The following is a 576,716-nucleotide window of genomic DNA, read 5'->3' as shown; positions in this document are numbered from 1 at the left end:
TTTGTGTGTATTTTTTTTTCTGTCCCATTTTCCTGTTGTTAAATATAATGTGTTAATCATGGTCAACTGTAAATCTCAGGATTTATGTTACAGAATATAAAAGAGGGGCTTGACTCAGTTGAAAGAAGAATGATGTAAATAATTCTGATATGATATGAATAAAGTATAACTTTGTTTTCAGTTGTTTGAGAAATAGTTGCATTATGTTACACAGATGCATGTTTTTGCTGCTGTCATTATGTGAAAATTAAATGTGCTTAGAAGAATAGCCAGGAATGGCCCCAGGCCCACCACCAGACCCTTGGCTGGAAAATCACAGAGGCTGTAAACCATCTCCTCACAAACTCGCCCTCTGTGGTCCACTTTAGTGGCTGAATGTTCCTGTCTTCTCAGATTCCCCTCACGCTGTCTTGCACCAGGGCTTCAGGAGAACTAGTTAGTGACCGCCTGATCCTCTGAATCCACCCTTCCAGACTTTCACTTCCCAAGCTGATCCTGCAGCTGTGTAAGATCCAATTTCTAAAACAAATCTCTTGTCCCACAACACTCACAGTGTTTCTTCTCCCATGACTAAACCCTGACAGTTCCAAGATACTTGAGCCAAGGCCTGAAGAAGGCAAGGGAGTGGTAAAGAGGCTACCTTGAAAAGAGCATTCCAGGTAAAAGAAACAGCAAGTGCAAAGGTCCTGAGGCATGAACATGACTGAGGAAGTAGTGTGGCTTAGTGGAATTAGTGGGCGGGGCTCCCCTGGTGGCTCAGATGGTAAAGAATCTGCCTGTAATGCAGGAGACCCAGGTTTGATCCCTGGGTCTAGAAGATCTCCTGGAGAAGGGAATGGCAACCCACTGCAGTATTCTTGCCTGGGAAATCCCATGGACAGAGAAGCCTGGTGGACTTCAGTTCATGGACAACTGAGCAACTAGCATGTACATGGATGACAACAGGAGGAAATTAGATCAGAAAGGTCAGGGGAAGAGAGTGTCTACTGAAAAAAATATATACAACTTAAAAGCTAAGGATTATGTTTTATTTGGGAGCATCACTGAGGACTATATCACCTGGAATATATCCTCCCAGATAGCTCTGAGGAACTGTTCCAAAGAACCCAGGGAGAAGCCAGGATATACAGCAGCTTTTGTTTTTGTTTTTTTTTCCAGCAATTTTTGCTGAAAACAAAAATCAAACATCAAAAGAATACTGTTAATCACAAAAAACATACACATCTCTAGTAACAATTTGAATGCATTTGTATGTATGGGAAGATGCAGGCTCATTGAAATTACTCCTTTGATATGCACCTTAACTATCTAAGGCCAGGATCCTGTTTTTCTCCATCTTCAGTTCCCACTGGGCACAATGTTGGGGTGGCTGCTGCGCCTAACAGCTTGACAGCAGGCATAACTTATTGTGTACCAGAATGGCAGGCAACATTCTTTGTTTACTGAAAGGGCAGGCAACATTTTTTTGTCCACAGCAGCAAGGTCATGTAGGGCCTTGTAGATAACTGGAGGCGATTTGGCTTTTTCTCTGCTTGAGATTGGGAACCATGGTTATAAGCAGAGCGACACGATCTGACTTATTTTTAATGAGCTCACTCTTGCTGCTATATTGAGAACGGACTGTAGGAGGCAGATAAGGGCAGAGGCAGGAAGATGAATTAAATGGCTGATGTGATAATCCAGATGACAGATGTTACTGACTCAAGTCCAGCTGTGGGCATGGAGTGAGGTGATACGTTGTTAGAATCAAGATATATTTTGAATATAGAGATATTAAGATTTGCCATCAGATGGAATATTGGGTGTGAGGGAAAAAGAGGAGTCAAAAACAACTCTAAGGTTTTTGGCTTGGGCAACAAAGAATGGGGTCTCTATTTAATGAAACAGAGAAAGCAAGGGGTAAGATATATTTTGAGAGTAACATCAGTAGTTCAGATTTAGTCATTTAACTTTTCCATTTCTATTAGATCTGTAGGGCAATATGTCAAGTAGGCATTTTGGGGAGAGACTCAAGGTGGAGTTACACATTTTGGGATCATTTACAGGGTAGGTAAGATCATTAAGTTTCCCAAGTAGTAAAGAATCCGCCTGCCAATGCAGGAGAAACAGGAGACACAGGTTTAATCCCTGGATTGGGAAGATCCCCTGGAGTAGGAAATGGCAACCCACTCCAGTATTCTTGCCTGGGAAATCCCATGGGCAGAGGAGACTGGCGGACTACAGCCCACGGAGTCAGACGTGACTGAGCTTACACACCAAAAACAGGATCATTAAGGGAATGAGAGTAGTTGGAAATGAAAATGTTCAGAACTGAGCTCTGAGGCAGTTGGAAGGGCTCAAGAGATGAACAGTGGCCAGAAGACTAAGGACAATCAGGAAACTGACCTCAGGTTCCTGATTTGGTGTTATTCCACTTTTCTTGTGAGCAGGGAATATATCTTCTTGACCTGCATATTCCTGACATCTAGCATGGTTTCAGTTATTTACCAGATGCTCTACAAACAGATCTTAAAGTGAGGGCTCTGCTAGTTGACCGAGCAGAAAGATAACCCCGAAGTTGGGAGAATATATGTGTTAATCATATATCTGATACATGACTTGTATCTAAAATATATAAAGAACTCTTACAACTCAGTCATAAACAGACAACCTAATTTTTGAAATCGGCAAAGGATCCAAACAGACATTTTTTCATAGATTTACAAATGGCCAAAACACACAGGAAAAGGTGACTAACATCATTAGCCATTGCTGCTGCTAAGTCGCTTCAGTCGTGTCCGACTCTGTGTGACCCCAGAGATGACAGCCCACCAGGCTCCCCCGTCCCTGGGATTCTCCAGGCAAGAACACTGGAGTGGGTTGCCATTTCCTTCTCCGATGCATGAAAGTGAAAAGTCAAAGTGAAGTCGCTCAGTCGTGTCCGACTCTTAGCGACCCCATGGACTGCAGCCTACCAGGCTCCTCCATCCATGGGATTTTCCAGGCAAGAGTACTGGAGTGGGGTGCCATTGCCTTCTCTGTCACACCCACTAGGATGGCTAAAACCAAAAAGAAAATGGTAAGTATTGGTGGAGGATGTGGAGAAACTAAGATCTTCCAACACTGCTGGTAGGAATGTAAAATAGTGCAGCCACTTTGGAAAACAGTCTGACAGTTGATCAAAAAGTTAAACAGAATATTACCATTTAACTCAGCAATTCTACTCTTAGGTATATAGCCAGGGGTTGCAATTATAATCAGAGAAGGCAATGGCACCCCACTCCAGTACTTTTGCCTGGAAAATCCCACTAGTAAGTTCAGATTGGCAGTAAAGAAGCAGCCTGACTCGCAGCGATCTATGGAGACAATAGGACACGGTGTCCCTAGGAGCAAAGTAGATGGATGATTGACAAGGACACTGCTTACTAGTAAAAGCAATCAAGGATAGGAGAGCATGAGCCTAAGAGAGGGTACGATAAGACATTACAATTCCTTGTCTGCTTCCACGGTCAGAGTGTCTTCAGACTTAGACTCAGCCTCAGGAATGAGGCTCCTGTAGCACCATAGTGAGTATGCATGGGAATTATAAGTCAAGTCCCTCGCAGAAGGGACCTGTGGATATTTACATACATAAATGTACACTGGGGAAAAGGTAACACCCAGACATTTCAAGGACTACTGGACACAGGGTCTGAATTGAATTGCTACCTTATCGCAGCCCCTGTTAGAGTAATAAAAGGAGTTCAGGCCAAGGCCTGGTTTACAGTGGGTCTAGTAGGTATGCAAACCTACCCAGTGGTCAGTTTTCTGATTCTGAAATGCAAAATAGGAATTTATATATGTGGCTGCTCGTGCAATCCCCTCATTGAGTCCTTGGTCTGTGGGCTAAGAGTTCTGAAACCATAATCTTTGGCTAAGTTAGTAAATCAAAAACAGTAGCATAGCCTGGGAGAGGGAGATGGTAGAGACTAGCACCATGCTTTGGGATTCAAGGGCTTCCCTGGTGGCTCAGACGGTAAAGAATCTGCCTGCAATGCAAAAGACATTGGTTCGATCCTTGGGTAGGGAAGATCTCCTGGAGAAGGGAATGGCTACCCACTCCAGTATTCTTGTCTGTGAAATCTCATGGATAGAGGAGCCTGGCAGGCAACAGTTCATGAGGTCACAAGGAGTTGGACACAACTGAGCAACTAACACTTTCAGGATTCAAAGAATGCAGAAGTGAAGTCCCTATCCTACCTCCAGTTCACTGGTCTGGCCCTTGCTAAAACCAGATGGATGCTGGAAGACCACAAGTATACGTAGCTGCCTGTCAGGTGTGGTATCTCAGCTAGAACAAATTAACATGGCCTCAGGTACATGAAATTAAAAGACGTTTACTCCTTGGAAGGAAAGTTATGACCAACCTAGATAGCATATTCAAAAGCAGAGACATTACTTTGTCAACAAAGGTTCGTCTAGTCAAGGCTATGGTTTTTCCTGTGGTCACGTATGGATGCGAGAGTTGGACTGTGAAGAAGGCTGAGCGCCGAAGAATTGATGCCTTTGAACTGTGGTGTTGGAGAAGACTCTTGAGAGTCCCTTGGACTGCAAGGAGATCCAACCAGTCCATTCTGAAGGAGATCAGCCCTGGGATTTCTTTGGAAGGAATGATGCTAAAGCTGAAACTCCAGTACTTTGGCCACCTCATGCGAAGACTTGACTCATTGGAAAAGACTCTGATGCTGGGAGGGATTGGGGGCAGGAGGAGAAGGGGACGACAGAGGATGAGATGGCTGGATGGCATCACTGACTCGATGGACATGAGTCTGAGTGAACTCCAAGAGTTGGTGATGGACAGGGAGGCCTGGCGTGCTGTGATTCATGGGGTTGCAAAGAGTCGGACATGACTGAGCGACTGAACTGAACAGAACTGAACATGGTGCTCAGTCACTAATTTGACAAACATGTATTTTTCTATTCTAGTCCAAAAAAGAAGGGCAGAAACAGTTTGCACTCACACAGAACTGGCAACCATACATACTTACGGTTTAGCTCCAGGGCTATGCTTCCTCATCTTCCATCATAATACAGAGTGAAGAGGTCTAGGAAGACTTTGTGCACATCCCAGAGGACATCACACTGACCCATTACGGTGACAATATTCTGTTGACAAGGCCAGATGACCACAAGATGTTGGCATGCTTCAAGCTTTGATGAGCATGTGACATGGTGCCTTTACCAATGGAGACCAACCAGTCACATGGTGGCAGAATGTGGACTACACTGAACCCCTTCCATCCCGAGAGTGCCAGGAGTTCATGTTATTAGGAACAAACATGTATTACTGGAATGGCTTGGTATTTTATGCTGGCAAGTCTCTACTGAACATCACTACCTGAGGACTTAGCGGTGGTTTGATTTCTCCTGGCGTGGGGACAGCAGGCCTGGAGACCCAGGAAATGTGGGAGTGAGGTCAAAACTGCAGGACCCACTGATTGTGCTCCAGCCACACTCCCGGAAGCTGACCTGAAGCTGACGGCCTGGTGGAGCATTCACAGGGCCCAGCAAGACAGCACAGCCAACAGCTGAGAGGTGCAAAGACCACTCCTGTCCCAAAGGAAGAACAGTTTTGCAGGGTGGTTCATGCTCCCCAGCTTTTCCTCAGTGGAGCAGGCCAAATCAGACTTTACCTGAGACCACATCCCTGCCTGGCTCTTTCCCTCTCTTTTTTCTTTTTCTTGAGACATGAGAGATCTTAGTTCTCCAACCAGGGATTGAACCCATGCTCCCTGCAGTGGAAGCGTGGAGTCTTAACCACTGGACTGCCAGGGAGGTCCCTCTTCCCCTTTATCTTGCTTCCTTCCCTCCTTTAAAAGCTTTTCCTGGAGAAATGCTTTTCCATCAACAAATCATGGTACACTGAATTCTTTTTTCTGGCTCTGCTCTTTGAGAACCCAACAAAAGACAACCTCCCCACTCCCATCAAAATATGCTCCTGAGAGAGGCAGCTTCAGGAAATGAAACCATGCCTGCTCAGGCCACTAAAGAGGCTGAATTCCTGCTCTTGACAAAGGATCTGTTTTCATTAGTTCTTTCTAACTAAACAAATCCTGAGGCCTGGGAGTCAGTCTCTGTTTCTCTACCTGGGTTTTTATACTCTGGGAACAAAGAACTACATTCTAGGAGCTGTTGATAATCATAGATAAACCCCCATCCTCCTGGAGTGACAAATGTCACTAGAAAATTTGGGGTAAATATTTTACATTATGCACATATATTATGAGGGCTTTCCTGGTGGCTCAGATGGTAAAGAATCTGTCTGCAATACAGGAGACCTGGGTTTGATCCCTGGGTCAGGAAGATCCCCTGGAGAAAGGAATGGCAACCCACTCCAGTATTCTTGCCTGGAGAATTCCATGGACAGAGGAGCCTGGCAGGCTATGGTCCATGGGTCACATAGAGTCGGACATGAGTGAGCAACTAACATTTCCACTTTCATGTATATTATGAAGTAGAGTACAAGATGGGCAAAAATTTTAGATGTAATATATGACCTTAATAGGCATGTCTCTCCTGAAGCAGGCAATGAGCGCCCCCCCCCCCAACTCCATGTTCAAGTTCCTTCTCTATGGAGGGTGCTAAGGTGGGAAAGTTTGATCCAGGTTGGAGAGTTTGATGAGCAGACAGAGTTGGTGATGGTTACTTTCAACAAGGGGCTTCGCTTATCGCTCAGCTGGTAAAGAATCCGCCTGCAATGTGGAAGACCTGGGTTCGATCCCTGGATTGGGAAGATCCCCTGGAGAAGGAAAAGGCTACCCACTCCAGTATTCTGGCCTGAATTCCATGGACTGTATAGTCCATGGGGTCACAAAGAGTCGGACATGACTGAGCAACTTTCACTTTCCACAAGAGAAGGAAACAGCTTTCAATCCTCAGACCAAGGCAAGAAAAGGAAAGAAGCTGGAGTTCCACCAAACCAATTTAATGTTTCTATTCCTTCCCTTTATAATGACTAACAGGTTTGAGGACTTCTTATCAGCACTTTACAAGCATAAGCTCATTTAATCCCAGCAACACTCTGTGAGGTGGGTACTGTGAGCAGCCTCAACTTACATGTGGGAAAAGGGAAAATCAGTCAGGTGAAATAACCACCAAGGGAATTGGAAAATATGTGGGTTTTGGCATCCACTTCCACATGCTGTGTCTTCTCCACTCTTTGTACTGAAAATGTGGGACATATAAAAATAGAGAGAGCCAGGAACTTGATATCTCCAGGATAAAATGTCACTCGCTGAACTCAAAAAGGGCTGAAATCCTGCCTGAATTAGAACATTTCATTTCCTCTCTTTTACCCTAATGATCATTTGATATTTCTGTTCTCTCAATTTTATATTTTTCAGTTGGGTATTTTAAATGAAAAACTTTGACTTCTTTCTCTTGCCATGCTGTATTTAGTTCTCTCTTATCATCTGCATCAATTTTGCCCTGGATATAACCTCTTAGGCCTGGTATATTATGTAAAAATAAAGATAAGTTTGAAAATATTAGAGATAAGAATGCGCAGGTTTCACAAGTCTAGAGGTCACAAAGAATCTCTGCGTAAAGGTAATATTTTGTTTATTTCTTTCTTAAAAATTTGCCAGGTTCAATGTATACTTTTCATCTGTCTGTGAAAAAAAGATTTAAATGCTGTTTCAGATCTCATAAATACAATCTCAAATCTATAACCTAAAATCTTACAGGAGAAATGATGGAGGGTTGACTTAATCCTCCCTCATCAATATCATTTTTAAAAAATGGTTCAGTACTTTCTTCCTACTCTGCTGAGTTGCTGGGCATAAATCCAGGAATATGAGGCATATCTAGCCAGACTCCAAAGATGATTACTATTCCTTTCCGGCTTGAAGTTTTATAAGTCAGTCTCATGTATCAATTAATGTTCATATTGATATATTTCCCCAGAGTATTCTAGCTTGCGTTTGTGATATGCGAGCTGCTGTCACAGTGTCTTGTATCTCCTTAAATAATTTGCCCTGGTGGATACAGAACATTATTTTTTCAAAGGTAAGTTAGCCAAGATCCTCAGAAATTTTCTCAAAGCATATGGTTTCTAACATTTAAGTTTACATGCATACAGTACAATAGTTACACACAATTAAAATCAACTTTAAACAGATGATTGAAAACACTATGAAGTACAGATGGCCAGGAGGCACATGAAAAGATGCTTAGCATTACTAATTATTAGAGAAATGCAAATCAGAACGACAATGAGGTATCACCTCACATGGGTCAGAATGGCCATCGTCAAAAAGTCTACAAACGATAAATGCTGGAGGGTGTGTGGAGAAAAGGGAGACCTCTTACACTGTTGGTAGGAATGTAAACTGGTATAGCCACTATGAAGAACAGTATGGAAGTGTGTATATATACATATATATATATATGTATATATACACAATGGAATAGTATGGCTGAGTCCCTTCCCTGTTCACCTGAAACTATCATAACAATTGTTAATCGGGTATGCCCCAATACAAAATAAAAAGTTAAAGAAAGAATGAAAAATGTCACTTGCAGCAACATGCATGAACCTAGAACCCATCATACAAGTGAAATAAGTCAGACAGAGAAGGACAGAAATCTTATGATATTGCTCACATGTAGAATCTAAAAGAAAACAAGATACAAATGAACTTATTTCCAAAACAGAAAGAGATGCACAAACACAGAAAACAAATTTACAGTTACCAAAAGGAAAAGGGGGTGAAGAAAGGGATAAATTAGGAGGCTAGGATTAACATATATACACTATTATGTATAAAATAGATAACCATCAAGGACCTAGCTCAGGGAACTATACTCAGTATTATGTAATAATCTATAGCGGAAAAGAATATATCTTTATATGAATTGCTGTGCTGTATACTCAAAGCTTGGGTTTCCCCAATGGCTCAGCAGTAAAGAATCTGCCTACAATGCAGGAGATGCAGGAGACATAGGTTTGATCCCTGGGAAGATTCCCTGGAGGAAAAAATGGCAACCCATTCCAGTGTTTTTGCCTGGAAAATCCCATGAACAGAGAAGCACGGTGGGCTACAGTCCATGGGGTCACAAAAAGTCAGACACAACTGAGCACATATACATACCTGAAACTTACATATTATAAATCAATTATACCTCAACAAAAATTTTAAAACATCACTATGAAGGTCTTTATGACAAGCGTTCAATAATTTCAATACATTTTTCAGGGTATTATCTTATTGCTTATTATATAAATCCTTCTCCATCTTTTTAAGCTTGTTTCTGCTATGTAGACAACTCCTAAACTACTAGCTAAACTTTGCAGATACTAACACTTATGTGATCTCATAGATACAAAGACATCACATAAGCTTAATAAATATAAATAAATAATAAATATAAATATATTAATTGGAAACCAGGCTGTAACAATATGGCAGTTTTAGATAATCACCAACCAAGCCTCTTGGCTGGAGTTCCACGTATTACTCTGGCAGTCTAGGCCTCTTAGAATAGAAAGTAGTGGTAACAAAAGTGATGATGAAGATTCACTGCAAATGAATCCTTGGAAGAATAAAACTGGAGGGGGGGGAAAAAAAGAAAGGAAGGAGGAAAAAGGAACAGAGAAGGGAGGCAGGGATGAAAGGGGAAGGACCCAAGCTACAAGCGGTTCCCTTTAATCTCAGTTCAGGTATCTTCTAAAGAGGACAGCAATTCAAGGGAAATCAAAGGCAGTTTCTAGAGAAATAGATTTCTTTGTTCTGACAAGTTGAAAGATGCTGTTTTGAAGGGAGCTTTTGCCAAGACATACCACATTGGATCTTCTGTCCAAGGCCATCATCAAGGTCAAGTTAATGTCCAGGACTTCTGAAAAATTCGGTCTTAGTGAAATCTAAAAGGAGACTTAATGCTCTTTCCGATAGCCACATAAATCAAGAGGCATGTGGCACAGTGGGTTTCTGTCCTACTTTGACCACTCATTGGTATTATAACTCTTAGCAGTTCATATAACCATTTGGAGCTTCACTTTTTACATATTGAGGTGACAAGCAGACATGGGGTGAAATTCCAGGTCCATCTCTCATTACTCTGTGGTTTTAGGAAAGTTACGTAACTTGTATGAATTGATTTCTTCAGCCATAAGATGTGAATAAGACATAAAGAAATCGTTCAGAAGTAGCCTGACCAAAAAAAAGTACATAATGTATGATTCTATTTATATAAAGCTGTAGAAAATGCCAACTGAACTACAGTGACAGAAAGCAGATCAATGGTTGTTTGAGGAGCTGGGAAGCAGGGAAAGATGGGGAACAGAGAGAACTCTGAGCTGGTAGACCTGCCCGTGATCTTGATTTGGTGATGGTTTCACCAGTGTATATGTCTGCCAGGACATCGAGTTATACATTAAACATTGTGAACTTTTACTGTTTGTCCATTATATCTCAATAAAGCTGTTTTTTAAAAGGGTGAGAGGGTTAAATGAGATAGTATGTACAAAACAATTAGCGCAGCATGTGGTACAAGAAAAAGTCTCCAGAAATCGGAGTTCCCTTCCCCACTGATGTCAAAGGGCCATTTAAAATGGTACTGTACCCCATAAACATCCACCAATTCTATCAACACTGAAACCTTCCCAGAAGTTTTGTAGTCAGATAAATATTTTCAAAGAAAAATAGGGGACAACATGAAAATAACTCTGTGATTTTTTAAGGACATTATTTCCGTGGCTTTCTTTCAAACGTTTATTAGAAGCATATTTTCATGGTTGGAATCACATTGGATATAAGACTTGCATGCTACTTTGCACTCCCTGTTTTATAGTAAAATGTCTTGTATGTTGTTTTTAATGACTGCCTTGTAATTTTTTTCAGTGGTAAGAATTCTGGATATATTTTGAAGACAGAGTGGCTAGGATTTGTTGACAGATTGAGTTGGGGCATGAGAGAAAGAGAACTCAGAGATGACACCAAGGTTTCTGGCATGAGCCAGAAGTTCTGTGAAGTTTCTGGGATGTGGAAGAGTGTGAAAAGGGCAGATTTGAGGAGAGGATGAGGAATTCAGTTTTGGACAATTTAGGTATTAAATATCAACATGGAGATGTGGAATGATAGTTGGACTTAAGATCAGAGGGGAGGTCTGGTTGGAGATAAAAATTTGGGAGTCTTCAGTAGGAAAATGGGTTTTAAGGCTATAGGGCTGAATGAGTTCTTCAAGGGCATGAGTATAAATAAACTGAAGAGGTTCAAGCGCTGAGTCATGGGGGCCATCTAGAGTCAGAGATCACAGAGCTGAAGAGGAATCAGCAAAGGAGACAGAAAAGTGGCAATGAGGAGAGAGGAAATCCCAGGGAGCTGGTTGTCCACAATGTTTTTAAGAGAGAATGCTGCTAGTCATTCAAGTAAGAGGAGAGGAGAAAAAAAAAATCATTCTTGAAGTAAGGAGTGGCTGTATCAAGGGCAATTTTGGTGGAGTGTTGTGAGCCAAACTACTATTGGAATGGATTCAAAAGGTTATGGTAAATAGAAGTTTCTCCCAAGAAGAATAAGCATATGAAAAGATGCTCAACACTAGCTGGTCTCAGGGAAAGACACATCAGAATGACAATGAAATATACCACCTTACATCTGAGGATGGCTGCAATCAACACAGAAATAAGTGTTGGTGAAGATGTGGAGAATCACTTTTATAAATGGGTACATTTCAGACATTCTTACACTGTCATTTTCCCTGATATATCAGCTAGCTTTCCCTCTTTTATTTTCTCAAGAAGGATTAATGTAAGAATAGAATGATCTTTTCCCTAAATATTTGGTAAGACTCACCATAAAAGCATTTAAGTCTGAGAGTCTGGGTATTTCTTCTTGGAAAGATGTAAAATGACAGTTTTATTTGGGTTTACAATACAGTTTTCTATTTTTTCCTAGGTATTTGAAAATTTTCTGTTTTGAAATTTATTGGCATAAAATTGTTCATAGTACTATATACCCTGTCTTCTAAATTTATAATGTGTATGTGAGTCCCAGTCTACATCCTTAATATTGTCTCTTTTTGCCTTATCTCTTTGACCTCCATAATCCAGATGATTTTATTACTCTTTAAAAAAAACTTGTTTTTGATGACTTGTACTTGTATTTTCCTATATCATCTATTTCTGCTCCTTATCACCTATTTTCTTCTACTTGCCTTGAAGCTATTTTGTTGTTCTTTTTCTAACTTTTCAGTTGGATGCCTAGCTCACTACTTTTCCACATTTCTTCTTTTCTAATATAAGCATTTAATGTGATGAATTTCCCTCAGACATTACTTTCACTGTATCTCCTAAATTTTGACATTAAACTTTTATGATTGCTTAGTTCTAAATATTTTCAAATTTCAAGGATGACTTTGACCCATGATTTACTAAAGAGTGTGCATTTAATTTCCAAAGTTAATTTTAAAACTCTCACTTGTCATTTTATTATTTGTATTTGAATTCATTGCATTGCAATTATAAAACGTGGTCTGCATGATACTGATTCTATAAAATCTGTTGAGTCATGCTTTATGACTCGGCACTTAATCAATGTTTGTAAATGTTCCACAAATGCTTGAGAAGAATGCACATTTTTAAATTGTTGGGTAGAGTTTTACATAAATCCATTAGATAAAGATTATGTATTGCAGTATTTAATTTTGCTTTTTAACCTTCTATATGTCACAAACTCAGTTTGGTGAGCTGGGGGAGACAGAGACAGAGAGAGACAGGGAGAGAGGGAGAGAAGAGAGCTGTTAAGCGTCAGAATAACTGGTGAAAACAAGCCAAAAATGAAAGAGGTAAGCCTTTAACCACTTAAGGCTTTGGTACAAGCAAGTGATTAAACGGGACCAAGAGCAGTCTCCTCTGGTTCTGCTCTAGGGCAGCTGGGTCAGTGCCGATGTGGGGATCATCCCACTGCTGATCGAGTCCTGGAACAGAAGCCTCCAATACGGCCCCTGGGGTCAGGGCTGAGGGAGGAGGGGAGGGTGTGACATGGAAAACTACCAAGTAAGCCTGAGCAAGAGTGCCGTTGAGGGTTGCCCTCTGCTCCCCATAAGGAGGCCTCAACCCAGCACCCAAAGATCTCTGCCCAAGGCTTAGATAAAGGCTTAGAAATAAAGGCTCAGGAGTAGGAATGCAAATATGCGAAAGAACGTGATTGGCCAGAGAGGCCCAAGTCCTTGACTGTGACTCCTCTCAGAGGCTGCAATAAATACATTGGCTTTGCCCCAATGTATTTAGGATGGCACACTTCCCCAAGAGCTGCCAGGTGAAGCCTTGGTAACTGCCTGTGGTCAGACCTGCAAAATCAAACCAGATACTATACTCCTCACTCTTTGCTAGCTTCCCAGGTGGCTCAGTGGTAAAGAATCCACCCACAAGGCAGGAGACACGGGGCACACAGGTGCGATCCCTGGGTAGGAAGATCCCTTGGGGTAGGAGATGGCAACCTCCTTCAGTATTCTTGCCTAGAAAATACCACTGACACAGGGACCTGGCAGGCTACAGCCCATGGGGTTACAAAGGTTGAACACACCGGAGCACACACACACACTCCTCACCATATTGTCAGCTGTACATAAATAACCGAGAAAGGGGAGTTCATATAAATCGTGGATTTATCTACTTTCCCCTGCAGTTTTATCAGTTTTTGTTTTACACATCTGAGGCCACTTTATTAGGAGCATGCATCTTTAGAATTGTTGTATCTTCCTGCTGAATTAAATAATCATGATACCCTTTATCTCTAGTCACGCTACTACTTAGCAATACATTATGCTGTTAATATAGTTACACTAGGTTTCTTTGGTTAATAATTTTGCTGGAAAGCTTTCCCTTCCTTTTACTTTTGATCTTGCCACATCCTTATGCTTTAGATATGTCTCTTAAAAATGACACATATCTAGATTTTAAAAACCTAATTTGATCAAACATCTAAGTTTTGTCCATTTATATTTAATATGATTTTTAAATTGGGGCTTTTTTCTATTTTTATATCTTACCTTCTTATTCCTATTTGCCTTGGATTTTCCATGTTTTTGTCCCTCATATGTTGCTTGTTGGGGGCAACATATTATTTTAATCCCTTTTCTCAGACCATCTACTGGATCATTTTCTTTCATTTATCTCTAGTTATTTGGATTTATGTGCTTTTTAAAATTTTCTTTATTAATTTCCTTTGAGATGTTACTTACCATGACTAAATAACTTACCAAAGCCTAACAATAATTTCTTAACCTCTGCCAGAACAATAAAGAAGCTTTGAATACTTTCATTCTCCCTGCATTTGTCACATCATACAATTATGCAAAATAGAATGTTAGCACTATTCTATTTATTGATATTTAGATTTACATGTATGCTATTATTTTTTCATACTTTTTTTGAAAGACTGATTTTATTTATTTATTTTTGGTCACATAGTGTGGCATGCGGGATCTTAGTTCCCAGACCAAGGATCAAACCTGTACCCCCTGAATTGAAAGTTCAGAATCTCAACCATTGAACCATCAGGAAAGTCCCCCACTGATGATCTCAGACCATCTACTGGATCATTTTCTTTCTTCTTTTATTACATCCTTTAGAAGTTTATTTTGTACGCGTCTCAAAGTAGTAAACTCAGCTTCTGTTAATACATACATTTTTTTCACCTTGGCTTCCCTTGTGGCTCAGCTAGTAAAGAATCCGCCTGCAATATGGGAGACCTGGGTTCGATCCCAGGGTTGGGAATATCCCCTGGAAAAGGAAAAGGCTATCCACTCCAGTATTCTGGCCTGGAGAATTCCATGAACTGCATAGTACATGGGGTTGCAAAGAGTTGGACATGACTGAGTGACTTTCACTTTCACTTTTCACCTTTGTTTTTGAAAAACAGTTTTGCTGAGTAAGTTCAAGGATGACAGTCATTCTCTCTCAACACTTTGGAGTTATGTATTATTTCACTGTTTCCTGGTTTTCTTGGTTGAAGAGACTAATGTCATTTTCATTTAGGTTTCTTTGTGGGTGATTCAAAAATTTCTCTTTGTTCCTTCTTGAGATACAATGCGGATTTCTTTTTACTTTTCCTTCTTGAGATATAGTGTGCTTCCCACTCTCCTTAAGTGATTGGGGTGCTCTTACTGATAGGTGTGAGGTTCAGTTTTGGTCAGTTTTCACAAGGGCCATTTTCAAGGGGTAGGGGCTCTTGATGAAAGTTTGGCAGCTGATAAAAAGAAACAAAGAGAGTATATGCTTCCGGCATCATGGCTGACCTACGCCCTTCCAGTGAAGGTCTACTGATACTCTATGTAGGAAACGCTATATGAAATACTGCTGATCTCATAAGAGGCAAAGGAGTTCTCCAAGAACAACTTCCCTCCCTCCTCTTTGCCCTCAACATCCCCCAGAAGAGTATAGATTTGAGCTGGAGTCTAAGAAAGCCGTATGGAGTTGGGGCTAAAACAGTGAGCATCCAGGTTAGAAAGAAGAGGAGAATAAATTTCAGTAGGAACAGGGTTTGCTACATAAATGCCCGAGTATCAGAAGGAAGATATGGAGAAATGAAACCATAAATTTCTTAGAGTAGTGAATTTATGTACAAATTGAGGTTTTTTGTTTTAATTCCTTCACATTCTTAGGCCACTGAAACCAAGACACTAGACATCTATACATTGATTTATTCACTCAAAAGGTTCTGAAAAAAAATGCCTGGTTAGGTCTTAAAACTCAGCAGTACTGTTGAGAAGGTATTTCTTCCTGGTATATTTATAGATATAAATTTTTTCTGCTTAGCATATCCCCCATATGCTAATCTCATGGATTAGCATATGTAACATATATATGTAACAAGGATATATGTAAAAGGATATATGTAACACATATCCTTTATATATATATATCCATATATATGTAAAAGGGTATATGTAACAAACACCTCTGAAGCACCCTTCGTAAACCAATTTTAACAGATAAATCTTATTTATTATATCCTGGAGAAGGCAATGGCACCCTACTCCAGTACTCTTGCCTGGAAAATCTCATGGATGGAGGAGCCTGGTAGGCTGCAGTCCATGGGGTCGCAAAGAGTCGGACAGGACTGAGCGACTTCACTTTGACTTTTCACTTTCATGCATTGGAGAAGGAAATGGCAACCCACTCCACTGTTCTTGCCTGGAGAATCCCAGGGACGGGGGAGCCTGGTGGGCTGCTGTCTATGGGGTTGCACACAGTTGGACACGACTGAAGTGACTTAGCAGCAGCAGCAGCTCCAGGGCTCAAGTCACTTGCCTTCATAAAGACAATGTGTACTCTACCCCTTCAACTTCCCAGGTGGTGCTAGTGGTAGCCTGCCTGCCAATGCAGGTTAGATATAAGAGACACAGGTTCAACCCCTGGGTTGGGAAGATTCCCAGGAGGAGGAAACAGCAACCCACTCCGGTATTCTTGCCTGTAGAATCCCATGGACAGAGGAACCTGGTGGGCTACACAGTTCATAGGGGCGCAAAGAGTCAGACATGACTAACGACTTTCATTTTTGACTAACCATTTCACTTTCACAAGAACATACAGCTTTTATGATGCACATTAAAACAAATAACTGTTCCACGTTTGTGATTCACCTAAAATCATGTCATGTACCGCTACTGACATGACTGCACTATACCAACGCAGGAGTCCAAAACTCCTCTAGGTATTTTAGACAGAATGGGATTTAATACAGGGAAATACCTATTTACAAAACCACTGGGGAATGCTGAAGGATTAGCCTTAGGGATGAGGCTTCAGGATTGACTTCCATACACTCTAGAACTGTTCTACCAAGGTCATTTGAATATCTGTCTTATTAGTGATTAGAATAAAAAAAGGTTATTTTTTAAAGGGTCCGTCCCAAATCTTTATTGTTGCTAAAAACAAAAACCACTTATGATAAAAATCCTACTTCTGGTGAATCAGAAATGTCCTCTTTAGTTATGAAGGACAGCTTATCCACTCACTGATTTTATTTTTCCACCTATAACAGGTCTATTCCATGTTTACACTGCACGTTTAATCGATTTTTTAACATATTTTTCCTTCTGATCTTTGTCCATTAATTTTTAATGATGATAAACAAAATGTTGTGGACTTATTTTTCACTTGATATTTTCCAATTACATACTTTCAAAACCACAGAATCAAAACCAAGTGACTATAAAGGCGAACTGTACGATGATGATCGATGCGCAGAGCTTCATACATATCCCTATTACATTTTTAACAGCTTTGCTAAGATACATTGACCCATTGAAAGTTTTTTGGTATATTCATAGGGGTGTACAACCATTTTGTACAACCAAAAATCTCTATCAAATTTCGCCATCTTCTTTTAACTTATTTCTCTGAGCCGCACAATTCTGCTATTTAGATTGCTTATTCTTGCTTGCATGCGTGCACTCTCGGCACCAGTAAAACTGTACAAGGTGGGGTCAGAACTACTGCCAGGTGGCTGCAGGCTGAGATTACTCCATTCAGCAGTACTTCCTTTTTTAAAGGGAAAGTAACTTAAATAAGCTCTACAACCACTTCAACTACAAGATCAAGGGATGGCAACTCAGGCAGTATGAAGAAAGAATACACTGAGAAGTGTTCTACCAGTCCATCTGGCTAGCAAGTCCTAAAGAAAAGGAGGTAAGTGCTGGTAGACATCACTTGTTCTAGATGCAACCATTCTATTTTTCCTAAGAGTTTATTAATTATGAGTCTGAGAATTTGGCTAACCACTGATATTAAATCTCCAGAGCTAAATATATTCTCCCTTTACCATCTCTTTTTGTTTTTTAAAGATTAGAATACAGTCTGTTCATGTCCAGTCTATGGCATCTTCTTGTAGGTAGGGAGCTGTTTTATTCATTGCTCTGATGCTTCCTGACACATAATAGGGCCCTGATATATATATATATTTGTTGAATGAATGAATTAATGAATGAATGACGTTTAATAACGATCCCTCAAAATGTTATCATTACTTCTTTTACTATTTACTTTGGTAATAACTGTCATCTGCTAACTTCTATGGGTCTATCAGCCTTATGTTAAATGTCACTTCCTTTGGGAAGCCCTCCTGATTCCCTAGGCTAAGTGCCCCGAGCTCAACTTCCTCCCACACCATTCTTATTAACTGATAAGAGCTCCATGTCAGAAGCTACTCTGTCACCTATGTATCCCCATCACACAGTAGGTTAGGTGCTTAATCAGTGCTTGCTGAAAAAAATGATGTAAATTGGGATGTAATTTGTCCTGTCTTAAAGGCAAGAATGAATTTAATGTAGCCAACTATTCTTGTACTACTATTCGTCTGTCTTGACTTTCTTTTTTTTTAAGAAGCAACTTTACTGAGGCATAATTTACATACTATAACATTCATCCATTAAATTCTTCTTACAAATATCGTTTCCTCTCTTATTTTCCATGTGAAGGTAATTTTTTCTGATGGCAAAAATGGGAAGAAAATAGAAGTGGGATGTAGTAGAGTTTTGGATAGAGAATGGACTCATTGAGTCCAATTTACCAGGGTTTACTTCTCAGTCTGCCCTTTCAATTGTGATCTTAAAGGAAATTAACCTCCCTGAGCCATGGATTCTGAGCTGCAAAACTGCACTAAGAAGAGTTTCTTCACTGTCTCGTCTAAGGGTTAAGTGAGATGACATGCAAAAAAAGTGATCCACTGTAAAACTGTGTAAAAAAAAAAAAGGCAGATCCCCTCCCTTCTCTCTGTCATCTTTTAACCTTGAATCCCCTAAATGGTAAGTCTATTCTTTCACCATTATCATTGTTTTGTTTTGAGCATAAATAAAAAAATACCCAATCTTCTTGTTTCCTTACTATTCAGCAAGCCCTGCTTCATTCTGAGGTTAAGCTTTCCTGCACTATTCTTACAAATTTTGTTCCACTTTTTATTCATTCTTAGGCATATGTTGTCTCCATCTTTTGAATATGCTGGTAGAAAAACCCAAACCCCACTTGAGATCATTAAAGAACAGTGGTTTCTTTAGCTGCCGTTACCTTTCTTCTTCTATTCTATCATGAACTTAACATTTTATTTTTCAAGTCTCACATTCCTTGACAGAAAAAAAAAAAAGCTTTTCCTTTTACAGCCTCTTGTCTTCAAATCATACCTGTCTATCCACTGGATCTGTTTTCTAAAGTCTCCGACAGCCTGCCTTCTCTGTGTCCTGTATTACACTCACATCCCCCGTCTCTACCGCTTCCCCAAGATCAACCAATTCCTCCCTGGGAATCACATTACATCAGCATTACTAATGCAATAAATGCTATGTTACAGACTATGTTTTATTCTAGGCGGTCAATTAAAAACGAATCTCGGTGCTTGTTTGATTTAACATGGAGGATGAATTATTTAAGGTCAAATGCAAACTGCTGCTAGATTTGGAAGACATTTATATTCATATTAAATATATACCTGTTGAATTTGGTTTTTTTCTCAATGCTTCAGAGACTCTAAGCTTTCAGGTAATTGGGATGGTCCAAAACGTGGTTTTCCAGAAACTTCGCAAAAAATTAGACTGCATCAAAAGGACTGCTCCACACATGCAAGAAACACCTACCAACAAAACCCATCTTCACAACCACCAGATTATCTCACCAGCAAGTGAGACTGCAAGGTTTGGGGGCTAGGCCGTACCACTCTGCGCGGCGCATGGGGGGATTCGTGCCTATTTGGCGGCGACTGACCGTTTCCCCTCACTTGGTTTTGCCTTTGCTCCCCCTGCGCAGGCACCCACAATGCGTCAGGCCGCCGCCTTATAGCTGCAGCCTGGGCGGCTCCGCTCGCTGTTTTTTCGCTTCTCTGGGTTGTGTTCGTTTCGACGTCCGCGAAGATGCAGCTCAAACCAATGGAGATTAACCCCGAGGTGAGCGTCAGGTGCATGGTTACCCGGGGGTGGCGGGGAGCGCAGGGCCGAGGGTCAGCCCTCGCTAGGTAGCGTATCGCTGACTGCTTTTATCTTTGCTTTTTTTTTTTTTTCTTTGCATTTGCTTTTCAGATGCTGAACAAAGTGAGTGACGTCTCGCGCTGCCTCTGTCCTACCCTCGGGAGCACCGAGGCGCCTTCGGCTGTTTTGCGGAGACCCAGCGGCACCCTGCGCACTCCAGAGGCGGGGGGGCTGGGGCGCGGCCCGGGCGCCCTCTCGCTGCTGCTGCATGGGGGGCGGCGGTGACTCTGCGAAACCGGTTGGGGGTGGGATGGAGGAGGCTGCGCCCAGATGCGAGCGCGAGGCCGAGCTCCCGAGGGCGTGGCGCGGGGCGCGCGGGCTAGGATGCCCGGGCGTCGCGGGAGCCACGTGTGGGCCGCGCTTTGTGCTGTGTCATTGCGCCCGGCTGGGGTGGGGGGCGGGGCGGGGCTGGGCCAGGCTCCTCCCAGGCCCGTGTAGGGGCGCGAGGATGCGGAGCCCGCGCCCGCCGCCTCCGCCCGCCTCCCGGCGGGGGCTCGCACTTCTGGGTCTCCGCACATGGCCGCCCTATTTCCTCTCCGCAGGTGCTGACCCGGCTGGGGGTCGCCGGCCAGTGGCGCTTCGAGGATGTTCTGGGACTGGAGGAGGAGTCTCTGGGCTCGGTGCCAGCGCCGGCCTGCGCGCTGCTGCTGCTCTTTCCGCTCACGGCGCAGGTAGGGCGTGGGGCCCGGGGTGCGCAGGCTCTGCGCTGTGCGCGCTGCCCCCAAACTCGAGTGAGGCGTTGAAGACGGTGTAGGGTCTCCTCCCGTTCTGGCCGCCCAGTCCTGGCACACTGCCTCTTCCTTGTCGGGGATGGAGGGAGAATTCACACTTTAGTGGTTCTTTACTCCCTGGGGGTCCTGTTTATTGAGTTGATTGTGTTGTCTCGCGTCCATCAGCATTGCTTTAAACTTGGAAGAGAAGCAGCATCTCGGTTCCATCATCCTGATTATCCAGGAAGATTGTTCATCCTACTCGTGAGTCGGGTTGACCCTAGGCTTTTCCGATCTTTTCACGCCAAGGAGTGGCTGGCCGATTGTTTGCCTTTAAGGGCTGTGATCTGTAGTTTTATTGTCTGGTTCCCTCTTAGACTCCCACCTTGGTGTAAAATGGAGGGATCTCGGTGTGCCTAAACCCGATATAAACAATAGGTTCTTTAATTTTACGCCTCTACTGCCTGGGCCCCTCAGTGGATACAGGGGTTTCTTCCCAACCCTCCACTCCCTACAACTTACACACTTGTTTTTTTTAGTCTCTCTTATTTGTTTTTCTAAAGCTTAATCACTGTGCCTGGTTCCGGTGTGGAAATCACCTTCTAGCTCTCTGACCTTGTAGCTTATTGAACAGGTGGACATTAGACCTGTCTTGGAAATGCTTTTTCATTTCTCTTTAGATGGTCTTCCTCCTGCAAATATGCATGGATGTACCTCAAAGACTGAGTATCAGATATAAAAACGTGGCTAGGTGATTGTCTTGGCTGTACGGAATCCCACTTGTGAGCATGGCTTTGTCTGTCTTAAAGTGCTGCCACTCGATCCCTGATTAGGAGTGGTTGAATTTTGCTTAAGTGAAACTCCAGGGGCATTAGCCTGTGGGGCATCGTTCCAAACAGTGAGTTTAACTCGCAGCATCCTAAGGCGACATTTCTAGAAACATCTCAGTATAAATTAAGCCTTTGGAAAGTTCAGGTGTTCCTCCAATGGGCCAAGTATTGGGGGTTAAAAACAGTTATTAAAAGCTATTAGGATAATCCCACCGACACGTTTGTTACTGAATTTTCACTTAGGTGAAAATGGAGTTCCCAAATAATTGCAAGTCAAAGTATGTTCCCTGTAGATCAAATCAAATGCAGTTTTCTCTCATTTGAGCCTCTCACAGAGGTTTCTTATTAGAGGAACCATGATGACTCGGGCGTTTTTGAGCTGCAGCACTCAAAAGGCAAGGCCTCTGGGAGGCAGTGGAGAAGCGTATTTGTCTTACAAAAGCCCACTGGTCTCATTTTGCTGGATCAAGCAGCTCTTGGTTAGAGAACATTCTGGATTGAACATTTTGTGCTTGAGAGAGCCCAATACTTTTTCCTTTAGCTCTAGTTAAGTCTATCAGATTCAGTGAATGCCTATTTTGTGACACAAAACACCTTCTGGGCTAAATAGTGAAGCAGATTGAAAGCAAGTTGAGGTTTATAGGCGGGCTTCCAAAAAGCTAATGTTAATTTAGAAAGCATCTAATTTTGTCAAAGAATATTATGAAATCCTAAATGGACTACTTCTACAACATTTTAAGTGATCATGAAACAGTTACAGAAGTGTCGCCATGCAGGAGTTCAGACAACCATAAAGGATGATGCTACCCCGTTACGAAAAATTAAATCTTTTTTTAGAAAAGTGAAAATCCTTAACTGTCGATGGAAGCTCAATTCAAGTACAGTAGATGATGCTAGAACGTCCTACTACTTGGAGTTGATCTTATGTGACAAGAGAGCTTATACCTCTGATAGTACCACAGACAAAGCTGAAACTTCAATTCCATGTAAAATAATGCAAGGCTACTAGAATTAGAAATATACATACTTATTGGGTTCTGTACGATTTATACTGGTTGTAAAAATTAGTATTTCTGTAGTGTATAATGGGCAAAGAAACAAGTGTCTCCTATTTCTTTCAGGAGAAATTTTTATGAACTCACAATCCAGCATGCTAGACCAGTTGTCTTTCCTCCCTAAAAGTTGTTGTTTAGTTGCTCAGTCATGTCCGACTCTTTGCAACCCCATGGACTGTAACCCACCAGGCTCCTCTGTCCATGAGATTTCCCAGGCAAGAATAACTGGAATGGGTTGCCATGTCCTTCTCCAGGGGATCTCCCTGACCCAGGGATCAGACCCGTGTCTGCATTGCAGGCAGTTTTTTATTAAAAACATGAGGGAGTAGTTAATTTCTTTAAATTGTTCCTTTCTATAGTTTTGTTTTTGAAGTGACATGTACTTAGACTAGAATAACTTCAAAGAATAAAGAGGTGTAAACTAGCTGGTGTTCTTGGGCATTCAATTGACCATCGCTTTTGATTGGAGTGCATGTGTAAGATACAGTTGTTGGTGTTAAAAGGAAGGAAAGAAGGAACTTGTCTGTTTTTCTGACTTCAGCACACCATCCATCTCAAGCTAAAAGGTGGCAGTGGCGTCTAGACAAACCTGGGCTACAATCCAAGGCCGCTGCTGCACTGCAGCTGCAGGGTGGAGTGTCTGCGCCTCTCAGAACCCCGCGGGCTGACTTGGTATGGGAGGCAGACGGGCCATTCTCTGGGTGCCAGCCAGCACCTAGGACCAAGACTCCTAGTCACACATCCCACTTGTGTCTCCATTTAGGCACTAGAACTCTCTGTGCTGCCATCTGTTCTTTGCATTTGCATTTTGAGATGTAAAAATGTCTTCTTGAACTCACAGCATGAGAACTTCAGGAAAAAACAAATTGAAGAGCTGAAGGGACAAGAAGTCAGTCCCAAGGTGTACTTCATGAAGCAGACCATTGGCAACTCCTGTGGAACCATCGGACTCATTCATGCAGTGGCCAATAATCAGGACAAACTGGAGTTTGGTGAGTGGGTTTTGAGGCCAGTCACCCTCTAGTTGATCTTCAGTTAACTGCAGTGCTTCCTTCCAACATTCCCAAGGGTCTATTCAGCAAAGCCATTGCCTTAAAATTTTTTTGAAAACCTACTCATGCATATAGGATCAGCAGGTGAATTCTCATTGTTCTTTCTCTTGAGGAAGGGAAGCTCATTTTCCAAGAAGCGTGGTATGGCTTCCTCCACCTGGAGAGTCAGACTCTTGGGTTTCCCATGAGCAGACAGAAAATTGTCATGATTGTCATGTGTTCCTGGTCTAGTCTCAACAATTCTAAAGAGCTAGAGTTGATGTTAAGCCATAAAATACCAGCCTTTAGGACCTTTGTTTAATGGTACAGTGTCTCATAAGCCACAGGAGAACTAACATGGCCTAAAGCAGCAGGAGATCCTGCAGGGGCATAGCCACAGCCCAGCACCTTGAAAGATCCATCTCTGACCAAAGCTGGGTCAGGGGTTTTAGCCTGCCTCCAGCGGGTACTGTGGAGGACATAGAAGAGATGAGTCTTAGCCCTGAAGTTGTCAGAAGCTCAATTAACAGTGCTAACAATGCTAAAATACATGGCATTATAGATGATTTAGGCCAAGGGTCAACACATTTAAAAGCCAAAGAGTAAGTCGTTTAGGCTTTGAGGGCCATATGTTCTTTGCCTTGTAGTGCTATAAGTAAGAGCAGCCTTAGACAAGATGTAAAGCAGTGGATGTGGCTGTGTTCCAGTAAAACTTTATTTACAAAGATAGGCAGCAGTAGTTTGCCAGCTCCTGATTTAGACAGTGGATGGGGGTGGCTGAGAACTGAAGAACTTCATCTAAGAGTCCATGCTGTCGCTTGTAGCAGGTCAGATAACTTTTTTAACAAAGGAATTGTGGTTCAGACTCGACTCTTTGCATAATTTCGAAATTAAAAAGCAGGGGGTTATCCAGCCATAAAGGGACCAGATCTTCTAGAAGCTGCTTTTTCAAATAATTGACTCAGCATAGTCATATTAAAAAGTTGTAGCTTGGTCCTTTTTATATCTTCTGCAGTAAGTATCATTTTCCTTAGAATGTTGTATTCCTGCAACTGCAGATACTGTAAATCTGTAGACATGGTCCTGATGGTGCCATAGGCCTAATCTGAGTCATAGTTCTCCTCATAAAGTTATGAGACGTTTCCTGTAACTTCCGAATTTTGAATGGTGTGTATTTACTAAATCTGAAACATTTAGAGCTGAAAATTCAAATCGAGGTCTTTTGAAATGCGAGGTGCTGTTGCTTCGTACACACTGAGCAGTGACACAATGTTGACGCCCACCATCGGCTAGTCAGCTGTTCTAGGCCAACTGTTAGGTGCTTTGCATTTCAGGTCTTTAGGTTGATGTCTGTCTGGATAACCATATTACTAAGATTGCTTTTCTTTGCCCTGAAATAAGTCTTGGTTTGAGAACCATTACTAGATTTGAATGCTTCATCACGTATGCAGTAAACATTCATTATGCATGGGTAGTGCTGTAGATGACAGGACTAGACAAGACAGTTCTGCCTTTATGGCATCAGAAATCTCAGGTGCTGCAGTTGGATCAGTGCTGTAACAGATGTGATCAAAGAGATGAGGGTGAAGTGGAAGATGAAGGGGTTGGGGAGCCAGGGAGATGTAAGGAGGAGCCTGAACCCCCTAGAAGAAGGGAGAGTTCTCTGGTTTGAATGCAGTGAGAAGCGAGTGGTTGGAGAAAGGGGCTGGGGAGGGGACAGCTCATTCCTATCCTTTGAGGCCGTGGTAAAATTTCAGGTTGCCAAACATGACCAAGGATGTGATGTCTCCAGTAAATGTGCACCCATTCACATTATACCTGTACTAATGATGCTTTTGGTTTTTTTTCCCCCCAGAGGATGGGTCTGTTCTGAAACAGTTTCTTTCTGAAACAGAGAAGTTGTCCCCTGAAGACAGAGCAAAGTGCTTTGAAAAGAATGAGGTAGGAAGAGAACTGCTAGAACATTGATTTTTAGTACTCTGGAGGTTTCTGTGCTAACTCGCCTCTGTTTTCCGCAGGCCATTCAGGCAGCCCACGATGCCGTGGCACAGGAAGGCCAATGTCGGGTAAATACAAGTTAAAGCCAGGTGGTCCAGGTGTCCTCTGTGTTTCCCCAGAAACCTGTGCAAAAACCTCTCAGCAGGATCCAGCACATGTGTCTACTCAAGGCCGAGGAATGCCAGAACGTTCTACCAAAATAATGCCTTGACCAGACCTGTTCATAAAAATGGCTCCTCAAAATAGCTAATTGGCAGTTGACACAGTCTTGAGTAAATTCAGGCTGATAATGTTTTATGTAGACTCAAATGGGTCTAGTAGAGTGAGTAACACTCTTCTTAGTAATGAACATTTTAGATACTCTTAGTCAGTTGGAGAGCAAGCTAGACCAGCAAGGACTAACAGTTTCTAGATGACTTAGGTATATCAGTAATAACAGAGCCTTCGAGTCAACTGTTAGATTTAAGTTTATACAACCCTAGTTGGCTCTGCCACTATCTAGTCTTGACCTTGGGTGAGATGCTTATCCTCCTGAAGTCTTAATTTCTTCCTCAGTAAAAAGCAAGTCTTAAGAGTTCTGATAGTTACTGTATATCTACTTTAATGGTCTTAGAATAAAACCTAATATATGGGAAATAGATATTAGCTCTAATCATTTAAAATAATACATAGGCAAGTTGGTTCAAGCATATTAGGGACTTTAACAAATTAGGTCCTGCTTATTGTATATTGCAAAATACAGATATCAAATCAACAGATTGTACACCTTAAACTTATTCAATGTTATGTCATTTATATCTTAATTTTTTCTTTCACCTTTATTTTTAAATGCAGTATATATAATACAGTAAAAATTCTCATTTTCGAAAAAAATGTCTTGATTCTCTTCAGGTAGATGACAAAGTGAACTTCCATTTTATTCTGTTTAACAACGTGGATGGCCACCTCTATGAACTTGGTATGTTTCACTTTTGGAGTCTAATGTAACTGCATGCATTCTCTCACACATAGTTCCTCTTAGAGTACTGGTGTGGGGCTTTATGGCTGCACTTAGTATATCTTTAAGCTCTTATGGGGGCATTTAACCCTTGTTGTGCCCAGAGTACCTCCCTCAGACAGCTGACCAGTGGAATGAATGGATTTAGTCACAAACCAGTAAAGAGAATGGGTCAGCCACTTCAAGATACGCGTTCAGATTCTGTCTTCTACCTTCTACTGTAGCATCACCAGTATAGTCTCCACCATCATCCTTTTCAGACAAGGAATACTTTTAGAAGGAAATAAATACTTAAACATGACCTGATCTGTGTAAAAAGAATTTAGACATGTTGGGGGTAATTCCTATTAGCTGGTTTTACAGGCAACGAGGAAGATCATCCATCTCTGTTTTAGGAGTCATCCCCTTTGTATTAATGGGGAAAGACTTGCAGCTGTGTTATCTCAAGCCAGGATACTACCTATGGGCAAGCAAGGGCAAGGAAAACTTGGGGCCAGTCAGCAGTTGTTGAGGGACACATGAAATCTCAAAGATCCCTTTGTCTTGCCTCCACCTTCGTGTACCTACAGACTGCATCTAACTTCTGTGCTGTGGTCCTTCTCGAGAGATGGGCACAAACCCTGCTGTTAGGTCGCTGGATTGGGCTTGTGTGGTCTTGGTGCTTGTAGATTAGAATGCCTGGGATGGATACTAGGAACACTTGACCCTCATTTCCAGCCTGTTTGTAGGCAGCCTTCCCTCGGTGGGAGCGGTAGTTGTATTTGGAAGAATCTAAAGCTTGCCTTTAAGTGGGACAAGCACAGTGGCCAGAAAACATGGAGAGAGAACCGACATGCCTGGCTTTTCTGTTTCAGATGGACGGATGCCTTTTCCGGTGAACCATGGCACCAGCTCAGAGGACTCGCTGCTGCAGGTAATCTGTGGCATCCATTTCCACTGGGGCCCACATTGTGTTAGCCAGTTTGTCTGTTCTGAAATGCAGACTTGTTTCTGTACAGCAGCATCAATCATCTGGGATAAGAGCAGTCTTTAGGGCTTAAAGATCATTTTAGTAATTCTATCTACCTCATTTTATGCAAAGGGTTTTAAACAAGATGCTTTAGAAGCAGCCCTGATAATAATCTGTCTTGTATTCTGTCTTTAGCCCACAGTTAGAATTAGCCTGAAAGTCATTGCTTACTTCCCTGTGGGATTAAGGTGACCATTGTCAGATTACACCATAGCCACTGACTCAGACTCACGGAATAGCAACCCAAGCCTTGCCTAATCCGTCTCTGACAGCTGACTGTGGATCAGTCTTGACCTGTGAATTCTGGTTATGTGGTTAACTCTTTTGAGTTTTTTCTTCCCACATGGTCACTCCACTGTTTACAGGTCAAAAGAAGCAAATTCACAACATGCCTGAAAAGAACTTTAAGATTCAGGGTCACTATGTAACCATCCTGGTACAAGTGACTGCAGATAGCTCTTAATTCTAAAACAGAACTGGCAGACTAGTCCACTTCACCCTAAAAATGAATCTAGAGTTGAATCAGTTTGCTTTTATAAAGGAAAATTACTTAATTGTAATAAAATTGAACATGATGTTAAGATATAACTTCTTCATTTGTCGTAATAAAAGCTAAACTCCTTGGCGTGCTTATGTGCAGACAGGGAGTTGGCAAAAACTTTTTCTGTGACGAGCCAGGAAATATTTTAGGCTTCCTGTGGCATATGGGCTCTGTTGCATGTATTCAGTTCTTCTGTGACAGCTCCAAGGCAGCCCATAGGCAGTGTCTAAATGAATGCGTATGGCTGTGTTCCACTTAAACTTTATTCACAAAAATAGGCAGCAGGCTGGATTTGGCCCACACATTGCAGTTTGCCGACTCCAGGCTAGATGCTGTACTACGTTAATTACCTGTTTCACAGTCCTTTCAATGATGCTGTGAGGTAGTCACTCACATTTTACAGGTGAGGAAGCTGAAGTGCAGAGGTGAGTGATGCCCACGGTCAATGACAAACTGTAGAATCAAGCTTCAGATAGTTGGGCTGTCTGTGCTCTTAGCCGCTCTACAATACTGCCTTTATAATAGACGTGTCTTTGGAACGCCATAGGCCTGGTGACCTCAAGGTGTTCGTGGACCAAATGATGCCATTCTTGGAGGGAGGGTCCCTTTCTCTAGCCAGCTTTCATATACACCTGAGATCAGTCACAGCTAATTCTTGGATATACCAGGGGTACCTGAGAATGGTGATACGGAATGAGAACTAGACCTAGAGAAACAGGATGGGGGTTTGCATGAGAGTCAGGATTCACTTGTGGGGGAGAAAAAGAATAGGGGCAGTAATTCTTGTTGCATCCTACTTGGATTAAAGGCTCTGGTCCTTCTAATAAAGTTTCCCAGGTGCATACTTAACTCCTATCTAAGGTTGTACTAATACAGGCACGCCTCACATTGTGGGTTCAGTTCCAGACCATCGCAATAAAGTGGGTATCACAAGAGTTGACTTTTTTGGTTTCCCAGTGTATATAAGAACCATGTTTAAGTGTGCAATAGCATTATGTCTAAAAAAACAATATACATAGCTTAATTTAAAGTATTGCTAAGAATTGCTGACTATTGCCTGAGCCTTCAGTGAGTCAGTATTTTTGCAATAGGAACATCAAAGATCACTGATAACCATAACAAATTTAATTTTAATGAAAAGTTTGAAATACTATGAGGGTTACCAGAATGTGACACACGTACAAAGTGAGCAAATGCACTGGGAAAGTGCTGCCAGTAGACTTAACTCCGTGTAGGGTTGTTACCAAGCTTCAATTTGTGTAAAAAAGGAAAAAATGCAGTATCTTCAAAGCCTAGTAAAGTGAAGTGCAATAAAATGCGGTATGCCTGTACCATAAAATGTACTCTTCATAGAGTACCTAAAACTTCTGTGAGTAGAATTTATGAGGTGTGGGGAAGGTAAAAACCTTTTTGTTAAAAAACACAAAACTATATTACAGTCAGCCAGCATCTTAGTGTGAATTCTTTTCCTAAGACTGGTCCTATATGGTTAGAGATGTTTTAGGTTATCTAAGTGAAAGTGAAAGTCACTCAGTCGTGTCCAACTCTTTGCAACCCCGTGGACTATACACAGTCCAGGGAATTCTCTAGGCTAGAATACTGGAGTGGTGGGTAGCTTTTCCCTTCTCCAGGGGATCTTCCCAACCCAGGGTCTCCCACATTGAAGGCAGATTCTTTACTGTTTGAGCCCCCAGGGAAGCCCAAGAACACTGGAGTGGGTAGCCTTTCCCTTTTACAGCAGATCTTCCCGACCCAGGAATCAAACCGGGGTCTCCTGCATTGCAGGCGGATTCTTTACCAACTGAGCTATCAGGGAAGCCCTAGGTTATACTCCAAATCAACTTGCTAAACTGGTGAGAAAATACATAAACTTAACCCAAGCATCTTAAATTTGAGTGAATTAGGTCACTGCTTAGTGTGCGTGTAGCAGATGGCTGTTGTCTTTAGAGGCACACCCTTAATGGTAATGAACACCATAGGTCCTAAAGGCAAGTGGATTTGGGGAAGGCAGTCTGTAATACCAATGTATTAAAAATTCTGATAGAATATTACTTTAGATCCCCTACAGTTTTTCTGAGTGGTTCCAAAGCAGGAAGAAAACCAGGGTATGGTTGATGCTTTCTAAGGGCCAAAACTGATCAGGTTGGTGATATTTTAGACCTTGGGAACTAGAGTTCCGTGATGGTTTTCTGTCAGAGCATCCAATAGCCTCTTAAAGGTCTTACATTTAATATTTTGGTTGGACTCCTTCTACTGGACTTTTTACAAATTGAACAATGATCAATATTCTGATCCCAATACACTTAAACCCTAGCATTCAGCAGCTAACATTGGGACCAATTTTCTGTCCTTATTCTTTGTAATCTGGGTTTTAGAATTAGTAATTCATGGCATTCCCTAAATATCTAGGCAGTTATTTACCTGTACCTGGAATGCCAGATACTTAAATTTTGTAAGTGGTTTACTTTCCCCTGGAGAAGGAAATGGCAACCCACTCCAGTCAGTATTCTTGCCTGAAGAATCTCATGGACAGAGGAACCTGGCAGGCTGTAGTCCATGGGGTCGCAAGAGTGGGACACGATACCACCACCAAAACGTTTACTTTTCCCTAATGAAGAGAAGTCAGTTTTGTGTCTGGATTTGAGGGGAAGAGGGTGTACTTGTCAAAGCCAGCACAAGGTGGCAGGAGCACCAAGCATTTGCTGGCGGCAGTCAGGGCTTCTGAAGCCCCATCTGTGATGTGGGTCCTTGTCTTTCCCATCACCTGATTTTTTTTTTCCCCTCTTGTCTTAAGCCCTGGTATTCAAGTTTGTTGGGAGGTTTAAAGTTGGTCAGGGTGCACTTTGCGGATCTCAGTGATAATTTTCCCTTGAAATGTTCATTTTGAGCTGTTTGGTGTTTAGAACTTAATTCACAACTTTCCTCCTCCTCAGGACGCTGCCAAGGTCTGCAGAGAATTCACTGAGCGTGAGCAGGGGGAGGTGCGCTTCTCTGCTGTGGCCCTCTGCAAGGCAGCCTAATGCCCCATGGGGGGCACTTTGCTTCTCCCCCTCTTCCCTTCATTGTGAAAGTATATCCCCCCCAATGCTGGTATAAAATGCTTCAGTACTTGTAGAGCACAGCTGTTCTCCTTCGGTTCTGCAGATAAGCACTTACCCTCAACCACGCCCCCACACTGGCAGAGCTCAGCTGTTGATGGAGCAAGTTTGGCATCAGCCTGTGATGGTGAAGCATTCCCCGCGTTGTGTCTTGTACCTCAATATCTGATGCTTTAATGGCTACTTTGGTTTGTGTCTGTAAGTTAAGGCCTTGGATGTGGTTTGTCCTTGAATAAAAGTTTTCTGCTGGTAAGAGATAAGCCTAAACTGGTTTTCATTTTTTCTTCCCTCCAATATATCCCAAAGTTTCATAGCAATTACATATATACCTTCTATATAAGAACTTTTACAGTACTGGAAAGAAAATTATCATGAAATTATTATCAGTTCAGTGTGTTTCTAGATTTTTTCCTATCAGTTCAGTTGCTCAGTCGTGTCCGACTGCGTCCCTATGAACTGCAGCACTCCAGGCCTCCCTGTCCATCACCAACTCCTGGAGTTTACCCAAAGTATATGTTAACTGTGTGTTCCTATAGGCTTTTTTTTTTAATTAGACTTTTTTGGAGCAGTTATTTAAATAAGTTGATAATACATTGTTAGTTTTAGATTATAACATGGTGATTCGACATTTAAATACATCATGAAATGATTGCTATGATAAGCCTAGTAACTACCTGTCCCCTTACAAGGTTAATGCAGTGATAGTGATCATGTTCCTTATGCCATAAGAGTAATTTTATAGAAAAACAAGATGTTACAGTTCTCATATACCCCTCATCCATTGGTGGCTCAAACGCTAAAACATCTGCCTGTGATGTAGAAGACCTGGGTTCATTCCCTGGGTGAAGATCCCCTCGAGAAAGGAATGGCAACTCACTCCAGTATTCTTGCAAGGAGAATTCCATGGACAGAGGAGCCTGGTGGGCTACAGTCCATGGGGTCAAAAAGAGTTGGACACGGCTGAGCAACTAACATACCCCCTCATCCATTTCCCCCATTTCATCTTAACATTAATATGATACATTTGTCACAGTTAATGAACTGATTGATAATATGGGCTTCCCTGGTAGCTTGGCTGGTAAAGAATCTGCCTGTGATACAGGAGACTTGGGTTTGGGAAGATTGCCCTGGAGAATGGAACAGCTACCCACTCCAGTATTCTTACCTGCAGAATTCCATGGACAGGGGAGCCTGGTGGGCTACACTGTCCGTGGGGTCCCAAAGAGTCGGACATGGGCGATTTTCACTTCACATTGAAAATAACTATTGACTGAAGTCCGCACCTTATTCAAATTGCTTTTGTTTTTACCTAATGTTTTTCTTCTGAGGATCCCATCCAAAATACTCTTTTTTAAGGTTCCTCTTGGCTATGACAGTTTCTCAGACTTGTAACAGTTTTGAGGAGTAGTGGTCAAGTATTTGGTAGGATGCTCCTCTCGGGATTTGCCCAGTGTTCTCATAGTTAAGGTTATGAGTTTTGGGGGTGGAAGACCACAGGTAAAGTGCTGGTCTCATCACGTCGTATCAAGAGTACATACCACCTTGATCACCTGGCTAGATAGTGGTTGCATTTCTGCATAGTAAAGCTGCTACTCCTGCCCCCACTCCACTGTATAGTAGAAGGAGGTCTGCACAGCGCCCCCTATAGGAGCAGGGAGTTGAATTAAGTAAGCTCTTTCTGCTTGAAGGTGGAGTATCTATATAAATTATTCAGAATACTTTTGTAAGGGAGCTTTGTCTCTTGTCACCTATTTATGTAATCAGTATGAACTGGATATTTTATACTCTGGGTTATCATCTAGTACCTCGTGTTGTAACTTTTACCTTTGGGTATTGAGAGTTATTTCAGTTGGCTCCTGTGTCCCTTTGACATACCTCAATCAATGAGGCTTTTGCTTTTTTTTTTTTTTAATGATTTCTTTTCAGAAGTTAGTTTTTTAAAAAACTAATGTATTTGCCATGTATTAAACCTTAACTAATTTGTAGATAAGGACATACTAATGTAATATAAGCTTGAATTAATGATAAATGACATTTGTTCTCAACAATTGATACTTGAATATAGCACTTCCTCTCCAGTTGCAGGAATTCAGGACCTCAGGGAAGAAACCCCAGACCACCACCCCTTAGTCTGATCTTCACAGAAGCACTTTATCTTGTCTGTTTCCAAAAGCCCAGGAGGCTTGGGCCTCAGCTACCTTAAAATTTTCAGCTCTTAACTATTCTATGGTGATAATACATCTGATTCCAATGTCTAAGTGAAGGATATTTTGGTTCCTAGGAGCAAAGGGATCACTACTGTTAACATTCTTATAATGTAGACAACTAAATACACATTGACTTGTGATTTTAAGTGCTTGGAGCTGAAACCAGGGTGATGCATTTTCAGTTCTGACTTGGTGTGTGAATTTCATGGTCACTGTTTAGATTGACTTAGGAGAAAGGAAACAGAATAAGGCTCCTTTCTGCTAACAGAAGCTGGTGAAGATACTGCTTTTGGTCTTAGAAATACAAATTATACCACTAAATGTAGCTATAAGACTATGCATGAGAAGCATATTTATTAAAATGCTCTCAAACTCTAACACACTTTAGCAAGTCACACCATGGAGGGTTCATATAATGGCTGATGTATGTGGGTGATTGCAACCCTGAAGGTGCGGAGAAATTTCACTTTTACTGAGAAAACAGAGATTAGTTTATGTGCCCAAGTTCTTACTGCTAATTACTGGGGAAATCAGGACTTAGGCTGTGCAATGACCCCCAGAGGAAGTGGTCCTCATTTTGGAGTCTAAACTCCACTCTGCCTTTTGGTAACTTTGGACAAAGGAAGTACCGTCCTCCATGTCTTCATTCATTGTTTCGTGTTAAAATGGACAACACAGAGTGAAAATGTCTGGGAAGGGCCTGGCTTCTGGAAGTTTTCCTCTAGTACTAGCATCTTCCCCACTGCGCTCCCTGGGACCTCAGCCGTGTGTAACCCCAGGAGGTAACGATCAGCTTATTGTGAGGGCAATGCCTCCTGGAGTTGTGCAACTCAGAGGTTCTGTTTCTTCAGTGAGCTTATGCCCAGTTGGCTTATTCCTTAAAATGTTACTAATCTTTGGCAATGAAGGTGACTTTGGTCTTTTTTTAAATTGAAGTATATAGTTGCTGTATAATATTATATAAGTTAAGGGTGTATAATATGCTGGACAAGGGAATGGCTTTCAAAGGTTATACTCCATTTATAGTTATTATAAAACACTGACTATATTCCTCTTGTTGTAAATGTATCCTTGTAGCTTATTTTATACCTAATAGCTTGCACCTCTTAATCCCCTGCCTCTACACTCTCTCTCCCCTCTTTCTGTGAGTCTGATTCTTTTTTGTTCTAGTCACTAGTTTGCTGTATTTTTTAGATGCCACATATAAGTAATGTTACAAATACTTGACTTTCTTTGTCTGACTTATTTCACTCAGCATGATGCCTTCCAAGTCCTTCCATGCTGCCGCAAATGGCAAAATTTCACTTTTTTAATGGCTATTTTAGTGTGTGTGTATATATATGTGTGTGTATACACAAGCGCACACACATATTTATGCACACACACCACATCTTTATCCATTCATCTGGTTCATGGACACTTAGGTTGCTTCCACATCTTGGCAACTGTCAATAATGCTGCTCTGAGTTTTTAGAATTAGTGGTTTTTTTTCTGTATGTATCTCCGGGAGTGGAATTCTTAATTTTTTGAGAAGCCTCCATACTGTTTTCCATAGGGGCTGCACCAATTTACATTTCCCTCAGCCGAGTGTGAAGGTTCCCCTTTCTCTGCATCCTTGCCAACACTTGCTATTTGTGTTCTTTTTGATGACAGTCATTCTGACAGGTTTGAAGTGATACCTCATTGTGGTTTTGATTTCCCTGATGATAAGCGATGTTAAGCATCTTTTCATGTGCATTTCCTTAGGAAAAATGTCTTTAGTTCTTTTGTTCAATTCTTAATTGGATTTTTTTTTATCTTGAGTTGTATGAGCTGTCTACATATGTTGGATATTAATCCCTTAACAGCTATATCATCTGCAAATATTTTTCTCCCATTCAGTAGGTTGTCTTTTTGTTTCGCTAATGGTTTCCTTTGCTGTGCTAAAGTTTAATTGGGTCATATTTGTTTATTTTGGTTTTATTTCCTTTGCTTTAGGAGACAGATTCAAAAAAAAATTCTGTGATTTATGTCAAAGAATGTTCTGCCTATGTTTTCCTCTGGAATTTATAGTATCCAGTCTTGCATTTAAGTCCTTAATCCATTTTGAGTTTATTTTTTTGTATGGTGTTCAAGAATGTAATGAAAGTGACTTTATAGTGTTTTCAACAGGCAACAGGCAAAGCCACCTGATGCTAAGTATCCCCACCCCCCACTTAAAAAAGTTATTTTTGGCTACACCATGTGGCATGCAGGATTTTATTTCCCCTATTAGGGATCAAACCCATACACCCCTTCTTCAGTGGAATCGAGGAGTCTTTATTTACTTCAAAGAAGATTTTATGCTTTGAAAGTAGGGTCCTTATCCCAGGAAATGAAGGACACTTGGTAGCTTGGAGGAAAAGGAGAGATGGATCAAAGATAAGTGGTGATGAAAGTTAAAACCATAGCACTTGCTATATTCCAGCACTTCACAAGCAGTGTCGTGTGCTAGGAGTTGATGGCACAATCCTCAGCTCTCAACCGCAAGCTGTGCTGCCGGGAGTAGCCCCAGGAGACCATGGACAAGGGGAATGAATTGTCAAGAGCCAGAGCTAAATTAGTAGCACCTGGATCAATGTAATTGGTTTTAGTTGAATAAGTCACAGCCACAAGTTGCCTAGAGAGAGAGGACAACTACATGTCCGTCCATTATTGCCTCATTCTTTGCAGTGAGCGGGGTACATTCTATTTCACATCAAGACATGAGTAATACAAGTGTACCCTTTTGTAGGCCACTGACTTTTTAAGAATGGAAGCATGATTTTAAATTTAAACTATACCTTTCTAAGGGCAGAAGAGCGGTTTTGAAAATGAAGATTCATAGGTTTATTTACTATGGTTGCATTTAAGTATCTCTGGGCATTACAAGAAACAACATTTAAATGGCCAGTGTTTCAGTATTTAAGTTCAAATTGAGTGGCCAATACGTAAATTCCTTATAGTTTTCAGTGATGTCCGACTCTTTGTGACCCCACAGACTGTAACCCGGCATGGGATTGTCCTGGCAAGAATACTGGAGTGAGTTGTTGTTCCCTCCTCCAGGGTATCTTCCCAACCCAGAGACGAATCCATGTCTTCTGTGTCTCCTGCTCTGGGAGATGGATTCTTTACCTCTGAGCCACTGGGAAAGTCCCTTAAAACAATAGAAGGAAGATAAAAGCTTTATTTGGAAGAAAAGTTATGACCAACCTAGATAGCATATTGAAAAGCAGACGTTACTTTGCCAACAAAGGTCCGTCTAGTCAAGGCTATGGTTTTTCCAGTGGTCACGTATGGATGTGAGAGTTGGACTGTGAAGAAAGCTGAGCACCAAAGAACTGATGCTTTTGAACTGTGGTGTTGGAGAAGACTCTTGAGAGTCCCTTGGACTGCAAGGAGATCCAACCAGTCCATTCTGAAGGAGATCAGCCCTGGGTGTTCTTTGGAAGGAATGATGCTAAAGCTGAAACTCCAGTACTTTGGCCACCTCATGCGAAGAGTTGACTCATTGGAAAAGACTCTGATGCTGGGAGGGATTGGGGGCAGGAGGAGAAGGGGACGACAGAGGGTGAGATGGCTGGATGGCATCACTGACTCGATGAATGTGAGTCTGAGCGAACTCTGGGAGTTGGTGATGGACAGGGAGGCCTGGTGTGCTGCTATTCATGGGGTCCCAAAGAGGCGCACAAGACTGAGCGACTGAACTGAACTGAACTGAAAAGCTTTATTTAAAACTATGCTCATTTTATCCAGTAGGTGGCAGCAAAGGAAAGCTTATGGCAACTTCAAGGCTAAGTGGTGGTGGTGGTCTAGTTGCTCAGTCCTGTCAAGACTCCTTGTGACCCCATGGAGCCCCACCAGGCTCCTCTGTTCATGGGATTCTCCAGGCAAGAACACTAGAGTGGGTTGCCATTTCCTTTTCCAGGGGGATCTTCCTGACCCAGGAATTGAACCCAGGTCTCCTGCATTGCAGGCAGATTCTTTACCAACTGAGTTATGTAGGTTTGTATAATGTCCAGCACTGTCCACTGGGGAAAGAAAAACCAGTTGCTTTTGGTGACTGGCCCTCTGGGAAAGATGAAGTATGATAGTGATTTGGCCTCATTTTTTCCCAGTGTTTTGAACTCATCTAACCAGTCTTGGTATAGATTGGCCAAAATCAACCTGTATCAGAAAGTAAATAGAAATTAGCAGGAATAATTTCAAGTCACAAGTTCATTAAATAAATAAATGCTTCCTTTGCTGATATTGAGTTAGATAGTATCCCAAATACAATTGATTTGATATAATCAGTTCTATAATCAACTCTACATCTAGTAGAATCTGGCTTTCAACATTTTAACTGAAAATAGTGGATTTAATTGTATAATATTAAGTTGTTATAACAGATCTTTAAGAAAATATTTTTCTCAATACTTTAGTTACGGAATGTTAATTTTATTTTCAAGTAGCTTCTCTCTTTTTCTTTTTTTTTGGAACCACGTGGGACAGCTTGCTGAATCTTAGTTCCCTAACCAGGAATTGAACCTGGATGTGAAAGCTCCAAGTCCTAACCACTGGACCACCAGGGAATTCCCTTTCAAGTAGTTGCATGTAGATGATTTGACTTTTTCATTAAGAGAACTGGGTCTCAGTTCAGTTCAGTTCAGTCGCTCAGTCGTGTCCGACTCTTTGCGAGCCCATGAATTGCAGCACGCCAGGCCTCCCTGTCCATCACCAACACCCGGAGTTTACTCAAACTCACGTTCATCGAGTCGGTGATGCCATCCAGCCATCTCGTCCTCTGTCGTCCCCTTCTCCTCCTGCCCCCAATCCCTCCCAACATCAGAGTCTTTTCCAATGAGTCAACTCTTCACTGGGTCTGGGCCAGCATTAACATTAAGTAGTTGGGTGACATTAACTAATTCCCTTTTCTGACCTTAGTTTCCTCTTTTTTTAAATAAAGTAATTAAATTGACTCAGAGCTCACAGAAGTCCCTTCCACCTCTAAGAGCTTACATCCCACACGCCCCACCATTCACCCTGTTGGCCATTCCAGCTTCAGGAGGTGCATGCAGTAGAGCTTTAGTTCTCAGCTCTTCAGACTCATGGCCCCTTATCATAACCACTAGGTTGAAATATCCCCTTTACAGTCCCGAAAGGGTTCATACTAATATAACCTACCAACACACACAATCTTAAGAAATCAATTTCAGGAAAATGCTTCAACACGTGAGTGCTCAGGTATTGCCACATGAGAAGACGTGAGGTGAGACGAGGCTGGTACTTAGAATCCTGAAGACAGGGCCAGTGACAGCTGCAGGTGGAGCAGGGGTGGCGCGTTGATAGTTCAGGCTCCCTGAGTAGCCTTGTCATTGCTCATGCAGTTTCCCCCCAGTGGTGAAAATCTTGTTAAAGCCCCAAACAAAATACTTATATTCTTCCCCTGGCTCATCCACTACTGTATTTATGTAAAATTCAGCACAAACATTGTGTAAAAAAAATTGAAGTTCAGACAATAGTACTGATTTTCCATTGGCACGAAGGCCTAGAGGGACATTTGAAAGCTGAGTAACATGCAACCTAATTCCTCATTGTGTGAGGCTGTCTTCTCACCACCTGGCCCCGAGCACTAAATGCTGGTGGAACCTATCCCCTGTTACCGCAACAAAATATTTGCATGGGAATTTCCAAAAGATTCGTTAGGGCTTGGTACCACCTGCTCTGAGGATCACTTAGCTACACGGACCAGCTTCCCTAAGTAACTTGCTGCAAGCAGAATCCTAGAGTGGCCCCCAAGCCTCCCAGGCCCTGGTGTGTAAACACCTTCTCCCGGGCACTCAATCAAACACTAATCTAGGTGCTGTTTGAAGGGAGTTGCAGATGTAATTAAGGTCCCAAATTAATTGGCATTAAGATAGATTATCCTCAGTTGGCCTGACCTAGTCCTTAAAAAGGACTAGGCTTTTCCTGGCAAAGGAATGTGGGCAGTCTCTGGGAGGTGGGAGTGCTCCTAGGCTGGCAGTAGGATAGTGAGGGTCTAAGTTCTACAGCCTGAAGGAGCCTGGATGCAGATTCTTTCCCAGAGTTTCCAGAAAGAAACACAGCCGACCTTGTAAGACCTTACCTTCACTTCAGCCTTGTAAGATCTCTTGTACGACAACCCAGCCAGGCCACACTGGACTTCTGGTTTATAGAGCTCTGAGCTAAGAAATGGGTGTTGATTCAAGCATCTAAGTTTGTATAATTTGTTAGGCAGCAGAAGGAAACGCTTGCTCCTTGGAAGAAATGCTATGACAAACCTAGACAGTATATTAAAAAGCAGAGACATCACTTTGCCGACAAAGGTCCGTATACTAAAAATTCTGGTTTCCCTAGTAGTCATGTATGGGTGTGAAAGCTGGACCATAAAGAAGGTTGAGTGCTGAAGAATGGATACTTTTGAATTGTGGTGCTGGAGAAGACTCTTGAGAGTGCCTTGGACAGCAAGGAGATCAAAGCCGTCAATCCTAAAGGAAATCAACCCAATTCATTGGAAGGACTGATGCTGAAGCTCCTTGGCCACCTGATTTGAGGAGCTGACTCATTGGAAAAGACCCTGATGTTGGGAAAGATTGAGGGCAGGAGGAGAAGGGGGTGACAAAGGATGAGATGTTTGGATGTCATAATCGACTCAAAGGATATGAGTTTGAGCAGACTCTGGAACATAGTGAAGGACAGGGAAGCCCAGTGTGCTGCAGTTCATAGGGTCGCAGGGTTGGACACAACTTAGTGACTGAACAACAGAAGGAAACCTAGGTATAACTTAATAAAGCGATGCAACACATTTGCGAGCCTCTGGCCTGCCCTGATTGTCCTCTCTAAACCACCCCTTTGTGGTCCCCACCACTGACCCCTGTGCCTGCCCCACCCCCAGGAAGAAATCACATTGGTTCTTCTCATTTCCTTGCCCTCCTCACATCTCTGAGCACGAGGGTGTGAAGAATCTGCTGATGTTCCAGGAACTGACAGCCCTCCCTTATATTCTGCATCCTCCCCGGGGGTGTATGGTCAGTCAGTTCCCCGACTCAGCCTGCAGCCCAATGTTGCCCCAGGAACACACGGCTAGCTCTGCCTGTACTTGTCATCAGGAGGCACCAGTTTGGTGAAACATAAAGAGGTAAGGGAAGATCCCCTGAAGGAATTGACAGCCTGCTCCAGTATTCCTGCCTGGAGATCCCCATGGACAGAAGAGCCTTCCGGGCTACAGTCGATGGGGTCTCATAGAGTCAGACATGATTGAGCACTCATGCAAACAGATAAGGTGATGTGTGACCTTAATCACTTGCTGAAATCTGACCTGCGCATCTTACTCATCACTACAGAAGGTCACAAAAATCCAAACTGTATGAATATGATTTTAAAAAAATGATGTCCTTAACATGCATAGTACTTGGGAGTTCCAGGGTGGTCTAGTGGTTAGAATTCAGTTTTTTCACTGCAGTGCCCTGGGTTTAATCCCTGGTTGGGGAACTGAAATCCTGCAACATGTGTCTTGTAGCCAAAAAAACAAAAATAAAACATGGTCCTGAAAATTCTCATTTTGTGTGTAATGAAGAATTCCAGGCCTTCCAGTATGATCTGCTGTCTGCTTCTCTCTGGGACTATTTTGTCTGTAGCTCCTCCTGGAATTCTCTGCACCCACCTCCCACTCTTGCCCCCCACAATACTGCTCAGAAATGCCACCAACAGAGCCACATCGGTCTAGAAGGCTCCCTTTTTAAAATTCCTTTTGAAAACATGGAAGCCACCTTTGAGAGCTTTATAATAATTATTTTAACATTTAAGGCCCATAAATTCTTTGAAATAAAGAATAATAGTTAGTGGCTAGGAAACCAGGCCTAGTTTTTTTTTTTTTTTTTTTTTTTTACCTCTGTGACTTTATTTGCTTCTGTGGGACACTGTGGGCCCATGTACCTCTTCTTTAAAGACATTTGCTGACAGTATATAGGCTGTAAGTTCATTATTATTTGTGCAAGGTCGACTCACTTCATGGATTTTCTGTGGGGTCTCTTCTAATAGTCTTGAGCCACCACAAAAGGGGACCTGTAGTATATGCACGATATTTCTCTCCCTCCCTTTTCCTCACTTCTTCCTTTCCTTCTCTTTCCTCCCATCCTCCCTTCTTCCTTTCTTTCTCTTATGCTATACTCTTTTTTTCTCAAACTGTTAAAATCACAGCATGCATTTTATATGAACTTTCTCCCTAATCTTTCCCTCTGATTACGTTTATTCCCAATTCCCTTAATGACTTTATTCAGGTGTAGTTTTACGTACCATAAAATTAACCTGTTGTAAGTATGCAATTCTATTATTTTTGTATAGAGTTGTAAAACCATCCCCACAAATCCAGTTTTAGAACATTTCCACCATCCCCAAATGTTTCTTGCATCTGTTTACAATGAATCCCTGCTCCAACCCCAGCCCAAGGTAATGACTTATCTGCTTTTTGTCTCCTCAGATGTGCTTTTTCTGGACATTTCATGTAAACAGAAGCATGCAAATGTAGTTGCTTGCATCTGACTTCTTTCACTTAGCACAAGCACATTCTTATGGTAGCATGAATCAATTGTTCTGCCCTTTTTACTGCTGAGTAGTATTCCATGGTATGAAAATGCCTCCTCTTGTTTATCCATTCACCATTGGATAGACAGCTCAGTTACTTCCACTTGGGGACTATGATGAAGAACGCTGCTCTGAACAGTCATATACATGTGTTTGTGTGGATGTGTTTTCATTTCTTGTGGGTAGACTCCTAGAGTGGAATTGCTGGGACACATAATTAAGTTTATAGTCTGCCCCCAACATTGCTTCTCAACAAGCATATATTATACAAAAAACGTGACAGGAAATCAAGTTTGTAATAGGCATCAAAAGTCTTATAAGTATGTAACATCTGATCAAGTGACTCAAATTCTTAGAAATAATCAAAGGTCTATGTGAAGATTTATATAGTAAAATATTATTCTTAACAATATTATAGTGAAAAAGGAAGCACTATAACTGACTAGGGGAAAGACTTAACAAATAGCTACATAACCACAAAATAGACAAAAATATCTGGAGGGGGGCGGTTGGTGCAGGCAGGAGACAGTAAACAATAAACAAGTTAGCAAAGTATCTCGTATGATAGAAGGTGAATGTGAGCATGCTAAGTCGCTTCAGTCGTGTCCGACTCCTTGTGACCCCATGGACTATAGCTCGCCAGGCTCCTGTGTCCATGGGATTCTCCAGGCAAGAATATTGGAGTGGGTTGCCATGCTCTCCTCCAGGAGATCTTCCCAATCCTGGGATCCAACCTCAGTCTCTTACATCTCTTGCGTTGGCAGGCGGACTGTTTATCACTAACGCCACCTGGGAAGCCCAGAAGGTGATGAAAGGTATGGAAAAAAGAGAAAATTAAACAGCAGAGCTTGGTAAGGAGGTGGGGGAGAGGCACATGGTTGAATAGAAAGGTCAAGGTCAGTTTTGAATGTGTTGAGTTGACGCAGTCAAGGTCAATCTCATTGACAAAATGAGCAAAACCAAAGCATCTGGGAAAGAAGAGTCTGCACTGAGGGAAGAGCTGGTGCTGAGAGGCCAGCAGGGTACTAGTGAGAGGGGAGAGATGTGAGAGCCAGAGCAGAGAGGTCACAGGCAGGGGCAGGTCACAGGAGACCTCGAGGGCCGCTGTAAGGACTTTGGTTTTGTTCTGTGTGATTCTTGGGAAGCCATTTCAGGATTTCAAGCTAAGAGGTGACATGGTATGCTCTTATTGTGAAACAACCCCCCTGGTTGCCCAGCGGAAAATGAACTACAGAGAAATGTCCAACTCAGTCGTGTCTGACTCTTTGTGACCCCATGGACTGTATGTAGCCCACCAGGCTCCTCTATCCATAGAATTCTCCAAGAATTCTGGAAGAATTCTCCAAGAATTCCTCTATCCATGGAATTCTCCAAGAATACTGGAGCAGGTTGTCATTTCCTTCTCCAGAGAGAAATGAGAGAGAAATAGAATAGAGTTACAAAGTGAATACTGTCCAGGTTTGAATGATATGAGAGTGGGTAAGTTACAGTACTGTCATTGCCTAGCTTCCCTCTCACATCTGTTTCTTTTCCTTGCCCTTCTGCCAACACACAGATGCACCCCAACATGCACACATTCCAGTAGACACACACCCCAGTAGATAGGGGTGGTAGCGTGGTTGGGATTGTGATCAGGAGCCCACCCTCCTTTTTCCAACTTTCTTATCTTTATGCATGGACATGATGCTCATTCTGAAGACACAGAAATAGCAGCTCACAGTCCCTGAAAGAGAGAAAGACAGACAGAGGGAGGGAAAGAGAGGCAAGTAAGAGCTCAGTGGTGACTTGACCCGACTGCTCACAGGTCTCTGGCAGGAATGGGTGCTTTGTAACGAGAGAGTTAAGTCTCTAACTCTGTGGGGGTAGGGACCGAGGGAGCAGTGGGCCCTCACAAGTGCCTGGGGGCTGAGGTACGCCTTGAGGAGGAGAATATCAGTAAAACCTGGTAGTGGAGAAAGTGGTGATGGGCCAGGCAGAGCGAAGTCCCAGGCACAGGGGAGAGGGAAGTCGTGCTCTTCTGATTCAGAAACTGCAGGCACTTGCGCAGGGGGCTGGCCCAGGGGAGGGCACTGCAGTGGGAACGCCAGGGTTTGGGAGGCCACGCTTAAGACTTTGATTCTGTCTCTAGGCAGAAGGGAGCTGTGCGCTTTAAGCAGAGGAATGAGCCCAGATGGTTTTCCATGGAACCTGTGATCCTCACAGAGGTGGCAGCCCCTCCCCTTTCCCATCAGGGGCGACTTGGAATCAAATTCATTTAATGGGCACTGGCGCCACTGCCCTTTTACTGCGAGCGTTTACAGCTGGGTGGTTTCTCCATTAATGCGAGCCAGGCTCGGCAGGGCGAGAGAGAGGTAAATCTCCTTCATGCGGTAACGGCAGACTCTGTATTGCTGCAAAAGGACAAGGCCAACATTTCTTGCCTTCTGTTTGCTAGACTGTCTGTGACAGAGCAGCAAGTAGAGCCCTGCATTGATGCTGTGTTCCCAACACCAAGGATTATGCCTGGAGCTCAGTAAACAGACAACAAGACGTAAAATCTTTTAAAGGGGTAGAAAGGCCAAAGCCATGTTAATAGAAGAGTCATCCTTGCCTCTGCACAAGGCATGGATGTCGTGTTGACTGCATCGTGGGGAGGTGTACTTACTGCCTTAGGTGCCTGAGGATCATCCATATCTCTCTCTGGTGGGAAGACGATACAGTATTTACAGCTGCGCTCGTTCATGGCCCTGAGACTCCCATCCCACCCCAACTCTAATCTCACCCCAGGGCTGACGCTGAGCATAAGACTCTCCGCATTCTCAGCCTTGAGTCTGCAGTGCATGTGAGCTTAGTTGCTGAGTCAAGTCGTGTCCGACTCTTTGTGAACCCAAGGACTGTAGCCCTCCAGGCTCCTCTGTCCATAGGATTTACCAGGCAAGAATACTGAAGGAGGTTGCCATTTCCTCCTCTGGGGATCTTATGTATACATATATCCTCTCTTTGTTGGATTTCCTTCCCATTTAGGTCACCAGAGAGCATTGAATAGAGCTCCCTGAGCTATATAGTAGGTTCTCATTAGTTACCTATACCCAGAGAAAACCATAATGCCAAAAGACACACACATCCTAATGTTCATTGCAGCGCTATTCACAATAGCCAGGACATGGAAGCAGCCTAAATATCCATCAGTAGAAGAATGGATGTGGTACATACATATGATAGAATATTACTCAGCCATAAAAAGGAACAAAATTGGATCATTTGTAGACACGTAAGTGGACCTATTTCTGCTTTATTGACTATGCCAAGGCCTTTGACTGTGTGGATCACAATAAACTGTGGAAAATTCTGAAAGAGATGGGAATACCAGACCACCTGACCTGCCTCTTGAGAAACCTGTATGCAGGTCAGGAAGCAACAGTTAGAACTGGACATGGAACAACAGATGGTTCCAAATAGTCGAGGCTGTATATTGTCACCCTGCTTATTTAACTTCTATGCAGAGTACATCATGAGAAACGCTGGGCTGGAAGAAGCACAAGCTGGAATCAAGATTGCTGGAAGAAACATCAATAACCTCAGATATGCAGATGACACCACCCTTATGGCAGAAAGTAAAGAGGAACTCAAAAGCCTCTTGATAAAAGTGAAAGAGGAGAGTGAAAAAGTTGGCTTAAAGCTCAACATTCAGAAAACGAAGACCATGGCATCTGGTCCCATCACTTCATGGGAAATAGATGGGGAAACAGTGGAAACAGTGTCAGACTTTATTTTTGGGGCCTCCAAAATCACTGCAGATGGTGATTGCAGCCATGAAATTGAAAGACGCTTACTCCTTGGAAGGAAAGTTATGACCAACCTAGATAGTATATTGAAAAGCAGAGACATTACTTTGCCAACAAAGGTCCGTCTAGTCAAGGCTATGGTTTTTCCAGTAGTCATGTATGGATGTGAGAGTCGGACTGTGAAGAAAGCTGAGTGCTGAAGAATTGATGCTTTTGAACTGTGGTGTTGGAGAAGACTCTTGAGAGTCCCTTGGACTGCAAGGAGATCCAACCAGTCCATCCTAAAGGAGACCAATCCTGGGTGTTCATTGGAAGGACTGATGCTGAAGCTGAAACTCCAATACTTTGGCCACCTGATGTGAAGAGTTGACTCATTGGAAAAGACCCTGATGCTGGGAGGGATTGAGGGCAGGAGGAGAAGGGGATGACAGAGGATGAGGTGGCTGGATGGCATCACTGACTCAATGGATGTGAGTTTGAGTGAACTGGGGAGTTGGTGATTGACAGGGAGGCCTGGCATGCTGTGATTCATGGGGTCGCAAAGAGTCAGACACTGACTGAGCGACTGAACTGAAGTGGACCTATAGATTATCATACAGAGAATGTCAGAAAGAGAAAAAACAAATATCATATATTAACACACATATATATGGAATCTAGAAGACCCTATTTTAGAATGCTCTCTATTTTTATTTGGAATTTACAGTGAAAGACAGTGTAGGTCAGTAAGAACTTTGCATTCAGAAGACTTGGACTTGAATTTTGTTTCTGACATTAAGTATATACATTTCCTTGGTCAAGCAACTTAATGCCTCAGGATCATTATCTAATGGGAGAACACTTAACTAGTGGGTTGTTATGAAGATTAAAGGAGAGAGTGCTGGTAATACACTTAAAAAATAAGAATAAATGTATTTTATTGTTTAAACCTTTTAAATTATAGTATATAACACAGAAAGACCTATAACATAATGGTCCAACTTGATGACAAATATTTGTAAATAATGAGTGGTTTCCTAATCTTTTATTTCTAATAGCAGATCTGCCCTTCTAACGTGTTATTTACCTGGCTCACCACTGGTTCAAGGTAAAACTGAGATGTACCAAGTATTTTGGATGGCTTTTCTTTCCTTTCCCATGGTCCTTCCCTTATTGTTACCTGTGAGTGACATGGTCTGTGATCAAGTTCCATAACTCTCCAGGCATCAGGGGTGGACAGTAAGTTCAGGCATCCTTAGAACATCATACATGTGATTGTTTCCATGCTTCTTCCTAAAGGGCAGCTGTCTAGCTGCTGAACCTGGGGTTGCTTTTTCTCTCTTGACCAGATCAAATATTTTTTAACATCTTCTTGTTTGCACTGAAATGGATATTTTGAGATACCAAATATCAGAGTCCTTGATTTTCTGTTAAATGCAATGCCAGATGATACCCATGTCTTGCACAGCTTTCAGCTCTCCGTCAAAAAGCAGGATCTCTTATTGTCCCAAAGTCCTAAGCCCCTGGAGGTAGAATTGGTCCTTGGGTGATTATTGATGCATTATTATAATGCAAGCACACTTGAAATCGCCACCCAGGTGAAGAAATAGAACTTTGCTAGTCACCCAAAAGTCCTCTGTGCCCCATCTCAGTCGCAGCTTTCTGCCTTCCCCCCCAAAAGTAACTGTTATCCTAACTTTAAAGATAATCACATTCTTGCCTCTTGTCACCAAAGTGTGCATCTCTAGATGCTACCATTTTGTCTTAAAAAATTATGTCTCTTAAATCCCTTTTTACCAACCTGCTTTAAAAAGGACTATATTTTAAAAAGAACAGTTTTAGGTTCACAGCAAAATTGTAAGGAAATAGAGATTCTCATATCCCCCCCTGCCCAACCCCTATGCACAGCCTCCTCCATTATCAACACCCCGGCCACCAGAGTGGTACCTTTGTTATAATTGAGAGATCTACACTGACACATTCATAATCACCCCAAATCCATAGTTTACATTAGAGTTCAGTCAATATCATACATTCTAAGAGTTTGCACAAACATACAATGACATGTATCTACCATCATAGTATCACACAGAGTAGTTTGATTGCTGTAAAAATTCTCTGTGATCCACCAGTACTCCCTCTGCCCCCATGATGCATTTTTTAATAATGTCTCCAGCTGCCTCCCTGACATTCTGAGGATGAATTTGAATAGAGATGGCTAATCAAAATTTTCAAACATAACAAGTCCAAAGACTGCAGCCCCTTTGGCTTTTTTTTGTTTATGTTTTTCCTATTCTTGAAACCAACTGAGATCATCCATGCCTCCAGTTCTTGTGCGTAAAGTTGCCTCCATCTGATATACTCTTCCTCCATATCTTTGAAAAACAGACTTTTCCTCATCATTTAAGACACAACTCAGCTATCACTTTGATGACCGGTATCACCATCATCACCACATTGTCCTCTTTCATTTCTCCCATATCACTCTCACTCTCTACTTTTATCTTGAAAATTATCTATTCTCCCCAATCAAAATCTCCCTGAGGCTTGTGGAGATTGCCTTTTTACTCTGTCTGTTGTGTCCTTTATGAGCAGAATTAAATTTTTTTTGGCTGCAGCATGTAGCATGCAGATCTTAGTTCCCTAACCAGGGATCGAACCCATGCTCCCTGCAATGAAAGCGTGGAGTCCTAACCATTGGACTTCCAGGGAAGTCCCAGAATTTAAAATTGTTGATGTTACCCAATTATCTGCTTTTTATTTCGCCATCTGTGCTTTAGCTGTCACATACAAGAAATCATTACCAAATCCAATTATCATGAGGCTTTCCCCCTATATTTTCTTCTAAGAGTGTGGCTTTACCTCTTACTTTTGAGTTTTTGATCGACTTTTAATTCAGTTTTATGTATGGTTTAGGTAAGGGTCCGGTGTTATCCTTTTCTGTGTGGATATCCAATTTTCCCAGCAACACTACAACCTCTTAAATGATAGACTTGCTTTACCTTGACCCACCTAATCCATTCTCTTCCACTGGTCAGGGTGACCATTCACAAATATTTAAAACTCTCTTTAGTGCTTCCACATACAATCTACACATAGCCCTAATAATCTGGCCCCTGTCTTCTCCAGCCTCATCCACCCCCACTTCTTCACAAGATTCCCAGACTTGGCTACAGTGAACTGAAAATTTGGCAGGACAGTCTCTCTCTGTGTGGAATCTTTCTCCCCCATCTCTGCTAGTAAACTTCAAATAGTACTTCAACTTTTCTGATATTGTTAAGTTAGTTAAATAAGGAGGTCATTAGACTAAGTGTTCTTATGCCTTAGCAGACCACAAGGGCAAACCAACATCTAAGGGCACCCAATCACAAACAGCAAACTTGGCTGTCCCTTAAAAAAGGCAACTGGGTAAGCTATAGCCAATCAAATCATCTCCTTGCTTTTCTTCTGCATCTTCTCTGTAAAGTCTAACCCCATCTCCTGTCTGCAGAGCACTCCTAACCACATCAGGTTTGATGCTGCCCAATTCAAATAGATTTTAACTCAGGTAAATAATTTAAAAATTGAACATGTCTCAATTTATCATTTAACAGTTCTATTTTCCTGAAACACCTTCCCCCCTTTCCAGTATGCATAAGATCAGGAGATGGCAAACGTCAGCCCTGAGGACAGGTCCAGCCCATCACTTGATTAGTAGCATCGCCATGTCCAGTCACGTATGTATCGTCTGTGGCTGCTTTTGTACAAAGTGGTGATGGCAGGACTGAATAGAGGTGACTATTATATATGACCCCAAAAGCAAAGAAACCTATCCTTGGCCCTTGACAGAAAAAGTCTCTGGATCCTGGTTTAGATAGCTCTGTTGATGTATTCCTATTTTCATCTTGCTGTGATGGAATGTCACAGTTTAGGCCATCTTGTCCTATATCTGCCTTTTTTCTCCGTTCTCACCGTAAGAGTAGGGCCTGGGCTAACACAATGCCTGGCACATAATCGGTTCTCCATCTATGTTAACCAAATTAGTTCAAAACAATTCCTTCCTATAAATATCATTATAAGGTTATTCTAAATAAACTCATTCAACTGAATGTGAATCTTTGAAATCATGCCCATGACTAGGCCCCTGGGAGGGGTACAAAAGCAATAGGAAATCTGGTCATCATTTCTGAGAAGGACATAAGAATTTAAGGGTCTGGATGGGGCACAAGAATCAAATGTATTAAAAAGAGAATGTCATAGAGCAAAGCGAGGATGTACTTAGAGAGCAGAGGACCAGGATGAGAGACCCTGGTGGGACTAATTAACACAGGCTTTTGGAATGTAGGAATCCCAAGTGGTGCCAAACTTGACTGCGCATTGTAATCAGCTGGAATGCTTTAAAGAGCACTGAAGCCTGAGTCCCGCCCTGGGGAGTCTGATTCATTTGATTGGGGTACAGACTAGGCATCTGTTTTTTTTAAAAATCCCTAGATGAGTAATGAAAATGTTCTGGAGCTAAGTGTGATGATAGCATGACATTGTGAATGTATTAAATGTCACAAATGTGACTCTTATGTGTAAATTTCATGTTTGTGTATTTTAATACAGACACGTGCAATCACCCACATGCTTGTGTCAAACAGTTCCCAGGTGATTTTAATGACAAGTCAAAGTTGGGCATCAGTGAGCCTTTGTTACAATTTCTGAGATAATAAGAGTCAAGTGGAGGTCTTTATTAAATAATTAGGCTGCCAGAATGCTGAGCCAGAAATTTCCATTCTGTTGATCTTGTTGGGAGCAAAGAAATTTTCTTTCCAACTAGAGCCCCAGGTGATTCTTATTGCAAGAGAAGTTTGGGAAATCCAGTCTAGTTTAGTGCTTCCCAGAGTTGCTCAATCTAAAAAAAACTCTTGGGGCTCTCTTAAGCTCGATTCTGGAACCAACACCAGAGAGTCTCCAGAATAAAGATGGGACTCCGCAGGTTTAAGCTACCCAGCTGATTCTTTGAAGCAGGCAAATTTAAGAAGCGCTCTCTAGTTCAGTCCTTGATATTGGTTGGCTCTTCTACAAAACTTCTGAAGGCTTAAAAGAGAATCAAATTCCCTTCTCCCAAAGATGCCGATTCTGGGGTAGGGTCTAAACATCGACAGCTTTTTGTCCCTTAAGGTACTACCTCTGTGTATGAGGAATAACCAGGGTGAATTATTATTGTGGACATCCTTTCGTCTTTCTACTTCCCTATTTTCTCCCTTCTCCCAGTTTATTGAGGTATAACTGACAAAATTACAAGGTGTTCAGAGTGTACAATGGTGATTTGGTATATATATGCATTGTAAAAGGACCCCTGCCCTCTAGTTAATTAGCATATTATTCTCCATTATCTCACCTATTTACCTTTTTTTTGGAGAGAACATTTAAGTTTTACTCTTTTAGTAAATTTCAATTACACATACAGTGTTAAAAACATAATTACTATGTTATACATTAGATCCTCAGACCTTATTTTTCTCATAACTAAAAATTTGTACTTTTTTTTTTTAACCAGTCTCCCTGTTTTCCCCACCTCAGAGCCTCTGACAACCACTTGTCTACTGTTTCTAGGAGTTTGACATTTTCCCCCTCATGTAAGTGATATCATGCTATATTTGTCTTTGGTTTACTTCACATGGCATATGTCTTCCAGATTGTGTCATGTTATCACAAATGAGAGGATTTCCTTATTTTTTAAGGCTGAATAATATTCCGTTGTTTCCTGACCAGTGATCGAACCCAGGCCATGGCAGTGAAAGTGCCAAATCCTACCCACCTGACAGCCAGGGAATTCCCCGGATACTCTTATGTTGGATGTGTAGAAGGGAAGAGACACAGGCATGGCCTGTTGTCCCACAGCGCCTTGAGCAGTCCTCAGATCAAATACATTCCAGATCCAGACAAAGAGAAGTCTGGCCAAAGCAGTAACCCACATCAGTGCCACCTACGGATTAATGGCTTGCCTGTTCTGGTCCCTAGAATCTTGGTGCCGTGGTCAGGTAGGGTTCACAGTTCAGTGGTTATTGAATGTGCTTAGCTGTGAAGGAGACAATTACATTGTAAGGATTAGTAATCTCCCTTCAAATTCCTTATTTATGTGTCTGTCTCCTGGCTAGATGGAGAACTTCTGGAGACAGGAGCTTTATTTATTGTTTTATCTCCAGCAGTTACCTCAAGGGCTTGGCATAGAATGGAGATTTATAATTGTTGATATAATTAATGATTGGAATAGACCATGTCTCTTTGGAAATACCAAAATGATGGTAAGTCTAAATTTATAAGAGGACTATAAACAGCTGTATAGATAATAATCAAGGCATTTTGATGTGTATATATCTGCATCCTGCAAATTATGTTCCAGTGGTCTTGCCATCATCAAATAAACACTTTCTACTTCTACGCCTGTTGTTAATTATTAAGATCTGCTTCACATGACTTAATTAATCTTTTATTATTTTTGGTTCTACTCTCCATTTTGCTATTAGAAAAAAATTCACGGTTTCATAATGTACTTTATTTTGGTGATTGTCAAGTTTTCCCCCGTATTTTTCTTTTGTTGAATATTATTTATTCATAGTCTGATTTCTCTTCAGATCAACTCATTTTGATCTACCTGCGGGATTTCTGTCTTCAACAATAATAGAGTATGAAGGTGGAGCACAGAGAAAAGTAAACATTAAATTTCAGCCTAAAAACACGATAGGAAACCTCCGAGGTTTTTGAGTGACTGATTGCCACGTGCAACAGGAGGCTACCACAGCAGTGCCCGGCTGAAAATGTTGGTGTCCCCTGGAATCGGCACTGGTGACCTGTTTCGGCAGAGACAGCCATTGTGCTGTTGCATCCTTCCAACCTAGCACCTGAGTCAGCGCTTTGGGGAAAAAAACTTACTCATTTTCAAAGTAAGCTTGAACTTGTGTTTTATGCCTTAATAGCGGCATCCTAGTGTTTGCTACAGTTCAGTCTTTCTTCCTAAAGAATCTCTGTCCCTGGGCCTTCATCTAAACTAAAAGACATTATTGTACTTAAAATAGGAAGCATTCACAACTAACAGAGAGTAGAAAGAATGACCTGATTTTCATGTATGTCTAAAGGACAATGGGTCGTATTGACTGCCATTTTATTTGGGAATCTGCCTCATGTGCTAGGATTTTTCAAAATGGAAAATTCAGGCAGGTTCAGGTTAGCCAAAGATAGAGGAAATATTTTGTCTTGTCTTCAGGTCTATGTGGAGATGGAAGAGAAGAACCTTCTCTTGCAAAGAGCTAGGAAAGCCGTGCTGACATCCTTTAAAACATGGTTTGCTAGTGAGTAGGATCTGGTATATATTAGAGAACTTCTGCCTTGCATTTCATAATCCCCTCATTTGAGAGTATGATTTAAAGAAGCACTAAGATGCAATATCCCATTGGTAGTTTGGAGTATGTCTCAAGTACATCTCAGTTCCAGGGTGGTCTTCTCTCTTGGCTGCAGGCTTCAGCTGCTCTCCAGTGATCTGTTAGTATTTGTGTTTGACTGTTATTACATCTGGTTGGTACTGAAGGTTTAGAAGACTATTTACTAAAAGACCTTTCAACACTTACATAGGTTTTCACTGGCCAAAACGTCAGTGACTGACAGCTCCAGCACCCACTCCTGTGAGAGCCGCTGCCCTTCCTCACCCACGTGGCCCCTGTGGGCAGCACCCACTCCTGTGAGCGCCGGTGCCCTTCCTCACCCACGTGGCCCCTGTGGAAGGCATCATTTTCTTCTGTGAACCCACACCCCAATCTCAGCTGAGCTGGGTGTCTTCCTGCAATTTATTGTCATATGAAGAAAACCAGTCTACAGTGACAACCCACAGAGCCAAAATGGGGAGACAAAGAAGAGCGACCAAGAGAGAGAAAGGACCACTGGCTGGTTTTAGGGCCCTGGTTCCAGTCTTGAGCTCAGCCACATGTCTGCTGGGTTTGGTTGTTTTAACTCTTCTTGAGTTCTGCAAACCAGTAAGTTCTTCTTTCTCTCTCTGTTGCTTAGAGAAGTGTTTCTATCACTTGGAACCAAGCAAATACAACATCAAGAGCAGTTTATGGTTGCCACCAGGCAAAGTTCTTTTTCCTGCACTTACTTGAATGATCTGTATCTCTAGACTGTGGTTGCTAGAAACTATTATCTGAGTTACTCTTCTCATTAGAAACTGCTGGTGAAGATGGGAGAACTAAGCTCTATGAAGATTTGTTTTACTTAATCCAGAGATACAAAAAATGCCCTTACACCCACATGATAGAATGACTTTTTATTTTATTTTTAAACTACAATATTGTATTGGTTTTGCCAAATATTGAAATGAATCTGCCACAGGTATACATGTGTTCCCCATCCTGAACCCTCCTCCCTCCTCCCTCCCCATACCATCCCTCTGGGTCGTCCCAGTGTACCAGCCCCAAGCATCCAGTATCGTGCATCGAACCTGGACTGGCGACTCGTTTCATACACGATAGTATACATGTTTCAATGCCATTCTCCCAAATCTTCCCACCCTCTCCCTCTCCCACAGAGTCCATAAGACTGTTCTATACATCAGTGTCTCGAATGGGAGAAAATAATAGCAAATGAAGCAACTGACAAACAACTAATCTCAAAAATATACAAGCAACTCCTACACCTCAATTCTAGAATGACTTTTTGAATAACTTGTCTAACAATTGTAATGAACTTTTATGTAATTCCAATAAAAAGGCATACATGAGCACCTCCTACATGCTAGGCATTGCACATCCAGAAATAAAAGGTCAGTTCCTTCTGTACAAGAAGTTTATGGTCCAGGGCAACAGTGCTCAAAGTGCAGTGTTTGAGCTGGCAGGCTCAGCATCACCTGGGAACCTGTTAGAAAGGTAAATGATCACACTCTGGAGGCGAGCCCAGTGATCTGTTTTAACAAGCCTTCCAGGTGATTCTAACATTTGAGAACAACTGGTCCAGGGACTTATTTATATATATCCAAGTGTTCAATTTTCCTCCTCACTAATGACACAATTTTGGACTCTTCTGATCTATAATTAGTGCAGACCCATGCCTCACCCCTGATTTAAATGATAGAAAATGGAAATCACTTTGAGCTTTCTGAACAATAAAGCCCAGTGCAAAACTCCTGGGAAAATCTCTCATCTCCTTGCCCCTGGGCCAACAGGAAAGGAAGGTGCGTGCTCTAGACCTGTCTGAAGTGCCTCCAGTTTATAGTGGCAGATTAGACAACATATGGAAATAAGTGTGAATGGTGGGTTCCTGCCGTCCTGGACTCTATCTTGGCACCGCCTCACTCAAACCAATCTCTGAGCAGGGTCTGTGCCAGAGCCTCTGTGGGGAAGTGTCTGAGAAAAGTCAGTGATACTGGCCCTCAGACCACATCACAGGGCTCTTCACCCTCTATTAAAACTTACTACTTGGTTCAAAAAGAAATAGAGGGATAAACTGAGAACCAACTAGAATCAAAGTGCTTAGGGAATGTAAGAGCTCTTCCCCACCTAAGAGCTTCTATTGACTTTGTCTTTCTGAAGACTCTGTCGCCTGGCTGCCTTCTAATTTGTTGTTTTCTATCCATTGGCCTTCTCAGTTCTTCACTTTTCTATTTCCCATCAGTCAATTCAATTAAATCCTCAGTGAATACCTATCATGTTCCTGGCTCTGAACCAAGCACGATAAGATGAATAAGACTTAGTGCCTGTGAAATCGTGGGTAATCATTAGTCAGGTTCATTTCACTTACGTTCACTAATTAGGGTCGTTTTAATTGTTGCTGTAACCGACTGGCATGTCCTCCAAGCAGCATATAACCTAAACAATAAGTCTGCCCAACTTGTATTCCGGGAACTTGGAGTCAGCTGAGTCTAGTTCAAGCTGACCTGGTTAAGACTGGCTAGGACCACTGGCCCTCCAACCAGGCATGTGTAAGTGTCTGCTCAATGACCTTTTGGTGCCAGAGGACAGGAAAATCCATCCTCAGATCATGCTAAGTGCCTTCATTTTTTCACATGCAGCGGCTTGTAGCCTAGTTACACCTGTTCAGAAAGGCAATTACTACACCTTTTCCAATCACTTTCCCCATGCTCCCCACACCTCCAGACCACCCTGCTTCTTGGTTCTTTATGCCATAAATACCCCAAGCCCCTCGCCTGGGGAGGCAGATCTGAGACTTGTTCTCCCTGCTCCTTACTTGGTTGCCTTGTAAGCAAACCCTTTCTTTGCTGCAAGCCTTTCCTCTCAGCATTTTGGCTTGTTGGGCAGTGGGCAAAACGAACCTATTTCAGTAACACCTGCTCTCAAGAAGCACGTAGCTGGCAATGCTCCACAGTCAGTCAGCCGCCACTGATGGCTGAACTACATGGCAGGCATTGAATTAGGTTTTGGGGGTTTGTAAATTAACACAACAACGAACGGTTTGTCAGTAGCAGGAGGTGGGCTCAAGCCAAATGTGATAAGAACTGTAAAGGAAATAAGAAGGCACAGAGAGACCAGAGTGCTGGACTCTATCTGAAGGAGCTAAGGGGGGCTGAAGGAGAATTAACCCTTGGAACTGGGTTGAGGGGTGAAGGAGGGTGGAAAGGATGGCATGTGACAGCATGATGTGACCAGAGTAAGGGGAGAAGCCCATGGTGGCCGGAGGGCAGGTTCCGTGTTTGAAGACTAGGCTGGAACAGGAAGCGAGGCTAAACTGTGAAGGGCTGCCTAGGCCACACAGCAGGCTAAGGAGTTGAGACCTGATTCTATGAGGTTCATCAGGGTTTTCTCAAATAGGGAAGATACATGGTTACAGGCTCTATAACCATGGGATTCATCTCTGTGGAATACAGATTTGAGGGGATGAAAGCAAGAAGTGAGTGTTCCAGCTATCAATCACTTTATCATGAATGGCCCCAAACTTGGTAAATAGAACAGTGATGATCTGTTTCTCATAATTTCGTGATTCAGTTGGGTAGCTTTTCCGCTAGTCTCACCTGGGCTCACTCACGTGGCAGCATCAGCGGGTAGGTCAGCAGAGGTCTGGACAGACCTCTTTATCCACGTGGTCTCAATGCTGTTGTCCTGAATCACGAGTGGTTGGTTATCATTTAACGTCTAGGCCATGTTTTCTTACACAGAAGTGCGAACATTCCAAGAAGGCAAACCGGAAGCTTCAAGTCTCCTCAAGGCCTTCCTTGGAGGTTGCATAATGTCATTTCTACCGCAATTGACTGGTTGAAGCCATGCAGGAAGAGACAACACAAAGATGTGACTATGGGGGAGCATGCTTTCTTGGGGGGCCACAAAACCAGGAGCTTATTTTTAGAGATTAGGGAAGAGACAATGAGAAGCCGAACTCAGTTAGAAGTTGTGTGAGTGAAGAGAAGCAGATATTTAGCCAACATAAGAATTAGTCATATAATGGGATGTTGTATTAAAGCTCAGGTGAGAGTTGCAGGCAAAGTGTAGTGAAAATCAGATTGTAGGTGTAGTGGATGCCGTTGGTGCTTCCTCCCCCATTCTTTTCATCTGCCAATCCTCCATCCCCTAGCTGCTGTGAGTGCCAGCTGATAACAAGTCACGGCTGGCTGTCCCTGGAAAATTGCTCTTGGCTCAATAGCAGCGTCTTCTATCCCACCGCACGAGTGAATGGCACACGTGCGAGAGGCTGCTCCTGACCTCCGGGTGTAAAATGGTACAGTTCGTGCTCTAGAGTTTGCCTGTGGGATCAGACTCAGGCTAGTCTCAAGAGAGTTGGCATCTTTGCTTAGCTGTCCCCTCTGCCCTGCTGCTTCCCTTGCTCCTCTTCCCTTGAGAGCAGTCCCTGGGTTGGTTACTAGGAAACCCAACAGAAGCAGCAGGGAGAAAAGATTCAAATGGACTTTGGAGTTTCTGATGGGCTTTGTTCCCTGTGCCATTTTCTCCATCTATTTTCAATTTATGTTTCTCTTTCTGCTTTCTGTCTTCTCCTGTATAGTTTCCCTTCTTCTCAGTTAGAGATTTTTTTTTTTGCACAACTGGACAGATATATGCTTAAATGATTCTGTGAACCTGAATAGATCTATCTGCGAAAGACTTGAGCTTTACAGAAGTAAAGCCAACAAGGTAGGCTTAACATAAAAAAAAAAATGGCTTCAGTCTTATAAAGTAATGCCTGTCCTGTGGAAAAAGGACAAAAACTGTGGATCTGAAGACATGGCACAGTCTTAAAGTCGCTCAGTCGTGTCTGACTCTTTGCGACCCTGTGGTGTTTACAGTCCATAGAATTCTCCAGGCCAGAATCCTGGAGTGGGTAGTCTTTCCCTTCTCCAGGGGATCCTCCTAACCTAGGGATTGAACCCAGGTCTCCCGAGTTGCAGGCAGATTCTTTACGAGCTGAGCCACAAGGGAATTTGTTATTCTGTCGTTCTTCAGCATCTGATCACCATCTGGCAAATAGCCTGATTCCTCCCAAGGGGCCAGCCCTCTCTTCCCACCTTTAGGCCCTGTTCTTCAGGTGGGGCTGCATTTCTGATTCAGTGGAGGGCTTGCAGCCTGGATATGAACTAATCAGAACCTGGCGTCAGAGACTGACTCACAGATAAACAGCTCAAGTCAGGCCAATCAGAGACAATCAGACTCAATTCATGGCTTTTACTTGAGTTCTCAGAGAAGGAGTTTCCTGCTTTTTTCCTGTGGTTGTGAATCGGAAGTATGCAACTCCAGGAGCTACTGGCAGCCATTGTTTGATGGTGGGGGTGTGGGGTGGGGTGGGGTGTGAACTCAAAATCAAAGGGGATCAACACAGAGGAAACAAAGCTAAGAAACAGACAAACTTGTCCTGACTTAATCGCGGGAGCTCCTAACTGTGCCTGGACTCTGCAGCTACAGGAACTAGTACTTTTTTTTTTTTAAAGCTGGTTTGAATCCTGCCATTTTTGACCAGAAGAGGTTAAAGCTCCAAGTAAAACACGTGGAATTTTTTTTCCTCAATGAGCCACTTGGTTTATCATACTCAGATATCTACTTTCTGTTTGTCAAACGTGCAGTGGATCTGAGGAGTTTATATGGACATTTCAGCAGGGTTGCAGCTTCTTAACCACACTATGAATGAAGAGAAGACAGTGTCCGCTGAAATGAAGAAAGAGTGGCTGGTAGGAGAGAATAACACGTGGATTCTTACCCTGATCTTGCTGCAGAATCACATTGAGACAGCTGGTACAGTGTCCAGCTTGTCACGCAGCCACTCAATTCTCAAGCGCTTCTGTTCTACTTGCTCCCTTGTTTCTATTGAGTTTTTGATGATTCCCCCCCCTTTTTTTTTAATCTCTATTCAGAGGATGGAGCTACACATTTGAGACGTTCATGCAAACAATTAAAGCCCTTTGCAAATGTGAACCCCCTGGTTTTCATGTTACTGGCCTTGTTTCAGTTATTTAACCTCAAAGTGCTCCCCAAACCTTACCATGATACAGCCATGCACACAGACTGCTTCACCAGTAATTTTTTAAGGCTTGCAGAAGTGACCATCAGTTCATGTATATTAATGCCTTCAATTCTCAGAGCAACCTTGCAGGGTAGGTATTCCTGGATCCATCTTCTAGGTGAGAATATTTGAGTTCAGAGTAATTTACCCAGAAAAAAAGCTAAAAGCTGGTGAGAGGATATAAAGTGAGTTTGGACTCCATATACTTTGTCCTTTCCTCTGCAGGAGAATACAAGGCTATCTACAACAGGTACTTTTGCAAACACTTTTTCCAACCCTGAAGCCTCTTTGAAGGTTCTCCATGGAAATAAAGCTGCACATTTATTCATTCATCCTGTGACTTAAGAAAAAATTATTGAGTGCCTACCAGATGCCAAGAATAGTTTTAAATGCTGAGAATACAAAAGAGAACAAGAGAGATAGCTTTCCTAGTCCTCAGAGAGCTTACACTCAGAGACTGGGAAGGACAGACAATAAACATGAAAACATGTATATGTCATGTCAGGTGGTAATAAGCCCTATGAACTAAAAATGCAGCCAAGTAAGAGCATTACAGGGCTTCCCTGGTAGCTCAGATAGTAAAGAATCTGCCTGCAATGCAGGAGACCAGGGTTCAATCCCTGGATCAGGAAGATCTCCTGGAGAAGAGAATGGTAACCCATTCCAGTATTCTTGCCTGGAGAATTCCATGGACAGAGGAGCCTGGCGGGCTACAGTCTATGGGGTTGCAAAGAGTTGGATACGACTGAGCGACTAACACACACAAGGGTATTAGAGGGCTTCCCTGGAGGTTCAGCAGTAGAGTCCTGCAGTGCAAGAGACACAAGTTCCATCTCTGGGTTGGGAAGATCCCCTGGAAAAGGAAATGACAATCTACTCCAGTATTATTGCCTGGGAATTCCCATGGACAGAGGAGCTGCAGTCCATGGAGTCGCAAAGAGTCTAACATGACTTAGTGACTAAACAACAATGTTGGATATTAGAGAGTGATGGGTGCTGCTTCAGATGGAATGGTCAAGGAAGATATCTAAAGGAAGCTGTCCTTGAGGAAGGATATTTGAACAGAGACCCAAGTGGAGGGACAGAGTGAGGTATGGAGTTTTCTGGAAGAATTCTGTGCAAAAACTTTCTCACCACTGTGGGGTATCATCAGCTGTAACTTTTATCTGACCCACCATCCTTCTGCTAGATAGACTCTGGGAATGTGGGGGAGCCCTGTAGAAGAAGAGTCGAAGCTCCAGAGGTGATGGGAGTGCCTGGGAATGAAGGGAGATAAGCAATGCTGACCATAGATAGGAATCTGCTCTCTAAACATGCTGGTCACCTAAATGTTATGTGGTAACTTGAATTGGATCTTGGAGTAGAGAAAGGATATGGAATAACTGGTGGGACTCTAAGTAAAGCCTGCAGTTTAAGTTAATAATATTTAGCAATGTTAATTTTCTTAGTTTTGATCAATATACTATGATGTTAACATTAGACAAAGCTGAGTGATGGGTGTTTGGGAGCTCTGTGCTATCTTTGTAACTCTTTCGTGAGTCTAAAATTATTTCAAAAGAAAAAGAAAAAAATTAACAAAGTGCTAGTCACTGGAATCTAGTACTATTACTAAAATAAATAAGATTGACACAAATGGAGAAACACACCATATTTGTGAATTGATGGGCTTTGTATTTGAAAAACATCCATTTTCCCTAAAATGATCTATAGATTAGATGTAATCCCCCCAACATTTTTGCAGATTTTGTGCCTAGGAAATTGATGATTCTAATTTATATGGAAGTACAAAAAACTAAGGTGGTCAAGGCAATCCTGAAGGAGATTGTACCAGATATCAAGACTTACCATCACTAAGACAGTGATGATATGAGTAGACAGAGACTGGAATAGAATAGACAGTTCAGGAACAGACCTTATAAAGTCACTAGATTTATGCCAAAGGGACAATAAAATACAAGTTTTCTTTTTTGTTGTTCTTCCAATGCCCTATGGAGGTTTAGTTGCTAAGTCGTGTCCAACCCTTTTGCGATTCCATGGACTGTAGGCCGCCAGGCTCTTCTGTCCACAGGATTTCCCAGGCAAGAATACTGGAGGATCTTCCTGTCCCAGGGATCAAACCTGGGTCTCCTGGATTGCAGGCAGATTCTTTACTAACTGGGCCACCAGGGAAGAATTGTCTTTAATAAAGAGTGCTGAATCAATTGGATATTCACAGAGAAGAAAATTATGTAGGCAAGTATTTGTGTAGGCAAGTATTTCTCAGACAAGGCACAAAAAGCACAAACCACAAATTGTGTGATAATTGGACTACTTCAATCTAAGAACTTCTTTCATTAGAGGATCCCATTAAGAGAATATAAGAACCATAACATGAGAGAAGACATCCTGTACTTTATATATCTGACAGAGGATTAGTATCCAGAATATATAACTAACTCTTGTGAATCAATATGCCAATTCAACAAATACTTTCAATACACAGAACAACGTGGATGAATCTCATTAACATGGTAAGCTCAAGAAGACAGACAAAAATGTATGTATTGTATGAATTCATTCATATAAAGTTCAAAAACAGGCAAAACTATTCCATGTGCTATGCTGAGTTACCTTTAAGGTGACTATGTAACTGGAAGAGGGTCTGAAGAGGCTTCTGGGGTCTGGTAATATTTTATTTTCTGATATGCATGCATTGTGCTAAATCACTTCAGTCGTGTCTGACTCTTTGTGACCTCCTGGATTGTAGTCCACCAGGCTCCTCTGTCTGTGGGGTTCTCCAGGCAAGAATACTGGAGTGGGTCGCCATGCCCTCCTCCAGGGGATCTTCCTGACCCAGGGATCAAAACTGCATCTCCATAAAGGAATGCATTCTTTTAGGATTTGTATACTTTTTTTTTACATATATATATATATATTTACATATATATATTATACTTCCAATAAAAGTTTATTGAAATGCTATATGATTTAATTGGAAAAAAGTCTAAGTTGGGATTACATGAATCATTTTCTGATGAGCTGTGAAATCATTGTTGTATAATATTATCTACTGCTATATAACAATTATTCCAAAACTTTGTAGCTTAAAACAACAAACATTGTCTCACATGGTTTCTGAGGGTCAAGAAGCCAGAGGTGAGTTAGCTGGGTAGTTCTGGCTCTGAGTGACTCATGAGGTTGCACTCAAACTGTTGACCGGAGCGTTAGTCATCCGAAAGCTTGACGGGGGCTGGAGGATCCACCTCTTCCCTCATTCACCTCATCGGCAGGCCCCACTTCCTCATCAGCTATTGGCTGGACTCTCAGTTCCTCATAACGTGGCCCTTTCCATAGGATGCCTGAGTATCCTGACAACATGGCAGCTGGCTTCCCCCAGAGTGAGAGAGCCGGGGAGAAAGAGAGTCCAAGATGAAAGCCACAGGGTTGTTTTTTTAAATAACCTAAGTGTAGAAGTAATATACCAGCACTGCTGCTGTATGCAGTTGTCCACATGGATTAACCCTGCTGCTGCTAAGTCGCTTCAGTCGTGTCGGACTCTGTGCGACCCCATAGACAGCAGCCCACCAGGCTCCCCAGTCCCTGAGATTCTCCAGGCAAGAACACTGGAGTGGGCTGCCATTCCCTTCTCCAATGCATGAAAGTGAAAAGTGAAAGTGAAGTCGCTCAGTCATGTCTGACTCCTAGTGACCCCATGGACTGCAGCCCACCAGGCTCCTCTGTCCATGGGATTCTCCAGGCAAGAGTACTGGAGTGGGGCGCCATTGCCTTCTCCGTGGATTAACCCTAGCACAAGGAAATGAGACTACCCAAGCAGCTACGAATCCTTGAGGGCCATCTTGGTGACTGGTGCCCTGGCCCATCTTCCTCACCACCTCTTACTAGAATATTTGTAGAAATTCTAAGATTCCCAAACTTTCCATTTTTCCTGTTAAAATTTTATCAATAAGCACAAAAATCTTCAACTGCTTTTAAACCCATAACCTCATTGGAAAACTTGCTAGCAGGGGTGAGGAGTCACATGGGAAGAGGACAGATTCTGCCATTGCTGTCCCTTGAGACATTTGCTCAGTGAAGATGGACTATCAGGCCTGTGATTACAGAAATTCTAGCAGCCTTCTCATGCCTATTACCTCAACATAATGACTTCTTTTGATCACAGATGCCTGCAATTCCACCACTAGATGCCTATGCCATTAGCAAGAGTTGTTTTCTGGCCAAATGAAGGTCCATGATCAGAACACTACAGCAGTGTTGCTCAATCATGGCTATTCATGATAATTTCTTGCTGCTGCTGCTGCTAAGTGCTCAGTTGTGTCCAATTCTTTGTGACCCCATGAACTGTAACCCACCAGACTCCTCTGTCCATGGAATTTCCCAGTCAAAAATACTGGAGTGGGTTGCCATTTCCTTCTCCAGGGAATCTTCCTGACCCAGGGATTGAACCTGCATCTCCTGCTTGGCAGGAGGATTCTTTACCACCAGCGCCACCTGGGAAGCCCACGATAATATCTTGCTGCTGCTGCTGCTAAGTCGCTTCAGTCGTGTCCGACTCTCTGCGACCCCAGAGATGGCAGCCCACCAGGCTCCCCCATCCCTGGGATTCTCCAGGCAAGAACACTGGAGTGGGTTGCCATTTCCTTCTCCAGGGAATCTTCCTGACCCAGGGATTGAACCTGCATCTCCTGCTTGGCAGGAGGATTCTTTACCACCAGCGCCACCTGGGAAGCCCACGATAATATCTTACGAAGCTCTTAAAGGTAGTAAGTCCTGACTCCACCTGGACCCACTGATTCAGATCTTCCAAAGATAGTCTCCCAGGATCCATACTGTGAGAAAACTTCCCAGGAGATTCTGAGAGAGCGAGCCAGGCTCCTCCACAACAGCTCCTGCAGAAGTGCTTGGAAACCACTGATATATCCCATTAATGTATGTGGATTTCAGAATCTTTTCAGAGAGGGATATTCAGTGTGGGGAAGCCATTTGTTCACAAAGAGCCCATTTTCCTTTCTACCTCCATCTACTCAACGTGCTGAGTGAGATAAACTTCTCAGCCTCTTGGAACGCTTTGTGGTTCCTCTGTCTCACTTTGGTTCCCATCACGTCAGCCTTGAAGGTGGAGTGGCCTGTCAGCACCACATCCTTCTGAGTGGAGCCACAGAATCAACTTTATCTGCTCAACTTCAGACTCGCTGTGTGAATCCAGCCTCAGGGACTTAAGGTTGAGAGGATGCAGGGCCGTCTCCTGACACAGCCAGATGTTTCCTCTTTGGCAATAGAAGGACACGGTGCCTTCTTGAGTCTGCATAGACGTGAGATTACATTTTGTGGACTCGATGAATCTAGAGACTTTTCTCACCTATAGGAAAATATGCAAAGCATGTAAAAATCCTGAAAAGCACGTGAAAATCTTGTGAAGCACATTTTAAAAACAAGTGTTTGCTTTTTCATTCATTTTCTTGACAAACATTTACTGAGCATCTCTGGTAACCAAAGTTACCTTTAGATCTCTTGCTTTCTCTCTTTTTTAAAAGAAATAAATGTTTACTTTTATTTTATTTATTTGTCTGCATCGGGTTTTGGTTGGCTGGGTCTTTTTGCGGCACAAGAGATCTGTAGATGCAGCATGCAAAATCTTAGTTGTGGCATGTGGGATCTGGTTCCCTGACCAGGGATCAAACCTGGGCCTCCTGCATGGGGAGCTTGGGATCTTAGCCACTGGATCACCAAGAAAAAGTCCCTTTTGCTTTCTCCATTCCAGTCCCACTGGCCTTTTGGTGTTCTTAGAACAAAGCAGGCACCACCCTGCTTAAAGAGTGTACTCTACTCAACAATGGGCCAGGAACACTCTTAACCAGTTATCCACTTGGCCAACTTCCTTCCTTCCTCCAAGTCCTGCTCAAATCCCACCTTCTCAATAGACTGACCACCCTATTTAACACTGCAAGCAGCTTCCCTTCCTGACCATGCTCTTTTTTCCATGGTGCTTTTCATCTTTTAATATATCATATACTTTATATGTTAATCATCTTTTGTTTGATTTCTTGCTCTTGAATGTAAGTATCATCAGGTCAGGAATCTTTGTTTTGTTCACCAAGCATCTCAAGCAAGTAGTACAGTACCTGGCACATGAAAGACACTTGAGGAATATTTGTTGAGTTGTTAAGTTGGTACTGGAATAGTTTCAAACAATACATAGGTGATCATTGCTGTCACAGAGCTTATAATGTAATGGAGGAGACTTAATGAACAGTTATAGAATGCTTGTTTAGTGGTCATTATGTGGTTAGGATGCATGTATACAGAGCTCTATAAGAGACTGTATGAAGGGCCTGCCTATTAGGAGTCAGGGCTGGTTTGCTGAGGGAACAACATTTAGCAGGGGACTAGGAGGTGGAGTGGAGTAACCTCGCTGAAGGAGGGAGGGAAGGCAGAAGAAAGAACCATGAATCTACTTGAATTCCAGATCTCAAGTACTTTACAGTAGCCTAGCTTCTTCTGACAACTGAGTGTGCCCACCACAGCCTCATCTGGACGGGCCTCTCTTTTCTCTCAATGTAGCTATTCAGTTATGTTTCTAAAAATCTGTAAAGCATTTCCTTTACTTCTTGTGTCAACATCTGAACATCAACTTCAGAATATTTCTCTTGCTACAGATGGATATTCTTTGGTGATTAACATTCTTTATCTCCTTAATCAGATGAAAACATTTATAAATAAATGTTTTAAAAAAATTCATGGATCAGTAAAGTTTGAATGTGCTTGGCAATGAATCAAGAGTTCCAGAGATGTTGTCTCAGAAACAAAACCAAATAAAGGCTGACGTAAAAGCGTTTCAGGTTGAGTTGAAAGCCTTAGTTGATGGGATGAGTAATCCTTCAGGTATTCTTCCAAGCACTTGAAATAAAGTACTTTCCACAAGGCAACTTAAAAAAAGGTCTGTTAAGGGGATTCCAAGGTGAAAGTTATAATAGTTATTCGCCTGCAACAGATCACCTGACTCCATTAGGCGTTTTTTTTTCCCTTTTTATCAGAAGAACAAACACCTTTATAAAGAAAACATGTAAGTATGGAATAATGAGTAAGTCGTAAATACTCTGAAAAAGATCAGAAAAGCTCATGAGCACTGCTGCTGCTGCTGCTAAGTTGCTTCAGTCGTGTCCGACTCTGTGCGACCCCATAGACGGCAGCCCACCAGGCTCTGCCATCCCTGGGATTCTCCAGGCAAGAACACTGGATCGGGTTGCCATTGCCTTCTCCAATGCATGAAAGTGAAAAGTGAAAGTGAAGTCGCTCAGTCGTGTCTGACTCCTAGTGACCCCAGGGACTGCAGCCTACCAGGCTCCTCCGTCCATGGGATTTTCCAGGCAAGAGTACTGGAGTGGGGTGCCATTGCCTTCTCCGCTCATGAGCACTAACAGACCTTAAATATTCATTTGCTGTGGAGAAAGGGGAACCCTTATGCACTGTTGTGGGAGTGTAAATTGGTATAGCCACCAGGGAAAACGGTACTGTGATTCCTCAAAAAATTAAATATAGAATGACTGTATGATCCAACGATTCCACTTCTAGATATTTATCCAAAGAAAACAAAAACCTAACTCGAAAAGATATATCCACCCCCATGTTCACTGAAGCATTGTTTATAATAGCCAAGACGTGGACACACCCCGAGTGGCCATTAAAGGATGAATGAATAAAGAAGGTGTGGTAGATATAGACAAGGGATATTTATTCAGCCATAAAAAGGGGAATCCAACAGGGAAGGACCTTGAAGGCAATATGCTAAGGTAAATAGTCAGATAGATAAAGACACACACTGAATAGTCTTACTTACATGTAGAATCTAAAAAAACATAACAAATACAAAAAAAAACCCACCTGATAGATACAGAGAACAGATTGGTGGTTGCCAGTCAGGGATAAAGGGTGAGCAAAATGGGTGAAGGGGGTCAAAAGGTAAAAACTGCCAGTTATAAAATAAGTAAGTCATGGGGATGTAATGTACAGCATGATGGCCACAGTTGACCATATTGTACTGCATGTTGCTAAGAGAGTAAGTCTTAAAAGTTTTTATCACACACACAGAATTGTAACTATGCTTGGGAATAGATGTTAATTGAACTTATTGTGGTGACCACTTTATAGTATATACATATATTGAATCATTGGAGAAGGAAATGGCAACCCGCTCCAGTGTTCTTGCCTGGAGAATTCTATGGACCAAAGAGCCTGGTGGGCTATAGTCCATGGGGTCGCAAAGAGTTGGAAACAACTGAGAGATTAACACACATATCAAATCATGATGTTGTATATACCTGGAACTAATATGCTAAATGTCAACTCTATCTCAATAATAATAAAAAAAGAATAAGAAAAAATCACTTGCTAACTCACATCTGGGAACTCAACCTTGGAACTGGAAGCTGGAGGAAGCACAACATCCTTTCTAGAGCTCTGTGTTCCCAGCTTCAGAGATGCCCCTGTGATCAAGCCACAGGTGAGATGGTACCTGAGGAAGAGACCTAAAGCTTGCAGAAGGAACATGGGTGGGGAGGTGGGTTCCACCCTCAGAGGACTACAGTTCCATTAATAAAGCTTCGGAGGACTTAGTGTTCTTTTTGCTCCATTTCTGTTTCGTATTTTGCTCAGTTGACTGGTTTATGGAGAGGAATGCATAACTTCATTTGCGAGTCATGATGGTTGTGATCGTTTCAAAGGAAGCAGTAACTTTATCTTAGGATTTCTCTCTGTATGAAGCAGAAAAGGCTAGGTTATGCTTTTCAAACAAACAAGTCCACAATCTCAGTGGCTTAAAACAGCTTTTCACGTAATATTACATGTGCAATTTGGGCTGGGCAAGAGGGCTTGACTCATCACGCCTAGAATCTCCTGTCGACGGAGCAGCTGCATCTCTAACACTGGGGGTCACCAGACCAGAGAGAAAAACTGGGGGGTTTTACACTGGTAACTAATTGGTCACAACTCATTGCCCCAGATGAGTTACATGACCCCACCCAATGCCAAGAGCAATAAGAGGTACAATCTTACCATATTCCTGGAAAGGAGGAAAACAAGAAATATTTGGCAAACAGCTTTAATAGCTGTCATGCCAATCCTTGACCTGGCCATTTATTACCGGGTGTAAAACCCTCTCTGAAAGAGATGGGAGCACTTCTTTGCAAGGGTTGAAAAGAGCCTGAAAATTGTTGTCCTGGTCTTAAATGCAAAAGAAAGGCTCTATTGAGTCATAGAAGGAGTAACTGAAGGGGAATCATGAATCCACATCCTGTTACACCCCTGTTACTTTTATTTCTGATGAAGACTTGTGTCATTGTAATCCATTCTTTTTTTTTTTTCTCCCATTTATTAGGTTCTTTTTTAAAAATTTATTTTTGATTGGAGGATAATTGCTCTAAAATATTATTGACTTTGGCCATACAGCAACATGAATCAGCTACAAGAATGCATATGACTCTTTCTTCTTGAACCCCCTTCCACCCTCCCACCCCATCCCAGCCCTCCAGGTTGTCACAGAGTACTGCGTTGAGTTCCCTGTGTTATTCAGCACTTCCCCTTAGCTATCACATCTGTCAGGCTAAACTTAGTCTCCAAATCTCAAGTCCTTACCGTTACAAGTTTATTTTTCACCCATGCTACAAATCTACTCTAGGGATGTATATATCTGCTCATCTTAGTCAGTCAGAGGTGCAGGAGCTCTGAGGCCACATCATCAGGTGCTTCCACATCACCCTGTAGTTGGAAAGTGAGATGGTGAGCCCCCAAACCACTCTGCAAGTTTTTTTTCTTTGAAGGGACACATATCACTTGTGCTCCAAGTTTACTGGAGACACCAAGCCATGTGACCATATCCAATTCCAAGAAGGCAGGAAAGTGCAGTCCTACCACGTGCCCAGAAAGGAGGGAAACCAGGAAAATTTGGGGAGCAAGCCCATAGACTACCCCACCAACCAGGCATGGAATGAAGGCTAGAAGCCCTCTTGGAAGGAATTGCTATGGTGATCTCCAGGCAGTCCAGGACTGGTGACTAATACACGGAGTTGAGCAGCTGAGGAAGAACTTGACTTTCCCAAAGCATTGTAAAGCTCCAAACTATTTTCCTGCTCCTTTTTTCTTCCGTATGATAAACCAGGCATGATTATTATCCCCACTTTAAAGAAAAGAGAGGCCCTGAGAAATGAAATGTTTTTCCAGATTCCACGCTACTTCGGTGACAAAGGCAGAACCACCACCAGAGTTCCAATTCGGAATCCCCTTCCATCCCAACGTGTCAGGCACCACTATGGGTAGATCTTTGGGTATCAGGGACTCCTGAACCTCAATCTGTATCTTAAAGTAAGGTGTGATGTAGGAGATTGGAGGAAGTGGCTAGAAAGCAATAAGACTGGCAATTCGCTTGATGTTTGAAGTAAAAAGATGTTTAGTTCATAAAAAATAAAGAATTCAACATTACTTTCAATATAGACTTTTAGACCATATAAGCAATGCATAATCATTGTAAATATTTGGAAAATATTTCAAATATTTGGAAAAAAATAAAGATGACCCACTCAGATATAAATACTATATTTATAAAGCTTCTTATTCAAATGAAAATTTAGGACCTGTAAAAATAGATGAAAGAAACTCAAAGGTACTCGCCAAGGAGCTTAAGAACAAATCATCATTATAATTGCAGTTGAAGCCATCTCCTCTGTAGCTTCCTGATCCTCTCCTTTTCCCTCCAGAGGTAACCAGCATGCAGGATTTGGTGTTTATAAAATTTTCTGCATGCCCTAATGTCTAGTACATATGAATATACTTACAAAAATATAGCATTACCACTTATGTGTTCATAGTTCATTTAAATGGCATCATGCTATGCTGCTGCTGCTAAGTCACCTCAGTCGTGTTCGACTCTGTGCGACCCCATAGACGGCAGCCCACCAGGCTCCCCCGTCCCTGGGATTCTCCAGGCAAGAACACTGGAGTGGGTTGTCATTTTCTTCTCCAGTGCATGAAAGTGAAAAGTGAAAGTGAAGTCGCTCAGTCATGTCCGACCCTCAGTGACCCCATGGACTGCAGCCTTCCAGGTTCCTCCACCCATGGGATTTTCCAGGCAAGAGTACTGGAGTGGGGTGCCATGATGCTATGCTACATGTTGGCAACTTGCATATTTTTTCTCTGAATATTATGTTTTGAAGAGTTATCCAGGCTGGCACAAACAGCCCTAGTTCATTCATTCAGCTGCCTAGAACAGCACTTCTCACACTTTAATAAGCACAATAGTCACCAGGGGATCTTGTTAAAATACAGATTCTAGTTGGGTTGGTCTGGAATTCTCAGGTGGAACCAATGAGACTGGTGAGGAATCACATTTGGGGGAAAAGGACTGTATAGTATTCCTTTGAATGCACAATTCATTCATCTAGTCTCCTGTTGATGGACTTTTAGCTTGTCTGTAAATTTTTGTTTTAGCCATTACAATGTTATGGTGAGCGTTTTTTTGTATTTTTCATCTCTTTTGGCACACCTGTGCAAGAGCTTTCTTGGTTACAAACAGAGGAAAGCAATTGCTGGTTACAGGGTTCAATTTGACTAACTCCTGCTGAGCTGCTCTCCAGAGTGGTAGTTCCCATTGATCACTACCAGCAGAACAGAGGAATTCCTTCTGTTCCACACCCTGGCTGCACAGGCTATGATCAGCAGTGAGTTGTTTCATATATTTATTGGACATTGACTTTTCAATCTTTCTTTCAATCTTATGTGGTGGGTACTCATCTCAGTGTGTGTTTGTGTGTGTGTGTGCTAGTCACTTCAGTTGTGTCCAACTCTGCGACCTTATAGACTATAGCCCGCCAGGTTCTTTTGTCCATGGGATTCTCCAGGCAAGAGTACTAGAGTAGGTTGCCATTTCCCTGTCCAGGGGGTCTTCCTGACCCAGGGATCAAACCCACATCTATTATATGTCCTGCATTGTCAGGCAGATTCTTTACCACTAGCGCCACCTGGGAAGCCCACTCATCTCAGTGTTTAACTCAAAAACACAATTTTCTTCACTTTATCCAAACTCAACTGAATTTTAACTTTGAATTTGTATTTTGCAACACTGTTGGAAACTGAGTCTTGCTCAGTTTGGGGTTCTCTCATCAGACGGTAAAGAATCTGCCTGCAATGCAGGAGACCTGAGTTGATCCCTGGGTCAGGAAGATCTCCTGGAGAAGGAAATGGCAACTGACTCTGGTATTTTCCCTGTCCATCACCAACTCCTGGAGCTTGCTCAAACTCATGTTCATTGAGTCAGTCATGCCATCTAACCATCTCATCCTCTGTCACTCCCTTCTCCTCCTGCCCTCAATCTTTCCCAGCATCAGGGTCTTTTCCAATGAGTTACCTCTTCTCATTAGGAGGCCAAACTATTGGAGCTTCAGCTTCAGCATCAGTCCTTCCAATGAATATTCAGGACTGATTTCCTTCAGGATTGACTGGTTTGATCTCCTTGCTGTCCAAGGGACTCTCAAGAGTCTTCTCTAATACCACAGTTCAAAAGCATCAATTCTTAGGTGCTCAGTTTTCTTTATGGTCCAACTCTCACATCCATACATGAATACTGGAAAAACCACAGCTTTGACTATACGGACCTTTGTTGGTAATGTCTCTGCTTTTTAGTATGCTATCTAGGTTTGCCATAGCTTTTCTTCCAAGGAGCAAATGTCTTTTAATTTCATGGCTGCAGTCACCATCTGCAGTGATTTTGGAGCCCAAGAAAATAAAGTTTGTCACTGTTTCCATTGTTTCCTCATCTTTTTGCCATGAAGTGATGGGTCTGGATGCCATGATCTTCATTTTTTTGAGCTGAGTTTTAAGCCAGCGTTTTCACTCTCCTCTTTCACCTTCATCAAGAGGCTCTTTAGTTTCTCTTTCTGCCATAAGGGTGGTGTCATCCTGGAGGAAACTTCTTCGTGTTGAGGATGGGGTGGAGTGGAGTGACGGAAGTCCTCTGTCTCATCCTTTTTTCTGTCCTACTGGTCTTTACTGGTCCCTAAGCGTGTATGCTTTTGCAAATGAAAGTCAGGAACACTCCTTTGGTTTTCCTTTCTGCTGGTCACATCCTTCCCCTGAAGCAATGGGAGAAGAAAGGCCTAACTGCTTGAATGGAGGGCAGGAGGAGGGACACGTAGACTGTGACCATGTGAAATGGTGCAGCCAATTTGAAAAACAATTTTGCAGTTTCTCAAAAGGTTAAATGTAGAGTTACCATGTGACCCAGCAATTCTCCTGTGTGTGCACCCAAGAGAAGTAAAAATGTAGGTCCATACAAAAATAAATGTTCATACCAGCATTATTCGTAATAGCCAATAGTGAAAATAAAAAATGCCATCAGCTGATGAATGGATAAATAAAATACTTTATATTCATACAACAGAATATTACATAGCAATAAAAATAAATGGTGTGCTGGTACATGCTGCAACATGAATGAAACTTGGAAGCATTATACGAAGTGAAAAAAGCTTGACATATAAAACCAAGTATTGTCTGATTCCATTTATATGCATGTCCAGAATAGGAAAATCTATAGAGACACAAAGTGTATTAGTGGTTGCCTAGGTCTGAGGGGAAGGGATTGGAGAGGAATGGGGAGTGGCTGCTAATAGGGCTGGGGTTCGTTTTGAAGGTGATGAATGTTTTAAAATTGATTGCGGTGTTAGTTACATAACCTTCTGAATATAAGAGAAATCATTGAATTGTACACTTTAAAAGGGTCAGTTGTATGGTATGTGATTTATACCCCAATATATCTGCTAAAAAAGTGAGCCAGTTGAAAAAATTCTGGGTGCTCCCCACCAATTGATGTGTTTGCCAACTACACGCATATCATACACATTACAGATATTTCAAAAATTGGAAGCAGATCCTACATACAGGTTATCCTACTTTCCCTCCTAAATATGTATTAGGCTTGTACTTTGATCAAAGTACCGTGGTGGATGCTGTGGAAATACAAAGATGGATAAGGCATGTCCCTTTCTTTGAGAAGCTTACAATATGATTGCTTCCATCCGCTTGGCTTCTAGCGGCTGTGACTTGCAGGTGGTATCAATTATTCTTTTCACCTGTCCAAATTAACATCACAAACTTTAGTGACTTGAGGGCAGCAGTTAACATAATCAAGAGGATAGAAGAATTCTGTAAGAAGTCATACTAAAAAGATTTAAATTTTTCAGTCAGTAAAGACAGATGTGGAGAAGGTTAAGTTACCTTGAACTGAAATGCTCCAAATCTAAGAATTCTCAACTTTGGAACCTTTGAAGAATCCCTGTTGCAACCTCCATTCATTAAGCTAGACTCTGGGGTTGAGACACAGGTATAAGTAGGTCTTTAAAATGTCTCCCTTGATTCTAATATGCACATTGGAGACTATAGGCTTAGATGCTTGGTTTGCTGTGAATAAGGAAAAGTGCTACAGCATAATGGGGAGGGGCGCCTACCATGGGGAATGCCTTACCCACCAAAGAGTATGTGTTGAAGGCAGGCAGCCATACTCTGTGTGACTTGCCTGGGTGAAGTGGTGATGTAAATATACAACGTGGCTCCCAACATCAAGTTTGTGATAAGGAACTGTCTGAGGGACATAAGTGTTTCCAAAGCAAGAAATAGAACTTTGGATTAGAAACCAGAAGAGGCCATCATCAGTCCAAGAAAAGGTTAAGCCAAAAAAAAAAAAAAAAGTTGAAGGATGTTCAAGGAGAATTGAAGAGGAGGAAGTAAAAGAAGCAGAAACTTTAGGAGTTAGCTCTTCGAATGCTGCCTGATGACTATGTGTGATCCATGATAATCTGTCTGGGTCAAATGTGTAAATGTTATATGCCTGAATTAGGTCTACGAAGATTTGTAGGCTATAATTAAGGGCAATTAGAGATATTTGAGACCTAGCAATACTTTTTGGGCTTAGATCATGAAAGGCAACAACACTATTCCTTAAAATAGTCAATCGTCACTCTTAAAAAACCAAAATATTGGCCTGAATGGCTTGCCCTCTAGTCTGGTGCAGTGGTTCCAATGTTCTAAAGTATTACTTTTAATTTCCCATTTTTTAAAAAAGGATTTATTGAGAAGATGAGAAGGGGAAGAGAATTAAGACTGGTAGTCTTTGTCCACCATTTGATAGAAGCAGGGACAAAGGTTTCTGTGTTTGCTCAAGGCTCTATGCCGAACAGGATGCCCTGTAGACATCATGGCTTTTTGCAAAGCATTATTTCTTTAGTAGCAGTGGAATTAAATACAGAATGTCAACCTCCATATGATTGTGGTCTTGGCATTGGAGTTAGAGTCTTGGCACTAGAAGCTATTTCCTGGTACAGGAACCTGGAGAAACTGCTTTCCTGTTATGTTTCAACTGTTCGATTCATCTATCTTCTCTTCTAAAGGATCCATAGAAGCAGTCTAGCTCAGTTGTGGTGAAACCCCACCCAGGCCTTTTGGACTGATAGGCAGAGTTTCCCCTGGCAGATAGGCGGGCTGCAAAGCAGGAGCAGAGCATGCATGGGAAGAGTCCAAGAAAGGGTCTAGTCTCAGTGCTATGGAGGACTCTGGAAATGAACTGGGGAGTCCCCAGCACATTTTTTTTTTTTTAAAGAAAGAAGGATTTTATATTATTTTACTTTATTTTTTTACTTATTTATTTATTGGACATGCTGTGGGGCATGTGGGATCTTAGTTCCCTGGGACAACCAGGGATCAAACCTGTGCTCACTGCAGTGGGAGTATGAATTCTTAACCACTGACTACCAGGGAAGTCCCAGCGTTTGGTTTAGAATCAAGTCAGAATTTACTCAGCATCTCTGAAATAACTCTAAACTGAATATCTGAAGCTATCTTACAGGGGAGCCATTTGATAGTTCATTTCTTTCTTTGAATTTTAGAGTACATTTTTACCCAAGTTCTAATTCCTTGTGGGACTGAGTCCTTGTCACTTTGAAAAAAAAACGTACAAAAAAGTATTTGAGGTTTTAAAACCCATGTGCTGGGAAAGATAAGGAGTCCTAAAATTTTAGTTCTGTTAACACTTCATAAAAGAAGATTGTAGATTTTGCAAAAGAAAATGTTTTATCCCTGCCTTGGGAAAGAGAAAGTTTTATTTTATTATTTATTTATTTATTAAATTGGAGGATAATTGCTTGGCAATGTTGTGTTGGTTTCTGCTGTACAACAACACGAATTACCCATAAGTATATATCCTCTTTTTCTTGAGCCTCCCTCCCCCCACCCCTGAAAATGGTTTTTTTGGTTGGTTTGATTTTGATAGAATAGATTATTGATATTAAAGTTAGAGAAATGGGTGAGATTTTGATATGAGACACTAGGCTTGTGTTATTTGTTCTGATATCTCTTTGTTTGGCTACTGGTCAAATCTCTGAGCTGGAAAAACAAAGTTAAGAGTTTGGAATTGTATCAGTCTTGTTCTTACTTGTACATGTTGACCCTATATGATTAAAGCCTTGCACATTCAGTTTATTTTCTGAAAGTTGTTATAGATGTAGCCAAAACTCTGCAGATCTGTAAATAAATTATATCTAACTGTACATAACCTGAGTTACATTCTTGGGTGAATCATATCAACATTGGCAGAATGTTTAAATAAACATTCTAGAGAAGGTTAAACAGAGGTTAAACAGTTTATTCTCCCCTTCATACCAAGTTCTTTAGACATTTGAATTCTTCCTTAAAGTTTTTAATTTTACTCAATGAAAATTTTAAGAATAAAAAATTTCAAGATTGATCTGAATAAAAACGATTAATATTCTTGGATATGAAAGCATATTAATTTTTCACCAATCACTCAATTGAAACAAATCCTTAAAAACAATCACTGCCCCCCTACCAAAGTCACAATGTAAAAAATGCTAAAGGGATTTTCTCACTATAACATCATAGGAGTTTCAGCTTTTAATAAAGTTTATAGACAGAGTGGCCACTGGGGTAAAAGAGTTAAATTAGAGTTAGGATGTTGGAATTCCTTTGTGTTTCTAGTGAGGCCCAGCATCCTTAACTTCTTTCTGTAGTAGACTTTATCCCTTTGAACACAGGGGTTGACACACAACCTCTTGGCCCCCGTGCCTGGTCCAAAATAGACATGTGATCCAATCTGGACCAATTTCAGCCCTTTCCTGAAATTTTTTAGCTTGGAGCTAAAAATAAATGATTCTTTTGGGATGTAAAGTCCATCACCATGGGCTGCCATAAACCTCTTTGTCTGGAGAGCTCTTGGAGTGTGAGAGAATGAGAGTGACAGGCAAATAAAAATGGAGAAAAACAGAAATGGATGTAGTCACAGAAGAACTGGGAAAAATGGAAGACACTAGAGTTACTGACGTCCAAATTGCTGCAAGGTATAAGGGTTAGGAACACCAGAAGACTGTGGTATTGAGAAAGAGAAACATCATATATCCTTTATATTCGGAATCTAAAAAGAAATGATACCAATGAACTTATTTACAAAACCGAAATAGGCTCACAGACAGAGAAAGAGCTTATGGTTGTGGAGGGCAGGGTTGGAGGAAGGGATAGTTAGGGAGTTTGGAATGTACACACTGTTATATTTAAAGTGGATAACCAACAAGGACCTACTGTATAGCACAGGAAACTCTACTCAATGTTATGTGGCAGCTTGGATGGGAGGGGAGCTTGGGGGAGAATGAATACATGTATATGTACGGCTGAATCCCTTCACTGTTCACCAGAAACTATCACAACATTGTTAATCAGCTATTGGGTGCGTGTGTCCTTAGTCACTCAATCATGTCTGACTCTTGCAACCTTATGGACATTATGGAGCTCTCCAGGCTCCTCTGTCTATGGGATTCTACAGGCAAGAATACAGGAGTGGGTTGCCATTTCCTTCTCCAGGGGAATCTTCCCTACAGGAATTAAACCTGCATCTCCTGCATTGCAGGCAGATTCTTTACCTCTGAGCCATTGTGGAAAATAAGAAGGTAAAAAAAGAGGAAGACTGATGTGTTTATTATTTGGATGCTACTGAAGATGTCCATCCACTAAATCACTCAGCGTACCTTTGTAAGGGAATTTATTTCCCATTCCTTCTGTTTCCTTGTGGAGAGAAATTCCTACTATCACAGCCTTGTCCTCTCTTGCCACTTCTTACTGTTGCCCACAGGAAAAGAAGGACCTGGTTTAATTGGCAGTGTGGAAGAAGAAACTGGGGCTTCCTTGGTGGCTCAGACTGTAAAGCGACTGCCTGTAATGCGGGAGACCTGAGTTCAATTCCTGGGTCAGGAAGATCCCCTAGAGAAGCAAATGGCAACCCATTCCAGTATTCTTGCTTGGAAAATTCCATGGATGGAGGAGCCTGATAGGCTATAGTCCATGGGTCGCAAAGAGTAGGACTTAACTGAGCAACTTCACTGGTTCACTGGAAGAAGAAACGGGGTATGCTCAGCTACCCTGTTACCTTTGTCTTTTTTTGAGGGATCTGCCTGTGATTGAAGACCCTGTGTTCTGCTCTGATTCAATGATATGCATGCTGAAGTATTGGGGAGAAAAAATAAGATAGATTCATAGATAGATCAGATAGATGGTTGCCTAATTACAGAACAAAGCAAGAAAAGTAAAATGTCAGTGTATCTTTTAGGTAGTGAGCATATGGGTATTGTAAAATTCTTTCAATTCTGGTGTGTGTTTGAAATTTTTCAAAACAAAATTTTGGAAAAAAGAAACAGTATGCATTATGATGTTGTAGTTTGACACACCCACTTGAAATATATTGAGAAGCAGATAGAGATTATAGTCCTAAAAAGAGCCTCCATTCAGTTCAGTTCAGTTCAATCACTCAGTTGTGTTCCTCTCTTTGTGACCCTATGGACTGCAGCACACCAGGCTTCCCTGTCCATCACCAACTCCCAGAGTTCACTCAAACTCATGTCCATTGAGTTGGTGATGCCATCCAGCCACCTCATCATCTGTCGTCCCCTTCTCCTCCTGCCCTAAATCTTTCCCAGCACCAGGGTCTTTTGAAATGAGTCAGCTCTTCACATCAGGTGGCCAAAGTGTTGGAGTTTCAGCTTCAGCATCAGGCCTTCCAATGAATATTCAGGACTGATTTCTTTAGGATGGACTGGTTGGATCTCCTTGCAGTCCAAGGGACTCTCAAGAGTCTTCTCCAACACCACAGTTCAAAAGCACCAATTCTTCGGCCTAGTATCAGGTATTAAGTTTTGCAGATCACATTGGCACTAGAATCACGTGTAAGTCTAGCTGCGCAGCTTCAGAAAGTGGCCAAACGGGTCATACTGGTGATTGTCCAGGAGCAGCCATTCTTCTTCACCTGTGAAAGCTGTTGCTTTATTCCTTGGCAGGAATTTTGAAATGCAACTCTCCTTACCAGGAGGCAAAGTAATGGAAACTGGAGTTTGTGTTGTATATGGGGATTGGAGGATTGGGATGGTGGGAAAATATTTTGTAAATTAATTGAGATAATGCTGGTAAAATGCTAAACATAATGCTTGAATAAGTTCTCAATAAATGTTAGCTGTAATGATAGTTAGCTCCTTATCTAAAAAGAAGAGCATATATAGGTGTGACATGGTACTGGACTGCATTGCCTATGTGTGTGCTAAGTCACTACAGCCATGTCCAGCTCTTTGTGACCCCATGGACTGTAGCCCACCAGGCTCCTCTGACAATGGGATTCTCCAGGCAAGAATACTGGAGTGGGTTGCCATGCCCCCTTCCAGGGCACCTTCCTGACCCAGGAATCGAACCCACATCTCTTACGTCTTCTGCATTGGCTGGCACGTTTTTTTTTTTTACCACTAGCACCACCTGGAAGCCCACTAGGTTGCACTGTGCGCCCCCCAACCCCTGCCAAGTATGTCCAAATCCTACCCTTTAGTACCTGTGACTATGGCCTTATTACGAAAAAGGTTATTCACAGAGGCAATGAAGTGTTGGTGAGAGCATGCTGGATTCAGGGTGGGTCTTAAATCCATTGACAGATGTTCATTTAAGATAAATGAGAGAGAGAGAGAGGCAAGCGAAGACGAAGCAGAGGCTGCAGTTGCGCTGTCACCAACCCAGGAACAATAGGAACCCCTAAGAAGGTAGAGACAAGAAAAGAGTCTCGCCTAGGCCCTCAGAGGGAGAGTGCCTTCCTGATACCTTGATTTTGGGCTTCTGGCCTCCAGAATTATGAAAGAATAAATTCTCGTTGTTGTAAGGCCCCACATTTGTGGTAATTTGCTACAGCAGCCTTAGGAAACCAGGGAAATGTTAAACCAAGAAAAAGGATGTGACAAGTTACAACAGAATAGTAGAGATTGGACGCAGCAGCTGGAGGAGGTGTAACGCACTCTTTCCCGGGAGGAGAGGACCAGCAGGGCAGCAGGTGCTGCTTCAAAAATCACTACCTTTTCTTTGGGAGTCCATGGGGCCCTACTGGGCTGGCTCTGAATAAAAGTAGGAGAATCAGAAGCACAAATAATAATTGTGGTGTACTGGATGGAGAGCAGATAATTATCACCTTAAAGACATGCCACTCTATATTTTGTTGCCTAGGCAACGTAGGCAAGGGAAAATAAATTATCTATATTCAACCATTTCCATAATAAAAATGTTAAGATATTGGCTCTAATATTAATTATCAAGGTTTCTCAGTGCCTGTTGAGAGAAATGGCTCAGCCATTTTAATAGTTATGTTGTTTACTGAGATGTTGAAAAAAAAAATGTCTATGTGATGTATAAAGCAGAACAAATGCTGCTTTTTGATCTCTTGATCTGATCCCTGGGCACTTTTCCATTTCTCACCCTTATCTTTTATCCATGATCATCATCCTCAGCTACTTTCTTTTTTAAAATAGCATTAAGAAAATAGTAACATGAGTAATCATATCCATTTCAAAACAATTAGAAGACACAGAGAAGTCAAATGGAAACAAAATGTAAATGACTCATAATCACATCAGTCAAAGATTGTCATTGTTAACACATTGGTGTGTATCCTCACAGATTTTTTTCTATGCAAGCAAAAGTCTATAGTTTCAAGAATTTGATCATAATATACACAGTATTTGAAAACTTGCTTTTCTCTCTAACTATATATTATAAGCATCGGATGTGTCAGTAAGTGGAGAACTATCTCAATTATATTAATGGCTATGTGTTGTCCCACTTTAATAATTTATTATAATTTACTTAGTAACTCTACTTTTATTGGATATGTCACAATTATTCACTATCCCAAGCAACACTGAAATGAGTCTTCTTTATGCACTGAGTGCCTGTCCAGTGATTTCCTTACAAAGGTTCTGTGGTGCTAAAATGGATATGTCAACAGTGTTTATATTGGTTTTACTCTCTCACCAGGGAGAATGTCTGTCCCCCTACAATCTGACAAAAGTAACTATCAATCTATTTAGCATTTGTCAGTCTTATAGGCAAAGCAAGTGGAATTTTATTATAATATGTATTTTTGTGATTATTACTGATTTCTAAAAAAATGTTATGACCCTCGTTTCTCAGTTCAGGTGTGCAAAAGGCACTGCTTCTTTATTTTTCTGTGCTCAGCCTATTTTCTCAGTCTCTGGGGCCTCATTCCACTGGGCAGATGGGAACTTAGTCCACACACTTTTCCCTGGGATCAGTTGAACTCCAGGAGACTAAGTGTGAAGATGTTAGGTATGAGTACTGGCATGAGTTTTGGAGGTATCCAGCTGACTGGGGATGCCACTTCTCCTCTCTAGTATCTATTGGGATGAGATTGCTATCTTTCTACTTAGTCTTTGGTCATCAGTCCCTGTGGAATCAGACAAAAAGATGTCAAGGTCGCTTACTCCCATGCAGGAGGAGATTTCAGTTCTGACACCCCACTCCACCATTTCTGAGGCCCCCCTTTGGGACACGGCATTGTGCTGCCCTGTGACAAGCTGGCATGTGAGAGGGATCATGAGGCTGTTGGAGGCTCCACCTGCCTGCCTAGTCACTCCACCACTTCCCTGAGGCTGTCAGTATGGAACTCTGAGCTGTTGAGATGCTGGGAAGGAAGGGGAAAGGGAGAAAGTAAAATGCCCATTTAAAAACCTGGTAGGCTGCAGTCCATGGGGTTGCTAGAGCCAGACATGACTGAGCGACTTCACTTTCACTTTTCACTTTCATGCATTGGAGAAGGAAATGGCAACCCACTCCAGTGTTCTTGCCTGGAGAATCCCAGGGACGGGGCAGCCTGGTGGGCTGCCGTCTATGGGGTCGCACAGAGTCGGACACAACTGAAGCAGCTTAGCAGCAGCAGCAGAAGCAGCAGAGAGAGAGACATCATATGCTATCCCTTATATGGGGAATCTAAAAATAAATGAAACAAATTAACTTATTTATAAAACAGAAACAGACTCACAGACTTAGAGAAAGAACTTCTGGTTACCAGCAGGAGAAAGATGAGGGGAAGGGATAGTTCGGGAGTTTGAGATGGACATGTACACACTGCTATATTTAAAATGGATAATCAACAAGAACCTAATGTACAGCTCAGGGAACTCTGCTTAATGTTGTGTGGCAACCTGGATGGGAGGGGAGTTTGAGGGAGAATAGGTACATGGCTAAGCAGGCTGAGTCCCTTTGCTGTCCATTGGAAACTCTCACAACATTATTAATTGGCTGCGGCTGCTACGTCGCTTCAGTCATATCCGACTCTGTGCGACCCCATGGACGGCAGCCCACCAGGCTCTGCCATCCCTGGGGTTCTCCAGGTAAGAACACTGGAGTGGGTTGCCATTTCCTTCTCCAATGCATGAAGTAAAAAGTGAAAGTGAAGTTGCTCAGTCGTGTCCGACTCTTCGCGACCCCATGGACTGCAGCCTACCAGGCTCCTCCACTCATGGCATTTTCCAGGCAAGAGTACAGGAGTGGGGTGCCATTGGCTATACTCCAATATAAAGTAAAAAAATTTAAAAAACACCTGGTAATATTTCAGAGTGTTATCCCATCATGTTATTGGCCAGTTGTACTCATCCTTTTGTGAAATGCCTCTTCTTATTCTTTGCTCAGACCAATTCCTTTCAACTTTCCCAAAGCACCATACTCTCATGTACTTCCAAATCTCTTTGTGCATACTTTTTCTTACGGCTATTCCTTGTTTCAATGATATGCATTATCATAGGTCTTTCTATTTCCCTCTAAGAAACATATATTATGCTATATGTTTAACATATGTACACGTGTTGAACATATACGTACATATATGTACACTGTACACATGCTATATGTTTAACATACACTGTTAAACATATATGCTGTATGTTTAACATATAATAATAAATAACATTTACTATTGCATATTTATTTGTTTGTGGGCAGTGTAGGCAATGTGCTTAGTCGCTCAGTCATGTCTGACTCTTTGTGACCCCATGGACTGCAGCCCACCAGGCTCCTCTGTCCATGGGGATTCTCCAGGCAAGAACACTGGAGTGGGCTGCCATGCCCTTCTCCAGGAATGTAGGCAATAAAACCTGCTGAAACAATGATGCTTCTCTTTGAAATTCTATATTCCTAGAAGAAAAGGATTGTGTCACAGAATTTTTTTTTCCATACTGAACAGATTTAGAAATACAGGAATAATTGTAACTCTTGGTGAATACACTCTAAAATGAGGATAAATAAACCATAGTGGTTTAATGTGCAGACTCTAGAATCAGAAAGAACTGAGTGAAGCTGGAATTTATTATCTATTAGCTGTTATGACTTTGGGCAAATTATTGATCCTTCTAAACCTCAGTTCTCTCATCTGTAAAACAGAACATTATAATGACTCTGTATGGAGTTGCTATAAAGTACAGTCATGCCACTTAGTAAGCAAACAACAAATATAGCTGATTATTACTAATAACCATTCTTTGGTAGAGAACAGTCTTCTGCTTGATACTTGATGGGCAGCATTGCAAACTATTTAAATCAAGTAATTTCTGCTAGAGAATTAAGCTAGAGAAGCAAACAAAAGGGACTGATACCACTGATGAGTGAAAAGGATTGATTATTCGATACCCTGCGTGTTGTTGTTTAGTCACTGAGTCATGTCTGACTCTTTCTGACCCATGGACTGTAGCCTGCCAGGTTCCTCTGTCCACGGAATTTCCCAGGCAAGAATGCTGGAATGGTTGCCATTTCCTTCTTCAGGGGATCTTCCCAATCCAGGGACCTTCCTGATCCAGGGATCAAACCTGGGTGTTCTGAATTGACAGGCAGATTTTTTACCACTGAACCTCTCGGGAAGCCCACGCTATGTGTTAGGCTGATAAAAATACTGTATTCTGTGAACCAGTACATGATTGGGTTAGGAAGTGAGCACTACATGAATTTAAGGCAGGACTTGTGAATGCAAATGTCGTAGAGGCCACACAGCTACTACCAATGAATGAAGCAGGCAAGTGTGAAAGGGGAGGAGTGACAGGGACTGTGGCAAGTGGGAGAGCCACACCCCTCCCAGGGGCAGCCATTACTGTGCTTTGGCTTTGACCATGCAGGAATGCAGAGTCAGCCACATCTTATAAGTTTTTAAAAGAGAAGTTGGAAATCCAGAGCATTTTTTTTTTCCCTCTCATGGGTCTCCCTAATTTCTAGAATTTGGCAACTAATTCAAGCATTGTTTTAAAACACTGTGTGAGCCAAAAAACCATGTCTGCAGGCCAAAGCTGAATCACGGGTCACCAGTCTGTAACCTTTGATTTGAGATATCATCAACATTTTTAAGAAACACATAGGAATGTGGCAATTTTAGAGTTTAAAGGGATGAAAAATCATGACACAAACTTGGTCCAATGTAAAGTGAACTCTTTAATGTCCCATCTAGTCAATTGGTATTAAACATAGGTTAATTTTAAAATAAAACCTCATACAATATATTTTAACTCCTTTCATCCTTTAGTGAATGCTGCACGGAGGTTCAGCTGGATCTGTTTTCAATCTTGACCTCCTGTTGGAACAGCCCAGGGAGTTCCTAAGTAAACTTCATTCTCCTAACAGGCCTCTGCATGATATTAGCTAGAGAAAGCCCTGTAGCTCAACAGGCAGATGGCAGTAAGAAATTAACTTGAACTTCAGCAAGGCTGAGGTTTCCATGGGAACAGAGGAAGCAGCCATACTGCCTGGCATTTGAGCTGAATAGGAAACAGGCTCCCCATCAGCACAGTTTTAGAAAGGACTGTACTATTCTACCATTCTCTGCAGAGATGTTTAGTATTCCCTCCTAAAGTGCTTTAACTTTAGTTAATAACAGGATTATAAATGATACTCAGGTACATGCTTAAATACACTTAAGTGTCTGTGAGTATCAGATCTGAGAAAGACAGTATAAGGATTTAACTGCTGAAATCTGAAAACCATTAAAAGCTTTGGCAGTCTCCAGCACAAAAACTATATTCTTTACTAAGTGAGCCCATCACAAGAAGAAATCACTGTTTCCATCTTCATTTCCTATAAAGAATAGATGTTCAAATCAATGTGATTTTTGTCAATGTTTTCTTTTAGGGACAAAAGATATCATTAATACATATTTTGTCTGAACTTCCAGGCACTCAATTAATATGTGAGGATTAAGTAACTCTGGAGAGTACTATGCATTTTGGAATTAATGACTGAAGAGAGTTCATTTCACTTCCGTCTGTCTCACATCCAGAGGTGGATTAACTGGGAGGCTGAGGGAGTTTAAGCTTTGTGTTCCCTCTTTCACATTGGCCTCTTCCAAGACCCTGAGATGAGCCTTCAGAATGTTTACATGGTCATATATTTTTGTAACATTTATAAAAGAGATCTTAACTGCAATAGTTAGGGCTTGTGTCACTTTCCACGGAGACTTCCCCTCCATTGAGTGCTAAGGAAATGGCTGCAGGTATTTGGGGATCTGGGTAAAGAGCAGTTGAGTTGGGGGTACACTAAATACGGATTTAGTGGGATATGTTTATGTGCGTGGGCAGTTGTTCTGGTATAGGGACAACTTCCAGCAATATTTCCGCTGCCCACTCTGCCAATCACTCAGCATCGTGATACAAAGGGATTGAGAGAGAGATGACACGTTCCGTGGTGCCTGGCACCCTGGGATGTGGGTGTAGGGGAGAAACAAGATGGAAACGGAGCTAGGAGTTGGTCTGTGGAAAATTCTTTCCATCATCAGACTCATAAAGTTATAGATGGAGGATTTGGTTCTCAATGACTTCTAGTCAAACTGGATGTTCTAACCTATCAGAAGTAGTTTTGCTAATGCAGCATATACAATTATAAGCACACTGTACATTTTTTTAAAGAGTTATTATTTTTTATTTTTGGCTGTGCTGGGTCTTCGTTGCTGTGTAGGCTTTTATCTGGTTGCAGCAAGTGGGGCTACTCTCTGGTTGCGGTGCTCAGGCTTCTCATTGCCGTGCCTTCTCCTGTGGAGCACGGGCTCTAGGGTGCATGGGCTTCAGTAGTTCGGCTTGTGGGCTTTAGAGCACAGGCTCAGTAGTTGTGGCTCTTGGGCTTAGTTGCTGCCTGCCATGTGGGATTTTCCTGCATCAGGGATCAAACCCATGTCTTCTGCATTGGCAGATGGATTCTTTACCACTGAGCCACTTGGAAAGCCCCTACACAGTACATTTTTCTTCTTCTTCTTCTTTTTTTTTTTTTTGAGAACAGAGACTTCCATACCTTTATTCTTTTTTTTTTTTTAAACCTTTTTTATTTTGTATTGGGGTATAGCCGATTAACAATGTTGTGATAATTTCAGGTGAGCAGTGAAGGGACTCTGCCATACATATACATGTATCTATTTCCCCCCAAACTCCTCTCCCATCCAGGCTGCCCCATAACATTGAGAAGAGTTCCATGTGTTATATAGTAGGTCCTTGTTGGTTATCATTTCAATTATAGCATTATCAGAATCGCTATGATTAAAATTTCCAGCTGAATTAACATGAAATACTGATGACAAATGTAATATAAAACTCAACACATAGCTACCACAGGAATGTTAATGGGAAAATTGTTAACAAGAACTGTCAATTGGAAGAATATTTAAGTCATTTTATTTTTAAAGGCAAAATTTACAGAGTAGAATGCACAAATCTGAAGTGTTTACCTCATTCACTTCTGTTTAGGTAACTTTATAACCACCACCCATGAAGATGCAAAACATTTCCATCAGCCCAGAAGAAAAATTTAATTTCTAATATATTCATGTTTACAACATTAATATAGCTACAAACAAGAATATTTTGCTAAAAGAAAGCAATGTTCAACACAAGTAAACTCTTAGTGATAAAATTATCTTTACTAAAATTAAAAATTCAATAGAAAGATGAGAAAAAAGGTAGGAAGTCACCCAGAACATCAGTCACAAAGACAAAGAGATGGAAAATACAAGAGAAAAGATGAGACATGGAGGACCACTAAGAGAAACAACTCCAACAAAAGTCCTCGAAGAAGAAAATGGAAGGGAAGAAAGTTTAAAAGAAATGAGAAAGTTTAGATTAGAAGGATGTCATGACCCCAGATTTTGGAGAGTTATCCAGTACCTAGAAAATCAATAGTTCAGAAGTGCTAGCTCACTAGCACTTTTTTTTTAACTCACATTTCTCTTATGACATCCCCTTAAAATTTTGTGAAACAAATGCACCTGAAAAACTAAAAAAGAATATGTTAGAAAAGTATTTGACTTCACTATGGATTGGCTTAAACTATTTGTCCTAGATTACATTTATCCATTGCCATTCATTCATTTATTCAGTACTTACTTGATACTAAGTCACAACAGTGCCACTTTCAAAGAGCTGATTCCTACAATACATCTAACCACAGGACAACATTATATGTGTAGAGCTATGCAGAGATATAAAGAAGCAGCTATTTCAGTGTTTTTCCATCATTATTAAATAATGTATTTTTAAAAGAAATATACTACTTTATCCTGGACACATTATACTTTCTGGATCTGATGATTCACGTACTTCATTACTTCTATAGGATTCTAGCCATTCTCTTTTGGCTCTCCTCCATTCTGTTCTTCTAGGAACTGTTTTATGGAATATTCATATTCTCTTAGCACCTTTTCCTATTTTCCTATGTTTTGTTCCATATAATTTCTAAAGATTCTTCTTCTACACTTTTTTTTTTTTTTTTTTTTTGGCTAAGCTGCCTCGAGGCATGTGGGATTTAGTTCCCCAACCAGGGACTGAATCTGTGTCCTCTGCATTGAAAGCACAGAGTCTAAACTGCTGGACCACCAGGGAATTCCCCTAAAGATCCATATTCTAGTTCACAAATTCTCTTTTCACTGTGTCTAATCTGTACTGTAACACATCTTTTGAGTTTTACATTTACAACTTTATTTTTCTGGTTGTTCTGGGGAGCCTAATCAGTTCTTTGTTGAGTCCCTTGAGTTTCGTTTAGATTGCATGGTTTTTGCATGCATTTTGTACTTTTAGATGGTAAGCTCCATTTCAGCAGAGTTTGTCTGGGGGATCCTGTGAGCCTTGGAAGGAGGGCATATCTTCTGAAAGGATTTTACATTTGCATCTTCTAGGTACCCAAGAGGTCCTGGACCTAATTCTAAGTTAATTTCTAAGCATGGGAGGTCACAGATCATGTGTAAGTTGTCCAAAAAGTGGATCAGGTCTTTGTTTACACATTCTCAGGGGAGGTTCACCCACCTCCCACCCAGAGGCGAGGTCAAGAAAAAGGAGCTTCCTTATTGTCTCCTTCTATGGCGATGGTGATAGTGGAATATTTTCTGGTCTGTATTTCCTCTGCAGGAGTATTTCACGTGTGTGTGTGTGTGTGTATGTGAGAATGTGTGTGTTGCTGCTCAGTTTCATTTTTTTTTTTTACATAGCATAGATCCAGGGCCTGGAAATATAGGAGTAAAACTCCAGCCCTAGGATTCTGAGTCTAGCAACCCACTAGACTAGTCTAGCAACCGCTGGAAACCACAGTTACTAGTCTCTCCACAGAACAGTTGAGAGCTAATTCACAAGCTCACTGCTTTAGTTTTCTGCTTCTTCTCCATTTTGCATCCCTGAGAACTTCTTTTGAGCTCAACCATTCATGTAAAAAATTAAAAAAATATTTTGTGTGGCATTTATATGAGTTTTGTATTGAGTGAGAAAGTTAGCCTGCCATAATCTGAAAAATTAAAATTGTTATTCACATTATTTTTAAATGGCTTTCAGAATCAAACTATGATGAATTTGGACTATTTTTCAAAACCCTTCATAAAGATCCTCATATCTATTTTGTTACATTGAGAATCACTACATTATGGGAACACAGAAGAAGAGATGACTAGTTTTTGACGTGGTGGCTAAGAAAGTCATCAAAAAGGTGATGCTTAAGTCAGATCTTGGAGGATGAGACGTTTAGTACATTTATTTACCACCAACCATAGTTCAAAGTATTATTCACAATGAAATTTAGAGTTAGTCTTTGTCCAATTGATTGATCATATTGTATATATAATAAGGATAGGAAATGGCAACCCACTCCAGTATACTTGCATGGAGGATCCCATAGACAGAGGAGTCTGGCAGGTTACAGTCCATAGGGTTGCAAAGAGTTGAACATGGCTGAAGTGACTGAGTATGCAAATGTGCTTATATTTATAGGTATATTTTTAATACATAGTATTATCAAAGCTATTATTAACCCCTGGTTACTAAGTGCTAAGCAAAGAAACAGATGCTTTATCAAGAAAACTGAGGCTCCAGGAAGTTAAATAGCATTTTCACTTACATAACATGTGGCATCTATGAAATGTGCCCTTCAGGGAGCTAAACTGACCAAGGGCCCCAGTTGCTGTGCTCTCAAGTCCACTGCCATATTAGCATTGAATAGCACGTCCCACTGGGCTGCCCCCAGCCAGTTACTAAATTCAGCAGGGATACAGAAGGGACTCGAAGGCAGGCTTGTTCTGGGGCACCCATGGCTCTTTTGGAAGCTGACTTTGGTTCATGGATCTTCCAATGGCCTCGCTGAAAGGCAGCTATGACAGTGCTTCTACCTGACCTTCCTTTCCCTCTCTTCTCTCAGGTCAGACTCGTACTGTGCTCTGACTGCTTTTCTATCATTTCTCTCACAGTCATTTCCCTAATAAAACTCGTGCACTTTTAATTCCATCTTAGTGTCTGCTTCTCAGAAGACCCAGACTGTCATACTAAGGTCAACCTCAAAACCCATGCTCTTACAAAGAATAAGTAAAAATGCATTAAGTCTCTAAATGTAAGAATGACGACTATAAAACTATTAGAAGAAAACACAGGCATAAATCTTTGTGACCTTGGATTAGGCAATGCTTCTTAGATATGACACTAAAAGCACAAACAACCAAAGAGAAAAAATAGATGCGTTGGCCTCTGTCAAAATTAAAAAAATTTTGTGCTTTCAAGGACAGCTTCAAGAAAGTGAAATATTAACACACAGAATGGAAGAAAATACCTGCAAATCATATAGCTAATAAGGGGCTCCTACTTAAAATATATAAGGAGCTCATAACTCAATAGTAAAAAGAGAAATGACTCAATTTACAAAAGGACAAAGATCTGAATAGACATTTCTTCTGACAAGATGTCCAAATGGCCATTATGTACAAGAAAAGATGCTTAACATCATTAGTCATCAGTTCAGTTGAGTCACTCAGTCGTGTCCAACTCTTCGCGACCCCATGAATCGCAGCATGCCAGGCCTCCCTGTCTATCACCAACTCCTAGAGTTCACTCAAACTCACGTCCATTGAGTCAGTGATGCCATCCAGCCATCTCATCTTCTGTCGTCCCCTTCTCCTCCTGCCCCCAATCCCTCCCAGCATCAGGCTCCTTTCCAATGAGTGAACTCTTCGCATGAGGTGGCCAAAGTATTGGAGTTTCAGCTTCAGCATGAGTCCTTCCAAAGAACACTGAAGACTGATCTCCTTCAGAATGGGCTGGTTGGATCTCCTTGCAGTCCAAGGGACTCTCAAGAGTCTTCTCCAACACCACAGTTCAAAAGCATCAATCTTCGGCGCTCAGCTTTCTTCACAGTCCAACACTCACATCCATACATGACCACTGGAAAAACCATAGCCTTGACTAGATGGACCTTTGTTGGCAAAGTAATGTCTCTGCTTTTGAATAAGCTATCAAGGTTGGTCATAACTTTCCTTCCAAGGAGTAAGCGTCTTTTAATTTCATGGCTGCTATCACCATCTGCAGTGATTTTGGAGCCCCAGAAAAATAAAGTCGGACACTGTTTCCACTGTTTCCCCATCTATTTCCCATGAAGTGATGGGACCGGATGCCATGATCTTTGTTTTCTGAATGTTGAGCTTTAAGCCAACTTTTTCACTCTCCACTTTCACTTTCATCAAGAGGCTTTTGAGTTCCTCTTCACTTTCTGCCATAAGGGTGGTGTCATCTGCATATCTGAGGTTACTGATATTTCTCCCGGCAATCTTGATTCCAACTTGTGCTTCTTCCAGCCCAGCATTTCTCATGATGTACTCCGAATAGAAGTTAAATAAGCAGGGTGACAATATACAGCCTTGACGTACTCCTTTTCCTATTTGGAACCAGTCTGTTGTTCCATGTCCAGTTCTAACTGTTGCTTCCTGACCTGCATATCGGTTTCTCAAGAGGCAGGTCAGGTGGTCTAGGATTCCCATCTCTTTCAGAATTTTCCACAGTTTATTGTGATCTACACAGTCAAAGGCTTTGGCATAGTCAATAAAGCAGAAATAGATGTTTTTCTGGAACTCTCTTGCTTTTTTGATGATCCAGAGGATGTTGGCAATTTGATCTCTGGTTCCTCTGCCTTTTCTAAAACCAGCTTGAACATCTGGAAGTTCACGGTTCACGTATGGCTGAAGCCTAGCTTGGAGAATTTTGAGCATTACTTTACTAGTGTGTGAGATGAGTGCAATTGTGTGGTAGTTTGAGCATTCTTTGGCATTGCCTTGCTTTGGGATTGGAATGAAAACTGACCTTTTACAGTCCTGTGGCCACTGCTGAGTTTTCCAAATTTGCTGGCATATTGAGTGCAGCACTTTCACAGCATCATCTTCCAGGATTTGCAATAGCTCAACTGGAATTCTATCACCTCCACTAGCTTTGTTCGTAGTGATGCTTTCTAAGGCCCGCTTGACTTCACATTCCAGGATGTCTGGCTCTAGGTGAGTGATTACACCATCATGATTATCTTGGTCGTGATTTAGTCATCAGGGAAATGCAAATTAAAACCACAGTGAGATACCACTTCACACCCTCTAGAGTCTCTGTAATCAAAAAGTTGGAAAATGACAAGTGTTAGCAAGGAGGTAGAAAAAGTGCAACCCTTTTTTACACTTCTGGTGGGAATGTAAAATGGTGCAGCTACTTTGGAAAACAGTCAGTAGTTTACCAAAAAGTTTAAACACAGAGTTATCAAATAACCCAGCAATTCTGCTTCCTGGTGTATGCCCAAGAGAAATGAAAACATATGTCCACACAAAAACTTGTACATGAATGTTTATAGAAGCATTATTAATAGTAACCAAAACCTGGAAACAACCCAAGGGCCTATCAACTGATGAATGGATATACAAAATATGGTATAGCCATACAATGGCATATTATTAGGTTGGTGCAAAAGTAATTGCAGTTTTGCATTGTTGAACTTTGCCGTTTGACATTGTAATACTTTCTTAACTAAATGTGATTATGTTATACATAATTTTAATGTGCATTTCTTGCATTATGGGCTTCCTTTGTGGCTCAGCTGGTAAAGAATCCACTTGCAATGTGGGAGACCTGAGTTTGATCCCTGAGAAGATCTCTTGGGAAGATCCCCTGGAGAAGGGAAAGGCCACCCACTCCAGTATTCTGGCCTGGAGAATTCCATGGACTGTATAGTCCATGGGGTCCCAAAGAGTCAGACACGACTGAGCAACTTTCACTTTCTTGCATTATGTTTTTTTTTGCTAATGACATTACTTGCTGTTTATTTTATATTTATTTTAGACTATGGAGAGGATGTTAGACAAAAAGCGAATTTGAGTGATCTTTTTATTCAATTTCGAAATAGGTCATAAAGCAGCAGATACAACTTGCAACATCAACAACGCATTTGGCCCAGCAACTGCTAACAAACAGTGGTTCTAGAAGTCTTGCCAAGGAGACAAGAGCCTTGAAGATGAGGAGTGCAGTGGTCAGCCATGAGAAGTTGACAATGACCAATTAATTGAGCTGATCATCCAAGCTGATCCTCTTGCAACTACAGGAAAAGTTGTCGAAGAACTCAACATTGACCATTCCATGGTTGTTCGGCATTTGAAGTAAACTGGAAAGGTGAAAAAGCTTGATAAGTGGGTGCCTCATGAGCTGACTGCAAATCAAAAAAAATCACAGTTTTGAAGTGTCGTCTTCTCTTATTCTATGCAACAACAACAAACCATTTCATCATCAGATTGTGATGTGTGACAAAAAGTGTATTTTATATAACTGGTGACCACCAGCTTAGCGGTTGGACCAAGAAGAAGCTCCAAAGCACTTCCCAAAGCCGAACTTGCACCAAAAAAAGGTCAAGGTCGCTGGTGGTCTAGTACCCATCTGATCCTCTACAGCTTTCTGAATCCTGGCGAAACCATTACATCTGAGAAGTATGCTCAGCAAATTGAAAAGATACACCAAAAACTGCAATGCTTGCAGCCAACATTCGTCAACAGAAAGAGCTCTATTCTTTTCCATGACAATGACTAACCGCATGTCGCACAACCAATGCTTCAAAGTTGAACCAATTGGGCAACGAAGTTTTGCCTCATCTGCCATATTCACCTGGCTTCTTGTTAACTGACTATTACTACTTCAAGCATCTCAGCAACTTTTTGCAGGGAAAATGCTTCCACAACCAACAGGAGGCAGAAAATGCTTTCCAAGAGTTCCTGGAATCCTGAAACACGAACTTTTTATGCTACGGGAATAAAACAACTTATTTCTTGTTGGCAAAAATATGTCGATTGTAATCATTCTTGATTAATAAAGATGTGTTTGAGCCTAGTTATAATGATTTAAAATTCATGGTCTGAAACCCCAATTACTTTTTCATCAACTGAATATTTGTCCATATAAAGGAATAAAGTACTGATACATGCTGCCACATGGATGAACCCTGAAAACATTCTGCCAAGTGAAAGAAGCCACACACAGAGGACCACATAATGTATGATTCCATTTATTTGAAATTTCCAGAATAATCAATATTATAGGGACAGAAAGTGGATTAGTGGTTGCCACGTCTTAGGAACATGGGAGGTTAGGGATATATGACTGCTAAAGGGTATGCAGTTTCTTTTTGGAGGGATTAAAATGCTCCAAAATTAATGTGGTGATGGTTGCACAACTCTGTGAATATACCTAAAAAACATTGAACTATACACTCCAAGGGGTGGATTGTATGGTATGTGAATGATACTTATAAGTGGGTGGATTGTATGGTACATGAATGATACTTTAAGAAACCTGTTCCCCCACCAAAATCCATGCTCTTCAAATACCTAATATCCCTCATTTGGCATTTATTATACAGTATTTTGTCTTACAGTTTTTTTTTTTTTTTCTGATCAAATGTTGCTTCACATCCCCAAAATAGTGGCAATGATTTCTGAATTGTAGGGTTTCCTCCTGGAGAAGGCAATGGCACCCCACTCCAGTACTCTTGCCTGGAAAATCCCATGGATGGAGGAGCCTGGTAGGCTGCAGTCCATGGGGTCGCTGAGGGTCAGACACGACCGAGCGACTTCACTTTCACTTTTCACTTTTATGCATTGGAGAAGGAAATGGCAACCCACTCCAGTGTTCTTGCCTGGAGAATCCCAGGGATGGGGGAGCCTGGTGGGCTGCTGTCTATGGGGTCGCACAGAGTCGGACACGACTGAAGTGACTTAGCAGTAGCAGCAGGGTTTCCTCCAGATTAGTTTTCTTCATTATGTTTTTCAGATTTTTTTCCGACTGGCACATATTACTTTTATATATGAAAAATAGACGATACAGAAATGAAATCCCTTTGTGGATTCATGTGATGCTAGTACAATCTCTTACACATAATAGGTGCTTAGCAATGATTTGTAAGTATTATTGATAATGGAACTAGGTTTGAATTCTATTATAGTTTTAAGTCCTTAAAGTCCTTTGGTAACTTATGTGACTTTGTTTTTGGTAATAGAGTTCAGGAAAAACAAATGTTACTTTGTGATTATAAACCTTAAAAGACTTAAAAAGTATTTGCACTGAAAGAAAAAAAAAATATGCTTTAGTTTGAATACCAATTGTGATAGCAGATACTTCAGAGATATGGTGGGTTTACTCCTAACGCTTGTTTTCCATGGATTCAGCTATGTCATTCGGGTCATCGGGCTTTCCCAACTCCTAGTCACTCCATGCAGTGGCATCTGCCTAAAGGGGCATTTCGTAGCAGTGTGATGGATCATTTTCTCAATTATTCACTTCACCATGTTTCTTCATGGAGACAAAGTCACCTTCTGACTGTATTTTACTAACCCTTTTCCTCTGCTTGCCGTCTTCACTCTTTTTTATAATTTCTCCTTCCTCTCGTTCTTTCTGGTCAGCTGGCTTGTGCTGAGCACTAATTACATGCTAGGCACGGTTTTGGTTCTTTCACATTCAGAACTCCTGTTTGCTCCTCACAATGATTTGCTGAAATGTTGCCATGTCAACCTCATTTGAGATGAGGAAACTGAGGCACGTATTGTAAGCGGCAGAGCCTGGACTGGGACTGGTAAGGCGGCTTGGTGTGCAGTTAAGAGTAGATCTGGCGCCAGGCTGTCTGGGCTTGAATCAGGGCTTCACTGCTCACCAGCTGTGCGGCACCCCTCTCTGTCCCCTGGTTTTTTCCTAGGAATGGTAATAGTCTATCTCACAGGGTTGGAATAGGGAATGAATTAGTCAATTATTTGTAATGCACTTAAAACAGTGCCTGGCACAATTCAAGCACCATATAAGTGTTCTAAAAGTAAATAAACTGAAGCCTGTCTGACTCCAAAGCCAGTAACAGTGGAATTTCAGGCCTGCTCTTTTGTTTCATCCCCCTATTACAACAGCAGAATTGGTCAAAGATGAAACTTGGGACTCTGAACAGGAAAGACACTTAGCTGCTGAGACACCCAGGGACTTCTTGCTCTGTCCACTGTGGTCTGACACCCTGCTTCTCACCCGTCTCTCCCATGCTGTTTTTTCCACCTGATTCTTTCCTCAACAAACTCCAGTCACACTGGTCTTCTGTAGGCCTATGACCTCCACCAAACTTATATCTATCTGAAGGCCTTTGCACCTATCTGGAAATGTTTCTCCAGTTTTTTGCATGGCTATCATCTTTCTCATTCATGTCACCTCATCATGTCATCTTGACAGAAAAACTTTCCTTGGTCATCAGTCGGGTTCTCATGCATAACAGAAGGCATGCTCAAATAAAGGTGGCTGAGAAGAGTTAATTGAGACCATTAGGGACTTCTCTGGTGGTCCAGTGGCTAAGACGTTGTGCTCCAAATGCAAGGGGCCAGGGTTCCATCCCTGGTCAGGGAACTAGATCCCATATACTGCAACTAAAGAGCTCACATGACCCCAATGAAGAAGATCGAAGATCTTGCTTGCTGGAACTAAGATCCCCACTCAGCTAAATAAGTAAAAGAGACAATTATCAGGGAGTGGGCAGGCCAGACACCAGAATGAGATGGGGAGTGGGCCTGGGGAAGTGGGGTGCAACAAGAGACAGGGGACTGTCAGAGAACTTAAGGAGGGGCCCCAGCCTTGCAACCTTCCTCAGAGTGGAGCAGAGCAGCCAATCCCCTAGCCTTCTGCAGTAAGATGTACCTAAAACATCCCCACGGCCTTCTCCTCCAGCCTGCTGACCTCTTGCCCTCCCTCCCATTATCAGAGCCTGGACCCACAGGTCAGCCTCCCAGGTGAAGGTGGAGAGTCAATCTGAAGTTAGCAATATCCTCTTCCCAGGTCATAGTTTATCTTCTCCTAACTGTTTAGCATGTATTACTCGCCACCATTATCTTCTTTTTTATCCCATTTCCTCTAGAACGTAATTATTTTGAGCGCCAAAACTCCTCAGTTCTTCCTCTCCCCTCCTCTCCCCTCCCTTCCCTTCTCTTTTTTCATCTTTGTAGTCCCGACACATAGTAGGTGCACAATAAAGATGAGTTAAATCAATCAACACAGGTAGCTTGCCTGGAGAGACAAAGGTTTATAAAGGGTCGTTTATCTTCTTTATCTTACAGAAAGATCAGGCGACTGAACATCCCTGGCACGGGGTCAGAAGGCTGCCCGTCTTTCCCCCCACTTCCGTAGCTAGGGTTGGCGCGGGGTGCGGCAGGTGCGGGCGGCCACTGCCCCGCTGCGGCAGCGCGGGCTCCCCCGGGGACGCGTGCGCCGCGCTGGCCGCGCGTCTGCCAGGTGCCGCCCGACTTGCTGGCCCCTCCGCAGCCAGTGGGGCGCGGGGACATGCGGGGCGGCTGGCCGAATCTCTCTCCGGGTCGCGTTGCGGGCAGGGGAGGGAGATACTCAGCGCTCACTCTCGGTTATTTTTAGTCGGTGGCTGACACCCCCGCCCGGGAGGGGGTGGTGCGGAGCCCGCAGAGGTGGGGGTGGGGTGGGGTGGAGAGGGAGCTCCCGGCACCCGGGCGCTCGCTCCGGCGGGGACACACAGCGCGGCCAAGCCGGGCGGCGCGGGGAACAGCTGCGGCGGCGTGGTCGGCGGCAGCGCGGCGCTCCTCCGGGACCTGCGCCGCGCGGGGGCGGGGCGGGCCGGGGAGGAGAGCGGGCGGGCGGGAAGGGGCGGGGAGCGCGCTCCTGCGGCGGCGGCAGCAGCGGCGGCGGCGGCCGTCCTCATCCCGGCGGCCCGGCGCTCGAGTGGACGCGGGGCTTCGCAAATGGCTTGTCCCGTTCTCGGTCTGGAAGCCCTCCAGCCCCTGCAGCCCGAGCCGCCCCCCGAGCCCGCCTTCTCCGAGGCGCAGAAGTGGATCGAGGTAGGTACCCCGCGGCGGGCGGGCGGGCGGCCTGGTAGGGGCAGCCCGGAGCCGCCGACCCGCACACGCCAGGACGACAGGTCTGGTCTCGCCTCCCCCACCCTTCGCTTTCTTTTACCGGCTGCTCCCGGTCAGCCGGCAGGGCCTCAAGCGAGCTGCGACCCCAAGACGCTTTGGCGCTGGAGTCTCGGGCGAGGGTGGGCGCATAGGGAGGACACTGCGGTCTAGCTGTGCGTGTCGGGGGCGGGAAGCGGTGCCCTGCGCTTCCATCCCTCCTGCCCGCCAGTCGCGCAAATCTCAGCTCCTGCCGCTTCCAGGCGCTGCCCGGGGAAGCGCAGTGAGAGCAGAAGCGCCGCAGAGGCGCATCAGGCGGGAGCCCCCAGAGTCCTTGTGGACGTCGCATTTCGGGAGTCCTGCTCCCCGTCCTACATCCGCCCCGAGCCCCCCTCCCCGTTCTTCCGGAGCGGAGTTGTTAATGTCTCACGGAATCGCACACCCACCGGAGCCTCTGGTTGTATTCCTGGCACCGGGTCAGGTGTGAGGCTGGCACAGCACAGAGGGCCCGGGAGCCTGCAAGACCCACCTGCGAATGCACCATTTGCATAGACGTTGCCCATTCATTGGCAGTCCCCTCTCCATCCCAGAGGTGTCGGTTCCTGGCCCCGTTGGCATATTTCACTTCTTAAATGGCTCGGTGGCAGGCCAGGGAAATCACTGGAGCTCTCGGCTGGCTCAGTCCAGGAAGCGCTCGCTGGGCGATCCTGATTGTCGATGTCTATCTGTAGACGCAGCTTGTTGGCCCCGCGCTCCGAAATGCCGTGTCTGCGGGGCTTAGGACGCTTGGAGGGCGCGAGGGGGTAAAGGTGACCCCCTATGATCTATGCAGTGAGCCTCTGTTTCGGCAGGCAGCCTTTCTTGAAGCTTAGTGGGAGGCTAATTTGACCCTGTTTTCCTCAGGGACGGGCAGCTCACCCTCCCTGGTAGTTCAAAGGAAGAACTGTACCGCTAAGTCATGATCCGGTAATGGTGAAGCCTGTTATTACTCAGACGGTCACTTAGAGACACCCCCCTGTGGCACGCACGTCTCGATGCTGTTGTACAGATTGAAATCTGCTGAACTGCCTGAGGAAACCACTTAATGCTGCTCTAATGCCCCAGCCAGAGGCCTGCACCTTACCAGGTTAACCTGCTTCAAGGAAGCAAGAGTGTTAGGCAGAGTTTGCTGCTGCTGCTGCTGCTAAGTTGCTTCGGTCAGAGTTTAGAAAGATCTATTTAAAAATAGGGTTAAAACAAACAAACAAAAACAGAAGAATAAACTCAAAGCTCTGTTGCTATAAGCCCCAATCATGTCTCTCATAATTTGATGGCTCATGACCAGATGAGAAAAAGACTGTGACTTTTGTCTGTGATATGTGGCTGGCACGGCTTGGCCTGTGACAGGTGCTTTCTCTGTGCTTCATACTTGGGTTCATAGGACATCCAGGAAGCATTTGTAGTCACGGGCTTGGCTGAGAGTTGGAGAATTGTGTTTTTCTTGTTCTTGAACTTTAAAATTCTCAGGAGAGATTTTTGATGTGGATGGTGATGAAGGGAAGGATAAGAGCAGAACACTTTACAGTTCTTGAAGGCAAGTGGTTTATTCCCAATTTCATTAATTGTAACACGGACGTACTGTACTTGAAAAAAAAATGTATTTTGGTATAGTTACACACAGGAGAGTGTATACTTCCTAAGTGCACACCTCCGTGAATTTTGACCTAGGTATATAGTAGTACTATGCTATTGTTTAGTTGCTCAGTCATGTCCATCTCTTTGCAACCCCATGGACTCTAGCCCACCAGGCTCCTCTGTCCATGGGATTTCCCAGGCAGGAATACTGGAGTGAGTTGTCATTTCCTTCTCCAGGGAATCTTCCTGACCCAGGGATCAAACCTGCGCTGCATTGGCAGGTGGATTCTTTACCACCGAGCCACCAGGGAAGCCCATATAGTACTATAGCCCCTCACCTAGGTCATGATCTAAAACATTTTCCATCCAGGTCACAGTCTGTTTTTAAGTGGTGGTATATTTCAAGCTAAATATTATGCAGCGCAGAATATCTGCTTTTGTCCTGGTTCCACAGATTTTTTAAAAAGAAGGGCTTCCTTAAGAAAGCTGAGCCCTATTGGGCCCTATAGACAGTTGGGCATTGTTCTTGATGCTTTACCAGATCTACCAACTTAAGAATGTGAAAGCCACAGCGGGCAGTGCGTGGCTTTAGGATGAAGCAGCCGTGGCTCTGTGCATGTGCATTATTGAAGTGGCCTATCTCCTTTCAATCGCAGAGTTGGGTTTCAAGGAAAGGAGAGCTTCCCCTCCCAGGCTGTATAAAAAGGTGTTTGCTCCAGAGAGGTAGAGACTGCCCGTCTTCCTTCCCGGAGGTTCCTCTTTAAATGTAAATGCCCTGTCTGCAAAGCGGGGGGGAACCCAGCGGCAGTAACAGATGGTTCTGCGCCCAGTTGCCCAGTGAACAAAGCTTCCTCAGCTAATATAGCAATAATGTAGTACTTAGTGTGAGCTGAATTCCCAGGGGGACTGTTATCTCGAGACAATTGCATCTCCTTTAGGGGCCCCATTGTCTTTGGCAACACCCTCATTGGTAGGGCTTTGTTTTTCACTTTTGTTCAGCTGGTGATTAAATTTCCCACAGGCTTTTTTTTTTCTTTTGAGTAGTCAGGAATTTCACCTTTTCAAAAAAAATGTTCCCTTGGGTGTAGCAGGTTAATAAACAAACTTTGCAACTTGTCTCTTCTCTTCAGTCCCTGGTCTTCCTTAAGTCAAGGATTGGCTTGAAAACTGTTCATTCTTAATAAAGGCTCAGGGAACAAGCTCCAGGAGATAACTTGTTAGTGAGGAATTTCTCGGCCTGCAGCCTTGGCTATTTGAGGGCTGTGTTACTGGGCAGGAAACGGTGGCCTGGGAACCATGCCCCAACCTCACCCCACCCCTAGCCTCTGCCTTGGCTGGCAAAGGTGAAGGCCTCGACGGAGGTCATAGGCCCAGGGGAGGGTTGGGGTGGGGTGGGGGTGGGGTGGTGGGAAGTGGGAATAGTTCCCTAACACTTTCAGTGACTTTTTATAGCTGTCGGAGCAGGCTACGTGTCTTAATGTGGCACTGGGGAGACTCCTGAAGGAAACAGCGGACTTTAAGCATTAACTCAGGCTACCAGCAGGCAGGGGTCTAAATTCCTTGCACATTCCTTTTCTAGCAGCGTCCTAAGCAAAGCGGCAGCAAGTGCAGCACAGTGATCAGAGGTCAGGCTCTGGGGCTGGGCAGCCTAGGTTAGCATCCTGGGTGTACTGCCTTCCAGCTGTGTGACATTGGACAAGGCTGTGTTTCCTCTCCTTTTGGTTCTAAATCGTTTCTTTGAAAGCTAGCTCTAGAAAAATAACAGAGATATTGTTGAAAGTGGCTGTAAAACAGGGATACTAATAATAGATTACCTATCTGAAAGGAGTGCTGTGAGAATGAAGTAAGTTAATAACATTTAAGATGCTTAGACTAGTACCTGGCTTTTAGGAAGTGCTGCATAAGTAAAAGTTGTTATTATTTTTGCCATGATATCACTACTGCTGTTAATATCAGTACTATCATTACTATGAGAATACTACCATCACCACTGCTGCCTTTATTAACGCTACTGTTATTGTATTACTGTTGTTCCTATTGTTAACAACACCTGCCGTTGAGTTTGAAAGAAAATCTTTAGAACCCTGAGTTTTTAGTGTAAAAAATAGAATTCAGTTATCTACCCATCTCATTCTATTGTCTTACCTTATGAACGCCGGATAGCTGGTCTCAAAGTTAAGTAGGTGCTGTGTGTTATTCTAACTTGTGCTAAGAGAGATTGAGGCTTCAGAGGAGAACCAGTAACATCTACTGATAAGATGACCCTGATAGTCCAATGAGGCTTAGAAAATTATTCCTCAATATTATGTTGACTATTTAAGTTTAATGCCTTTAAAGTCTTTATTAGACTCCAAGCAGGATGCTCAGTTTTCCTCCTCTTGAAGACAATCCAACATTAAATCGTTATACAAACGGCAGTTGTCTGAATAGTCATCTCCAGTATAGCAGTGTTTTGTTAATTGAAGTTGTGTCAGTGCCCTCTAGAAAAAGAATAAGTCCCCCATTTATTTTCCTTCCTGCTTCCTCACTTCTTTTTCCTCTTTCTCCCACTGCCCCCCACTGCCAACGCCCATGATGGTATTTGTTAAGTTACAGGGCTTTGTTAGCAGGTAGATGATTTGAATTTTCTTGGTTCCCCTCCTGACCTTTGCCTCTCCACCCACAACAATATTTATCTGTTCTAATCTATAGTTATTCTCTGCAATGCCAAATACTTATTGGAGAAACAGATGTTGCTTCAACTTGGTTTCAGTTGTGATCTGGAACAAGTTGCCAGGCCTTTAAGGAGGGGTAATTTCAACCCAACTCAGCCTTACTTCTTAACTTGAGATGTTTCTGGACTCCTTTAACTTTAATCATGACATGCCTATGGGGCTTGGTGCTGAATATAATCTCATTTGTGACCTAATCCATATTTCACGTAAGGAGGAACTAGGGCTGGAAGGGATCAGTTCTTCATTTTGGGTCATTTTCCCCTGCTGATACAGAATTGTTTTCTGATTCAACTGGGACCTGATTTTGAAGATTAAAAGCACTGAGGGTACCTTAGCTCTCCAAGACTGAAAACTGTTGTGTTGTTTGGCAGTGGGAGAATTTATGTGTAGCCTTTGAGAGAATGTAGCATTTGGTGGCCAGTAACATGACATTGGGGTCGCTAAGAGTCGGACACGACTGAGTGACTTCACTTTCACTTTTCACTTGCATGCATTGGAGAAGGAAATGGCAGCCCACTCCAGTGTTCTTGCCTGGAGAATCCCAGGGACGGAGGAGCTTGGTGGGCTGCCGTCTATGGGGTCGCACAGAGTCGGAAACGACTGAAGCGACTTAGCAGCCTAGCAGCAGCAACATGACATTTGGGATGTGATGACCAATGAACATATGTCACAAGTTATACAGTCATTCTAATTCTCCTTCTCTGTTGGGACTTGATGACTCTTACATCCTTTTACTACAACAAAGATTTAACATGGCATATGGTTCTCTACTTGGCCCGGAGAGCTAGGGAAGAGGAAGGAAAACTTTTCTGGCTAGATCAGGAAAAGAGTAGTGGTTGGAATAGATATGGAAGTGAGAGCAGGCAGCATCATTGTCACAAGGACATTCAAATAGTCTGGCCTGTTTGTATACAAGAGCTGCTATGGCACGGAGCTGTCTCATGGCAGGAGAACAGTGAGGTCCCACAGATTTGGGGAAAGGGGAAGTGGAGTGGGAGGCAGAGCTGGCTTTTCTGGCCCCAGCATCTCCCTGGAAACCAAGTTTGTATCAGGCAAGCTCCGAATGAGCAGACTGAGCTCTGGCCACCAAGAAGGGGTAGGACGGGGCCTGTGTCCCCAGGAACGGATTCTCTGGGCCCCCGGCTCTCTACTGATGTATGACAATGGAACCATGATGCAGACATCTGGCCAGTGATTCTGTGGCAGTCAGTGCCAGGTGGGGCCAGGCAGCCCCTGGAAATGGGCCTGGCAGCTTCTCTTTTTGCTTTGGACTATTCTGAAACTTAAAAAATGTCATAGCTAGGGCTAACATGATCATGATGGTGGTGAAACCGATGCTCATGATGATAAAAGTTGATATTTTTTGAGTGCTTACTCAATGTCAGGGACAGGGTGAAAAAGTCAAGGTAGGCATTAGTCTCTTCTAAGTAAGTACTGTTATTATCCCCACTTAAAGGTGAGAAAATATCTTGCCCAAAGTAACAAGTGGCAAACTAGAACTTTAATTGAAGCATCTTTTTTTAATATCTACAAGTATATGCACCCAGATACCCAAAATCTGCAGTTGAAAACATTAAGGCTTCCAGGAATTAGGAGTCTTGCCTAGGTTCACCTCTTCAAGAAGTTCTGGTTAGAGTTAGGATTCAAAACTCAGGCTGTCTGACGTTGTAGTCCTTATTCTCTTTCTAAAATATTTTTTAATTGAAATATGGTTGATTTACAATGTTGTGTTTCAGTTGTACAGTAACATGTTTCAGTTATACATATGCATGTTCTTTTTTTACATTCTCTTCTATTATTGGTTATTACAAGATATTGAGTATAGTTTCCTGTACTGTACAGGTCCTTGTTGGTTATCTATTTTATAGATAGCAGTGTATATATTTTAATCTCAAACTCCTAATTTACCTTTCTCTCCCACTTTGATAATCGTAAGTTTGTTTTCTGTGTCTGTGAGTCTATTTCTGTTTACTAAATAATTTCATTTGTATCCTTTCTTTCAGTTCAGTTCAGTCGCTCAGTCGTGTCTGACTCTTTGCGACCCCATGAATTGCAGCACGCCAGGCCTCCCTGTCTATCACCAACTCACAGAGTTTACTCAAACTCATGTGCTTCGAGTCAGTGATGCCATCCAGCCATCTCATCCTCTGTTGTCCCCTTCTCCTCCTGCCCCCAATCCCTCCCAGCATCAGGGTCTTTTTCAGTGAGTCAACTCTTTGCATGAGGTGGCCAAAGTATTGGAGTTTCAGCTTCAGCATTAGTCCTTCCAATGAACACCCAGGACTGATCTCCTTTAGGATGGACTGGTTGGATCTCCTTGCAGTCCAAGGGACTCACTCTCAAAAGTCTTCTCCAACACCACTGTTCAAAGGCTTAGATTCTGCATATAAGTGATATCTGGTATTTGTCTTATTTGGCTTACTTCATTTAGTATGATAATTTCTAGGTCCGTCCATGTTGCTGGAAGTGGCATTATTTCATTCTTTTTTATGACTAATAGTCCACCATGTGTATGTATACGTGTGTGTGTGTACATATATACACACATGTGCATACATATTATTTGTCGACTCCTCTGTCGATGGACACTTAGGCTGTTTCCATGTCTTGCCTGTTATAAATAGTACTGCTGTGAACATTGGGGATGCACGTATCTTTTCAAAGTATGTTTTTCTGTAGGTACATGCCCAGGAGTGGGATTGTAGGCTCATATCCTTTATATTGCTTTCTGTGTTTAGGACCATGTGTGAAAATTCCTGTAAGGACTGAGTTTCCTGTTCCTCTGACTGTGCAGAGGTCCCCCCACCCCTGTCATTTTTTTTTTTTTTTGAGTCATAATGTGGATTTCAGAAGCTGCAGCTCCCTAGTTTGCTTATCTTCATAGTTTACACCTTTCCACTACCAGGACTGAGGGGTTGTCCTTGCCGGCACGGACCTTATGTTGGGTGAAGGAGGGGGTGGGAAACCAAGTTGGTGGTGCTACCACGGCCCTCAGGCAAGAGGAATCAGGCTCCATGCCTTTGCTGGCTGCCTTCAACCTCACTTTGCTAAGGTGGAGAGGGGCGTTGGAATTGTCTGCAATGCATGGCTGCTCGACTCTGGTTTCTGTCTCCTGTTGTTACAGCCTCCAGGCACTCCATTGAACTTTTATTAGGGCAAGTGGCTAATAGGTAAGTGATGCATTTAAATTTTTTTTTTTTTAAAGCTTGCTGATTCATTAACATGTGGTTTCTTAAGAGGATGGATATTCTAGAATAGACTTATTGGAAAAGACCTGATGCTGGGGAAGATTGAGAGCAAGAAGAGAAGGGGGCGACAGGGGATGAGATGGTTGGATGGCACCACTGACTCAATGGAAATGAGTTTGAGCAAACTCCGGGAGGTAGTGAAGGACGGGGAAGCCTGGTGTGCTGCAGTCCCTGGGGTTGCAAAGAGTTGGACACGACTGAGTGACTGAACAGCAACGTGATGTTAGGGACCATGGCTGTCTTGTTATGGTTTTTACCTCCAATGGCTGTTCCATCTGGCGATGAATGCATAGTCCATGTGTGCTTTAGCGTGTTCTAATGGAGCAGGTGAGCAGGTGCATTATTCCATACTTTCCCTTCCCCAGAGAGTTTGAGTAAAGACCTGATACCCCCGGGATCTGTTCTGTGCTCCAAAAACGGGCACAAAGGGCTCTCTCTTCCCTGAGCTGATGTGTTGAAGCACCGTTGGCGTGTCTGTCTGAGGCTTTACCAAGCTCCTTCACTCTCACCTGAGAGTTCTCCCATCTGGACAGGAGCTCACCTGGGAGCAGTTTTGTTGTTGAGTTCAGCCAAGAGGCAGGAGCTTCCAATAGAGGAGCGTGGCAGCCTCTCCTGCAGCTGTCCCAGACCACTCTCAAGAACTGAAGGGTCTGACTAAGCAGTTCTGTGACTTCTGGGCGTCTTGGCTTGTCACCTACATTCCATTTTAACCTAGGTCATTTTGGCCTTTATTTTCCTGATTGAGGACTGGATCACTTAACAGTGGTTGATTTTTGACTAAACTACTCTCTTTGGACCTAGATTTTTTTTTTTTTTTCAAGGTCAGTTCACTCTTTTGTGATTTAGAAAACCATGCAATACAATTTATAGTACTTCCCGGCATCTTTTCCTAAGCATGTGTGTGTGTGTGTGTTTACTTTTGAAGCAAATGAAAGGTATCAGGGTCTTTTGGTGGGGGGAGGATAAGAGGGAAAAAGGATGACTTCAGGGCAGTCAAATGAGGAAGGGATAATAGAACTTTGTTTTTAAGTAATTCAGAAATATAAAAATGGCCTCAATTAGAGGGTTACTAGATGATACAGGAAAAAAATAGTCCTTAAAAAAAAAAAAACGATGGAACATTGGAAAGACTTCTGCCTGGACACGGGGAGATGTCATATCTCTCTCTGCAAGGCAGAATGATGTCATGGAGTTCAGTTCTGCTGTGGTAAAATTCCATGTTTGCAGTGTTGAAAACAACACTCCCAAAGAGATGTCCTCATGCAGCTAGCTAACCCTGATGGTGTGGCCATAGAATCTTGGAGAATTATGTTTGGCATAAGGGGAAAAACCAAGGGGAAGTAAGTAGTCATACAGCATGCACCTAAGGAATATCTTGGCTGATACCTTTTCGCACTAAACTTATACTATCAACAAAACTGTATCCTTTTATCTATGCTGGGACCTTAAGGATAAAATATTGGTTAGACTGAGAAAGCTCCGTGTTTCCATGGCTCTGCGTTCTGACTGTGACATGTACAGCCGTTGTTGGAGGCAACTCAGTCTCCTGGTCAACCTTAGCAGTTAGGGAGGTACCCCACCCATCTATCCCTAAATAGCCCATTAGGAGACCATGCAAGAATAGACCTGCACTTGTTTTTCTTTTTAATAAAGGTCAAGGGCAGATGGGCTTGTGGCTTTTTTATTTTTACCTCCCAATACTGTTATAAAAAAGTCCTCAGCCTTATTTTTTACCTAGTGGGACACTAAGTGAGGAATTGAATTTATTTATTGTGGAGTAGATGGCTCTCTTTTCCTCTCCTAAGAAGTATTTTTAAAAATAGTATTCAAAGAATTATTTTATTCTAATAGGAAACTGAATGAAGCCTGGGATAGGTTCAGTCAGATGGTTTAAAATATGAACATAATTATTTGGGATACATGGTGGTCACTCATAAGTTGGTGCGTGTGAGCTCAGTCATGTCCAACTTTTTGAGACCCCCCCCTCAAGGACTGTAGCTCACCAGGCTCCTCTCTCCATGGGATTTCCCAGGCAAGAATACTGGAGTGGGTTGCCATTTCCTTCTCCAGGGGAATCCTCCCGACCCAGGGATTGAACCCCCGTTCCCTGCATTGGCAGGTGGATACTTTTACCACTGAGTCACCAGGGAAGCCCTTCACTTGTAAGTTTGCTTCAGTGTGAATACTAAAAATAAGCATTAATGGTGAAGATAAGCATTAATGTGTGAAAGTGTTTTAAGCGGATTTTAAAATTCATGTCCTGAAAAGTATTAGCTAAGCTTTAACCATGCACCAGGCATCATGCTGAGAACCAAGGTTAGATGGTGAACGAAGTAAGCATGATTCATTCCTGTCCACAGGAAATACCCATTGTAGTAGACGTGGTGGGCATTGAGCTTAACAGTAAATTCATAACAACAAATTGGGATAATTGTTAGGACAGCAAAGAATGAGGGACTTAAGAGAAAATAACTTTAAGCAGGCAAGGGCTCATAGTGAAAGGAATGTTTAAGCTACGACCATCGATGGGTGCTGAGAGGGGAATTAGAATGATGCCAATTTATTGAGATAAGGGCTTACATGCTTTTATGCTCTTACAGTTCTCCAAGTGTGTTGAAGGCTTGTGTGCAGGAGAGCAGGTGGAGAAGGGAGCTGAGTCATAAGTGCTTGAATATTCTTGCAGGCCACTCAGAGTAGGGTTTGCATGATGGTTGACTGGAGCGCTTAGGATCAAGGCACAGTAAATCAAGAGACCCTCTTCTAGAAGAAATGGCAGAGAGAACTTTGGGATTTACATTTGAACTTGGACTCTGGGATTAAAATTCTTCCACAGAATAGGGTCTGTAGAACCTGCACTCTGGTCTGAGGTGAGAAGGGACTGGAGGTGTTTAGTGAGTAAGCAGAGCAATTCTGTGTGAGACTTTGGGCTGTGGCCCACAGATGTCCTCTGTTTTGGGAACTTGTCCCCCAAATTCCTCTAAAAGAAGGTGCTTAATAAACTAGTAGAGTTGCAGGTCATCTGGGAGCCCCAGTAGTTGTAAACCCTGTGACTTGGATTTCTTTTAACACTCAAACCCATCATCTCCAGACCCTGCCCCTCCTCCTTCCGTATGGTCCAGCATGGCTGCTGGAGGTGCACCATGATGTCACCTTTCCAGGAAGCAGGGTGGGGAAAGGGAAAATGAAGAGTGCATCCTTCCCATATGAGATGCCTTTCCGACAATTCTTTCCGACACTTCTATTTTATTGCCTGGGATTTCAGTAATATGACCTTTCTTGATTGCAGGGGAAGGTGGGTATTCCCAGGTAATAATCTGGGTTCTGGTCCTCAGGAGAAAGGGGAGAATGGTGGTTCAGGTAAGGGTACCCTGGAATGCCCCTTCTCCACTTCCCCAGGGACAAATCCTTCTAAGACAGGGCTTAACTATGACTGCTTCTGAGACAGACTCCCTGATTCCTCTAAGCCCACTAATCCTCTGTGCATACCTGACATTTAGAATTCACCTCTGTTAGAAATGTTGTCATATTTCATTGTAACAAATATCTTGTTGCTTGGGGTCTGCCTACTTTGCTAAACCCCAGAGCTCTTGTGGCCATGGTGTGGGTCCTGGTGACCATCCCATTCCTCCTTGGTTTATTTGCTCTGCTCCCTGATAGGGCCCCAGAGCTGCATTCCCCACTGCCCAAGAGATTTCTCAGTGAGTCTGTGCCCAGCTATGATTGCCTGATTGGCACTTGGACTCTGCTGTGGCAGAGAAAATAGACTCTGTTGCTGCCCTGATGGGAAGCAAAGTGTTGTTTTTTTTTAAAAAAGACTGATTAAAAAAAGCCGTTTACCCAATAGTTGCCTGGAGACAGTCAGTGATTGGACACTTGGAAAAGTGATTCCACTCTTGGCTCTTGGGTAGGTGATATCAGTTGAAGGAATTATTTAGGAGGCCACCCTTCCCCTCAGGTTGGGCCAGGGCAGGGCTGTGCTCATTGCACTTGGCGTTCCTGTCGGCGGGGCTGGAGAGCAAATGGCTGTCTCCTTTCTTGAAATAAACATGCTTGCTTCCCAGCGTTCTGCCCCTGGACTCTCAACTCCTCCTTGTGTCCCCACCTCAACCAGTCAGGCAGCCTCCTCTCTCTCCCCTGATGTAGGATCTAGGTAAAGAAATAGCATGGAGGAACTTTATGATAGTGGTCATCTGGGTAAGTTCCTATTGGATAGGTATTTTAAATGGAGCATGCCCCCCACAAAAACGAATGGCCAGCAGCTGACACTAATCAGTGACTATGACTGTGAGCGTTCATTGTCATGACCCAATGGAAACACTGAGAAATGGCATCCTCTCTGCCTTTCCTACAGAAAATGAAAAAAGGAGCTTGTGGAGCTGAATGTTATCAACCAACAGATGTGGTTGCCGCCTGTTTCCTCAGGAACCTTGCAAGATGTCATAAATCGGAGGGGTGGGTGACAAGTAGAGGCCTGATTCATCATGTTGCATGAGTTGATGGAATGTGATAATGTAAAGTGATAAAGTAGATAGTTCAGTGCCAAATAAATATAATAGTTAACATAACACACTTGTAGAGCACATCATAGGGCAGTGCTCGTCTAGGTGCTTGGGTTATAATATATAATGTCATATGATATAGCATAATATAATATAACATATAACCTAGCACTCTGCCTGGCACATAAGGGGCTTCTCAGGTAAGCACCATTTTATGCCCATTTTACATGACGGGAAAACTGGAACACAGGAATGTTACTGACTTGCCTGAAGTCACATAGTTAATAAGTGGCAGAGCTGGGATTTGAGCCCAGGCAGTTTCGTTCCAGAGCTTGAGCTTGGGCTGGTGACTGCTGTGCTTTAGAAGTAAAAGCAACCATCTGCTTGCTTAGATCCCAGCCATCTAAGCAAGCAGATGACCTGCCCTCCCCTGTCTTCCTCATTCCCTTAGCAGCTGTTTAGTGAGCATTTTCTGTGTGCATCATACTGTTGGTTGCTAGGAAACAGGTCCACCTCTGTGACTCCCAAGTGCATTCTGTGAAACTGGAGCCCTTTCATTGCTTTTAAAAAGATAAATTTTGGCAGTAGAGTGGTTAGGACTGTGATGAAAAACCATTACAGGAGCAGAATAAACTATGTCCGATGGGTGGAACTATTTTTACTTCCTTTCTCTTTACCAGTCTCTTTTCCCTTGGTTGAGATCTGGCTCCCAGTCTATATTCAGTGGTCCTAGACCAGAAATTATTATTAACAGGAGGAAGAAAAGCATGTGTGGTTAGTATGTATCTCTGCCAGGCATTGTGCTGGGTATTCTATATTTGTCATTGTATTTAGTCCTTGGGTAACACAGATAGCCGTTGCCCTCTGACTCAGTTCAAGGGTGTCTGCTGTGACTATTCCAGTATGTTTCATTAATGTTAAGGCTGGCAGGCAGATGGGTCAGGACTCTGATCTGATATGGCTCCAGGGCCTTCAAACAATGCCCCTTGCAGTGGTACTTCTCTTGGCTCAGCCTTTTGGTACTTCCTGGGTGCAGCTCCACTCTCAGCCCTCTTACCCGGCATGGGGCCCTGGTGTTCTGAGCAAATACAATTGGCTGTGCTATAGTTTATGTTTCTGTAGTGTGAATTATTGCATATGCAATTGGGAAATAGGGAGTGATGCTTACAAGATACAGGTTGCAATGGTTCATGTGAGGTTTTCCTAGCACCTTAGTATTTGGCATTACCTGTTAACAGTAATTGAAAGCAAAGAAGACTAGTGTTAAGTGAACCAAGGAGGCAATGGCACCTTGTTCTCACTCTGGGCTCCATTTGGCTTTGCGTTTATTAAAAAGTTTGATTTTCCCAGACCTGTCTGTGTTTTATCTTATCTTCATAATGCAGTAGCTTCAGTCTTTGCTCACACCCTTTCCATCCTGCCTCTTGACCCCATCCTCCTTTCTGGTACAAGTCCCACATTTATTCTATAACAGGAAGTAGAAAACATCTTTTTATATGTGCTAGTAATGCTCAGCTTCTTATTGTTTTTGTTAGTCTGGTTACAAATTTGAATGGGACTTGAGCCTTCTGCCCCAACTCTAAATTTTCCATCAGCCTTGTTATTTTTTACTGTGTGATTTTGCAATATATGAGGTTTTTGGTTGTTTGTCTTACTTTGGGACATTATTCATTCCTTTTCAGGAATTACTTTGTTTTATAGTGGAAATATTTGGATTTTAATGTTTTGTGCAGTCTTACTTTCTCTACTCACATGCTCAGATCAGAGACAGAGATGTGTAAAACAACAGCTGGACAATTCCTGATGCTGGAATTTAGAATCTTGGGTCATAAGCAAACTTTTAAAGGGGTTTTACATTTCCTACCTACCATCAGACGACCTTAGACAACATTCCCCAGAGAAGCTCCTCCTGTTTTTGGAGAAGGGGTGAAATAGTGCAGTTTTTCCGCCCGAGGCTCGCTCTTTGAGATTTTGTGTGTTCCTAGTACTTCAGGTGCCTTCCCAGGTCGCTCACTGGTGAAGAATCCACCTGCCAGTGTGGGAGATGCAGGAGATGTGGGTTCGATCCCTGAGTCGAGAAGATCCCCTGGAGTCTGTGTGTGTGTGTGTGTGTGTGTGTGTTCAGAAAAGGAATAGGAGGTCGGGTGGACATAGAGAGGGCTAGGCCTCCTCCAGTGTATGGGACCTCAGGCTGCTTCTGTGAGGAAGTGCTGCTAAGCTGAGACCTAAAGGATGAGTAGGGACTGACCAGACAACAAGGCGCAGGAGACTGTGTTCCAGGTGGAGGCTGGGGGATGGAGAAGACTCCAGAGAAAGAGCCCTGGGAGGTGGGAGTATGGGGAGCCGGGCCTGGGGAGGTGCAGGATGAAGGCCGTGGGGGTAGGGCCGCTCAGCCTGGCGCAGAATGTGGGCTCCTCAGGGCTGCTGCCTCTCTCTTGGAGGGCAGGGATCAGATTTTCTGTAAACATCCTCAAATTATCATAGTTCATGACAGTAATTTATACTTACTGCTGACTGGCCCTATTCTGAGCATTTAGCTTCTCAACCATCCTGTAAGCTAGGTGCAAACTCTTTTCCCTCTTATTTTATAGAGAAATAATAAATTGTTTAAGATCACACAGTCTTTAGATGGTGGAGCTGATCTTCAAACCCAGGCAGTCTGACTGCTTTATCTGTGCTTGTAACCACCACGCAATGGGGTGTGATCCAGTCTCTTCACCAAGGGCAACCTTAAGGGATATTGGTGGTTGGGGGCAGTAGTGAAGAGGTGGGGCAAGTGGGAGTGTGGGTGATGACTCAATGCTGGAGGCCTGTGTTGGCTTTGAACATGTTTTCAGTAATTTTAAAGAAACTCCCCAAGTGAATCTCTTCATCCAATATACTGCCTGATAGTTGCTGCCACCTGGAAGGGAGAGTTATTTTATCCAGATGAGGCCTCAGGCATCTCCCTAACCCTACATTCTAATGCATTTTTTTGTGGTCTTGGTTCCTAGGTGGCCTGATGGACCCTGATAAACCACTGACTTTTAACTTCCACCAGGAGTTGTGAATTGTATAATGTGTCAAAAATTTTTCTTATTCATGTGTTCTTTTTATGAGTGTGTTTAGTAATTTTTTTTATTCATTCTTTTGTGTGTTTTAGTTCATAAAATGAAACTAACTATCTGTTGCAACCAACAGAAATCCAACCTAAAGTGGCTTTAGGGAAAAAAAAGATGGTTTGTTGACCTTCTGACAGCCTGGAGGTAGATTCCTACTTCACATGAGGTTGATTCAGTGGCTGTATGGTATCAGTAAGGACAAGCATTCTCTCGGCCTTTCAACTGTGCTGTACATTGCATGGCTTTATGCTCAGGCTTTGTTTAAGTATCTATGCCTGCTCTCCTCCATCCCAGAAAGTCCAGGTTTTTCTTCTTGTGGGCTTGGCTGGGCAAGAGCAATTCCAGTCCTCCTGTTCTATTTACACCCTCTGGGCAGAGAACGGAGACACATCCCTCTTTCATAATCACCTGGGGAATAGATAAATTGATTAGCTTAAGCCAATCAGGGTCCACCTTGGCCCATCCCTACTAAGGGATGGTATGTCCATCCCCACCACTGGCTGCTACCCAGCATTGAAGTAGTGAATTCCCTAAAGGAAAATCTAGGGGAAGTAGATGATAAGAAGGTAGATGTGAGTTTGAGCAAGCTCTGGGAGATAGTGAAGGACAGGGAAGCCAACAAATGTTACCAACATTTTGGTAACTGACAAATGTTACCAACATTTTAATTAAAATTCAGTAGTATATAGGAGTGCATTCATGGGAGCAAGACTAGAGAAAAGCAAGGAAATAGTTAAAAAAAACTCAGAACAGTGGCTCCTTCTTGGAGCTGAGCTGGGGATTATAATCTACATTGGTTAAAAAAGGCATTAACAGATTGTTTAGAAGACTAGATTAGGGTCAGTTTTAGAGATGTCACTGTCAGGTGGCCAACTCAGCACCTCGTTGGTTCTATGAGGTGTAAAGATGTGATTGAGTGAAACACTGGTTTTGAAGTGTTGATTAAAAAGTAATGTAACTCATGCAACTCCATAGTAAAACCACAAACAATCTGATTAAAAAATGGGCAGAGGAACTGAATAGACGTTTTTCCATTTTTCTAAAGAGGGCATAGAGGTGGCCAACAAGTACATGCAAAGATGCTCAGCATCCCTCACTGTTAGGGAAATGTGTCAAAACCACAATGAGACATTACCTCACGCTTGTTAGATGGCTGTCCTCAAAAAGATGGTAAAGAACAAGTGTTGGTGAGGACGTAGACAAAAGGGATCCCTTACGCGCTCTGGGTAGGCATGTACATTGGTGCAGCGGCTATGGAAAACAGTATGGAGGTTCCTCAAAAAATTAAACATAGAGATACCATATGATTTAGCAATTCCACTTCTGGGTACTTTTCCAAAGAAAATAAGAACACCGATTCAAAAAGATATATACACCTGTATGTTCATTAAAGCATTATTTACAGTAGCTGAGATATGGAAACAACCTATTAATAAGTGTCTGTCAAGAGATGAATGAATAAAAAAGATGTGATCTATACACACACACACACACACGCACACACACACACACAGCGAATTCTAGTCAGCCATAAAAAAAGAAAATCTCTCCATTTGTGACAACCATGAAGGAACCTTGCAGGTATTATGCTAAGTGAAATAAGTCAGACAGAGACAGACAAATCTTGTATGATCTAACTTATATGTGGCATCTTAAAAAAAAGAAGTTGAACTGATAAAAATGGAGACTAGAAAAGTGGTTGCCAGGGGCTGAGGGTGGGGGAAATGTGGAGAGGGTGGTAACAGGGCACAAACTTTCAGGTGTAAGATGAATATCTACTGTGTAATGTAGTGACTGTAGTTGATAACACTGTGTTGTTAAGATTTGCTAAGAGAGAACTTAATGTTCTCACCAGAAAAAATCCTATATATATAATATACATAAACATATATATATATAAATATATGAGGTGACAGAATGTGTTAATGAACTAGATGGAATCCTCTTATAATATGTATATGTATGAGATCATCATGACAGACATTTAAAATATCTTGTCATTTTGTCAATTATGCCTTAAGAAAGCTAAAAAAAATAACATAAAACGGTCCAACCCGGGTCCTTCAGTTCTCCTTTCCATTCAGTAAACATTGACTATTTTACTGACTTATATAAAAGAGGCGCTTTTAACAAATTTTAGAAATGAGATCCTCCAACACCATAAGCTGATCTCAATTTCATATTCCTCAGGTAAGGCTGTATTCTGTGGAGCCTGAAGCCTAGAAATAGCAAAACCACACAGTTGCTGCTTGCCGGAGAATGCTCGCCTGTGCCTGTGCACGCACTCCCCAGGCATGTGGGCTTCTAAAAGCGGGTCTGGCGGCTGTCGCCCACTGATCCTCTGGCTGAGTGACCCAGATTGGCACAGCGCAACTGGATCCTGGGCAGAGCCTGTACGGGAAAGAGGAGGGTAAAAATAAAACCCACTCGGACAGTGTAGGTGGAGTCAGGATGCTTGAAGTTCACTGGTTACTTTGCTCCGCCTTGGTTAGATTTTCTTTTTCTTTTTTTTTTTTGAGGAATAGCAGTGGTCACAGGGATGGTTTTCTAGGTTTCTTAAATAGTAAAATAGTTTCATATAGCACAGCAAAACACAGTCTAAGATGCTTTTTCTATATGTAGAAAATACATTTTTTGAGTTTAGAATGTCTTACCTGTAACATGAGATTTTTATTTATCCCACTTCCATGGTGGCTCAGACAGTAAAGAATCTGCCCGCGATGTGGGAGACGTGGGTTTGATTCCTGGGTCAGGAAGATCCCCTGGAGGAGGGCATGGCAACCCACTCCAGTATCCTTGCCTGGAGAATTCCATGGACAGAGGAGCCTGGCGGGCTATTGTCCATGGGGTCGCAAAGAGTCGGGCATGATTGAGTGACTAAGCACATTCAAGTCTTTAATAAACCTTATTTCCAAAGGCATCTCTTTTATGGAATTTCTCTCTGAAATAAGACCTCTGTCTTTTCCTCTTTGATAATTGAGTGAAATGAGCTTGTCATGTAGGGTTTTGTTTTACACATGATTTTCTTTGTTGTGAAGAGTAACAGTGTTTACGTATGGTGTCAATTATTCAGTGAGAATAATTTTTCAATGCTGTCATTTTTTTGAATTTTGACATTTCTATTTTAAAGTGTGGATTTGCTAATTTTTGAAGCTCTGGTCCTCATTAGTGGAAATTTTGAGTTTTTTATTTTTGGCATTTGACCAAGATGATTTTTTAAAGTGCAGAAGCAGTTTCTGTGTCACATTTTCATCAGTTACTGATGCTTTGAACTGTGTGATATTTTTTTTCTCTCCTGAATGCTTTGTGTTTTTTTATGTAAGCATCTCTCTGTGATCTGTAGATTGAAAGTTAAATCCCCCAATGAGCATTGCTTTGTAATGCAATATATGAGTATTAAATATTGATATTTAAAATATATGGAGAATGTGAGTATAAATTATTTTAAAAATAAAATTAAAAAATAATCTCATACCCTAATAGAGACACATTTCAAAGAAAATTTTTTTTTAAATTTTGGCAATGTTTATATCATGATGCTAGTTTGGAATAAGAGTTCTAAGAATTTTCTTACATATCACTTATTAAGTTAATAATTATTTTAAAATCTAAGAGACTAATAATGCCTATGAGTATCTTTTGGGAGTGATAGAAATATTCTAGAATTAGATGGTGGTGATGGTTGCCCATTTATTTATAATACTTGGTGAAAATACTAAAAAATTCTGAATTATACATTATACATACATTAAAAGAGAGAGTTTTATGTTAAATCTATTAAGAGCTCATAATGTTCCCAGTCCTCAAGACATGTAAAAAGACACATGAAATTCAGGTATATATTAGTTGACTCTTGGTACATTAGTGCAGTGTGACATATCAATCACCCCCCAAAACTCACAGAGGCAGAGAGCAGTAGTTTTTGTTTTTTCCAGCTCATGGACCCAAGGGTCCACTGGAGCAGTTCTGCTTCAGGCTCTGGGTTGACTGCACTTGAGTCCAGCCTGTGGATTGGGTTCAGATCTGCTTCATGTGTGTGTGTTCTCCTTGGCCCAGAGACTACTCGGGAGATGCCTCCATGGCAAGTGAATGACAGGTGCACCAGGGCGCAGCCAAATCATGCAGCAGATTTAAAGTCTCCACTTGCATCACATCTACTCACACTCCACTGCCAAAGCAAGTGATGTGGCCAAGGCAGTGGGACAGGGCAAGGCATTCTTCTCACAAGGGGAGCGGAGAGGAGGGGAGCGGAGAGAAGGGAGTATTCTTCAAGCAATAACCAGTCGGTCATGAAGGCTTTGAGGTTCCTGGTAGCTGCAGAAGAAGAAGAGAACATTTCTCCCTGGATCAGGATCAGTGTCTTTGAGAAGATGAGCATCGGGTTGAGTCTTGATAAGTGAGCCTGTGTTGTCAACTGGATGGGGAAGGTGAGGGTGAGGAGAGGTGAGAGCAAGGGCTGCAGAAGTGCTGTTTAGATCACGAGAACAGCTTGAGCAGAGGCATGGAGGTTTGCAGGAGCAGGGTATGTCCAGGAAGCAGCAGGGCCCCAGAGAACAGCATTTGGAAAGGACTGCTGGGAGAAAATACTCGGTCCTACCCATGAAGACCTGTGTGCCATGCCTAAGGGTTTGGTGTTGGAATTAAAAGGGCTGGACTGTGGAATCACAGCCTGAGTTCAATACTTGGCCATTCCATTTTGCTAGCTCTGTGACTGTGGGGAACTTACTTAGCATCTCTGGGCCTTAGTTCATCATCTGTAAAATGGTAAAGACTGTTTTCAGTGCCTGCCTCATGAACTGTTAGGATTAAAAAGTTAACACATAAGCATCTGCAAAAGTGCTTGGCATTTAATCAAGAGCTTAATAGATGTTGGCAGCTATTAGTATTTTAAAGTGGAGTTTAGATTTTGTCTGTAAGCAAGGAGGAATAACCAAAAGTAAGGAACAGACACCTGGTGGCTCAGCTGGTAAAGAATCTGCCTGCAATGCAGGAGACCCAGGTTTGATCCCTGGGTTGGAAAGATCACGTGGGAAAGGGAATGGCAACCACTCTTGTATTCTTTCCTGGAGAATTCCTGGACAGAGGAGCCTGGCAGGCTATAGTTCATGGGGTTGCAAAAGAGTCAGATAGTTCTGAGCGAGTGGGAGGATAATTTTGGTGGCAAGAAAGGGAATGATCACGGTGATTGGTACTGAAGCAGGGAAGCCAGAGGGTTGTTGCAGGACTGTAGATAAGTGATCATGGCAGCTAAGTGGGTGTGAATATGAGAGACATTAAGGATGTAACATGGATGAGATTTAATGAGTGAATGGATGGGGGAGATGAGAGAAACGGAGAACTTGAGAGCAACTCCCAAATTTATGGCTTGATCAACTGGGTGGTAGACAGGGAACACAGGAAGAAGAGTGATGTGAGGAGAAAGAGGATGAGCTCAAGTTCTAATGCGTTATTGGAGGAGCCTATAAGATAGTCAAGAATGTTTAAGGAACAGTGTTCTTTGGCTGTAAGAGGATAGTGTGAATTATTTTAAGTGACTGCAGTGATCTAAGGCTTAGTGAGAGGTATAAAAGCTGAGAGAGGGAGCGTAGATGGTAATTTTGTGGTGTGTGACAGTGAAGAAAAGAGACAGCTGTAAACAGCAGGGGGAGAGGCATACAAGATTATAGTAGGATTTGTTTAGTTCTGTATGTGAAGATGGGAGAGACTTGAACATATTAAATGACTTTGAGAGAGGTGGAGGGGAGATATTGATTATATCACAGTGAGAAGGAATGACTGAGAAAACAAGATTCCTGAGACATACAGGAAGGAAATTTAGATGAGATGTAGGTAGGAGAAAAGACACTTCTAGATACTTGTCAAGAAAACTGTTAAAAGTTTTGTGATGATGCATTAGGTTATTTATTGCTGCATAACAAATTAACTCCAAACTTACCAGTTTAAGTCAACAAATATTTATCATTTCTCCAGTTTCTGTGAGTCAGAAATTTAGGAAGGTTAGGTGGGTGGTTCTGTCTCAGGGTCTCTTTTGAGGTTACAAACCAGTTGTTGGCTTGGGGTGTAATCATCTGAAGGTTTGCCTGGGGCCAGAAGATCCTCTGTTTTTTTGTTTTTGTTTTTTTTAAAGCTTTATTGAGTTTGCTACAATATTGCTTCTGCTTTTTTTATGTTTGTTTTTTTTTGAGGTCCCTGGGGCATGTGGGACCTTAGTTCCCTGACCAGGGATCGAACCTGCTCCCCCTGCATTGGAAGTTGAAACCTTAACTATTGGACCACCTGGAGAGCCCCAGAGATTCTCTTCTAAGACAGTCCATTTATGTGAGCAGGAGCTTTAGGTCTTTGCTGGCTGTTGGCAGGAGGTCTTAGTTCCTTGCCAGGCAGGCCTCTCTGTAGGGCCACTTGAGTGTCCTTGTGACAACTCACATCCTCCCTGAGTGAGCGATTTAAGAGTCAGGATGATGCCATAATCCTATTGTGACCTGGCCACAGACTTCACAGGTTTCCATATCTGCCAAATTGTATTCCTTAGGAGTGAGTCACTAAGTGTAACCCACACTCAAATGGAGGGGAATTAGGCTTCACTTTTTGAAGGGAGGAGCATCAAAGAATTTTTAACCACCGTAAGTTGGTATAGAATCCACATGTACTTCTAACTGTAATTGATCATGTATCATGATTTATATATAAGGAAATCAGTAGGAGGTATTCTGACATATAATCATTTAACCTAATCCAATCTATTTGGATAGACAGTATAAGATGGTCTCTCTAGATATAGTTTCCAAAATGGATCAAGTCTTTTAAACTATAAAAGTGTAAACAATAGCAACAATAAACTATACAGGGATAAAGGAGCCTCTGAGCCAAGACTCTCACCTTTTACAGATGATTACTCATGATATGGACCATTTATACCTAAACCCATGTTGCTCAAAATTTTGCTTGATTTGAAGCTTTTTGTTCCAACAAAATCTTCCAGAGATTTTCGGTTTTCTCAAATTTTATTTTTTTTTAAATCAGCATGCAATAATAATTACTGCCTCCCTGTTAGCCGAGAGCTTGAACTCAGCAGTTCTCAGCTCTGGCTGCACATTGGAATCACTTGGGAGCTTTTGATTTAAAATGATCTGGATCAGGGCCTGGGCACTGTTATTTCATAAAAGTTCCCCCCGAGTAACTCCAGTGTGCAGCCAGGGTGGAGAACCTAGCAGATGACAAAACAAGCAAGAGTTGGTTGCACAGGGCAGTATTGGCAGATGTAAGATTTCAAGCATGTTTTAATCATTATTTCTGTGGGGGTGCGTGAAGGGATGTGCATCCGGGGAATATAGTTATAGTTTCTGCCAACAACATCATTCCTAGTTCGTGTGATGGAATAAAATAATCAGTATTTCATGATGGACTCTAAAGAAGAGTATGAAATTCTAGGTACCCGAGCACATTTGACAACAGTTTCTTTTAGGAGAATCTTTGTTTTTTCTGCATCAAAGCCCAGATGTCCGAGAGTGTAAGCTCATATTATAGTCTTCTTTATGTGAATACATTCATTAATAAAAAATTTTGAGCACCTACAATGTGCTAGGTACTCCCAGGCACTGAATGCCCAAGGAAGAATAAGACATAGATTCTTGCTTCAAATGAGTGACTCTTCCTCTCAGTATAGGAAATATGCAGGTCTGCAAATAAGAGGAAACAAAGGTAAGAAAAGTTAACTGTTTCTAAAACACCATAGCACCAACCAGTCAGAACAGCCCAGTTACAGTGATGCCGGTCACAGATCGTTGCTTCAGTGCCTCCTGGCTGCCCTGAATATAGGTAACAGAAAGTAGAATATTTTAAATAAAAGTGAAAGGCACCTGATCATGTCTGACTCTTTGCAACCCTATGGACTGTAGCCCTCCAGGCTTCTCTGGCCATGGAATTCTCCAGGCAAGAATGCTCGAGTGGGTAGCCATTCCCTTCCCCAGGGGATCTTCCCGACCCAGGGAACGAACCTCAGTCTCCTGCAGTACAGGTAGATTCTTTACCATCCAGGCCATTAGGGAAGCCTGTAATACTTTAAATACCCAAAGGCAAATGTAAACAAGAGGGAGCAGAGAGAATAGAACACTTTTATAATTCCAAATTGTGATTTCCCTCATAGAGGAAAGAGAATGAGTATGGTTGGTTGCACCCACCTTCATCCTGTCCAATATGCACCCTTTGCCAAGTGAGTGCACTTCTTTTTACTAAAGAGGTGGAGTCTATTTCCCTACCCTGTGGATTGGGGAAGGCCTTTGACTTGCTTTGGTGACTAGAATGTGGCAGAAGTGATGTATCAGTTCTAAGCTTAGCTGTAAAGTGCCTTGAGGAACTCAACTTGCTCTTGCTCCTCTGCTATTGCTGTGACTAGATGCCTGAGACAGCCTGCAAGAAGATGAATGACCACAGACACAGCCAAGTGGCCCCAGTTGTCCCAGACGTGGCAATATCCTTGGTCTGCAAACAGCCAGCACCTCTAGCAGGGTTCCTCAGCAGCGGCACTGTTGACATTTGGAGCCAATTCTTTGTTGTCGGGGGATGTCCATTTTAGGATGTTTAGCATCTTCCCAGGCCTCTACCCACTAGATGCTGGTAACACCCACCTCCCTCCAGTTGTGACAAGCAAAAACATCTCCAGACATTCCAGGTATCCCCCAGGAGGGAAAACTACCCCTGATTGAGAATCACTGCCCTAGACTTATGAGGGTGTCCATCCAAGATCAGCAGAACTACCTAGATGGTGACCCCAGGTACATGAGCAATAAATGCTTATTATTGTTTGCCACTGAGATTTGTGGTGGTTATGTAGTATTATTGTGAACAAGGTAGCTAATACAAAGAGTGAAAACATGGAAACATGAAAATGGGAGGTAGAACTGGATAATAACAAGTAGTCCAAAGTGGTGAAAGCATGAAGAATGGGTTTGTAGTAGAATGGGTTAGTGTGAGGTACACGCAAGACTGAAAACCTGGGTTAGGGGTTGTATCCATGGAGACTTGAGGTGCCTTGGAGTGAAATGTGAACATGATTATTCATGGGCGAGGAAGAGCTGTGAGAAATTTTATGTTGTTGTTGTTCAGTTGCTCAGTCATGCCCAGCTCTTCGTGACTCCATGAACTGCAGCACACCAGGCTTCTCTGTCCTTCACCAACTCCCAGAGCTTGCTTAAACTCATGTCCATTGAGTCGGTCATGCCATCCAACCATCTCATCCTCTGTCATCCCCTTCTCCTCCTGACTTCAATCTTTCCCAGTATCAGGGTCTTTTCCAGTGAATTGGCTCTTCCCATCAGATGGCCGAAGTATTGGAGCTTCAGCTTCAGCACCAGTTCTTTCAATGAATATTCAGCATTGATTTCCTTTAGGATTGGCTGGTTTGATTTCTTTGCAGTCCAAGGAGCTTTCAATAGTCTTCTCCAACACCACAATTCACAAGCATCAGTTCTTTGGTGCTCAGCCTTCTTTATGGTCCAACTCTCACATCCATGCATGACTACTGGAAAAAACCATAGCTTTGACTACACAGACCTTTGTTGGTAAAGTAATGTCTCTGCTTTTTAATATGCTGTCTAGGTTGGTGATAGCTTTTCTTCCAAGGAGCAAGCGTCTTTTAATTTCCTGGCTGCAGTCACTGTTCATAGTGATTTTGGAGCCCCCCAAAATAAAGTCTTTCACTGTTTCCATTGTTTCCCCATCTGTATGCCATAAAGTGATGGGACCAGATGCCATGATCTTAGTTTTTTGAATGTTGAGTTTTAAGCCAGCTTTTTCACTGTCCTCTTTCATCTTCATTAAGAGGCTCTTTAATTCCTCTTCGCTTTCTGCCATAAGGGTGGTGTCATTTGCATATCTGAGGTTATTGACATTTCTCCCTCAATCTTGATTCCAGCTCATGCTTCATCCAGGCTAGCATTTTTCATGATATACTCTGTATATAAGTTAAATAAACAGGGTGACAATATACAGCCTTAATGTACTCCTTTCCTAATTTTGAACTAGTCAGTCATTCCATGTTCAGTTCTAACTGTTTCTTCTTGATCTGCATACAGATTTCTCAGGAGGCAGGTAAAGTGGTCTGGTATTCCTGTCTCTCTAAGAATTTTCCAGTTTGTTGTGATCCACAAAGTCAAAGGCTTTATTTAGCATAGTCAGTGAAGCAGAAGTAGATGTTTTTCTGGAATTCTCTTGCTTTTTCTGTGATTCAGTGGATGTTGGCAATTTGATCTCTGTTTCCTCTGCCTTTTCTAAATCCAGCTTGTACAGCTGGAAGTTGTCAATTCACGTGCTGTTGAAACCTAGCTTGGAGGATTTTGAGCATGAATTTGCTAGCATGTGAAATGAGCGCAGTTGTGTGGTAGTTTGAATATGCTTTGGCATTGCCCTTCTTTGCGACTGGAATAAAAACTGACCTTTTCCAGTCCTATGGCCACTGCTGAGTCCAAATTTGCTGACATATTGAGTTTTATGTGTGTATGTATTATTTATTTTGGGGCTTCCCTGGTGGCTCAGCGGTAAAGAATCCACCTGCTAATTCAGGAGATACGGGAGACTTGGGTTTGATCCCTGAGTTGGGAAGATCCCCTGGATAGAGAAATGGCCACCCACTCCAGGATTCTTGCCTGGGAAATCCCATGGACAGAGGAGCCTGGTGGGCTATAGTCCATGGGATTATAGAGTCAGACATGACTTAGCAACTAAAGAACAGCATTATTTATTCATAGCAGAGAGAACAGAATAATTTGTCTGTAATTTAGGCAGTCATAGGTAGAGGGCATTGGAGGTGGGAGGGAAGGTTTTGCAGTAGTTCAATGATGGGTATAGAAGGCCTGAATTAGGGAATAATTTTAGGTTTGAAAAGGAGGGTTGCCAGAGACATAATTGATACAGTTTGGGAACCAGTACATTGCTGCCTTTGCACATTTGGTTTCCTTCATGTGAAATGTCCCCTTTCCTCTGGGGATCCTCTACTCAATATTAAGGATTCAGCAAGAAAGTCTTTTTAGTGACATCTTCCATGTTTCATGAAGGTAGTGCTTTTCTATCTCTTACCACTGTTTTCTTCCCATCGTAGGACTGTTAACCTTTTTAGCATTGAATTTTTCATCTTTTAAACAAAGTAGTTGTAAGTCTGTTTCTTGAATATTATCAACTGCTAATTCCCTCATTGTGTGTGTGTTAGTTACTTGGTCATGTCCAACTCTTTGCAACCCCACAGACTGTAGCCCTCCAGCCTCCTCTGTCCATGGGGTTCTCCAGTAAGAATACTGGAGGGGCTTGCCATTCCCTTCTCCAGAGGATCTTCCCGACCCAGGAATTGACCCTGGTCTCCTGCTTTGCAGGCAGATTCTTTACCATTTGAGCTACAGGGAAGCCCTTAATAATTCCTTTATTAAGCACCTACTTTTTATTTGGCACCGTGGTAGGTTCTTGGGAGACAGCTGTGAATTCAAGAGGTATATACTTTCCTGGAGCTTATAGTCTGTCCAGTGGAGCAATACACAGATGAACAAGCAATCATAGTACGTGCTGTGATGAGGGGAGTAAGGAAGAGTGTGAAGGAACTTAATCCGGAACAAAGGGTGCCAGTGAAGGCCTCCTGGATGAAAGAAATGGCAAAGAGGTAGAATTTGGTAGGGGAAGAGTTAAACCAGAAAACTGTGGTTTTTATAGCCCTAGGTTGAGAGGAAACACAGCACATATGAGAAACAGAAGAAAACTCAGCAAAGCTTGACCATGAAGGGTCTTGTCGATTATGATCAGAGATGTGCTGGGCAAAAATTACATTGATTGATTTTTAACCCTGGCTGTACATCAGAAGCACTTAATGGAACTTTTAATAACATGGGTACTTGAATCTCACTCCAAACCACTGAATCATTATGACCAGAGTATGTGGCTTATATGTGTCTGCATATATATATATTTAAAGCTCCCTGATATGTGGGCAGCCTTGATTCCTCTAGGCCTACAGTAGAGAGAAAGGACTGGAGGAAGGGCATGATTGGGTCAGGGAAAAACAGGGAGGTATCAAGTGATCTTGGTGGGTAATAATGGTGTGAATGGGATTGAAGAAGACATGTACAGAGTAAGAGATATTGAGGAATTAAACCAATAGAACTTAAGATTGATTGGTTGTTGAGGGATGGAGGAGTTTGGTTCAAGGAAGACTCCCAGGCCTCTAGCATGATCATGGAGAGGTAGGTAGTGTATTTTACCGATATAGGAAATGTTGGAGGAAGAGGTTTCATAAAGAAGGTAAGGCTTTTAGCTTTATTTGAGTTTGAGATGCTCAGTAAAACTTCCACATAGGATTGTCCACTAGATAATTGGTTAAAAGAATCTGGAGTTCAGGAGAAATAACTAGCCTGGAGATGAAAGAACAGTAGATCATCACTGTCTGATGATCTACATCATTGGAGCCTATGACAGTGGGTGAAATCGACCAGGGAGTATATGAGAAGGAAAAAGGGAACTGGGAAGAGCTGCAGTATTTAAGAGATGGGTAGAAAAGGAACCTACTAAAAAACAGATAGGAAAGTAAGGAATGTTGGTGGACAGCTAAGAGGCTGGAGTCTTGGGTGCTCAGGGAGGACAAGTTTTCAAGAAGGAAGGGATGAACACTGTTGTCAAATGCTGCCAAGAAGGCAGAAAATGAACTGAAAACTGACCACTGGCTTTGGCTGCTAAAGGCTGTTGGCAATCTTGGCTGGAGCTGTTCAGTGGAATGGTGGGGTAGAAACCAGACTGTGGGGGGTGAGCAGTGAGAGGGAGGTAGGAAAGTGTGGACAGAGAAAGGACCTTCACATTAGGTTCTGCTTTCTTGGTTCCCATGGAGTCCTCTGCACTATAATTTTAAATAGGTGGAAGAATGGATAATGGTGGAGGAAGGGGCTAAGGTGACGCAAAATTTTTAGCCTGGTTGATTGGTCACAATGTAATGGCATTTGTTGAGATTTGCAGCAAAGCAGGAGAACAGCCTGAGTTGGGTTTTGTGTTTTAGGTGTGCCAGGGGTAGATCCTAGGTGGGATTTTGGACGTGTTGAAGTATGATGCTCTTTTTCTGATCATTCTGTGAGTAGAACATTATCTTCAAAATCCAGTTTAAATACAACCAGGGATATTGGTTAACTTGGCAGATAACCAAAATTAGGTTTTCCCTTAACTTTATAAGCTTGGGGGAATGTAATAGAACTTACATAAAAAAGAATAAGAAATATAGGAATTTAAGATAAAAGTAATAAAAAATATCTTCCTAGGTGTAAGTGAACTAGAACTGATGCAAGGGAGAACACATCCTCTTTGGATGAGCAGGTAGGACTACTCCTGTTATGGTATTTTCAAGTTGAAAATTTGACTTTTCAATGTATTTAACTTCTCCGTTCTTTGAAGTTGGGAAAATTCAGTTGTACTCTGAACCAATGTAGAATTGTGATCTGGCTGTGTTCCACTTGGGCAGGCTTTGTTTCCTTAATGAATGCACTTCCTTCATCTGTTAGTGATAAGAAGGCAAGTGAAGAATTCTTATCTGCATATATGGATTGAACATCTGTTTCTGTTCTACTGTTTCAGCTAGACTTCTTTGCTAGGAAATTAATGCAAATAAGGAAGCCCTCTCTTATGTAAAGCCACTTTAGATTGAGAGCACCTTATATGGATTAAATTGATAATTCAGATCTTTTACTGATATTTCAAGTGATGCAGAAATCATTGTCATGGGTTCCCTAAATGTTGCGGTAAATTAAGGAAACGTAATTTTGTGGATAATGACTCCCAAGAGTAATCTATGGGTGTTCAAAATTGTCAGAGTGCTGTAACACATTTTATTCTGCCTATAAACAGTGTTCCAGAAAGGAGAGCAAAAAAATCACCATGGAAACTTGGTAGAATGCGCTCATTTGTTTTTCTGAAAGGAAAATTCTAAAACTAGATAATGAAGTATAAAAGAGCAATGCAGACTGTGTAGCTGGCTTCCAGGAAGTGAACTCAAAAAAGAATGGATTTGATGCCCTGTGTGGGTCAGTGTTATTTATGATCTCATTTCCCTTTTCTCATGAAAAAAGGCTATAAAAAGTCCAACAAATAGCCTGTTGAGATTTTCTTTGTAGTACAACCTTTTTAGAGACACTTGCAAGGGGCGAGGATGAATGGAGAACTATAGGAGTTGGTAGAGGAAGACCCTTGAGGTTCCATTAGACATCATCTTGACCACTGGAATAGTGTTACTAGAATGACTTGATTATAACAGTTTTGAGAAGGGGAAGATAAATGTCAAAAAAGATACAATACATAGTCAATGAATTGATGGACTGATCAGTAAGAACTAAAAAGTGGAATCAAATTCACCACCGTTTTTGTGGACGGACTGGCAGGCAAGCCAGTTGTCAACAGGACATCGAGTTGTAGTACCAAAGTGGTCATCTGGAACTCAGTGTCTGACCTCCAAAAGGTAGGACTTCTGTGCCCCGTCTTGGAGAAGCACTATCAGACTTACAGGGACACCATTACATGTATTCAGTAGGGGAGGGAGGGAGCACTTAGGCATAGAACCTAACTGACCAGGTTGGAGTTCCAGCTACACCTTTAGCAGCTTAGGAAGGTTGCCTAATCTCTCCCAATTTCCATTTCCTTATCTATGAAATGATTACCATAATAGCACCTATCTCATAGAGCTGTTTTGAGGAATAAATGAGGTAATATATAAAAGAAATGTCGGAAACATAGAAAGCACCAATTATTAACTCTGGTTATTCAAGAATCTATGAACAAAGCTATTTTGGCTGCGACTTTCTCTGAATTGGATGTTGACAAAATGACCAGCCAGGCAGTTACTTTCTGTTGTTGTGCTTTAGCAATTGCTTTTTTTTTTTTAAAAGCAATTAGTTTTGATGAATTAAAATGGGATAAATATAAACAGGGAGGAGAGATATTGAAACTCACTTTTCAATCATGTGGTAGCATGTGCAATATTGGAAGACAGCTGACGAAACAGTCTAGTCTGAAGCATTTAGGAAAGTGCGGCTCTTTAGCAAAGGTATATCAAAAGGGCAGCCTGGATAACCATTAGATTAGTTCAAGGGTGGGGTTTGTGATGTGCACCAAACTCAGGGGTGACTTTTCTGGTGTGAACTATAGGAAAATACATTGCATACTTTTCTTTTCTTTTGTTTCTTTTATTTAGTTAAGCAGCCTCATACCTGTATGCTGTGGTGGATGCTGCAGCTTTTGGTCCAAAGAAGTCTTTTTGATTATCTAGGCTAGCCTTTTCTCATTCTGAAGAGTGATGAAGAATTGGCTATCAGAAAGCGCAAAAAAATGAAACAGTTTTACTTCTTAGACACAAATTCTTATTGATAATAATAATCAAGTAAATACTCATGCATGTTGTATTTTTTTTAAATTAAGCAAACCTTTCTTTCATTTTCTTATTATAAAGATATGGAAATACAACAAATCAGAGAAAATACAGCAAATCAGAAAATATAAGTACAAAGAAAAATGTTCATAAATCCTTTCACTTGGAAATCTACCATCTGAACATTAGGTACATAAACACATTTTTATATACAAGGGAATCATAGAAGTCCTATTTTAAAATATAAACAGATTTCCTTTACAATGAATATATATCTATAATTGAGCAACTTAGTTTAAAAGATAGACTAATAAAAAAGTATTGAATCATTACTCTAATCAACATGTAAGGTTTTACAATTTTTGTAAATCTGTTGTTAACGAACCAGGACTGGCCACTTGCCAACTGTGCATAACAATGAAATTTCTTTAATTTAAAAGATTATTTAACAGCCAAAGAAGCAGGTACCCTCTGCATATGTACACAGTGGGGGACATTTCTTGATAAAGGTATTTCATTTGATGAAAAATCTATATCAATTTTATGCAGGAGGTATATATATATTTTTTTTTAATTTTATTTTATTTTTAAACTTTACATAATTGTATTAGTTTTGCCAAACATCAAAATGAATCCGCCACAGGCATACATGTGCTCCCCATCCTGAACCCTCCTCCCTCCTCCCTCCCCACACCATCCCTCTGGGCCGTCCCAGTGCACCAGCCCCAAGCATCCAGCACCGTGCATCGAACCCGGACCGGCAACTCGCCCCACACATGATATTCTACATGTTTCAATGCCATTCTCCCAAATCTTCCCACCCTCTCCCTCTCCCACAGAATCCATGAGACTGTTCTATACATCAGTGTCTCTTTTGCTGTCTTGTACACAGGGTCATTGTTACCATCTTTCTAAATTCCATATATATGCGTTAGTATACTGTATTGGTGTTTTTATTTCTGGCTTACTTCACTCTGTATAATAGGCTCCAGTTTCAGCCACCTCATTAGAACTGATTCAAATGTATTCTTTTTAATGGCTGAGTGATACTCCATTGTGTATATGTACCATAGCTTTCTTATCCATTCATCTGCTGATGGACATCTAGGTTGCTTCCATGTCCTGGCTATTATAAACAGTGCTGCGATGAACATTGGGGTACACGTGTCTCTTTCCCTTCTGCTTTCCTCAGTGTGTATGCCCAGCAGTGGGATTGCTGGATCATAAGGCAGTTCTATTTCCAGTTTTTTAAGGAATCTCCACACTGTTCTCCATAGTGGCTGTACTAGTTTGCATTCCCACCAGCAGTGTAAGAGGGTTCCCTTTTCTCCACACCCTCTCCAGCATTTATTACTTGTAGACCTTTGGATTGCAGCCATTCTGACCCGTGTGAAATGGTACCTCATAGTGGTTTTGATTTGCATTTCTCTGATAATGAGTGATGTTGAGCATCTTTTCATGTGTTTGTTAGCCATCTGTATGTCTTTTTTGGAGAAATGCCTATTTAGTTCTTTGGCCCATTTTTTGATTGGGTCATTTATTTTTCTGGAGTTGAGCTGTAGGAATTGCTTGTATATTTTGAGATTAGTTGTTTGTCAGTTGCTTCATTTGCTATTATTTTCTCCCATTCTGAAGGCTGTCTTTTCACCTTGCTAATAGTTTCCTTTGATGTGCAGAAGCTTTTAAGGTTAATTAGGTCCCATTTGTTTATTTTTGCTTTTATTTCCAATATTCTGGGAGGTGGGTCATAGAGGATCCTGCTGTGATGTATGTCAGAGAGTGTTTTGCCTATGTTCTCCTCTAGGAGTTTTATAGTTTCTGGTCTTACATTTAGATCTTTAATCCATTTTGAGTTTATTTTTGTGTATGGTGTTAGAAAGTGTTCTAGTTTCATTCTTTTACAAGTGGTTGACCAGATTTCCCAGCACCACTTGTTAAAGAGATTGTCTTTAATCCATTGTATATTCTTGTCTCCTTTGTCAAAGATAAGGTGTCCATATGTGTGTGGATTTATCTCTGGGTTTTCTATTTTGTTCCATTGATTTATATTTCTGTCTTTGTGCCAGTACCATACTGTCTTGATAACTGTGGCTTTGTAGTAGAGCCTGAAGTCAGGTAGGTTGATTCCTCCAGTTCCATTCTTCTTTCTCAAGATCGCTTTGGCTATTCGAGGCTTTTTGTATTTCCATACAAATTGTGAAATTATTTGTTCTAGCTCTGTGAAGAATACTGTTGGTAGCTTGATAGGGATTGCATTGAATCTATAGATTGCTTTGGGTAGTATACTTGTTTTCACTATATTGATTCTTCCAATCCATGAACATGGTATATTTCTCCATCTGTTAGTGTCCTCTTTGATTTCTTTCACCAGTATTTTATAGTTTTCTATATATAGGTCTTTAGTTTCTTTAGGTAAATATATTCCTAAATATTTTATTCTTTCCGTTGCAATGGTGAATGGAATTGTTTCCTTAATTTCTCTTTCTGTTTTCTCATTATTAGTGTATAGGAATGCAAGGGATTTCTGTGTGTTGATTTTATATCCTGCAACTTTACTATAGTCATTGATTAGTTCTAGTAATTTTCTGGTGGAGTCTTTAGGGTTTTCTATGTAGAGGATCATGTCATCTGCAAATAGTGAGAGCTTTACTTCTTCTTTTCCAATTTGGATTCCTTTTATTTCTTTTTCTGCTCTGATTGCTGTGGCCAAAATTTCCAAAACTCTGTTGAATAGTAATGGTGAAAGTGGGCACCCTTGTCTTGTTCTGACTTTAGAGGAAATGCTTTCAATTTTTCACCATTGAGGATAATGTTTGCTGTGGGTTTGTCATATATAGCTTTGATTATGTTGAGGTATGTTCCTTCTATTCCTGCTTTCTGGAGAGTTTTTATCATAAATGGATGTTGAATTTTGTCAAAGGCTTTCTCTGCATCTATTGAGATAATCATATGGTTTTTATTTTTCAATTTGTTAATGTGGTGTATTATATTGATTGATTTGCGGATATTGAAGAATCCTTGCATCCCTGGGATAAAGCCCACTTGGTCATGGTGTATGATCTTTTTAATGTGTTGTTGGATTCTGATTGCTAGAATTTTGTTAAGGATTTTTGCATCTATGTTCATCAGTGATATTGGCCTGTAGTTTTCTTTTTTTGTGGGATCTTTGTCAGGTTTTGGTATTAGGGTGATGGTGGCCTCATAGAATGAGTTTGGAAGTTTACCATCCTCATATGCAGGAGGTATAGTAGTATTCAGTGAGGACCTGAGTGATGAGCAAAGAAACAGTAGGTAATTACCTTAGAAATCTGCATTTGGCAACTGTTTCACAACAATTGCCAATTAAAACTTGATATTCAGTTTCTTAAAAACTTAACTTACTATAGTCACAGCAATCCTACTTCTAGGTATTTCTATAAGAGAATTGAAAACATGTATTAATATTTATATAAAAACTTGTGCATGATGGTTCATAGCAGTATTATTCATAATAGCCAGTAGGTGGAATCAGCCCAAGTGTCTATGAACAGGACAATGTATTGCAAAAGGTGGTCTATGCATATAATGGAATAAGAGTTGACTCATTGGAAAAGACCCTGATGCTGGGAGGGATTGGGGGCAGGAGGAGAAGGGGACGACAGAGGATGAGATGGCTGGATGGCATCACTGACTCGATGGACATGAGTTTGAGTAAACACCGGGAGTTGGTGATGGACAGGGAGGCCTGGCGTGCTGCGATTCATGGGGTCGCAAAGAGTCGGACACGACTGAGCGACTGAACTGAACTGAACTGAACTGATGCTCAGTTCAGTTCAGGAATGAACTGAGAATGAATTACTGCTCTATCCTACAACATGGATGAACCTCAAGAACATTATGTAAATGAAGGAAACCAAATGCCAAAGACATGCACCGTATTACTCCATTTATATGAAATGTCCCCAAAAGGCAGATCTAAAGAGGCAGAAATCAGATTGGCGATTGTCTGGGGCTGGAGGTAAGAGCAGGCATGAGCTCTGGAGGTAGGCATCTGGAGGCTTTTTGAGGTGATGGAAATGTTCTAAAACTGGTTTGTAGTGATGGCTGCACAACTCTATCGATTTGCTAAAAATTACTGAACTAGTTATTTACAATGGGTGAATTTTATAGTGTGTAAATCACACATCCATAAATCTATTTTAAAAAAACCTTGATGCTCTGTGCTTGATTGTCAGTACATGAAAAAGGAAACTGATAAGACATCTGCAGCAGAATTTTCCAACCTGTCTGCTCATCAGAATCATTTGGGAAATTTTAAAAAAAGAATCTTTGTCATACTAAATGAAGTAAGTCAGACAGAGAAAGACAAATATCAATATCACTTATATGTGGAATCTAAAAAAAATGATACAAATGGACTTATTTACAAAACAGAAACAGACTCACAGAGAATGAATTTATGGTTAACTGCAGGGGAAGGGGGCGAGGGGATAGATTGGGAGTTGATTGGGAGTTTGGGATTAACATAGACACACTGCTAAATTTAAAATAGATGACCAATAAGGACCTATTGTTGTATAGCACAGGAAACTCTGCTCAATACTCTTTAATAACCTAAATGGGAAAAGAATTTGTAAAAGAGTAGATACATGTATTGGAGAAGGCAATGGCACCCCACTCCAGTGCTCTTGCCTGGAAGGTCCCATGGATGGAGGAGCCTGGTGGGCTGCAGTCCATGGGGTTGCTAGGAGTTGGACACGACTGAGTGATTTCACTTTCACTTTTCACTTTCATGCACTGGAGAAGGAAATGGCAACCCACTCCATGTTCTTGCCTGGAGAATCCCAGGGACAGGGGAGCCTGGTGGGCTGCCGTCTATGGGGTTGCACAGAGTCGGACACGACTGAAGTGACTTAGCAGTAGCAGCCGCAGATACATGTATACGTGTAACTGAATCATTTTGCTGTATACCTGAAACCAGCACTACATTGTTAATCAGTGATACTCCAATATAAAATAAAAATTGTGCTGGGCCTGCCCACAGCCTTGGGGTCTCTGATTTCAGTGACTTTGCTAGGAGGTTGTCATGGCCAGCTGGGTTGGAACCCACTGCTTTGTGACTTTAGATTTGGAACTGTTAAAAATCAAAGACCTGTGTGGTCAATAATGCAGGTTTCACCTTCCCTTCCAGTCTGTGTTAAATGTCAGAACTCCCCTTCCCCAGCTCCTTACAGGAAGCCTTTCTTCCTGTAGTTAAAGCTAGACTTGGTGCTTCTTTGCATTCACCGTGGGGAACTGACACCATGAAAGCATCAACACCATAGAGAGCTGAAAAGAAGCATTAGCCACAGAACAAACAAAGTTCTTCTTTCCCCTAAATCCTGCGTGTCCTCTCTCTATGACCGTTCTGCCAACTCTTTGCACCATGCTTCTCCCTCTTGTGCTTTCCAAAGCTTGGGTGACTCCATGTAGTCTTGTTCCACCTGTTTTTCCCAGAGAGGGGATGCTCTTCAAACTGAGCCTCTCTGCCTCCCTGGATTTCTGAGGACCGCAGTTTTCTTCCTTCTGTTGACTGGTGGTTGCGTTCATGTCCTGCTTAGTTCCTAGCGGGTCATCCAAGAGCTTCAGAGGTAGTGATGTGTTGGAGGGTCTGCCGTGTATGGTGTGTGATGTTACCACACATGGATTATCAAATGGCATCAAGGTGTCTAGGCTTTACCATCTGACTAGGGTTGTAAGATACAGGACACAAAAATACGTGGTGCCCAGTTAGATTTGAGTTTTGAATAAATGACACCGTTTTTAGCATCTCTATGTCCCTTTGTCTGAAAATTCAGATCTAATTTTGTATCCTGTAATTTATTGGGCAATTGTGAAGTTTTTACCTGACTGCCTTCACTTTTGGCTTCTCCACTGCACTGGTTAGGAATTCAACAGATAACATCTCTGAACCTGTTTTTTTTTTTTTTAAATCTTGTTCAGTTGCTTAGTCATGTCTGACTCTTTGTGACCCCATGGACTGCAGCATGCCAGACTTCCTGTCCTTCATTATCTCCGGAGTTTGCTCAGACTCCTGTCCACTGAATTGATAATGCCATCCAACCATCTCAATCTGAAAATTAAGGTAAATATTACTTGTAAGATGGGCTCCTCTCCTCCTCAGTGGACTCTAAGGTCATGAGGGTCAGTAGCCTTATATGTTGAGTTTAGAACTTCTGCTTACATTTTATTGTCTGGGCTTTAATCCTGTGGCTCCAGCTAGCTCCCAGAGTGGCTTGGATATAGTTTTTATTCTGGGTAACTTAGTGTCTAAGCGACAAATTGAAGGTTCTATTATATGGGAAGAATTTTGGAACAATTAATAGTCTTTACACATTTTATTTTCTCTCAACAGTACTGTTAAATAAATGCTATTGTTGAAACACAGTTAATAAAACAAAGGGTATTACCCAGTTGCAACAATCAAGAAATTGTTTGGCTCGTTACCAAGGATACAGCAAGGGGGATTATTCTGGGACTCATCTCATTTGTTGTTTTATCCTGTCATATTGGGAAAATATTTTAATACGTCCATGCTCTACTTTTTCCATTTGTGCGGTTAAACTCAGAGGATGAGATGGTTGGATGGTTATCACTGACTCGATAGACATGAGTTTGAGCAAGCTCGGGAGTTGTGCCTGATGGACAGGGAAGCCTAGCATGCTGCAGTCCGTGGGGTCTCAAAGAGTTGGACATGACTGAGCAACTGAACTGACTGTGGTCAGACTCTACTGAAAAAAGAAGGGGTCTGTGTTAATTGAGTCCACGGAAGTAATCCTATGATATGACTGAGTATTGATCCCACATTTGTCAAGGCACCCACATTTTATATACCTCTTATATTGTCTTCTCTTAGTGACTGACTGCACGTAGAGGTGCAGTTTTGCAAGCATTATGTTTTAAAGTCAGCACACAAAGCAAATATCATGTGTAGTTAAAAGTACTCCCGAGTGTGGGCTGATGCAGTGACTCACTTCTAACAAATAGAATATGGAAAAGCCGTATCTTTACAGTGGAGGAAAGCGGCAGTACCACCTTTCCCAAATATTCAAAGCTAATGTCAATAATAACAACAATAATAAGCCTCATCTGCCTTCTGATATGGTGCAATGAGAAGGGTGCTTTATCCCTGTGTTATTCTTCTCCACAGTCCATACCCCAGTCTAGTCATGAGAAAGCATCAGACAAACCCAAACTGAGGGACATTCTACAAAATATCCGACCAAGTACTTTTCAAAAGTGTCAAGATCGTGAAAATCAAGGGAAGATAAAGAAGCTGTCAGTGGTTGGAGGAGATGAAACCCAATAAGGACATTAGTGGGAAAACTGGAGAAATCTGAATAAACCTTGTAGTTAACAGTGTCAGGTCAATGTTAATTTCTTAGTTTGAAGAAATGCATGTGGTTAGGTATGTTTACATTAGGGGAAGCTGGGTGAAGGGCACATGGGAACTCTCTTTGTAACTCTTCTTAAATGTGAAGTTACTTTTTGAAGGTTCTTTTTTAAAAAAGTACTTCCTAAATTCTCTTGAGAATGTCCTATGTTGTGAATGAGAACCATGTGCTACCTTGAAAGAAAAACAGTGTGTCTGTTTTCCTCCCTGTGTTAGAGCAGATTACAATTTTACCAGTAGATATTTTAAATTAATTTTTATTGGAGTATAGTTGCTTTACAATGTTGTGTTAGTTTCTACAGCAAAGTAAGTCAGTTATACATATACAAATATCTACTCTTTTTTAAAAAAACATTTATTGTTTGTCTGCACAGCGTCTTAGTTGAGGCACGCAGGATCTTTTTTCTTTTTTTAGTTGTAGCATGGGAACTCTTAATTGCATCATGTGGGATCTAGTTCCCTGATAAGGCCCCCTGCATTGGGGGTGTAGAGTTTTAGCCACTGGACCGCCAGGGATGTCCCATAGCCACTCTTTTTCAGATTTTATTCCCATAGATACTTAACATGGCTTCTAGTTGGTGACACAGCAGTGAACAAAACAGTAAAACAAAACAAAACAAAACAAAACAAAAACAAAAAACCTCTGCCCTGATGAAGCTTACATTCTAGAAGGAGGAGATAACAACACAAAATGTGTGTTAAATAGTGTTAAGTGGTATTGGGAAAAATAAAGCAGAGAAGGAAGAAACAAAGTGTTGGAGGGTTGGTCAGCATTTAGATCGAAGGATCAAAGAAGACTGCACTGAGAAGATGACTTTAATGTAAATATATGAGGAAAGTGAGGAAATGAGCCATGTGGACTATATAGCTATTCTGGGGGAAAGCTTCCCAGACCGAGTAAACAGCATGTGCAAGGGGTGACATCCTTACTGGCATACTTAGGATACTTGTACTTGTTTTTTTTTTTTTTTAATTTAAATTTATTTATTTTAATTGGAGGCTAATTACTTTACAATATTGTATTGGTTTTGCCATACATCAACATGAATCCGCCACGGGTATACACGTGCTCCCCATCCTGAACCCCCCTCCCCCCTCCCTCCCCATACCATCCCTCTGGGTCATCCCAGTGCACCAGCCCCAAGCATCCTGTATCTTGCATCAAACCTGGACTGGCGATTCATTTCTTATATGTTATTATACATGTTTCAATGCCATTCTCCCAAATCATCCCACCCTCTCCCTGTGTGCTTGTTTGAGTTTCAGAGTAGATAGTTTTCATTGGGGGTTATGTTATAAGAAAATCTGTATCCTTAACTCCTGGAATCACACTCAACGTGGGGTGCTTATACTATGAGCAGCATATAGGAACTCAGCCTGATTGAAGGGGCAGCCTTGTCCCATCTCATCCAGTGCCATACACTTCTCCAATAAAATGTCCATGCTATTCAAAATGTTTTTTTTGTTTTTGGTCAAGCACATATGGTTTATATTGAATTTGTTCAAGGCCAGTTGGATGGGACTCCGTAGTACATTTGTGATTGGAAAAGGCTGGCTTCCTCTTTGATGGCTGCCGTTCTTCTCTGACTTTCCCCATTTAGTGCCCACTCTCCTGCCAGCTTGCAGAGGGAAGTGCAGGAGGAGAATGCTCTGCGTTTATTCCCTTTGGTTGAAGATGAGAATGTGGCAGCTGCTGCAGGTTGTAAATTAGGGTGATTATGCTCTGCTGTCTGAATGTCACTCTCACGGCAATAAAGTGTGCATTTGTAGAATATGTGGGGCTGTTGCACCTGGCTTTGGCATGCGCTTTGATAAAAGATTCCTTTATTATAGGGCCCTAAAAGGCAGCCTCTTTAAACATACCTGGTGAGAAGGACTGGGTCCGTTACACAGATGTGTGTTCTAGTTACTCACTCATTTGTAGCTAGATAGTCCTATGAGAGAAGCTGAGCAGCTGAAGGCTCTGTAGGGTGTAAAAGAAAATGAGAGTTGCTCCTATGGAACACAGAACGACAGTTTCATTTAGAGCTTTAAAACCATGTAACAAAAGGAAAAAGACGCTTATCTTGACCTCTTCAGCCTCTAAAAATGGCCCTCTTTCTTAGTCATCTGGACTTGTAGGTATGAATATAAACTGTAAAATTGGAAAGACCAGAAGATGCTTGTACAAAAAGAAAGAAACTTTCCTTTTCTTTAAAATGTATTTTTATTGTCTGGCTCAGGCTTTTTCATTTTTAGGAGATGTATAAAATGGAACTCTTTCAGCTGAGTTATCTCAGCAACTATTTTTACTGTGTCATTAGGAAAAATAACAAGGGTTTTGGAATAACAGAAAATGTCCCCAGGTCTGAAATATATGGGTTTAAGTAGAAACTTTATATCTGAGGGCAGATTTTTAACCTTGCTTTGAGGACTGAATTCTTCATTTATGTAAACTTAGTTCACGTAATTTTAAAGTAACTACATAAAGAATTTTCCCTCCATTTCCATAGGGTGCTATGCCAAAATTGTCCTGTTTTATGTATTATTGACAGTTTGTGATTGAGCACATCTGCACTGCCAGGAAAGGATTGCTGAGTGCATTAAGAAATGAATGCTTTCAATAGGACCCTGGTAATGGCAGACTGATAGAATCAGAAGTTGGATTCTTGGGTTACATTTAAGCCCTCCCAATGAAAAGGACTTTTTTTGTTTATTATGCTATGAAACAAGAATGAAATATTCACTTGCTCAGAATCTGTTAAATTCTTAAATTTCATATAGGAGGTACAGAATAAAGACCTATTGTGGACTGAACCTAATCTGAAAATCTCTATCATACTTCTCTGCAAGCTGGGAAAGCTGGGCGGCTGCACTCTTGGTCTTGGTATTTAAAACCTTTGGATTTCCTGAGATTGGGAGTGGAAGGGAGTGGAAGTAAAAATGCCGAGGAAATTACTGCTCTTCTTGATCTGGGATTGTAAGGGCTTCTGTGACCTTTAATTCAGATTCTTTATTGTGAGTCACCTTCATGGTCCCCTGGAAATCACATGTGTCGCAGAGCACCTAAATAGCTTTCTCCTGATTCTGTAATTGGGAAGTATTTAGGGCAGCACAGATGATTCAGAGAGCATCTTTTGTGGCTGCAGGAGTCTGCATGCCTGGAGACCTGGCAGAACACTGTGGCATTTATATGCCATGCTCAGGGCAAGGCACTGCCTGGATCCAGGTCAGATCAGAAACTAAGGACCTGGCATGAGTTCTCCTTAAAATCTGTGTAGTCATTAAATCTCAGTGAACAGCCTCACTTCCACCTTGGACAGAAGGACTAGATGTGCTACTGGATGTCTGAGAAACTGAACTATGCATGCGTTTAAAGACAGTATTTGATGCTGACAGCATAAGTAAGACAGGGAGTTGTTGTTTAGTTGCTAAGTCATGTCTGACTCTTCTGGGACACCATGGACTGTGGCCCACCAGACTCCTCTGTCCATGGGATTTCTCAGGCAAGAATATTGGAGTGGGCTGCCATTTCCTTCTCTGGGGATCTTCCTGACCCAGTGATCCAACCCACGTCTCCTCCCCGCAAGCGGGTTCTTTACCACTGGGCCACCAGGGAAGCCAAAACAGGGAGCACCAGGACTCCATTCTTTACAGTTCTAGTACCTTTGTTGCTCAACTAGTTTCTCATAAGGGGAGAGGGAAGAGGAAAAGTTTGCCTATTGTTGTATGATTGTTGGACATCAAATGTTAATTTTAGCAAAATAATTTTGTTTGATTCCTGGCAGCTTACCTTGGGAAAGAGTAATTTGATACACCACTTTATACTTTTAAAATGGATTTTATCAGTTAGATTAGTAGAAGTGAATATACTCATTGGTGACATAATTATTTTTGAACTTAAGAAAGAAGAGTAAATAGACTACACTATGAAAATACTTCTTGGAGGCTAGGTTTCAATTTATACTTTTATAAAAGTGTATTTTTTTCCTGTTGTGCTTTCATCTTACCCCATTCATTCATTCAGCAGATGTTTTTTGAGCACCTATTATGTGTTAGGAACTTTTCTAGCTCGTGGGGGGTCCCTGCCTTCAGGAAGCATATATTCTAGAGAGTAAAGACATAAAAGGTAAATATATATCTAGCAGGTAGTGATAAGTGCTATGGAGAAAAATAAAGCAGGATAATGAAATACTTGAGAGAGAAATATGCTGTGTATAAGGTGGTCAGACGTGGTCTCCCTGGGAAGATGATGTCTGACCTGAGACTTGAAAGGCACAAGGGAGGAAGCTGTAGGAACACTGGGGAAGAGATTTGTCAGTGGAAATGAGAAGGAAGTGGTGGAGTGGAGGGAGAGGAAGGGACAGAAATAGGAGATTCCCTCAAAGAGACCATGGGACCAGATCTGTAGGATCTCGCAGGCCAAAGGAATGATTTTTGATTTTTTTTTTCTGTGTGAGTTGTATTCTAAGGTGACTTAGCTCTTCTGCTCAGCCTTTCATCTTCTTCCTATACTATGCCCAGTTGTTTAAAAAAAGAATAACAGAAAACAACCCAGAGTGCAAACAATTGAAATCTGGATGTCTCTTTCTATTTAAACACTCTTCTTTATATGTGTCATTTGCTGGGGAAAGCAACACTTGCTCCTGACCTATTTACATTTTCTGAGCTCAGTGCTCTTCCCCGCCCAACAGAATGTACTTAACCCTCTGCAGGAATGCTGTGCTTAGTCACTCAGTTGTGTCTGACTCTTTGTCACCCCATGGACTGTAGCCCGCCAGGCACCCCTGTCCATGAGGATTCTTCAGGCAAGAATACTGAAGTGAATTGCCCTGCCCTCCTCCAGGGGATCTTCCCACCCCCCAGTCCCCTGGGGATCAAACCCAGGTCTCCTGCACTGCAAGTGGATTCTTTACCATCTGAGCCACCAGGGAAGACCAAAAATATTGGAGTGGGTAGCCTATCCCTTCTCCAGGGGATCTTCCCAACCCAGGAATTGAACCAGGGTCTCCTGCATTGCAGGTGGATTCTTTACCAACTGAGCTACCAGGAAGGTTGATAAATTGTTTCAGGATTGCATCATGTGGTTTTTTTTTTGGTTGTGTGTCTGGCTTTGCTGTTCACCTGCATCAGGGTATTTGTAGAAGGTAAGCTTTGAGAAGACAGGTATATTTTTTAAATAGTGGTGATCGTGTTTGACTCCTGGTCATCCAGGCCACCACCATGGTCACTATGGTTGACACCCTATGCCCAGCCCCTCCTAGTGAGCTAGTCATGGGTTTCATGGATCCTAGCCAGGGGACGGTGGGGCCTGGTGGGCTGCCGTCTATGGGGTCGCACAGAGTCGGACACGACTGAAGCGACTTAGCAGCAGCAGCCAGGGATTGGATAAGAAATGGGCTGGTAACTCAGTCGTGGCCAAAGTTGAGGGGGACATCTGTGAAGGGTTTCTGGCTTCTAAAAGCACAGGAGAGAAGGTTGTCTTTTTCCTTTGCTCTTGCTGGGTCTGTAAGTAATGCCTGGAACCTCAGCAGCCATCTTGCTACCAACCTGAGGATGAGTCAGTACCTTCTGAGCTGTGGAGTCATCCTGCTCAGGAGCCCACCGCTATGGGCTTTTTATGGTGTGAGATATATAATACATAACCTTAGTATTCAAAGCCAGTTGGTTTATTTCTTTATAGCTGAAAGGATCCTGATTGACAGAGATTTGTTAGTTGCCTTCCTGCAGCTCTTCTCAGAATACATTATATGGATTGACACTTAGTGTTTTCTAGTTATATTTAGCCTCATGGACTCCCAAGTTACTGAAATGATTTAGAAGATTAAATAGAAATGTTGTTACATTAAATTGCCTTGTATAATATCTAGAGTTTTGTGTATGTGAAGTGACTGATAATTTCGTGTGTTTAAAGAGCTGGAACGACCCTTTAGACAATACTAACTGATTCGAATGACCATACTCTGCTCTTTAACAACATCTGAACTGACAATAGTAGAAAAAAAGGTAAATTTTAAGATACAAACCTGTGCCCACATGCCTGAGTTTTCTGAGACTTCTCTTGCATATGCCCAGATACTTCAAAAACTTAAAAAAATTGTTCAAGATCTTTGGTTATTGCTTTATATCCTGTTCATTCACTAGACGGAAGCACAGGTGATAGTAGCAAATTGTGACACCAACATACAAGGGTTTCAAGTAGGCTAGAACTGGAGTCTCTTCAATTTCTGTACTTTTTTAATCATCTGGCAGAGTTTAATGAATTAGGAACCTTATTGCCTTATTTATTTGACATAATATTTTTGGTGTTTTGTCCTAACCCACATATCTCTCTTAGTAGTTATAAAAGTTTGCAGTGGAACCTTCTCAAAGGCAAGTGAGCAGATAAAATGAAAAGTTTGGCCAAGACCCTGGGAAAATGCTAACAGTGAGAGTCTTTTCTCCATCTGACCTGAAATCTGAGCAGTTCAGAGGTTATGCTCAAGGCAGCTCTGTGCACATTTCTCTCATTGTTGAGCCTGCCGTGAGCTACCTGACAGGCCTCTGATAATTGATGTCAAAGGACACTGTTCTCATTCAAAATTGTGTAGGGAAAGGTGGACAAAAAAGTGTGAAATAAGTATTCTCTTCCCAAGTGCCCCCATCGTAAGTTTCGCGTCACTGCAGAATACTGACAAAGACTTAAAAATAGTCATCTCTCTTGCCTCCTTCACCCCTGAACACAACAACAGGCAAACAACCCAGATGTCTAGCAGGAAGAGAGTTCTTTTTTTATTTTGGTAAAATCTAGGAACTCCTTGTGTTATGGTGTCTAGAAACATAAAAGGAGATTTCTATGAAAAGATTTCAGCTAATTAATATTTTTACAGGGTGCCCATTGCTCTGCCATTGTCTGATGTGTTGTTTAAGCTTTGTAGAGAGAAATCAAAATTTGCCTTTGTCTCCTTGCCTTCTTAAAGGGGAAAGCAGCACAGGCGGTGTTATTATAAAGTAAGGAGGTTGATTTTCATGTGAGGCTTAGTACAAATCAGCCTCATTCCTTTGTCTCATTGTTTATTCTGAAAATCTGCTATTTCACACAATACACATTTCTTTATTTATTTGCTTGTTTCTTGTATAAGACTGCCCAGTAGGACAAATAAGATGGAAAAAAAAATCCTGCAAAATTAGAAAGGATGAGGAGGGTGCGGGGAGAGGAAGAAACTGAGGAGGAGAAGAAATAAAATGATTTGCCTGAAGGAAGCCAGGAACTAAGGCAATGGAGGGAGTTGAGATTGCATTCAATTAAAATAAATGAGGGCAGTTCTTGACTGAGAGAAGTAAGATTCCCTATGACAAAATCTTGCATATAACTGGTGAAATATGGCAGGTTATAGATGCACCTTTCAGGAGAAGCGTTAATTATAATAGGAACATTGGCTAATGGTTTATGAATGTTTATAATGTTATACATTATAACATACATCATATATGTATGTATGCAGTGACAAATTTTATTTTCTTGGGCTCCAAAATCACTGCATATGGTGACTGCAGTCATGAAATTAAAAAGGTGCTTGCTCCTTAGAAGGAAAGCTATGACAAACCTAGACAATGCATTAAACAGCAGAGACAGCAATTTGCTGACAATGGTCCATATCATCAAAGCTATGGTTTTTCCAATAGTCATGTATGGATGTGAGAGTTGGACTGTAAAGAAGGCTGAGTACCAAAGAATTGATGCCTTCAAATTGTGGTGCTGGAGGAGACTCTTGAGAGTCCCTTGGACTGTAAGCAGATCAAACCAGTCAACCTTAAAGGAAATCAGTCCTGAATATTCATTAGAAAGACTGATGCTGAAGCTGAAGCCTCAGTACTTTGGCCACCTGATGTGAAGAGCCAACTCATTGGAAAAGACCCTGATGCTGGGAAAGATTGAGGGTAGGAGGAGAAGGGGGCAACAGAGGATGAGAAGGTTGGATGGCATCACTGACTCAATGGACATGAAGTTGAGCAAGCTCTGGGAGATGGTGAAGGACAGGAAAGCCTGGAGTGCTGCAGTCCATGGGGTCGCAAAGAGTTGGATATGACTTAGTGACTGAACAACAACAACATAATGTATGTGCTCATACTAGTGGGAACCAAGACTTTTTGCATGTAATTCAACTAATTTTGAAGAAGGCAATGGCACCCCACTCCAGTACTCTTGCCTGGAAAATCCCATGGATGGAGGAGCCTGGTAGGTTGCAGTCCATGGGGTCACTAAGAGTCGGACACGACTGAGCAACTTCACTTTCACTTCTCACTTTCATGCATTGGAGAAGAAAATGGCAACCCACTCCAGTGTTCTTGCCTGGAGAATCCCAGGGACGGGGGAGCCTGGTGGGCTTCCGTCTATGGGGTCGCACAGAGTTGGACACGACTGGAGTGACTTAGCAGTAGCAGTAGCAGCAACTAATTTTAGTTTTATCTCTCATATGAGGTGGGTGTGATTTTCATTTCCATTTTTTTTTTTTTACTTTTGAGGAGAGAATTGAAATTTAGAGAGATAAACTTTTCTTCCTAAAGCCTCAATTGATAATAAAACTAGAATTTATACCAAGGCTTGTGCCCCTAATGGCTATCCTAGACTGTGTTTGAATACTTGAGGAAATAAAATATACAAATGAAATTACCTTGTACTGTTTTTTAAACAGTAGCAACTGAAGCACAGCATTTTATAGTTTAAATGGTCTTTAGAGGTCACGTCACAGAAGAGAAAGCTATAGTCCAGGGAGAGTGTCTTAACGTTTGTAACTGGTCATATGACACCTTCAAAGAATTTCCACCCTTGCATTCAAACTTTGCAAAAAGGATAAAATGCATATTCTATCCTGTCATTTTTTCCCCCAGCTTGTTATTCATTAAATGTCAGAGAAGATATCTATTTAAAATTGGACCTTGTCACTAGTAATGCTTGAAGAATTACATATACTTTGTAGTTCATACTGAATGTAAAACTGAAACACAGGAAAATTTTCTATCTTGTACTATCTCATTACATGTAGAATTGGAAGAATAGATCTCTAACGCAGTTTATTTAGGAAGTGTAGAATGCCAACAGTAATTAAAATTATTATTATGCTGTAATGCCAAGGGCTCTAGAATATAGTTTAAATATTATTTGGTGTTTTCTAGATAGATCTTAAAACAAATCAATATAAAACAACCTTCAGTTCAGTTCAGTTGCTCAGTTGTGTCCAACTCTTTGCGACCCCATGAATAGCAGCGCACCAGGCCTCCCTGTCCATCACCAACTCCCAGAGTTCACTCAAACTCACGTCCATCGAGTCGGTGATGCCATCCAGCCATCTCATCCTCTGTCGTCCCCTTCTCCTCCTGCCCCCAATCCCTCCCAGCATCAGAGTCTTTTCCAATGAGTCAACTCTTCGCATGAAGTGGCCAAAGTATTGGAGTTTCAGCTTTAGCATCAGTCCTTCCAATGAACACCCAGGACTGATCTCCTTTAGGATGGACTAGTTGGATCTCCTTGCAGTCCACGGGATTCTCAAGAGTCTTCTCCAACACTACAGTTCAAAAGCATCGATTCTTCAGCACTCAGCTGGATCCTAGAATGTTAATTCTAGGACATATTTCAGTGAGAATGTGAGAAATTAGCCAAAATTCACACTTAGGCCCTGGAAATTTGCAACAAATTTCAAAACTAAATATGTATAAGTGTTCTTTGAGCCCGCTTTTCTTGTTTTGTTAAAAAAAAAAAAAAAAAAGACCTATCCAAATGCTGAAAGTGAAATGAGTAGGAATTCAATGAGGATGAAATATTTCATGTTGACAATTCTACGTAGTTATCATAGCCTTAATATTTTCCATGTCCAAAAAATTAATAAGCCTAGTGAATCAAATCTAGGAAAGGAGACTGAATGCCATAAAAACGTCCCAATTGTCTATTAGACATTTTATTACTTAGCTTTCTCCTGGGGTGAGGGTGGGAAATGGAATTTCTTACTTGATTTATAACATGAAATTTAAGCTGTAAGAAACTGTGTTGCTCTTTCTATTTTAAGGAACCCACCAGAGTTCTTTTGCTTCTCTTCCACTGTATGTGTGTTCAGTTGCTCAGTCCTGTCCGACCCCATGGACTGTAGCCCACCAAGCTCCTCAGATCATGGGATTTTGCAGGCACGAATACTGGAGTGGGTTGCCATTTCCTTCTCCGAGGGATCTTTCTGGATGAGGGATCAAACCCACATCTCCTGTGTCTCCTGCATTGCAGGCAGATTCTTTAGCACTCAGCCACCTGGGAACCCTCTTCTCCATTAGTAACCCACTAATTCTCACCTAGCTCCTTCATTGATCCTGTATATTTTTTCAACTTGAAATATTTCAGTTGACCTACTTGTATGTTGAATTCCCATGGCAAGCTTCATTAATCTCATTAATTCCATGCCCTTATCAAGTACTAAGAAGAAAATTTGGAATTGAGATGGATTCTGTTGGATGAAAAAATAGAATGGTGGAGACATTATTTCCTTTCCTTCCTTCCTTCCCACCCTCCTCCCCTTCTCTTTTTTTTCTGTCCAGATACTTTGCTTTAAAAGAAAATTATAAAAACAAATTGATTTCAAGTATTTGAGATGTACTGTACTGGGGCAACTGAGGAGTGTTTGATACGGGATAGAGGTGGTTTCTATATGCTTAACACTCTGTGCCTGGGCGACTAGATTATGCATCAGTAACAAACAACCCAATATCTCAGTGGTTGGCACAATGGCAGGTTTGGTTTTTTTTTTCATTCGTGCGATGTATCCAGAATGGGTTAGTTCCCAGACTAACAGAGGCGTCCTTCGTAATATCCAGTACCGCAGTCATGCTTGCAATGGGAAGGGAAAGCAACTTTTTGCTCGAAGGTGCTTCGCTGGCCAGAGCAAGTTCTACAGGGTGCCCGACTATAGAGGGGACAGATAAGAACCATCTGACCCTGTGTCTGAACAGGAAAGCCAGAAACCAATGGCAGCTAGTGCTATTCCATGTCTTTCCTAGGCAAAGAGCAGTATCTATAAAGGTTAAGGTGGGTGCAGGGCTAACTCCTTGAGTCCAGTGCCATCTCTCTGAGAATGTCTTCTTTTTAAAAATCTATGAACAGAATTCAGTAAACCAAAAATGGCATAAGGAAGCATTGGCCAAATAAGTGATCCCAGGGCATGTTTGTCTATTCATTCTTTTCTTCATTCCTTTATTCCTTCAATAAATATTTACTGAACTATCATATATCAAGTAGCTAATGTAAGCTTTGACATTTATTTTCTTGATTTTTATTTTCCTTGCATAATCTTTGGTGTTTATTTTTTTTAACACATTTTTATTGCTTTGTCAGTCTTTTGTGTGTGTGTTTATTTTGAGTCTATTATTTTTAACTTCCTTCAGGTTATGGGCCTGACCTATTTTCTTTACTGGAGTATCCAGATGTGTTCTTGCTAAATATTTGATAACCAAGGAGTAAGCATAGTGCTTTTGTTGTGTTTTTCTTAATATTTGTGTAAAGCAATTTCAGTTTAAAAACTTTAGTTAATTAAAATTTTATTTAATATTTTAAAATTTCATCTATATAACATTGAGTTAATTTTTCCCTTGCAGTTTTATTTGAAGGATCAAATGACTCTATTACATGTCATTCAAGTGACTCAAAAAACCTCTGAATAATGAGTGAAATTATTCTAGGAGAGGGATATCATTTAAGCATTGAAAAATAGTGTGGTTCTTGAGTTCAACTGAACATTTCTTTTCAGTAATCACTCTACCCTTGGTTCATCTTTGCTTTGTCTTCTGCATTTTCAGTGCACAGGTGAACTTGTAACATGGTTCTCTAATTTTGTCTTCCTCAGCACTGGTGAGCACAGAAAGTACGTAACTTATCTTTGTAGCCTACCATCCCTCAAGCCTCACACAATACCTTGTACACAGCAGCTGTTAAACATAAGCTTGTTAAATGGATTTGATTTTCCTTGTATGGAGTGGTTGAACTTTGGAAGTCATGCAATGCTGAAAGCACAACCATAATTATTTAATACAGAAGATAGTTGTAAAACTAAGTCTGAGAGAAGATGGGACCAGAGAGACCACCTTGAAGGTTTTCTATGTGGAACATTCTAGCCTGTTCAGATTGTCTCCATGTGTTTGAAAGGGAACAGTTTGCTTCACACTGCCTATATACAATTAATGTTCTTGAAATTGAAAAAAAAAGTGAACTTTCTGATGCAATGAAGCCTCCATAAATCACTTATCCTTTCTTCTTGGAAACTTTAGTATCTTCCTTTCAGGAGTGTGGTTGAAGTAAATTCTTCTGGGACAAAATCCAGTGTTTCTGCCTTGAAGAAACATAATTAACTGACATTTTAAAGGTACTTTATAGGCCTGTTCTGACCCTGGGAAAAGAATATTACTTGATTTATAGTTATGAAAAGCCTACTTTCAGAATTTGGGTATGTTTTATGGTAGCTCTTATAATTGATTGCTTTCATTTTTATTCAGTAAATTATTTAAAACAGCTGTATGATGTCATCAGAAGCTTGACTTTTACTTCTCGGTGCTTGGAAGGCGGAAGCGCAGGGAAATATCTGTTGCACAGTGAGTGGGGAGGTTAGCATCTGTGCATGAGAAGGTAACTGGGGATGAGAGCTAACATGGATTGATTTCCCTCTTTCTGTGGGAACCAAGGGTTTGAATATTATTGAGCAAAGAATATTGAAATGTCAAGGGTTTCATTTTGTGACTCTGGACTTTCTGAAGATCTGCTCTAAAAGAGCCCAACAATGGATTACAGTGTCTAAAGACACTTAATAAGTTTTTTTTCATTAAATTAAAAAAAAATTGCAACAAAATACTGGATAGTCATACCTTCCTTTGGTGTGTATGATAATAATTTTTATTCAAGTGAACTGAGTCAGGGTATATATTCATTAGAAAAGATCCCAACAAGAATACTATTTTAAGTTTCAAAGAAAAGATTCTCCCAAAGCCACCATCCTTCAGGAAATGTAATTAAGAGTTGGTGACATTTGTTCACAAGCCACAGGCATCCTTGGCAGTTTGAGAACACTGGTTTGTGTGTGACCGCCACCCTTCCAGGCATACTTGACTATCATCGCTGACTGTTCTAAGCTTTTCTAAGGCTCTGCTGCATCACTTCAAGTCCATGTGCCTCACGGCTTTCAGCTGCTTCAGTGGAGCCCGGCCCTGCTTTCATGACAGTGGATGTCTCCAGTTTCCTATTAAAGAGGCTCTGTGCTGATCTTTGTTCCTTTGTGAGTCCAGACTCCACACTGAGTCTTCCCCTCATCTTCATCTTCCCTGAAAGGAGCCCCAGGGGTAGTGGTCAGTGTCCATTGGTGAGCTGCATGAGTGCTGCCACTTGGCCTGCCTGTGCCCTCTGGGGAAGAGTAAGAGAAGCAAACAAATAAACAAGACAAAGCCAGACATCCCAAGTCTAGGCTTGAATATCTGAGCACTTGAAGCTGTTTTCCTTATAGCTCTCTACATTCCCAGGTTCTCATGACTCAAAGTCCAGGGTATAAGTGCTCCGGATGTTTCAGTTTGTTGCTCAAGAGACCTACTAAGTGCATTTCGCTGGACTGAGTTTTGTGAGTATTATTAAAGAGTTCCTGGGAACAATATACCCAGAAACCATTTATATATAAAGTTATTCAGTTCAGTTCAGTTCAGTCGCTCAGTCGTGTCCGACTCTTTGCGACCCCATGAATCGCAGCACACCAGGCCTCCCTGTCCATCACCAACTCGCAGAGTTCACTCAGACTCACGTCCATTGAGTCAGTGATGCCATCCAGCCATCTCATCCTCTGTTGTCCCCTTCTCCTCCTGCCCCCAATCCCTCCCAGCATCAGAGTCTTTTCCAATGAGTCAACTCTTTGCATGAGGTGGCCAAAGTACTGGAGTTTCAGCTTCAGCATCATTCCCTCCAAAGAAATCCCAGGGCTGATGTCCTTCAGAATGGACTGGTTGGATCTCCTTGTAGTCCAAGGGACTCTCAAGAGTCTTCTCCAACACCACAGTTCAAAAGCATCAATGCTTCGGCGCTCAGCCTTCTTCACAGTCCAACTCTCACATCCAAACATGACCACTGGAAAAACCATAGCCTTGACTAGACGGACCTTTGTTGACAAAGTAATGTCTCTGCTTTTGAATATGCTATCTAGGTTGGTCATAACTTTCCTTCCAAGGAGTAAGCGTCTTTTAATTTCATGGCTGCAGTCACCATCTGCAGTGATTTTGGAGCCCACAAAAATAATGTCTGACACTGTTTCCCCATCTATTTCCCACGAAGTGATGGGACCAGATGCCATGATCTTCATTTTCTGAATGTTGAGCTTTAAGCCAACTCTTCACTCTCCACTTTCACTTTCATCAAGAGGCTTTTGAGTTCCTCTTCACTTTCTGCCATAAGGGTGGTGTCATCTGCATATCTGAGGTTATTGATATTTCTCCTGGCAATCTTGATTCTAGCTTGTGCTTCTTCCAGCCCAGCATTTCTCATGATGTACTCTGCATAGAAGTTAAATAAGCAGGGTGACAATATACAGCCTTGAGGTACCCCTTTTCCTATTTGGAACCAGTCTGTTGTTCCATGTCCAGTTCTAACTGTTGCTTCCTGACCTGCATATAGGTTTCTCAAGAGGCAGGTCAGGTGCTTTGGTATTCCCATCTCTTTCAGAATTTTCCACATAAAGTTATTGGCCTGAAAAAAAAAAAAAAGTTATTGGCCTGGCCTTATTTCATGCTTCACCTTGCTCAGTGCAGCATCCGTAATTGGTGCTCAAAATACCAGGTTGAATGGATGAGGAATGAGTACCAGGTAGGTTTATTGATAGAGAGAATGAAGTGAACATGGAGGTAATTGGGCAGGGGTAGGGGGACTAGGCTGGGCGTGCCTAAAGGAGTTAAGGAAAAGAAAAGGCTCTCTGGGCTGCTGAAGTCAGAGAAGAGATGGCTGGGTTGCAGCACAGAAAGAAGACTGACTTTCTTGAAGCTGTCAGTCTGTGAAATGTTCTTCAGAACACAGAAATGCTCGTGGAAAGGACAAGGTTTGGAGTTAGAGTTGGGCTCTTGTCCAGGCTCTGTCACATATTGGCTATGACCTTGTGCTGGCCATAATATGTCTTTGGGCCTTTGGTACCTGTTTAGTAATTGGGATGATTAATACATGTGAAGATGGCTAACCACTTGTGTGTATATGTATGCCTGTGCATGTATAAAATTTCGCTTTCTGATTTATCAAGTGCTGCTTAATTTTTTAGTTTTAGTATTTACTACTTACACTACTACAGTATTCTCAGCACTTTCCAAGTATTCATAGTAATTCGTTTAATCCTCACAGCAACACATTAGGTCAGTATTACTCTTGTTTTTCAGACGGGGAAACTCAGGCATTGGATAATAACATAAAACACCCATAGTGGGCAGTGGAGCTGGGCAGTGGAGCTCAGTGGTCTAAAATGAACCACCCTCTAGGTGCTTAGAGCTACAAGGTGTAGAATTGGACTTCCTCCCACACACATCAGGTTGGTTAGACTCTGCAGTGAAAATACGACAGATAGTCACTGTATTACTTTCATTTTAGTCAAAGTTACCATTTCTCCTATCCCCCATCCCCTTTAAAAAAATACTTGGAGCGATTTTGGGGGTTAGAGTTTAGTATTTACTACTTAACATTATTACATAAGTCACTTGGCCCTTATCTTCAACAGTAAAATAGAAACACTGTATATCTCTTCAGATTGCTGGAATATGCAAATAAGAGACTGGAATGAAAACAGCAGACTGTAAGGCATCATAGAACTGGGGTCATTTGTCACAATATTTAATGTATTGGTCTTGACCAAATGCCAGTGATAGCAGATAAGAAATAATTACTTTGGCTAATATTTGTTAAGCATCAGTGATATCCTTAAGTACCTATGATATTTTAAATTCATTTTCAAGTCTTATTTTACACAGATTAAAATATATATGTATGAAAATCATATGTATGAAAATATAATTTTCAGAAAATATATGTATGAAAATTATCCTTAAAATACCTAAATGTTCTTCATTCTTCCTCAGTTGAGCTTTAGAATGTTAACTCCAAGGATTTTGTTGCTTTCCTTCACTGCCGCATGTAGGACCTGGAAGAGTGATCAGTACATATTTGTTGAATGAATTAATAGTTGATTTGCATCGAGGGACCAATTATGTGAAAAGGAGATAGGTTTTAATGCCAGCATCCCACTCAGTACAGTAAAAGGCTCATCCTAAGATATCCTCATGAGAACTCCCTGTGTGGAATCTGTGTAGTTGGATTTCTTTAATTTGACGCAAATATGACTGTGCTGTGCTGTGCTTAGTCGCTCAGTCCTGTCCGACTCTTTGCGACCCCATGGACTGTAGCCCACCAGGCTCCTCTCTGTCCATGGGATTCTCCAGGTAAGAATACTGGAGTGGGTTGCCAGGCCCTCCTCCAGGGGATCTTCTCAACCCAGGGATCGAACCCAGGTCTCCCGCATTGCATGTGGATTCTTTACCAGCTGAACTACCAGGGAAGCCCATAACGTGACTACTGTATGTGTTTTTATGCTTACAGCAAGCTGCACAGCATCTATTACTATCTCGTTTTAGAAAATGGGAAACTCAGAATAGTCAAGAACTCGTCCAGATTCTCATAACTGGTTTTCATCTTAAAATGGTTGAGTTTTCCATTTTTTTTTTTCCTACTGCAGCAAACTATATAGCATTTTTGCCCTGAGTAAAAGTAGGGAATGGATGAGAGAACTAAGTAAGGTTGCTTCCTGTGTGATTTTAAGGAATCAAAAAGAGTTGTTGAATCAGCAGGTGTTGCTTTTGCCTGAAATAACATCTTCACTTTGTTTAGGCCTTTTAAAAACATCTGTGATGGTTTGAACTTTTGGGAGTTCACTGAGGTAAACTTCCAAGATGGAACAATTATTCGTCCCAACAGTTACTGCCATGGAATCTTCTAGCAATTGAATTGGCTCTGATGTTTCTGATAAATTCCAAGGATGATCAGCAATTTGGTCTTGGAATTAAGGCTTTTCACTTTAGCTGCAGGAACCAATGACCCAGAATAATTTGTTGGCATCTGTATCTCGATTAAAAGTATTTTATGACATGTACTAGCCCTGACTTGGTCAGTGCTTGGGTTATGTAAACTTGCCTTACAATCTGTGATATGACTCTTTTTCCTGTAGTAACACCAGGGCTTGACTTATTGTTCATGCCAAATTAAAAACAAAAACACTGTAAGTGATGACATTTGACTCATTATTACTCATGAGCACCTGAAGTCAGCAACTTGAATTTTGAGTCAGTTCATTTGGAAATATTCAGCAAACAACATTCCTTGTGGCTCCTTTGGGTCTAGAGGGTCAAGGGGATTAATGCAACTAATAGGCTATTTCCATTATGATATTTCCATTGAACAAAACACCATTTAGGTGGATCAAAAAATATATCCAGTGATAACCAGTAGTAGCTTGATATTGGGTAAATATTAACTGATTTGATTAATCTTTTAAAATTTAGATATCCTTGCTATAATTAAAAAGCTGTCGTATGTACCTAAGTGAAGAAGGGTAATGATTTGAGAGCTGTAAGCCATGGAGTTTATTCAGAAATTGTGTTGAAATTAACTTATAGGTGGTTCCTATAAATGATGTAACAATACAGTAAGACTGTATTAATCCTTTAGAAGTCCATTCTTGGCTCTTTTACTCTAATAATGTTGCCAGATTTTACAGCTGCAGTGTAATTTGAAACAATGTGAAAATTGCCCTGTTTACTCATTCCAAGCAAAAGGGCTAATGCTAAATTAGTTTTTTTGTTACAAGTTGATTGAGCTGAGTAATAGCCAACTTTATTTACTCTTCTCTGGTAGTGTTTTTTTTTTTTATTATTCTGAACATTATAAAGTTTGTGTGCAATTGTTTGTCCTGAACTCAACAAGGATTTATCTTGGATTTTACTTACTTTAATTTTTTTTAAAAATTGAAGTATAATTGATTTAAAACATTATATTAGTTTCAGATGTACAGCATAGTGATTCAATATTTTTATATATTACAAAATGATTACTACTAAGTCTAGTTACCATCTGTCACCATACAAAGTTATTATAAGATTATTACTATATATTCTTTATGCTGTGAATTTCATTCCTGTGACTGATTTCTTTTTTAGTTGGAAATTCCGGTCCTTTTAATTAAAGCCTTTCCTCCAATACAACCATTTTTATTTAAATTCTTTAAGAATGAAAAAGAAAACCAAGGTGTTTCTTTAATATGCTTTAGAATAGCTAAGAGAAAGAGTATGAGTGTTGTGTTAGGAAGTCCTGAAAATGGAGTCATAGAAGAGCTTTATATCTTACATTACCAAAATCCTTTAGAGTAGACAGGAAAACAAACCAACAAACAAAAAAAAACCCCATCAGATTCGGAATTAAAGCACAGGGGGAAAAAAGTCAGGAATGATTTTAGCCAAGTAGCCTCAGAGGATATATGCATTTTGACTGTCTTGCCTTCCAGAAACAAGAGGTCATGATTCAAGGCCTGATTGATACCTTATACTTTCCTGGGAGGCTGTGCTTAGGGTTCCTAGGGCCTGTACCTCTTACGCAACATTTGATTCTGCCCTCCTGTCTTGGTTAACTCAGTCTTCACATTCTCACTACAGTTTCTTTTGGTTCATTTAAAACTTGCAATCATCTGAGTTCACTTCTGCTCTCCCGTTATTAGAGCCTGTGCTGTTGGTACTACAAGAAAGAGAGATTTCTTCCTGTTGCCATTACTGGTGCTTTTCAGTGGTCCTTATTGCCTTCAAAGCACTTTACCTCTCGACCTGGTTGTGATAGCTTTGCTTGGGTGCACGTAAATAAAATGTGATGAAAAATAGAACTCCCTGCATTCCCTGTCAAACAGCTCTCTCCCGATGTTAGTCAGGGCCAGCAGCCCCCTTCCTCGTTCTTCAGATTCAGTGAGAAGTATTTGGGGCCCAGACATTTGTGGGTTGCATTATCTACTTCTGTTTCTGCTACATAATTGGTTCATTTAGCCTAATGCCATGTTAGTCAGCTCACATTGGATTAGTGAGTGGTTCTTCTGATTTTTCCCCATACTTATTGCAAAACTGAAGAGAATTATTAGTATCTTTTTGTTGGATTAGAAGAATTTTTAAAAACTCACTTGATTTCTCTCTGTTCCCTGGGACCCTTCTTATAACCAAGGGCTTTTAACCTATTTTTGTGCTATAGACCCCTTGATTGTCTGGTCAAGCCTATGGACCCTCTCTCAGAATAATGTTTTAAATGTATCAAATAATATAGATACATGGTACTATAAAGGAAGCCAGTTATGTTGGAATAAATTGTGAAAATATTAAATTTATGATACAGTAATGTATCAGAGAAGGCAATGGCATCCCACTCCAGTACTCTCGCCTGGAAAATCCCATGGACGGAGGAGCCTGATAGGCTGCAGTCCATGGGGTCGCTAAGAGTTGGACACGACTGAGCGACTTCACTTTCAATTTTCACTTTCACGCATTGGAGAAGGAAATGGCAACCCACTCCAGTGTTCTTGCCTGGAGAATCCCAGGGACGGCGGAGCCTGGTGGGCTGCTGTCTATGGGGTCGCACAGAGTCAGACACGACTGAAGCAACTTAGCAGCAGCAGTCCTGACCCTGGGATCTGGTGAACTAACCCCATTCTGTAGGCTTGCGCATTGTGTTTGTAGATGTTTATACAGCCCAAGAAAATCTTCACCATCATCAGGTTGTTTTTTCCCTTTCTGTTAGAATGTTAAGATTCTCAGTCTTCTCAAACTCAATCCTGATATAATAGCCTACATTTGTAAGCATTTTTACAGTGTGCATTTTTACCTAGATGTCTCACTTGGTCTTAAGAGACAAGGATATGCATTATTATCTAGTCCATCCATCCATCTATTTATCCATTATTTATTGAGAGTCAACTTGGTGCCAGTTATAGATCTAGACACATAGGACATGGTGGAGAAATGCCATGTGAGTATGCAGCATGAATACCGAGTTAACCTTAGGGATCAGGGATAGCCAGAGGCTGTGAGACTAAAAATATGAACTGTAAGATTTGGTAAAAGAAGGTTGGGTGTGAGGAAATGGAGGGTTCCACACAACCAGGAACATGGGAATTGTTTTGCTTTGCTCTGTGCCACTCCAGGGTTAGAAATTACATGATCCTCTGCAGTATTTTGCTTCTGTTGACTATTTCAGTTTATCACTACATGTGGAAATAGCCAGTCTGACACGTGTGTTTCTCATCTTCTCAAGTTGGATATTCATTGAGAAAGTGTGTGTGTGTGTTTAACTGTGGTGTCAGTTAAAATTCTGTGAATTTGATTGGTACCCAGGAAAGATTTTATATTACATGATAATAATGATGATGACGTGAAATGGTAATACAGCACTGGCATGTAGACTTCCCTGTGTACCAGGAAGTCTTCTATATACTTGATACATATTCATTCACTTAATCCTCAGAACATTCCTCTGCTACTGCTAAGTCACTTCAGTCGTGTCCGACTCTATGCGACCCCAGAGACGGCAGCCCACCAGGCTCCCCCGTCCCTGGGATTCTCCAGGCAAGAACACTGGAGTGGGTTGCCATTTCCTTCTCCGATGCATGAAAGTGAAAAGTGAAAGGGAAGTCGCTCAGTTGTGTCTGACTCTTAGCGACCCCATGGACTGCAGCCTACCAGGCTCCTCCGTCCGTGGGATTTTCTAGGCAAGAGTACTGGAGTGGGGTGCCATTGCCTTCTCTGACATTCCTCTGAGATAGAGAATATTATGGAAGTGCATAGAGGTGGAGTGCTCTGAAATTATAAAATGTATTTAGGACACACTCAGGCTGAGATTTCAACCCAGGTAGTTTGGCTCCAGAGCCTATTTTCTTAAATTACTAAGTTTTATACTTGGGATAAATGGGGGATAAGAATTTGCACATACTTCTTTATATAATAATATAACCCATTCTTTTGTTTACATGGTTTTCTAACTCATCATGGCCAAAGTTATCAAAACTTTTCAGCCAAAAAGACTGTGTGACTGTTTTGCGTTTTCTCAGTGAGTTTCCCTGAAGGCTTAAGAGATCTTCAGACCTCACGGTTTCCTGTCTGTCTGGTTGGGCCCTAATGTGATTCATTGCCTGGTTGGTGCTTTCACCACCCACTTCTGTGGTCCATCACTTGCCAATGAACTCAGCTCCTAGAGAAAGAAAAGATAGCTTAGACACAGGTCAAGAATGCCTGTTTAAAATTGACTGCAGAGAAAAAACCCAAAACACAATAAAAATAAACAAAAAGATTGCAGAGAATGTACATTGTAAAAGACCAACTCCATTAGCAGAGGCTATTAGCTGTGTCCCACTATGTCTCATTTAAATTAAGTTCTTTTAGAAAATGTTTTCTTCCTTGAGGCTGCAGTCTACAACTCTTATCCTCAGAATCATGCATTGGAGTTGGTGCAATTCAACAGTGAGTTATTAGGTACAAATTGCAGATTTCATATGCAGCTTGGTTTTCTCATGCCTCTTGCAGCCAAATATTTTTAAGTGTGTCTAAGAAAGGGTCCAGTTGAAAATTAGAATATAAAATTATTAAGTGAAATACAGTTATGTATTGAAGATATCTGACAGCTGGAGTTTTAGGTGCTGAATTGCATATCTCAACTCATATTTTTTCCTTCACTTTTCAGATCTGAAAACTTTTAGATAATTCCAGTATCTGTAGAGGTTACTTAAGGATACTAAGTGACTTGAGGTTTTATAGTCATAGGGGGAACTAGAGGTAAAATGGGAAGCTCTACAATATTAATATTTAGGGCAGTATTTAAAAAAAGAATATGGTAATTGGGTCAGTTTATATATGTATGAATGTGTATGAGAATGACACATGCATTGGAAAAAGGAAAACTTTTTTTGCATTATATTCTAATACTGTCACATATTTAAATAGTGCTTCATAGAGGACAAATGAGCCTTAGAAGGTTAAACGGGACAACTGAGAGGCTCCGGGGAGTGAGGACAGAGCCAGGATTGAAACACACAATTCTGGCTTCAGCTACACTTGACCTTTGCCTTCAGGCCAAACAAATGGTGAGAAGGATCTACTATGTCAAGAGAGAAAAATGGAAAGACAAGGTGTTCATCTTGGGGACTAATGTGATATACTTGAGTCTGGATTTAAAAAAAAAAAAAGGTTGAAACGTCCCTGGTGGTCCAGTGATTAAGAATCCATCTTGAAATACAGGGGATGCAGGTTCGATCCCTGGTGAGGGAACTAAGAACCCACATGGCACGAAGCAACTAAGCCTGTGCTGCAGCGACTGAACCCACACACCACAACTAGAGGGTCCATGAGCCACAGTGAAGATTCCACCTGATGCAATGAGGAGCCTGTGTGCCACAACTAAGACCCAGTGCAGCTAAATAAGTAATAAAATATTAACAAAAAATATTTAGTGCAGTTCTGGGCTTATCAGATTTGTAACCTCTGTATGTTGCTAAACCGGGGACCTCAAGTTGGAAGATCCTATTTATATCTAACCTGAAAGGTGTTGGGGGCATTGAGTTTACCTACCCATTCTTAGATTAACTGAAATCATGTACATGCCAGTATCTGGTGCTTGACAAATGTGACATTCCCTTCTCCTGCCTTTATACACTGATCTGTAAGTTGTCTAAATTTTTCCTTATGACATTGTTTTCTGCTGAGTCTTATTTGTCTTATAAAACCTCATAAAGAACCACTTTATTATATGCAGTGTGCATGTGTGCTCAGGTGCTTCAGTCGTGTCCAAGTCTTTGTGACCCTGTGGACTGTAGCCTGCCAGGCTTCTCTGTCTATGGGAATTCTCCAGGCAAGAATACTGGAGTGGGTTGCCTTGCCCTCCTCCAGAGGATCTTCTCAACCCAGGGATTGAACCAGCATCTCTTATGTCTCCTGCATTGGCAGGCGAGTTCTTTACCGCTAGCACCACCTGGGAAGCCCCATTATATGCTAGCATGTAGACGTAAGTAAAACAAAACAGAGCTTTTGTATGTTTAAAACATACAAAACCTTCCTGGAGGTTATCTGGCCACACGGGTTGAGACTTTGTGCAGCCAGGAAGATTCTGTCTCCAATTTAACTTTCACAAAACTAGCAAAGATGTAACATAAACACCAAGAGGAACAGTGAGACGTTCTCATCTTATCCCATTTATCCTGTGGCTGTGAATATTTATTTGGCCTGGTTGTGATTTCTGTTCTGGAGTGGTTAATGTCCAGATCAACTCCACATAATGGAAAGCTGACCTCAAGTAGGAGGAGGATAGATGTGTTAAGAAAAGAAAAAAAAAAAAAAGACTAGTGGAGATTGCTGTGGTTTGTAAAAAGGAAGTTGTTGGGGAATAGATTGATGACTGAGGATTAATAGACCATGGGTAGCTGGTGCAGGGTTTCCATGCAGACCTTGAGAGTAAGGGGTGGTGGGGCCATGCTTCCCTGGAAGCCTGGAGCCGGGTAGAATGGGAAATATCATTAGAGGATAATAAATATATTTAGTTGAAACTTTGATTCTTTATGTTTACAGAAGAAAGGACTAGATTGCAGATTTATTATAACTGATTCCCCCAAATATCTGGGAGTGAATAAAAAGCTGAGTAATCCTCTATTATTCGTATTAACAGGATGGAGGAGGCAGGAAGAGGGAGTGTGTGTGGATGATATAGAACAATGAACAAGATGATGGCGGACAGACACCCACAGAATCTTCTCTGTCTTCTGCCTGACTTTCTTGGCTGGACAACACTGGACACAGCCAGATCTTTAGCATGAGAAAAGGAGATGGGGAGAAAGAGAAAACACATTCTACTGACTGTTGATGGTCTTAAATCACCCCAACATCCCCTCCCTAAAAACTGTTTTCCTCTCAACTTCCCACAGTTGGAGAAACACACTTATAAGCCTCAATGCCTGACTTGATCCCTGCTGTAATGATTAGAGTCAGATGTTTAGACACATTAGGTGAATGTGCTTTGACTTGGCCATAGCGGAGCCCATAATTCCACATGACAGATACTGGGTGACTGCCATTTTTGTTTTGAATATAAACTATGTCAGACCTGGCGCCTGATGTAAACTTGTGCTTTATGTTGCAGTGTCAGCTCATTATCATGGGAGCTTTTGTTTGATATGGGTCCTGATTGTCTAATTTTGGAGAATGAAATGCAATAGAAGGTGCCAGTTTCCAACTCAGATGTCAGCCAGCTATGATGATAAAGTTTCCTAAATTTGTGATTTAAAACAATGTAAATCTCATAGGTGGTTCTCAATATAAAAAGAATAAAATCATTCAATGCTTTTAAAGTATCGTGCACATTATTGCACTCAAAGTATTCAAAAAAGCAAGTGTTACTGATAGAATGGGAAGAGAACGGGAAGCATGATACAATGATTAGGAGCGGGGGTTGTTCTTGTGAAGTCGCTAAGTCATGTACAACTCTTTGTGACCCCATGGACTGCAGCACGCCAGGCTTCCCTGTCCTTCACTGTCTCCCAGAGCTTGCTCAAACTCCTGTCCATTGAGTTGGTGATGCCATCCAACCATCTCATCCTCTGTCGTCCCCTTCTCCTCCTGCCTTTAATCTTTCCCAGCATCAGGGTCTTTTCCAGTGAGTCAGCTCTTTGCATCAGGTGGCCAGAGTATTGGGGCTTCAGCTTCAGCATCAGGAGCATGGGATTTGAAATTAAACCTTAGTTTGAGGCTTGGTCCTGGTGCTTACTAGTCCTTTAGTCTCTTTCAACCTCATTTCCCCCATGTATACAATGATACTTGCTTCATAGAGATGTTGTGTCGATGAGATAACAGATGTAAGGACTTTAAGCATATTGTGAGTACTCAAGAAATGGTAACTACAGTTAATAGTAATGATAGAAATAAAGTTACCACTCTCAATGTTTTGGATTTTTAGTAGCTTCTTCAATATGGAGAGCTATTCGTGCCTTTTGTTGTTACTGATATTGCGTTTGCATGTTAAATCACTTCACTCGTGTCTGACTCTTTGTGACCCTATGGGCTGTAGCCTGCCAGGCTCCTCTGTCCATGGGATTCTCCAGACAAGAATACTGGAGTGGGTTGCCATGCCCTCCTCCAGAGAATCTTCCCAATCCAGGGATCGAACCCGAGTCTCTTATGTCTCCTGCATTGGCAGGTGGGTTCTTTACCATTAGCGCCACTTGGGATGCATATTTATTTTTGTCCTTTAGTGCCCTTTAAAGCAGTGTGGAGATACCAATACTGTGTCTCCAAGGTTTATTATTGGTTGATGACGTGATAGTGACTTTTTAAAAATATCCAATTAAAGTGAAATGTTCATTAAGTTTTCCATCTCCTCTCTTGTCCCCTTCCTACCTTAAAAGAGAACTTGGGTAGAATAAAGTGTGTATGATTTTTTTTTTTTGCAGACATAAATGATCTAAATTCTTCGAGTATATGAAATAGCATGTTGCAGTAGAAAAAGAACAGGACAGGAAGTCAGGAGTCTGAAACCACTCTTGCCCATGAATCTGTCTTCAGCTTTAGAGGACAGATTTTGGAATTATCACCAGCTTTTTGTTCCTTCTGTTGCTCTAGTTAGTCATTGCTTTCTTTGTCTACGTCTGGTATTGCTATTTGTGTACATGCTGCTATTATGCTTGGAACACCATATGGTTATTTAAAAAATTGGAGTTGCCTACCCACAAGACTGAGAGTTCTTTGAGGGTGTTTTATGTATCTTCATATTTCCAGTGCCCAGCAGAGAGCCTGGTGTTGAATACCGACTTAGTAAACACTTGTCAAATGATTGCATGGCCAGAATCAAAGCATAACTTCAGGCTTCCTGGCTGGGTGGTCTTGAGCAACTTACTTTTTTTAAACCCACAATTTCTTTGTCTCTCAAATGAGTGTCACACCTGATTTGCCACCTACAAATCATTATGTGAGGTCTGATAAATGAATGTGAATAGTTTATGTACATTGCAAAATTCTGGGCAATAGAAGATAATGAAAAGTCATAATACTGAAACCTAAGCTATACTTTTTATTGTGATATAATTTATAATAGCGAGAATTGGAAATGTCTATCACTGGGGCATGTGCTAAATAACTTACGATATTATAACATTTAATACTGGGCAGCTGATAATATTAACTGGCATTTTTGCCATGTTCCAGGTCCTATTCTAAGCACCTAACAAATATTTAATCCTTACAATGTTGCTGTCAAATCTGGATGCCATTATCCTCAATTTACAGATGAAGCAGAACTACATTGACTAGCATCGAAAGAGATACAGAACATCTTGGACGTGGATAAAAAGCAGATCAGAGAGCAGCATGCAGAGTGTTGCAAATACTTATTAAACAGAAAAGAAACACCTGTGATAGGCCATCCACCCAAAATGAACAGTGGTTGTCTCTGGGGACTGGATTTATGAGGAAGCTTTTGCTCTGTGTAGGTTTGAAAAAAATTTTTTTTTCTTTTTACAGTGAGCAAGTATTATTTTATAGTCAATAAAATAAAGCTAGTAAAGGATAGTTCTCAACAAAAGAAACATTTATTTTCTTATTGAAGACAAAAGATACCCAAGATTTCTTCTTTTTTCTCTTTCTGCCCATCATTTTTCATCTCCTGGGCCCCAGCACTTCACTTGCATTTGATTCTCATTTGCCATCTATGTGAGGGTGAGTGAAGCTTTAGCTAATGAATAAGATAGTATGAAACCTCAATGACAGTAAATAAGAGTACAGCCTTCTAGCCAGCAGACACTTCTTTTCCATTAGGGAGCAAAGTCTCTAACTTCCAAAAATTTAATATGCCAAATGACTCTATGGTAGATGACAAGGAAGTTGTAAAACTTAATTAAATCTGCCTGCTCCATTCACCAGGTATGAGAAGGTCCTCAACCTGGGAAAGCTGCTGTTTGAGCAGCTGGCATAGGAATCCCCTGGTCACCCACGTGCTTATGCAGACAATGAAACCTTGTGGGGCTGCTTGAGGAGTCCCTCACTAAGTGCCGAGGTGCCAGCCAAGTCGCCAGGCTGCCCCGAGCCACGCCAAGGCAGTGAGGCTGCAGCCCTGTCGTCTGGTTGGCCAGCCTCACTGGCACCTGCGCCTTGCTGCCGGTGGGATTCCAGCTCTCATTGTTTCCTCAGGAACTTTTGTTACCGCAGAACTTTCTCACACTCACTGGCCCAGATGTTTGCTGAATTCCAGGGCTAGTGTGTGTGGTCAGGCAGCCAAATTCCAATTTTAGAATACTGCTTGTGACTGAGAATCTCTGTTAACTCAGGCTTTTAGAAGGCTGACTGTGTGTGTGGTGTGTTGGGGATGGGACAGTAATGAAAAGCAATCAACCAGCAATTCCCAACCAGAGAACAAACATATATGCTTCTCAAGAGGTTTTGAATGTTAGCAATGAGCAAACGAAGTTGTCCAAAGGGTCGAATGGCCCTGGAATTTTAAGTCACATCTCAAAAGGATTGCACTAACCTTTCCCCCCACCCCAGAAAGACAGTGCTTAATTCACCTCTGAATTTCCAGCCAGTTTACAGCTTCCTTTAGTAATGCATCTCAGAATTTGACATCATTTCTAAGCCACAAAGTTCTTTCTCTCCAATGTCTAAAATAAGCCTTTCTCCCTCTAAGACTTATGGAGACATTTCCTCCCTCTGTCCTTCCCTCCCCCCACCTCCCTTCCTTCCTCTCATATCTACGTGCCTGTTCTTTGACAGGCATTGTTACTGGCATTGGAACTATACCAGACATTATTATTGGCGCTGGAGCTTTGAACTAGACAGACAAGTTCCCTTGCTGTCGGAAACTGGCATTCTGCTGGGGACATACAATAAATAAATAAGAATTTCAGATAGTATTAAGCACTGTGGGTAAAACTAAACAAGATCATGTGAGGGAGAGGGGTCTGGGAAGTGGAGGGGGGAGATTTATCATTGCTCTCTCTTTTTTTCTCATTTCATTTCTTTTTATTAAACCAACAATTTGAGCAGTCTATGGTCCTTATTTCAAACCCCCCCCCTTTTTTTTCCTTCTTGCTTTCTGTTGTATGCTTTGGTCATGATTCTCTGTGGAGCTGACCTTTCAGCTGAGACCTGAATGATGAGAAATTATGGGATGGACTCATGGTAGACCTGGGAATATCATTTTTCCTCAGTGTAAATGGTGGCAGATGGGGTGGGACAGTGATACCTATCTCCTAGGTTGGTTGGGATTAACTAAAGTAACTTGCCTGCCATAATGCTTTGTCATATAGAAGCCTTAAATTATAATAATAAGGCTTTAAAAAAACTGTTGCCACCACAATTTTGTATGTTCTTTAGTTGAATTAGTCATCTATAAAAATCTGTTGGCAGTAGAGGCCAGAAGGTCTACTGGAGTTATGCTTTGGATTTACATTGTAGGAGTGAACAAGATGATGTCAGGATCTAGCCAGACTCCTTGATATCACTAGAGGGGTCCATTTTCTTCTGTTATTTACCAGCTTTATTTCAAGAGTTGGCTACAACTGAGTTATTTGATAGAAGAGTTGGACATAGGACTTCACCATGTCAGCCATGCCTTAGATTCACTTAACTTGATTCCTGCTCCCCAAGGAGCTGAGCTGCAGGGAGCCCTGAAGGCAGGGTCAACACATTGACCTCAGGAGCCTCGTGAGCGCGCTCAACTCTTGGCAGGTCCTCTGCTGAAATCCCCAAGTTCTGCAGGGCAGAGCCTCAGGAGCTGGCGTTGGTTTGGGAAGATTTGATGGCAGGTGTTAACTTGTGGCTTCCCAGCACTAGAGGACAGAGATTCCTCATTGCAAGAATGCTGCAGAAAGCGTGTTTTACTGTGCGTAGGCCAATTTGACTTTTACTATATGTAGCTGTTGTAGACTTTATTCCACAAGCTATATTCAAGGTTTACTGAAGTAATACAATAACAGTAATTAATGCTCACATCTGGATAACATTTATACCTTGACCTTTGCGCCTTCCAACAACCCTGGTGGTGGTTAGGGTCGTCCCAGGAATGGCCTCGCCAGTAGTGTGGCAGAGTGTCAGTAAGGCTGTGAATGCTGTAATGTTGGCCTCTCTGGGGTTGAACCTGGGTTCGACCACTAGTTGTGAGCTACTCGTTGATATTTAAGTACTCTGTGACTTGGTTCCTCATGGTAAAGTGAGGCTCACAGCCCTTATCTCAGAGGAGAGATGTGAGGATGGAGTTAATATATGTAAGCCCCTTCGAGTAGTGCCTGGGTCTGAACCAGGACTTTATGTGGGGGGAGATGGAAGCTCCAGAGGTCACATTGCTGGCTTGAGTGAGCACATTTACAGAGCAGAGACCCAGCATGAATCTCTTGATTCTAAGTCTAGTAATCCTACTTTTTCTTGTGCTGAACAGTTATTAGTTATGATTTTAAAATGTAAATGCAGATTATAGTGATAAAATAGCACATTAGTACTTGTGCTATTAATGCTACTTTACATACAGGGAAACTAAGGTTCATAGTGGTTACTTTGAAATGACTCTTAATGTTACTTTGTTGATTTTTTTTTAGCATGCCACTGGTCTTTCTATATTTGCTTTGTAATTTTATAATGAATGTGTAAAGCCTAACACTGAAAATGGTATTTCCAGTATTAAGTAAAATCAACTTTCCCTTGAGACAAAACTATAAAAGAATACAATTTAAAAAAATGAACTAGAAATGTATATATCACAATGAACAGTTTCCCTTCTGAAATGAAGTTACAGACTTTTTCTACTGATACCATCATTCTGTAAATATACCAGAATTTTTCTCCTTGGAAATGGCCTGAAAACTGAGCACTATATTATTTTAATATTAATTTTTAAAAATAAAACATTTGAGGACACATTTTGTAAAAAAAAAAAAATATGGAGAAAATCACTTGAGGTTTATTCAGAAACAGAAAGTGGGTTCAAAAGTAACACATGAAAATGGTCAATGAGTCATTAGTTTGAGATTAAAAAGCCAAAGGTGTGGCAGCTTGTGACTTTTCCCATGTGATTCCGGAAGATCGATGGAAGATTTCAAGTGGCATCCTCTGTCACCCATGGCTGCTTCAAGTGCAGGAAGTGCATGCCCTCCTGGAAGACAGCTCTGAAGGCCAGCATTCATGGTGTCCTTCAGAAACATTGCCAGAAACCTTCAGTGATGTGAGGAAGTCAAGAAGAGTCAGTAAATTTATGAACTGGGTTGAAGTCATTACTTTTCTTTCCAAGGGTTATTGCTTAAGGGAATGCCTTTTGGCTTTGATTACAGCCATCGACAAATGGAAACATGTGAATTTCATGAAGCCTGGGAGAGAGTTTTGGGTGGGACGCACACCCAAATGTTCAAATGAATTTTGCAAATGAGTTGAAAAATGACTTTCATTAACTAGAAGTCTGTTGTCTTGGGGTAAGAATAAACCCCTCAGATCTCTGAGGAGAGCACGAGGGTATTTATTTGGGAGTGGAGGTGGGAGGAGATGTGAGAAATTATGGTGATCTGTTGGGAAAGGCAGAGAAATTGGTAAATTGTGGGCTTCTGGAAAATTTCCTGAAGGAGAGGGGATGTAGAGTTAGCCAAGGGGGGAATGTCCCAAGTGTGCCCCCAAAACAACTTGTCATGATTACCGTATTTGCAGCAGGCACACATAGTTGGTGTCTGCTTGGAGTTATAGATGAGAGAAAATTGAGCCCAGGCACATCCCTGCTTCAGAAAAACCCATACAAAACCACGGTTTTTCATCAGCCGTTCAGCACTGAAAGCGATCACTTCATTCGCCTGAGGCATGGCACTGTGGATGTAGCAAATGTCTGGGAACGTGACACTTGTTCTTTCTCCTAAAACTTTTCTATCAGACGTATAATAGCCAGACGTTTGTTTTACAGCTGATTGAATCTAGGATTTCCAATTGCAGCTGCGACACTGGGTGTTAACTTTCACAACTTATTTCACTTGTGCTTTAAATCGAGTCTGAGACAGTAATCTTTGCGAACATCAACTATGTGAATGCATGATCGTGTTCAGGGAATTTAAGCATTGGGAGATGATTTAACTTGGTTTGAGATGAGAATAAGTTTCTGTTTCAAGGCTGACATCATCATGAAGAATATAGGCCAGGAAAGTGTTACGCAAACATCTACATTGAAAAGACCCTTCCAGGTACCTGTTCAAGAAGAGAATTCCTTCACCCAGGAAAGGAAGCACGTGCAGTTTCCTTTTTCGTTTAGATCGAAGCCTTAGCTGGGAAAGGAAAAGGAAAACCTGCCTTTCTCTGACCTTGGATAAGTCTCTCTAAGCTTCAGTTTCCTCTTGTCAAAAATAATATTCATAATAGTGTCTACATTACTGGATTTTCCTGAGACTGAAACAAAACATGTATAGTGTCTGGCGTATAAGTCTATGTGAATATAACAAAAAAGTTATGTGAAGTACTGTTGTCATTCAGTGAGATAAGTCGCAGGCACTCTATGCTGGGGAGCGGAAGAGTCATAGCGTTGAGTCCTGTCCTCATGGCCACGTATTCACGTCATGGTGGGGCTGAATTCAAACTGAATTCCTTCTGAATGTAGGAGTTCATATTCTTCCCATTGCACTTACTTTTTCTGATTAACCTATGTTGTATAAATGAGTGGATAGGAGATTCATTAATTCTATTAGTGAATATCACGCTCGGGGTCCGCTGTATCTTAGCAGAACAAGCTTACGTTATTTCACCTTTCTGGACCTCAGTTTCCTCATCTATAAAATAGGATTAAGACTGGCATCTATATATGGGATTGTCTGAACCTTTAATGAATTGAAACACACAAAGCTCTTACCACAGGGCCTGGCACATTGTATATGCTCAAGAAGTGTTGGTGATTGTCAATTTTATTCCTAGCACTGTCGACATCATTGGTTCTGTGTTGGTTCATGGACTAGGCTTTCAGTGTCGGGTTTTAGCGCACTGTTTGATTTCTTCCTTGGCAGAGACAGTGGGTCTAGCACGACCCCTCCAGGCATGCCCCTTTCTCTGCTGTCAGCCACCAGAATTGGAGACTGTTTGTTAAGAGTGTGTGTGCATGCTAAGTGACTTCAGTCATGTCCCACCGGACTCCTCTGTCCATGGGATTCTCCAGGCAAGAATACTGGAGTGGGTTGCCATGCCCTCTTTCAGGGGATCTTTCCAACCCAGGGATCAAACCAGTGTCTCTTATGTCTCCTTCACTGGTGGGCAGATTCTTTACTGCTGGTGCCACCTGGGAAGCCCTTGTTCAGAACAGGTCAGCATATTCATTTATAAAAGATAGGGTATATATACTGTGTTAACTGTCTAATATCTAGAGAATTCTGACACATAAAATGTACCTGGCCCCAAGACTTTCAAATAAGGCTCTGTGTGGACCTGTACATGGTAAGATTACTTTACACAATCAATAAGAATCTTTGAACCAGGACTCAGGATATTTATATGGACACAGTTGTTAAATATAAAATAAAAACAATGCTTGGTTGAGCAATAGTCAAGTTTGCTGGGATACTATCTCACTTTCCTCTTATTCATTCAACTAGTATTTTAATGAAAATGTTTTTAAAATTGAAGTATAATTTAGTGTTTAAGGTGTACAGCAAAGTGATTCAGTTATAACTATAGCTATTCTTTTTCAGGTTCTTTTCCATTATAGGTTATTATAAGATATTGAATATAGTTCTCTGGGCTCTTCAGTAGGTCCTTGTTGTTTATTTGTTTTATATATAGTAGTGTGTATCTGTTAATTCCCATTTTATCCCTCCTTTCACTTTCCCCTTTGGTAACCATAAGTTTGATTTTGATGTCTGTGAGTCTATTTCTGTTTAGTTAAGTTACTTTGTATCATTTTTAAGATTCCACATATAACTGATACTGTATGACATTTGCTTCTGTCTGACTTCACTTCCTGTGATATTCTGTAGGTCTGTCCATATTGCTGCAAATGGCAGTTTCATTCTTTTTATGGTTGAGTAGTAAGTATTCCATTATATATCTATACTGCATCTTCTTTATCTGTTCACTTGTTTATGGACTTTTAGTTAACCAACATTTTTAAAAAGCCCCACCATGTTAGACAAATAGGTCCAAAGTTCCTACCTTCTCAAAGCTTACATCCTCTGTGTGTGGGTGTGTCTTATAAACAGATACATTTTAATATATATTGGTCTTTGCTATGATCATCCCAGGCTAGGAGAAGTCTTAGTGGAAGGCTGAGAATTGAGAAGTTAAGTTTAAGCTGAAGTGAAGGCAAGGGACTTAGGGGAAAGGAGGCATGTGGTGGAGAGAAGGTGGTGGCTGGGGGAAAACTAGAGAAGCACAGTGGTATTTCCAGTGGGTAGCACCAGTGTGCAGATTACTCTTTGCCAGTGAGTGATGTTCTGAGCCTCAGAAAAATTAGATAAGATCCTGCCAATAGCTCTGTTCTCTCTCTCTTTCCCTTCCTCTCTCCCTCTCATTTTGATATGATCAACTAAGACTTTGATGAATTTTTCTCCACTCACATCCAGCCCTATGCATATGACAGAGTACCTTCCTCTTTCTCCTCCCTCCCTCCCTTCTTTCCTTACATCCTTCTTTCCCTTCTTGTGCTCATGCTGAGTCCCTAAGACGTGTCCAACTCTTTGTGACCCCATGGACTGTAGCCCGCCAGTCTCCTCTGTCCATGGAATTCTCCCAGAGTGGGTAGCCACTCTCTTCTCCATGGGATTGTCCGACCCAGAGATGGAACCCGCGTCTCCCGAGTCCTGCATTGGCAGGTGGGTTCTTTACCACTGAGCAAGCTCAAAAGCCCTCCTTCCCTTCTCTGTTAATTTCTGTAGCTACAGTAATTCTTATTCCTGATCTTGCTTTACATACAAGGCAAAAATAAAATTGAGACCTTTCAGAAATAAACACACCAATACCTAGCCCGATTTTAGGCACATAATGAATGCACTGAAAGTGTTGGTTTAATGAAGGAACCTAGGTGAAAATTAAAAGCTGTTTCATAAATTCTTGTTTGCAACCTCAAGTAATCTTGCCCGTGTAAAGATCCACAGACACTTGGAAATTCTTGGGGCCAAATACATTCATATTTTAGAATTTTTTGATGTCAAGGGGTTAGTACAGTGCATATCACACATATTTTGTAACATCTCCAGTTGCAACACCCTGTGGTCAAAGGCATTACGATTATATGAATGTTTATATTGGATAAATAAAGATAATACAGGATTTCAAGTAAATTCAGGTCAGGTTTTATCACTAACTAGAGTTTTCACCAAACTTACATACTTTTGGTTTTCAGAGCTTTTGGAATTTTAGAATTGTGAATAAGGGCATTGTGGACCATAGTAACTCTCTGCAACCGCTGCTTATGCTGATGCTAGATGTTGTCCAGTCCACCTTTAAAAAAATCATGTTCCTCTGGGTCAGACAGGGTGGCTATCCATATCATTTGTCCTCTCTTTCCTGCAGGAAATCTGTGTTTCTTTTATCCTCCACAGTCAAAGAGAATCAGAGGAAAATTCATCTTTGGTCTTCCCTCTGGGTATCTGTCTGGATGCTGATTAACTCTGTTTCTCAGTGATCCCAACATTCCTCTCAGCCACCAAGTCTCTTGGTCCCTCTGCTGGTCCCTGCTTGAAGAATACGATGGCATTGTTCACTGCTTTTGTTAACAACCTTGGTTTGGCCTAGTATAAATGGATTCTTAAATTGAGACAAGCGTATCTGTTCTTCTGAACACTTGAAACAATTTTGAACATTAAACAGACTGTAAAGAGTAATTCACTTGTTTTAATACAGAAAGATAATACCTTCTAATGGCTTCATGTCTGTAAAGAGTTGGGATGCCATGAATGGTTCCAGCCTCATCTGTTTTTGCCTAATTTCCCTTCCCATTGGCACAGTTTCCACCCTCACTTCTCAGTACTCTCAGGGCATCTCTTTCCTACCACCCCATCTCTATTTCTGTTACCTGCTGTTTTGCATACCAGTTATAAAGACTCAGTTCTTTATCTCTGCAGACTGGGTGTCTGTGGGCACTGGCTTGGACAACCAACTGCCAGTCTCTGAAAACAGTTACCTAACAAGCACACTGACTATTACTCACTGTTCATGTCAGAGGCTTTTCTGGGATTCTGCTGGGATATGCAGACGCTTAAATGTCTAGTTTCCTGGCTGTTTTAGGGAACTGGGGTTTCTGGACAGCTGAGAGCTTAATGTCTGAGGTGCTGCTGTTTTTAGAAACATTTATGGACATGCATGTGAATACTTTAGATCTGAAACCGAGGCTAACTATGAAATCTGAGAGAGTGAAAAGATTCCTATAAAATTCCAGGTGAGTCTTAGTTTTTTTCATGGTATGTATATAAGAAGGATTTTTCTATATTCTTCTTTATAATGCTGAAAGATTAATTCTACATAGATGTTTCATAAGAGACTTCAGTGAAATTTATGAGTAATAACCATATCCTGGAAATTTTACTTTAGAAATATTGTAGGCTTAGAGTAATTCAGATAACTCAGTCTTTTGAAAGTTCTCTGCATATTACTGCCTTTCACATTTGAGGAGAGGTTTGGAAAGGGTTGTTCCCTGGATGTAAAGAGTCTAATATGTATGACAACTGGTTCCACACAGATATGTCATTTCTTAACAGGGACTGTCCCCTTTAGACTAAGGGTTGACATGGAATATTATTGCTTAAAAGAGCCACCCCATTCTTTAGTGCAGCTTGACAGGTCTTTGGAAAGAAATTTCTTTAGCCTTGTTGAAATTAGGGAAGATTTCAGCCCTCACAGTTACATTTCACAGTTACTGAGCAATTATTGTTGGCTCCCTTTCATCTAAAATAATCATTACAGGTAAGATACTAGGTAAATAAAGCATTCATTTATACTCTTGTTACATAAAAACACACCTGCTTGATGTTTTCTGCAAAATTCCTGTTAACTTGCAAAACCCTGCAGGTGAAGATGTGGGGTGTTAGTCTCTGTCCCCTGTGCCTTGCACAATTCCTGGGCACAGAAGGAGGTGTTCAGTTCACACTGGGGGAATCAGTGAATGCATGATCATTGGTGCCTCCTGATGATCAGACAAAGTGGCCAGACCTAAATTATTTTACATCAGAGCATTTCTTGGGTAGTTTGGAGAGAGAGAGAGGTTTTCAAACTGGTGTCTTGAGATACTGTTGAGTCTTTGGAGAATTTCGATGGTTATTCCTACTCTTTTCCTTTTCCTACCATGAGCTGTCGAGGGTCTTCCTGTAGGCACTCTTCATTTCTGCTGACTCAAGGGCAGGCCATGTCATGTGTTTTCAGGCCCACATGAAGTTTGTCCTCAAAGTAAAGCTGCCTTTGACAGCCCACAAATGATAGATTTGGGTTTTCCTTCTGCCTGAGGGTCAAGAGAGTGGGCAGATCTGTATTTATCAGTCCACATGGCCATTTCCTCCCTCCTACCCTGCTACCCTCTTATGCAAGAAATCAGTGGGTCCATACAGTGACCTCCACCAGGTCAGACACAATTCTGGAAGGCTTTGTATGTTCATTTCCTTAAATAAGTGGAAGGTAAAATGTTTGAAAGCAGGGCAGCTGTGGGCTGTTTTAAAACATCAGTGTTGGTTGTTTGTTTTTCTGAATGTTAACTTTTTGCCAGAAGACCTTTGCACTTCTGCTCATGCAACCCCCACCCCCAAGTTACAAAAATACATAACAAAAATAAAACAGAAGCCAGACTTAGGGTTATCTTACCAAAACAGGATTCCTTCCTTCTTTAGAACAAATGAGTTCCCCAGTTAAGTTTCAATCAATCATTCCTGATGAATTCAGTGCAGGTTTTGCTTTATCTTGAACTCATACCACTTTGTCTAGTCCTTGGGGCTTAGTTATGTTTCCTCACCTTGTTTGCCCACCAAATGGTGAATGTATTTGGGAAAAAAAAAAAAAAGAGAGAGAGTCGTTTACTGTTTTGTTTTTCCCTCTCCAAGTGTTCAGCAATTAGAAAAAAATTTTTTTCCAAAGTGTGTGCTGGGGAATAATAAGTGATTTTCCTTGGGTGGTCTTAGTAGCTCAGTGGCTAGATTGCTCTGCAATTGAGATTCTCAAAGGTGACCTCTTGATGGGGCTGGGGGAGCGCTGACTTCCTCTTGTTTGGAAGAGAAGGGGATGCAGCCTTGGAGAGAGACAGCATGGAGGAGTGGTGAAGAGCAGAACTGAGGCCAGGCTACTTGGTTTTGAATCCTGCCTCTTGCCTCTTCCTCGCAGTGACCATGGGCAGTCACTTAACCTTTTTGGGTCTTACCTGTATAACGGAGAGAAGAGTACTTACCCCATGTTATAGTGATTAAAGAACTCAATATTCCTAAGGCACTTAGAGCAGAGCCTGACACTTAGTAAATGCCATGTGTTGGTTAAATAAATTAAAAAGAACTAGAGGTGGGAATTAAAAAGAATTAGTAGTGGGTATTAAAAAGCAGAGACAACACTTTGCCAACAAAGGTCCGTCTAGTCAAAGCTATGGGTTTTCTGGTAGTCGTGTATGGATATGAGAGTTGGACCATAAAGAAGTCTGAGCACTAAAGAACTGATGCTTTCAAACTGTGGTGCTGGAGAAGACTCTTGAGAGTTCCCTGGACAGCAAGGAGGTCAAACCAGTCCATCCTAAAGGAAATCACCCCTGAATATTCACTGGAAGGACTGATGCTAAAGCTGAAGCCTCAATACTTTGGCCACCTGATGAGAAGAGCCAACTCATTGAAAAAGACCCTGATGCTGGGAAAGATTGAGGGCAGGAGGAGAAGGGAGCGACAGAGGATGAGATGGTTAGATAGCATCACTGACTAAATGGACATGAATTTGAGCAAACTCCAGGAGATAGTGGAGGTCAGAGAAGCCTGGCGTGCTGCAGTCCATGGGGTCTCGAAGAGTCAGACGTGCTTAGTGACTGAACAACAATAAGAGGTGGGAAAATGACAGGAGAGATTAGTGTCAAGATAACTAATGAGAACCTGCTGTATTGCACAGGAAACTCTACTCAGTGCTCTGTGGTGACCTAAATGGGAGGGAAACCGAAAAAACCAGTGAATGTTTGTATACATACAGCTGATTCACTTTGCTGTACAGCAAGAAACTAACACAACATTGTAAAGCAACTATATTCCAATAAAAATAAATAACAACAACAGAGAGTTCTCTTAGGAGGCAAATGTCTCAAAACAAAAACAAAAACCCTCCAAGGGCGGAGATTGATTTCAAACGAGAAGAGGTAATCAGTGGACATAAAAATGGCAGAGAAAGCAAGTAGGTGAGGATCAAAAGGTAGACAACAAGGTGAGTATTTGAAGGTATTACGTGGCTTCTAACTATTCAGATGTGTGACCTTAAGCAAGTCACATAACCTCCCCACAAGTTACAAATCAGATGGCTAGATGTTCTTTTAGGTCTGTTCCAACTCCAGAAATCCATGGACCTAGCTTCCATTTTTAAGAATGTGCTAGGAGCAGAAGCTGAACTGTTGTTTCAGGTAGGGTTAAGGAAAGATGATAGTATTCACATCTGGTATCGAAGTCATTTCCTGAGCTTGAATGAGAAAAGAGCGTCAGGAGGGGCAAGGCTGAGGCTGGGAGGTACGGGGCTGGATTGCTCCGTGAAGATAGTGGCTGTCTACCACCGTAAAACTTTCATGGGTTTCTTGAATGCATTTTCCTCTTCTCCCCTCAAGTATTTGGTTCCATTTCTTATTTTTTGACCTTTTCCCTTGTTAAGTTGCATGTGAAAGGGACTCATTGTTTGAAATCTGTCTCCTTAGGAAGGAAGAGTGTGCTTGAGACGCGCAGCAGCATAAAGAGCAGGTGCCATTACTCCAGTTGAGTTCCGGCACAGGGAACATGCTTAACTGGCTGTGCTGAATTCTTTCTGCCTAACTAGATAGCATATTTTTGATATTACAGTCCATCTGCATGCCATTTTCTTATGTGTATTTTTTTTTGAGTTGCTTTATTATTCTCATTTTTCCCTTGGGCTTTTTAAATATTCCTGTTTTACGAAGCAGCATTTGGCTTTTGTTTGTTTGTTTTTGTTTGCTTCTAGTGCTCTGACTCTGGGTTATTTGAATATAAGTTTATTGTGTTTAGCTACCGAGTGAAGGGTGCTTGTTTCTGAGGAACAAACCTGTTATTCTGGCTTAAGATATGCAAACAGATGGTACTCCACAAATTTTAGTATCTTTGAGAGGTGATGCTGACTGCATGGGTCTTTGGCAACCTGATTTAAACAAATACTCACCTTGGTCATATTAATGTTTGAATCAGGCTGTGGTAAGCACAGTGTTCCTGGATTTGAACCTGGAAGGAATTATGAAAAAAGAACAGTGAGTTCAGTGGCAGTGGTTGTCTGCCTATAGACTTCAGGTTTTCCTTTCTTGGCTTTTCTTCACTGAAGTTTCATTTGGAATATTTTTTATTAGGTTGTGCTAGGTTATGCTATAGTAACAAAAAACACTCAAATCTCAGCTGCTTAAGACAACAGAGTTTTCGTTATTGTTTATGTTGTCGTTCTTCAGTCACTCAGTTGTGTCTGACTCTTTGTGACCCCATGGACTGCAGCACGCCAGGCTTCCCTGTCCTTCACCATCTCCTGGTTGTTCAAACTCATGTCCAATGAGTGGATCATGTTGTCCAACCATCTCGTTCTCTGTCGTTCCCTTCTCCTCCTGCCTTCTATCTTTCCCTGCATCAGGGTCTTTTCCAATGAGTCGGTTCTTCCCATCAGGTGGCCAAGCTATTGGAGCTTCAGCTTCAGCATCAATCCTTCCAATGAATATTCAGGGTTGATTTTCTTTAGGATTGACTGGTTTGATCTCCTTGCAGTCCAAGGGACTCTCAAGGGTTTTCTCCAACACCACAGTTCAAAAGCATCAATTCTTTACCACTCAATCTTCTTTATGGTTCAACTCTCACATTCGTACATGACCACTGGAAAAATCATGGCTTTGAGTAAACGGACAGCAAAGTGATGTCTCTGCTTTTTATACGCTGTCTAGGTTTGTCATAGCTTTTCTTCCAAGAAGCAAGTGTCTTTTAATTTCATGGCTGCAGTCACTGTCCACAGTGATTTTGGAGACCAAGAAAATAAAAGTCTGTCACTGTTTCCACTGTTTCCCCATCTATTTGCCATAAAGTGATGGGACCAGGTGCCATGATCTTAGTTTTCTGAATGTTGAGCTGTAAGCCAGCTTTTTCACTCTCCTCTTTCACCTTCATCAAGAGGCTCCTTAGTTCCTCTTCCCTTTCTGCCATAAGGGTGTTGTCATCTGCATATCTGAGGTTATTGACATTTCTCCTGACAGTCTTGATTCCAGCTTGTGCTTCCAGCCTGTGTCACCCTGTTTATGTTGCACGTCTGTGGAGGGCTGGCTTCTGGTGGCATGTAGGCCGATGGCGTTTCCTCACCTGGAATGTTCCTGGTAACTGTGGTGGAGGGAAAGAAACCCGGTGAATCATGTACCACCTATTATGGGATTTGTTCTGGAGGTGATATTATTTCTACTCACATTTTACTGCTCAGTAAATAAAAGGCAACTTAAAGCAAGTCAAATGGCCATACTTAACTTCAAGTGGGCAGTAAAGCATAATCTTATCATGTTCTGGAGGGAGGAGAATCAGAAATATTTGGTAAATAGCACTAAATACCTACCATAGGCTTTACATAAGCCAGATACTGTAATGGATGCTGTGGACACAAAAATGAACAGAGTATGTCCTAGGCCTAGAGAAATTAAATTTTGGGGAAACAGCTTTATATAAGAATTTCAAAAATAATGATGAAACAAAGTTGGTTTAAAAATTATCTCTGTATTAAGAGAAGAGGACTGTTTCCTTATCATCCCATTTCTCCAGTTTTTGTAATTATTTTCAATGAGCTGCAAATAGCTATGAAATAGTCTTCAGAACTTAAATCTTGTTAAGAAAAATTGGCTTTACTTAATTTCACATAATTTTTAGGTCCCTTTTTGAATCATTATGAAACAGTTTTTGTGTTTTTGCCATGCTTTAGCAGTCTAAAATTGAATGTGCCTAAGGAGAATAACTTCTTTATTACAGGCTGGCTGAAAACTCAGACAAAATTCCATTGAAAGCCAGTTGGTTTTCTATTTTTTTCCAATGTGTCCTTCAGCGCTGAAATTGGAAATAAACCAGCATTATGGCTTCATAACTGAAAGTGTAGCAATTCGGTACAATATACAAGCAAATTTGCCATTTAAAATATCAGACATCTGTCTGAAGTTGGTGCTGACCTTCTAAACTGCAGCTGAATGTCCAGATTGTTATTTCTTCATCCTCCTCGGAGGCATTTCAGTCCTGGGTTCACAGCCCCATGATTCTTGTCTGCTTCCTAGCTGGTTATGGGTTGTTTCCTAGAGTCTAGACATGAAATGAAAAATGATTATGTAATCCATTTCCTGTTCATCCATGCAAAATTCAGAGGAAGGTCTCAAATCTTGGAGACATACACCTCCTTTTTGGTAGAAAGAACAGATGCTTGGGTTTTATGGACATGAGCAGAAGTCTTGGCTGGCCTCCTGCTACCTAGACAACCTTGGGCAAGCTGCTTAATTTCTTTAAGTCTCAGTTTCCTTCTCAGTAAAATGAGGAACATAACTGTTTCAGAATGTTGTTGTGAGAGTTCAGTATATGGTTTATATAAACTGCCAGCAACGTCTGATGTGTACTAAGCGCCCAAGAAATATTCGCTATTGGCAAGGTACTTACTGGTTTTCAAAGGGTTTCGTCAGATTTTAGCTCATAGGAATAAATCAAAGAGGTAAAAGGCATATTGAAGTGGATTTCCATTAATTTGACAAAGATAAAAAAAGACTTCTAATTCTCTTTTTGACATTACAATCACAGCTGACTCAGTGAAGCTCCAATTTAATTATGATGGGTCTCTCCTTTCTCCTATATTCACATTTCTTCTCACTCATCATTGTGTTAGATTCCATATACATGGAGTCTCTCCAACCACATCTGTTCACTTCTAAATCTTTTCTGATACTTTTTTGAGTTTTGAGTGATTACCTTAGTAAGGGCTTCTCAGGTGGCGCTAGTGGTAAAGAACCCGCCTGCCAATGCAGGAGACTTAAGAGACACAGGTTCAATCCCTGGGTCAGCAAGATCCCCTAGAGGAGGGCATGACAACCCACTCCAGTATTCTTGTTTGGAGAATCCTATGGACAGAGAAGCCTGAAGGGCTACAATCCATGGGGTTGCAAAGAGGTAGACACGACTGAAGCAGCTTAGCACATGTGCACACACGCACCGTAGTGAATAGTGATTAAGGGCTGAGGAACTGGGTACCAATACTATAGGTAAAGAAAACAAAAATGTCAATAATTTTAATGACAATAGCTAACAGTAATTGAATCTGTGTCTAGCTAGTAACTGGAGTTTTCTTTTCTCATATAAAATCATTGTTCCCTCAATCTTGTAAGAGCCACAGATGAAGAAATTCAGGCCAGGACGTTAAGTAATCTGCCCTGGGCAACATACTTAGTAAATGCTAACAAGCGCTGTTTCTGGAATTTGAATCCAGACCCCTTGACTTCAAAATATTAATAGCTTGTTTTTCCCCTCTGAGCCCTATTGTACAGACAAGTTTGAGTTCAAAATAGGGAGGTTATGTTCTTGGCTAATGAATGCTGTGTGAACACTGCTTGAGTAGATTAATCATGGCAACTAAAAATAACGGTGTATTGTTGCCTTTCTGGACAATCTAAACTTGCTTGTCTGAGTGACTTTAAAATATAAAGTGTGGCTCTGCTCTGGATGCCCCCGAGGGAGTTTTGAGACCTGGAATCCCGTTTTGGGGGTGACTCTCCGTTTGTAATTTCATGTTTTGTGTACACATGGCCTCTTGTCCGTATCCATATGGGTTAGGAATGAGAAGATTTGAAAAAGCAAATAGCCTATACCTTCCTGTCTGAATGACTCCCCCATTTCTCTCACCTCTGACAACTTTCTAAACAGATTGGCCTAGTAAGTCAATCCAGGGGCCCTCTGTCCTTGTTTTTAATAATATTATTTGTGCATGGCTTTGTGGTCAGTTTTCCATTTAAAAATGTTTCCTAAAATCAATGTTAAGGCCTAGGGGACAGCTACTGATTGAGACTTTTACTTTGAATTAAGAGGCTTACTTGGCTGGACACTGTTCTTAAATGATAGTAATCTCTCATGACTGAAAACCTGATGGCTAAAATGCGGGACACTTGGGAGCTCTTAAAATGATCGAGTTTCTATTACATTTTGTTTTTTTAAGTTGACAGTGGACGCTGATGCATAATTTTCCGATCTAGTTTCACGGTCCTTTTGATCAACCTCAAATAAGACTGAATGTGACAGCATCTCTCAAAGGGTTAATATCCTGGAATTTCACACTTAACAATTGGCATTATGTCCTCTGCATTCTTGAGGAATTTTCTCACTGATGTCAAAAGATTTTGGTTTGTTATGCAAGACAGTGGTCCTCTGACTTCGCATATCACATTCTCTTAATCTGGATGGAAATCCCTGCATGCTAATTGGGGAAGGAAAAAGGTGGTGTAAGTGGTTCCTTGGCTACAGGTGAATTAAATGTGTGAGTGCATTTAGTTAAAAAAAAAAAATAATAAAGCACAACAGAAGTCTTGAAAATGAGTGGGCATTCTGTTGAAATGGCTGCTTCTCACGTTTTTATCACTTTGTGTCTTACTACTGTGCTGCTGTGATTATATTTTAGGAAACCCTTTACTGTATTTATATCTTATTTTTCTATTATCTGATTGGTCTTAGTTACCTATTAGCTGGGTAAGAAACCGTCCCAACTTATTGGCTTAAAATACAGCAGTTTATTATTTCTCAAGATTTTCTGAGTTGACTAGCTCAGCTGAGTGGTCCTCTTCCAGGTGATATTGGCAGGCCGTTGTATTCAGCTGGGGTTGAGAGGCCAGGTTGAAAGGTCAGAGAAGTCTTCTCTCCCATGTCTGGTATCTCAGTGTCCTCTTATAACATGGTGATCTCTGGGCAGTTGAACTTCCTCAGGTAGCTGGATTCCAAGAGACAGAAAGCAGAAGCTGTTCATCCTCTTAAGGCTAATTCCAGACCATATTCAGTTCAGTCCAATTGCTCAGTCGTGTCTGACGCTTTGCAACCCCACAGACTGCAGCACTCCTGGCTTCTCTGTCCTTCACGAACTCCCTGACCTTGCTCAAACTCATGTCCAAAGAGTTGGTGATGCCATCCAACCATCTCATCCTCTGTCGTCCCCTTCTCCTCCCACCTTCAGTCTTTCCCAGCATCAGGATCTTTTCCAATGAGTCAGTTCTTCACATCAGGTGGCTAAATAAAGTATTGGACCTTCAGCTTCAGCATCAGTCCTTCCAGTGAATATTCAGGACTGATTTCCTTTAGGATTCACTGGCTTGATCTACTTGCAGTTCAAGGGACTCTCTAGAGTCTCCCCCAACACCACAATTGAAAAGCATCAACCCCAAAGTTCAAAAGCATCCAGACCATATACTTTCACCATAGCCTATTGGTCAAAAAAGTTAGAGTTTAGATTCAAGGGGAAGGGAATAGACCCCACCTCTTGATGGATGGAGAGGTGTGTGCCTAAAGGGATGGAAGGATTGATGGCCAAACTAGACAGGTAGAGGCAGTCTTGAGGGTAGAGAGCCTTATCCTGGCTGATGGAAATGCCAAAGGCAGAGACACATTTTGTCCCACTTCCTGTGTAGGGTTCTGGGTGGAGACTGCTTCATGGAGTATCCTCATGCCAACCTGAAACATAGTGAACAGCAATGTAAGAGGAGGACACCATGGTGAAGTCAGGTAGAAGGAGGTCTTAGCTGCACTCACAGTCCTTTCTCAGCTTCTGTGTGGTGGCGGAAGGCACCTGAAGTTCTTCATTTCTTCAAAGGAGAACTCACAAGACCGTGGAATTAAAAAACGGTGGGCTTCGGGCAGGAACTGGGTGGAGCCTGAGACCCAGAGCTGACCGCAGTACTACTGGAGGCTGGCTGGTGGTACCCAAGGCCCTGACCATGGTCCATGGATGTCAGTAGCAGATGCCCATGGAATATCAAGGCTGAGAGAGAGAGCCAAACTCACTTCTGTGGTCCCTAGGCAAGGCAGCAAGGGCTAGACAGGATTCAGAGGATACCATCTGATTTGCATTCCCCATCTTCCATGTCACTGTAATAATGGAGATACATCACCTTCTCTCCATACGCCTAGTTACTATCCTGGAGATAAGCAGGAAATTGGAGCAACCGATCATGATGCCTAAAAAGACTGAACTTAATGGAGCTGTTTAATTGATTGCATTGGACTAAGTATTTGCCAGATTTGTCTATAATTAGGTCTCTTTTCTTCTGGTAGTCTGAATGATGGCTCCCAAATATGTTCATGTCCTAAACCTTGTAACCTCTGAATATCTTACCATACATGGCAAAAGAAACTTTGTAGTTGCAATTAAATAAGGATCATTCGATGAAAAGATTATCCTAGATTATCTGAGTGGGCCCAGTATAATCACAGAAGTCTTTGAAGAGTGAGACATGACAACCAAGCCAGATGTTGGAGTGATGTCTTGATGCTCTGAAGATGGGGGAAGGGGCCATGAGCTAAGGAACGCAGAAACCTCTAGAAGCCGGAAAAGAAAAGCTCCTCTGAAGCTTTGAAAAGGAAAGTAGCCCTGCCAGCACCTTGGTAAGAGACTTCTGACCTTCAGAACTGTAAGAGGATAGATTTGTATTGTTTCAATCAACTAAAATTTATGTGGTAGTTTGTTACAGCAGCAGTAGAAAACTAAATAAAGTCACTTGGAAACACTGAAGCTACACTTTTATTGTTCATCTGGGTGCAAAACAGAGCTAGAATCCGCTTTATTTTTTTCCACATTCATTCTCCTAGTAAGGTATTATTTCTATTTGATAAATAAGAACACTGAAGAGTAGGGAGTAAAGTTCAGTAGCTTTGTCCAGACTGAATGGTTAATGATTGAGCCAGGTCTAGAGCTCAGTTCTTTCTGAGCCACAGAGAAGCTCTCTGAGGACACCATGCAAGAGCATGGTCTTGTGCCAAAATGGAAATCTATATACACAGTACACTTTCAGGATCTCAAAAATCCTATCTTACAAGTCCTGTACTGAGGGACTTCCCTGGTGGGTCCAGTGGTTAAGAATCTGCCTTTCAGTACAGAGGACTTGGGTTCAATCCCTGGTCTGGGAATTAAAATCCTGTGTGCCATGAGGGAGCTGAGCCCATGCTCTGGAACCCACGCACCACAATTAGAGAGAAGCCCACGTGTAGTGATAAACAGCCCACATGCCACAACTAAGACCTGACGTAGCCAAAAAAAAAAAAAAAGGAAAAGTTCTATGTGGTAGCAGCTTACTGGCATGACGCTTCCTAGAAATAATATGACAACAATTGCCGCTACATGACTAAATGATCCACACATCCTGACTTTCAAATATTTCAATTCCTTAAGAAATAACCAAGGTACTATATTCTACTTTAAATGGTGTAGGCAGCCTTCAGTTCTTTACAGTTTTTGACAAAGTTGAGTTCTAATTACTTTTGATGGGAAAGGTCATAGAACCACAGGAAAGTCCTCTGGCTTTTTAATTAAAAAAAAAAAAAAATCCTTCCAATTTCTACATTAGGATGCCAGGAGTCCTTGTTCTATTGTTGGAGGTAATGGTGGCGGGGGAGGGTTGAACCTCTTGTTTCCTCATCTTCATCTAGACTTCTGGACACCAGGCTCCTTCCTTCTTTGTGCTTGTCCATCACTGTGGTACCACTGGACTGTGAGTGGGCTCACCTCCACGTTACTTCTCCTTGAGTGGTTCTGACCTGCAGGAGGTGGGTTCTTGCCCCCAATGGAGGATTGGGACACAGGCTTAGTCATGGCCTGCTCACCAATCTGGGTCACTCAGAAATAATATCCATATGTTGGGGACAGCTTGTGTTAAGAATAAGCTTTGTGAGCCAGTTAATACCGTGGAAGATTTTTTCCTAACGTTGTCACTGTGCTATTTGCAGCACAAGTTCCAGCAAAACAGCCTTTCCATTTTATCATCAGGACTGTGGAGGCAGCATGGACAGCAATTGAACAATGGCGCCAGGGCAACCTGTGTGAGAGATGCTGTCAGGACGGGGCATGGAATTCAGACATTTCTAATTTTCTGTGCATGCTCTTTGGTCATACCCAAGGAGCTTTAATATGTTCTTCGTTGCTTTGTTTGCAAAGGATGGGAAACGTGGATTTGGTGAATGTCCAGGTATGTATTGGAAGTGTGGCACTGGTAGAAATAAATCCACTAAGGAGATGCATTAAAAGGTGCCACACTGGGGTAGAAAGACGTGGCTTCTAGCTGCTCTTCCACACCTCCTACTGAAAGGTGAATTCTTTAAAAATGAAATCCATCTCCACAGTCCCCTAGGTAATGTGTCAAACACTGTCATGGAGCTCGGATCCCTTTAGTTACGTGCTTTGTTATTTCTGAACGTGAGCCTGACACAAAAATCTTCTAAGAAGGATTTCCAGAAGGGCTACTGTAGCTGTGTGCATGCTTTAGAATAAAAGTGAATCCGCTTTTCACTTAAACACACACACACACACAAAACCTAATTTGTGTTCATGAAAAATATCTTTGCCTGTCTAGACAGTAGTGCTGATCACTTGGTTTTCGTAAGGAAGGGATACAGAAAAACTATTATTCTCCCCAGAAACCTTGTAAGGTCCCGTGTGACCCGAGAGACCTCTCCCTCAACTAGTGTAACAGGAACCAGAGTGTGTAAAGAGCTTGACGACTGCTGTTATAACGCAGACCTGGCATTATGGAGCTTTCCTGTTTGGAGCCCCTTAAAGACCATTGCTGATCGCCCTACAGATTGAGGGTGAAAGAGCTTTGGAACCAGCGTGACTGGTGTCACTACTGTGCTGTGAGGTTTCCACCCGGATGGCATTTATAACTAATAGAAAGGAAATTCTGTAATGTAATTAACTGACATGAAGGAAGGAAGCATTAAAGCCCAATTTTACAGGCAAGAACAGCAGAGGAGGATCAAAGGGGAGTCTTTCTTTGCTATCTGCCTTTCCAGATATTGTGCTCGGGGTGTTGCAGATGGGCTTGGCAATAATGAAAAAAGGGTTTTGTTTTTGTTTTTCGTTTACAGAGTGATCAGAATGGCCTAATGCATGCCAGTTAGGTCTCTGTGTATTTCCCTCTATTTTCCACATAGATTCATTTTTTCCCTCTTGTTCTCCCAGACATCTTCTTCCATGTTGATGACTGTAAGTCATCAAAGGCATCTGGAAAGCTGTTTTTAGGTCTTCAGCTGTTGTTGGATGGTGTTGAGAAATTTTTACTTTCACAATGGCCCAAAGTGAATTGTTGCATGTGGTTAAGTCTGAACACCGCAGTGACCACAGGATCTAGTCCTGTGCAGCCCATTGTACACGGAATTTGTTGCCAAAAGATTTTCCACCTGGGATATGGGAAGATGCTAAGACACTCACTGTATTATTGCAGGCAAGCTGTTGCCCAAAACAGATATCAGTTTGTTCATATGTCTGAAGCACATTCAGTGTGCGATTGACCCTTGTATTGAACACATATTGAAATTGTCACCCATCACATGGGGAGAAAGTGGGTTATTTAACAGAGACACAGCCTCCTGCATCCTAATCTGCACAAATAAGAAGATGGAGGTTCAGAGAGGTTAAGTAACTTGCTCAGGGCACAGGAACAAGAGGACACACTGCTGGGTCTGTCGGACTCCAGTGCCTGTGCTCTTTATCACAGGGCTTCTCAGATATCAATGGGGATGGACTAAGCTTTTGTTTTCTCTCTAAAATTTCCAGTCCGTTGTTAATACTGTACACATAGTATTTTGTTGTGATTAGTACCCAACTTGCATCACATGCAGCTAACCCAGCCACCTCGCCAGCACCTAAACCAGCTGAGATGCCACTCATCAGGATAGGTCCTCTAATGACGTACGTGCTTGGGTGGGGTGGCAGTGCCAGACTGCTGTGAAAGTTTCTGAATGCTAATCTTCAAGTCCATGGTGACATCATAGACTGGTAAGGATGGACCCACAGATGGCACTTTGAGTGGTGCCCCTTGGGTGTGCGGTTGAAGGGAGCTGTATGTATGGGAAAAGATAGACTCTGACTCAGGAGGAAACACTGGGAGTGAAGGTGAATATGTGGAAAATAGACCCTTCCAGCTGGAAAATGTGGTTTTCCTACTCTCTCCAGGACAGTCCTGAATTCTGGATGATTATGTTTGCAGCCTGTCTACCCAGGTTATTGCTGTCAAGTCAGATGGGAATCTATTGCAACCCCCTCTGCAGGAGAAACCCCAGGAGATTTCTAACACCTATAAAAAAATTGACATGTGGGGATGAGGGGCAAGGAGATTCATAAAGGGGAGTGTAGCAAAGTACCCATCTTGCCGTTGTTTTTCCCAAAGTCCATTTTAATCACTTGGAAATTTGTTCAACTCACATATTGAGCGTCACCTGTACATTTGCCTCTTGGTAGACGTTTCATGATCGAGGTAGTGTTTATGTACATTACAGTTTACTGCTGCTGGAGGGAGGGAAGCAGTAAGAAGACACTTTAAATATCATTAAATAAACTTTAGAATTAGTTTTGTTATTAATTGCTCTTCTGTAAGTAACAGTTTTAAGAAATGTTTAATGCTTAATTACATCCTTTGTATGTGATTAAATACGGTATTTGTAGTAATTTTATTTTTTAAAGGATATTAATCAGGACAATGAGGCCTTACAAATAGCTGAGAAAAGAAGAGAAGCTAAAGGCAAAGGAGAAAAGGAAAGATACCCGTTTGAATGCAGAATTCCAAAGAATAGCAAAGAGAGATAAGAAAGCCTTCTTCAGTCATCAGTGCAAAGAGAGGAAAATAATAGAATAGGGAAAGACTAGAGATCTCTTCAGGAAAATGAGAGATACCAAGGGAACATTTCATGCAAAGATGAGCTCAATAAAGGACAGAAATGGTATGGACCTAACAGAAGCAGAAGATATTAAGAAGAGGTGGCAAGAATACACAGAAAAACTATACAAAAAAGATCTTCACAACCCAGATAACCACAATGGTGTGATCACTCACCTAGAGCCAGACATCCTGGAATGCGATGTCAAGTGTGCCTTAGGAAGCATCACTACAAACAAAGCTAGTGGAGATGATGGAATTCCAGTAGAGCTATGTCAAATCCTGAAAGATGATGCTGTGAAAGTGTTGCACTCAATATGCCAGCAAATTTAGAAAATGCAGCAGTGGCCACGGGCCTGGAAAAGGTCAATTTTCATTCCATTCCCAAAAAATGTTCAAACCACTACACAATTGCACTCATCTCACATGCTATAATGCTCAAAATTCTCCAAGCCAGGCTTCAACAGTGTACACAAATCGTGAACTTTCAGATGTTCAAGCTGGATTTAGAAAAGGCAGAGGAACCAGAGATCAAATTGCCAACATCCTCTGGATCATGGAAAAAGCAAGAGAGTTCCAGAAAAAAATCTATTTCTGCTTTATTGACTATGCCAAAGCCTTTGACTGTGTGGATCACAACAAACTGTGAAAAATTATGAAAGAGATGGGAATACCAGAGCACCTGACCTGCCTCCTGAAAAATCTGTTTGCAGGTTAAGAAGCAACAGTTAGAACTGGACATGGAACAACAGACTGTTTCCAAATCAGGAAAATAGTACATCAAGGCTGTATATTGTCACCCTGCTTATTTAACTTATATGTTGAGTACATCATGAGAAATTCCGGGCTGGATGAAGCACAAGCTGGAATCAAGATTGCTGGGGAAAATATCAATAACCTCAGATATGCAGATGATACCACCCTTGTGGCAGAAAGCGAAGAACAACTAAAGCGCCTCTTGATGAAAATTAAAGAGGAGAGTGAAAAGTTGGCTTAAGACTCACCACTCAGAGAACTAAGAAACGGTCCCATCACTTCATGGCAAATAGATGGGGAAACAATAGAAACAGTGACAGACTTTATTTTTGGGGGCTCCAAAATCACTGCAGATGGTGATTACAGCCATGAAATTAAAAGACGCTTGCTCCTTGGAAGGAAAGTTATGACCAACCTAGACAGCATATTAAAAAGCAGAGACGTTATTTGCCAACAAAGGTCTGTCTAGTCAAAGCTATATTTTTTCCAGTAGTCATTTATGGATGTGAGAGTTGGACTATAAAGCAAGCTGAGCACTGAAGAATTGATGCTTTTGAACTGTGGTGTTGGAGAAGACTCTTGAGAGTCCCTCGGACTGCAAGGAGATCCACCCAGTCCATCCTAAAGGAAATCAGTCCTGAATATCCATGGGAGGGACTGATGTTGAAGCTGAAACTCTAATACTTTGGCCACCTGATTCAAAGAACTGACTCACTGGAAAAGACCCTGATGCTGGGAAAGATTGAAGGCGGTAGGAGAATGGGACGACAGAGGATGAGATGGTTGGATGGCATCACCGACTCAATGGACATGAGTTTGAGTAAGTAAGCTCCGGGTGTTGGTGATGGATAGGGAAGCCTGGCGTGCCGCAGTCCATGGGGTCGCAAAGAGTCGGACACGACTGAGCAACTGAACTACACTGAATCAGGGAAATAGCATTTAGTTAGAACAGTGTTTTTATAGGAAAAATCAGATCTTCCTGAAATGTTTTTTTACTTTAACACTTTTCTCAAGAATAAAACGTGTCAGAAAGAAGTGTGAAAACTGCCTGTGGTTAGCAGAAGAATTTATTATGTGAGACAGTACTGGTTAAATGGTGCAGTATGGTACCAGTTGGGTTCATTGGCCCAAGATAGCATAAATAATCTTCTAGAATTTTAGGATCTACAGAATGAAGAAGAAAATATCACTGTCTGTTTCTGGTAATATGGGCAGACCTAATTCTTTGGTGACCACGTATAAAAAAGATTAGTGACACTCTCAAAAGTCTTTACAATGACTCCAGTTATGAAGTAGCAGAATAAGAAGATCTTAAGTCAAAGATCTTAAGTCTTAGACTCTCGCTGTTCGTAGATTCTATTCTTTCATGTTCGATTTCACTCCTGTCTCATTCAGTATTGCATTTAGGGCTATTTGTGCAGTTTTGTTGGGCTTCCCACGTGGTGCTGGTGGTAGTGCCTAACAATGCAGGAGACACAAGAGACGCAGGTTCTGTCCCTGGGTCGGGACGATCCGCTGGAGGAGGGCATGGCAACCCACTCCAGTAGTCTTGCCGGATAATCCCATGGACAGAGGAGCCTGGCGGGCAAAGAGTCAGACATGACTGACGTGACTTAGCATGCAAGCACATGCTATCTGGTGCTTTCTCACTTGGAGTCTGTTTCACTTGGTGCTACATGTACGGGTGGCAGTGACTTCAGTCTTTCTTCCTACCAAGGATGTCATGGATTGCTGGGGATTCTTGATTCAACTTGCATTGCATTTCATCTCTTGCATGGAGATTACTTGGAGAAAATATGAAAACGCATATCTAAAATTTATTATAGAGTTCGGCAAAATAAAATTTAGTTCAGTTTTAATGAAAAATGAAAATCTAATAGCTTCTTTATAAATAAAATCTATTAGTAGTATCTTGAGTAAAGACCTAATTTCAGTTCACTTCAGTCGCTCAGTCATGTCTGACTCTTTGCAACCCTGTGGACTGCAGCACGCCAGGCTTCCCTGTCCATCACCCTGTCCATCATCCTGGAGCTTACTCACACTCATCTCCATTGAGTAAGTGATGCCATCCAACCATCTCATCCTCTGTTGTCCTCTTCTCCTACCGCCTTCAATCTTTCCCAGCATCAGGGTCTTTTCCAGTGAGTCAGTTCTTCATATCAGGTGGCCAAAGTATTAGAGTTTCAGCTTCCAATGAATATTCAGGACTGATTTCCTTTAGTTGGATCTCCTTGCACAACTAAAGAAGAACTAAAGAGCCTCTTGATGAAAGTGAAAGAGGAGCATGAAAAAGTTGGCTTAAGACTCAACACTCAGAAAACTAAGAAACGGTCCCATCACTTCATGGCAGATAGATGGGGAAACAATGGATCATGGCAAATAGATGGGGAAACAATGGAAACAGTGATAGACTTTACTTTTGGGGGCTCCAAAATCACTGCAGATGGTGATTGCAGCCATGAAATTAAAAGATGCTTGCTCCTTGGAAGGAAAGTTATGACCAACCTAGACAGCATATTAAAAAGCAGAGACATTATTTGCCAACAAAGGTCTGTCTAGTCAAAGCTGTGTTTTTTCCAGTCATTTATGGATGTGAGAGTTGGACTATAAAGAAAGCTGAGCACTGAAGAATTGATGCTTTTGAACTGTGGTGTTGGAGAAGACTGTTGAGAGTCCCTTGGACTGCAAGGAGATCCAACCAGTCCATCCTAAAGACCTAATTTATATGTGTTAAAAAATACTCTTTGTTTTAGATTTGTTGGCTTGATACTCTCTTGCTCTGTTTTTAAGTTTCTAAAGAGAAACTTCAATACTTAGAATGTTTCGCAAATCTGTGATTTTTTTTTCTCTCTGGTAAAGGCATCATTGTACTTTAGTTTTAATATGAGGGAAAATGAAGGTGGGAGTGGAATTTCTATTAAATATTTGGAATTTTTGTTCCCCTCCAACATCTAAACTATGCATGGGATTTGGAAAATGAATTAGAAAGAGAATCTTTCACAGATATTTAAAAAATGCTCTTCTTAATGGTGAAGAGTTCAGATTTCTGAATAGTGCTATTTCGTTTAGGATCTTAGGTTGCTAAGTGGTATGTAATGATCTCTATTTTTTTCTCCTTGAGTTTTATTTTAACTTCCTACAAAATGAAAGATCTTTTATTAAAAAATTAATTTTAAATGTCTACTTTGCTCACATAAACTCTTTTGCTGGTATAAACTAACAATAGTGCAGGCTAAAAATATATTAATTTTACATTTTGGGGAGTGGACCCCTGCTAAGGAAAGAGAGAGTGATTAGAATCAGGTTTGTTCCTTTGTCTCTCTCTGCCCCTAAACTCTTGGGTTAGTGGGAAGCTGGAGATGGCACAGGAAACAGGGGTTGTGATTTCTTCTCTTAGACGTTAATTTTAAAATTAAAGAGGACAGATGGGCGAGAACAGCCCACCAAAAATGCATTTTACAGAAGACACAAGTTTGGCCATTTAGAGCCGTGTCTAAAATAGATTCAGTGTTGTACAAATGTTTAGTGTGTCCCCTGGCATACATGGCTCTCAGTCTTTTTTTGTGGAGCCAATGAGTGAAATCAGAATAATTGATTTCGATAATGAGACCTTCACTCGTGTGGGTCTCCATTGTGGGCTGAAATCACCTGTATTTTCAAAACAAACTGTGTGTGCTCATTTTGGTTGACTTGGTTGAAGGCAGAAACTTTCTAACGCTCCGAAGTCCGAGCACAGCTTCTCACAAAAGCATTCATGTTACAGTGATGCAATATGGAAATAATAACAGGTTGAGTTTTAATCATTTCAGCGACACATGTCTCCTCTCCCTCCTCACTCCTTTTTATCACATGTAATTACATTATTAGGCATGGGTAGCTTAACCACAATAAACAGTAATTGCTGGGAAACTATGGTTTTTAATTTGGAGAGAGGAATGATATGTAAATGGAAGGGAGAAGTATGAACGTGTTGTTTTTGGTGACTCTTTTTGTGTAACTGTTTAGCAATTGAGGAAGTGACTTAAATTTTGCCTGCCAATGTTTGATGCTAGATTTTTATCGAAGGAAAGGTCATATTGTTTTTCACGTGCGCTTAGTTAGAGATTTGTTTAAATGGAAACATAAGCTAGCAAGCATCAGTCTCAAATTTTGGGAATGAGTTCCTGCATAAAAGCTTTGTGTCTCCATGCTCCAACATAAAGAGAGAAAAAAATCATATTGTGTGTCTTTTTTTTTTCCTGCTCTGGGAGTGCAGCAAATGTGAGCAGTGTTGTGAGTTCAGACCACCTGTGAGACTCCAAATTGCTTTTTTCAATCTATGTTGAATTAAGTAACAGTTGATTATAGTATTTAAAGCAAATCAAGGAATATTCAGATGAATCAGTGGATAAACACATTTAATAGTAGTATGGACCTTACTCTTAATGCAAATGGATTATTATCCAATGAAACCACGCTTTCATCTTGTAAAGCTTTCCAGATTACAGGAAGCCAGGGCAGCTGTATTTTTCAAAACCTCACGTGTGATCCAAAAGCACCATTTTCTAGGAGAAATGAAGTTCTGTGGATAAACAGTATTTGTAAACAATGCCTAACCTCTTTTCTAAAAACCTCAAACATACACCTGGTGACGGAAAGCTCTCCTGCCAGATAAAAGGGAGTGTTCTCAGTTAACCAAGGGAGCAGCTTGGCTGGGAAAGAGACTCACGGAGCAGGTGCTGCCGGCTCTCCAGTTCCAGCGTGCAAAGGATATGAGCAGATCTCTCTGGCCTCAGGGGTTGAGAACTATTAATATAAGCAACTCAGCAAACTTCCTTCTGTGTTGCTGGCTTTGTTTTGAAGGATGTACCCACATAAAATCCATTGGCTCAAGGAAATGCAGGCTGACCTAGACCTATGTAAAAAACTGTGATTGGTAGAAAAGGCTGCATGTATCCTTCAGAGAAAGCTATGAGAGTGCAGCTGTTTCAATCCGGGTAGGTATTGTCAATGGGACTGAAGGGAGTTGAAATGCATGCAGAAATGGCTCACAAACAGAAGAGCTCTTCCAGTTTGCCTGAGTCTGAATAGTTCCCAAAACTTAAGACATTCGTTTGGCTTGAGTTTAAGATCTGGCAGGTTTCCTTTGTACAAAATTCTATTTTTGATACTCCTAAACAGTCACTTGGTAACTTTTCAGTGCCATATGTGTGTGTATTTTTTCTCTCTGTTGTTCAGGGCATAGCGTTAGTTTATTTTTGTAGTTTTTTGAGAAGTGATAAGGATGTTATACAGTTATAGACTTTGGGGAAAAATCCATACCAATACACGAGCTTGACCTTCAAGATAAGTCACTGGTCCTGGAACTGTTTGGTGGGTTTCAGGCCAGTACATCATTTGTGTTTGTGGTGACTCTTCATTGCTCAACACAGTGGCCTCTTTGCCTGGCATCTCTACCTCTCATTAGGCAGTCAGCATATCACAGCAGTGCTTCCCTCCCCAAATAACCCTGGAACAGAGACGCTGACACAACCATCAACCCTCGCCAAGTACAACAACATGAGGTACCATCTGCCCTAAGGAAGACCATCCCCAGAAACCTCAGAGACCCCTGGGTTGACCCTCATAGCAATGGGATTTTCACTCTTGCTCAATGTTGGGGATTTGAATATAAGCTTCCCTTCCCAAGTGGTTACGGATATCATACTCATAAAAGAAATCTTCTTGTGGACTATGTTTTGCCTAAATCTGTGCATCCACAGTCTCTGTTTAATGACTAGCTCATCAGACTGAGGTCACAGTGCTGGGTGATTTATTGGTGATGTTGCCAACTTCTACTGGTTCAGATGGTCTTGCTGAATCACCAGTATGTGCTTTCGTAGGTACAGAGTAAGAGACTCTTCACTGTTTCCCCTTTCTCTATTAACCTGTAGGAATCATATTAGGATCTTAAGCCTCTGATTGATGATCGGTTCATTGATTGCCTGTGAGAGGTGAACTCAACCCGTCCTCTGTTCCTCAGTGTTAGTTTAGGTGGAGAACGACAGCGGCCCTCTGAAATGAGAGCCCATGTAAAGTAACCGTAAAGTGGAAAGGATCAGAGGCACCTGTGGAATTTTCGTCCTTAAATTTTTCAGCAATGAATATTGCAGTTGAAGCACTCTTAGTATTTTCAAGAGAAACAGTAAAAGTAGACTGTTAAAATTAGTTCTTCCAATTAGATATTCAAAGAAAGCATAAAAATAAATGAAGTGTTATCTGTTTGCTGACTTGTATCTTTCCACAGTCCTTTTCAAATGGAATTTATTTAGCCTAAAAATGGAAATTAATTTTGCATGATAGCTTGAGTTTCTGTCTGTTCTGGAGATGGGGTAGCTACTGACTGATATCTTGCTTTATTAACTGTTGGTCTTGGCAGCACCTTTCTCTTCCACAGCACTTTCCCAGAGTGGTTCAGTAAAACAAATGCAATCTTTGGAGAACTTTGGTTCCTTGTGGCTGAGATAAATATATGTCAACTTAAAGTGGGTTTTGTTTCCCTCCATGAATGAATTCTTAGAGAATTGCCATTGTGAAAAGAACTGAGAAGTTGAAGTGTGATAGAATGACGTTTCCCTAAACGGTTATGGTTTGAAGCCTCAGTACATTGAGTGATTGTTCTAAAACAGGTCCTTCTTGTCAAAGGGTTTGAGGGTTGCTGCTGGTTCATATCCAAGCTGAAGGTGAGGGGAGCAGTTGTAAACTGCAGGTTCAGTTGGAACATAGTGGGGAGAAGTCTCCATTCTGGCCCTCGTCCCTTGTTTGAAGTGCAGATGGGAGCTATTAGATCCGGGCAGCATAGCGTGGGGTGGAGTATGCAGTAGGATCTAGGGGATTTAGAGTAGCCATCCTATTCCCGTTGCACTTTTGAAACCTCTGAGTCTATGACTGCCTCATACAAGTGTATGTTATAAAATAGATGAACAACTAGATCCCTAAGCAATCAGAAAGGGAACATTATCCTAAGAGATTCACAAACACAGAAGGTTAGTGGAACCATAACTTTTAGAAGTGCAGTATTCAGGGCTCAGCATGGAAATAGCTGGAATAAAGTGAGTTTTGAATGCCGACAACTGCTTTATTTTCATACCAGCTAATGAGTTAATGTGCCTCACATCCTCTAACCTTTCTGGAATGGTGAACAAATGGAGAGATGTGCTGAGTAAGTGGTGGAAGACAACATGAGCCCGAAGGCAATTAGCTGGAATTTAAAGGAATGAACCATGTGTTTATGATTAAACTAGTAAAAGCCTGTGTGTAAATCTAATTGGTAATGCTTTATCTAAAGAGAAGTGATAAAATCCCTAATGTTTTCCTTGATCTCTCAAACTGTCTTTAAAATGGAAAATGACTTCAGAAATTGAATTAGCGTGAGAGGAAAAGGAAGAATGATGTTAGTGTGTGTTTCTGAGTTGAAGGTTCTGATGTGGATCAGTGTAATGGAAGCATCAGAGACAAATTTGAAGGTTAAATTAATCTATTTCATTACAAGAGGAGCAAGTGTTGTGTGAGAAGGCTCAGGCGCTTTGGGTAAGCAGGACTAAATACTGATTTTTGCTTCTTTAACAAGATCACCATTTGCATCTATGTCTGGAAATAAGTAACATGATTGTTAGGCAGCAAAATGCTGTTTTTATTATTATTGCAGTGATGTCAATCCAAACTAGATGACTATGATCCATGGAATCTTCAAGGAAAACCAAATGTTTTTTTAAATAAAGTAATGGAGTTAGGATTTGTACATCTGTTCTTAAAAATCTGTTTTTTATAATATGGAACATATGTTAATCACTCCGTCTTTTATTAAACCGAGGGAAAATTCTTGTCCAGTGGATTAATTCTAGATCCCAGGAATGTGGAACAGTGGAGAAGAGCAGATTGAGACAGATGCCTGTTTGTCTCACCTCTTACCCACAGAACAGTGATTTCTAAACTGCTGGTTGTGACCCTTTCGAGGATAATCAAATCAAGCTAGTGGGTTGTGGCTAGCATTTTAAAAGATGAAATGGAATAGAAAATACCACAGTGCATCGACTCTGGTGAAAGCTCAGTACTGTTCTGCACACTTTGTATTAGCCCTATGCGTGTGTCCACACAGGTGTAAGCAGTCATAATGGAAGACAGGTTTTTTCTATATTCTAGAGCCTCAGCTTTGGAGGCTGCTTTAGGCTTGGGTAGGCCAGAAAACCCTACCACTGTTTGGAGAAGTAAGGCTGACTAGTCCAGGGTAGGGTCCTGGGTCTGGCTCAGAGGGCTTCCACACCACCACAGCTTTCTGACCCCTTATTTGGAAGCTAGAGTATACCTGCAGGTTCAGCTGCCTGCACCTGTCTGTCCTGCCACAGGTGAAGAAATGCTTTCATTTATCACAGTGCTCCTAAGTGTTTCCTGCTCTCCCCTTGACCTGCACTGACCCAGGAACTAGATACGTTTGTCATGTATGTGTGTGTGTGTGTGTGTGTGTGTATGTGTGTTCAGTCGCTCAGTTGTGTCCGACTCCTTGTGACCCCATAGACTGCAGCCCACCAGGCCCCTCTGTCAATGGGATTCTCCAGGCAAGAATACTGGAGTGGGTTGCCATTTCCTACTCTAGGAGTTGTCATGTATAAAGAAGCACAGTTCTCTAGTTCTTTTTTCTTTTTAGTTTTTGGGTAGCTTTTTGGAGAAATAGTTCATCTACAATACCATATAATTCACCCACTTAAGGTATGAAAATCGTGTCTTTAGGATATTCACAGAGTTGTGCAAGCATCACCACAATCAATTTTGGAACGTTTTTACCATCTCAGAAGGAAGCCCCGTATCCTCTAGCTATCATGGGTTCCCCAGTCTTTCTTCTCTTGAGTTGATGTTCCTGACTCAGCAAAAGCTTTGAGAAACAAGCTGAGCTTCTATATCTAGGTCGACTCAGTTTATTGTATAGAAATACATTTATAAACCATATATGTCACTATACTTATGTATTATTGTATTATCAAACACAGACTGATGAAATGGGAAACATATTCTCCCCACACTCCTCTGTGGTCATCTAGTATACCCCACTCTCTTTTTTTTTTTTTTTTTTTAATGCCCTTGGTGTATCATAGACAGCCCACTTCAGTTAGGGCCCTGAAACCTCTTAGTCTCTCTTCCTGCCCTCTGCACCCTCCAACCCACTTCTCACAAACTCCAGGTGGCTTTTTTAGATTCCAAGGGGGTTTTTTTGCCCCCACTGTATCTTAGTTGCTCTCTGTGCCTGGAATGCTCTCTGTCTCGTCCTTCTGAAGGACTGTTCTCTAAGAGAATTCCAGGCTCACCACCTATGCTAGTCTTCTTCAATCTCCTAAGCACAGTTAGGTGTTCCTACCTCTCTTCCCTTAACAGTTCATAGCAATTTATTATAACTGAATAAATGTATTTGTTGGTGTCCCATGCTAGATGGCAAGGAATAAACTTGTAGATTGCTTTCTTTTTTCAGTTCAGTTCAGTCGCTCAGTCATGTCTGACTGTGATCCCATGGACTGCGGCATGCCAGGCTTCCCTGTCCATCACTGACTCCCAGAGCTTGCTCAGGCTCGTGTCCATCGAGTCAGTTAACCTATTAGAAACAGTGTTGTGAAGAACATTTTCCCTTGTACATGAATGTCTGTACATTTCCACCTGTCTCCTTAGGCTAGATTCCTAGAATGTCTGTTGTCATTTTTTTTATCATACTTAGAAAAATATCCAGAAAAATAGGTTGGGATCAAGATTGCGGAGTGGCTTGAATATCAGATTGAAGTAATTTCAAGCATTAAAGCCTGTTTATGGGGATGTTACTTATGCCAGTTTGCTAAGGCTTCTGTTACAAAGTGTCACCAACCAGATGGCTTAAAAAACAAGTGATTGTCTCAGGGCTCTGGAGGAAAGAAGTCCAACATCTGGGTGTTGGCCTGGTTGGTTCCTTTTGAGGACTTCAAGAGAAAGGTCTGTTCTGGGCTGCTCTCCTGGGCTGCTTCATGGCATTCTCCCATATGTGTGCCTGTGTCTGTAACTTCCCCTTTGGTGGGAGGAAGGGATTGTGAGAGAATCTGGGACTGACATACATACACTGCTATACTTAAAAAGGATAACCAGCAGAGACCTACTGTATAGCACAAGGAACTCTGCGCAATATTATGTAGCAACCTAAATGGGGAAAGAATTTGAGAAAGAATAGATACATGTATATGTATAAGTGAACCACTTTGCTGTATACCTGAAACTATCACAACACTTGTTAACTGACTGTACTTCAATATAAAATAAGTTAAAATAAAACAAAACAATCCCCCCAATTTCCCCTTTTGTAGAGACAGCAGTCAAATTGGATTAGGGGGTTCTCCCTACTCTAGGATGACCTCAGCTTAATTTATTACGTCTGTAATGACCTTATTTCTGAATAAGGTCACATTCTGAGGTTCTATGGGGTTAGGATTTCAACATTTGAATTAGAAAGAGGGGAAACACAGTTCAGCTCATACATTGATACAAAATTGAATTTATATTTTGTTTGGGGAAGTGTGATATATTTATAATACTGGAATTTTTCTCATCAGGAACAAGATGTATTGCTCTTTTTATTAAAGTCTTGTTAACATGTTGTATCAATTACATTCTGTAGATTTATTGGACTTGAGGCACTTAGAAAATGACAGTATTTGGGAAGTAACATCAGGATACCAATACTGGGTGAACTGTGTTAGGAAAATTAGGTAGATATGAGAATGAAGTGAGGTACCTAGCAGATTGTTGGCACTCCATAAATGTCCATGGAACAAATTTGCTGGAGGGAGTAAAATCATAAGGCAGAAAATTTAATTTTGCAATGTAAAAATTGTGGGAAATGTTGCTGTATAATCTAGGGGTACTTACATATTTGAAATAGTCTAAAATTGTCCTTTATCAGAATAGGCTGAGATTTAAATGGGGCAATTTACTTTGTGTGTATAGTTTATCAGAGAATAAGCTATTAGTATACTAGTAGAATACTAGTTTATCATAGTATAGGAGGTGAAATACTATTATGAGGAAAGAGTTCACATAAACTCATTACCACTTAAGGTCTCCTTTCCCTTCTCATGTTAGACTTTAGAAGTACAGGTAACTGAAAATTATTTATATTACATGGGGAAAAAAGAAATAGTTTCAAAAGGTATTTTTAGAACATTTGTTTTCATGGTCAAAAGAAAACTTCCTGTTCTATACCCTATTGTCTTTCCAAGTCCTGGGAGTTTTTCTTCCTCCTGGGTCTTTCCCTTCCCAGTCAAGTGCTGGTTCAGGAATATTTTAAGATTGGCCTGTTGTATCAGCTTGTGACATTTCACGTTTCATCTCAAATCCTGTAGCTGAAAGCAGAAATATTTTAAGTTTTGAAAGCTTGAAAACCCTTTGCATGGCACAGACCTGCAGTTCCTGGTTTCAAAGAATTGCCTTGAAATTGGCTACCTTATGACAGTGCTCAGTTCGAGCTTCTACATTTTGGGTGGCACCACACATTCAATTATTACACTGTTGGCTTTTCTGTCTTCTTTTTATGATGCACAAAGATTCATCTCTTGAGCTAAGCTCCACCCACCCCATCCTCTTCCTTTGGCTTAGGGCATGTTCCTTGAGGGAGTCTGCACTTCCACTATGCTTCCTCGTAAGCCCTAGGACAGGCTTTCTGGACAAAGTCTTTTACTTTCACCATCAGACAACCCAGCCCCTGCCTGGCTCCTCCTCTAGGCTCAAGATCTCAGCTACAGAACCCCCATCCCTTCAGTACAGAAAAAACTGCAAAGAGGCAAAATGTGCTTTTGCTGCCATGGCAACCACCGCCTGCTACTTCTTAGCTCCTTTTTGAAGTTATTTCCTTGTTGTGAAGGCTAATTTGCATCAAGTTATCAAATAGCTGGGCTCAATGCCTTCCCTGTTCCCAGTCTTCATTTGAAGGCTTCTCTTGCTTCCTTTCAGAACCTTTACTATAGCTGTTTGGTGCATAGATTTCTTCACTGCAGATAACCTAGAATATTTCCCCTGCCAACGCCCTCTAGAGCATTTCATAGACAGACTTATAAGTCCCTCCATGTGAGGTGGTGCATCAGCTTGCTATGCTGACTCTCAGTTTGAAAATATGTCTTGGATGATGAATTGGCTGTGAATCTGAAATAGGGTATTATCTTCCAGGGTTCAGACTTAACACATGGTAGCTCACTTTGGGCCATTGTGAAAGCAAAAATTCCTTACTCCTCCTAACAATGGTTGACCTACAAACAGCTCTCAGGGACTGCTTGAATTCCTACCATTAGTATGGATGGAGATGTCCAGAAGACCGTGGGAAAACAGAATCGAGTACAGGCAATGAAGGGGAGCACACAGATGGCTTCTAGTGATGTGACTAGGAATTTGAGGTGGAATCTTGGGTGGTCATTGAGCAAGAATCCTGAAGTCTTTGAGGTGATGTGGTTCCTGAATCCCTTTCCTAAGTTTTGCCCCAAGTAGATTTCTCACTTCACTAGAAATATCTTCAGGGTTGTTTGGGAAAGTTACTCTGTTTTGGGAATACCATTTCAACCTTACCCATCTCCTACTTCAGTAGCTTTTTCATATTGAGACTGCCTTTCTAAGGGCAGCCATTATGTCAGCGTATCACTGGGTTTTCCAACCATTTAGATTCCCTGGATTGTATACAAACATGTGCATCTGTCGCACACAGTTAGGAGACAGTAGTAGAAAGGAGTGATGTGCTCAAACGAAGCCATGGAGGAAAGCAACACTCCTTGGAGTTTCCATGGAGGAAAACAACATATGAAATGTTGATTTGCTGACTCATTCAACAGACTTTTGAGGACTGGTAAGTTGTGGGGCATAGTGTAGATGCTGAGGGCTTAGAGATGATAGGTGTTGTCCTGGTTTCAAGAGCAAGGAAGGGAGTATATATATCTAAAGCCCATTCTATACCTCTCCCCAATTATACTCTTTGCATATTTGGAAGCAACCATTAGCCTGATTTTGTTTTTTATCATTCCCAAGCACACTTTTATATGTTTACTGTATATGTGTATCCATAAACTATGTATAATATTGTTTTGCATGGTTTTGAACTTTATAGAAATAGTAACATACTGATTGAATCATTCTGTAACCAGTTTTCTTTGCCTTGAGATTTATTTGTGTAATTCTAATTCATCATTTTTGCTCCTGAATTTTGTTATATGAAAGAAGCCTTGTTTGTTCATACCATCTGTCAATAAACACTTGGTGGTATTGCTTTAGTCACTAAGTCGTGTTCGACTTTTGTGACCCTATGGACTGTACCCTGCCGGGCTCCTCTGTCCATGGGGATTCTCCAGGCAAGAAGACTGAAGTGGATTGCTATTTCTTTCTCTAGGGGATCTTCCTGACCCAGAGATCGGAACCAGGTCTCCTGCATTGCAGGCAGATCCTTTACTGACTGAGCTACGAGGGAAGCCCAGTAAGCACTTAGGATGTGTCAGTGTTTCACTGTGGCCAGTCTTACTGGAGGGAACAATTTGCACATCTCCCAGTACAAAGTTTCTCTAGATTTGTTTGTGTAATTGTTGAGTCATGTGAGCTGTGTTATCTCCAGGCTTTCTCGATTTTCATCAGTTCGTTGCTTCTCAGACTGATTATGCCAACTGACTCTCCCACCAGCACTGAATTTGAGTTTCAGTTCTGTATATTTTCATTAACGATGGACTCTGTTGTCTTTTTTAATGCTTGCCTTTATGATATTCTCATAGCTCCCTGAACTTTTGTCTTCTCATCACACTTGTCCTTGCCGGACTGTAGACTCTTAAGAGGCAGGGACAGCACCTGTCTGTTCGCCCTTGCATCCCCAGGAGTTATCTAAATCCGATTCCTTCATCCCTCTCTTGTACCACAAGCCCGGTTTTACATGCCATGTCTTCCTTGAGCCCTCAAAATAAGATGGCTCTTCCTTCTTTGGGGATGAGCTGGAAGCATTTTATTTGTACCTCTTTTATGTTTACCATAGTCTGACCCGACTTATACCTAAATGTGTACTTTTCTGTTGCCCCTAATTGATAAACTAGCTCTTGGGGATAGAGGAGATCTTCCTCATCTTTGCGGCACCCACAGTACCTGTGCCTTGTATGTTCTAGGTGCTTGGTAAATATTTGTGTATGTACTTCAGTGCCTGCTATGTTCTGGGAAATCATTCACACCCTTCCTACTTCACTGTATTGGGTTTGGGGGTGCCAGCAAAAGATATGCACTCATTGTGGGCTGTTGATCGGTGGCCAGGTGGTGTTCTAGAAGGACTGCAGAGACAAGAGGACTTCTGGGGCCACACCTGCCCCAGTGCTGAGGTTACTAGTCTCTTTATCTTTGGCAGTAAAATGGAGAAAATGGTATCTCTTTGCTTTAATTTGCTTTGAACATTAGTTAAGTTGGACATCTTATGAATATTAGCGCGTATACATATATATATTTTTCCCTTTGTAAGATTTCTGTTCATGTCCTTTGTTCTTTTCTCTTTTAGAGTGTCTTATTGTTTGTATGCCTTTTTCTAGGTTTATTTGTGTAATTGTTGAGTACTTTTCCCAAGTATATACTTTTTGTTATTAATCACAATATCACAGTATGACACATTCTGAACCATCCCTTCTGACCCTGGACAACACTTCAGTGCTACGTGAGTCACCAATGACTGTTGATAGTCACCCACTTTCTTCTTGCCCCAGTGCCTTCTGACACTCTAAACCTGGTCATCTCCTACTCATCCTTCAGAGCTAAGTTTAAATACCATTGCTTTGGAGAGACTTGTCGAATCCTGTCCTCCCAGCTCATGGAAATCACCCTCTTCCCCCACTGTCCTCTTCCATAATTGCCTTCATGCCCCCTTCATGGCCTGACTGCTATTTGCAATTTATGCACGCTTAATGTTTTTATCCGCTGCTACAATATAAACCCCTTCAAGGTCTGGGACAGAAGCTGCTTGGTAAATAAGAGAGTGAGTCCATTTAACAGTTAACTGGTTCTCTTTAATCCCTCCTTTATTCAGTTAAACCAAAATTAAATTTCTATTTCATCAGATGGTAGAGAAGTTGTTAAAGACTTCCACTTGCATTCTTAAAAAATGGAAACGTTTGCTAAATGGAAACTAATAAAAATGGAGCTTTTTCCAATGGGCGAGTGATCAGGAGGGAGAGAATGTCCATCTGGAAGCAGAGCAGCCGTGTGTCTGGGAGTGGGCGTGGCCAGCTGTTCGCGCTGCGCTGAGCGTGCCGCGCCCCTCCTGGCATGTTTGCCCAGGAGGCTCCTCAGAAATCTGTCGCATTTGAATAGCCCTCTGGGTGTGACTCTAGGTGGTGTGTCTAGTGGCAGGGCACATTTTACAGATATTTCTAAAAGATAAAGCCGAGAAGTAAGCTATGCCAGGCACGTCCGCATTCCCAGCAGGCAATCTTCTAGGGAGTGTTTGTGAATCTGATCTGATTATTAGGCTATTTTCACACATGGTAGGTGTGCTTTAAGGGCAATTCTATGCTCAGTGGTGAGAAAATGGGAGATCGAAGTCCTGACCTTCTCTAATTCTGCATCTGATGTTCTGATAGTACAGAAAACCTATTCCTGAGGGTTTTACAGCTGTGTGTGTGCCTGTGCATGAGTGTGTATGTGTGTGTGTGAGTGCACATTCAAGGGCATTGTCAAATTTAATGCAAACGCATTCCTTTAACTGGTTAGTTTGGAATTATTGACGTGAATACTATAGATATAGCCATTAAATGTACTGTATTTCTCCGTGGGCTTTACTATTGTAAATATTTACGTGCCTTTTCTTTTCTAGAATACAATTTTCCCAATTTTGAAGGCAAACAATAGCTGACTATTCTGAGATGAACAAAGGGGAGGCTGCTATCAATTATACTGTTTAAAAGTATGGCTTTAGAAAAATGGATGACTTGTTATTTAATGTATCAAACAATATTGTGAGCAAATTCTAGTTGACCACATCTGGGTGTGTCCCCTTTGACCCTAAAAGGAGAGGGGTGAGCCAGGAATGAGGAGGTTGGAACCAGTGGACTGTGTGGACTGGAGAGAGAGACTGCTAGAATTGGTCCTTAGAACTGAGCCTGGGGACTTGGGGGAGGACATGGCTTTAATCCAGTTGTGTGCAAGGTCAGCTGCACGTGATCTTTAGTTATTATTTTAATCACCTTCTCAGAATGTAGCTTAAACTCGCATGCATTTCCACGTGGTTGGCATTGTCTATGTAGTCTTCTTTTAGATTTATTTCATACCCTGCCCAAAATGATTTTTAGCAAGCAAGCAAACAGCCATCCTGCACACATGCTGGTGAGGACTTCTGCGTTTGGTTGCTTTGACTCAGTACACAGACACATTTAACGCTCCAAGTTTGATGAATTATTTAAGCCCTACATTTTTAACTGCTGTGGTTACTCTAGAATGCCAAGAGTTTTGTTAATTAATCATTTTGGCTACGTTAACCTGTTCCTAAGGACGGACTCGGGCTTCAGACACCATATCCAATGGTGGTGGTTTCTGACTTGACCCTAAAGATTTAGAAAGTCCTTGTTCATTTATACCTACTAATATAATATTAATATAATTACTTATCCAGTTGGTGAGTTCATATTTTAACATTCCTTTTTATTTTGATTTACAATGCTATGTTTAATTTCTGCTATACAGCAAAGTGACTCAATTATACATATATATGTATATATATTGGAGAAGGAAACAGCAACCCACTCCAGTATTCTTGTCTGGAGAATCCCATGGGCAGAGGAGACTGTCAGGCTACAGTCCGTGGGGTCGCAAGAGTCGGACATGACTTAGTGACTAAATCACCACCGTGTGTGTGTGTGTGTGTGTGTATTCTTTTTCACATTCGTTTCCATTCTGGTTTATCATAGCATATTGAATATGTTCCCAATATTCAAAACTTATTACTTTTTAAAAGACTTTTTATTTTGTATTGGAGTATAGTCAATTAACAATGTTGTGATAGTTTTAGGTAGACAGCAAGGGGATTCAGCCATACATATACATGTATCCATTCTTCCCTAAATTCCTCTCCCATCCAGGCTGTCACATAATATTAACAGTGTTCCCTGTGCTATGCAGTACATCCTTTTGTTTTTTAAACATTCCTTTATTTCTGTTTTTGTTTAGTCCTGGGATCTGAGACACCTGTCTTTTTTTTACCTGCATGAGTTTGGGTTTTTATGATATTGATGGAATAGCTAGCTCAGTATCTTTTATTACAGTAATGGTTTTTTCAGTAAAAATATTTGATCCATCAGAGTTATAAAACTTATGACTCAGTAGCAGCATAGCTTTATCAGGTATTATTATGGAACATTACTATGTTTATATTTTTCATACAGCTTATTATTCATGTTTGTTTTAGGGCTCATACCATATCATTTTATTAACAGAGAAAATGAACAATCCAATTGGATTCTCTGTTTTTGTAGTTTTCAGAAATCTGTTCTACTCTGATGCATTTTTTCTAATTTCTCTTATTATATTTATTTGATTTGGGGAGAGAGGAATGATGTTTTCTTGCCCAAAAGAGCAACCGCAAATTTCCCAGGTGCAGCAAGAATACACGTTGTCTTAACTAATTAAACAAATGAAAAATGATCAGATTTAAATTGAAAATGCTACTGTGCCCTGGACCACCTTCCTTGACCAATGTGGCAGTTTTGAGGAAGATACACTAAGGTAGGAGCAGGTAGAAGACACTGCCTTTATCGGTTAGCTGTTGCCACATAACATACCATCTGCTCTAGTTACTGTGCCTCCTTCACTAATTACCCCAAACTGTAGTGGCTGAAAACAATGACAGACTTTATTTCACTCATAGACCTGCAATTGGGTCAGAGTTCTGCAGGGGTAGCTTGTCTCTGTTCCATTCAGCATCTGCTGGGTCAGCGTAAGGCCTGGGGGCTGGAATGATCTGTGGCTCGCTTACTCACATGCTTCGTGGATGATGCTGGAGGTCAATGAGACCTTGGGTAGGACTAACACCATAGTACCTACTTGTGGCCTCTCCGTGTGGCCTAGACTTCCCCACTATATGGGGGCTGGGTTTCAAGGATAAGGACAATGTTCTGTTACTATGTGAGAAAGAGATGCCAACCAGTACTCTGTCACTGATGCTCAGACCATCAGAGCTAGAGCACACACCATTTGGAAACTGGGCACAGCAAACCTAAAACTCCAGAATTTATACATTAGTTAAATACAGGGAAAATGTGTCTTCTCTACAGGAGGCGTGCTATATCAGATATAGTGGGTTTATTGGATACATAACTCAATTTAGACAAGCTTTTTGAAATATTTTAGCTTTTCAACAGTCAGTTTTATCTGTCTTTCACAGTCTCATTGACATTATTCTACTTATAATAAATTTGATCATTGTTTTATAGGTAAAGACTATCTGTTTTCTGAAGGCCATAATAAAACCTAGAGGGAGATTATGGGATCCATGACTTACGGAAATTAGGTGCATTTTAACCAGCTCCACCATACCACTGGTTTGGGAGGTGATGTCCTATTAGTAAGAACTAACATTTATTGAGCACTTAGTATATTTCAGGCACTATTGTAAGTAAGCACTTGGTATAAATAGCTCATTTATTTCTCCTGGTGGAACTATGAAGTTGTTTTATCATTTTCATTTTAAAGGTGAGAAAACAGTAGCCTTAGTAGTTAAGTAAAAGTGCAAGTCGCTCAGTCATGTCCGACTCTTTGTGACCCCATAGGCTATACAGTCCATGGAATTCTCCAGGCCAGAATACTGGAGTGGGTAGCCTTTCCCTTCTCCAGGGGACCTTCCCAACCCAGGGATTGAATCCAGGTCTCCTGCATTGCAGGCGGATTCTTTATCAGCTGAGCCACAAGGGAAGCCCATTAAGTAGCTCATCCCAGATTATACAGATGTTAGGACCTGCAGCTGAATTAAAACATAGGCACTTTGACTATAGAGTCTATGCCCTTAATGTGGTGAAGGTAGGAATTTGGACAGAACCTAGGTCTTTGACTTCATTTTTTCCTGAGAAATCACATGATGCTGCATCTGTGAAGGCTTGTGTAAATGACCTAAACAAATATTTTGCAGATCATCTAAGAGTTCATTTGTAAATGTCACTCTTAGATGCTGATAAGAGATTTTTTTAAAAATCTTTAAAACACCATTTTTTCTCTCTGAAGATTTTGCCATTTTATAAAGGTAGTATTAAGAACACGGCTAGAATATAAGCTAAACATTGGAGAAATAAATGAGAACTTATTAAGTGGGAAATTTCAGAGAAAGGTGAGATGGTGGTGCTTTGGAAACAGTAGACATCACCTCTCTGTGATGTAAAACAGAGAGGGGGTTTGGGCAGCAAGGAATGGATCTGAGTAACAAATGACTGGCACAGATGGAATTATAATGCTGTTTCCAAAGCACCAATAATTATAATTATTATGCTGAAGTCAAATTGAATTTTGAATAGGCCTTGACAGGTACCTAAGGGATAGAATAGGGGTGGGAAAACACTAATCACATATGTAGGGAAAGCTGCATGTTGTCAGTCTGGATATGAATAAGGAGAAAGTAGGGCTGTGACTGAAAGGGTGATTAAAGCTGGATGGCTGAGACTCTCTTTTGAAGAGCAGGCTGAGGAAGTTGAACTTTTTCCTGAGACAATGGGGAGTAATTGACAGTGTCTGAATAGTGTACTAGAGAGGAAGGAATTTGTGTGACCTGATATGCACTCTTGAGACACGCTGAGTCACTTAGTTGCTATTTAACCTGTGTAAGCCGCTCTCTAAGCCTCACTGGACTCAGTTATAAAATGAAGATGAAAATATTGACCTCCTAGGGTTTTATAAGGAAAAAATGAACTATGATATGTCAAAACCCCAATGCTTGACATAAGCACTATTTAAATGATGATTTCTGATGTAATTTTATATCACATATTGTTTTGATGGTGAAGATGATTATAGCTGGTTTCATGATAACAATTATCAGGATAAATTAAAGAGGAGACTCGTTTGGATGGAGTATCAGTCTTTACTAAGGAAAATAAAAACCAATGGATATTTTAACAGAGGGAATTTAATAGATGGATGGGTAATGGTTTAAGGGCTAAGAAGCCTAAACTGACAGTGAGCCAACCCAGAGATTAGTAATGGTAGGAAAGTGCTACTATTCCTAGAGCTGAAAGGATCCAGGGAGAAAAGAGGGTGACCTGAGCCCAGAGAGTGAGGCTGCTCAGTGGGAGATAGAAGTGTGATGAAGACTGCCAGTGAGAGCTGGGACTCTGGAAGGGAGGGGACTACTGCTAGAAATGCCACCCAAGGCAACGCTAGGGATGGAGAAGCTCCCTGACTTTTCTCCTGCTCCTGCCCAGCCTTTACCAAAGCTGCTCACTGACAACTTGCCTGGAAGCCCGTTGTCAGAGGCAGCTGGGAACTAGAAGTCCCCTGTGATGTAAAACAGAGACGGGGCTGGGCAGCAGGGAATGGATCTGAGAGGCAACAAATGACTGGCGCATGTGGTATTATAATTGGCTATATCTATGCTGAGACAATGGGGAATAATTAACAGTGTCCAGTATGGTTGCCACGAGCCACATGTAACTGTTTACATGAAATGAGATTTAAAATTCCCGTTCTTAGGTGCACTAGCTGTATTTCAGGTGCTCAATAGTCACATGGGGCTAGTGGCTACCATATTGGACAGTACAAATATAGACTATCTCCATCATTGCAGAGGGCTCTATTGGGCAGTGCTGGTATATAAGCTGTCATTAGGATGTATTCAGATCAGATGAGTCGCTCAGTCGTGTCCGACTCTTTGCGACCCCATGAATCGCAGCACGCCAGGCCTCCCTGTCCATCACCAACTCCCGGAGTTCAGGATGTATTAGGGTAGTGCAAATAGAAAGGTAAATTTAGATTTGAGAGGCAGTGAAGGAATAAATTGAACAGACTTAAAAAATAATGGAATGATGAACCGGGGTGGGGTGGGGGGTGCAGAGAGAAGACAGGTACTGACATTTATCTCTGTGGCAGAGCTACTAGTGGTAGTTTTAGAAGTGACAGGAAAACCAGGAGAAGGATCTGCTTTGGAAGGAGAGATACTAAACTTGTTGCTATCCAGAAAGCTATGTATGTGAAGCTATCTAGGTGTCATATTGGGATCTTGTTACAGGCTGCACTAGTAATGTAAATTTGAAAGTTGTTCTCATTGAAGTGGTGGTTGAAGTTTTGGGAAGAGAGCCACCCACTAAATGGAGTTGTTTAAGGGTATAGGTGCAGACAGAGTACCTGTGGTCCAAGCCTTGGCAAATCAGGAGATGGTGATTCTATCTAAAATTGTCAATCATGCAGCCCAACTGCAAAGAAAGGTTAGCGAAGCTGAAACAGTAGTGATGGGTTAGGAGAACAGGGCCATTGGAGATCTCAACGGAAACAAAAAGTTGATCCAGTAGGTGGGAGGTAGTGTCAAGGATAAATGGAGAGCAGGGGAGCAGATGCTGCCATTAGGAAACATTCTGAGTTAGGGATCTGTTTGGAGATGCTACCCAGGGTGGGGTGCAGATGAGGTTTGAGGTGAGGGAGACATGGAATGGAGGAGTCTTTGATTTGCAAAAGAAGAGATTTAAAGACTTACATCCTTTTTGAAGTTGAAATTACTATGGATTCTTTCATTAAATAAATATTTTTGAGCTTCTGCTGTGTGACCAGCCCTGCAGCAGGCACTGGGCATAGCGAATGACAGTTCCAGCCCTGCCTTTTAAAGGCATGCATAGTCTAAACTAGAGTAGAGTCTCTTTGGGGTGGGGTGGGGTGGATCTTGTTTAAAATGTTGGTGCTGGGTCCACCCCTAGAGGGTCTGAGAGATTCAGGGTTTGGAGACAGAGGAAATAGAGGGTGGGCTGTGAGGCAGCAGAACTGAGAGAGCAGAGGTGATTCTGGTCCTGTGGGGAAGATTGTCACAAACTCAGGTCTAGGCCACAAAGCCTTCCAAGAAAGAGGTAGGACAGAGACAGAAGGCAGGTTGTTGACCCACATTGAGGCAGGAAGAAGGCCAGAGAGGCAGGCTTTTGTTTCTGGAGGAGTTTGCAGAGGTTGGTTGTTGTATTTCAGTTGCTCAGTCATGTCCGACTCTTTGCGACCCCATGGACTGCAGCTCGCCAGGTTCCTCTATCCTCCACTGTCTCCCGGAGTCTGCTCAAATTCATGTCCATTGAGTCAGTGATTCCAGCCAACTGTCTCATCCTCTGCTGCCCTCTTCTTTTGCCTTCAGTCTTTCCCAGCATCAGGGTCTTATCCAATGAGTCAGCTGTTCGCATCAGGTGGCCAAAGTATTGGAGTTTCAGCTTCAGCATCAGTCCTTCCAGTGAATATTCAGGATTGATTTCCTTTAGAATAGACTAGTTTGATCTCCTTGCAGTCCAAGGGACTTTCAAGAGAAGTGAAGTGAAGTGAAGTGAAGTGAAGATGCTCAGTCGTGTCCGACTCTTTGCGACCCCGTGGACTGTAGCCTACCAGGCTCCTCCGGCCATGGGATTCTCCAGGCAAGAATACTGGAATGGGTTGCCATTTCCTTCTCCAGGGGATCTTCCCAACCCAGGGATTGAACCTGGGTCTCCCACGTTGGAGGCAAACTCTGAGACACCAGGGATCTCCTTGCAGTCCAAGGGACTCTCAAGAGTCTTCTCCATCCAGCCCTAAAATTCTGTGAGTAATTTTTCTATCCATACCTGTAAGATTTTGTTTTAATTAATTAATTTATTACAGGCAGTCCTTATTGGTTATCTTTTCAATATAGTAGTGTGTACAAGTCAATCCCAAACTCTGAGGAGGCTCTACAAATAGCTGAGGAAAGAAGAGGGCAAAAAGCAAGGGGAAAAGGGAAAAGTACACCCAACTAAATGCAGAGTCCCAGAGAATAGCAAGAAGAGACAAGAAGGCCTTCTTCAATGAACAATGCAAAGAAGTAGAGGAAAACGACAGAAGGGGAAAGACTAGAGATTGTCTTCAAGAAAATTGGAAATATCAAAGGAACATTTCAAAGTAAATATCAAAGAAATGTTTGGATGTTCAAAGGAACTGTCAAAGATGGGCACAATAAAGGACAGAAATGGTAAAGACCTAACAAAAGCAGAAGAGATCAAAAAGAGGTGGCAAGAATCCATAGACGAACTGTACAAAAAAGGTCTTAATGGTGCGGATAACCATGTTAGTGTGGTCAGTCACCCAGAGCCAGACATTCTTGAGTGTGACGTCAAGTGGGCCAAGTCAAGCACTGCTGCTAGTAAAGCTAGCGGAGGTGATGGAATTCCAGCAGAGCTGTTTAAAATCCTAAAAGATGATGCTATTAAAGTGCTGCACTCAGTTTGTCAGCAAATTTGGAAAACTCAGCAGTGGCCACGGAACTGGAAAAGGTCAATCTTCACCCCAGTTCCCAAGAAGAGCTAAAGAATGTTCAAATTACCAGACAGTTACACTCATCTCCCATGCTAGTAAGGTTATGCTCGAAATCTTTCAAGCCTAGGCTTCAGCATTACATGAACTGAGAAATTCCAGATGTTCAAGCTGGGTTTAGAAAGGGCAGAGAAACCGGAGATCAAATTGCCAACATTTTCTGGATCATAGAGAAAGCAAGGGAATTCCAGAAAAAACATCTACCTCTGTTTCATTGACTGTGCTAAAGCCTTTGACTGTGTGGATCATAACAAACTGTGGAAAACTCTTAAAGAGATGGGACTACCAGGCCATCTTACCTGTCTCCTGAGAAACCTGTTTGTGGGTCAAGAAGCAACATTTAGAATCTTATATGGAACAACTGACTGGTTTAGGATTGAGAAGGGAGTATGACAAGGCTGTATATTGTGACCCTGCTTATTTAACTTATATGCAGAGCACATCATGAGAAATGCTGGGCTGGATGAGTTACAAGCTGAAATCAAGATTGCCAGGAGAAATATTAACAACCTCATAATGGCGGATGATACCACTTTCATGAAGAAATGGGTGATGAGGGTGAAATAGGAGATTGAAAAATCTGACTTAAAACTCAATATTAAAAAATCTAAGATCATGGCATCCAGTCCCATCACTTCATGGCAAATAGAAGGGGAAAATGTGGAAGCAGTAACAGATTTCCTCCTCTTGGGCTCTAAAATCACTGTGGATGGTGACTGCAGCTATGAAATCAGAAGACAACTTCTTCTTGGCAGGAAAGTTATGACAAACCTAGACAGCGTGTTGAAAAACGAAGACATCACTTTACTGACATATGTATAGTCAAAGCTATGGTCATTCCAGTAGTCATGTACAGTTGTGAGAGCAGGACCATAAAGATGGCAGAGTGCCAAAAAACTGATGCTTTCGAACTGTGGTGCTGGGGAAGACTCTTGAGAGTCCCTTGGACAGCAAGGAGTTCAAGCCAGTCAGTCTTAAAGGAAATCAACCCTGAATAATCATGGAAGGACTGATGTTGAAGCTGAAGCTCTAATGCTTTGGCCACCTGATGTGAACAACTGGGTCATTGGAAAAAGACCCTGATGATGGGAAAGATTGAAGGCAGAAGGAGGAGAGGGTGGCAGAGGATGAGATGGCTGGATGGCATCACCGATTCAGTGGACAAGAACTTGGGCAAACTCAGAGATGGTGAAGGACAGAGAAGCCTGGCATGCTGCAGTCCATGTGGGTTGCAAAGAGTTAGACATGACTTGCATTGTGTCTAGAGTTAGACATTGACATGTGTCAATCCCAAATTCCCAGACTGTCCTTCACCCCCACCTTCCCCCTCCCCGTGAGTTCATTATCCAAATCTGTGAGTTTATTTCCATTTTGTAGATAAGTTGATGCCTTACAAATAGCTGTGAAAAGAAGAGAAGCGAAAAGCAAAGGAGAAAAGGAAAGATATAAACATCTGAATGCAGAGTTCCAAAGAATAGCAAGAAGAGATAAGAAAACCTTCTTCAGCAATCAATGCAAAGAAATAGAGGAAAACAACAGAATGGGAAAGACTAGAGATCTCTTCAAGAAAATCAGAGATACCAAAGGAACATTTCATGCAAAGATGGGCTAGATAAAGGACAGAAATGGTATGGACCTAACAGAAGCAGAAGATATTAAGAAGAGGTGGCAAGAATACACAGAAGAACTGTACAAAAAAGATCTTCACGACCAAGATAATCACGATGGTGTGATCACTGACCTAGAACCAGACATCCTGGAATGTGAAGTCAAATGGGCCTTAGAAAGCATCACTACAAACAAAGCTAGTGGAGGTGATAGAATTCCAGTTGAGCTATTCCAAATCCTGAAAGACGATGCTGTGAAAGTGCTGCACTCAATATCCCGGCAAATTTGGAAAACTCAGCAGTGGCCACAGGACTGGAAAAGGTCAGTTTTCATTCCAGTCCCAAAGAAAGGAAATGCCAAAGAATGCTCAAACTACCACACAATTGCACTCATCTCACACGCTAGTAAAGTAATGCTCAAAATTCTCCAAGCCAGGCTTCAGCAATATGTGAACTGTGAACTTCCTGATGTTCAAGCTGGTTTTAGAAAAGGCAGAGGAACCAGAGATCAAATTGCCAACATCCGCTGGATCATCAAAAAAGCAAGAGAGTTCCAGAAAAACATCTATTTCTGCTTTATTGACTATGCCAAAGCCTTTGACTGTGTGGATCACAATAAACTGTGGAAAATTCTGAAAGAGATGGAAATACCAGACCACCTGATCTGCCTCTTGAGAAATTTGTATGCAGGTCAGAAAGCAACAGTTGGAACTGGACATGGAACAACAGACTGGTTCCAAATAGGAAAAGGAGTACATCAAGGCTGTATATTGTCACCCTGCTTATTTAACTTATATGCAGAGTACATCATGAGAAGTGCTGGACTGGAAGAAACACAAGCTGGAATCAAGATTTCTGGGAGAAATATCAATAACCTCAGATATGCAGATGACACCACCCTTATGGCAGAAAGTGAAGAGGAACTAAAAAGCCTCTTGATGAAAGTGAAAGTGGAGAGTGAAAAAGTTGGCTTAAAGCTCAACATTCAGAAAACGAAGATCATGGCATCCAGTCCCATCACTTCATGGGAAATAGATGGGGAAACAGTGGAAACAGTGTCAGACTTTATTTTTTTAGGCTCCAAAATCACTGCCAATGGTGACTGCAGCCATGAAATTAAAAGACACTTACTCCTTGGAAGGAAAGTTATGACCAACCTAGATAGCATATTGAAAAGCAGAGACATTACTTTGCCAACAAAGGTTCATCTAGTCAAGGCTATGGTTTTTCCTGTGGTCATGTATGGATGTGAGAGTTGGACTGTGAAGAAGGCTGAGTGCCGAAGAATTGATGCTTTTGAACTATGGTGTTGGAGAAGACTCTTGAGAGTCCCTTGGACTGCCAGGAGATCCAACCAGTCCATTCTGAAGGAGATCAGCCCTGGAATTTCTTTGGAAGGAATGATGCTAAAGCTGAAACTCCAGTACTTTGGCCACCTCATGCGAAGAGTTGACTCATTGGAAAAGACTCTGATGCTGGGAGGGACTGGGGGCAAGAGGAAAAGGGGACGACAGAGGATGAGATGGCTGGATGGCATCACTGGCTCGATGGATCTGAGTCTCAGTGAACTCCGGGAGTTGGTGATGGACAGAGAGGCTCCTGGTGATGGCGTGCTGTGATTCATGGGGTCGCAAAGAGTCGGACACGACTGAGCGACTGATCTGATCTGATGTGTATCATTTTTTGGGGGGATTACACATATAGGTGATAGCATATGTCTTTCTTTCTCTGTCTGACTTACTTAGTATGATAATCTTGAAGTCCATCCATCTTGCTACAAATGGCATTATTTCATTCTTTTTCATTGCTGAATACTATTCCATCATATATATGTACCACATCTTCTGTATCCATTCATCCGTCAGTGGATATGTAGGCTACTTCCATGTCTTGGCTCTTGTAAATGGTGCTGCAGTGAATATTGGGGTACATGTATACTATCAAACAAGGTTTCTTTCTAGATACCTGTCGAAGAATGACTATCTATACCTTTGAGTTAATGTTTAGTAAAGGTAAATATTTCAGTCTACAGGGTGGACTTAAGGTGACTTGATCATGGCATTCAAAACATTAGATGGTTATCACTTCAGATTTGTGGTGATGTGAGAGCTATTCCCAGCAAGCTCTGTGCTTCTTGGAGCTGCCAGCTTCCGGGAGCCCCAGCTTTGTTGGAGCACTGCTCACCATACAGTCTAGTTCAACTCAGTCTTTGAAAAGAGTGACGTGCCTTGGTCACAAGTTTTTCTGCCTGTTGGCCCTATCTTGGTTCACTTGTGTGCTGTTGTGGGTGGCTGAGAAGGTGTGTCCTTTGGTCTTTTCCTTTTGTAGGTAAGCTTTTTATTTCACTTTGTGTAGTTGATGTTTACAGCCAGAGTGACTTGCAGGGTGGTGAGGAAATGCCTGCCCAGATGACCTTCCTGCTCTTCTGAGCTCCCTGAGGACCTGGATGCAGCAGGCACTGCCATTGGCTATTTGGAAATTGCTAGGTTTTGTTTTGTTTTTCTTCCAAACAAATCATTTCTGAATGGCCCTCTTGTTCCTAATTTCTTTTTGTTTGTTTAATGAACAAGATGCAGTAATCTGGTTTGTTTATCATTTTGTGGAAATAGTAATGGTGAACATTTATATGGTGATTACTGTCTGCCAGGCCCTCTCCTAAACACGAGTGCTTCCTAAGCATTTACAGCTTCATCGACTCTTCAGGAAAATCATCATGAATTGGGCACGGTCGTTATCTGTAACTCACAAACGAGGAAGCGGAGGCAGACAGTGTTGAAGTATCACTCGCTCGTGGATGGAAAGTGGAGGAACAGGGTTTCAGCCCCTGGCAGTCTGACTTCAGCTTCCATGTTCTTGACCGCGTTTCCCTCACTTGGGGCCTAGCAACGCGAGATGCAGTTTGTTTGGACTTATTTCTTTGTCTGCTTAAAATGACCAAAGAGATTTCACCTCATCTGATGCATAGTTCTATTGTGAGTTGCACAATTTTCACTGTCTTTTGCTTAAAAAAATGGGGGAAAAGAAAAAAAAAAACATAAAAGAAAATTACAGATGGTTTTTAAGAATCTGAGGGTCTGTGGTCCTATTTCATTGTATTGTTATCTAATCACGTGAGACAAACATATAGTCTTAGCTTATATATTTATTCCCTTACGATGTCTATGACAAGCAGTACAAAACTAGCAGAAAGGGGAGGCAGACCTTACCAGGGTTGTGCTTGGGGCTGGTGCCTGATTTCTGTTAGGTTCTGAAAAGCTTGGCAGTTTTGGAAGGGCTGGGAGGCCCTCAACATAATCTGGAATATTTTCTTTTGAGGACTTATGAAAGCCAGCAGCAAAGCATTAGCCCAAGTGGCATTTCCCCCTCACAGGCTGTCCCTTTGCTTTTCATGGAAATGATTACCATCGTTTGAAAACATAAAGGAGAGTAGTCCTCAGACCTAAGTAAGATCCTAATGAAATGAATGTGTACAGCCCCTGGCCGTTCATCAGGGCTGAGACCATGATTGATTGTTCTGCAGGTCTGTCTAAATCAGTAGCATGTTTTTGGACAGCATGCAGAAGACAAATCTATTTAACATTTTGGCCAGCGTTGCCAAGGAGGCGGGGGTGGGGTGGGCTCCTGCTTCAGGTCTGTGCAATTCTTTTCGTGTGATAAATAGTTATAAAGGAAACTGTCGACTTGAGCATCTGGCCGATGGAAAGACTGACTTGAAAGCATGCTGAACTTTGGGTGTATGCAGCCCCAACATCTGGTGTGGGGACCTGATGGATTTGGGAGGGAGGCAGTATGTTTGGCATCTGTGTATTAGGTCCTAGAATGTTTTTTTCAAGTTGTTTGTACTGGCCCCAGTTGACTTGTATCCTTTAGGAAATAAAAAGGCAACTGCAAAAAGGATTAATTAAATTCCATTTCTCTGGGAAAAAAATCTTTATTGGTAACTTACAGTTTAAGACGAGAGTTTCATTGGTCATATAGCTCCTTGTGGGTTTGACTTCCTCCTTGAGTAGATTATAGCAAGAAGATGGCTCAAGCAGAAAAAAAGTTCTAGCATCATAAAGGTAAAAAAAGATAGAAGAGAGAAAAAGAATCCCACAAGAATCATGAGCGCATTTGGCATAGAAAAGCAGAAGTAATTCAAACATAAAATGAAAAAAATGCTTTGAATTACCATAGACAAGCATAAGTAAGTCATCAGTTAGTTCTGGATGCATCTTGAAATTTTGAACTTTTGTACATAACATAAACTAAAAAGAGCACAAGTTTTATATCAGTGACCTGAAACCACAAAGTCATTTACTTTTATTAACATTGAAGTAAATACCAGTGTTTGCTGGCTTGTGGCTTGGATATGAAACATAAAAGAGGAAAAATCTGTTTGGTTTTTCCCCCCCCAAAAACTAACAGCTGGCAAAAGGCAACATTTTGCCTCATGGGTAATTGCCCGGAAATTTAAAATAGACCTTTTACTTTTTCAGAGTTTATATTAGAATTCCATCTTCATATGAAGTCAGTCAACATAGGTTTAATAGCACACATTGATCTCTCATGTGTAGTTTATTTTATGTGAAAGGCCAGAGCAATTTTTAGCACCAACATGGCAGAACTCTCCGTTCTCAGGATAAAGCTACTTGGAGTGGATCCAGGATCTTGAACCACCTGAAAACTGAACAAAATATTATATCACCCAGATACTGTCTTCTGTGCTGCTATAATCATTTATTCCCAGGAAGGTCTCAAAGAGACATATATATAGAGAACCAGTTGAATACATTTCTCATGTTTTTTTTAACTATGAATTTCTTTTATACAACCCCAAAGGCCCCCTTCAGAGCTTGGAGAGGATGACCCAAGTATCAGCTGTTTAAGATCTAGGCACAATTGACTTCCTAAAGGTCACTTTTTCTTTTTTTAATAAACCCCCATTTATGTTATCAGCCATGGCCTAGAGCAGAGGCTCTATTATCTGTTTTTTGAGCTCAGACAGAACAGGAGAAGATGAGAGATGCTTCATGGTTTTACCTTTGCCAGTAAATCTGTGACAAATGTTTAATAGCTTGAATCCAGGACCAAGGCATTCTTAATTGATAGAAATCTACCATTACTGGTTGATTGTGGCGTGGCTTCCATGTATTTTTCCTTTCTGGAAACTAGAGCGGTTATATTTTTGCATGTGTATAATTTAATGACTTTCTCCCCTCTACATACCTCATCATTTTGTTTCTTGTATCCAGCACAGTGTCTTCTAGTAATACACATCAATATTTGTTGAATCACTGAATATTCTTCAGGGTAGATCTACTCCTGAATCACGGTGGCCAGAAGCATACCTGTCTACATGCAGAATGTAGAAACGTGCCGTGGTGGTGCCTCTCCTCTCTCTGTGTTTCCTGGGATGCCTCTCTACTGTTGGGCACGTATTCTGTGAGTTTAAAATCTCAGACTTTCCTTTTGGACTAATACACTCCTGGCAACCCAGAACTAAGTTGAGAAGGCTACTTTAAAAAATTGTTTTTGTTTTTGAAAATTTCCCTTCTTCTATCCCTCCCTGCCCCCTTCTTCCCTCCCTTCCTTCCTTTTGTAATTCATGTAGTAACAGAACTCTGACTTGATGGTAAATGACTTCAGGCTAGTCATTATTTTTATTTGTTCCCTTTAATGTGACCATTCAAACATTTCACCACAAAAATATTGTGTTTGATTACAGGGTACTTCCCTAGACCCCCTGAAAGTGTTACATAATAGTGTAATATATATATATATATATATATATATATATATATATATATAGGGCAGGGCACTCGCCCCCAGGGGTTCAGGCAGGAGTTGTGGGGCCAGGGGTCTTGGGCACCTAGATTGAGCCTAGTTTTGTTTGTCTGAGGCCTCAGCTGGAAGACTGAGTCTGTGATCATCTGAAGGCTTGTCTGCTCACACGTTGAGCAGTTGATGCTGATGGATGCTGAGCAACTCTGTGTGATATTTTCACATCGACCGGTTTGCGCTTTCTAAGAGCATGGTGGATGGATTTCAAAGCACGTTTCATGAGACTGGTGGTTCTACTCTCCCGCTGCCGGTCCTGCGAGGACAGCTTAAAATCGAATATACTGACCTTGGAAGAAACAGGGACATCTCTAGACTGCTATGGCCACCAGAAAAAAACCTAGTAAGAAAAAGGGCCTTCTATGAACAAGAAAGATGAATGTTCAAATATGAGGGATCCCAAGTGGAACAGACGTATCCTATTTCAGAGAGGACACCATTTATGATCCCCCAGCCATGAATCAAAGTGTTATTAACCATCGTTCCTCATTTCCTTCCACTGCTGGGATTTCACAAGGAACTTCTTCTGCCTTGAAAAACTGCGCCTGGTGGAGAATTTCTTTGCCTTATTCCTGCAGTCTTAACATATCCTACTGGGTAAAGTCTCATTCTACTGATGGAAGAGTTTGCAGCAATTTCTACCACATTCTTCAAGGATTCTCATTATGACATATTGAAATAATAAAAAGTGGATTTATTTTCTGATGGGGTGTACAACACATTTTCTGGTTATCACTTGAATTTTGCCTTTAGTTCACATATATTCTGAACACTTGAGTAACTTAAATTTGCTTCTTTTAACAAAAGGAAAGTAAAAAACTTGTGGTAAAGCCATGTAAATGAGAACAATATCTCAAATAATAGTGGTAAATTTGGTATACATACTACTGAATTGGGAGCTTCCCTGGTGGCTCAGTGGTAAAGAATCTGCCTGCCAGTGCTGGAGATACAAGAGACATGGGTTCTTTCTCTGGGTTGGGAAGATCCTCTGGAGAAGGAAATGGTAACCCACTCCAGTATTCACGCCTGGAGAATTCCAGGGACAGAGTAGCCACGGGGTCGCAAAGAGTCAGACACGACTGAGCGACTGAGCACACGTGTTACTCTGTGCTGCCAGGTATTTGTTTTTCTGTCCTTCAGGGAAGATCAAAGTTGGTGTTGACATGCCAGCTACCTTTTGGAGTCCTGTTTACCTTTGTACTATGCCAAAGCCCTTGACTGTGGATCACAACAAACTGTGGAAAATTCTTCAATAGGTAGAAAGACCAGACCATGCCTCTTGAGAAATCTGTATGCAGGTCAAGAAGCAACAGTTAGAATAGGACATGGAACAACAGACTGGTTCCAAATAGGGAAAGGAATATGTCAAGGCTGTACATCATCACCCTGGTTACTTAACTTCCATGCAGAGTACATCATACAAAATGCCAGACTGGGTAAAGCACAAGCAGGAATCAAGATTGCCAGGAGAAATATCAATAATCTCAGATATGCAGATGACACCACCCTTATGGCAGAAAGCGAAGAACTAAAGAATCTCTTGATGCAAGTAAAAGAGGAGAGTGAAAAAGTTGGCTTAAAACTCAACATTCAGAAAACTAAGATCATGGCATCTGATCCCATTAAAAAGGTAAAGTGAAGTCGCTCAGTTGTGTCCGACTCTTCGCGACCCCATGGACTGTAGCCTACCAGGTTTCTCTGTCCATGGGATTTTTCCAGGCAAGAGTACTGGAGTGGGTTGCCATTTCCTTCTCCAGGGGATCTTCCCGACCCAAGGATCGAACCCAGGTCTCCGCATTGCAAGTAGACGCTTTACCCTCTGAGCCACCAGGGAAGCTCCCATTACTTCATGTCAAATAGATGGGGAAACAATGGAAGCAGTGACAGACTTTATTTTGGGGGGGGCTCCTAAATCACTGCAGATGGTGACTGCAGCCATGAAATTAAATGATGCTTGCTGCTTGGAAGAAAAGCTATGACCAACCTAGTTCAGTTCAGTTCAGTTCAGTCGCTCAGTCATGTCTGACTCTTTGCGACCCCATGAATCGCAGCATGCCAGGCCTCCCTGTCCATCACCAATTCCCGGAGTTCACCCAGACTCACATCCATCGAGCCAGTGATGCCATCCAGCCATCTCATCCTCTGTTGTCCCCTTCTACTCCTGCCCCCAATCCCTCCCAGCATCAGTCTTTTCCAATGAGTCAACTCTTCGCATGAGGTGACCAAAGTACTGGAGTTTCAGCTTTAGCATCATTCCTTCCAAAGAAATCCCAGGGCTGATCTCCTTCAGAATGGACTGGTTGGATCTCCTTGCAGTCCAAGGGACTCTCAAGAGTCTTCTCCAACACCACAGTTCAAAGGCATCAATTCTTCAGCACTCAGCCTTCTTCACAGTCCAACTCTCACATCTATACATGACCACTGGAAAAACCATAGCCTTTACTAGATGAACCGAGACATTACTTTGCCAACAAAGGTCCGTCTAGTCAAAGCTATGGTTTTTCCAGTAGTCATGTATGGATGTGAGAGTTGGACTGTGAAGAAGGCTGAGCACCGAAGAATTGATGCCTTTGAACTGTGGTGTTGGAGAAGACTCTTGAGAGTCCCTTGGACTGCAAGGAGATCCAACCAGTCCACTCTAAAGGAAATCAATCCTGAATATTCTTTGGAAGGACTGATGCTGAACCTGAAATTTCAGTACTTAGGCCACCTGCTGTGAAAAACTGACTCATTGGAAGAGACCCTGATTCTGGAAAAGATTGAAGGCAGGAGGAGAAGGGGACAACAGAGGATGAGATGTATGGATGGCATTACTGACTCAATGGATATGAGTTTGAATAAACTCCGGGAGTTGGTGATGGACAGGGAGGCCTGGCATGCTGCAGTCCATGGGGTTGCAAAGAGTAGGACATGACTGCATGACTGAACTGAACTTGAACGGTACTGAGATAAGTTCCAGGGTCCTTATTGTTGCCTGTAAGGCTATTAGCTTCCTATCTGTCCTCATCTTGTCACTTCACCACCTTATTATCTCCATTCTAGCAATAGAATTAGCAACAGTTTGACTTTTTCTTTACCAGGGACTTGATGCTCACACCCAGCTTTGGGCCTTGAACTTAACGTGTTTCTCCTTTGGATGCTTTTCCCACAGAAATGAGCACTGCTCACTGCCTCCGTCTTAAAGTCTCTGATCATGTGTTGCTTTCACTTTAAAATAAATCAAGTAATAATCCATTTTTTGGCCGCTTTTTAATCCCTTTATTTTGCTTTGTTTTTCTTCATAGCTCATACTATTACCTGATACCGTATTACATGCTATATTATCTTCTGTCTACTAAACAGTGCCATGAATTCAGGGAACACATCCCCAGAGTTGAGGCATAGAAGATGCACTCTGTAAATAATTGTTCAGTGAATGAACCTACTCAGGAACACAGGGACAAAACATACAAGTATAAATGATAATTTAAGGTAAATTACATTTCAAAAGCTACATTTTTTTTCATTAATGGTATTCACGTGCTCTCATACACATAATCTCATTTAATCCTTACTTGTAAGATCAGTGTTGTCATTTTCCTATTTTATAGTTAAAGAAATAGCTACAGTGCAGATGCATTCACCCCAAATCACATAGCTAGATTGGTGGAGGTGGGATTATAAACCCTGTCATTTCATGGATGTGCTGTGCTGTGCTTAGTTGCTTAGTCTGACTCTTTGCAACACCATGGACTGTAGCCCACCCGGCTCCTCTGTCCTTGGAGATTTTCCAGGTAAGAATACTGGAGTGGGTTGCCATGCCCTCTTCCAGGGGATCTTCCCAACTCAGGGATTGAACCCAGGTCTCCTGCATTGTGGGCAGATTCTTTACTGTCTGAGCCACGGGAAGTCCATGAATGCTGGAGTGGGTAGCCTGTTCCTTCTCCAAGGGATCTTCCTGACCTAGGAATGGAACCGGGATTTCCTGCATTGCAGGTGGATTCTTTACCAGCTGAGCTACCAGGGATCATGTATAAAAGACAATAAGTGCTTTGGGAGTTGGAGATAAATTTGGTTTATTGAAGGATATGGGAGTTAGTGGGAAATTTTAGAGTATTTGTATCTTGAGATTTGAACATGGGATTATATATAGTTAAATAAAGATATGGCATTCCAGACATGGTCATGGCAGAAGTAAATACAGGGGGACGTGGCTATGTGTGGTGAATACACACAAGGAATAGATGTATGCTGCAGATTGAAGTTAGTGCTTGAGCTTTAGGCAGTAGGAAGCACTTAGAAATATTTGAATCAAGACTGCCACATGCAGAGAGGTTTGCTGAGAAGAGGAGAGGAAATCAGAGGAAAGGGAATGGGAACAAGGGCCTCGGTTGGAAGGACTTGCTCAGAAAGCAAGAGAGGCAATTCAATGCTTAGAGATAGGAAAAAAAGGTGCCAAGGTTACGGAAGATTCTGGTAGCTCCCAAGATTTTGGAGGGTGATCTTTTTCATGTGTCTGTGGTTGCTAATCTTTCTAAAACAAGACATTGTTTTGAAAATAAAGGTTGAAAACTAGTCAAGTCTGAAGGCTGGGGTTTTGAGTTGTTAGTAGAAATCTTGGAAGGGTCATGTAAAAAATAACAGAAATTGTAGAACAGCAACAGTTAGATCTTAACTCCGATTTAAAAGTACATTTTGAGCTTCTATCGTGTTAGATCTAACTTCTTAATATGAAAATGTTTCTGTAGCTTTTTATTGTTGCTGTTATTGTTGGTTTAGATTGTACCAGGCATGCTGCGGTGAACTTACACTGTTATGCTCCATGACTTCAAGCAAGGTGGAGCTTTATTTTAAATGCTGACTGACTTCGCACTGGTTTTTTAATAAATGTTCTAGGACAGTCCTTGGCGGAAAGATCTGAGCGGAACAATGCTTAATATTTCAAAGTGACCACTTGAAAATCTATTTCTGCTTCTTAGTAATAGGATCCCTGAGGTTCCAGAATTTTTTTCAAACTGGTTCACTGGTTCTTGGAGGCCCCACTGTCCCAGGTCTGTGGAACTGGCAAGGAATTTGATGTAATTGCTTTTGCACCTGGCATTTGATGGGGATTGTTTTGGAAATTACTTAGTCATAAACTAAGAAATATCTAGTGTTTATCCTCTTAGAGATTGGACTTAATGGCCAAATGGCTTGACTTGACCCTATCTATGGTTCAGAGCCATTTAATTGTTAAAATTCTTGACCACTGTTTTCCTCAGTTAAATTACAAATTTAAAGTGAAACGTGTTTCATATCTATATTTTGAAGGAGTCTGTGAGCTTTTTTTTATGACTTACTGATTTCAGGCTTATGCTTTTGTTCTTGACATTTCCTTTAGCTCTGTGCACGTCCCTCCTTTCTTCTTACCTGTCTCAGCTCATCCCCACTTTCAGGGGAAGTCTTTCCTCTTCAATACCTCACTCTTGCTTAACCTTTGTTTCACTTCTCTGAACACCTGTATACAGTGCACTTGTTTTCTTTCATTAACCTCACTATAAACTGGGTACATTATATAGTTTGTTTTTAAAATGCCTTTATGGTTTAAAATAATCTGCACAGAAAAGGCAACTCTGTGGGCAAGGAGTGCCTCATGAGTTCCCCCCACTGCCGTTTTTTTCTAGAGAAGCAAGAGAAAAGACCTTTGTTGTTGTGCTTAAATATTAGCTCTTCTGCTTTTAAATTTTAGTAGCTTATTGAAATTTTCTAAAGTACCAAGGTGTCCAATGTAGTAAAGAACAAACCACTTGTGTGAAGGCCTCATTGGTGCCACCATGCTATGCCTTCCCAGTACCCTGGAAAGACAGCTTTTTTGATACACATTCTACAGAACACCGATTCCACTCCCTAGACTTTTCTTGACAAAGAGTCTTGATAAACTTTGTAAACTTGATAAACTCTTAATAACTTGATAAATAGTTTAAGAAACACTATTTTATCTCCACTGGAGGATCTCAGTGCCCATTAGCTTGTTATTGGCTCTGAGAAGCTCAAAGTTGAAAACAAAACAAAAACTCAGCATTCCCCAAACACACTTGACCATGCAGCCTTTTTTCCACATCATCTCTTAATTTCCTGCGGAACTAGGTGGACATACTTTGGGAAATGCTTAAGTATTTCCTCTCTTAGGTAGGCCAGAGAGTAAATGTGAAGGTCAATCCCCACGAAATAAGAATTTAATCTCCCTAACACACAGTGTGGGAAACAAGTATTGGCTTTGCATTTTGATTCCTCCCAATGCCGGAAAATGACAAGTCAGTAATTTGTGGTGTAAGTGGACTTTGTGTTTTAAATTGAGAGCGGGAAGAGGAGGTGTGTGGGCTGTCATGGTGTGTCCTTCTCAGGTCGGTCATTGTGTGCAGCGGCGTGTCCTGGTCCCATCACCATCAACGTACTGCATAATGGATGAGGCTGAAGAGAGCGAGGCAGCAGGTGTTCTAGCAATTTAAAAAAAGAAAGAACAGAGCTGTTGATTGTTGCCAACAGCACCAGTCCTCCCTTTCTTCCTTGTACAAACAACAGCTCTCTGTGTCAGTCAGTGGCTAAATGGCAACTGGTCTGCTTTGCTAGTTCTCCAGAGCAGTGTAGTCAACACTCCTGTTTGGATAGTTTGTGTCCTTAGATTAGAAACAGAGTGTGGAGTGTATTTTCCCCTTTGTCTTCTAAAGGGTTGCTCCAATCTAGATAATTGTCCACAAATTTATTAAAAGTTGTATCTTGGAGGTAGCTATTAGCTATACTATTAAATATTATTGTTGGTCCTCTTATAAGGGTGGAGGGGTTTCCCTGGTGGTTCAGCAGTAAAGAATCTGCCTTCAATGCAGAAGACACAGGAGACACAGGTTTGATCCCTGAGTCAGGAAGAGCCCCTGGAGGAGGAAATGGCCACCTGCTCCAGTCTTCTTGCTTGGAAAATTCCATGGACAGAGGAGCCTGGCGGGCTACAGTCCATGGTGTGGCAAAGAGTCAGACACAACTGAGCGACTGAGCATGGCACTGATAAGTAGGGGAAGGAAGTATGTCTGTAAATACAGGACTCGAGAGAGTACAGGCTTTCAAGAACATGAGTACGTTCCACAGCCAGGACATATTTAGGGCAAAGGTAAACTTTTTATATTTCATTTTAAATTGGGAAAGGCCTATTCTTTGGATTATTATTACTGCTCCAATTTTTGGGAATTCAGTGAATTCCTTTTGCTTTCTGATTGCCTACCTATAGCCAGAAATCAGAAACAGCTCTCTGAAAGGACAATAGATTTATATCATCTTGGCATTGAATAGTTGTATCTTTCTGTAAGATGTTGACTGTTTATGAACAAGGGTGTGAGAAAGTTTAGGAACATTGATACAGTTATATGTTTTGCTTTCCATTGTTACTTGTTAATTTTCCAATGTCCTAGAAATAGTGATACATGTAAAACACCACAATTAAGTTAGCAGTTAGCCTCATGATGTGTATGTGATGCAGAATGCGAGTTCACGGTGGTATTCAGGAGCCAGCTTATATGGCTCAAGAGAGAAGACTGTGTCCATTTCCCCCTCACTGTGTGTTCGGTGACATCAACCGAGCTGGAAATCCTCAAGGGTGGGAATGTTTACACCATGGAGATTGGCTCTTCTCTCTTCCCCATCTCCTGAGAACCAGTTGTTAAGCATTTAGTAGAATACCATTGGTTCTAGGCCATCTCGCAGGATGACTTAATTATAAGGAGTTTGAAAAATATAACCAAGGACTTTCCTAGAACAGATTGCCTGTTCTAACAACAACATAGTTACTTTTGTATGCCGTTTTCCCTTTTTTCCCTCTTTCTTCACTTTTGATTAGTGAAGGTTTTCAAGACGATGTGTGGGCAGAGGGTTCTGTTTGGTTTTGGTTTTGGTTAAATGTGGATCTCACCTACTAGCTGTATAACAAATAGCCTTGTTTTTGCTGTAAGTTACCTAGAGTGGTGTGGCGGTGTACTGTTCTCTTGTGCTCTTTGTAACACCTGGAAGACAGGACTCCTTCTTTGTTGATGTGCAGTGTTTATGGAGGAAACATTGTGTAAGGAGAGCTAAATACAGATTCTGAGCTGTATTCACTCCAGTAGAAACCGAGATGGCACTGCTCCCTCAGTGAGGTCAGCCGCCACACTGAAGTGTCAGTGAGGCCCAGCAATGAACAACACTTCCGTCGGCTGGGATTCCCACCTGCTGTCTTCATCACAAAGCAGCCAAAAGAACAGATTTCCTGCCATAATACATTATTTGTAAGTTTAAACAACCAGAGGAATATAGGTAGGGAAATATTTTGTTCTGAAATGCCTCATGGTCTCAAATGAAGCATCTTGTCTTCCTTCTAGTCCCGTTCACTCCCCATCAGTGGGTGTTTATTTTTTATCCCATGGAGGATCAAGTTGTGTATAGGGTTCTTTCCAGTTGGATTCTTTGGCTATGTGTGATGATTTTTTAAATACAGAGATTAAAGTCCAGTGACATCGCAGAGATTTCTATGATTTCGCCCCATGGTGTCGAATGAATCGACAATATGTGGGCAGACATTTGGGCATTTCTGTGGTTTTGAGGGTTTATGTTCTTTTCCCACTGTTTGAGGAAAAATCACATTGAAGAGAAGAGATTGCATAGGCAGTAGGAAGTTAGATCTTTATTTACAGCTCAATGGACACAGGCATATTTGGGCAGCATAACCTTCTGTTTAGGAACGTGGGTTGGGAACCAGATTGCCCAGCTTAGAGTCCTGGCTCCGCCACCTACTGTGTGAAATTAGGCCAGTTACTTCATGGTCTGTACTTGAATTTCTCCATCTGGAAAACAGAGCTAGTAATAATACTTCTACTGGGGCGTCTGATAGCCCATTGAACACCTTTGTATAAACTCAAAAAGATATCACGGGTGGACTCTTTGAGCTTGAGTACAGACAGTGGCTTTATATGAATTAGGAAAACAGGACTTTTCCATGACGAGAGTTTGTGTGGTTTGACAGAGAGAACTCAGGCTGGCTTTTAGCCCCAACTTGTCTCCTCAGCTGGGCGCCTTTGTTCAGGGCACAACTGTGAAACCAGCCGCCGTGTCTCTTATAACCACACCAGGGAGCTGAGAAGTGAGTGAGTCAGTTAAGGTTCAATAAAAGCTGCTGTTACTAATACCATCAAACCTTCAAGATGAGGACCTACTGTATAGCTCAGGGAACCCTACTCAGTGCTCTGCGGTGACCTAAATGGAAAGGAAATCCAAAAAAGAGGGGAGATGTGTATATACATGTATATGCACACACACACATAGGTATATGCATATATATATATCTATAATTGATTTACTTTGCTGTATGGTAGAAACTAACACAACATTGTAAGCAACTCTATCTAATAAAATTAATTAAAAAATATATTAAAAAAAACCACCCCAAACCGAAAAATACATGAATATCAGTGGCAGAGAGTTGTACACTTAGCATTAAGCAGTAAATTTACCAAATTAATGCCAAAAGGTGAATGAACGATGGCGGCACAGTAACGATTTTAAAATGTGGGTTTTATCTTGGAATCATGACACATCACCCTCATATTTTTATGTTAAAGGACGTCTAAGGTAACAAATGATTTCAGTGTAAAAAATACCTGCACATTTCTGTTTTATTCTGTAACATGTATAATAAAGTTGAATTCTGCATCATACTCCAAAACAAACAAGCAAACAAAACTTCTAGGTAGAGTGGTTAGGGTGGAAGAGGGTTCAGAGAATCTGTAGATTTGTGCAGAGTTGTCTTAGACTTGGAGATTTGCTGGAAGCCCTTGGTTATTAAAGAGCTGTGGCTAGGACCCAGTTATCTGGACTTTCCGCCTCCTACCAATCCTGACTAGGTGTCTCTAGACGACCATGGGATTTAAATAGTAGAACTATTGATGGAAGATAGGGACGGGGGCAGTGTGGCTGTTCCTGGCCTCACGTGTCTGCCTAGAACTATTCAAATTGTAAAATCTCAGAAGATGATGTGTTCTTTATTTTCCAAAGCTCAATAGTATACTGACTCCTTTGTCTGATATTCAAATGTTTGTTTTTAAAATATGCTATGTGTTAGGCATGTGTGGATCTCAGCCACCACTTTTTTTATTGTTGTTGAACTACAGTTATTTACCACATTGTGTTAGTCTCAGGTGTACAGCAAAGTGATTCAGTTATACATATCTATATTTTCTGATTCTTTTCCATTATAGGTTATTACAAGATGTTGAGTACAGTTCCCTGTACTATACAGTAAATCCTTGTTCATCTATTTTTTTATGTAGTGGTGTGTGTCTGTTAACCCTGTGCTGCTAAGTCGCTTCAGTCGTGGCCGACTCTGTGCGACCCCATAGACGGCAGCCCACCAGGCTCCCCCGTCCCTGGGATTCTCCAGGCAAGAACACTGGAGTGGGTTGCCATTTCCTTCTCCAATGCATGAAAGTGAAAAGTGAAAGTGAAGTTGCTCAGTCGTGTCGGACTCTTAGCGACCCCATGGACTGCAGCCTACCAGGCTCCTCCGTCCATGGGATTTTCCAGGCAAGAGTACTGGAGTGGGGTGCCATTAACCCTGTATTCCTAATTTATTCCTTCTCCACCTTACCACCTTTGGTAACCATAAGTTTGTTATCTAGTTCTGCAAGTCTGTTTGTGTTTTGTAAACAAGTCCATTTGCATTATTTTTTAGATTCCATGTATAAATGACACCATATAATATTTGTCTCTTCTCTATTTGGCTTACTTCACTCAGTCAATAATCTCTAGGTCCATCCATGTTACTACTAGTTGCAGTATTTCATTCTTTTATGGATGAGTAACATTCCAGTGTGTGTGTGTGTGTGTGTGTGTGTGTGTGTATCACATCTTCCTTATCCATTCCTCTGTCAATGGACGTTTCGTTTGCTTCCACGTCTCGGCTGTTGTAAATAGTGCTTCTGTGAACATTAGGGTGTGTATATCTCTTCAGGTTAGAGTGTTCATCTTTTCTGGATATATGCCTAGGAGTAGGATTGCTGGATCATATGGTAACTTGATTTTTTGTTTTCTTCAGGAACTCTGTACTGGTTTTCATGGTGCCAGCCACCATTTTAATAAGTGGACCTGAGGAATAGTGTGAAATAGAGGTGTATTTCTATTATATTTGAATGAAAATACCACCTTTTACAAGTGGCATTTTCTGACTACAGAGACTTTTCTGAGTTTAACAAAATGGAAAGTGGATTTTGTTTCTAACAAAAGAAAAAAAGAGAGAGATTGAGCCCCTGTGGAGGGCAACACCTATATCCCCAGTCCTCCCTTTAAAATCTTTGTAATTGTAAAGTATAACACAATTACAGAAAACCACATGAATTCATGGCTTAGTTTGTTATTGAAGTGGACGGTCTTGGAATCACTGTATCAAGGAGAGCCAAATCAAGAAGTAGAATTTTGTCACCCTGGAAGCCCCTCCTGGACTCCCTCCCATTGGTAATTCCTTCTTTCCTTCTGAAAGTCACTTTCTCATTTTATTCTTCCTTGCTTTTTTTTTTTTAATAGTTGTGTTGCCCAGGTCATGCCAATTTTTAAAAGGACAGGCTGTTTGAAATGTGATCATCCTGTCTGCGTAATGAGCATTTCACCATGTTTTATTTTCCTCTGGTAATTGAATAACTTGTTTGGGTGAATTCTAGTAGTTTGCTAACTTGACTTTGATGTGTTTTAAAATACCAAGTACTGTTGAAACACAACAGTTTTGTGGTTACTTTGGATTCTTAGCTAAAAATTATTCAGTTATTAGAATATCAAGTGGTGAAAGTGATCAGTTCTTCAGACAGCTCTACAACTGTCACGGGACTGTGTGTACTTGGCAGAGCCTATAGTTCCATTCTTTGCCCCAAATCAGGAAGCCCAGGGGCTTGACCCCTCTTCCTTCCCATCCTCAGTACGAACGTCATGTTGGTTTGAAGACTGGCAAGAACCATTTCTGAGTAGTGAGCAGGTGAGGCAGTGGATTGGACAGAGATGAAGTGACTGATAGTGAACTGATAAGTGACTGTCATCAGTGAAAACAAATATGGAAAAGTGTTCCAAGTCACAAACGAGGAGGTACCAGATAGGTTTTTGACTTGAGTACTTTCCTTGGACTGCTGAATGGCTTTCAGCCCTAGCTCCAGATACCATTTTATTATGAATATTTTGAAACATGAGAGAGAGAGGGAAAGGAAGGAAAGAAGGAAGGAAGGAGAGTTGTTTGGTTAAAGAGACCATGTACCCACTACCTAGCTTCAGTAATTGTTAACATTTTCTATATTTACTCCTTTCTTATAATTTTGTAATTTATCTATTCACTTCTTTTTGGTTGCACTGGGTCTTTGTTACTGCATGGGCTTTCTCTAGCTGTGGTGAGCAGGGGCTCCTCTCTAGTTGTGGGGTGCAAGCTTCTCACTGTAGTGGTTTCTCTTGTTACAAAGCATGAGCTCTAGGGTGTGTGGGCTTCAGTAGATGTGGCACATGGGCTCAGTTACCCTGCAGCATGCAGGATCTTCCTGGACCAGGGATGGAACCCATCTGTGACCCCTGAATTGGCAGGTGGATTCTTAACCTGTGGACCACCAGGGAGGTCCTATATTTACTTCTTACATACACACAGTTCATACATCCTCCTAGTATTTTTTCAGCCTTTTCAAAATAAATTGTAGACATCAGACCCCTTTCCCTCTGAATTCTTTAGTGCAGTTCTCCAAGGTATAAGAACATTCTACAGAACCAACATGCCATTGTCACTCTTAATCCTGTGAAATACTGCCAAATGACTATGTCAAATGACTAATATATGCTCAGATTTCCCCAATCGTGCCCAAAATATCACCTGAAAATCTTTTTCTAAACTAGAATTTCATTAAGATGCATACAGTTGGTTGTCACGTTTCTTCAGTCTCAACTCTCCCCTCTTCTTCGAGACGTTGACTTTTCGAGGGTCGGTTTTCTTATCTAATGTGTCATTTTTTCTAGATTTGCCCAGTTGTTTCCTCATGGTCTCATTTAATCCAATGGTGTCTGTAAGCATCGGTCACATTGTGGGATTTTGTACCCAGCACTCACAAACCCAGACCCATCTGTGAACCAGCAAGTCTGCCTCAACGATACTCAACTTTCTCTTGAGCAGGATTTCTGAAAAAAAATTGCAACCACCTGGTTTATGCTCTCCAGCATGGATTTTTTTCTCATCCCTTAGGGGGAAAAATGTACCAGAACTTCCAGTCAGTAGTAAATGTCCTATTAGATGGTTTCTAATCATGATTTCTAAGTTCTAACAACTGTGTAAAATGGATTTCTACAACAGTCTTTTAAACATGATGGAGCAAGCTCAGGGAAATGGAGCCATGTGCCCAGTGTCACATAGCTCCAAAATGTCAGACCTGAATTTTAGACCCAGACCTTCCCCGGTAGCTCAGACAGTCAAGAATCTGCCTGCATTTTTACCTGGAGAATTCAATGGACAGAGGAGCCTGGTGGGCTACAGTCCACAGGGTCACAAAGAGTCAGACACAACTGACCAACTAATACAATACTTGCCGAACACAGATTTGCCTGTGCTGAGGACCAGATGGCAGTTCCATATACAGATCTGTCAAAATTAGTCAAGAATTGAAGTGTTTATTTAAGGAGCACGTTGATACCCAGGTAAAAACCACCCTGTGGCTGAAGCTTATCTCTGCTCCTTGAAATGGAAACAACACAGATAGCCCAGAAGCACTCCACTTGCCCATAGTTTTTCAGGACTCTTTCTTTTTTTTTTTTTTTTTTTTTTTCATTTTCACATTCAAGTGACATTTTATTTTCTCTCATTTCCATTTCCCCCTTCTCTGATACATTTTATTAGCAACTTTTTATGAAAATAGTGTCTTTGTTACTGAGATTTTTATCAGTTCCTTGGTTACTTAGACTATTCATGAAGTCATTTTCCTTTGGTCTTTTGACAGAATGATTCTAACATTTTGACTCAGTAATTTTACATGACAGTTGATCTCAGAAAATTATCAGCAATACTGAAAAATATTTATCACTATGTTATTTTGTGCTGGTGGAAAACTGAAAATTAGGAAATGATCTATTATAAGTTTTGCTACATTTATTATCTGAAGTATTATCCCATTTTAAAAATCATGCCTTAAAATTTTAATGGGAAAATGCTTATAATACAATACTAAGTGGTTAAAACCAGTCTACAAAATAGTATTTGAAATATAATCCAAATTATATATATATATATATATATATATATAATAGATATATGTACATTAACAGAAATGTTAATGGGCACTTTCTCTAGGTGGTAAAATTCTTTTTTTTTTTTTAGGTGGTGAAATTCTTTTTTTTTTTATTTTATTTTATTTTTAAACTTTACATAACTGTATTAGATTTGCCAAATATCAAAATGAATCCGCCACAGGTATACATGTGTTCCCCATCCTGAACCCTCCTCCCTCCTCCCTCCCCATTCCATCCCTCTGGGTCGTCCCTGTGCACCAGCCCCAAGCATGCAGTATCGTGCATCAGGACTCTTTCTTTGCTCTCATTTTGATTGCTAATCCTTTCTGTTGTGTTAAAGCACCTGGGTTGTTTGTCTTTCTTTGCAGTATCTGTTCCGTTTCCTTGGAAGGTAAGAACAGCCTGAGGATGTGCAGAGACACTCACTACTAAACCCACTCACATGTTCCTGGACTGACCCATTTTCTGTGTTGAGAGCGCACAATGGCAAGATCGGAGGATTTAATGCTCCCAGAGTGCTTTGGAGCATTTCTTGTATTCTTAATTAGATTTTTTTAGTGGAGTCTGTCAATCTGTGGCTATAAACAGTGCCTTCTGGGTTTCTGATGACATGATGAAAATATAAATGGCTTCTGCAGATTGCATTTTATTATCCTCAACATTAAACACTCAGAGTCAGTGCTGGAGAGGATCACAGTCTGATAATGTTGATTAAATAACCTCAGGCCTGGACTTCTGTGCTGTTTTGTTGCCAACCCAAGCTGAATAGATGTCAGGCATTATGGTTATTAAAGACAGTATAGCAATGTCATTGTCATTAGAATATATGCCTTCAGAAGGCAGTGGTGTGGGTCAAGGGAGATATGGTTCTAGTTTCATCCTTACTGATAGCTAGCTTATGACCTTGAGCAAGTCATTTAATTTGCAGGACTTTATTTTTTCTCATCTTTAAAATGAAGAACTTATGTTTATAACTTGGACTTATTCTAGTGTAGAGAAAAGAGACATGGGGTTGATCTATAAGAAGATTTCTGGGTGCTGTGTGGGAAGGCTAGAAAGGAAGCTGGTGTTTGTTTGCTGAGAGGTGATGGAGGCTTATGCTAGTGTGTAGTGTAGAGATGGAGGGTAAAGGATAGATCTCAAGTGCATTTTAGAGAGAGGAACATTGCTCTTCTTGATGGTTTGAATGTGTCTGTAAGTTCCTGGTGATGGGAAATAGTGGTGCCATTCATTGATATGTAGGAAACCAGAGGTGGAACAGGTTGGATCAGAGGACAGATGTCATGAATTTTGTTTTGATCTCGTTAAGTGTGAAATATTTATTACGTACCCAAGTGGATATGTTAAGAAATTGGATGTTTGATTCTGAGCTTCAGAGGAGAAGGGTGAATGCTACACATAAAAACGTGTTATTTATCATATGCAAGATGCTTAGAGGCAAGATATTTAAGCTCATAAAAGTGAAAGAGTTACCATATGTGAGATATTTAAAGACCTGGGGCTGCCCAGGGAAATGAAGCTTGTGGCTATAGAGAGAACAAAGGAAAGGCGAAGAAAGGAGAAAAAGAACCATGTTTTACACTTAGGAAATGAATGAAGTAGAATGACTTAAGGCAACAGAGAAAGGGATGTTTATTGAAAGAGTCAGGAGGAAAATCAGGAGTATCTGGTAGTGGGCAGTCCTAGGGGAGAGGCAAGTGATTTCAAGAGGAAGGAATGGTTGACTGCCATGATGCTGAGACCTTGATTCAGATCAGAGGAGACAATGTCTGTTGGATTAGACGGTATGGTGATATTAGAATTTAAGAGGACAACCAGTAAAGCATGGCATCATTTAAGATCAGGGAGGAAAGATCTTCAAAAAAGCATTGGAAAGAGAGAAATCATAAATGAGATCTATGGTAATTCCAATATTGTGGCCAATATTGACAATGAAGTTTCTTGAGCTCTTTTTATGGATTAGGCACTGTGGGAAGGGTTTGGCATACATCTACTCTTAAGTAATTCATTTACTCTTCATGCATTTGGAGGAGGTATAATTATCACTTTGTAGGTAGGGAAGCTGAGGGTTGGTGGAAGTTCATTAATCTGCTTATGATTTAGCTTGTACTAGTGGAGCTCAGTTAAATTTGCAGATTTCCTCTCTTAACCCTTTAAGAATTCTCAGTGAATTCAAAGAGGACAGGTGGATGAGCTATGATGACAAGAGTAATAGGAACAGGATACTCATGTAGGGGTTTGGACAGTGAAAGGAAGGGGAAAAATGAAGCTGCATTAAATTAGGTGTTTTAGGAGAAGTGGGAAATCATTACGCTATTAGCACAGAGATGAAAGATGCTGTGGACTCACGAGTAAAGTTGAGATAAAGGTAGCACCTATGGACTCATTGGAAAAGACTCTGATGCTGGGAGGGATTGGGGGCAGGAGGAGAAGGGGACGACAGAGGATGAGATGGCTGGATGGCATCACTGACTCGATGGATGTGAGTCTGAGTGAACTCCGGGAGTTGGTGATGGACAGGGAGGCCTGGCGTGCTGCGATTCATGGGGTCGCAAAGAGTCGGACACGACTGAGCGACTGAACTGAACTGAACTGACTGATGGATAGGAAGAAAGAGGATTCAGATCTTTCACAGCGGAAAGAGAAAGTGTATTAGTTTCTTTTGAGAGGGCAGAAAAAGATGAAATGATATGAATAGATATGGTCTATAAAGGAATGTTGGGGGGTGGGGTAGCAGTCGTGGTCCTAAAGGAAAGTCTGGCTAGATGGTCTTAACCTCACTGTGATTCAGCAAACAAGGTCATGAACTATAAAATGCAGGTGGGAGAGTCCACAAGGAGGTCACTCTTGTCCTGTCTCCTTAGGAATGGGGGACTAGTGGGAAGTAGGGAGACTGACTGCCAGAGTACCTTTCCCTCCCCGCATCTTCTCGGATGCCTTTGTTGTTTCAGGTTCAAGTTCAACCCATAGTTCTGACATGCAGGTCCTTTACCACCTGGGCTATGTCTGTTGTGGCACCTTACCTCCTACCACCCTCCCCTCCCTACCTTCCTCCCCCTGGTCTCAGCCCTGAGGACTTTTCCTCTTTGTTCAAATAAACCTTTGTACAGGTCTTTGTGTTTGCCTGGGATGCCCTATTCATCTCCTTCCTCTGAGGGATCCTTTCTCCTGCATTGGGACCTTCTCACATGCCAGCTCCTAAAAGGCTTTCCTGGACTGTCTCAGGCAGAGTTCCTCTCTTTGCTCAGACGCGGTACAGAATCAGCTGTGTGTAGGAGTGTGAACTCTGCAGGCACTATCTGAGGTTAAATCTTGGCTCTGCTAGTTCCTAATTTTGTGTCCTTGGCCAAGTTACTTAACCTCTGTGTCCAGGTTTCCTTGACTTTAAGATGGAAGTGATAATAATCAGATCTACCTCATAGGGCTATTATAAGCATTAAAGAAATTCATATGTGGCACACATGTAGAACAGAGAGAGCCTAAGGAAATTGCTATTTGAATGTGAACTATTAGCATTCATAAATTCATAAATAATTTTCTTTAGTTGTGCAGTTCGTGTTAATTGCTTGCTCCATGCTCTTGCCCATATTTTCCCTCTAATACCAGCTACTGTTTTGTAATGCTTTATCTTTCCTTGTGGACTGTGGATTCTTACTGAATAGGGTCCAAATCTTGTTATTTTGATCTCACTCACACCTCTTATATTATCTAGCCTGAGGTAGGTATTTGGTAGATGATTGTCAGTTGATTGCTAATTCTGGCTGAGATAAGAATGACTTGAGAAGGTTTACAAAGAGTTTCCATAGGATTTTTATTTGATTTTTCTAGCAACCCTATTAAGGTAACAGAAATAGCAGTGGATTTATTTCTCAGTAAATGTGAAAAATAAGAGCAATTCTATTCTGCTTTGTTTTTTTAGGTTTAAAATGAGATACTCTTTTTGTTAAATATGTCAAATATTCTCAGAAGGGAAGTGAGCATAATGAACTGCAAATAATCTCCAGTGAATTAAAGAGATGTGATTTTCATTTACCGTTAGTAGGAGGAAATCAAACCTGTTTTTGTACAATAATTTAGATAAAATGTCCCTGTCTTCCAAAGATTAAGTCCAAATATAGTAAATTTTGTATTTCTCTCCCATTTCTTGAATTCAGGCACCATTACTTTGCCAGCCAATAGAATCTCTTCTTAAGATTACCATAATAGGGTTTTCAGCATTTATTTAAAATCAGACCTGCAATTTATTAGTGGACTACAGTTTGTCCACCAGATTGCTTTCAAAAATCCTGAATATTTAATATTTCGGTAATACGATTTGTATAAATGGTAATGATCAAGATGAAAGACTGATTCTCGGCAGTCTTTGACTGTTCATGGCAACTGCTTAATAACGATGGAAACAAAGTAACTAACAAAATATGGCTTTATGACATATAGTGTGTTAAATTATAAACACATCATAAAAATGTTACTATAAAATCATGTGGTTTTCTGTATTAGACTGTTTATTTTGAACTCCTCCAAATTTTAGTTATTTGAATGGTTTAGAGCATTGACATGGACAAACTCAGAGATGTAATTACCTTTTAGTTGTATGGGAAAGAAATTGAGTACAGATGAGCTTATTACCAATAAGTAGTTGCATAAAATAGTGTGCTGATATGTCACAAAATCCTCTTGCTTCTGCTTTTGGTTTGATTGCTAAGGTAGAAGAAAGTGATTCTTATCCTCTAAAACTATCAAGGTTTTGTTACGTTATCCATTCATAGACTATTTCAGTCTGAAAAGCATGTCCATCCAACAAATATTTTGGTTAGTGATGAAAGTGAATTAATTCTAAACCATAAAGTAGGGAAAAATCTGGCATTGGGTTCTCCTGAAAAGACTCTTGAGAGGCCCTTGGACTGCAAGGAGATCCAACCAGTCCATTCTGAAGGCAATCAGCCCGGGGATTTCTTTGGAAGGAATGATGCTAAAGCTGAAACTCCAGTACTTTGGCCACCTCATGTGAAGAGTTGACTCATTGGAAAAGACTCTGATGCTGGGAGGGATTGGGGGCAAGAGGAGAAGGGGACGACAGAGGATGAGATGGCTGGATGGCATCACTGACTCAATGGACGTGAGTCTCAGTGAACTCCGGGAGTTGGTGATGGACAGGGAGGCCTGGCGTGCTGCGATTCATGGGGTCGCAAAGAGTCGGACACGACTGAGCAACTGAACTGAATTGAACTGAACTGAACTGAAAGGCTTACCGGGCTAAGTTGGTGATGTAATTGCCACCATAAGTACTTCTGAGGACCCCCATGAATGAGGGAGATGTATGCAAGTTCATTATATCCACCCTTAAAATAATGGTAGTGTTCAATAGCTTCGTCCATGCTCCCTTTTTAGGTTTTTCTCCCCTTTGTTTGTTTTCATGTTGAATACCTTCAGAGAAAACTGTAGAAACTTCGGCTTTTACTGTGAGTGAGATGGGGAAGTATGGAGCAGAGGTTGAATGGAGTAGTGACATGCCCTAACTTGACAGGATTACCCTGGCTGCTGGGTTGAGAATAGACGGAAGAAGGCAAGGGTGGAAGCAGTGAGCCAATTGAGACTCTCATCTAGGTGTAAGATGATGATGACTCAGAGTAAGGTGGTATACTTGGTTGGATTCTGGCTAAATTCTGAAGGGTGAATCAACAGGGTTTGTTGCTGAGTATGATTGGGTATGAAAGATTGGGGTCACGTATGACTAAGCTGAACAACTGCAAGGGTGGAGTTGCAAGGACTAATTGGTAGGTTGGTGAGGATCAGCAAGGTGTAAAGAGCAAGATTTGGTGGGGTGGTAAAGTACTGTTGACATTGCATGCTTCTCTTCCCCTCTTAGCCCCTGAATGCTTCTGAACCTGGGCTCTCTTCCCACCCACTACGTGTCCCAGATCTCCATCTTTTAAGGGCTCTATTAATCTTCCCATACTGTTATGTGTCCTTGGAGAGTGATCACAGGCTGATGGCTTGGCCAGTGCCTTGTCTGCAAGGTTACTGAGAGTCCCCTGTCAGTCAGGGTCCAGGTGGGGAGATTAGTGAAGAGTTTGGCAGTCACTTTTCATTTCCCCTGTTCATGGTCTGTTGGTAATGGTGGCTGATTCTTGGTAGTTATTTTGCTTTTTTGAAAAAAAAAAAAAAAAAAAAAAAAGCAATGGCTTATGCTATTACAAAGAGAACGGTAATTAATAGTCTTTATTGTTAAAATATGCAATGTGTGATATTGTAAATGCATCATAAAGATGTTGCTAAGATGGGTCATTGAGATAGGTCATCCAAAATCCTGATTCCAATGAGATGTCCTCCATTTCTGAGTATGAACTTCGGACTTACTTAATATACAAGGTCAGGGCTTTGTAAAAATTACTTTACATATGAGTCACATGGGGATGTTTTTTAAATGCTTGTTAAGTAGGTCTTGGAGACAGTGGAAGAACTGAGAGCCTGTATGTCTAACATTAATTCCATTAGGGACAGCAGCATCTTTTTATTCTGCTGTTGTAGGGTGGAATATTTTAGAAATGTCAATTAAGTCAATTTGGTTGATAGTGTTGTTTAAGCCTTCTATATCCTTATTGATTTCCTGTCGGCTTATTCTATCAAATATTGAAGAGAGATATTAAATCTCTGACTCTAGTTGTGACTTTATTTATTTCTCCTTGTAAATCTATCTGATTTGGTTTGTGTCTATCTTGAAGCTTTTTTATTTTTTAATTTGGTGTAAAAATGTTTAGAATTATCTCTCTGATGACCTAAACATTTTGTCCCTATAAAATGACTTTCTCTGTTCTGGTATTATTCTTTATTCTGTTGTTATTTAGTTGCTAAGTTGTGTCTGACTCTTTGTGACCCCATGGACTGGAGTCCACCTGGCTCCTCTGTCCATAGGATTTCCCAGGCAAGAATACTGGAGTGGGTTGCCATTTCCTTCCCTAGGGGATCTTCCAGACCTAGGGATCGAACCTGCATCTCCTGCATTGGCGGTGGACTCTTGAACCTCTGAGCCACCAGGGAAGCCCATTCTTTGTTTTAGAAGTTGATATAACCACTATTGCTTTCTTTTGATTAGTGTTAGCATGGTATATCTTATTCTATCTCTTTTTTAACCTATTCATATCTTGCTATTTCAAGTGTGTTACTTGTAGGCATCACCTAGTTGGGTCTTGCTTTATTAATGCAATCTTTCTTTTACTTGGGGGTGTTTACACCATTTACATTTAATGCTCTGATTGATATGGTTAGTTTTAAGTCTATAATTGATATTTGTTTTCTATTTATTCCATCTTTTCTGTATTCCCTTTCCCTTTTTTCTTTTTTATTGTTAGGGTATTTTTTTTTTTTAATAATTCCATTTAATCTCCTTTCTTGACTTATTAGCTTTGTTTTAAAATTTTGCTGTTTTAGAGGTTGCTTTAGGATTTACAGCATGCATATTTACCTGGCATATTGTAGATGCTCAGTAAATATTTACTCAGTAAAAAAATGAATGCCTTGGTGCCCAGACCAAAGGGCTACTGAGTGTCAGAGGCATCAAGAAAAGCCATCAGTACTCAACATGGTTCACTCTTTCCTAGCTTTTATTTTGCTTTTTCACACCATGTTAGCATGGATATTGGCTTTTTTCATACTGTCCTGATGTTAGTCTCTCAAGGTTAGAAGTTCTGGGTCCTCCTCTTTGCCTCTTAATGTTTTAACAAATGGATTCTTTATCCCTAGGTGGTGCTTTCTGCAGGCTTTATTGAAAGTGTAGGTTGGGTCAGGAGGAAAGAGGCTGTGACCTTGACTTATCATGGCCAAACTGCCAAAGTAATATCCTTATCAGGAAGAACAGATATTTTTAAAGTTTTGAATAAGAAAAAACTTCAAAGAAATGGTCTATTTAAGATTAGCTGAGCTAAGCAAAGTTACACATGGAAAGGAAATTCAGACCGAACAGATTTTTCCCATTCCTGGAATGCCACCAGTTATTTAAAGTCTCTTGAAATATCTTGAAAAAGAATCATTGAGCTTCCTGATTGAAAAAGAAAAAAAAAAATTATTCTCTGCTTTTCTTTTCCAGCAAGTAACCGGCAGAAGTTTTGGTGATAAAGATTTTCGGACAGGATTAGAAAATGGAATCCTTCTCTGCGAGTAAGTACAGCCTATATTCAGTTGGTTTTATTCAAGAAAAATCATTATTGCTGTTCAGTTTATCTGCAAAACTTCTATAGTTTGGAATGCATTCACAGTTTGAATCTGAAAAAAAAAAAAATCACTTAAGTGGGTTGCTGCTGCTGCTGCTGCTAAGTCACTTCAGTTGTGTCCGACTCTGTGCGACCCCATAGATGGCAGCTCACCAGGCTCCCCCGTCCCTGGGATTCTCCAGGCAAGAACACTGGAGTGGGTTGCCATTTCCTTCTCCAGTGCATGAAAGTGAAAAGTCAAAGTGAAGTCACTTAGTTGTATCCGACTCTTAGCGACCCCATGGACTGCAGCCCACCAGGCTCCTCCATCCATGGGATTTTCCAGGCAAGAGTACTGGAGTGCGGTGCCAAAAGCACTGTTCGGATTTCTATCACCATATTATCTATTTTGCCTTCTCTTGAACTTTATGTAAATAGAATCACACAGAATGCAGTCTTTTCTTGGTGACTTGGAGCATATTGTTTGAGACCCAGTGATATAGTTAACAGAGCAGGGGTGTTGGAGCCTGAGAATTAAAGATTCAAGTCCTTTCTTCACGCCTTAAATTATTTAATCTCCTTGCGTCTCATTTGCTTCTCTTTAAAAGGGTAGTAAAAATTTTACAGCTCTTGCATGTTTCATAAGCTTTTTGTAAATTTCAACAGGATAATGCAGATAAAGTGCTTTAAAAAATTACATTTGCTATACAAATGTAGATTTATTATGCAGCAGGTTTCAACACAGTTCACGTCGGTGTTGAAATTTCCTGCCTTCCACTGCTCTTCTTTCTTCGAAGAATAATTTAAATACTCTGATTGCTGTTTCTATACCTTCCTTCCTGTGGAGTCTCTTCCCTCTTCTCACACTTTACTTGCCTTACCACGTGTTTTTCTCTTTATAAAGTCTAAATCAGAGCTCATCTGTTAAGTAAACCACAATTAGTTCAGCGTCTCACAGAGACAAGCTCAAACAGGCTCCAAACACTTCCCTTGTGTTCTAGCACCTGCTTCTCCAATGAGTCTAGGCTTGACCCTCTCCTGATGTTAACAGATTCACCAGAATCCAGTCTAATTTATGTGCATCATGCTCTCTGAAGTCTGTTGAAGTGGGTCTTTGGAACCAGCTTTTGTTTGCCTAGCATCAGCTCCAAAGATTCCTACAGGCATCCACCTCTCCACCATGTGAGGAAGTCTGTCATGGAATGATGTCTCTTGCCTGCCTTTGGATTAGCTGGGCTCACCTGAAGACAAGGCTCTGGATCCAGAGACATCTGCACACATGGACTTTGTTTCTTACCTGGATGAAGATGTTGAGTTAGATGTTGGAGTCTCACGTGTGGAGTGGCACCAACCGTTGACCCATTACAAACACATTAATGAACGTTAGGGTTGTTTAGAGGTGGAGAAGTGGAGACTAGGTCTGAGCCATGGTTGGGAAATATGGTTAGACAGCATAGAAGCACAGATTATGGCCAGGAACATCTTTAAATAAATAAAGCATTTTGAGTGCTGACAGCCTATAGGTGAGCTGAGGGAAATGGCCAACATGGAGAATGTAGACAAATGTTTCTGTCTGGGTAGGTAGGATGAAAACCCAGGACAAGCGAGTTATTGTCTAACTCCTCTGACCACAGGGGATTAGACCCACTGGTGGATTTGAAGGAGTCTGACGATTAGGGTCAGGCTTCCCCATGGGACTCCATCTGGCAGCTCTGGAGCAGAGTGTGATTGTGGAATGAACTGCAGTGGTGGTCTAAAAACCATGAGTGCAGCCCCAGCCAGAGCCTTGGAGAGAAAGCTGAGGCAGTAGCCAGACACACAAGATGCAGACAAAGTTCTAAGTGCAGGGCCTACAGAGCAACGAGAGACAGAAGTAGGTCTCAGGGCTGGATGTCCTAACCGTTGGTAACAATGGAGGAAGAAGGCCCCCCTCTCCTTGTTGGTCAGGGGTGGGGGCATGGTTAGGTAATATCTGAATAGAAGTGTTGGGCTGCTGCAGACTGAGATTAGCAAGTGTATTTTTCTGGGACTTGTATGCAGAGACCAGTCTGGCAAGGAGGGGGACTTGCCCCGTTCCAGGCAGGGAGCTGGTTGATGGTAGGGCTTGAAAGTCAGGGGGCTCAGTTTAGAGAGTCTCAGGAAAGTGAGGGTTCCCAGATAATAGATCTATACAGCCTGTCTTTGGAGAGTAGATGAGGATACCCATGACTGTGCCACTCTCTAGAACCAGAGAGAGTTCTGGGGATGCTGGTGATTAAGCAGTTCTAACTTACCACCACCACCCAGGTAGCAATACTTGAAAATATGAGAACCTGCTGTAATTTCAAATTTTGAAAACCAGCAGTTCAGCTCTTCTAAGGTGGACTGGCTCCAAATCTTTTAACCATAGAGAGACACCATGCTCTCTGTTCACTAAAAATTTCATGGGTGGTTTGTGAGTCTGAAAAATTAAACCTCACAGTTCTTCTCAAATGGAAAGGTGTCTTCGGGGCCTGGGTCTGGTTTTCCTCTTGCCAGCCTGGTTCTAGATTTACCTGTGGCCGGCAAGAACTACTATGATACCCGGTTTACAGAGCAGGTAACTGAGGCACAGTGGACTAAATCACTAGGCTAAGATTTCACCCTGGAGGAGAGCATGGCAACCCACTCTAGTATCCTTTTCTGGGAAATCCCATGGACAGAGGAGCCTGGCAGACGACAGTTCATGGGGTTGCAAAGAGTCAGACATGACTAAGCGACTAAGCACAGCACACGGTTGTACCAGATGAGAAAGATTTAAATTCAGAAGTCTCATTCCTTTGCTTTTGTTCTTAATCATTGTCTTGTGTCTAGAGCTGGGATTTTAATGAGAGAGAAAAGCAAGAGGTTGGGGGCGGAGCGGGGGATGGAATTGGTGCCAGAAAACCCAGAATATGGGGAGAGGGCATTACAGAGGATGCCTGGCGGGTCTCAGCTGAACAGAAGAAGAAGGACTGTTTGGGGTTAGTAGTCTTGGAAACATGTAAGCATCAAGGGCCTGGTGGTCCCTCTTAAGATAAGAAGTCCAGTCCAGTGAAAAGGAGGGCGTGAGAGAGCTGAGACTGTGGTCAGTGGACAGTGTAGTGAAGTCAAAGTCACTTAGTCATGTCCAATTCTTTGCAACCCCATGGACTGTACAGTCCATGAAATTCTCCACGCCAGAATACTCAAGTGGGTAGCCTTTCCCTTCTCAGGGATCAAACCCAGGTCTCCCACATTGCAAGTGGATTCTTTACCAGCTGAGCCACAAGGGAAGCCCAAGAATACTGCAGCAGGTAGCCTATCCCTTCTCCAGGGGATCTTCTAGACCTAGGAATCGAATCGGGGTCTCCTGTACTGCAGGCATATCCTTTACCAACTGAGCTATCAGGAACAATGTAGGGGTTTCAGTTTTCTTAGGTAAGAGCTGTCAAAACTTAATGGTCACCGATGAAGTTGGTGGACCTGTACTGAAGACCACAGAGATGGGAGAGGGAAAAGACTGGCACCTACAGGCAACATATAAGATGGAAATTGAGTAGCTTCAAAATCACCCCAGGAGCTCTTTTACTCTGCCTGTGAAATGCAATACACTTGCCTTTGCATATGTATCCCCAGATATAGTATCCTTATGCATAAATGTATAACTTACAGTAAAAGCAAGAATAAAATAAAGTGCAGGTGCCAAATAGAATTATAGTACTGTAGATGTATTTTTGCTCTAACTTTGTTGTTTTTGCCAAGTGTGTACTTGAAGTTTGGAGGTTAAATACTCCAATGATGTGAGCTCTCCCCGGAGCGTTATATAAAAGGCCTAGGGTCAAAGTGTGCAAAGCCGCAAACGTGTGACAAGTGTCATGCTGTTAGAAATGTTAAATGAATACCACATTGTATCCTTGGGGACTTCAGAGATTTTAAAAGGAAAGCTACAAAGACCATTCCCTGAGGAAGCTGCTCCCAGTACAGAACCACTCTTGACTGCCATCTAGTTCCCTGCATGCAGCTCAGACATATTGTGAAATATTCCAGAAAGGAATGGTTCTGACTTGTTTTCCTGAGACTTTATTATTAGATAGAACTGGGAAGATTCCCCTGGAGAAGGGAATGACTACCCACTCCAGTATTCTTGCCTAGAGAATTCCATGGACAGAGGAGCCTGGTGGGTTATAGTACATGGGGTTGCGGAGCCGAACATGACTGAGCAGCTAACACTGTGGAATTCCATCTATATCAGGAGTTGGCAAATTCTGGCCCTCGGCCTGTTTTTGTGCAGGCCTTCCTGCTTGCTAAGAATGGTTTTTACATTTTGAAAGAGTTGTAAATAAAAGACAAATCAAAACAAAGCAAGAGTTTGTGTGGGGTTCACAGAGCCTAAAATGTTTACTACCTGGTCCTTTACAGAAAATTTGTCAGCCCGTGAGGACTATAGACTTAATTTTGGTTGTGAATTGCTTACCCTCATAAAGTTGAGTTTTCAGTGCAAAGTGCTATTTGGGTAAATCAAATGCCTTTTCAAAGAAGGGTTTTTCAGGAGTTTCTTTATAAGTCCCCCCAACAACTTGTTATTTTGAAATTTTTTTAACTTATGGAAAAGTTAGAAGAATAATGTAATGATTATCCATATGTCCTACAACTATATGCAAATAGTTCAGGGAGCAAGAGGCATATACAGAAAGAGAGAAAGCTAGCACAGCAAAATGATGATGATAATAATGGCATGCAGTTGCAGGGTGTGTTTCTTCTCTTCTCTGTGGTTTGCTTTCTCATCCTCACCTTACACTTTTCTTTCTTTTCAGTTACTATCCAAAGATAGATATTTGACAAAAGCCAGTTCATATCTTTTTATGCGGAGCATGGTGAAAAGTGAATGGATTTGGGAACTCCTAGGTTGAATCCTGTGAAACTGTTGTATCCGTAGACCACAACCAGGCAGATAATGTGATTTCATTTGCTTCAACCTAGTGGATGGTCCAGATCCTAGATTCACCCCCTGTGTGTGCTTAGGCAAGTTAGCTCACCTCCCTGAACCCCAGTTTCCTTATCTATAATATAAACAGCCATGCTACAGCTGCTGCTGCTAAGTCGCTTCAGTCGTGTCCGACTCTGTGCGACCCCAGAGACGGCAGCCCACCAGGCTCCCCCATCCCTGGGATTCTCCAGGCAAGAACACTGGAGTGGGTTGCCATTTCCTTCTCCAATGCATGAAAGGGAAAAGTGAAAGTGAAGTCACTCAGTCGTGTCCGACTCTTAGCGACCCCATGGACTGCAGCCTACCAGGCTCCTCCATCCATGGGATTTTCCAAGCAAGAGTACTGGAGTGGGGTGCCATTGCCTTCTCCAAAAACAGCCATAATTGTACCTAATTCATTGAGTTTTTCAGAGAAGTAAATGATTTGATAATGGATATAAAACTCTTTAGTGCTTGAAACATAGCAGGCACTTAAGTGTTAGCTTTTCTCCTCTCATCCATGAAATGGGGGAAATTCCTATCTCATCAGATCCCTGAGAGATTCCAGTGAGAGAATGCATGAAGCGCTCGGCAGTGTCTGGCCGGGGCTGGCACTCTGAATCACTCGCCGTTTCCATTATTATTGTTGGAAATAGGCCCATAGTCAATTATAAATATGACATAGCCAATGCGACTCTGTGTCACTGTGCACACATCAGCTGTCTCCCCGGGCTGTCAGCAAGCCACAGGATGGACCAATGGGGGGCCTGCTTTCCTAGTTTCTCTTGCTCAACTTGTGATCAAACCAGGCAAGAACATTTGGGTCCCTTACAAACTTGATCATCTGTGAATAATGAATTTTGGCTGGCAGAGCTCGAGGCCAAGAGCGATTGTTTTGAAAAACAGTGGCCTTGACCTCTGTGGTGACGTCATTTCCTCCGGCTCCCTCCAGTCTGTTGTGGTTTCTTTCTCTCAGAAGCTATTCCAGGACCCTCCAGGCAGAGCTGAGGGGCTCTTCTCCAGCATCTGTCTACCTGTACAGCCTCCGTGCTAGTCCTTATCACAGTGCTCGACCTCTTTATCCCATGTTTGCTTCCTGTACCAGACTAAAAGCTTCCTGAAGACCTCTTTTATTTATCTTTGGATTTCCCCTTGGACACTGGTTTGGTACATAATACATCTGTTACAAACAGCTGTTGGATAAATTGAGTCCAGTAGTAGGCAATCTAGTCATCATTAGATTAGATCTAATCATCATTAACTTTCTCCCAATTTTTGCTGTCATCATCAGTATTATCTCCGTTCTCCTCTTCTCTCTTTCCCTCCCCACTCAACTCCTCCCTTGCCTACACACATACACATACAGTTTTATATAAAGAAGGAACCCACCCCTGAGGACTTGGAGTTCAAAGGATGGAACTGTCTGTACTCTTTACCTGTAAGATTCTCCATGTCTTCTTAGGCGTCACGGAGGTAAACTTCTGGGGTTTGTTCTACAGACACATTTTGATGGAATGCAAAGTCCAAGTATGTTGGTCTGCAAATAAGTTACCAGTAAAAAAATGTCTTAGTGGATTTTTGTCTCAGTTCTTATATTGCCAAAATAGTTTTCTGAAGATAAGAAATCTGCTGGCAAACACTTGTTTATATCATAACTGATGAATGAACTACTTATTCTGAGAAGAAGGACTTGTCTTTGATTCTTGTCCTGATTTCAGCATAAACTGTGGGGGTGCCAAGAATATGGACTCATATACTAGGACAGTTGGGGAGTTGATGGCGTAGCTTTCCATGGAGACATTTTGTCATATGGAGGACTTACTGGACATCGACTTGTGTTCTGTACAGTCCCACATTAGGCACTGAAGGGCATAAAAAGGATATAGAAGGCTCGATCCATGGTCTTCAAGAGTTTTATAATGTGCTTGGAGATTGACATACACACAAAGCAGTTGTTACTGTGTAAACCAGTATGTGAGTAAATGCCCAGGTAACTAAGATTTAATCCACCAGGTTTAATAAGTTAAACAAGGGAAGATGGTTGTAGTTTGGGAGACGTTATACCAAGTGCCTTTTACTTAAGATGAGAAAAGGTGAGGGAATGACAAGGGCATACGACACAGGAACAGAAGCAGAGGAAAGGTCTGGGGACAGGAATGAGGATGCTGTGTTTAGCAAATAGTGGAAGTCTGCCTGGAGGGACTTTCTTCATCCAACTAACCTTTTTAAGAACCTGCTTACAGGTGTGGCCAGTTACCATAGAGACTAGTAAACTAAGCCATAACATAATATAACGAGTGCCAAAATGAGCTCCAGAATCTGAACCCTAGTCTCTTGTGTGATGTTAACCTAAGGTTTCCTGGAGGAAGTGACATTTAGGTGGAGTCCTAAATGAAGAGCAGAATTAGCCAGGAAAGAGAGAAGAGAGGTGAAAGTAGGGAGAAGTCATGTTCTAACCCAAGAGAATAACATGTTTGAGATGTTAAGACATCATCTTACCAATGCTTAAGATAGAAGCTCCATGTATCGGAGGAGTTGCGAGAAGTTTGGCCAAAAGGTAGAAAACAGGGAGGATAATGATGTGAGAGGAGCGTGGATGAAGAAAAGTAGGCAGGGTCAAGATTGCACAGGGCCTTTGTAAACTGTAGAAGGAGTTTTGGGGTGTGATTTCCAGAGCAATGGAGATGAGAGGAATTTAAAAGAGATCAACAGGGAACTTCCCTGGCAGTCCAGGGGTTAAGAATTGCCTTCTAGTGCGATTTGATGGGAACTCAGGTTTGATTCCCTGGTTGGGGAACTAAGATCCCGCATGCTGCCAAGCCACCAAGCCCACATGTTGCAACTACGGAGCCCACACGCTCTGAAACCTCTGCAGCACAATTAGAGAGAAGCCCATGGACCGCAGTGAAGACATGATGCAGCCAAAATTAAATAAATATTTTTTAAAAAGAGAGAGATCAACAAGACTTGGTAGGGTATAGGGATAGATGAATGAAAGAGAAGACTGAAAAATCACTTAAACGTTTCAGTTGTTAATGACAAGCAGGGTGGACCTTTGGTGTGAGCTAGAAGGGCTGCTCTGTTTGGTGGGAGGCCATAATTTCAGTTTGGGCAGACTGAGTTTGGGGTCCAGACCATCCACTCAGGCAGAGAGTCCTGTAGGCCATCGGGGACAAGGGCAGAACTTAGTGGTTAGATGATAGATTTAACTGATTTAAATCGGACTTGGCAGCCATTGTTGGACATTAGGGTTAAGCCGTGATATATGACAGTCTCTCTGAGGGAAAGAGCACCTCAAGAAAGAGCAGCAGAGCAAGGTCTCAGTTTGAGGACGCCTCCTCCCTGGTCAGGATGAGAAAAAGAGAAACTCACGCAGAGGCCATTAGAGGGACGAGAGGAAACTCACGAGCATGGTGTCATGGAATCCAGAGGAGCTAAGAAGACTTCTAAGGAGCTGAGGTCTCCTGCATTGCATGGCCCTGGCAGAGGTCTCACTGGTAGAGGGAGGCACTAGAAACTTTGTCAGTTAATGGCCACCTCTGGGAACTGTCAGTCAACTGACCATGATTCCACCTAATGGTCTTCGCTCTCGCTCATGCTTTTGCATCATTTCAACAGGCTATTATTGTTAGAGACCTTATATCTAATATAAACTTCACATGCAGTATTTTCCTCCACTCTTTGATAAGGAAATGAGATTAGCTTGACTCAATGGCTTAGCAGTGAAGTGACCACCTATCAGACAAAATGCTTTTGAGAGTGAAAGGGGGTGTTAACCAGCTGTGCTGCTGGAACCTGGGGCTGTCCTTGGCAAGTACATAGGTACGTATGTCTGTGTATAATATGTATGTGTATGTACATAGGTGTATGTGTGTGTGCATGGTCACCCCAGTGGTTGGCCATTCCAGACTGGTCTCTTCCAGTGACCATTACCTTGGTCAGTATTCACAAACCCTCCCCTTATTTTATCCTCTCAGTGACTACGGTAGGTAAACAGCCTGGATCAGATTGTCCCACCATCCTTTGCAGATGACAAGATGGAGACCCAGGGTGTGTCTCCCAATCTTTGTCTGGAGCTCTTTCGCTAAACCAGATACTCACTCCAATCTCAGCAAACTTGGGTCCTTGTGCCCTAACTGATTTTGACTTTAGCAGACTGGTGAGAATTTGATAGGCCTCCTATGTAGGGTTCTCCCTTGTCTTTCTGCCAAATCACAGTTGGCCTCATTGACTTGGCCTGATTCCAGCCCTTTGGCACCAAGACCCATTAAGCTTTTAGGTTCAAGTAAGGACATTTCAACCCACTCTTTTTGTAAAGATCTCCAGTGAAAAGCAGCTTTTTGTTTGAAGATTGGCCTGGCTTAGGTGGGGACTTAGGCAAGAACTGAGTATCCCTGACAGCCTTCTGTTAGGAAAGATGAAAACAGATGAAGGCCATGGAAGGCGAATTTGTAGGATTCATGATGAGCAAAACAGACTCCCAGTATTGCCTTTCTTTCCTCTTTGAATCCTCACCAAATAAACAGCCTTTAGTTTCTATTTAAAAGAGGGGCTCTTTGCACAGTGTGTAGGGGGAAATTCAACTGTTCACATCCAAATTGTGCTTTAGCATCAATTACAAGAGTCTACTAGTGGAAGGGGGGGGACTCTGTGTGTGCATCTGAAATGTTCTCAAGTTCATCCATCTTTGCACATAGCTTTTCCATTTAAAAGTATATAATCCTTGTCACAACTTCTTTTCTCTTAATATATAGGGCAAGTATATTTTGTTTTCATGCTTCAAAAAATGTATTTTAAACTTCTTTTAGCATAATTATCATTCTGAAACCACTACCCTCAAAATATGACTTCCTTCAACCTGGGCTTCTCTGGTGGCTCAGTGATAAAGAATCTGCCCGACAATGTAGGAGACATGGGTTTGATCCCTGGGTCAGGAAGATACCTTGAAGGAGGAAATAGCAACCTGTTCCAGTATTCTTGCCTGGGAAATCTCATGGACAGAGGAACCTAGTGGGCTACAGTCCATAGGGTCTCAAAAGAGTCGGACATGATTTAGTGACTAAACAACAATTAATCTGTACCTTGATAAATGTTAAACTTCCACTCATGGAAATCACAGGCTTAATCTCTTTCCTTGTGAACAAATTTATTGCATATTTATTGGAATGATTAATTGGCTTAAAAATATGTATATTTGTAGATATATAAAACCAGTAGGTTTAAATATGGGCTGCTTGTGTGGTAGAGGAGAAAACGACCTCTCCCATTGGCTGCCTGTGGGCTTACATGCTGGATTAGGCTTTACTTGCATTTGAGAGGATTTAGTAGCTCCCTAATTGTATTTCCTTAATAATCCATTTTTTGATTGTCTCTACTGGCCTGTCAGGCTGGGTGGGCTGGCCTCCCACAGTGAAGTTTGCAGAATTTCTGCCTGAAGCATGCCATTCTAAATGTTTCCTTTGGTTACCCGCAGAAGAGGACCTTTTCTTAAATAGCCCACCAAGGACCGAGTTTATAAATGATTCCTTTCTAAAGTCAACTATACAGAAATGGACTTTGCTCTTTATTTTAAGGGGAAGAAGAAAGAGTGAATGAAAGGACAAATGGGAAGTTAAAGTTAAGGCAATGATTAGCTCCAGTGCCTCCGTTTTCTTCTGTCACTATGAACACTGCCGTGAGGCTGAGATTCCAAAGCATGGCTTCATCATGCCCAGCACTTCTTTCTGCAAGGCAGCACGAAATTCAGGTTCCTTTGCCTAAAACCTGGTGTCCTTCACTGTCTGGGGATGGTTTTTCTATTTGGCTAATCTTAATCAGCCCTTTGCACTGGCCATAGAGAATTACCATCATTCCCATGATTCTTTTTGTGCTCCCCTAGCTCCATGCCTTGGCTGCATTTCATTCCCGCCACTTGGGGTACTCACTTGCCTGTCCATGTCTATCTCCTTAATTCCTAAACCCACACAATATGCACTTTTCTGTCCATTAAGATGTCCCCCTGGCTGTGCCTTCAATTCTGTATTCCCTTCTCACTCAGAGTCCGTGGCTATGTTGACAACCATACATCCTGTAGTGGCGATGAAAACTCTGATTTCAAGTGATCTCTTTCTTGTTTCTGGTTTGAAAAGTATTTTGGCTTTGCCTAGAGCAAGTAACTTGTCTTAGACATGGCACTACTCATGAGATTGTATGTGTTAACTTTCTATTAGATTATAAATTCCTTGACATAGTAACAATGATTCACCCATCTTTCCATATATAATGACGCTGGCACATGGCAAGAATGCAGTAGGTTTTGGGGAAATGGGAAGAGGAGGATTCTTGCAAAATTAGCATTTTAAAATTGTTAACATAGTTATAATTAACCCATGCTGCTGCTGCTGCTGCTAAGTCGCTTCAGTCGTGTCCGACTCTGTGCAACCCCAGAGACGGCAGCCCACCAGGCTCCCCCGTCCCTGGGATTCTCCAGGCAAGAACACTGGAGTGGGTTGCCATTTCCTTCTCCAATGCATGAAAGGGAAAAGTGAAAGTGAAGTCGCTCAGTCGTGTCTGACTCTTCGCGACCCCATGGACTGCAGCCTCCCAGGCTCCTCCATCCATGGGATTTTCCAGGCAAGAGTACTGGAGTGGGGTGCCATTGCCTCTCCGAATTAACCCATAAATATGTATTAAAACCATGCTGTATTAACTCAATACATTTGATCCATAAAAATGGATCAAAATGGATCATAGACCTAAAAATAAGCTAAAACTATAAAACTCTTAGGTTAAAACATAGGAGGAAATCCTTGTGACTTGGAGTAGATAATTGTTTCTTGCACACGGTATCAAAAGTTTAAACAGCACAAGAAAACCTGCAGGACTCCCCTGGTGGTTAAGAATCTGCCTGCCAATGGGGTGCGCAGGGGTCCGAGCCCCCATCTGGGAAGATCCTGCATCCCACGGGGCAGTTAAGCCTGTGCACTACAGCTATGAGCCCTTGTACCCTGGAACCCGTGCTCTGCAGCAAAAGAAGCCGCCGTGAGCAGCCTTGCACCACAACTATAGAGACTAGCCCCTGCTCGCTGCAACTAGAGAAGGCCTGTGTGCAGCAACGAAGCCAAAAATAAAAATAAATAAATTTATTATATAAAAAAAGTGAGCAAAGATATACGAGTTGGTACTTTTTTAGAGAAGCTATACACATAGCCGGGAGTTGCAAAGAATCGGACACAACTGAGCGACTCACACACACACATACACATAGCCAAAAGCACATGAAAATATGCTCAAAGTCATTAATGTTCAGAGAAATACAAATCAAAATCACCATGAGATGCTGCCACATAGCCATCAGAATGGCTATAAGAAAGGAATTCAAAAAGTTTGGCACGTGTGTGGAGAAATTGGAACCCTCATACATTGCAGGTGGGAAAGTAAAATGGTACAGCCACTTTGACGAACAATTGGCTGTTCCCCAAAAGGTTAGACATTAAGTTACCATAGGATCTAGCAATTGTACTTCTAGGTACATATCCAAGAAACATGAAAACGTATGTCCAAACAAAAACTTGCACCAAAATGCTCATGAAAGCCTTGTTTATCATAGCTCAGTGTTGGAAATAACCCAAATGTCCATCAGCTGATGAATGGATAGAATGGTATATTTATAGAATGCAATATTATATGATCGTAAAAAATTTTAACTATCCATTCATTTTACAACATGGATGAACCTTGAAAATATTATCCTAAGTAAAAGAAACCAATCATTAAAAACCACATATTGTATGATCCCATTTATATGAAATGTTCAGAGTAGGTAAATCTACAGAAATAGAAAGTAGATTAGTGGTTGTTTAGGGCTGGGGGTTGTGGGAGGGTGGCATAGGGAGCTAAAGCTAATGGGTATGGGGTTTCTTTTGGGGGAAGGAAAACAAATTATTTTGCAGTGATGGTTGCATCCTGTGGATGTACAAAAATAATCAGATTGTATAATTTCAGTGGGTGAACTGTATGTAAATTATAACTTAAGCTATTAAAACACACATATACTATGGAATTTAAAATTTTGCTTCCAGCTGTTTAAAATGTTCTCCAGCAGACTCATTCCAATACCATTTAGTGCATTTCTCGATGTACTAGTATCATATTGTAATTCCAGTATTTTAAAACTTCACTGAAGAAAAAGTGCTCTAGATTGATTATTTTCTATTTTCAAAAGCATTAAAAAAATCCAAAAGGATTTACAAAGGAAAGTTACAAATCTAAAACTAAAAATCAAAGGCACGTCTTTCAACTCGGAAAGTGTAACATTAGACAAAGGAAGACCACAGAACGGGGAAATGAGGCTTTATTGTTTAAATACAGTTTTTCTTCACTTAAAGCTCCTTTTCTAGCACAGATGAAAAGGAGTCTGATTCCGTCTCCACCAGAGCTTCTGGCCTCAAGAGCACTTTCTCCATTCCTCTGAATGAGACTGCATTTTGTACTTCTGTAGCACACCCAGTAGACTGATGTGTGACGCCCAAGGATAGGTAATCAGAGTGAGCCCCAGCCCCTTTCCTGTTTGTGTGTTCCGTGAAGAACCCAGAGGTTTTACTGTCTCCTTTGAGGTCAGCCAGCTTCCACTGGTCCTTTGGAGAGTAACAAGGTTATTCATTCCTGCCCCAACCCACAAACTGCTGGGAACTTCATGAAATAACAGTAACTGGTGGGAGTAAACTGGAAGCTTGTCACATGATCCTTGTGTGTTGCAGTTGCTTAAATCCAACTTCAGTCTTGGTGCTGAGAAAATGGTTCAGATGTGATTAATAACAACAGCTGCCAAGTTGTGAATGGACCTGAAGTCCACTGTAGCTTCAAAACCGACGTTTTTGAACTTTCCCGGTCTTTGTGATTGTTACTGGTTTCATTATCGATTTACTTGGCCAACACAAATTGCTGCTGCTGCTAATTCACTTCAGTCGTGTCCGACTCTGTGCGACCCCAGAGACGGCAGCCCACCAGGCTCCCCCGTCCCTGGGATTCTCCAGGCAAGAACACTGGAGTGGGTTGCCATTTCCTTCTCCAATGCATGAAAGGGAAAAGTGAAAGTGAAGTCACTCAGCCATGTCCAACTCTTGGCGACCCCATGGACTGCAGCCCACCAGGCTCCTCCATCCATGGGCTTTTCCAGGCAAGAGTACTGGAGTGGGGTGCCATTGCCTTCTCCAAACACAAATTGAGGCCTTACCAATGACTGACCCTTATAGTAGAGCTGAAAGTTATAATGAGGAATAACCCTTTGCCTAATGGAGAGATTGGACAGATTCTATGATGTGTGATAAATGGATTAATAGCCAGAGAGTGTTGGAACCTAGAGTGGGAGATACAGTTTCTACTGAGGAAATGGTTTGAAGAAGAGGTAACATTTAATCTGGGTTTTGAAGGATAAGTAGGAGTTTGCTGGCCCACAAAGTAGGGTAGCAGAGACCTGTGGGAAAGACATGTCAGACAGATGGAGCAGCAAGCCTGTGAAAATGCTCTGCAATATGAAGGGGTGTTGCTTGCCCAAGGGTGAAACTGTGGTCAGAGCTTAGAAAGAAATGGGACAGGCTGGAGATGAAAGGTCAGTATCAGGTCCGTGAATAGCAAGAAAAGGACTTTAAAAAGCATCCAGTGAGGAGTAGACAGCCAGCACAGTCTCTATTCAGAGGAACGATGACATTAGGTTGCTTTTTAGGAAATTACATCTGTTGGCAGCAAAGACATTTGATTACTTTCTGCTGTTCACCAAACACAAATATTTGGGGAAAAATGTCATGCTTCCCAAAGAGAAGCAGAACTACATCCTACACTTGTCTTGCTATGTCCATTCTTAATTTATAACCTTACTATGTACATTTTATGTTCCCGAAGTTCTTTTCTAAGTCATTCATTTAGAACTTGGAACACTAGTTCCAATGGGGGAAAAGTCTTACGTGACCCGTGGCACATCTGAGTTAGTATCCGTCTCCCTGTAGAACCCAGTCTCTGGTGGAGGAGGGTGTCGTCTGGGCTTAGCTTGGCACCTGGCATGGGGCATTTGATAACAGCATGTGGAATGAATAGGAAATCAATTCAGAATTCTAACTAGCCACATTAGGGGCTGACCTTCCATTTCTAGGCTAGCAAAGGACCTTGGCTTTTCGCCATCACCCTCAGGATGGCAAGTGAGATGGGGGGCCAGGAGCCTTGGCAAGAGTTAAAGCATAGCTAGGACTTGGCGGGGAAGCAGGGCTAGAAGCAGCTGTGCGCACAGCTGCAGTGCAGCCGAGATTGTCCTTGGGCTTCTTACTGCCTTTGCTCTGTTGGCTCCCACCCTTCCTTCCTCCCCACTCCCAGTGTTAGCGACCACTCCCTTGTCGTCCTGCCCTCTGAAAGGACTAACATTATCTCATTCCCTCACCTCAGCGCTTTCATCTCTCCCAACTCCCGGCCTAGCTTGAGCCACAGGCAGGATGCATGGGAGGAGACGTGAGGCAATAATTAGTGCATAGATTTCCATCTTTAGGCAGGGTTGGGATCCAAACCTACTTGGTAAGCTGGTTGAGGGTGGAGTGGGGTTGTGGGGGCAGGGAAGAGATGATGGTAGTAACTAACATTGGTGAGGTGCATGCTGTACACCAGGCCTGTGCCAAATGTATTACATGCAGTATTTCACACTCTCATGCCATGACTAATAGGTATTATTGTGCCCATTTTGCAGAGTAGGAGACTGAGACTCGATATTGAATACTTACATAACTTGCCTGTGAGTGAGTGAAGTTGCTCAGTCATGTCTGATTCTTTGTGACCCCATGGACTGTAGCCTGCCAGGCTCCTCCATCCATGGGATTTTCCATGCAAGGATACTGGAGTGGGTTTCCATTTCCTTCACTATGGTTTCTTCCTGACCCAGGGATCAAACCTGGGTCTCCCACACTGTAGGCAGACTCTTTATCATCTGAGCCACCAGGGAAGCCCAAATAACTTGCATAGTGAGTTGCCATTTGAACATCAGGTCTTTCTGTCTCTGGAGGCTCCTACTACTGTTGGAATTGTATGGGTCTCCATCCTGGAACTCTTGATTTTGAGCTCTTCCTGCTGAAGAAATGTGGAGAGCAAGGAGCTGGCTGCTTGTCCCACTCAAGCCTGGGTACCAAAGCTTTCAGAGCCATGTTCCAGCACTTTCACATTCCAAGTTTTCTCCCACCCTCCTGACAGTAAACCCAGCTATACCGGGTGTTAGCTGTGCAAAAGAAATACTAATTACAATCATTTGTACATAATTACTACATAGTGCAGTGATGATTACACGTATCAGTGCCTGTGTTGGAGTAACTTCAGTCTCCCACTTTATTTGGTTACACTAAATTCTCTTCATGTATTGCCAACTTTCCTGGTTCATTGATCACATATGTCATCTTAAACTTGTAGCTCATAAAAGTGGGGAGGATTTTGAATGGGAGCTGCTATTATATCTGACTCTGTGGGACCCTGTGGACTGCAGCCTGCCAGGCTCCTCTGTCCATGGGATTCTCTAGGCAAGTGTACTTAGAATGGATTGCCATGCCCTCCTCCAGGGAATCTTTTCAACCAAGTGATTGAACCCGGGTCTCCTGCATTGCAGGCAGATTCTATCGCTGATCCAATGGGAGGCACAGTGGCAAAGGCAGCTTGGTTGTGAAGGGGCTTGATTCCCAGGCGAAGGCATTAAGAGGGCATCCTGTGGGCACTCGGAAGCCTGGGAGTCATTGGAGGAGGGAAGCAGTGAGGCCACGGTCAGGGTTTAAATGAGGTTGATTTGGAGACATTGGGCAGATTAAGATGGCAGAGATTGGTGCCTGGAGATTAGTTATTGAAATGCAAGAAATAAAGCACTCTTCTCAATGTAGACACCTGTGGTAAAGAAACCACCTGCCAGTGCAGGAGATGTAAGATTTGTGGGTTTGATCTCTGGGTTGGGAAGATGCCCTGGAGGAGTGGCAGCCCAGCCCAGTATTCTTGCCTGGAGAATCCCATGGACAGAGGAGCCGGGCGGGCTACAGTCCATAGGATCACACAGAGTAGGATATAACTGAAATGACTTAGCAGACAAGCATGAGTTTGTAATTCTGAGTCTACCACTTAGGAGCTCTGACCTCAGATAAGTGCCTGGTGACACTTTACATTCGTAGATTTTTCAATGATTTTTAGATCTTTTCTAATCCAAAAATTTCGTAATTTCTAGACAACAAGAATGGTTATGCAAAGGATAGATTGTGAGAGAGATTGCAAATGAATCAGAACGTCCAAGATACTCAGATAAGTGCTGGAGGTTCCTTTCTATGTTTATAGATTATTTCATTACTGTAGGTTTTTTTTTTTTTTAACGTTTGTCTGGTTTTTGTTTTTAGAATTGAGAGCAGAAGTGATAGGCAAGAAGACATTTTATCCCTAGCAAATGTAGGAAAATAGGTCCATTTGTTTAGAGTAGCCCCAATTTTAGCTCTTCTCTATCCTGCTGCCTCCCAACGAGACCCAGGGGAAAGGATGTGCCCAGGTGTTTAATTTTGCAGGATTTCTTGGGTACACTTTGCCTAAGTAAGGCCCCTATTTATTGAGAAAAGACCTCCTGGAGAGCTGTAATAGTTAAAGTACTGCTGCCTGCTGTAACTAATAAACTCCTAACTCTCGGTGGTTTAATGCAATGGAAATGTCCTTCTCACTCTCATGTAGCCCAGTTTTGGCAACGAGGAAGGGTGGAGATGACAGTGAGTCAAGTAGTTGTCCAGGGACCCCAGCTCACAGAAACTCCGTCCTCAACACATGACTTCTACGGTCTTAACTTGGTGTAAACATCTAACTAGTAAGTGGGGGAGGCAAGAGGGAGAATGGAAAATTGCTTGGGAGAGGTTTGGGAGCAGGCCTGAGTGTGACATATATTACTCGGCCTGCACTCCGTTGGCCAGAATTCTGTGATATTACTACAGAAAATTGCAAAGGCATCTGAGAGATGTTGCCTAGCTGTGTGTCTTGGGGAGAAAGGAGATGAGTTTGGGGAGCAGCTGTTTTAGAATAGTAATAGCACTGTTTAGTCCTAGAATTCAGGGTTGCCATTTCCTTCTCCAGGGGATCTTCCTAACCCAGGGATTGAACCTGGATCTCCTGCATTGCAGGGAGACACTTTACCAGCTGAGCCACCAGGGAAGCCTGCCCTAGAATTCACAGTTAGGTCCAATTTCTTGGAATTTCAAGTCAACAAAGACCTTCTAAAATTCTTATGATCTCTTCTTTAGTTATGTTCAGGGAAAGTGGCTTAAAAAGACTCATACTTCACACAGTCTTGACAATGCATAGCACCCCCCCAAAAATTTGGTAGATACTAATGGTAGTAATTTGCATTCCAATGCTATTTTGTTCATATGAAACTCTCCTTTGGTTCAGGTTTCACTTTACCCCATATTTTAGTCAATTTTTCTTGACTTCAGAAGGTTTATTAACTTTCCTGCTTTTGCCAAGGCAACTCTTGGCAAAGAAGAAATCTCTAAAAATGGCATCTGTAACAGGTTTATAGTCAAGGTTAAATTGATCTCATGCTTAGGTTCAAAAGCAGTTGCCATGTTAGATAAAATGAAAGTGCACACACCTTCAACCAGGGTATGTAGTCAAACCAGAAAGTGATCGAGGAAACCACAAAGAAAAACACTATAGAACCAAATGAAAAGGGACACAAAGTAGGTAATTTTGTGACCATAGTTGCCTGTTGCAGCTGTACAAACCCAGCTACATGGGATGATGTAATCTCTTGTTGCAAAGAATAAAGGGATTTCCCATGAGATTAAGCCTGAACTTTCCAACCCTGTGTTGAAGGTCTAGACTGTGTCTCTGCTCTCTCCCAAACTCCAAGATAGTTATTAGACTTGAATTTCTGACTTGAATGACGTATAGAGTAAGCTGAATTTTGCAACCCTTTAAAAATGTTACCTTTAATGTTTATCACAGTCCAGTAAAAAACAAACTGTCCATTGGTGTATTTCCTGACATTAGGGTGATCTGATACCCTTTGTCGCAGTGTTCTCAGTATTGTGCCCCTTGAAGAGTTATTATACCAGCTGTTGGATGTGTCAGTATGAAACAGAACCTCTCTGTCCCACAGTTGAGATTTGAGTTTTGTTTTTTTTTTTATTTCAGATATACACAAATTTCTTCAGTTTGTATTTTATAACCATTAAACCATCATTGAGAGGCTATCATAAGCTGGATATTGTGTTACAAAGAGTTATAAAAATACATCCTGTGGTTGTATCTTGAATCAGAACATTTGCATCATTCCTGGATGTCTCAGCAATGTTTCTTTAAGGAATATAGTCTTTAATCTTTTAAGAACTGGATTCCACAGAATGTGTGCTGAATGTCTTTAATTCACCTTCTCAAGAACTCAAGATGGCCAAGCATTAGGTAGCATGACAGTGAACCACATATGTGCCTCGTTCGGGTCTTCCTGTAGGTTTTAAATCTCTTAGCGAGCACACCCCATGAGGGAAAGACCTGGGGTCTTTCGTCCCCGTGCCCAACTCCAGGTTGGGACATCACGCATGCCCAATAAATATTTGTTGAGTCTGTGAAAGAACACATGAGCAGCCTTACTTGAAATAGGTCACAGTGTGTTTTAGATTTAGAATGTAAGAGTTTAGTAGACACCGATTCATTCCTTTCATATAAGAAACACATGTATTTTTGCTTACCTTCAGTGAAGAAGGAAATGGCAATCCATTCCAGTACCCTTGCCTGGAAAATCCCATGAATGGAGCCTGGAAGGCTACAGTCCATGGGGTCGCCAAGAGTTGGACACAACTGAGTGACTTCACTTTCCTTTTCCTTTCAGTATCATTGAATTTTTTCGTAATTGAGGATTATCCAAGATTAAAACTTTTCTTCCTATTTTTATTTGTTTCTTACCAGATATATATATATTAGGCAAGCTGTACACATCTGTTGATTTCTTTATGTGAGGTTTATGTCCAGAGGTGGCCAGAAAAGAAGTAAAGCTTATTTTAGTCTTTGGCAGCTAGCTGGCTTTATGGAAAAGTTGAAACTAAAGTAACTTGCACTTACTTAGCAGAAAGGGACATGCTCAGTATACCAAATGAATGTGAATATGCAAGTTTCCACTTACCAAATTCTAGCAACACATGTTGTCCCACTGGCTCCTCACCAGTCTTGGATGGAAGGTCAGGTTTTCAAGATCTCCATTTTATTAAGGGGAAAACTGAGAGTGGGATCAAGGAACTTTCCAGGAGCTCATAGCTAAATGTATGTTTTACCTATTAAAACCTAGACAGCTTCCTCCAAATTCATTGTACTTTCCTCAGGATAACACTGCTGAGTGCTGTAAGTTTTTTTATAGTGTTTTATTCATCTATCTAATACTCATGATTTTTAAGAAATAAAAGATTTCTATATACCTCGTTATAAATTGATTTTAATACTACCTGCATATGGTGATGTTTTAAAAGTACAAATCAGATCATTTCAGTCTTCACCTAAAAAATGTGACGTACTTCTAAGTACACTGTACTTAGGAAAAATCCAGACAGCTTCAGTTCAGTTCAGTTCAGTCGCTCAGTCGTGTCCAACTCTTTGCGACCCCATGAATCGCAGCACGCCAGGCCTCCCTGTCCATCACCAACTCCCGGAGTTCACTCAGACTCACGTCCATCGAGTCGGTGATGCCATCCAGCCATCTCATCCTCTGTCGTCCCCTTCTCCTCCTGCCCCCAATCCCTCCCAGCATCAGAGTCTTTTCCAATGAGTCAGATCTTTGCATGAGGTGGCCAAAGTACTGGAGTTTCAGCTTTAGCATCATTCCTTCCAAAGAACACCCAGACAGCTTACCTGGGCCTGAATGTTGCTTACACCTTGGCTATCAGGCCCTGTGTTTCTCCTTCCACTCACTCTCCTTGTCACACTGGCTTTGAATATACTAAGCCCACTCCTGCCTCCAGGCCTTGCTACTTACTGTGCAGTCCACCTGAAACTCTTGTCTGCAGTTCCTCTTTGGCTGATGCTTTTATATCATCCCATTTTCTCCCCAGTGTTACCTCCCCAAGGCAGCCTTCTGATCAGCTGATTTCAATGCTGCCTGCCTGGGTTACTCCTGTGCCTGTCTTCCCAGGGCTTATGTGATCTGAAATTTTCCTCACGTTTATTTACTTGTTTATAATATGTTCTTCCTACTTCCCCCCACACTTCACTTGTTCCAAGAAGAGAAGTTCTAAAGGGCAAATTCTTTTGTCTGTCTGCTCCAGTCTTGCCTTCCCTGGGCCTAGAACAGTGTGCCACACATGGCAAGCACTTGATAAATAATTGCTGCATCAATACATATCTGAATATTAGTTCATCCTAGTCAGCTCCCATATCTCCAGTTGTTTAATCTTTTTGTGTTCTTTTTTTTTCCTCCAAATCTCCAGATGTGATTCTTTTATTTTTTACTGGAAGACAGTTGCTTTACAATATTGTGTTGGTTTCTGCCATCAACATGAATCAGCCGCAGGTATACATATTTCCCTTCCCTCTTGAACCTCCCTCCCGTCTCCCACCCCATCCCACCCCTCTAGGTTGTCACAGAGCACTGGTTTGTGCTCTCTGTGTCATGCACCAAAGTCCCACTGGCCATCTCTTTTACATACGGTGATGTACATGTTTCCCTGTTACTCTCTCAGTTTGCCCTACCTTCGCCCTCCCACGCTGTGTCTGCAAGTCTGTTCTCTGTGTCTGCATCTCCATGGTAGTTGTGGGTACATTTTATGCAGGAGATGTGGAATAATACCAAAGTTTAATTTTTTTGTTATATAAAATTATGCCACAGCCCCAGAAATGTCTTTAGATGAGTACGAAGATAATCTGTTACCAGATAGAGAGGGCAGACTGTTCTAGTTGAAGCTTTTGGGGCTCACAGGAGGGAAACTCGTGTGGGACTCCACTGAGTGGGGCGTTGCCACAAGTGAATGACCACCTCCTTTTCTCTGCAGTTGCTCCTGAGGATGCTGTATGTACACGTAACTGAAACTTGGATCCAGTGTGTCTTACACTTGACCATCTCTCAGCAGATACCCACTTCTTTTTCCCTTGTGTTCCCACCTAGTGTTGATATTCTCCCATTGTGTTTAGATAGTGTTTATTGGGGTTTTTGGTTTTTGTTTGTTTTCTCTGAGGGTTTTTTGTGTTTTTTTGGTTTGTTGTTTTTGTTTTGTGCTTTGATGACACATACCGAAGTTGAACTTTATTGTGGTAGGCTTTGCCCTCTGGCTACGTGTCTGTGTGCAGATCTCCGGGGAAGCCTTCACACCTATTTGAGGCTCAGACTTTTCTTCTGTAAAAATGGTGGAGTGAATACATGACCTGTCTCTGCAGAACAGGACAGTTGGGGAACAATATATCTCAGATGGTTCATAAATATAAAATATCATCATCATAACTTTAAAGCATGTTATCAATAAATATTTCCAAAAATGCTTATATTTAATATGTTGGGGGACAAGAGTGGTTTTTAATAAAATTGCAAGTGAATAATATGCTTGACTCATAGCTGTTTTGCTAAACTTCTCATCTGATTCTAATAAATACAGAAAAGTCCTCAGTTTAATGCAAAATACAAGATAAGCAGGTGACGGGCATTTCTGCAATGTGAATTCAATGTTATCTTTTATTGTTGTGTACTGTAAATTGTGTATGGAACTGGAGCAATGTTTACATGGAAAAAAAAAAAACCCACAGCTGCCTTGATCTTAAAAATATCCCAAATATTTAAGAGCACTATGGCATTTTATTTTTTAATTTATTGTGAAATATTTTGATAGACATCACAATGGAGGGTTTTTTGGTCTTTTAATTAAGATCTATCATTATAATGCTTTTTTTTTTTTTTTTACAACTTTATGTAACAGGAAAGATTTCTGCCAATAAGTGTAATTCTACAAAGGATAAATAAAGTATTTAAGACTTTAAAAATCTAAACGTCTATAGAAGAGGAGTTGGTGGATCCATCATTACTAAAAATAATACAACTCTTAGATATAGAAGACAAAATGGGTACCTTGTTAAACAAGGACTTGTAATTTATGATTTTTTTGGTAGGATATCTGTTATTTTTTCTACTTTGACTAATTAGGAACACGGGACCTGATACAATGGTACTTTGTTCCATTAGAAAAATTTTAAAGTATTAGAGAAAGTAGTTGATCTAGAATACTGTGAATGGAATTAGTATAAATAAATACTTACATGCCAAGTGTGGAGAACCATTTATAGAGAGCTTCTTATGCACAAGGCTCTGTGCTAGCTTCTCACATATTCTGTCACATTTAGGCCTCACTGACACCTATGCAACTGCTGCCGTTGTTTCTCTATAGCAGTTGAAGAAACTGGTGTTCATGGGCTTGCCCACAGTAACACCCCCAGTGAGTGACCAAGCTAGACTTTGGAGTCAGTCAGCTGGACCTCAGAGCCAGGGCTCTCAGCCCCACCCCACTGCTCCGCATCAGTCTGTCCACAGGTATTAAATAGGACATAGGTCCAAACATATTGACAAGGCCTGCTCTCCAGAGTAAATTGTTCAGCCTCCAGCATACATTGTTAAGTGGAGAAATAAGGTGGAGAACGGTGCGTGTTACATACTACACCTGTCTTTTTAAAAAAATTATAACTGTCTTTATATATTTTCTTTGGAAAGTCTTTAAGGTTACTTCAGGGATTAGCCTGGGGCCCCATGGGATCCCAGTGACAATGAGACTTAAGTTTTACTGGATATCCTTTGGGTTCCTTTTGAATTGCAGCACTGTTGTTGGTTGGCAACCTTGGGATTTCCCAAAGTGAGATTGAAACCTGGTCCCTTGGTCTCCTTGACAAAGAAGGCAAGGAGAGCCCCCAAAAGAGGCAGATAGCACCAGACTTGTAGGTGGCAGGGTTAATAAGCAAGGAACTTACATATGGTGCTTGCCTTGGGAGGCTGAAAGATGAGGAAAATCTTGCCAGAATCTTGAGTTTATATAGATGCTTTAACTGGCTTCAGTCACACATTCAGTCCAGGTAGTCTCAGTAATGCACTACTATCTCAAGGCCGAGTGCTGGAAGATGGTTCCCACTGTGGGAACGGTGGGCAGAACATACGGGCCAACGGTGGGGCCAGCTTGGGTTAGCCGACAGTCATGTCCAGTCAATGACCTTTTTCAACAACTGCATATGACTACTATTTAAAACTCCATTTTAAAATGACACTGTTACGAACTGGTAAGAAAATGAATATATCTTAAGAATTTTGTACATTTAAAATCTGCTTTTCAGGCATCCTGTCTGTTTATTTTGAATCACAAGCTATGGGATGTTAGCTCTACCCAAGAGAATGTGTTGATCCAGGGAACTCAGATGCCGGGGCTGACTGTACCACTTAGTCAGGTCATCATCGTCAGGCCTGTTTTCTAAACTGAAACATTGGAAGAGTGAACAAGTTGCCTTCCAACTTGAAAAACCAATAATTTCAAGATAAGCTATAAAAAAACACTTTTTAAGAAGATTAAATTCATGGTTAAAATTAAGTGCATTCATGAAAGGCGTGCCATCTTGGTTTTCAATGGGCCAAAAGGCACTACTCTTTTGTGGCTGCTCTGGGCATTGCCTCTTGGTGGCAGCACTTAAGAACTGGGGTGAAAGTTTCCAAAAACAGGCAATTCTTGGTGTAAAACCAGAATATCCTGTCATAACCACTGTAGCAACATTTCTCCATCTGTCAATACATAGTGGTGTCAAGGTCAAATATAGGCTGAATTCAAGACTAATTATTGGACTCTTTCAAAGCATCTTTTGTTACTGGTTTGTGGAAATCTATTAAGCATAGGTTCTTCATAATTTACTATAATCTTTGACTGCATGAATGATAACAGAGTTTGGCAAAATTTTTTGGTAAAGGGCCATATAGTAAAAATTGTTTGATTTGTGGGCTCTAGCTTCTCTGTTGTAACCACTCAGCTCAGCTGTCACAGCACAAAAGCAGGAGTAAATAAAACGTAAATGAATGGGCAAGGCCGTGTTCCAGTAAAACTTGTTTACAAAGAAGGGCATTGGGCCAGATTTGGCCCGTGAGTTATAGTTTGTTTACCCCTGAATTGTAGAAAACAAACCCCTGTCCTGATGTTCTCTTTGCCCTGTGTCCTGAGATAAATTACCTTATTGCCTCTCCTCTAATTCCTGAGTGTAAGAATAAATGCCTCCATTCTACAATACCATACCTTCATTAATTCCCTTATGAATAACCCTAGTTGGCAAATGCTACAATTCTACCACGTCACCCTGATGCCAACCCTCTTTTAGTTTTACAAGTTGCCTTCCTTATTTCTTTTCACTCTGAACTGAAATTTCCTGAAGATAAACAGTTATGGTTGCTTCTCTTGCATTCCTTTGTATTACCATTTTTACATGATTTCAACCTTTACTCCCAAAATGTTTGGGTCACATATCTTTTATACCTAGGGAATTGTGGTCAGCGTTGTTTCAGATCTGCAGGATATAATTGGTTAACCTCTTGCTAAACATAGTCTTTCCTCTCTCAAGCAAAGCTCACCACATTTAACAAGCCACTCTCTTCAAAGACCAAGAAAGTCTGGAGGAAGAATTAATCTTGGCAAATTATTTGCAAAGATAGATGTTGGTCTCTGAACTCAGTGCATCCCTAGAGAGACCTCTGCCTTAGCCAGGAGAATTGGGAAGCAGCCTTGGTGTGTAGCAGTACCTGGCTCCCATCCTAGACAATTCCCTCCCAGGCTCAGTCCAGCTCACATCTTTGTCTTTTCCCCTGAATTTCCATCCTTTCTTTTCTCCCACTATTTCCAAATTCTAAAACTTCACCTGCCATGGACAAACTTGATGTTGGCAAAGTTCTTCACTGGGATGCACGAAGGCTCACAGATTATTGAGATTTACTACATGCTTTAAATTCACTGCTTTTCCTATTCAGCAATTTAGTTGTAGCCCCGGATAAAGGTGATTTGTGTGATCCATCTTGTTTTATGTCTCGCTTAACTTTCTGTCTTTTTCATGACAGGTTGCTGAATGCTATAAAGCCAGGACTTGTTAAAAAGATCAATAGATTGCCTACCCCCATTGCAGGATTGGTGAGTATCCAGAATTGAGATTTATCTTCCAATATTCCTTTGCTCTAACCTAAGGGTCATGACAATGCCATTTATTACAGTTCTTTCCTGCAGTATATATTCCACATGAATGAGAATGCATTGAAGCCATTAAACTGTGAGGTCACTTAAAAATGAAAGATTGCAGTTATGCCTAAATGGCATTTTAATCTTTGTGTTTTTCCCATGAGTGATAAGAATAACGTTCATTCTTAAAGAGTTAAATTTGTTTTGGGATGAGAAGCTGGTAATTAAGTTGACCTGAGGGGAGGAATGCGATGGTAATTATGGTTTTCTCATTTCGGTTCTCTGCATTCCCCTGGAATGAAGGAGAGAAAGGGTAGTGAGAAAAAGAATTTCATGATGAACAAGCAGCATTTTCATGATAAATTGCTGTTTTCAATCTTATAAATCTACTTGCGTTTAAATACCACATTTGTAGACCAACTTTCTAAAGACATAACAGTCACTGAGGTGATTCTATTGTCTGGAGAACTGTTAAGCAAATCCCTGGTTCTTCTGAACCTACCCAGCTAAAAACCAGTAAAACTCAAATGTTCACATGTAGTCAGATGCAGGATTCTTCTTCATGCATTGATATGTTTCATAATTCTTGGCAACTAATTTTTATTGCTTAATTGTTGTTACCTTTCACTAATAAGAAAAAGGTGGAAGATCAAAAGGGTGAACAAACCTTAGTTCTAGAAGCAACACGGTGCATATGTCTGGGCTCACACATGCGCCCTCACATACACACGTGTGCGTGTACAGGTACATGTGAGCACAGGAAGCTGAGGGTATGTGTGGCTTAGTAACAGTGCTTCGACTGTTTTCATTGTGGTGCCTTCTGTGCCTGTGGTCTTGCAAAAAACAATTAGAAAAATGTCAAGAATTTAAGCAGGCTCCTACTTAGACTCTGATGATTTGCTTCACAGTCATATGACAATGACTAATTGAAATTTGATGCAACAACACCAACAAAATTATGTTTGAGAACTGTGGGGGTCATTAATTAGGTACATGGTTTAAGCAAGTTGAATGAAATGGATTTTTTTTAATTGTAAGAATTGCTATTTCTGCCGGTGCATTTTATTTCCCATTCTGGTTAGTAATACATTGGTAATTAGTTATTAAAAATCTTTCTAATTTCATTTATCAGAATCAGGTAGCCAAGTAAGTCAATACATAGATAGTTAAATTTGGAAGAAATGGATTTAAATAATCTAATTAAAAATCTGTATATTATGTATATTAATATTATGCATTAATGTGTACATGTATTAATATATGCCAGAAACAAAGTCCAAATGCATATTGCTTATTACAAATCACCCATTAATATATGCATTAATGTGTACATGTATTAGTTATTTTAAAACTTTTTATTAAATCCATCTCTTTCAAATGTTAAGGCCATCGCTTTAATGAAGCTGACAGATATGTGTTTGGCCCCAAGCATGTGGCATCTCCAGACCTTGGAAGTCTAATATATAATATTATAGGAGCAAAACTTATAGCAAGAAGTCAAGGAAGGCATCAGTGAAACCCACATGGCTGCAGGAAGCAGCTCTCAGTCCAGAAGCTAAGGAGAGAAGGGTTTTACAAATATTAATTTAAACTATGAATTGTAAATAATTGGAGCAAAATTAAGGGTTTGAGACACACGCATTGATGTTTATGTTGGTTTCTTCTAGCAGATCAAGCATTGTTCTTTACCTGTTGCCTCTGCTTTGGAACAGGCAGGCCGTGTGATTCAAGAGAACCAGGGCACCTCTGTTGCTTTACTCCTATTTATACCCCTAACTTTTCCTTCTTCTTTTTTTTCATTTGAATTTCCTTTCCATTTTATCCTTTCCATCATTTCTCTGTTTTCTTGCTCTTTTCCAAGTAATGGTTTTCCACTTATTCCATCCTATATCACTTATATTTTCTTGACTGATTTGTTATTGTGATACTGTGATTTGTAATAAGCAATATGTATTTGGACTTTGTCTGTTTCTGGCACAGAGCACCTAAAACCCTTGGAATTTCCTAAGCCATGAGAACAATGGAAACATCTTTTGTTATAATACTCGGTCTTTTGTCATCAGTTCCTGAAATGGCTCCAGTTCTATAAAGGTGAAGGAGTATCTTGTTCTTTATAACAAGCTCCTTTCAGCCCCACCTGAATGAGGTAACTTTTGGAAAGTCCCAAAGATGGGGGCTGGTTGCCAGGGGAACCAACCTCATGATGAGAGAGTTGGAACTTTAAGTCCCACCGCACTGACTTCCAGAGAGGGGAGAGGGGTTGGAGGTTGGTTGAGTTGCCCGTGTCAGTGATTTAATCAGTCTTGCCTATGTAATGAGGCCTCCATAAAAAACCAAAAGGATGTGATTCGGAGAGTTTTCAGATTGGTGAACACATGGAGATCCCAGGAGAGTGGCATACCCAGATGGCATGGAAGCTCTATGTCCCTCCCTACATACCTTGCTCTATGTACTTCTTAATCTAGCTGTTCTGAATCCTTTATAATATTCTTTGTAATAAATTGATAGATCTAAGTAAGTGTTTCTTTGTGTTCTGTGAGCCACTTTAGCAAATTAATCAAACCCAAGAAGGAGATCTTAAGAACCTCTGGTTTATAGCTCATTGTTCAGAAGCCCAGCTGACCACCTGGACTTGAGACTGATATCTGAAATGGGGGCAGTCCTTTTTTTATTAATTTTTTTATGGGGACAGTCTTAATGGGACTGAGCCTTGACCTGGGACATTTGACACTATCCCCAGGTGAAGAGTGTCAGAACTGAGTTACTTGCTTGCTGGTGTTGGAAAAAACACACAGTGGAGTTATCTTTAGTCCAAAAAAAATACTTATTTATGTATAATTAATTACTGCCCATTCACTCATGATTCCTTAATCTACAAATCTGGTCAAGCTCTCTCTCTTTTTTTTTTTTTCTCTTCTCCAATTACCACCAGATCAACATCTCTAAAAACCAGTGCACAAGTTGGGGTACCAACAAGAAACAGAACTGCTACCCTTCTGTGCCCTTTCGCCATCCTGTTAAGGTTCTTCCAGAGTTTGCTCTTCAGATCTGTCATCTGCTTCCTTTCTACAGTGATGTTCCTGTCTGTCTTTGTGACCTCAACTCTTCGTAGCATTGCCCCAAGTCATCACTTCTCACCAGGTTTTTTCTTCTGAACTCCAGGTCTCTTGTTCTGTGTATTGGACAGCTCCGTCTGGATGTCCTACTGAACATCTCACACTGTTCATATTCAAATTAGATTTAAATGCCCACAGCTGCCCACCGATGTCAGTAAGGCATCAGAAACATGCAGTTGCCCTAGTTGAGCTATTAAAGAATATGGCAACTTTTTTTTTACTTTTTTTTATTTTTTTAAACCATTTATCATTTCTTTATTATTATTATTTTTTACTTTACAATATTATATTGGTTTTAGAATATGGCAACTGTCTTCAGTCTGTCTACTTGTTTGCATTTCGTTGGCCACTTGATAAGGCCTAGATAAGGCCTCGATAAGGTCTTCCTCATCTCTTACCTAGATTATTACCGTCAACTCATAGATCCTCAAATGTTATTCACTGTTATGTATGAAACCTTTGCTCATGACACTTCTAATGAATATATCTCTCTCTGCTCTTCTTGACTAAATCTTATTTACTTATCAAGAGCCAGTGCAATACCACCTCCTTTGTGAAGCCTTTAGTGTTTATGGTCCACATGATCTCTTTTATAGAATATTGTTAGCATCTCCTGGTTTATGAGAAAATGAGTTAATAGAGACAAAAAAGACAGCTGTATCGAAATATGATCTGGGCAGTAAGATTTTTGAATAACTATTGTTACTAGTTTGCAATTCAAGGTGTGTAAATGATTTAGTATTCATGTTTAAGCACTGTAGCTAGCTTTAAGATCACACAAACAGTAAAAACTGCTGCTGCTGCTAAGTCACCTCAGTCATGTCCGACTCTGTGCGACCCCACAGACGGCAGCCCACCAGGCTCCCCCGTCCCTGGGATTCTCCAGGCAAGAGCACTGGAGTGGGTTGCCATTTCCTTCTCCAATGCATGAAAGTGAAAGTGAAGTTGCTCAGTCGTGTCCGATTCTTCGCGACCCTATGGACTGCAGCCTACCAAGCTCCTCCATCCATGGGCTTTTCCAGGCAAGAGTACTGGAGTGGGGTGCCATTGCCTTCTCCAAGTTAAAACTGAAATGGATCCAAAGCCCATGCTCTTACTTACCAATGCCTATAATGGCTGCAGTGATAACAGGTGTCCTAGGGATGCACAAAGAAGTCACAGCATCACCCTGATGGAGTGTCTACCAAAATCTTTAGCCTACATCCAATTCTGAGGAAACAAATCAGACCAGTCCAAATTGTGGGCCATTCCATAAAACAACTGGTGTACATTCCTTAACTCTGTCAGTGTCATTGAAGACACCTCCCCCGCCCCCCAACTGTTGCAGATGAAAGGTGGCAAGGAGATATGACAGCCAAATGCCATGTCTGATCCTTGATTGAGAACAAGCAACTGTATTAGACATATTGGGACAGTGGGGAAATTTGAGTGCAGATTGAATATTAGATAACAGTGTTTCCCCAATGTTGAATTTCTTTCACATGTTAACTATATTGTCAAAGACAGTGGTGGATACAGGGGAATATTCTTGATGTTAGATGAACAAAAGCTAGAGTCTTTAGACATGAAATGTCACAACATGTACAACTAATCCTCAAGATGTTCAGCAAAAAGAGGTTTGTGCATATAATGTATCATTTTATATACATATACACATGGAGAGATGGAGGGAAGGGGGAGAGAGGGGGGCAGGAAGGGGGGCAGGGAAGGAGGGGAATGTGGTAAAATTTTGTATCTAGATAAAGGATATACAGTTGTCATGGTACCCTTCTTGCAGGATTTTGTTAGGCTTGAAAATTTACAACATAAAACATTGGAGATTAAAACATTAATTCTCTTATCTGTTTGGAGAAGGAAAGGGGCTGCAGGTGAGCAGTAGATTTGAAGGTAGCAGAGACTATCTTGGATGTGTACAGCTGCAACCTTTTGTGTGAATATATTCTTCACATGACATTTCTTCCACCCATATTTGTGACACTCGGGAAAGAACAAACAGCATTCCTCAAATGCATCTGCAGACTTCTAGGTTGGTTTGTACTTTGTCAGGGAGTTGACAGGTCACTGACCATCTACCCGTTAATCAGTCCTTAGTAGCAGGGGCCATGGAGATCTAAGAAGTATGGCCAGAGGGATCTCCATGCCTGGAACCCATGCCTGTGTGACTTAATGGCCTGGTGCTGAGAAAAATCCATTAAGATGGCCCAGCTGCTTGACTTGAAGATAAATAGAAAAGTGTGTTTTCACATAGCAATCCCAAATTATAAACATGTGTAGATTTACAAAGGCATGAATAGGTGTATTTTAGCCCCTGAGTTGAGCTGTGGTTACAAAGAATTCAGGGGTGAAGGTGTTAAAACAAAGTAGTTGAAAATCATTTCCTGGCAAGAATGCAAAGACCCTGGATCTGGGTCTGTGTTTCTTCTGTAGCGATCGCTGACATGCGCGGCCGCATGGTGACTGCCTGCAGATGCTTGCATTCTTTTTTAGGTGTGAGTGACACTGTTAGCTGTTGCCAGAGAGAAAGACCTCAAATTTAGGTCTTTGGCATAGCAACAACTTTTAAAAACGCTGCCCTTTATTCGGCCAGTTTGACAGTATTGTGTAATCAAGCCACATCCTGAAACTCAGTTTAATGGTGGTTAGAGATCATGGTAAATTCTGTTTCATCCAGAAACATCAGACTCTGTGTAGGAGACATATATGTATGAAATCCTTGCTTGCAATAGAAATTTGGACATTAAGTCTTTTCTCACCCGGATTTTAGTTGTAACAGCCAGTGTGTGTGTGTGTGTGCGCGTGTGTAATTGGAAATATGTATTTGTGTGTTGTTGGTGTGTGTGTGTGTGTGTAATTGGAAATAGGTATTTATGTGTTGTTGGTGTGTGTGTGTGTGTATAATTGGAAATAGGTATTTGTGTGTTGGTGTGTGTGTGTGTGTGTAATTGGAAATAGGTATTTGTGTGTTGTTGGCGTGTGTGTGTATGTAATTGGAAATAGGTATTTGTGTGTTGTTGGTGTGTGTGTGTATGTAATTGGAAATAGGTATTTGTGTGTTGTTGGTGTGTGCGTGTGTGTAATTGGAAATAGGTATTTGAGGATTCTGCCCTTGGGTGCTGAACCCTCCTAGGGCTGTCATGAAATATTTGCTTGATCTTGCATGTGAATCCAAGAGAAGCAATCAGAGAAGAGAAAGAATTTTACTGCAGGAAGGGCATCTTAGGTATATTTGTTTTATAGATGAAGAGGGGTCCATAGAGGGGATGATCACACAACAGTAAAAGCTGAGATGAGTCCGAAGCACAGACCACCTTTCTCCATGGTTATATTACTCGCAAATACTCCCAGTTGAAAATGGGAGTATTTGTAAATGACACATGTAAATGACAACTATTTTATGTCTTGTGAGAAAGACGGGACAGACAGCAAAGACTCCCTTTTTCAGCTCATCTCTTTTTTGGGGTTTCTGCTGTCCAGCATCTTCAAAATATCTTTCCAAGCTCTGTGAAAGGCCTCACTTCACCTGATAAATGCTGGGAATTTGCACTCAGTGAAGCTCAGTAGGTTCTAGCAGGAAGGTAACTGGTAGAATTATCCTACCATTTAGTTACTCTGATCCACTCAAAAATTTATTCTTTAGGAAAAACAAGCATTTTTCTAATCAAAAGATAAGATTTCAAATATGCTTAGAGCTGAGTTTTCTCAAATGGATAAAAATGTAAGTTCCCATAAACTTTGTGGACTTTAGGAGGCTTTCAAAAGGTATCTGCTTTATTTTATGAAAGCGATACCAGAGCAGTTGATGTTTCATTGTTTGAGAGGGATCAGAAAAGGAGGAATGATGAAAAGGTAGTGGCAATTTCCACATTATGAGAAGATTAAAAAAATATTGTTTTGGACAAAGGTAAACATAGGAAGCTATTGAAAACTGAGTAGTCTGAGTGAAAGGCCTTATTCAAACTTCATAATTTTCGGAAGATGACAATGCAGTAAATTTGAGTCCCAGATGTTTTGAGTGTCTACCTGCCAAGAAGTGGTTTCCTGCAAATCCTAACTGGAGATTAGCTCTTGTCTGTTTCAGTTCATCCTTGTCAATGTCTTATATTTTAGGTTTCAATTTTATAGTTTCATTTAGAAATTCTAGCGTGTTTTCCATCCCTGTAACAGTTTTATTATGGGTCCCCCCAGAAGAAGCTGGCCAGGGTTCTTATCACTGCCTCTGTTTCTCTTCCAGTCAAATGATTGTTTCAGGCCAGGAAGGAAGCAGAGAAGCAAAGAGGGAGGCCAAGGGTGTGAGTCCCCGTAATGACAACCATCATATTAATATATTAAAACCCACCTGTGTACAAGGTGCAAGGTGTATCCTTCTTGATCTTTACAGTTGCCCTGTGATGCAGTTATTACTGTGCCTTAGCTATAATCTCAGGAGACAAGGGTGCTAAGAGGTGGGTTACCAGCTTTCCAATAAAAAAAGAGGTGATATGGAGATTTGGACCCTGATTCATCCAGCTCTAGACTGTCTTTTCTACTGTGTTACACTATCTCCATGAGGCCTTACAATAGTCCACTAAACCTCAGCACTCCTGAATATCTGTTTGGAAGCACCAGTTTCTAAAGAGATCTCATGTTTTCAGAAGACCACCTCTCATCCCTCTCATTTAAGATCTATTAATTTCATCAGACTGAGGCAGTGGCGTGTTTTAAAGAGCCCTGTAAATGTAAGATTTCTACTGTTCTATGAAAGCAATTTCCATGTGGCTGCACCTCCAGCATCATAGTCAGTGAAGCACCAGTTCAACAACTGATGTTAATAGGGGATCTTTAGACATCTTTACTGTTGTTCAGTCACTACGTCGTGTCTGACTCTTTGCAACCCTGTGGACTGCAGCATGCAAGCTTCCCTGTCCTTCATTATCTCCCAGGGTTTCCTCAAATTCATGTCCATTGAGGGTCTTTCCAAAAAATGTCAGTGATTCCATTCTAACATGCAATAAAACTTGCTAAAATACCCTCCTCTTGCTCTCCTCTCACTGTCTTTCTGTGCACACACACACATACACACACACCCCTCTCATTCTTGCCAGCACCTCCTACAAATCTTTCCCGTACCAACCACCTGAGGTTGTCCAGACTCACACTCTGCTGGCTCTTGTCTCTCTACTCAACCTTTTCTCTGCCTCTACTACCCCTCCGCCTTTTCAGGTGCAAATCAATCCAGCTAGGCTCAGCACCTTTCAATGCCTCCCCAGAATCATGATTCTGATTCAGGACAACAAAGGTTCGGGAAGATGCAGATGCAGTTCTCCTTCATAGGCAGGCAGAGACCAGAGACTTGGAACACACCCACCCTATGTGTTTTTACTGAGGCAGTTGCATGGTGTGATGGGGGGACGGGTGAGGGGAGGGTGTCTCTGGAGGTGGTCTTGCTCTTCCTTGGAAGCCAAGTGGAAACTGGTGTTTGAGTGATACTCTGTACGTAGGAGGTACATTTCACTGAGGGAAACGAAGAGACCTTGTAAAGAATCTCAGCCAAAATTGAATTTAATGACACACGTTCCTTTATCCTCATCCCTGGCACAGTAAGAGAAACCTCAGTTGTGTTTCCACACCACACACAGAAGGAATGCTCAATTTTCTGCTCTCAGGTTGGGTGCCAAAACCCAGCCCAAGCAGGAGTGGTGGTTAGCCTTTTAGTAGCTTTAGACATAAAAAAATGCAAAATGGAGGGGAAAACAACAATAAAACCCATGCGCTCCTTGGTACACTTGATCCTGCATTCAGTTAAATGGTAGACTGTGAACCTAGGGGGGATTTCTTTGTTCAGTGCGTCCCAAGTCAGCATGGCTTGTATGCTGCCAGGGGTAACAGTTTCCACAGGTACCTTCTAAAAGTATTGATTGTTTCAGGTCCCTTCAGTTCAGTTCAGTTCAGTTGCTCAGTCGTGTCCGACTCTTTGTGACCCCATGAACTGCAGCATGCTAGGCCTCCCTGTCCATCACCAACTCCCAGAGCCTACCCAAACTCAAGTCCATTGAGTCGGTGATGCCATCCAGCCATCTCATCCCCTGTTGTCCCCTTCTCCTCCTGCCCTCAATCTTTCCCAGCATCAGGGTCTTTTCAAATGAGCCAGCTCTCCGCATCAGGTGGCCAAAGTATTGGAGTTTCAGCTTCAAATCAGTCCTTCCAATGAACACCCAGGACTGATCTCCTTTAGAATGGACTGGTTGGATCTCCTTGCAGTCCAAGGGACTCTCAAGAGTCTTCTCCAACACCACAGTTCAAAAGCATCAGTTCTTCCGTGCTCAGCTTGCTTTATAGTCCTGCTTGGGCTCACATCCATACATGACTACTGGAAAAACCATAGCCTTGACTAAACAGACCTTTGTTGGCAAAGTAATGTCTCTGGTTTTTAATATGCTGTCTAGGTTGGTTATAACTTTCCTTCCAAGGAGTAAGTGTCTTTTAATTTCACGGCTGCAGTCACCATCTGCAGTTGATTTTGGAGCCCCCAAAAATAAAGTCAGCCACTGTTTCTGCTGTTTCCCCATCTATTTGCCATGAAGTGATGGGACCAGATGTCATAATCTTAGTTTTCTGAATGTTAAGCCAACTTTTTCACCCTCCTCTTTAACTTTCACCAAGAGGCTCTTTAGTTCTTCACTTTCTGCCATAAAGGTGGTGTCATCTGCATATCTTTTGTTATTGATATTTCTCCCAGCAATCTTGATTCCAGCCTGTGCTTCATCCAGCTCAGAGTTTCTCGTGATGTACTCTGAATAGAAGTTAAATAGCAGGGAGACAATATGCAGCCTTGACATACTCCTTTTCCTATTTGGAACCAGTCTGCTGTTCCATGTCCAGTTCTAACTGTTGCTTCCTGACCTGCATACAGGTTTCTCAGATAACTTGTCTGATAACTTTATATAAGGGCTTCCCAGGTGGTACAATAGTAAAGAATCTGCCTGCAATGCAGGAGATGTGGGTTTGACCCCTGGGCCAGGAAGATCCCCTGGAAAAGACACCCACCCCTGTATTCATGCCTGAAAAATCCCGTGGACAGTGGAGCCTGGCCAGCTACAGTCCACGGGTTACAAAGAGTTGGACACAACTAAGTGACTGAGCAGGCACACATACAACCTTCTATAGCTGCCCACTGCATGTAAGGAATAAAATTCAAACAGCTCACCTTCTATAGCTGCCCGCTGCATGTAAGGAATAAAATTCAAACAGCTCACCTTCTATAGCTGCCCGCTGCATGTAAGGAATAAAATTCAAACAGCTCACCTTCTATAGCTGCCCACTGCATATAAGCAATAAAATTCAAACAGCTCACCTTCTATAGCTGCCCACTGCATATAAGCAATAAAATTCAAACAGCTCAGAAAGCCATTTAAGGCTTTCCCTGAGCTAAAGGAATGTTCTAGGTATATCGCCCCCTACATATTATCACTCTTAGGAACCAGGATTACAGTTAACTTACTACCTAAACCAAAAGACTTGGCACACAGTGAGTACAGAAATAAAAGTGTATCAGCTGGTAAGAGCCATTCTCCACAGTGAGCTGGACCAGGAGAATGCTGATGGCCACTGGAACAGGCTGGCTTGTGGTTATCTGCTGAGTGCTTGGACCAATAAGTTAGTCTCCTTTTCCATATTGTTTGAGTACTTGGGTATCAGTAAGAGGTTTTGTTTTTGTTTTTGGTTTTGGTTCTTTCCACTCATCCTGTGTTTATTATCTGTTTTCTGATTTTCTTATTTGGTAAGTGTATATCAGTTATCCACTGCTGTGAAGAGCCCACCTGCCAATGTAGGAGATATCCACTCCAGTATTCTTGCCTGGAAAATTCTATTGACAGAGGAGCCTGGCGGCCTACAGTCCATAGGGTTGCAAAGAGTCAGACATGACTGAAGCCACTTAGCATGCACACACACATGCTGTATAACAAACTACCTCTGAATTTAGTGGTCTAGAACTAACACCAAAAAAGATGTCCTTTTCATAATAGGGGACTGGAATGCAAAAGTAAGATGTCAAGAGATCTCTGGAGTAATAGGCAAGATTGGCCTTGGAGTACAAAATGAAGCAGGGCAAGCTAACAGAGTTTTGCCAAGAGAATGCACTGGTCATAGCAAATACCCTCTTCCAGCAACACAAGAGATGATTCTACACATGGACATCACCAAACGGTCAATACCAAAATCAGATTGATTATATTTTTTGCAGCCAAAGATGGAGAAGCTCTATACAGTCAGCAAAAACAAAACTGGGAGCTGACTGTGGCTCAGATCACGAACTCCTTATTGCCATATTCAGACTTAAATTGAAGAAAGTAGGGAAAACCACTAGACAATTCAGGTATGACCTAAATCAAATCCCTTATGATTATACAATGGTTGTCTGATGAGGCCTTACTAATAGCTGAGGAAAGAAGAGAAGAGAAAGGCAAAGGAGAAAAGGAAAGATATATCCATCTGAATGCAGAGTTCCAAAGAATAGCAAGGAGAGGTAAGAAAGCCTTCCCAAGTGATCAATGCAAAAAAAATAGAGGAAACAATAGAATGGGAAAAACTAGACATCTCTTCAAGAAAATTAGAGATCCAAGGGAACATTTCATGCAAAGATGGGCACAAAAACAAAGGACAGAAACAGTATGGACCTAACAGACACAGAAGAGATTAAGAAGAGGTGACAAGAATACACAGAAATGTCAGATAATCACGATGGTGATGATCACTCACCTTGAACCAGACATCCTGGAATATGAAGTGAAGTGGACCTTAGGAAGCATCGCTATGAACAAAGCTCATGGAGGTGATGGAATTCCAGTTGAGCTATTTCAAATCCTAAAAGATGATGCTGTGAAAGTGCTACACTCAATATGCCAGCAAATCTGGAAAACGCAGCAGTGACCACAGGACTGGAAAAGGTCAGTTTTCATTTCAATCCCAAAGAAAGGCAATGCCAAAGAATGTTCAAACTACTGCACAATTGCATTCATCTCACACGCTAGCAAAGTAATGCTCAAAATTCTCCAAGTTGGCTTCAATAGTATGTGAACTGAGAACTTCCAGATGTTCAACCTGGATTTAGAAAAGGCAGAGGAACTAGAGGTCAAATTGCCAACATCCTTTGGATCATAGAAAAAGCAAGAGAGTTCCAGAAGAACATCTACTTTTGCTTTATTGACTATGCCAAAGCCTTTGACTGTGTAGATCACAGCAAACTGGAAAATTCTGAAAGAGATGGGAATACCAGACCACCTGACCTGCCTCCTGAGAAATATGTATACAGGTCAAGAAGCAACGGTTAGAACCAGACATGGAACAACGAACTGGTTCCAAATTGAGAAAAGGGTATACATCAAGGCTGTGTATTGTCACCTTGCTTATTTAACTTATATGCAGAGTATATCATGTGAAATGCCAGGCTGAATGCAGTACAAGCTGAAATCTAGATTGCCAGAAGCAATATCAGTAACCTCAGATATCAGAAGACACCACCCTCATGGCAGAAAGCAAAGCAGAACTAAAGAGCCTCTAGATGATAGTGAAAGAGGAGAGTGAAATAGCTGGCTTAAACCTCAACATTCAGAAAACGAAGATCATGGCATCTGGTCCTATTGCTTCATGGCAAATAGATGGGGAAACAATGGAAACAATGAGGGACTTTATTTTCCTGGGCTCCAAAATCACTGCAGATGGTGATTGCAGTGATGAAATTAAAAGACCCTTGCTCCTTGGAAGAAAAGCTGTGACCAACCTTGACAGCATATTAAAAAGCAGAGATGTTACTTTGCCAACAAAGTTCTGTCTAGTCAAAGCTATGGTTTTTCCAGTAGTCATGTATGGATGTGAGAGTTGGACTCTAAAGCAAGCTGAGTGCTGAAGAATTTATGCTTTTGAACTGTATTGGAGAAGACTCTTGACAGTCCCTTGGACTGCAAGATCAAACCAGTCAATCCTAAAGGAAATCAGTCCTGAATATTCATTGGAAGGACTGATGCTAAAGTTGAAACTCCAATACTTTGGCCACCTGATGTGAACTGACTCATTTGAAAAGACCTTGATGCTGGAAAAGATTGAAGGCAGAAGGAGAAGGAGATGACAAAGGATGAGATGTTTGGATGGCATCACTGACTCGATGAACATGAGTTTGAGCAGGCTCTGGGATTTGGTGATGGACAGGGAAGCCTGCCGTGCTGCAGTCCATGGGTTGCAAAGACATGACTGAGCGACTGAACTGAAGTTAGTAGTCCAAAACATTTACTATTCCAAAGTTCCTGTGGATCTAGAATCTGGGCTTGGCTTAGTTGGATTAGTTTCAGGATGTCCCACAAAGCTGCCATCAGGTATTGGCTGCTGTCATTTTACGACTTGACTAGGGAAGGATCTGATTCTAAGCACACTCAGGTGGATAGCAACAAGATTTGTTTTGTTGCAGGATGTTGGCCAAAACCATCTTCAGTTCTTTGCCATAAGGGCCTGTTTACATAGAACAACTCACAATGTGACAGCTTGCTTCATGAGAATAAGCAAGCAAGAAGAACCAGAAAAAGAGAGAGAGAGAGAAAGATACTGAGAGAGAACAAACAAGATGGACATCACAATTATGTATAATCTAATCTCAGAAGTCACATTTCCTCACTTTGGCCATATTCTATTGATCAAAAACAAGTCACCAGGTCTAGCCCACACTCAAGGGGAGGAGACTGCGCAAAGACCTGTGTACAGGAAGAAGGGATCACTCGGAGGTATTTAAAAACTGCCTCCACAGTGAATGAAATGATTGTCCTAATCTGCTGAGAAATGGAGGGCATGGATTTCTTATTCTCCTGAAAAAGCGTCCTTTATAGTTATAGTACTTTAACAATAATACAGTTTTCCTTGGACCACCTCCCTCACATGACATCTAAGCTCTGTTTCCCAGTTTTCATCTACACATATACACTAGAAAGAGATGGTATGTTCTCTCTTGCCTTCCAAGTGAACATCCACCATGACTCAAGACATAATTCCGTAATTCCTTCCTTCCAGGGGAATCCCCTTCTAGAGGCAAATAAGATCTAATAGAGGGAGACTGTGAAATAGTAATGAAATGTTAATATACAAGGAAGAACAAGGAATAAGTGTCTGTTTGAGAGTAAGAACTTTGAAAGGTATGGATTCTGAATATACTGCAAAGTCGCTTCAATCACGTCCAACTCTGTGCGACCCTGTGGACTGTAGGGTAACCCTCCAGGCTCCTCTGACCATGGGATTCTCCAGGCAAGCATACTAGAGTATGCTTGGAGAGCATACTAGGAGGGTTGCCATGCCCTCCTCAAGAGATCTTCCCAACCCAAGGATTGAACCCACATCTCTTATGTCTCCTTCATTGGCAGGCAGGTTCTTTGGCACTAGTACCACGTGGGAAGCCTGGGATCTAAAGACGTATCTACAGTTAGAGAAGACCAGGGACAGGGGAGCCTGGTGGGCTGCCGTCTATGGGGTCGCACAGAGTCGGACACGACTGAAGCGATTTAGCAGCAGCAGCCAGCATTGGGGTTGGAGAAGAACGGTCTGGCCTGAGAGGATGGAATGAGAAAGGCTTTGAGCACAGGAACCTGGGTCTTGTCTGCAAGTGGCTTTTTGTATGTGGCTGCAGCTGGAGCCCAGGGTCCCTGAGAGAAATCAATATTGTGGAAAGTGGACCAGGAATAGTAGGTTGAGACAGAAATGCTATCTGCAAGTGTTTGGGCTCATCTACAGTAAGAGCCACTGCAAACAAAGGAATCTTGTGTTCCAGATAACTTTGGTGGCCATGTAGAAAGTAGATTATGGGAAGAGACCAGCAACCAAAGTCAGTTAGGAGACAAGTAGTCCAAACAAGAAGTAATGTCTCCTACTTAACCTTAGTAGAAGCAGTGAGAGTGGAGATGAGGACACGGGATGTATGGTTCTATGTTTTTCACTGACAGTAAGGTGCCCTTAATTTTAAGACACACCATTTAAAAATTACATAACTAATTTTTAAAATTCATTAATTAAATTATAACACAATGTTAACATACCAGCAATGGAAAGATGCATCATTATTTTAGAGGTAAAAAAATTGTATGACTTGGAATTAATGAAATATAATAAATAATCTTAGGAAGACAACATCTACATTTTGGATTTCAGCAACTTGGCAAATAGCGATGCCAGTAATAGACATCATGGGAACAGGGGATGAGAAATGGGTTCCAAGAGAAAAGATGAATTCTCTTTTGGATGTATTGAGTTGGCTACCTTTAAGAAATATTCATGTACAGATGTCTGGCAGACAATTGGAAAATGTTGGTTTGGAACTCATGGAAAAACGTATAAGAAATTGGACTAGGTTAATGAATGGCTGATTTTAAATTTAAATCCTTATGCTGAAGTATATATGAAGACACATTATTTCTTTTTCTATAAACACAAACTTTGAAGTTTCCCCTGCCCCCACCCCCACAAATTATAGTCTGCTCTTTGTAGTGTTTGACTTTCATTGCCAGGGGAGGTGGGGAGGTTGGGATGATGAAAGAAGTTTGAGACCGCAGGAGGACTCATTAGCAGTTGCACTTAGATATGGAAATCATGAGAGATAGTAACTTAGATCTTCACATAATTAACAGTTTATTGAGATGTAATATCCAACCAGTCTCATACCCTCTAGCCTTTCTTATACCCTTGATTCTTCACTCTTAATGCTCGATAAGCAGATTAATTTGCCGCCATAACAAAGTATAGCAGATTGGGTGCCTTAAAGGAGAGAAATGAAATCAAGCAGAGGCGGGGTTGGTTGCCTCTTTCCTTAGCTTGAAAATGGAGATCTTCTCCATGGGTCTTCACTTGGTCTTCCTCTGCAGTTTGTATCCTAATCTCATTTTTAAAAATAATGACACCAATCATACTGGATTAGGGCCTGCTTTAAATGACCCAATTGAACATAATCCCTTCTTTGAAGTCACTACCTCCAAATACAGTCACAGTTCTGAGTTACTGGGGGTTCTGACTTCAACATATCAATTTAGAAAGGGGACACAGTTTAGTCCATACCAATGAGTGAGCCAGTCAAGGAATGAAATTCTTATTCACATGGTTATGAATGCCTAGACATGCTAGTTGAAGTCTAATATCCCTTTATACACCACAAATTATTTTTCCACGCTTGTTTCCATAATTATTTTATGTCTCTGCAGAGGTGGAAGGTTATATATAGAAGTGCTGTAAAACTTTTTTTTCCTGTCCCCCCCACCCCCACTTCCTATCCAGGGGTTGGGGGGACACATTCTTTGAAAAAAGAAACCACTTATTCTCCCTTATCGTTCATTGAACAGCATTTAGCAAAGTTTGTGACATTACATCAGTTCCTTACTTTTTTCCCCCTGAGGAACAGACCTTCAATTAGGAACTGTGAGGAAAAAATATACATAATAGCAGGAAATACATATTTCAGCCTAAGTCTTACTTCTTTTTTTCATAGTCATAACTTTCCTAAAGAAGGAATTTCTGTGGAACTAATTTAAAGCAAATTCTTCAAACCCAGATTCATAGGGATTCTGTGGTTTGACAACAGGAAAAAAACTTGAAATACCTGAAGGTATTGTATGGTAGAGTAAGATCCTGCTAGGTTGAAACAAATTCTCTTCAAATATGCCATCATCTGAGATTGTTTTGTAGGAAGTTTGTGTTGGCAAGCACCTCAAAAGAACTTGCTGGACAGCTCTTTTGTAATTAGCTGGCTTCCTGCTAAAATCTTAGGTCTGCCTTCATCTCAAAATGGACGTAAAAATTAGTTTCCCTCTCTGTCATTCTCTCCACAAAATAAAATATGGTATTTCTGAGTTAAATAATTTGTTGTTTTTAGTTTTGAAAATTAACTTTATTCAGTTTAAAGTTTTGATTTGACTTATTTTCCCTATATTTAATAAGAGGATGATTGATATGGTGTTATGGCAATGGTGTTTATCTCAGCGGTCTTCCTCCCCAAAACCCGTAATGTCAATCTAACCATGAGAAAAATATCAGACAAACCTAAATGGAGGAGCAGAATCCTTGACCAGCACTTCTCAAAACTGTCAAGGAAAGTCCGAGAAACAAGGAAAGTCCAGAAGAAGCTTAAGAGAAATGATGATTATAATACGGTGCCTTTGATGGATCTTGGAACAGAAAAAGTACATTAGTGGAAAACTAATGAAACCCAAATAAAACCTGAAGCTTAGTTAGTGGCAGTATACCAATGTTTGTTCATCAGCTGTGATAAATGGTACTAACCACTGTTGAGTAATAGCAAATACCAGAACACAAGTTACAATGGACTATCTTTGCAATTTTCTGTAAATCTAAAAACTATTTTAAAATAAAAAGTTTGCCTAAAACCTAGATTGATTGACGATAAACATAAAACATAATGCAAGGATTCTATAAAACAGGCAATGAAACACAGAAGTTATTAATAAATATTAAATGTCAGCCCACCACTTGATGTATTGGTATCAATAAATGGCAGGATACCAGTGAGTCAGTGGGCATATCAATCTAATAAACTTTTATAAATGATGAATGGGCTGTAAACACTGTGTTTTATAGCGTTTGAAAATTCCAAACAGTAAATCCATACACGATGTTTCTGCTCACATATTTCATGATCCCCGTTTTTTAGAATCTGCACAAAGAAATATTTCATGCCCTTTAGGGAGGTTTAATAAAAAACAACAGGTGGGAAATGGGTTTTGCAGTAGCATGAACGGCCGTAACCATAAATACTAGTACCTGAGAATTACCCCAGCAGAGGATTGTAAACACATTAATCACTAGACAGTGCAGAAATTCCATCCTCAGATGTCATCTCAGTTTCAGGCACAAAGATGAAATGCTTCCATTTAAATTCAAAACCCTGAATGGATATGATGATCCTTTATTTTCATGGGGAATCATGGCGTGAGTTCTCCAGTGTCCTCATCTATAAAATGGGATTGATAAATCTCATCTCAGGATCATGGGATTAAATAAGATGATACATGTAAAATGCCTAACATGGTGGATGGTACCTCGTCTGTTTTCAATATATTGTAGCTGTGTTTATTATTTATTATATTCATGATTTTTCTGATAGCCTTAAATTTTTATAACTAGAAGCTATTTAAAGGGATTTTTAAAGTTTTTTATCTTATATTTTAGTTTAATTGGAGTATAGTTGGAGTACAATGTTGTGTTAGCTTCAGATACACAGCAAGGTGCTTCATTTATACATATTCATATATTCATTCTTTTCCAGACTCTTTTCTTCACATAAGTTATCACAGAAAGTGAAAGTGTTAGCCACTCAGTCGTGTCCGATTCTTTGTGACCCCATGGACTGTAGCCTGCCTGCCAGGCCCCTCTGTCCGTGGAATTCTCCAGGCAAGAATACTGGAATGGGTACCCATTCCCTTCTACAAGGGATCTTCCCAATCCAGGGATCAAACCCAAATCTCTGAGTCTCTTGCATTGCAGGCAGGTTCGTTACCATCTGAGCTACCAGGGAAGCCCCGCTGTCACAGAATATTGTTCCAAATGAGGAAAGTGAGACTCAGAGGGCAATGACCTGCCTGGGGTCATGAGGCTACTTCCTTCCCGAGCTGAGACACGCACTCCCCTCCCTCAGGTCCTAGGGCCCTGCTGCAGATCCAGGTTTACCTGTTGCACTGAGTGCTGACTCGGCAGCAGCTGCTGCCACAAAGCTCTCCTGCAGGATCGCCCGGGGCATCTCTACGTCTAGGGGATTCTGTCCCCCTTCCTCAGTGGGAGCAGAACTCTCCGCCTCCCTCCCCAATAGGTGTGGCAATCATGCTCTCTTCCAGTTAGTTCTCTTTCACTGCATCAGCATTTCAGCTGCTGCAGCCTGCTCGGGGCAGAGCAGGGTTTGCTGCGCTGAGGACTGTTTTCAGAAAGGAGATGTAAGGGCATTTTGGCTGCTGTGTGGGGGCTGACTGGAGCACCCAGGACAGATGCCCTACCCGCCTCCCGAGTGTGGGTATGCTGGAGCTGTATGTGGACTAGAGGCCGTGGAGGGGTAAGTAAAATCCACTATGAGAAAAATACAGATGATGGGTGTCCATGAGCGAAGGAAGGAAGCTATTTAGATTTTATCACTTTTAGTTTTTTAAAAAACGTTCCTTTGTATACATTCATGATATGGCTGGACTACACCAGAATTGCTTTCCTATGGAGCTTACCTTGTCCCCTGATGTTTTTACCACCTGTTGTTTTTAATGAAGTTTTCTTATTGTCTAAGGAAAGCGTTATTTTTTCCTTTTGGGGTGTGTCATGGAAGGCATATAGATAAAAAGTCAAAATAAAGAGAATTTCTCAAGAATTTTTGTGAATTAAAAGCAACTTGGCTACATCTTAAGAGATGTGTTCCTCAGTAGCACGTGGTGAGCTGGGGAAGATGTACCTGTGAGGTGTTGTTTCACCCGAGTTCCCCTCACATTCTGCTTTCTTCCACTGTCCTCTTTGCTTTCTGAAAATGTCTATTTCTTAAAATGAGGAGGGAAAGAATTGAGGAGAAAATTGAGTGGGGAGTAGAGGATGGTGAGTCTGGGGTCAAAGGCTACTCATTTCAGCCCAGCCCACCCTTGTCCTTCAGAGTCAATATTTACTGCAGGATAGAGAAGGGATGGAGGTTATTTCTGGACAGTTCTCTAATAAAATCCTGTCAGAACTGTCTGAATACTAAACGCTTCATGGCACTGGTTATCTAAGGGAAGGAAATTTTCCTCAGTCAAATTTATGAGGCTGGGTTGAAAACAAAGCTGAAACAGAGCCTGGCGAATCCCCATGGCAAAATGATTCATCTTCGTGGAGTTGGAAAATCTATTTTTATCACCTTTATTCAGCCAACTCCTTAATTTTATTCCCTCGCTGAATGCCTGCTATTTCCTTCATGGTGCTGAATAGCCCAAATGTGTTGGAGTCTCAGCTCCTCTTCAGGCTCTTCCCAGCCGAGCTGATTCAGCAGCCTGAGGAGAAGCAGGTTGTTCTGCATGGCATGGGTGGGTGCAGAGCAGTGTAAAGGTCGGGTCACACCGAGCCGCACGCTTTGGCTCAGGGTGCACGCCACTGCACTCTCCTGCCTTCTGCGTCAGGTCGTGTGGAGGGTGGTTGTTAGCCACTCAGTCATGTTCCACTCTTTGTGACCCCACGGACTGTAGCCCACCAGGCTCCTCTGTCCATGGGATTTCCCAAGCAAGAGTACTAGAGTGGGTTGCCATGCCCTTCTTCAGGGGATCTTCCTGACCCAGGAATCAAACCCAGATCTCCTGCCTTGGAGACAAATTGTTTACCATCTGAGCCCCCAGGGAAGCCCGGAGGGTATTGGGTGCCCGTAATTCTTGCTGAGAAGACCTTTCCAAGGCTGGGAAGAAGGGCAGAAACCCAGCACCTCCATGTGGTTTGCCTTTATGCTGTGAAGCAAGCATGAAAAGGTTGCCAATACCCTCAGTCTAATAATAGAATGGAAACACCGTTCTACTCATTTCCCTTTCTCTGTTTAGGTTTCTATCTATGCCATTTCAAGTTGCTGCACATTTCACTGGCTCTTGCAAGAGTCCTATGTAATGCTAAGAAGATTGGTGATTGTTTACAATAATGAAGTTTAAAAGACAAAGATGAAGGAAAAGAACCGATTCTTACTAAGTTTCCTTGTCTAAATCTGCCAGCTTACTGTTTGGAAGAAGTGGCAAAGGGCAGTTAGAAATCGACTATTATATGAACAGTGTTTGTAGCTGTATGGGGATGGGATTTTGGCATCTGGCAGAGTAGGCACTCAATGCATATTTTACAGAGTGAATGGAAGGATACCATTCCTCACAGCCTTCTCAGCTTCCTTAACCTTGCCCTTAGCCTTCCTAACAGCTGTCCTTCAGGAGACAGTGCAGAGTGGTCATTAGGAACTGGCATTCTGGAGGCAGATGGCCTAAATTCAATTCCCAGATTTGCAACTTCTTAGCTGTGCTCTGTGGCAGGTTACTCAGTCATTTGAAGCCTTTGTTTCCTTGTCTGTAACATGGGAATAATACAGCGACTACCTTATATGGTTTTCAGTAAATAAGCCAATATAAAAGTCTAGAATTTTTCCTGTAAGATGGTTCAAGATGTGAAGAGGGAAAAAAAAGCAGGAGGAGGTGATTGAGGAGGATTGGTTATTGGAATGAGTTGGGGAATCTTTGAGATTTTGACCCTTTTTGGTTCATTCATTCCCTTAAATCATGATGCCAGTGATTTATAAACCTTCCTTTGTTCAGTAGAGAAAATAATTTGGGAATAAGAATAAAATGGAATTTAGAGAAAAAACATTACTTCCAATCTCTCAATAAAGAGTTATTGAGCTCCCCCTACTCTGTGCAAGGTGCTAAACATTGGATTACCGAGTGTTGAAACTAATCGTCACTGTCCTTGCTCGCATGGATGCTACAATCTAGACTCTTTTGGGCATTATGAACTTATTGACTCAGCTGCTGTGTTTCTTTTTCTCTGTTCAAAAGATATGTTGAGTAGATGTAAAAGGATGATCAAACTTAGCTCCCAGTAGTGAGTGAGGGAGAGGAAGTAGCCAGAGAGTAATGTGCGGCTTCCCAGGTGGTGCTAGTGGTAAAAAAAAAAACAAAAAAAAAACCCTTCTGCCAATGCAGGAGATGCCAGAGACTCGGGTTCAATCTCTGGGTCAGGAAGATCTCCTGGAATGGGAAATGGCAACCCACTCTAGTATTCTTGCCTGGAAAATTCCATGGACAAAGGGGCCTGGTAGGCTACAGTCCATGTAGTCACAAAGAGTTGGACACGACTGAGCACTCACACACAGTGTGTGTATGAATGGCGTTCAGAGCCCAACTCAAAGGTAGTATAAAGGTAGATATATGCCCATGATACATATGCAAGATATGTAGCATGGGCATTGGACTGACCCACGAAACTGGAGCAACATCCAAAGTAGTGGTATGTATGAAAAGGGAAAGTGAAGTCACTCAGTCGTGTCCTACTCTTTGCGACCCCATGGACCACAGCCTACCAGGCTCCTCTGTCCATGGGATTCTCCAGGCAAGAATACTGGAGTGGGTAGCTATTCCTTTCTCCAGGGTATCTTCCCAACCCAGGAATCGAACCCTTGTCTCCTGCATTGCAGACAGACACTTTACTGTCTGAGCCACTCAACCTCTAAAATATAAAGGAGCACAGGTAAGGGGTAAAACAGTAAGAGAACCAAAGCAGTTATAACAATGGTAAGAGCCATAAGTAGAACGAAGACTGGATTTCTTTGGGATTATCTTCTCTTTTCAGCACCTGGCAGGTGGGCTTCTGTTTGGTTGTCTTCAGAACCTGGAGCTTCACATGTCTTGGAAATACAAGGATGTGTGTGAGCTACTAAGCTGCATGTGGTTTTGCTGGTCTGTAGAATATTCTGATATTTTAATTTGGTGGATACCCCTCCTTTTTTTTTTCCCCTTTGGAGAACAACAGTGTTTGGAGACCTGCCCCTTCCTGACACCATTCATTCACCATTGTCACATATATTTTTGAGGAGCAGTTTTAACCTTAGCTGCCTTATAGCCGAAACCCAGGGAGTTACCAGTGTGGATTGTGGAATGCGATGATAAGTAATTTTTCATTCTGCTTTCATCTGTGTGGCTGGATTAATTCCTGGGGTCTCTGTCTTCTGGACACAGTCATTTCTTCCACAGCAGACGTCTGTGAAGAAACCGAGGTTACGAAATGACTGGGGTATGTTTTACATGGCTGTATTCAGCTCCTTCTGTTTGATTCCCATGTCAGCTTTGGCAGAGATTTCCACAGTTTTTCTGTGGGTGGTGCCAGAGAATGACTTTGGTAAACAGCCCCCTGGCTGCTGTTGGCTGGGTCCCTGCAGACACCAGAAAGGATACAACTTGAGAAGTCACTGAGGCTCCCCTGTCCTTCCTAGAGCTGCTCCAGCCTCACTGTGCTGTGAGCAGCAGTAGGAGACTGGCCTGTTTGCTGTCTATTTCTCGGCTGCCCTGTGGGCGAGTGGAGCTCCAACTGTGTTGAGTTTCCCTCTCCTCTTAATACACATCTTGGTATTTTCAGTCCAGCCCTGAATCTGTTGGAGTCTTTTTGATAGAATTTCATTTCATCTTTGTCATTTCTGTTTCAGTTCTTCACTCTCCGAATAACCAGTCTTGAAATTTTCGATTTATTTATTTTATTCAGGCTGTTGCTGCTACATTCTGCTTTTAGGAATATGAACAAGCTTAGTCAATTATTTGATATAAATGAATATGGATATATATATTCTACAGATGTCAATATGTGTATATATATTTATTTTTCCTGATAAAGTTCTAATGATAGGAGGTTTTTGCTCTTAAACTATTCAACCAAAGTAATTGAAGATAGAAGCATTTATATATGAGTTAAACAGTAAAAATTCATACAAAAAAAGAAGTCCTAAGAGAAAAACAGATTTAAGTATATTTGTTAAAAGACAAAAAGAAGGAAGGAAAGAGAAATCTGATTGTCTAGCAACTGAGCATCCCTTTGTTTACAACTCTCTCTCTCTTTTATCTTAAATAGCATGTGCTGCTTAGTTCCCGAAGTTGACCTATTCTCCCTGTTCCTCTCTTCTTCCATTGCCATAAAACAAGTATTTATACAGTTTATTGCCACATTGTTATTTCAGTGGCATGCAGAAATCCATCCCATCTAATATATTCCATTACACTGTGAGCAAATCTGATACAGATATTGTCTTAAGTCAGAGGAGAGTCTTCCATCAGTGCAGGTATCAACAGTTAGGAGAGAAACTTACTATAATGTATTTATATGAATTAACACATTGACAATAAGAACTAAATAAATTATAAAATATTCCTCACATCATGCTTAAAGGATTATCTATTTTGATGATAACAAAACTGGTTACTAAATATAAATGGTCAAGGGGTCAGTTGATCTTCAATAAATAATTAACTGGCGACTTCCCCAGTGGCTCAGATGGTAAAGCATCTGCCTACAATGCGGGAGACCTAGGTTCAATCCCTGGTTCAGGAAGATCCCCTGGAGAAGGAAATGGCAACCCACTCCAGTATTCTTGCCTGAAAAATCCCATGGACAGAGGAGCCTGGTAGGCTACAGTCCTTGGACTCCCAAAGAGTCAGACACAACTGAGCAACTTCACTATCTTTTTTTGGCAAATAACACATTGATTCAAAGAAAGCTAAAGGCAGAAAGTTTGTGATTTGTGAGGGAGAGCGTAACCTGTGCAGCTGTGTCTGAGATTCTGGGGATAATTCTATAGGTGGATTCAGCATCTCTTTCCCCAGCAAGGAGTATTTGTCCCTGAGACAAGTGGTATCTTTCAAGGCAAAGAGTGTCTAACTTGGCTAAAGGCATTTAGTTTTTACTATAAATATACATATTGTGTATTTTAGTAGAAATATGTTAACCTATGTTTGTTTAATAGATTGAAACATAAAGGCATAAAACACATGAAATACATTTGAGTGTGGTATTAGGGACATTTTTGAACTACTGCATAGGGAGTGTTTTATCCCTAAAAAATCCTAGTATTTAAGAAAGTTGTATTTTTCATGAAATTTACTCAAGCAAGATGACAAGTCAGGTTTATTATATATGACAATTAAACCCTAGGTTTATTTTGTCCCAAATTGAAGCTTTCCTTTTTTTTTCCTGAGCCTAGGGATCAGGTTGGCATACTCAACAGTACACTGAAATGTGTTCTCATGGTCATTCTGTCTGCTTTATGAGCCCAATTCATTGGATGGCATATAAAGGAAACTTACCGTTTTCTTTTCTCTCCAGATCTCAGCTCCCTTGACAGGCCTCTGAGTCCAAAGCAGTGTTAATAATGTAAGGTCCTGACATCTCGGCTAGGTTTCTGATTTAAAACAAAACAAAAAAAAAGGAAGTTCTGTGCCATACTTTTACAGAGAGCATGTGGTGTGTACTTGTTTTATGATAGGTTTTTATTCCTTGGTAGAAAGATGTTACTGTGTCTTAAGTGAATGCTCACTCCACCATTTCACAGATCCTCGTTGTTTTTCTTTTGCATGGGTGATGGATTGAGGGGACGTGGTGACAAGACTGCCAAGGAAATATTCCTTCTCCAGTCGTTTACTTCTGCATGTTTATCTGAAATTCAGTCTTTTCATCTTTGAGCATGCTTTCCTCCAACAAACAGCACGATGAACTCTTGATACTGTACTTCTGACTCCCCATCCTTGCCTTTCCAGCCCCCTCAGCTCCAAACCTGTGATTATGCTGGATGCTTTCTGTTATGCTTCGGCTTGCAGTGGGCCAGCTGAAAGATAAACAGCTATTAAATAAATCTATGACCCTTTTTAGAACAAATAGAGCTGTTGAAAGAGTTTAAGAACATAGTGACTCCTTGAAAGATTGTCAACATTCTTGAACCCTTTGACTGAAAGTGAATTTTCTTCTCTGTGTATATAGATACTGAAATTTATAAAAACGAAAAGAAAAGAGCTTCAGTAGCAAGACATTTGAAGACTTTTTTGTTCTTAACCTTGCAGTGTTTTTCTTGGCAGGACTTGAAGAAAACAGCTGTCATCTACTTTCTGCTCCTGTTGAGGGGAGCGGTTGGGACTGAGAGACTCTGGGGTGACAGGGAGAAGCCCACAGAAGAGAGAGGAGCCCTGGGCTTGCTGGGTGCCAAGGGCTTACCTAGTTCTAGTTAATCCACAGCACTCACCCTGCTCCCTAATGGTGCGTCTTTCTTTTCTTTTCTATTTTCTCATGCGTCTCCATTGCTGTGGGGCTGGAACACTGGAGCCTACCCTGGACCACACACGTCTCCTATAGTCACCAGATTCATCTCTAGACACTAGATGAGCCCTACTGCCTTTGAGATTGTGCTGCTTCCTGGGGAGCCTCGTCTATATGTGCTGGGCCAGCTAAATGGGACCCCACACACTTTGCTCTCATGGGTTCAGCTTTGTGGGACTCCCCAACTTGCCTGTTACCTCTTGGGTTCTTGATCTAAACTCTAGTCACCAGGTGATGAAGATGCAGTCATTTGCACTGATCTTTCTTCCCTCTTCTTTGTTGTTTCCATTCCGCCAGCAACTTCTCTGAAATGGCAAATGCCTATGGGGACAGTTTACTTTACTTCTCTGTACAACCTCAGAGTTATTGCCACTATAAGGGCGAAACTTTTTGGTCGTCATCCTGAATGGCAGTGTGATATGAGTTGGAATGCTGAAACCAACATAGAGGTATTTTTAGCAAAATGAAATATTTTAATGCATATCTCTCACCTGAAATTTTTCCCAGATTTGCTATTTCTAGCTTCTTAGCAGCTTCACAAAGGGGTATTGTATTTGAGTCGGAAGAGAAAAATATTTTTATTTCCTGCCCTTGATGGTTAGTGGCATTGATAAAAAGCATCAAGGCTCTTTGAGTTCTGGGTCTCCCACCAGAAAAACAAAAACAAAAAACCCCAAACCATTATGTAAGAAAGAACTTGAGTGGTTTTTTCCTGTTTGTCAATATGAGAGGAGAGTTACTGTGGAAAGTGAGGGGCAATCGTCAGCAGGAAAGGAAAACAAAGAGTTTTACTGGGAGAATCATAGCCAGAGAGATTGGGGAGCTACAGTACCATCTGGCTCTAAACTTGACATTGACCTTGACTGATGGCTCTAACTTTCCCTCCCCAGATCAGTTCAAAGGCTCCTTCACTCATCTATATTTCTGAAAAGAAATAGTTACAATTTGAGTTGAAGGGTATTAGAGCTACGCTGTGTTTTATCAAGTGGCTATTTGATCAATGAATGAGTGGCTGATAGTTTCTTATGGAAGATCAGAAAATGTTAATTTAAAAAGTCACAGGTTTGACTCTTCAAAAAGTTAAGTAAACACACAGAGCTTGTGTACATAACCAGTTGGAAGACAAAATAACCATTTAGTCAAGAATATCCGTTTCATTTCATACTTATTTGGTGTTTTAATTTTTTGACCATAGTGTGTAGGTGACCCAACTGTTATCTTGGTCAAATTTGCTGACACAAAGTATTAGCCATGGACTGACTGTGTTACAAAAAATAAGGAATTATTCCTATTTGGTTTACCTTTTTTATTCATTCACCAAGATTTCCCAGACTTTGTCAATAGATTTCTGTGCAGATATATGGTGACACATTGTTATCAATGCTTAGAAGACTGCCTGCTGTGTAGAGTAGAAAGATGTCCTTGCTCATCTCTAATTTTTTTAATTAAAAATGCCTTTGAGAGATTGTTTATGCTGTTCTCTTACACTTCTCTGTCCATGGGATGAAATCAGCATGTTGGTTTTAATTTTCAGCTTCGTGCTTCCTGCTCTAACCCTTCCCCTCCTCTCAGTTTCCTCACTCCTGAGTCTTCAGGCACTTTCAGTGTGCTCTTCCCGTGCCTGATTCACTGTTCCACCACTTGGCATTCCAGGCAATGGACAACTGCTTCTACCGTGATAGATGATGGCACTGAAATAGGAGTGAGCTTTAGTATAACTGGAGCAAAAATTGCTCTCTTGGGTCAGCCCATTCTTCCTCTACTCAACAGCATGTTCTGTTAACCACAGAAACGCCAAGGGTTTCCCCCTCCCCCATCTATAGGAATTCTTTAAGGCCTATTTATATCTCCTTTTTGGTTTGCATTTTCTCCTTCCTATTCTTTTAAATTTTGGGGGGGTAATTGACATATAACATTAAATTCATTTCAGGTATACAGCAAAATGATTCAACACTTGTATATATTGTGAAATGATCTCCACAATAAGTCTAGGTACCATCCATCACCACACATAGTTACAGAACTTTTTTTCCTTGTGATGAGTACTTTTAAGATCTTAGCAATTTTTAAATATGCCATATATGCTGTATATTACATTAACTATAATCATCATGCTGTGTATTACATCCCCATGACTTATGTCTCTTATAGCTGGAAATTTGGGCCCTTTGACCCCTTCACTCATTTTGCCCACCCCCACCCCCTTTCCTCTGGCAACCACCAATCCTATTATTCTTAGAGGTGTTAGAGAGGCCCAGATTTTTCTCCTGGTTCAGCCACTTTCTAGGTAGGTAACTTTGGGCCAGTTATTTAATCTTTTCTAAGCCTCAGCTTTCTCATCGGTAAAATGTAGTACTGACCTCATAGACTGTTATAAGGCTTAAATGAAGGTATGCAGGTAAAATTAGAATGTTTACCTGGTGCATGCTAGGTAGGTGTGTGCTCAGAAAAATGTATTGGTGGTAGTGGTGCTGATGCAAGTGCTAATGCCACTCAACCTTCCCTAAACCTCTACTTTCTCATCTGTAAAATGGCATAATAATAGCACCTAGCTCATTGATTTGTGAGGAAGTATGTGGATCAAGTCTGTGTCTTGCCTGACATCTTGTAAACTCTCAATGAGTGGAGGTGGAGACTTCTGCAATAATGTACATTCCTTCTACTTCTGTTTATCTCTGCTCTTTGTTTAAGGCTTATACTTTAAGCCATAAATCCATCCACAAGGACCTGAAACTAAACTAACCAAGTCACTCTGAACAAGTTCATTTGCTCTGTTTCTAATTCCTTGTTGTAAAATGACAGTGTTAAACTCAATGCTCTGAATAGTTTCTTCCCTTAAAGTATTTTAGCAATGTTCACTTCATCACTCAACTCAATTTTGAAAATACCTGTTAATGAGAAACTCATCCAAAAGAACTTTGCCCTCTACTACTGAAGAAAGACCTTACTAAATTAATCTCCTTAGTCCCTTAGTAAATTTTCTCTCACTTAAAAACCCAGATTGTTTTGTTTATATGATTAATGACTTCATCAACTGGCCCCTTCCAAAAATGTAACTGACCAGCCTATAATTCCCCAAAGCCATCTTATTTCTCATGGTTATAGTTATAGTCTAAAAACCCTTGTCCAGTTTCACAAAAATTAAATCCTGATGCCTTGCAGATCTACCCCATATTGAGGAATAGTGTTCAATTTTGTCTCTTTGCCAGTAGCTGCTTTTACTTTGCTCTGCTCCCAAATCCTCATCCAGTTCTTTTCCATTTGGAGAATAGACTTGAAAAAACTAGTTTCCATTACAATCTCATCATCCTTGAGACAGGAAGACTAAGTATGCTGTGGGATTTCAGGCCAGGAGCATTAGACTGGAAACCCAAAGACTTGGGTTACAGTCTAGGCTCTGCCCCCAAAGCAGAGGGACTTTGGACAGTATACTTACTGTAGCTTTTGTCCTCGGTGTTGATAGATAGGACAGAATGATTCCTGAGAGTTTTCTACCTATGAAGATTTATGGTCCCTATCCCTTCCCATTTTGTCCCATACTGGGATGTTTGTTTGTTTGTTTTTGGCTTATTTTATTTGTATTTATTTTTGTTGTTGTTGAGGTATAATTGCCATGCAACATTATATTTGTTTCAGGTATACAATATAATATTTTGATATGTGTATATTTTGCAAAGTGATCACCACAATAAGTCTAGTTAACATGTGTTACCACATATAGTGATAGATTTTTTTCTTGTGATAAGAACTTTTAAAATCTACTCTTTTAGCAACTTTTAAATATGCCAGACAGTGTTATTGGCTATAGTCACCATGTTGTACGTGATAACCCCATGACTTATCTTAAAACTGTAAGTTTGACCCTTTTGGTCCCCTTCACCCATTTTTCCCTGTCTGATTTTTTTCGCTTAGCAGAGAGCCCTCAAGGTCCATCCAGGTTGTCACAGGTGGCATGATTCCACTCTTCTTATGGCTGAGTAATATTCCATTGTGTACATATACCACATTTGCTGTATCATTCATCTACTGGTGGACACTTCAGTTGTTTCCGCATCTTGGCTATTGTAAATAATGCTACAGTGAACCTAGGGGTACATTTATCTGAAGTTAGTGTTTCATTTTCTTTGGCTAAATACCCAGAAGTAGAATTGTTACGTCATATGGTGATTCTACTTTCCTTTTTTTTGAGCAACCTCCGTACTGTTTTCCATAGTGGCTGCGCTGCTTTGCAGTTCTACCAGTAGTGCATGAGGGCTTCGTTTCCTCCATACCCAAACCAACCCTTGTGCTCTGTGGTCTTTTTGATCGTGGTCATTCTAAAATGTGTGATGATAACTCATCGGGGTTTTGATTCGCATTTCCCTGATGATTAAGGATATCATCTTTTTCATTACTATTAACCATAACCACCACTTATTTAGTACTTACAATATGTCAGACATAACAGGTTAACATTAATTGAGTGCTTATTATGTGCTAAGCAATTTACATCTATAAATAACATCTAAAATTTTACATCTCCCCATAGTAACCCAACAAAGTAGATACAGCTAGTATCCTCTTACGGATAAGGAAACTGAGATCCTGGGGTGCTAGGTATGTGCTCAGAGTGAATGAGGAAGCAGGTAAATAATGGATTAGGTGAATGAGGGGGCAAGTTGGTATTTGAATCCAGGAGTCTGGTGCCACACCCTTGCCACACTTTGTTTTATTACACAACATCCCTAAGCAATTAGTTTCCCCCGCTTTTCCTTCCTACAACAAAGCAAGGAAGGATAGAATAGTGCCCTTATTTATTAAATGAGGAACTAAGCTCAGGAAAGTGAAACATTTGACCAAAGAATACAGCTGGTTAGACGAAGTAACCCAGCTAGATAGCTAGCTAGACAGAACTGGGATTCAAATCTAAGCCTGGCCCTTAACCGCCACATCCCATGGCCTTAGTGGATTTCTCACTATTCCCACAGGTATCTTCAAGATTAGTGAAAAGCTAAGTTATGATACATTTTTGAAAGGAAAATACTTCTATTTTTAAGCACATAAGATAGAGGCTTTTAAGCACATGAGAGGTCAGACTTGCTTGAAGAGTAGGTATAAATCACTTTGTAATCAACACATTATTTATTTGCAAATAGTCTTTTTATTTAGTGAGATAGTAGCTTAATCTTCCCAGGTGGCACTAGTGGTAAAGAACCTGCCTTCCGATGCAGGGGACGTCAGAGACGTGGGTTTGATCCCTGAGTTGAGAAGATTCCCCTGGAGAAGGAAATGGCAACCCACTCCAGTATTCTTGCCTGGAGAATCCCATGGACAGAGGAAACTGGCAGGCTATGGTCCATAGGATCACAAAGAGTCAGACACGACTGAAGTAACTTAGCACTAGCTAGTTTAATGTAGTTCCTGTCTGATTTGTCTTTATTCCAAATAATGCTATCTGAATTAATGAAACCTCATCATGTACCCGAATTGCTGAAGATTTAAGACTTCACCCACAACACCCTCAGTGCAACTCTGATTACTTGTGTCCTCAATTCTTTCTTTGCTGCTTAAACATCTATTTCCTGTTTATAGGAGGGTGAGACCCAAAAATTGATATAGAATCTGGTTAATTTTTTTTGTATGTCTGACATGTAGTGGGAGCTCAATTAATGCCTGTTGACTGACTCAGTAAGGAAAAATAATTTATACCCTTGTCTCATTTTACTCTTCTAGGCATTAAAAAATATGACTAACTTTCTAAATGACCTGGAGTCAGTGGCTCAAAGCTTTCTCATCTCACTATCTCTGGGTGCATTGAGTTGGAATCAATCACTTACCACTTGGTCTGAAATTCTAACTAGGAGTTGACAGGAAGTGGGCAGGAATTGTTGCTTTGCTTTTTATTGTTTGTATAAATATTAGGTGCCATGGCAACAAAAAACTAACAGCCAGATGAAGAACAGAAACATATGGAGAAGTGGAAGCCTATTTTGAAAAGGAGGATATTTGAAAGAAATGCTTCATTTGGCTTATCTTGATATGAGTGTATTGAGAATATGATTTATTCTGTTCCTGAGGGAAAATAAAGATATCACTGGGGGAAAAATAAAAGCTCTATATAAAAAATATCAGTATAACCAAAGAATAAATATCTTATTTAATTTCTATAACTGGGGCACAAACTTGTCTCTGAGTTTCCTGGCAGCCACAGTAAAAAGGAAAACGTGACTATAAGGTTTTCACTTCTGTGAAATACAATCAAAATAATATATTTTGAGGAAAAAGCCTATTCTTCACATCTAAGGTTAGAAGATGAAATTCTTTTTTACAAGTCTTTCTGTAGGAGACTAATAACTCTTTGTTTCCAAAAGAGTGTTTCTCCTATCTTTCTACCTGCATGAGAGGAAATTGACAGCCTTTAAGATGAGAATCAAATTTTCAAAGTCCTTGTTGGGTTAGTTGTATAATTAGATAAAAATACAAATGATCTGTGGTTGCTGGGGGTGGGATGTGTGTCTTTTATCTCTCTGGCACTGTCAGTAGGGTTCATGAGTTTAGTTGTATCCTGAATCATGAGTATATATAATAGCTCACCCTTACATTGCCAGGCTCATTAGACACCATGCAAAACAGTGCTTGATCCTTGAAATTTCCTAAAGGAATCATTTGGGACAAAGTCATTCTAGTAAGATCTACTTTTCTTTTTTTTAATATTTTAATTTTATTGGATTATAGTTAGTTGTGTTAGCTTATATAACATTGTGTTATATAATGTGTTAGTTTCAGGTGTACAGCAAAGTGATTCAGTTATGCATACCCATAGGTTCATTCTTTTTAGATTCTTTTCTCATATAGGTTATCACAGAATATTGAGTCGAGTTCTCTGTGCTATACAGTAAGTCCTTGTTGGTTACCTGTCATATATATATTGTTGTTGTTTGTGTTGCCACGTCATGTCTGACTTTTGTGACCCCATGGACTATAGCCCACCAGGCTCCTCTGTCCATGGGAATTCCCAGGCAAGCATACTGGAGTGGATTGCCATTTCCTCCTCCAGGGGAGTCTTCCTGACCCAGAGATCAAACCTGTTTATCCTACATTGCAGGCAAATTCTTTACCACTGAATCACCAGGAAAGCCTGGTGAGCATATATAGTAGTATGTATACGTTCATCCCAAGCTCCTGATTTATACCTCTACCCCCCCGCCCATTTCCCCTTTGGTAACCATAAATTTGTTTTTGATATCTGTAATTCTGTTTATGTTTTGTAAGTAAGTTCTCCAGAGAAGACATACAGATGGCCAAAAGCCACATGAAAAGATGCTTAACATCACTAATTATCGGGGAAACAAAAAACCAAAACTACAATGAGATGTCACCTCACATTGATCAGAATGGCCATCATCAAAATGTATACAAACAATAAATGCTGGAGAGGGTGTGGATAAAAGAGAACCCTCCTACAGAGTTGGTGGGAATGTAAATTGGTACAACCAAAAGAACAGTATGGAGGTTCCTTGAAACACTTAAGATATACTTTTCTTTATGCAATTGTATCATAAAATTAATAGTTACTCCTATCGAATCAAAATGATCACAACTGAGAATCTTCTAGGGACAATCTGTTTGGATAGCACTGGGCAGTAGGAGGACACAAACATGAGAAAAAACTGGGGGACTCATATGGAGCAAGGGTCAGCGCATGATGGCCTGTCAGCCAGCAGCAACCTGCTGCCTTTTTTTTAATTTATTTTTTGTTGGAGGATAATTGTTTTGCATAGTTGTGTTGGTTTCTGCAATATAAGAACGTGAATCAGCCTTAAGTGTACATATATCCCCTCCCTCTGAAACTCCTTCCCATCCCCCCATCCCACCCCTCTAGGTTGTCACGGAGCACTGGGCTGAACTCCCCATGTTATACAGTAACTGCCCACTAGCTAACTGTTTTATTGCTTTCAGTTGCTTAGTCGTGTCTGACTCTTTGCAACCCCATGGACTGTAGCATGCCAGGCTTCCCTGTCCTTCACCATCTCCCGGAGCTTGCTCAAATTCATATCCTTTGAGTCGGTGATGCCATCCAGCCATCTCATCCTCTGTTGTCTCCTTCTCCTCCTGCCCTCAATCTTTCCCATCGTTAGGGTCTTTTCTAATAAGTCAGCTGTTCATATAAGGTGGCCAAAGTATTAGAGCTTCAGCTTCACCATCAGTCCTTCCAGAATATTCAGAGTTGATTTCCTTTAGGATAGATATAGAATACCTGCAAGCAAAAAATGGTTTTTTTAAATGTCTTTAACATGGTTGAAAGATGTTTAAAAAGTAATATTTTGTAACATGAAAATTAAATGAAATTCTAATTTCAGTGTCTATAAGTAAAGGTATAATGGAATACAGCTATGCTTGTTGATTTATATAACATCTATGTCTACAAAGTCCACAAAGCCTAGAATATGCAACTTTAATAAAAAGTTTGCTGACCCCTGTTATGGTGGAGGGAGTACCTTCCATGTGTTCATGAGCTGTGTTAACAGTCTGAAAGAAGAAGAGCTGTCCTCTCTAAGGGCCAGGGGCGTCTGTGTGGTTCATCCCTTATGTCCTCATGTGTTGATCTTTAAGACATCAGATCAGATCAGATCAGTCACTCAGTCATGTCCGACTCTTTGCGACCCCATGAATCGCAGCACGCCAGGCCTCCCTGTCCATCACCAACTCCCAGAGTTCACTGAGACTCACGTCCATTGAGTCAGTGATGCCATCCAGACATCTCATCCTCTGTTGTCCCCTTCTCCTCCTGCCCCCCAATCCCTCCCAGCATCAGGGTCTTTTCCAATGAATCAACTCTTCGCATGAGGTGGCCAAAGTACTGGAGTTTCAGCTTTAGCATCATTCCTTCCAAAGAAATCCCAGGGCTGATCTCCTTCAGAATGGACTGGTTGGATCTCCTTGCAGTCCAAGGGACTCTCAAGAGTCTTCTCCAACACCACAGTTCAAAAGCATCAATTCTTCGGTGCTCAGCCTTCTTCACAGTCCAACTCTCACATCCATACATGACCACAGGAAAAACCATAGCCTTGACTAGACGAACCTTTGTTGGCAAAGTAATGTCTCTGCTTTTGAATATGCTATCTAGGTTGGTCATAACTTTCCTTCCAAGGAGTAAGCGTCTTTTAATTTCATGGCTGCAGTCACCATCTGTAGTGATTTTGGAGCCCAGAACATAGCATCTGCTAATTCTGCATGTGCATCAGGATCCACCTGAGAGGAAGAATGTTCCAGAAGACTGCAATCATGAGCTTAAGGATATTTATCAATAGCATGCCCTTGCTCCTGAAGCCTTTACCAGTTTTGTTCTTGTGGAATCAGTGCCTTTTCCTGTTCTTTGCTTCTCATCCCCCTCGGCTGCTTCTCACTAATTCATAAAAATTATAAACATGAGTATTTTAGAGTTTTGTGCATAAAATATTCAAATTTCCCCAGTTCTACTTCTCCTCAGTCTGTTCTTTATTACTCCTGGTCCTTTTCCAGGAACTTGGAAAACAGCTTTTCTAAATATTTCTCTAAATATTTGGTTAGATCTGTGTGGCTTTATAGACCCAGTTTCAACAAGTTGCTCTCTTGGATTCAGGGACTAGGGACTAGCCTTGCCATCTTCCATTCATTTTTGGTTTAACAAATATTTATTGAATACCTACTATGTCCTAGATCGTGTGTTATTATCCAAATGTATAAGGATGAAAAAATGAACCAGATAAGGTCCCTGACTTCAGTGAATTCTCAAGTTCTTTAGTATTAAGCCAGGGAAGGCCCAATCCAGCAGCCTGAGCCTGGTAAAACTGATGGGGTGGTTGACTTTGCTAGCTTCCAAGCTCACATTCAGTAAAGCCCACTCATTTGATGGATGGCTCCAGTCTTTGGAAAACTCTAACTTTCTAAGAGCCAAAGTTTTCTTCTTGAAAGACACTCTAAGGATTTAAGTAAACTCTTCTATTCTCATCTTCTAAGGACATAGAACAATTTTGCTTCCTCTTATAAATGATAGACCTTCCACTATTTCCCTGTAGGGCTTCTGTGGTAAGTCAGATGGTAAAGAATTTTCCTGCAACACAGGAGACCCAGGTTTGATCCCTGGGTCAGGAAGATCCCCTGGAGAAGGGAATGGCAACCTGCTCCAGTATTCGTGCCTGGAACTCCAGAGGAGCCTGGTGGGCTACCGTCCATGGAGTTGCAAAGAGTCAGACACGACTAAGCAACTAGCACTTTCAACTTTCCACAGTTTCTCTTTGTATCAGCTAGCTATTGTTTCAATTAAGCCGTGTAACAAACAAGCACGAAACGTGAGGGGTGTAGAACAAGTATTTGTTGCTCACACATCTGGGATGATGGACTTGGTGGGCTTGCCAAGGTTGGTGGGGCCCTCTCATATGTGAGGGGGTGGCCTGGCTGTCAGCCATGATGATGATGGTGCTGCACTTGTCTTCCTCGTTCCTGTTAGCCATCCTAGGCATGTACTCAGGCTACCTAGTTCCTTCTGTTGCCTCTGAGACTTAAGTTCCTGGACTACCCACCGTTATGTCAGAATTTTTCTTAAAATTCACACCCACATTTGGACAACTCTCTTTTAGATGTGGTTTGACCAGATGCAAATACAGAGGTATCATTATAACTTATCCTCCAGACATATGGCTTCTGTTAATTGTTCATTTGGGCTCAGATGGAATGAGCTTATTTGGCCAAAGAATCGCGCAGTTGGCTGTCATCTCATGTCAGGCTCGAAAAAAAGCAAATCTCTCAGATCTTCTTCCATATATACTGTTGCCAAGTCTCATCCATCCTGTTGAACAAAATCTTTAGTCCTTGAACTGTCAGTTGGGTTTCATAAAGGGTCTTTGAAATATGTATTGAGTTAATTAAGTTGATTCATTCACTCAATACATATTTCTCATGTGCCTATGAGGTGCCAGGCACTGTGCAGGGAACAAGACATTGCCATAGTCCTTGCTGCTGTGGAATTGATGCTGTAATGGCAGCAGGGTAGGGCAGAGGCTGAAGATTTAGCAGGCAGGATTAACAAGCTTTATCAACGTCGTAGCATTTTTTGGCTATGGAAGCATCTCCTTTCTATTTGAGAGCTCCTGTGGTTGATTAAAATTCCAGTCACTGCCATTTGATTGATATTTTGGTGAGATGTTGACACATCTGCTTGAACGAGGCATGAATAGTTAGCGGATGTGGAGCTGTTCACAAATTTCAAAGAGCAGGTTTCTGTTGGACATTGTGAACTTGATCGACATCACACGCATGGTGATGTTGATTTAGCAAGAGATCCCTACTGTTTTCAAGGAAAGCTCAAACGTCTTCCCCTTGTGCCGCTTGATGGGCGTAATGTGTGAAGAATTTTAGGCAAGGAAATGTGTTGTGAATACATAAGCCTATCTCAGAGGAGCCTCCTGTCACCCACACTGCTGGGTATGCCTATACCAGAGCCAATTAAACACCCTCCGTTGGTTCTGGGTGTCCAGTTACTCTTGCCCTCTATCTTGTCCTGACTCTAACGCTGATCTGTAAGGACTGTGAGGAAGCATTGCCCCTTTGATGAGGTTCCCTGACACTTTTTGAGTGCCCACAATCTGCCCAGGCTTTGGATACTTTACATATATTGTTGGGAATCTGCTTAGGAGGTAGGTTATGCTCTCAGTCCCTGTTAAAAGATGAGGAATCAGAGACTCAGATGAATTAAATGAAGTCCCAGATCTTAAGTCTCAGCTGAAATGGGATTTGAATTCACATGACTTTGAACTCTTAACCCCCGAAGCCCTAGCATTTCCCCTGTTGCCCTGCAGTTTCCCTTATGTATGTGACCTTGGTGAGAATAGACTGGGGAATTACCCTTCAGGTCAAGCAATTTGGGGAGTGGCCTTGGAACTAAGAGATCAGGTTTCTGAGAGATAAAGTCATATCACTCACGCACTGTGCAAAATCTACCTTAGTTAAGAGCCACTTTTTCTAGGAAACCTCTCCTAAACAACAAAAGTATTTGGTCTGATTATCCAGCTAGGGTAATAGAGCTCTTTGAAGAACCTATTTACTTTAAAGCAGCCCTCTCGCATGGAATTTTGTTTATCTTAACTGTCATTAGTGACGGTTGTTGGCATTTATCTCTGATTAGTGATGGCTTGACACATAATAAGCACAGAACTTCCTTGTGCTCTAATATTGCAAGTGTATCATCATGTGGGCTGTTGGGAAGTGGTGCTCATTTTTTCCATAGCAACAAAATGAGGATGAAGGAGTTGCCTGCCTTTATAAGGACTAGGCATGAGTAGTCACCATGAACTATGATGTCATAAAAGCAAGGATAAATGTAAAATTATGTTCCAAGCCTATAAAAAGGGTTATATGTAGGAGTTCCATGTACTATTCAGTGTACAGGTAGCACATTTAAAAAATGTTCAGCTCCATTCTCTCATACATTTAGAATTTATCATGGACATGAGTTTGAGCAAACTCTAGGAGATAGTGAAGGACAGGGAAGACTGGCATGCTGCAGCCCATGGGGTCACAAAGAGTTGGACAGGACTGAGCGACTGAATACCAAGGAGAAATGATTTGGAAAACTCAGATCTCTTTTTAAAAAGATATCCAAGGAAATTTAAACTGATGCTTTTTCTTTCAATAAGTAGCCCTAAATCAGACAGAGGCATTAAATAAAGCATGTACCTAAAAAAAAAAATTACAGCTGCTCTGTGTGTATCAATCAAATAATGGTCTGAATCCTTAATAAGGTGTGACTGACTGGGCAGAACCAGTACAATTTAGTCACTAAGGTGCTGAAACATAACTGGAAATAAATTTAAAATGTTGAGGAAAATTTGATTTAGTGGAATTCTTTCCAGGCACTACGTGATTGGAAGAGATCCTTGGGTATGCCCTGTTGAGTGAAGGTGGCGTGACAAAATGAAACCCCCAGGGGAGGTTCTAAACTACACCCTAAAGAAGATGAGTCCATCAGTGTGAGGCTTTTATGGGGGCTTCAATGGTGAGTGTAAGATCTGAATAGAAATACGGAAGAGCTGAACTTAACTTGGCACCAACATATTCTCTTTTTCCAACCCACCCCATGCTGAACTCAACCTCCCGTAAAAATTGATGTCCAACAGTGATAGGTTTTCAGGTTGCAGATTCTTACTTAACCTGACTGTGGTGCCCACATGTGCAGCCTGGTGGTTTGAGTTCGTTAAGGATACCTCAAGGCCATCGAGTTTATTTAAAGCTTTAAGATTAGCTACTATATACACATGAACAAAAAAAAAGAAAAAGCCATCCAGAAACAGTATGTGCGTGAAGGGCACTATGACACTTGGGTGACAAGTCTTGCACCATTTCATTCTTCTTTGAAGAGTCATAGAAAATGAATACCAACATTTTAAAGGGCTTCCCTGATAGCTCAGTTGATAAAAAAATTTGCCTGCAGTGCGAGAGACCTAGGTTTGATCCCTGGGTTGGGAAGATCCCCTGGAGAAGGGAAAGGCTACCCACTCCGGTATTCTGGCCTGGAGAATTCCATGGACTGTATAGTCCATGGGGTTGCAATAAGTTGGACACAACTGAGTGCCTTTCACTTTCAAAAGATAACTTCAAAACTCATCTCTCAGGGTTGTAAAGGCAGGAATGAGACAGCATTGTCCTTCCTTTGATCTTATGGGAATTTCCTAAAGAAAGGAGGGGGAGGGCCTGAGCCTTTGGCTAAGTCAATGTCTTGCAACAAATTAGGCAGTGATTTCTGATTATGTTCCTTTGCAGTTCAAATTCTTGTACTGGTTCCAGTCCCAGCAAGATACAGTCCATATTCTCTTTTGCAGTCTTTTCCCAACCCATTTCCTCCCCGCTCATTCTTATCCCCTACCATCCAATGCCCCTCTCTTTTCAGAGAAGAGGCAAGTGTGAAGCCCCCATTGGAAATCCAGCTCACATCACTTCTCTGAAGCCCCTGCTAGGCACTTCCGAGTGTCCACACCCCTTCCACGTTCACAAGTTCTCGGCAAGAACTTCAAAGTGAAAGTGTTAGTCGCTCAGTTGTGTCTGACTCTTTGTGACCCCATGGACTGTAGCCTACCAGGCTCCTCTGTTCTTGGAATTCTCCAGGCCAGAATACTGGAGTGGATAGCCATTCCCTTCTCCAGGGGATCTTCCCAACCTAGGGGTCGAACTGGGGTCTCCTGCATTGCAGGCAGATTCTTTACCATCTGAGCCACTAGGGAAGGCCACAAGAATGTCAACTATGTTCTATTTAGGAAAGTTGTGTTTGTATTTCTCCTCCTTGAGGCACTAAATTCTATGAAATTTAGGGACCATTTTTTATCAATTCCTTCAGTGTGTGGCATAATTATAGCTCATGAATGATTGAATTAATGTTACAAATGCTGTGAAGAAGCCGCTTCCTGTATATCATCTTGATGCAAGCAGCACTTCTTTCCTTATTAAAATCACTTGATTTTTGATTGTTAACCTTCATTTCAACAAACATGTCTTCACCATCTAGAATTATGATAAACATTGATTTACTAATGCAGAAAATTAGGTTTGTCAAATGCACATAGTTATTTTGGTTGGTTGATTTATTTCATATTATCCCCTAAAAGCACCATCATTTTGCAGCTGAAGAGAGGTAAATCTTTTGCCTAGCTTAGCAGTTCTGCAGAGCAAGGGGAGAGTTATGATGGTTATGGCAGTATGTTCTGGAAGGTAAGGTTTTAAACATTTGTGTTAAACACAGTACTCTGAGAATAGTAGGTGTCATTGCCACTAAAACAATGAAAATAAATCACAAGTCCAGCTTCAAGTCCTCTTACAGAAGTACCTTCCATTTCCTTCCTTTCTGATGCAGATGTAGAGAACAAATGTATGGACACCAAGGGGTAAGGGAGGTTTGTGGGATGAAGTGCGAGATTGGAATTGAAACATGTAGATAACCAGTGAAAAGCTCCTGTATAGCACCAGGAACTCTACTCAATGGTCTGTGGTGACCTAAATGGGAAGGAAATCCAAAAACAGAGGAGATATATGTAAACATACAGGTGATTCATCTCGTAGCTCAGCGGTGAAGAATCTGCCTGCCGCTCGAGCCACAGGGTTCAGTCCCTGGGTCGGGAAGATCCCCTGGGGAGGGCAAGGCAACTCACTCCAGTATTCTTGCCTGGGGAATCCCATGAACAGAGGAGCAGAGTCAGACACAACTGAAGTGACTGAGCACACATGCACGACCTCATTCCCCTTGACAATCTTGCTTACTCCCTTCATTTCAACCATTGTCTATGTGCTGAGGACACAGTTCCTGTGTCAGGGCCTCCCAAGTGTAGGCAGTACCAACCTCTCTCCAGGGCTTTGTCTCCTTTTTCCCCTATTTTACTGATAGTTCCTCAGTTTCATTCCATCGGAAACATAACTGGTCTCCACATCAGCATCCCTTTCTTCCCTTAATAACAAATTTCCCTTTCTGGCAGCACCAACTTTTCATCCATTTTGCTTGAAGGCATTCCCAGTACTCACCCCTACATCCAGTCATTCCACGGTCCTGCACATACCACCCAAGTCCTCTCTCTCTCACATCCATCATCTCTTCCTTTCTATTCCTTCTGGCCTTTGTCAAAGCTCCTGTCACACAGGGGGATTATGTTACTCTCTTGCCCCTTCAGAACAACATTGAAAGACTTCAAATTCCTTAAATTCCTTTACGCTTCCAAGACCACACGGGTCTGACTATAATTTATCTTGTGTAATTATAAGGGCACAAGTGAAGGCAACACTCTGTTGAGGATAAAAGTCCAGGCTTCTGAGGCATATACACATGAACAAAAGCCTCAGGCTTCCCCTCCCTCAAATCTAGTTCCCCTCCCTAAGCTTCATCCTCATTACTCCCCTCTTTACTGACTTTGCTGGTTACAGAAGAGTTTGGGTACAAAGCGACTCGCATTCTTTTCCTGACCAGGATATTTCCGATCCATGAGTAGACCCAAGTGGTGAGCTGGATCTATAGAATTTGTCAGGGTCTTCCAGACCCTAAATTGCTTAGTCCAGCCAGCCTAAAGGTAAAAGGAAATAAATAATGTCTTAGTACAGATAGCTTCCGTGTGGCTTAGATAGTAAAGAATCTACCTGCAATGTGGGAGACCCAGGTTCGATCCCTGGGTTGGAAAGATCCCCTGGAGAAGGGAATGGCAACCCACTCCAGTATTCTTGCCTGGAGAATCCCATGAACAGAGAAGCCTGCTGGGCTACAGTCTATAGGGTCACAAAAACTTGAACACGACTGAGCGACTGACATTTCACGGAGTTAAATCCATTGTAAATTACTCTTTCTTCCTGTCTCTCTCTCTCTCTCTGGTTTAGAAATGCCATACTGAAATCCAGTCTTGTTTCCTTGGTTGTATTTTCTATTTTTCATAACTGCATGGATTTTTCATTAGGTGTTAGAAAGTCTAGATTCCAATCAACTTTGCCACTGATTGCTTTGTAAACCTTGGTGAGTCAGGGCTAGTTCGTCAAAGTTGATGAAAATTTTAAAGTTCTTTGAGCGTGGTGATGCATGAGCAGAATGCAGATAAACTAATTAGGATGTATAGTCGCTGCACTTGTGTGTGTGGTTTTGAGAAGAAGCCTGTAAATAAATACGGAGCTTTCAAGCCTTGTTTATGGTTTTCAAGTGGGAGTTTGTGTGCTCTATCTTGTGTGCCGAGCTATTCTATAACATTTTCTAAATCTCTGTTAATCTTCAGTTCATATTTTTGAGCATTAAAATATGGAACAAGCATCATGAGAAAAAGAAAGAGAAATGGATACTCTTCAAAAATTGCACTGACATTGACTAACTAAACTCCTACCAGGAATTTGATCAACAAGAGACTGAAGCCATAGCAGGCTGGGAAACGTACCCAACAATTCTGTCCTTGATGCCTCCTAATTATACAGTGAAGAAACAGAAGGATGTCACAAGAGCATGTACTTCGATAAACATTTGCTTGAAATGGGGTATTTAAGAATCCTCAGAAATCTCCCCGAAGGCCTCTAAAAAGCATCTGTCTAGAAAAAATTCTGATGATAAAACACTTTCTGCGCGTCTCACTCGCGTCTACAGGCAGTGTCACGATTGCTGTGGGTGGGGGTTTTACTTCTCTTTTGCTTCTGTTGGGAGCCTCTGAACAGCTTGAAAAGTCACTGGAGTGAACTTGCCTCTTCCAGGTGCTGTCAGCACCGGGTCCAGGCGTGGGGCAAGGCAGAGGCCAGCCTCACGTCTATTGAAAAATAGGCTCTCAGATCTCCTCTCCGCTTGGCATAGTGATTAATAAACCACTTCCTCACTTTTTGGTTGCAACTTTCTGCAAGTGCTTTGCTTCCCTTTGAAAATGTTCTTATTGGGACCTCCCTGGCATTCCAGTGGTTAAGATTGTGTGCTTCCACTGCAGGGGGCACCGGTTCAATCCCTGGTCGGGGAACTAAGATCCTGCATGCTGCACAACGTGGCCAAAAAATGATAAATAAATAAAAGTGTTCTAATCTTACCATGTGGTCAGCATGTACAGAAAGTTTTCTGCTTCTCAACATGGTGAGGACAGCCAGGCTTTCTGAGTTGTTATTTTAGCTATCCTCTGTCCCCATTCAAAGAAGTCAGAGAGTATGTCAATTAGTAAAATTCCTTCCAAGAAGTGAAAGGAAAAGAGAAATTGTCAATAAGTAAGATAGCAGGAAAACAGTTTTGGTGAAATGTCTAAATAAAAAGAAAGTGTTTTTTGACCTGCCTTGAAAATTAGTATGGAGTCGATCATTCTGTCCTAAAAGAAATAAATTTAGCTGTTAAATAAATTGTGCAATCAGATAACAAAATCTCCAGCAAAATTTAAGGTTATTACCTTAGTATCTAGACTAGGGGTATTGAACCACAGTCATGATTTCTGATGTGGAAACATTTTAAATGAGAATGTTCAGACTAGAGTCTGCAAAGAAATGCTGATCTCTTCTGTGAGGCCAAGGGTTTGACAGAATGAACTTATTATTAGATAGATGCTTGAATATCTCTACCACAGAAAAAGGGCTTCCCAGGTCGCTCAGTGGTGAAGAATCTGCCTGCCAATGCAGGAGATGTGTGTTCAATCCCTGGGTTGGGAAGATCCCCTGAAGAAGGAAAGGGCACCGCACTCCAGTATTCTTGACTCGGGAATTTCATGGACAGAGGAGGGCTGTGGGGGTGGAAAAAGAGTCTGACACTACTTAGCAACTAAATAACAACAGCCAAGGAGAAAATACTGTTCTCAATGGGCCACTGGGAGGGTTTTTTCTTTCCCTTTTACCAGAACTGATAGACATTTTCTAGAAAAGATGTTCAAAATGATATGGGTCGTGATAAACACTGGCAGAATATTGTGAAAGGATTTAATTCCCCAATTGTAGCATTGTTTTCTAAATTGAGCATCACCAGTTCTACTGAGGATGGATTATTTTCCTCTCCAAATGAAACACTGGGAAGGACTGTCTTGTAAAGCTCAGTGTATTTCAACTGGGAAGGTTCATCTTCTGCCTTTTGAAGTTGAAGGTTCTTCGCATGAGCTGTGGATTGTAGAGACTTAGGATCAAATCCAGGGCTGTCACCTGTGACAAGGTGAAAGTCACATACTTTGCTAAACACTTAGTGTCTTTGATCTGTGAAACTTAGTGGTCATATATTCAACAGACACTTATGTGAATAAAAGATGACATACATAAAGTAACCAGCGCCGTGTGGGTACACAGTAAGCCCTTGGTATCCTGGTATCCATTCTCCATGAATATTATCCTCCTCCAGAGACAAACCCAGAGCACAGACAATCAGAGCCCTACAAATAGCTTGTAAAGTGAGAGGAGCGTCTTCCAAATGCAAACCACCAGCCCAGATGTTTTTTGATGGATTTTAGTATTTTTCCTATACAGAGGAGCAGAACTAAATTGCTCTTAGTGATAGATATCAAGAAACAGAGCGAATTTCTTCTCTCCATTGTCCTGAATCAATATGACTGAGAAATTCTGGGGACATTCTGGCAAATCCAATGAGCCAGTGTCTTGAAAGCAGCCATGCTTTGGAGAATAGTTTCTCCTTCTCACCATCCTGCAGGGATACATGAACACTGCCTGTGAATGCCGAACACGGCTGTGCTCCAACTTCCTTCCCTAGAAACCGCCCACCTCCAAGTCAGGTTTAATACATAACAGCTTTCCTCACACTAGTGGAATCATCAGGTTTTCTTTGTTAAGTCACAGGCTATCTATGTTAGAGATGGAAACAGAGGACCATTATGTTTTGCCTCCTTCCTCATTCTTGAACCAACAATCAGAAACTTTTTAATCAAGGTACTCTTGCCAATTCCCTCTAGGTCAGGAGTGCTGGACCCCCTTGGCAATCCCCTTCACTCCATCCTAGAACAGGAGGACCTTGGGGACTGTGTTCACAGTCTTTGCTCTATACATGAGGAAATGGTAGAGCAAGGTAACTAAGTAACTTACTCCAGGCCCTTCAACTAGCAAACAATAAAGCAATAGCTCACATTATGGGTGTGAGGGTTAGACCATAAAAAAGGCTGAGCACCAAAGAATCAATGCTTTCGAATTGTGGTGCTGGAGAAGACTCTTGAGAGTCCATTGGACAGAAGATCAAACCAGTCAACCTAAAGGAAATCAACCCTGAATATTCCTTGGAAGGACTGATGTTGAAGCTGAAGCTTCAATACTTTGGCCACCTGATGTGAAGAACTCACTCATTGGAAAAGACCCTGATGCTGGGAAGGATTGAAGGCAAGAGAAGGGGCGACTGAGGATGAAGTGGTTGGATGGCATCACCGACTCAATGGACATGAGCTTGAGCAAGCTCCAGGAGATAATGAAGGACAGAGAAGCCTGATGTGCTGCAGTCCATGTGGTCGCAAAGAGTTGGATGTGATTTAGCGACTGAACAACAACAAGCTCACATTGTACTGAGTGATCATTCACTGGCCAAAAACTGGCCTTAAGTACTTTATATGTTATACTTACTTCTCATGACAAGCCTGAAAGTGAAAGTAAAAGTCGCTCAGTCATGTCCAACTCTTTGTGACCTCATGGACTATATAGTCCTTAGAAATTCTCCAGAATATTGGAGTGGGTAGCCTTTCCCTTTTCCAGGGGATCTTCCCAACCCAGGGATGAAACCCAGGTCTCCCGCATTGCAGGCAGATTCTTTACCATCTGAGCCACCAGCGAAGCCCCATGACAAGCCTATTATCTCTAATAATATTACAGATAAGATCATTATCCCCACTTTACAGATGAGAAAAGGAGTACAGAGAGGTGGGTAACTTCTCCAAGATGGTAGACCTCAAGTTAAAACTCAGACAGCTGACTCCAGAGGCTTCTCTCACTTTTTTATTCTGCTGCCAGATCTGGGGAGAGAACTCAGATCAAGGCTATTTCCAATTTCTATAGAGAGGACTCCTGGTTCCCACGTAAGTCTTGTTGCTCAAGGTCATTACAATAAAATATAAAGGTCTGCTTTTTGTAAGTCAGGAGCATTTATTCAGAAAATGTTTATTGAGTACATAATCTGATTAAAAGTCTGTGCTAGATTGTGTATACCAAAGAGACAGATTTCTGCTTTGTCCTCAAAGAAATTAATATATTCTGTTCCAGAAACTTCATAGTGACTTGAAGAGAGTCAGCATGACTGATGTCAGTTTTCACTGTAAACCACTGAGTCCTTAGAAAAATCTGAATAATTTGAAGGGCAAATTATTTCTATGAAAAACAGGACTTCCCTGGTGGTCCAGTGACTAAGACTCTGTGCTCCCAGTGCAGGGGACCCAGGTTCAGTCCCTGGTCAAGGAACTAGATCCTACATGCCACAATTAAATATCCACGTGCCCCAGTGAAGATCCTGTGTGCTGCCACTAATACCTGGTACAGCCAAATTAGTAAATATTTTAAAAATAAGAGAATAATATATGAATAAGTAATGAATAAAGAATAATATGTGAGTAAAGAATGTCAAATTAGATCTTGGGGAAACGATGAAAGCAACTGGCTGCGAGCTCAGTTATGTCCAGCTCTTTGTGAGCCTATGGACTATAGCCCGCCAGGCTCCTCTTGCATGGGATTTCCCAGGCAAGAATACTGGAGTGGGGTGCCATTCCCCTCTCTAGGGAAAGCAACTGAAGTGTGCCTAAAAGCTCGCGTGAGTTTGCAATGATTTTGTTTCCAAGTTGTCAGCATTCTGTTCTCAGGGAGAATCAGCCATCTAAGTCAAGATTTCCTTGATTCATGCCTGGTGGTTTGATTGTTCTCCATCAGGGATTGACATTGCAGGAAAGAAGATTGGAAGTGACAACTCCCAGGAGAGATTTAGCTACTTCAGTAATTTTTTTTTTCAAGCTGGTATCTGTCTTGTGTCGGTTTTTATTGTTCCCAAGAGTCTTATGGTTTTCAGAATTCCCCTTGTCTCATAGTGAAAAATACCACTTAGCTTTTATATCTTTCACTAAAAAGAATTCCGTGATGTTTTAGAAGGCCCATGTACCTGTTACCACTAGAGTGGTAAACAGTTAAATCTCTAAATCCCAGACAGGCAATGTTGAGAAAGGGAGAAGCAAGCCTCTCGGCTCTCATTGCTGGGACTGGATTGTGACCCGTGCAGGGGGAGCTTAGGACTCAGCGTCTTCCCAGCGCTGCCTGTGCTGTCCCGGATCTGGACCAGAGTAGGCGTCACATTCCCATTTGTGTCCCCACACTGTCACAGCATCCGAGATGGGGATGACAACAGCCACAAGGGACTCTATTTGGGGACATTTACTGGGTGCCAGGCACAACACTGTGTTCTTGGGAATTTCCTATTTAATCCTCACAAGAATATATGTAGATACTCTTATTCCTATTACACAGATAAGGAAACTTGTCTAAGGGCACAACATAAGTAGGACGGAGCCAGGGCTCAACCAATGTCTGTTTCACCCCATCCCTGAACTCTTAACCACTGAAGTAGGGATCCCTGGTGGAAGAGAGCACTAAGGTCATGCCATAGGGATGGATGCAATTGTGAGGTTTTGAGTGGGGAAGGGAAGACTGAGCAGAGATGTGAGGAAATAGCACAATGCTGAAGGACAGTCGTGTGGAAGACACCCTGAGCTTGATGTAGATGGTTTTATGGGGGTAGAATTAGAACCCATGAGGAGAAATGGTTGGGAACACCATGTTAGTACAACGTAAGTGTGTTCTATCACAGAGCTCCCCCACAATGGGCTGAAATGCATCCGAATTCAGTCCCTTGCCCATCACTGAAGCCTTTCACACGCGGGCTGGACAGCTCCCTGGGGAGGATACGACCATTGGCACTCCTACACTGCTTTGACACCAGGAATGTTCTTCAAAGTGCCCCCAAAGTACCCGTCAGAATAGTTGCAGAACCTTCCACCTTCTCAGACTTCTCTGTTTTCAAACTTGTTCTCCCTTTTAACAAGTTCAGGGAACTACCAGGGTCTCTGCCAAATGGTCCTTTGTGCACAATCAGTATAAGCCTGACGGGTGTGCTCAGGGAGGTGAAGACAGAACCTGGAAGGGAAAGGTGAGGCTTGCCTGGGTTTGGACCCTGGCTCAACCACCTGCTGTGTGCCGGCTGAAGTTACCAAACCTCTCTGTGCTTTGGTCTCCTCATGTATTATGCCTTACATAGGATGATATTAAAACAGAAGTGTTTAGGATTAATGAGTGAACACATTTAAAGCCCACAGAACAGTGCCTGGCATGTTTTGGGTCATCAGTGTTAATGGCTAGTTTTATAAAGGTGATATGTTTTTGACTCGCTCTCTGCCAAATAAGTGAAACATTCATTCAGTCGTAACCATAATAAGCTCAATAGTAGCAGCAATAATAATTATAAATTATAAGCCAGAATTAAATTCCAGAGCCCACACTTTTAACTCCTTACTTGGTGCTAGGTGCTAGCTGAAGAACTGTACCTAAATTATCTCATTTACCCCTCAGGAAAACCTGGTAGGTACATTTGATTGCATTTTACAGGTGAGGAGCCTGGAACTTAGGTTATGTAGCTCACCTAGTATCACCAGTTAGTGGGTAAGGCATGATGAGAAACCAGGTCTTTCTATATTTGTCTTTGGACATATTTCTGCCCCAATAAATTAGTAATGACCCTTCAAAAAAGCTCCATAATTAAGTGGCATCAGAAATGATTACAGGCTGGTTTCACTTCATAGATGATGCCTTTAAGATTTGCAAGTCTGACATTTACTCATCAGGCTGTCAAATGGCACTTGAGAATAAATGGTCAATAGGTTCCCATATTTATAACTGAAAGTGACAGTGAAATTATAGACTCACCACAAAGAATTCTTCCCTGTTGCTGTACAATGTCATGTGATCTGAAAATAATTTTTTAAAAGAAGATGATCAAGACCCAGCCTTGGCCTGCTTATGTTACACACTATTTGAAACACCAGAATTGCAGGATAAGAAGAATTTCACAGTCCCACGGAATGGGGTGTCATGGAATTCGACCCATATGGACACTTGAGTTTGTGTATTCAAAACTGGTGACATAATGTTCTACTTATTTTTAGATCTAAATTTCTTCAAACACCAATGCTAGAAAAATACCCTAAAATGGTTTAGTTCTTCTGGCTTTCCTTCAGGAAGACTGACTAAGAAAAATATGATGCTGCTAAAATGGGCCAAATGTTGATGAAATGCCTTTGGATGTTGTAGGATTTGTGATTGAATGTAAATTGTCTTCTTTGTCATAAATTAGAGCCAGGCTACAAGGCTAGGTGTTGGTGTATCTGGTAAAGAGCAAGAACTGTTGAAAAGGGATGCTTGACTTTGAAACTGACTGCAGGAATAAGCATTCTAAAAGTATTTTCCCAAATTCTAGGTCTTTGAGACATGTTATTTACTTCCCTAGCCAGGTTACCTTGCTTGTCTTTGCTCACTGGCAATCTCACTAAATTTTTCTTCTCTTTTCTCTATTTGTGTTTGTATTTCCAGCTATTCATCCTGTTAACTTTACAGATAAGGGTATAATGGAAATACAAACTGAATGTAATAGAGAAATGTGCTAAGTAGCTTTTTAAAAACAGAAAATTGTGCTTCTTAACATTGTACTAAAAAAGGAATTATCCACCCAGGGAAAGAGAGAAGAATTGACTATGTAAATGTCTAAACGCAAACCAGCATGTTGTTCAGTTGCTCAGTCGTGTTCAACACTGTGACCACGTGGACTGCAGCATGCCAGGCTTCCCTGTCCTTCACCATCTTCCGGAGCTTGCTCAAAGTCATGTGCATTGAGTCAGTGATGCCCTCCAACTGTCTCATCCTCTGTCTTCCCCTTCTCCTGCCTTCCATCTTTCCCAGCCTCAGGGTCTTTTCTAATGAGTCAGCTCTTCCCATAAGGTGGCCAAAGTATTGGAGCTTCAGCTTCAGCATCAGTCCTTCCAATGAATATTCAGGGTTGATTTCCTTTAGGGTTGACTGGTTTGATCTCCTTGCAGTCCAAGGGAGATAGCTGGTTTAATAGCTGGTTTTGTTTCTCATAATTAATAATGCCATATCACCTCTTAGTCTGCTTGAGAGATGTAGGAGTGAGACAGATAAAGATCACAGGCTCACTTTCTTACTGATAAGAGCTGGGTTGAAGACTGACTTGGGGCTGGCAAGTGTGCTTCAGCACTGACTACGCTAAACTCACCCAGGCAGCCCCAGGGAGAACTCGCAATGCAGATTCCGCCTGTAGGAGCTGTGCCTGTAAAACGTACAGTGTGGAGTGGGAGAGAAAGCATGCTTCTTGCCTGCAGGAAGAGGCGTGGCTGAAAATGCTGTCTCTCCCGCAGTCAGCACTCAGATAACTCACAAGCAGGGTGACAGTAAATGCCCAGGAATGTTAGTCTAATGGAGCTTCCCCGACCTGGAAGCCTGAAGCACAGGAATAAAAGGTCTGCCATCAGTGTTAAACTATGAAATGAGATGCAGCCAAAATCTAGAACTTCTGTATTCAACCCTGGCTGCACACATTAGCTCCAGTATGTTGTGCTTATCTACTAGTATGAGTAATGTATCCTACATACCCAGATTACTAGAGATGGGTTGTCATGGTAATAAAGTCCAGAGCCATATTCAATACTGGGGACAGTTTCAGAGATAATGCTACATGAGAAGGACTCCAGAAATGCTACTGAAAAGCAGATTCCCAATTCTGCCTGTGCGTCAGAGTCACCTCTGAGAAGGAACCTGTTGATGAGAGCAGTCTTCCTCCTCCTCACCAGGAAAGGTTTTATGCAGAAAAGTCCCTACACTACTTAATCTCTCCAGCATTTCTCTGGTTTTTGTGAATGAATTCCTCCTCGAGGAGGAAAAGAGAAGACGAAAAAGCAGCAGTCTGCACAATGGTGGGTGTGGCGTCCGGTGCCCATGTGGGATGTCAGGTGTGGGTGTCCCAGTGTCTCGGTACCACAGCCACATCCTTGATAACATACTCTGTGATCCTCCAGGAAATGTTAGTTTCAGCTACATCACCTTGAACACTGGAAAATGGTAATCCTGCCTGGGACTCAGTTCTATAGCCATTGTGTGCTTTAAACGGTAGTCCTAAAGTGAAGATCCTACCTGAGGCATTCTGAATATAACTCTAACAGAACTTTGTCTCCCAAGGGGTTTGGGTAAATGTTCTCAAAGACTTGCCTCTGCTTAATTGCTGCAGAGATTCTACAGTTTTAACTGAAGCTGTTGATCTGAAATTTAAGCCTTGCTTTCATTCTCTTTAGCCCATTCTCTTCTCTTCTCAGGTGATAAGGTTTGCATTAGTGTTGCAGTGGAGCAGATAGAAACCCACTGAATTCCTGTTTCATGCATACATTTAGGCAGAGGCAATAGTTCTGGACACAGAATGAGTCAAGATTTTGAACCTAAGCACCACAGAAAGGAGGAATTTTCGCTTAGCACTGTCCAGAACATGTCCATTCTCTGGGCATCTTGTGGCATAAAGATGTCCTATAGGTAGTTCTGAACAATCTAAAAGATTCAAGGATCATAAATGTTTAGGCAAAGGTTAAAGCCAAAATGATGAATGATATTGCCCAGGAATAGACAGAAAACTAATCAACTGTCATTTAAAAAATAGTAGAGAGGAAGTTCCCTGGTGATCCAGTAGTTAGTACTTGGCTCTTTGACTGCTGTGGCCCTGGGTTCAGTCCCTGGTGGGGGAACTGAGATCCCACAAGTGGAGTGGCACAGCCAATACTTCAATAAAAAATAAAATAAATGGTAGAGAAAGGAACTCAGAAAAAAGACTGAGAAAAAAGAGCAGAGAAGTATTGGAAAGTGGACATAATAAGCATCAACAGGAAGGAAAATGTCTCAAGGAAGAAAAGGTGATGAGCTGTGTCAAATGCAGGGAGAGAATTAACCCATTGCAAGAACTGGAAAGTCTCTCTTGAATTAAAAAGCAGAGGAGGATTGTTGATCTTAAGAACATTTGTACCAGATGGTGAGAATTGAAGTCAATTATGAAGAGAATCAAACAAGAGAAGTTAAGACTGCGACTGGGGCTGACTCTTGTGAGACTGAGAAGGAGGGGAGAGAATGAGTGTCAACTGAGGGAGACACAAAGTCCTTGCAGGATTTATCTGTAGAGTAGGAAAGTTTTTTGTCTTGTTTATATTACAAAGAGAAGATTAGTGAGAAAAAGAAGAGATAAGAGAGAGGATACAATAGGTAGGATGAAGTCTTGGAAGATAGGAAGGGATGACCTTGATAAGGAAGGAGAGACCTCTCATGGCCCCAGACCAGGGGAAAGGAGGTGAGCGTGGGTGTGTAAATGAGGAATGGGGTGTGATGGTGTCATTTTGGTGCAGCAGGAGGCAAAGACATCTAAAAACAAGTGAGAGGAGTGTTTTAGAAAGCACAGAGAGAGAAGTGGGAGATTGAGTCAGTTGTGGGGAATGGAAAAGGACTGATCTCAATGAGGACTCTGATAAGTTTGCGAATCCTGAATTTATAATAGAGCCAACATGTTTCAATAAGTGTTCAGGGCTGAGAAGTTGGTGATATGGTCTAAGATCTAGTGCATTCTGAATATGAAATGGAATTTGATGGATAATGTGTTTGACCATGGAATGTGGTACTGGATTTTCCAAGATAATCACCATAGATAATGACAAAGTTCACATCTCCGAAGTGGAGCCTGGCCTTCAGGAAGGCAAAGTGGATGACTCCTGTGTGGTTTGATGTCAAGGAAGTTGAAAAGCCAAATCACCTCAAAATTCACCCTTACCCCGAGTAAGTATTTATAGAAGCCTGAATGTCTATATGCCTGAGGACTTCCCTGGTGGCTCAGACGGTAAAGCGTCTGTCTACAATGCAGGAGACCTGGGTTTGATCCCTGGGTTGGGAAGATCCTCTGGAGAAGGAAATGGCAACCCACTCCAGTACTATTGCCTGGAAAATCCCATGGACAGAGGAGCCTGGTAGGCTATAGTCCGTGGGGTCGCAAAGAGTTGGACACAACTGAGCAACTTCACTTTCACTTTCATACCTGCCTTTATAATAAAGCCAAAAATAGAATGCGCCTGGTAATATTTTAATGCATAATTTCTACTGGAGCATGAATGAAAAATGAACAGGACAGTTCTCAGAAATATTTATTGGTTGGTTTGCTGATATGGGTAGGAGCAAGTGGAGAGAATGAGTGTAAGCTCTGACCGTGAGAGAAAGAGAGAAACTTTAGCTGCTGAACTGAGTCAGCTTCCTCAAACTTTTCCTTTTCCATCTGTAAATGTAACACAATAGACAACATCCTCACAGATGCAAGAATATGGTCTTGCAAACGCCCCACTCAAATTACTATAAATAGTATAGAAATGCATGCAGTTTTAGAATCACGAAGAAACAAAGATTTGGCATTTAGCAATACATTAGATCAAGTAGGTTACCACTGGAGTTGGCTTTATACTACATCTCGATGCCCCAGCTTAAAAATCACTTTTTACAATCCCATTTTTTTTTTACTTAAGGAAGGAAAATACAAGACACCTTAATTCCTGGAGAGAAAATAGGAGTGGAGTTTGAATGATATATAGACCTTGACAGAGAAGTAAATAAAAGAGGGTCTGTGAATAAAACATTCTGGCAAAAGAAGGCAAGGCTTTTAATAGATTTTAAATGAGCACCGTTAAGAAAAATAACATGAAACAGATTATTTAATAGGTGAGAAAGAGAAAACATAGAAACAAATAATGCAAGGTCAGATGGAAATGAACTGAAGTTAGAGTTGTGACAATGTATAATCAGAATATTGCCACACAGATTTCGTGTTTTGATTTCAGTATCTTGACAGTTGGATAGGGCTTTGGCTTAGAACTGGGGAAGGACCTAGTTAATGAATCTTTGGTTGGTTAAGACTTTGCAATCATGAGGCATCAAGAGCATGGAACTTGAAGGTAGAGGCAGACATGTGTTCAAATAGTAGGATTCAGGCACTTCACATGGGCTATTGCCATTCACTGACATCATGGAAAGTCTTAGTTGAGAGGTTCTTTTTCCCTCAGACCAAGATAGGGTTGTCTACAGTAATGGAACAATTTCTACATCAGCAGTTGTGCAGATAAAGGAAATCTCTAAGTAACTTTAGCCTGTGCTGGGCTTTCAGATCTCCTCCAAACAAATATATGGCAGTCAGTCTCTCCTACAAAAAGATGGCTTTGAGTTTCACTATCACATCCCCTCTTTCTACGCCAGTGGAGATACCAGTAACCAGTGAATCGGTCAAATTGCAGACTGCAAAAGAGGAATAGCCCATGTTGAATTGGCTCAGCTATAACTGGAGAAACCCCGTTGCTGAAAAGTCAACAGCATCAACAATCAATTTAAAGAATCTTTTAAAGTACTATTTGTGATCTTTTTCTGGATTTAACTATAATATATAATCATTATAAGAACATAAAAATTAAAAAATATATGGAAGATTATACAAATTATACATAGTAGTCCACTCAGAGACTTTAGTGTTCTGGGTTACAGTCTTCTGTTTTTTTCTCTGTACATGAGTTTGTCTACAAATGATATAGTTAAAGTTATTACTGCACATCCATTTTCTATCCTGTGTTTTCCCTTGTCCTTGATCATGAAGATTTCTATGTTGTTAAGTATTCTTTGAAAACCATTTTGATGTATATTTTTATATGTATATGATGGCTGTATATTTTTCCCCATATGGATATACAACAAATTAAGTATACTCTCTTTGTTGTGCATTTGGGTTATTTCCATTTTTGTTGTTGTTTAGTTGCCAAGTCATATTTGACTCTTTTGTGACCTCATGGCCTATAACCTGTCAGGCTCCTCTGTCCATGGGATTTCCCAGGCAAGAATGCTTTCAGTTCAGTTGCTCAGTTTTGTCCAACTTTTTGCGACCCCATGGACTGCAGCATGCCAGGCTTCCCTGTCCATCACCAACTCCTGGAGCTTACTCAAACTCATGTCCATTGAGTCAGTGATGCCATCCAACCATCTCATCCTCTGTCATCCCCTTCTCCTCCTGCCTTCAATCTTTCCCAGCATCAGAGTCTTTTCCAATGAGTCAGTTCTTTGCATCAGGTAGCCAAAGTATTGGAGTTTCAGCTTCAGCATCAGTCATTCCAATGAACATTCAGGACTGATTTCCTTTAGGATGGACTGGTTGGATCTCCTTGCTGTCCAAGGGAGTCTTCTCCAACACCACAGTTCAAAAGCATCAATTCTTCGACCCTAGAGTGCTTTAGTAGGTTGCCATTTCCTTCTCCAGGGGATCTTCCTCACCCAGGGATCAAACCTGCATCTCCTGTATTGGCAGGCATATTCTACTTGTAAGTTATTATAAATAAACTTGTGATGAACAGTAGTGTATATGTCTTTTTTCCTGGCCTCTTTAAAGAACAAATTCCAATAGTAAAATTGTTAGATCAAAGAAAACCCACTTTTTAAGATTTTGGAAACATATTGTCAAGTCTCCTGCAAAGGCTGATGGCTATTCAGTCATTAATGCTAAGAATGACTTAAAATTTTTTAGGCCCTGGACGTTTGCTATAAATTCCCATACATAATATAATTAAGACACATCTCTCTTATGTGCCATCTGTGAGGGAATTTGTGCCAAATTAAACAAACACACCTCTTTTTAGAATGCAAACCCAGGAGGTAGGAATTACATAGGTTTCAATTCATTGACCTAGTTTTATTCCAGGCAGGTGTTAAATACAGTATTAGGTGTGATCTGGCAAGGACCATTGACTGAAAATTTTAAAAAGGCAAATTTTTTTAGACTCTGTCAGGGGACGTATCTAGATTTCAGTAGTACCCATGAGGGTTTGGGCTTCCCTGGTGGCTCAGACAGCAAAGTATTTGCCTGCAGTGCAGGAGACACACAGGTTCAATCCCTGGGTCGGGAAGATCCGCTGGAGAAGGGACTAGCTACCCACTCCAGTATTATTGCCTGGAGAATCCCATGGACAGAGGAGCCTGGCAGGCTACAGTCTATGGGGTCACAAAGAGGCAAACACAACTGGGTGACACACTTTCACTCACCCGTGAGGGTCTGTATTCATACTGTAGGTAGAGTAGTAAGTACATCTCTGGGAGAAGAGTACAAGCCATAATCCTATCTGTTTATCCATAAGAACTGTCATTGCTTTAATTCATTGAATTTAAGTTATCAGGACTTCAAGTGTGGCTTTAGATCTCTAATATGCTATTTCCTTGGGGCTTTATGAGAAAATATCTGTGAGACTGTGTAAGGGAGGAGAAAGGGCATTTGCGAAGAGGTTTGAGTCCCAGCTCTACCACTGTGGCTGTAAGACAGAGGGGGAGTCATTCCACCATTCTGGGTCTTACCTTTAATTTCCTTGACTGTAAATTAGGAGAAAAATGAGTCACCTTGTAGGGCTGTAGTGAGAATAAGAATAATATCCTTGAAATACTTTGCACAATTTTGCTTCTAAATTTTTTTTTATCTTGCAGATGCACTCCCATATGTGTGAAATCACATATATTATTTATTGCTGCATATTTTAAAGTAGCAAAAGATTGGAACCAGCCTAAATGTCCATCAGTAGAAGACTAATTATTCTGTAGCTGTTGTTACCGCTTTAAGTGTGAAGACTCTAACAAAATTAGTGTTTCTTTAACATTTCTAATTTTTAAAGGCATCGTGATGAAAAAGTGAAGTTTTGCCTGTTAGCTTGAAACTGTGTCATTAAATTGGATTTACTAGGTAAATTCTATCTCATTCCAAATTCAGTTAGTCAGGAAGTAGTTATTATATGCCAGCATTATGCCATGGTTTCACATACTCATTAGAGGTTCAGAATTTTTAAAGGGTATTCATTTTGGCATATAGTCTCTTGGAAATAATTTTCAAATGTTTCATCACGTGGATACAAAATTCTGCCTTATGCATTTGAGAACACCGTATTCTTGGTCTTATAATTTCTTGGCATGCAACTTTATATGATAAATACAAAGCTCATATTGGGGATGTCTTGTTAGTAGCAGGAAGATGTTTAAGGTTAAGGCCTGAATATATGAGATTATTAAAACGTATTTTGGCAAGTGTGGATTTCATTTCATAAGTGAAATAATTTGTGGCTTTTGTCCCAGAGTTTATATACATGAATCAAGAATGAGTCTATCTTGGAGGTAGGGGATATTTGCTTCTTGCAGTGATGAGATGGCCCAGTTTTAGCAAATATTCCCAGGCTGTTGGCCCTCACAGGAGATTTCCCTACTAAACTTTTGGGTTTCAGGTCCAGGCACTGTAACTGATACTGTTGATATTACGATAGCTGCCCCTAAGTAGTAGGACCGCCTTCCTGCAACTGTTTGTTCTCTGATGGGGTGGGGGGGGGGGGTGGTGGAGAAAAAAAGACAGGCTTCTTTCAGCCATTTGTTGTCACTTACTGACTTCAAATGAAAACTCACTTGCCTAGTTGGACAAAAAGAAAATGATTAAGGTACAAAATCAAAGGAGGGTAGGAGATGCACCTTGACTTTAATAAGTATTGTATTTACAAAGTGCTTTTTAGTTCTGACTGCATACTTTATTCATTTACAACATTTCCAGTGGGATTTATGTGTATTTCTGAAACTTCCATATAATCTAAATATGCTCAACCTTAATTCTTTCCAGTCTCACGTTTCTGTATGTTTTTATGATTAAGAATGCTTTAAACTTACTAAATCTGTATTTTTCATATTACTTTTAATTTTAAAAGCAACTTATTATTTCATCTTACTGTGAAAGCAATACCTGGGTTTTTGTTTTTTGTTTTTTGTTTTTTTCAGAAAAAAAAAGGGAAAATAATTACAACCTTTCTGGATGACAATCTGGAAATATCTATCAAATAAAAATATGCAGATTCCTTTGACTAAGCAATTTCACTCCTAAGTATTATAGCCTACAGATGCACTCCCACTTGTGTGAAATGACACATATATAAAGTTTTTCAATGCAGTATTTTTTGCTCCCAGAAGTGATTAGAAATAACCTTAGTTCCATCAAAAAGGACTGGTTAATAAGTTGTGGTCATTTATGGTTAGGATGACCCTGCATCTAGGTTTGTCTGAGATAGTCCTGCTTTATGTCTGTGGTTCCACTCTCATAGCATCCCTTTTAAAAAAGTGTCTTAATTTGGATAGCAAATTATATGTTTATCCTAATTTGCCCATGTCATGGAATACCATATAGTCATAAAAAAAAGGGATGGCACTCTTCATCTATTTAATTAATAATAATTTTTAAAAACCAAAGCACACCTCCTTTGAGTTAACAAAAAGGTGGGAGAGGATGTAAAACATATGTGCATAGATTTGTATACACACAAAATACTTCTGGAAAAATATATGAGAAACTGGAATATCAGTTGCTTTGGGAGTGGAAATCTGGGTGACTGGAGGACAGAAATAAGTAGGAAACTACATACCCTTTTGTGTATTTTTAAATCATGTGAATAAAGCATCTACTTAAAACACTCAGAAGAAGAATTTTAGAAGGGAGGAAATATTATGTGTCTATTTCTATAGGAAAATTTCTACAGAAATCACACATCCTGATGCTAACAATGTTTATTCTGAGTAGTTCCACTGCAAGTCATTTTCTGTCATCTTTTAAAATATCTGTGTAATGTGGACTTCAACATTATACTACCTAGATTCTTCGAATCATTTAATTGCCTCCCATAAGCATTTACCACAACAGTTTCCAGCATGAGTACACACCACAGTTCTATTGAAGCAGTCCCCTGTTGTTGAACATTTATGTTGCTTCCAGTTTTTCATTTTAAACAGTGTTCCAGTGAGCTTTCTTTTACAAAGTTTTTTGTGAATGATTCACGTTTATGTCTTTAGAGCATATTCCTGAAAGGTGACTTGCTGAATCTGAGAAGTGCAAAATCCTAAGGCTTTTGGCACTTATTTCTAAATTGCCTTTCTGAAAGGTAGTGGGTAACTGGTTCACACTCTTGCCAGCTGAATAAGAGACTGACAGTTTCTTCTTACCTTCCCCTGCACCAGATCTTAGCATTTGTATTCTTCTGGGACAATCCTAGGGTAAAATTGGCTTTTATGCTGTTTTAACATGCATTAAAAAAAAAAAATTAGGTTAAAATTTCCCCCACATATTGGCCCTTTGTATTTCTTACAAGTAAAACTCACAAAAGAAAAGTAAACAGGTTTTTTAGTGGGACAAAAACCTTAAGAGAATGCTCTGGAAGGATGGGATTTTTGTGTTTTTATTTTTTTTCCTTTTTGCTAATTCAGCTACTTAGAGTTAACGCTGCTTTTAGAAATATCCAATCTAAAATGATTATGTAAGTCTACAGGCAGCTACTTTGTTACACCCAGTGATGCATTTCTCAGTGTCAGACCAGTTCACCACATCCTGATACCTGTCCTGTAGGAGTCTTGTCCAGTTACAGAAGGCGATAGGCATAATCATAGCTCACTTCTGGTTCTTACACTGTGATATTTTGCCGAAGTTTTTTAAACAAACCACAGAACATTGTGCCCTTAAACATGGGGTGGGAGAATCTTTTGGGCTAGGATGGTTTTACCTTAATCTGATTTTCTAATGCCGCTGAGTCAGATGTCTCAACACAGTCACACAGTCCATCTGGTGTACAGACGGTCACCATTAATCCAGCAGTTATCTGCATCATGTATATATGTCCAAACATCAAATAAATCAAACTCTTTTGATGTCTTTCTCAATCAGTCTTTAGTTTCAAAGATATTCTCAAAACTGCTGAACAGAACAGCAAAGTTGCTTTAAGTCCCCCTTCTCCTCCCCACTGCCACCCCCCCGCCCCACCCCACCACCATCGCACACACTCACAGTGTTTTAAGGGAATTAAAGCACTTGACTTCAAAAGACATGGCCTGGGATGGCTGCCTTTCTCTAGGATCCTCTCTGTGCAACACACAAGAGCCTGTGCAATGTACACACAGCAGTATGTCCATTTCTTTCTTTAAAGCCATGCAACATAGCTTGTGGGATCTTCATTCCCCAAACAGAAATTGAACCCACATCCGGAGTCCTTAACCACTGGACTACCAGGGTAGTCCCCATGTGTCCATTTCTTTACTGCTGTGTGGTCCAAGGAACAAGATCCCACTTGGATGTTCTTATCTAGAAGGGCTACAGAGAGCTCTTCTTAAGGACAGTATTTGATGAACTACCTGACATTTTTAGGAAGACATTGTGTAGGAAGGGAAAGCACACCAGGCTCATTTAATTTCCTCACTGGTAACACTGCAAAGCAGGTAGGTGTGATTTATATTTTACAGATCAGGTAACTGAGACCCTGCTAAAGCTGAAACTCCAGTACTTTGGCCACCTCATGCGAAGAGTTGACTCATTGGAAAAGACTCTGATGCTGGGAGGGATTGGGGGCAGGAGGAGAAGGGGACGACAGAGGATGAGATGGCTGGATGGCATCACTGACTCGATGGATGTGAGTCTGAGTGAACTCCGGGAGTTGGTGATGGACAGGGAGGCCTGGCGTGCTGCGATTCATGGGGTCGCAAAGAGTTGGACACGACTGAGCAACTGAACTGAACTGAGACCCAGTCCTATGAAAGAAGGAGAGAGTAGTTTTTAATTTCAAATCTCTTGCTTTTTCTCATCATGTCATATTTGGTGTCCTGTAGAACAATTGTTAAGTGAACAAATTTCATGTCAACTTTCAAAGATCATAGTCAAATAGATAAAAATAGGTAAATGTCCTTGAATTATTTAATGCCATCTCATTCCCTTGAATCACATACTTGATCACAAAGAAAGCCTTCAAAAACTGAAAGAGAGGAGAGAGATTTATGAAGGTATGCTTCTTGATTATGATGTAGTGAGAGCAGAAAGAAAAAGCAAGAAGATAATTTTAAAAACCTTATCCACTTGCAAATTATAAAACACACTCATTGATAATCCTGGGAGCAGAAGGAAACCAATGAGGAAGTTAAAGTTACTGGGAAAGAAATGAAAAAAAAAAAGAAAGAATATTTCTTTATCAAAACTTCTAAGCATAGTAAAAACTGTATGCAGAGGAAATGTTTTATTCTTTTGTAAAGAATAAAGGAAAAATAGTTCAACTTATTCCTTAAAAAATAAAAAGGAACAAAAAACCCTAAAAAATTAGTAAGAGAGGATTATTAGATGAAAGCTGAAATTAAAGAGATAGAATAATGGATGAATAAATCCAAAAGCTCATTCTTTGAAAAGATCAGTGAAATAGATAAACCCCTCAAAAGCCCAACTAAGGGAAAAACATGATAGCAGAAACAGATGAAATAAATAAAAATAACAAAGCAATAAATCCAAGGAAAGTTACAATCATGTTGAGATGTGTATATACAACCCTTTAGTAAGAGCTGTGAAAACTAATGGAAAAGGATGATTTCTTAGCAAAATACAAATGATCAAAATTGACCCCAGGAGCAGTGGAAACCTTGAAGATACTGGATGATCATAAAGGGACTAGAAAGGTAAAAACTTACCGTTGATAAGAACCCTAGAAACCTGATGGTTACAGAGCTGACGCTTAAAGAACAGATAGTAACAGTATTTAAACTATTCCAAGTAAATTAAGGAAAATTTACTGCAGACATGAGGAGGACTAGTCACAGTGCTAATCCTAAAATAGTGGATTACACATGGGGGTGAATTCATGCGTGAAAACTCATGGCATACAGAGTGGGGAAGTCGTAGACTCTGACCGTAATACAGAGCTGAGTGTGCATGTCGCCAAACATCATGGTCCAGGCAGGGCCAAAGGAATGTGGCCCAGAGTCATGGGGAAAATTTAACAAATGATGGTATTTAAGCTATCTTTAAAATAGATAAATTCAAAGACTAGACGTGAACTAGAATTTTAACTTGTCTAAACATTGTTTATAACCTATTGACATTTTTGGTTTGTGAATCATCATAAACTAATGAGGTTTATGTCTTTATATGCGTGCTCAGTAGCTCAATCATGTCCAACTCTTTGTGACCCCATAAACTGTAGCCCTTCAGGCTCCTATGTCCATGGGATTTCCCAGGCAAGAATACTGGAGTGGTTGCCATTTCCTTTTCTAGAGGATCTTCCTGACTCAGGGATCAAACCTGAGTCTTCTGCATTGGGAGGCGGATTCTTTACCACTGAGCCACCTGGGAAGCCATGTCTTTATATACCAAGAGGCAATGCAATAAGAGGTAAAGAGCAGAGGATCTAGGCTCTGACTACTTGGATTTATTAGCTGTGTGCCCTTGGGGAAGCTATGTTACCTCTCTGTACTTCACTTTCTCATCTAGAAAATAGGAATAATAATAGTACCTCCCTTGTAGGGTTGTTGTGACGAATAAGCATATGAATACATACAAATTGCTTAGAATAGTGTTTGGCACAAAATAAGCACTTATCAAGCCAATGATAAAAATGAGAATGGAAATGATGATGTTTGTAATTAATTTATAATACCACCATCATCTATATTGTTATTTTTGAGAGCTATCAGGAAAGACTATGGGCTTTGAATCAGACCAATTTACCTCTTAGCTTTGTCATGGACACACTCACTTACCTTTTGTTTCCTTGTGGCAAAATACACATGACACAAAATTTACCATCTTAACCATTTTTAAGTGTACAATTCAATAGCATTAAATACATTCACATTATTGCACGATCATTACCACCATTCATCTCCAGAACATTGATATCCCCAAATTAAATACCACTCAAACAGTGAACTCAACTGAACTTACTTTAGACATCGTATTTCCCCACATCTGTTAAGGTAGACATACCTAGAACTAGGTTGCTAGAATTAAAGATGTTATAAATTTCAAAGTCCCAGACACCTTACAGGGCCTCAGTACTTTTTTTTTTTTAAATAAGTCTTTATTGAATTTATTTCAGTACTCTTTCTGTTTTATGTTTTTCTGGGCTTTTGGCTATGAGGCATGTGGGATCTTAGCTGTCCAACCAGGGATCGAACCTGCACCCCCTGCATTGAAAGGTGAAGTCTTAACCACTGGACCACCAGGGAAGTTCCAGCCCCACTGAATCACTTTCAAAACCCAAGTGCATAGGAGAGGGTCCTTTGCATCCGATTGGTGGTTGCTCACCCTCCCACCCAGTGATATTTTTCCTCAGGTACCTTGTTTTGTGAACATGAAGAGCATATGCAATGTGTTAACTCTTTTCAGATGCCAAGAATGTGCTAGGTGCTGTTTGCAAGAGATAACTTGCCCATTAGATTTATTGTATAAATTAGGCCCAACACTAACTTGGAAAGAGGAAACTAGTATCCATGGAAAATTTATTATTTTGAATATCCTTTTTTAAAAATGTTCCTTGAAGATGAAATGTGGTTTCCACTTGTGCATGATTATAAAGTCAAGAATCTAGAGTTATTCGAAGACAATCTTTTCTCCACACCTTTTTTGAATTACAGAGACAAAATTTGGAATAGTACAGGCAGCTCCAACTTGGGCTAAGAACCTGATAAACTTGAAAGAATAAAAAGAGTGACTGTGATGTTTTCACCAGATTTCTCTTTTGTGCTTCAAAAGCCTATTCTGCATACCTCTTCTTCCTTTGCACGTATGTTTTAATGTCAGTGGAACATTTTAAGTGAGCTTTTCCCCAGCCAAAGAATTAAAAATACTAAAACTCCTTTAGGACATGCTGTATTTTGATGAGTGCAAAGGTTGCTTTTACTTTTTTACCTTTTGGTATTTCCTTTCTTGCTGACTTTTTCGCCTTCTCAGCAGAAAGGTTGTGACCTTTAAATATGATAGGGGGGAATGGTATTTGTATCTACTGATATAACCCCTGCTTTGCACACTCATTTGCACTCTAAAAGCCTGTTTCTTTTTCTAATGTCATCCACATGTCTGACCTAGTCTATGAAGTACTTTGTTCTTCGGGTCACTCCTAACTAGTAAATCGTTGTCTTAACTTGCAGCCCTATAAAGACAAATGTGAAATGTATCCTTATTGTGGAGCTTAAAGGGGACACAGACGAAGCAGACCCTGGCTCTTTGACTCTTGCTAGCCTGGCATGCCTGGGGGCTTCACATGGCCAATGTAGGTACTGATGGGAGGGTCTAACCAAAGGTTGATCATTTTAGAGTACAGGCTACAACCTAAGTGTGATGGCTGTTGCACCTTATTTGTGTGTGATCTGAAAGTACAAACCATGTTTTGGTAGTTCATCTGGCTCAGCATTTCTTAAACCACGTTTTGTGAGATATTAAAAGATGTCTGGTGACAAAAAGGTTCTGAAGTCCATATGTTTAGGAAATGCTGAGTTAAAATTAAAGAAGTTTCTTAGTGAGGAATTTCTCACAACTGTTAGCCTGAGCTTTATGAACTCCAACTGGGGCTATTTTATGTAGCATTGTTCAAGTTTTATTTGATGCAGAACCTCTTTGGACATACACTCTAGGACAAGGATTCTCATACTATTGTGTTAAAGAACAGGGTTTATTATTGTTGGGTTTTTTTGTTGTGGTAAAATATAGAAAACATTAAATTGACCATTTTAACCTTTTCCAGGTGTACAATCTAGTGGCATTAAGTGCATTAACACTGTTGGTGCAAAATCACCACTAACCATTTTCAGAATTTTTTTGTTGTCCCAAACTGTAATTCTGTCCCTGTTAAAGAACATCTGTCCATGCCTCAGAACTCCCAGCCCCTAGCCTGGGAGTCTCTATGAAGTCTGGGAGTCTTTATGTCTCTATGAATTTCCCTATTCCGGGTACCTCATATAAGTGGAATCATATAGTATTTGTGTTTTGGTGTCTCGCTAATTTCACTTAGCATAATGTCTTCAGGGTTCATCCACGTTGGACTGCATGTCAGAATTTCCTTCCTCTTTAAGGCTGGATAATGTTCCATTATACGCATAGTCCACATTTTGTTTATCCATTCATTTGTTTATGGACAGACAGTTTGAGCTTTGATGTATGGATATCTGAGTCCCTGTTTTCACTTCTTTCACTTATATACCTACAAGTGGAATTGCTGGATCATGCTTAACTTTGTGTTTAACTTTCTGAGAAACTGCCAAACTGTTTCCCATAGAAGTTACACTATTTTATGTTCCCACCAGCAATGCACAAGGGTTCTAGTTGTTCCACATTCTTGCCAACACTTGTTATTTTCTGTGGGGGTTTTTTTTTAACAGTCATCTTGAAAAAAGTGAAAGTGAAAGTCGTGTCTGACTCTTTGTGACCCAATGGACTATACAATCCATGGAATTCTCCAGGCCAGAATATTGGAGTGGGTAGCCTTTCCCTTCTCCAGGGGATCTTCCCAACCCAATGATCGAACTCAGGTCTCCCACATTGCAGGCAGATTCTTTACCAGCTGAGCCACGAGGGAAGCCCAAGAATACTGGAGTGGGTAGCCTATCCCTTCTCCAGGGGATCTTCCCGACCCAGGAATCGAACCAGGGCCTCCTGCATTGCAGGAGGGTGGTATTTCATGGTGGTTTTTATTTGCATTTTGTTGTTGAGTGTTTAATTTGTGATTCAGTTTGGGCTGATGTGTGATCAGCAGCAGCAGTGATCCTAGTGACATTAACTGCACAGGTCACACAATATTCAGGTTGGACAACATCCAAAATGGTGTGTACTCTGTTCAGTGAGATGTGTCCAGGGGTCACAGACTTGGATGTGGTTAGAATGCCAAGTGGTTACAGACGTTTCTAAATGCTGTTTTCCAGTTCTTCATTTTTCTCATCATGAACCAGTACCAAACACACAGTAGTCCACAGATCATTGTTTGGCCATCACTGCTGAAGAAACGCTGAAGTTATATTACGTGTCAAATACATGAGTATTACTTAATGAAGCATGGTAGGTAATTTAAGCAGTTTTATTCTTAAAATAACTTAAGACTATTTTTTATTCAATTACCAAATACAATTCATAAATTATGCTGAAAAACCACCTGGCCATAGAACATAATAAAGTTGTTTTTGGTCTGGAGAGAGTTTGGTCACTTTTCGGTGGGGTAAACAGCCTTGAAATCTGGACAGTTTCTTTGATAGGCTGGCATCTGAGTTCTCCTGAGATAGCACTGTGACATTGACCCTTAAGTAGGCTTGAATATTAAGTCCTTGAAAGGAGAACCAGCTGCCGTGTGGACAGTCAGAATCCAGAAAGAGAGATAGAATCAAGGTGCTGGAGCTTTTGGGTTTGGGAACTCGATTTCTTAAGTGTTCTGACACAAGAAGAGCTAGGCTCCAATTGCTGTATTGATGAGGAACTGTGCTTGTAAAAACTCTTCCAGCAGAGTTAGTTAAGCAATATGAGCGTGCCTCGTTCTGTGGTTGGCCATCTTTGGCATCAAGCCTGTTACCTCTGGGAAACTGAGGCAGCGTGGCGACTTAGTGCAGAGACCCTTTGAAAAGAACACCTTTAGAGAAAAACTAAATTTGATCTGTTATATTTGGGCTGTGAAAGATGGTAGTGGTAGTTCCATTTTCTACTCTATAAGAACTCAGATAAAAATCCACATCTGGTCTGCTTTTGTGAAGGTAGCCAGTGTTGCTGGCTTTGTCTGCCCCAGGTCCCCTTCCTAGGGGACACACATTCCTAGGGGATCACAGTCTCCTTCTGGAAGCTGTTCTGGCTCCTCTTCCTCCCCACCATTGATGTAAATGATTCATGATCTCTTTTAACTTGTCCCATTCATCACTGTGGGAGGGGACCTGACCCCAGGCACACCAATAAGGGTCTTTTCCTTTTCCTGGTATTTTTTCAAACTGCAAATGAAAAAGTCAGTCCTCTCAGGTGGCGACAATATTCATGTATGAGATTGGAAACTAGGGGATCCATGTGAAGGAAACCTGTGTGTGGTGAAAGCAAGCCAGCCAGTGTGCAGAGCAAGTGGATGGGAGATGAAGCAATTCCAGGTTCCAAATAGATGAAGCCCTGGTTTCCTGTTGTTTCAAAGGGTCAGCTGCCCCCCTACCTCCTAGCTGGGATGCACTGGGCTCTGTAATCCAACAAAAGCCTGCGTCCATCTGGGCCTCTCTCACTTGCGAATAAGAGTCCCAGCTCTCATCAAGACCCTTTCCTGCCCAAAGCATTTAGCACATTGCCTTTCATACTTTTTGTTGTTGTTTAGTTGCTAAGTTGTGTCCAACTCTTTGCGACCCCATGGACTGTAGCCCACCAAGCTCCTTTCCATGGGAGATACGCAAGAATACTGGAGTGGGTTGACGTTTCCTTTTCCAGGCAAGAATACTGGAGTGGGTTGCCATTTCCTCCCCAGGGGATATTCCCAACCCAGGGCTCAAACCCACATCTCTTGTTTGGCAGGCAGATTCTTTAGCACTGAGCCACCTAGGAAACCCTTTCATACTATACATATGCAATTAATATTTTTGAATAAGTATAAAAATTAAAGATAATAGAGCCTAACTGCTGGCTATTTACTCTTCACTCTGACACTGACCCGCATTTCACTCTCATTGATGAGAACATGTTAACAGATTGCTTGCAAATGTCTGCAGTTGTCAACTTTATATTCTTTTTTTTTTAAAGTGTTTAGATGCAGAATGTGGGAAGGGTGATGCAAAGGGTTTAACTCTTGGGAGCTAATGACATCTATCTGTTGATGGGAGAAGAAGGTGAGATCATGGCAGAGAGCTTTTAGAAAGCAGAGGAGGTTTGTGAAACCCTCTGCAAGGATGGGAGAAGGGCTGGCCAGGAGCCCCAGAAGGATGACCAAGTGGGCCCACTGAGGCAGGAGCTTGGAAAGGTGTAGCAGTTCCAGACCCAGCAAAGCTCCATCATTTCCAGTAGCACCAGGAGCAGAGAGCTAGGGATTTAGGGTGATCAGTAAATAACACTCCTCTCTTTCCCTCCCAGCTGAGACATAAACCGAGGAGTCAGATAGAGATGAAAACATCAGCTTTACTTCTTATGAAACAAATAGGAGAGTGTGGGTTTAGAGCTGCAACCAAGTGGGTTTGCTAATCCTTGCTCCTGAATTAAACAAATTTATTCACCCATTCCCAGCACAGCTGGACAACCACAGGCTTCACCCCCTAGAGAGAGGCCCCTTCCCACACGGCAGAGACAGACAGGACATATGTGTCCTATGGACAGGCCATCTGCCACAGAGAGGAAATCCCAAGCTGGATGAACCAAGCATGCCCTCCCCATTCCTTCTCCCAAACCAACCTAGGGGAGGAAGAGTGAGGGGCCAGGAGTGTTCTTCCTCCATGGAGAAACATGAGGAGTGGGCATACCTGTTCCCCGCCTCAAGCAGAGACAAAGGTGGTTGGCTGAGCCTCCAAGGCTCATGTCCAAGGTGAACTGTCCCACCTCTGCATTTGCTTTTCCTGGTCATTGCTCCCGAGGGGAAAGGCGGAGAGCGAGGGCTGTTGAAGGTCCAGGCAGTGGAGCAGCTGAATAGTCACCCTGGTTTGGACTGGATCAGGAAGGAAATAAGGCAATGAGAGGAGAGGGAAATGAACTGAAAGGAAAAGACAGGGTCTAGAGATGAAAGAGCGGAGAAGGCAATGGCACCCCACGCCAGTACTCTTGCCTGGAGGATCCCAGGGACAGAGGAGCCTGGTGGGGCTGCTGTCTATGGGGTCGCACAGAGCTGGACACGACTGAAGTGACTTAGCAGCAGCAGCAGCAGAGATGAAAGAGCAGGTGTGTGGGAGAGAAGGAATGAGAAACCTGGAAGGAGAGGCACTCCGGCCCAGGAGCAGGATATTGGAAATTGGGATTCCAACTGGGCAGGTGTGGGTGGTAATTAGGATCCTAAAATAGAGTGTATGAGTAAAAACTACTGGAACTGAGGCAGTCAGACTACAAAGCCAGGCTGTCGAACAGGTTGCTGTGTAGAACGTAAAGTAACCTAGAGTGCTGACTGTAGTCAACATGGGACCAGAGTTCCCCACAACTGATGGAAATGGTGAGCAGGATGGAAGGTCATTATAGCGAAAACTGATGGCTCAGACCTTACTCTCAATGAGGATTCCTCATGAGGAGGGTAACGTCAGTGGTCTGGGAGGGCAAAGCAGCTCTGGGGCAAGCAGGGTTCCATGTCTCTCCTTACCTGCCACTTCCCTAAAATAAACAATCAGCCGGCCTTCCTTTGACCCACCATACCTTTTCTTAATCTCTTCTCTGCTAAACTTCCCAGAAGTGTCTCTGTGTTTTCTCTATTGTTTTTATTCTAATTTCCTAACTTCCTGCAATCTGCTTTTCACTCTCTCATTCCATTGACATTGTCCCCAATGTCAATAATGTCCTTCTAATCAGAAATTCCATTCATTGATTACTTAAGAGTTTTATTCTAATAATAGAAATAAATAGCACAATGGAAAACATTTATTGTGTCGAACATTGTTCTGTTTTAAGCACTTTACATATATTTTCTTATTTAACTCCACAACATCTTTATGACATTATACATATCCCCACAATTATGGTCATTTGTTCATTCCATGCTCATTCCATGAACATTCCATGTTCATTCCATCAAACCCCTCTCCTTCTCCTCTCTCTATTCCTGAATCCACTCAACTGCCAAGCCAACAGTGGGTGCTTGTTCATTCCATATATCTTGACTATTTACTTTTTGTGTATAAGAGATCATTCTATATTGATTTCTGACATCCACAGTGATAACAGATGCTGTATGATTTCAATACCTTTAGACCCTGAAATTTCTGCACCTTGTTTTATGTCCCTGGGTATGTTCCAGTGTCTCCTAGTTTATAATCTATTGGAACTTGAATGGAATTTGTATCCTTCTGTTATGTGAAAATTGTATAAATCTTAATTATGTTTAAAAAAAAGAAAGGATCATTCTAGATAATACCTAGGTAAGAAAAGGAGCCCTGGCAGGGATCTTGGTTGGTTGAGGATCAGCAGGAAGGAGCTGGGCCTGGCTGCAGGGAAGGGGAGCAAGGTGGAGGTGGGGTCAGAGAGGTAGTGGGCCGCGGCTCCTGTAGGGCCTTGTAAGTCTTTGTAAGGACCTGGGCTTTCAAGAGCAAGCTGAGGCAGAGATTATGTAAACAACTTGCCCAGGGTCGTTCAGCCTCTGAGTAGCCAACCAAAATACAAGCTCCTGATGAACTGTGGCTCTTGGAATATGGAATGTCCCAAGGTTCATTTCAATTATTTCTGTTTCTCACAAATCTCCCCCCTTCCTCTATTTTTTAAGATGGTCTTAATGGAGAAGGCAATGGCACCCCACTCCAGTACTGTTGCCTGGAAAATCCCATGGATGAAGGAGCCTGGTAGGCTGCAGTCCATGGGGTCGCTACGTGTCTGACACAACTGAGCGACTTCACTTTCACTTTCCACTTTCATGCATTGGAGAAGGAAATGGTAACCCACTCCAGTGTTCTTGCCTGGAGAATCCCATGGACAGAGAAGCCTAGTAGGCTGCAGTCCATTGGGTCGCACAGAGTCGGACGCGACTGAAGCGACTTAGCGGCAGCAGCAGCAGCAATGGCTGAAAACTTAATCATCACTCCAAACCCCTCTTCTTCTCCTCTCTCTATTCCTGAATCCACTCAACTGCCAAGCCAACAGTGGGTGCTTGTACTCTTCCCCTTTTCTGCCCTTACTGTTGGGTTGGCCAAAAAGTTCGTTTGAGTTTTTCCATTTCATTCTATGGAAAATCCCAAATGAACTTTTTGGCTAACTCAGTACTTCGGAATGAGTTCAGGCTTTTCCACATCTCCCAGAGCTCTTATAATTTTGAACGGACCCTCTCCTTCACCCAGGAGCTCTCTCTTGCTACCACCCAATGTATTCTCCTAAAATAGAGGTCGATCACAGGACTCTTTCTGTCCTTCTTACCTGGACTTGATTCCCCAGTGCCTAGAGAAGAGTGCTTCACAAGGCTTCACAAATCCTTCACAAGGCTCTCACGAACTCTCCCAAGCTTACCTTGCAGAACTCTCTTCCCCTCCCCATTCTCCCCTTGCAACTCACTGTGCTTCTGCTCACTTCCCATCCATAACATTTTTTCTTCTTCTGCAAGCAGCAACCCAGCGGCCACCTTCTGGGTCAGACTTCCCCAGAATTCCCCCAGGCAGAGTGAGCCGCCTTTGCCTCTCAGTGGAAGGCCTGGTATCCTCATTAAGTGCTCCTGGCAAACTCAAGTGTGTTGAAAGTCTGGCGAGTACTGATTGTGGCTGGACATCGGCCAATTAATGGAGCCAGGCTGGAACCCATGCAGGTTAGGAGAGTGACCATGAACTCACGGCAGGTACAGGAAATCCCCAGATTCTAATAATTGTGGGGTAAGTTCCTGCAGATATTTTGGTAATGTATTCCTTAAGTTCTGAATTTCATAATTGCACTTCTGTTAGAGGGAATTTGTTTGCTTCAAATGCAGGAAACCTAGCAAAAACCATTAAAAAAAAAAAAAAAAAAGCCTTAGAGATAGAATGGAAAAGTAACATTGCTATTAGTTATTGATTTTCAAGAAAAGTCTGGATCTTCTCTGATATGCTCGCAAATCTTTCTGAGCTACCGTAATCCTTATTAAGATTTTTGAAGCAAATATTTACTATAGAAAATGGGTTAAGATAATAAATTCACCAGATGTAATGTCAGTTTACATTGTTCTCCCTGCGCCTAGTCTTCTCCTTTATAGAAATGGAAAATTATACAGAGGCTTTATATATATATATAGCATTTAAATTTTTTAATTATGAAAATATCATAACACATCTATAAGCGACTTGGAAAATACAGAACAAAGTTACATATAGTTCCACTGTATATTACAATTATTTTTCAAGTAGATAAATTAAGATTTTTAGCTGGAGTTTCAATATCAAACTCTCAAAAACTAATAGAATGAATAGTCAGAAAAGTAGAAGGATATAGTAGACCTGAAAAGTCCTATGAATCAATTCAACATAAGTAAGATGTATACAATGTTTACACAACAGCAGGGTACAAATTCTATTCAAGTTCCCAACGATTATAAACCAGGAGACACTGGAATATATCCAGGGACATAAAACAAGGTGAAAAATTTCATGGTTTAAAGTATTGAAATCATACAGAGTCTGTTCTCTTATTACTGTGGAATTATGTCAGAAATCAATATGAAAAGATATTTGAAAATAATCCACACATTTTCAAGTGCAGTGTGACATTTACCAAGAGAGATCTTTGACTTAGCCATGGAAAGCCTCAAGGTTACAAGACTGAAAAAATAGAGGATGATTGCAGAGAAGAAAGCATTTATGTGAGAAATTTATATCAAAGAGACTTTAAAACCCCCATGTATTTGGAAATTAAGTGTACACTTTTAAATGATAGGTGTATCTAAGAAGCCCAGGTATTGTTTTTTTCTCCAGAGCACCAGATGTGATTCTAATGAGCAGCCGTGTTTAAAAACTGGACTATGTGATGATCTTTTACTTTTATCTAGCTTGTTTCACTTTTTCTGTTTCATATTCATTGCTCCCATTTAGTTTGTTTTCCAATTTCTCTTTCTCTTTTTCTTTTAAAGTTCTTTCCCAAGCCTTTATCAAGCACAGCAGAAAAGCTTTTGTATACACATTATAAATAGTATGTATAATATAATACATGTTTTAGAAAATTTAGTATTTTTTGCCTAGCTAAAAAATTTATGACATTTTGATTCCACTTGTTTGACTTAGAATGAATAGAATGCTAGATTTCTAATTTATATTCACTCAAAACTTTGACATAGTTCGATTTATTGTAGCATCTAGATAAAAGTCTAGAAAGCTTCTTATTTTACTGATCTTTAAAAAAAAATTGAGGCTTGAAACTTCTAATCCAATTCTGAAAATATATATTGTATTTTAAATACCTGGCAATATAGACGTCTGGGTTCATTTGAAACCCAAATGAGCGTTACATCCATTTTCTGTGAACTCCAAATCCATCATCATGTTGCCCTTTCCCTGTTGGCTATAAAGGAAATAAAGCCAAGGAGATTGGGTAGAGCAGGAGGTTTCTCAATCCCTGTCTGGTTTCTCTAGAGATCCACTAAGGGCTGGTGCCTTCCTCAGAGCCAGAGAGCTACACGTTGCTCCGCAATGGATCAAGGGAAAGGAGAAACCCCTTGCCAGTTGGAAATGACAGCTGAGAAAGCGAAAGGTAGCAAGGTCCTTGCTGCCTTCTGAAGACAGTAGGGAGACCCTAGGTGAGACAGTGATGTGTCTCAGGGGCTGCATGGGAATGAATTGCGGGCCTGCCTTTCTTCCCTCCCACTCTTGCCCCTCCCTCCTGAGATGCCCCCTTGGGCCATGGAAGCCTCTTCTATGTCCTTTGGACTCCTCCATCTGACTACAGCCTAGAGCACAGGCAGTCCTTTCTGAATAAGCTTTCCAACTGAGACAGTGTCCTACTCAGCCCTTAGGTTCCATAGTGTAATTAAGACCCCTCTTCAGTTACATTTTGGGTTAAGTAGGTTTTTCTGGCCTAAACTGGCAACCACCATGCAAAGACTAATTCTGTGAGTTAATTACAAATGATAACCTACAAGCCATCTTCTTAGAAATGGACTTTTGGTACATAGCTTACACCTGGGTTTAAGGCAGCCTGTATAAGACAAGTTGACTATTTGTAAAACTAACTAAACAACAGTAATTGCAACTACCCTTTTAAAAAAGAAAAAAAAAATCTCCCATGTAACTGGCAAGGGCTATAAATGCTGGTTTTTGTGGATGGATAGAATTTTCTCACTTTCTCTGGTCCCTTCTTAACCTGAGTTGACAATAAAGCCATAATAATACATAGCATCCATATAATGAGTGTCTGGAAACACTAGAGACACTGGGCTATGTTCTCAATATGTTTGTTGTTGTTCAGTCACCAAATTGCATCTTACTCTGCAACCCTACTGACTGGAGCACCCAAGGCTTCCCTGTCCATCACCAACTCCCTGAACTTGCTCAGACTCATGTCCATTGAGTTGGTGATGCCATCCAACCATCTCATCCTCTGTCGTCCCCTTCTCCTCCTGCCCTCAATCTTTCCCAGCATCAGGGTCTTTTCCAGTGAGTCAGTTCTTTGCATCAGGTGGCCAAAGTATTGGAGCTTCAACTTCAGCATCAGTCCTACCAATGAACACCCACGACTGATCTCCTTTAGGATGGACTGGCTTGATCTCCTTGAAGTCCAAGGGACTCTCAAGAGTCTTTTCCATCACCACAGTTCGAAAGCATCAATTCTTTGGCACTCAGCCTTTTTTTATGGTCCAACTCTGATAATTCTGTCCTCCGTATAAGATTAATGGCATCCCCCACCTCACAGATTAGAAATCCAAAGATCAGAAATATTAGGGACCATGCCCAGGGCCATGTAACTAGTATGTGGATGAGGCTGGGATTCTAACTGGAGTCCTCCTGACTCCCAAAACTGGTATGCTGTGTTCCATGGTGCATTTGTTCCCTCACTTCCATTGTCTAATGAGACAATTTTTCTTAAACCTCTGTTTACGTGTATCTTGAACAAATCCAGCTATACAATAGATCATGAAAATTAATCCTGAAGATAAGATACTTCTAAGTCCTTCTCATCTCATCTACCAGAATTTTGTAGGTTTGTTTTTTTTATTCTTCTAAGTACCTAGAATGTAGTGCTTAATTTGTTTTAAATATTTAGTGACGTGAAGTTGCTCAGTCGTGTCTGACTCTTTGTGACCCCGTGGACTGTAGCCTACCAGGCTCCTCCGTCCATGGGATTTTCCAGGCAAGAGTACTGGAGTGGGTTGCCATTTCCTTCTCCAGGGGATCTTCCTGACCCAGGGATTGAGCTCGGGTCTCCGGCATTGTAGGCAGGCACTTTACCCTCTGAGTCACCAGGGGAAGTACCTACTGTATGCTGGGGAAACTCTGGAGGTGGAGACCATCCTGGCCTTCCTTCATCTTGACTTTGGAGCAAGAAGGGAAGGGAGAGTAGCATCAGGGTTTCCTCAGAAGAGGCCCTGGGGAGGGCTGAAAGCTCAGGCCTCAACCCAGGCCCACAGATTAGTGACATGGGAAACCCCCGGGCCAAGAACCAGGAGTGAATGCATAGTCCTTAGGTAAACAGAGGTATAAACTTATACATTACTATTGGTTGAGCACAAAATGGCCTCTTTCAGGAACTTTATGTTCCGCATCTGTGTTGAATTGAGACTCATGTTACTGCACTTTCCCATTAGCCAGAAATAGAAAACTTTCCATCAGTAGCGCTGGAGCCTTTACCTCAGAGACTTTGCAAGAGTTGTCTCCGAGGCAACTGTTATTTTTCCCTTCAGTTATAGGAAACTGGTTTTGCCAGTGAACTCACAACCCTATGGAGTTGAATACATTTCTATACATTTAAAAACCTTTTCTCTAAACTTTTTGGGAAAGTTTTCAAATGTATAGATGGCATAATCGGTACTGGAATACTGGTTACCTAGAAGAAGGCCAGTGGACTACAGCCTGTGGGCCAAATCCAGCCCGAGGCCTGCTTGTGTAAGTGAAGTGTGTGGGGAGGCTGATACTTCCACTCGTTTGTGTATTTGTCTGGCTACAGTGACAGAGTTGGGGCTTCATCGATGGCTCAGCAGATAAAGAATCTGCTTGCAATGCCAGAGACACAGGAGATGAAGTTTTGATCCCTGAGTCAGGAAGATCCCCTGGAGAAAGAAATGGCAGCCCACTCCAGTATTCTTGCCTGGAAAATCCCATGGACAGAGGAGCCTGGAAGGCTACAGTCCATGGGGTCACAAAGAGTCAGACATTAGTGAGCAACTAATCATGCACACAAGGTAGAGTTAAGTCATTTTGACAGAGACCACCATATGCCCACAATGCCACATTTACATCTTTGCCACCCTTTGGACTGTAGCCCACCAGGCGTAAGAAAAAAAAAATGGCCAAGTTTTGAGATCTGTATTTGCCAATTATTAGTTTTTTGCCATACTTGCTTTATCTCGTTCTCTATAATTGACAGATAGCATCCTCTCTCTCCCTATCTATTTCCATCTCTCCTATCCATACACGTGTGTGCATCCTAAGTCACTTCAACTGTGTCCGACTCTGTGCAACCCTATGGACTAGAACCTGCCAGGCTCTTCCTGTCCATGGGATTCTCCAGGCAAGAATACTGGAGCGGATTGCCGTGCCCTCCTCCAGGGCATCTTCCCAAACAGGGATTGAACCTGCATCTCCTGAGGCTCCTGCATTGCAGGCAGATTCTATACCACCAAATCACTGGGGAAGCCCATGCATGCACACACACACATTTTATTTGCTTGAACCATTTGAAATTATGTTATAGACATGATAACTTATCCTTGAAAAATCCATATGTTTGCCTAAAAATAAAGGTATTCTTCCATATAACCATAACACCATCATCGTCATGCCTAAGAAAATTAACATTCATCCAATAATCTTATCCAACAACAGTCCACCTTTAAATTCAACTTTTATAGTATTTATTATACTTTTCCTTTCTGGATCTAAGATCCAATCAGAGGTCATATGATACATTTGGTCATCATGTCTCTTCAGTCTCCAATTTTTTTTTATCATGACATTGACATTTTTGAAGAGATTTTTCAAAATTTCTTTTGAAGCCTAAGAACTAATGAGTTTGCAATACTATACTAGTAAGAGCTAAATAGAATAGTCATTGCGGTAAATCAGTGTCTCCACGTCTTTCCCAGGATTGAGACACAGTTGTGTTGCTTGGCTTTAGAAGCTAAGACACTAGGTTGTTAGCTTTGCTTGGAGTTGTAAATGTGGAAAAAACTCAGCGTGAAGAGCAAGGCAGATGGGAATTTGCGGGATGCATTTTAAGTAATTAAAGGCACAGCCCTCCCTGTCCGCTCTGGTCGCTGCCCTTGTTAGCTCTTGGCTGAGGGGGCTCTTCCTTCTGGCTTTTCTCCTGACTGGGGTCTGGCTCCCCTCCAGCATCATCAGGTTGCAGCACGAAACTGGAAGGAGACCTGCCGTTATTTAAATCTCACAGCCCAAAATGTTCAGCCCGACTGGCAACACAGCGCTTCTGTGTTTGCAGTCTGTGTACTGAAGATCGAGTGGTGCTCAGGGGCACTTCTGGTAGAGCACGTGGGAAGAACACTTTCACGCCTTCCTTGAAAATCTCATGTGCCACAGTCACGCGCCGCTGATGGGACCACGTGGGGGTCACTGGTCTGTTCCTATTATTGGGGTCCCAGATGATTCCTAGAGAGTTCTGAGACCCATCCTTTAATTTCCTCTGGGTTAGAAGCCCTCGGAGCTCATAGGCCAGAAAGATTGTTGCATGCCCTGCAAAAGACTCACCTGAACATCTACAAACCTCTGGAAGCAAAATAGAAAAACTCCAAAGAGAAATTGGATGATTTTAAAACATGTAAAGTGATTGGGGAAGAGACTGTGAAGGGTATGGATAACTTCAGACTATAACCAGTTCACTGTCAGTCTACAATATGTCTTGTACATGACACAGATCTTATGAATGATGGTACTTCTTACCCACTGAAAAAAATCCAGAGACACAGGAAGGACAACATACTGGGGTGGGCCAGACTCCGCTGGGGGGAAGTGAGATTGGAGTATCTCCTCGTTGGTTTCCCTGTCTCCTGCCTTGTTCCTCTTAAGTCCTTTGTACACCTCCTCCCTGAGGCCTACCCCCAACAATCTACTTCTGCTGCAGACCTGGGCATTTACTTCTCACATTACCACCCCTCTGCCCTCTATGGCCTTCAAGGGCCCCTTTGATCAGCCCCTGACTCCAAAGCCTCCTCTTCCTTTGGTACCAGCCTCAGATTTGATGCTTGATTTCCTCATGTCTGCCATGTTTTTTTGCACCTCCATTCTTTCCTGGCTGTGCATCCTTCATTCCTTCACCACTCACCGGTTGGAGTGAAGTGAACGTCACTGGTCATGTCTGACTCTTTGCAACCCCATGGTCTATACAGTCTATGGAATTCTCCAGGCCAGAATACTGGAGCGGGTAGCCTTTCCCTTCTCCAGGGGATCTTCCCAACCCAGGGGTCGAACACAGGTCTCCTACATTGTGGGCCAGTTCTTTACCAGCAGAGCCACAAGGGAAGCCCAAGAGTACTGGGGTGGGTAGCCTATCCCTTCTCCAGGGGATCTTCCTGACCCAAGAATTGAACGAGGGTCTCCTGCATTGCAGGCAGATTCTTTATCAACTGAACTATTAGGGAAGCCTTAATGATGCTTAATTGTTCCATGCCTCACACTGCTTATCTATAAATGAGGATGATCATCATACTTACCTCATAAGGTTGTGCAGGAATTAAATGAGTTAACATATGTAAAGTTCTTGAAAGTATGCTTGGCATTTAGTAAAGGCTATATAAAGGTTAGCAATTTATTGCTATTGCTCTTGTTATTTTGAGCCTAGATGTATTAATTTTTATTGCTGCATAAAAATTACTATAAACTTAGCATCTTCAGTCAATATCCACTGACTGTCTTAGTTTCTATAATCAGAATATTGACATGGTGTGACTAAATTCTTTGCTCAGGGTCTCACAGTGCTGAAACTGAGGTGTTGGCAGGGGCTGAAGTCCAAGCTGAGCTTCTTCCAGGCCTCTTCCTAGCTCATGTGGTTGTTGACAGAATGCATCTCCTTGCAGCTATAGAACCTATGGGCAGCCGGAACTCTGACTTCACCTTCTTTGTAAAGCTCCCATGATTAGGTCAGGCACAATCAGGCCATCTTTCTTTTGATCAACTCATAGCCAAGTGGTTAATGACATAATCACAAAGTGGTACTCTACCATATGCACAGGCTGCACTGGCAGCCAAGGGGAGGAGATTGTATCGAGTGTGTCCCCCAGGGGGTGAGATTCTTGGGGGCTGTCTTATTAGCAGAATCCTGCCTACACACTGGTCATTGGGAAATACAATGATTTTTGTTCACTGTGTTAAATTGCACTTCGAATATATGATTTATTTACCACCACCATGACTTCAGATTTTTGTAGCATCTGTCTTAGAGCATTTAGATAGCATTTGCTTCCCTGGTGACTCAGCCAGTAAAGAATCCACCTGCAATGTGGGAGACCTGGGTTCAGTCCCTGGGTTAGGAAGATTCCCTGGAAAAGGGAACAGCTACCCACTCCAGTATTCTGGTCTGGAGAATTCCATGGACTGTATAGTCCATGGGGTCACAAAGTGTTGGACATGACTGAGCAAATTTCACTCTCACTTCACGTTGATCCAGCTCCTGGGACCAGTCTTCATCATTCCTTTCCTGAAGTTTGAACTACCTGATGGAACCAGTTAGCTCGTGTTTTACAAAGTCTTTTACGAAGACATAACTGATGAATCTGCAGCTAATGTCCTAGAGTTCCTAAAGGATGACTCACAATTTGCCATCCCTTCCAGAGCCATTTGTTCATTCTTAATGACTCCGAACAGATGATGACCAGAGCCTTTCTCAGCTGTTGCATGTGTCTGCTACTCTGCCGGGCCAAAGTCAACTTGTACCTGATAGACAAAAGCATCACCATGAGGAAAGTCTTTAATATTATTTCCAAAAGATTTCCTTGCCCCCTCTTTTTCCCCTGCCAGTTAAGTCTAGATTCCCCCCACCAATTTAATTCAGTTTACAGTCCACAAAGAGGTATTATTGATCAAAACCCACTGATGAAGGATGTACTTTTTGAAGATCAGTTAGAAAGAAAAACTCAAAGATGACTCTTAGGTAGTAAAACCTATTTTTTTTAAAAAATGTTGAGCCAGATTCTAGGCAATAAGACATGGACAAAACTTTGAAGCAATAGAAGTACTGTGTATTAAGTTGCCTCAGTCGTGTCCAACTCTTTGTGACCCTGTGGACTGTAGCCCACCAGGCTCCTCTGTCCATGGGATTCTCCGGGCAAGAATACTGGAGTGGATTGCCATGCCCTCCTCCAGGGAATCTTGCTGACCTTGAGATCAAACCAGTCTCCTGTGTCTCCTGCATTGGCAGGCAGGTTCTTTATCACCATCACCTGGGACTACTCCCCTCAAATCACTAAGTTACACTTTTCTTAAAAAAAAAAAATTTATGTATTTATTTATTTTTGGCGGTGTTGGGTCTTTGGCACTGCAAGCAGGCTTTCTCTAATTGTGGCAAGCAAGGGATACTCTCTTGTTGCAGAACACAGGCATAAAAGTGAAGGCTTAGTAGTTACCTCTTAGGATGTGGAATCTCCCCAGATCAGGGATCAAATCCTTGTTCCTTGTATTGGCAGGTAGATTCTTAACTACTGGACCACCAGGGAAGTCCTAAGTTTTATTTTTCAGTGGCATTTAACTTAAAGTTTTACACCAATGTGAAAGGTAAAGGGAAGAAAAATGAATTTGATATAGCTGTGGGTTCAAAAGTTTGAAGTTTTTGTTTACTCTGGGATTTCCTAACAAAGTATGATTTTATTATATAACAAGCCATGACTCACATCTGACTCTGACTGCCCTAATGATTGTCTTCTCTCCAGTGATTTGGACTATTAAAGAGGAAAGGTTGGTTCATGAAATAATATTAAATAATGTAGACTTAGATTTCTTTTCTTTCTTCCAGGACAATATCATATTATTCTTGAGAGGTTGTAAAGAGCTCGGCCTTAAAGAATCTCAACTTTTTGACCCGAGTGACCTACAGGATACGTCCAACAGAGTAACAGTCAAGTAAGTCATGCACGATTTATGTTCAAGGGAAACCCATTTATAGTTTGATTTGCAGTTTTGCGATGATGTTGTAAGGTCTAAGAAGCAGAGAATTGGGCATGCCTAATAAATTAGAAATGTGGTGAAAATCCAGCTTTCAGAACAAGCCACATTGGCCTTCCCTTGTGCATAACTTTCATTCTGATCAAACATAATTTTTTGAAATGCAAAAATCATACATATAGAGTTAGAATTTTAGAGACAAGGAGGAAAACTTTTAGGTGAAACATAACAGAGGGAGAGGCAAGGGAGAAGTCTATTTGGGTTAGACAAAATCTATTTGGGTTAGACAAAAAGCTTTTATTGGCTCCAGTTGGGCATATGAATAGGCTCTTGGAAGACTGCAAACTCCTAAACAGTTCTGAACTCTGTTTATTATGCAAAGAAGGCAATAGATTATGGAAAAATCTCTTCTCCATTTACATTTGTAACTGTTTTCTCATATGTGTCAGTGATTAAGTTCTCTGAAGATGGATCATTGGCCATTTGACTGTTGTTGACTGTATCTACTCAGTGAGCCATGTTTGGGGCCAAAGAATTCTTGGGAAAGAATGTTTTAGTAAAAGAAAAGGCAAGTGTGCTTCTCTGTAAAGAAATAGCTGTGAGCAGAGTAATGAGATGAAGAGTCCTTTTGAGATTGGTGGAGGTAACTTTCCTGTAGTTTAAAAGTTCTTCAGACTCTACCAAATTCATATAAAACATTTTCCAAGTTAGTCAAACAGTGTTTGGCATTAATATGCTTTAATAATAAGCTTAGTTACATACATAGCATCTTTGGGTTGGATGTACTTCTCCTTTTGATTCCTTTTGGGTCATTTTATCATAGAAGGGCAGAAGAAAGAGAGACACCAAAATTCAGAACTGTAAATTTTTTGGTGTTTGCCTGCTAATACTGGCTTTTTTTTTTTTTAATGATGGGGGAAAACATGGAAACTACTAAATGAAATCAAATTGGAGTTTATGATTTATGACTGGGAATAAGGGAGAGTCATCCATGACTGACTATATAAAAATCACTTCTCTGCTATCAGTGTGCCTTCTTTTTACATATAATTGACATTTGTTGTTGTTGTTCAGTCACTCAGTCATATCTGACACTTTGCAACCCCATGGACTGCAGCACCCCAGGCTTCCCAGTCCTTAATTATCTCCCAGAGTTTACTCAACCTCATGTCCATGGAGTTGGTGATGCCATCTAACCGTCTCATCCTCTGTTGCCCCCTTCTCCTCCTGCCCTCAATCTTTCCCAGCATCAGTGTCTTTTCCAATGAGTCAGCTCTCCGCATCAGGTGGCCAAAGTATTGCAGCTTCAGCTTCAGCATCAGTCCTTCCAATGAATATTCAGGGTTGATTTCCTTTAGGATAGACTGGTTTGATCTCCTTGCTGTGCAAGGGACTCTCAAGAGTCTCCTCCAGGACCATAGTCGATCCCCTGGAGAAGGAAATGGCAACCCACTTCAGTATTCTTACCTGGAAAATTCCATGGACAGAGGAGCCTGGCAGGCTACAGTCCATAGGGTCACACAGAGTTGGACATAATTGACATACACTATGATATTAGTTTCATATGTACAACACAGTGATTCAGTATTTGTGTATATTGCAAAATGTTTACCACAGTAAGTCTAGTTAACATCTATCACTATATAAAGTGTATTTTTCTCACAATGTGTACTTCTAAGATCTTCTCTCTTAGCAACTTTCAAATAAGCAATATTGTTTTATTAGCTATAGTTGTCATGCTGTACATTACAACCCCATTATTTATTTATTTTATAACTAGAGGTTTGTACCTTTTGACCTCTCTTTAATATTTCTCATGGAAAAACTTTAGTTAGGGGCAAAAATAACAGGATAAAAGTTATGATATTTGAATATGGAGAGCACCATAAACCTCATTTTAGTGCTCACATGCTCCATTTGTTCTGCACCTAAATCCAGCCTGTATAAATCATTAGTCAGCTTAGGAAATTGTTTCAGGTTCTGCCTCATCTCATATTTGTAGTTTCACCTGGGTGGCAAGTGACCAGAAACAATAGTAATTATGTGGCATGGTAGGTAATCATTAGTCACACACACATTGCTTAGAGGGTGAAGGAAAGTTCACTTAACAATGTTGGCAGCTGCATGCATTTTTTTTTTTTTAAGTCACTCTAAACCAGTATGTTACTAAACCAGGAGAACTCTGAGACTGATTAGTTTTAGAAATTTAGAACTCATATCACCTTTATTGCTTTTCTGTAAAACCCTGGGCATCAGGAAACCCAGGGTCTGCCTCTACATATGCTACCTGTTAGGTCTATAATCCAAGGCAAGAGCCTTTGCTTCAGTAGGGCTCTGTGTCTTCATATGTAAAATGGAATCGGACAGAATATTCTTACAGGTATGAATCTAGCTAAAGCTTGCTCAGTGCAGATCTGGGAAGATGGTTCAACCAACTTCTAAAGAGACTTTAATTCAAAGACACAGAAAGCAATCCAAAGGGAAAAAAAGTCACTTAGACCAATGGCACACAATCACGTCTCAGTTACTAGGCCATCTTCCCCTTCTCCTGTTCTTTCCTCTGTCCTTTATCTTGCTTTTGCTTCTTTTCTCCATCTCCTTCTCTTCCCAGTGCCTCCCTTCCCTTCTTTATCATATCTTTCCATTTATCTCCCATTTTTTATTTCTTTTTATTTTCTTCCCTTTTAAGTTTTTCCTTCACTTGAAGTTATTATTTTTGTTAAGAAACACTTGCCCATCGCTTTTCCCTATGACTGATATTTTTCATTCATTCAACAGATTTACTGAGCAGCTACTATGTGTCTGATCCTTTCTGGTCACTAGATAATAGGCCTTCTGTTCACATGGAATTTATATACCCTGTGTCAAGAAATGAGAAGTAAATAAGCAGATTTTTAAATACTGCAGGAAGTGATAAGTGCTGAGGAGAAAATTAAATAGTAATAAAATAAATGATGTAAAAGATAGTGCCAATTACAGTATATATATATCAAATCATTGTGTTGCATATCTTAAACATATAATGTTTTATATCAATTATAGCTCAACAAAACTGAGGGGTAATAAAAAAGAGAGGGTGTCAAGAATAGTCTCTCTGAAGGGGTAGCATTTCAGCTGAGGACTGAGGCATGAAAGGAAAGCAAGAGCCAGCCATGCAAAGATCTTTAGGGTATTCAGGGCAGAGGAAGGGTAGGTAGAAAGGCTAGGGAAGAAAAGCAAACTTGATGTCTAGAAAGAGAAAGAAGAGTGGCCAGCCAGTGTGGTAGAAGGGTAATGAGCAAGGATGAGTGTGGTGTGAGGAGTTGTCCACAGGCGTTATAGGAGGTTGAATTGGGAATAATTATAGAGAAATAATTTTTATTTCACTGTATGAATATTTAGAACCTAAAGAACTTTATATTGAAATTATGCCATAAATTCATTTATGGTACTTAGAAAGTCTTCTGTAGCATTAAGGAGGATTGGGGCATGGAATGAACTATCTGCTTCACAACTTTTCTGTAAGTGATGCTGGTTTAACTTAGTACTGTCTGGGGACATTTGTAACACATGTGGATTTCATAGCTCTGGTAAATGAAAGTAGAAACTGCTTTATTTTTCTGCTTTCCCCTCTGAAAGTTGAGCCAAACATTAGCAGAGATGGAAAACACCCTGTTGACACCAGTTACTACTGAAAGCAATAGGTAGAGGGGTGGATCCCAAGAAGAAAATTCTGATGCTTTTTTTTTTAATTGGAGTATAGTTGCTTTACACTGCTGCGTCAGTTTCTGCCGTACAGAAAAGTAAATTGGCCAACATGTACATAGATAATTTTGATACTTTTTCAAATTGTCTTTTTCAAAGTACTCTTTAGCTTTCTTTGTAGGTAATTTTTCTTACTTTTTTTTTTTTTTTTTTGAGAAATAACTTGAGTAGAGAAAGAAAGAAAGAGGGAGAACCTGCAAATGATTACTGGGCGTGTAATTTTGTGAACTGTAATGGGTGCCAGACAACCTTGGTGAGAAATGAAAGCATAATCCAAAAGGGCTTGCAGCAAATATCATTCTAGACAACTGCAGCAACTGGGTGGAAAGGAGGAAGCCTTTGGGTTGCTCCCAAGGATGTCTCTGAAAAATTTAGAAGCGTTTTCACATGGTTGTTATGTGTGAGTCACTCAACAAATGTTTTGTGAGCTCCTAGAGTGTGCCAAGTGTGACTTTTTTTCAGAACTGGGTCACAATTTTAGTCAAAAAATGTTTATTGTCAGTGCAGAAAAAGTCTTATGTTCCCTGTTTTTAAGTTTCTCACCAAAAATTCAAGTCTTTACTAGATTTTTGTTTGCTTTCATCTAGTTTTGTTGTTGTTGTTCAGTTTTTTAAAATCCTAGCAAACACCTAAGCAGTTAATGACATATCATCCCTTCTGTTAATGGGGGGAATAGGAAACATGCTCCTAATCCAATCCAGGTTGGACCACTGCTTCTTGCAATGCGAGTGTCTGTTGATGGTTTATATCCTGGATCTGGACTATGTTGTTTTCCGTTCCTTCCAGTCTCAGTTGGCTTAAAATTGGGCATCTGTTCATTAATCTGTACTTTGGGTCAGAATATGCAGCAGTTAGGTAATCGTGATCTAAATATCTGAAGAAATTCTTGACTAGTTTTTTCAATAGAATTACATTCCCCCTCCCCAACCCCCAACTGAAGTTCTGTGGAAAAAAGAAATGTAGCATTTGTTTTCCTAGTATTTATTTGTTGACATGCTAAAGAAAACTTAGAATAATTTAGAAGAAATTCTTATATTTCACTGTATGAATATTTAGAAAGTACCACCAAGTAGCTTTTTTGTTTATAGTTTGAGAATAAATGTTTCTGTATATTTAAGAATGCGTGTGTGTGTATTTGAACATAGCATGCATATTTTCCTGCTAATGGCTAATTCCCAACACTAATTTATGTCCATAGCAGAAAAGAACAAATATTTGGATAGTATTGCCTCTTCTACATATATTTTTCAGGTCTATTTAATTAAGTAGTTTTAGACCTTTGTTAAAAGTACTTGTATAAAGAAGATTTTGGAAGTGTAGTCAGATTTTAGTTTGACAGTGATATATAACCTAGGCAAAATTTTACTTGAACAGTTCAGCTTTGAGTATACAAATATAAACAGTCCTAGTTTTAAATGGAATTCTTCATTTTCCAGATGTTACAAAACATTCATCTTTCCATGGTGTACTATGGAATTTTAATCCCATCTTATCCTTCCTTATTTTGTTTTCTAAGTAATTTTATTTAGTACCTGAAATTACTAATCGTAGACCTTAAAAATAATATATTCTGATGATTTCATTGTATTTGTTAGCTCTCACATATATCTTAGAGATGTTGAAATGAAGATCACAGTGAAGAAACTGATCATATTTTCTTTTCCTTTTTCCTAATTAGGAGTCTTGACTATAGTAGGAAGCTGAAAAATGTAAGTGTTTTAGCTTCACTTTCTAAAGCTTTTCTCCTTCTAACATTGGTGGTTCGGGCATAAATTTTACCTCATAAGTTCAGTGCCTCTCGAATGCCTAGCTAGAAAGAATCATTCTTAGAAAACAAGTATATGTGCCTCTGATAGAAAAATTAATGTCAGTGATAGAAATAAAAATGGTAGTTTTTTTCTGGGTGGGGGGATGTCTCTTTAATTAGATAAGCGCTCCATCTGAAATAAATGAAAGCTTGCACTCTATTTGTAATTTGGTTTCTTAAACACAGAATGATCTGTCTGAGCACTGACATTACTTCCTTGCTGTGGGTAAGCACAGATGGGGTTATTAAATTAAGCAGTTGGGCAAGTTGTTTTTGGGAAAATATTAGTATAATATAAATACTGTTGACTGTTGTGGGCCTGTACCTTTTGTGTATTTTTTTGCTATTAATCTTTTGAGGTTTTTATTAGTACCTTCCAAAATCATCTTTTTCTAGTTAGATCTTATTTTCCAAGGGCAAGTACATTAGTGCTCTTTTAAGTTTAAATTGAAGAGTGTACGAAATGATCTTCTGTCTATAAAATTTTAAAATTAGCTGTGACCCTCCACTTTTAAAAAAATTTCCAGCGTGCTATTGTATTTGACTGACATTCTCATTCTTACCTCCTTTTTCTTCCTCTGTAAAACCAGGGTTATGTGCATTTTTCATCATACAATTTTAAACAGAAACCCCATAATCTAAAACACAACACAGTCCTATCTTTTGTTCTCCTATTACACTTTTCAAGAGAGCCTCATACCCTTAGCACACATGAGTTATTTTATGGGCCTAGTTCATGTCCTGACATCTGTAATTGTCTGTACTCCAGAAATTTATTTGTAAGTAATCATTTAAAAAAGAATTTCTGGAAGTTTTGAAGGATTCTTAAACTAACATTTTCCCACAGAGGTAGAAAACCAAATCACATCTTAGCAATGATGCACATAACCATATTTTGGGCCTGTTGCCATCTGGAAGCTTGTACATATATCATGCTGTCCAAAGCATTTTCTGGCCTAGCAAATAGAGGGAGGTACAGTAAATACTTCCCAGCCTAGCTAGAGCATTAAGACCAAATGTGAAAACAAAATCATAGTCTTAGCTTTTCCATAGGCTTGAGATCCCGGTCATTCAACTTTATGGAGCTCATCTTCAGATGACCCCTGTGGGGTTCTGTGGGAAAATCAGTGTAAAGAGAATTCGCTTTTGTGGACAGTTTCTTTGGAAAAACAGGACAGAATTAACTTAGGACTGAAGCTTCAGACCAGTGAATATTCATAGACATTCTTAAACATTCAAACACTTGCTAATTGGCAGTAGTCTTGCCCAGCCCAAAATTTCCCATCTCAGATTAATAGGAATCTAACTAACTATGCCCCAGAGCTAGGTCTCTGCAGAATGTATTCTTCATTACATTGCTGTCCTCTGACTTTAATTAGATATATTTTGTTGATCTTGTTCTGGAAACCACTAATTATGTTTTCTCACTCCTTTGAAAAATTTTTGCTAATGGCCTTAGCAGAACCTCTGTGCCTGCAAGTGGAAATTATGGGCCTTTTAAAAGTACCACTCTTGAAAGGAATTGACAACCTGTTTCATTGCTTGTCTGGGTAAAGACTCCAGAGTTTCTGAAAATTTTTGCTTTCTGGTTTTGAAACCTCATGACATGAAAATAGTTTTGGAAGATTTATTTTTCCTTCCTGCTCACATTCTCACAACCAAATTCTTCCTAAAACTAGGGTCTTATTTTCACTGCTGAATCATGTTTGTGTTGACTGACGCAGCATTGGGTTCCTAGTAAAATAATTTTACCTAGAATGGATACCTCATGGAAGGTGGTTTTTGTAAATTGGTGTTTCACATTCTCTCTTCCTGCTTTCCTGTTCAAGGAGCGTTATTGACTTCTTAGTTGAAAAGTAATTCCTTGTGCATGGTTCTGTATCACAGGTACTAGTGACCATTTACTGGCTGGGCAAAGCGGCGAACAGCTGTGCCTCGTACAGTGGGACTACGCTGAACCTGAAGGAATTTGAAGGCTTGCTGGCTCAGATGAGAAAGGTAACTTGGCTTTTCTTCCTCATCCCTTGAGGTTTAGACAAGGTGGGAAAACAACACATTTGCTTGCTTTTAAGATCATTACAGGTCCTCATGATAAAATCGCACAGGCCAAAGATGTCATGTGTCTTACCAACGACAGCTTTGCCCCCTATACCCCACACCTACCTGAAATTTTATTCCCTTCTGAGAATGGCAGGGCTTATCTCTATCCAACTTGAATTCCCAAAGAGCAAATTCAGTCTGTCAGTATATGACTCTGGGTGCCAAAGAGCTCAGTGCCTGCTTTCTTGGGGAAATAATGCCTGAATGAAACAACACAGTATTATACAAAAATGAAGACTTGCTCTGCACTTTGATCCTAAAGGTCATTTTGCTTACCTGTCAGAGCCTTGGTATGGGTAAGGTAACGTTGGCCAAGTTCTTGCCTTGGTCTCTGGAAAATTAGAAACATACTCTTCTAAGATGCATATCTTATAACCATTGCGTTTGAATGACCTGAAAATTGGGAAAACATTGTAATAGTGAGAGCTTTGTGTATTTAATTATGAGAAAGACTGACCTAAGGTAGGGATTTGTCCAAGAAAAAGTAGTGTGTTTTGTGTGTGGCTGCCTATGTGTGCCTGTTAAAGATGCAGCAGTAAATAAGAATTCACCCAAAGTACTAGGATATGGCATCACCCGGGAGCAGCCCCACCCAGCAAGCCTCAGTGAGTAGGTTAAGACTCATTGGAATCAGTAGCACCCATGGGTTTTGGATAAGACCTGTAGTGCAGCCGAGATAACTAAGGCCTTCCTCCTCTTTCGTCTAACATGAAAACTAAATGCACTCATGAGACCTTGGTGAGAGACAGTCTGTATTTTATAGTTTTGCTTTTAATACTGAAAGCAAGAATTTGCTGCAATTTTCTAACAATTTATTCTTCTTTCCTTAAAGCAAATAGTTCTGACAGTTCTTTGTGTTTGGCTAGAAACAGGCTGGCTCATGAATGTTTAAATGGACAAAGCTTTCATATTGGTCATAACACATATAAACAAAGTCCTTTAAGCTCAATTCCTTGAAAAATAAACACACCGCTCAAACACATTGTTTCTTAGTCTTAACTCTTATTTGTCCTTTAATCTTCATCTCACTCAAAAGAGTTACTTAGGCAAAGTGCAAAGGTAAGCTTTAGTCTGGATTTGTGAAATCTAAATGTTTATTGTTTTTTGTTAAATTTGGACTTGGATAATGATAGGTGGATTATCTGTTTTAAACTATTTAAAAGCTCTGCCTCATAGTTTCCCTGCTTGATTCTCTGGAAATATAATTTCTTCTCATTATTGACATTTCTTACTGCTAGTCTGGCACCTTAAAAATCCGAGCATCTATTGGTCTCGGCAGCTGCAGAGTCTCTCCTGACTTCCATTTCTTTTGAGATAGTTAGTTATTAACAACTTCCTTGAAAGGACCTGCCTTTGTGAACAGCTGTTACCTTTTTAATGAATATAGATGTCACAGGACACAAGGGAGTAGTTAGTATCACTGGACAAAGCGTAACAACTAAAAAAAACCAGCTGTGATGCTCCCATATCTCTGTGTAAACTAGAGAGTAACTCACCTGAACTTCACTGGTCTATTTGATAACTGGAAATATTAGATTGTTTTCTCCAGTAGTCATGTATGGATGTGAGAGTTGGACCATAAAGAAGGCTGACACAGAAGAATTGATGCTTTCAGACTTTGGTGCTGGAGAAGACTCTTCAGAGTCCCGTGGACAACAAGATCAAACCAGTCAGTCCTAAAGGAAATCAACTCTGAATATTCATTGGAATGACTGATACTGAAGCTGAAGCTCCAATCTTTTGGCCACCTGATATGAAGAACTGACTCATTGGAAAAGATCCTGATGCTGGGAAAATTGAGGGCAGGAGGAGAAGGGGGCTACAGAGGATGAGATAGTTAGATAGCATCACTGACTCAATGGACATGAGTCTGAGAAAACTCTGGGAGATAGCGAAGGACAGGGAAACCTGGTGTGCTGCAGTCCATGGGGTCTCAAAGAGTTGAATATGACTTAGCGACTAAACAACAATAGTGTCTATTATCTCATTTTGTGTATTATCTCATTTTATCAATTAGGATAGAGTTTGGCTGGTAAATGCAGAAAACTCTACCAATGGCTTAGATTAAATAGAGTCTTATGTCAAACTCCCATAAGTAAGATCTGGACATGAGCTGTCCAGGACTGGTGTGGAGGTTCTGTGACTGGCTGGGGCCTACTGTCCTTTTACTCCATGATCCTCAGCTCATAACCTTTTGATCCAAGGTAGCCATGCAAGCTTTAGCCTTCACGTCCTCCTCTTAACCAAGAGAAATCAGGGATGAGAAGAAGAAAGCTCTGTGCCTTACTTTCAAGACACTTCTGGGAAGTCATGCACTACACTTCTGCTCACATCCTGTTGACTTAAACTTGGTCACATATCCATTGCTAGCTGCAAGGAAAGACTTGAGAAAAGTAGATTTTATTTCATCTAAAAACTGCATGTGGACTTTGCTGGTGGCTCAGGGGTAAAGAATTTGCCTGCCAATGCAGAAGACATGGGCTCGATCCCTGATCTGGGAAAATCCCACGTGTTGTGAAGCCTGGGAGCTACAACTACTGAGCCTAGGTGTCACGGCTACTGAAGCCCGCATGCCCTAGAGCCATGCTCCACACAAGAGAAGCTGCTGCGATGAGAAGCCTGTGCATTGCAACTGGAGAGTAGCCCCTGCTCACCACAACTAGAGAAAAGCTCACGCAGCAACAAAGATCCAGCACAGCCAATAAATAAAACATTACAATGTCCTGCCTCCCACTAAAAAATAAAAAGCAGATTGTGGGTATTTTCGCTGGAAGAGAACTGGAAAACAGATACTTAGAGACAACTGGAATCTCTTCTGCACATACTCAAGCTGAAGTAGATTTGAAATTTAAAGCTTTTCTTTCACAAAGGCTGCTGCTGCTGCTAAGTCGCTTCAGTCGTGTCCGACTCTGTGTGACCCCATAGACGGCAGCCCACCATGCTCCACCGTCCCTGGGATTCTCCAGGCAAGAACACTGGAGTGGGTTGCCATTGCCATTTCCTTCTCCAGTACATGAAAGTGAAAAGTGAAAGTGAAGTCACTCAGTCGTGTCCGACTCTTAGTGACCCCAAGGACTGCAGCCTACTAGGCTCCTCCATCCATGGGATTTTCCAGGCAAGAGTACTGGAATGGGATGCCATTGCCTTCTCTGTTCACAAAGGCAATTTATTTCATATTCATTTAATTTGTATTCATGAAATTTATTTTGTATTCATTTTTTTCTAGTAGGAGAAATGTGCAAAAAATGATTAACTATGGTACAACTTGTTCTATAGTGCACTAATTACATGTGGAGCCCTTAACATAAGTGTCTGAACACATAGGTGTTCATAGTAGGTTGCTATTGCGTTAGACAGTAAAGGTCTCTGAAGACATGGTGATAATGGCCTTTCACTGGGCCTGGATATGTCAGAGGTCTTCCAAAGGAGGGGATGCCTAAGCTAAACCAACGGGAGTTATGAATAGTGAGATTAAAGGAAGAGCCGAGGGGATGAGGGTGGCCCTAGAGATCTCAGGGTCTGGAACTATGTTGACTTTCTAGGTTCTTTCTCTCTCTCTCTTTCTCTCATCTCTTCCTGTCTGTCTTTGAATTCATCCTTTCCTCCTATAGTTAGACATTCTGCCATAGCAGAGACTATGGCCAAAAACAGAATTCTCTGCTTCTAGCTCCTTGCCCAGAAAGGCAAGGAATTCTCCTCCCTGGCCCCGGTTGAAAATTCCTGGGGTGTCCTCTGGCCCAGTGTGGGTGCTATTTCTGAGCTAGTCAGTGTGACCAGGAGCAAGGTATACCATGATTGGCCCAAACTACTCCTGTTTCAGATGGTGAGGGGTATTAGCAGAACATGGGGATAGAGGGGGGAGCTGGATAAGCCAACAAATATAAGACCTCGCCCTAGATGACAGCCATCATCAACTTCTCTTCCCGTAATCTGCTTTATTTTTTCATGATACATACAGTCCAACTTTGTCTTCATTTATTGGTGTTTCTGTTTGCTTTTTTTCTTCCCTGCTAGAGTGTAGGGCCCAAGATGGACAGGGTGTTTCTCGAATTTGCATAACATTGTGTCCCCAGAACTGAGACAGTGCTTGGCACATAGAAGATGCTTGGTCAGTATCTGTGGAATGAATAACTTCCCAACCAGAGCATGGTGGGTGGAGACAGCTCATCAGGCTGAAAAAGTAGAACCTAAAACACTCCAGAATAGAATTTAACTGCCTTATAAATCAAAAGAAGCAGAAAATGGTGAGTAGTAAAACAGAGGTGTCTGGAGTTTCTCAGAAAGCGTAAGTCATTCACCACCCCTAGCTGGTTCTCATTATCTCTGACTAAGGAGGATAAGAAGAGGACAGATGAGTGAAATAATCCAAAAATATTGTGGAAGCTAGTAGTTCCCACCCCATTCATTAACACACTTTTACTGGAACAACCGACAGTTAGCACACTGGAGAGCCTTAAGTCTTATCCCTTCCCCTTGGAGTGCTCTCTGCAGAAGACAGGAGGCAGCTACTGGGCAGCTAGATGGGAAGCATAGACAACATAATAGATGTGAAGAAAGGAGCATTTAGACTGTGCAAGCCTTTGTGTTGTTCATATCTTCTAACCCTTCTTGCAAAGCTTGCCTTTGAGTGACTTGATGGAATCCAATAAAATTGTTCATCCTGCTAACATCCACATCTTTGTTTCCAATCTCTTGCTTCGCCCTGAGGTTTCTATGGCCAAGGATGGCCGCAGGTGGCCTGGTTTACATTTGTCAAGCTGCCGTTCAGCTTCCAGCTCTCACTTGATCCAAGGTTTTACTCTTGGCTTTCTATGAAGTCATGAACAGAATGGCCTTTCTATTTTTCTTTCCCATAACTACCTGTGAGAAAGCAGCTGAAGCTCCAAGAAGCATGTTGAATTTTGGGTTTTTTTCCTTTCTTTTCTCCTGTGGTTTGTAGGGTAGGGTAGGGGAGACATTTGGGTATCTGGGAAAGGTTTCCTGATATTTGTTGTTGTTCAGTCACTAAGTCATGTCCAACTCTTTGTGATCCCAGGCACTACAGCACGCCAGGCTTCTCTGTCCTCCACTATCTCCCAGAGTTTGCTCAAAATATGTCCATTGAGTCAGTGATGCTATCTAACCATCTCATCCTCTGTAGCCCCCTTCTCCTCCTGCCCTCAGTCTTTCCCAGCATCAGAATTTTTCCAATGAGTCGGCTCTACGCATCAGGTAGCCAATGTATTGGAGCTTCAGCTTCAGCATCAGTCCTTCCAATGAATATTCAGGGTGATTTCCTTTAGGATTGACTGGTTTGATCTCCTTGCAGTCCAAGGGACTCTCAAGAGTCTTCTCCAGCACCACAGTTTGAAAGCATCAATTCTTCGGCACTCAGCCTCCTGTATGGTCCAGCTCTCACATCCACACATGACTACTGGAAAAACCAGAGCTGTGACTATACGGACCCTGGTCGGCAATGTGATGTCTCCTTTTTTAATACACTGTCTAGGTTTGTCTTAGCTTTCCTAGAGACCAAGTGTCTTTTAAATTTCATGGCTGCAGTCACTGCCCACAGTGATTTTGGAGCCCAAGAAAATAAAATCTGATACTATTTTCTTGAAAATCCAGTTTTGTAATGCTGTACCAAGCAGCTTGTAAAATTTGTGTCATTTCTAGATGTGGGCTTCCTAAGTGTTTGTCCTCCCTGATGGGAAATTGGGCCCAAGGCATCTAGTTATGGGATATAAATGGAGAAGGAGATAGAAGAATATCAGTGTTTATATAAGATTATGTCCTTAACTGCACTTATAAATTGTGTATGATTTATATATTGACATTTACATGCCAAATGAATGCATAGCTAACATTTTTTGAGTACTTAAGCATCAGGCATTTTTCTGAATGCTTTCCATGTAGTAATACATTTAACCCTCCCAGCAACCCTATGAGATAAATATTATTTGCTCCATTTTACTGATGAGAAAACTGAAATTGGCCAAGGTCAAATAACTAGCCCAAGGTCAGACAGCTGACAACGGGTGGAGCCAGGATTTAAACTGTTAGCTGAGCTTCTAAGACCATGCTTTTTACCTGCTCTAAACTGTTTCTTGCAGCAGGTATAGGTTGGGAATCGAGGCATAAACAGCATTTAGTGAGGGGCACTATCCAGGTTAGCATCATCCAGTGTAAGCATGGGTCTTCCCAGATGGTACTAGTGGTAAAGACCTGCCTGCCAATGCAGGAGACATGAGACACAGGTTCCATCCCTAGGTTGGGAAGATCCCCTGGAGAAGGGCACGGCAACCCACTCCAGTATTCTTGCTGGGAGAACCCCATGGACAGAGGAGTCTGGTGGTCTGTAGTCTATAGGGTTGCAGAGAGTCAGACACGACTGAAGCGATTTAGCATGCCGGCATAAGCAGGCAGTAAGTATACAGCAGTTGGAAGAGGTGATGCCGATGATGACAGGTGTCACTTACTGAAGTTCATCAGATGTTGTCGTCAGCTTTTGCCATTTGGTAGTTGGAGACAGAGTCCTTTGTCAGAATCACAGCTTGGCTGATTACTGCGCGACCTCAGTCAAGTTACTCAAACTCTCTGATTCTTTTCTATAAAATGGGGACAACCCCAACCACATCACTGGGGAGTAGGTTGTGTAGATTGAATAATAGAGCCTACAAAAAGCATCAAGCACAGAGTAAGTGTTCAATAACAGTAGCCATTTGGCCTGTTCTCAGTGGATAAATAATCCAAGATAATTACTTGCATTTCCAAAGAAATTAAATGCAAAACCGTATCCAATTTAGATATATAATTTTCAGTTAGTCATGAGTTCTTCCTTTTCCTGCTAAAAGTCAGGCCTGGCTTTTGTACAAGTCCTGGTTAACTTTTGACCTACAAGTAAACTACCTTCATTTCCATAACTGGAATTTCTGCCTTCCTCCAGAGGGTCATGTCAGCTGAACTCACCCAGGCCATGTTCAGGTCCTCACTGTGGCGGCTGCACGGCTGCAGTGCCCCTCTCCACACTTCCCCTTCCGCTCTCGCTCACTCGGAGTCCTGATGCAACATGTGTGTGTGCCTTGTGAATGACAGGCACTCTGTCCCCCCAGAGGGCCCTCCACTGGGGAGAGTCAGAGGATCTAACTAAAGTCAGAGTCAGAGGTTATAACTGATAGAAGCCGCTGGACACAGTTCCTACAAAGACACTGGCTGTGGTGTGCATATAAGTCAGTGTAGACAGTGTTTAAAAATTGCTAACATGGAGTATATTTGTTTTTTTCCTTTCTATGGGGAATGTGGAGGGCACCTGCCTGAGCATCCCAGGAAATCTGCAGTGGGACCTTCCAGTCTTTGTGGATGTCATTCACAGCCCTGATGTTAAGCAACAGTCTGGGAGAGATTAAACTGAGGTTTATCTTTGAGTGACCGGAGTTATTTCTGTTTTCGTCAGCTTGGACTCTTGTAATTAATGCTAAGACACTGGCGGGAACAAGGCTTTTATTATAATATGAGGGTGAGGATGGCTTTGACTGACCTTTCTTCTGCTGGAGTTTCAGTGTTTTAGTATGTGCTGCTTGCGCTGGAAAGAATTTATAATCACAGGCTGTCAAAGACAGCCATTGTTTTCACTGCTCTGAACATGTGGGTCAGCCACAAGTGCTTTCAGCTCCCCCAGCGCCAAGAGCTGGCCGAGAGCGAGAGCATGCCTGGATTCTTCTGAAGCATCAGGAAAAGCATTTTGCATATTTTTCACTCCTTTTTTTTTTTTTTAACTTTTTGCCCCAGAAAAGACAGCTCCCTTTCAGAGCAGGAATTTCCCTTCAAGGTAGCAGAAGATGGAGCATACTGCTCCACGATTTTATGAAACTGATTCTGCTGCAAAAACAAATGCTGCGTGCCTTAGCCAGACAGCATAAACAGAAGCAGTTGGGGCTGGGTCCCGGAACAGACATGCAGTTATGGATCCCGAAAGACGGGTCAAGGTTAAGGTTTTCATTTTTCTTTTCATCTTTTATTGTATTCTTGTGAATCCAAACTTTATCTTTTATTCTTAATTTCTCAAATTTTTTTTTTAAACATTGTGGACTACGAGATGTCTGGGGATTTTTTTTTTTTAATATGTGTGATTTTCTGATTGAGAAAGTTGTAGCAGGGAAGGATTGAAGAATGAAATGTTGACTTGCAGATGATAATCAATGTGATAACTGCTTGCTGTAGCCTTTCCACAGTGATTCTATATGCAGGATTTTTTGGAGACTGCTGGGGACTGATTTTCCTGATATCCATAGGCTCTATGTCTGTTGCAGTAATGTCTGTAATCCTTTTGTTTTCTTCTTGAACAGGAGACTGATGACATTGAGAGCCCTAAACGTAGTATTCGAGACAGTGGCTACATCGACTGCTGGGACTCCGAGCGCAGCGACTCCCTCTCTCCCCCTCGACACGGCAGAGATGATTCCTTCGACAGCCTGGATTCCTTTGGCTCCCGTTCCCGGCAGACTCCTTCGCCAGATGTAGTCCTCAGGGGAAGCAGTGATGGTAGGTTGGAGCCTTAATAAACTGCACTTCTTAGAATCAAACACTAACAAAAGCTGCCTTGTTCCCAGCCGAGAGATTGGCACCGGGAAGGCGGACTCCATACTTACCTTGCGGTAACTCTAAACTGGTAGGAAAAAAAAAATCTCTTAATGTTGTTTTTTGGTGGTCCTTAGAATTTGGGTTGCCTTTGCCAGCAGTTGGTTTGAACATTGCCTCAGTGAGCATATCTTCTGTTGGAAAATGTGTTACATCATTCCTCCCTGGGTCTCAGTGAATCAAGACGCTGTACAGACCATTAGCTCATAAAGTGTGCTGGAGGTTTATATGTTCCAGGTACGAGGAAGGGAAATGCTTGAGTGAGTACCACACTGTATAAGTGAAAATGGATCAACTTCCAGCAAACTGGAAACACACTGCACACACTTACGACAGCTCTGAAGCTTGGGACTGTGAAGCTTTAATTGGCATGGTTTTGCCAATATTAGATGCTTATAACTGACCGTTGACTAGAGCGATGCAGGTGGTCCTTAATGTATTGAACACAACCCAGACTGCTTGTTTCTTCAGAGGCTGGGTTTCATTTACATCTCCTGGATTTTATATCACCTGAAAGGAATGATCATTTTTCTTTACAAAAATGTATGGGCATGCAACCTGATGTAAATTTAATGCATATTTTTTCAGAAGCTGTTTACCTTACTTATCTTGTGCCTTTGTGCTTTTATTAATAAGAAGGGAAGATAGCTTGGCTCTGCATGTATAAACTTGGAGAAAGACTCTCAGGGGAATTCTTTTATTTGTGTCTATTTCTTTTTACTAGAAAAATAATTAGCTTCTGATTGAAGCTAATATTTCTAGAGACTTTAAGTCTTCTGTCTGAGATGAAAATTTTATTTTATAGCTAAAAGACCCCTTCCAGTTATAAAATTCTATGTCACCAAAGTACTTGGGTATTTAATATGCCCAGGTCCTGAGTTCATTACTCGACCTCTGGTATCTCATTTAATGCTTAGCACAGATTATGAGATACCCAGTATGTGAGTTAGTTCTCTCACAGGGCTATGAAACACTCCTTAGCCATATTTTACAGATGAATCTTAGGTTAAGAAACCATCCTAACATTGTAAGTGCCCCCAATCAGTGTAAGTAGCGTGACAACGTTAGCCTCGAGAAGTGTGAGTCCAAAGCTTATACCCTAAAGCTTAATTTACTCACACGTCTTTCTGTTTGCTTAATAGATTTTTCAGATTCTAGCATGACTGAACTAATGCTTTTGTTTAGTACTTAAACTTGCCAGCAAATAGATTAGCCTCAGGGCCATACCGTATGTGACTCCTAAAGAATTCCATGGTGCATTGTGAACTGCTTGAAAAACATTTCTACAATTTTACATGACATCGTAAGTCCCACCCACAGTATTAGAAGTTACAATACCAACTGCATGATCTAATTGAACTTTAACATAACTGAAAGGGAGATTTGCTTTTATGAAACATATCATAACTAAACTATTGCATTCATATTATTTTGATTGTTTTAAAGAATTATCATTGTCTCATCCTGGTTTCTAATAACTGGTAATGTGGATCCTTTATTCTGTCACCAGCTTTGAGGGATTCGGAGCTTATAATGGGCCACATCTTGAAGGGATTTGAGATGGTAATTACTAATATTGTACTAATATGTGCTGAGGCATAATTTCATTGGCAACAATTAAGATTGATAAGCCAGAGTCTTTTCATAAGTTTTTCCCATGTAGAGAAAAACATGAAATTGAGCTTCACAAAACACCGTCCGTGAAAGAGCATCTTAACACACAGATTTCACCAATCAGCCTGATACCTTCAGGCTCATATTCTTGTAAACTAATCAAGACCTAATGAGGTTTTAAAGAAAAACAACACTTTTTATCTGCCTTTAAAACTGTGGTATAATTTAATCCAAATTGATGTTGTATTTCATTAAAGTTTATGGTATATTTTTAAGTGATGTAATCAAGAAGATTGCTAGTGCTAATAAACACTTCCAAATTTAGAAGAACTTTTTTTTTTTTTTAATTCTTGAAAATTTACTTCCTAGGACTCATAATCAACTAAGGAAAGTCTTACCATGAAATTTTCCAGCTCCTTATTGGGTTGAGAGAGAGTTTTCATTTTATTATTACTGAGGCCCACAGACCCATTCAGTAGGGACAGTCAAGAGCCACACACATAAGAGGTGCCGTGATTCTGTGGGTTGGACACAAGAGCCACCTGGTAAGGAAGCTGTGGGTCACCAGGGTCAATTCAGCCACTCTGTCTTGCTTGACAGGTACCCAGTTCCTCCCTCGCTTTCACTGACATGCCTTCTGAGGCGAGCTCCACTGAAGAGGAAATACAAAATCTTCCACTTGGGTGCTTTTAAAATTAAGAACATGTTTTATAAACATAATGCATTTTGTTAAATGAATATTCTTATCTCTTATATAAAAGGTTAGTTAAGGGAGAGACATAAGGAATGAGAGAAATTAAAGTGCTGGAGGAAGATGAAAAAGCAAAGGGTTGGTGGTATATATGGTAAAGTAAAAGGGAAAGTTAGTCACTCAGTCATGTCTGACTCTTGGCAATCCCTGCCCGGCTCCTCTGTCCATGGAATTCTCTAGGCAAGAGTACTGGAGTGGGTTGCCATTTCCTTCTCCATGGGATCGATCATCCCTACCAAGGGATCGAACCCAGGTCTCCTGCATAGCAGGCAGATTCTTTACCAACTGAGCCACTAAGGAAGCCCATATATGGTAAACATAGATTTAAAAAAAGAAAGACTCCTAGTTGTTGGAAGGGAGAGAAATGTAGTCCCAGGGGAAAGGAAGGATCAGACTTTGATAAAAGGATGTCATCATGGTTATGTGCACTGTTGGGCATAGATGGAGAAGCGACCCTAGTACATTTTCATCTTTTCAGGATTAAATCAAAATCTTTTGAAGTCTTGGCCTGAGATAAGAAGAGTTCTAACACTTGGGTGCTTTACATCTCAGGTAATCCTGACAACAACTGATGAGAGCTGTATTATCACCTTATTTCCAATGAGGACCCTGAGGAACAGAGGACTTAAATTCCCCAGTCACACGGCAGGGTGATGATGGAGCTGAAATTAGACCCTGGTCTCCAAGTCCAGAAGGTTACACTGCTTTCAACTAAGTCACTTTGCCTCTGGGCATTTGTAAATTAACTCTTTGAAGTGTCTGTTGAAGACATTTATCAAAGAGTAATTGGAGAGAGGGGGAATGTGATCTGTTTATGTGTTAAACAACCTATTTTGAGACTCTCAGTGTATTATAGGTAATATGTTTTTAGATATTGTACCAAAATAAGTTTCATAGATTATAGGGTTTTAGAACCGAGTGAATAGAGACAGCTCTATTCCGTGCTAGGCCTTCATAGTTAATTGAAGAATCATTTTATTTCCTTCATTTATTCAGCCAAGTCCAGGTTTTCCCCTCCTCAGGATGCTTTAAGCAGAGGGCATTGTGCCCAAAGTTAGAAAACTGCAATAGTGCAAATGATGATGATGATATCCTTTTATCAAACTCTGATCCTTCCTTTCCCCAAGGCTGTGTTTCTCTCCTTCCAGCAACCAGGGGTCTTTCTTGGGCTGGAATCTGGAGATCAGAAATTGGAGTCCTGAGCTGTTACTTACCAGCCTTGGAAAAGGGGCTCTTTGGGTCTCTTTGAGCCTCTGTTTTCACCCCTGTATCATGGGGAAAATATCAAATAGGGAAACAAATCAAAGTGCTTGGCAAGGTAAGGTAGTATTAGTGTTTGTTATAAAGCAATTCACCGAGGGCTCTAAGTATTTTATTATGATACTGAGACAGATATACGTGATAAAAGACTTGGGGTGAGAAGGGAACTAAGTTATGAATCAAAAACCAACAAGTCATGAAATGGTCAAAACTCCAGAAGGGAGGCTAAAAGCCAGTGACATGAATAATTCATAAACTGAACATTTCATCTGCAACAATGAACAACTTGTTTATGGTCAATGCTTTTAACTTTTACCGTTGTTTAAAAGCCATTAAATCATTTAATCTCCAGGGCAAGTTATTTCATTCCCATTTTTACAGAAAAGCATGAGCAGGTGTATTAGAGACAAGCCTGGGAGCCCACAGCTCATCAGTGACAGATCCAGAACCATTATAGCATAAAGAGTAGTCAGTTTGTTAAGCACTTACGCAGGAGCAAGTACTGTTTCACACGTATCTGATCCTCCCAACAGTGCTACAAAGTAGGTGATACTATTATCCTCACTATATTATAGACTGGAAAACTGAGGCTTGGAGTGGTGCGGTGACCAAGGCCAAAGTAACATAGCTAGTGAGTGGCAGAGCTCAGTACGAAGTGGATCTGACTTAACCACCTGCACTGCCCACTTCGCTAGGCTGCCACATCTCTCGACTTTCAGTTTAAGGTTCTTTTCACAAATGTAAAGAGGTCAATTTCTGTTTGCTGTCAGTGGAGTTGGACCTTTTTATAAGGCACTCAGTAAGAGTTTTCAACCAGCATTCAGATGGTGGCTGCCTGTCACAGTAGGGCGTATTTCAATGACAGTTTCAGTCTAATGGATGTTAGAAATCTGATGAGATGAGACTCAGGAAACAAGGATACAGCATAATTTGGATACTGCCCAGTGAAAGACTGATGTTGGTAACGTTGAATTCCTTTGTCTTGTATAGAATGCTTTTTAAGCTAGACTGATACATTGATTTGTGTGATCGTTTGAGTATATCCACTGTGTGCACAAACCGTGTGATAAGTACTGTGAAGGGTACAAAGCCCTGTTCTCAAAATACAAAATAGAAAGTATAAAGTGCCAGAAGAAAAATAGATCATCGGGCCATAGTGTTCACAGGAAAAAAACTGCCTCCAGCTCTGGGTACCAGGAAGGGCTCTGATATAGAGGAATATGCATTTAGTATAACTCAAGCCATTTCCTGGAAGGCAAACTCTTGGTATAATCCATACTGATCATTTTTCTGAATTCCTATAGTTCTTATATGTTTGTGCTCCTTGATTATAACTGATATTCTCCAGGTGTTTCATGAATTGGTTAAAGATACCTCAAAGACAAAGGATTATAAATCTTTTATAATTCTTATTTGTCAGAATATCTAGTGCAGAGTAAGACATGCAACAACAGGTGCTGTGTAAAAACTCCATAAATTTATCTTTTCTTCTGAGACTTGCAGAATCTGAGCAGGCGTATAGTCCTATTGCAAATGTGTTGTTAATTGTAATTCTCAGACACAGCTAAGCTTACTTTTTTTTTTTTTAATTTTGACTTTTTTTCTTTCCTGATTAGAATTGAGAGCTTTTCCCAGAGTGGACTAACTTCAACTGATACTCTAGATTTGTTTAACCACATCCCCCATACTGTATACTTGCCATTTGGAATTTTATTGCTAGCCCGGCACACTCTCTCAGCCCCCGTCCTCTCTCCCCAGGGAGGGGGAGCGACTCTGAATCCGACCTGCCCCATCGGAAGCTGCCTGATGTGAAGAAGGATGACATGTCTGCGAGGCGGACGTCCCACGGTGAGCCGAAATCAGCAGTGCCTTTTAACCAGTACCTCCCCAACAAGAGCAACCAGACAGCCTATGTCCCCGCGCCTCTGAGAAAGAAAAAGGCGGAGCGAGAGGAATATCGGAAGAGCTGGAGTACCGCCACCTCCCCCCTGGGTGGGGAGAGGCCCTTCAGGTAAGACCTGGGCTGTGCTGCTCCTGTCATGGCTTGTGATAATAGGAACTACGGGCCCCTGGATATGAATGAGCCCCAAGAGCCACTGTAGACCATTGATGTGAGATTACAGATGGAGGTGGGAAGAACAGACCTTCAGAGACAGATCGTCACAATAGGATAGAAGCTTCACGAAGGCACCTACAACTGTGCCTGGCACACAGTAGGTATTCAACCAACACTGGGCTAATGAGTAGACTTTTGAAACCAACTCTGTCATCAGGACATTGAGAACAGATCTGTCATCCATATCCTTCTCGGGAGACTGTCTGACTCCCAGTCTGTTAGATCAGATATAATAAGACCTTTTATCTACACCAAAGTTTATCTGGACATAAGCGCAAGCATTATGTAAGGGATGCATGAACATGGCTGAGTCATAGGTAGAAACAAACAGTCATAATGAAATGGAAGAAGCATTGGACTTCTCATCTCTTTAGGGAAGCAAGCAGTCTTTCCCCTAATCTCTGATTATGTTTTTGTACTTCTTCATTCATTTATTCAGTAAGAATATATTTATTGAGCATCTACCATGTGCTAGGTAGTAGATCTTTTAGGCTTTGGGGATCCAATAGAAGGTAAGATAGAGTCTTTGCCTTCAAGAACTTTACAGTCTAATAAAAGAAACTTATAGTCTGGTCTAATCCTTTTAGTAAAACCATCCTGATCATTGCTTGGTTATTTCTTATAGTCTACCTTTATTATCTATGATTTTCCATTGAGTAAACATTTTATTAAAAGTTGTAGTTATTGAACAAAACATGAATTTTGCCTTTCTGGCAGAAAAGGTTTTTGCCTATCAAGTTTGAAATAGCTTTCAATCAGTGTAGAGATTATGATGCGTTGTATTAATTAACAAATGGCTACATTTAATTTTCTTCACATTACCAGAATAGTATTGCATACTATGATTCTTTTTTTCAAGTGGAAGTAATATCGGAATGACCAGGAGCTGATCTATGATCTGCTCCCCAGCCTAGTGTGTTAGTTTGGCCAATTATGTTGTCCAACTCACTAGCTATCCTGAAACAATAGAGGAAGAGGAAGGTGAAGTGGGGTCTCCTTGTGAAGAGGACCCCATCAGCCAAATGGACACCAGTGGGAAGCCTCCTGATGGTGGGTCAGAACTACCCACCAGTTGTGGGAAGGAGCAGCCTCCTCCAGAGGGGGCTGTGGGGGCACCAGCTCCCAAGTCTGAAGAGAAAGCTGCTGCTGAAATGCAAAAGCGCAGAAGGCTGGAGCAAGCCGGAATCAAGGTCCTGCCCGCAGCACAGCGCTTTGCCAGGTTAGCTGTGCAGGCCAAAGACTGGCCTGGCTGGCTTTGTGCATGCCCGGGACTTTGGAATCTGTCTGATGTGGTGGAGTTTCCATCTTGTTTTCCCACTTCCTGCTTTACCCGTTGCATCATTATTTCCTACTTGGAGCAAATAGAAATAGCTAATCGTCTTTGCCTTCAGGCCTGTCTCTGCTGAATTTTTGGTTATTTTAAATGGAGGTAAAGAGTGAGCTTCGTGCTGCTTGAGTAGACCTTGTCCTGGTCAAGTATGTGTGGTCAGTCACTTGTGGGCTACAGGATATATCTGGCAATAACATCTTATTTTTCAATTGTTTATGGCTTGTTAATTTTCACACTACTCCTAAATGGCTCTTATCTTCCTTTACACATCACTAGAAAATAGTTCCTTTGGCATGGGAAGCACTGTCTTTAGGAAGAGTGGCTGGCTGACAAAAATCTGCTTACTTTCTTTGTCCCAAGGGAGTAGTAAGTACAATTAGGTTTATTTGACTCATTTCTAAAACTTGTTGATTCAAAAACGAAGGATGGAGTAATTACTTCTCTTAATTGTAACAAAGGCACTGGTATACAGTCCTGGTGGCCTCGAGTTACACGAGAGATGGAGACCCTCAGCAGCTGAAGTCACAGAGAAGTATAGTTGTACAGTTTCACGTGGTGTTTGCAGAAGCTGATTAATTTTTGTCATGTAATAGCCACGAAGATCCTAACAAATGAGAGTGAGACCAAAATTTATTGGACAAATTGTAACTCATAACAGTTTGACAATTGAAATTCCTTTGCCACTTGCTCTGTCATTGAATCCTGAAAGGTAGGTGATATGCCCATTTTCTTCAAGCAGAATAAACTGAGGATCAGTGAAAGTAAGTTACTTAACAGCCTCTGAGCCAGTTACTGCTGACCTGGTGGCCACTTTCAGATGTTCTCTGACCACCGCATCCCCGTTGCCTCCCACACATTTGATGGAACGTTTTCCATCCCTCTGTACAACTCCGTGTGTGGTTATGCTGTGGTCTAGATCTTCACTGAAAATTCCAGAACTGGCTTATATGGATTTAATCTTAGAGTAGCTTTGTATTGATAAAACACCAAGGATATAATTCTTCCTGTCTGTGGTATCCCACAGATAAACATGTCTGTCCTAAATGTGTATGTGCTTCTAGAAAACTCTGACATAAAACTGTACTTGTGCTACAAGAAACTCTCAGGGTTTCTAAAATTATAAAGGGTAATGTCATAACATCTTAGAAATAAATCCAGATAGTCTTTAAATTGCAGTTCAGAGACCTTTTGAGACACATGCTGTTTCAGCATCATTTGAGCATCTATGTATATCAAAGACCAGGCTAGGTGCTGAGAATATCAAAATGGAGTATATCCTCTTACCAGTTTTCAGCTTTTCCTGCTTCTGTCTTCAAGCCTGGGGCACTGTGGAAATAAGTAATAAGTGATACAGATAAGAGAGTGGATTTATTAAAAAAAAAAAAAAAACACGCTTTAATCTTAATTTCCTTGACACACATACCTTCATTTTTATTACATCTGTGAAGTCTGCAACTAAAAGTTACCAAAGACACCATCATCTTTTTTTTATTATTTTTCTTGTTATTTTCAAAAATTGCCAATGTTTGAGTTTTAAAATCTCATTTTTAAAAAAATGGATTTTTTTCCATGATTACTAATGCTGCTGACGGTCACAGCATGTGTATTGGCTGCTCAGGTTGTTTTTTTTCCTATAAAGTCCCTCATATCTTCTGTCATTTACTTTTGTGCTTTAAAAAAAATGTTTTATTGTGGTAAGAAGACTTGGTATGAGACCTACACTCTGAACAAATCTTTAACTGCCCAATACAGAGTCGTTAACTATAGGTACAATGTTGTACACCAGATTCCCAGAATGTATTCAGCCTGCTTAACTGAAACTTTATGCCTATTGATTAGCAATCCCTATTTCACCCTCCCTCCATCCCTCGTGACCACCATGCCATTCTTTGATTCTCTGTATTTGACCATTTTAACTACTTCATGTAAGTGGAATCATGCCATTTTTTTCTTTTTATGACTGGCTTATTTCACTTAATGTCCTCGAAGTTCATCCATGTTGTCACATATTACAAAATTTAATTCTTGTTTAAGGCTTAATAATATTCCGTTGTATGCATGTACACAGCCTTGTTCATCCCTTGATAGACACTTCGGTTGTTCCCACATCTTGCATATTATGAATAATGATGTGGGAGTGCTAAGATCCCTTTGGGAGTCCTGGTTTGAGTTCTTTTGCATATATACCCAGAAATGGGATTGCTAGATCTAGTTCTATTTTTACATTTTGAGGAGCCTCCCCATGTCATCTTTGTTGTTACAGTTGTTGTTCAGTCGCTGGGGCATGTCCAACTCTTTGAGGTCCCATGGACATGTCATCTTTAGAGTATGCAAAAGAGCAAGGGGAGACAAGTGGGCAGAGACTGGAAGAGAACTCGGCACACCCTGGAATCGTGGTGACGTGGAGAAGAGAAGAGAGTGGGCAAAGGCTGGGGATTCCACGAGTGTCCTATGCCTCTTCAGTAACTGGAAGTTTATTTTCTGATAAAACAGTGCAATCTTTTATGACAGCTCCCATCCTGTGCACAGACCTAGAATCGTAGTTAGTCTACAACCATGAATTCTGAAATTGAAGAGTAATAGTATATTTGTGTCATAATTTTTGCTCCTGTCCATGTTCCTGGGATCTGGCATAATTTTTCCATATTTTATCCAAGTTAGCTCTATTAAGCAGAAATTTGCAGGTCAGTTAACATCTGCAGATGTCAGTTAATGTCATACTTTAGAGCTACTGACTTAGCATTTAAAATGGAGTTCAGGAAAATCATGCATATTCCCAGAGAATGTTCCCAATAGCAACACAACACAGCTGCTCAAAACACCCAGAATTCATTTGTTAGATAGATTTTTCAGCTGCTAGCTCTCTCATAAAAGTTTTATATATACCATGCCACCAGCCTGCCCTGTCTGTGTCTTTGTCACTTACTTTTTGCAGCCCACAACAGAGTCAACGGCCATCCTAAATTTATCCACATTTTGGATCCTGCTTTTAATGAGGCAGAAAGTAGCTTAACTGGAATGAAATGCATATCATGAAGAAGGAAAGGATTCTTGGTGTCTGGAAAATAAGACTATGAAACATTTCAATATGCTGATGTCTCTTAAGGCATTTTAACTTCAGTCTCCTGTCTTTGCAATCCAAATGCATTCTGGCCACCACATCTTGGAACTCAACAAGAGGCACCAGATACTTCTTGTGCCTATTTCTGAGCTGAGAAAGTCTGTGTTTGCAGAGCTGGGGAGAGAATGAGGTACAGGCGAAGAAGGAGACGTGTAGATGAGAGGAAGGCCTGACTTTTGTAGGCCAGTTTTTGGTTGCTGTGTCACAAGTATTCTCAAACACCTCCTTGAATTATTTTTAATACCATATAAAAATGAGCAAAAGTGCATGAGTTTTCTAGTCAAGAAGTCCCAGGCTTCCTGTCAAAGAATATGTTAGGAGGTATCTTAGCACCATGGGACAGAGTAGGTCTTTCTTATTAAATATGTCTGCCATTGAAGTCAGAAATGCATAAACTACTTTTCCTTCCATGTTTATGATTTTAGTTTATGATGTAGTTAGCTTAATTACCCCCCAAATATGAGACTCTGCCAGAGAAGCTGGGATTTCTGTGTTTAAGAGGATAAAATAAGAACTAAGATTCACTTCCCCTGAATTAAAATGCCATGGAGATTTGAATTCTCCAACTTGGTGTTTCCCATTGGAGAAGTAAACTTGTTTTTGAACTGAATTATAGGTTTCACGTGATTGGACTTCTTTTCTAATTGTTTTCATATGTTTCAGCACTCAGTCTTTTCTACTAGTCTGTGGATCTTCTCAGGCACATAGTAATTAATCACAGAGAGGGGGAAAAGCCCTCCAAGGAACAATAGACATTTTAGAAGTCTTCGGAGGAAGAGCAGATGCAGCTAAGTGCCAGACACGTATTCCTCCTTACCAGATGCCTGTGTGTCACTGAACAGATTCCGGGGGATCAGGGACCAGGCAGACACAGGATGTGTGTGAACCTCTGTGACTCTGGATGTAACTGCCCTGGTTGGGCACTGCGTGAACCAGGGAGGTCTCTGGTATTGCCCGTGATGTTCCCAGGAGGCCTGACAGGCTTTTCTGGAGAACCCGGTTTCTTTCAATAGAACAAACTGACTGCTGGTCTGAGCTGGTTGCTTGTGCACTAAGTAAAAGGGAGTGAAAGAAAATGCCAGCTCTTCCTCAGTTGAAATCATTATCTCACTCACTTTGAAATATATAAGCCTCAGAAGCTTTGAGACAAGGGCTTTTCTTCCCCCTCACCTGCTCAGAGCCCACAGTCTCTCCTACAAAGATAGCCTTACTTGTTTCAGGACAGAGTTGCCAGGTTGGAGGCAAGGCTTGGCATTTCTCATGTCACATTGGACTGTATTCCTCCTAAGTAAAGCAATGAGCTGGGCCCACTGAGGAACCTCTTCTTCAACACAACTCATCTATGAATAACTCTGAAAAAATAGTGCCAAACCTCCCCCACGAATATCAAGCCAGATAGCCGAAGTCTGCCACCTAAATGTACTTACTTTACCTACATTCAGATGACCATAACTGGAAACCTCAACATTCCCCTCTGCAAAGTGGTCATCATAATTCCAGTTTTACAGGGTTGTCTTGAATGCTAATGTATCTGGAATATACTAGCTCTTCAGAGCTATTGTAATTATTAAAAAACAAAGTAGAGTATACTGAGGGTTTACAATAAACTGACCTTCAGAAAAGAAGGGCACATTATAAAAAGTCATTTAAATGTTTTGCTAACTAGATACCTGTGAGCATAAGCCTTCTTATTTGTCTTATATACATTATTTATTACTTCATAGCCAACAGTGCCAACCCAGAATTTATGTCATTAAATTTTTTCTCTTTCTGAGTCTGCCTTGAAGCTCTGAATTTACAGGATTCAAGCAATTAGCAGAATATCATTATGATCATTTTTCAAGTGGGCAGGGAGTGGCTTTAAGTGGCCAATGATACGGAAAGCTTTATTCACCCCCTCTTTTTAAGCCTGCATATCTAAACTGAGATCATTTGAAATGAGTCCTGCCACACTGGGCATTTAGCCTAAAAAGAAACACCCCAGGGAATTTGTAGCCTAGCTGGATTCACATGATGCATAAGGCAGTAGATTCTCCTTGCTCAAACTGGCACGGCTGTTTGCATAAATGCATATGTTTTATCCCATAAAATTCTGCCTGAGTTGGGAGAGATTGAAGCCCAGGACTATGGTCAGAAAGTAGAAGGACTGTTGCTTTTGGACTTGAGAGCTTCAAGCTCGGGGTCTGCTCCGGATGAGATGAGATAATGAGTTTGAAAGGGCTTTGTAAACTGTGTGAAGTGCTGTGCAAGCTCTGTAAGGTATGATTAGTTAGCATTCTATTGTCAATCCTGGCTGAGCATTGCCATCTGCAAATAGCAATGCCAATCACAACTCCATTCTGAGCACAGCTCACAGGATCCCTTTATTTAGTAACCAAAATACCCTGTCTCCTACTTCCATAGTAATGATAATGCCTTATTTTTTACATGATGCTCCACTTTCAAAACTGTTGCTGGAGATATCTTTTGTTTAATGAATAGTAGAGTGGTTAAGAACAGGACCTGTGGAACCAAACTGCCTGGGTTTGAATTGTAACTTAAGCAATGGCGCTTTGACCCTGGGCAAATTTCTTCTCGTAATCTCAGTTTCCCCTCTATAATATGGGGGTGCTAATCCCACTACCATTACAAGGCTAGTATTAGAGTTAAACGAATTAACACTATAAAGAATTCTAGCGCATGGTGGGTGCTCCATAAGAATGAACCACCCTCTTTATCATCATCACTGTGCTTTTTAAATAATGAGTTTTTGAAGAGATTGATTCAGTGGCCTCTCATTTCCCACTGACCATTCTTTATGGCCACAGTCAGCCAATGCCAGTTGGTTCTTGCCAGACTTGTTGGCTAGGGAGGCAGGGAAGAGAGTCAACACAGTCCAAGAGGGGCCAGGCAGGAGATGAAGAGCAGGGATGCTTAAAGGGCAGTATTGCATATATTAAGAAATAAATTTAATTTGCAGCAACATGGATGGACCTAGAGATTATCATACTAAGTGAAGCAAGTCATACCGAGAAAAAGAAATGTGATATCATATGATATCATGTATATGTGGAATCAAAAAAATGATAAAATGAACTCATTTACAAAACAGAAACTCACGGACATAGAAAACAAACTTATAGTTATCAAATAAAAAAGAGAGGGAAGGATAGATTAGGAGTTTGGGATTAATAGATACACATCACTATGTATAAACTAGACAACAAGGACCTACTGTATAGCACAGGGAATGATACTCAGTATAGTAATTTTAATGGAAAGGAAGCTTAAAAAGTATATATATTAATATATAAAACATGTATATATATGTATATATATATACAATATGTATATATAACTATCTCTTTGCTATACACCTGAAGCTAACACAACATTGTAAATCAACTATATTTCAATTAAAAATTTTTTTAAAGAAATAAATTTATTCAAGGAGCATCACCCATTAACCTCTAAATTCCATGATTTAAAATTCTATTGAGAACAGTGGTCAGCAGGGAGAAAGAGTTTTCTGGGCATGATTTTGATTTTGATTTTCCAGAAGTCAGGGCCTGCTGCCCCCTTAAGCTGACGGCCTCCTCTGCAGCAGACAGTGGGCCACCTGGTCACCCAGTGGAGACAGTATTTCCTTGCTCTTAGCCAACCTAATTCCTCCTGTGTTCATTTTTGAGCTGACCTGTCCCATGAGCATGAAAAATTTACTGTTAATCCTCTCTCAGAAATTGGATACAAAGTAGGTGAACTTCCTTTAGAAACCAAGATATTGTATTTACTTATCATCTCTATGAACTGAAAAGATAATAAATCATTTTTTAAGTTTTAATATTTTATTATGATTTAGAAGCAAGGCTGAAAAGGCACCATCAACTGTATTCTCACCCTGCCTGCCCCCGACAAAAGCAAAAAGCATAAAAAAGTCCTAATAGTCCACCATTAAACTGCATTTCTCCAAGAATTTCACGTTTGGGGCTTTCAAGATTTCTTTGAAAATGAAAATAGTCCTAAGTAAACATTTTGACAGAATGCCTTAACACAATTCACTTGACATCTAGCATATGACAAAGAAGAGCTGAAAGATGGAAAACAGTGGGGGTAAAACCTGAAGAAAGGATTGCTGGTGGGAGGGAGCAGGGCAAGATAAGCTTTTGTGCCTGAGTCCATTCTATGAATGGTCCTGGACTATCCCAGATGTTTCAGGCTAGCGCAGCTTTGTAGGAAGATCATCCTTACACGTTGCAACCCGGTACACATCCTAGGCGTGCCGCTGCATGGCTGCATTCATTGGCATTCCCCCAGATTAGTTCCTTGGTGGCTCAGATTTTTGCCCTGTCAGTCAAAATAAATTGAGTACCTATTGGGTGCATTACTAATGTGCTAAAGAAAAAACATAACAAAAAAATGCTTCTTGGGATTTCCCTAGTGGTCCAGTGGTTAAACTGGGTGCTTCCAATGCAGGGGGTGTGGATTTGACCCCTAGTCGGGGAACTAAGATCCCACATGCTGTGCAGTGCAGCCAAAAAAAAAAAAAAAAAAGAAAACCAACAACAGCAACCAAAAAAATAAAAAAAAAACCCACAAAGTCATAAAAATATTTTTTAAATGCTTCTTATTTTTCTCAATTTCATGAAAGAATTTGGATTGTCACTTTCAGAGCCATTTAGGATCCTGTCTTTCTCATGCTGATGGGGCGCTGCAAGTTAAATGAATGCTTAGTATTGCTAGTAGCTGGCTAAATTCCAGCTTTTGAAACCCACCCTAACTCTCTGCAACGCTGGATTAAAGTAGTAAACAGATGTCATCTGGACTAACAATATTGAGAAGACCTTTCACTAACAAGACAGTTGTCTGCCTGACAATGGGGATTTAAAAACTGTTTGGGTCTGATCACATGTGGAGTTCCATTTAATTTTGCTCTATCAGTCAAAAGCAATTAAATGATGAGAAAGAAGCTGTTCGAAATATTATCCTTCGTAAAGAAAACCCTTTCCTGGTCCACCAACACGGCAGAGATTCAGAATCAGAAGATGAAGTTGCATGTCGACTGCCTGATCTTGAGAAAGATGACTTTGCTGCCAGGAGAGTAAGGATGAACCAGACAAAGCCAATGGTGCCATTGAATCAACTCCTCTATGGGCCTTACCGAAAAAAAGAGGCAGAGAAATCAGATGGCAGCAAACAACACTCAAAGGGAATCTCAGAAAAGAAAACTCTAGAACATAAAAGGTGTGCACTCTGTGTGCGTGTGTGTGTGAAAGAGGGAGAGAATATAATTAGGTGAAGGTGATTTGAATTATAGCCCCTACTCTGGCCCCCATTCCTCTAATTCCTGCCTTGATTACATGTAATCAGTAATGGTGGTTTATTTTGAAGTGGAATTCCAGATAGCTGATCTCTTCTAAGTTCACATGGCAGGGAGCAGAATGACCATGTCCAAAACGGGGCTGAGTTCACCGAATAAACTTGGAGCCCAAGCATGCAGGTGTGCTATATCCATACCACACATGGGTGCTGGTTCACAGACTGGCATTCTGTGACATGGGGCGGGAACAGCCACCTCTCCAGGCTGCTTCATCCGTCAGCAGGCAGAAATCACAGTTATCCCTTAGCTATGAACCCTTCTATCTCATTAGTGCCTTTCAGATATTGGAAGGGGAAAAAAAGGAGGCTTGCTGTTTCTTCCCTCACAGCAACATGATCACCTAGACATCTGATGATGGAGACTTCTCATTAAAAAATAGTCCTCAGATATATAACACACTTCTATTCATTCTGTCATGGAAATTATTTTTAAGTGAGTTTCCTTGTCCCAGCTTTTCTTCCATCTTCATAATTAAGGAAAGGAAAATTTAATGAAATAGATTTGACCAGTGATTTTTATCCCAAGAGGGATACGAAATCAGTTCAGCCTGCTAAATTTCCATGGGCAGAGTTCATCATTCTTTTCCTTTATATCAAAATCAAAGTTCACATCTTAATTTAATTGCCATATTTCTGCCTATCACTTAAGAGGTTTATAATCTATTGAACGAAGAATATAAATACTTCAACTGTATTTTACACAATTAAAGTGGTTCTTTGGGCAGAGTATTGAGATCAGTGGAGTAGTTCATGATTTCCATTGTATTTTAGTATTTTATTTAGGAAGCACCAGATACAAAGATCTGGACATAAACAGGGATTAGAGCATAGAAGACCTGGCACAGTTTTTATAGGACGCATTCTAGCTTCAGGAGGCTCTTGGTCTCTGCAGTTCTTGTTGGCATGCCTTGTAACACACCATTCTCAGAGGGCCTTGTGGGAGGGATTTAGTTGCTGCTGGTGGAACAAAAACTTCTGGATAACTGAGTAGCATCAAGACATATTGATGGGGATCAGCAATTTGAGTTAGGAAAGGGAGTAGCTTTTGTACCTCCCTCTTTTCCTTTCTCCTGCATGCCATTTTAATTCCTGACATTTCCAGCCCCATTTGTCTGTTGTCACCTGCATCTGTTTATGGGGACACAGCCCATGAGCTCTCTAGACAGCTTCAAAGAACTGTTGAAAAAAAAAAAAAAAGAGAGAGCCCCCTGGTGACTTTTTGCTGTGCCCTTCCTTCCACTGAAAGCAAATAGAAAATTCTGTAGCCTTCCTATTTGCATAGACTCTGTAAATACACCAACTCATCCAGGTGATTTAGTTTGAAAAAAATGAATAGCCCTATTTATGTACATTTCTAAAAACTTCTATCTCAGGGAACATATTTAGTTAGAAACTGACTTTTAATGCAATGGAATGTTTATGCACGTAGATGCCACAGTTTTAGTTTAAATTATAATATTGTCAACATTAGCCATTTAATGTTCATTTCTTATGGGAACAATTGAAAATATCAGGCCACTTCCCTCACGGTCCAGTGGTTAAGAATCAGTCTTCCAATGCAGGGGACACAGGTTCGATCCCTGATTGGGGAATTAAGATCCCACATACCTTGCCCTGAGGCCAAAAAAGTTAAAAAAATAAAACAAAATTTGCCAGAAAGCTTAAAGAAATAGCTAATTAAAATATCTCTGTATATAAAAAAGAGAAAGTATCAGATTTATCATTAATAAAGATGAACAGTTATTGACATAAGAAACAAATGGGTATTGCCCCTGTGGATACAAGTAGAGAGGATACCTCTCTGTTCGTCAAGTGTACATTAACCAGACCTAATGAATGCTATCGGAGAAGGCAATGGCACTCCACTCCGGTACTCTTGCCTGGAAAATCCCATGGATGGAGGAGCCTGGTGGGCTGCAGTCCATGGGGTCTCTAAGAGTCAGATACGACTGAGCAACTTCACTTTCACTTTTCACTTTCATGAATTGGAGAAGGAAATGGCAACCCAGTCCAGAATTCTTGCCTGGAGAATCCCAGGGACGGGGGAGCCTGGTGGGCTGACGTCTATGGGGTTGCACAGAGTCAGACACAACTGAAGCAACTTAGCAGCAGCAGCAGCAGCAGTGAATGCTATTAGAAGTCAGAGACTGAATTTGAACATTGAACCTTTCTGTTAAGCATTGACCTAATCATACTTTCTGGCATACCTACGAAGGTTTATGGTTGAGATGTTTAATACGTGAGCAATGTTCCAGCTATCTCCACGCTAATCCTAGAATTTGGATCATGCAGAGTTTGTTACTAACATTTTACTGCTGCAATAAAAGACATTCCAAGAGGGCTCAGGGATTCAATAAGAAAACTTGAATTCATTATAGTAACTTGAATAGTGTGGGAATTGGGCTTCATTACTGTCAAACTGAAATCTCATTCCCATCTCTAATATTCTTATGGCAAACCCTGGCTTCTCTTCTTAAACTAAGCTAGAGACTGTAATCTGGTGGAAAACTCTGTCTCGTTACAGTGTCAAAAGGGTAGCATAGTAATCCAGGCTACAATTGATTCCATATTTTTGAGAGAGGAAAGGTGCTTGCATCATTCCATCATTCCGTTCTGTGCTCAGCCTCTGAATTTCTGTGCTTGACATTCTGTTTATCTGCTCCTCTTCCTGAAACCTGATTTTTCTGATGATGTGGGGGCCTGGACCAAATCAACAGAAACCAGGGCCAGACAGAAGAGGTGAAGTCAAGGGTGACCTGTATTGTGCGGGCCCAGGAAAGTGAACCTGCAGAAGCGGGACTCAGGAAGGTGCCGGATCTATACAAGGATGACCTGGCCCAGCGGAGAATTCAGGGCAGGCTCGGCCCTCACCGTGAGGCCCCAAGCTTTATCACGGTTGCCAGTATAACAGAAGCCGACCTGGAGACATGGGAGAGACTGAAAGTGTCAGAAAAGACGAGGTGTGTCGTGGTTCCCCCTAACAGTGGTATCATTTAACTTTGAGCAAATCAAACACTTATCATTCTATCACTCTTTATTTTCATGGCCAGAAAAAAAGAAATACCTCTCAAAACACAGAGCATATTTTGCATGGTTAAAACTTCTTAATACTAAAAATTACAAGGAAACATCCTTTTTAATTCAACCGACTTATTGTGAATGCATATTTCAATAGGCTTGTTTATTTGTAAGGAATTTAAACTTGACTTGTAAATCATTTTAATTATTTCATAGTACCTAAGATTTTCTTATGCTGTCATTTATGGCATTGGAAGTGATATTTTAAAAGCTGTAGAAAAGCACTCTTTACCCAGGCAAGGCAATGATCATTTCTTCATTTGATTGATTACTGCAAAAGCAATTCTGCTTTAGCCATCCAAGTATTTTTCATACATCCACTATATTTTAAAAACTCTTCCATGATCTGTGCTCACCTTAGAAACCTTTGGAACTTATTTCCGGTTCTGACTAGGGATGGAGATGTAGAGCACACGTGTGCCCCTGAGCCTTCACCAGAAATTAAAGCGGAAACTGCCATCCGGGATGACTTTGCCAGCCGCAAGGCAAAGGCCTATAAGAAAGCTTCCAGCAGCCCTAGGCAAAAGTTCGTGCACTTTGGACCAGTGACAGAGATAGATCAGCAGACGTGGAAGCGGCTCAGCATTGGCAGGGCGGGGCCGAGGGAGGATGCAGAGGAAGGCATCAGTCCCGACAGCAAGACTCACACATGTTCTGTGTCTGCTGCCTCAGCGGCCATGCCCAACTTAAAGGAAGACCGCATGCTTAATCCACAGAATGACTGCAGGTATTTTCACCATTACATGTGCAAGGAGGTCTGCATGGGAATCACTGCTGCTTTTAAAGGGTTCGCTGACTCACGTTAAAGGAACCCCCAGAGATGACAAAGTTTTAACAGGCGCTTTTGCTGGTTGGCAGAGAAGGGAGGTCAGTGCCCCAGGGGGCAAGTGTGTGTGAAGTTAAAAGACATCCATTTTGATGCTGTTATCACCAGAATCACTGCCTGGGAATGCCAATAATTTTGGCAAATGCCCCTTTTTCCCTCAGCCGCATTAAGCACTATTTTTTTCGTCAGCAACATTGAACAGACTAGATGGGATGTTTTAATGATACCCTTTGTGTTTTTCCTAAAAATATGTTGATAAAAATCTAGATTACCTATACACTCCCTCCTTCCTATCCCATAAAGGAGGAAAAAATAGTTATTAGTATCATAAGTTCAGATTTCAGATATCTAAGCAGACACACAATAAAGTAAACCTCCTCCCCCTCTACTTTTTAAAAACATACAACAGAACTCGAGTGGAAAGACTCCTTTGAGGGTTCCTATGAGTCAGGATTCCTTGGATGAGTAACCAAATTTGTGAGGGATCAACTGGGAAAAGACCTTGTAGACCTGTCACCAGTCCTCATTCTTACCGGAGGGCTTCCAGATGTGAATTCCCAAGCCCTCTGTGGGGGATTCGGTTCTATCTATGGACCGGTCTTTCTTCCATTAAGCAGGTATAGCCTTAGATGGTAAAGAATCTGCCCTCAATGTGGGAGACCTGGGTTCGATCCCTGGGTTGGGAAGATCCCCTGGAGGAGGGCATGGCAACCCACTCCAGTATTCTTGCCTGGAGAATCCCCATGGACAGAGGAGCCTGACGGGCTACAGTCCATGAGGTCACAGAGAGTCAGACACAACTGAGTGACTAAGCACAGCACAAGGCATTTATAAGATTCTAGATTCTCTGTATGCTAGGTGAGGAAGGGGTAACTTAGAGATCAGAGTCCAGTCTGCACCCCGCTGTCTCTGCATGGTCCAGCAAACGTTTATTTAATAAACATTTGCTCTGCCATCTCCAAGTGAATTGCCTTCCTCCCGTTTGAAGTCCCAAACCCCTGTCCCCACATCCTCTTTTGTCTTTGGCTGAAGATGGTATTGAAGGTGAGGGTTTCACCAATTTTAGTAAGCCACTCAGTTTTCCTGGGTCTCTTCCATTTAGACATGTTATTAAAATTTGAGTTTCTGTTAGGAAAAAAAAAAGATTCTGGATTCTCCCAGGAACTTCCACTCCACCTGTGTGGCGGGAGCAAAGCAAAGCTCTTCATGGCAGGAGGAAATGCTCAGGACAGTCTCCTCCATGCTTTGTCCTTGAGCACATGGTGGATCATCTGTGACATACAGAGGAGTTTCTTTGGTTTGATTTCTTTGTAGATGATACCATAGAGGAGGCTATAAATATAAATAACCTGGGTACACCAGAAGTCACTGCTGGAGATTCAGAGGCTAGTGGGGACCAGGCATGGAGGGGGTGGAAGTAAGAAATTAGTAAGAAATGCACCCTTGAGTACTAAGGGATTGTCACTGAGCTCCATGGTGAGTCAGGCCAGCCTTCTTTGACTTTCTCAGGGCCTTGCTTGGGTTCATATTCTATTATCCTGTTCTGAGGATGTCACCCTAACTAACCCAGCTTCTGGAACAGCAACCAAACTTTCTCTCTTAACCTTTCCATCTCAAAGACTTTCACTGTCTCCTTTCCTAACTCTTTTTCCTCTTCTCTCTTGCCACCAATGCTACTTGTCACCAACAGAACAGTGACTTCTGATGTAGATGACTGTTGTAAAAGGGTGTCTCAGCTGGCTCCCGTGCCGGAGTCCCAGGAGGAGCGTAGCTTCAGTGTGGGCGAGGGCCCCAGGAGGACAGAGGAAGGTGAGGAGGTGGAAGATGACAGGCGGGGCCACGGCCTCTGGTGTGAATTCCTTCCCAGTGGTAAAGCTGTCCTGTCTGGCTTTAGTTACACACAAACAGCAGCCACAGGATGGCAAAGAAGAGCCTGAAGGAGTTGCTCAAAGAGATTCTGAGATGGCGCCAAAGGCCGAAAGATCCGAGGAGGGCGGCCAGCCACTGTGAGCATTGCCTGCATTCCAGGGTGTGCTGCGTCTGCTGTGTGCGGCTGCCGGCTTCCCCGAAACGGCTCCCCCCAAATAGCTTAAGCCACAGCGTGCGCTTGATGAGTGGTGTGGCATGGAGCAGAGTCCCTTAAAGAAATGCACCCGCCCCAGGGTCAGAGTTCTGCTTTCAGCGCCCCCGGCTGGGTAGAGATTTTTGGCCTTTGCACGCGGTTGGGTGCTGGCCAGATTTCATTCTCAGGACTCATGAAAACCAAAAAGGGAAGCCCATTCCCGTGTAAGTATCAGTTGCATGAAGAAAGTCCCTGGTATTAATACTCAGTTGCTATGTGAGCTGCTGCCTCCATGAACATTAGCTTCTTCCGTCTTGAGTTAATGCCGAGCGAGTGATGCTACTGAAAATATCTTGAGCAGTAAGTGCCATTTGACTGGCTGGACTGACGTGCCCTAGTTGACATCCTGTGACCTCTGAATGGGAGGCTTCGGAGAGAGAAGAGAAATTAGAGAAGATGACGGCTCCTGTCTGGAGCCGCAGTGGACCGAAAGGCCAAAGAAAATTGTACAATTCACAAAAAGATGACATGATGACCTGGAGAACTGGGGTGTCTCTTAGTCACATTGGATCCAACAAACCAGTTCCTTCCAGTTCCATTTGCAAAGCAACATATTTGGGAGGAATCTGCCAAGGGTCCAGCAATAAAAGATAAGAGGTCAAAAGATTATCCCAAGCTGCTTTGACTTTGTTTCTCCAGTCTGAGCCTTGATACATGCTTTGAATATGTTATTAATGCTTTATGGTTTATCAGTGCCACTTACCTGCTATTGCTAGCAGAAACGAAATGATTAAATGATTGGCCCAGTTTACCAAGGTTTTTTTTTTCCCTCTCTTGCATGTAAGTAGGTATGGAAAGAATAGTTCAGTTGTGCATTGTCCTATAAACATTCTTTCTGACTACCATCTTGTGGGCAGCCTAAATTGGAAACTCTTATTTCTTCCTAGCTCACATGGAAGTCATCGGGTAGAGGAGTTGAACTTCTTTCTGACCTACTTGATTTCATTCTGATTCCAGGAGGGTCTTCCAGTCCTAAGAAGATATACATTACTTACAAAATTTATTTAATTTTAACATTATCAAATAGTGATTTCTAGAGGTAGAATTTTCATTCCATTCTATTGATTTAAAATGAAGGTAGGGAATATATATGGAGTCGGGCATGGCAGCCTACTCCAGGATTCTTGCCTGGAGAATCCCATGGACAGAGGAGCCTGGTGGGCTACAGTCTATAGGGTCACAAAAGTTGGACATGACTAAAGTGACTTAGCATGCACCCTGGGAATATATAAAAAAGATAATCAACAAGAACCTACAGTATAGTACAGGGAACTCTACTCAATATTCTGTAATAATATGGGAAAAGAGTAAAAAATATGGATCATATGTATGTGCATAACTGAATCACTGCAGTACACCTGAAACTAACACTATATTATAAATCAACTATACTCTTAATATAAAATACAAATAAAAAAATAAAACGAAAATAGGTAAAGAGTAATCCTGAGATGCATGGTCTACTTTAAAATCCTATATGTTGCAGCTTCTGCTGTTATTTCAAGAGTAATAGACTTGTGAAAAGTGTGGTCTGCCAGATCCATGTAGAGCAGAGGAGCAAGAAGCGTTTAGCATAATTAAAGCTCCCCTATAAGACAGGAAGTGATAGAATTCTGCTTCCCTTTGGTGGTAGTGAGACAGAAGGTAGGGTGGGGAGCAGAGAGAGTCTTAATCTCCCAATTTCAAGTTAATAGCCAAGCTGTCATTACCACCTGGATTTAACATGCATTCTGCAGTCTTGTGAATCGTAAGGCTTCTAGTAGGGCCTTCTTGTAGCACTGGTTTCAGGGAGCAGGGGTGGCAGCTGTGCTCGCCTTTCTAGGCGCTTCTGCTCTCTCCAGCTCACCTTCTGCTGGGAATTCACAGGTGAATGCCTGTTGGCTCTCCAGTTCACAACTGGGAAGCCTGCAGCAGAGAGGTTACACCTGGGTCCCAGCTGGGGAGGGCAGGCTGGTGACGAGGCACTGCCTGGCCCAGCACACTCACTCGGTCCCCAGATGCCCTGATGTGGTGATGGGCGCTGCATCAGCAGGCTGGTGGGAAGCAGTTAGCAAGAGACCAGAGGAGGAAATGAGGCCTGTAGGCTGCCTGCTGGATACATTCTAGGCAGCCCATTTACTCCCACACAACCTTGGAGAGTGAGAAGTTTCATCTGTTTTCTCCAGGAAGAAACCAAGTTGTATGGCAGAAACCAACACAACATCGTAAAGCAGTTATCCTCCAATTAAAAAAAAAAGAAAGAAACCAAAGCCCAGGTCCACACAGCTGGCAATCACAGATCCAAGGTCCAAACCCAGCGCTGTCTGAAGAGGGAGCTGCCATCCCATGCCAGTGCATTACCTACCAAGTTACCAGAGGGAGGTCTGACGACTTCCCTTTCACTTGTATTCTGTCCCTCTGGACGGAATGGCTGGTTTGAGCATAAGGAGATATGGTCAGAGTAACTGCGTGACAAAATCGTGTGAGGGAGCAGGCACACACGTTGGGAATTCGTCTTTCCTTTCAACAAGTGTTTATTGAGTAATTGCTATGTGTGAAATACTGTGCTGGGTGCTGCTGGAGGATAGTCTTAAATGACAGGTAAACTCATTTCTCCTCCTCACTTCAAATGGTGTTCACGCTAGTTCATAACGTTGCTGAGCATTGATCCTGAAGTGCTTTATTTGTGCTGAAAACTACACAGATGCAATCAACAGGTGAAGAAAGTACTCTCTTTACCTTCTAAATACCCCTGCCCTCACAATTGAACTTTATTAATTGCTGGGTTTTGGTAGGATGCTTATACCAACTGTGATTTGTCTGGCCAGTGTTGTAGCTGATAGTCTGTTGACTTACCTACTTTGCATTTTTTTTTAAATCTCTTTATTAGTGATTTTTTAAAACTCATCTTTTCTTTTCTATATTTCACAGAACCACTGAGAAAATCGTTTGAAGCCCAAACTCTAATTATCTTCTCCATAACAGCAAAGGCAATTCTGATTAAATTGGTTCCTTCTTAAAGCTAATAAATTTGTCTGAGAGGAAATGTCTTAAAGCCACAAGTATATAGTAAACAGATAAATGAAGGGTATCTTCAGAGACTGCACTATTCTTTTCAGTTTCCTGAGTATCCAATAAGGATTTAGTAAATACTTATGGAGGGCCTGGTCTGGTCACTATTCAGGGAACCCCCAAAGGAAAAATCCCGACTCTCATGGACCTTGCATTGTAGGGTTAATCAACATTTGTCAGCAGAGGTCTCCATGAAATGCTGCTGAGTATTTTGTGTAGAAGCAATTTAAATTCTAATATATCGTGCATGCAACAACACAGGTGAACCTCGTAAATGAAATGTGCTAATAAGGAAGCCAGACTCAGAAGAGTACATTCTATATGATTCTGTTTACACAGCACAAGGCTCAGTGCTGATTTGTGGTTTGTGAAGACTCATCAAGGTGTGTGTGTGTATGGTCTGTGCACTTTCTGTATGTATAGTTTACTTCAGTAAAACGTTCATTAAAATATTCAAATCAACACAAAAACACCAACTATCGATTGAACATTTCTAGATTAAGCATCCATTAGGAATAACTTCTCTGCTTATTTCCATAGATAATTTAGAAAACACTATATTCAAATGGTTATTCCAGTAGGCCTACTAGTGAACTGGGAAACATCTATCCAGGCTTCAGAATTAACACTGTTAATTCTGGGTGGAATTTACACTGTTCTGTCCTCTTTCTTGATGTGAAGGAATTCATCTGCCTCCATGTGGAGGTGGTTTTGGAAAACTGAATGTATTAAGTCAAACCTTAGCACCTTCTAAAATTGTCCCCCAGAGAAGCAGAAAATGGGTCTTACTTCCAGAAGAAAAACATCCACAAACGCTTTCCTTTTCTTGCTTTTGGCCATTTCAACTGAAACTCTTATTAGTCTTTCACTGGTATGGTTGCCCTCACTGTGCATGAAAATAGTTATTAATGAATTCATACTGTTACAGGGTAATGAAGGCATCAGAGAGAAAAGTGTCTGCGTGTGTACACCAATGTGTTTGGGGTTTTTTCTCTAAGATCATAGGAAGAGACCTTTAGAAATTACTCCCTTCCCCCTATATTGTTATGAAACTGAACATAGGATCAGGTAGTTTTTGCTGAAAACCCCCAAATTTAATTTTTTGGTCTGAAAGCCTGGCATTTTTTTTTTCTTTGCTCAAATAAGTCTTTGTCCACCATCAGAATGCATGAATAAATTGCCTTTCAGGGCATAGGTAAGAACCTTCTCTTAAAATTCCCCTTTCCAGAAATAGTCACTTGTGGGAGGTACTTTTTTCAAATGTGCTTAAATATGCCCTTGTAATAGTCTAGTTTTTTTTTTCTAATTTGACCTTTTTCTTTGTTTTATCAGATACATTAAAACTTAAAATGCCCATATTAAAGAAGGTGCAACTTTGTAGCTCTAAATAATCAGAAGAATATAAAAGATTGTTAAAAAAAAAAAACCAACTTTGCTTTTTCAAGTTATGGAATATCATCCACGTCTGGTTTTGATTAAGGTTGCCAGTTTTCTAGGAATTGTGGTTTTTGTCAAATGCATGCGGAAGGCACTGATTGGGGTTCTGGTTGGAGTTCTGGTTTGCTTTCAGAAACCTTCAGAAACACTCTTTGATGTTATTTGTGCAAATGCATTAACACATCAGGGAAAGGGTCAGTAAGCGTGTGCTTCTATGCTGGGTGTCCATTACAGCCCATTACTCTACACAGAAAGGCAAAAACCAGTTCAACCGTTTGTGAATGACCATAATACACATTTGGTTTTTTCAAAGCTGTCTTCTCTAAACATTGTGGGTTGCACCTAAGCCTTTTTGTGTTTATATTGAAATGATGTCTTTCTTTGTGGGTAACATGGAGAGGTATTTTTTATTTCCCCTTTGGGTTTTCCTACAAATTTCACATTCTTCAGAAATGTCAAGACTTTGCTTTCATTTTTAGCCATTGGTGAATATTGTTAATTGTATAATGACACTTCTCTTCCAGTATGATCAGCAAAAAAGGTTTGGCATGTATACATTTCACTTGCAGTTTTTATTTCCAGCTTGGTTACAGTGTTAACCTTCTGTCTTGCCAATCCTCTAATTTTGGATTTGGTCTTATAGATACGGACCGAGAACTCCTGTGTCTGACGACGCAGAGTAAGTTGTTTTGTATTCATAGGAATACATTAATTATAGCCTAAACTGCATGCTTCCAGTACTCACCACTAATTGAAACGCAGTTAATGTAACAGTGGACTGAAGAGCTAACTGACTCTTCTCTGCAGCCTCAGAGAAGCCCTTGAAATTGGAATGCAAAACATATGTTCTGTGCAGGAGAGATGAATGAAAAAGCCACTTAAGCATGATTCTAATACGCAGCTGCTGCTTAAAACTTAACATTTGCTTTTCATAGATGGGGCATGTGAAAGTTGTTCTTGTTAGGGTTTGGAAGTTGGAACCTCTTCTGAACCATGGAATTGTTAAAAGGCTCTTCTGCGCTTTGCATTGAATCCTTGATATATGAAGGCTTAGCCGTGCAGCAGTCATTCTCAAAGACACATTTTTTTTTAAGCTAAGAAAATAAATTCTAAACCACTAATGATAGATTCAGAAGCCCAAGTTCCTCCCAGGTTGCAGTAATATAAACTGTGGGATGCCTGAGCCCAGAACGCTGGAGTTTCGTTCATGTTCCGTGGCACAGCCAGGGGTCAGGATGTGCAACATGACTTGGGTTGCCTCTCCTTGGTCTCCGCTCCTCCCAGAGATGCGTTGCCCATCCGCAGCCTCACATCTGAATTTGAGATGAATCTACTTTCTCCCATCTGTGACCGCATTGACTCCATTTCAAAAACAGATTCCCCATAGGCAGAGCATTCTGAAACTGATAGCCAAATCAGAAGTTTTCTTTGCAGAAGGCTGGCTTGCTCAGGTTTAAGAAACATGATCAATATCTCACTGCAACACCAGTGGCCCGCTAAGCCTGATGTCTGTCCTCTGGAAGAGGTGTTTTGTGGCCTTGTGGGAGTCTAGGCCATTCTAAGAGTGAACCCCAACATTCTCCCTGCCTGTCTTCCTGGCCTGAGCCATAGTTTCGAGTCACTGAGTGAGGAATCCAAGTAACAGTGTAGAACAAATATCATTTCCACCAGTAACTGCAATCGGGCCACACATCTACTGTATTTGAACTGTGCTTTTTTTCCATGTTTGTGTTCAAGATGTCAGCTTAGTCTGACTTTTAGCTCTAAGCAGTCTGACTCGAGTGCCAAGGAGATCAGTTTCCGATGTGTGATGTATGATTGCTTTGTGGCCTGACACACGGAACATTCATGTCTCAGAACTAAATTCAGCCGGAGCTTGACTGACTGCATGGAGTTAAGTAGTCTATAAAACTGAGCCCTGGTTATTGCTTTTAAAATCTACAGTGGCAGTATTTAACATTCACTGAAAGGAGGATTATATAAGATTGATAGGCAAAACACTACTTTGATTTGGTTAGCAAAAACATTTTGATAGAATGGATTTACTCTTCATCATTGCCAAGCTGCTGTGCAATTTGCCTAATACAGATCTCTCAAAAACCCTGAAAGCTGAAAGAAAAGGAGCTATATTAAAGAGCTTTTGAATGCTGCCTGTACCTAAATATGAAACCTCACCCACAGGAAAGGTAAATGATTTTTTAAATCAAGTGGGGGTGCAGACTCCTCTAAATTTACCAAAAAAAAAAAAGCAGCTTGTGATCTAGGAAGAGTATAAGGAGCTTCTTGTCCAGGGGTCTTATCTGGGAACATCTAAAGGGCTGAATTTCCCTCTTGGAATAGGCATAATTTATATGAAATCAAGTGATCAAGTGGGTAAGGAAAAAAAATTATGTCAGGAGTTTTTTTTTAAATAGAAATTTATAATATGTTTCATTTTTTTCCTCACTATCTCCCTTTTTCAGAAACTTTACAGACCACTATTGGCACAGGCTCTATTTATTCATAATTGACACATTCTTAAAATGCAGCCCAATCAAAAAAAGATGTGCCCTTTAAGGAGAATGCGGGTCAGGGGCAGACCTACCACACAGGCAAACAGAAATTTCCGCCTCCTGGCAAGCCAAGAATGTTTCCATGGATTTAGTTTCACCTTCTTGCCCTTCTCTTCACTTCCACATACCTCCTCTCCCAATGGTCCCCACCATGGAGCCTGGAAACTGTGAGAGCCAGAGGCCATTTTGCTCTTAATTCCCTTACCCTAGACTTGGTCCAGAAACAATTTCCAGGCTCCCCTGGAGGTACTTTAATCCTGGCCCTAAGAACTGCCAACCCACTGCAGGGAGAGGCTCCTGGGCTCTACAGCCAGGGGCCCTATTCCCAACAGCCCAAGAGCATGGCCTGTTGTGCTGAGAAGCATAGGTTTGGTGTAAGTCCTGTTAACATTGTGGAACCTAGACTTCTCCAGGGTCCCCTGATGTGCTGTGCTCTACTAAATCGCTTCAGTCATGTCTGACTCTTTGTGACTCTATGGACTATAGCCTGCCAGGCTCTTCTGTCCATGGGATTTTCTAGGCAAGAATACTGGAGTGGGTTGCCATGCCCTCCTCCAGGGAATCTTCCCGACCTAGGGATCGAACCCACATCTCTTATGTCTCCTGCATTAGCAGGCAGGTTCTTTACCACTAGCACCACCAGGGCCTCCCACCTCATCCCTCGACATGCACTTCTTCATTTTGGAGGCTGAGTCCAATCTCTGAATGAGGGAACATTTTCTGAATGGTGACTCAGCTCATTTTCTGTCTACTGTTATCAGTCCTCAGCTTGCTTCCTTTTTTGAAATGGCTTAAAGGTATTGCTCATAGTTTTATTATTTCTCTTTTGCTGGTGTTGCTTTTTAAAGAAAAAAAAGATCTCTAACCAGAAAAAAAAAAAAGTACTTCCTGGTATAGGAGAAGGCAGACAAGAGTTTCTCTTTTTATTTCACTAACCAGCTTTTGGTCACATTTGGGCTGTGGTAGTTAGAACTTCATGGTAGAAACAGAAATAGGAACCTGGGACAGAAGAAGGCAGTTCTGAAGGCCTTGTTCCCACCCTCTCCATGCCAATCAAGTGAGATAAGCAGTCTCAAATCCTGGAAAAGCCTGCCATTTTCTTACTGCGGTCCCAGAAGACTTTGCCCTATGGCCATCAGTGTGACCTAAACCAAAATTCTGCCCTTTTTTTTTTTTTTTTTAGTCAAATTTTGGTTTATTCATTAAGCAAATATTTCATGACTGTTACAGGTACTAGAGATACCTAGTGATCCAAATGGATGAAAATCTCTGCTCTTACTGAAGAAGAAGTGAAGTCGCTCAGTCGTGTCCGACTATTTGCGACCCCATAGGCTGTAGCCTACCAGGCTCCTCTGTCCATGGGATTTTCCAGGCAATAGTACTGGAGTGGGTTGCCATTTCCTTCTCCAAAAATTTTGCCCTTTAAAAATTACAGATGGCAAAGTTGAAGGAAAGGACCTCCTTTCTCTCCCATAATCTGCCAGCTATTAGTAGATTACAATTGAGTCCCAGCTGAGAGGGGTTTATGTCTTCTAAGACCTTCACAAAGCCTATATATTGCCTTGAAAGAGAAACAGGCTGAATTTGATACATTTAGAGTTAAGTTGTTTTTTGTTTTTTCTTTTTTTTTTTAACTCTGAAAGGAAGATGGGATGAGTTCGGGTCCCCTTCTGGAAGGGTTGTTTGAGGGCATTATGATCCATGAAGTTTAAAAACCATGAATTAGACTTTTCTACCTAACTCTGCAAATTCCTAAATTTTTCTTAAACCACATTAATCAGCAGCATCAAATAGGTGACACATTGCAGTCCCTCCTCTCTTTAGAGGACTACAGTTTATCTTCCAGGAAGACACAGTTACCACAAGCAACACTGTGCCCTGAATCTGTGGACAGCTCCACACAGTAGCGTGTCATATCCATGCAAATAGAAGCCTTGGATCAAAGAAAGTCCTACGAAGCCAGATTATTAGAAACAGGTTAAAGTACAGTCTTCAGTTTTCACTCTCTTTTCACACAGTTTTCACAGACTCAAATTGTCCAACATCTAAAGAGAGGGGAGAGGCACTCATACATTCATATTTGAGTAGACTGAAATGAACGTGGGTAGCCATTGCTTTGGGATTGTCTTCTCCTTCCAGAGAGCCGCCTGCTAAGGAACCCCTGGCATCCAGCGATGCTGCTGCTGTGCTTTGTCTGGCCCTGGGGATAACTATTTTGGACATCACTGATGATGTCTGGAATTAGTCAGTGTCTTGGTGCATGGCTTTTCTTTTTCTTTGTGTTAAGCTGGCTTCAAAAATGGACCGTCACAGTCTTCTGTTCTTAAAGGGCCCTCCACTTGTTGGGCGCTTTATAACCCACGTGGTCCCAGAGCTAGTCATTTCTTTGAGAGGAAAAAAAAAAAAAAGAAGATTTTGCTTTGGTTTTTATTTCTATTTTCATCTTTCTGCTTCAGCTTTCGCTGTAACAGAGGTCTATAATAAGCATTGCAGAAAAGGCCCTGTGGTCTTACCCAACATTTAATAAGCTCCTGCAGAATATATCAATTATATGAACAGCCTAAAGGTTCTTAAAATTTGATTTCCAAATCCTTTTGCTTTTAAAGAGTATATGCAGAGGTATCCTGTCAGAAATAAAGTGAAACCCTTGTGAGAATTTTAGGATATAAAGTATATGCTGATTTTTATATTTTGCCCTTAACCTTACCATAAAATACCTTATTTTCTTGATTTCAAGATGCCATCAACATACTACAGATTTAGTTTTACAGGACATAAAAATAAACCACAACAAATATATGTATCATTTGTGCATAGTTCTTGGATGCATTCAAAATTCAGAAAATACGACATGAAAAAGTGGTGCCTTAGATTGAGGCTGTGTGATCACTTTTTTAATGGAGAAATTGCCTGTTAATGAAGAAAGCATTTAAGCTAGCCCTACACAAAGAAGCATTTACTGCAATTAAATTTTCACTTCAGGGGACGCCATCCTCCTTCCCCACAAATTCTCTCCAAGTTATACATGTTAATGCTTTTAATTTTATTTTCTAATACATTTATAAGTGAGACCAGCTCAGAGTTTCAAAAACCTTTTCAAGTCTCTTAGTTTAAACATATCTAGGCCCCAACATGTAAAATTAATTGACCAATTCAGCCATCACTGAAGACAAAGATGGTCACATTTTGGCTTCTGCTTCAAAAGAAGAGCTGAGGCTCCTAGCATGCCCGCTGCTGCCGGCTGAGGGAGGAACAGATTGCAGACCCCGTGGCTGCCTTAGGCTGCGGAGGGAAAGGGACTGTTTTCCATACTCGGTAGCGCCCCCACACGGCGGGACGCCCCAAGTGCGCAGAGGTAGGAGGGGTGCTCATCTCTGTCCGCTCGTTGTCTGCTCTCTCCACGCGCAGGAGCACGAGTATGTTTGACATGCGGTGTGAGGAAGAGGCCGCGGTGCAGCCGCACAGCAGGGCCCGCCAGGAGCAGCTGCAACTGATAAACAGCCAGCTGCGAGAAGAGGATGACAAATGGCAGGATGTGAGTGCTGGGGCCATGGCCGTGGGCAGTGGGGAGACTGCGCTGCCCGCTGGGCAAGAGGCCCTTTGGAACAGAGAATCAGATTGGGTGGGAGCCTCGGGCTGGAAAGCCATGCAGAAGAAAGGGGGGCCCGGAGAAGACTTCAAACAGTGAACACCGCCCATGTGGGAATTAAGGAAAGTACCCTTGCTGAAGTTTGGCCAGAAAGCAGAGGGGAGCGGGTGGGAGGCAACCAGCATGGGATGCCATATCAAGGATGCACTGGCTTCTGAGTTTGTGTATTTGGAATTGATAATAATGATGATGGTGACCACAATGATAACTGCCAACACTGAAAGCATGCCAGTAACAGGTACTGTTCTGAGTGCCTTGCAGTTAATCGTTCTTGAATCCTCTCAGTAACTCAGTATGCTAGCAACTGTAGATATTACTGTCCTCAGCCCAACAGAGGAGCCCCAGAGCAGTGAAGTAACTTGTCCAGAGTCACACAGCTAGTGAATAAGAGATCAAGAATGGCTCCAGGGCCTAATGGGGGCCTTGGGATTGTCTGTGAGCTGAGACCAGAGAGCTAGGGCAGGAGAGGAACTTGAAGATCGGTATGAAACGAAGAGAGTGGACTATTTCATCTCATCCTCACAGAGCGCTCTGAGGTAGTCACTGCAGATTTGACTCTACCTTTAGTCAATTGGTGAACTTTTCCAAAGTCGATAAATTGTGGTCACAATTATGTCTACGAGATATCAAGCACTTACTATGTGCCTGGCACCTGACGTGCAACACCCCATTTCACCCTCACAACAAGCTTGCAAGAGTAGGTATCATTATCATTTCTGTTTTGGAGATGAGGAAACTGAGGTACAGAGAGGCTAAGAAGCATGCTTGAGATTCCAAAACATGGAACAGATGGAGCTGGGATTCTTTCCCACAGCCACGTGCCTACCTGTCTAACTCCAGACTCCTAACTCTTTCTCATTAGGCTCTAATTGCCCATAGGATTTGTGGTGAGGTTGTCATAAGGATCAGATGACTTAGGGCATACAGAACTATTGGTTCTACAAGACCCCAAAACCAATTGTTTTTCTGCTTTTTCTTCCTTCCCTGAGGGAATTTGTGTAGGTCTGTGGTTAATTCCTACCATTCTATTGTCAGCGAGTCCATTCACAATGCAGAGGTCATAAATAGCAAGAAATGAAGTTTCTTACAATATCCTGTGAGACAATACTTTAACATTTGGCAACTGACACGGGATACAAGAGCAAATTTTACATTACCATGTTTTACAAAATGTGCTGCCCTGCTCTGGATAATGTAGAATATCTGAAGGTTTCCTGCCTTCAAGATACTCCTGTTCCAACCAAACTTAAACTGGATTGTAGAGGAATGTCTTAGCCTGGCCCACAGCCAGCACTCACTAAACCCTTAAGTGTAGAAATGGAATTACATGCAAGTCTGAAGAAGAGTGTTCTGTCTCCCTCCCCCTCCCCCGTAGGACCTGGCTCGTTGGAAGAGCCGTAGAAGAAGTGCTTCTCAGGACTTAATCAGAAAAGAGGAAGAAAGGAAAAAGATGGAGAAGCTGCTGGCTGGAGAGGATGGGACAAGGGAACGAAGGAAAAGCATAAAAACCTACAGAGAAATCGTCCAAGAAAAGTGGGTTCTTTCTGTTGTTCTTTAATGTACAGTTAGTTAGATATGCTTTTTCTAAAAATTGTCAGTCATCACAAAGGCTCTGACACTAATATTACACACCCTGTTTGGTCTCTTCAGCTCTACTTTGGGTCCTACTAAGGTCCTCGTTGCAATTCCTGTGACTGTTGACTTTGTTCTTGCTTCCCCTCCCATGTCTACCCTTTAGAGAGCGGAGAGAAAGGGAGTTGCATGAAGCATACAAGAATGCACGGACCCAGGAGGAGGCAGAGGGTATCCTTCAGCAGTACATCGAGAGATTCACCATCAGTGAAGCTGTTCTTGAACGTTTGGAGATGCCAAAAATCCTGGAAAGAAGCCATTCAACAGAGCCAAACTTATCCCCCTTCCTCAGCGACCCCAACCCTATGAAATATCTGCGGCAACAGTCACTGCCTCCACCCAAGTTCACTGCCTCTGTGGAAACCACCATCGCTCGTCCCAGCGTTCTGGATGCCAGCATGTCAGCAGGCAGTGGGTCTCCGAGCAAAACTGTCTCTCCCAAAGCAGTGCCTATGCTGACACCCAAGCCTTACTCCCAGCCCAAAAACTCTCAAGAGGTTCTGAAGACCTTCAAGGTAAGATGAGTTCTTTAAGGGCAGAACCAAAACTGAACTCCCTGGGGAAAAGAAGCATCTTATCTCAGGAAGATGCAGTGGTTTTTATCACACAAAAGCAAATGCATTAACATGTACAGTTATGAAGTTTATGTGTCTCTGAGATTTGGTTTGCAAATAATTCAGGGATTGATGATTCTTCTCTAAATGAAGTTGTTCAGTCATGTCTGACTCTTTGCAACACCACGGACTGTAGCCTATCATGCTCCTCCATCCATGGAATTTTCCAGGCAAGAGTACTGGAGCGGGTTGCCATTTCCTTCTCCAGAGGATCTTTCCGACCCAGGGACTGAACCCAGGTCTCCCGCATTGTAGGCAGACACTTTATCATCTGAGCCATCAAATAACTTAGGATTCTTCTCAATTCCTATTTTTAATACTGATGGGCTTGAATGAGATTGGTGGTTGAGTCACCTCCATGAGCAAGGTCTGTTTCATAGTTTGATATGCTGGGCTACTGAACACGCATGCATGCATGATGGTATGATATCTCCATAGCAATGGTAACAAACCCCAATTTAGCAGCACCCTAGGTATCTCCATTTATCTGGGGGTATTGAAAATGCCTCAAAACAAACTTTTAATGACCTTTAGTGTAAATACAGAGTTACTTCTGTATATACCTGTGACAGTATATACAGTTACCTCTGTATATGCCTCTGACATCATAACTGAAAAGATGCTGCTGCTGCTAAGTCGCATCAGTCATGCCTGACTCCGTGCGACCCCATAGATGGCAGCCCATCAGACTCCGCCGTCCCTGGGATTCTCCAGGCAAGAACACTGGAGTGGGTTGCCATTTCCTTCTCCAATGCATTAAAGTGAAAAGTGAAAGTGAAGGTTGCTCAGTCGTGCCCGACTCTTAGCGACCCCATGGACTGTAGCCTACCAGACTCCTCCGTCCATGGGATTTTCCAGGCAAGAGTACTGGAGTGGGGTGCCATCACCTTCTCCAGAAAAATCCTGGAAAAGAAGCAGATGCTGCTGCTACTGCTAAGTCACTTCAGTCATGTCCAACTCGGTGTGACCCCATAGACAGCAGCCCACCAGGCTCTGCCGTGATGCTACCACTGGGAAAAAAAAAAGATGGTAATATAAGAAATACATGATATATACTTGGTATTCAAATGAGAGGTTTGGTTTTTTTTTTAATTTTAGGTGGGAAGAATCTATGTTATTTTGGAGGTGGGAGGAGGTGCCAATGAACGTGTAAAATAGTGTTCCAGAACCAAAGAACCTATAGCAGCCAAACATCCTTTTTCATCCTCAAATCCTAGTATTTTTCCTTGCATCAGGAGGAAGTACTCATCCTTCATCTCAAGCGAGACGACAAAGAAAAGTCAGTTTCCCTTGTCCCTGCACGCCACATGGGTTTATAATAGAAGACAGAGGTGGAATTCATCAGTGGCAGACACAGACATGTGACTGTAAAGAAAGTTTGCTAAGCTAACTGAGCTTAGCTAACTGAGCACTGTGTGTGTGTATCTTCCTATTGAGTTTCAGAGGGAGCCTAGCCATATTTCTAACTCTTAGCATCTTTCTTAGCTTAACTCTGAATGTATCTTTAAAATCTGTGTCTTAGGCCTTGATCAAATGAAAGAAAAATGTCCTTTCCGTCTCATCTAGGTTGGATTGAGATGTTTATCCCTCCAAGGGCAACTGCTGTGTGTGTGTCCACAGCTTCGTCCTAAGAGGCTGGTGTCTGTGCCTAGGCACTCAGCAAGTGTCTGTTGAATAAGCACATGAATTTTTCCTGAGAAGATGAGATCCTTATCATGCAGACTGGTGCACACACACATACACACGCAATCACATGTGCTCGGCAGGCTGCCTAAGTACCATAGCAGCTCTCCTTCACCCGGGGCCCATGGCCATCAACTGTCTGATAGCTTCTCGTGAAGCTTGGTTTGATACTGAGGTGGCCCAGAACAGGGACAGGGAATACATGCATTTAACTTGGTATCCAAGGAATGTGATCTGTTAGTCTAGATGTCCATTTCCTTTCCTTTATATAAACAGTACAATGTGATCGTTTAAACAGAAGAATTAGGATAGATGACTTCATGGTGAGACCCTGAGAAAACCCAGTTCCTACCATTGTGGCAAGACAGTGTGGAGGCTTCAGGGGAGGTAGAATGAGGGACTTGGATAGAAGTCCTTTTAGAGCTGGAGCTCACCAATGAGCCCTCAACTCATCGTAGGTCCTGATGGCTGTCAGCCCTGTTCACAGCCCCACCATCGAATGGGTGAGCTCACTCATGGTCAAAGGTAGCATGCAAGTGGACAGTTGTTACCAGGTAACACCAGAACTGTAGCTAAGGTGTGTGTGCATGTGTATTTTCCTGTGGGGAGAAGGTGGGCATGGGAGGCAGGGAATACAGGCTCAGTTTCTTAGTACAACAGATTTAAGAGTAAAAGAAGTGTCAATAAAATGAAGGAGCAGTAAAATGGTTTAAGGCAGTGTTTTCAAACTGAGAGTTGCCACCTATTGCTAGGTTATGAAATCAATTTAGTGGTTTGGAATCAGCATTCTTTTTTAAAAAAACATTATTAGATATATTATACTAATAGATATAATTAGATATATTAATATATATTAATAATAAACATTATTATATATTATAAAATATATATATTAGAATATAATGTTTAAAAACAGTGTAGTGCATCACATAGAAAATGGTAAATATTAATGGTTAAACTCCATTTCAGTTATCTTTATGTGTGTGTGCTCAGTTGTGATTTAAATTTTATGGATCACAGACAATAGACAAAACACTGACTTAAGGTAAATAATCTATAACTAGTATCTGCCCTTCTATTATTCTTTTTAAAAGATTTTAGAAGGTTTAGTAATAAGAATAGCTAACATTTATATACATAAATATGCCAGATACTGTTCTAAGTTCTATGCATATATTAATACATAAATGATACCATAACAGCATCATTAAGGAGATACTATTAAGAAAGCTGAGCACCGAAGAATTGATGCTTTTGAACTGTGGTGTTGGAGAAGACTCTTGAGAGTCCATTGGACTGCAAGGAGATCCAATCGGTCCATTCTAAAGGAGATCAGCCCTGGGTGTTCTTTGGAAGGAATGATGCTAAAGCTGAAAGTCCAGTACTTGGGCCACCTCATGCAAAGAGTTGACTCATTGGAAAAGACTCTGATGCTGGGAGGGATTGGGGGCAGGAGGAGAAGGGGACGACAGAGGATGAGATGGCTGGATGGCATCACCGACTCGATGGACGTGAGTCTGAGTGAACTCCGGGAGTTGGTGATGGACAGGGAGGCCTGGTGTGCTGCGATTCATGGGGTCGCAAAGAGTCGGACACGACTGAGCAACTGAACTGAACTGAGCTGACTGATTAACATAGAAAGGAGGAAACTGAGGTTGAAGATTACATGGCTGTTAAGTGATGAAGCCAAAACTCAGGTTGCCTCACTGCAGGGCTTCCTCTCACGACCGCTCTATATACTGTCGGACTTGAAAGAGATTTCCAGGTACCTTCAATAAGTCAGACTAACTACCCTCACTCCTTCTTTCTTGCTCCCACCACCGTCCCTAGACATGGGGACAAAACAAAGATATTTTAACGTGCATGGCCTTTTTTTCTTGAAAAAAACTGAGATGGTCAAATTAACTAGAAATAGGAATTTACTGTGGGGCTCCCCAGGTGGCTCTGGATAAGGAATCCACCTTCAGGGCAGGAGATGAGTGTTCGATTCCTGGGTTGGAAGATCCCCTGGAGAAGGGTATAGCAACCCACTCCAGTATTCTTGCCTGGAGAATTCCCATGTAGCCCTGGTGGGCTACAGTCCACGGGGTCAGAAAGAGTCAGACATGGCAAATGACTGAGCATGCACGCACGCACGCACACAGGAATTTACTGTAACATAGTAACGCACCAGGTTCCCTGCCCTCCATGATTGCTTGCAAAGAGTATTCGTTGCCCTCAACCATAACAGAATAACCCATGAAATAGTCCTGATCTAAGATGAGCTCCACCTAATTTATATGTTTATTAGGAAAAAAAAATCTCAAAATTGTGAAATAGCAGTCACAGAACTTCCATGAAAAATTACTGGAACCCAAATATGTGACATGTCTTTATACCTAAGATCCCTTGATTTTCTGTACTGCAAAATAAAAGCAGACCCCCAGTAAGTTGAGCATGAAATGTAATCTAACATGAAGTGATCTGAGAAGGCAGACAACCTTTTAAAGAAGCCTTCAAAGATGGCGTTTAAGGGAGCCCTGCTTTCTAGACTGACAGAAGCATATAAGAGAACTTATTCTTTGTTGGACTGTGAATGGTAAATGCTAATGATTTAAGATGATTCTGAACATGTTATTTTGTTATAATCTTTCACTGGGGAATAGCATGTTCTTGTTCGTTCTGGGTTTTACAGGTTGATGGGAAAGTCACCATGAATGGAGAGACGACTCATGGTGATGAGGAGGAGAAGGAAAGAGAGTGTCCCACGGTGGCACTTGCCACCTCGTTGACCAAATCCCAGATGTTTGAAGGTGTGGCCAGAGTGCATGGGTCCCCTGTGGAGCTGAAACAAGACAGCAACAGCATTGAGATCAACATAAAGAAGCCAAGTTCTCTTCCCCAAGAGCTGACAGTAAGAAGCAAACTTTTTTTTTTCCCCTCTTTTTGAAATAATTTATTTTTTAAAAAAATAAGTAGGTCCTGATCATGATCCTTTCTTTCGAGGTGAGTATATTCATTTGCTAGGGCTGCCATAACGAAGTGTCATAAACCAAGTGGCCTACACAGCACGTGGTACCACTGGTTGTAGCCTAGTCCTGCCGCTGGGAGTCCAAAGTCGAGGTGTTGTTGAGGCGGCTTCCTTCTGGGGTCTGCAAGGGAGAGTCTAATCCTGGCATCTGCTGGCCTGCTGGCAGTCTCTGCCATTCTTTGCCCTGGAGGTGTACCACCCCTATCTCTGCCTTCGTGTTCACATGGCTCTCTCCCTGTATGTTGTCTGTGTCCAGATCTCCTCCTTTTTATAAGGACACAGGTCATACTGGTTTAGGGCTCCCCTCCAGTATGATTCGGGAGAAGGCAATGGCACCCCACTCCAGTACTCTTGCCTGGAAAATCCCATGGATGGAGGAGCCTGGTGGTCTGCAGTCCATGGGGTCGCTAAGAGTCAGACACGACTGAGCGACTTCACTTTGACTTTTCACATTCATACATTGGAGAAGGAAATGGCAACCCACTCCAGTGTTCTTGCCTGGAGAATCCCAGGGATGGGGGAGCCTGGTGGGCTGCTGTCTATGGGGTCGCACAGAGTCGGACATGACTGAAGTGACTTAGCAGCCAGTATGATTCAAGTGGTAAAGAATCCGCCTGCTAATGCAGGAGAGGCAGGTTCGATCTCTGGGTCAGGAAGATTCCCTGGGGAAGGAAATAGTAACTCACTCCAGTATTCTTGCCTAGGAAATCCCATGGACAGAGGAGCCTGGTGGGCTACAGTCCACATGGTTGCAAAGAGTCAGACACGACTGGGCAGGCACATGCCATGCCACTTCAGTATGATCTCATCTTAATTTAACTACATCTACAAAAATCCTATGTCCAATAAGGTCACATTCTGAGATACTGGAGGTGAGGACTTCCACGTATAAATTTGAAGAAGGACACAGATCAGCCCCTGGGCTTCCATGATGGCTCAGACAGTAGAGAATCCACCTGCTAAAGCAGGAGATGTGGGTTCAATCCCTGTGTTGGGAAGATTCCCTGGAGAAGGGAATGGCAACCCACTCCAGTATTCTTGCCTGGAGAATTCCATGGACAGAGGAGCCTGGCGGACTACAGTCCATGGGGTCACAAAGAGTCGGACACAACTGAGCAACTAATACTAACAGTTACGCCGTAGCAGAGGAGGATAGCAGAAGGTGTCATATGAGTGACAAGCTTTGTCTTGTCCCTCCGTGATTGGTGTCCAGAGTTATAGAAAAAGAAACAAATCTCTAAGGACTGTCCTGGCAGCCCATGGTTAAGACTCCACGCTTGTAATGCAAAGGGCACAGTTTCCATCCCTGGTCAGGTAACTAGCATCCCACATGCTTGCCTCACAGTGCGGCCATGAAACAAGAAAAGGAAGTATCTGAAATACCTTCTTTTCTGTTTATTCAACCTCATCAGGCTTCCTAAAGTAATTTGAAAATTACTGGTGCCATCAGAATGTGGCTTTCCATCCTTGACAATATGCATAAAGGGGTCTTTTTTACTAGCTTTTTAAAAAACTCATTAAAAATCAAATTAATTTTTTCTAGATTTAGCCCCTGAAATCCAGAGTAATTGCATTTACTAACAAATGGTTGAGCTGAGAAATGTAGGGTATTTCAAGAATAGCAGACGAGAGAACTCAAAATAACATTAGATTTGCCTCTTTGGAGTATAAAACATCAAGAAGATTACGCTTTTCTGCTGAGTTCTCTCACCAGGGTTCATGCTGGTTTTGCTGATCAAACGGAAACTGTCACTGCCATGGATGCAGCCTGGCTTTTGGGATAGAATATGGACTCTATTCAACCTCAATTTGTCCTCACCAGAGGCTGGTTTCTGAGATTTTAATTTATAGTGTTTGGGTTGGAATTATCAAGGTGAGGGGTGCGGGGGGTTGGATGGGTAGGCAACTATCAAAATTTCTTCCCCCAGCACCTGGAAAGGTTTGATTCAGAGGGAAACTTGTCTTCCAGCTTCAGGGCTAAATTAAATAACCCAGCTAGCTAAACCCACCTGGAGGACTAGATATTATTTTTCTTATCTCCAGGATTTGTCTTTTGAAGAATAAAATATGTTTTCTCAGAGGAGTTGAGAGGATGTAATTCTTCCCTGCAATGCTCAAGCCCTAGAAAGAGATTCAAATTAGAGTAGACCAAAATAACTTCCTCACCATGGCAACATGTTTGCTGGTCTCTAGGAGCAAGGTTTTGTGATCCGGGCAGAGGCTGAATCCCTCCACCTGGGATTTATTTTCACCTTTCATTTGCATAAATGTGACCACCTCTGAAGAGTTCTTACAAGTTATCGTGAGAGGGAATGTTGAGTTTTGCTAGGAGTGTGGGAACTTTGCCGGCCGAATATAACATGAACTTTGTGCTCTTAAATTTAAATGAGAAGTTCCCCCAGACTAATTAGACATTACAGTGGTGGGATTGCTTTTCTGGGGCAGTTAATAATTCTGTTCTTGTTTCTCTTTTGCCGCACTTTTAATGGTGAGTGTTTCCTAAAAGTGCTCAGTCACTCACTTGTGTCCAACTCTTTTGTGACCCCATGGACTGTACCCTGCTAGGCTCCTCTGTCCGTGGAATTTCTCAGGCAAGAATACTGGAGTGGGCTTGTTTCCTTCTCTGAGAGATCTTCCTGCACCAGAGATTAAAGCCATGTCTCCTGCATTGGCAGGTGGATCCTTTACCACTGAGCCACTTGGGAAGCCTGTTTTCTAACTTCCCTTCATAAATGCCCTTCCCTGACTCATTCTGGCTACTTGTGTCTGTCAGGCCACAGGCCCTTTGCACATGCTGTTGAACAGCTCTCTGTTCCTGTCCTTTGGAGAAGCAACAGTGTGGGAGCCACCCTGATCCCGTAACAGAGGCACACAGGACCTAGTCAGGCACAGTAGATTAATTATAGGAACAAATCCCAAGGTTCTACAGTCAGGCATGCGTACATCTACCTTTACACTTCTGCCCTCTGACCATTTTGTTGTCAATTTGGCAGGTCACCCTGCCCTTGACCGGATAGATTTTTTCCCAACAGAAGGTAAAGGAAAAATGGAAGAAACCAGATAGTATAAGGCCTAAACTTCCTATACCAACTCATCTCTCTTGTTCAAAGTGTCTAACCCTTTGGGGAAGAAAGCTTTACCCATCCTGTATGGAATCATAAACAGAAGAGAAGGGAGTTTTGTTTGTTGGTTTGGGGGTTTTACTAAACCTCCCTCAAAAAATTACTCGTTCTCAGTAATTACTTATTTTCTTATTTTTACAATGAGCAACATAAAAAGAAAATAGCCTCTTCCCTCTTACTGCCAGGCATTTTCCACTTTAATAGAAGTTATCCTGCTTCACTTGCTAATGGCAAAGAGAAGATGGATTGAACAATGTCACAACTGGTTACATTGTCCCAAAAGTATCTTGTTTCAAGAGAGGCAAAATTAGATGATCTGAAAGAAATCGTGTTATTTCAGGAGTTTATGCAGTATAACTAGGAAAGTACCCAACAAAATGTGGCCTCGTGGACTTTTTTCTGGAAACCATCCTGACCCTGGGAAGCCTCAGGATAAAGGTCTCAACTCGTGGAAGAGCCTGAGAGCCTCTTACTCAGGAAAAAACTGCCCAGTTAGGAGTGAGCTCTAGTTCGTTAAACCATAGTGGTTCTGAAGAGGTTATAGCATTTATTTACCTTGTTTCCTGGTGGCTCAGTCGGTAAGGCTTCTGTCTGCAGTGCATAAGACCTGAGTTTGATTGATTCCCCTGGAGAAGGAAATGACAACCCACTCCAGTATTCTTGCGTGGAAAATCCCATGGACAGAGGAGCCTGGAGGGCTACAGTCCATGGGGTCACGACAGTCGGACACGACTTAGTGCCAAACCACCACCTAGTACTTGAGCTCTTGAATTAGCTATGACAGGGGTATTGCATGATTTTATGGGTAGATAACTCCATGTATATACCTATTAGGCTACAAGCCAAGTTGTTAGCTGCCCTACATGAAGTTTTGGCTAAAACACACTTCATACTCGCTTATAATTTATGACACATAAAGTTTTCCATTCAGCATATGTTATCCTAAGAGGTATTTTGAAAGAATCTCTTCTCCAGTAAACCTCCTCATTTCCCTTCCTTCTCCATATTCCAAGAAAAGCACTTCTTGACTGTGTTTCAGCCAGTATATTCCCTCTGAGATGGTAGAATTCATTGGTCATGACAAAAATATGGTGACCAGCTTAAAACAGGGGGCTGCACTTTGCAGCCTCCAAGGGCTTTTTACCAGCTTGGACTTGATTTGCTGTTTCTAATTCATTTGCCCTGCTCCGTGGGGCTGTCAAAGGAATAGTGTTCTTCCTTTTAAATAGTGTCTTTCTTCCCAAAACTGCATTCCCCACAGATACACTCTTTACAGAGGAGTAGCCTCCCCCACCACTAAAATGCCACAGTTCCTTCAGGGCGAGCTGGAACCGTTCAAAGGGCATCGCAGTAGTAGGCAGGAGCATTAATTCAGGCCAGGAGGCCAAGCAGCGGAGAAGGGTGGCCACTGGGCTCCAGTGGGCGACAGGGCGCGAGTCTGCGTCTTGGGTCAGCACGGCCACCTTTGCATATTACGTCGTCTCTTCTGTTTCCTTCCACCTCATCTTTCTTGTTTGAAACTCTTAGGACCATGGACTCTTACTTTAGAAATAGATCCTAAATTAAGTTTGGCTTGTTATTAATTTTTAAATACTCTGGTTATATCAATCGATGCCAACAAACTCCAGATCACGTTCAGTTGAATCACCTTTAAGGTAAAGAAATTGCGATAGCCATTGTCATGCCAGGGACTGCCTGTTACCTGGTAAGCATGAATGAATGAATGACCTGCTTTGTGCCCAACTTTTTAAAAAATACTTTTATTTATTTATTTTTGGATCTCCTGGGTCTTTGTTGTTGCTCAGGCTTTCTCGAGTTGCAGAGAGCTGGGGCTACTCTCTAGTTGCGGGATACAGGCGTCTCACTGTGGTGGCTTCTCTTACTGCGGAGCGCAGGGTCTAGGTCATGTGGGCTTCAGTAATTGCAGCACGTGGGCTCAGTCGTTGTGGCTCCCAGGCTCTAGAGCGTAGGCTCAGTAATTGTGGTCCGCAGGCTTAATTGCTCTGCAGCATGTGGGATCTTCCCAGATCAGAGATTGAATCCGTGTCTCCTGCACTGGCAGGCGGATTCTTTACCACTGAGCCACTAGGGAAATCCCTGTGACCAATTTTTGAAATAGAAAAAGAAACTCATAAACTCGCCATGAAAGCAATTAACATAAAGCAACTGGGAAAGTATCAGTTCAGTTCAGTTCAGTCGCTCAGTCGTGTCCGCCTCTTTGCGACCCCATGAACTGCAGCACACCAGGCCTCCCTGTCCATCACCCACTCCCGGAGTTCACTCAGACTCACATCCATCGAGTCAGTGATGCCATCCAGCCATCTCATCCTCTGTCATCCCCTTCTCCTCCTGCCCCCAAAGTATAGAAGATAATATTTAATGAAGTGCTAGATGATAGGGATACAACAACAACAATAGGGAGAGAAAACTAGAGGGATGTCAGGTGGCAGAGAAAAAGTAAGATCATTATTGGTCAGGGTTAGTCTAGCTGGGAAGGTTTCATATGAGACTTTGATTTTGAAATTGGTGGGATTTGGATTGGAGTTGAGGAGAGAAGCAAGCTGTCCTCCATATTGGGACGAGCAGAAGCAAAGGCATGGACAGCATGGTCCTCCATAAGAGGACCACAGAGGGATCACAGGGCGAAGAGCTGATGAAAGTGACTAGGTGCTGTACATGCAACCAGAGAGGTTGGGGCTCCCATGAGCCCTCCTGGTTATCCCTGAGATATTTCCCAATGGAAATCTGACTCTCACTTTATTTTTTGAATTTAAAAACGCTGGCTTCTCTAAGAAAATCATAAATGCTAGACTCTTAGAATCCAGGACTGGAAAAGAATTTGGAAGGTCTTCTAATCTAAGATCTTACAGAGAAATGTCTCAAAAGATGTTCTATGTCTCCCTTAAAGACAGTTCAGTGTTTTCTTGATCCATTGTGAATTATAATTGAACCTCTTCGTGCCTTGATGGTGCCAAAAATGACCCTTTTTTAAAATACCTTAAGTACCCCATGCACTAAGTCAAAGCTCAAACCCCACCTGAACCTCAGTTTATATTTAAAATAAGGATGGTAATAGTATAGGCATCCAATGGTTATCATGAGAATTCATGTGTATAGGGCATTTAACATGATGCCACAGTGACTCACAGAGGTGCCCTTAAGTTAGTTTTAACATTGTCATTCAACAAACGGGAGAAAGAAAGTTACCATATATTTTTCATAAGCCTGGAAGGGTGATAGGTACAAAGTTTTTCAGGCTAAGTCAAGTCATCAAAATCACCATCTTAAACAGATGTGAATTTCAAACACAGGAGGCGAGTTCCTTGTCGGCTTCCAACTCAGCCCGCCAGTAGCTTCAGCTGTAATTCTCGAGGAGACTTGCAGACCTGAACAGCTTTTTCCAAAAGACGATTGCCCTGGCAGGTGTTCACTGGCTTCTTCCTGCAGCTCTTTTTTGCTTCTCCTGTTATTCACTCTTTCCCAAGTCTGGCTTTCTCTGCCACCGAGACTCCCAGGACTCCCACCATGTCAGCGCCCTCTTGACAGCTCATCCCAACCAACGTCCTGCACACCCTCCCCGCAGGCGGACACCCTCCCACCAGATTTGTGGCAGTTCTGCCTCGTGGACCAACTGCCAGACTCAGGTCTCAGATATCTAACCGACTTCATCTGGGTTTCTCAAACTAAGAAACGAGATAGATCTGTTATTTCCACCGTGACAAAGCTCTTGGCCTTCTTCTGGAAAATTCAGTACTTGACTACTGTTTTCTGATCCAGGAAAACAATCAGATCTTTCTTGAAACGTTTCATTTTGCAGTGAGAGCAGGGTGAAGGCATTTGAGTAGGTGCTGTTTTCCTTAAACTGTGACCAACTGCAGATTCCTTTTAGATGTCAAATGTCACAAACATTTCTCCAGAAGCTGTTTTTCTCCATCCAGAAGTAGTTGCAAGAGCATTAGATTTAATGCTCTTTTAAGTCATTAAAATCATTAGGGTGTAGACGTGTTTCCAGGCTTCAAGAAAGTATACATTAGGGAAAATTAAAAAAAAAAAAATCAAACCTAGCCCATCTGACCTGGATAATTTTTGGTCTGGAACATTTAAAGCAAGAAGAAAAAGCTTAACAAATGGAAAGGCTGATTCTCCATGTAGATCTTCTTTCATCCAGTGAAAATAGATCTTTGGTAACATAAAAGCGAAAGGCGAAAACACATGCGTGGCATATGTGGCACCTGGGTCCTGGTGCCAAGACATAAATAAACTGGTTTTCCAGGCTTGTGTCCAGATAAATTATTCAAGACTGGAGCCGGGAAATCCATCAGAGTCACTGAATAGTAGCTCAGGGAGGGACCACCTCGGACATCGCGTCTTCTGACACAGAGAGGATGCACGGTTGTTCCACGTTCTGGCACCTCTTCCGTCCTAGGAGGAGGACCACTCAAGCCCTGGGTCTCAGGACCATCCTTCCTCCCCTGCTTTGTATTTCCAGTTCATTCCACAGAGCCGCTCTCTGGACTGGTCCCCCAGTAAGCTTCTTGTTAAAACAAGCAGTCCGATGTCAGGTAAATCTGTGGCCAGACCATGTCCCCCTCAAGCCAGGAAACTGCCACCTCCCACCCGTGGCTGCAGGGCTCCGTCTGACACCAGAGCCAGCTTGGATGGTGTTCTCAGTCAAGGGGAAGCCAACTCCTGGCTTAGGCTCCTGCAACCTTTCTGTGCTCTCATTCATTCGTGTCCAGGGAATCTGTTTTTATTTACTTGTTTTCATCCTTGAGACAGTTTTACCGATTGGAGAAGGGAAGGCTTCCTCCTCTGTTCAGCTGGAACCAAAGGGAAGCGTGGGTCGTAAAACACAGTTTGCAGCAAGGCGGGTGTGTTTCAGGCAAGTCTGAATCTATCAGCAGTGGTTAAAACTGTGAATTTTGAACTCATTTCCTTTGAAGTAATAATGTGAGTACAACATTAACAAGCCTTTAGGATGGAGTATCCTGGCAGGAGTTAAACTGGCTCTGGAGATCTCCCTTTAGTACCTAGGACTTCCTTGGTGGCTTAGGCCATAAAGAATCTGCCTGTAAGGCAAGAGACCCGGATTTGATCCCAGGGTCAGGAAGATCCCCTGGAGAAGGAAATGGCAACCCACTTCAGTATTCTTGCCTGGAGAATTCCATGGACAGAGGAGCCTGGCGAGCTACAGTCCATGTGTTCACAAAGAATCAGACACAACTGAAAGACTAACCCATCTTGAGTACCTATAGTCTGTCTACATGTATGTGTATATATATATATATAAAATGTATATATTGCAGAATTTGGAAAACTGTAAAGAAAATATAAACTACCTATTACTCCAGCCACTCAGAAATTAAGGTTCTTCAAAAATATGTCTTTCTCCTCTTTTTCTCAGTGTATATAAAGTATTTTGTGGGGCTTATAGTTCAAAATGTGCTGCAGTTTGCTTTTTCTCTTAATTTATCCTGAGTATTTTGTTAGTAACAGCCTGATTTTTATGACTAATATGCATTTAAACCAAGCTTGAGAGTATAAATCCCATAAATAATGCATCTAACATGTGCTTCCCTGACATGGATTGCATGTCTGCTCTGTGCCAGATACTGCACTGGGCCCTGCCCCTCTCAGAACCTGGACTGAATGAAAAACCCTGAGACAAGGTGATGGCTGGGAGTGGTTCAGTCTCAAGCCACCCTGGGAAGTGGAGAGTTGGCTAAACTGGCCCCCTTTTCTGAGAGGTTCCAGAGAGTTCTCATCTTTTGCATAATAAATGGGTGAGAGGTACAATGAAAAGAATGAGGTAGAATGGATGAGAAGGAAAAGGTGTGGAAAAGGCAGTTTGAATCATTTCAGCAATAAACTTGAGACTCTCAGGTTCTGGATTGCTTCTTATGGCTCAAAACCTTTTAATGTGCATGCGTGTGAAGTCACTTCAGTTATGTCTGACTCTGTGCGACCCTATGGACTGTAGCTCGCCAGGCTCCTCTGTCCGTGGGATTCTCCAGGCAAGAATACTGGAGTGGGTTGCCATGCCCTCCTCCAGGGGATCTTCCCGACCTAGGGATTGAACCCGCTAAATACTGGGGACAACTTGGATGTGGGTGTGACTCCAAGCCCAGATGATGGAGAATCGAGGTGGCCAGCACAGGGCAGGGCTCCCACCTCCCCTGCCTACTAGCTGAGTGACTCCAGGTAAGTCACTTTGCCTCCTGGGCCTTAGCTTCCTCACCTGTATAAAGGGAATCATACTTGTAGATACTCGATTAGCTTGCTCTGAGGACCAAAGAAGATAATCCATGTCAAGTGCTGACACATGGGAAATCCAGTAAATATTGATTGTGGCTACAGTGACAAGTGTGGAATCTTTAAAGCACCATTTTAAGGGATGATAAACTGGGTCATCTGAGAGTTCAGTATTTGAGTGTTAAGCCACGTAGAATTGCATCCAGAAGTGTGAGCATCCTTTTTTATACATTTATTTATTTATTGGGCTGCACGGGGTCTTAGTTGTGGCGTGCAGGATCTTCGATCTTCACTGCAGCATGCGAGCTCTTATTCGCAGCATGTGGGTGGGATCTAGTTCCCTGACCAGGGGTTGAACCTGGGCCCCCTGCATTGGGAGTGCAGAGTCTTAGCCACTGGATCACCAGGGAATTCCCACGTAAGCATTCTTGAAAGTCGAAGTTCTGCATTAGTCATGCATAAGTAAAATATTACTGGGGTAAGGTGTGCTAGTAAAATAACCCTTAGTGAAGAAGTGCTTGAGGACTTTGTCTCCTTTGCATCATAGCATCACAAATTGTATCTAAAGGTCTTCATGGATTATCTTATTTCATTGATTCCAAGGGGCATATTTGCCACATTTGAGCATCTCTAAGTCAGGATATGTCTTATTGATGTAAGATACATCTAATCTTTTAGATTCCTCATATAACTGACATCATGCAATATTTGTCTTTCTGTGTCTGGCTTATTTCATTCAGCATAATGTTCTCCAGGTTCATCCATATTGTCACAAATGGCAGGATCTTCTTCTTTTTTAAGGCTCAATAATGTCCCACTATATATGTGTGTATATTAGTATTTGTTACTTATACAAACTATATGTGTGCATAATATTCATATTTATATATCTGAATGTATGAATAATATATATATAGACACTCATGCTTTCTTTATCTATTTATCCATCTACACTTGATTATTTCCATATCTTGATTATTGTCAATAATGCTGCAGTGAACATGGGAATAGGATATATCTTTGAGATACTGATTTCATTTACTTTGGGTACCCTTACTTTACCCAGAAGTAAAATTGCTGAATGATAGGATCGTCTATTTTCACTTTTGAAACCCCCCGCAGTGTTTTCCGTAATGGCTGTACCAATTTCCATGCCCACCATCAGTGCACAGCGGTTCCCTTTACTGCACATTCTCAACACCACTTTGCATCTTTTGACTTTTTTGATAGTAATGATCCCTAATAGGTGTGAGGTGATGTCTTACTGTGTTTGGACTTAATGATTAGTGAAGCTGAGCATCTTTTCATATACCTGACTTCAGTTGGCCATTTGCTATATCTTTGGAAAACTGTCATTCAGGTCCTTTTCCTATTTCTTAAATTGGGTTATTGGTGGGGGGGTGCTGTTGAGTTTTTAGAGTTCCTTATATATTTTGGATATCAATCCCCTATTGGATGTAAGATTAGTAGATATTTTCTTCCATTCTATAGATTGACCTTTCGTTTTATTCTTTGCTTTGCTGTGCAGAAATGTTTTAGTTTGATGTAGTCCCACTTTTTATTTTTGCTTTTATTGCCTGAGCTTTTGGTGTCAAATCTAAAAAATCATTGCCAACACCAGTTCCAGGGAGGTTTCCCCCTGTTTTCTTCTAGGAGTTTTGTGGCTTCAGGTCTTACTTTTAAGTCTTTAATCCATTTAGACATTGATTTTGGCATATGGTGTAAAATTTCATTCTTTGGCATGTCAATATCCAGTGTTTCCAACACCATTTATTGAAAAGACTGTTCTTTACCCATTTTGTTTTCTTGGTGTCTCTGTCAAAAAAGAGTTGACTGTAAAAGAGTGGGTTGATTTCTGGGCTCTCTGTTCTATTCCATTGATCTATGTGTCTGCTTTTGGGCCAGTACCAAACTGTTTTGATTGATGTAGCTTGGTAATATAGTTTGAAATCAAGATGTGTGATGCTTCCAGCTTTCTTCTTCTTATTCAAGATTGCTTTAGCTATTTTGGGTCCTTCATATTTCCATATGAATTTTATAGTTGTTTTTTCCTATTTCTGTGAAAAATACAGAAATGCAAAACTCTGTTAGAATTTTGACAGAGATTGCATTAAATCTATAGATTGCTTTGGGTAATGTGGATATTTTAACAATATTATTTCTTCCAGTTGATGAATACAAGAAAGTTTTCCATTTATTTGTGTCTTCAATTTCTTTTATCAGTGTTTTATCATTTTCAGCACACATGTCTTCTACCTTTTGGTTAAGTTTATTCCTAAATATTTTATTTTTTTGATGCTATTGTAAGTAGGATTTTTTAAAATTTAATTTTTGTATAGTTCTGTATTGATTTTGTGTCCTGCAGCTTTACTGACTTCATTTTTAGTTTTAACATTCTGAGGGAGCGGGGAAGTCTTTAGGGTTTTCGGTATACAGGATCATTTCATCTGCAAACAGGAACAATTTTACTTCTTCATTTCCAATTTGCATGCCTTTTATTTCTTTTTCTTGCCTAGTTGTTCTGGCTAGATCTTCCAGTACTGTGTTGAATAGAAGTGGTAAGAGTGGGCAGCCTTGGCTTGCTCTGATCAGAGAGGAAAAGCTTTCAGCTTTTTTCCATTAAGTATGATGTAAGTTATAAGCTTGTGAGTTATGGCCTTTATTGTGTTGAGGTACATCCTTCTATGGGCTTCCCTGGTGGCTCAGTGGTAAAGAATCTGCCTACAGTGCAAGAGAGGCAGGTTTGATCCCTGGGTCTGTAAGATCCTCTGGAGAAGGAAATGGCAATGCACTCTAGTATTCTTACCTGAAATATCCTATGGACAGAAGAGTCTGGCAGGCTACAGTCCATGGGGTCATAAAAGTCAGACATAAACTGAGCAACTAAACAGCATTCTTCTATACCTAATTTGTTGAGAGTTTTTATCATGAAAGGATGTTGAATTTTGTCAAGTGCTTTTCTGTTGAGATGATCATATGATTTTTATCTTCATTGTATTAACATGGTATACACGTTTATCAACTTGCATATGTTGAACCATTCTTACATCTTTGCATAAATTTTCTTTATTTTTAAAGAATTAAGTAACACTTTCCACCAAAGCATTAACTTTAAAGGGCTTTCATTTTTGTAACTTGAAAGAGAAACTTTGATTTATGAGTAAAATATGTATACTTGTGAGAGACCAATAAATTCAAAGGTTTTTGAGAACCCACAGCCATGTTTTACAAAGTATTTAATAATGCCTCTTCTGAAACCAGTTTTATTCTTTATCTTAAAAACCTCTTGAAATTTGTAAAATTGAACTTTAGCCCTTTACAATAAGACACTGTTACTAAAAAGCACCGTAGTCTTTAACTTATTCTCTTTGGTTATTGACGGATATTCTAGCCCACATTTAATTCAGACTTTTATTTATTTTTCATTTATTGTAATATCACTGGGGGAATTTTGGAATTCACTCTAGAGTCAACTGGCTTCCAACTGAAGGTACTTTAAAGTTACACTGATTTTGTTTTCTCATTACAGAAGCAGTATATAACAGTAATCATGGAACACTTTGGAATACAGACAATACATTTTAAAAGAAGAAAAAGTCATCCAAAATTTAAGAACATTAAAAATAATCACTATTAACATTTTAATGTATTTCCTTAATGTCTTTTTATATAATTTTCATATGCTTATTAGCAAGTATGTTTGTGCATACACATAGCATATATACAATCTTACATATGTAGGCACCATACTATATGTACACATCACATTTTTTTAACTTAACGTTAGATAGTGTTTTCATGTATCATTAACTATTGCTCAGCACTTTTACAACTACACAGTGTTTCCTTTTACGGATATACAGTAACTCATTCAACCATTTGCCAACTGTTGGTCATTTAGGTTGTTTCCCATTCTTTTAATGTTATTAATTCCATCAAGCATAAAAGTGATACAATTGAGGGACTAATGAGGGAGAGGAGCATCACGGTGATGTGCCAGGTGGTTAGACAACAAATCAAAGAGTCACCTTAGTGGAAGAACAAGGCAGTAAAGGCTAACCTTGGGCCCTGGTTGTAGAAACAGAAAGAGATGCACCTGAAGGCTGTTGTGTTAGACTTGACAGAAGGTGGACCCTCTTGAGGTATGAGTGAAGAAACACTTCAAAGATTAGTTTGTATGTTGGGGAAAACAAATGCCATAAACAGAAAGTATCAGATTTGGAGGAGGAGCATCATTTACCATGATGCTGATGGTCAGCTCAGCTGAACTGAAGCTCTATTGGACGCTCGGGACTGGAGATAAAAGTACAAGTCATAAATGGGTAGAGAATGCCGTGATGAATTCATGGGAAAATTGGATGCATTTGAAGGTGATCCTGATGGAGGAAAATAGTTGAAGTTTTTAGGAATGACCCATATTTGAATGAGAAGGAAAGGAATAACCAGTAAAAGGGGAGGCGGAAGGGAGGAAGGGAAGGAAGGGGAGAGAGAATGGGGATCAGAACTTAGGTAACAGAGAGTCGTTGAGAGCCCAGGAAGGGAGAGAACTCTGGGAATAAAATGCACAATGCTAAGTGCCACTGGTGTCTGTGCTGAAGGCAAGCGACTGAGAGGTTAATTGCAACCTTGAAATATGTTTTTTTCACTGGTGATATGACCCTAAGCCAACTTTAAAGGCATTTGGGAGCGAGTGGGTGGAATCCACGATTTTGAGAATTCGGTGGTGAAAGGAAGGAAGACGGGATGTGCATTGGAGGCAGTCAGAGGAGGCTGGAGTAGTGGGGGGTGCCTGCACGAGGTGCTGGTGCTGCTGCTGCCCTGATGTTCTCCTTTGCGGAATGTCTCCTGACAAAACCAGCCTTTCACCTGAAGCTGCCTTGGGAATAGAAGAGACCGGATTCATACAGGCAGCTTGCCTTGTTGGCCTAAAAATTACTACTTGAAAAAACAGAAAGGAATCCTTCACGTTTTAGAACCTTCAAAGGGATGTTCAAGGTGGGAAAATCTTTCTTTTAGGCCACCACTGAAGAAACTGAAGCGAACAGTCGAGAAGATGAAAATGATGGTGAAGAAACAGAAAAAGGGAATACAGAAGCTGCCCCATCAGGTTTGTTTCCATAACAGACTAGTTTTAAAGACAAATCTTAACTCTTAAACTGTATTGAAAATAAGAAAGGTAATGAAGGAGGCCAGTCTCTGACTGGTGTGGTTGTGCTGCCACCTAGTGGCATCCTGGGGGAAATTCTGACCATATGATTTATCTTGTAAAAAAGCAAGGCTTTACGTGTCTTTGCTTCCTTATTTTAGTTTTGAAAGTTTATCTCCATCATTACAAAGAGATTATATTTCTCAAAATAAGTAATGCTAAACACTGAATGTTATATTTAACACAGTAATAGCAATAGATACGACAGATTTAAAATATATCATAAAAATAGATCCTGAAACAGCAAAACTGGTGAATAATTTGAAAGAATAAGGTAATGTGGCAAAAATGAATCGTAAGTTCAAATAGAGACTCACTCTTCCTAAACCAGTATTTCTCAATATTTTAAACACATTTTTCTTTTGATAAAATATGAAAACTTCTCACCCTCCTTTAATACCAAATTATTTTTAAACAGCATCTTAAATGAAATGTCATTACTAAACATTTTAGCATATACTTTTGCAAACTAGACTGTACTTCCACACTTCAATATGCCCCTTCAGATGGTGACTTTTTCACCCACTTTATGTATTCAAGAACACAATTTTCATTGCATTATATAAACTACACAATCTTTAACACATTCCAGTTACGAAAACTTGGTGTTAAAAAGAAGTATTGAAATACAAAAGGAGGAGTCTGGTTGTCATTCATTTGGATAGAAATTTAGATAGAAATTATCTGTAAATGTTCTCCCATCCAACCCCCCTCTTAATATTCTATGTCAGCATTTTGTTTCATGTATTGTTATTCATATGTAAACTGGGACTCTTATTCAGAACTTAGGTTTTCATAGTGGTATTCTTTGATATATGTTGCTTGACTTTTTAAACAATACCATGAAAAAGCCTAGAGAATCCCAGCATCCGAGGCTCTTCTGCGCCTCTTGCCGCCCTGAGATCCAGCTCCAGGTTGCCCAGAACAAGACATGTATTCAGTGCGCGTTGTGGTATGGCAGAACCGAGCCTTTATGCAGCTTTAATCTCCTTTACGTTTCTGAACGTAACTCCATTTCAGAGCCACAGCTTTTTACAACAACTGTGACCAGATCCAGCCCGACCGTGGCCTTTGTGGAGCTTTCGCCCAGCCCTCAGCTGAAGAATGAGGCGCCAGAAGAGAAAGAGCAGAAGAAGCCAGAAGATGAAATGAGTGGGAAGGTGGAGCTGGTGACGTCACAAAAGGTGAGGCGGCCCGAAGCCGTTGCGCCCGCGGTCCTCGCGGCTCCGCGCTGCTGCCGGTGCTGCCGCGGCACCACTTCACAGCGAGGGTTTATTTTCTCCCCGATCTTTTTCCCTGTCTTTAAAATGTATACTTTCCTAAAGCAAATATACTACATGTTCATTGGGAAAAAAAAAATAAGTGTATGTAGAAAGTTGTCTGTATAGTCCATTTGGACTGCTATAACAGAAACCCATAGTCTGGGTGGCTTATAAACAACAGAAATTTTTCTCTCAGTTCTAGAGCTGGGAGGTCCGAGACCAAGGCACCCGTGGATTTGGTGTCTGGTGAGAATCCACTTCCCGGTTCATAGGCGGCCATCCTTTTGCTGTGCCCTCACTTGGCAGAAGGGGCAAGGGAGCGCTCGAGTCCCTTCTGTAAAGACTATGAAAAATTTGTTTTCAAGGGTTCTTAACTCTGTGTGTGTGTATGTACACACACCATGGACCCTTTGTCTATCTGGCAAACAGTGTTCTCAGAATAATGTTGTTTAAACTATAAAATGAACAGGATTACCAAGTTTTCCTTGGTATCAAGTGGTACAAAGTACATATAATCACATGAATTCTTCTCTGTGGACCCCAGCTTAAGAATTTCAGCTAGTTGATTAGCAAATGGCGTAATGGTCTTTGGACCCAGTGCTTTCCACCCCGTGTGAATTTCCCCTTTCCCTATCGCACGCTTACCTTTTAGAGGAAAAAGGCAAGATGGTGACGGCGGTCGCAGCAGCTTTTATTTCCTGACTTCCTTTGAGAGTGTTGCTTTTATAAATCCAAGTATCAGTGCACACGGGCTGAGCGTTTACATAGTGGTTATTTTGAGCATTTCTGCTGATGATTAACTGTTTCACTGACAGTCAGGCATTATCTGACACAGGTTTGTGTCAAGACTCCACTATGGGGAAAGTGGTATGAGGTTAAGATTTGAGGGTTGTCAACTTTGGTAAGTCTCGGTCTTGAGTTTTGCTGCGTGCTTAACGCTGAAGTTCATTTGGACACCTGCTTGACCTCCATAATACAGAATGACTCACTGTATTTTCCTCAGGATTCCACTAGGGTTGAATATTTTAGAGTCATCAAGAAAAATAAAATCCTACTGAGAAGAGATTCTAGACATTGAATCATCCTGAGGACCACACAAGAGATAAGCTTATGATGAAACAAGTGCTCTAAAACCTCACTGACCCACTGGCCATCAAATTAATCTCTTCAAGGCCACCAGCCAATGAATCAGAGAAGGTCCTGTAAGAGCTGGAAGGACATGAACTGACACAGCCACGCTTCTCATGCTGATCTCTGACTCTTAATATTAGTTGTCAGTTTAGTTATCTGTTCAGTCAGCAATCAGTTGATTAGAAGCAACAAATCGGAAGGAGGTGTTCTACCAAAGGCCATTCAAGAGCAATAACCAGAAACATCTATTTTTACAAACCAAACATAAAAATTTTTTAAGCCTGTAATTTTGGAACTATTTACCATAAGGTTATGTGGGCTAACCTGCTTCAAAAATGCCGTAAAGGCAATTTCCCTGTGGCACTGTTTGATATAATGGTTATTTACAATGATGCTTCTTCGTCAACAAGCACGGTATATTGTCTTTAATGCGCTTTGCACAACTTCATGGGAAGTTACGTAGCATCTCAAGAATAATGCCCATTAGAAGGTAATACTACTTTAATATTTAACACTAACATTGTTTACAAAATTTTTAGATCTAATGTGGAACGTCTTACTTCCTGACATTACCACGAAACTGTGGTGAATTCTAATGAGAAAATGAGACAGAGTGATGCATAATCTCAAAGACAGAACGTTGTCTTCTGAGTCTGAAGAAAAGTGGTCGTCAAATTTGAAACAAAGTGATCATCAAATTTTTATGCTATAGTTTGACTTCTTTGAGAAACTGAACTCTGTATTAATGTAGAAAGCATGAAGCGGGTTTGGAGAAGGGACAACAGTTTCTATTTATGCTTTTGATGTTTACTTTTAAGTTTTATTCCGCCTGTGCATTTGTTAATGGCCAGCACCTGTGATGTTTGTGTCTGTTGCCTGTGTTCCAGGTGGTAAAGCCAAAATCTCCCGAGCCAGAGGCAACCCTGACATTTCCATTTCTAGACAAAATGCCTGAAACCAACCAGTCACCTTTGCCAAATCTCAATTCTCAAGGTAAAAAGAAGGAAATGTTTTGTTTTAGTTCTACATGTTCTGCTGGGCCCATTTGTAGTGAAATAGTCTTTATTATAAAGATAGATTCCTTTTTTTATGTTGATGTACCTTTAGCTATTGGGTTTTCCCAGAGTCCATGACGGCTGAATTAATAACATCAGAATGAGAGCTGGGCTACATTCTCTATTTGGCTTAACCAGGAACCCCAGCTGCTGGGACCATTTTGTCAGCCAGGCGAAGTAGGGTCTACACAAGTGTTTAATACCTGAAAATAGTTTGTATTGCCTCTAAAATGTTTTTTAAATTACAGGATAAAAAATCAATAACGTTAATAGTTTTATCATGTCAGCTTCAATAATTGTTAATTATTAATCTCTAGTCTTCTTAAAAATACTCATTTAATTTGACAACAATTGACAATGATTTGACCATGATTTTGGAAGGAAGTCAGATTTCCTTACTCCGTAATAGTTTCTGGATATGCATGATGATTACTGAGAAATCATTCATGATCATAGATTAAATGTGTTATTCATAACCAAAACTTTAATCTTTTCAAAAATCTTTATGCCAAGAATATATATATATACACCTATTATACATATATATATATAGACTGAGGATATATCTTAATATAAATCATTTGTTTGGTACATTTGAATACTTTTGATTTTATGTAATGTGGAGAGTGGTAGCCTCAAAAAATATTGGGTGTTTAGGGCCTATGAAGGTGTTAGAACAACAGTGACTTCTGCAAACTCCCCAGGGTCTTAGGCCCTATTTACTTGTGAATTCACCGCCTTGGCTTTTTAGAAGCCCAGCTTGAATCCCTTTACCTTGCTAAGGACTGCACCTTCCCACACCACTAGAAAGAGCCTTAAGGATGTGAACAGTGGAGGGATGGGTCCTGAGGATCTGTGATTTATAGGGACTGCTTCACAAGAGACAGACCACTGGCTTTACTGCTGTGAGTTCTTTCTCTTTACCGGTGTGATATGAAAATGGCTACACTTCAGGAGGCAAAACTGTAAAATTTCTTGGTTTTGTTTTTTTTTTTTAATGTACTTTCCCTAGTACATTTTATAGATTTATCGATCCAGGCAAAGAGAGATTGTACAGGTCATTGTGACTGGGGATTTGTTACTTTTCTTTTCCATGCTGGGCAGCTATTTGGCAGGATCTGAGTTGGCTTCCATTAGTCTTTGTTGATGGCTGGGAGATAAGTTAGGCTCTAACTGCATAACAGGAAGTACTCAGGAGGGAATTAATTGGCACAGGTACTGATGATCACTAACTTCTTCTAAATATGGAAACAAGTTTAATACTATCTTCAAGGCATTTGATTTAAATTTGTCAGCCCTCCTGTCCTGAAGGGAATGGACAAAAATAAAGTCTCCCAACCAGGCCAGGAATTGTTCACATTTAGATTTTAATTCTGCCCTATCTCTAGCATTTTTTTTGTACATAAGTAATATAAAGAGGAAATAGACATTTTAAGCCATATTAATTAATTTTTCTGTCTTATGTATTTTTCCATCTCATTATCTGTTGAAAGGCATTTCAGTTTTATAAAATGTGCTGTTGAATTAAGGGACTTGACTTCATGCTTTATCTAAGGTGAATGATTAAAAAATAACATTCAGTAGCACTGGAGCATTTCCAAAATCATTCTTCCAGATGAGATTATATTTGTCATACCCGTGTTCCAAGTTCTTGTCCGGCTCATGAAACTGTAAGTACAGCTGCAGGCTCTGGAGACAGAAGGCCCACATTCAGATCCTGTCTCTTCTGGTTCTTATCTGTGTGATCTTCCCCACTAAGTTCTTTCTAATCTCTGTCATCTGTAAACTGGAAATAATAGTAGTTCAAACTTCATAGGGCCATTGGAAGAATTAGATAGGATAAACAAAAAAAGAGAGAGATAAAAAGCATTTAGCTTAATAGCTGGCCCAGAATAAGCGCTATAATATAATCTAGGAGCTGCAAAACAGTTGAATAGGAGTGGAAGTGTAAAGCAAGGTGCCAGGCAGGAATAAACCTTTCTCAAATGCTCTCCTTCAAAGAGCAGTGTTTGTATTATAGAGATATAGCTTAAGAAGTGATTTTCAAACACGAGTGTGTGACAGGGTCCTCTCTAGGACTGGTTAAAACACAGGCCTCTGGGCTGCACCCCTGCCGTGTCTGATGCAGCGGGTCAGGCCTGGGGCCACAATATTTGCATTTCTGACAAGTTCCCCAAGTTGAGGCTGATGCCACAGACACAGGGATCATACTCTGGAAACCTTAGGCTTGAAGTATGTGTTTCAATTGTGCACCAAGGACATCACTGGTAGATGTAAAAGTAACGTGATACTTGTTTGGTAAGTTCTTTCTTTGTATCTTTCAAGAAGCAAAAGGCCTCTAATCAATGTATTCTTAAAAGACATGATTTGTCTTGAATTTGGGGGGAAGTATAGGGCTCTGCCCAGATATAAAAAGTCAGTGCACATTTAAGTGACTAGTCAGAGGCTGCACATTAAGCCCAGAGGAGCCCGTCGGGTTGGGGTCAGGAGTCTGGGAGCCACACCTGATATTCTCTCCCCAGGACGATGACGTCACCACCATCACCACTGAGTCCTCTGTCTCTCGGCTGATCAGACGGGCTACCACAGATCTACTGAAGGCCCTAGTGGCGCTCCACAGATTTCCCTCCAACATACACAGTGCATAAATAGTCTTTAAATACTCCAAAAACATTCATAAAATGCATTTAAAGATGACAATTTGCTTTTCTCAACTGTCTCCCAACAGTAGAAAAATAGCTCAAATGGATGTTTCAGGGAAATATGTGCACATTTTAAAAACTGATGTCTTTATTTGCATCGAGAATGATGACAGATGAGCCCAGCACAAACGTTCAGGATGCAAATGCTTGCCTTGAGCTTCTGTCTGTTTGCTCTGCCCCATTAGAGACACACACATATACATCCCTTTGCTGCACGCATATGGACTGCCACCACAGACTTCCACAGTAACCTTTATAAAGTGTGTAAAAATAATTGAACTCATCTCTCCTGTCTTTTATACTTTTTTTCTAGTATACTTTTTTCTAGCTGACACCAAAAGCAGTGTCAGCTGTGCATTTTGCCCTTGCATAGCACATTCTCCCTCCATATTGAGATTCAGCACCTTAAATATCACCTTTAAGTATGAGCCCCTAAAATCCAAACCAAAACCAAAGACAATAGCATAAACTTGCCCATCTATGGACTTTTGTCCACATCTTTGGGTTTTGTGTCTGTTTTATTGTGATACTCAGATTCTTAAATACAGGTACTTTCAAAGTACATCTATAACAGGGGTCCCCAACTGGGACTGGGCTGCACAGCAGGAAGTGAACAGCGGGCGAACAGGTGAAGCTTCACGTGTGTTTCCAGCTGCTCCCCATCGCCCGCGTTACTGCCTGAGCTTCGCCTCCTGTCAGATCAGCAGCAGTATTAGATTCTCATAGAAGCACAAACCCTACTGTGAACTGCCCATGCGGGGCACCTAGGTTGTGCACTCCTTATGAGAATCATCCTGAAACCACCCCCACCCCGCCCAGTCTGTGGAGGAATTGTCTTCCATAGCATCCGTCCCTGATGCCCAAAAGGTTGGGGTCTGCAGATACATAAAGATGTGTTAGATTCTTTTACCCTCAGTCCTTGTGTTGACAACAGCCAAACCTCCGTTAGTACTTGGGAGCACGGTTCTGTGCAAGTCTCACCCCCGTTTTCACGGTTTTCTGTTTGTTCTGTTCTGCCATCTCATCTAGAGTCGCCTGGCCCTGCCAGCATTCCGCTGAGAGTTCAGAACTCTTGGCGACGTTCCCAGTTTTTCTCCCAGTCAGGTAAAATGCATACTGGGGAGCTCTGTTTCTTTTGTGCAAAAATCCGTGTTGTGGGCAACCAATGCTATCTGGTACTTTTCTTCACTTCTGATTCCAGAGGGGACGTGGAAATCTTGTTTCGGGCACACAGTTAAGCGGAGTTAATTCTTTGGTATCAGCACCAGTTAATACTAACATTGGGAGGAAAATTCATGGAATTTTGATTTTGAAAATCCAAAGAAATGATATTTACCTCTTTCTTTATGGTCCTCTTCTTTTTTTAAATAAAAATTAGAAGCACTTAGCAGGAACTGGTCACGGTTCTCTTGTTAACTGTGTCACCCTCTGTACCTCCTGATGACATCTGGCCCCTCTGCGCACTCCTTCTCCACGTCAGATGGGGGGCCTGTCAGTCAAGCCAGAGTGCGAGGTGCATTAAAAGCAGCACTCCGAGGAACAGATTCTGCTTCCTGTAGTCTAGTGCCTGGTGCTCATTGATGTGATCAATCTTTTATACTGGTCGTGACGTCTCTTGGTGATGGGTACAAGCTGCTTCAGAGGCCTGCTTTATTATGATTCTCTAGTGCTCTTGGCTTACCAAAGAAAAGTTGGCTTGAAGCTGACATAGGACCCACACTTGACTGAAGAGGATCAAAGGAGAAAGACAATTAGAAGCCACTCACCTTGTGATCTTTTTCCCCTTTCTTTCTGTACAGTGGATTCTCCAAGTAGTGAAAAGTCACCTGTAACTACACCTGTAAGTAACTCCTGTTAAGAAATAAGATCATGCATTTAGTGGATTTTAATTTATAAGGTATTTAATTCACTTAGGATTCAACCCAAAATGGGCTCCAAACTTTTGATTGGAAAAGAATATTTGTAAGTCGTGTATAATGCTGTCAGTTGAATCATGAAGAAAGACATGGATTATCGTTTTGCAAAGTTGAAAACAAAATGGTGAGTCAGGAAAGTAAAATCAAAATAAAATGACTTCAAGTCATCTCAGTTGTTTACATTTGTAGAAAGTAATAAAATATGTAGCTTCTGTAGGCATTCAAAAATCATTTTTAAAATTTTTAATTAAAAAAATTATTTTTCAAATGTTTTTTCCTCAACGGGACAGTACATTAACACAGTGTGCTACTGGCATATAGGGCCCGGCCTGGACCATGTCTGGGTAACCCAAGCTGTCTGAGTTATACTCCTCACAGTCAGTGTCTTGAATAATATTAACTGTACATTTAGTTTTCAATTTTTTATTTTGATGAAATAAAAGCATTTGCTAATTAAAATGTCAAGACACATGACATTGTAAAAATTCCCTGCTCCCAAATTATGCCTGAACACTCTCTGTAGACCTGACTCTTCTCTGAGCTGAATGCTTCTGGTGCTGGGCCTGTCACCCTTACTCACTCTCTGAAATTCCCATCGGATCTGGAGCCTTCCTCCACGGGTCAACGGTGGCATTTCTTGAGCTACCCAGGTGTCACCACACAATCACTGCTGTACCTTTGATTACAGACTTGCTAACCATATGACCCTGAAGGTGCTGTATATCTTTTCTGAAACTTGTCTTCCTGGGTCACACAATGAGGTAGTAATACTTTCCTTCCAGGGTGTTATGAGCTTCATTTGAAATAATTACACACAAACCTCTAGCATAGTGCCTGATACATGAACGAATCCTTCCCAATGGATGATCCAAGAGGCCCACCGTGGCCAAAACCGATTCTTCTCTGTGGGTAAATTGTCTCACCTTCGGAATTCCTAAGTGCCTGTGCAGGATGGAGAAGGGTCGCCTCACCCAGTATAACATAATTCACTGATTTCCATTTTAATGACACAGGAACAACACTGTCAAATTGTTCTTGTCCCCCTGGGCAGGGGTGGAAAGAAAGGGTGTCCTAAAGAGACACATTCTTATTTCTAAGGTATAGAAAATAGAATAAGAAAGAGACAAGTTACTGATCTATATAAGTGAATTCCCTGAAAATGCTGACCTGAATTTGATATTCTTTTGGCTTTTTGTGGCCATCCCTACCATTTGCAGGACCCACAAGCATGAGTATCGGTTGAGGCCCACGTTTCACATGTCTAAGTACATTAAAGCTTTGAATTTTTATAATGTTGAAAACCAAGCCATCCTCATGGCCTGGCTCACATTCTCAGCCTGAAGATGCTTCATGACCAGACCAGCCACTGTGCTCCATGGTGGTAACCTGACCGACTGGAGGCAGGGAAGGATGGCAGGCGGGCTGACCCAGGTGTCTTGGGCAGTCATTAGGCCCCTTGGAACCTTGGATGAGATTGATTCTGTCCTGCTCCACAGGCCGCCGCAGCAGGTGGAGTCTGCTTGCCACCCACCGGCCCAGACTCTTTCCCCTCCTCCCTACTCCCTCACCCCCACCCTGCTCCTTCTCAGGATTCTGAGACAGTGCTATGTGGCTCCCTAAACCACCCCATCAGAACAGAGGGGAGAGAAGAAGCACAGTTACTGGGGAGACTTCTTTTCCTCAGCACCTATTCTGGGTGACAAGGGAGGCCAACCTTAAATACAGCAGTCTGCCCACTTAAGGGACCAGTTCTGATTTTTCTTCCCCCTTGGACTCTCAATCTCATTCATCTTCCATGGCCCAGGTGCCCGCCTTGGTTTATGCATCCTGCTGCCATTATTTCCATTCATTCACTTGATTCCCCAAATCACACTCACACACCAAAAAAACCTGTTTAAAAGACCAAAACAAACTCAAACAGGGGCTCTGTATCAATCTAGAGGGGTGAGATGGGGCAGGAGATGGGCAGGGAGGTTCAAAAGGGAGGGGATATATGTATACCTATGGCTGATTCATGTTGAGGTTTGACAGAAAACAACAAAATTCTGTAAAGCAATTATCCTTCAGTAAAAAAATAAAATAACATAGGGGGAAAAAAGACGACAAAAAAAAAAGTCTTTGTGCTTGAATGTTTCTTAGGCAGGCCCTGGGCAGTTCTGCTGAGATAAGCACGCCTATTTGCTTGAACCCAGGATCAATATACAGAATGAGTATCTTATGCTCAGGAGCGTGAATTCATTTAAGAAGTCACTGATAAGAGAAACGAAGCAAACGCCTTCCCATGCCAGTGGCTAATTACTTTGTGTTTTCGTTAGCTCCAAAAAGGTTCACAGAATCATACCAGCATTCTGGAAGTAAACCAAAGATGGACTAAGGCTAAAAAGTGGTTTCTGGGGAACTTCCCTGGTGGTCCAATGGTTAAGACTCCATGCTCCCAATGCGGAGGGTATGAGTTCAATCCCTAGTCAAGGAACTAAGATCCTTCATGCCAAGTGGCAAGGCCCAAAAAAAAAAAGTTGTTTCTGCCAACAAAGAGTACCTTTAGATATGGGAAGACTTCTGCTTCTGCATGTCCATCTGAGTATCAGACTGGGAGCTAATTGTGTCCCTTGTCCCAGCCTGGCCTTGAGGATGTGGCTGAATTTTGATCATGGTTTTATTTTCTAAGCAGTTTAAGTTCTGGGCGTGGGACCCAGAAGAGGAGCGCAGGCGACAGGAAAAATGGCAACAGGAGCAGGAGCGTTTGCTCCAGGTAGGTTTGCTGCTTTTTGGCCCTTCTTTTAGGGATGCTCTCTTAACTTCTGTTGTGTTAAATAGTTGTTTAGCACAGGAGATGCATGGACTCAGCTTCTTCTCAGAAGTCGTTGAGTCTAAGTTCATCCGTTTTGTGTCCATGAGACAGAATGCCCGATGTCTAATTCCTCCCACCGGAGGTTACACTGATGAACATAAGGGAAAAAAAAAAGATTCACTCAGAAAAAAATTCAGGTATTGATTAAGGGCTCACCGACCCATTCATCATCTCCTTAGCTGCCAGTCAAATTCCAGTCCAGCTAAGGGTGGGAAAAAATCAGAAAGCTATTTGATGTCATACATGTGAAATAAAATTTGACCTGGGTCTTATATTTTAAGTAGAAGTACTTGCTCCATCTTTGAGCAAATGCTCCTAATTTTCAATTCTAGAAAAATTCTGGGAGGAAGCTCCTCATGCTCCTACTTGTTTTGTGCCAGGTTTGTGGAGCAACATGGCTTCAGAAAGGAACTCAGAAACCTTAGAAGCTAACCTATGCTGAGAGCTCAGGGTGTGCCAGAACGGGCATATTTGTGGATGCTCGACATACTTTATCTAATTTAATCCTCATGAAACTTGTCAGAGTACGTCTTAGTAGTCTCGGTTTGCAATTGAAGAAATTAAGGGTCAAAAAAAGATCATCTTCCCAAGGCCACACCTCTAACAGATATTGAGCCTTGTGTCAAATCCACGCCTGGATGACTGTTCTTTCCACTATATTCCCAATGGGATTGACTTTCTGCCGATGTGTACAAAGCAGTGCTTAATGCAAGTTTATTTTACTTTTTTTTCCCCCCTTATATTTTTGTTCTTATCCTTTTGGCTTAATTCCCAGGGAGCAAAGGTCAGCTAGATAATCAATTGTAGTGTGGCTCTGGGTCTGCCCTTTTACTTTGACACTTTTCAGAATATCATAGGAGTAAACTTTCAATGCCAGAAGTTAGTAAGAACTAAAGTCAGCAAAGTCCCAGAGCTGTGGGGACAACAGATGGCCGTGTTTCCCGTGGCGATGCTGTGTCTGCTACACTCTGAAAGGGCTGTGGTTTTAGGTGTAGGTTGTAGGCTTAGGGCTGAGGTGTTTATGGGGAAGGAAGGGGGTGTGTGTGTGACAGGCATACCCCACCTTTCACCCCTGAGTGAGGGAGACATCATCAACTCATCCTCTTGGTGAAGGAGACAGGACATCAACTCCTAGAACCCATAAACCTAAGAATCTTTGCTTGTTTTTCAGGTTTTATAAAGTTTGAAGGTCTGTTTCCTCTATTCTGAAGCTCCCTGGAGTCTCTCTAGAACTTTACAATGTTAGGTTTTGATAAAATTTTGATCTGAATTAAAAGCCTACTATGGGCTGACCAGCAGTGGTTTTCACCAGAGCATGAATACAAACGTTAGTTTCCAGGCAATTCTGTTAAGCCCTTTCGCTCCTAAGGTAATGACAGAACAAGTAATACCTGGAGGAATTCTCGGGGCCTTCCCTCAGAAGACAAAAGCACAGACTTTGTCAGCCTCCGAGAGAGTGCGGACAGTAATCAGCCTACAGTATTTGACTGTGTGGGGGACGATGTGCTCCAGGAGTCCTGTGTCTCTGTCACGCCAGGGATGCCCTTCCCAAGGCATCCGGGGCGTCAGTTCTCATCTCGAGCGTTCGTCTTCATTTCCGTGTATTCATTTCTTCTAGTCAAGCGTCAGGGACTCCGGTTACATTTTTAAAGCTCTCCAAAATTCAGAGTATTTTACTTTGTTCTCCAGAAGAGGTGGCTAGTGTCACATTTTTTCATATTTTTCAAAACAATAATAGCAGTTCTGATATGGACACCTTCTAAGGGGCTATTTAAAAGCTACTCTTAATTCAGGAAGACTTAAAGCCAGGAAGACTCCATTTTAGTAGAATGGCCACTCAACTAATTATCATCTCATCCACTTTGGACCTTTCTCTGTATTGTAAACCTCTGAGGTTTTTAAAAAATCTTTTCTTAAACTCTCCCAGCAGCAACATATTTCTATTAGCGGAATGGCAAAACTCATCTCTGAAGGGTCCAGTAAAAGCAAACTATTGGTTTAGCCTGTCTCTTAAAACGCAAGAAGATTTTAGTCTTTTCATAAGCAAATGTCTACTCATATATCTGAGGAACAATTCTATGAAATACCCACAGCAGTAAAGATTGTTCTCCTTTGGATTTTTATGTCCCTAACATGGTTAAATACCACAAAATAGTATTCCTCTTTGGATGCATGAATGGGTTAGATTCAGAACATTGCAACAAGAAGAGAGTTTTGCAACACATTGTACATGATGGTTTATTGGGGGAATGTCCCAGTGCTGTATGCACTGGTCAATTCAGAACAATCTATGGAAATTCCATAACAGGAGAGATACCAGAAGGAGCAGGACAAGCTGAAAGAAGAGTGGGAAAAGGCCCAAAAGGAGGTGGAAGAAGAAGAACGCAGATACTATGAGGAGGTAGGAAATTCCCTGGTAGGAATTTAACCCTGAAGCCTTAATTCCTCAAAATCTCCCAGAACTTTGTGTGTCCATTCTGCATGGGGTGTGGGGCTATCTTTGATTCTCTTTACTCACAGTGGAGCCCCATCAACCTTTTAAGAGTCCTGTAGACTGTGAAAGACCACTGCTTTCCCAGATTTAGTTTGTGGTAAAGGTATGTTGAGTCGTGGTCAAGGGAGGGAATAGAAGTATATCTCTTGTTTAGTCATAGAGGTCAGATTTTTTATTTGTCTTACAAGACATGAAACTATCAATTTGTTTATTTGTGTGTTTGTTAGGGAATTATTTGTGTGTTTGGTAGTAGAGAATTAATACTAATTTTGCAAGGATAATTTTGATATCAAAGCTAAGTGAATCCTTACTACTGCATTCACCATAATACTAAAGAGATTTGGAAGGGAGGAGAATTTGGTTTTGTTTGTTTCATTTTTTTTGATGAACAAGCCAGACCATATTCAAGAATTTAAAGCTATACTTTATGTATATTATCCAAAATTTATGATTAATATTGTTGTGAATTTTATCTTCAACAATAATTTTTGTGCATAATCCTCCCCCAATAGCATTTCTAATTAGGCTTCTTGAATCATATGAACTCATTATCTTGCAAAGACTGTTTTTCTAAATTAAATGCTAATTTCTTAATTATTCCCCATAGAGAATGCGATCTGATTTTAAAAGACCTTTTTTTATGCACTGCTTGTTTGCACATAATTCTGATGTTTTTCCCAAGGTCCTTTAATGACACTATTCTCTTGACAAATACTGTTTTTCCTTTTTCTCCCTTTCATTAATTCCTGTCCTTCTCCTAGGAGCGGAAAATAATTGAGGACACTGTGGTTCCATTTACTGTTTCTTCAAGCTCTGCAGACCAGCTCTCTACATCTTCCTCTGTGACAGAAAGCAGTGGGACGGTGGTAAGACCATAGATTAAAAGCAATTCATGAAATAAGTAAACCAAAATAAAAATATAAGACCACAAGGCCAAGTTTCCCACCAGTTTATATACAGGACTACTATAGAATCATGTCAGCTACCACATGCCCATTGTACCCCATGGTACCATCACCGCCATGGCCAAACCCTAGAGTCGATCCCTAAGAAGCAGCAAACACATTACTGAGGCCAGCTCTGCCCGCACAGGCTGGCAACCAAAGCCCCTGCACTGGTTGGCACGACCCTGGTTAGCGATGCCATGTGCTGGAATGTCTTTCTCACTGCCCATCATTCATTCACTCAGCAGACGTGTTTCTGCCAGACCATTCATCTCTTTGCCCTGGACGATGCCAACAAAATCAACAATACGCTCACACCAGCCTCCACAAAAGTTGCTTCTAAATAGCTCTTGAAGTTCCACATGAGATATATTTGTGTCTTCCAGGGCTGGAGAGAGTCCAGAAAAGCTAGTCTACCTCTATATCCCCTAAATAAGGTCATGGAGGTAGTGGACAAATGTCATAGCAAGACCTGGCTTGTCCATAATCTACACTTTATGTTTTTGGTGATATAAATAACAGAATACATTCATTTTGCAATGAACATAATACCAGTTGGGTATATGTCATATTTGTTGTTTCTGTAGTCAATTATGGTATGCTGCAACACACTATTTTTTTTTTAATTATCCCATTTTAATTTAATATAGATTATACAAAAGAAATTCACTACATTTGATATTGCCTAGTTACTCACCAAGCTCAGAATATTGCTTATCTTTGCTGTTGTATACAAAGATCATCACAAAAGCCAAATCTTTCATATCTCTTTCATGCTGCTGCTCAGTTGCTTCAGTCGTGTCCGACTCTGTGTGACCCCATAGATGGCAGCCCACCAGGCTCCCCCGTCCCTGGGATTCTCCAGGCTTTCGTATATTGCAATAATTATGAAACACTGTGTAGTCTTTAAAATAAGTTGTTTATAATCATAATCAAAGGAATTCTACAGTGTCCAACACCTAACTTTTCAATATGCGCCAGCCATTTACACATACCGAACTTTGAATTTTTTATTTAAACTTTTAAAATTTAAACACTTTTAAAATTTTAAATTAAAATTTTTTGTATAGTTTTTAAGGTTATACTCCATAATCTACATTTTAAAATAACCCGTGGCACTTGAAGCCACTTGTCCCTAAATAAGCAGTCCTATGATCTTGTTTTATTTTGGAAGATAGATTTTCTAACCAAATCCCTTTTGTGATAACTTTTGAGAGAGATCCAGATTACATGTTCATTTCAAATTATTGGAAATCAGTTACCAATCAGTTGATGTGAACAACCACTCTTTAAATTATAGACAATGTGATTGAAAAAAGTTTCAACTATTCCATGGCCAGTTGTCCAGTATGTTTAAAAATTATATTCAAGATTATCCTTGATTTCCCCATTAGAATAAGATGGACTTGGAAAACTGTTGTGAGGAAGAACAAGAGACAAGACAGAAGAGACCATTCCAGGAGGATAACAGTGACTCAATGCTGAAGACTAGGGAAGGTGATCCACTGGAGGAGAAGGGCAGGTATGAGCCGGTCCAGGGTGTTCATCCATGTGTGTGCAGTGGGGCTGTGCCCCTTCACTCCATCACTAATGCAAACCATATTCAGCTTTGAAATTATCTTCCAATAATACATTATCCATATATTATTGCTTGAACACATTCTAATAGCTCTGAAGTCAGTGTCCTTATGCTATTGAATAAAAATAGTCTAGTTTTTAAATAGGTAAAACCTTTTTTAAACAAGGAAGAGACTGTGTAGATCACCCAAGAGGCTGGCTCTGCCACCAGCAATTTCTTTATGATACAAATGTTTGCTCCTGGGGCTCCAACATATCAGATAGATATTGACAAGTGTGCATGCATGTGTGTGCATACACACTTGGGTACACGCTCATAGCATCCTTAGAGGGACCTAAAGAAACAACAGGTTATCTAAGTATTATTTTCAAATACTGACCAATTTGAAAGGTTGTTTGGGAGCTGAACTCTTCTGGTGGGACTTGCTCTGAGAATTCTTCTGGGTTTATCAGCTAGAAGACTCCCTGAATTGTAGGATATTGGAGTTTGGGGCCCATGTCTAGAGCCTGCAGAGCCCTTGAAACAGCATAGCTGTTTCCAGTTAAAATTATTTACAGAGAGTTTCCAGTTTTGAAATCCACAAGTCAAGAATATTTGAGGGATGCTGGTAAACATTTTACGTGAATTATTGCTATTTCTCCAGACAGTCCCTGTTGTCACCAGAAACTTTAAAAAGGTCTCCATCTCTCCTTTCTTTGCCATTGTTATTTTTTTTAGTCACTAAGTCGTGTCCAACTTGCTCCTAAAAGACCAGTGAATTACCATAGGCTGCCAAAGCCCCATACGGCCTCAATGCTTTCTACAGTAAGCCCTCTCTTGTGGAAATCTGGGAGAGGATACTTAGCTCTTTCATTCCTCAAGGTTATTAGAATGAAGAGTTTTGTGGACAAGGAGGTAGAGAGAATGTCAGAAATGAAGATTTGTTAAATTGGTGGATAATGAAAATTCAAAGCATTTTACAGTATTCTAAATCCATTTTAAATCTAGTTTAAAATAAAAAGAATATTTAGTTATCCCCATTCTTTTCATTTTGTAATTGGTACTTCCTTGTCCTAAGGGATAAGATCAGTCATTTCAGTTGCTTTTATCCCTGTTCTGAAATATATTTGTTTATTTTAACAGCCTAACTCAAGGGGTCTTGACTCATTCTGAGAACCCTGCATCAGAAGGAATCTACCACCAGCTGGATACAGAAGCTGGGGCCCCACAGTGTGGGGTGAACCCACAGCTAGCTCAGGGTAAGAATGGAGAAGACCAGCTCCCATGTTTCACTGGGCTTCCCAGGTGGCGCTAGTGATGAAGATCTTGCCTACCAAAGCAGGGGACTTAAGAAATGCGTGTTTGATCCCTGGGTGGGAAATAACCCCTAGAGAAGGGCATGGCAACCCACTCCAGTATTCTTGCCTGGAGAATCCCATGGACAGAGGAGACTGGCAGGCTAGAATCCATGGGGTTGCAAAGAGTCAAACAACTGAAGCGACTTAGCAAGCACACATGCATGTTTCAGTTATCGGAAGACCCCTTCCCCACCCCATCGTCCAGACAGATATGGCCTCTGCTGGCTGCTATGCTAAACAGCACAGTGAATAAACTCCCACCACTGTGCACCACGAAGTTCCATGAGATCACTGTGAGACCTTTGCAGGCATTAGTACTTTAAAGAAAGGTGATTACTAAGCACTAACTGTATATTCTTTCTTTGGCCTCAGATCCATCCCAGAATCAGCAGGTATCAAACCCACCAATGCACATTTTAGAAGATGTGAAGCCAAAAACCCTTCCATTGGACAAAAGCATTAACCATCAGATTGAGTCTCCGAGTGAAAGGCGGAAGTGAGTAACCAAATAAGATGATTGTGGAATTTATTTTATTTTTTTTTAATTTTATTTTTTTATTGAAGTTTAAATTACAGTGTCATGTAGTTTCAAGTGTACAGCAAAGGGATTTAATTATATGGAATTTCTTGTTCTTTAAACTAATTAAGAAGGGAGAAAAAATGAAAAAATGTGAGATGGCAGGTGGTCTGCAACATTTTTGTGCTTTCTCTCCATTCACTGTCATTGTTGAGGTAACATACTTATGAAGTTTGGGATGATCTTCCTGACAAGTAAATATTTACTCTGAATTTAGCAACTCAAAAGAGACAAAGTAATCTTTTTCACTGACAAATCTAAACATTGGAAAGAATTTTCTGGCATGTTGTATTACCAATTTATTTAAGCAAGTTTAATTGTCTCAGAGCCTATGGAGAGATGTTCTTTCAAGGAAAAAAATGCTTTCCTCTCCTTACCATTCTCTTTCCTTAAATAACTACCCCAGGCTTTAGTCTAATTTTGTAACAATTATATTTTTTACACTAAAAATAGTTCCGATCATTTTTGAAGCATGTCAGTGTAACAGGCACTGTGTTGAAGGGTTTGCATATATCTCTCTCCTCTTCTTTTCATATATTAACTCACTGAACTCGGCCAATTACATGATTGAGTTATTGTTCCCATTTTACAGATAAGGAAACTGAGGCTCAGGGAAATTAAATAACTTACCCAAAGTACTTGTCTGAATGAGTAGAGGTAAAGGGATTCAAAGTGAACCCACAATTTCATTATGTCATATTTGACCCACGGTTTCCTTGTAATCAGTTTTAAAAAGATAATATACATTATACTTTAACCAATCATTCTACCAGGAGCCAGACCACCTGGATTCAAACTTTTGACTCTGTCACTTTGCCTGCATAAAACTTTGGGCAAGATACCTGATCTTTCTCTGCCCTAGTTTCCTCCTGTATAAAATGGGAATAGTAGAAGCGCCTGCCTCACAGGGCCCTGTGCCCGGAAGATGGTAAGTACTGCACATTGTCGGCAGTGATGTTGAAAACGGTCGTGTCGGTGATGATGATGATAACTTGTCTTAGAAGTTCATCTTTTTATCTGATTTTTCTTGTTAACACTTTTTTCTCAACATAGGTTTAAACAATTTGCCCCTTTTCTCTTATGTCTATCTAATTTCATTTCTCTGTGTCTAGATGACATGTGCAGCAATAACAGAAGGTAAAATCACGTAGAAGGAGTCATTATTGTTATTGATTATTGTGGTGATTTTCAACCTTTTTTCAAGGCAATGGTTCTTATACTTTAGGATATTCCATGAAAAACTGATATTTTGAAGAAGACAAGCTCTGTCTAGGGAGGGAGTCTTGGAGAGGGGGGAGGTCAGGGGCTCAGATGGCCTCACGGCCTGTTGACGTCTATGCTGGAATTTCTCTTTTCCTCGTTCTTTTCTGTGTCCTATTCCTTTTTTTATGAGTGAAATTAACTTTTGAAAGCGAAAGCCCAGAACTGACGGCTTGATCACAGACAGGGCTCATATGTAACCAGCCACACCTATGAAACCGCTGAGGAAGCTTCTGGCTGGGAACCGTTCTGCCTTGGAGATGCCCGTGACATAGTGGTTATTGGTTGTTTTGAACATCACCCTTAATCACATGGACCTGTAATGAATTTCTGAATACGGGTGGAAGCCGCCTCACTGAAAAATATTTCCTTTAAGCACTGCTCTTTATTTCTGGGCTCTCCTGAAGAGCTTTTCCCTATAGCCCCACTTATCTTTCCCTTCCATCCCATTCATAGTTTTTATATCTAACTCATAGGCAACTTTAACTAGCAAAGAACCTGGCAAAAATAAACAGTAGAAAACTGTTTTGTCTTTTCTGTTCAACAGTGCCAGCCTGGTTTTGATATGATACAGCCAGTGTCTGAACAAACCTACTAGATGAAATTTTTTTTTGCTCTTTATTAAAAAATTACCACTAGGATGTGCTATGGTCTTTTATTTGGTTGTCAAGGAAGAGGGCTTTATTTTTTTTCCTCCTTCTAAAATGTCTTTTCTTGTGGGACTGGGCTTCTGTTTACTTATGATGTTTGGCTCTTTCCCATGTTGCAGGAAAAGCCCTCGAGAGAACTTCCAGGCTGGGCGCTTGTCCCCCTGCTCCCCCACCCCTCCTGGCCAGTCACCAAACAGGTACAAGAGGTCAGCAAGCCTTTCTGAGGCTGCTCTGTTTTGACTGGAGCCTGCTGGGCACCATCACCACCGAATTAGTGCTTGCCGGGGGACCATGGGGATTTGTCCACCCATGTCTCTTCCTGCACACACACACAGGCAGGACAGAGGAACACACCCCATCCACCTGAAGATTTTATCAGCCCTCGATCGAGAGAGCCAAGTGTGTGATGTGGGCACGACTGTGGCCATCGGCTTTAATTACATTGTGTGGAACCTGCAATCTAATAAGAAAACCCACCAGACAATTGCCAGGCTTCTAAGTCGGCGCCTTTCCCCCCAAGGAGGCTCGGTCCTTCTAGGCGGAATCCGCTGATGGCTCTTACAGCGGTCCAGGCAGGCGCTGAGAAGCGAAACTTCATCTTCCCTCTTACTCGACTCAAGCTCTCTAATGATTGCTTCTGGACATTAATTGGGCCCCATGATATTCTTAAAAGCTGCCTGAGCTCCCATTCCCTGGAGAAACAAATTACTAAGTACTGCAAGGTTTTCTTTGATTCAGAAATTTCATTTAACTACGGGATAAGAGGGAAATCCTAATAAATAGAGTTTTGTGAAGGGCAACTCTTCCTTTCTTTCTCGTCTTCCTTTCTGTTTCTTCTGTCCCTGTGTATACTGTTAGCTTCCAAATGATACTGCATATTTTAAAGTTTCTTACGTAATTCCACGAGTTTTCCTCACAGTCAGCATCATTGCAATCTGACCTTAGTTGCTGGAAAACTGACTTAGGGCCCAGCCATCCTGTCTAAGCCAATGCAATGGAAACCCGATGTGAGTTCTTCACACCAGATCACAGAACTTGGTGTCAGGGCAGAGATTGGATCCCCTATCTGCCTGGTACCTATTGGACTGGATCACGATTTCCTCTTTTAAGCAACAACAAAAAAATTTTAATAAATAAAAAGAAATGCTCTAGTGGGCCAATGAACCAATTACAAAAAAACTTCACGCAACTAAAACCTTAGTAAAACTAAACTTGATTGTCTTGAGGATTTAAGAAAATATATGATAAATACACTGAATCATTTCAAGGCATTTGATCACCGTGGTTGAACGGAATACAATACAAACTTTTTATGACAAATAATTCATGCATACAGAGTTCAGTGTCACGGTAGAGGCTTACTGTATTTAATCTCTCAATTATTACCGTCGTATAGCTAATGCTTAATTCCTGCTCATTGTCATTTCAGTATTTGTCATTTCATTCATGATATCAATGTTTTACAAACCCATGTTTTCTTTTTTTTTTTTTGCATGAGGCTCCATATTCGTGAGGCTCCATATTCCATTTCATCTTTGCATGAGGCTCCGGATTCTAAACAGCACATTTTATTATGCCATATATTTTGCAACCTAGGTCTATAAGTGGGAAGAAGCTGTGCTCTTCGTGTGGGCTTCCACTGGGCAAAGGCGCTGCGATGATCATTGAGACCCTCAATCTCTATTTTCACATCCAGTGCTTTAAGGTATGTATTCATCACTCTTCTCCCTGAGTACAATCGTAGTACAGAAATGGGCATGGAGACCATCTTTGAGGATGAAATTCTTCTGTCACGCATCCCTCTGGGATGTCAGGTTTGAGGAAGCAAGACATATTTGTGCCACGTGTCTTTGTAAAACTGTTTTTTTTGTTGTTGTTGCTGAAGAGTGTATACTCTAACAGGAAGCTAAGAAAGCCACCCAGGAGGACAGTGATACTTCTGAATCTTTAAAGGATTTAGAATGTAACATCTTTGCTTCTTCTTAGACTCTTGTGACCCAACTCAGAGGTTTTTGGTCTTTGGCCTGATGGGAGATTTCCCTCAATTAAGTGGTTACAGCTAGTTGCTAAGTTGTAGATCTCCACATGAGTGTGTCTGCAATCACAGATGGAATATTACTCCCTCTAAGAGCTGCCCTGCTCAGCACACTAAGTCAGGTTGCCTTTTTTACAGGTCCTTATAGAAACGTTCATGCTCCTTATTGCTCACTATCGAACTGTTTAATTATCGTCTCCTCTCATAAACTACACGCTCCGTAAGGGCAGGAACCGTGTCTGTCTAGCTCATCACTATTTCCTCTGTATACCTAGTGGAGATGGTATCAGTAAATATTTCTAGAGGAGTGAATTAATGAATAACTGAAAATGAGAAGGCTTAAATTCTAGTCTCAGATCTCCTGCCAATTAGCAGGTGAGCTAACCACTTAAGCTTGCCTGATTTATTTTTAAAAATTTACATGTCAGACTATATCGGCATCTCCTTTCATCACCCATGGGCATGTTTCAAATAATATATAATTTTCAAAGCTACACCCTCTAGCTCTGGAAGAGAATAATTTCTTTCCCTTTATCATGCTACCATGCTTTCCTGTGTTCTCGGGTTTTGTCCTGTTTCTTGTTGGTACCTCCCTCAGCTATAAATTAAACTTGCACAGGCTTAAAATAACTCTCACTTTACCTGTACGCTAAGAGAAAGTGAATGACGTCATTCTGAAATTATTAGCTTAATTATGTCAGTAATCACTGGAAAGCAAAACTTATAATGAACAAAACACAGTACGGATACTTAGACTCAATTTATCAATATTATTGTTGTAAAATTAACATAAATAAGGTATATCCTAAATTATCTAGGAGTATTGTGAGGCTCATAATATATACTTTTTTAAGAATTTCATGGTAATATCAAGATAACATGTTCTAACACCACAGTTTATTCTCAGAAACTTTATCAGAACTCAAAATAATCAAGGTGACAAAGAGTTTTTGCAGATTCTCAGTGGACAGGGGACTTGTCTTCTTAGCTGTAAAGGCCTTTATTTTCTCTTACCATTCACTTCCAAGAGCTGACTTGATGCTTTAAGGCGCATCACCATATGGATTTATCCCTTACCCTTCTGTGTAGGTGTAGCTTGTAATATAATTTGAATGGAACCCTCCCTGTGCCCCAGGTGACCTTAGAGCATCAGTCTGGGGCTCACCCTCTGTTCCTGGGCTCGGTCATAACCTGCCTGCAAGTGGCTGGCATGAACCATGCCCCCACTGCCTCCTCCTCTGGTTCAGCCAGTACAGTGTACCCCACCATCTCCTGCACGCAGGCTAACTTGGTATCATTGCCTCTCACATGGAAACATAAGATGGGGGTGCTATTCCGCAGTGATTATAGTCAGGTATTAATAGAACTTACCAACAACACTGAAAAGCCTTATTCAGAGACAAGTTTTGATATATAATTTGTTGGCCATGTGTTTATTTAAAACCACTAAGATTTAATCTGTTTAAAACAGTCTTCCATCTTGAGAATCAGCGTGCATAGGCTTTGGGGTTCAACCTGATAACTGCTCACCAACTTCTAAACCTTGGACAAGCCACCTCTTGTCCTAAGCTCTCTGAACCAGTGTCCTTCTCCATAAAATGTTAGGAGTTGGGATAAAGTGCTAAAAGTATATTATTTCTGGAAATCAACTCACAGAGCAGCATCTCATACATAGTAGATACTCAACAAATGTGGAGGTTAGAGAAGTGATTACTGTGCTACTCTTGTGAACAGTAAGCAAGCGTTGTAAGGAAACAGTTCCTTATGTGCCTTATAACTTCTGCTCTTTCTTCCCTGTAGTGTGGGATTTGTAAAGGTCAGCTTGGAGACGCCGTGAGTGGGACGGACGTTAGGATTCGAAATGGTCTTCTAAACTGTAATGACTGCTACATGCGATCCAGAAGTAAGTCCTGGGGGGAAATGCCTTGAGATGTATGGGTGCAAACACATGCCTTTCCTGGACCAGTTTAGGAATTCAACTATTTCTGCCTATCAGTTGACACTCCTACACTAAAAGAAAGATGTATTAACAATGGTAAAGAATCTGCCGCAATGAGGGAGACCTGGGTTCAATTCCTGGATTGGAAAGATCCCCTGGAGGAGGGCATGGCAATCCACTCCAGTATTCTTGCCTGGAGAATCCCCATGGACAGAGGTGCCTGGTGGGCTACAGTCCACGGAGTCACAAAGATTTGGACATGACTGAGTGACTAAGCACAGCACAGGTAAAAGAAACAATAATGAAATGGCCCCTTATTTATTGTTTGTTTCTTACTTGAATGACTGCTACAATGTGACCAAATTCTTTTTAACCAGAGGGCATTAATACACTAGCAGGTGAAAATGTAGACCGAGTTTAACACATTGCCTGAGCTCACCATGGAGATTTCAGTGAGACAGAGGGGTGATATAAGGTCTGTAAAACCCTACTTATTTGTTGAGGTATCTCTTTAGAATTCCAGCAGCATGTGGAGGGTATCTCACATGTGAAGAGTCACTCTGCACTGCTCATCAAATCAGGCACCCGCTCCTCAATGCCTACATTCAGAAGTTTCATGGCATAATGTGGGCTTTTTCCCAACTAAATTGAAAATTCTTTGAGAGACAAACTGGTGTGTTCTACTTCTCTGTGAATCCCCACTCTCCTCCAAAATGCCGGAGTACATACTAATCAGCACTTAACCAGTATATGCTGCCTTGAAGCTTCCTTGAGCAGCCTGCTCTCCCATCTTACGCCTAGGTCTCCTGACGTAGACAGGTCATGTATTAATAAATTTGGGGGGCCACGAGGGGGTGCTGTTGCTCAGCTGCTGTTTAGAAAATATGAAACTAGCCAGTGGCTAGCCTCTGAATCTTTCCTCAGTCTCCATCATAAATATAGTCCTTATGCTGGATAGGGCTTCTTTAGTGACTCAGTTAGGAAAGACTCTTCCTGCAGTGTAAGAGCGGAGAAGGCAATGGCACCCCACTCCAGTACTCTTGCCTGGAAAATCCCATGGACGGAGGAGCCTGGTAGGCTGCAGTCCGTGGGGCCGCTAAGAGTCAGACATGACTGAGCGACTTCACTTTCACTTTTCACTTTCATGCATTGGAGAAGGAAATGGCAACCCGCTCCAGTGTTCTTGCCTGGAGAATCCCAGGGATGGTGGAGCCTGATGGGCTGCCATCTATGGGGTCACACAGAGTTGGACACGACTGAAGTGACTTAGCAGCAGCAGCAGCAATGCAGGAGACCGCCTGCAGTGCAGGAAGCTAGGGTTCAATCCCTGGGTCAGGAAGATCCCCTGGAGCAGGAAATGGCAACCCACTCGAGTATTCTTACCTGGAAAATCCCATGGACAGAGGAGCCTGGCAGGCTACAGTCCATAGGGCCGCAGAGTCGGAAATGACTGAGCACACACATATAAATGCATATATATGTATATAATATATAATTATATTTTATTTAAACTATATCTGTATTTGTTTGTTTTGTTTTTATACATTAAAAAGGAAAACTAAACCCTTTTGTCCCAGGATTCAAAGTAATTTTTTTTCTATTATTTACGCGAATTGGAGTTTTTCTGCAACCTCAATGACCTGTTGAGTGTGAGCCATGGAACCAGAAGAGGGCGCTGTTAGGTTGAAGGATGGTTCAACCAGATTTGAAAGTGCTGTAAATCTGAATTTCTTTCAGAATTTACAGCAATTAAAGGATGCCAGCAGAGAACAAACCCGAACCCACTTCTGGATAACAGTGACCTGTTTTGATCCAGATTTTTATTTTAATTGAGAATCTGGGTGTTTCATTGACATTTCTTTTGGAAATTAGCTTTTAGGATCTAGGCCAGCAATTTTTCTCTTGTGTATACAAATATAAAGGATGTTAAGTGCTTTTGATTCCAAATCTGAAGACAAGAACCATGGGATTCCTGCAACTGTCCTGTAAGATGAAAAATAGGTAATTGGAAGTAGATTAAAGATACTATTTTTTCTTTATTTAATATTTTTGATGCACTATTTCACTAGATATTTTTTAGAATACAAATGTACTAAGACAAAAGCAAAAAGGTTCATTATCTCTTTGCCTAGAGAACCAGTATCTATATTCAAAAGAAGAAATAAATAGAAGGTATAAATGATAAAAGTTCAGGAAAAAAAAATGGGTTTTTTAGAAAGATAAAAAAAATTAAAAATGAAAAAATCTTCAAAGTTAACCACATAATCACTTTCTAATAATTTCTTGGGGACAAGGGCAGAATGTATGTTTGTATATACACATGTGTGTGCACAAACACACAGATGCATGTGTGTGTGACACGTCTACCTGTGTTGGTTTTTATTTCACAAAGGTAATGGCATAACCACAGCGGTACTTAGTTTTTGTTGCTGCTGTTTTTAACTTAAGGATGAAAGTTAAAGTGTTAGTCGCTCACTCCTGTCTGACTTTGCAACTCCATGGACTGTAGCCCACCAGGCTCCTCTGTCCATGGGATTCTCCAGGCAAGAATACTGGAGTGGGTTGCCATGCCCTCCTCCAGGGGATCTTCCCAACCCAGGGACCAAACCCAGGTCTCCCACATTGCAGGCAGATTCTTTACCATCTGAGCCACCAGGGAAGACAACTTAATGATATATCTTGGCAATTTTTTCATAAAGCATGTTCTTTCTCCTCATTCTTCTTAAGACTCTTTTATAGCTGCATACAGTCCCACTGTATGGACTTACCATAATTTAAAACTAATGTGCTATGAATGAGTGCTCCTGTTAATTCCAGGTTTTTTTTAATACTATTTTTTAAATGCTCCAGTGAACATGCTTTTATGTATGTCTTGATGAACCTTTGAAAGCATCTCCACAGGGTAGGTTCTGAGCAGTAGAAAGTGAAGTCGCTCAGTCGTATCCAACTCTTTGAGACCCCATGGACTATATGTAGCCTACCAGGCTCCTCAGTCCATGGAATTTTCCAGGCAAGAGTACTGGAGTGGGTTGCCATTTCCTTCTCCAGGGGATCTTCCCAACCCAGGGATCAAACCCAGGTCTCTCACATTGCAGGCAGACAGTTTACTGTCTGAGCCACAGGGGAAGTGCAACTGCTGAGTTAAAAGGCATATGCCTTTTAAATCTTCAGGCAATTTGCCTAATTATATTCCCCTAAAGAGCAATGTATATGAGAGCCTCTTTCTTTCTCCATGCCTTTGTCAGCTCTGGATATCATCAAACTTTTAAAATTTCCACTCTGCTAGGCTGGGGGAATAAAACCTCTTTGCTTTGATCTGTAGTCTTTAACTAACTATTAGTGAGTTTAAGCATCTTTTCATTTGTTTGTTCACCATTTATACTTCTTCTTCTATTAAAACCTTTTATATTTCTGTATCATTTTCCCATTATTCTATTATCAGTTGCTTTTTATGAGTTTTTTGTAAATTAAGGAAATTTTCCCTTTATTTTATATTTGCTACTTTGGGCAGTTATCATTGGTCTTTCCACTTTGTGATTTTTTTCATAGAATAAATTTTCAATTTAAGTAGTGAAACATATCTCTCATTCTTCCTTTTTGGATTCTGGGTTTTGTGTTCTACTTAGAAAAGCTCTGACTACTCCAAGAGTATAAATAAATTTAGCTGTGATTTCTCCTAGAATTGTTTTTTCTTTTCTTTTTGGCATATAAACATATGATAATCAGAAATGTATGTGGGGGTAAGAAATAAGATAGATACTAGATTTATTTTGTTTTCCAATTAGCCAATTGTGCGACTATAACTTACTGAAAAATTCCATTTTTTCTTATGAATCTGAAATGCAACTTTCTCCTAAACTAAGTTCCCATATATATTTTGAGTCTGTTTCTGGATATTTTATCATGTTTTGTTAACCTATTTATTCTCTGCTGCTGCTGTTGCTAAGTCACTTCAGTCGTGTCCGACTCTGTGCGACCCCATAGACGGCAGCTCACCAGGCTCCCCAGTCCCTGAGATTCTCCAGGCAAGAACACTACAGTCTTAATTATTATAGCTTCATATTATGCTTCAATATTGAAAGAGAGACTGGCTACCTTCTCTCCAATTATTTTTTTCCAAGTTTTCCTAACTCTCACGTTTATTTTTCCAGATAATTGTTAATATCATTTTAGACTAAACTTTAATCAGGTCAACAAATGGCAGGGAGAATGACCTCCACATCTGAGAGTACTGCTCATCTCTTTCTTGGTGTCATAAGGAAAAACTGTACCTTCAGAGTGAATAGGAGGAGAGGCTAATAGTTGGTTAGAGAAGTATAAATCCACTTGAATTGATTGACTATACCCCAGATGCAATAAGAGAGTCAGAATGGGGAAAATGGCTAAAAATAATTTTTTTCTTTTTTTACTTGATTTTGATCTGAAGTTAAGAAGAAGAGAGATGGATAGATATGAGAGGTGGTTTACATCATAGGCATTCTTAGTGAAATGAAATAATTTCATTGTGTGGAATAATAAAACCTGAATATATAATCCTATTTTCTTCAAGTAACTGGTCACATTTAAATGAAATTTTTTTCTTGGAGGGGGAAAAATAGCATAACAGCATATTAAAATGCAATTCCTAAAAGTAATGTAAACAGTTTGTACGTTCATATGTAAATGGGAAGAGAAGTGCAAAGCAAATTACCTGTCACGAATCAAGCCGTCACATGGTTTAACTGGTGCCATTTGTGTGTGGGTGTTGGATGACCATGTCTTTGTGTCTGTTTGATCGTTCACTGTCATGAAATGCATTTAATGCAAAATCCCTGGGGTCTTTTCCAATGTTGCAATTGCCTCATCATAACTCTAGAGCCTAAAATGAAGGAGAAACTTTGTGAAGCAGGAAATAGGGAACCCAAACCATCCTTCCTAGATAGAGTTGCCAGATAAAATACAAGATGCCCAGTTACATGTTTTTGAGTTTCAGCTAAACAATTAATTTTTAGTATGTGTATGTCCCAAACATCTCCTGCTTAGGATTTAGCACAAGTGTATCCCAAATATCCCTTGGGATATATATACTAAAAAATGTATTTATTATCTAAAATTCAAATGTTATTGGGTGTTCTATATTTTATTTGCTAAATCTGACAATCTTGTTTCTAGATCATATGTCAGATTCTTCCTGTTGCAATGTATTTATTCTTAGAGAAATCACAAGCTAAGGAAACTGAGAGAAAAGAAATTATTTTCTTGCTTATTTGCCACAGAAAACAAGGAAGAAAACTTGGTGGAGGTCATTTGGTTTAGTGTGAAATCCAGAGGACTTCAACCAAACTTGACAAGGCATAGGAACCATAGGAACTGGGCTCCTTGTTTAGCTCCAGGATAGTGCTCAGGAGTCTGCATTTCTAACAAGCTCCAGGTGATGCCAATGTGGCCAGTCCCTGGACCACACTCCAAGTGGCATGGCGGGACAGATTTCCCCTCCCTAGAAGGAAGAGATGTTGGCAATGGTCATTACTAATTTCAGAAGTGTTTAAACATCTAAATCCAGAATGGTTGACTTCTGTAACCAAGTGTTGCTCTGTTTTCTTCATGCCAGGTGCTGGCCAGCCCACAACGTTGTGACGTGGTTTTCAAGCTTCCAGATCACTCACCATTTCCTTACTGAGGGTGTCCCCTGGCAGTTGTTTAACAAAATCCCAAGTTCAGGGGCTCCACAGCATTCATCTGATTTCTGAAAGGCTATTTTAAAAGATGGTATCTGTTCTTTTGTAGCACAGTGTTCGTGTTTTTCCTGGTTTCCTTTCCTTTTTTTTTTTTTTTTTTGGCATTTGCACAGTATATACAAAGAATATTGAATTGTAATGATCCTGAATAGTTCAAAAAGAAAAGGTCTTAGCATGGTCAAACAGGCTTATGGTTTAAAATATGTTATTCTCTTTTTGGGGAGTTAATGAGATAAATGATGCAATAAACCTGTTTGGTTTTTTTGTTTTTTTTTTTAGCATTTCTAGGAATTAATCATTTTATGTTTACAGAATTGAGCTGCAGAAAATGCAGGACATGCCAATTTGAGACACATGGTCTTCTGAGTCAGGAGCATACAATTAATGCATTTCAGAAACTAAAAATCACACCATCTAGCTCTGAGCTATAACTTGTTTTTACTGCAAAGTCACTAGGCTGATAATATATACTGTAATCTTGAAACATTTGTGTTACTTACCTTTTGAGGTGGAAGTCATACCAATAAATTATTGCACCGTTAGTATTAGATTCTGTGTCCTTTGGAAATTATGCCATTGATATAGGCCGAACCATCGAATAGAGAGAACCCTTGTAATATTGGCTAGGTTTACACTCTGGGACATTGCCCAAGGGTAGGAAGAAACCAGAGGGACATAATTCAGTCATTATTTCCAAAGTTACTACCAAAATCTGTGAGGAAGTTTAATCTTCCAAAGAGTGGTGGGTCAGTGATAGCCAAGAGAGCTTTGTGGCTTGCTTCTCTTCATGCTCTAGATTCAATAAAAGGCTCAGTGTGGGACATATGGAAGCTGTCGTCGAGATCAGTCCATCGCTAGGTGTGACCCTGCTCACCCTTGCCTGCACCTTCTCCTTGGGGCCTGAAGCCCAGGTGGCTAAAGAGAAGCACTGAATCCATCCTAATAGAATCCAATGACATACAATGTGAGAAGCCACTCGTGTGTGATCAGCAAGCACCTACCACTCACATCGTCCCCTGCCCACCCCACTGGATCCCTGCCTGCTCTCCTCCACGCCATCCATCACCAACTCTCTTGACTTCTGGAACTCCAGAACCCAGAATTCTGGACCTTGCTCATGGAGAAGTTTAGCAAGGAACTCTTGTGGAGGGCTGGCTTATTTTTTTGCCCTGTGTGATGAGTTTCATCTGGCCAAGAAAGGAATCAAGTTATTAAAAAGCATCCCATTTTAGATCTTCAGGCTGTTTTCCTGAAGACTGGGGAAAGGGGGACTATTTATTCTGCCTTAAAATGATGGCAAATAAGTGAAGATGACAGATGACATTTTGTGAAGGTAGACTCTGGATATACTCCTAATAGGTTAACGTAGTCATAAAAGGAGATCAAGTAGATGTTTTTCTGTTATGTAAGCAATAATTTTTTTTCTCTGTCTTATTGAGTATGGCTAGCAATTATTTATTTACATGCTAGACAGTTCTCTGCATGCGGGTTCCATGTAAGTGCAGAAATTTCCTCAGCCACTGGAGATAGTTTGGCCATTTTGTTATTTGGACGAGCTGTTGTTAGATTGAAATTTACACATCATTTCATTAAAAATTGTGCCTTAGAAAATGCAAAGCTGTTGCACATAGTGATGAATTATGGATGCAGTACATTGGAGAGAGATGAAGTCACTTCCAAGTTCTCAAGACTTCTCATGGAGGTGTTGGCTGCTTTACAGGGGGGAAAAGTTTAAAAAAAAAAGAAAAAGAAGAATTGAAAACATTTTGAAAATGTACAGATTAAGTCCAATATTTTGATTAACCACCTGCATGTTTTATTAAGTATTTTGATAATATGGATGTTTGCACTTTGCATGATATTAGAAGAGTACTTTACCACCAATAATGCACAAAACATGTACAATAGAATCATTCATAACCGATTTTTATAGAATACTTTTTACATGTGGAACTCCATCCATTATGTAAGGATTATATGGATATTGCACATTCTCTTCTGGTTTCACAAACCCATTTATACATATTTCTTAGTGAGACTCATTGTACATGTATTGAAGCTAGAATCAAGTCAAGAAAAATAAAGCCCCATTCTCCAACTGCGAAATGTGCTTTTCCATAATGAACAATAGTCACCAGCACAGAATAATCTCCAACATTTTCTAAATTCTAATTGCCAACTGTTTCTATTTATATTTGATTTATATTTCATTTGGAGTCTGTTACATGGCAGCTCGGGCAGACTAGATCTTGTTTTTTCCAATGCAGCATAATGAGTATGATCTATTTCTTTTCAAATAATCTCTGAGATCCCAGGAAAAAAAATGCTGTGCTCCGTTGAGCTACAATGTAAATGTGTTTGTTTAAAAAACAGATGAGGCAAGTGAGTGATTTATTGTTCCTGAGGAAGTATATCTTTTTTTTCTTATACTTCAAAAGCTAGTCTCTTCTTTCTTAAGAAAAAAAAAGTGGGTAACTCTGTTTTTCATGTGCAAACTTTCATGACATGTGTTCATTCTTTCTGTGTAGTGTTATTAATGCAATACCTACTATAGTTATCTATACACAATGTAAGACTTAACAAGCTGAAATGATCCACCTCATATGTGAGTCCGTCCAAAAGATGTTACTATTCTGGGTGGGCCAATGTTCTGTATCAGTTACACTAACCTTCATTTAAAATATTTATTCTAAAATGACTCTGAGAAATAGTAAAAAAAATAAAATAAAGTTGTCTAAAACGCAACAGCTTTTATAGTAAATGTACATTTATAAATAAAATACTCAAATTAATTTTGTATTTCACTGATTTTTTTTGAGGGGCGGGGAGTCAATTTTCTTACTTGGGGAAGAGACAATCAAGCTCTCTTTTACAGCTTTTGGTCCATAATTACACAGTCAGATGATAGCAATGATGCAGATTTGCATATGTATATTGATGCATCTTGAGGTCAGCTATTTAAGGCAAATCAAACTTACCAGCTGACTGTGCGTGCTAAGTCACTTCAGTCATGTCCGACTCTTTATGACCCTATGGACCACAGCCTGCCAGGCTCCTCTGTCCATGGGATTCTCCAGGCAGGAATACTGAAGTGGGTTCCATGCCCTGCCCTAGGGGATCTTCCCGACCCAGGGATTGATTGTAGCTGTCACTAAGGAATTGCCTTCCATTGAAGGATTCAAACTCCTTGAGATGAGATGAACAATAACCAGGAGAGGCCACGTGAGTGCCAGTGGAAATTGTCTGAACAACCAAATGATGGTTAACCTCCAGTACTGGCTAGAGAAAACCACATCAAACCCTTTGAAGTTGCTATATTCTGCTGCTTTTTCCAGCACTGTCCCAGTGCTCGCTCTCACTGTAAACACACAGTCTGTTCACAGAGGACTTTTCTCTCCATTGTTGAGTCAAGGAATATGCTTTGAAACAGTGGCATTCTGCTGATACTGTTAACTTTCCAAAATATACATGTATCTCAAATCTGTAGGTGGTGACAATAGCAATCAAATTCCTTGAAAGTTTCCATCATTTTAAGATACAGTATTCTAATTGTCATTGCAAGTTGTATTCTGCTTTTTTTTGGCAAAGTTGGATATGAATTAGTAGTTGCTGCTCTTTTCATAGAAAAGTGAATTCTTTGCCTTTAGAAGAGAAGTTTAGAAACTACCAGAATAGTTTAATATATCCATTGTTATGTAAGTGAAAGCTTATTCAGCTATAAAGCAATTCAAGACAAAAGACTGTTATTCTAACATATGATCTATGAGCAATGTCTTTATTAAAATAAAAATATTTTTATCTAGGATAATATTGAACTAGCTTTTTTTTCTATTGACTTTCTTTAAGACCTTAGGACTTCTTTTTAGGGCCCAAATCTGGACCACAGAGAATCTCTCCTCATCCTTCAGCATTATCTAAGTCAGGGGTTACAAATTCAAATGACTGGAGGGACCAGTTAGGCATTGTAAATGAGAACAAGAAGAGGATGATATTAAGAGAGTGGTGTAGACTATGCAAACTGAAAACATGCACAGTTCTGTCTGACAAATGAACATATCTACAAACAGAAACAGACTCACAGACTTGGAGGACACATATGTGGTTGCCAGTGGTGAAGAATTGGAAACTGAGATTAGCAAATGCAAACTAGTATATATAAGGTGGATGAACAGCAAGGTCCTACTGTATAGCATAGAGAACTAGATTCAATATCCTGTGATAAACCATAATGGAAAATAATACGAAAAAGAATATATGTATAACTGAGTTGCTCGGGTCCAGCCCCGGTGGATCCAGGGAATTCGAAGGGGAGACGGCATCGGCGATCAGGAAACAACAGCTTATTTAAATGTTAATTAAAGATATTAAAAGTGGTTAAATAAGGATAGCTCAGTGAGAAAATTTAGTGGAGAAAAGAGGCTGAATAATTCAGCCAGAAGGTGAGAGAAAGAACAACATGGGGAGACCAAGCTTCGGTGAACAAGGCCTGCACTTTATTTTCCAAAGTAATTTTTATACCTTAAGTTATGCATAGAGGATAATGGGAGAAGGGGTAGAGTCATGCAGTAAGCCAGGCTTTCTTCCTGCAAACTTATCATATGCAAAAGTTTAGGTGATTTGCATCATCTTCTGGCCTGGAGGCCTGTTAACATTTTAAGACCCTTTCTTCAGAAAACTTATTTTTCTCTAAAGGTGATTAGTCAGGCACCACCCTCCAAAAGCATTAGATAAAGTTGCATTCCTACAGAGCAAAGGTGTGGTGGGCTATAACAAGAAAAAGAATTAACTCAAGGGTCCAAGGTTACAAACATTAAAGCTACTACTTACACCAATTATATTAATCAATACACTGCCAGGGACACAGCAGGTAAGGGATATGGAGACTTAGCAGCAAACATTGGCCCAAGAAGTGAAAAACCCTTCACCAATACAATTTTAATCAATCTTTTAACTGCTCAAAGGAATCTGTATTTAGACAGTTTAGAACATCTCATGCCTCTCACAGTTGGGAGGCTCTGAACAATCACATGTGGCCGGAAAAACCTTTTCAGGCAGGCTAGAGGACTTCCAAAGGAGTTTGTAGATTGAAACACTGTCACACCCAGGAATTATTAACTGGAGTTGTAAGTTAACTCTTTTTTCAGAGAGAGGTAGTGGGGGACAGCCCCCTGTAAAGTCAGAGGTGTAGGTGAGAGCACAAAGCAGAAAGTAGGCAGACTCTGGTTTTGAGGGTAGATGCTCGAGAATTTCCAGGGGGACTCCTGAGGCTCGATCCCACCTTTGCGTATGCCGAGCCTCCTTCCTCATGATCTTTGCCACGGGCGGAGCTCCTGCTCCCGACACTGAGTCACTTTGCTGTATACCTGAAATTAACACAGCGTTGTAAATTAACTATACTTCAATAAAATTTTTTTAAATAATGATAATAAACATTGGCACTGGTACACAGTGGGGAGAAAAGAATAGAACAGTTCTGTCTAAAGGAAAAAGCAGCTATTGGGCTCTAACCAATTGTTTTTGTGTGAAACCCCCAGCCTTTTAAATGTTGACAGCAATTCAAAACATTTTCAAGCACAGTGCCAACCAAAATTGTGTCACTCCACAAACTGTACCCACAAGTTCAATTTTGTTCTCAGCCTACCAGTCCACAACATGTAGCTAAAACCTTTGCTTTTCTATCAGCTGCTAACTTGATCTGCTGTGAGTCATTTCATTTGATCTATACATCAAGGTTTGCCATCAGAGTTTTTGCTTTTGGAGTATCTTGAGTCATTCAAAGAAGCTAACAGATCCATTGATCAGCAGGTGGTATGGCTACAATTCATGACACTTTGAGCATTATTCGTGTATTGTCATCAAAGCATGCTATGCTACAAGCATCCGTGTTCAGCATTTTGCAGAACCACGCCCTTCCCTTCCTTCCTTCTGAATGACTCAGAAGGACAGAAGAGTGCAAATATACAAAGTAGAATTTTTTCTAAACTTGTTTAGCACCATTTTCTCAACTGTACTTTTGCAAGCACTGTTTTATTTATCAAAAAGCAAATTCTGGCATGTGAGAAGATGAAAGTATGCTTCCCTGTTTATAGATAAGGAATAGACATATAGAGGAATAAGTGAGTTATTCTAGATGAATATAAGATTTTACATAATTGTGTGTTTCACCAACTGGCTCCAGTCAGGAGTGATTAGGTGAAGCTCCTAGTCCACTGTGCCTGACTCTCATGTCTGGGACCCACATGAGACAAACCAGGAGGACCCCTGAGCATAGCCAGACTTCACAGAGTTCAATGTGCACTCAGAGACTAGAACTATCTTTTTATAGTAAACTTACACTTATAAAATACTGAAATAGATTTAGTATCCCATTTTTTACCCTTGGAGTTTGCCTTCTTACTCTGGGGTGAAAGAGGAGAGCTGTCCCTTTGACGTCCCCTTGGACACTTCAGTCTTTGCTGGACAGGAAGCTGTCCACCATATTTGTCCAACCCAACTTTTGTGTTGTGAAACTGGACTTCCACTTTCTCAAACACAATAGCCAAGACCTGAACAAAAGAAAAGCCCCATTCTAACCATTCTGATAGGGAGAAGATGCTGAGGGCCCAGCACATTAATTTCTTTATCGCCACAAACAAATTCATTCCTACATGAATCAAGGCCTTCATTTTTTCAGCATGGATAGTGACATTGTCCATGTTTTCTTCACTGTCCACCAAGGAGAGAGAGAATTATCACAACAGGCCCTGTTGATTTAGAAAATACCTTGGCTGAGGAATTCTCCCACAGTCCAGTGGTTCGGCCATGGGGGTTTCACTGCTGGGGGCCTGGGTTTGATCCTGGTTGGGGAACTAAGATACTGCAAGCTGCAAAGTGCTACCAAAAAGAAGGAAAGAAAAAAAGAAAATATCTTGGCTGAAAGTGAGTGAAGTAAAACTATAGGAAGCCCCTATTAAACATGGCACCAGGCATTATACCCTCACTCAATCAGTTCAGCTCAGTTGCTCAGTCATGTCCGACTCTTTGTGACCCCATGGACTGCAACACGTCAGGCTTCCCTGTCCATCACCAACTCCCGGAGCTTACTCAGACTCATGTCCATTGAGTCGCTGATGCCATTCAACTATCTCATCCTCTGTTGTCCCCTTCTCCTCCCACCCTCAACCTTTCCCAGCATCAGGGTCTTTTCAAAAGAGTCAGCTCTTCATATTAGGTGGCCAAAGCATTGGAGTTTCAGCTTCAGTATCAGTCCTTCCAATGAACACCCAGGACTGATCTCCTTTAGGATGGACTGGTTGGATCTCCTTGCAGTCCAAGGGACTCACTCTCAAGAGTCTTCTCCAACACCACAGTTCAAAAGCTTAGATTCTGCATATCAGTGATATATGGTATTTGTCTTATTTTGCTTACTTCATTTAGTATGATAATTTCTAGGTCCATCCATGTTGCTGGAAGTGGCATTATTTCATTCTTTTTTATGACTAATAGTCCACCATGTGTATGTATATGTGTGTGTGTGTGTACATATATACACGCATGCACACACATATTATTTGTCGATTCCTCTGTCGATGGACACTTAGGCTGTTTCCATGTCTTGCCTGTTATAAATAGTACTGCTGTGAACATTGGGGATGCACGTATCTTTTCAATGTTTTTCTCTAGGTAGATGCCCAGGAGTGGGATTGCAGGCTCATATCCTTTATATTGCTTTCTACGTTTAGGACCATGTGTGAAAATTCCTGTAAGGACTGAGTTTCCTGTTCCTCTGACTGTGCAGAGGTTCCCCCCACCCCCGTCTTTTTTTTTTTTTTTTTGAGTCATGATGTGGATTTCAGAAGCTACAGCTCCCTAGTTTGCTTATCTTCCTTGTTCACACCTTTCCACTACCAGGACTGAGGGGCTGTCCTTGCCGGCACGGACCTTATGTTGGGTGAAGGAGGGGGTGGGAAACCAAGTCAGTGGTGCTACCACGGCCCTCAGGCAAGAGGAATCAGGCTCCATGCCTTTGCTGGCTGCCTTCAACCTCACTTTGCTAAGGTGGAGAGGGGCGTTGGAATTGTCTGCAATGCATGGCTGCTCGACTCTGGTTTCTGTCTCCTGTTGTTACAGCCCCCAGGCACTCCATTGAACTTTTATTAGGGCAAGTGGCTAATAGGTAAGTGATGCATTTAAAAAAAATTTTTTTAAAGCTTGCTGATTCATTAACATGTGATTTCTTAAGAGGATGGATATTCTAGAATAGACTTATTGGAAAAGACCCTGATGCTTGTCTTCTCCAACACCACAGTTCAAAAGCATCAATTCTTTGGTGCTCAACTGTCTTTATAGTCCAACTCTCACATCCATACATAACTACTGGAAAAACCATAGCTTTGACTAGATGGACCTTTGTTGGCAAAGTAATGTCTCTGCGTTTTAATATGCTGTCTAGGTTGGTCATAACTTTCCTTCCAAGGAGTAAGCGTCTTTTAATTTCATGGCTGCAGTCACCATCTGCAGTGATTTTGGAGCCCAGAAAAATAAAGTCAGCCACTGTTTCCCCATCTATTTGCCGTGAAGTGATGGGACTGGATGCCATGATCTTCATTTTTTGAATGTTGAGTTTTAAGCCAACTTTTTCACTCTTCTGTTTCACTTTCGTCAAGAGTCTCTCTAGTTCTTTGCTTTCTGCCATAAGTATAGTATCATCTGTATATCTGAGGTTATTGATATTTCTCCCTGCCATCTTGATTCTGGCTTGTGCTTCATCCAGCCTGGCATTTAACATGATGTACTCTGCATGTAAGTTAAATAAGCAGGGTGATAATATACAGCTTTGACATACTCCTTTCCCAATCTGGAATCAGTCTGTTGTTCCATGTCCAGTTCTAACTGTTGCTTCTTGACCTGCATACAGATTTCTCAGGAGGCAGGTCAGGTGGTCTCGTATTCCCATCTCTGTCAGAATTTTCCAGTTTGTTGTGATCCACACAGTCAAAGGCTTTGGCATAGTCAATAAAGCAAGAGTAGATTTTTTCTGGAACTCTCTTGCTTTTTGTATGACGCAGCAGATGTTGGCAATTTGACCTCTGGTTCCTCTGCCTTTTCTAAATCCAACTTGAACATTAGGAAGTTCATGGTTCACATACTGTTGAAACCTGGCTTGGAGAATTCTGAGCATTACTTTGCTAGAGTGTGAGATGGTGCAATTATGCAGTAGTTTGTACATTCTTTGGCATTGCCTTTCTTTGGGATTGGAATGAAAACTGACCTTTTCCAGCCCTGTGGCCACTGCTGCATTTTCCAGATTTGCTGGCATATTGAGTGCAGCACTTTCACAGCATCATCTTTTAGGATTTGAAATAGCTCAACTGGGATTCCATCACCTCCACTAGCTTTGTTCATAGTGATGCTTCCTAAGGCCCACTTGACTTCGCATTCCAGGATGTCTGGCTCTGGGTGAGTGACCACATCATCGCGGTTATATGGGTCATGAAGATCTTTTTTATATAGTTCTTCTGTGTATTCTTGCCACTTCTTCTTAATATCTTCTGCTTCTGTTAGGTCCATACCATTTCTGTCCTTTATTGTGCTCATCTTTGCATGAAATGTTCCCTTGGTATCTAATTTTCTTGAAGAGATCTCTAGTCTTTCCCATTCTATTGTTTTCCTCTATTTCTTTGCATTGATCACTCTCAATAGTTCAGTATTAATTACCTGCTGGGAGCCGGCATATTGCATATTGAGTGAGGATCTGGAATAGCTCAACTGGAATTCTATCACTTCCGGGAGCCAGCGTGGGCACTCCGCCCATGACAAAGGTCATGAGGAAGGAGGCTCGGCATACGCAAAGGCGGGATCGAGCCTCAGGAGTCCCCCTGGAAATTCTCGAGCATCTACCCCCAAAACCAGAGTCTGCCTACTTTCTGCTTTGTGCTTTCACCTACACCTCTGACTTTACGGGGGGCTGTCTCCCACTACCTCTCTCTGAAAAGAGAGTTAGCTTACAGCTCCAGTTAATAATTCCTGGGTGTGACAGTGTTTAACCTACAAACTCCTTTGGAAATCCTCTAGCCTGCCTGAATAGGTTTTTCCGGCCACATGTGATTGTTCAGAGCCTCCCAACTGTGAGAGGCAGGAGATGTTCTAAACTGCCTAAACACAGATTCCTTTGAGTAGTTAAAAGATTGATTAGAAAATGTATTGGTGAAGGGTTTTTCACTTGTTGGGCCAATGTTTGCTGCTAAGTCTCCATACTCCTTACCTACTGTGTCCTTGGCAGTGTATTGATTGATATAATGGATGTATAGAAATGTAAAATGCAGCTTTGTCCAATGCTTTTTTGGAAGGCTGGCGCCTGACTTTGGAATAATCACCTTTAGAGAAAGATAAGTTTCTTAAAATGTTAACAGGCCTCCTGGCCAGAAGATGATGTCTATCACCTGAACTTTTGCATATGATAAGTTTACAGGAAAAAAGCCTGGCTTGCTGCATGACTCTACCCCTTCCCCCATTATCCTCTATGCATAACTTAAGGTATAAAAACTACTTTGGAAAATAAAGTGCGGGCCTTGTTCACTGAAACTTGGTCTCCCCATGTCATTCTTCCCTTTAACTTCCGGCTGAGCGTCCATCTGGAGCGTGGATGTCCTCTGCGACCATTTATTTGCCTGGGCTTCTAAGACCCACTCGAGAAGGTGTCTAAGGTGGGGCACCTTCCGCTATTCGAGAGGGCGCCTGCGGCCTCCGTGGTCAGAGCTAACCTGGTGTCACGGGTTATATTGATTTTCTGCGTAAACCAAGCCACTCAGCTTCTTTTCTCCACTGAATTTTCCTACTGAGCTATCCTTATTTCAGCCGCTTTTCTCCACTGAATTTTCCTACTGAGCTATCCTTATTTCAGCCGCTTTTCTCCACTGAATTTCCTCACTGAGCTATCCTTATTCTATTACTCTTTATATCTTTGATGAATAAATAATTAAATAAGTCGCCGACGCCGTCCCCGCTTCGAATACCCTGGATCAGCCGGGGCTGGACCCCGGCAATTACCATCCCAAGCTCTGATCTTGGAACCTTCAACATTCTTCCTGAATCCATGAAAAGTTGTGATGAAAGTATTTTATGTTTTCTAACAATTTGAAAATTCAGAAGTTGCATCTTATTTGTATGCTAACACTCTGGGAAACAAGCAAAATATTTGATCGGAGACATGGAGAATGCCTGTTCTGAGATAATTCAAGGATCAAATTTGCCTTACCAAATGGTAAACTTTACTAGAAAGAGAACAATAAACAAAGTAGGTATCTTGGGCAAGAATGGATAAACTAATTGTAATTAACATAGTAAATAAAGTATATGGCCCAGAAACAGACCCAAATAAACGTAAAAATTTTAGTATATAATACTGATATCACAAATCAGTGGAAAAAGGAGAGACAGTTGATTTTTGTCATCTCTTCGTAACAAAATTAACTTCAGATGAATTAATTTTTGTCAAGTCTGAAAAACAAAGAAAAATAGTAAAAGGATGAATGATAGGTTTAAATATATTTAAATATATACTCAATACAGATAATTTGATTGATGAAAGTGAAAGAGGAGAGTGAAAAAGTTGGCTTAAAGCTCAACATTCAGAAAACTAAGATCATGGCATCTGGTCCCATCACTTCATGGGAAATAGATGGGGAAACAATGGAAACAGTGGCAGACTTTATTTTTTTGGGCTCCAAAATCACTGCAGATTGTGATTGAAGCTATGAAATTAAAAAACACTTACTCCTTGGAAGAAACGTTATGCCCAACCTAGACAGCATATTCAAAAGCTATCATTCAAAAGAGACATTACTTTGCCAACAAAGGTCCGTCTAGTCAAGTCTATGGTTTTTCCTGTGGTCATGTATGGATGTGAGAGTTGGACTGTGAAGATAGCTGAGCACTGAAGAATTGATGCTTTTGAACTGAGGTGTTGGAGAAGACTCTTGAGAGTCCCTTGGACTGCAAAGAGATCCAACCAGTCCATCGTAAAGGAGATCAGTCTTGGGTGTTCATTGGAAGGAATGATGCTAAAGCTGAAAGTCCAGTACTTTGGCCACCTCATGAAAAGAATTGACTCATTGGAAAAGACTCTGATGCTGGGAGGGATTGGGGGCAGGAGGAAAAGGGGACAACAGAGGATGAGATGGCTGGATGGCATCACTGACTCGATGGACATGAGTTTGAGTGAACTCCGGGAGCTGGTGATGGACAGGGAGGCCTGGCATGCTGCGATTCATGGGGTCACAAAGAGTTGGACACGACTGAGCAACTGAACTGACTGACAGAGAATTTTAAGGAAAATCTATAAGTAATAAGAAACTAGGAAAAATATTCCCAACAGATATGACAAAGCATTAATATCCTTAACATATGAAGTCATTTACAAGTCAATAGAAAATGGGCAAAAGGATATAAAAAAGCTGACCAAAAATAAATGCAAATGGCCAACAAACATGAAAAACAGTTCAACCTTGTGATCAAAGAAATGCAAATTTTAAAAGATGAGGCTCTCCCTAGCCCCACCCCAAATAAAGTCCTCAATTGTATTAAGAATTAAAAACTTCTGTATTGAGAAAATAGTTTAAAAAGAAGCTAGAAATCAAGGGGAGTTTTTTGTCACACATACAACCAACCAAGAATTAGCATACAAACTACATAAAGAACTCCAAAATAAGACTGGTTCAACTGGTAGAAACCAATGCAATACTGTAAAGCAATTATATTTCAATTAAAAATAAATTAAAACAAAAAATTTTTTTAATGGACCAAAGACATGAATAGGCTTTTCACAAGAAACATGAATAACAACAACAACAAAGAAAAAAAAAACAGCAAAAATATATTCAATTTTATTCGGAAAGAAATGGAAATTAAAACCATTATGAGATGCCACTGTATACCTGTGAGACTAATAAAAATTTAAAATTTAAACGTTGATGGTATCAAGTGTTAGTGAGGATGTGGGGAATGGGAACTCACGTTGCTGATGATAATGTATATTGGTAAACAATTCTGCTTTATCTAGTGAAGTTGATGAAGCTCACTGATGTCGCAGTTTCACTTCTAGAACATTGATGTAAAGTTTCACTCTAGCCTAAACTCGAGATAAGCTCAAGAAACCCTCACAGACGTCCATGGGATAAGTTCAAGAATGTCCCTCACAGCACTGCTTGTATAAATTATAGTATTTCATCTTAGCAGTGAAAAATGAGCGAGCCACAGAGTACATGCATGTATTTGGATGAATCTGAGAAAACATAACATTAGGTTAAAATAGCAAGATACCAAAGATTACATACATTATGGTATATTATGAAGTCCAGAGATAATAAAAAAATGAAGGACTATAGTCTCTGTGGGACTTCCCTGGTGGCTCAGTCCGATAAAGAATCCACCTGCCATGCAGGAAGACCTCCTGTAATGCAGGAGACCTAGGCTCAATCCTCTGGAGAAGGACACGGCAACCCACTCTAGTAGTCTCACCTGGGAAATTCCAAGGACAGAGGAGCCTGGCAGGTACAATCCCTGGGGTCGCAAGAGTTGGACACGACTTAGTGACTATATTACTACTATAGTCTCTGAAGGTACATAAGATTAAAAAAAAAAAAAAAGAAAGAAAAGTAATAATGTAAATAAAATTCAAGATTTGGAGTCCAAAGGGAATGCTGTCAGGGAGGGCATACTAGAAGTAATAACTTGATTGCCTTTTTATTTTTAATTATCTATTAATAAGTTCTGTTTTGTTATAAGTACCTTCAGCCTTACAAGATATTACTTCTTCCTAAACTGCTTCCTAGGTGATTATTCCAAATAACCTGACAACAGTGTATAGAAGATTCTATTTCCCCCATTACACCCAAAATTCTCTGTGTCAGACTTGTTAATTTTTACTTTTCTAATAAAAAGTGTTAGTTGCTGTGTCTGACTCTTTTTGACCACATGGACTGTGGCCCGCCAGCCTTCTCAGTCCATGGAATTCTCCAGGCAAAAATACTGAAGTGAGTTGCCATTTCCTACTCCGGGGGATCTTCCTGACCCAGGGATCAAACCTTAGTCTACTGTATTGCAGGCAGATTCTTTACTGTCTGAGCCACCAGGGAAGGGAGATGGTATTTCATTGCCTTCATTTGCATCCCCCTGACTACTGGTGGGCTGCCGTCTATGGGGTCGCACAGAGTCGGACACGACTGAAGTGACTTAGCAGCAGCAGCAGACTACTGAAGAGGCTGAGCATATTATCGTATCTTTATTGAACAGTCCAGTTTCACTTGCGTGAATTACCTGTTCATTTCCTTTGCCAATTTCCTTGTTAATTGTTTTTCTTTTGTCTTTATTGCTTCTTAAGGATTTTGTAAATATTCTAGATCCTAAATCCTTTGTTAATCACATGCATTGCAAATGTTTCAATCTGCGGCTTGTCTTTTCAACTTTGTCTTTCAACTCTCAGTTTTTAATCTTATCACAGTAAGTATATGAACATTTGTGTATGTTTTGTGCTTCTGGAGCTTCTGTTTAAGAAATCCTTCCCTGGGACTTCCCTTGCAGTCCAGTGGTTAAGACTACTCCACCACTTCGGGGGTGTGGGTCCCATCCCTGGTCGCAGAATTAAGATACCACGTACTGCATGGCATGGCCAAAAAGTAAAAGAGAAAAGAAATCGTTCTCTACTCCAATTCTATAAAGGTATTCTGCTACGTACTCTCTCAAAATTTTTTAAAGTTTTGAATTTCACAGTTAGATCTGTATCAAGTGAGCTACGGGCTTCCCCCGGTGGCTCGGTGGTAAAGAAACTACCTATAATGCAGATGTGGGTTCAATCCCTGGGTTGGGAAGATTCCCTGCAGAAGGAAATGGCAACCTAGTCCAGTATTCTAGCCTGGGAAATCCCATGGACAAAGGAGCCTGGTGGGCTACAGTCCATGGGGTCACAAGAGTCAGACACAACTTAGCGACCAAACAACAATAACAAAACTTACCAGATATCTCATCCTTTTTCTGCTGATTTGTAATGTTACTTCTGTGAGAGACTGTCTTGCAGTACTCAGAGTCTGTTTCTGGACATTTACTTCATCCCTTTGGTCTATTTGTCTATCCCTACACCAATATCACATTGTTTTAATTATTATATATCAAGCCTTGATATCTGAAAGGGAAAATTTCCTCCTTTCTCAAAATTATCTTGGGCTGTTTTGGGACCTTTACTCTTCCATATGAATTTTAGAAATAGCTGTAAAATACCTGTTGGGATTTTAATCAAAATAGAACTTACAGACTATAATTTTCTCATTGGTATTGTTAGTATACGGAAATATCACTGATTTTCTTTAATGTTAATTTTGGGCCCAGCAGTTTTGCTGCACTCTCTTATTAGTTATAATACTTTATCATTTCTCTTTGATTTTCTATGTAGTTAATCATCTACCACCAAAATAATTTCGTCTCTTTCCAATTATGTCTTCATTTTTTCATGTCTTATTTTACTATTAAGATGTCTAGTAAGTGGTGATAATGAGCATTCTTATTGCACACTGCTATTTTATAGGCAAAAAAAAATTGCAAAATATCCTAGATGTCTAACAACAGGGAAATAGTTGTGAAAATTACAGTATCCTTATAATGACATTCTGTCACTGAAAAATAGCATTTTCAAAAGCATTTAATTTAAATTATTAAAATATCCAAGATAAAATGCTATATAAAAGCCTTGATATCAAATTATATATACTATGATTCAAGTTTTATAAATAAAATATATAGCAAATGCTTTATATTGTACATGTAACTCAAATATGCCCAGTTTTTGACACTTACAGGATTGAGATGTCCCATAATATCCAAATATAAATCCATGACCCATCCTACAGAACTATAGGAAGTCTGGCTCTCTCCTCACTTATTTATGATGATCTTCAGCATGTCCTGGTTTTTCTTTTTCACGTTCCATGCTCAACTACTGCCCCAGCCTTCTTTACCCACTTTTGCCTGTTTCATCATTTCTTTTATACTTCAGTCCCAAATGAATGAATATAATCCATTATTCTTTCATTCTTCAGAGACCAGCTAACAGAAGACACCTATGTTTTAATAAATTTAAGCTTCAGTCAGTTCAGTTCAGTCACTCAGTCATGTCTGACTCTTTGCGACCCCATGAATCTCTCAACTACTTTGCTCTTTCATTCTCTCATGCTTTCGCCTCCCTTCACCCCCACTCCTTCTCCTTAGAGTACACCATTGTATCCCAAAGTGCTAGAGGAATCAGGATCAAACCACCTAATTTCACAATGATTTCTCAGGGTTACACTCAGTCCACAGTCAAGGCAGCCTTTCCCTCGCTAAACACCTCAGTTCACATCTCAGTCTAAAAAAGGAAGACAGACTCTGGAGATACAACAGTCAAATCCCAGCTCTACCACTTACTACTTGTGATCTTGGGCAAGTTGTTTATCCTCCCTGTGCCTTGGTTTCCTTACCTGAACAACAGGGATGATAATAGCACATAACACATAGTGTTATTGTGAGAATTAAATAGGATACTGTGTTTATAATAGGACATATCCTAATGTACAGAAAATGTTCAGTTCAGTTCAGTTGCTCAGTTGTGTCCGACTCTTTGCGACCCCATGAATCGCAGCACGCCAGGCCTCCCTGTCCATCACCAACTCCCAGAGTTCACCCAGACTCATGTTCATCAAGTCAGTGATGCCATCCAGCCATCTCATCCTCTGTTGTCCCCTTCTCCTCCTGCCCCCAATCCCTCCCAGCATCAGAGTCTTTTCCAATGAGTCAACTCTTCGCATGAGGTGGCCAAAGTACTGGAGTTTCAGCTTCAGCATCATTCCCTCCAAAGAAATCCCAGGGCTGAGCTCCTCCAGAATGGACTGGTTGGATCTCCTTGCAGTCCAAGGGACTCTCAAGAGTCTTCTCCAACACCACAGTTCAAAAGCATCAATTCTTCGGCGCTCAGCCTTCTTCACAGTCCAACTCTCACATCCATACATGACCACTGGAAAAACCATAGCCTTGACTAGACGGACCTTTGTTGGCAAAGTAATGTCTCTGCTTTTCAATTAGCAGTTTCTATTAGCACTGGGATTACCATGTGTTAGTAGGAATACAGTACAAGTTGTAGGAGTGGAATTATTACTCTACAATATTCAAGGCTACAGTAGGAAAAAAAAAATCTTCTTAAACTTGTATTTCTTTGGCTAGTCTCACCAGTATAGCTCTTCCGAGAATAGAGTCTGCCCCCAAAATAAATTCCAGCCTACAGTATTAGAGTCACAAAGAGTTCAGAAATAGCCTCAGAGCACCCTGCAAGGGAAATATGTACCAAGTCAAGAAATAAAATATTGAAGTAGATAAATTCACTCAGTCGTCTCTGACTCTTTGCTAATCCATGGACTATACAGTCCATGGAATTCTCCAGGCCAGAATACTGGAGTGGATAGCCGTTCCCTTCTCCAGGGGATCTTCCCAATCCAGGGATCAAACCCGGGTCTCCTGTACTGCAGGTAAATTCTTTACCAGCTGAGCCACTAGGGAAGTCCATAAACCAAAATATCAATAGTTATTTTTGATTAGTGGGATTATGAATGGTTTTTATTGTACCTGCTCATTTCTGTGTTTTGCCAATACTGATCATCTATTGTTTTTATAATGTGAAAAAAATAAGACAATATACAAAGGAAACCGTCCACACCAAATAAGACAGTTTATTAGAATTTATTCAGTTACCAAAAATCTACAATGAAATGTAGTCTAGGCTTGAATACAGAGAGAATGCATCTGACTATTGCATCTTGGCAAGGCCTGGCTATCCCTGTGTGACTGTGTTGCTGCTCTGGGAGTGGCCTGTGAGCTTTTCAGCTGTAGCACCTTAACCTAGATAATTAGAGTTCTGTTTCCCTGGGGCAGCCTCAGGTCTTAATAGGAGCTTGTAGCTGACACCAGATCCTCATCACCATTTGCAGTTTGTGTGTGGAGCGTTCACTCTTGCCTTAAACTGGGTTGCAAGACTGCTTCGGTAAAACTTACGTCAGTTGTTTAAAACCACTGTGTTGCTGCTTTCCAAGTTTATTATGACCTCGTATTTACATAGCAGCATGTACTTTAAGACAGGAAAAAGGATCCAGCTAGAGGTTAATGGCAAATGTCCTCTGCCCTCAGTAATACAACAATTAAGATGAATCAGAGGCTCCTGATTTTGAATCAAATAGGCTCTCCTTGAGAAAATAGCTTTTGGGCCTTTTTCCATCCTACTTCTCTTTGGAAAAAAAAAAAAAAAATGGCAAAGCTTTCCTTACGGCTGTAAAGCAATTATCCTCCAATTAAAAAATAAACAAAAATATTTAAAAGAAGAAATATCTGAGCATTCCTGAAATCTCTTAATTAAATGACCTTCCAACCTGTCCCTAATTTTCTCTATTTAAATGTCAAATATATGGTGTTGAAAAAAGTTTTAGAACATAGTGTTATTTAATTTGTTAATCCTTTCTTAACCTCCTTCTCTGCTTATTAAATAATTTTAGCACTATAAAAAAAGCTTTCCTTACTGGATTTTGTCATAGAATAGAATCCTAGGGACTAATAATAAAAACCAGCAAAGGCAATCAGATGATAGACTCTCAGAAAACATGGCAACTTGACACAGATGAGCATTTCACAAAGTGAAATGTGTTACATGAAATATTCTTCAGGAAAAGGATTCCACGGTCAAACATGTGTGGAAAGCACTGAATATTCTTTTCTTGGAGATAAAGAATGCGTATTAAAGACCTGAACAGTTCCACAGCAGTTCATCTGAATTTGCTAAACCCATATTTCAAATTGCCAACATGCAGTGGATCATCAAAAAAACAAGGGAATTCCAGAAAAACATCTACTTCTGCTTCACCAACTACACTAAAGCCTTTGTGCGGATCACAACAAACTGTGGAAAATTCTTCAACAGATGGGAATAACAGACCACCTGACCTGTCTCGGGAAGATCTCCTGGAGAAGGAAATGGCAACCCACTCCAGTATTCTTGCCTGGAAAATCCCATGGACGGAAGCGCCTGGTGGGCTACAGTCTACAGGGTTGCAAAGAGTCAGACACGACTGAGCAACTTCACTTTCTTTCTTTCTTTTACTTGACATGTCTCCTGAGAAACCTGTATGCAGGTCAAGAAGCAACAGTTAGAACCGGACGTGGAACAACAAACTGGTTTGTTGGGAAAGGAGTATGTCAAGGCTGTAAATCGTCACCCTGCTTATTTAACTTACATCCAGAGTACAACATACAAAATACTGGGCTGGATGAACCTCAGGATGGAATCAAGGTTGCAGGGAGAAATATCAATAACCTCAGATATGCAGATGACACCACCCTTATGGTAGAAAGTGAAGAAGAACTAAAGAGCCTCTTGATGAAAGTGAAACAGGAGAGTGAAAAAGTTGGCTTAAAGCTCAACATTCAGAAAATAAAGATCATGGCATCCAGTCCCATTGCGTCATGGCAAATAGACGGAGAAACAGTGGAAACAGTGGCAGACTTTATTTTTTTGGCCTCCAAAATCACTGCAGATGGTGACTGCAGCCATGAAATAAAAAGACACTCCTTGGAAGAAAAGTTATGACCAACCCAGACAGCATATTAAAAAGCAGAGACATTACTTTGCCAACAAAGGTCCATCTAGTCAAGGCTATGGTTTTTCCAGTAGTCACATACGGATGTGAGAGTTGGACCATAAGAAGGCTGAGCACCAAAGAATTGATGCTTTCAAATTGTGGTGTTGGAGAAGACTCTTGAGGCACCCTTGGACAGAAAGGAGATCAAACCAGTCAATCCTAAAGGAAATCAGTCCTGAATATCCATTGGTAGGACTGATGCTGAAGCTGAAGCTGCACTACTTTGGCAACCTGATGTGAAGAGCTGACTCATTGGAAAATACTCTGATGCTGGGAAGATTGAGGGCAGAAGAAGAAGAGGGTGACAGAGGATGAGTTGATTGGATGGCATCGTCGATTCAATGGACATGAGTTTGAGCAAACTCCAGGAGATAGTGAAGAACAGGGAAGCCTGGCGTGCTGCAGTCCATGGGGTCACAAAGAGTTGGACACGACTGAGCGAGTGAACAACAAACAACAAAACCCATATTTTCCTAAATATATTTCATCGAGAAGTTATTTCAGACTCTTCCAAACATTCTCCGGCACTTTGGAAAATATTGATTGAATAAGCAATACATTTGGAAAACCACACAAGTATCTTGATAATATACTGATATTTTTCTTTAATTCTTAGACTATTTTAAAATTCATGACACGCAGCTACAAGAATGACAACACTAAAACCAAGCGTGAAACGCCTGGGGCTATGAGAGTCCGAAGCGGAGGCTTGTGTGAGATAGGAACCTGGACAACTGTGGAAACAACTGGAATTCATTAGCACGCTTTATTCAAGGTTCCTCCTGAGAAATTTCTAATGGAAATTAATGCTGTCATTAGGAGCCCTGTGGAGAATATGGTTGGGGTACTCATTTCTCAGGGCAAGACTAAAAGTTTGTGGGGTGTCAAGAGGTTGAATACTAAAGGAAAAATAATGTCCATATCTACCATGTCTTTCTCCTACCGTCTCCCAAGCTCTAAAACTCTAAAACTAGTTATTTCAAAAAAAAAAAAAAGGGTCTAAAACTAGTATTCGAAGTTCTGAAGCATTACACCATGAACACACATTCAGAGGGCCGGTGGAATCTTAGAAAGTGTATAATCACCTTAAGCTGATGAGGCTAAGCAACTAATACGAGTTAGTATTGAAAAAGCATATCAGACAACCTATTCTGATTGACTAAATAAAGAATGTGCCAGAACTTCCCTGGTGGTGCAGTGGATAAGAATCTGCCTTGCCAATACAGGGGACATGGGTTCGATCCCTGGTCTGGAGAGATTCCACATGCCACAGAGCACCGAAGCCCATGCACCAGAACCACTGAACCCTTGCCTAGCCCCACGAGCCACAACTACTAAGCCTGTGTGGTGCAGCTACTGGAGCCCATGTGCCTAGAGCTCATGCTCTGCAGCAAGAGAAGTCACCGCAATGGGAAGCCCGAGCACTGGAAGGCAGAGTAGACCCCACTCACTGCATGGTGAGGAAGCCGCACGCAAAGCAACCAAAAGCCAGCACAGCCAAAAAAAAAAAAAAAAAAAGACTGTGCTGCCTTGGGGACTTCCCTGGTAGTCAGTGGTTAAGAATCTCACCTGCCAATACAGGGAACATGGTTTAATCTCTGGTCAAAGTACTAAGATCCCACATGACGTGGAGGAACTAAGACTACAAGCCACAACTAGAGAGTTTGAGTGCTGCAACAAAAGATCCCAAATGCAGCAACTAAGACCCAATGCAGCCAAATAAATAAATATTAAAAAAAAAAAAAAAGAATGTACCACCTTTCAGAAAGCTGGTAAAAGAATGCTTGTAAATTCTGATATCAGTTGTCTATTTGACCAACTAAACCAGATTTTCTTCTGTACCCAAAGATGACCTCATTTGGAAATTCAAGAGTATTCAATATATGTTTGGGGAATCTTTTGAGTGGGATAAACGTGCCCTTGTCTAACTTAGTTTATCTTTGTAAAAAGGAAAAAAAAAAGTAAGACAGGGAAGTATCTTCTGCTTTAATAAATCACTTAATACAACATTTTGGTAGTTTGTGAAAAACACTTATGGAAGTTCCCAGCTTCGGTGTCATTGATCTTCATCCTCTGGTATAGAATTGAAGAATTCTCTTTGACCTGAACCAGTGTGTGAATCAGTGATTCATAGAAGGAAAGCAAGAGTAACAAAAATGACGGGACTCGGTAGAGCAACCTCAAAATCTCACTCTAATATCTCTCAGAAATAGGCCTCAATAAAAAACATCAAGCTTTCACTTTACTGCTGTGGGCTTCCCCGGTGGCTCAGTGTTAAAGAATCTGCCAGCCAGTGCAGGAGACGCAGGTTCAGTCCCTGATCCGGGAAGATCCCACATACCGAGGAGCAACTAAGCCTGTGTGCCACAACGCTTGAGCCTGTGCTCTGGAGCCCACGTGCCACGTGCCCTAGAGCCCCGGCTATAAACAGAAGAAGCCACTCCAGTGAGAAGCCTGCGCACAGCAACCAGAGAGTAGCCCCTGCAGCAACAAAGACCAGTGAAGCCAAAAACAAAAATATAGAAAATTATAAAGAAAAAAAATAAACTTCCTGTTGTGTCCTTTACTGCCTATCATAACAGACAGTTCAAGGATGGGCACTTTGAATTCACTGTTTCCCAGAGTATCTGTAACAAAATACCTGTCTCCTTCCCAGCATGGATTCCACAGCAGCCATGTTTTTAGGTGGGGTGAACCCCTCCATCAGCTTCAAGGATAGTCTTACTGTTATAATCGATCAGGATAATCCACCCCCTCACCATAGATATTGGTTCAAGTGACCTAGGTTTGAACCAATGAATGGTCCAAACAGCATGAATCTCAGAACTTCTGTTAGATAGTTAAGGAAGGACTCTATCTTTTTATGGATAAGAAAGAGGAAACATGTGGACCTAATTATACTGACAGCTCTCTTACAACATCAAGGGGCCCAGCCTCGTGGTGAAGCCCAATGGTAGACAGCAGATGTAGAGAAAAAAACATCAGAAGAAACAGTCCACAGTGAGCCCTAGACGAACCAGTTCTGAAACTCACTCCACTGCCTTTTCACAATGCCTATAGATTTCTTTATTATTTAATCCAGTAGTAGCTGACTTTTAGGTTGCTTGGAATGGAAAGCTTCCTAATATAGGCAGATATATTAGGCTATGACATAGCAATAAAATCACATTAAAATGAACATAGCTGCTTACAATTCTATCCCTGGTAGTACTTGGGGTTGAAACACTTTTTTATGAGACTTATTTTAAGGTCAAAATTTTAAAAGGTTCCACAGTTTTTCCTAGTAACAACTTCCCTGCCTTTAATATAATGGATTTGCCTTCCTTCTTATTTATTTTTCTTCAACACTAGTCTCCTGACTTTCCCATTTAGGGGGACAACAAATACAAGCAGAAGTTTGAATCTCTTTTTAAGTCAATGCGGTTATTATCATTTCATAGAAATTCTAGAAATTTGGCTTAATTCACAGGGTTTGGCAGCTCGCCTGTTTGTAAGAGACCCATCAGTTCATGCTCAGTCACTGAGCCGTGTCCAACTCTTTGCGACCCCATGGACTGTAGCCCACCAGGCTCCTCTGTCATGGGGTTTCCTAGAGAAGAATACTGGAGCAGGTTGTCATTTCCTTCTCCAGGGGATCTTTCCAACTGAGAATTAAACCCGCATCTCTTGTGTCTCCTGGATTGGCAGGCAGATTCTTTACCACTGAGCCACCTGGGAAGCCCTTATAAGGGACCACATACACAATGAAGTCCAGTTACTTCTCATGTTAACCAAATAAAGGGAAAAATGTGTCCTAACACAATTTTGTTTAAAAGTAATCAAATAAACACAAATTGACCAGGTGGTGGTGTTTTTCAGTCACTAAGTCGGGTCCAACTCTTTGAGACTGCATGGACTGCAGTATGCCAGGCTTCCCTGTCCTTCACTACCTCCCAGAGTTTGCTCAAACTCATGTCCATTGAGTTGGTGATGCCATCCAACCATCTCCTCCTCTATCATCCCCTTCTCCTCCTGCCCTCAATCTTTCTCAGCATCAGGGTCTTTTCCAATGAGTGGGCTATTTGCATCAGATGGCCAAAGTTTTGGAGCTTCTGCATCAGACCTTCCAATGAATATTCAGGGTTGATTTCCTTCAGGATTGACTGGTTTGATTTCCTTGCAGTCCAAGGGAAAGCATTGCTATTTCTCAAGAGCCTTCTCCAGCACCACAGTTCGAAACCATCAATTCTTCGGCACTCAGCCTTCTTTATGGTCCAACTCTCACATTCGTACGTGTCTACTGGGAAAACTATAGCTTTAACTATACAGACCTTTGTCAGCAAGGTGATGTCTCTGCTTTTTAATATTCTGTCTAGGTTTGTCATAGTGTTTCTTCCAAGGAGCATGTGTCTTTTAATTTCATGGCTGTGGTCACCATCCACAGTGATTCTGGAGAAAAGTGATTCCACTTTTTCTCCATCTTTTTGTCATGAACTGATGGGACCAGATGCCATAATCTTAGCTTTTTGAGTGTAGTGCTTTAAGCCAGCTTTTTCACACTCCTCTTTCACCTTCATCAGGAGGATCTTTAGTTCCTCTTAGCTTTCTGCCGTTAGAATGGTATCATCCGTATATCTGAGGTTGTTAATATTCCTCCCGGTAATCTTTACTCCAGCTTATGATTCATCTAGCCCAGTATTTTGCATGATGTACTCTGGATGTAAGTTAAATAAGCAGGGTGACAATATACAGCCTTGACATACTCCTTTCCCAGTTTAGAAACAGTCCATTGTTCCATGTCTGATTCTAACTATTGCTTCTTGACCTGCATACAGATTTCTCAGGAGACATGTAAGGTAGTCTGTTATTCCCATCTCTTTAAGAATTTTCTGTAGTTTGTTGTGATCCACACAGTTAAAGGCTTTAGCATAGTCGGTGAAGCAGAAGTAGATGTTTTTCTGGAATTCCCTTGTTTTTTCTATGATCCAACGGATGGCCAGATGTAGTCAAATCCAAATCCATGGCCTTCTCCCCAAATCTAACACTGTATTCCTTTGATGTTCTAAAAACTACATCACCTCCTCAGTTGCCCTTCCCTGGAGATGGAAGGCTAATTGCCATGGGAAAAAATTACAATATTCAATACTCAAATCTTAAAGCCTGGGGTTGAGAGGCCTCTATAGACAGGTTTCTCAAGGGTCCTTTGGAAAGCACACTGCAGTTTTCCCTATTTAAGTCACAAGGCAAACCTCCAGCTGAAAACATGTGAACCAAGCACCAGAAAAATGAATGGTGTGTGTAAGAGGACACATTAAGTACTTAACCCAGAGGATATTCATACTATTAAGTTCCAAACCAAGGTGATTCCCTTCAGCAACCTGGGGTGCAGTTGGTGGGTAGACTAAAGGGCAGAGTTAATGCAAAGTTAAAAGAGCTATTTCTGCTTGGTGACTAGCCCCATTTGATTGTCTTAAGTGCTTCTGTCTTCTAGAGAGTACTTTTATTTCAGATGATTATGGATGTTCCAAGAGGACTCACTGCAACCACCTGGCTTAAGGACTGTAAGGCACTTCGGAAATCAAATTTCAGGAAAGAAGATTGGTTTGAGAAACAATGAACAAGGAGAAATCTTGTCTTTGCAGACCTGCGGTGTGTCAAAGTTTATCCTCATTATATTATGGTAGGAAGAAAAGAACAAATTAAGACATTTAACTGCTTAAAATTTGAGACCCAATTGCATTTAACACAGCAAATCTTGTTACCGGACCTGTGGGCTTACTGTTTGCTTGTGTGAAGTCTGGTATGTATTAGCAAATAACTTTAAAAAAAAAAATCATGGAATGGATCTGGGCTAAGTGGATACTCGCAGCTACACATTCCCTCTAAATAAGAGAAGATCCTGTAGGATCGAAAAAGTTTTAAAATTGATTAGAAGTGCTTTAAAAAAGAAAACCTCAAAATAACCTTCTTACCTGCCCACCGTTGCTAACACCAGCATGCTTTAAATTAATAGCTATTATATAACTGCACAATTCTAATTTTTAATGTAAGAAGTCATTCAAACACTTAAACTATTTTTTCAAATTGGCTCCCATAATAAAAGAACCATTAAGGGATGAGTGCTGTTCCAAAAACTCTTCCCCAGAAAGAGAGAGAGAAAACTGGCTCCTTCTCTTTGGCCAGTAAGCCACATTTTAATTGAATTTTGATGAGATGATAGATGTTGTACTGTATTCCAAGTCTATATGCTAAATTAACAAGGCTGTCTGCTTAGTTTCCTCTTTTGAAGGCACACTGAGAAAAATTTCTGCTAATTCTCTTACATGATGTGATGGTTCAGATTCTTGGTTGGTGCCTGAAGTCACCATCTCCAAGTTAGTGCTAGGCTGGAGCACAAGCCATCTGGTTGGAGGAATGACTCCCAGCTGAATAATATTCAATCAGCCAGGAAGAATATATCTCAATATTTCAAAGGCATTCACTAAAACATTTAAAACTTCATAACAACATTTTTAAAGACTTATTTATGCATCTATTTATGGGAAATACATGTCTCCAATGTTGACTATAAGTAGTTCATATTTGTCTATAAAATAAGAATGATGAATGCTGCAATATAGAAAAACAGAAAATTTCAGCAAATTCTAGCACACAAGTATTCATTTACTTCTCTTGCTTTGTGCATTTAGAAAACTTTGAGGCTAAGCTCTATAGCTCATTTTTCTCCTTATTCTGAATAGTTTCACAGCCACGGTCTTGAAGGGTGACCTGTTCTCTAGAAATAAGAGGACTCAGGGGAGAGGAATATTATCAAATTTTGCTATTTGGAGTTTTGAGACTAATTAACATTTTGTCATAATAGTCATTTTACTTTTTAAATTTCTAGACATGATAGACTTTCCCAATTAGTCAAAATAAAATATAAATTCATTCATCATTCTGGTACCCCAAAATAGCACACCAAATGACCACAATCTACCTCTTACAAACTAAAGGAGTCAGATATACTGTGCTTCGCTTGAGACGCCCAAATAATGTAGTCTGGACTTGAGGCATAGCGGCCACAAAATTGCCAGGAGGTCATAGACAGACATCCCCTAGAGGAGGAAATGGTAACCCACTCCAGGATTCTTGCCTGGAGAATTCCCATGGACAGAAGAGCCTGGTGAGCTACAGTCCATGGGGTCACAAAGAGTCGGACCCGACTGAGCACGCATGCATAGGCAGACACTGGCCCAGGGTTTGGGGATGCTCTAGTAGAAACTGATCCCCAGGCGTCCTGAGAACTAGGCCCAAACTTCAGGCAAACTCCTCACAGCTATCTTGATCCAAATCTCATCCCTCAAAAGAGATCAGCCACTAACAGTTTTTGCAATCCATTTATCCCATGACATTTTCTGTAATACTAACTTTTATAGGTTGAATTGTGTCCTCCCAAATTTATATGTTGAATTCCTAATGCCCAGTACATGTCTTTGGAAATAAGGTGATGGCAGATGTAGTTAGTTATCATGAGGTCATATTTTAGTAGGTTGGACTCTCAATCCAATATGCTGCTGCAGCTGCTACTAAGTCGCTTCAGTCGTGTCCGACTCTTTGCAACCCCATAGACGGCAGCCCACCAGGCTCCCCCATCCCTGGGATTCTCCAGGCAAGAACACTGGAGTGGGTTGCCATTTCCTTCTCCAATGCATGAAAGTGAAAAGTGAAAGTGAAGTCGCTCAGTCGTGTCTGACTCTTCACGACCCCAGGGACTGCAGCCCACCAGGCTCCCCCGTCCATGGGATTTTCCAGGCAAGAGTACTGGAGTGGGGTGCCATCGCCTTCTCCAGAAGTCCTCATAAAAAGGGAAAATTTGGACACAGACATATGCACACAGAGAGGACACCTTGGGAAAATGAAGGCAGAGACTGGGGTGCTTTCACAAGCCAAAGTTTTCACCAAAGATTGTCAGCAAACCACCAGAAGCTAGGGGAAAGGTATGAAACAGATTTGCTCTCAAAACCAATGGATGTAACCAACCATCTTGATCCCAGACTCCTAGGCACCAAAACTGCGAGACAATAAATTTCTGTTTTTTGAGCCACCCAGTTTGTTATGACAGCCCTAGCAAATTACTACACTAACCCAAGCTCTTTCATTCAAATACTCCAATAGAACCATGAATACTCCAAGTTCAAATACTGATGGCAGATATGTTTATCTTTAGTGATGAGCTAATTTATCATGTTTAGGGAAGAGGAAAGAGATAAAAACAGTATGGCTAGAAAGCCAAAGTTCTCCTCTATTCTTGAGAATAAAGCTATCATTGACATTTAATTGAAAATACTGAACAAAACCTCACCAGTGGCGAATGTTTGCATATATCCTCAGATATCAAGTAAAGCATGTCTACTCTGGGTGGTATCTTCCTCAAGTGTATGGTGACAGGCCTAGACAAAATAACTATCAAGGACTCTTCTACTTCTGTAACCTATTATTATAATGTAATTTCTTATTGTAAAATAATATTCTCAATTAAAAAAGTCAGAAATCTTAAAAAATGTTCACACATATTTCCAACTCCCAGAGAAACCACTCTTTGGAATATAGCCTGAATCTTAATTCAATAAACAGCTAATATGTGAAATGTTTATTTGCATTCAACATATTTTTTAAAAGTATTTGAGGTGGCTTCCCAGAAATTCCGAATATTCAAGAAGACTACTGATATTAGGCTAAACGTTGTAGGGCTGTGTAATGAACACAAGGACCTCTTTGCCCAAATATAAGGATGCTAACAAGAATGGCTGAAGGGGCTTCCTTGGTGGCTCAGTGATAAAGAAGCCACCTGCCAGTGCAGAAGACACAGGTTCAAGCCCTGGTCTGGGAAGATCCTACATGCCTCAGAGCAGCTAAGCTCATGTGACACAACTGTTGAGCCTGGGCTCTATCTAGAGCCCGTGCAGACATGCCACCTCAATGAGAAGCTTGTGCACCACAGCTAGAAAGCAGCCCCTACTTGCCACAACTAGAGAAAAGCCCACAAAGCAACGAAGACCCAGCATAGCCAAAAAATAATTTTTTAAAAAAATAGCTGAGGATGATCCCCAATATGTATTCCAAGAGAGCAGAACTTTGCCTGTTTGTCTGCCTCTATGTCCTTTGGTGGTCACTCCAAGTTTCTTGAAGACATTTCCCTAAAATGGGACCAAGAATCAGGGGCAGTTATTTGAAAGCTTTGAAGATGATAAGTTATTTGAGGAAACCGATCTACCTACCATTTTCAAGGCTGCCTATTGCAGTCAACCAGGAGCAGTCATTGCTGGAGGTGACCACAATGACAAGGTCTGAGCACCTTGGAAACCACTCATCTTTGAGGCATATTAGGTCTTCCTGAATAGAGGAGGTTATTCGTAGCACCGTGTCTCCGTGAAACAAATATATTCAAGCTCTTTTCAGAGTACTCACACACTACTAGCACTCTCTGTGAAATAAATGATGTAGTGACTTTGAGGTGTTGTTTTCGTTTAGTCACTAAGTCGTGTCCATCTCTTTTGTGACCCTATGGACTGTAGCCCACCAGGCTCCTCTGTCCATGGGATTTCCAGGAAAGAATACTGGAGTGGGCTTCCATTTCCTTCTCCAGGGAGTCTTCCCCACCTAGGGATCAAACTCTTGTCTCCTGCATGCAGACAGATTCTCTACCACTGAGCCACACTTTCTTCTTTAGCCTGATGTTTCCAACTGTTCAGAATCAAAGGTGCTAAGTGCTAAGTTACTCAGTCATCTCTGACTCTTTGCAACCCCAAGGACTGTAGCCTGCCTCTGTCCATGGGATTCTCCAGGCAAGAATACTGGCGTGGGTTGCCATTTCCTCCTCCAGAATCAAAGTTGCTGGCACATCTATTACGTGCTAAACACTGGAGATCCAAAGTGAAATGAGTAAACATAGCCTTCTTCCTTGAAGAGCCTACAGGCTAGGAACAGAGCTAGACAAAATATAATTACAGAAGAGTGTGATGAGGTTATTATAGGGGAAGTGTAACACAGTCTATGAACTCATAGTATAAGCTCACTAAAAATTTGATGAATGAAACAATTAAAGAGTGCATGGGAGGGCTTGACCAGGATAACTAATTCAGGCTTTGAGGATCAGAGAAGGCTTCAAGGAAGAAATTATATCCAAACTGAGACCTGAAGAATGAGTAGAAATTTGAAAATGGAGAGAGAGAAGGGATGGCCACAGGAGAAAGTATTTGAAGTAATTCAGTTCAGTTCAGTCACTCAGTCATGTCTGACTCTTTGTGACCCCGTGGACTGCAGCACACCAGGCTTCCCTGTCCATCACCAACTCCTGGAGCTTGCTCAAACTCAAGTCCATCGAGTCGGTGATGCCATCCAACCATCTCATCCTCTGTCATCCCCTTCTCCTCCTGCCTTCAATCTTTCCCAGCATCGGGGTCTTTTCCAATGAGTCAGTTCTTTGCATCAGGTGGCCAAAGTTTGGAGCTTCAGTTTCAGCATCAGTCCTTCCAACTGGAGAAGGGAATGGCAAACCACTTCAGTATTCTTGCCTTGAGGACCCCATGAACAGTATGAGAGGCAAAAATTTTAAGTAGAAGGAAGAGCAAATTAAAAAGCAGGAGTTAAAAAGAAATGTGCCACCCTGGAGAAATTGAAACAAACCTGCTGCTAAGCAGCTAAGTCACTTCAGTCGTGTCCGACTCTGTGTGACCCCATAGACGGCAGCCCACCAGGCTCCCCCATCCCTGAGATTCTCCAGGCAAGAACACTGGAGTGGGTTGCCATTTCCTTCTCCAATGCATGAAAGTGAAAAGTGAAAGTGAATTCGCTCAGTCATGTCTGACTCCCAGCGACCCCATGGACTGCAGCCTACCAAGCTCCTCCGTCCATGGGATTTTCCAAGCAAGAGTACTGGAGTGGGGTGCCATTGCCTTCTCCAAACAAACCTAGGATGATTGAAATGTAGAGTTACATAAGATAAGTCTAGAAAATAAGCAAGGACCAGAGCTTGCACAGGTTTGGAAGCAATGTCAAGAAGATTGAATTTTATCTTAAAAACAAGAGAGACCCATGGAGAGTTTTAGGTGGCTGACCAAGATTATAACCAAATTTGCATTTAGATGATTATTCTTGCTACAGGAGGAATCTAATAATAGAGGAAGGAATGATAGTGGTCTGGACTAGAAAATGGCATGTAGGAAAATAAAGGCACTCTTCCAGAAATATTGGAGAAGGCAATGGCACCCCACTCCAGTACTCTTGCCTGGAGAATCCCATGGACAGAGGAGCCTGGTAGGCTACAGTCCACGGGGTCGCAAAGAGTTGGACACAACTAAGCCACTTCACTTCACTTCACTTCCAGAAATATTTAGGAGGTATAGTCAAAGAGGCTGGGAACTAGACATGGAGGAAAAAGGAGAGAAATGAAAGATCATCTTCAGGTTTCTGGGGATGTGATGTTTTAGTTATCTACATCACGGTATAGCAAACCACTTATCATTTAGTGGCTAAACAAATGACTGCTTTCTTATTTCTCATGATTTTGTCAGTAGATGGTGTTCTGTTTGGTGGTTCTTCTGCTGATCTTGCTTGTGCTCTTTCACATGTTTGCAGTCAGCTGGAGTTAGGCCATCCAAGAACATGTCTTTAAGAACATGTCTAGGACCTTGGTGCAAACGACTGGGAAACTGGCTCAGTTGAAATGTTGGGACAGCTGGGCCTCTCTCTTCTTTCCATGTAGACTCGTAAGGACCCGACAGAAGGGTAGCTGGATATCTTAGGTGCTAGTTCAAGGCTCCCCAAAGTGCAAAGGTGGAAGCTGCCAGTGTCATGTCTCACTTCTGCCATGTTCTACTGGTTACACCGGGTCACTGAGCCGTGCAGATTCAATGTAGAAGGGTCTAAATACAGGTATAAATATGAAAAGCTAAGGTTTAGTGGGCTGTCTTTGGTAAACGGCTATAACATGCCGATACCATTAGCTAAGGATAGAAAGACTAGAGAAGGAATATCTTTGAGGGAAAGGGAGCTTTTAAGTTGAATTTTGGGTAAACTGAGCTTGAGATGCATTTAAGATATCCAGTAGGTCAGCAGATACATATAAGAATCTATAACTTAGGATGGAAGACTGTGCTACAGATATAAACTTGAGAGTCCTCATCGTATGGTAATTAAGGCAAGAAGACAGAAAACATTGAGAGGACAAGGGACCCCAGGTTAGGAAACTAAGAAACTCCAACATTTAAAGACTGGGACTGTGTAGAAGAACCTTAAAGTCAGACTGAGAAGGTGAAGTCAAAGGTGTAGCAAGAAAATCAGGAGAGATTTGAGCGGTATAATCCAAGGAAGATTGGTGGCATCGGATGCCTTCAAAGAGGCTATCAGAATAAGCTAGGGGATACTGCAGTAAGAAGCTAACCCCCCATATCACAGAGGCTTTACACTATCAGTTTATTTCCTCCTCACACTCAGTCTGCTGCAGGACTCAGAGGAAGCTCACCCTCAGAAGTGACCCAGGGGTCCAGCCTGGCTCCATCCTGAGTCTCTGCCACCTGAAGTTAAGTCAAAACAGAGTAAGAGCATGAAGAGCTCATATCAGTTTCCTGAAGAGCTTTGGGCCAGAGGTAGGTTTCAAACTTACTATAGTGGATATTGGAAAATGCACGAAGAGACTGCCCTGGTGGTCCAGTGGTAAAGAATCTGCCTGTCAATGCAGGGGACATGGGTTTGATACCTGATTAGGGAAATTCCACACGCCTCAGGGCAATTAAGCCTGTGTGCCACAACTACTGAAGCCCTCACGTCGTAGAGCCTGTGCTCTGCAAGAGAAGCCATCACAATGAGAAGCCCATGCACAGCGTCTGCAGCGTAGCCCCTGCTCGCCGCAACTAGGGAAAGCCGGTGTGCAGCAATGAAGACCCAGCAAAGCCAAAAGTAAGAATTTATTCTTTTTAAAAGTCAACAAATATTTGTATTACAAAAAAATAAAACTTTTTTTAAAAAGAAAGAAAATGCATCCAAGAAGAAGAAAATAACATAGAATCCAGTGAATGCATAATACAGTTTTTGCCACAAAGATCAAGAAGGGTGAGAACCAAAAAGCGTCTTGGATAAACTAACAAAATTATGTTCGTGCCCTAAGTAACTCACCATAGTGAAAGTAAGTGTTAGTCACTCGGTTGTGTTCCACTCTTTGCAATCCCATGGGCCTAGCCAGCCAGGCTCCTCTGTCCATGGAATTCTCCAGGCAAGAACACTGAGTGGGTAGCCATGCCCTTCTCCAGGGGATATTCCTGATCCTGGGATCAAACCCTGGTTTCCCTCATTGCAGGCAGATTCTTTATCGTCTGAGCCACCAGGGAAGCCCAACTCACCATAATGGGTGTTCAAAAAAAGATGTTTATTGAGATGTTTAAGCACCCACCACATGTTTAAATGTGCTCAAACTCATTCTGAAATAATCTGTAATAACTCTTATAGACCCTGTCTTTCAATACTTAGCTCTTCCAGTCTACCAAAAATATGAAACATCTGTAAGGTGTCTTCCATCATGGTAAGAGCCAATTTGGATGAGTGTATGGTCCATCTGTCTGACTTTTCTCTTCAGACAGTCAAAAATATGAATCAGCAGAGACAGCGTCTATGTGGATGCTCTAGTCTAAGCCAGAATCTTTAATCGCATTGTCTTCTCTTATGACAAGTAATTAGAAATGACTGTTTCCTACCAGTCTGCATTATAAGATAATTATTTCCCTTTAACATTCACTGGCTGCTTGGCATTGCAAGACTGTGGTATTATTAAAAATACATGAATTATTGGAGAAGGTGGTCAAAAAGGAGCTGTTTTTCAGATTTCAGAGTCAACTTTAGTCACAAGGAAGAGGCCAGTTGGGAGGGACTAAATGTTCCATGAAAATCCCACTTTGGAGTTTTTCAGGGAGTAGTTCTGAGAATGTTGGTTTGCTAATGTTCAGAAAAATCTCCTTTTAAAATCAGCTCTCCTCCTTGCATGCTCAGTTGCTTCAGTCAAGTCCAACTCTGGTGCGACCCTATGGATTGTAGCCTGCTAGGCTCCTCTGTCCATGGGATTCTCCAGGCAAGAATTCTGGAGCAGGTTGCCATGCCTTCCTCCAGAGGATCTTCCTGACCCAGGGATCTAACCAGTGTCTCTTGTGTCTCCTGCACTGCTGGCAGATTCTTTACCTCTGAGACACCGATGTGCTGTGCTTAGTCACTCAGTGGTGTCCGACTCTTTGCGACACTATGGACTGTAGCCCACAGGCTCCTCTGTCCATGGGGATTCTCCAGGCAAGAATACTGGAGTGGGTTGCCATGTCCTCCTCCAGGGGATCTTCCCAACCCAGGGACAGAACCCAGGTCTCCCACATTGCAGGCGGATTCTTTACCATCTGAGGCACCAGGAAAGCCCCTGAGCCACAGGGCAAGCCCATGAAACTAACAAGGTGAGGTAGTGATGAACAAGAAAGAATATTCCATTTCCAACAAGGAGAAATGATCAGTTAGCACCGGGGGTGAAACCACCCCCTTCACCAGGGAGGACGAATTTTAATAATCAGTAAATGAAAAAGAAAGAGGCCTGGAGAAAACCAGCCCAAGAAAAGTATTTTAGGGTGGTGGGTAAACATCACATTTTCTTGTAGCACCGTTTCCCCTAATGATGGGAAAGAATCAATTATTTTAAAAACATTAACGTGGAGAGTAAAAAATGACTTCATATTATAGTTCAGTTCTCCCTCTGGCAAAAATCAATCTAAGTTAGAAAAATGATAATGTTCAAGTAATAGGAGCATACGATGCAGAGAAACTTTTCACAGGACATATTCCTCATAGTTGTAACTAAGACTTATTGCCACTAACAGGATAACGCCTTCTGCTGCCTTCATTACATATCTCCAAGGAAGAAACATGAGTTAAAAGCTTACAATTCCAATATTTTTGTTTAATGCCACAGAAAATATATTCCCATTTAGAAAGACAGCATGGTTTCACAAAATGACAATTTCTTTGACTTAGATATCTGAGCAGGTGAGAACTAAGGGAGAAGTGTCCACACAGTAAAACTGTGCGGATCTCATCGGGTCTGTAGAGAGACAGACACAACATCAGAATGCTCTGTGCATACTATTTGCAAAGATATATATATGTATATGGAGCGGCATCCAAGGAGAGGCAGGTACATCCAGACACTCTGCTACCACAAAACAAGGGCTTGCAGATGTCCGGCTGGTGGTCATAAACCATCACCGTAAGCATATCATAATTTGTGATTACTGGGGCAATAAAAAGCGGAATTGTAAAAAACAACCAACGAAGGAAATGGTTTTCTCTTGGATAGGAAATGTATCAGCATCTTAGGAATGACATTGGTGGTATAATAGAGATCTACAAAGGTGGGGTGACTAAAGAAGTACATTGGAGTTTTGAGTCACTTTTTTTTTTTGAGTCTCTTCTGATTGACAAAATCATGCTTACATTGTCAGTTTCTGTGATAAGGTGGATGATTGGAAATATCACAAAAAAGTCAGGCCACAACTCAGCTCCCTCAGTTCGAGGAAAATAAACTCAGTCATGGCTGTCTTTTTTTAGAAGCATTTTTAAAGTATTTATTTCTTTACTTTGGGCTGCACTGGGTCATCGTTGCTGTGCACAGGCTTTCTGTAGTTGCAGCAAGCAAGGACTACTCTCTGGTGGGTGTGCAGGCTTCTCCTTGTGGTGGCGTCTTTGTTACAGAGCACAAGCTCTAGGTGCTGGGTTCATCTGTGGTGCATGGGCTTAGCTGCCCTGTGGCATGTGGAATCCTCCCGGACCGGGGATCAAGCCCGTGTCCCCTGAATCAGTAGGCGGAGTCTTAACTACTGGACCACCAGGGAAGGCCTATGTAGGTTTTCTTCAACATTGTGTTTACTTGGCTTCCAATGAAATCTTAAAAAAAAAGAAAAGAAAAATGCATTTGTCTTTTGTCATTTATGCATAAAAAAGACTGTATGAATGACCAAGAAAGCTACCTTTAGTTATCTATAGTTTCCATTGTTTCTAGACCCCATGAATGACATTTAACATAAACTGATGTCAAAATAAAATTCAGAGAGTTCTAGTTGATATGAATATTTTGTTTGCAAGAAACACACTATGACCAGGGAGATTTCAAAATCACAGGTGGCTTTCGGCAGTGTCAGCTCAGATAATAAACAAGAATGAGAAAGTTCATTTTTTAAAATCTGTGATTGATTACTAGAAATTTACCTTCCTCATGGGGTAACAGCACCACCTGAGCCTACTTGTTTGAGCTGATTAATTAGGAAGCTGCAAGATCACACTAACTGGAAGAAAGCTTAAATTTTGTTTTAAGGTCAGAATCAGCATTTGAGGAAAATCAGAAGAGTTTAAATTTTGGTTAGGAGGCTATGAGTGGTTGACTTAGGAAAACAGTCAACTGTGACCTCTGCTTTGGTCTTTCTTTGACAGAGGTTCAAGAGGGTAGGTTTGCAAAATGTGAAAATATTTCAGAGGATTCAGAAAGATAAGCCCCAGTATACGTGAAAATTATTACTTATATATTACTTATTTTATGAACATGGTTGACTATGTTCTTTAAAAAAGGAAATTTAAAATAAATTTTAAAAATTTATTTTATGGAAGTATAGTCGATTTACAATGTTGTATTCATTTCTACTGTAAAGCAAAGTGTTTCAGTTATATATGTGTGTGTGTATATACATATATATTCTTTTCCATTATGGTTTATCATAGGATATTGAATACTGTTCCCTATGCTATATAGTGGGACCTTGTTGTTTATCTATTCTATACATATATATAACAGTTTGCATCTGCTAATCCCAAACTCCCAATCCACCCCACTCCCACCCCCTCCCTTTTGACAACCACAAGTCTGCTCTGTAAAACCGTGAGTCTGTTTCTGTTAAAAAGAAGTACTTTTTAAAAGATGTTATTCCTTTAACGTTTAGTGAAACCTACCTTCCAACTTCACAGAATTCTTTGAACCATGATGAAAAGTAATTTCTTCTGCTTCTTTCTTCTGCTCTAGACAAGTGAATTCTTGCCTGCAGAGGTAAATGAACTTTCATCTACCCTCCCACTTTCTGATCTCAGAGGGACTGGCATCATATGTACCTTCTAATTTTTTTTTAGCAGTAGTAATTGTTTAAGTAGTTAACATGATGGAAAGATTTCTAAACTTTTAGTTGTCTCTATACACCAAAAGATGGCCAAAATGAGTAGGGGGAAAAGTTACTAAATAGATAATTGATGTATAGATAGATAAAAGATAGATCGATTCCCTCTCTCCAAAAAAGAGAAATATGTTTGTGACTGCATAGAAAAAAGATTCCTGGGGGCTCCCCTGGCAGCTCAGTTGTAAAGAATCCACCTGCCAATGCAGAGAACACAGGTTCAATCCCTGGTCCAGGAAGATCGCACATGCCATGGAGCAACCGAGCCCGTGCACCACAATTACGGAGCCAGCACTTTAGAGCCAGTGAGCCGCAACCACTGAGCCCACTTGCCTAGAGCCTGTGCTCTGCAACAAGAGGAACCACTGCAGTGAGAAGCCCGTGCACTGCCACTAGAGAAAGCACATGTGCAGCGATAAAGACCCATCACAGCCATACATAGATAAATCTCAGAAAAGAAAAAAAAAGAAAAAAGATTCCTAAGGGGAATACTTCACACTCTTGACTATTTCTGATGAGAGATGGCAAAGGGTGCAAAGGATGGGACTTTCATTTTTTTATTTTACTCATTTTATTATTGTTTTGTGTTTTCCTTATAAATATAATTACTACCTTGGTAATGGCTTAAGCACTTAATTTTCTTAAACAAAGATACTTAACCATGGTAGTTGAGGCCAGGGGAACAGTGAAGAAGTATCTCTGAAAGACAAACTAAACTTGCAACCATTAGATTAATAAGTCCTGGAGCTCTAATGCACAGCACAGTGATCATAGTCAACGATATCGTATTATAAACTTCAAAGTTGCTAAGAGACTAGATCCTAACTGTTTCCTCCATAAAAAAGAAGTGACAATTATGTGACATGATAGAAGGGTTATGCTATGCTAAGTCACTTCAGTAGTGTCCGACTCTGTGTGACCCCATAGACAGCAGCCCACCAGGCTCCCCTGTCCCTGGGATTCTCCAGGCAAGAACACTGGAGTGGGTTGCCATTTCCTTCTCCAATGCATGAAAGTGAAAAGCGAAAGTGAAGTCGCTCAGTCGTGTCTGACTCTCAGCGACCCCATGGACTGCAGCCTACCAGGGCCCTCTGTCCATGGGATTTTCCAGGCAAGAGTACTGGAGTGGGGTGCCATTGCCTTCTCCGGATAGAAGGGTTAGCTAACACTCTAATGGTAATCATATCACAATATAAAAATGTATCAAATCAATGCATTGTACACTATGTTATATACCCATTGTGTCTCAGTATAAATACATAAATAAGAAAAACAAATTTTTTCAATACAAGATGGCTTTAACTTCCAAAACGTTGTGACTAAAAGTTAGCTGTTTGTAACCCACAGCATACACAGAAATAATGATAACCTATTTTAACATAGCCGAACTGCCATATGGTCTTCCCTGGTGGCTCAGCAGTAAAGAATCCTCCTGCCAATGCAGGAGATATGAGTTCAATCCCTGGGTCAGGAAGGCCCCCTGGAGAAAGAAATAGCAACCCACTCTAGTATTCTTGCCTGGGAACTCCCACGGACAGAGGAGCCTAGGGGCTACAGTCCGTGGGGTCGCAAAGTGTCAGACACGACTTAACGACTAAAACGGCGACAAGAACCATATATTGAGAACTAAATAGAGAAGAAAATGTTCATTTTAAAAATTATGTTTCAAGGGAAAAAAATATTGGATGTGAAGTAAGTATAACTTTAAATGGCATAATTAGAAGTGGATAAGCCTAGGATTTACTGTGGTGATTCTGAAGGAAGTTGGTATAGCAAAGGGCATGGTGACAAGGATTCCTCCTTATGTTATGTATGGTTCCAACATTTGACTTTAGTTTTCCTTATTACTACCAGCACTATTCTTACATACATTAAGATTAAGCTTTTTGTTTTTTTGTGGGGTTTTTTGCCAGAAAAAGAGAGAGGAAGCAGAGAAAGTTATGTAGAAGAGCAGGTGGGAATCTCTTGGGGAAGAGATTTTCCTAGTAACTGACAATAGCTTAAGAGACAACAAAGAGGAATGTGCATAAAGAATATGTCTACAGATCTGAGTGGGGAAATTAGCCCAGCAGAAATAACTGAGCCATAGCTGTAGAAAAACAAGAATTGGGAGGCAATGCAGACCCAGTACGTTACGTTCAGCTCGGTTCAGTTCAGTTCAGTCGCTCAGTTGTGTCCAACTCTTTGAGACCCCATGGACTGCAGCACACCAGGCTTCCCTATCCATGGCCAACTTACAGAGTTTACTCAAACTCATGTCCATTGCATCGGTGATGCCATCCAACCATCTCATCCTCTGTTGTCCCCTTCTCCTCCTGCCTTCAATCTTTCCCAGCATCAGGGTCTTTTCCAATGAGTCAGTTCTTCACATCAGGTGGCCAAAGTATTGGAGTTTTGGCTTCAGCATCAGTCCCTCCAATGAATATTCAGGACTGATTTCCTTTAGGATGGACTGGTTGGATCTCCTTGCAGTCCAAAGGACTCTCAAGAGTCTTCTCCAACACCACAGTTCTAAAGCATCAATTTTTGACGCTCAGCTTTCTTTATAGTCCAACTCTCACATCCATACATGACTACTGGAAAAACCATAGCTTTGACTAGATGGACCTTTGTTGGCAAAGTAATGTCTCTGCTTTTTAATGTGCTGTCTAGGTTGGTCATAACTTTTCTTCCAAAGAGCAAGCATCTTTTAATTTCATGGCTTTTAATTTCACGTTATGTTCACTCTTAAGAGACATGGTTGGCCATAAAAAACTGGAAATAAAACTGCCATATGACCCAGCAATCCCACTGCTGGGCATACACACTGAGGAAACCAGAATTGAAAGAGACACGTGTACCCCAATGTTCATCGCAGCACTGTTTATAATAGCCAGGACATGGAAGCAACCTAGATGTCCATCAGCAGACGAATGGATAAGAAAGCTGTGGTACATATACACAATGGAATGTTACTCAGCTATTAAAAAGAATGCATTTGAATCAGTTCTAATGAGGTGGATGAAACTGGAGCCTATTATACAGAGCAAAGTAAGTCAAAAAGAAAAACACCAATACAGTATATGTGGAATTTAGAAAGATGGTAACAATGACCCTAATATGCGAGACAGCAAAAGAGACACAGATGTAAAGAACAGACGGTTGGATTCTGTGCGAGAAGGTGAGGGTGGGATTATTTGAGAAAATAGCATTTAAACATGTATATTACCATATGTGAAATAGATCGCCAGTCCAGGTTCAAGGCATGAGGCAGGGTGCTCAGGGTTGGTGCACTGGGATGACCCTGAGGGATGGGATGGGGAGGGAGGTCGGAGGGAGGGTCAGGATGGGGAACACATGTACACCCATGGCTGATTCATGTGAATGTATGGCAGAAATCACCACAATATTGTAAAGTAATTAGCCTCCAATTAAAAAAAAAAAAAGAAACATGATTGGGTGACCCATAGGTTCAAACAATTCCTCAGTTGAGCCAGAAGGTGGAGCAATTGTCTTAATATGGCTTGGTTGCTGTCTCTCATGAACCTTTGAGTGGCTAGGGAAATTGCAATCTGTCTGCTGTAAACAATCCTGTAAGTATGGATTTTACAACTTGAGGAGTCCTTGTAGCTGATTCTTTAATAGCGTTAACCATTTTGGATATGATTATGGAAAATTTCTATTAATCATCTCAAATTGAAAGGATGTCAGAGAAGTTGACATTCTGAAATCAGAAAGAAAAGCCTCTCAACCCACCCAAAAATTGAAATGGGAAAACATTTTGTCCAGTAATTGAAATCACTTTGGACAGTGCCTGTTGCATCAAGAATCTTCAAATATTATCTGAGGTTGGATATTCATCAGGTCTTGTATCTGGTATATATAGCTTCTAAAGTGACTTTAAACGTTTACAGACCATAGCCTTTAAAATCCATTCTTATTGATGGATACTCAACAACATTGATTCTACTGTATTAGATTGAGCAGTTTATTTTAAACCACAGTGCAGAGAGAAGTTGTTTGCTTGAGAACAATAAAGTAATAATGATAATCATTTTTCCTCTCCCCCTCTTTTAGGTTTTGACCAGGAGAGAATAACTACAAGAAACTACTAATTCACAAAATGTGCAGATGACCCAGTTTATTCATAACCATAGGAGTTTTAATTTATTAACCAACAATTTAATATAAGCAGTGCCTAGTAATTCTAGTTTGCTGTACTTTGTAGGAGAATAATGTATTACTTAATGGGGAAGATAAATCTATTATTGGAAAATTTTAATAATGAGCAAAATTATGTTTGGTATTTTTATGGGAAGTAATTAGTTGCAAAGTGTCCTTCCCCTAAGTGTGGCCATATTGGTGGCAATTGTTATTTGGTGGTGAATTGCCTACTAGACAACCAACCCACATCCTGTTGCAGATGAATGGTGGGAGGACCAGCATGGCAGGACCAGGGCCCAGAAGAGAGCTCACTAAAATAAACTTTTGACATCCATTAGCTTCAATCCCTGCCCCGCAGTTACCTCAGAGTGGATCTAGAGAGGGCATAGAGGCTGCAGATGAAGAATACTGCCTCACCGTCTCAGATGACTTGAGACTATACAGACAGCCCAGGTGCCCTCAGCAAATCTCTCTCCCTTTGGCTTGCTAAACTGCCTAAAACTTGTTCCCTCCTCAGAAAAGACTCCTTGGCAAGAAAGTATTAGTTCTAGAAGGCCCTTGGTTAAATGCAAATGTGAAACCAGATGAGAAACATATTAATAATAATTCATGTGAATCTGTGAGTGCCTGTGTATTAAGTAGTAATTTTGTTGTAAATAAGCTTCAGGAACTGACCATGTATTATTAGAACCCTGCCAGTAACAAAAGCTCAATTCAAACTGGGTTAAGCAAATAAGGAACTCATTGGTTCACAGAGCTGAGAAGGAATCTGAGGTGGTCCATGGGATTCAGAAAACTAAAATCATGGCCTCTGGTCCCATCACTTCATGGCAAATAGATGAGGAAACAATGGAAAGAGTGACAGATTTTATTTTGGTGGGCTCCAAAATCACTGCAGATGAAATTAAAAGATGCTTGCTCCTTGGAAGAAAAGCTATGACCAACCTAGACAGCATATTAAAAAGCAGAGACATTACTTTACCAACAAGGGTCCATCTAGTCAAAGCTATGATTTTTTCCCCTGGTCATGTATGGATGTGAGAGTTGGACTATAAAGAAACCTGAGTGCCGAAGAATTGATGCTTTTGAACTGTGGTGTTGGAGAAGACTTTTGAGAGTCCCTTGGACGGCAAGGACATCAAACCAATCCATCCTAAAGGAAATCAGTCCTGAATATTCACTGGAAGGACTGATGCTGAACCTGAAACTCCAATACTTTGGCCACTGACTCATTTGAAAAGACCCTGATGCTGGGAAAGATTGAAGGCAGGAGGAGAAGGGGACAGCGGAGGATGAGATGGTTGGATGGCATCACCTACTCGATGGACATGATTTGAGTAGGCTCCAGGAGTTGGTGATGGACAGGGATGCCTGGCATGCTGCAGTCCATGGGGTCACAAAGAGTCGAACACAATGAGTGACTGAACTGAACTGATGGGATTCAGGGGAGAGCTTCGGGAATAAGACCATGAGGTCTGGAACCAACCACTCAAACAGCACCAGAATTCACTCAATCCTTCTCCCAGTTCTATTTCTCTCTGGGTGTTGATATAATATTCTATTACTGAAGATGAGCTTTCTCCATATGGACAGGACTACACTTGCATTATCCTAGTTTAGCAACACCAACAAAAGAGAGATTCCTTCTTTCATCTAGCATCCAATTCCAGGAAAGACTATGAGTGGCCCAAGAGTCACATCCCTACTCCTTGGACCAACCACTGTTGTCAAGATGAAGGGGCAGTAGAGTTGGTTCAGTCTGGGACTTAGTGTTCATCCCTGTGGCTGGAGAAGGATGCCATGATGAAAACCCCAGCAGAATCCCATGAGGAAGAATAAGAATTTTCACAAAGGCAAAGGAAAATATTACTTGAGTTAAAAGAGACCTAAAACTCTTATTCCTTACTGTAGAGGGGGGGAAAAGTTGAGAATCCATGGCAAAGCACAGTCCTAGGAGTAAAAAAGTTAGTAATGAACACTCTCTAATGTTTACTATTTCAAAACTCTCAGCAGAATCCCACATATACCTGACTTCCAGTGACACAGACTATCTAAGATGTCACCTTCCCCTTTTTCACTTGAATTGTATCAACTGTTGGGATGATATTGTGAATCAAAAGCTCTCCTTGGCTTTTGAGCAACCAGGACATTTCTGAAGGTGGTGGGCAATACAAACAGCCTCATCTGATAGCTGCAGTTTCTGAAATAACAGTGGTATTTGGTTTACAATTGTCCTTGGAAGTGGGTTTAAATTGATGGACGCAAATAGCAGATATTCTCTTTTTTCTAAGAAAAAAATATGTCCAAATGGGAGGTACAGATGGGATTGACTCAAGGGAGTCCTTAGTGAAAAACTGGAAAATGACTTTTGAAAGGCATGACTGGAAAAGAGCAGAAATAGATAGGATCCACAGCCAAGAGCATGGGGGAGAAGTGAGTGAAGGGGAGAGGGTATAAGATAAATGGAAAGGGATGAGGGAGACACTGCAGGTGTCTCCATTTCTAAAATAGCTTTATCCATTTCTATTGCTTGCCAGGATGCCCTCTTCTGAACACCTCAGACCTACCACTTGGACTGAAAACCGGGTATCATCCTAAACTCCTCTCCCTTACCAACCCGTCCCATCATTTACCTCTAATCTCAAGGATTTCACTTCCTAATGCCTCTCCTTTGGTCTACTTGTCTCTTGTTTCATTTAGACCATCATTATTTTTCACATAGTTTACCACCACAGCCCCAGACCTGGTGTTCCAAGCTCTAATTTTGCCTCCCCATTGCCAACTTCACAACTAATCATTCTCAACTCTCCAGGGTAATCTTTCTCAAATAGAAATTACCCTCTTACTTAAAACTTCAATGAGTCTGCCTGGACTCAAAATAAAGTTACTGAACATGGCCTCTCAGGCTGATCTCTGCAGCCTCTTCTTTCAGCAGTTTCCTGGTACAATCCATCCTTTAGCCACAGAGTGTCTTTCAGTTCTCTTAAGGCGATTTGCATTTTGTGGGTTTTTTTTTAAACCCCACAGCCTTTGTATAAGCTGTGTCTCTTGTACCCACTCTCCCCCTCCTCTGTTTTCAAACGTGGTAAGTTATACAAACGCAATCAACTTATGATACAACCAACAAGCAGAATTTATTAGGGCAGAGTCTGACAAGCTAAAACAAAGATCCCCCAATATGGTGTGGCTTCAACAAGAAGGACTTGACATTTCTTGCCCATGTAATGGTCCAGAGGTAAAGAGCCCAGGCTAGCAGAGCAGATCGGCCATCTTCAACTGGAGCTCCTCTCTGGCTGTTTTCTCTTTTGCATGTATTGCAGTCACCAGAAAGAGCAAAGGGGCAAAGACAGCTCACTCATTTCTTCTAAAGTTACAGCTGGGAAGTGGGGCAATCCCATTGGCTAGAAAATACAAATGAGCGCACCGAGATTCAAGGAATTATGGGAAATGTAGTGTGTAGCTGGCAGACATATACCTGACTAAAAAAACTGGACAACTTTTCAAGATTATATGTAATCCCTTCTTTCTCTCTATTCAGAAGCAACACCAACCCAGTACTGGGAAGTCATTTGCTGAGGGAAGTGGGATCAGGAGTTCTGAGGTGGGGACGAGGGCCAGAAGCAAGGCTATTACTCAGTAAGCACCAATATGTCTGCACTGGTTATTAAAGTATCAAAATATAGCTGTACAATTTGGCAAAGAATCAGTCCTCTAAGATCTCCTATATGCCTGCCTGCATATATGGCCATCCCAACTCCTCTTCTGGGACCCTCGGACTTCTTCCATGATCCAGCAGCTAAAGGATTAATGTCTGGCACAGAGAGGGACCCAAAAGATGAGACTCTCTCTGCTTTTTTTGTTGTTTAGTCCTAAGTCATGTCTGACTGTTCATGATCTCATGGACTGCAGCACGCCAGGCTTCCCTGTCCTACACTATCTCCCAGAGTTTGCTCAAACTCATGTCCATTGAGTCGTGATGCCACCCAACCATCTCAACCTCTGTCACCCCCTTCTCATCCTGCCTTCAGTCTTTCCCAGTATCAGGGTATTTTCCAATGAATTGGCTTTTCGCATCAGGTGGCCAAAATATTGGAGCTTCAGCTTCAGCATCAGTCCTTCCAGTGCATATTCAGGGTTGAATTCCTTGAGGCTTCACTGGTTTGATCTCCTTTTGTCCAATGGGACTCCCAAGAGTCTTCTTTAGCATCACAATTTGAAAGCATCAGTTCTTTGGCACTCAGCCTTCTCTGTCGTCCAACTTTCACATCCGTACATGACTGCTGGAAAAACTGTAACTTTGACTATATGGACCTTTGTCAGCAAAGTGATATCTCTGCCTTTTAATACGCTGTCTAGGTTGGTCATAACTTTTCTTCCAAGGAGCAAGCGTCTTTTATTTTCATGGCTACAGTCACTGTCCGCAGTGATTTTAGAGCCCAAGAAAAGAAAATCTGTCACTGTTTCCACTTTTTCTCCATTTGTTTGCCATGAAGTGTTGGGACCCTGTCTGTTGGATAACCCATTTAACTGATGCTGATTGTTGATAATTTGAATATTACCCCTGACCAGAAGTCTAACATCCAGTGGCCTTTTTCAGTCACTGAATCCACTCCAAAATAAAAACCTCTGCAATAGACAGAGGTTACTGAACCTCATCTTTATTTTACTTTGGAAATCTTGCTTTAGGGACAGAAAACCTGAGGTTGAGTCAGATTTCCATGACCCATAATATGAGTGAATATGACTCCTGTGGGCGATGATCATTTTGCCAGAGGAGAAAGAATCTGAGCTCATGGGGAGACAAGCCCAAGTTATGTGTCCTAAACAATGCAGACAAGACTTTAAGAAACCAAGAACTAGAAAAGCCAGAATTCATCTAATTGACAGCCCACCCAAAGAATTCTTCCAACCATCAAATCCTTTTTCCTGATGGGTTACAGGTGTGATAGAGTGGGACGAACACTGGATTTGGGGCCAGAAGGTCCTGGTACTCGCTTGGAATAGTGGGAAAAACAGGTTTGTAGACTGCTTCCCTTATTACAATCTGTATAGTCCGTCTCCACAGCTGTAAAATGAGAGATAATATTTACCACAAAGTACTATGAGGGGTGAGTGAACTAGGGTATGCTGGATGCCAGGCATGCAGCAGGCATGAATAAAAGCAAATTCATGTTTCTTTTTTAATTAAAAAAATATATTTATTTATTTATTTGGCTGTACTGGGTCTTCATTTCAGCATGCAGGATCTTTGATCTTTGTGAAACATGTGGGATTTTTTTTCAGTTGTGGCATTCGAGAACTTTAGTTGCAGCATGTGGGACCTAGTTCCCTGACCAGGGATCAAACCTTCTGTCTTTGGAGTGTGGAGTCTTAGGAACTGCACCATTAGGGAAGTCCCCATGTTTCTTTCATTTCCTTCTCCTCTTGTTCTCTATCTTCACCATGATTCTATACCTAGTCATCCCCCAACCCTGTACTCACTCGCGCAGGAATTTGTAGTGGGACCGCCATCAGGTTATATTAATATACAGTTCAGTTCAATTCAGTAGTTCAGTCATGTCCGACTATTTGCGACCCCATGGACTGCAGCATGCCAGGCCTCCCTGTCCATCACCAGCTCCCAAAACTTACTCAAACTCGTGTCCATCGAGTTGATGATGCCATCCAACCATCTCATCCTCTGTCATCCCCTTCTGCTCCCACCGTCAATCTTTCCCAGCATCAGGGTCTTTCCAAACAAGTCAGTTCTTTTTATCAGGTGGCCAAAGTACTGGAGTTTCAGCTTCAGCATCAGTCCTTCCAATGAATATTCAGGACTGATTTCCTTTAGGATGGACTGGTTTGATCTCCTTGCAGTCCAAGAGACTCTCAAGAGTCTTCTACAACACCACAGTTCAAAAGCATCAATTCTTTGGTGCTCAGCTTTCTTCATAGTCACTTTCACATCCATACATGACTACTGGAAAAATCATAGCTTTGACTAGATGGACCTTTGTTGGTCAAGTAATGTCTCTGCTTTTTAATATGCTGTCTAGGTTGGTCACAGCTTTTCTTCCAAGGAGCAAGCGTCTTTTAATTTCATGGCTGCAGTCACCATCTGCAGTGATTTTGTGAATATATATATATATATACACACACACACAAATCAGCTTTCCACACGAAAAGCAGGAATTCAGCAGGATTTCTTGCATGAAAGAAATTATTAATGTGAAGCAAGATACAGATGTGGAGGACTGCTATTTGAAGTCAAGAGGAACAAAAGCTGACAGATGTACATAATTTTTGATGTATATTGCATAGTTTCTATAATATAATTTACAAAATCATCTACACTAAACATTTCAGATTATGCCTGAACTAAAGCAAAGATCTGTGATATTGGAGATGCCAACCATTTGTGTCAAATGACCCAGTCTTTCAAAATGTGCCTGGCCTCAAGTTGTTGAGTCGTCGACACTTAGCATTTGTGGAGTAAAAAAGTGGATTTGCAATGAAATACGGACTTTGTGAGGCAAAGGCAGTGTAAAGTAGAATGTACTTAAGGCATGTGTGGGCTGATTTCATACCAAAACCAGACTGATGTTTGAAGAAAAATGAACCGGCTCATGAATTATGCTGAAGTTTAAACTTCTCTTCAAAACTGGTAATTGCTCTAAGAAGAGCCTTCTGCTTTAGTCATTGTCAGCTAATAGATGAAAATATATGCTATCCTAAATGTATATTTGAATTTCTAAAGTCTTGTGTTTCACACCAAGAACCAAATTTCAGTCAACATTTTCACTTACTAAAAGGAAGTAATCGATGAGTAAGCTTTGTTTTTGAAGAATTACCTTTCAGAAGAGAAGTAGAAATCCATACATAATTCATGAATCAGCAAACAATTTTTCTGCATTTCTTTAGTATTGCTCAGAGGTGCAAAATACCCCTCTACTCTACAGATCCATCAGCAAGTGTTCATTGAGTGTCTTCTGGACTTTGTCAGAGAAGTCTAATGGGGTGGAAAGAAATCATTAGAGAAAAAGGAGGGATGTAATCAAGGGTTAAGTTCTAATGTTACAAATAAAACATGTCCTCTGAAATTAGATGTCTTGGGGAGTAACATTTAGAAGATTAGGGGAAAAGAGAGTCATGTCCAACTCTTTACAACTCCATGGACTGTAGCCCTCCAGGCTCCTCTGTCCATGGAATTCTCCAGGTAAGCACACTGGACCGTGTTGCCCTTCCCTTCTCCAGGGGTCTCCCCGACCTAGGATTCAAACCCAGGTCTCCCGCATTACAGGTAGATTCTTTACCATCTGAGCCACCAGGGAAGCCCAGCCTGGAAGGGAGGCACCAAGTAGAAGACCATTAGGTAGCTCAGGTCATCACTGGGGTCTTGGAGGAGGGTAATGAGCCTCAAACCACTTCAGTGAGGATTAAAGCCAGGTCCTTTAAATTAAAGGCAGGTCCAGGTAATGCCAGGGGTGGCAATTAATACATTTCTGAGGACAGGTAGGAGACAGCACTTAGGAGTCAGGACAGACCATAGGATTTAAATGGGTCTTAAATTTAAATGATAGGGTAATATCTGGGGAGAAGTTAGATAGTTTTCCATTCAATTCTTGCTCTTTTCTTGGTATTTTAATTAGAAGGTTTGTTAATTCCTCTTTTGTATACGCAGAACACTGAAACACTGACCTGATTTTTACTTCTTTACGTAGTATTATTTGGAATTTTTCATCTCTATTCTTCTGGCTTCAGGAAACCCATCTTGGTTTATTTACCCTTTTTAACACCTCCATTCCCCTGGTCAGTGACCAGGGGTAAGCCCTCTGGAAGCGAAAGAGGAGACAAAACTTTTCTTTGCCCTAAAACCTTAAATCTTTTATCACTCTAGAGATAAAGTGAACTTTATTCTATCAATTTTGACCAAAAAATAACACAGCTCATCTGAATAGAGTTCATGTTATAGGACCTTCAAACTTAAAATTACTCCATGCATATTTCTCATAAAAGTCTAAAGCATAATATTGTATTCTCAAAGTAAGGTCTGTGTGCCACTGGTGAAGCTGAGACACAAGCAGCTGTGGTTTTTTTCCTTTAAAAATCTTGCAGTTTTTAATGATTTCTATTTCTAGTAAGTCATACTGTTATTATTTAAAATAGTGATAGGAAATTTCCTTTTACTATAAGTTTATTTAGATAAAGAAAACTAGGTTAGTGAAAAGACACAGAAAAATTACACAGGAGGTTCTCTGATGTATCAAAAATTGTGAAGGTGGTAAAAAGTGATTGAAGTTTGGAGAAGATTAGACAAGTAAGCAGAACATGAGGTTGCAAGGCAGAAGATTCTTCAAGTCTTGGCTTGGTCATAAATACTCAGTTCTAAGCCGGTTAGGCAGTTTAGTTTTACTGAATGTCATCCGTGAAATGGAGATGGTAACATTCCCCTTATAGGGTCTTAATCGAAAGAGACAAAGCATGTGATGGCACCTTGAAACCTGCCAAGTGCATTGAGACCGTCAGCTTCTATTGTTGTGACAGGTGCCGCGGGCACTGATGTTCAGCTGCTGATTTACAATTGCTCTTGTAGAGACAGAAGGGTAGCACAGGGAGCTCACCTCCCCTGCACCATGTATTGTGCCCTAAAATGCATCTGTTGCTTCCTGATGATGTTATCAATCTTTAGGGGAAGGAACTTATTGATTTGTTTCTCTTAGAAGTGCTTCTGCGAATTGATCTGGCCATTCTGATGTTGCAGGCTTGCTAATGCCTCAGCCGGGCCACCCCTGACTGTGGTTGGAAATGATCCTGCTGCAGAGAAAAGGCCGATCGTTCTGACACTCTGGGGTCTGGCCTGGCTCCTCCAGGTCTGAGCAGCCTCTGAGCTGAAGTTTAACTCCTGCAGGGCTCTTATTCAGCAACAAGCAGTAACAGCCAGTCTCAGAATGTGTTTCTGCACCCAGCAGTACCTGGGGCTGGAGGTCAGGGGCATTTTCATGTTTTCCTTCCTTAAAATGGGCTTCCCTGGTGGCTCAGCTGGTAAAGAATCCGCCTGCAATGCAGAAGACCTGGGTTCAATCGCTGGGTTGGGAAGATCCCCAACCCAGAAAGGAAAGGAAAGAAAAGGCTACCCACTCCAGTATTCTGGCCTGGAGAATTCCATGGACTGTATAGTCCACGGGGTCACAAAGAGTCGAACACGACTAAGTGACTTTCAGTTTCACTTTTCCTTAAAATAGTCAAAGGCAGTGGGGCAAAGAATGTCATATATTCCTCCAGTAAGTGAGTCATTTCTGTAGCTTTTCCACTCCAAACCTAGGTTCAGTGGAGGCAACAGAAACACTGAATGAAGGGCATGGGATTTTGAATGGTAAGTTTTCACCACTTGTTCCTGAAGCAATCTTCTGCAGATTTTGCATGCCCCTCCAAGCCTGTGTTTATACATCTGGAAAACGGAAGTAATAAAACCTGTCTATAAGGCTCCCCAAGTGGCAATCCTAAAGGAAATCAACCCGGAATATTCAGTGGAAGCACTGATGCTGAAACTGAAGCTCCAATGCTTTGGCCACCTGATGTGAAGAGCTGACTCATTGGAAAAGATCCTGATGCTGGGAAAGATTGAGCGCATGAGGAGAAGAGAGTGGACAGAGGATGAAATGATTGGACAGCATCATCAACTCAATGGACATGAGTTTGAGCAAACTCCAGGGGACAGTGAAGGACAGGGAAGCCTGGTGTGCTGCATGGAGTCCTGGGGTCGCAAAGTCAGACACAACTGAGCAACTGAGCAATAACAACAAGGTGGTGCTAGCGGTAAGAGCTGACCTGTCGATCCAGGAGCTGTTAAGAGACGCTGGTTCAATCCCTGGGTCAAGAAGATCCTCTGGAGGAGGGCATGGCAACCCCCTCCAGTGTTCTTGCCTGGAGAATCCCATGGACAGAGGAGCCTGGCAGGCTACAGTTCATAGGGTCACAAAGAGTGGGACCCAAGTGAAGCAACTTAGCACTCATGCTAAGGTTGCTCTGAGAACTAAATGAAATAACCCATTCTCTGATGCAATTGGGCGGGACAGCAGATTCTGGCATCATTTAGTTTCTTGGGACACTGTTGGGCTTTGGTTAAATACAATCCCTTTATCACCTGCAACACATCCTCAGGCTCAGATTAAAGTAGTCGCAACCCTGAGTCAACCCACTGCATACTTAGCAAAATGAAATGACAAGACGGGCACTGAGCTGGGGAAGAGGCACTGACCCTCTACTCCTAGAAGAAAGTCATAAAGGAAGACCTAATGATGCAATCTTTGTCTTTTGGGGGCCACCTCTTAAACTCATATGGCTGCTTCTGGTGATGCTCTTGTGAATTGGAGTCTGAGGAAGACTGCCTGAAAGAGAAGTGATGGTCAAGGAGAGGAGCATCCAAGGCAGACCTCATGGGCTCTTGTCCACTCCCAGAGCATCATGGAAGCCTTCCTCCTCCAGCTCCTTGGGTCCAGTAGGCCCCTGGCAGAGGTCAGCACTCAGTAAACAGTAGCTGGCAGAAGGATGTAGTTTAAAATACACAGGACAAAATGCTCTCGAATATTTAATCACACAGAAAACTGCACAAATACAGACTTGTGTCCAGCTAAGACCCTTACAGGAGGAGGGTCCTTTGAGAGGAATCTTTTGTGCTCTAATGCATGAGTGAACACAAGCGTGCTGTGCATAATCCAGTGCAGTAGAGCAGAGTGGTCTCTGGAGTCAGGCTGACCTGTTGTTTTGTTGTTTAGTCGCTAAGTTGTGTCCAAATCTTTTGCAACCCCATGGACTATAACCCACCAGGCTCCTCTGTCCATGGAATTTCCCAGGCAAGACTAATGGAGTGGGTTGTCATTTCCTTCTCCAGGGGATCTTCCTTGAATCAAATTCCAGTTCTGCTGCTTACCAGCTGTGGGAACTTGAGCAAGATATTTAATCTCTTTTGAGTCCTGGTTTCCTTATCTCTAAAATGGGGATAATCATAGTACTCATCTCATGAGGTTATTGTCAAGATAAATGAGATAATGCATGTAAAGTGCTTAGCACTGCTGCTGCTAAGTCACTTCAGTCGTGTCCGACTCTGTGCAACCCCATAGACGGCAGCCCACCAGGCTCCCCCGTCCCTGGGATTCTCCAGGCAAGAACACTGGAGTGGGTTGCCATTTCCTTCTCCAATGCATTAAAGTGAAAAGTGAAAGTGAAGTCGTGTCCAACTCTTAGCGACCCCATGCACTGCAGCCTACCAGCACAGTTTTCTGCATATGATAAGCCCTGAATAGAAGCTGTCTTATTATTACTATTATTATCATTACTGGCTGTTAGTAGTAGGGTTCCTTTTTCATGAAGGTAAAACATGTTTCTAGACCTGCTGCAAGGAGGTTATTTACTGGGTACCTAATCAAGTTCTTGGGAAGGTAGTTTCATGTTTCCATGTAAGATGTTTTGAGATGTATAGATGATGCTTGTATATATGTTTTTGCAAGAAGACACAAGTTGCATCTTGAGGAATTGATTTTTTAGCCTTAAAACAATTCAGAACCTTTTGCTCAAAATGTTTCTACATAGAAGGAGAGAACCATACCTAGATAATAGCCCTGTGGTTACTTTCCCTTTGGAGGACTATCCTTCAGCATGATTAGCACTAGGATTGGTTTGGATTGGTTTTCAAGTCATTCTATTGGAAAAACCTGTTCTTGAATTTCCCTGCAAATAACAAACAAATTAGGCAACGCATGTGGATAATACCCAAGTCCATCAACATTTTCCAGGAGGATAAAGACCTTAAATGAATATCATAGTAATGGTACTATGAAACAATTATGGACGTTGATGACAGCAAACCTGGATTACCTAATCCATCTGCCATTTCCTGGCTCTTTTTAAAAACCATATACTTCTCCAACCTTGTACATGTAACAGCCTGGAATGCCATTCTCACACCGCAGTCCATTTGGTGAATCCTGGCTTCCCTGTTGGCTCAGACGGTAAAGAATCTGCCTCCTATGCGAGAGACCTGGGTTTGATCCCTGGGTCCAGAAGATTCCCTGGAGAAGGGAATGGCAACCCATTCCAGTATTCTTGCCTGGGAAATCCCATGGACAGAGGAGTTTGGTGGGCTACAGTCCATGGGGTCGCAGAGTTGGACACGACTGAGCAACCAACATTACACTACACTATACTACTCAACATTTAGCACAAAACATCAACTCTTCAAGGACAACTCGTATTTGTCAAGAGAGTGGTTCAGTTGTTTAACACAGATCAAACAATAGCTGGTGGAATAGTTTCTCTGTAAGAGTTGGTAGAGGATGATAGGATGGGTTCTACTCTAAGAAGTGGTCCTTGAGTTCAGGCACCTTCTGTTTCTCCACCATGTCTATGTTCTATCCCCACAGCAGAAGGGAAAGAAGTTGAGAGCAAGCAGCTTTGGTGCGGATCCCTTCTGATCTCATCTCATTGACTAGAACTTAGGTATATGGCCAAGCCAAGGTTCAAGGGGGCTGGGAAATGGAGTTTCAATCTGAATAACCATGTCCCAGCCAGTCAAAAAGTCAAGGGGATTCTTTCATTAACTGGAAGAAGAGAAAAATGTTTATGAGCAGCCATTAGCAGTCTATTGTCACATTCTTTCTTTCCATTCAAGGTGACATTAGGAGTGTAGGAACAATGTTGCATTCCTTTTTGGAAATCAGATACTATGAAGCCATTAAAAATAGAGCAGATCAACAGGTTTAATAGGGAACGACCTTCAGGATATACCTTAAGTTTAAAAAAAGTACAGAAATTAAGTATAATGGAATAGCTTTTGTGTGCTTATATATATTGACCTTCTTAAGAAAGATACAAATTAAACTACTAAGTTTGGTTACTTTGAGGGGACAGAGGTAGGAAGAAGATAAACTTTTCATTGAATAAGGCTTAACTCATCTGATTTTCTACCTAGTGTGTGTTGTATTACTTGTGAAATTTTTTAAAACTTTGAAATCACTGAATTATTCAGATATGGTTCTATTACTTATCACAGACTACTTTCTCAACAAGTAGGTGTGAATGACATGGAAACCAGTCCTAAACAATTCTAGTCTTAACAGTGCTGAAGGATGTCCCACCAAAAAAAAAAAGTAACTACAGGACTATCATCTAGATGTGGTTCTTTCGTTTTAAGTAGACACTTTCTGAGCAGGAGAATCCTGGGTTGACAAAAAGACCCAAATGTCTTAAGACCAGAAAATCAAGCCCTCAAAATCCAACTTATGTCTTCTTGCAAACTCATACATTAGCATCATCAATACTTCTCAAAAGATGTTACAACAAAACGTGAAACAACTTTCTAGGTGAACTACCCTGACCTCTGCTAATAAGTGTGTACCTAAAATTTGGGCTTTTGAGAATTTTCAAGAAATTACTTGTTTAACATGTTTCCATGAACTTGAAGAAAATTTCAGCATAAGTGAATGAATGCCCTTAGACATTTTCAAATATCCTCTACATTTGACTTCTTTTCCTTCAATAGCAGGCAAGAATGCCCCTAGAAAGAACTTTCCATGCATGATTTTTTGAATATACAGTTAAGTATAGGGATGGTTGCCTGCAATGCAGGGGACACAGGTTCGATTCCTGGTGTGGGAAAATTCCACATGTGGTGGGACGCTAAGCTGCATGCTGCAACTACGGAGCCCCCACACCCAGAGCCTGCGCACTAGCCCCCGCTGCTGCAACCAGAGAAAGCCCATGCTCAGCAACAAAGACCCAGCACAGCCAAAAATAAATAACAAGTTAATTTAATTAAAATTTTTAAAATATTACAATGTAAAGCTTCACCTTAAGTATCTTTTGCCCACTTTGTTTTAAAATCAGTATTGGAGAACATACATTCATTAGCCTAGAAAAAGGATAATTGCTTAAGAAAATGGCAATATTTTTCACTCTCTCCCCTCTTCTGTTAATTTATGTTGCTGTGTTTTAAGACTATGATAAAGATGTATACGAAGTATACCTGCAAAAAATCAAGGACATCATAGAGGGAGACATGACATGGGTTTCCTGTATTACTCTCTGCTTAAAAAAAATTTTTTTTGAGGAAAGAAAAAGCCAGAGGTATCATGCTTCAGGATTTCAAACTACACTACCAAACCATAATAATAAAAACAGTTTGGTACCAACACAAAAGTAGACACATCAACCAGAATTAAGTCTCAACATATACAATCCACTAATATTTGACAAGGGAGCCAGGATTGCCTGAGAGAGAGAGTAGTCTCTTCAACAAACTGTGCTGGGGAAATTGGAGAAATACATGCAGAACAATGAAACTGGATCCCTTTCTCACACCATTCACAAAACTTAACTCAAATGGATCAAGGACTTTAGCATAAGGCCTGATACCACAAAACTCCTAGAAAAAAATGTAGGAAAGAAACTCACCTATACTGGTTTTGGTAAACCTGATGGCCAGAGCACAAGCAACTAAAGCAAAAGTCAAAAAAACGGGACTATGTCAAACTCAGGATCTTCCACACAGCAAAGGAAACAGTTAACAGAATGAAAACACAATCGATAGAATGGGAAAATTTTTTTGTAAATCATATATCAGATAAAGGGTTATTATCCAAAATACATAAAGAACTCAGTCAACTTAATAACAAATAAACAAAAAACTCCAAACAATCTGATTTTACTAAGGGCAGAATAACTAAAAATGCTTTCTTTTTCCCAAAGAAGACATCAAAATAGACAATAGATACATGAAAAGATGCTCAAGATCTCCAAACATCAGAGAAATGCAAATCAAAACCACCATGAGATATTACCTCATACAGTTAGAATGGCTATCATTAAGAAGACAGGAGACAACAAGTGCTGGCAAAGATGCGGTGAAAAGGAAAATGTTCAGTGGGGATGCATTGAAAATATGGAGGGGTCTCAAAAATTAAAAATAGGTCTACCATATGATCTAGAAGTTATACTTCTAGGCATACACCCAAAAGAAATTAAAATGAATTTTGACCAAATATATGCACTCCTAAAAAGCAGAGACATTACTTTGCCAACAAAGGTCCATCTAGTCAAGGCTCTGGTTTTTCCAGTAGTCATGTATGGATGTGAGAGTTGGACTGTGAAGAAAGCTGAGTGCCGAAGAATTGATGCTTTTGATCTGTGGTGTTGGAGAAGACTCTTGAGAGTCCCTTGGACTGCAAGGAGATCCAACCAGTCTATTCTAAAGGAGATCAGTCCTGGGTGTTCATTGGAAGGACTGATGTAGAAGCTGAAACTCCAATACTTTGGCCACCTCATGTGAAGAGTTGACTCATTGGAAAAGACCCTAATGCTGGAAGAGATTGGGGGCAGGAGGAGAAGGGGACGACAGAGGATGAGATGGCTGGATGGCATCACGGACTCGATGGATGTGAGTTTGAGTGAACTCTGGGAGTTGGTGATGGACAGGGAGGCCTGGCATGCTGCGATTCATGGGGTCCCAAAGAGTCGGACACGACTGAGCGACTGAACTGACTGACTGATGCACTCTTATGTTTATTGCAGCATTATTCACAATAGCTATGATAAAGAAAAAAACCAAATGTCCATCAATGGGTAAATGTACAAAAAAGATGTGGGACATACATGCAACAGATTATTCAGCTATGAGAAAGGAGTATATCCCCCCATTTGTGACAACATGGATGGACCTTAAGTACTTTGTGCTAAGCAAGACAAGTCAGACAGAAAAAGACAAGTACTGTGTGGTATCATGGAGAAGGCAATGGCAACCCACTCCAGTACTCTTGCCTGGAAAATCCCATGGATGGAGGAGCCTGGTAGGCTGCAGTCCATGGGGTCGCGAAGAGTCAGACACGACTGAGTGACTTCACTTTCACTTCTTACTTTCATGCATTGAAGAAGGAAATGGCAACCCACTCCACTGTTGTATATGGAATCTAAAAAAGTAAAAGCTGTTAAAAACAGAGTGAAATGGTGGTTACAAGGAAATGGGGGCAGATAAGAGTCATACTATGTAAGTGTACAAACTTGTAAAGAATAGTAAATGAGTCATAGAGTTCTAATGCATCGTATAATGGATATAGATAATAATGTACTGTAATTATAGAAAGCAATAAATTTTGATGCATCAGCAATTATAGTACAATACATAAATGCATCAAAGTAACACAGCTGTATACCTTAAATTTATGCAATGATACATGTCAAATCTATTCAGTAAAAAGTTGAGATATGATTCACATAAAATTCACTCTTTTAAAGTATACAATTTGGTGGCGTTTAGTATATTCACAAATTTCTATAGCCCTCACCACTATAAATTCCAGAATATTTTCATAACTCCCTCTATCTTAAGATTGGCTTAGGCCGTCAGCAGGCAGGCTAAGGGCAGTGCTGGGTTCTAGGCTGTAGCCTCAGTGACTTTTCTGGACTCTGGGACCTCTTAGAGATAGACTGGGGCTTTGGGATCAGAGACATGGATTTAGAGCTCAGGTCTGGCACTTACCAGCTCTGAGATCTTAAGCAAGTTGCTTGGCCTCTCTGTTACTTGGATTTTTTTACCTGTAAAATGAGAATAATAATATCTAGCTTAGGAATTTTGAAAGATTGTAACACATAATAAATGCAAAACAGCCAAATATCTAACATGTACTAAATACTCCAAAAGCACAATATCATCTGCCTCAGACAAAGCAGGTTTACACTACACTTTTGCCCGAGGTGGTCATGCCACTAGGGCCTTAAAGAAATTAAGTTTTACACTCAGGCTCTTCCTGTTCTGAGAATCGCCGCTTAAATCATTGGAGAACAAATAGCAAACAACCATCCAGGATCCAGTTCCCTAATCAAATCATGTCCAGGTAAGAAACCTTTATTTCCCCCTTGATGTCTGACTTTCCCCAGAGGGAGGTCTTTGACATAAAACATGAGGCTAAAATAACATCCTTGTTCAATCACTTGGCCTTGGGGTATTTTAACAAACTAAATAGCTTTAGGTTCAGACATAAGATGCAGTGAGATAACTGGGCAAATGAAGAATTCCTTTTCTCATTTTTTAAAAAGTTTTTCAGCATATTGGCTAAGAGATAGGTCTGTGGGTTGAATCCTGATTCTACCATTATTAGTAGTGTGACTTGAAAGTGAAAATGAAAGTGGAGTCTCTTAGTCACGTCCCACTCTTTGTGACCCCATGGACTGTAGCCTACCAGGCTCCTCTGTCCATGGGATTTTCCAGGCAAGAGTACTGGAGTGGGTTGCCGTTTCCTTCTGCAGGGGATCTTCCCAACCCAGGGATTGAACCCAGGTCTCCTGCATTGCAGGCAGACACTTTACCATCTGAGCCACCAGTGACTTGAACATGTGACCAAATGGCTTTGGATTTCAGTAGTGTAATGGAAGGAAAGCACCATTTTTAAAATGGTGGCTGCTCTGTGGTGTGCTCAGAACAGTACCTGGCCCGTGCAGCTAGTACATATTATGAGGATATTCAGGTCCTGCTGAAAACTTTGAATCACCTCCTACTCTCTCATGCTGCCACACCCATCCAGCAGCGGTTGGTAAAATTCTGGAACTTTCTTTGTTCAGCTCTGGGGGCTTGTTTTATTCTATTTTGTCCCTTGAAGGGGCATCTGATGCTCTGGTCTTGAGGTTGTTATTGTTCAGCCGCTAAGTCATGTGTGACTCTTTGAGACCCCATGGACTGCAGCATACCAGGCATCCCTATCCTTCACTGTGTCCTGGAGTTTGCTCGAACTCATGTCCATTGAGTCGATGATGCCATCCAACCATTTCGTCCTCTGTCACCACTTCCTCCTCCTGCCTTCAGTCTTTCCCAGCATCAGGGTCTCTTCACATCAGGTGGCCAAAGTATTGGAGCTTCAGCTTCAGCATCAATGCCTTCCAATGAATATTCAGGGTTGATTTCCTTTAGGAATGACTGGTTTGGACTCCTTGCTGTCCAAGGGATTCTCAACAGTCTTCTCCAGCACCACAATTCAAAAGCATCAATTCTTGGAAGCTCTCAGCTTTCTTTATGGTCCAACTCTCTCATCTGTACATGACTACTGGAAAAACCATAGCCTTGACTATATGGACTTTTGTTAGTAAAGTGATGTCTCTGCTTTTTCATATGCTGTCTAGGTTTGTCATAGCTTTCCTTCCAGGAAGCAAGCATCTTTTAGTTTCAAGGCTGCAGTCAGCTCCCACAGTATTTTGGAGCCTAAGAAAATAAAATCTGCCACAGTTCTCACTTTTATCCCATCTATTCACCATGACGCGACGGGACTGGAGGCCACAATCTTAGTTTTTTGATGTTGAGTTTTAAGCCAGCTTTTTCACTCTCCTCTTTTGCCCTCATCAAGAGGCTCTTCAGTTCCTCTTCACTTTCTGCCATAAGGGTGGTGGCATCGGCACGCCACTGCTTAGTTGCTCAGTCATGCCCACCTGTTTGTGACCCAATGGACTATAGCCCGCCGGGCTCCTCTATCCACGGAATTCTCCAGGCAAGAATACTGGAGTGGGTTGCCACGAGTGGGTTGCCACGCCCTTCTCCAGGGGATCTTCCCGACCTAGGAATTGAACCTGGGTATCCTGCATTGCAGGCAGATTCTTTACCATCAGAGCCACCAGGGAAGCCCTGCCATCATCTGCATATCTGAAGTTATTGATATTTCTCCTGGCAATCTTGATTCCAGCTTGCAATTCACCCAGCCCAGCATTTTGCATGATGTACTCTGCATATAAGTTAAATAACCAGGGTGACAATATACAGCCTTAACATACTCCTTTCCCAATTTTGAACCAGTCCATTGTTCTATGTCCAGTTCTGTTTCTTCTTGACCTGCATACAGGTTTCTCAGGAGGCAGGTAAGCTGGTCTGTTATTCCCATCTCCTTAAGAATTTTCCAGAGTTTGCTGTGATCCACACAGATAAAAGCTTTAGCATAGTCAATGAAACAGAAATAGATTTTCTTCTAGAATTTCCTTGCTTTTTCTATGATCCAAAAGATGTTGGCAATTTGATCTCTGGTTCCTCTGCCATTTCTAAATTCAGCTTGTATATCTGGAAGCTCTTGGTTCACATACTGTTGAAGGCTAGCTGGTAGGTATTTGAGCATTACTTTGCCAGCATACGGAGAAGGCAATGGCACCCCACTCCAGTACTCTTGCCTGGAAAATCCACGGACGGAGGAGCCTGGTAGGCTGCAGTCCATGGGGTCCTAAGAGTCGGACACGACTGAGCGACTTCACTTTCACTTTTCACTTTCCTGCATTGGAGAAGGAAATGGCAACCCACTCCAGTGTCCTTGCCTGGAGAATCCCACGGACGGGGGAGCCTGGTGGGCTGCCGTCTCTGGGGTCGCACAGAGTCGGACACGACTGAAGCGACTTAGCCAAGCTGCTAAGTCGTTTCAGTCGTGTCTGACTCTTATCGACCCCAAGGACTGCAGCCCACCAGGCTCCTCCGTCCATGGGATTTTCCAGGCAAGAGTACTGGAGTGGGGTGCCATTGCCTTGTAGGGTAGATTGAACATTCTTTGTCATTTCTTTTCTTTGAGATTGGAGTGAAAACTCACCTTTTCTAGACCTCTAGACCAATTCAGGCCACTGCTGAATTTTCCTAACAGCATCATCTTTTAGGATTTGAAGGAGCTCATCGGGAATTCTATCACCTCCACTAGCTTTGTTCGTAGTAATGCTTCCTAAGGCCCTCTTGACTTCACACTCCAGAATGCCTGGCTCTAGGTGAGTGACCAGACCATCATGGTTATCCGGGTCATTAAGACCTATTTTGTACAGTCTTTCTGTGTAGTCTTGCCATCTCTTCTTAATCTCTTCTGCTTCTGTTAGGTCCTTGCTATTTCTGCCGTTTATTGTGCCCATCTTTGCATGAATGTTCCCTTGGTATCTCTAATTTTCTTGAAGAGATCTCTAGTCTTTCCCATTCTATTGTTTTCCTCTATTTCTTTGCACTGTTCATTTAAGAAGGCTTTCTTATCTCTCCTTGCTATTCTCTGGAACTCTGCATTCAGTTGAGTGTGTCTTTCCCTTTCTCCTTTGCCTTTTGCTTCTCTTCTTTTCTCAGCTCTTTGTAAGGCCTCCTCAGACAACCACTTTGCCTTCTCTCATTTCTTTTTCTTGGGGATGGTTTTGGTCACTGCCTCCTGTACAGTGTTATGAACTTCCGTCCATAGTTCTTCAGGCACTCTGTCTATCAGATCTAATCCCTTGAATCTGTTAATCACCTCCACTGTATAATCATAAGGGATTTAATTTAGGTCATACCTAAATGGTCAAGTGTTTTCTTCTTCCTACTTTCTTCAATTTAAGCCTGAATTTTGCAATAAGGAACTCATGATCTGAGTCACAGTCACCTCCATGTCATGTTTTTGCTGACTGTATAGAGCTTCTCCATTTTCAGCTGCAAAGAATATAATCAATCTGATTTTGATATTGACCATCTGATGATGTCCGTTTGCAGAGTCATCTCTGTGTTGTTGGAAGAGGGTGTGTGCTATGATCAGTGTGGTCTTGAGAAGAGGTTCTTAAAGTCAGAGTTTTGCAGAGGGATGGGACACCCTGCTGTCAGTAATGAGCCAGGAACTTCTGGCTTGTGTGTGTGTATGTGTACATGTGTGTGCACTTGCCATAAAACCCTTGGCAGCTGATGATGCCCATGAACCCCTCTCAAGATAGCATTTTTAAATGCAAAAAAAATAAAAATAGAATGCATAGGATTACCAAAGAAGCCAATTAAAATAAAATTATGAAAATGTATAAGCATGTATGTGTGTCTTCATTAATACATTAAATAACAAAGTTTTAGGTGTTGGTTTAATAATTACCATAATTTCAAATTAATGATGAATGCAAATGACGTATTGAGATAGTCTCCAAAAGTCTAATGCAAAATGAAAGTACCTGTGATTTCACTGGTGGCAGTCATAGGTACTATTACTGATAATACTGTGGCTTTGTTGCCTACACTCATCATCAAAAAAATGATAAATTTCAGGTAGAGATTAGTGGAAATATAAATGTATTCCTTCCTCATCTTCCTTGAATTCTATCCATGAACCCAAGGTTAAGAACTCCTGAGTTAAGCCAAGACCAGCATGATCCAAAATGTCTACTGTGGTGATGGGGACATGGTCACAGACTGTTTTCAGGTAACCTGCCTTTGGCCTGAGGAAGTCACAGGTCTTCACACTGTACTTTGCTTTCCGAAAATCAAGGATTCAGGTGGGCTTTTACCATTTGCACCATCCGTCTGTCATGGTGGTGATAAATGAGCCTAGAGGTTGACATTTATTCCTGACATCCATTCTATCCATTGACCAACAATTCCCCAGTTCATCAATATAACTGTTCTTTCCCCTTTCATATGCCATGCCTCTGGCTACTTCTTGCCTTATTCACTTACCAGAAAGGGACTATGAGCTATTCTGCCTTGCAGAAAACATTTTCTCTCCTCCTGGGGATCCTAAAGCCTGCTCCCTTTTAGGCCCTGGACTTCATTCTGAATCTGGTTGGGATTCTCATCCCAATCCTGCTCCCCCTGATGTCCTTTCTAACTCTCATCTACCCTATGGAGTCTTTTGCAAGAGGAGATCACCTTCTGGCTCCAGCGGTATAGGACCTTGGGGCTAAAATGAATTCTTCCCCTTGCAGAGCCTGCAAAGGCTCAGGAGGGGCTGAACTCCTGCTGAGCTACTACCAGCTGTGTGACCTGGGCATGTTACCTCACCCCTCTTTGCCTCAGTTTCCTCCTAAGGAAAAAAATGGAAATAGCACTTTTCCAGTAGGATCGAATATGAGGAGTGAGTGCTTTAAAACTTAAAAGTGCCTGGCATATAATAAGCACTCAATAAATATTAGTAGTTATTACTTGTCAGCCTTTGGCTGATTCTAGGCTGTTAACTGTCACCCTCAGCAAAGTTCTCCAATTCCAATCTTTGCATATTCTCTCGCATTCTGGGCCATTGAATTAAGAGACAGCGGAGAATGCTTTTTAGTCTGCTAAGGCCTGAGCTAGGGCGATCAAGACAGAATCTAGGAGTTACATAATAAAATAATATTAAAAATAATGCCTAACATTTACTGAAAACTTCCTGTTATGCCAGACACTTATTGGATATCTTATTTAATCCCCCAACAACTTCACAAATCTGTACTATTATTCACACTTCTGATTGAGGAAGCAGACTCAGAGGGATTAATTATTTGCTATCCAAGATCACAGAGTTCCTCAATTCCTGAATTGAGAACCATCTCTATCTACCCAGAGGCCATCTTCCTAAGGATAAGAGGTGGCCATAGAGAAGCATCTGGGTAATAGCTACTTTTTGCTGGGTTATTGGCTCCCCTCTGAAACCACTCTCTGGTTGCCGGTACTTGGCCATGGTGAAGGAGACTTGGCACAGAGGTGGCCGTCTGGCAGTGGTTCACGCAGGTTTTGTGAAGTCACATGTGGTCCCGGAGTTGCCAGGAAAAAGGATGCCTTGATGAGCCAAAATGCAAATTCCTTAGGAGAGAAAAAGTGAAAGTGAGCTCGTTCACACTGTGCAGGGCTCCAAGGAAATGACACAATGCAAGAGACATGGTGTCCTGCCCTGGACTCCTTCGTATTACAGGAGCATTATTCTGCATTTGATCACAAACTTGCCTCCCGACAGTTTGCTTCTTTGACCAGAGGCAGAGGTGACCCAAAGTAAAAAAGAAGCTGATATCTGAAATACTAAAAGCTGGGTGCCTCCGGACACTTACAATACAATCTTCTGGGAAACTGGTGTGGAGTAGGGGTGGAGAGATGGAAGCGAGTTTTCCTCGCCATTTTCCAAAGTTTCCCTGGTCCTTGACATACGGTGCTCAAAGCAGGTCAAGGCCAGCAGAAGGGAATTTGGGGAAATTTACCAAGTTTATTCAAAGCTGAAATGGTTTCCAGGACCCTCCCTGGGGTTTCCAAAATATCTTATTTGGTTATTTGTTATTTCTCTTCTTTCCCTATCTCTCTTCTTTTCTTCTCTCTGCTTCTTGTTTTCTTCCTCCCTCCTGGTCTTGCCTTGTACAGAATGCCTGTCCCACTGATCTGCCCATCAGCTCACAGAGGCTCACCTGCTGTCCCTCAATGCCAGAGGAAGGCCAATTTTCCTCTGGCCAAGTCCAGGACTGTGTTAACTGGGTCTTAAATATGTTTCTTGTCATCATATTTTGGCCCTTCTTTTGGCCTCTCCCAGAACTTCTAAGGTGTATTTACAATCAAAGACTGGGATTTAAGGGGTCTGGCAAATGCTGGCATTTTAGACCATCAAAATTAATGCCACTGTTTATGTAATGTTGTCTAGGAGAATTTACTGAAGGTCATTAAGATTCAGATTTTTTTAAAAAAGACTATTCAAAAGTCTTTTAGAAAAACTGTTAGAAGTGCAGTAAGACCCAAAGGTTTCAAATTTTTAAGTGAAACCTGCCTGATCTGATGCAAACCATATTTAGATGCTTGAGGTGAGAAGCCCTGATAAATTCAAACCAGATCAGCTGCTAATCCTTAGAGAAGGCAGACTGTGGCCTCCCATCAAATGTGGGGGAGCTGACTCATCTATTGATAAAGTCCAGCCAGAAAGGTAATTGCCAGAAATCCACACAGGCATCTACTTGAAGAAGGCAGCCCAGCCAAACAGTCCAAAGAGGAGACAAGATTCTATCTGGGATCTGTGATGATGATTATATCCTTCCAAAAGGGAGTCATTGAAGTGTCTACACACAAGCAGGCCTGTGTCCAATGTAGTTCTGATTCTAGAAACTTCTCATTTGGATTTATTATACTGTAGTTCAGTTGTTCTCACATTCTCTATAGGGCTCATAAAATACAGATGGCTGGGTTTCTGATTCTGTAGGTCTCAGATAGGATCTAAGAATTTGTGTATCTGATAAATTCCCAGGTGATGCTGAGTCTGCTGGTCCAGGGACCACGCTTTGGGAACCACTGGTGTAGTTTAATGGACAGGCTCTGGAATCAGATATCCTGGGTTCAAAGACTGGCCCCATCACTCGTATACTAGGACCATGTGAGCAAGTTAACCTTTCTGTCGCCTCAGCTTCCTCACCTGTCTAAAAGAAACTAAGGATAGGCATTACACCTGCTTCCTGATATTATTTTGAGAGGTAGGTGAGATAACGCATAGAAAACACAGCCTGTACAGGCAACTGCTCGCTAATTCCAGTTGTTGTAGATTCCCCAAACACACTAACATTGCAGAGCTGCTCTCCCTGCTCACACAAAGACCCTCCGGTATTCCTGGTTGCCAGTGGTTTGGTTTTCAGGGCTTAAGGTGGCTGGGCCACCTGGGGACCACCTGGCCCTCCCCAGATGCCACTGGTCCTGAAGGCGCCTGCGCGGTGCACTTTCAAGTCCTTCTCAAAGTTGAGAATCAGGATCCTGCTTAGCCCTGCCTTCTCTGTTACCAGAGTCCGCAGAATATCAGTCCAGGCGCTAATCTGAATACTTCTATCAATGCCCTCCTGTTCTGTTGTGCTCTGTGGCTGGGAAAGGAAGAAAAATGGACCAGGAGAATCCTGCCTGCTATCCCAAGCATTAAATTTTATAATGGCTGAATTTAGCCACATGAATTTAGATTCTCCAACCTATCTAGGTTTCCAGAGCTTCAGAGGCTTCTAGATATTTTCTACAATTTCATCTGCCCTCCCTTATCATTATAATATAATAATTTTTAATTAATTAATTAAACACAAACAAAAATGAATCAAGAAAAAGTCAGAATAGTTCAATTGCTAGACTTGCTTTTTGTTTTTATTATCAACAATCAAGTTAATGGTACACTCTTGGAAAACTATATGCACATGTAGAAATATTTCCCTTTTAAATAGAAGCATTCATTATAACACATATAAATAAATTTGAAAATCTGAAACATAACTTATGACGCTTATGTTCACAAACATAGTCAGAAAAAAGAAATCAGACAGACATGCACCTGATAACAAAAATATATACCATTGGCTGAACCGTGGTCTCTCTAAACACAAAGGAATTGAACCCGTGAGAACCTTATTATTCAATAAAGACACACCATAGAGACTACAAGAAGAGAAAAACATTATACGGTCACGTAGAGGAGACGGGCTGTACTGATATTAACACGATACAATTGAGTCACAGAACACAGTTGTAGAAAGACACCAAAAAAGTTAAAGCCTCAACATTCAACTAATATCTATAGTTTGTGCCTTTTAAAATAAAATTTAAAAAATTAACAAAAAATCCCAACAGAGATGTCTAAACTGCGCGAAGAATGGAATCATCAATATACAGTCCATCCACCATACAGGATGTGAGTCCATTTCGGATCAAACAGAAATGCAGAGACACTTCTGCAAACTTGTGTGCGCCTCTTTTCCTTGCTGGGTAGATTTCTCTGCAGCCAGCTGCGTGGACTGCAATTGACTCCAATCCAAAGCAGTGCCAAAAAGTTCAGTAAAAGCTGGTGGAAGAAAATGCCGGCGGGGGTGTCAGGAGAGAAAAAAAGGGAAGAGTTGAAAGATACGTGACAAAGTTTGCGGAGTTCGCGGATGAAAAGGCATTTCATGGATAGGGCATCTTTCAGGGCCGAGCGGCTGCAGAGACTCAGGAGGAGAACTGGAACGCTGAGGGGTTCGGATGCGCAGTTGGCGGGATGGTGTTTGACGAGGTTGGGGCAGGCAAGCGGGCGCGAGGCAGTCACCTTGGCCGCGGGAACAGTCTGCACGAGTCGTCACCGCAGCGGCCCGAACCCAAGGACAAGAGGGGAAACGGGTCGACTGGAAGGCCTTCCTACTCTCCCTGAAGAGGAGCCCCAGGGGAGTCAGTGCTGTCCAGAGGGTGCGGATGAATTTAGGAATTCAGGAGACAGAGCCCTCAGATGGGGCCAGCTGCCGCTTCCCTCTTCCCCCTTGTATTTTTTCTTTCCCTTGGATTTTAAAGCCTTTCGGGTTTTTTTGTTTTTGTTTTAATTGTCACTGCCTCCCTGTTTCGTTCTTTCTTTAATTTGGGGGAATTCTGTTCACTTTTCTCTTTCCCTAAGCAAGTCACTGAGTTGGTTGTGGCCTCCCAGCCGTCTTTCTCCCTGTCACCTGCTCGGGCCACAGACACACACTCCCCGAGACGGACACACACCGACACGCAGACATAGCCCCCTGAGATTCCACCCACCTCCCCGAGTCCAGGCCGCGTCGCTCACACCTCCCGGGCAGCAAGCGGGGCCCCCTGGTCCGTGCGCGCAGCCCCGAGGCAGGTGCGAAGCCAGGGAGGTGTTTCGTTTTTTTGGGGGGTGAAGGAAGGGAGGAGTGGGCTTGAAATGGGGGCGACGCCGTTTTCTCTTTATTCTTATCGCGATTACTTTAGGCTCTCAAAGGAAAAGCCACGGCAGCAGCGACAATAGCCTTGGGCCTACCCAGCTCACCCACTCGCCCGCGGGGACCCGGCTCTCCCGCCGCCGCCGCCGCTGCAGATCCCAGATCAGAACATACTGCTCTTCACTAAGGCGGCTTTGGCACCGTTGGGTCTTTGGAGCGAAGACAGGACGCTGGCGAAGGGACCCCCGAGCGAATCCGGGATGGAGGTGATGGGGCCGGGGCCCGGAGCCCAGCCTTGTCCAGGGCCCCCGGCCGCAGCCAGGCCTCCGGCCGCTGCCGCCGCCGCCGCCGCTGCCGCCGCCGCCGCTGCCGCTGCCGCCGCCGCCGCACCGCTCTTGCCCGGCTCGCCTCCGGGACCCCCTGGTCCCGCCGCCCCCGGGGCTCCGGCAGGGCTGGGCCCGCCGCCGCCGCCGCCGCCACTCGCCCCGCAGCTGGGAGTGGGGTTGGGGTTGGGGCCCGGGCCCCCAGTGCTGTCCGGATCGGTGCTCTTGGCCTCTTTGCTCTCGTCGTCCCGGGAAGAGTCAGACTTCTTTCCTGAAGAGCCGTTCTTGGCCGCGGCCGCTGCGGCCGCTGCCGCGCGCTCTTGCTTGCGGAACTTGGCGCGGCGGTTCTGGAACCACACCTGGCCCGAGAAGAGAAGACAGACAGTGAAACAGGGGGAAAAAGAAGAAAAGAAAAGCAGTTAAGGCAGCCCACGTTCCATTCTAGATTGTTCTAAACTGCACGCGCCGTGGATACTCCCGCGCACATCCAGCCCACTGAAGCTGTCCATCTGGTTGACTGTTGCATCTTTTGAGAAACTCTTAGGACCACTTGGGCACTTCCTGGAAATAGTAGCTTGTAGGAGGGGTAAAGAGGCTGCACGTCCGCGAAAGGCCCTAAAATAGAAGCCCTTATTTTGATGGTACCTTATTTTGGCAAAGTACCCTTGCTCAGTCTACTTTCTGAGCCATCCCAAATTCGCCATCACCTCTAGGCCTCAGCTCTCAGGTTAAACTCTGATTGGTAGACAGGTGAGGGGGTCTCTGTGTTTGGCACCTGCTGTCCATCCTGGCCTTTGAGCCTGGTGGTGCTAACGTGGCGGGGGCGGGGGTAGGTTCACCAGGAGAGGCACCACTGCCGGCTCTTGGGTGCACCTGCATCCCTGAAAGATTAGAGTAAGGCGCGGATCTTAAACTATATGGAATCCCAGTCCCTTTGTGGATCTTCTGCAATCACAGTTCACAGGAAAATTTATACCTATGCGCCAACAGCTCTCCGTTAAAAGTTCTTGAGTTCGGAGGTATTTGGGGGTCAGGGGGCGGAATACTTATAATACGGAGCAAAGTCTGCATTCCTCCCCCAAGGCACTTCCTACCCCCGAAATGCCTCTCCCATAGCTCCTGAATGCCAGTACAGCCCTAGATGGGGTGGGAAACACTTTGACGCCGTGAATTTATAGCCAAGAACGCGCTCCCTAGCCCTTCCTCGCGCACACAGCCCCTCCGAACTTGGCCTCTCGGAGGAGGCCCGTGAACACAAGCCTTCAGTAGGATCGCCCACACTCCCGCACTGCACCCCTGCCCGGCGCGGTGCTGCAGAGCCGGGTGGGTTTCCGGGAGCGCGTACCTGGACTCGCGCCTCGGTGAGGTCGATCTTCAGCGCTAGCTCCTCCCGGGTGTAGATGTCAGGGTAGTGCGTCTCCGCGAAGACCCTCTCCAGCTCTTTGAGCTGCGCACTCGTGAAAGTGGTGCGGATGCGCCGCTGCTTGCGCTTCTCGTTGAGGCCGCCGTGGTCCGTGAAGAGTTTGTAAGGAACTGGAGGACACCAGAGGGAACAGAGTATAAGCAAAAAGGTCTGGAATGTGCGGACCCTGGAGCCGGAATGTGGGGACTCCAAGGTCAGGTGGCACTGGAGCCGCCGCCGACAGCGGGGCGGGAGAGTGGCCGAGAGGAGCTGGCGAGATGACCCGAAAAAATTAGTTATACACCGAAACAGGGGCACAAACTCCGGGCTTAGGTGGGGTCTCTCCGCGCACAAGCGGCCTTTGGGTGGATTGCCATAGAGCGCTGGAGACGGCTGAGGTCCGGGGACCGGGAAATACTGTGATGAGGGAAAGCTAGAGAGCAAAAAGTTCCGAAAACATCCATTGGAATACTAGGAAGCCAGGGATGAAGTTACCAAACACTCCCACTGTGGAAACTTTTTAATTCTCAAAAGTTGACCCGGCCCAAAAGTTGGGGGAAAGCGCTGCAAAATAATAATAATAATAATGAATTAAAGAAATCATCAGAAAAATGACCAGCAAAGAGGTGTGAGCCGCTGTCGGTTCTTTAAAAAAGAGAGAGAGACACTGCCAGTAATGAGCTTTACTCTTTGTTATTTAATTATTTTCTAAGCTTTACGTCTCATCGCAAAGTAAATAAATTATGCCTATCATTTTGGCAGCTTAAGATAATTTTGTTGGCGGTTCGGGTGTGACTAGGATAGTGTAACCCTGTAAGTGAATTACCCCTCCCTGCAATCGCTTCTAACGTGATAAATTCTTTCATTTGTGTAAGCAAATTTCGTTTGGTAAATACTAAACACATTTCCATTTTCAAATGCAATCAAGGCTTCCTATATACAAGCGGAAAGGCAGCTTCCTCCGCGGAGAAAGCTGGCGGTCCTTACCTGCGGCGTACGGACTGCTCTGGTGGTCCCTGAGGGTGCCCAGGCTGCAGGATCCCGGCGTGAGGGACGGGCAGCCGGACGTGGCCCCAAAAGTGGTCCTTATCGGGTTATACTGGAAGCCACTGGCCTGGCTGCAGGAACTGAAGTCAGCATAGGCTGAAGCCAAGCTCGAGGTGTCCATCCCGGCCATACAGGACTCGTAGGCAGAGGAATTGAGGTAAGAATATTCCATTTTATACATTGAAAAGGCTCTGGATGGCTCAGCCAAGTGGAAAAATGAAATAAAAGATGGGTATGGAGAAGGTGGCTGGAGTGGGGAGATGTGCACAGCTCAACGCCTGCCTCCAAACTGGCCTCCTTACTACCAGCAGAGCCTAGTTTTATGAAAAAGCCTCCTATGAGATGCCTTGTCTGAGGTCTCTAGAGCATATAGTCCTCATAATAAACTTGGCTCTTTCCACTTGGACAATAGCAAAGCGGTTGGTCTTATTGCTGGCGCTTTTTACATGACAATAACTCATCCGTCTATTGGGCTGGCACTGGGGAACTGAGCTGTCCAACCTCCCTATCATTGATTCCTGCATCTCTAATTAGAATTTAATACCACACCATTACGCACTGAGCCCCTGATCCTCCCTTCTAACCAGCTCCCTGCCCTTTAATTCAATCACACTACTTGGAAATAATGAAAGTTGGGTGACGATTCTCCCTGATCCAATTTCCCCGAGCTTTTAAGCCTTTTTAACTGATCATATACCTTAGGCATAAATTGAGATAGTGTGTGTGTTTTCCCCCTTCCTTCTCCCTCTCTCTGTCTCTCTTCCTCAGTTAGGGAGAAGAAACCTTGATGTCATAGAAAACCTGTTTTGTAAGAGCGTTACACGCTCAATTTAACAACAAGTCTACCCCCTGAAGTGCATGAAATGTTATAAAAGACTGGGACATTGGCAAGACTCAGGCGCCCTGTAACATAGAGTAAGTGGGCCAAGGGGGTTTCTGTGAACGCTAAGCGGATTTCTTTAAAATACACCTGGTAGAGGGGGGGAAAGCATCTTATAAATTGCATTTCTTGTCGCGGTTTAATGTGCTTTTCTAGAGACTCTGCTTACACAGCCATTTAAAAAACAAAAGAACATCCGAGTAAAGCTCTTGAATGTGAAACATCTGGATTCTCAACTGATGGCTTCTTTGCGCTCACTTCTGGGTTTTTCTGCAGTAGTGTGAGGTTTGCATTTTGCTGGTCTGTGTTGTTGTTGGTTTTCATTACGCTGTGTAACTGGCAAGTGGGCATGAAGTGTCCCCAAATGTGCCTCCTCTTCCATCCCTCTTGGGTCTTCTCCCTCTGCCTCTTCCCCCCTCCCCACCTCCACTTTTTTCAGGTGCCCACAATTCCCTAGAGACCGGAAGCTTCCAAAAAATGATTGCTATCTGCTTGGCCTTTAGGTTTGCCCATTGCAGTGAACGAAATCCTTGCTCTTAAAATGCCCAGGCTCCAGGTCGGGGACTTTTCTTGTCCAGCTCCCCAGGCTCTTGGGTGCTGGCAGCGAGGCACAGACAAAGAAATGAGCCATGATTTGTGGACCTCGGTAGCCCCATGATTTAAGTGGAGGGTAATTTTCATTTGGTTTGTTAGGCTCTAGCAGAATAAGGGAAACTATTTCATTAAATCCTTCCTCTCGGTGGACAAGAGGAGGAATGCTTAGTTGAATCGCCGTGTGGTGTAAACAAACCCTGGATATTTTATATGAATTAAATGTGTAGATAATTAGTTTTATTGCATTCATTACCCCCTTTATGTGCTCTGTAACAAGTCAGTAATTAAAGTAACAAACTCATAAAGTCTTTATAGGGGCATTTAGGCGTTCAGTGTTTGCCAAACTAAGTGGTTTAATTCGATGCTAGTGCCGGGGAGTGGATGGGCGCCCGCTCTCCACTGCCACTGTGTTTTATTGCGCACTAAACTGCAGCGGACGCCTTAATGGATTAAACAGGGACAGCGGTCCCCCAGTCTCCTGCTTCTCCGCTGGGTGAGTTTCAGGCTGGTTTCAGGTGATGGCGCGTCCTCTGGACGTGAGGAATCACTAAAGTCTCTCGAGAGTGTAGGCAGCGGGACCTCCGAGTAGCCTGGTGATAGTTTTATGGGGAGGGCTGATAGTTTTATTGCAGTTGTATGTTGTACAATGCGTATTTGATAAAGAAGGGTCCTTGGTGACCACTGTGCACTTTTTTGTGCACGGAGGTGAAATGAAAATAAATGTGTACAAGGTTTTACTGCGGCGGGAAACAAATTGCAATGCTCTAAATGGTTTTCCTTTATGGTCACCAGACAAGAGGAGAAAAGAGATGCAAACATCTGTCTCCAGTCCCCTAAACCTAAAGGCCAGCAAAGACGGATGCGAATCCAAGTGTTATTACAGTGGGGATTTGTCTTTATTTATCCCGCTCTCATGAATATGAATCTACATTTGGACCGGGAGGTGGCTGTGCTCACCCGCCTTTGGACCCTACACACAGACTTTCCCCACCCTAACTTACTAACCCCCTCTCCGAGGCGGGGGATAGGTTGTCAAACACAAGGCTGCAATTGTCCAAGTTTCTCGAGTCCCTTGGACTTCTCAGGGGAGCTTCCTGGCACTGCCAACGTCACACCGCCGCCCCGGGCCCACGCTCGGGGGATGCGGATGCGGGGAGCGCAGACCTGCGTGGCACCCAGCTAGCCCGCTTATATGGGGTTTTAAGCACTTCTGTGGATGAAAGTGACATGAGGCGTCCGTGAGGGGATACTTTTTGGCTCCAAAGTCCACGTTTGGCAATAACCAGGCTCACACCCGTCTTGGCACCCGGGCCTGGGTGCACTCGGGGTTTTGTCTCCGGGGGCTCTAGTGCGCGCGCCCTCGGAGCAGGGAGCTCCAGCCGAGCCCCACGCCGCCGCTTCGCGCCCGGGCCCGGCCCTACGCGTGACCCGAAAGCCCGGCAATTCCTCGGTTCTAATTTGCAGACAGCCCCAGGTCCCACTGGGGGCCGAGGCAAACCGCGATCCTGGTGTGCGAGGAGCTGGGAGGAGCAGGGTTGTTTCGGCAGCTTTGGACAATGACTCTTCCGCGAAAACGTAAACTCTGGGATCTAGTCGGTGCCTGGAGGCAGTTCCTGGGCGCCGAGGATGTTGGCGTGGGAAGAGCGGTGTGCAGCTCGGGAGAGCTGGGTGTTGACGAGAAGTCGGAGGGTGACCCGGGAGGAAGCCGAGGAGCGGGAGGGGAGGACCCTGCCAAGGGACGAGGGCGAGGGCGAGGGACGTGCGAGGCCGCGGGGGGCGCGCAAGGGAGCCGCGGAGGGCCAGGCCCAGCCGCTGCCAAAGCAGGGCACGGGCTCGCGCTCCACGCGGCCCCACGGCCCGCCCCGGGTCCGGGTCACTCCCCGCCCTGAGGTTCGAGGCTCCCACCGGCCTCGACTCCCCGCCTCTTCCGACCCACCGCGACAGCCCTCTCCCAGGTGCGGGCCCCAGCCCCGGCCTCTCTCCGGGCGCCCCCTGGTGCCCGCCTCGCCGGGTAGGGAAGCTGTGCGCCTCCTCGTTACACCAGGAGACCTTTCTGCGCCAGCACCGCACGGTCCGGTGAACAAACGCGCTTGACTTCATTTTCCCCTTTGTAGGCCTTGTAGGTTTATTTTGTTTAGTGTCGCCGTCCCTCTCTTCACCCCACCCCCACCATCCTTGGCCCATCGTCCCCTCTGCGGGTCTTTTGTGGCCCGGGGGCCCTGCTTCTGCTCCGAAGATGAAAGGCATTCGGGGCTGGGCCAGGCCAGAGCCCCAGCCCCAGCGCCCTGTTTTGTTCGAGTTGTGCTTTCTACACGCGAGCTCTCCCCTAAAAGTTGTACCAAATGGTTAATTTAATTATTCCAACTATAGACCAACTGCTTCAGCAGCCTCCACCACGCGTCTGGGAGGAAAAAAGAAACCATCTATAAGAAATAATCTAATAAAAGTGAAGTGTAGAAAAACCCCTCCTGATTTTCAACCGGCACAAATAGAATTAGAGCTTCAGCATCCTTTTCCCAAACAGACCTTTTGTCCAGATCACAACTTCAGCCAACCAGCAATGTGTACAGTGCCCGCTATTTATTTCAATAGAGGCGGTGGGTAGCGAGATAGATTGATAGATAAATGGCCACATGGATAGATGGATGGTTTGATCCATCTTCCTCTGACTTCTCTTTCTTAATATGTGTACACGGTTGATTTTTTTTTCCCCTGCTGATTTTCTGAATCAATAATGGAAAGGCAATGCTATGTGGTAAAAGGGGGGAGAAAGGCTATTTAAAGCACAAAAAAGGGAAGAGACTACTAGCATATATACCATGAGAAAAAAATGTTTACATGCTACCCAGTGCCAAATGAAAAAAGGTTGAAAGTTTAAAAGAAACTTTTCTTTCCTTTTCTTTGCCATTCATAGGAGGGTTTCTTTTTTTTTCCTTGAAAGTCAGAAAGAATGTTAGAAGACAAGGAAACAAAACAGCAAACAAAATGCCATTGTATTGTAGGAGCAATTCATGGGAAAACGCTTGTCAGCCTCTAACACTTCACTCCTAGGAGGCTGTTTGGAGGCTGTTTTACCACAGGCGAAGCACAATAACATGGGAATGAATAAAATATTAAATACCAGTGAGAGTTTCAGAGGAATTTTCTTTTTGATTGCTTTATTTGATGCTGCATCCAAATGATTCCAGCACAGGGAGGCTGCCGAAGGCTCAACTCAGAACCAACACTTCTCTCAATCAGAGAATAGAAGGACCAATTTGTCTTTGGATTTCTCCAAGGAGAGTTCTGCAGGCAGCAGTCTTTCCCACTCACCTGCACCTAGACAGGATTTACTTCCCCAGAATATGGAAAGAAACCAGCCACAGCATCCCCAAGCATGAAGCTCTGATATTCTGCTAGCATTTTAGAATTTTTACCACATTTTCCATGTGCCTAGCAGCCATAGTATACATGTTTCATAACAGAACCTCTTTGTATTTCTGGTAACTAACCTCCTAGCGTGGTAAGACAATTATTAACTGATTAACAACACTGTGTGCAAAGCAGTTAACACAATGCCTGGCACCTGGAAAGAATCCAATGAATGTCCCCCACCAGTATTGCGATGATGATGGTGATAGAGTTTCCTTGAACTTCATATTGAATTCTTGACTTTGGGATTTAGGTGGTGCATGAACAATGTCCTTTCTATCGTATATTTATAGTGTATGTGGAAGACGGTGGGCAAATCACAGAGCATGCTCTAGTATATCAAATAGGAGAAAATAAAGCAACAAGGTAGAAACCTTCCATCTTTTAGGAATTCACCAGAAGGCATGTATGTATTTAAGTTAATTCTGTGTTTTGTTTTACATTATGCACACTAATTGTGCATGATTAAGGTGGTGCTTTACTCTTGTATGTAAATATTGTGAGTTTGGGTTAGAGTAATTCATAGATGGTGTTTCTGTATTTGAATTAACTTTGGAGACACTCTACATGAAAGTGCTGTCCTCTATATAGATGATGGGGTACAGATCCCCAGCACCCATCCTTTTAAGGACATCATCATGGAAGAGCCCAGCTCTTCTCCTCTCCTCCACGTCCTCCCATACTATGATTAGCAGAAGGGGCTGCCTGTTACCTTCTTTTTTTTTTTTTTTTGGCTGGAGTTTAGCTAATAGTGGTAACATCTGCTGGACTGGTGGTGGAGGAGACATGGGGTATTTGATCAGAGTCACAGATGTAAAAGTGACATCTGCTTGCAACAAAGAAAGGAGAAGCAAAATTAAATTAGGCAGAGAGGCCTCTGTGAACCAAAAAAAGAAAGAAAAAAAAAACCTATTTGAAAAGGAGGGAAAAAATAATCATGAGCCCTAACCAGGCTTGCAGGGTGCAGAAGAGCACTTACCGAGAGGATCATGAGCTTTAGGACCAGCAGCTGTCAGAATAACTGGAGTAGCAACATCCTAAGGGAGCAGTGTCCTTAGACCTTAAAGACACCTTTTTATGCTCCGAAGAAAAAGAGTCAGGTAAGATTGTCCTTCTCAGCTGAGAATGTCTTGACCTGTTTGAGTATAGTATAGGTTGAGAAATCATTTTCATGTTGAAGACAGGAAGAAGGTAAGGATGAAACCTCTTGGGTTGATAATAGTGCAGAATATTTCATGATAAGTTTGGAGAGAAGTAAATTTTCATTTGATAGCTATGTTAAAACTACTGCCAACAACTAAGAATGAGCCACTTTTTACTTGGCTCAAAGGATTGTATTTGGCCGTTAAAACATACATGCTTGAAATAGGACTCAATCAGAAGGGGAGAGTGGTATAGAAAAAACATACTCCACACCCTCCCAACCATTGTACCTATAAACCACAAGTGATACAAAGGGGCATCCCCCCCAGTAATGATCTCCTAAATTTCTCCAAGTGAAACAGATTTCAATAGCTCTATATAAATTGATTCCACAGTGATAACAGAAACCACTGAACAAGATTACCTCAACTTTCTACTTCTCTGTCTATAAATGAGTTGACATCTGTATACACTTGCGCCTCTCTTGTCCCTGCTGCATGCAAGAGGAAGGCCCATTCCAATCTAAAGCCAATCCCTCCACAGTGCTTTGGAGTCCTATCTCTTCTGCTGGCTCAGGACCTTACCCAGTTCTTCCTGTCTTTGATCTTCAAACTCTCATGTTCATCTGGATACATTTCATTGTCATCTAAACATGCTCAAACTACATTCATACTAATAACCAACCAATGAACACTATTTTCTTTCTTGCCTATGCTTCCTACTACCACCACTTCACTTTCTTCTCCGCTTTACAGCCAGAGATCTTTTTTTTTTTAATGACTGTATTATAATTTTTTAGTTAATTAATTTTTGGAGGCTAATTACTTTACAATATTGTATAAGTTTTGCCATTCATTGACATGAATCCACCATGGGTGTACATGTGCTCCCCGTCCTGAACCCCACTCCCACCTCCCTCCCCATCCCATCCCTCTGGGTCATCCCAGTGCACAAGCCCCGAGCATCCTGTCTCATGCATCGAACCTGGACTGGTGTTTCGTTTCACATATGATAATATACATGTTTCAATGCCATTCTCCCAAACCATCCCACCCTCGCCTTCTCCCACAGAGTCCAAAAGACTGTTCTATACATCTGTGTCTCTTTTGCTGTCTTGCATACAGGGTTATCATTACCATCTTTCTAAATTCCATTTATATGTGTTAGTATACTGTATTGGTGTTTTTCTTTCTGGCTTATTTCACTTTATATAATAGGCTCCAGTTTCATCCACCTCATTAGAACTGATTCAAATGTATTCTTTGTAATGGCTGAGTAATACTCCATTGTGTATATGTACCACAGCTTTCTTATCCATTCATCTGCTGATGGACATCTAGGTTGCCTCCATGTCCTTACAGCCAGAGATCTTGAAGGAAGTTATCTCTTCTTACTGTCTTTATTCCATTACTTCTCAATCACTCCTTAGCTTCCTCTAATTTGGCTTCCACCACCTTCACACAATTTGAATATTTCTTATTAAGATCACCATATCCACTGAGTATTTTCTTAGCTTTATCTTTTTTGAATATTTTAGTTGCTAAGGCTGTTTAACAAATATTTCCAGTTCTCCTCACCTCTACGCACATAGTAAGACTTCACTTCCTTGCCCCCTAGAAATTAGATACAGCCATTCTATAAACGTTTGAATGGAAGTGTAAAGTGTGACTTCTGGCTGAGCCGTAAAAGCTGGTGTTCAAATCTCTACCTTCTCCCTTTTGCCCTGTTTAATGGAAGCTGACAGGGCTTCAGATGGTGGCTGCTTGGTCAGCCTGAGTTCTGGTGAGGATGCATGGAGGAAAGGTCCCAGAAGACCCGCATAGGGAACATGTAGTTTCTCAAAGCCTCAGAGAAGGATTCTGGAAGAGGTGATTCCTCTGTGCTGGCTACTAAAGGGTGACTAGGAGGAAGTAAAGAGGATGACAGTAATGTGAAAAAAGAGGAAGTTGCCCGCAAAGGAATCAGTGCTGGTCAGACTCCAAAGCCAGAGCGAGCATGGTGTGCTTGCGAATCTAGAAATAGTTCAGTTCAGTTTTCTGTTAGGAGAGGAGAGGTGGAGGGGGGTGTACACAAAGAAAGGTATGATGAGAGAAAGTAGGAAAGAAAGGCTGGAATCAGGTCCTGCAGCACTAGGGATGCAATGAAGTGTGATTTGAGATGGAAGGAATGAGGGAACAGGGAAGCTCAGAGATAAATTAGGAGGCTGTGTCTCCTTTCAAGGCAAGAAACGATGACTTCCTAAGCCGAGAGAATAGCAGTGTAGGACAAGGAGAAATAAAGGACCTCAAGAGAGGTTACTGACATGGAGCCTTAGGGCAGGCAGAATACACTATTCTGCCCAATGCCAGGATTTTAGAGGGTCCAAGAGCATACCTCAGAAAAAAACCTCTCTCCCATATCTGCTGGCAAGATCTTCACTTCTGTAACTCAGGCCTAAAGTCCCTCATTACTTCTCTGGGTTTTGTAACATGTGGTACTGTCAACCGTTTACTCATTCACTCGTTCAACCCATATTTATCAAATGTCTACTATGTTGTAGAAATCAGCACTTTAGAGTAGAAGTGGTTCCGACATTGTCTGAAAAGCAGACTTTTGAGATGGAGCAGACCCAAGGTTTGCGAGTTTCTGAGTGGTGGTGGAGGCAGTGGAGTGAAGGTGGAGACCCCAGTGGAGTGAAGGTGCAGTGTGGAGAGAGAAGAGAGTGGTTGTCCTCCATTCCTCGTCCTTTATGTTAAGGTCGTAGGATTTTGTGTGTTTCTCTCCTGGTGATGGTAGTTGTTCGGTCGCCAAGTCGAGTCTGACTCTGTGATCCCATGCACTGCAGCCCGCCAGTCTTCCCTGTCCTTCACTATCTGCCGGAGTTTGTTCACACTTACGTCCACTGAGTCAGTGATGTCATCCAACCATCTCATCCTCTGTTGCCCTCTTCTCCTCCTGCTCTCAATCTTTCCCAGCACTAAGGTATTTTCCAAAGAGTTGACTCCTGGTGGTATTTTCAAATAAAGATGCCAAGAACGAGGTATCACAGAGGAAAGAAGCACTGATGGTAGAATAATAGGCATTCTAGAAGTGGGGGCAGCTCTTTTAGGCAGCGTTTCCCTCTGTGACTGTTATCAATCCTAGTGGGTATCCGGATCCTCCACCCGCAAAGAAGCTTGCCTAGCACTTGCTAGTAAAGGGCTCTATGCTGCCTCTGCCATACACAGAATTAGGGTCAACAATACACTCTTCACCTGAGTCGATCCAGGGAGCCACGTGAGAGCCATGGCAGGAACTCTGGAGTCATTCTCTATCTTAAACTGCTCAGCCTTGAAATAAATATAAAAATGCTTGAGAATCCTAAAACTTCTAAAAATATTTTCCTTTGTGGGTTTTCCAAGGATCCTACTGTTGTTTGTTTATGTGATTTTTGTTTTATTTAGGAAAGTTTGTGGAGTTTGCCAGTAATATGCTGCAGCATCATACATTTTAATGTGAGTTTCAGCTGATTCAGAATTTAGAAGCAAATGCAATCCAGTCGTCAGGGACAGGCACCACGTGTCCTAGACCGCAGGAGCCAGAAGACAGTAAAATGGTTAAAGTGATGCATGCTTGTAGTATTTCCCCAGTTAGATATAATGGAGAATATTAATTTTCTCTTAAAACACACAACATTGTTTCTCTCTCTCCCTTGTTTACTGGGCTCAGTTACAGTGGGGAGCTGAGGGCTGTAATCACAAGCTCACTTCTAACTCAGTTGCTTATTCATAAACCTTCACCATTTGAGACTGGACTTGAGGAAAAGGAGAAGGAAGAGACATTTTAAAGAAGAGGCAGGGAGGCTGCTAGGAGGGAACTGGGACATAATAATGGACAAAACAGCACAGTGAGTCTACACAAGAGACTACACAGCAGAGGCCAACAGCTTTAACCCAGACCCCAGGGAAACCTCTTGAATGAACAGTGCTAACCGCTGAGAGGTGAGCCACAAAGCACCGAACAACCCCGGGGTGGGGCCAGACCGTGCCCTTCCGGAGACCGAGCTGAGGCCAGATGGGGCTCCTTGGCCTTGCCTTGGCCAGGCCCGGGTTTCTGGGGCAGATTCCTTGTTTAGTAGTTATTGGACAGCAAGCCTCTCACCTTTTATCCAGGGGAGTCATTGATCCTGCCCCCTCATCTCTGTGCATTGGGAGGGGACAGCAAAAACCCTTCAAGGGAGGTTCATGCCTGTGCCTGGGTAATGGTCAGGCCAGAGCTGACTGCACCCCTCAGAGGGACGCAGAGTGGCCAGAGCTGGCCCTGGGTGCTCTCTTCCTCTTTTTATTGTTAAGGACTTTTTTTTTATTCCAAAGTACCTAGTATCCATTATAGAAAATGATATGGCATATATTTCTTAAAATGAGAAAAAATTTTAACTTTTTAATATAACTTTTCAGTCTTTTTTTTTTTCCCATCTGTAAACATGAATATTTTTAAGTAAGAAGCACTCTCTATGGACTGCTTTTTAATTTCCTTTTCCCTGTAAATTAAGTATCATGGACACCTTCCCATTTCATGAAACATTCTAACATTTTTTTGGCTATGTGGTACTATACAGCATGAGAAGTCATAGATTATTTAGTCAGCTCTGTCCTGCTGGATGTTTAGTTTGCTTCTAATTATTAAAACTATATTAAAAGGACTGCTCCAGACACTCTAGTAGCTAAATCTCTGTGCATATCCACATGACTTGCTTAGAATTAAACCCTGAAAGTGGAATTTCTGGATCAAAAAGTACAGATTATTTAGAATGCCTTCAACACATATTGCAAAAGTGTCTTCCAGGAAGGTAGTATTGGTTTATATTTTCAGGGCAAAATATGTTAGTATCTGCTTTCCAATCCTTACCAGCACTGTGCGGTCCCAGGGGAAAAAAAGTTTTGCCTACCCTTTTCTTACTGTGCTGTTTTGTGTGCAAAAGAAGGCAAGCAGAGAGAGGTCATTTTTAAGGATAATAGGGACCTGTAAGAATAGAGTCAAAATGCCAAAGTCCAGCTTTATTTAAAAAAATAAAAATCTAATGATGACAAAGAGCTAGATGATTTTTTTTTTTAAAGGGTAAATTCCCTACTTGGGAATGAGTTGTTTGTTGTTGTTTTTTTTAATGTTTATTATTTATTTATGGCTGTGCTCTATCTTCATTGCTTCACGGGCTTTTCTCTAGTTACCGCCAGTGGGAGTTACTCTTAGTTGCTGTGTTTGGACTTCTTATTGCAGTGGTTTCTCTTGCTGCGGAGCACCGGCTCTAGGGTACACGGGCTTCAGGAGTTGCTGCTCCTGGGCTCTAGAGCACAGGTTCAATAGCTGTGGTGTACGGGCATGTGGGATCTTCCCCGATCAGCGATCGAACCAGTGTTTTCTGCATTGGTAGGTGGATTCTTAACCTCTGAGCCACCAGGGAAGCCCTTAGGTTTATTTTAATGTTGAGAAACTATAAAGAAAATTGAATAAAACTCCACTTTTATTTGTATCTTTTCTGTCAAAGAGAATGTGCTTCAGAACAGAAAGGATTAGCATGAACATTAGTGACTGGGACCAGAGCCCCACATGGTTTGAGTGACTGTGTGGGGTCTTGCCCACTTTAATGAATTCTGCAAGGTCTCTGTCCTGAGGGCATCACCAAAGGGTGGTTGGTGGTTTCCGTGGAACCATTAAGGATGAAAGAGGAATGAAAAAACTGCTCTTCTGGCAAACCCATAAATATTAACCAAAAGAAGGAATGCAGGTTCTGAAAGTAACAGACTGGTGAACTCAACAACCATTTCAGGTAAAATTCTAGGTTGGATTTTAACAGTATTATGAAAATTTCCCATGTGTGAAGGAAAGAGAACAATATAAAGAAACCATCATAGGCATTTTCCCCTGTGATCTAGGGGTTAAGACTCTGCCTTCCAAAGCAGGGGGCACAGATTCAATTCCTGGTCAGGAAGTAAGGTCCCACATGCCATGGGGTGAGGCCAAAATTTTTAAAAATAGAAAAATCAAGCACCGTGAACCTCTCATCTAGACACAAGTACCCACTCATGGACAACCTTGTTTTTCCATCCCCAACCCACACCTAACCCCACCATTCTGGTCACCACTGACTCCCTGACTAGGTGGTTTTGAGGCAACCCAAACCCACTCCAGTACTCTTGCCTGGAAAATCCCATGGACGGAGGAGCCTGGTAGGCTGCGGTCCATGGGGTCGCTAGGAGTTGGATACAATTGAGCGACTTCACTTTCACTTTTCACTTTCATGCATTGGAGAAGGAAATGGCAACCCACTCCAGTGTTCTTGCCTGGAGAATCCCAGGGACGGGGGAGCCTGGTGGGCTGCCATCTATGGGATCGCACAGAGTTGGACATGACTGAAGCGACTTAGCAGCAGCAGCAGCAGCAGCAGCAGCAACACATATAATTTCCTCCCTAAATATTTCAATATTATCCCTAAAAGGTAAGAACTTCTCCCTCTAAAAATACCTAACCACACTGCCAAAATATCAACTATAATTTCTCAATATCTTCAAATAACTGGTGTTCCATTTTCCCTGATTGTCTCACAAAAAGTATTTGTTAGGTTGTTTTGTTTGACTCAGAATCCAAACAAGTTCTGCCCTTTGCATTTGGTTTTCATGTCTCCAAAGTCTCTTCTGCTCTACAGGTCCATCCCCCGACTCCTGACCTTTTTTTTCCTCCTTACAATTTATTTTAGAGGAAAATGGATCATATGTACTGTAGAAGTACCCATATTCTGGATTTAGCTTATAGCTTCCCTATGATGTTGTTTAATCCTAACCCTTTTTATTTCTGTAAAGTGGGAGCTGAATTTCGAGGCTTCATCAGGTTCAGGCTCTATTTCCAGCGAGGATCTATCACAGGTGGTCTGTGTACTTTCTGTTGCACCACCGCCTGTCTCTCTCCTTACAATGTCAGATATGATCTGCAGGGTTGAGGTATTATCGGCTGGAACCATCCATTAAAAAGTTCCCCATGAGCTTTTTACCTAATGATTTCAGGAAACTCTGATTAGCATTGCCTAGATTACAAGATTTTATTCATTTAGGGGTTTCAAATGATAATATTCTAATTATATCATTTTTGTTAGTTTTTTAGCTAGAATATCTCTATAAAGAGAAAAAAGACTTCTTCTATCAATTATTATGTATCTAAAGTATGGTGAGGTGTGACAAGTTAAGGAAAATGCTGAGTTCTTTCTCTTTATTTACCAGTTTTCAGAAGAGTGAGTTTGTTCCATGGTGTCCTTCAGAGACCATCAGTGGATTTTTGTGTTTTGTTTTGTGAGTTTGTTTTGTTTTGCAGCATTATGAACTCATGGGTAAATATATTTTGTGTATTTTTTTTATTGCAGTATTTATTCTTATTTATGCTCAAATTATCCAAAATGAGACCAATGAAAGCCTCTTCCATTTGGCTTCTCAGTTCTTCTGATTAGGACCCTAACTGTGCTTGTAGCTGGTACAACAAGATAGCCCAGACTCCTCTTTTATACTTTTTACCTAGACCTGGAATCAACTATTTTTCCAAGGACCCATGGTTCTTTTTAGTGGGAATTGGTATTTAGAGACTTGGAATTGGTATTGAGACTCTTAGATTGGATTTTGGCATGAGTGATTTATGAGTATTTTGGAAAGGAAGTGATAATCACTAGACACCATGGTCTAGTAAAATTAAAGTCGTCACACATTTGTTAAATAAGGCATAGCTCATTTCCCAGGTGCCGCTAGTGGTAAAGAACCCCGCCTGACAATGCAGGAGACAGATGAGGGACAAGGATTTGATCCCTGGGTTGGGAAGATCCCCTTGAAGAGGGCATGACAACCCACTCCAGTATTCTTGCCTGGAGAATCCCATGGATAGAGGAGCCTGGAGGGCTACAGTCCATGGGGTCACAAAGGGTCAGACACGACTGAAGTGACTTAGCATGTACACACGAACATTCTAGATGAGAGAGGGGAGAATAGTCCTAAACAAACAACTGGGGCATGATACTGTGTGTAAAGAGCTTTGGGGAAATAATTACGTGTGGAGTTAAGGAATAAAGCTACAGTGAGGAGGTGATATCTGAGCAATGGGAATAGGCAGGCAGCTGAGGTGGAATGGAAGACTTGGACAGAGAAAAGAACAGGAGCAAAGCCCTGCAATCATCAAAGTGCATGGCATGTTTGAAGAAGAGTCAGATTTGCTTCATCTCCTCTGACAGGGATAGTGGATGGAGGGAGAAGCCAACTGCATTCGACATGTGTGTGGACTTCAGCAGGGCATGTATCCAGGCCTCTCGTGATATCATTGTGGACAAGATGGAGAAATACAGACTAACTGATAGGAGGGTGAGGTGAAGTAACAGCAGTTGAATAAATGAACCCAAAGGATGCTGATTAGTGGATTGACATCAGCATAGAGGACAGTCTCTAATGGAATGACATAGGGCTCAGTCTAGTTCAACATGTTTTATCAATGATTTAAATAAAAATAATAGAAAAACTACATAACAGATCTGCAGGTTATAGGGAGCTATAGGAGATAATGAGTAGTCTTAGTGATTGAGTCTAATTCAAAAATATATCCTCAGGTTGGATCTATTGAGATAAAATTTCTGGTGATGAATGTAAATTTCCACAGCTGAGTAAAAAACACACAAAAAAAACAGGCACACACAGACACACACATGCACACAACCTCCTGGAAGAAGCATGGTTAGTAGATCATACATGGAAAAGATGTAAGGATTTGGATCTGCCTCACGTATCATTAGCATGTGTGGACAACTGCAGGGTACACAGTATATGTCGTGTCGACAGTGGGCTACCCAGATCCCTATTGGAGAATACTTAGAAAGAGCCATTGGCCAACTCGGGGAGCTTATACCAGAGTGTCTCAATTGGTAGAGGAATTTTAAAAATTATAATGAAGTGTCAGAAACCTGGAGTCAAGGAATTCACAGGGACTACAAGTGCCATAATAGGCATAGAGCTGCATGTAGAAGCTTTCCCCTCTATTACCCTAAAACAATGTAAGTATACAACTGGAACCATTGGGCAGAAGTCAGAGGGAAACAGATGTAGGCTCTGTGGAAAACGTTATAATAGAGTTCTCAGAAGCAGAATAGGCTGCTCCTCAAATCAAACCTACCATTATAAAGACAGAGATAATTAGCAGGGAAGTCACTGAGGAAAAACAGTCATCTTAAGAAGGAATTGAGTTCTCTTCTATATCAGAGAATCCATGAGCCCTGTTATCCTTAGCAGCGTCCCTTTCAGGCTCCCAACTGCACATGCTGCTGACATGGCTGCTTAGACTCTGCCCTGAAATGTTCTTCATTCACAGGGTGCCCCCACACGTTGGTCTTATCTTTTCATCCTCCTCCAAGGTTCCACTGGAGATGTCACCATATGGCACAAAGACTCAGGAGAGATGGGTTCTAGTCTTAGTTCTTCTCATGCTAATTCCAGGACCTCAGGTGTGGTAGGTTAAAGATGACCAAAAAGTCTTTGATGTTCCCCCACTGAGAGATGGAGTCCAACTCCTCTCCGCTTGAACTTGGGCTGGTCTCAATGACTTGCTTAACTGATAGAATGTGGTGGGAACTGTGGAGCTTCTGAGGCTAGGTCACAGGAAGCCTTGCTGTTGTTACCCAGCTTCTTGGAATGCTCAGTCTGTGAGGAAGCCCCGGTTGTCACTAGGGAAGGCCAGGGGGAGAGAGAGAGAGAGATGTCCAGCAAGCCCAGTTGCTGCAGCCCTCTGATGCTGGAACCACCCCAGTTGACGCCTCAGACATCAGGTGAGGCAGAGATGCCATCCCTCCAAGTCCAGTCCAAATTTCATATTCCAGAAAAAAGGAATAATTATTATATTTTCAGACACTAAGCTTTGGCATGGTGTATAGCACAGCAGTAGGCAACCAGAATATCTTAAAAGTCATCCTAATTCTTTGGAAGTCAATTTTCAGTGCGTAAATGGAGTGAAAGAGCCTAATACTTTCTAAGGTCCTCTTCCACTTTGACACTGTCAACAGCTAACCTTTGTGGTCCCAGCATGCCCTTACCCAGTTTTTAATAACCACTTATTTTATTTATTTTTCTTCCAGCTTTATTGAGATATCGTTGACATACTCTTTACACTCTTTAAAATCATTGAGGATCCCAAAGAACTTTCATGTATGTGGGTTATACCTATTGATATTTGTCACATTGGAGATTAAAGCTGAGAAATTGCAAAATATTTACTTATTATTTTATGCAAAAATAATAAAAGCCTAATTTATTAATCTTAAAAGTGCATTTCAATATACATTAGGTACAGACAAATACTGTTTGATTCCACTTATATGAGATACCAAAAATAGTCGAATTCACAAAATCAGAAAACACATTGGTAGTTGCAAGGGGCTGGGAAGGTGGGCAGATGAGGAGGGGGAATGGGGAGTTAGTGTTTAATGGGGACAGACTTTCAGTTTAGGAAGGTGAAAATTTTAGGAGGTGGACGATGGTTAAGAGTTGCTCAGCAATGTGAATGTACTTAGTGCCACTGAACTATTGGGTGTGTGTGTTAAATTGCTTTAGTCATGCTGACTCTTTGACCCTATTGACTGCCAGGCTCCTCTGTCCATGGGATCCTCCAGGCAAGAAAACTGGAGTGGGTTGCCATGCCCTCCTCCAGGGGATCTTTCCAACCCAAGGAATGAACCCACATCTCCTATGTCTCCTGCATTGGCAGGTGGGTTCTTTACTAGTAGGGCCACCTGGGAAGCCCACTGAACTATTAAATATGGTTAAAATAGTATGTTTTATATTATTTGACTTGTACCACAATGAAAAATATTTTTTAAAAATCTACTAAATATTAACACAAGCAAAATACTTTTGATGAAATATTTTTCAAAACAAAAAAATTACTGAAAGAGTGGCATTGTTTGACGTTTTTGCAAATTTTTTTAATACCTAGCTTTATAGAAGACAACCTGGGTTCTCACATTTGCTTTGGCACTGAGATGTTGCAGTATCACATGTTATTTAACCTCTAGAAAATTTCACTGCATACTTGGGAGAAAATGAGCCTGCCTGAGGTGGACCATGTATTAGTATTTCTATGGGAATAGTTTTGACCTCACAGACCCACCCCAACACACACCAAATGAATGTTGGGGAAACACTGCTCTAAGGAAATTATGTACAAAATTAATCCCCATGTTCATTTACTTGTAGCTGATAACTCTTAACAGGTTCAGATTTTTCAAGTAATTTGTATTTTAACAAGGAATGAAGTCTTCCTCAGAAGAATCAATCTCTAGTGGCGCATTTCAAAAACATAGAGGTCTTTGCTTAAGGGCTCCCTGTTCTTGTCCACTTCACAGGACTCTGCCCTCTCAGCCTCCATCGAGTCTGGCCCTGGATAGGGAGAAGCTGTGGCCACAAGACTAGATCCATCAGAGACAAGAGGAGAGCAAGTATACAACCATGTTTGGGTCATCCATGGCTTCTTCTCTTTTAAGACTGTTTCTTGTTTTATGGACAGAGAAGGGTTCTATGAGTAATTAGCAAAGAATTTAAGATTAGTAACTCTCATTGCCCTCACATTAAGCAATTAGACTGAGTTCTTCATCATGTTGGAAACTATGCTGAGAGACTGCTGTAACATGGAGGTAATATGCTTGTTTATTTAATTAAATTATTGAAAATCAGGAATGATATCATATCTAGACTTTCCTAGCAATGTAGACATTTCCCAGAACTTTTAGCTGAAGATTTTTAGTAATTGCATTCTGCTAATCAACTAAAATGGCCCAGTATAAATGTTAATAAATAAACATAATCATAATCCTAGACATACTCAGTTGCCAAGGACTCCAAGAAGGCATCAAACCCACCCCTCTGCCTCCAGGCATGCTTTATCATCTGATCAAGTCTCAGCAGAAATAACATCAAAAAATATGTTCTACATTGGATTACTTCTACCCATGTCCTTTATATATATTTTTCAGATATCCTAGTCCAGAAAAGAAAATGTCAGTTAATTCACATTATTTCAGAAAACATTAAAAAAGATCAAGATACCATACAAGTTTGTTCAAAGGAAAATATTTAATGGATCTCCTTTTTTCTATAAATGAGGCAATGAATATATTTACATGTAAGACCTACTGAGTCTGTACGTATTGAATTTGATTTGAGTTATTTGAGGGCTGGGTTAAAGGATTTTATTTTTATATATTGATAACAACCAAGTTATAATAAATGATTAATTGAACATTTTCCACCTAGTTCCAGTAGAAGTCAAATATGTTTTGATGCATTTAAAAGTTCGGGGATTTGAAAAGTTGTATAGACTGAATCATTCTCCATCAGAGGGCAGACAGACTGAAAACCACAATCAAAGAAAACTAACCAATCTAATCACATGGACCACAGCTTTGTCTAACTCAGTGAAACTATGAGCCATGCTGTGTGGGGCCACCCAAGACAGACAGGTCATGGTGGAGAGTTCTGACGAAATCTGGTCCACTGGAGAAGGGAATGGCAAACCACTTCAGTATTCTTGCCTTGAGAACCCCATGAACAGTATGAAAAGGTGAAAAGATAGGACACTAAAAGATGAACTCCCCAGGTTGGTAGGTGCCCAGTATGCTACTGGACATCAGTGGAGAAATAACTCCAGAAAGAATGAAGAGACAGAGCCAAAGCAAAAACAACACCCAGTTGTGGATGTGACTGGTGATGGAAGCAAAGCCTGATGCTGTAAAGAGCAATATTGCATAGGAACCTGGAATGTTAGGTCCATGAATCAAGGCAAATAGAAAGGGGTCAAACAGGAGATGGAAAGAGTGAATGTCAACATTTTAGGAATCAGTGAACTAAAATAGACTGGAATGAGTGAATCTAACTCAGATGACCATTGTATCTACTACTGTGGGCAAGAATCCCTTAGAAGAAAAGGAGTAGCCATCATAGTCAACAAAACAGTCTGAAATGCAGTATTTGGATGCAATCTCAAAAACAACAGAAAGGCAAACCATTCAATATCATGGTAATCCAAGTCCATGCCCTGACCAGTAATGCTGAAGAAGCTGAAGTTGAACAGTTCTATGAAGACCTACAAGACCTTCTAGAACTAACACCCCCAAAAGATGTCCTTTTCATTATAGGGGACTGGAATGCAAAAGTAGGAAGTCAAGAAACACCTGGAGTAACAGGCAAATTTGGCCTTGGTGTACAGGATAAAGCAGGGCAAAGGCTAATAGAGTTTTGCCAAGAGAACACACTGATCATAGCAAACACCCTCTTCCCACAACACAAGAGAAGACTCTACACATGGACATCACCAGATGGCCAACACCGAAATCAGATTGATTATATTTATATTCTTTGCAGCCAAAGATGGAGAAGCTCTATACAGTCAGCAAAAACAAGACTGGGAGTGGACTGTGGCTCAGATCATGAACCCCTTATTGTCAAATTCAGACTTAAATTGAAGAAAGTAGGGAAAATCACTAGACCATTCAGGTATGACCTAAATCAAATCCCTTACAATTATATAATAGTGGAAGTGAGAAATAGATTTAAGGGACTAGATCTGTTAGACAGAGTGCCTGATGAACTATGGATGGAGGTTCGTGACACTGTACAGGAGACAGATATCAAGACAATCCCCAAGAAAAAGAAATGCAAAAAAGCAAAATGGCTATCTGAGGAGGCCTTACAAATAGCTGTGAAAAGAAGAGAAGTGAAAAGCAAAGGAGGAAAGGAAAGATATACCTGTTTGAATGCAGAGTTCCAAAGACTAGCAAGGAGAGATAAGAAAGCCTTCCTCAGTGGTCAGTGCAAAGAAATAGAGGAAAACAACAGAATGGGAAAGACTAGAGATCTCTTCAAGAAAATTGGAGATACCAAGGAAACATTTCATGCAAAGATGAGCACAATAAAGGACAGAAATGGTATGGACCCAACAGAAGCAGATGATATTAAGAAGAGGTGGCAAGAATACACAGAAGAACTGTACAAAAATCACGACCCAGAAAATCACGATGGTGTGATCACTCACCTAGAGCCAGACATCCTGCAATGTGAGGTCAAGTGGACCTTAGGAAGCATCACTATGAACAAAGGTAGTGGAGGTGATGGAATTCCAGTTGAGATATTTCAAATCCTAAAAGATGATGCTGTGAAAGTGCTGCACTCAATATGCCAGCAAATTTGGAAAACTCAGTAGTGGCCACAGGACTGGAAAAAGTCTGTTTTCACTCCAATCCCAAAGAAAGGCAATGCCAAAGAATGCTCAAACTACCACACAATTGCACTCATCTCACACGCTAGCAAAGTAATGCTCAAAATTCTCCAAGCCAGGCTTCAACAGTACCTGAATCATGAACTTTCAGAGGTTCAAGCTGGATTTAGAAAAGGCAGAGGAACCAGATATCAAATTGCCAAATCTGTTGGATCATCAAAAGAGCAAGAGTTCCAGAAAAACATCTACTTCTGCTTTATTGACTATGCCAAAGCCTTTGACTGTGTGGATCACCACAAACTGTGGAAAATTCTGAAAGAGATGGGAATCTGTAATGCAGGTCAAGAAGCAACAGTTAGCACTGGACATGGAACAACAGACTGGTTCCAAATAGGAAAAGGAGTACGTCAAGCTGTATATTGTTACCCTGCTTATTTAACTTATATGCAGAGTACATCATGAGAAACTCTGGGCTGGATGAAGCACATGCTGGAATCAAGATTGCTGGGAGAAATATCAATAACCTCAGATATGCAGAGGACACCACCCTTATGGCAGAAAGCAAAGAAGGACTAAGGAGCCTCTTGATGAAAGTGAAACAGGAGAGTGAAAAAGTTGGCTTAAAGCTCAACATTCAGAAAACTAAGATCATGGCATCTGGTCCCATCACTTCATGGCAAATAGATTGGGAACAGTGGAAACAGTGGCAGACTTTATTTTGGGGGGCTCCAAACTCACTGCAGATGGTGACTGCAACCATGAAATTAAAAGACACTTACTCCTTGGCAGGGAAGTTATGACCAGCCTAGACAGCATATTAAAAAGCAGAGACATTACTTTGCCAACAAAGGTCTGTCTAGTCAAGGCTATGGTTTTTCCAGTAGTAATGTATGAATGTGAGAGCTGGACTATAAAGAAAGCTGAACGCCAAAGAATTGATGCTTTTGTACTGTGGTGTTGGAGAAGACTCTTGAGAGTCCCTTGGGCTGCAAGGAGATCCAACCAGTCCATCCTAAAGGACATCAGTCCTGAATATTCATTGGAAGAACTGATGCTGAAGCTGAAACTCCAATACTTTGGCCACCTGATGTGAAGAACTGACTTATTTGAGAAGACCCTGATGCTGGGAAAGGTTGAAGTCTGGAGGAGAAGGTTGGATGGCATCACCAACTCAATGGACATGAGTTTGAGTAAACTCTGGGAGTTGGTGATGGACGGGGAGGCCAGTGTGCTGCAGTCCATGGGGTCGCAACGAGTTGGACACGACTGAGCGACTGAACTGAACTGAATAGACTGTTTAAGGGGTCTTCCCAGGTGGTGCAGTGGTAAAAATCTGCCTGTCAATGAAGGAGACGCAAGAGACAAGGGTTTGATCCCTGGGTCGGGAAGATCCCCTGGAGTAGGAAATGGTCACCCGCTCCACTATTTTTGCCTGGAAAATTCCATGGACAGTGACTGGTGAGCTACAGTCCACGGGGTTGTAAAGAGTCAGAATGACTAAGAACACACATGCGAATAGACTATATAAGTTAGCTAATACTTACCTGGAAAATTACTAGGATGATCAAAGATTTATGTAGTATTGAATATTTTCTTACTCTTAAGATTAAATGACTTATGCGAAAAAGTCAAATGTCAGATGATGTCCTTGAAATTTGGTTTTATGAGATTTTCTAAAATCATAGTTTGTGGGTTATCAAGAACTCTCAAAATAAGAAAATGATCTTTTGGAGGGCTCTCCACAGGCTCTGAAACTTACCATATAATTCCTTCTTTGATAGTCTATAAATTAAGCTCTGGCCCAAAAGCCACAAAAAAGGCAAAGTACTTCTGTTTTCAGAGTTTTTCCACCATCCAAGATGGTAGTATGTACCTTCTCTCCTTTAGCATGACAGAGATCTTTGTCTAAACCCTGGGTATTCAGGGACCATCTCTTTCCAGCCCCCATTCCCACTCACTATGGTCAATTTTGAAAGTTACAGCTAAACCTTTACTGTCTGGAAAGTGAAAGTGTTAATCGCTCAGTCGTGTCTGACTCTTTGTGACCCAAGGGACTGTAGCCCACTAGGCTCCTCTGTCCGTAGAATTCTCCAGGCAAGAATACTGGAGTGGATAGCCATTCTCTCCTCCAAGGGATCTTCCTGACCCCTGGATCAAATGTGCGTCTCCTGCATTGGATGCAGATTCTTTACCATCTGAGCCCTGTCCAGAAATAAGTCCTCAAATCCAGCACCAGCTATCATGTTCAATTACCAGCAGTACACTTTGATGCCTTATTCTTTGGTCTTGAGTACTAACAGAATTCAATGTTAGTGCCGGAATGAATAGTAGAGCACGCCAGTTTAAAGAACCAATTTTGAAGTCTGACCCCAAGGCCGCTTCCTCGCTAACTAGTTATGTAACCATGGACAAATTGTGTAGCTTCCATAAGTTTAAGAATTTTCATGTATAAAATGAGATGGTGTTAGTCTTTTGATTGTAAGAAACATAAAACAGAAATCAAGCTGGCTTATTAAACACACACATGCCCACACACTGGATTTATTAGTGACCATAACAGCATAACCGCAGAAGCAGAAAACTGAAGAGCTTGTTTCAAATGTGGCCAACTGAGGTTCTCAAATTCTGGTATAGGGACTTCTTCTCCACATCTGAGTACTGCTTTCTTCTGTGTTGGCCATATTCTCAGCCAAGATCTTCATAGAAAGGGTAAGATGGCCACAATAGCTCCCAGTTTCCATTGAAACAGCTTTAACAAATCCAGTAGAGGAAATGCCTCTTTGCCAAGAGTCCCAGCCGAAGTCCCAGTTCAGTTCAGTTCAGTCGCTCAGTTGTTTCCAACTCTTTGTGACCCCATGGACTGCAGCACCAGCACACCAGGCCTCCCCGTCCACCACCAACTCCATGAGTCGCCTCAACTCATGTCCATCGCATTGGTGATGCCATCCAACCATCTCCTCCTCTGTCATGCCCTTCTCCTCCTGCCCTCAATCTTTCCCAGCATCAGGGTCTTTTCCAATGAGTCAGCTCTTCGCATCAGGTGGCCAAAGTATTGGAGTTTCAGCTTCAGCATCAGTCCTCCAATGTATAGTCCCAGAGCGGCTGTTATTGCCTTTGATTTGCCCAGCTTGGGTCCAAGCCCATCTTTAAACCAATTGCTGTGGCCAGGAAGATGCTTGTTTTCTTTAGCAAGGCTTGGGTCATAAACCTACTGCCGGAGTTGAGGGTGGGATCAATCTCACCTGACTACACAGATGGAGATAGTTCTTAGACGGTTCTTAGAAGAAAAATTGAGTTGCTGCTTGTAGATGAAGGGACCGTAAGTACAGGCGAGACTAAAAATAAAACACAACTAATCTATAACTGTCTGCTACAGTGGATAATAACATCTACTTCTACCTCATTGAGTTTTTATGAGAATTAAATAATAATGCAAGGAGACCACCTGGCCCAGTGCCTGGCACATTGCAAGAGCTCCATAACATTAACTATTATATTCCTCAATAAGTCTTTGTGGAATGAATGTTGAATGTTAGAAAAGATTCAGTAGTAACAACACAAAATGGATGGCATTTCACATATTTAGTGAAAAATCTTAGAAGAGGGATGGCAGTTCACATGCCAAGTCCAGTAGTGATGACTTGGAGTGCTGTGTTGAGAAGGATTCTGAGGCTAAGTCTTAACCCATCAAGAATTAGTGCCATGTTCATTAGGAATGCCTTTACACCCTTGAGTTCTTCTATAATAAAATCTAGTACACGAGGTTACTTAGAAAGCTCTTTCACTTAACTTTGGGCTGGAAAGTTATTAAAATATAGAACTACCTTTCAATCCATATTAGAAAGATTAGTAAGGACCATATCATGTGTATTCAGAGAAAGAAGAGGGCAAGCATCAGCCTCCTGAACGCTTGTAGATTCAGTGCTAGCATATAGTCGAAGCTCAGTCAATATTTTTTTGCATTGAGCGGAAAATAATTATGTTATGCTGAAATTCTTCCCATGGAACCCAGGGGATATTGGTAAAATTAAACTTGAGTAGTGTTAATGTTTTGTTCATAGGTTTCATGTATTTTTGCATATATTTCATGACATTTATATTAAATTCATAAATAAAATATTCCTCTGTTGGTATGAACTCAATAAAGCATTTTAAAATAACAATAAAAATGTCCTCCTGCCCTCTTCTATATTTATCAGTAATTCCCCTGATTTCTCAGCTCTTTAAGACTTAATGAAAGAACTATGCAGGGTGGCAAGTTGGTGATAGCAGATGTGGTCTGGCCAGTCAAAAGCAGAAAAGGCCTTAAGTGCCCTGTGTGCAAGGAAACAGAACTGCTCTTCTGCCCTGGGCCCTTGACCGCTTGCCTTCTGATAGAATGCTTGGTCATGACGTCATGAAACTCATGCTGTGTTTTCACTACACACTTTGGAGAATGTATATTAGAAGTGCCTGGGGACTTCCTTGGTGGTCCAGTGGTTAAGAATCTGCCTGCCAATGCAGAGGACACGAGCTCGAGCCCTGGCCCAGGAAGATCCCACATGCCGAGGAGCAACTAAGCCCATTTGCCACAACTACTGGGCCCACATGCCTAGAGCCCACGCTCCTCAAGAGGACCCACTGCAACGAGACGCCCTCGCATCACACCTAGAAAAGGCCAAGTGAAGCAACGAAGACCCAGCACAGCCTATAGTAAATAAACAAGCAAATAAATAGATAAATAAAAAAAAATGTAATGCCGACATCAATAACATTGAATGACTCAAGTATGGCTAACAGAGAGAGTCAAGAACACTGGTTTTGGGGGGCTACCAGGGGATAGTGCCCTGTGCAGTGTCAAGAACACGGGTTTTAAAGCCAAATTCAGGTTCAAACTACAGTTCCACCAGGACTTTTAGTACGTTGCTTCATCTCTCAAAGCCTCAGTTTCTTCACCTGCAAAAAGGAGCTAAAAGTTTATTAAAATTAAAGAAATAGCCTCATGGATTACTGTGAGAGTCAACAAAATCAAGGCCTTAGCATATGATAGGTGCTTAATAAATAGTAGCTATTTGTTGTTGTTTTGATTTTAAGCCCCTTCTCAGAGGATGTTAGTGGGTAAAATCATACATAGAATGAAATCTTGTAGATTAAATTAAATGCATGCACAAACATGTTTGCACACTTATATTGTAGATTACTTTTTGCTACATTTTATTGTTGTAATATTCTCCAAAATCTCACTCCAAGAATTTTTGAAATTTTATCACCAGTATGGCATGATATAAAATCAGTCCATTCCATTCTCTTTAGAATGCTATTTGAAGATTTATTCCCTCTTGGATGTCTTTAGGGGTCCTTCTATATGCACTGGGTCAGGATTGAACAAAAATTCAACCCAATAATAGTATTTTATAAAAGGAGAAAAAAATATTGTTTGTACAGAGCATTCCATGTAGTCATACCACATGGAATGCTCTGTACAAACAATATTACTAAACCCAAGAGATGTCTATATAATTAACTACTCAAACCCTGCTTTGTTCCCACTTTCCCTCTTTTGTATATTGGGTATATGATGATACAGCGTAGGGAGAATTCATTTTCCCATCACCTGGCTGCTGAGGCCACAGGCCCATCTGGCTCACGGCCAGGAGCTGACAAAGAAAGATGATATAAGGACAAAAAAAAAAAAAAAAAAGGGAAGTATTAGAGGCAGCTCCCTGGAGGGTAGAAAATGCCCCATTCTTAAAGTACCCCCAACAAGGGTACCCCCAACAAGCTGCATGCCCTGGACCAGCCATTTCTAATAGTTCTCCTTTGTAAGATATGAACTGGTTCAGGAAGACTTCTAACAATGGGGAACTTAGAACATCTACACACACATGATCCCCAAGACTTCTTGTTGCAATATTTCACAATCCGATTTTGAATTGGCTAATTATTTCATCATCAGGTGGATGCAGAAGTCAATTACAGAGTCCAGCATTCAACTGATGTCCACTTTGCTATAAGAACTGAGAGCATACTCAGTCCCTTAAGGGTTTGAAGCTGAAATAGTTCACATAAAGAGGAAGCTGCACTTCCACTCCTGAAAGCTCAGCAGTCTTCAAGCAAATTAAAAACAGGATCTGAGATTTTAACTCTGAGAGAAATTTGGTCAAACCGAGATTAAAAATGAGGTCAATATAGATGCAAACTGAAATGATTCCTCAGGCAGGGGACATTTACGTCTTGTAATACATCTTCATAGTGACACAGGGGAAAGTGAGAGAAATGGGGCCAGACTTTTGCTTGTACGTTTATTTTTGGAATCGATAAAACCTACCATTTGGAGAGTATTTCCTTTGTGCCAGGCTTACTTCATTTAATCCTTGTGACAACTCTATGCCTTGGTTGTCCTTTGTTAACAAAACAAGAAGCTGAGACTCAGAAAGACTATATAATATCCCAAAGTCATATGGGAAGGGGGCATTTAATAGCCTAGTACCTCACTATTACATTTTACTATGTTGTTGCTTAGTCACTAAGGGTGTCACATTTTACTACACAAAGCACAGTAAAATATTTTAATTAGCCTATTGGTCACCTTTTGAGATTAAAAAGAAATTCTAAATATATTTATAACTATATTTTTAATATTGTGCCACTAATATATTTTTTATCAAACTCTTATTTTTAAAAATTAAAGATTCATTAATAATTAGCACAATAATAGGCAATTTATTAAATATACACTGTGTACTAAAGTAGTCTAAAAAAAATGGCTTTTGCTGTATGGGAAAAGAATCTGAAAAACAGTGGACAAGGAAATGGTAATCCACTCCAGTATTCTTGCCTAAAATTCTATGGACAGAGGAGCCTGGCTACAGTCCATGGGGTCATGAAGAGTCAGACATGACTGAGCGCACATGCACACACACACACACACACACGTGTGTGTATATGTAACTGATTCACTTTGCTGTACACCTGAAATGAACTCATTATAAATAAACTATATATCAATAAAATTATTTTAAAAATAAAATAATTTCTTTTGAAGATATCAGATCTTAATCTCTGCAACAATTTATATGGAAAAGGTATCTTTGAAGATATGATTAAGATAAGAGTCTTGAGGTGGGGAAACTGGACTGAATTATCCAGATGAGCCCTAAATGCAATCACATGGATTCATTTTTTTTTTTTACTAAAGTATCGTTGGTGTACAATATATATGTTACAAGAGTACAATATAGTGATTCACACTTTTTAGAGGTTATACTCCATTTATAGTTATTGCACAATATTTGCTATATTCTCCATGTTGTACAATATATCCATATAGCTTACTTGATACCTAATCATTTGTGCCCCTTAAGCCCTGACTCCTCCATCACCCCCCTCCCCTCTTCCTTGTCCCTATTGGTAACCACTAGTTTCCTCTCTCTGTCTGAGTCCCAGAGACTCCTATAGGAGAGAGGCAGGGGAAATTAGGCAGAAGAGAAGGCAACATGACCATGGAGGCAGAGACTAGAGTAATTCAGCCACAAGCCAGAAAGAACACTAACAGCCGCCAGGAGCTGGAAAAGGCAAGGAACTGAGTCTCCTCTGAAGCCCCTAGAAAGAGTGCAACCCTGCTGTCACCTTGATTTTGGCCCAGTGATAATGGTTCCCAACCTCTGACCTCCAGAACTGTGAGAGAATGAATTTCTGTTGTTTCAAGATGCCAAGTTTGTGGTAATTTTTTACAGCAGACCTAAGAAACTAATTCATGTATCATGCCCTGTGTAAGGTGTGTGTGTGTGTATTCTTAGTTCCTCACACTAATAATATGAAATATTTTATGTTTACAGATGAAGGAAGAGAAGCTTAAAGAGGTTACAAACACAGATTGAAATCACACAGCAATTATACAGCAGAACTGGGGTTTGAGTCCTGCTCTGTATTCCATCCACTCCACCAAGCCCCCTCCCTGATGAGTCGTTAATACCCTTAAAGTGAGTTTGGATAAGCATTTCAGGATAAATATTAGAGGATTATTGGAGTTTTATTTATAAAAGGAATTTCAAAACCCTTGAAGGTATATTCTTTAAGATCCCAAATTATCCGAGAAGTTGACCAAGTCTTCTTAATCTACAGTGCATCACATATACCGACATGCCTATACCAATGGCCATGGTAAGAAATGCTCTACAACAATTAACCCTCCTGGCCAAGAAAAAACCACTCCTGATGGTGGGAAATTTCTACAACCTCCTAGAGGAAATGAATATAAAAAGCTCAGTCCAGATCCATCAGCAGTGTTATTGAACATAGAATTTTTGAAAACTCATCACTTGACATAGCCTAAATTCTAAACCAGTCCCTGTTGAAGAAAGAAAGAATGATGCAAACGTTGAGCAGTGTTGGTTTCAGGTACATATTAGAAGCTGGTATGCTAATGGCCCTTCCTAAATGCTGTGTCAGCCTGAGTACTCCTTATGGACTGATGCCTTCTTTCAGTCAGTAAGAAGTCAAAGCACAGAAAAGAAGATACCAAATAAAGAATCTATGCCTCAATTTATAATCATCTCATCATTTGTGTTTATAAAAAAATTATCAGTATATTAACATTTTTCCCTCTATGACTAGATTCAATACATATATTCTGAGATATTTGCAAAGCAGTGTGCAACATTGCTGCATAATGTGAAGACAAGAAATCCTAATGGAGTTTACAGGCTAGTTAAGGTAATCGCAGAAACTAACCCCTACATGGTACTTGCTATATACCAGTGTTCTAAATGCTTTCCATGAATGCAGTCCTCACAACGAGCCTATGACTACCACTCCCATTTTGCAAATCAGGAAAACAATGTTTAGAATGACTAAAACTTGTCCATGGTCTTCCAGCTAATAAGCAATTGAGCCATGATTTAAGCCAGACAATCTAGTTAAATCCACGCTCTTTTAACTCTCTCACATACTGGAACCATACAAGAGTACAGTTGACCAGAACATAAAGTGGGGAGAGATAATAGTTATAGGAAATATACATGAAAAGTTACCTGAATGTTTATAGAAAATTGAATCTTGCCATCCTCCTTCAGCTTGGAAAACCTTCTTCCAAAAACCAAGTGCTTGTGGCTCGGGACCTTTGCATCGCTATTTCCTCTGCCTGGAATTATTTTTAAGTATATTAGAATTAATTTAATTGCTTTAATTTAATTTAAAATAATCATTGATTTCATTATTTATAATGATAAATGCATTTATTTATTAAAATTATTTGGTTTTTGTTTGGTAGTTTATTTGTCCATTTTCATTAGATCCCGGCTCCATGAAGATGGGCCTTATCTCTGTCATGTTCAGCACTGAATCCCAAATGACTGCCCCATCACAGGCCCTCAATTTGTGCTTGTTACGGTTGCACAGTTGCAGGACTTAGAGAGTGTTCGTGCAAGTGATCATTTAGAAGCTGGCTTTCAAAGTTGGCTACAGGGCTGTGGTTTTCAACTGCAGAGTTGATGGGGAAGGAGATTCAATTGGAGGAAGCAGCATCAAATTTCCCTGAAGTGAAAGTGAAAGTTGCTCAGCTGCGTCCCACTTTTTGGGACCCCATGGACTTTAAAGTCTGCGGAATTCTCCAGGCCAGAATACTGGAGTGGGTAGCCTTTCCCTTCTCCAGGGGATCTTCCCAACCCAGGGATTGAACCCAGGTCTCCTGCATTGCAAGCGGATTCTTTACCAGCTGAGCCACAAGGGAAGTCCAAGAATACTGGAGTGGGTAGCCTATACCTTTTCCAGCAGATCTTCCTGACCCAGGAATCAAACCAGGGTCTCCTGCATTGCAGGTGGATTCTTTATCAACTGAGCTATCAGGGAAGCTCACTAACATGGTTATTATTAGACTTAAGTCAGAAAATGTATTACACGAAACACTTTATAAAGAACTGTGCATTTTTGCAGCAGTGGATTGGTAAGCCTGGAAAATAGGATGTCTTCTGAAAACAGTATTTAATCCTCATTTACAGAGGAGGAGAGTAAGAGGCCAAAGGATGAAGTCACTTACCCAAGCAGGCTACAGCTTGTGAGCAGCAGAGCCAGAATTTGTTTCTGGTTATATTTAGGACTGGCTAGCTGGCTTCCCCCAGAGAAGGCAATGGCACCCCTCTCCAGTACTTTTACCTGGAAAATCCCATAGACGGAGGAGCCTGGTGGGCTGCAGTCCATGGAGTGGCGAAGAGTTGGACACGACTGAGCGACTTCACTTTCACTTTTCACTTTCATGCATTGGAGAAGGAAATGGCAACCCACTCACTCCAGTGTTCTTGCCTGGAGAATCCCAGGGACGGTGGAGCCTGGTGGGCTGTCGTCTATGGGGTCGCACAGAGTTGGACACGACTGAAGCAACTTAGCAGCAGCAGCAGCTGGCTTCCCCAGTGGCTCAATAGGTAAAGAATACACCTACAATGTGGGAGACCTGGGTTTGATCCCTGGAATGAGACGATCCCATGGAGAAGGGCATGGCAACCCACTCCAGTATTCTTGCCTGGAGAATCCCTATGGACAGAGGAGCCTGGAGGGCTAAGAGTCCACAGGGTCACAAAGAGTCGGAGGCAACTAAGCACAGCACAGCACACAGGGTTATGCAAATACAGGGTTGAATCCTGTTCTTAATTTTAAATTTTGATATTTTGCTCCTCCTGGATTTTTTGGTATGAATTTGATTTTTTTTTTTTAAATATACTGCATTAAATGGGAATTCCCTAGCAATCCAGTGGTTGGGACTCCAGGATTCCACTGCAGGGGGCCCAGTTTCAATTCCTGGGCTATATCCACTGCTATAAGTAACCAAGATGAAAACATTTGCTTTATCTCTTAAATAAAAATCAAGACCCAAATGAGGGAATTGGGAGTGAAGATAGAAAACATGGTGAGACTATTTTCAGAGTTAGAGTCTATATGACTCGGCGACTGACTACATTGTGAGAAGAACAGGGCAAAGACCCTAAGACAACACCATAGTTTAGAGGAGTTAAAGATAACCCTGAAGTTTTAGAACTGTGCCTTTTTAGTCAGGATGGGGAAGTCACGAGAATATCCTGGTTTGGGAGGGATCGTGGTTAGGGATATGTGACAGCCAAGAGAGCACTGGAGTTGCTTTGTCCTATTGTTAGGCTACTGACATTGTTGTGTAGCAGCATTAGAGTACAAAACATTTGAAATAATTGGGCCAATGATTGGAACTTGGAAATCATTTTGTTTTAGATTTTCATGATATATTTTTGTTATTTTGGTAATAAGGTTTTGGCTTTTTGAAGATAAAAATGACCATAATGTCAGTTTCTCCTCTCTTCTGTTGAGGAAAATAAAGACAGGATTTATTTATTTGCTTAATATCTAGATTTTCCTCTTTTGATCTCACATCAGGCATCTTAAATGCTAAATATCTTTTCTCTCTCTGGGGGGTTTTCTGCCTTCATAAACCCTCGCCCAGCTACTATATTAGCTAATTTTTCTTTCCTGGAATTCCCTTTTACCTGAATTATTTAAACAGATCTTTTCTGAACTCCCTCTAAGTATTTTGCTATTTCATAAAGCACAGCATTTTAGAATGTGTCCATTTACTAGAAATGTCTCTGGAAGCCCTTTCAGCCCATTGTATGATACAATACCCTATTGTGTGTGTAACCCAAACTAGTCTCAGGCTATTTTTACCACACACGCTCACACTGGTTTGAGCATTTTAATTAAATCAGACCAACAACCAATCACTAACTTAGTCAGTAACCATTCACTGAAAACAGTCAGACAGATTGTGTCTGTAGATATAGCCTCAATCTTTTTGTTAACACAGCCATTTTGGTTTTCTCCACTTAATCTCATTAAGGGCGCCCCCCTCCTTCCACCTGACTTACGACTTTCTAGGTTTCCCTGAGCCAATGAATGTTTAGGTTTCCAATTATGTATCTCCAGATGTATTTGTTCTGCCTTCTTTCTTTTCTTTATTTTCAATGTATTTAATATATTGTGATGCATTGTATTTTTCATTTGTTAAAACCAGTTTTTACACCAGTTTTCAGTTTAAGGTCTTATCATTTTCGTATTAGATATGCGTAGCGTCTGTGTGTGTGTTAGGGTATTATAACATCCTTATCTTGGCTCCCTTTCATCTTCCCCTGATCCCGGGGATGGACGAAGGCCCGTGTCTAATAAGTCATTTGCATCAGCATGTCCCAAATGACCAAGAGATAAGGATAGGAGAGATTAGCATGGTAATCTCATTCTGATGGATAAAATTAGCAAAGATATTCCCCACAAATGGAGAGCTGCCATTGGCGAACTGCTGTGCTTAGAATCAATTACTAAATTACTTTGAGCTCTAAGTTGACATTAACAGAAAAAAATTGCCATCGACCGAAGGGAAATAAGATAAAAAATATGCGATCATTAAATCTCTCGCTACTATTCACGAATGTGACTCACAAGAATGGTACACAAAATAGGGCAGAATTTAATTTCTAACAGTGCCCCCTGTCAACAATTCATCCTCAGCTTCTCTGTGGCCTGGGAGCCAGCAGTAGCCTTTCCCACTCAGTCTTTGCAGAAGAAAGAGAAGCAGGAAGGAAAGGAGAGAACAGGTCAGGAAGAGAGGTCTGGTTCAGCTCCTTCACTTTCCTCCAAGTCTCAGCGTCAGTTGAAGAGACCTAAGGGTGATTTCTGACTCCTCAACCCCCCGGCCACACCAAGCAGGGATTGGCAGGTTGCCCTTTCATGTCGAAAGGAGGGGTCACAGCAGAGGAGATTCGGAATGCTTTCTGAACCACGTCAACAGTAACAATGTGAAGCTGGCTCTCTCCCCAGTCCCTACTGGCCCAGCCTGCCAAGGAAATAGTGACTAAAAACATTTCCTGAGACCATCACTCCTACCATCAGTTTATCCAGAAGTTAACTCCCACAGAATTTCTTAGAAATATAGGACACCTACATTAATAAAAGCCTTTGTCTATTCAGAAACCCATCCTTATCTTAAGGGGAGACCATGCTGATGGTGGGTATAAACAGGGAAATCAGTTTATATAAGGGAAGAAGCTTTAAAGTTGCTTTTTAAAGTCAGAGCCTGGGGAATCCCAGTGGCAGAGTAATTGTTAATATTATTAGCACAGTATACATATCAGCTGTCGAGATATTATGAGGACTTGAATTCAATCTCTGTTGGGGGAGTCAGGGTCAACATCATTAACTATAGATCTTGTCTTGGTTTCCATATAGATACCTCAGGGCAAGTGTCTGCCAGATACATCTCTATAGATGGGCAGAACCATAGGACATACAAGGAGCCCATCACACACATCAGTAATAGACAACAAGCTTTTGTTTATCTGAAGGTTTGCTGGAATTAACTGATTAGTGTCAACTTGACACAATAACTTTTGTCTACAATGCAGTAGATCATTTTGATGGTTTTATTGATGGAGTGTGTTGTCTAATGTAAATTACAGGGGGAAGTTGAATTTAGATAAAGTCTGGCACATTTTTCTTGAGAGGAAACTGGAAAAGCTGTTTGTAAAGGCACCCATGACAGGACACCTTCTGCAGTCTTATGGATATTACAATGGTAATTGTGATATTAATAATAATAATTATGGGAGAGTGTTGTAATTGAAATGTATGCAATTCAGGGGTTGGTAAATGCATCTTTAAGAAGACACAGTTTGTGCTTTTATAGATATTACAACAAAATTGTGATATTAATAACAATGATTAGAAGGGAGATTTGTAAGTGAAATGTAAGCAATCCATTCTTAAACTCGGAACACAGAATCATTAAAGGGAAATGAGAAAATAAGTCTAGGTTGTTAAGGATGACATGATTTTCATATAAAAATTGCCTATGAAAATGGCAGAGAAATGAAATAAGAGCAAGTTGGAATTTACATATTTACATAGAATTTTAAGTAACTATAAACAAGTTTTGTTCAAAAGCTAAATTCTAATTTGCGGGAAAAGTTAAAAATAGATCCTGCAATTTGAGGGATTATTTGTGGTAAACAACAGCAACATATCAATCAAGCAAACAGCACACACAGTTAATTTTGAGATTTGGGTAAATACAGTGGCTTCTAGAATAATTAACTGTGACTATTACTGGTAATTAAAATCCCCTAAATCAAATAGTTTCTAGAAATAATCATTATTTTAGCTTTTTTTTTTTTTTTTCAGTTTTGTGCTAAGATTCTCTGGCAGAATTGTTAACAATTGTTGTTTTCTAAACCCACATTTTAGAAGAAGAAATGATGACTTGCTATAGTGACTGGAAAAATGACAATGTTTACCCTTGAAGGAAGAAATACAGAGAAGTGCCTAGGAATTAAGGAACTTCTTAAAGGAATATAAAGATGATGCAGACACTTAGTAAACAGGCACCATTTAACTCTAAAATCCCTTCCTATTTTTGCAAAATAAATTTTTTTCTTCCATAATAACATGTTTTATTGAAAGACAAGACACTGCTTTCCTCCTTCCTTTTCTTTCTCTTTCTTCCTTTTTTCTTTCATCTCATTGTTCTAAACTCTCTGCAATCATAATGTATTACAAATGGCAAACACACAGATCACGGAGTACTGCTGATTCCGATCAGGAACTGCTGCTCACACTTTTCTCCCAGGGTCACACACTTTCCTCTTCTGGGTTCCCAAGGCTAAAAAAAAATTACCTAGAGGAGTGGGATGGGGTGGGAGATGGGAGGGAGCTTCAAGAGGGAGGGGACATAGGTATACTTACGGCTGATTCATGTTGATATATGGCAAATACAAACACAATATTGTAAGGCAATTATCCTCCAATTTAAAAAATATATTCAAAAATACATAAATAATATTTTTTTAATTAAGGGAAAAAGATAACATCAACAGAATTTCTTTTCCAGAGAAAGGAGTATTTTACTATCTTACCTACAAATGTTAGGATAACTTCTGTATACACCCTACAAAGTATAACACATGCCTTTAAATACTCTTGAACCAAAAATCACAAATGGTTTCTGTGCCGCCCACATGCCACACTGGACTCCCAGCTAGATTCTCTGACGAGATTAGAAGGTCACCTGAGGGTCACCTCAGGCCCCAGTATCCTTCAATACAAAAAGGACCTGATACCCCCTTTCTCCAAGCCTTGAACCTAGAAGCACAAAAACTTTGGGGGAGGGAAGGGAAGGTTAGTAAATTAATTCATCCAGGCATAAATGAACAATTTAACTAAGTAGAAGATGTCACCAAAATAGGAGTGCTTTAAAAATAGAAGAAAAAAAAAAAAAGAAAAAAGAAAAATAGAAGAATATAGTTCCTCGTGCTATTAAGGCTGGACAGCATCACTACCAGTGAACGTGTATGGGTCCGCAAGCATAATCCTTCAATTTTATCGAATACTTTCAGCAATTCTGTAAGATAGGGACCATCATCACCATTTTATAGACAGGAAAACCGAGGTTCCGCAAGGTGAAGTAACACAAATCGAAGTCACACAGATTAATGGCAGAACTGGGATTTTAACCCAAAGTTTGAAAAAACTCTGATTTTAACCGTGCCCTTCTACCTCTTTCTCTTGATCGCCCACCACCACCCCACCAGGGGTGGCCCCGAGACAGCTGGGGGAGAAGCTGAAGAGTCCTCATTGTGCGGGGAAGCAGGGCTGGGCTGCGGGGGTGGGGAGGTGGGGCAGCGGTCTGCCCCCGGGCAGTGTCTGAAGCCGCCAGCAGACCCTCGCTAACAATCACTGACAGCGCCGCCCGCCGAGGTTTCCGAGGGCAGAAGGACTCAGCCCCGGGAGGGGCGGGGAGAGAGGAAGAGGAGCCTATTTTTTACTTTGCTGGTCGTCCTCCAGATTCCTCGGATGAGAGATCATAGCAGCAGATCAGAATTCGAGCATATTTCCCACCTATGCCCATCCTGCCGCCCCCAAACCTCATAATATTTCATGTAATCTGGGTAATGAGAATTCAGCCCAGTGAAAAATAGAGCTAAATGTGAAGTCTAGAACCTTCCTTTTGCCCTTCTGTGGCCCCTTTGTTCAGTGTTCCTATCATTTCCTGAGAGTCTAATGGGTCCTGCCAAGCTGAGGGTCTCCTAGCACCCAACCCCTTTCTGCTTGCAGGCTTTTATTTTGCTCCCATCTCACTCCTTGGGGGTCCACAACAGGATGCTCTTCCAGATTCTCTGAATTTCCAATGTTGGACACCTCTGCTCTGACAATCTACTCAGAAAATTATTTTGACGTTTCAAATGGTGCTGCTGAAGGTAGTAGAATAATTTGGGTAAATGCTCTTCAAATAAAACTAAGTATAGGGGACAAAATGCAAAATTACACATAAACTCAGATGATAACAATCAAGGTAGCTGAATCATGGAATTCAGAGTCAGACAGACCTTGACTAGAATCTTCCACTTACAAGCTGTGTGATTTGGGGGAAGTCATTTCGCCTTCCTAAGCCTCTAATTCTTTCAGCTATAAAATAACAGTGGTGATAACCAACACAAAGAATTGTTCTGAAGATTAAATGAGATAACACCTGTTTGAGGCTTAGCATAGGACCATGCCTGTTGTAAGCATTTAATATATGATACCTATTGTAATTAGCAGAAATGTTGAATTGAGATGTGGAAGGAAATCCTGTAAAATGTTTGCAAAGTTCTCCAAATAACTGAAAGTGCAATTTGAAAAAGCTTAGGAAGAGAGATTTCTGAGTGGGACCAAGCTAAGGGACCCACTGACCCTTGGAGCTTAGAAAAGAGAAGCCTGGGCAGGGTTCACTCACTTGGGATCAGCCAACTCAGCCTCAGGATCCATTCATATGAGCACTTCTTGGGCTGTGCATCAACAGATGGACAAAACAGGAGCCTATGATTCTTGACACATTTGCTGCTGCTGCTGCTAAGTCGCTTCAGTCATGTCCGACTCTGTGCGACCCCATAGACGGAAGCCCACCAGGCTCCTCCATCCATGGGATTTTCCAGGCAAGAGTACTGGAATGGAGTGCCATTGCCTTCTCCGCTGGACACATTTAGGATCCACTTATAGTCATTGTTGGCTTTAAATTCATTATTTTAGAGGGCCCAATTGAGTGGAAGAAACATGAAAAGAAATCTACATGACAATTATGATCCCCAGTGGGGACCAAAACATATCTATACACCAGATTATATGTCATTCATCTGACAACCCTTTACCTAGGACTCTTCTGTACCAGGCACTGTACCTGTGAAGGTCTTGGAAGTGGATCAGTCAGACTTGCCCTGCCTTATGCCGCTCACTCACCTTCTGTGCTGTGCAGAAAACCTTGAAAGGGGCAACTTCTGAGCAGTGGAAATAAACATTTTTTTGCTTCTTCAGGTTATTCTATGCTTTCCTATGTTTCTACTACAAATTTGTATTGTTTTTTGGGGGGGGAAATGTTATTAAAAATCTACCTGCTAAATCTAAACACCAAATAGAGAATGTAACAAAAAAGAAACAGATTCACAGATATAGAGAATAAATTAGTGTTTACCAGTGAGGAGAGGGGAGGGGCAAAATAGGGGCAGGGGATTAAAAGATATTAACTACTATGCATAAAATAAATAAGCTAGATAAACAACAAGGTCCTACTGTATAACTCAGGGACATATATTCAATATCTTGGCATAAATTAAAATGGAAAAGAACCTGAGAAAGAATATATATATGTGTGTGCATATATTTGTGTGTATGTGTCTGTATGTATATATAACTGAATCACTTTGCTATACACTTGAAACTAACACCACATTGTAAATCAACTATACTTCAATTAAAATAATAATTAAAAACTAAAAAATAAATAAGCTGCAAGAATATATTATAAAGCACAGGGATACAGCCAATATTTTATAATAACTATAAATGGAATGTAATCACAAATTTTTAACTTCTATGTTACACATCTGAAACTAATACAATATTATAAATCTATGATACCTCAGTTATTATATATATAGTTATATATATATATATATCAGAGAAGGAAATGGGACCCCACTCCCGTACTCTTGCCTGGAAAATCCCATGGATGGAGGAGCCTGGTAGGCTGCAGTCCATGAGGTCTCGAAGAGTCAGACACGACTGAGCGACTTCACTTTCATGCATTGGAGGAGGAAATGGCAACCCACTCCAGTGTTCTTGCCTGGAGAATCCCAGGGACTGGGGAGCCTGGTGGGCTACAGTCCACGGGGTCGCAAAGAGTCGGGCACGACTGAGCGACCTTACTTACTTATATATATCCTACTATCAAAAACTACCCTCTACCAAGTAACCAATTCAAGCAAATTTCGAATTTTCAGTTGCTGGGTGGGTGTTGGGTAAGTTGGCTTTAGACGAGATCGTGCGGGTTCAGGGTGGTATGGCCGTAGACAGTTGGCTTCAACATTTCCTGCATTTCTTTGACTGTGAGCTCAGTTCCATATGGTTCCAACCATGAACCTCCTTGAGCCCTGGGAGCCTACACTTGGCAGGCAGGTAGGAACAAGTCTTGGTTTTTCCCATCTTCCTCTCTACATAAATTGCACTAAATTAGTTTCAAACAGGGTCATTTTTAAGAAGCAACTTGATTTCAGAAATTCATTTCTAGAATTTAAAATTATTACTAGCAATAAAGAAATAAAATTATTGCTAGCATCTCTGGATCAGCTACATTGTTCTAAGCACTTTGTATGCAATGTCTCTTTTAATCTTCACAACAAACCTGAGGAATGTAAAGCAGTATTATTGGTGGCTAAGACTGTAAATAATCTGCCTGCAATGCAGGAGACCTGTGTTTGATTCCTGGGTCGAGAAGATCCCTGGAGAAGAGAATGGCAACCCACTCCAGTATTCTTGCCTGGAGAATTCCATGGACAGAGAAACCTAGCAGACCACAGTCCGTGTGGTGTCGCAAAGAATCGAACGAGTGAACGGTAACACTTTCACTTGCATTCTCATTAAATAAGTTGTCCGTGATTATAGAATAAGAAGTAACGGAGCCAGATTCAAATGCCAAAAATCAGAGTCCAAAACCTGGGTTTTCTTCCACACCACTATATCACATCTTGAAAAACTGCTTCCCAAGTGAAATGGGGTTTGGGAATCAATATTTGAGTTGGAGTCAACTTCTAAATGCTGGAGAACCAATAATACATTTCTTGATACTTGAACTTCAAACCAGTAATGAGTAAATCCCCTTTCCTTGCTGCCCCAGGCAAACCCAGACCCTTTGCTTTTATAAGACTACATTGATAATTGCTACCAGGAATCATGTGGAGTTACAAAACTTAATGAGAATTGGTAAATAACAGGGGAGTACAGCTTCTTGAGATCTATGTTCAAATATGGAACAGTTTCTCACATTCATATCAATATGCCAAAGAAAAATCATTTTTTTGAGCACATAGTCTGTATTAGTTCAATTCAGTTGCTGAGTTGTGTCCGACTCTTTCCGACCCCATGGACTACAGCACGCCAGGCTTCCCTGTCTATCACCAACTCCCGGAGCTTGCTTAAACTCACGTCCATCGAGTCGATGATGCCATCCAACCATCTCATCCTCTGTTGTCCCCTTCTCCTGCCTTCAATCTTTCCTAGCATCAGGGTCTTTTCCAATGAGTCAGTTCTCTGCATCAGGTGGCCAAAGTATTGGAGTTTCAGCTTCAGCATCAGTTCTTCCAATGAGTATTCAGGACTGATTTCCTTTAGGATTGACTTGTTTGATCTCCTTGCAGTCCAAGAGACTCTCAAGAGTCTTCTCCAACACCACAGTTCAAAAGCATTGATTCTTCGGTGCTCAGCTTTCTCTGGAGAAGGCAATGGCACCCACTCCAGTACTCTTGCCTGGAAAATCCCATGGACGGAGGAGCCTGGTAGGCTGCAGTCCATGGGGTCACTAAGAGTCGGACATGACTGAGCAGCTTCACTTTCACTTCTCACTTTCATGCATTGGAGAAGGAAATGGCAACCCACTCCAGTGTTCTTGCCTGGAGAATCCCAGGCACGGTGGAGCCTGGTGGGCTGCTGTCTATTGGGTCGCACAGAGTTGGACACAACTGAAGTGACTTAGCAGCAGCAACAGCAGCTTTCTCCATAGTCCAACTTTCATATCCATACATGACTACTGGAAAAACCATAGCTTTGACTAGACGGACCTTTGTTGGCAAAGTAATGTCTCTGCTTTTTAATATGCAGTCCAGGTTGGTCATAGTTTTTCTTCCAAGGAGCAAGCGTTTTTTAATTTCATGGCTGCAGTCACCATCAACAGTGATTTTGGAGCCCCAAAAATAAAGTCTGTCACTGTTTCCATTGTTTCCCCATCTATTTGCCATGAAGTGATAGGGCCGATGCCATGATTTTTGTTTTTTGAATGTTGAGTTTTAAGCCAGCTGTTTCACTCTCCTGTTTCACTTTCATCAAGAGGTTCTTTAGTTCCTCTTCATGTTCTGCCATCAGGGTGGTGTCATTTGCATATCTGAGGTTATTGATATTTCTCCTGACAGTCTTGATTCTAGCTTATGATTCATCTAACCCAGCATTTTGCATGATGTACTCTGTATATAAGTTAAACACCCAGGATGACAATACACAGCCTTGATGTACTTTCTCACTTGAAGAAACTTGACACTCCTTTCCCACTTTGGAAGCAGTCTGTTGTTTCATGTCCAGTACTAACTGTTGCTTCTTGACCTGCATACAGATTTCTCAGGAAGCAGGTCAGGTGGTCTGGAATTTTTGTCTCTTTCAGAATTTTCCACAGTTTGTTGTGATCTACACAGTCAAAGACTTTGGTGTAATCAATAAAGCAGAAGTAGATGTTTTCCTGGAACTCTCTTGCTTTTTCCATGATCCAACAAATGTTGGCAATTTGATCTCTGGTTCCTCTGCCTCTTCTAAATCCAGCTTGAACATCTGGAAGTTCATGGTTCACATACTGTTGAAGCCTGGCTTGGAAAATTTTGAGCATTACTTTGCTAGAGGGTAGTTTGAACATTCTTTGGTATTGCCCTTCTTTGGGATTAGAATGAAAACTGACCTTTTCCAGTCCTGTGGCCACTGCTGAGTTTTCCAAATTTGCTGGCATATTGAGTGCAGCACTTTCATAGCATCATCTTCAGGATTTGAAATAGCTCAACTGGAATTCCATCACCTCCAGTAGCTTTGTTCATAGTGATGCTTCCTAAGACCCACTTGACTTCACATTCCAGGATGTCTGGCTCTAGGTGAGTGATCACACCATTGTGATTATCTGGGTCATGAAAATCTTTTTTGTACAGTTCTTCTGTGTATTCTTGCCATCTGTTCTTAATGTCTTCTACTTCTGTTAGAAGTAGAAGTACCATTTTTGTCCTTTATTGAGCCCATCTTTGCATGAAATGTTTCCTTGGTATCTCTAATTTTCTTGAAGAGATCTCTAGTTTTTTCCATTCTATTGTTTTCCTCTATTTCTTTGCATTGATCACTGAGGAAAGTTTTCTTATCTCTCCTTAGAACTCTGCATTCAAAAGGGTATATCTTTCCTTTTCTCCTTTGCTTTAGCCTCTTTTCTTTTCTCAGTAATTTGTAAGGCCTCCTCAGACAACCATTTTGCCTTTTTGCATTTCTTTTTCTTGGGGATGGTCTTGATCACTGCCTCCTGTACAATGTCACAAACCTCCATCCATAGTTCTTTAGGCAGTCTCTCTATCAGATCTAATCCCTTGGATCTATTTGTCACTTCCACTGTATAATCATAAGGGATTTTATTTAGGACATACCTGAATGGTCTAGTGGTTTTCCCTACTTTCTTCAACTTAAGTCTGAATTTGGCAATAAGGCGTCTGTAACATGTCCTCTTATAAGTGCTTTAGATGTGATACCTTGTTGACGGAAACTGGGACACAGATGGGTTAGGTAGCTTGCTCAAGTTTACAAAGCATCTAGATTCTGACCTAGACTGTCTGGCTCCAGAGCCTGGCTCTTAACCAATACAGCTGATTGTCTCTCCTGGCCAGCATAATTCCAAAGGGCAGAAGGGTAGAAAAGAAGAGGGTTTCAGCCTCATACAAGAAAAAACTTCCAGAACCTTGGGGATGTCCCACAGCATGGTAAATCACCTTTAAATAATGAGTACTGTGCCAGGAAGTATAGACATAGCCAGGTTTACATGCTTTGGAATTCTGAGCTAAGAGTCTTTGCATCGTGTGAAAGAAGTTAGAATAGACAGCCTCAGAAGAAAATTCAGTGAGACTGGGAGATTTCAGATCTTGTGCTTTCCTACAGTAGGATCCAGCCTCCACCTTCAGTTCACTAGTGGGGGGCCACTGGGAAATGAACCAATTTATTATGAGGCATCAATCTCATTTTAACCCACCTCCATCAAAATCCAAGAGCCCACCAGCTTGAAGACTAAGCCAAATGTCTCTGTTCTCATTCTTTCTCCACTAGCCGGCCTGCCTCTAAGAACCGTTCCAACTCCAAGGGTGCCCAACCTTTTGTAAAATATTGACTGGTGAAATAGACCTGGTGTGCAAGAAAAGGAGTCTCATCACAATGTGTAAGAAGTCAGTGGATCTCAGGAATCACATGTGAATGAAAGGCTTCTTCCAAAAACATATCCAGAATGAATATTCTCTACCACTTCCACTTCCACCACTTTGGGCCAAACCACCATCTTCTTTCACCTGGAGAATTGCAGTAATCTCATTATTGTCATCTGGTGCTCTTGTCCCCAATATCAAACTTCCACATTTCAGAGTGACTCTTGAAATATGTAAATCCAGTCACATCACTCCTCAGTTCAAAACCTTCTGCCTACTTCCTGTTTCCACACAAGTAAAAGACAAAGCCTCTACAGCGGACTCCAAAACCCTCTGTGAATCTGATAGCTTCCCTGGTGTCTCAGTGGTAAAGAATCTACCTGCCAATGCAGGAGAGATGCAGTTTCAATCCTTGATTGGGGAAGATCCTCTGGTGAAGGAAATGGCAACCCATTCCAGTATTCGTGCCTGGGAAATACCATGGACAGAGGAGCCTGGTGGGCTACAGTCCACAGGGTCGCAAACAGTCGGACACAACTTAATGACTAAACTATATATATATATATAAAATCAGGAGAGAGAGAGAGAGAGTTATAAGAGTAAATGCCAAAACTGTATATAAATGGAATGATTGTGTAACTCTGTGCTAGTGACTGAGCAAATTAAAGAAAAGGAGGCAAGTAAGGACATTTTAAACAGACCATTGCCTGCGAGCCGTGACTTGCCGCTGGCAAGAGTTCGAGGTGTGGAGACCCGAGGAACTGGGATGACGTTCCAGGGGTTTGTGCATGGGTCCCAGCAGAGGCTGTGTTCCTGAACATGAAGGGCTGCAGAAGCAGAATACGATTGGCCCTCCTTCATTGTTCTTCTTCTGTCCCTCACCCCACCAACCCCCCCACACACCCATATCAAGGAAAAGGAGAGAGAAGCAAACCTAAGACATAACAGAGATATCTTCAACCATGTGAAGCCAAAGGAGCAGCACCAGCGTTCTCTAAAGAACTGGAACTGTGCCCTGGACTGAGAAACCACCTGAGTTGGTGATCAGCCAGTAAGCAGCCTCACGCACCAGGATGGCACAGTCTGAAAGGGCATCTGAGGACATCAGATCAGAAGGAACATTTATGAGCAGCTGGCTGTTCAAAACAAAAACACCGGAGACGATTGAACAGAGGCAGACTCCTAGGTGAGGGAAAATGAAATCTATTTATTCCAGTTCCATCCTCCTCCTTTGTGGAAATGTAAAGAAGTATGGAGCATAATTTGAGCCACTTTGATGTTCTTTAAAGAAAAAAAAAAAAAGCATTTTCTGTTTGATTCCAAAGCCCCTGAAAGAGCAGTAAGTAGAAGTCACACTGGATGGAGCACATTTTTCATGGAACATAAACATACACTGGGGGACTTTTTTGGTGCTTAGTGACAGTTCAGTCAGCCATGTTTGATGCTCCTCTTCAGAGAAAGGGATGTTAACAATCCCAAGGTCATAGCTGATGCAGTTTGGGGAGCAAAAACATCCTATCCATATCTGAGGCACATAGATTTTGTTCTTAAATAATTAAAACTTTTCATCCCAGAATTCCTTTTCTGCCCCTAAATGTGTCATCTCATTAACCAGGACTGTGTGAGCAATAGCATTTCATTGAATTGCATTAACAATTGTTATTGTAAAACAATATCGGAACTGTATGTGATTTAGTATAATCCATTTTCTGTCAGGCATTTGACTTAATGATATTTCCTCTTCTACTTACTTATGCATTTCATTATCTGTTTTTGTGTCTTCAGAAACACAATAAACGATAACCAACAGGAAAAGATCGGTGCATTTTTCAGAACATATTTCAATTTTCATCTGTAGTGGGTCTATTTGTAAGGTTCTTGCAACCAATCAAAAGAGACTAAAACATTTCCTTGCCTTGCACCCAAAGTACTGCTTCCACTTGAGGCAACCTTTGGAAGGGAAAGGCCTGACATTCAGGAAAGGGAGTGGTGGAGAAAAAGGCAAGTGTTTGTACTTTGAAGAAGAGTGGCTTCCCTCCAGCCACAGACACTGTAATTGCTACCCCTCCTTATTTCCTTCTCCTTCCTCCCATCTGCTTTCCTCTCCTAGGTACACCGATGTTTTGGTTCAATTCTAATTGCATTTGTGTTGCACACTAAAGCACACAGGATTCTTTCTCAACAGACATTATTTTTGAGGGTATAAAGTGCAATTTTCTTCCACTACTTGCTTTAAAATATACTTTCCTCTCTCTCTTTAGAAATGTCCTAAAAGTAAAGAAAGCTTAGGTACAGTTCCCTGAGATCTTGCTGCTTAAAATGGGGCCTCAGATCACCAGCAACCTCTGGAGCTTGTTAGAAATGCAGAATCCTGGGCTCCATCCCAGAACTACTGAACCACAACCTGCATTTTTAACAGGATCCCCAAGGAGATGTGTGGGCACATTCAAGTTTAAAAAGCACTGACTTAGAAAAAGACAAATACTGGATGATATCCACTTATGTGTGGAATCTGAAAAATAGTGACCAACTAGTGAAGATAATAAAAAGAAGCAGACTCACAGGTAAAGAGAGAACAAACTGATGGTTACCAACTGGGAGGGGAGGGCAATATAGAGGTGGAAGAGTGCGAAGTACAAAGTATTCGGTGTAAGATAGATATTGTACAACACTGGGAACACAGCCAATATTTTCCAATAACTATAAATGGAAAGTAACCTTTTAAAATTTTATAAAATTGTATAAAAAGTAAAATTTTAAATAATTAAATAAAAGCACTGACTTAGGTCAAATCTAATGGAATAAATAAAAGTCAAGCATAAAAGTTTAAATATGGATAGATAATAACACACAAAATTAATTTGATCTCCTAGTGAAGTGAAAGTTGCTCAGTAGCGTCCGAGTCTTTGAGACCCCACGGACTGTAGTCTGCCAAGCTTCCCTGTCCATGGAATTTTCCAGGCAAGAATGCTGGAGCCATTTCTTTCTCCAAGGGATCTTCCCAACCCAGGGATTGAACCCGAGTTTCCTGCATTGAAGGCAGATTCTTTACCATCCAAGTCACCAGAGAAGTCCTTTATCTTCTAAGAATGCAGTAAAAGTAAGGTTTACACCACTTGTTTTTGAGGTTTAAACATTTGTTCCTATCTTTTTCATGCAAGTCTTCAAGGTATACAGATGGAAATATAAAATGTTCCAAGAAAACATTCATAAAAATCTATGTATTTTTGTTTCCTTATCAGAAACTAAGGATGCAGAAGAAAGATTAAAACACTGGACAACATTGGTTAGCCAAAAATTTCATTGGGGTTTTTCCAGAAAAACGACTTTTTGGCCAGCCCTATAAATGTCCGCATGCGGTAATTCAGGGTGGCATGCCTGGATGTTGAACTCCCCCCTTGCCAGATGTCACAAGGAGTCCCCTAGCTCTTGGATAATTACAAAGTAAACAGATCTCCAGGAGAGAAGCCCCTCCCACTTTCAGAAGACCCCCGTCCAATGTTACCCCACTAAGATTTTAAACACAGAAACGCAGAATTAATGACACTGCCTCACTGTCAAACTCAGCAGGACATCTTGACTTCTTGGAAAGCAAAGGACTTGGTACAACAACAAACCATCCCAGTTTGTCCAGGAATGAGGGATATTTTTCCCCAGGGATGTGGGGGATTTCAGTTTTAAAATAAGGAAGTCTCAGAATAACTGGGATGGTTAGTCATCCTATTCTAACATCGTTTATGAAACCCAATTGGCCTAATGAAATTGGCACAGGAAAACTAACTTGTTAGAAACAAGCAACCTTCATAGAAATAATTTACTGTAACTGCAAGCTAATTCTCTGAGCCCTCACACTTGAAAGCCACAGAATCGAACAGATCATCCGAGCAGATTTCCTTAAATTGGCTGGAAGTGCACAGCTCTTGTTTCAGCATCAATAGATGTGTTCAGTTTCAGCTAAGCAGTTCACTAACTGCATTGATTTTTAAGGCTAGGCTAAAGGTATTGAGAAAATATCCAGGGGACACAGAAACTGGGGTGTTTGGAGGTTGATGGGCAAAGGAGAAATTTTGCTCTTGTGAGGCCTTCCTGGGAGTACCTCTAGCTGGGTATACATATCCCAGGGGCCGTTAGTAGTTTTAACCTTTGGCCACTTGATGATTGAACCATTCTAGTCCGTCCCCATGCCTGGGGCTCTCAGAAGACTCTACGGGTACAAGTTCTTGCTCAAGGTCCAACAGCTGTCAGAGCAGATGGCTGGAGATTTGTTTACCATAGTCCTAAGTATCACCCTTTAGCTCTAAGGCACTGGGAACAATTTGACAAATTTGATTAACTGAGAACAATATGATGCTGGCCTAGGAAGCTCGGTCTACATTTTCACAGAGTCCCTTATGTTCTTTTCATGGTCTAAGGATACAGGATGATATTAGCTATTTCTTCAGTCCAATAAGACCCTCGAGAAAACAAAGAGTGTCACCCTTGGCTACCCCTTTTGTCTTCTGGCTGAAGGTTTCGGTGAATGAGGCTTGTGATTCACACGTGCAGCCAGCTGCACTATCAGAGAGAGGCTGGGCACATCCCTAGTGCCGCCTCCAATAGACGGAAACGTGGCTTCTTGTTCCAAACCACGCCATCACTTACGCGTCCCTTACAAACTCCATCAGCTTTGTGAAACTAACAAGAAGCAGTCAATCTGCTGGAAAATCTTATCTACCCTCTCCCCTCCCAACTTGCTTCTGCCTCCTCTCAACTTCCAGGAGTTTCCTTGGCAAACCCCAATGGATGGTTTGCAAAGCATTACGTGCTTTGAGATGGCGTGTATGGCCTTGGGTCTTTGAGAGGCCTCGCTGCTGCTGGGTGGGAAGACAATAGTCAGCTACTATTCCTGTGGGAATTCCTGAGGGAGCTGCAAGTTGCTATGAATAGCCTGGCATTTGGAAGAGAAGTTTTGCAGAGGAGTCTCCTGCTGTGCCCTCTAGCTCTCAACTTGATGAAGGGGACAAGCCCAGAGCCCAAGAGGTTGTGAAGGGCTCGGGGAGGAGGCCTATTAAGGGACAGGCTTTCTTGTGTCCAGATTCCACTTGGGTGACCCTGGGGAGACAGACTCTTTTCCAGGACCACAATGCTCCATTTATAAGCTGCAATTAGTCGCAAACAAAATTTGTGCATCCACCACTAACTGTCAGCTCAAGAGGTTGAAAGTTCAGTCCCAGGGAGGTCAGGACGTCTTCCAAGGGGCTGAGGACTTTGCTTGCAACCTCCCCTCCCCCACATGGTGCCACGGGACCCCTCCCTGGGGAGAGAACCACATTCCAGATGAGGCTGCCTGCAAAGCTGAACGAGCAGTGCCACAGGGCCTCTGGCTCTGGAAGTATTAGCGCAGCAGACAGATGGGCCCGTTAGACTGACCTTTCTGCTGCAGAATGTTGACTTGGTTTATAATAAATATAGCCATCTGAGGAGAGCAAGGCAAGGAACACTCTGGTGATTATTAGGATTTAGCTGATGTTTGAAAGTTCAGCCAGTTTTGCTTGCATATTCCATGTGGAATAAAACAGCCAGAAGGGACCAGAAAAAATGAGCTGTTCTTTGCCAAATCAAAATGTGTAAATAGTTCTTCTGAGAGTGTAACAAAGAGCCTATTTTGCCTTTAAACACCAGAGCCAAAAACAGGAAAAGGCTGCAATTAAGTAACAGCAGAACAATATGAAGTTAATTGATAATGGAATGATTATTACAAAGCTGTCATGCATTAACTATACCTACTGCATGAGTGCTTCTTTCAGAGTATAAACATCCTTTCCAATTCCAAATGCACTTTTTTTTTCTTTCGTGATGACACATTTTCATTTCCTATTGTGCTCTTAATTCTCGTTTGCAGTCCTCTGAACCTCGTTGCAAACTGTGACTAAATTCCTGCTTTCCCCACATGTGGGACTGGGTTGGGGATGATGATGTTGGAATCTCTGGGTGGCACTGCACTTCAGAGAAATGAAGATTCTTCAGTTTGGAGCCTGAGCTAGCGAGGATTGCATCCTTTATTTCCTTAATGAGCTTAGAGTGACTGCTCATTAGATGATGTTGACTCTCTCAGATAAAAGTGAAATTAATGGTTCCATTTACGTTGAGTAAATCACTTCAGGTCTTCCCAAGTTTCCTGAATAGGTCACCCAAACACCAGCCTCAGATCTAACCTAGAGAAACGCTGATGATTTTATAACCTTTCAGGCAGTATAAATGCAGAGGCACTCAACAAGCTTACCTAACCAGCACGTCAGCGGGAGCTAGGTCGTGGCTCCAAGTAGGAGGGAGGCTAGCTGGCTACTCCATCCCTGGTCCCTTGCAAGAATCACTCAGCCTAGAGGCAGACTTCTCTTCTAGGCCCCCTTTGGACCAAACCGAGATTTCCAAATGTAACATCATCAGTGATGGTGGACATAGTATAACAAAGTCAGACACTCAGAGAGGTCTTCCCACCCTCATTGGAACCTCTGCTTCCATCCCTCTCCTCTCCTTTTGAAACTACCAAAGCCACGCACTGATGTGTGCTGCTCCTACTCAGAGGGAGCTGCCCTGGCTCTCTCTTCCCAGGATGGTCTGTCTCGGAAATAGTCTTTCTCTTCACTCTACCTATCACCTCCCTTCTCTCTTACACCCCTGGAATCAGCCATTGAGAGCACAAGAGTAACTGTTCCTCAGCGAGCAAAGATCTTGAAGGCAGACTCTGATGCCCAATGATAAATTAATGAGAAATCTCCCATCACCTGGTGGGTAATTTTTTTCTAATTAAGTTAATTGGATTTTTTATTATAAAAGGAATGTGTGCTCGTTATTAAACATTTGTAAAATACAGAAAAGTAGAGAGTTGGAGCAAAAAATAGAAAGTCTACAGGTGGGTAATTAGAGTCGCAGAATTATTAGTTATTTTGACTGGGTACCAGTAAATCCATAAATTAGATTTTTAGAGTCAACTGCAGTTCCACTTTCTAGTTCAACTACTAATGTCCACCTAAGTCAATGCCGTGGTTATTTATCACAATATCTTGGAGAAAGCAAAATCCTTTCTGTCTGGACTTCAGGCCCACTTAAAGTTCCAAGGCAATAAATGGAAGGAAATCCAAAAAGAGTGGAGATATATATATATATATATATGATTCACTTTGCTAGTACAGTAGAAACTAGCAAACTAGAAACAGTAGAAACTTTACAACATTGTAAAGCAGCTATGCTGCTAAGTCACTTCAGTTGTGTCTGACTCTGTGCGACCCCATAGACAGCAGCCCACCAGGCTCCCCCATCCCTGGGATTCTCCAGGCAAGAACACTGGAGTGGGTTGCCATTTCCTTCTCCAATGCATGAAAGTGAAAAGTGAAAGTGAAGTCGTTCAGTCGTGCCCGACTCTTAGCGACCTCATGGATTGCAGCCCACCAGGCTCCTCCATCCATGGGATTTTCCAGGCAAGAGTACTGGAGTGGGGTGCCATTACCTTCTCCAATAAAGCAGCTATACTCCAATAAAAATTAAATTTAAAGAAATCCAAGGCGAAACTGCCCTCCTCAGAGTCAACTGAGACTCACTCCCCTGAACCCTTCTGTGTGAGCCCCAGGGCTTCTCCCGCTAAACCTCCTTTCTCAGGCCAGCTCCCTGATCACCAGCTTTCATGGTGCACAGAACTCTTTTTCTTTCCCCACAATAAAACCTCTCCAAATATGTCCAAAATCTGTTTTTATTAAAAGCCCAATGTCTAACAGAGTTTCTCGCAATTAATCTCTTTATTTCCCTTTTCCCAAAGTGTGAACATTTCTACAAAAGAATGAAAATAGAATTATGAAGGAAACATCAGGGAAAGTTTTGGCTCAGGTACAAAAATCAAATGTCCATCTACCTCAGCTACCTACAACTCAGCAAGGAAGCAACAAATGATCAGTCAAGTTTCTAAGCAGCCAAAATAGCACTGCAAAAGCAAGGTTCCAGTGGCCGTGTGCCCTCTCATTTCATCCCTCTCATTAGAACTCTGTTTGAGAAAATTCGAGTTCTCAGTTCTCTTAGCTACAAGGAGCAACCTGCAAGGTGAAAATGGATTCTGGTGGTGAGTAAAAACAAGCCATCTGGGATGAAGGAAATAGAAAAACTATCGAAGGTAAACGTGAGAATTCCAAATTCCAACCTGAAGCCGTGTTGAGTACAGCAAGTCGTTCTCTACACTTCATTGGCTCTTGGCTTACTGCTACATGACCACATAATGCAGTTATAATGATAACAAGGTAAAACTGTGTTCTGTACTGTGAGTCTAGAAAAAGATGGAGGATTGTAGGCCGTTTGAGAAATAATTTTCTTAACTTTCAGTGGGACTTCTCCATTATACGGTAAACTCAATTATCACAAGTTTATTGTCCATGGGAGGTCTCTGGCCTGCACTGAGTTACCGTGGCTGACCTAGGGACTTCCGGAGGCCACTAACTCCTGCCCGCTGTGTGAAGGCAGGGCTTGCTCTGTCTTGTGATTGCCTTTCGGTGATACCTATGACACTGGCGGTACCTAACTCACGCCCAAAGTGATGTTTGTTTAATTAATAACTGAAGGCCGATGGGACGTCTAAGGGCAGAGACGAGGATGGATATAAAGAGAACCATCAAGGTAGCCTCTGAGGACAGGTTAGGACCAGAGACACGGAAGACACTGCAGATATCCTCTTAGTGTTGAAGCTGTTTCAATAGAGAAGAACTTAGTTATTTTCTGTAGCCAATAGAATGACATTAAACTAGTTTGAAGCATCTTGAAAAACACAGTAAATAGACTAGCCAATATATAATTATATTATATGTAACTACATTATATATAATAATATATATATATGTGTGTGTGTGTGTGTGTATATATATATAAAATGACTCAAACACAGTGAAGTTCATTTATTATAGAGTGAACAGTCACCCAGGGACTCATGCTGATGGAGGCTCCGCTATCTTTAAGAAGGGGTTTCCAGTCACTCTGAGGGCTGTCTCCACCCAGGCTACTGAAAGGGGAAAGGGATATACAGTACTTTTCCGCTGGTTAGCGACAACACAGTCTCAAGGCAACAGTGAATTCCAAGGGAGGCTGGGAAATGCAGTTTTATTTTCTAGGAAGATGAGAAAAGGGGCTTTGGAGAACACCTAGAGGTCTCTGCCATAAATTGATTAGCTGAATTTAACAAGCACCTTCCTTCAACTGTCTAACAAATATTCTATTCCTTCATTCCATAAGGATTAAAATAATCATTCCATGAAGTATGCCACTATCAAATCATTATGTTGTACACCCGAAACTAAGAAAACCTTATATGTCAATTATACCTCAATTTAAAAAAGAATAAACTTTTTTTAAAAAAGAGTACTTTCTATATGATTCAATTTATAGGAAGTTTAAAAATAAGCAAAACGAATTCAGAAGTTAGAAGGATTGTTACTGTTTAGGAAGAGACGGCAATGATTTGGAATGGATACATGACAGGGATCCCGAAATGGTCTTTTCCTTGTATGTTCTGCTTATCAGGTGTGTTCCCTTTGGATAATTCATTAAGCTATCTATATACTTATGATTTTCATACTTTTGGTATATGCAGGCTCTGCTTCAGCACAAACCTAGTCAGTAGGATCCAGAACTTTGTTTTCTGGTTAGTTACATGGTCAGATGGCATAGTGTTTGGATCAAGACTCTGGAATTACAGAGTCTAGATTTATATCCAAGATCTAACCATTTCCTATCTGAGAGATCTTGGCCAAGTTACTAACTCTCTGTACTTCAGCTTCTTCATCTGACATATGGGCTAATTGCAATACTCAATATCATTGAGAGAATTAAGTCATCTCAGTGAATACTAGCTCTTGGGATGGTTCTTATTGCTCTTCTTCTATGCCCATAGGGAAGATGGAAGTGTCCTGAGGAAGAGGGAGGGGAAGGATGAAGTTTGAGTTAAGGTAAATTTTGAAGGTGAAGAATGAGGGGGAAATTATCATGTTGAGGTGAAGGAAAAAGACATCAAAGAGGTGGATTGTCTCCTTCCATCCTCTGTCTCTGGTTTCCTGCCCTTCTCTAAACATGGAAGGTCGACTAACTAGGTGATCTTTAGTTGGTTAGTCTTTCCACCTATAAAAGCACAGAAATGAGAGGGCAATGCAAATGTTATCCAAAAGCCATACACAAATACCCATATTTGAGCTGACCTCAAATATAAAGGCCCCAAAATTTGGGAGTTAAGGGAGGTAAACTCTCAGTGGTGGAATTATGGATTATATCTTCTTAGAAAAAGAAAAGAAACAGCATAACCACAAGCAAACACAAGTTCATACAAGAAATTTATGTATAATGGATATGACTTGAATTTATTATAGATGTAGTCTAACCTCCTGTACTTCTTAAATGAAACTATAAAGTCATAGTGTCTCAGAGCTGGAAATGAAAATAGGAGCCATAATTCTATTCCATCATTTTGTGGATGATAAAACCAACACCAAAATCCTCTATGATTTCCCCAAGATAACAAAACTAGTTAGCTTGTGACAGAGCTGGGGCTAGGACCCAAACTTGATAATAATGGAAATGAAGAACAGTGACCCTGAGTTTCTGAAAGACTTTTAATCATTGAGGAGACTATGTCCATTATAATCTACTTGCAGGACTAATATATTTTAGAAACATTTTCATCAACAAACGTTGAAATAAAAATGATTGCCTTTCTGAGTTGATTAAAGATGATGGCTTGAAGATCATAAATTCTTTCCTGCTCCTCCACTGAGAGGCAGAGTCTACTTCTATTCCCTTTGATTCTGGTGTGCCTCTGTGACTGACTTCAGGTGATACAGTACAGCTTCCTAAGCTAGGTCTCAAGCAACCTGCAGTTTCTGAGTTTAATTTCCTTTAAAAACCCAGCTGCTGAACTATGAAAAATCTGAACCACATGAAGAGGCCAGTGGAGGGGAACTAAGGCATGCTCATAGCCCCAGCTGAGCTCCCAGCTTATAATCAAGCTCATGGCCAGCCCCTTGGGGGAGACTTCATAGCATTCGGCCCAAACCATAGCGTCATGAGAAAATAAATTGCTGTTTTAAACCACTATGTTCCAGGGCTCTTTGTTTTAAAGCAATAAAAGCTCACTCAAGCACTAAGTTTAAAAGAGTCCTAAGTCACTTCAGTCATGTCTGACTATTTGCAACCCCATGACTGTAACCCGCCAGGCTCCTCTGTCCATGGGATTCTCCAGGCAAGAATACTGGAGAGGGTTGCCGTGTCCTCCTGCAGGGATCTTCCCCACCCAGGGATCAAACCTACTTCTCTTATCTCCTGCATTGGCTGGTGGGTTCTCTAGCACTAGCACCACCTGGGAAGCCCAAAGTTTAAAGAGTCATCACCATAGTTAACATTTTCATCAACTTAGTGAAAAACCATTCCAATATTTTAATTGGAAGAGAAAATGGAGATGAATTATTTCCCCAAATCTCTAGAAATTAATGTTAGAGGGATCTATTTGATTAAGAGTGGTCAGGGTAGGCCTCCCTAATAAGATGACATCTGAGCAGACATCTGAGGGAAGGAGGGAGCCAAGTATGTGAAGTCAAGGTGCAAAGGCTGAGAGGCAAGTGAAGACTGGTAAAGCTGAGAAGGTCCCCTTTACCTGTCCCACCTTGAGTTCAGATGGTGATGGAAAAGTCAATGGGTATATTTTCTTCTTTGTCAGATCATTTATTTATTCATGCATACATACGTTCAACAGTTATTTAGCAAATACCTGCAATGTGCCTGATATGATAGAGGCTGAGGATACATATGGTAATGAATAAGAGAGATGAGGGTTAGGATTAAGGTTAAGGTAAGTTGTCCAGGGATAAGAAGACTGAAAATAAATAAGTAAATGAATAAACGGACTGGATACTTTCAGAAGGTAAGTGCTCTGAAGAAAACCAAAAAGAATGAAATGACAAGATGTGACCGGAAGGAGATTCAGATTTAGAACTCGGGGAAGGGCTCTCCGAGAAAATGACATTTGTATGAGACCACAATGACAAGAAGGTTATAGCCACACAGATGTCTGAAAAGGAGTATTCCAGGCAGAGGGAACAACAAATGCAAATGTCTTAATCCAGGAATGAATTTAGCATCGTCAAGAAGCAGAGAGAAGGTCAGAGTGGCTGAGGGAAAATAAAGCAGGCCAAGCAGTATCAGATGAAGTCAGAGATAGACAGGGGCCAACTTCATGTAGAAACTTGTTAGCCCTGACAAGCCTGGATCTGATTTTGACTGAGATGGAAAGTCACTGAAGGGTTTTAAGAATAAGAGCTTCTCAATCTGATTTGTATGCTTTGAATATCACACTGGCTGCCATGGGGGAGAGGGAGAACAAGTGAAAAATGATGATAGCTCCAAGTAGAGTGGTATCTGCGGCAAGGGCAGGAAGTAGACATGTTTAGAATGTTCTGGACCTAGAATCAGTCAGACTTTTCAAGAGGCTGAAGGTGGGGGTTTCAGGAAAGAGAGAAATTGAGAACAACCCCTCTACTTTTGGCTTGAACAGCTGGGGTGATGGTGGTTCCACTCATCGAGTTGGAGACCACTGTCATGGGAGTAAGACTGGTGGCAGGAAATCAAGAGTTCTGTTTTGGTCATGGTAAAATTCAGAACTCATTAGATAGAGATATGGAAATGTCAAAAAGCAAGGGGAGGGCTTCCCTGGTGGCTCAGTGGTAAAGGATTCGCCTCCCAATGCAGGAGAAACAGGTTTGATCTCTGATCCAGGAAGATCCCACATGCCTCAGAAGAACTAAGCCTGTGCAGCACAACCACTGAACTTGTGCTCTAGAGCCCAGAAGCTGCAACTATTGAGTCCACACGCCTCAAATACTGAAGTCTGCATGCTCTAGAGCCTGTGCCTCATTAGCGAAAAGCTCATGCAGCAATGAAGACCCAGCACAGTCAAAAATAAATAAAAATTTTTTAAAAAAAGCAAGGGGATTTTTGAGTCTGGGCTTCAGTAGAAAGGATGTGACTAGAAGATTAGGAATCGTTGGATCCCTATGGATGGTATTTAAAGTCTTTACAGAAGATGAGAATTCCTAGTGAGAAACTGTAAATGAAAAAGAGGATAAAGCCAAAAATCTAGCCCTGGGTTATTCCAACATCAGGGGCTTGAGGAGAGGATGTGTCACCAAAGAATAAAAAGGATCAGTTGGTAATAGAAGGAAAACCAGAATCAGGGTGTGCTGGCATGGAAGCCAGGAGAAAAAAATATTCTTCTAAGGTGGGAATGACTGGAATGTGTTGAATAATTTTAAGAGTTCAAGTGGGAGTTGTCCTTCCCATTTTACAAGATAAAAACCTGATTCTTCCTTCTCTCACATGCCATATCCCGATAGCAAGACTATTTTTCGCCGAGTCACGTGGATTCCTGAAACAGCCTCATAACTGGACTCTTGGCTTATGCCCTTGCTCCATGTATTAATTACCTATTGCTGCAGAGCAAATTATCCCCAACGTTAGCAGTGTGAAGTAAGTATTTATTACTTCACCGTTTCTGTGTGTCAGGAATCCAGGAGAGACTTAGCCGGGTGGTTCTGGGTTAGCGTCTCTCATGACGTGAGCACCCAGTCCTTGGAGGGCTTCAGAGGATCCGCGTCTAGGATGGTTTCCTGGCAGGCAGTCCACACAGGACCTCAGTTCCTCTCTGGCTACTGGCAGGAGTTCTCAGTTTCTCACTGCACGGGCTGTTCATAGGCTGCTTGAGTGTCCTCGTGACGGCTGGCTTCTCCCAGAGCAAGTGGCCCGAGAGAGTGAGAGAGAGGAAAGAACAGGAAGCTGCATTGCTCCTTATGCTCAATCTCCCCTCCTAGACCCCACCTCCATCATTTCCATTGTGAGAAGTAAGTCCTGAGTGCAGTCCACACTCAAGGAGAGGAAACCAGGCTCTACTCTTTGAAGACAGGAGCATTAAAGCATCCATGGATACAAATTTTAAAGTCCTCATTTTTTTCTCAGGAGTCAGAGTGATCATTGATGTCATTTCTCTGCCCAGTGGCTTCTCATTCCACTCAGTTAATTGTGTTATTCTCTCAGTCATGTCTGACTCTTTGCAACCCCATGGACTGTATACTCTGCCAGGCTCCTTTGTCTATGGAGTTTTTCCAGGCAAGAATACTGGAGTGGGTTGCCTTTCCCTTCTCCAGGGGACCTCCCCAATCCAGGGATCGAACCTGGGTCTCCCACACTACGAGTAGATTCTTTACCATCTGAGCCACCAGGGAAGCAGTCAAATCCTTACAGAGGCCTCAGTCGTATGAGCGCTAGCGAGCCTGCACCCTCTCTGCTCACACCTCCTCCCCTCTCCACATCATTCTCTCCTCTCTAGCCCCTCCTGTCTCCTTGCTGCTCCTGCTACCTCCTTGGGCCTTTGCATTGTTGTTTCTCTCCCTGGACTGCAGATCCTTCCAGATATCCAACTGGCTCTTAATCTTACTTTTCTTAGGTTTTTACTTACTGAAACCATCCCTGACCACTCTATTTCAAATCGCCATTTTCTCACCTCAGTTGCACTCCTTAACTCTCTTCCATACTGTATTTTCCTTCACAGCACTAATCTCGTCTGTCATCATATATATCTTACTTATTTTCTTTTGCATCTGTCTCCCCCACTAACTGGAGAAGGTAGGCGATGGCACCCCATTCCAGTACTCTTGCCTGGAAAATCCCATGGACGGAGGAGCTTGGTAGGCTGCAGTCCATGGGGTCACGAAGAGTCAGACACAACTGAGCGACTTCACTTTCACTTTTCACTTCATGCATTGGAGAAGGAAATGGCAACCCACTCCAGTGTTCTAGCCTGGAGAATCCCAGGGACGGGGGAGCCTGGTGGGCTGCCGTCTATGGCCGTCTATGCCGTCTCTCACAGAGTCGGACACGACTGAAGCGACTTAGCAGCAGCAGCCCCCACTAACAGGCAAGCTCCATATGGGTGAGTGTATCTGTTTGTTTTTTTCACTGCTATAAACCCAGTGCTAGAACAGTGTCTAGCACGAAGGAGACACTCAATAATATGTCTTGAATGTTAGTAGCCAAAGGTAGAAACACCTGAGGGATCATGCTTCCCAAATGAAAGTCTGAGGAATTCTTTGGCTGCCCAGTGGTTAGGACTCCATGCTTTCACTGACGAGGGCATTGGTTCGATCCCTGGTCAGGAAACTAAGATCCAGCAACCTGCACTCATGTGGCCAAAAACATAACAACAACAAAATGAGAGTCTGCTTTTGTCCTCAGAAATTGATCTCAATGAGATGAGTAGTAAGAACTATGAGCTCTTCCCCCTTGTTAGGATGGGGTATGTTCTCGGGCTTCGCAGGTGGCGCTAGTGGTAAAGAACCTGCCTGCCAGTAGGAGACTTGGGTTCTATCCCTGGGTCGGGAAGATCCCCTAGAGGAGGCTGTGGCAACCACTCCAGTATTCTTGCCTGGAGAATCCCATGGGCAGAGAATCCTGGCAGGCTACAGTTCATAGGGTCACAAAGAGTCGGACATGACTGAAGTGACTGAGCATGAACGCATGGTAGTCACTAATCACATGCTGCTGTTGAACAGTTGAAATGCAACTAGCGCAACTGAATTTTTTATTTAATTTCATTAAAATAGCCCTATATGGTTAGTATCTACCATGTTGGACAGTGCAACTCTAAAGTAAAAGAAGGTTTTCGGAGCCCAAAACACCTGGATTTGAATCCTGGTTCTGCTGTTCACTAGTTGTATGACCTTGGACAAGGCACTCAATCTCCAGAAGCCCCAGTTGCCTCATATATAAAGCAGTGCTAATGATACTTCCTTCATCAGAGCATTATGAAGATGAAATAAGCTAGCATATGAAAAGTACTTGACATATGGCTGCTTGATGCTTGCAGCTAACCTCCCAATCAAATTTGCAGTAAGTGTTGATTAAACTTCTTTCCCTTGATGAAACTTTGAACACTTGTTCCACCAATGTATAGACCAGTGGTTCTCAACTGAGAGTAATTTTGCTCCCAGAGAACATTTGACAATATCTGGAAACATTTTGGATTGCTACAAATGGGAAATATTGCTGAAACCAAGTGGGTAAAGACTGAGGATTTTTCTAAACATTTTACAGTACCCTGGACAGCTTCCCTCCACCCACCCTTAACAATGAATGATCTGTCCAAAATACCAACAGTGCCAAGATTAAGAAATGCTGATGTAGACACACCCTAAGAATGAAAACAGTGAGATATAGAGCCATTTAAAGATCTCACCTCATCATTCCCTTAAGCCTTCCCCTCACTCTCCAGACTCTCCCCGCAGCTTTCACCAACTATCCTCCAAATTTCTACTTTTATTGAAAGCCCCGTGAACATGGTAAATTCACTAAGGAGTTTATACACAGTCATGTTCACAGAGGCAAATTTCACTTCAGCGAATGGAGTCATTGTCAAGAACCACCCACTACCACGTCTGCTGATTACTTGAGATGTCTTCATGGATTCCTTCATCATTCCCTAATGCTCATGAACCTTATTTTTCAATTATAATTTTCCAAAGAGGCCTTTCCAGATTGTGTTTTGAAAACAGCCTGGCCCTGTCGTTCTCTAGTCCCTGTTCTATTTGTTTCTCAGAATGTCTGACATCATGCATCATGCTTATTTGCTTAGAATGGAAGATCCTCAGAGCAAGGATCTGGTTCTTCAAAACTGAATCCTCAAGGCCCAGATCTGTGCCTGACACATAGCCACTACTTAGGAAATATTTGTCCAATAAATGAAATAAAATATTTCTAGCCGGTTAAACTGACATACCTATATCAAAGTAACATTCATAGCGATGATTTCAAGATAAAAAAGTATTTAAGTCTCTTGGAGTTCTCAATAATAGGATCTGTCCTTTGTCAGAGAATAACATGAAAAGATTCAATGAAAGATGGTGAGGGACAGGGGAGCCTGGCTGTTGCAGTCCATGGGGTTGCGAAGAGTTGGACTTGACTTGGTGACTAAACAACAGCAGCAACAACATGAAAAGAAAGACAGAGAGAACTGACCCTAGTCTTAGGCTTTCCAGTCCCAGTTCTGGTTCTGACACTTAAATTCACCATATAAGTATGTGTGTATGAGCACAAGCAAGAAAGTGAGGGAGATTTTTGGAAAATCCAGATTTTAGGCTTGTTAAGACATTAACAATAACAACAACAATAATAGTTGCTACCTTTCACTGAATATTATTAGCTTCCTGCCAATATATTTTCAGTTTCAGCAAAATCAATGATTTAATTCAACCCTATTTACAGGTTTTTGTGGTAGGGACCATTGCCTCATTTTACACACGAAGTCAAGGCCTTAGGAAGTAAAGTAACTTGCTCCAAGGCACACAGCTAGCAAGTTGCGGGAATGGAGTCAGAACCCAGGCCCATGACTCTAAGTCTTGTCTTAGATGCTTTATCACTATGCAAGCACCAGTCCAGCTCGTGCCTGAATGGGGAAGATTTGCAAATTACAAAGAA

General features: G+C 41.5%; 3 protein-coding genes, 3 long non-coding RNA genes and 1 other non-coding gene across 29 annotated transcripts; 4 read left to right on the top strand and 3 right to left on the bottom strand.

Moving 5' to 3' along the window:
- The first annotated feature begins 19,744 nt into the window (after window positions 1–19,744).
- Window positions 19,745–31,498, top strand: UCHL1 (ubiquitin C-terminal hydrolase L1). Its single transcript, XM_006068208.4, has 9 exons — window positions 19,745–19,893; window positions 20,026–20,037; window positions 20,517–20,645; window positions 23,411–23,561; window positions 25,456–25,541; window positions 25,619–25,666; window positions 26,490–26,556; window positions 27,450–27,508; window positions 31,079–31,498. Exons 1-9 carry the CDS (start codon window positions 19,861–19,863, stop codon window positions 31,163–31,165), a joined length of 672 nt encoding a protein of 223 aa, XP_006068270.1. The 5' UTR covers window positions 19,745–19,860; the 3' UTR covers window positions 31,166–31,498.
- Window positions 31,499–46,299: 14,801 nt separating this feature from the next.
- Window positions 46,300–54,161, top strand: LOC123334432. 3 transcript variants are annotated; one of them, XR_006641277.1, is made up of 5 exons: window positions 46,300–50,921; window positions 51,301–51,379; window positions 51,516–52,048; window positions 52,379–52,687; window positions 53,373–54,161. It is a non-coding gene; the product is annotated as an uncharacterized LOC123334432 (long non-coding RNA). The 3 variants fall into 3 exon arrangements; XR_006552271.2 differs by lacking the exon at window positions 51,516–52,048 and having other exon boundaries at window positions 46,302–50,921; XR_006641278.1 differs by lacking the exon at window positions 51,516–52,048 and having other exon boundaries at window positions 46,303–50,921; window positions 51,324–51,379.
- A 38,080-nt stretch (window positions 54,162–92,241) lies between these two features.
- On the bottom strand, window positions 92,242–98,244 carry LOC112586208. Its single transcript, XR_003110627.3, has 2 exons — window positions 97,832–98,244; window positions 92,242–92,540 (listed from the first exon to the last, which is right to left on the bottom strand). It is a non-coding gene; the product is annotated as an uncharacterized LOC112586208 (long non-coding RNA).
- Window positions 96,823–449,082, top strand: LIMCH1 (LIM and calponin homology domains 1). 21 transcript variants are annotated; one of them, XM_025290118.3, is made up of 33 exons: window positions 96,823–97,248; window positions 239,385–239,455; window positions 265,491–265,560; window positions 346,645–346,751; window positions 352,216–352,246; window positions 354,232–354,342; window positions 362,769–362,964; window positions 368,444–368,696; window positions 369,754–370,020; window positions 378,170–378,472; window positions 381,325–381,567; window positions 382,080–382,412; window positions 384,202–384,320; window positions 384,406–384,517; window positions 389,765–389,800; window positions 395,082–395,208; window positions 396,698–396,855; window positions 397,061–397,469; window positions 401,926–402,144; window positions 416,652–416,742; window positions 417,862–418,025; window positions 420,122–420,227; window positions 424,021–424,095; window positions 424,791–424,831; window positions 427,576–427,659; window positions 430,067–430,159; window positions 431,014–431,118; window positions 432,591–432,718; window positions 433,895–434,013; window positions 434,485–434,608; window positions 438,196–438,304; window positions 440,435–440,537; window positions 446,164–449,082. In XM_025290118.3, the coding sequence occupies exons 1-33, from the start codon at window positions 97,153–97,155 to the stop codon at window positions 446,187–446,189; spliced, it is 4,629 nt and encodes a 1,542-aa protein (XP_025145903.3). In that variant the 5' UTR covers window positions 96,823–97,152; the 3' UTR covers window positions 446,190–449,082. The 21 variants fall into 21 exon arrangements, with proteins under 21 accessions (XP_025145903.3, XP_025145909.3, XP_025145910.3 ...); XM_025290119.3 differs by having other exon boundaries at window positions 97,061–97,248; window positions 427,579–427,659; XM_025290120.3 differs by having other exon boundaries at window positions 97,061–97,248; window positions 433,898–434,013.
- On the bottom strand, window positions 411,973–412,045 carry TRNAG-CCC. Its single transcript has one exon. It is a non-coding gene; the product is annotated as a tRNA-Gly (tRNA).
- Window positions 449,083–512,094: 63,012 nt separating the features above from the next.
- On the bottom strand, window positions 512,095–517,186 carry PHOX2B (paired like homeobox 2B). The gene is made up of 3 exons (XM_025290117.3): window positions 516,375–517,186; window positions 515,331–515,518; window positions 512,095–514,344 (listed from the first exon to the last, which is right to left on the bottom strand). The coding sequence occupies exons 1-3, from the start codon at window positions 516,613–516,615 to the stop codon at window positions 513,826–513,828; spliced, it is 948 nt and encodes a 315-aa protein (XP_025145902.3). The 5' UTR covers window positions 516,616–517,186; the 3' UTR covers window positions 512,095–513,825.
- On the top strand, window positions 516,454–534,728 carry LOC112586207. The gene is made up of 3 exons (XR_006552270.2): window positions 516,454–516,591; window positions 529,692–529,798; window positions 533,834–534,728. It is a non-coding gene; the product is annotated as an uncharacterized LOC112586207 (long non-coding RNA).
- The last annotated feature ends 41,988 nt before the right edge of the window (window positions 534,729–576,716 follow it).

This window comes from Bubalus bubalis, chromosome 7 (genome assembly GCF_019923935.1).
Source record: "Bubalus bubalis isolate 160015118507 breed Murrah chromosome 7, NDDB_SH_1, whole genome shotgun sequence".
Taxonomy (NCBI): Eukaryota; Metazoa; Chordata; class Mammalia; order Artiodactyla; family Bovidae; genus Bubalus; species Bubalus bubalis.
This window is presented reverse-complemented; position numbering and strand designations above follow the sequence as displayed.

What these genes read in the sequence shown, in the direction of transcription:
- PHOX2B (XM_025290117.3), bottom strand. Translation starts at nt 516,615, where the DNA reads ATGTATAAAATGGAATATTCTTACCTCAATTCCTCTGCCTACGAGTCC. An exon ending in GAGCAGTCCGTACGCCGCAG is followed by an intron (nt 515,519 to 516,374) that starts GTAAGGACCGCC and finishes GGTGTCCTCCAG; the next exon opens with TTCCTTACAAACTCTTCACG. An exon ending in TCACCGAGGCGCGAGTCCAG is followed by an intron (nt 514,345 to 515,330) that starts GTACGCGCTCCC and finishes TTCTCGGGCCAG; the next exon opens with GTGTGGTTCCAGAACCGCCG.
- LIMCH1 (XM_025290118.3), top strand. Translation starts at nt 97,153, where the DNA reads ATGGCTTGTCCCGTTCTCGGTCTGGAAGCCCTCCAGCCCCTGCAGCCC. An exon ending in GAGGAGGGCGGCCAGCCACT is followed by an intron (nt 384,518 to 389,764) that starts GTGAGCATTGCC and finishes TTGGTCTTATAG; the next exon opens with ATACGGACCGAGAACTCCTG. An exon ending in CCACTGGAGGAGAAGGGCAG is followed by an intron (nt 432,719 to 433,894) that starts GTATGAGCCGGT and finishes TGTTTATTTTAA; the next exon opens with CAGCCTAACTCAAGGGGTCT.
- UCHL1 (XM_006068208.4), top strand. Translation starts at nt 19,861, where the DNA reads ATGCAGCTCAAACCAATGGAGATTAACCCCGAG. An exon ending in AGTGCTTTGAAAAGAATGAG is followed by an intron (nt 25,542 to 25,618) that starts GTAGGAAGAGAA and finishes TGTTTTCCGCAG; the next exon opens with GCCATTCAGGCAGCCCACGA. An exon ending in CAGAGGACTCGCTGCTGCAG is followed by an intron (nt 27,509 to 31,078) that starts GTAATCTGTGGC and finishes CCTCCTCCTCAG; the next exon opens with GACGCTGCCAAGGTCTGCAG.